Source organism: Hemitrygon akajei, chromosome 27 (genome assembly GCF_048418815.1).
Source record: "Hemitrygon akajei chromosome 27, sHemAka1.3, whole genome shotgun sequence".
NCBI lineage: Eukaryota > Metazoa > Chordata > Chondrichthyes > Myliobatiformes > Dasyatidae > Hemitrygon > Hemitrygon akajei.
This window is the reverse complement of record NC_133150.1, coordinates 52,245,931-52,822,646: the sequence shown is the minus strand read 5'-3', so window position 1 is coordinate 52,822,646 and position 576,716 is coordinate 52,245,931. Positions and strand designations below refer to the sequence as shown.

Here is a 576,716-nt window from a genome sequence, read left to right as displayed (position 1 = left end):
CCTCATCGTCTCCCTCGCTCTTCCTTCAGGGATCTGTGGATGTGCCCTACAAGGCCCCACTCCGAGCTCCCTCTCTACCTCATACAACTCACACACTTCCATTTATCCCATGTTCCCTCAACATGCTCACCTCCGCAAGCACCCGACCCAACCTTTCTCCAGACTGGGTCTCATTTTCCATGCCTGTGCCCCCCTGACCTGCTTTTGATATCCGGCTGCAGGCTGCAACTTCCATCCTCCGGACCGGGTGCAGAGAGTCTTCACTCTGTTCCCCCTTTGAGCTTACCGTGTACTGTTGGAATGGTGGGCTGCTTCTCTCACAGGGCCGGGAGCCAAACAATGAGACCCATTGCCCACTCTTGTAACTCTGATTCTCCCAGTCCGATTCCTCCTCCAGTCACTGAGCTCATCTGCTGACTGTCTCAGAGAGTAATGCGACTGCAGGTGGACGGTGAGTGAGGAGCCGCGGAGGGGCTCGGGTTTCTTCGGTTGCTGAAACACCCCTAATTAATGGGTGAGGGCAGATCCTGTGTTCCCCTGCTTACTGAACCCCACTGACTGCCCGTGTCCAGAGCTGGGCTCACGGTCCCACTGCAGTGGGACTGAGATGGTGTGAGGCTGGGGGACACACCCAGCACCTCCCCTAAGACTCAAACAGGGACCGAGGAGAATTAATGAGGTGACCCTCATTACACTGAGTCTGGAGGAGATCAGCACTCGGGGTGGACTATGGAAGATGTGGTTACAAGTTGAGTGTTTATAAACCATTTGGACAGGTTCATGGATGAAAGGTGTGGAGTAAAATGGGACTAGCTCAGGACAGCACAGTGATCAGTGAGATGGGCTGAATGGCCTCTTTCCATTGCTGTTTCTGTGCTTGACACATGGGAGCTCTGAACTGAACAATGGACCCATAAGGTAGGAGGGTCTGTAGAGGGGGTGAATGGTCTGTGGGTCACTGTATCCCCAGTTAGAAATCTGGTCTGTCATGTTCAGGATTCCAGTAATTCCATCAGTTTCCCAGGGCACTGCTTGTTAATTGCCCAGACTGAGCTCAGCAAGATGTTTATTCCTCAGCCTTCATGCTGTGCTGTGCTGAGTGAGACCCTGTGTATTCATTACACTGAATATAGTGTCCCAGTGAGTGACACAGTACACGGACACAACAACACACTCACACACAGCAATATGGTTCCTGACTCACTCTAACAGTAACATTACATTCAAAGTAGACTGTAGACTGTAATATCGAAACAGTGAGCTGTTTGTTGGTCTCCTCTCTCGCCGTGGAAGGGGCGACACCTCTCTCTCTCTGTGGCATGTTGAAATGCTGGTATGTGGACTGTAGTTTTTGATGGACCTAGATCATGGTCTCTTTGGGGGCTTTGTTATCACTGGCCTGATGGTGTGTGGGGCTGATGCTTCCTGCTGGAATGTGGGTGGAACGGGAAGGGGGGGAGAGTTTATGCTTTGCTGCCACTTGTGCATGGGAGAGGGGTGGGGGGCTTTGTGGTTTTAACATTTTTCTGTCAGTCATTCTTTGGGGATTTCCTCTGTTTCATGGATGTCTGTGAAGAGTGAGAATTTCAGGTTGTATAATGTATACATTCTCTGATATTAAATTGAACCAGTGAACCACTGAAAATAATCTCAGCCAGCAACATCCAGCTAGAGTTTGGCTGAGAAATGTTCTCTCTTCCACCCCAGGGTTAAATGGTTCCCATTGGAGGGATAACATAGAAAATGAGAAATAGGAGGAGGAGGCCAATCTGCCCCTCGTGCCTACTCCTGTCAGAGCTGGTATGACAGCCTCAGCTCCACTTTGCTTCCTGTTCCCCACACCCCCGACTCCTCGTCTCTGTGTGAAATGGGCAGACACTTATTCTGATATTGTGTCCTCATTCTAGATTCCACCCTCTACCCCATGAGGTGGAACATCCTCGTGGCTCTCACACTGTTGATTCACTCCAGTCAGGTTCTGTCCTTGACTATTTCACACCCGCTCCCAGTCGCCGTGATCATTGCTGTCACTTGGTAACTTTACCAACTTAGGGCATTTACCCCTCTTCATCCGTTACAACTTCAGTGAGACAGAGGACACCTAAATAGTCTCACCAAGAACTCCCAATTAATTCTGACCTGAAAAGCATGGACCCAAGTTCTGTAATGAAGGCAGAGAGTTTATTTAGTATCACGGAGAAACAGAGTCGACACTTAACAATACAATTAGTTACTGTGAGAGTCCAGTGTTCTCATTGGCTTGATCAGATCCATTGATAGATCCTGCTGGCTGCTCCGTCTACGTCATCCAGACGGCTGCCGATGCTCTGTATTTCTGACTTCCCGTGTTCTGCCAGAGGATGTCAGAGGTCATAGATTGCTTTAGCCGAATTAATCAGCTATTGCTGCCTCTCTGACTGGATGCCTGTGACAAGGCGAGTGCTGCAGGGATTTGTGCTAGGTCCATTGTCGTTTGCCATCTATATCAATGATCTGGATGATAATGTGGTTAACTGGATCAGCAAGTTTGCAGATGGCATCAAGATTAGGGATGTCTTGGACAGAAAGGAAGACCATCAGATCTTGCAGCAGGGTCTGGACCAGCTGAAAATGGATGAAAAATGGAACATGGAATTTAATGCCGATAAGTGTGAGGTGTTTTACTTTGGTAGGACCAACCAGGGTAGGTCTTACCCTGTGAATGGTATGCCACTGAGGAGTGTGGTAGAATGAAGGGATCTAGGAATACAGGTCTTTTGGTCATTGAAAGTGGTGTCAGAGATAGAGTCGTAAAGAAGAATTTTGGAACATTAGCCTTCATAAATCAAAGTATTGAGTAGAGGAGTTGGCACGTTAGTTGAAGTTACATAGAATGTTGATGAGGCCTACTTTGGAGTATTATGTACAGTTTTGGTCTCCTACCTACAGGAAAGATGTAAATAAGGTTAAGAAAATACAGAGAAAATTTACAAGGATGTTGCTGGGTCTGGAGGACGTGAGTTATAAGGAAAAATCAAACAGGTTAGGACATTATTCCTTGGAACGTAAAAGATTGAGGGGAGATTTGGTTGGTATACAAATCTCAATTTTTGGAGGTATACAAAATTATGAGGGAATAAATAGAGAAAATGCAAGCAGGCTTTTTTTCCCCACAGCAGTTGGGTAGGACTACAACCAGAGGTCATGGGTTAAGGGTGAAAGGTGAAATGTTTAGGGGGAACATGAGGGAAAACTTCTTCGCAGAGGGTCATGAGAGTATGAAATGAGCTGTCACCAGAAGTGGTGCATGCAAGCTCAATTTCAACATTTAAGAGAAGTTTGGATAGGTACATGGATGGTACTGTATGGAGGGCTATGTTCCCGGCACTGGTTAATTGGAGTAGGCAGTTTAAATGATTTTGGCATGGAGCAGGTGGAAAGCGCTGTTACTGTGCTGTAATTTTCTATGACTTTATGACTGTCCTAATCTCTGGCATGGTGTCTTTTCTATGTTGTAAGTGAATTGTGGACAAGAGTACATGGAGAGGAGGCAGGTTTCCATGATGTACTTAGTTGTGTTCACAACTCTCTGCAGTTTCTTACAGTCATGTACAAAACAGTTGCCATAACAAGTGTGATGCATCCTTGATGTTTTCTATGATGCATCAATAAAACCTGGGTAAAGGGGGAATGCCAGTGGTTTTTAGTCTGTTGAAGTGTTGTTCTTTTTTGCGAGTGAGTGGGCTGGGGTCTGTTATTGTCGCAGTTAATTTTTGTGAGCGAGGGGTTTGGGGACTGTTACTGTCACTGTTCTTTTCTGCGAGTGAGGGGGCCAGGGACTGTTATTGTTACAGTTAATTTTTGCCAGTGAGGGGGTCGGGGACTCTTAATTGTCACTGGTCTTATCTGTGAGTGAGGGGTGTTGGGGATGGTTATTGTCATTTTTTTGCTGTGGGAAAGGGGGGGCTTTTGGGGACTGTGACTTTTGTTTCTTCTCTTTTTGTGTGTTGGGGGAAGAGTTGATGGCTTTTCATTCATCAACACCATTTCTTTCTGTATTTACTGGCTCTCTGAAGGAGACAAATATCAGAGTTGTATTGTACATACATACTTTAACAATCATATGAACCTTTGAACCTTTATTGAGTTTGACGAGGACTGTCTATAGGTGATGTTCAGTCCTGGGAACTTCAGCCATCTCAGCTTCAGCACTATTGAGGTTAAGGATTGTGTGGAACATTGTCTATCCTCACTCTCCACACCCCCCCCCCACAACTTTTTGAAGTCAATGACCAACTCTTTTGTTTTGCTGACATTGAGAAAGGTGGCTGTCATGACAACACATCACTAGGCTCTTTACCTCACTCCTAGGTTCTGACTCATCCATTATTTGAGAGTTGGCCTTCTATGGTGGTGTCTATTGAAAACTGAGGGGATGAGAGGTGATCAACAGATAATGGACAATAGGTGCTGCAGTAGGCTATTCGGCCATTCAAGCCAGCACCACCATTCAATGTGATCATGACTGATCATCCACAATCAGTACCCTGTTCCTGCCTTCTCCCCATATCCCCTGACTCCGCTATCTTTAAGAGCTCTATCTAACTCTTTCTTGAAAGCATGCAGAGAATTGGCCTCCACTGCCTTCTGCGGCAGAGCATTCCATAGATCCACAGCTGTCTGGGTGAAAAAGTTTTTTCCTGAACTCTGTTCTAAATGGTCTACCCCTTATTCTTAAACTGTGGCCTCTGGTTCTGGACTCCCCCAACATCGGGAACATGTTTCCTGCCTCTAGCGTGTTGAATCCCTTAATAACTGAAGGGATTCCTCACTTCACACTGAAACATCCAAACACCTCATAGGGTTCAGCTGGATGGACCCCTGGCTGGAGTGATAGAATATGAGGTCAGCTACTCCAGACTAAGAGAGGAAGAAATACACTGGAAAAATCACACCCAGAGGCCATTGAATTTCCACAACTCTTTACTGAAGAGGACTGCAGAAGTTCAGTCACGTGGGGTATTCAAGGTAGATGTGGATGGCTTTTGGATATCAAGGGAATTAAAGGATGTGAGTTTGGTGCAGGAAAATGAGGTGGAGGGCAATCAGCCATGATATTACTGAATGGGAGAGCAGACAGGAAGGGGCTGAATGGTCTAACATAAAGTTTCTACTAAACAAAGAAATGGAGCTGGAGCGAATTCCTGGAACACAGAGACATCAGCAAGACATGACGGAGCTTTAGGAGTAACTGTTGTGAAAAAGGGTGTAACACTTGTAGGAACTTCCTCCAGCAGTAACTGTCTGAACTGAAGGGTGAGAGAAGAGTTAAACTGTTGGGTTGGAAATGAGTTGGGATTGGATTAAATTTCATTTGGTTCTGTTGGGATGGAATGCAGGAGTTGGGGAATAAGGTGTCCATAAGGATCTTCTTAATTCACATTTCTTTTTTCTGTCTCAACCTCAGATCCTGTGTCAGGTACAGACATCATGGTTCAGTACACCGCCAAGACTTGCAATATCACCTTGATCTGCTCTGCAAATTTAGGCAGCTCCATCAGCTTCAGGTGGTGGAGGGGAGGAGAAGCTGTGGGAAGTGGCAGCCACTATCACCTCCAGCAGCATGGAGAAGAAAAACAGGTCAAAGAAGTCCTGTACAAGTGTGAGGCCTAGAACCCATCAGTAAAGAAACAACAGAGATCTGGCTGGGAGACATCTGTGAAAAGAACAAGTCTAGTGATTGTCAGATGGAGCAATTGGAATTTAGAGAGGCTGCCCAGACTGTTCAATAAGACAGTGCTGATGGAGTTTTACTTTGTGTCTGATCTGTGCTCTTTTACAAAAAAGGGTTTACTTATGTTCACTGACTTTCATTAGAATGGTTCTCATTTTAAAACATTGACATCCCTGTCCAGGGCACGCTCCAGTCCCGGAATACCCACTGATCCAAGGAGACACGGTCTACTCCCTTCCCCAGGGACACCTGGGCATGGACATTTCCTCAGAAGAGGCACAAGCATTTGGTTCAGTTAGAAACCTCGATAGCTCTTTGTCAAGAACTAGGAATTCCAGGCCCTGAAGTAGACAGACAACAGATTTTCCTCTTCACTGGGTCTACTCTTGCTGTCCTGTGCTGGCTCTTGGTCTGGGCGAGGCTTCTTCACATCAATCAGCTGGGAGATGTCTACACAAGACTGCAATCAACCTATCTTCCCACACAGCCCTGGGAGATGTGGGCCATTCACCTGGGGTCGTGGAGGGAGTTCACTGGGGTTAAGCAAGATCGGTGCATTTATAATCCCTCCCCACAGATTTTTCATCCTCTTTAACCTCCCTCAACATTATTCTGCCATACTGACATTATATAACAGAAGGAATGCTTTTTCTTTTGTTCAAGAATAAACGGCTGTCTGCCTGCTGTCTCCCTCCACTGAGGTTGATGACCATCTGGGGCCCTCCCTACCTCTCCCTCTTTTCCATCATCCTACACACTGAACACAGAGGCTTCTCGCTGACTGGCAGCAGCCCACATCTCTCCAATTGCAAACTCAGCTGAGTCTTTCTTTAAAAATGATTTTCATATTTACAACATACGCACTCCATCGCAATATGTACATAATTGAAGTTAACACATTGCCCTCCGGAGAGCCCATGTGCTCCTTCACCTGGGACACGCTGGTATGGACACAACTCCAGAAGAAGGGCATTTGGCTCAGGGAAAACCCTCAAGTGCCCACCACTTGGATCTGAAAATGAACACCTTGGCCAGACCCAGGAGCAAATTGACCTAGAGAATTCCCAAGTGACCCACCTGCCTTCACTATGGGTGATGAAAGGTCACAAGGGTAGGGCTGATGTGCAGCAGAACTTGAGGTACAGCCCCTCACATAGTTCAGTAGTCCTAGAGCCTCTCACACTCCGTGTATACATGATAGACTGTCTCCTCATGGCTGCAGAAATGAGAGCTGACTGGGGAGCCCATTAATTGACTTGGGAATCTTTTGCACAACATTCTCTTCTCCAGGTCTCAGTGGACTCCCACATAAAGAACTCCACTCCAGAAACCAGAACGGACTGGCACAACATGTCCAGTGTGAAAAAATGAAGAGTTTTCAGGAGCAGCTTGTAAAAGAAATATCCCTGTTCCTGGAGAAATGACATAGAGAGGCCAGATCTCAAGAAGAGCTTCTGAGCCTTGGTCTGATGAATAGTTCTGGCCGTGGGTGGCAGTCTGGTCTGAACGACCCCTCAATGATCAGCCCCCTCAACACCCATTGTGACAGAATGGCTGGAGGCTTCAGCTATGAGTCCCATCCAATCCATTGCCTCATCCACCCACCCATCCATGGAGCCAGAAAGTCTCACAGTGCTGGTGGAGGAACACTCTGACTGAAGGTGACCGTTCCAGTTCATAAACTGGTCACTACAACAGAGCAGAACAGCTGATATCTATTGCTGGGTGTCCTCCCGAGGGGTAGAGTCTCTCGTAGATAAACCACACCATCGGACTGGGAGGATGCCCACTGTGAAGATAACCCTGCAGGGTTTGAAGGTGGAACTTTTCAACCTGCCCTGTCATAGAGGTCTGTGTTGAGTCATTGTAGATGGGTTTAACTCTGTATGTAACCCCAGCCTTCCCTGTCCTAGAGGTGTGTGTCAGGACATTGTAGAGGGTTTGACTGTATATAAACCCAGCTCTCCTTGGTATGGGAACACATAATGATGGGCCCACAGATGTTGGGAACTCATGAAACTGAGGAAGGTCATGTGGCCCATTGTGAACCAGCTCTGAAATCACTGAATCGCCAGAATATTGCAGCAAGTGTGGCTCTTCAGCCTGTCAATTCCTGCTAGCTTCATGCTGTGTCAGTCCAGCTCATTTCACATATCCACACCACTGTCTCTCTCTCTCACATTCAGTGAGAGTGTGACTGGTCCTATTCATACAGGGTTTGGTCTGTGTGAGGACCATCATGGCCTCCACCACCCCTCCCAGCCCATGGCAATGTTTTCCCTGGAGTACATTCCCCACTTCCCTCTCACCATTCGGTCTAATACTTTCTGCGGCTCTTGGTATCGTCTGCTCTGCCCAGAGACAGAGCTCCTTTCTGTTTACAGTCAGGGACCCTCATTGTTTCATGACCCAATTAAATCTGCCCTCAGCCTCTGTTCCTTTGAAACCCCCTCTTTCTGACATGACTCCTCAATCAACCAACCCCAGCCCTGTTCCATCCACAGAGCTCTCTTGTCTTGCCTCAGCTCTGACCATCCCCACCCAGACTTCCATTAACCCTGTTCACAGATCTGGGATCCTGATCAACAAATGCAGGGATACAGTCTGCCTCTTCACTGCCTCACCCTCTTGTCATTCCTCATTCAGAGATTTGTGGGCATACTCTCCAAGTTCCCTTTGCCCCTCCACACCACTTACACCCTCCCATTTATCCCACCTTCCCTCACCATGTTCACCTTTCCAGACAGTACCCCCACCACATCCCTGGACTGGGTCCAATTTATCATGTCTGTGCCCCACCACCCCCAACTCTGCCCCCTCTATTGATATCTGGCTGCAGGCTGCAACTTCCTTCCTCAGGACTGGGTGTAAGAAGTCTTCACTCTTCCCTCTGTGGGCTCACTGTGGCCCAGCTCTCTCACTGGGCTGGGACCCAGACACTGTGCCAGCAGACTCCCCTCAAGCCATCAACACCTCCACCGATTACCCCACCACCATTATGTTGTAATCTCCTGTCAGAGTAACATAATGTACAGATATTCCTGTACCTATTGTCACTTCATGAACATGCAATCAGTTTATGTACATCAGCTACTCTTATGTAGGTTTTCGGCCCAAAACGTCAACTGTTTATTCATTTCCATAGCTGCTGCCTGACCTGCTGAGTTCCTCCAGCATTTTGTGTTTTGCTTTGGATTTCCAGCATCTGCTGCCTGTCTCATATCTATATTTATTGTGTTCTTTATGCTTCATGTTTTTATGCTGCTTCAGATCCAGTAACAATTATTTTGTTCTCCTTTACACCTGTACACTTGTGTACTGAAGAATGACAATAAACAACCGTGGATTTGAATCCTGAAATTTGAAATGACCTGCTCCTGTGTCTGTGATTCCTCAGCACTAATTCCTCCTTCTGATAACTGCTTTCACTTGTCTCCTCAGATAATATTCCCATTATGAAAGTTGAGGTTGGACACGTAGCTTGGATAACTCCTGATATCCTAAAAGCAGCAAACATTACTGAGGTTGTGTGGAGAATCTTATCGGGCCCAACCAAGATAGCAGAATGCGTGAATGGGAAATTGACATACCTTGATACTGAAAAGTACAAGCAACGGATAGTTCTTCATCCTGGAGACTGTAGTTTAAAAATCCATGATCTACAGAAAGAGGACACTGATGTTTATGAGGTGATTGTTACGGCAAGTTCAAGAATACGGACTGAGATGAAAGTGCTACTGAATGTATATGGTAAGTGAGATACTGTGAAGGGGTCCGGGTTTCACCTATTCCTGAAACACCCCTAATTAATGGGTGAGGGCAGATCCTGTGTGCTCCCCTGTTTTCTGAGCCACATTGAGTGTCCATGTCCAGTGCTGGGCTCACGGTCCCAGTGTAGTGAGGCTGAGTCAGTGTGAGGCTCGAGGACACGCTCACCACATCCCCGGAGACTGGACCAGAGGCTGTAAACCATCGAACTGTCAATGGGGAGCCTCGTGTGTCTGAGGCTGGAGGAGATGAGTACATATGGAGTGGAAAACAAAGCAATAGCCAATGGGGTGGGAGGGGCTGTTGTGGATGGGCCAAATGGTCTATATCTGTGGGTCACGGTTAAACAGATCCCACAGTATCTCTAGGTCAAAGGTGTGGTCTGTCATGTTCAGGGATCCCAGTTCTGTCTGTTTCTCAGAGCACTGCTTGCTAATGGCCCAGACTGAGCTCAGCAAAGTTCACAGATACAGGAGCAGACCCACACCCGGCGTAATAGAATCACAAACAAGAGAAAATCTGCAGATGCTGGAAATCCGAGCAACACACTGGAGGAACTCAGCAGGCCAGGCAGCACCTATGGAAAAAAGTAGTCGACGTTTCAGGCCAAAACCCTTTGGCAGTCCTTTGAAGGGTCATGACCTATAATGTCGACTGTTTACTCTTTTCCATACTTTTGATTTTTATTTATTAATTGAAGGGTAAAATGAAATACAGAACAACAAAGTAAATCTTTCATGTTTCGTAAACTTTTTCTAGCTGCATCCAATTGCTGCTGCATGGCAACAAAGGCTATGTGCATGAGAGCATTTCAGTTATTGTGCAGCCATGCACCGGTGCAGTTTGGAGGGAACAGTGCTGAGTGATAATAAGCTGTCACTATTGCTCAGTGTGACTTTACCCTTCCCCACTGAGCCTCAGAGTGGTCACAGTGCCACCCACCTGGCTGCTGCTGCTGTGCCCTGATCGGTCATTTCCCCTCCCACCCCAGCAGCAGTATCCAAAGGGAAGTACTTGTTGCTGCTCCCGCTACCGTTCCTGGTGTTCACCGACCCATCTGCAGGCTGCAGCGTATCTGTGACCACCACACAAAAACTGTTATCTGTGATGCTCTCAGCATCCTGGATGGTCCTGAATATATCCTTCAGTTCCAGCAACTTAGCATGGTCAGTCAGGAGCTGCATAGTTCAAGGCATTGGCTATCATGTCTGTGGATCCAGTAGCTAACTTCATCCCCCAACCCCAAATGGTCCCTGCACCTCAAAACCACCCTGCAACTCAGTGAAAGCATTTCCTCCTTCCCCAAGGGGTACAGAGGCTCAGACACTCTATCAAAGAGGAAATTACCACCTCCAGCACTCCGTCCTCCTGTCTGACTCCCCCAGCCTTGGGACAGGTGGACTTCCCAGGGACAGGCTCAGAGAAAGGGCAGTACTGGAGTTGGTGGCCAGGTAATGTGAATGGAAATATTTAGTCACCCTCTGCATCTTCCTTCCACCCAAAAAGTCCCCTCCCTCCTTACCAGCTGCTGATCCACACCTACTGCCTCGGGAGAGGGTTAGAGGCCAGGCATAACAGTACTATCACAGTGGCACCAAGCACAGCCTATCTGTCACTGGGAAGCAGACAATGAACTGTCCATCAGTAACCTCTTTCCACATCAGCTTGCGGTAGAAGGAGGAGACGTGGCTGCGGTGCTGATGATTGAGTGGGAATGGGGTGATCTCCAGCTGCACCTCCCAGAAGATGCAGATGGTAGAGAAGGAGCTCATGGGGAATAGGCTGATTTAGAAAGCTGGTGGAGACTTCAAGTGTGTCCACCAGCAGAAATATCTCATCCACGGTGAGTCCTTTAGAGTCATAGTCACAGAGAAATACAGCACAGAAACCGGCCCTTCACTCCATCTAGTCCATGCTGAAACCATTTAAACTGCCTACTCGCAATGAACTGCACTGACAACATTGCCTTCCATATACCTGTTGTCCATGTACCTAGTATCCAATTTTCTCTTAAACATTGAAATCAAGCTCACATGGACCACTTGGACTGGCAGCTCATTCAACAATCTCGTGACCCTCTGAGTGACGAAGTTTCCCTTCATGTTTGCCTTAAACTTCTCACCTTTCAACCTTAACCAATGATCTCTGGCGGTAGTCCTACCCAACATCAGTGGAAATTTTTTTTGTATTTACCCTATTATACCCTCATAATTTTGTATACCTCTATCAAATCTCCTCCCAATTGTTTACATTCTAAAGAATATAGTCGTGATCTATTCAATCTTTCCTTATAACCCTGGTCCTCCTGACCCAGCAACACCCTTGTAAATTTTCTCTTCACTCTTTCAACCCTGTTTACATTCTTCCTGGAGGTAGGTGACCAAAACTCCATTCAATGCTCAAAATAAGGCCTCACCAATGTCTTATACAACTTCAACATAACATCTCATCTTATGAAGGCCAATGTGCCAAAAGCTTTCTTTATGAGTCCATCTGTCTGTGATGTCATTGCCAGCGAATTATGTATCTGTATTCCCAGATCCGTTTGTTCCTCCACAGTCCTCAGTGACTGACCATTCACTGCGTAAGACCTGCTCTGGTTGGTCCTACTGAAATGCCAAACCTCGCACTTGTCAGCATTAAATTCCATCTGCCATTTTTCAGTCCAATTTTCCAGCTAATACTGATCACTTTGCATTCCATGATATCTTTCCTCACTCTCCACTACACCCTAAACTGTGTCATCCACAAATTTTCTGATCTAGTTAACCAGATGATCATTTAAATCGATGATACAGATGGCAGGCAACAAAGGACCACTCGGACACCACTAGTTACAGGCCTGCAGTCCGAGAGGCAACCCTCTACTACCACTTTCTGACTTCTTCCACAAAGCCAATGTCTAATCCAGTTTATTCTCTCATCCTAAATGCCAAGCAACAGAACCTTCTTGACTGGACTCCCATGTGGGACCTGGTCAAATGGCTTTCTAAAATCTATGTAGACAACATCCACTTCCTTGCCTTAGTCCACTTTCCTAGTAACTTCCTCGATAAAAACCTTATAAGATTAATTAGACATGACCTACCACGTACAAAGCCATGCTGACTATCCTTAATCAGTCTATATCTATCCAATTACTTATATATCTGGTCCCTTAGAGCCTTTTTTTAAACAGTGAAACACCATTGGCTATTCTCCAATCCTTTGGTACCTCTCCTATCGCTAAGCATGATTTAAATATCTCCGCTAGGCCCCTGGAAATTTCTGCAATTGGCTTCCATAGGGTCTGAGGGAACACCTTGCGAGATCCTGTGGATTTATCCACCCAGATTTGTCTCAGGGTGGCATGCACCTCCTGCTCTGTTATCTGTACAGGATGCAAGATATTGTGTCAGGAACGGGGACAGGATTGGACCCAAATGCAGGACGGTAGGACAGCGGGCTGGATCCCGGAGGTCAGGCGAGGCAGGAGGATCCCAGAGTTCAAACGAGGCAGGCAGGAATACACCAGTAAATCGGGAAAGGCAACCGACAGCGTGACAGCACAGGCAAGGCAAATAAGGTAGAACAGCGGGACCAGCACACACGAGAGAAGCAGGGGAACAAGACCAACCGGACAGAACAGCGTTCAAGCAGGGCAGGAGGATTCCTCATGACGGGCCGTATGGATCCCGGGCAGGGCCGCCTCCCAGGTGGAAACATGGAGGCCTGGGCATGGTGCGGACACCTGGGCAGGTGCGGGGCACAACCCTTAGGGAGCAATGGGTAGGAAAAGGCAGAACCTCCACCGGGCAGCGGCAGTCCGGCCGGACCTGCCCAACGGAGGCAATGGGTAGGAAAAGGCAGAACCTCCACCGGGCAGCGGCAGTCCGGCCGGACCAGCCTGACAGAGGCAAGGGATCAGAAGGAAGCTGGGTCCAGGGTGAGCAGCAGGACACCGTGATACACCGGTAAATTGGGAAAGGCAACTGACAGCGTGGGCAAGGCAAATAATGTGGAACAGTGGGACCAGCGCACACGAGAGAAGCAGGGGAACAAGACCAACTGGACAGAACAGATACAGAACAGGCCAGCGGACCAGGCGTGGAGCGGGATTCAGAGCCCGCGGACCAGGCGCGGAGCGGGATTCAGAGACGGCAGAGCAGGACAACCCCACAACTAGGGTCAGTCCCCGAGCCCCTTATAAACACCTGCCCCCTAATAGGCGACAGGTGTACCTCCTTAAGCCAAGATGATTCAATGGCTCCGGGTGACGGGAGGGCTGGCTGCAAGGCCTGGAGTCCTGAGTCCGTGGACCGGACCATGACCCGGAGGGCGGACCCCGGACCGGACCCTAACACGTTGCCACTATGGCTCACTTCTGTAGACTCTGTATCCATCTTCCAAGTAAACACAGATGCAAAGAATGCATTTAAGATCTCCCCCATCTGTTTTGGCTCCACACATGGACTACCATTCAGGTCTTGCAAACCAATTTTGTCCCTAGCAATCCTTTTGCTCTTAACATACCTGTAGAGTCCTTTAGGATTCTCCTTCACCTTGTCTGCTACAGCAACTTCATATCTTCTTTTAGTCTTTCTAATTTCTTTCTTAAGTCTTCTCTTGCATTTCTTGTACATCATAAGCACCTCATTTGTTCATACTTGCCTTTGCCTGCTATACACCTCCTTTTGACTCTTAAACAGGGGCTCAAGATCTCTTGAAAACCAAAGTTCCCAAAAATTGTTATCTTTACCTTTTATTGTGACAGGCACATACAATCTTTGTATTCTCAAAATTTCAATTTTGAAGGCTTTCTACTTTCCAAGTACACCTTTGTTGGAAACAGCCTGTCCCAAACCACACTTGCCAGATAATTTCTGATATAAACAAAATTGGCCTTTCTCCAATTTCGAATCTCAACTCACAGACCAGACCTATCTCTTTGTATCATTCACAAAATGCTGGAGGAACTCAACAGGCCAGGCGGCACCTAAAGGAAACAGTACAGACAGTACAGGCTGAGGGTCTCGGCCTGAAACGTCTGATGTACTCTTTTCCATAGATGCTGCCTGGCCAGCTAAGTTCCTCTAGCATTTTGTGGGTGTTACTTGGATTTCCAGCATCCGAAGATTTTCTCTTGTTTGTGATTGGACTATCTCTTTGTATATTTACTTTGAAACTAATGGCATTGTCGTCACTAGATACAAAGTGTTCCTCTCTACACAAACTTCTGTTATCTGCCGTCTCATTTCCAAATAGCAGACTTAGTATCATTAACTCTCGTTGGGACTTCTATGTACTGATGAAGGAAACTTTCCTGAACACATTTGACAAACTCTATCCTATCTAGTCCTTTTATAGTATGGGATTCCCAGCCAGTAGTTGGTAGGTTAAAATCACCCACTATAACAACCTTATGTTTCTGGCAATAGTCTGCGATCTCTCTATAAATTTGTTCCTCTGAATCCTGTGGACTACTGGGTTTTCTGTAATTTAGCCTCATGAACGTCGTCATTCCATGACATCCACAGACCTTAGGAGATACAACCACAATACAATCCAGTAACAAAAGCACAAGGGAGGAGAGATAAACTATGGTGGGGCGGGGAGTGGAAGTGTGGGTTGGGGGATCTGATCCTGCTCTCCTATGCTGGTTCTTTGACTTTGTGCAGCCTCTTCACCCGGGATTGTTGAGGCCTCACAAAAGCCCATGATATAAAAATCGATCTTCTTCATGTAGAGAGGCCCTGCTGACCTGGGCTGTGCACTTTACCATCACACTCCTTCACAGTCACACCCAGGTGATCTTCCAGCCTCTACCAACAGTATTTCATTCCACAGCCACCAGTCGTAGAGTATAAGGACCATTATCATCTCCACCTACTACCCCCCTCCCACCTTTCCCACCAGCATCAGTCAAAGGGAGACAGATCACCCCCCTCCAGCTCCACAGCAGATCCATATTCCGACTGAGTGCAGATTCCTGCAACTAACTCATGCTCTGGGAGTGGGTGATGGGCCAGTGCAAATGGAGCTTGTCTCTGTGTCTAATTCCTGTCCTGTGAGTGTGGGAGGACTGTGTCACCATTTCATACTAGAAGCAGTCAGTCAGTCAGAGTGTGCTGGGGAAGAGGGTTTACTGAGGGGCTGAGTGAGGGAGCTGGACTAACATCATTGAGGATACTGTCAGAGACATTGGAGGCTGCAGTTGGAAGGGACGACAGGGAGCAGGGTGATGTGGGGCTGTTTGGAAGGGAAGGAGATAATTGAAGGGGAGAGGGGTGGTAGAGCAGAGTGACGTGGGGCTGATTAGAGAGGACTGAGGCACGGTGTTCAGTGACAGGGAGTTTTCTCTGGCCTGTGGTGAGAGGGAGTGGATCCATCGATTCCTTATCACTGGGAATGTGAGGATGGGATTAATGACAGAATCTTCTATCCTCCCCAGATCCAGATCTCAGATCTTCATGCAATGGTCAGAAGATTGCCACTGTGATCCTCCCCATGATCCTTGCCGTGATCGTCATTGTGGTCATTCTGTGACAGGTTTGTTATAAACGTTACCTAAAGCCGCATGATTCTCGCTCAGATGGGGACAAAAGTAAGGGAAAGAAATCTGGTACATCTGACAGAAGGTGTCTTCCCCGCCCCCACAAAAATAATCCGGCACTGGAAACTCTGGCCAGGGACAGCAGCAGGAGGGGCAACTGTCTCCCATTTCAACCCTGAGGAAATGGGTCCCAACTCATAAGGGAGAATGAGGCAGTCATAGATGAGAGCAACAGGGAGGTAGTCACACCTAGGCTGCCGGAAGCAGGTCGTTGGGTGACAGTCCGAGGGGGGAAAGCGAAGGAGAGTAGACAGGTAGTGCAGAGCACCCCTGTAGCCATTCCCCTGAATAATAAGTTTACTGTCCTGGATGCTGTTGGTGAGGACGACCGACCAGGTGTGAGCCAGGGTGGCAGGGCCTCTGGCACTGAGTCTGACCCTGTGGTGCAGAAGGATGGGATGGAGAAGAGGAGAGCTGTCGTCATTGGAGACTCTATAGTCAGGGGAGCAGACAGGAGATTTTGCGGATGTGAGAAGGAAACACACATGGTTTGTTGCCTCCCGGGTGCCAGGGTCCGGGATGTCTCTGACCGGGTGCATGACATCCTGGTACGAGAGGGGAAGCAACCAGAAGTCATGATACATGTTGGGACCAACGACATAGGCAGAAAGAGGGATGAGGTCCTGAAGTGTGAGTTTTGGGAACTAGGCAGAAGGCTGAAGAACAGGACCTCAAGGGTGGCGTTCTCAGGATTGCTGCCAGTGCTGCGTGATAGTGATGGTAAGAATTGGAGGAGTTGGCAGTTGAATGCGTGGCTGAGGAGTTGGTGCAGGGGGCAGGTTTTTAGATTTTTGGATCATTGGGATCTCTTCTGGGGAAGGTGGGACCTGTACAGATTGGATGGGTTGCACCTGAACTCGAGGGGGAGCAATATCCTTGCTGGCAGGTTTGAGAGGGATTAATCTAATTTGCAAGGGGGATGGGACCTGGAGCGATAGAGCAGTGAAAGAAGTGCATGGAGTAAAGCCAGATATAACATATAGAGAAGCTTTGAGGAAAGAGCAGCAGAATAAAGGGTGTAAAGGTAGTAAGGTAGAAGGGCTAAAGTGTGTGTACTTCAATGCAAGAAGCATCAGGAACAAAGGCGATGAACTGAGAGCTTGGATACATACATGGAATTATGATGTAGTGGCCATTATGGAGACTTGGCTGGCACCAGGGCAGGAATGGATTCTCAATGTTCCTGGATTTCAGTGCTTTAAAAGGGATAGAGAGGGGGGAAAAGGGGAGTAGGGGTGACATTACTGGTCAGGGATACTATTACAGCTGCAGTAAGGGTGGGTAATGTAGCAGGATCCTCTTTTGAGTCAGTATGGGTGGAAGTCAGGAACAGGAAGGGAGCAGTTACTCTACTGGGGGTATTCTGTAGGCCCCCTGGTAGCAGCAGAGATACCGAGGAGCAGATTGGGAGGCAGATTTTGGAAAGGTGCAAAAATAACAGGGTTGTTATCATGGGTGACTTTAACTTCCCTAATATTGATTGGCACTTGATTAGTTCCAAGGGTTTAGATGGGGCAGAGTTTGTTAAGTGTGTCCAGGATGGATTCCTGTCACAGTACGTGGACAGGCCGACTAGGGGAAATGCCATACTAGATCTAGTATTATGTAACGAACCGGGTCAGGTCACAGATCTGTCAGTGGGTGAGCATCTGGGGGACAGTGATCACTGCTCCCTGACCTTTAGCATTACCATGGAAAAAGATAAAATCAGAGAGGACAGGAAAATTTTTAATTGGGGAAAGACAAATTATGAGGCTATAAGGCTAGAACTTGCGGGTGTGAATTGGGATGATGTTTTTTTCAGGGAAATTTACTATGGACATGTGGTTGATGTTTAAGGATCTCTTGCAGGATGTTAGGGGTAAATTTGTCCCGGTGAGGAAGATAAAGATTGGTAGGGTGAAGGAACCATGGGTGACAAGTGAGGTGGAAAATCTAGTCAGGTGGAAGAAGGCAGCATACATGAGGTTTAGGAAGCAAGGATCAGATAGGTCTATTGAGGAATATAGGGTAGCAAGAAAGGAGCTTAAGAAGGGGCTGAAAAGAGCAAGAAGGTGGCATGAGAAGGCCTTGGTGAGTAGGGTAAAAGAAAACCCCAAGGCATTCTTCAATTATGTGAAGAACAAAAGGATGACAGGAGTGAAGGTAGGACCGATTAGAGATAAAAGTGGGAAGATGTGCCTGGAGGCTGTGGAAGTGAGTGAGGTCCTCAGTGAATACTTCTCTTCGGTATTCACCACTGAGAGGGAACTTGATGATGGTGAGGACAATATGACTGAGGTTGATGTTCTGGAGCATGTTGATATCAAGGGAGAGGAGGTGTTGGAGTTGTTAAAATACATTAGGACGGATAAGTCCCCGGGGCCTGACGGAATATTCCCCAGGCTGCTCCATGAGGCAAGGGAAGAGATTGTTGAACCTCTGGCTAGGATCTTTATGCCCTCGTTGTCCACGGGAATTGTACCGGAGAATTGGAGGGAGGCAAATGTTGTCCCCTTGTTCAAAAAAGGTAGTAGGGATAGTCCAGGTAATTACAGACCAGTGAGCCTTATGTCTGTGGTGGGAAAGCTGTTGGAAAAGATTCTTAGAGATAGGATCTATGGGCATTTAGAGAATCATGGTCTGATCAGGGACAGTCAGCATGACTTTGTGAAGGGCAGATGTGCCTAACAAGCCTGATAGAGTTCTTTGAGGAGGTGACCAGGCATATAGATGAGGGTAGTGCAGTGGATGTGATCTGCATGAATTTTAGTAAGGCATTTGACAAGGTTCCACGTGGTAGATTTATTCAGAAAGTCAGAAGGCATGGGATCCAGGGAAATTTGGCCAGGTGGGTTCAGAATTGGCTTGCCTGCAAAAGGCAGAGGGTCATGGTGGAGGGAGTACATACAGATTTGAGGGTTGTGACTAGTGGTGTCCCACATGTATCTGTTCTGGGACCTCTACTTTTTGTGATTTTTATTAACGACCTGGATGTGGGGGTAGAAGGGTGGGTTGGCAAGTTTGCAGACAACAGAAAGGTTGGTGGTCTTGTTGTTAGAAAGAATTGTTGAAGATTACAGAGAGACATTGATAGGATGCAGCAGTGGGCTGAGAAGTGGCAGGTGGAGTTCAACCCAGAGAAGTGTGAGGTGGTACACTTTGGAAGGACAAACTCCAAGGCAGAGTACAAAGTAAACGGTAGGATACTTGGTAGTGTGGAGGAGCAGAGGGATCTGGGGGTACATGTCCACAGATCCCTGAAAGTTGCCTCACAGGTAGATAGGGTAGTTAAGAAATCTTATGGGGTGTTAGCTTTCATAAGTTGAAGGATAGAGTTTAAGAGACGCGATGTAATGATGCAGCTCTATAAAACTCTAGTTAGGCCACATTTGGAGTACAGTACTGTGTGCAGTTCTGGTCGCCTCACTATAGGAAGGACGTGGAAGCATTGGAAAGGGTACAGAGGAGATTTACCAGGAAGCTGCCTGGTTTAGAGAGTATGGATTATGATCAGAGATTAAGGGAGCTAGGGCTTTACTCTTTGTAGAGAAGGAGGATGAGAGGAGACATGATAGAGGTATACAACATATTAAGAGGAATAGATAGAGTGGACAGCCAGTGCCTCTTCTCCTGGGCACCACTGCTCAGTACAAGAGGACTTGGCTTTAAGGTCAGGGGAGGGAAGTTCAAGGGGGATATTAGAGGAAGGTTTTTCACTCAGAGAGTGGTTGGTGCGTGGAATGCACTGCCTGAGTCAGTGCTAGAGGCAGATACACTAGTGAAATCTAAGAGACTACTAGACAGGTATATGGAGGAATTTAAGGTGGGGGGTTATATGGGAGGCAGGGTTTGAGGTTCAGTACATTATTGCGGGCCGAAGGGCCTGTAATGTGCTGTACTATTCTATGTTCTATGTTCTAACTCAGGAATAAGGAGTCAGGCTGGGGCAAGAGTGTGAGGTTTGGGAGGAGGATTTGAACTGGACAGAGGGATATGGTGAGGAGTTGGGAGAAAGGAGCTGGCCACTGCACTTTGTCCCACAGACACGGGGGCACCAGGGCTGAACAGTCAATAAGTCTGGGTTCTGGCATCCCCCCTGAGGGAGGCCCCAAGCACGGACCCCCTTGAAAGAGATGCAAATGCCGGCATCCCAGGAGGGAGTCCCCAGCTTACACGCAACCACTGAGGAAGACAGTAACACCAGTCACTCCTTCACCTGGACAACGAGTACCTCTCCACAGACCCAGTTACTGGGGAATGGAGCCCACACCCAATGCAGAGTGAGGAGGTTGGGAGTGGGTTTCCATCACAGTGAAACTTCTGTTCTTGTTCCACAGTCCCAGTGGGGATGGACCCTCACTCAATGGAGAGGACAAGGATTCAGGTGCAGCATAAAAGCAAAGCAAAGGAGGCATACAATATGGTGAGGTTTAGTAGGAAGCATTGAATACCTAGTAGAGAACTATTTTAAAACCAATAAGGCAAAAAAAATTAAATACAATGGTAAATTATCCAATAATGTAAAAGACAATTTCAACATCTCTTGCAAACTTCCTGCGAGGATATTCGTCCCTCTTGGATTTGGGTGCAACCCATCCCTTTTGAGCAGGTCATAGATTCCCCAGCAGAGATCCCATTGATCCAGAAATCTGAACCCCTGCCTCCTGCACCAGTTCTCAGGTGCACAGTTCTCTGCCAAATGTGCCTCGTTTGTACCAAGACTTGTGGATGCTGACCCTCCTCCTTCAGAATGCCATGGGCTCGGTCTGAGATGTCAGTGACCATGGAAGCTGGAAGGCAACATGTCATCCGGGTGTCTATTACATCCACAGAAAACCTTGTGTACTTCTTTAACTATGGAATTCCCTATCACGGCTGCTACTGCAGTCCTCTTCCCCTCCTTTCCCTACTGGGCCATAGAGCTAGATACAGTTGTAGAGTCTAGAGACCTGGTCATGGTGGCACCTCCACTGCCACCCTATCCCCCCACTTCAGTAGGTCATCCTCCTCAACAGCATCCAACAAGGTATAATCATTATTGAGGGGAATGGCCATAGGGGTACTTTGTACTGGCTGCCCATTTCCCTGTCTTCTGACAGTCACCCAGTTATCTGCCTCCTGCAACTTGGGGTTACTACCTCATCGTACCTCCTATCATCACCTCTTCAGATTTCTGGATCTCTGGGATTTCTTCTGGGGAAGGAAGACCCCCTGTGCAAAGAGGTGAATTACACCTGAACCCTAGTAGCTGGTTAGCTTGACCTTGGCAATTGGTAAGGTTTTAAAATCTATTATAAAAGATGAAATTTCAGAATAGATGGAAGTAGGTGATAGAATAGGGTGAAGTTCGCACAATTTTATTCTAGATCTTTGAGAAGGTAACAGGCCGGCTAGAGGAAGGAGTGTAAGCACAAGCAATTGACAGGAACTTTCACAAGGCATTTGACAAGGTTCCACTCTCGAGGCTATTAACCAACATAATACAAAATTTTGAAAGGGATAGATAAGATATAAGTAGGAAAGTTGTTTCCATTGGTAGGTGAGACAAGAACTAGGGGACATTACCTCAAGATTCAGGGAAGAAGATTTAGGATGGAGATGAGGAGAAACTGTTTTTCCCCAGACAGTGGTGAATCTGTGGAATTCTCTGACCAGGGAAGCAGTTGAGGCTTCCTCACTAAATACATTTAAGAAACACTTAGATAGGTTTTTATTTAGTAAGGGAATTAAGGGTTATGGGGAAAAGGCAGGTAGATAGAGCTGAGTTTATGGGCAAATCAGCCATGATCTTATTGAATGGTGATGCAGGCTCGATGGGCCGGATGGCCTACTCCTGCTCCTATTTCTTATGTTCATATGTTCTAAAGAGCCCATGGCATTGTTGGTAAGGTACCAGCACGGATAGAAGATTGTCTGACTGGCAGAAGTTAGAGAGAGTGGGGATAAAATGCTTTTTTAGAACACCTGCCACAGACCAATGGAGAATCAAAGGGTTCAGGGTTGGGACGGCAGCTTTTCACTTTATACGTGAATGATCCAGATGAAGGAACAGATGGCATTGAGGATACATCAGGGTCAGGATAGCCGGAGGTACAGTTGGTGTCACAGAGGCACAGAGTCTGCTGCAGGAGCTGGACAGGTTGGGTGAATGGGCAAAGAAGTGGTAGATAGAACATAGAACAGTATAGCACATTGCAGGCCCTTCAGCCCATAATGTGCTGACCCTCGACTCTGCCTCCCATATAACCCCCCACCTTATATTCCTCCATATAGCTGTCTGGTAGTCTCTGAAACTTCACTAGTGTATCTGCCTCCACCACTGACTCAGGCAGTGCATTCCACGCACCAACAACTCTCTGAGTGAAAAACCTTCCTCTAATATCCCCCTTGTACTTCCCTCCCCGACCTTAAAGCCATGTCCTCTTGTACTGAGCAGTGGTGCCCTGGGGAAGAGGCGCTGGCTGTCCACTCTGTCTATTCCTCTTAATATCTTGTACACCTCTATCATGTCTCCTCTCATCCTTCTTCTCTCCAAAGAGTAAAGCCCTAGCTCCCTTAATCTCTGATCATAATCCATACTCTCTAAACCAGGCAGCATCCTGGTAAATCTCCTCTGTACCCTTTCCAATGCCTCCACATCCTTCCTATAGTGAGGTGACCAGAACTGGACACAGTACTCCAAGTGTGGCCTAACTAGAGTTTTATAGAGCCGCATCATTACATCGCATCTCTTAAACTCAATCCCTCGATTTATGAAAGCTAACACCCCATAAGCTTTCTTAACTACCCTATCTACCTGTGAGGCAACTTTCAGGGATCTGTGGACATGTACCCCCAGATCCCTCTGCTCTTCCACACTACCAAGAATCCTGCCATTTACTTTGTACTCTTCCTTGGAGTTTGTCCTTCCAAAGTGTACCACCTCACACTTCTCCGAGTTGAACTCCATCTGCCACTTCTCAGTCCACCTGCATCCTATCAATGCCTCTCTGCAATGACTGACAATCCTCTACACTATCTACAACACCACCAACCTTTGTGTCGCCTACAGACTTTCCAACCCACTCTTCTACCCCCAAATCCAGGTCATTAATAAAAATCACAAAAAGTAGAGATCCCAGAACAGATCCTTGTGGGACACCACTAGTCACACCCCTCCAATCTGAATGTACTCCCTCCACCATAACGCTCTGCCTTCTGCAGGCAAGCCAATTCTGAATCCACTCTGCCAAACTTCCCTGGATCCCATGCCTTCTGACTTTCTGAATAAGCCTGCTGTGTGGAACCTTGTCAAATGCCTTACTAAAATCCAGGTAGATCACATCCACTGCACTACCCTCATTTATATGCCTGGTCACCTCCTCAAAGAAATCTATCTGGCTTGTTAGGCACGATCTGCCCTTCACAAAGCCATGCTGATTGTCCCTGATCAGACCATCATTCTCTAAATGCCCATAGATCCTATCTCTAAGAATCTTTTCTAACAGCTTTCCCACCACAGACGTAAGGCTCACTGGTCTGTAATTACCTGGACTATCCCTACTACCTTTTTTGAACAAGGGGACAACATTTGCCTCCCTCCAATTCTCCGGTACCATTCCCGTGGACAACGAGGACATAAAGATCCTAGCCAGAGGTTCAGCAATCTCTTCCCTCACCTCATGGAGCAGCCTGGGGAATATTCCGTCAGGCCCCGGGGACTTAACCGTCCTAATGTATTTTAATAACTCTAGCACCTCCTCTCCCTTGTTATCAACATGCTCCAGAACATCAACCTCACTCATATTGTCCTCACCGTCATCAAGTTCCCTCTCAATGGTGAATACTGAAGAGAAGTATTCATTGAGGACCTTGGTCACTTCCACAGCCTCCAGGCACATCTTCCCACTTTTATCTCTAATCAGTCCTACCCTCACTCCTGTCATCCTTTTGTTCTTCACATAATTGAAGAAAGCCTTGGGATTTTCCTTTACCCTAATCTCCAAGGCCTTCTCATGCCCTACTTGTTCTTCTCAGCCCCTTCATAAGCTCCTTTCCTGCTACCCTATATTCCTCAATGGACCCATCTGATCTTTGCTTCCTAAACCTCATGTTCCAACCGTGTTCCAGCGACCATGGATTGGCCTCGGCCGTCGATCTCAACTGCCCCAGCGACCCAGGGCATAATGAAAACCCGGACTCCAGCACCATCAACGCAGGTTCCAACGACCATGGACAGCTTCAAAGCGATTGCGGAACCACCGACTGCGACTCCAGCCTTGAACTCCAGGCCGGGTCTTCACATGCTGTGATTGTGACTTCCGTCTCCCCTTCCCCCACCACCACTCTGCAGTCCCCGCTCCCTCAGATCCCATCGTCAGCTCCTGGGCCCTCAGCCTCTCACCTTAACCATCCCCTCTCCACTGACACTACCAGCCTCCCTCCCCCCTCTGATCCCATCTCTCATCCGTGCCGGGTCTTTACCATTCCCTCCAACCTTCAACTCTCTGAGGCAGAGCGCTCTGTCCTCATTAAGGGCCTCAGCTTTGTCTCCCTTCGCCCACACCTCAGCGAGTTCCGCGTACGCCATGATTCTGAACTCTTCTTCTGCCACCTTCTGCCAAAGCTTACTTCTTTGACAAGGACTCCCCTACCCCCACCAATGACCCCTTCTCCCGTCTTCAACCCTCCTCCTCTTCATGGACACCCCGCTCTGGTCTTCTGCCTGCTCTGGATCTCTTTATTGCGAATTGCCATGGGACATCAACTGTTTCGACTTCACCACACCCTGTTCCAATTCCAACCTCACTCCTTCCGAATGGTCTGCTCTCCGCTCCCTCCGCACCAATCCCAACCTCACTATAAAACCTGCTGATAAGGGGGGAGCTGTTGTAGTCTGGCAGACTGACCTCTACCTGGCCGAGGCACAGCGAGAACTCTCTGATACTTATTTACCCCTTGATCATGACACCACTAAGGAGCACCAGGCCATTGTCTCCTTTACCATCACCAACCTAATCAGCTCTGGGGATCTCCCATCCACTGCCACCAACCTCATAGTTCCCACACCCCGCACTTCCCGTTTCTACCTCCTACCCAAGATCCACAAACATGCCTGTCCAGGTAGACCCATTGTCTCTATTTGCTCCAGCCCCACCGAACTCATTTTTGCATACCTTGACACTGTTTTATCCCCCCTGGTTCAATCCCTTCCCACCTATGTTCGTTGCACTTCTCACGCTTTGAATTTTTTCAATGATTTTAAGTTCCCTGGCCCTCACCGCCTTATTTTCACCATGGACGTCCAGTCCCTATATACCTCCATCCCCCACCCGGACAGTCTCAAAGCTCTTCGCTTCTTTTTGGATTCCAGACCTAACCAATTCCCCTCTACCACCACTCTCCTCTATCTAGCAGAATTAGTTCTTAATCTCAATAATTTTTACTTTGGCTTCTCCCACTTCCTCCAAACCAAAGGTTTAGCCATGGGCACCCACATGGGTCCCAGTTATGCCTGCCTTTTTGTTGGCTTTGTGGAACAGTTCATGTTCCAAGCCTATACAGGTTTCCGTCCCCCTCTTTTCCTTCGCTACATCAACGACTGCATTGGTGCTGCCTTTTGCATGCATGCTGAGCTCGTTGACGTCATTAACTTTGCCTCCAACTTTCACCATGCCCACAAATTTTGCTTGTCCATTTCTGACACCTCCCTCCCCTTTCTTGATCTTTCTGTCTCCATCTCTGGAGACGGCTTATCTACTGATATCTACTATAAGCCTACAGACTCTCACAGCTACCTGGACTATTCCTCTTCCCATCCTGTCTCTTGCAAAAATGCTATCCCCTTCTCGCAATTCCTGCATCTCCGCCCCATCTGCTCCCAGGATGAGGCTTTTCATTCCAGGACGAAGGAGATGTCTTCCTTTTTTAAACAAAGGGGCTTTCCTTCTTCCACCATCAACTCTGCTCTCAAACGCATCTCTCCCATTTCCTGCCCATCTGCCCTCATCCCATTCGCCCGCCACCCCACTCAGGATAGGGTTCCCCTTGTCCTCACCTACCACCCCACCAGCCTCCAGGTCCAACATATAATTCTCCTTAACTTTCGCCACCTCCAACGGGATCCCACCACCGAACACATCTTTTCCTCCCCCCCCCCTTTCTGCTTTCCACAGGGATCGCTCCCTACGCGACTCCCTTGTCCATTCGTCCCCCCCATCCCTTCCCACCGATCTCCCTCCTGGCACTTATCCTTGTAAGCGGAACAAGTGCTACACCTGCCCTTACACTTCCTCCCTCACCACCATTCAGGGCCCCAGACAGTCCTTCCAGGTGAGGCGACACTTCACTTGTGAGTCGGCCGGTGTGCTATACTGCATCCTGTGCTCCCGGTGTGGCCTTTTATATATTTGTGAGACCCGACGCAGACTGGGAGATCGTTTCGCTGAACACCTACGCTCTGTCCGCCAGAGAAAGCAGGATCTCCCAGTAGCCACACATTTCAATTCCATGTTCCATTCCCATTCTGATATGTCTATCCATGGCCTCCTCTACTGTCAAGATGAAGCCACACTCTGGTTGGAGGAACAACACCTTATACACTGGCTGGGTAGCCTCCAACCTGATGGCATGAACATTGACTTCTCTAACTTCCGTTAATGCCCCTCCTCCCCTTCTTACCCCATCCCTGATACATTTAGTTGTTTTTTTTTCTCTTTGCCCATCACTCTGCCTGCTCTCCATCTCCCTCTGGTGCTCCCCGCCCCCTTTCTTTCTCACTAGGCCTCCCGTCCCATGATCCTTTCCCTTCTCCAGATCTGTATTACTTTAGCCAATCACCTTTCCAGCTCTTAGCTTCATCCCACCCCCTCTGGTCTTCTCCTATCATTTTGCATTTCCCCTTCCCCCTCCTACTTTCAAATCTCTTAGTATCTTTCTTTTCAGTTAGTCCTGACGAAGGGTCTTAGCACGAAATGTCGACAGTGCTTCTCCTTATAGATGCTGCCTGGCCTGCTGTGTTCCACCAGCATTTTGTGTGTGTCCCTCATGTATGCTGCCTTCTTCCACCTAACTAGATTTTCCACCTCACTTGTCACCCATGGTTCCTTCACCCTACCATACTTTATCTTCCTCACCGGGACAAATTTATCCCTAACATCCTGCAAGAGATCCTTAAACATCAGCCACGTGTCCAGAGTACATTTCCCTGCAAAAATATCATCCCAATTCACACCCGCAAGTTCTAGCCCTATAGCCTCATAATTTGCTCTTCCCCAATTAAAAATTTTCCTGTCCTCTCTGATTCTATACTTTTCCATGATAACGCTAAATGCCAGGGAGCGGTTGTCACTGTCCCCCAGATGCTCACCCACTGAGAGATCTGTGACCTGACCCGGTTCGTTACATAATACTAGATCTAGTAAGGCATTCCCCCTAGTCGACCTGTCAACATACTGTGACAGGAATCCATCCTGGACACACTTAACAAACTCTGCCCCATCTAAACCCTTGGAACTAATCAAGTGCCAATCAATATTAGGGAAGTTAAAGTCACCCATGATAACAACCCTGTTATTTTTGCACCTTTCCAAAATCTGCCTCCAAATCTGCTCCTCTGTATCTCTGCTGCTACCAGGGGACCTACAGAATACCCCCAGTAGAGTAACTGCTCCCTTCCTGTTCCTGATTTCCACCCATACTGACTCAGAAGAGGATCCTGCTACATTACCCACCATTTCTGCAGCTGTAATAGTAACCCTGACCAGTAATGCCACCCTTCCTCCCCTTTTCCCCCCTCTCTATCCCTTTTAAAGCACTGAAATCCAGAAATATTGAGAATCCATTCCTGCCCTGTTGCCAGCCAAGCCTCTGTAATGGCCACTACATCATAATTCCATGTATGTATCCAAGCTCCCAGTTCATCACCTTTGTTCCTGATGCTTCTTGTATTGAAGTACACACACTTTAGCCTTTCTACCTTTACACCCTTTATTCTGCTTCTCTTTCCTCAAAGCCTCTCTATGTGTTAGATCTGGCTTTACTCCATGCACTTCTTTCACTGCTCCATCACTCCGGGTCCCATCCCCCTTGCAAATTAGTTTAAACCCTCCCGAACCATGCTAGCAAACCTACCTGCAAGGATATTGCTCCCCCTCGAGCTCAGGTGCAACCCATCCAATCTGTACAGGTCCCATCTTCCCCAGAAGAGATCTCAATTATCCAGAAATCTAAAATCCTGCCCCAACTCCTCAGCCACACATTCAACTGCCATCTCCTCCAATTCTTACCATCACTATCACGTAGCACTGTCAGCAATCCTGAGAACGCCACCCTTGATGTCCTGTTTTTCAGCCTTCTGCCTAGTTCCCGAAACTCACACTTCAGGACCTCATCCCTCTCCCTACCTATTTCGTTGGTACCAACATGTATCATGACTTCTGGTTGCTTTCCCCCTTGTACCAGGATGTCATGCACCCGGTCAGAGACACCCCGGGCCCTGGCACCCGGGAGGCAACAAACCATGCGGGTGTCCTTCTCATGTCCACAAAATCTCCTGTCTGTTCCCCTGGCTATAGGGTCTCTAATGATGACAGCTCTCCTCTTCTCCGCCCCATCCTTCTGTAACACAAGGTCAGACTCAGTGCCAGAGGCCCTGTCACCGTGGCTCACACCTGGTCAGTCGTCCTCACCAACAGCATCCAGGACGGTAAACTTGTTATTCAGGGGAATGGCTACAGGGGTGCTCTGTACTACCTGTCTACTCTCCTTCACTTTCCCCCCTCGGACTGTCACCCAACAACCTGTTTCTGGCAGCCTAGGTGTGACTACCTCCCTGTAGCTCTCATCTATGACTGCCTCATTCTCCCTTATGAGTCGAAGGTCATCCAGCTGCTGCTCCAGATTCCTCACACGGTATTCCAGATCACCCATCCGCAAGCACTTCTGGCAGATGTGACTCTGCGGGAGAGGGGAGTTCCCCCAAGACTGCCACATCTCACAGGAGAGGCACATCACCGTCTGAGGAGGCACTGTAAAGACTAACTGGGAACAAGCTCATCCTCTGCCTCTTCTTGTCGAAGCCTCTCGAGTCAAAGCCTCAAATCTCCACTCCTTCACTGGCCCACTCACTCACTGGCCACTTTTCATAGGTGGCTCTGCTTGAGCTACCCCTCTATTTCTTTGTTTGAGCTTTTCAAACTGCTTGGTCACCTGACCTCGATTGTCTAATCAACGGCTTTCTGCTGAGTCTGAGTTATTCAAATCTTGATTGTCTAATCAACCCCTTTCTGCTGAGCTATTCAAATCTTGATTAATTTGTTTGCACAGTCCAACTACCAGAATCCCTCGAGTGAAAGCCTCAAATCTCCACTCCTTCACTGGCCGCTTTCCAGATGGAAGTATTTAGTTTTGAAAGGGTGTGGATATAATAGCAAGAACGAACTGCTGAGGCTTTATAAGGAGTTGTTTAGACCCCATATGGAATATTGTGAACAATTTGGGTACTGTATCTAAGGAAATTTGTGCTGCCTCTGGAAAGGGTCCAGATAATGTTCACAAGAATAATTACAGGAGTGGAAGTCTTCAGGTATGAGGAGTGTTTGGCAGCTTTGGGCCTGAAAAGGATGGACTTCAGAAGGGTGAAGGAAAGGATTGCACTAAATCACAACAGATACTGAAACGCCTGGATAACATGAAGGTGTAGAGGATGTTTATGTCAGTGGGAGAGTCCAGGATACAAGGGCACAGACTCAGAATAAAGAGATATGCTTTTGGAACTGAGGTGAGAAGGAATTTTTTCAGCCAGAGGTCAGGAATCTGGAATTTAACGATGAGATTGAGAGGTTTTCAATTGGTAGAGTAGTTAAGGGTTACAGAGAAAAGGCAGATGAATGGGGCTACATAAGGAACCAACCATAATTAAATGATGGAACAGGCTCAAAGGGCTAAATGTCTTAAATTTCCTCCTATATTTTATGGTCTTACGGATCTGCAGTAGATTGTGCTGACCACACTCCTCGATCCTGGACATTCCATTTCCTGTTCATTATCACCCAGATTTGTGTTTATAACTGGTGCTAAACCCATCACTCACACAGTCAATGTGGTACATTTTCCCCACACAACCAGTCACTTGAGTCTACTGTCCCCCACATATACAGTCACTGAAGTACATTGTCCCCTACACACCAGATCACTGGGGTATACTGTCCCCCACAAACCAAATCACTGGGGTACACCATCCCCCCTCACACCAAATCACTGGGGTACACCATCCCCCACACACTCAGTCACTGGGGAACACTGCCCCTGTACCCAGTCACTGGGGTACACTATACCCCAAAACCCTGTCAATGTGGTACACTGTCCCACACACTACCTGTCACTGGGGTACACCGATCCATACACACCCAGTCACTGAGATACACTGTCCACAAAAAACACAATTCCTGGGGTACACATTCCACCCTACACCCAGTCACTGGGGTACGATGTCTTCACAGCCCAATCACTGAGTACATTGTCCCGTCCCCCCCCCACACACACCCAGTCACTGGGGTACACTGTCGCTGCACACCTAGACACTTGGTTACACTGTCCCCACACACCCAATCAATGGGGTACATTGTCCCCACACCCAGTCATTGTCCCACACACCCAGTCACTGGGTTACATTGCCCTACATATATGGTTACTGGAGTACTCTGTACACCTCATGACTGGTTACTGGTGTACAATGTTCCCTACACACCCAATCACTGGGATTTACTGTCCTCCACACTCCCAATTGTGGCATGTGGTGGGAAGACTTTGACTTGTGTGGGTGTGATGTTCTCCAGGATATTGACCAGTGTGAGAGATTGAGACAGAGTAACTAAAGTGAGGTTTATGGGACATGTCGGTGAAGATGAGAATGAGGAAGGGAGTTGGGGTGTTGTGATTTGTGGCTGTGCAGGTGACATTGCAGAGGATGAGTAGGGAGCAGATGAACATATGTTGGTTTGAGGGTCACTGGGAGACTCTGTGGAGGGAAGGTCAGGTATCAGTATCATTATTGGAAGCCCTCAACTCTGTTCTCTATCCCACAGGCCAAGGGGAGAGCCAGGCTTTGGAAGATCAAAAGAAGGAGCCTGCAACTAATGCCTTGGAATAGGACCCAGCTCACAGATATTTCCTCCATCGGGACAGCAAGTACCTCTCCAAACCCAATCACTGCGAAACGATGCCCACTCCTTCCTGGCCCCGCAAGCACAGAGGGTGTGTGTAGGGGTCCTCCTCTCTACTGGAACCCCTGCCTTTGTTCAACAATTCCAAATTGCTTTATATACTGTGGGTTCTGCAGCAACTGATGGTAACCCCACTCCCAAATCTGGGATCCTCTCTACTGCACACAGACCTGTGTCCACTACTCGTCTGCCTGTCTGTCCCTTCTTTATCTCCCTGATGCTCAGATCTAACCCTGGCCACCTTTCCTTGTGACTCTAGTCCTGAGAATCTACAACTTTCTTGTCCTCTCTCAGTATTCTCTCCTGTGTCCCCACCCGAAACCCTGTGCCTACATCATTCCCCAGCATCGCTACACATCCCCAGTTAGTCCCCACACTCTGTCATCACTGAATGCTCCATTCATGTTCTCACCTTTTTTTCTTTTCCTCTATCCTACCTGGGTAAAGTCCACAAGACCACAAGACATTGGTGCAGAATGAGGCTATTCAGCCCATCGAGTCAGCTCCATTATTTGATCAAGGCTGGTCTATTTCTCTCTCAGTCACATTCTTCTGCCTTCTCCACATAATCTTCCATGCCCTGACATATCAAGACCCCATCAACATCAGCTTTAAATATACTCAGAGATCTGGCCTCCAAAGCCACCAAAGTAACAAATTCCACAGATGCAACAACCTCTGGCTAAAGAAATTCCTCCTCATCTCTATTTCAAATAGACATCTCTCTATTCTGACATTGTGACCTCTAATCCTATACTGTCCCACAATCAGAAACATCCTCTCCACATCCAATCTATCTAGATGATAGACTTTCAACATTCAATAGGTTAAAATGAGGTACTCCCTCATTCTTCTAAATTTCAGTGAGTACTGGTCCAGAGGTATCCAATGCTGCTCATGTGATAAGACTCTCAAGTCCAAAAACATTTTCTGAACCTCCTCTGAACCCTCTCCAATGTCACCACATCTTTTCATAGAAAAGTGCGTCAAACTGTTGACAATACTGCAAATGAGGCATCACCAACCTCAGCTTTACACCCTTGTTTTTATATTCTAGTTCTCTCAAAATCAATGTTAACATTGCATCTGCCTTCCTCACCACCAACTTAAACTGCAAGTTAACCTTTAGAGAATCCTGCACAGGGAATCACATTTCCCTAGGGTTTTGTCCTGAAACATCAACTGTACTCTTTTCCATAAATGAGTTCCTTGGATCTCCAGTATTTGCAGAGTTACTCTTGTTTGTGGTTGTATTCCCTTTGCACTTTGGATTTATGAATTTTCTACCCGTTTAGAAAATAGTCTACTGTTTCATTCCTCCTCCCAAAGTGGAATTTAGTTCCTGACAGGATGTTACATCTGGCACATCTTTGCCAAATCTCCTCATCTGTCCAAGTCTTTCTGCAGCCTCTCTGCCTCTGCAACACCATCTGCCCCTTTAGCTATCTTCATATCATCCACGAACTTGCCCACAAAGCCATCAACTCCATCATCCAAATCATTGATACACAACGTGAAAAGAATAAGTCCCAACACCGAACCATGTGGAACACAACTTGTCAGCAGCAGCCAATCAAAAATGTTCCCTGTATTCCTACCTTATGTTTCCTTCTAATTATCCAATGATCTTCCAATCCTATGTCACCTCTTTCCAAGGATATGATTTATTTTTTATCAATAGGGTCATGCTACACCCTCTGCCTACCTGCCTGTCATTTCAATACAATGTGTATCCATGGATATTAAGCTCTCAACAATAATTTTCTTTCCCATGGATGTTCAGCTCCCAACAATAACCTTCTTTCAGTCATGACTCAGTGATGCCCACAACATCGTACCTGTCAATCTCTGACTGACCGTCTAACAAGACTGTCTGTCTTATTTTGCATGCAGCGTGCATTCAAATATAACACCTTCAGTTAGCTGTTTTCCCTTCGATAAACTTGTCAGCCCCATCTGATCAGTCACACTGAGCTTCACAATGTACTGCGGCCCCCACACTGTAACTTCCTGTTCCCCATCCCACAATCGCTCCCGGGACATCCCTCCCAATTCTCATTGCCTGATTAACCATTGACATCCTGAAGGAAAGTCCCAGATGTTGGAGCTGAGGGTGGAACCTGTGCAAAACCCAGGATGTCGGATGTAGTGAAGGGTCCTGTGAAGCCTCTCTCAAGATTCTGGGTCTGTGGACGGCCACACACTGCAAGTGGTTTATTGTTAATATTGTGCGCTCCCTGCCAACATGAACCGGTGAAGGCTTCACCAGTGAAATCACGCTCAGTCTTTCAGCCAGAGAGCCTGGTGATGGGGTACTGGGCAAAGGGCATAATTTTAAGCTGTGCATTGTCAGATTTAATGGCTTGGCCAGCGTCCATGGCGAGTTAATGTTTCCGGTTACACATGTCTCTCTCCACAGCTGCTGCCTGACCTGCCTCGGGCTTCCAGCATTTCCTGATTTTGCTAGAGATCTCCAGCTTGTAAAATTGTTCTATATTTACTCCTTCAGACTGTGTACTTTATAATAAATTCTTATAGTTTTTACCCAAAACCGTTCTGTTGTTGGGCTGCAGCAGGTTTACTAAGACAAGTTAGCTCGTGGGGTGCTGTGGTCTGAATGGACAGCCCATGGACCAGCACTCTAGGATTGGCCGAAGTGGTTGTGGAACAATTTTATTGGCCACCATTATTACCGCACACCTGATTGTCCGTCACTTGGCTGTCGCGTTTACTAATTGGCTGCTGGAATACCGCACTTCCTGATTGGATCGGCTGGTAGCAGCGCAACATGCCACTGACCAGACGGATTGGATCGCTGATGTGACGGTGACCGCAAAGCGACACATGGAGCTGACGCCGACTCTTCGGTTTACCGTGTTCGCTGGTTAAAGGGTCCGAGGAAGGCAGGTGTATTGGCGGGATACACTTCCTCTGGACTGTGGATGCACCCATTCCTCTCACACCGGCCTTCCCCACAATCCCTCCACCCCGTCTGTTAGATTCTTCATCTGTCAAAGGTGGGGGGGGGGGTAATAACTGGGCTAAGGCAGGAGAATAATAAAATGACGGAGGAATTAAACAAATATTGTTATGCCCATGTTAGTGGGAGACGTAGACGAGAACCGCTACCTCTCTTAAACACACTATATATATATATATATATATACACACACACACGCGTATATATTAGGGAGGGGGTGTTGCCTTTTTAGAAACAATGCGTATTATGTACAGTGATTTTACTTACTGTAATGCTGCAGCTCCTGTGTATACTCAAGAAATGTGTGTTGAAGGAAAGACTATTGGCGTATTTATTGTGTTACGCAGGACTGAGTTAAGGGAATCGGCGAAACAGGAGAAACACGAGAAAATTTGCAGATGTTGGAGATCCAAAGCAGCACAGACAAAAATGCCGGCGGAACTCAGCATCTAGAGAAAAGAGTTATGGGCCGAAATCCTTCATCGGGACTCCAAAGGAGGGGAAAAGTTAGAATCAGAAGGTGGGAGAAGGTGAAAGTGGAAGGGAGAGGGGAGCGGGTGTAGTGAAGAAGAGCTGGGGAGGTGTTTGCTGAAAGAGATAAAGGTCTGGAGAAGGTTGGAATCTGATGATGATATGCAAGTTGGAAGAGAAGGTGTGAGAGGGAAAGAAAAATGGGGAGTGGTGAAGGATTCTTTGATTCGAAACGAGAAGGCAGCGGGAGAGCACCCAAGGAATTCCAACGGGAAGACATTTTGAGTTCTCGGGGGGGTGGGGGGGGGAGAGAGGCCAGACTGCGCAGGCGCATGACGTCAGCCAGTTGCGAGCGAACAGTTTAAAAGGAAGGCAGCCGTATCCAGCGGGCAGCGGAGTGAGAGAGCTTTGGCTCAACGGGACGAGGTGAGGCAGTTGTTGATTGCAAAAGGAAGTAGTATGTGTGTGACGCCAGTTTTCTGTGGTCGGTGTCAGATGTGGGAGGTCCTGGAGTCTCCCGGCGTCCCGGACGGCCACATCTGCACCCGGGATGCATCGGGATGCAACTCCTAAGGGACCGTGTTAGGGAACTGGAGCTGCAGCTCGATGACCTTCGTCTGGTCAGGGAGAGTGAGGAGGTGATAGAGGCAGGTGGTCACTCCGGGGCCACGGGGGACAGAAAAATGGGCCACAGTCAGGAGAGGGAAGGGGAAGAGTCAGGTACTAGAGAGTACCCCTGTGGCTGTACCCCTTGACAATAAGTACTCCTGTTTGAGTACTGTTGGGGGGGGGGGACAGCCTACCTGGGGGAAACGACAGTGGCCGTACCTCCGGCACAGTGTCCAGCCCTGTAGCTCAGAAGGGTAGGGAAAGGAAAAGGAAGGCAGTAGTGATAGAGGACTCTATAGTCAGGGGGTCTGACAGGCGGTTCTGTGGATGCAGGAAAGAAGCTCGGATGGGAGTTTGCCTCCCAGGTACCAGGGTCCGGGATATTTCTGATCGTGTCCAAGATATCCTGCGGTGGGAGGGAGAACAGCCAGAGGTCGTGGTACATATTGGTACCAATGACATAGGTAGGAAAAGGGAAGAGGTCCTGAAAGAGGACTACAGGGAGTTAGGAAGGAAGTTGAAAAGCAGGACCTCAAAGGTAGTAATCTCGGGATTGCTGCCTGTGCCACGTGACAGTGAGAATAGGAATAGAATGAGGTTGAGGATAAATACGTGGCTGAGGGAATGGAGCAGGGGGCAGGGATTCAGATTTCTAGATCATTGGGACTTCTTTTGGGGCGGGTGTGACCTGTACAAAAAGGACAGGTTGCACTTGAATCCAGGGGGAACAATATCCTGGTGGGCAGGTTTGATAGAGCTGTTGGAGAGGGTTTAAACTACTCTGGCAGGGGGGTGGGAATCAGAATGTGAATGCAGGGATTAAGGTAGAAGGACAAGGGCATGATGCTAAGAGTTCTGAGTTGATGAGGAAGGACAGGCAGGGGACAGAACATAATTGTAGATGTACAAACAGGCTGGATGAACTTAGCAGGTCGGGTGTTGCCCAACCTGCTGAGTTCATCCAGCTTTTCCGTATGTTTTGATTTGACCACAGCATCTGCAGTGTACTTTGTGTTGAACATAATTGTAGCCAGTTAAAGGGGTTGAAATGTGTCTATTTCAATGCTAGGAGTATTAGGAACAAGGAGGATGAACTTAGAGCATGGATTAGTACGTGGAACTGCGATGTTGTGGCCTTTACTGAAACTTGGTTGGAGGAAGGGCAGGATTGGAGGATGCAGGTCCCGGGGTTCAGGTGTTTTAAAAGGAATAGGATGGGAGGTAGAAAAGTGTGGGGGAGGAGTGGCATTGCTGGTCAGGGATAGTATCACGTCTATAGAAAGGGAGGACGCTGCAGAGGGAGTGTCCACGGAGTCAGTCTGGGTGGAAGTCAGAAATAGGAAGGGATCAATCACTCTGCTGGGAGTAGTCTATAGGCCTCCAAATAGCCCTTGGGACACCGAGGAGCAGATAAGCAGGCAGATTTTAGAATGGTGCAGGAAATACAAGGTAGTAGTTATGGGTGATTTAAACTTCCCTCATATTGACTGGCACCTCCTGAGTGCAAGAGGGATAGATGGAGCTGAATTTGTTAGGTGTGTTCAAGAAGGATTCCTGACACAGAATGTGGACCGGCCGACGAGAGGAGAGGCTATACTGGATCTAGTTCTGGGTAATGAACCTGGTCAGGTGACAGACCTCTTGGTGGGGGAGCATTTTGGTGAGAGTGACCACAACTCCCTTAGCTTCAGCATAGCTATTGAAAGGGATAAAATCAAATGAAATGGTAAAGTGCTTAACTATCAACATTGAGTCTAATGAAATGTGACAGCTCGCCATATAAAGATGACAAGGGTAAAATTCAAAGTTTGCCTGATGGAGAGGAAATCTGGATGGACATTTGCAGTCAGTGCTCTCATTGCAGTTTATTCATTATGGACTGTGCCTTTGAAAAGACAGCGAGGGTGCCACTGGTTCAGAGAGAGAGGGACACCGAGCAGCTCATGAGTCGCTATAGCGAAGGAAGGGCAGAGCTATATAATGGACAGCTGGTCTTCAGCATGTTTGGATATATATACAAGGTCAGCTGGTTTTCCGGCAGACACACACAGAAGACACACAGAGATACAGAGGAAGTAAACACTGGATGACCTTTGAGTGCCCACAACAAGGTGGGTTTTGCTCGTAGTGATGGGGTGAAACGGGACAGAAATGGGGTGACCTGTGGAAAGCTATCAGTGTGCTTAACCCTTGCCTGGGTTATAGCTTTACTGCATGAAGATGGTACCCTTATTGAGGTCACAGTTGGTAAACTTAAAAGGTTTTTGGAGGACAACAGGAAGATCAACAGCATTGGCTTACTTGGATAACAAATCGCCTCTCTCTCTCCTAATTCTACACAACTCAACATCACAAACTGAACTGACTTCGTTTATATACCATCATAAGACTGTATCATTTACCACCTAAGCTTCAAGTTTGGTGTTTTGTATTTCCACACTTATATATGCACAAGCTCTGCTGACCTGTTTGATTTATCTGGTTTGATATTACTATATTATGTAGATACTAATAAGTAGTATTTTGTTAATAGCAAAGCCAGACTCCGGGTGTGTTCCATTTCTGCCGGTTCTTTCAACCCGTTACAAGGTACGTAACAAAAGTGGAGGCTCGTCCAGGATATAAACACATTTTGGAACTTATTGATTGAGTGATTATCAGTCATATTGGCTACTTCTTCTTTGATTGGCTTGTGTGTGGAAACAGCAGAAATGGATTTTGTGGATTTTCTGGCATCACCAGACCCTGCGGCTTTGAAGAAAGTTAAAAAGGATAAGTTGTGGGACATTGTTGAAGAGTTGAAATTTATAGGGATAAAGAAGGGTATGACAAAGGTAGAACTTCAAAAGAAAATAGTTGAATACTATATCTCTACAAATCAATTTGATGAAGAGGAGTTAAAGGGGCTTCCTGTAGGTAAAGAGGAGATCCAGTTACAACTGGAACAACTGAAGTTCGATAGACTTAAACTGGAGACTGAGGATAAAGAAAGACAAAGGCAGTATGATGCTAGAGAGGCAGGTAGGCAGAGAGAAGAAGCAGAAAAACAGTGTTCGAGAGGAAGAAATGGCAGCGAGAGCATCAAGTGCCAGGTCGTGGTGATGAGTTGGTTGTACTGTTTAATGCCAGCCAAGAGATTAAGTTGGTACCTTCATTTGATGAAACCAAAGTTGATAGGTATTTCCTGCATTTTGAAAAGGTGGCACAGGGACGGAAATGGCCGAAGGATCAGTGGGCTGTTCGGTTACAAAGTGTGATTAAGGGGAAGGCTCAGAAAGTGTATTTTGCCCTGACTCTGGTAGAGGCAAACAATTATAACACAGTGAAAGATGCTGTGCTTAAGGTTTATGAGTTGGTTCCGGAGGTGTACAGACTAAAGTTTCGAGATTTAAGGAAGTCTTGGAACCAAACATATGTAGAGTTTGCCCATGAAAAACAGGTATACTTCAATCGTTGGTGTACCTCAAAAGGGGCGGATGAGGATATTAACAAGAGAGTTGATTTTGGTTGAAGTGTTTAAAAGCTGTGTCCCTGTTGATGTAAGGACATATTTGGATGAGAAAGTGGCTATGACCCTTTCCGTGTCTGCTAGGTTAGCAGATGAGTATGCCTTAACCCATAAGGTTAAGTTTTTCCTCGAATAAGAGCAACCAAAAGAATAACAGAGATAACAAAGATAACCCACAGGTTAAACCAGAAAGTAAGTCAGGAACTAATGACAAAAGCAAGGAGGAAGGAAAGCAGTGAAAAGGAACATTTTCCAGTTTTACATGTCACTTTTGCAAGAAGCCTGGTCATGTGGCAGCTAATTGTTTTGCTCTGAAAAGAGAGAAAAGAAAAGGAGACAATTCCAAATGTTCAGTCGGTTGATATACCGCTAAGGAAGGAGTGGTCTGCCCGAGTGCAAGAGGGATGTGAGCGGTTTACCTCAAATGGGTTTGTGTCTGTAAAGGAGGGGTCAACTCCGGTTCCAGTGAGAGTCTGGCGAGATACTGGGACTTTACCGTCAATAATATTGGACAGTGTTTTGGATTTCGGAGATAAGATGAAAACTGATGAAGTAAATATTATCAAAGGTATTGGAAAGGGGTCTGAGTCTGTGCCTTTGCATAAGGTAATTTTGAAATGTGAATTGGTATTACGACCTGTTAAGATAGGGGTACAATCTGAATTACCGATAGACAATGTTGATGTATTGCTTGGTAATAACCTTGCAGGAGGGTATGTTTATTCAACACTGCAATTGTGTACTTTCCATTTCACGCGCAAAGAGAGTAGTAGAATTAAAAGTGGAGAATGTTGCTGGCCAAAGAACAGACGAACAGTCGCCGGCAGTGAATAACAAGCATTACGGAAGAGAGGTACACAAAACACACAGCTTCACAGAAAGACTAAGCTCCCGAGACAGAGCGTCGGAAACAGTTCTGAGTGCAGTTCATTGCGATCGTGTAGGTATTCAGATGGTGCAGCATCAGTAGGAACCGTAACGAAGGCAAAGACTGCATCACGACGTGCTACATTTGAAGAGGGAAATTTTTATTAAAATAGACAAAGCTCGGGTGGAGGCTACTTTGTAACACGTGCATCTTGAAAAAGAGGCTGCAGTAGCTCTCGCGCCGACAACGATATGGCAGCAGCAGCAGAGCAAGATGGCGGGAAGCCTGACATCAATAGTACAGGGTACATGGGAGCACACTCCCTTCGGTTTTCCTCTCAGTTTTGCAGAAAGCTTTGGAAAACGACAACAATTAGCGCACTGTAGCCACTGGTCACCCTCCTGCACCTTGCTTACAGCAAAACTCAGAAATACTTTATCCTTCACATATATTAGACAAATCTTGCTTGATAGTCCAGCACCGAATAAGGAATCCCTCCTACTGTAAAAAGAAAGATGATTACGCCAAGTTTTGAGAGTATCAATCGACATATGCAGCGAGTGTTTAACGCGCCTCAGTAACTGGCAGTTGGGCAGTAAACAATTTATTCCAATTATCAGCGAAATGTTCGACCAGCCTTGGAAATTTAATGAACGATTCCCATCTTCTAGCATTCTTTATACTTTGCTTCTTCATGCTCTGTATAACTTTGTACATTTTGCGTGTAAGTCCAGCTTTATATATTCCTAATCGCATAAGAATGCGTGCCTTAGTCCTCGTAGGTTTGCTGCATTAAGTACTGATCGTAATTTCTGTGTTTTACTCTTAATCAATTGCAATGGAGAGATACCCAAATAAAGCACCCGGTGCTTGGACGCTATATCCTGCCTCCCGTCTTCAGTTGAGTGGGGTTAGGCTCAGTGCTGAATTGTGCACTTCCAGCTTCACACACAAGGCGAGTCGAACAGTAAGATCTTATTGATTGCAGGAATAGCAACAATCGCAAGGTGGGGTAGTAGACTGGGTGAATGGTCAGCAGGGTAAGCCGCATAGAAGACATTTCTATCCATTCCTGCAAGTAGTGTTTCTGAATTCCAATCTATTTCGGTAACATTCCGCACTTCAGTTCCCATAACTCTAGCCATTCTTGTTGACTGTTCCAAACTACTCCCTCTCGTCGCAGTTTCTGCCCGTGATCCAGCGTCTCCCCTCACTAACACTATGATGACTGACTACAAGTACATTTTATAACCAGAACCGCGAAATCCCTTGGTGCACTATGAGGAAACCGTTAGACTTAGCTTATGATTTATGATGAACACATTCAGTTAACTCTTTATATTAAGGGATCCTGAGCATCAGGCGGAGCATCAGCCTGGTCAACTATTTTTGAGTTCGGATCTAATTTCCAACTTTCTAACAGTTCAATTTCTTTAAAAGAGTCAATATGGGGCGACATCGGATAGGTTTACTCACCGATAATTGACAAGATGGAGGTGAAGAAAGTTTCCATTTGGAAGGATGTGGACTGTTCAGAACGCAGTTCTCCGGTAAAATTCAACACAGAATCTAGTACAGCACAGCATAAAAACAGGCCAATCAGCTCACAATGTTGTGCCGAACCTGATAAATTAGTAATTAAATGGCAAAGAAACCAATCGTCTCTGCCTACACAAAGTCCGTAACCTTCCGTTGTCCTCACATTCATGTGCCTACCTAAATGTTTCTGAAAAGTCTTTAATGTTTCTGCCTTTAACACCGCGCCCGGACTGCTCGTTCCAGGTACCCGGGACTTGCTGCGTAAATAAGGAAGCGTCTCTTAAATCTCCTTTTAAATTATTCCTCTCACGTTAAATGTATGGCCTCTGGAATCAGTCATTCCAACCTTTGGAAAATGACATTGTCTGTCATGTCTATCAAAATCTCTCATAATCTCATAGATCTCTATCAAATCTCCTCTCTGTCTCTGCCGCTCTAGAGAAAACAACCCAAGTTTGCCCATCCTCTTTTTATAGCACATGCCCTTCAATCCAGACAACATTCTGGTAAACCGTTTTTGCACCCTTTCCAAACGCACACCAGCCTACACATAATGGGGCGACCAGAAATGCGTGTAATACCCCAGATGCGGCCGAACTAGAGTTTTCTAAAGCTGCAACATAACTTCCTGCCATTTGAACACAATGCATCGACCACAAAGGCAAAAATGACCCAGGCTTTCTTAAACATACTATCAATTTCATGGAGCTATAAACTTGGACCTCAAAACCCCCTGCTCATCATCACATTAAAGGATCTTGCACTTAACAGTGTAACTGTGTCTTTTTGCCTTTGATCTACCAAGGTACAACATTTCACATTTGGCTGTATTGGACAGTGCACATTTGACATCAGTAACTAAGTCCATACGGAATGGCTTCCATTCGATTCTATTTCCCATTCTCTTGTGTTTCCTATGGTAATAATAGCCATATTGCCAGTGACATGCAAGTATATTCCATAAGTGTCTCGTTTAATACACAGCATCATATCTATAAAACACTAGGCTGACATGCAACAAATCCGAAATGAAAATAGAGAAATATCCAGGGACTGACCATAAAAACATAGAAATCTACAGAACATTACAGAACCTTCGGCCCACAATGTTGTGCTGACCATGTAACCTACTCTAGAAACGGCCTAGAATTTCCCTATTGCATAGCCCTCTATTTTTCCAAGCTTCATTTACCTATCTAAGAATCTCTTAAAAGACCCTATTTTACCCACTTCTACCACCTTTGTTGGCAGTGCATTCCACGTACCAACTACTCTCTGTGTGAAAAACTTACCTCTGACATTCCCCTTGAACCTACTGCCAAACACATTTTAACTATGCCCCCTTGTGTTAACCATTTCAGCCCTGTGAAAAAGTCTCAGGCTATCCACACAATCAACGCCTCTCATCATCTTATACAGTTATGTTCCTGCATTATATTTTCTAACATGCTGCACTTACAATGCTGCTGTCACAGGTTATTCTAAATGTTGTTACTGGTTTACATTGCATTATCTCAATGCACTGTTGTCATGATATGTTCTGTGTGAGTGCAAACAAAAAAAAATACCTCTACCTCAGGACATGTGACAATAAAATTACATTACCAATGTATGTTTCTGCAACTTCCCTTTGTGTGATTCACAACACTTCGCTCTGTATGTGATCAATCATCTTTCGTGCTCACAATGAACAGCTGGAACTGAAATACATTTATTCAAACATTTATTTGAATGTAAACAACATTTCGCCAAATCCAAAGAGCTGACAACGGAAAATAAAATATGCAAGTTTGCATGTTATGTAATACATGGATCTCCAGGAAAACAAAAATTCTACTCAATAAGATTCTAAGCACAACTAGGGATTGGGCGTATACATTATTGTGAGAGAGGCCTTTGAGACAATGTGCCACTGTTAGAGTACAGAGCTCATGCTCCGGCACATTGAGGTTGCGATGAGGAGAGTTGAAGGCTGTAGATTGTTCTTTTGTTCATTTAATGGTTCTTGCTTTCTTTCTTATTGCACTGTTGGACCAGTGAGAGACCAGGGAGGATAGTGGACTGCTGCACTTGCGGAATGTGGGAAGGCAGGGAGACCTGTGGTGTATCTGGCGACTGCAACTGTGAGAAGTAGATCCAGCCTCAGCTTCGTTCAGACCGTGCTAAGGAATTGGATCTGGAAATGGATGAACTTTGGACCATTCGGAGGGCTGAGAGGTTAATCAACAGCATATACAGACAGATAGTGACACCCATGATGCAGGACACACGTAGCTGATTGATGGTCGGGGAGTGGGGTGTAGGGGGAAGTGGATAGACAGCCAGTGTAGACAACCGATGTGACCATTGCCCACAACAACAGGTACATTGATTTGGATACCACTGTGGTGGAATAATTTGGCAGAGGGAAACCTCAGCAGTCAGGCTTCCCAATCACAAATCCATGTTAACTTGTTTATTTGTGTCACTATATTGCAGATATCTCTGCATCCCATTCTTTACTGCATACCCTGTCAGAGGTCTCAGCACGCTAAACATATGCAGGATTCTCATTTCCTCAATTCTACATATTCCAAAGCCCACCCTCTCCCACCCTTGGAACGCACACGTGTAGGTAGGGACAGACAGTGGGATCCTGACAATCCATATCGGACGTGCAGATCCACAGTTACCTGCTTACATTCTCCCTGTTTCCAATAGCAGAAAGTATCTTTCGCCACAAGGGAATCTGCATGGACAGTCCCAGCGGCTGCACGTTGATATGGAATTGTCTCCAAAAAAAAAACTACTGTATTTGTAGTCACCTCACACAAAACTAAGATGCAGAGCATTTTGTCTCTGCTGTCCCAATTTTTTCCTTTCATTAGTTTCTCAGTTGCTAGGCAATGCATTTATGTTGCTTTGCATTTCCACGTGATATAACCTGGTGTTTTTGTGTCTTTTTCATGGACACGAATATTTAATTGGATCCTGTCATTTATCTACTTGTACAATTTCTCTCGCCTCCCTTGGAAGGGATATACATTTGCCCATACCAATTCATTTCACACTTTGCATAAATCTACTGTGGCTCTTTCAATCTGATTGTAACAACTTCCAGAAGGTGTGATAAATAATTTAGTTTTACAGTATTCTGAACCCCATTTTAATCTATTAAAAGTGTTCCATGAATCCATAACACTATATCAGAAAGTGGAGGAAGTAAACATGAGGTAGATATCATGACCAGTGAGAATAAGCAGTAGCAGACGAAAGACACAATGGGTCGGACTGGTGTAAATATGACTGTTTGAACTATTACTGGAGTCCTGGAGAGAGGGTAGAACTTGAAGCGAGAATCATAGTACTATAAGCCGGTGAGCATAGGATGGATGCAGTGGAGAGAGGAACAACAATGGTAATTAATTCTGCAGTGTTTGCAAGCTGCAGGAAGAGAAACGGCGGTATAAAAGGGTTGCACTATTAATCAGGGACAATACCACAGTTACACTCAGAGTGGACAAAATGCAGGGCCCACCTACCAGGCAGCCACCAAACAAAAAAACCCAAAAATAAACCATAAAAAAAACTGTGAAACACCCAATGTCCAGAGAGAGAGAGAGAGACAAACCATGCAAACAATAAACACAAGTAAATTGTGTTTAGAACTGTAGTCACAAAGAGTGTTATTCTGTGGACCCTTAGTTCAATGCAGAGCTGAGCAGTGATCTGAACTGTTCCAACCCTTGACTTCAGCCCCAACACCCTGACCTTTGCGATCTGGCCCAGTGCCTAAATCATGTTATAAATATTGGGTTCTGTCCCTTCTAAATGCTCTGGAGCCTATACCCAATCCTTCCGATTTGGCATGAAGCTTAAATCGATCGAACCTCAGATCTTTGTCACTCTCGGTAGTTACAGAGAGACTGGGAAGTCCACCACAGAACAACCTGCAACAGACCCATCCAGCACACCTGACCTATCTCCACCATTCTAAAAACATTCAATTCCCTGAGCCCACTGCCTCATCATCCCTATGGTGGTCAATGTTGTTCTCCTTATGCCTCTGTTTCCTTGTGGAAAGCAGATAAAAGACAATACTTCTTTTCCAACACCCTCCTTCACACGGCACAGCTTGTGCTCAGTCTCAATAACTTTGTTTCTGATTGATTCCACTTTGAACAAATTAAATGTGTAGCCATGGACACTCAGATGGGCCCCAGTTATGGCTGCTAATTCATTAGCCACATGGTGCAGCTCTTCTTATGAAACTGACCCAGGCACTGCTCTCCAACTCTTCCTTAGTTACATGCATCAGAGACTGCACTGGGGACATTTCCTGTACCCCTGTTAGTTTCATTAATTTGCCTATTAACTTCCACCCTGCCCTCAAATGCACCCAGGGCGTTTTTACTAAACAGACCTATGTGCCCGTTCCCAACTCTTCCTCAGCTACATTGACAGATACAGTGGTGACATTTCCTACAGCCATGTGGACTCATCAGCCTCATTAAATTGCCTAATAACTTTCTCTCCATCCTCAAATGCACCCAAACCATCCACAGCTCCTCTCTCTCCTTTATTAATCTGTCTCCATCTCGAGACATTACCGCAAACCCACTGACTTCGACCATCTCCTGCCATGTCCCTTGTAAGGACTCCATTTCTTTCTCACAGTTTCTGTGTCTCACCTTGGGATGAGATCTTCCAGGCCTGAATATCTAAAATACCCTTCATTTTCAAGAGCTGGTGCTACACCCACCCCCAGCACTGTGGTAGATGAAGTCCTCACCTCATATCCTCTGTTTAACAACTTCTGGTCTCGCCCCACTTACCCTCTGACAGAACAGGAATAGAGTTCCCTTGGTCCTTTCATCCCACTGGCTGATTCATTCAGCACATCAGTCAACATTTCTGCCAGTTATGAGATGATCTCACCACCAGGTTACCTCTTTCCCTGTTCACCTCAAGATGCCTCAATATTTTCCACAGGAACCACTCTCTCTATGATTCACTAACTCACCCATCCCATCCCCTCCCCAGATACTTTATTCGGTGATTGTAGGAGGTGTAACTTGTCCCTACACCTCCTCCCTCCTTCATCACCTTTCAGATAAGGCAGACATTCACATGCCCCTCCTCCAATCTTGTCTAGCTCATTGAGACCTCCTCTACACTGGTGATATGAAGAACAGACTGAGTCATTTTAAATCTTGTCTCCATTCCCATTCCGACATGTCTGCCCTTATCCTCCTCCACTGCTAGGATGAGGCCAAACACAACTAGAAGCACAGCACCTTGTATTTTGGCTGGGTAGTCTACAACCCAATGCCATGTCTATGATTGAATTCTCCAATCTCAGATAAACCGCTCCTCCTCTGTTCCTTTTCTTTCTCCTAATCTACCCAGTTTCTCCTACACCCAGCATACCCTCCCTGCCACCCATCAATCCATTTCTTTCCTCCTTCTTTCCCTTCCTCCACCCTCTCCATCTGCCTATCACCTAGACACTCCTCCCACTAGGTCCCACCCCACCTTCCTTATATGATTCCATGTTCCCCTTCATTTTCTATCAGATTCCATCATCTGCAGCTCTTCATCTCCTCCACCTGTCACCTCCCAGCCTTTGTCACTATTTCAGCTCTCCTTTCCTTGTTCTGCCTGTCATCCCATCATCTGGGTCCACCCGTCATTGCCAAAATCCCACTCCCTTATAGGACCATAGAACCATAGAACACTACAGCACAGTACAGGCCCTTCAGCCCTCCATGTTGTGTCAACCCATATAATCCTTAAAAAAAATACTAACCCCACACTACACCATAACCCTCTATTTTTCTTTCATCCATGTGCCTGTCCAAGAGGCTCTTAAGTACCCCTAATGTTTTAGTATCCACCACCATCCCTTGCAAGTCATTCCAGGCACTCACAACCCTCTGTGTAAAAACCTTACCCCTGATGTCTCCCCTAAACTCCCCTTAATTTTGTACATATGCCCTCTGGTGTTTGCTATTGGTGCCCTAGGAAACAGGTACTGGCTATCCACCCTATCTACGCCTTTCATAATCTTGTAGACCTCTATCAAGTCCCCTCTCATTCTTCTACGCTCCAAAGAGAAAAGTCCCAGCTCTGCTAACCTTGCTTCATATGACTTGTTCTCCAATCCAGGCAACATCCTGGTAAATCTCCTCTGCACCCTCTCCATAGCTTCCACAACCTTCCTATAATGAGGTGACCAGAATTGAACACAATACTCTAAGTGTGGTCTCACCCGAGATTTGTAGAGTTGCAGCATGACCTCTCTACTCTTGAACTCAATCCCCCTGTTAATGAAGCCTAGCATCCCATAGGCCTTCTGAACTACCCTATCAACCTGCGCAGCGACCTTGAGGGATGTATGGATTTGAACCCCAAGTTCCCTTTGTTCATCCACACTCTTAAGTAACTGACCATTAATCCTGTACTCAGTCTTCTGGTTTGTCCTTCCAAAATGCATCACCTCACACCTGTCCGGATTGAACTCCATCTGCCATTTTTCTGCCCAACTCTGCAGCCTGTCTAGTAGTAGTAGTCTCGCGAAGTCCGAGGAAGACGAATGTGTTGAGCAGTCAACGTCTGTGGGCACGCATATGACTTCTGAGGCCGAAGTCCGAAGCGCAGATGCGGTCACAGATGGGGCAAGGAGCACTGCCTTTTGGGGCAGGAGAGGACGCCTTCGTGTGTCTTTCTTGACTCGCCTTGAGGCGCTGCATGCGCCAGTTGGCTTGGAAGTTGTTTGCTACCTTGGAGCATAGATTGCGCCACTTGGACCGATCAGCAGCAGTGTGTTCGAGATCGCGGGGGTGGAGTTTGGCCTACTTAAAGTTTGACTTGAGGTTGTCCTTGTACCTCTTCCTTGGGCGACCTTGAGCACGGTTACCCTGCTCCAGTTCTCCGTAGAACAACTGACGCAGCATTCTGGACTCATCCATGCGGATCTCGTGGCCGGTCCATCTGAGCTGAGCCTTCAAAACCTTGGCTTCAATGCTTGTGGAATTGGCTCGGACCAGGACTGTCAGGTTGGAGGTACGGTCTTGCCAGTGAATTTGCATGATTGATCGCAGAGCACGATTGTGAAATTGTTCAAGCTGTTTGACATGTCTGTAATACAGTGTCCAGGTTTCACAGCCATATAGAAGTGATGAGACCACAACAGCATTGTAAACCTTTAGTTTAGTGGAGAGGCGAATGTCTTTGTGCTGCAGAACTTTGACCCGGAGCCTTCCGAGTGCCCGGCTTGCTTTCTGGATCCTTGACGTGATTTCTTTATCAAAGGCACCTTCGCTGGAGATGGTACTCCCCAGGTATTTGAAGTTGTCAACGTTCCGTAGTTGTGTGTCATCGATGGTGATGCATGTCTGTGGCGGGGCACTGTTAGTGCAGGTTGCAGGAGGACCTCTGTTTTACCAAGGCTGATTGCCAAGCCGAACAATTTAGATGCGGCGGAGAATCTGCTGACCATTGTTTGTAGGTGGTCCTCTTGGTGTGCCATGAGTGTGCAGTCATCTGCAAAGAGCGCTTCTATGAACAACGTTCGGAGGGTCTTTGTGTGTGCTGCAAGGCGAAGTAGGTCAAAGAGTGACCCGTCCAGGGTCACTCCAAGGTTATCCTCTTGTAACCTTCAACAAACTTCAGCTCCATCCACAACTCCTCCAATCATCGTATCATCCGCAAACTACGCACCCATCCTTCCACCTCTACATCCAGGTCATTTATAAAAATCACAAATAGCAGGGATCCCAGGACAGATCCCTGCGGCACTCCACTTATTATTATTTAATTATTTATGGCTTATAGTCTGATATTTCCACACTATTCTTAGTTGGTGAGGCTGTAACGAAACCCAGTTTCCCTCGGGATCAATAAAGTATGTCTGTCTGTCTGTCTGTCTGTCTGTCTGTCAGTCGAACCCACTTCTCTCTCTGCCATCCTTCTTCATTCGCTTTGCCTGGCATCCCAGCTGCCATTCCCAGTCTACATCCTTCCCTCCCTTCCCACACCTAACTTTCATACTTCCCTTCTCTTGCCCATTCTACCACTCCTAATCTCCTCACACCTCTCCCCATCCACCTTCCATAACACTCCCTCCTCTTAACTCTCCGGCATCTTCTCATCTTCTCCTTCCCTCCACTGTCTCTCCCCAGCTGTTCCTCCTCCTTTCTCTCTCTGTACTCCATATTTCATCCCCTCTGCTGTCCATTCAACCTACCCATCCATCTGTGTGTGTGTGTGTGGGGGGGGGGGGGGGGGGGGGCTCGGCCAGAACCAGGAGAAAAGAGAGGTAAGAAGGAAAGGAGTCAGAATGGGAAAAATGGAGGGGAGGATGATGGGTATAGGGAGAAAGGAAGAGGTGATAGGGAGTCATTCAACCTTGTGCCTCTGAGTTTCAAGATTCAAAAACTTATCAGCTCTGCAGGGCAGAATGAGACAGCATTTCCCAGGAGCAGTGCAATCATAACAAACATCCAGAAGACACGGTACATCATTAAAGACCCCTCACACCCTCTTCATGAACTGTTTGTTCTTCTGCCATCAGGCAAACGTTACAGGAGCATCAAAACTATAACCACAAGGCTTCTGTTCCGGTGACTAAGAGCTGATTATTGGCTGTAGAAGGAGGAAAGCATAAGCCAGACCTCATCGGCAGATCAGAGGTGTCAAGGGACAATGACTTTAAATTCCATGGTGTTATTTAAGAGTATCAGTCCTGCATAACACATAAGTGCAATTATGAAGAAAGATCGACAGCGTATTTACTTCCATAAGAGTTTACAAAGATTCAGAATGACATCTAAAAACTTAACAAACTTCAATAAATCTGTCATGGACAGTATACTGATTAGCTGCATCACAGCCTGGTATGGAAACAGCAATGTCCTTGAATGAAAAATCTTAGAAAAATATAGTGTATACGGCCTGACCATCATGGGTAACGTGGTCCCACCATTAAGTACAATCACACTCAGTTCAGCCAGTTGCTGTTGAAAGAAGTTCCCATGTGTTCTGTGCCCTCTTTCATGATCCCTACTGACACACCTCCATAAAAATATCCAGACAGTCCTATTTATGGTGCCGTGTCCCAGCAATTCTCTCCAATTCCAGCTTTGGCAAGTGAAATCAGAGCCAAAGTAAAAGCAAAAGAGTGGTCATACAATGAAGCCAAAGCTAGTGGCAAGATAGAGGATTGGATTGCAGAAATAAACTAAGAAGTTCTTTAGGAAGGAAAAGATGGATTATGAAAGGAAGCTGGTGACTAATACCAAAGAAGATACTGAAAGCTTCTCTAAATATATAAAGGGTAAAAGAGAGTTGAGGGTAGATATGGGACCAATACAAAATGACGCTGGAGATATTGTAACGAGAGACACAGAGATGGCAGAGGAATGCATATTTTGCATCAGTCTTCACAGTGAAAGACATTTGCAGTATACAGGACCTTCAAAAGCATGTCAGGGAAGTGAAGTCGGTGCAGTAAAAAGTACGACTGAGAAGGTGTTCATGAGGCTGAATGGTCTGAGGGTGGATAAATCTCCTGGACCTGATGGAATGCACCCTCGGGTTCTGAAAGAAGTAGCTGGAGCGATTGTGGAGGCATGAACAATGATCTGTCAAGAATCAATAAATTCTGGCATTGTACAAGATGACTGGAAAATTGCAAATGTTACTCCGCTATTTAAGAAGGGTGGACAGCAGCAGAAAGTAATTATAGACCCGTTAGCCTGAAGTTGTTGGAATCGATAGTTAGGGATGAGATTATGGAGTAACTGGAGGCATGTGACAAGATAGGCCAAAGGAAAATCCTTCCTAACTAATCTACTACAATTTTTTGAGGGAATTCCAAGCAGGGTAGACAAAGGAGATGCAGTGGATGTGGTGTACTTGGATTTTCAGAAGGCATTTGACAAAGTGCCACACAGGAGGCTGCCTAGCAAGATCAGAGCCCATGGAGTTACAGGGAAATTACTAGCATGGGTGGAACATTGGTTGATCAGCAGAAAGAAGAGAGTGGGAATAAAGGGATCCTATTCTGGTTGGCTGCTGGTTACCAGTGGAGATCCACAGGGGTCAGTGTTGGGACTGCTGCTTTTTATGATGTATCTCAATCATTTAGACTATGGAATTTATCGAATTGTGGCTGAATTTGCTGATGATTCAAAGATTGGTGGAGTGAGACTTAGATAGTTTAGGGGAATGGGCAAAGAAATGACAAATTAAATACAATATTGGAAAGTGTATGGTCATACACTTTGGTGGAAGAAATAAACAGGCAGACTATTATTTAGATGGGGAGAGAATTCAAAATGCAGAGATGCAAAGGGACTTGGGAGTCCTTGTGCAAAATACTCTAAAGATTAACCTCCAGGTTGAGTCAGTGGTGAAAAAGGCAAATGCAATGTTGGCATTCATTTCTAGAGGTATAGAATATAAGAGCAGGGATGTGATGTCGAGGTTCTATAAGGCACTCATGAGACCACACCTGGAGTATTGTGTGCAGTTTTGGGCTCCTTATTTTAGAAAGGATATACCGACACTGGAGAGTGTTCAGAGAAGACTTACGAAAATGATTCCAGGAATAAAGGGCTTACCGTATGAAGAGCATCTGGCAGCTCTTAGGCTGTATTCCCTGGAGTTCAGGAGAATGAGGGAGGATCTCATAGAAACATTCCAAATGTTAAAAGGCCTAATAGATTAAATACAGCAAAGTTATTTCTCATGGTAGGAGAGTCTAGGACAAGAGAGCACAACTTCAAGATTGAAGGACATCCATTTAGAACAGGAATGCAGAGAAATTACTTTAGCCGGGGGGGGGGGGTAGTAAATCCGTGGAGTTTGTTGCTATGAGCGGCTGTGGAGGCCAAGACATTGGGTGTATTTAAGGCAGAGATAGATAGGTTCTTGATTAGCCAGAGCATCAAGGATATGGGGAGAAGGCAGGGGAGTGGGGATGACTTGAAGAATTGGATCAGCCATGACTGAATGGCCTACTTCTGTTCCTATATCTTATGGTATTATGGTCTTTCTCTTTTACCATTAATGTGAGTGGTCCCAGTGTCCCTTGCATACACAAATGTGACCCAGTCAGATATGAATCTGGTCCAAGAGCAACTGCCCTGGGACTGGTAGGTCAGACCCAGACTGGGACTGTGTGATGATCCAGAGTGAACCTGGTGCTGGACAGACCCTGGGTCTCACCCTCTCCCCACTGAGACATTCCACAGCTCACAGATCAGGGGTGTAAGCAGAAAGCTCAATGGTTCAACATTCAATGTTTAATTTTATATCAGGGAATGTATACAGTACAGAATCTGAAATTACTACTCTTAACTGACATCCACAATACAGAAGGAAACCTAAAGAATGAATGCCAGGAAATATTAGAAACCAAAGGCCCCTCCTTCCCCCCTCACATACCAGAAGCAGCAAATCATCAGCCCTCCTCCCTTGCATTTCTCCCACTCATTCCAGCAGAAAGCATCAGCCCCATCACCGCACCACCCACCATGCAAGCGATAGCAAAGCCCTGAAAGAGATCATAAACTAGAGTCCATCGGAAACCACTGTTCATCCAAACAGTTTGACCCCCACAGGCTCTCGTTCGCTCATTAGCAAGGGAGAGAGGTATCAGCCCTGCCACAGTGACAGAGGAGGCAAACAGCTTGCTCTTTCAAAGCTGCAGACTGTCACATTGCTTTATTTCAAGCACCCCTGACACAAGAGAATCCATCCCCTTTCTCACCCCATCCCCTCTCCCCTCACCCATCTCACCTCTTCCCTCACCCTTCTCACCCTCTAACCCTCTCTCTCCTAACGCATTATCCTCCCCGCTACTCCCATCTACCCTCAGCCCCTATAAACTCCGTCCCATGCCCTCTCCTCTACAGCTTTCCCCTCCTGTTACACCTCCCTTTACACCTCCCCTCTCCCCTCCCCTCACCCCACACTCCCCACTCCCACTTCTCCCTCACACCCTCCCCCAACTCTACCCGATACTCCCTCTCCTCTGACCCCTATTCCCCTCTCTCCCTCTACACCCTTTCCTCTCCCCCACTTCCCCCTCTGCCCCTCCAGTCTCCACCACACACTTTTCACCCTCTTCCTTCTCCCTCACCCCTTTCCCTCCTGTCTTGTTTTCACCATCTCCCAACCCCCCATCCCTCTCCCCCGTTCTCCACTCAATCCCCAACTTTCGCACTCTCCCCCTCACTGCCCCTCCCCATTCCCCCTCCTCTCCCTCTTCCCCCTCCTTTCTACTCTCTCCCACAACGACTCCCACTCCATACTCTCCATCACTCACATCTCCAACAGTACCCCACTCTCCTTCTCTTCCCCCCTACCCTCCCTGCCTTCCCTCTGCTCTTCCCCTCCCTCCCTTCAACCCCCTCCCCTCTTCTTCCCCTTGTCCCCATTTTCTCCTCCCCCTCTCCCCCACCACCCCAACCCATCCATATTCTTCCCCCTCTTTCACTCTCCGTCTACACCCTTCAGCCTCTACCCTCTCACCTCCTCCCAATCCTCCCTACCTCACTTCCCCCATTCTGCTCACTCTTCCCCTTTCAATCTCCCCCACTCCCTCTCTCCTCTCGCTCCCTCTACACCCCTCTTACCGTTCCTCTTTCCTCTCCTCTCCCATTGCCCATTCTACCCCTCCCCATCCCCAATGCTCCTTGCTCACTGTCCCCCTACCCTCCCCCCCTCCCTCCAGTTTGAGATAGAGATACAGAAGTTAAGGCTCAAGAGTCAAGCTTCTGGCTCTAGGGAACTGTTTTTACTGTTTGTTGCCAGTCAGCAAGTTAAATTGGTCCCTCCATTTGATGAGGCTAGGGTTGACAAAGACTTCCAGCATTTTGATAAAGTTGCTCAGAGTTTATGGTGGTCAAAAGGGAGTTGGCCTCTTCTCTTACAGAGTGTAATTAAGGGTAAAGCTCAACAAGCTTATTCTGTCTTATCAGTTGACGAAGTATCTGATTATCACATTGTGAAGCAGGCTGTGCTTAAAGCCTATGAATTGGTTCCAGAAGCCTATAGACAAAGATTTTGAAATTTGAAGAAATCTGCGAACCGGACACATGTGGAATATGCTTATGAGAAGTCTATATGTTTTGAGCGGTGGTGCACATCTAAAAATGTGGATGGTGATTTTAACAACTTGAAAGAGTTGGTTTTAATTGAGGAATTTAAAAGGTGCTTCCATAATGACATAAAGACATTTGGATGAGAAGGACGCTGCCACGTTGCAAGAATCTGCTGGATTAGCAGATGAGTTTGCCCTAACCCACAAGGTTATGTTTACCCTGAGTAAAACCTTCCAAAAGAGTAGCGTGGATATTCAGAGTAAACCAGAAATTAAATCTGGGTCTAGTGACAAAGGTGAGGATGAAGGAAAGCAGTTAAAGGAGAAATATTCTGGTCTACCACTGTGCAGTAGTACACAGCTCGAATCACATTATCAAGTTTGCCGATGACACGACCATGGTGGGTCTCATCAGCAAGAACGACGATTCAGTGTACAGAGAGGAGGTGCAGCGACTAACAGACTGGTGCAGAGCCAAGAACCTGTCTCTGAATGTGAACAAAACAAAAGAGATGGTTGTTGACTTCAGGAGGGAACGGAGCAACCACCCTCCGCTGAACATCAACGGCTCCTCCATAGAGATCGTTAAGAGCACCAAATTTCTTGGTGTTCACCTGGTGGAGAATGTCACCTAGTCCCTCAACACCAGCTCCATTGCCAAGAAAGCCCATCAGCTTCTCTACTTTCTGCGAAGGCTGAGAAAAGTCCATCCCCCACCCCCCCCCCCCCCATCCTCACCACATTCTACAGGGGTTGTATTGAGAGCATCCTGAGCAGCTGCATCACTGCCTGGTTCAGAAATTGCACTGTCTCAGATGACAGGACCCTGCAGCCGATAGTGAGGTCAGCTGTGAAGATCATCGGGGTCTCTCTTCCTGCCATTACAGACATTTGCACCACACGCTGCATCCGTAAAGCTAACAACATTCTGAAGGACCACTCGCACCCCTCATACAAACTCTTCTCCCTCCTGCCATCTGGCAAAAAATACCGAACCATTCGGGCTCTCATGACCAGACTGTGTAGCAGTTTCTTCCTGCAAGCCATCAGACTCCTCAGTACCCAGAGTCTAGATTGACAACAACCTATTCTCCTCTACTGTGCCTATTGTCTTGTTTATTAATTATTGTACTGTCTTGCACTGTTTTGTGCTCTTTATGTAGTCCTGTGTAGCTCTGTAGTCTACTGGAGTTTTGTGTTGTTTTACATAGTCTAGTGTAGTTTTGTGTTGCTTCATGTAGCACCATGGTTCTGGAGGAACGTTGTTTCGTTTTTACTGTGTACTCTACTGGCAGTTTATGGTCGAAATGACAATAAAAGCGACGACTTGGCTTAACTCTCACTACTGTAGGAAATCTGGTCATGTTATGACTGTTTCTTCCTGAAGAAGAAGAAGGAAAAGGAGGCAGTCCCAGATGCCTCTGTCCAACACTTTGAAACACCCATAAACCTAAAGGGTTCTGAACAGTCTGAGGCTGAGAGGTCTGACCGAGTTAGGAAAGAATTCAAACCTATAGTGTCAGATTTGTTTGTTGTAATAAATGAAAGGTCCACCCTGGTACCAGTGAAAATTCTAAGAGATACTGGGGCTTTTCAGTCACTTATATTAGACTGTGTTCTGCAGTTTAGCGATGAGACTGCCACTGGTGAGGTAAATCTTATTCGAGGCATTGGGAACGATGCTATTTCTGTACCTCTGCACGAAGTAAAATTGAAGATGGAGTTAGTTTCAGGACCTATTAAAATAGGACTACGACCCAGTCTGCCAGTGGATGGTGTTTCTTTGTTGTTAGGGAATGACTTAGCCGGTGGTAACGTTGTTCCTGTAGCGCAGCTGATGACTATGCCCAGCACTGAGGATCCAACAGTAGATTTTCACATTTATCCCTCCTGCGCAGTAACGCGAAGCATGGCCAAGAATTCTAGCCAATGCAGAAAGTTCTGTGCAGCATAGTTCTGCTATCCATCACAGCCAAAATGGAGATACAGAATTTGATGACTTGTCAGGGACTTTTCTACCTTCATTGTTTCACCAAGATCCAGGTATTAAATCTGACGATAAAGATTTATCTCTGTCTAGGAAGGAGTTTATAGCAGAACAAAGCAGAAGGCTGAGATAGAAGCTTTAAGAGAAAAAGCTCTCTCAGGTGATGAGATTAAGAAAGTGTCATTTGGATAACACTTCAAAGATGGAGTGTTAATGAGAAAGTTGTGACCACGTGATATTCTTGCCAGTGAAGAATGGGCAATTTTTCACTAGGTTGTAGTTCCTAAAATCTGTAAGAATGAAATTATAACTTAGGCCCATAGTGTGCCCTTGGGTGGTCATCTAGGTATCAATAAAACTGTGAACAAAGCTTTGAAACAATTCTTCTGGCCTTGTCTGAGGAAAGATGTTACGACATTTTGCCAGACTTGTCATACTTGTTAGATTTTGGGTAAACCTAATCAGGTCACTCCAGTGGCCCCACTGCAGCCTATTCCTGCATTTGGTGAACCCTTTTCCAAAGTTATTGTGGATTGTGTTGGCCCATTGCCAAAGCCTAAAGCTGGCCATCAGTATTTGCTGACCACCAAGTGTACAGCACCTAGATTTCCAGAAGCCATTCCTCTCAGGAATATAAAGCTAAGACTCTGTCGAAGACTCTCATAAAGTTTTACTCTATTTGGTTTGCCTAAAGAAATCCAGTCTGATCAAAGAAATAATTTCATGTTAGGATTATTTCAGCAAGTAGTTTATAATTTGTGAGCCAAACAAATTACCTCATCTGCGTACCATCCAGAATTACAAGGGACCTTGGAAAGAATCCATTCTACCCTTAAGACCATGATTAAGCCATTCTGTATTGAAAACGAGAAGGATTGGGATGAGGGAATTCATTTGCTTCTATTTGCAGTAAGAGAATCAGTATAGGAATCCCTAGGCTGTAGCCCCTTTGAATTGGTATTTGGACACCAGGTCCAAGGACCTTTGGCATTGGTAAAGAAACAGTGGGTTAACAAAGACATGCATATTAACTTGCTAGACTGTGTTTTGAAATTCAAAGACAGATTACACAAGGTCTGTAGCTTAGCAAGGGAAAACTTAAAGGTTTCTCAGGACAAAATGAAATGCTGGTATGATAAACAATGTTGTATGAGAAAGTTCCAGCTGGGAGATAAGGCGCTGGTGTTCCCTTATTGTGTTCACCCTCTCCAAACACTACAAACACCTTTTCTCCAGACTGGATTCCACTTGTCATGTCTGTGCCTCCCTGTCATGACAATCAATATCTGGCTGCAACCTGCAACTCCCTTCCGCAGGGCTGGATGCAGAGAGTCTTCACTCTGTTCCCCCGGTGGGCTCACTGTGTGCCGGGTCTCTCTCAGGGTTGGGAGCCAGGTGATGGGCCGCATGGCCAGCTCCTGTAACTGTGATCCTCCCGGCTCTGATTCTGCAGTTACTGAGCTCACCTGCCAACTGTCTCCTCTTGTCTCCTCAGCTGGGACTGGAACTTCCCCTACATCTGTAAACAGAGCTTGGGGACACTCGGTCTCTTTACATCCTGGGATCCCAGTTGGACCGAACGTTGCTGAAGTTGTGTGGAGTCGGTTATCACCCAGAAAGAAGATAGTGACATATTCAAACGAGAACAGTGAATATTACGGATCTGAGGAGTACAAGCGACGGATAACTCTTCATCCTGGGAACGTCAGTCTGGAAATCCGTGATCTACGGAGAGAGGACGCTGGTGATTATGAGGTGACTGTCACAGCAAGTTCAGGAGCACAGACTCAGTGAGTAATGCGACTGGAGGTGGACGGTGAGTAAGATGCTGCGGAAGGCCCGGGTTTCATCAGTTCCTGAAATGTCCTTAATTAAAGGGTGAGAGCAGATCCTTTGTGTTCTATCTCCTTTACTATAGCATTGGGGAGGGATAGGAGCAGACAAGTTAGGGAAGTGTTTAATTGGAGTAAGGGGAAATATGAAGCTACCAGGCAGGAACTTGGAAACTTAAATTGGGAACAGATGTTCTCAGGGAAATGTACGGCTGAAATGTGGCAAATGTTTAGGGGATATTGGCCTGTTCAGAGTCTGGCCCTGTGGCTCAGAAGGGTAGGGAAGGAAGGAAGAAGGTAGTAGTGATTGGGGACTCTATAGTTAGGGGGGGTCAGACAGACGATTCTGTGGACGCAGGAAAGAAACTTGTATGGTTGTTTGCCTCCCAGGTGCCAGGGTCAGGGATGTTTCCAAGATATCCTGCGGTGGGACGGAGAACAGCCAGAGGTCATGGTACATACTGGTACCAATGACATAAGTAGGAAAAGGAAAGAGGTCCTGAAAAAAGACTACAGGGAGTTAGAAAGGAAGTTGAGCAGCAGGACCACAAAGGTAGTAATCTCAGGATTACTGCCTGTGCCACCCGACAGCGAGTACAGTATAGGAATAGAGTGAGGCGGAGGATAATGTGTGGCTGAGGAATTAGAGCAGGGGACAGGGATGCAGATTTCTGGATCATTGGGACCTCTTTTGGGGCAGGAGTGACCTGTACAAAAAAGGACGGGTTGCACTTGAATCCCAGGGGGACCAATATCCTGGCAGGGAGGTTTGCTAAGACTACTGGGGCAAGTTTAAACTAGGATTGCTGGGGGGGGGGGGAACCAAACTGAAGGGACTGGTGGAGAGGAGGTTGGCTCAAAAATAGGGAAAACTTGGAAACAGTGTGAGAGGGAGGATAGTCAGGTGATAGAGACTGAAGGCTTGAGATGTGTCTATTTTAACTGAAGGAGTGTTGTGAACAAAGCGGATGAGCTTAGAGCGTGGATCAGTACTTGGAGATATGATGTGGTGGCCATTACAGAGACTTGGATAGCTCAAAGACAGGACTGGTTACTTCAGGTGCCGGGTTTTAGATGTTTTAGAAAGGACAGGGAAGCAGGCAAAAGAGTTGGGGGTGTGGCACTGTTGATCAGAGATAGTGTCATCGCTGCAGAAAAGGTGGACGCCATGAAGGGATTATCTACAGTCTCTGTGGGTGGAGGTAAGGAACAGGAAGGGGTCAGTAACTTTATTGGATGTTCTTCATAGGCTGCCCAATAGTAACAGGGATATCGAGGAGCAGATAGGGAAACAGATCCAGGAAAGGTGTAATAATAACAGAGTTGTTGTAATGTTAGATTTTAATTTCCCAAATATCAACTGGAATCTCCCTAGAGCAAGGAGTTTAGATGGGGTGGAGTTTGTTAGACAGACAGGCAGACATACTTTATTGATCCCGAGGGAAATTGGGTTTCATTACGGTCGCACCAACCAATAATAGGTAGAAATATAGCAATATAAACCATAAATAATTAAATAATAATAATAAGTAAATTATGCCAAGTGGAAATTAGTCCACAACCAGCCTGTTGGCTCAGGGTGTCTGGCAGTCCGAGGGAGGAGTTGTAAAGTTTGATGGCCACAGGCAGGAAAGACTTCCTATGACACTCAGTGTTGCATCTCGGTGGAATGAGTCTCTGGCTGAATGTACTCCTGTGCCTAACCAGTACATTATGGAGTGGATGGGAGACATTGTCCAAGATGGCATGCAACTTGGACAGCATCCTCTTTTCAGACACCACCGTCAGAGAGTCCAGTTCCACCCCCACAACATCACAGGCCTTACGAATGAGTTTGTTGACTCTGTTGGTGTCTGCTACTCTCAGCCTGCTGCCCCAGCACACAACAGCACACATGATAGCACTGGCCATCACAGTCTCATAGAACATCCTCGGCATCATCCGACAGATGTTAAAGGAACTCAGTCTTCTCAGGAAATAGAGACGGCTCTGACCCTTCTTGTAGACAGCCTCAGTGTTCTTTGACCAGTCCAGTTTATTGTCAATTCGTATCCCCAGATATTTGTAATCCTCAACCATGTCAACACTGACCCTTTGGATGGAAACAGGAAGGTTCAGGAAGTGTGTGTTCGGGAAGGTTTCCTGTCACAATCTGTAGATAAGCCTACAAGAGGAGAGGCTGTACTTGATGTGGTATTGGGAAATGAACTTGGTCAGGTGTCAGATCTCTCAGTGGGAGAGCAGTTTGGACATAGTGATCATAATTCTATCTCCTTTACAGTAGCATTGGAGAGAGATAGGAACAGACGAGTTAGAAAAGTGTTTAATTAGAGTAAGGGGAATTATGAGGCTATCAGGCAGGAAATTGGAGGCTTAAATTGGAAACAGATGTTCTCAGGGAAAATTACAAAAGAAATATGGCAAATATTCAGGGGATGGTTGTGTCGAGTTCTGTATAGGTATGTTCCAATGAGACAGGGAAGTTATGGTAGGGTACAGGAACTGTCATGTACAAAGGCTGTAATAAATCTGGTCAAGAAGAAAAGAAAAGCTTACAAAAGGTTTAGAGGGCTAGGTAATGTTAGAGATCTAGAAGATTATAAGGCTACTAGGAAGGAGCTTAAGAACAAAATTCGGAGGGCCAGAAGGGGCCATGACATTGCCTTGGCGGTCAGTATTAAGGAAAACCACAAGGCATTCTACAAGTATGTGAAGAGCAAGAGGATACGACGTGAAAGGATAGGACCTATCAAGTGTGACAGTGGGAAAGTCTGTATGGAACTGGAGGAAATAGCAAAGGTACTTCATGAATACTTTACTTCAGTATTCACTATGGAAAAGGATCTTAGTGATTGTAGTGATGACTTGCAGCAGACTGAAAAGCTTGAGCATGTCGATATTAAGAGAGCGGATGTGCTAGAGCTTTTGGAAAGAATCAATTTGGATAAGTCGCGGGGACCAGATGAGATGTACCCCTGGCTACTGTGGGAGGCAAGGGAGGAGATTGCTGAGCCTCTGATGATGATGAGCTTTGAGGATCCAGGTGATTGGAAGGTTGCAGATGATGTTACTTTATTCAAAAAAGGGAGTAGTGATAGCCCAGGAAATTATAGACCAGTGAGTCTTACCTCAGTGACTGGTAAGCTGATGGAGAAGAGCCCGAGAGACTGGATTTATGAACATTTGGAGAGGTATAATATGATTAGGAGTAGTCAGCATGGCTTTGTCAAAGGCAGGTCATCCCTCATGAGCCTGAATGAATTTTCTGAGGATGTGACTAAACACATTGATGAAGGAAGAGCAGTAGATGTAGTGTATATGGATTTCAGTGAGGCATTTGATAAGGTACTCCATGCAAGGCTTATTGAGAAAGTAAGGACTCATGGGATCCAAGGGGACATTGCTTTGTGGACCCACAAATGGTTTGCCCACAGAAGACAAAGAGTGGTTGTAGACAGGTCATATTCTGCATGGTCGGTCACCAGTGGAGTGCCTCAAGGATCTGTTCTAGGACCCCTACTCTTCGTGATTTTTATAAATGACCTGGATGAGGAAGTGGAGGGATGGGTTAGTAAGCTTGCTGATGACACAAAGGTTGGAGGTGCTGTGGATAGTGTGGAGGGCTGTCAGACATTACAGTGGGACATTGATAGGATGTAAAACTGGCTGAGAAGTGGCAGATGGAGTTCAATTCTAGTCAAGAAGAAAAGAAAAGCTTATAAAAGGTTAAAAAAAACTAGGTAATGAGAGAGATCTAGAAAATTATAAGACTAGCAGGAAGGAGCTTAAGAATGAAATTAGGAGAGCCAGAAGGGACCATGAGAAGGCTTTGGCGAGCAGGATTAAGGAAAACCCCAAGGCATTCTACAAGTATGTGAAGAGCAAGGGAATAACACGTGTGAGAATAGGACCCATCAAGTGTGACAGTGGATAAGTGTGTATTTTACCGCAGAAGATAGTGGAGTTATTCAATGAATGCTTTGTTTCAGTATTCACCATGGAAAAGGACCTTGACGATTGCATGGATGACTTACAGTGGACTGAAAAGCCTGAGCATATAGACATTAAAAAAAAAGGATCTGCTGGAGCTTTATGAAACCAAAAAGTTGGGTAAGTCAACAGAACTGGATGAGATATACACCAGGCTACTGTGGGAGGTGAGGGGGGAGATTGCTGAGCCTCTGGCAAAGATCTTCAGAATCAGAATCACGTTTATTATCATCGGCACTTGACGTGAAATTTGTTGACTTAGCAGCAGAAGTTCAATGCAATCCATATTCTGGCATTAATAATAATAATAATGATAATAGTAATAATGATATTAATAATAATAATAATAATAATAATAATAATAATAATAATAATAATAATAATAATAATAATAATAATAATTACTATTAATTATAATGAGGAGGAGAAAATGGAGGCGCGATGCAGCGTCCACGGCCTCACTGGAGATGGATATCTGTTACTTGTTAAGTAGGGATCCGTGCACAATCCTGATTTGATGGAGACAGACGTAAGAGCGTGGATGAACAGCTGGAGAAAATTCTGAAATGCCTGCTTCGCTGCTGCTGCTACTCTGCGGTCCGGAATCTCTGGAGGAGAAGGCCTCCGAGACCTCGGCTTTGCTTGCTGGGGAAGCTGTATCGGAGGGGCTGGTCGGAGGCTGGAAGTTTTCGGATGGACTCAGAGTCTGCTGTCATTGGGTGCTTCCAAGGCATTAGTTGTCAGTGCCTGGAGGTTTATGGCATGGAGAGTTTCTCCCTTTTGCTGCCTGATATCGGGACTATTGGAGTCGATCAGGACTTGAGACTTTTTAAACCATATTCATGGTCTGCTTTTATCAAATTATGGTATTGTTTTGCACTGCTGTAATTATATGCTATAATTATGTGGTTTTGGCAGTGTGAGTCTTTGGTTTGTCCTTTTTTTTATTTTGTGATATCACTTTGGTGGAACGTTGTATCATTTCTTAATGCATCCATTTCTAAATGACAATAAGCGAGGACTGAGTGTCCTCATAATCTAATCTCAATAATAATAAAATTAAAACATAATAAATAAACAAGTAAATCAATTACGTGTAATGAATAGATTATTAAAAATGTGTATAAACAGAAATGCTGTATATTAAAAAGTGAGGTAGTGTCCAAAGCTTCAAAGTCCATTCAGATGGCAGAGGGGAAGAAGCTGTTCCTGAATCACTCAGTGTGTGCCTTCAGGCTTCTATCATCTCCTACCTGATAGTAACAGTGAGAAAAGGGCATGCCCTGGGTGCTGAAGTTCGTTTATAATGTATGCTGCCTTTCTGAGACCCCGCTTCCGAAAGATGTCCTGGATACTTTGTAGGCTAGTGCCCAGAAAGGAGTTGACTAGATTTATAACCTTCTGCAGCTTCTTTCAGTCCTGCGCAGTAGCTCCTCCATGCCAGACAGTGATGCAGCCTGTCAGAATGGTCTGCATGGTGCAACTATAGAGGATTTGGAGTGTGTTTGTTGTCATGCCAAATCTCTTCAAACTCCTAATAAAGTATAGTCATTGACTTGTCTTCTTTATGACTGCATCAATATGCTGGGACCAGGTTAGTTCCTCAGAGATCTTGACACCCTGGAACTTAATGCTGCTCACTCTCTCCACTTCTGATCCCTCTATGATGATTGGCATGTGCTTCCTCGTCTTACTCTTCCTGAAACCCACAATCAGCTCTTTCGTCTTACTGACATTGAGTGCCAGGTTGTTGCTGTGGCACCATTCCACTAGCTGGCATATCTCACTCCTGTACGCCCCGTCGCCACGAACCGAGATTCTACCAACAATGGTTGTATCATCAGCAAATTCGTAGATGGTGTCTGAGCTATGCTTAGCCACATAGTCATGTGTATGCAGAGAGTAGAGCAGTGGGCTAAGCACATGCCCCTGAGGTTTGTCAGTGTTGATCATCAGCAAAGTGGATATATTATTACCAATCCACACAGACTGTGGAAGTCGATGATCCAATTACAGAGGGAGATACAGAGGCCCAGATTCTGCAACTTCTCAATTAGGATTGTGGGAATGATGGTATTAAATTCGGAGCTGTAGTTGATGAACAGCATCCTGATGTAGGTGTTTGTGTTGTCCAGGTAGTCTAAAGCCATGTGAAGAGCCATGGAGATTGCGTCTGCCATTGACCCATTGTGATGATAGGCAAATTGCAATGGGTTCAGGTCCTTACTGAGGTAGGAGTTCAGTTCAGTCATAAGCAACCTCTCAAAGCATTTCATCACTGTTGATGTGAGTGCTACCCGGGGAATAGTCGTTAAGGCAGCCCACATTCTTCTTCTTTGGGACTGGTATAATTGTTGTCCTTTTAAAGCAAGTGGGAACTTCTTCCCATAGCAGTGAGAGGTTGAAAATGTCCTTGAATATTTCTGCGAGTTGGTTGGCACAGGTATTCAAAGCCATACCAGACACTCCATTGGGACCTTCTGCTTTTCGAGCATTTACTCTCTTTAAAGAGTACTCTGTTTAACACCAACCTCTGAGACAAAGATCACAGGGTCTTCAGGTACAGCAGGGATCTTTACAGCTGTAGTTGTGTCCCCCCTTTCAAAGCGTGGATAGAAAGCATTGAGTTCATCTGGTAGTGAAGCATCACTGCCATTCTTTTCATCATCAATGGGGATAGGAGAGGTTCCTGAGGATTGGAGGGTTGCAGATGTTGTTCCCTTATTCAAGAAAGTGGGTAGAGATAGTCCAGGAAATTATAGACCAGTGAGTCTTACTTCAGTGGTTGGTAAGTTGATGGAGAAGAATTACCTGGATGAGGAAGTGGGCAAACTTCATATGGTGGTCAGGTGTGTAGAAACTCCTTGGGCAGACACCAGATTTACATACAATCAGAATCAGGTTTAATATCACTGGCATATGTTATGAAATTTGTTGTTATGCAGTAGCTGTATGTTGCAATGGAAATTTTAAAAATAAAAATTACAATAAGCATGCATAGCAAATAAAGCAGCATCCATCATCAAACACTCCACAATCCATTACAATCCATTGTGATGAGCAAACCAAGGTTCAGATGGGGTCCAGAGTTAACCCTATGAACTGTGCTGCTATTGACAGAGAGAGGGGGGAGGCATCCAATGCAGATGTGAGACAGAGAGACATGATTTAATGTTATGGATCCTCGGCTGATTGTGTACCTTTGCTCCAGGGACACTTTGCCGGCTAGTTAAAATTCCTACAGAGACGGCAGGGTGGAGCCAGTTTGATGGAAGCTGGTGTCCAGCAAGTGGAGATAAAAAGCAGGTCTGCTAGGACACAGGGAGACACACCACGGGACACTGAATGACCTTTGTGCACCCACATGAAGGTGGGGGTTTTGGAGGATCGATTTGGGGAAATCGATCAGTGGCTCACAGTGTGTAAAGGTACGACCAACGGGGAACTGCTCGTGTGTCCACTCTTGCCTGGGTGACAGGTCCACCACTGAAGAACAGTCGTACTTGGCATGGTCATAGTCGGTGACCACAACAGGAAGACAATGGGAAGATCGACGGCAACGGCATCACCTCTCATCATCTCTCTCTCTCTCTCTCTCTCTCTCTCTCTCTCTCTCTCTCTCTCTCTCTCCTCTCTCTCTCTCTCTCTCTCTCTCTCTCTCTCTCTCTCTCTCTCTCTCTCTCTCTCTCTCTCTCTCCTCTCTCTCTCTCTCTCTCTCTCTCTCTCTTTCCCCAACGGTACACAAGCAACTGCCATAGCCTAAACTGAACAGAACTGAACTCTTCACCATTGTAAGACTGTATCCATTTACCTCTAGATTTGAAAGAGCCTAGTTTTGGTCCTATTTCCACGCACACACACATATATATATACATATCTATATCATTGCTAACCTGTTTAATATATTTGCATTTTATAGTACTGTATTGCTTAGTTTACTAATATTTACTAATAAACACTATTAGCTTATAGTAATATCAGACTCCAAAGTGTTTTCCATTTCTGCTGATTCTTAACCTCTAGTCATGGGGTACGTGACAAAATTGGGGCCCTTGTCCGGGATTTTGAACGACAAATTGGGGGCTGTTTGAATTGATTGGGGTAAATTCCCTTAACTGTTTTGGGTTGCGTGGAAAACAAAAGGAACAACAGCAGAAATGGACATCGATAATTTTTTGAGGGAGCCCACCTCGGAGGCATTAGAGGATGCCAGGAGGGTGGATCTGTTGAGTATTGCAAGAAAGTTGAATCTTTCGAAGGTGAAGATTTCAACTAGCAAGTCAGAGATGCTGAGAGCCATAGCCGAGTATTATGTATCTACGGGGGTGTTTCAAGTAGAGGAGTTGGAGTTGTTTCCTGAAAATAAACCCAGCGAGGTTGAGATTCGACTTCAGATGGAAAGATTAAGGATCGAGACTGAGGAGAGGAAAAGAACGCAGCAGTATGAGTTTGAGTTACGAGTAAAAAAACCTGGAGGCTGAAAGACAGAGAGAAGAAGAGGAAGGAGAGAGAGAGAGAGCAAGCAGAAAGACAGAGGCAGTTAGAGAGGGAGGTGTGGCGGCTAGGAGGTCCAGTGTTGGACTTAGATGATTTTTATAGCTAGAAAGAGCTGGTTGTAATTGAAGAATTTAAGAAGTGTGTTCCCGGTGTCGTAAGGGAATTCCGAGATGAAAAGGATGCCGCTACCTTGCGGGAGTCTGTTGAGTTGACAGATGAGGTTGTTTTAACTCAGAAGGTTGAGTTTATTTCAGATGGGAGTTGCCCAGGGAGTAGCTGGGAGGATCAGGGGAAACTGGAATTTGAAACTGGGACTGGTATTGAAAGCCTAGAAGAGGCAGCTGACCCGTTTGTCTGTGTTCAGGTTGTTGAAGTATTTGTGAATTGCCAGAGTGTTGAACCTTGTGTTAAACTCAGTTAACGTCTGAGATGTCCGACTTGGTTGGCAGTTTTTTTTTGTGTCAGATGAACTTGATTCTCAAAGTGAGGATTGTCAGACGTTTGTGTTAGATACAAACGTATCTAAAAGTTGGTGATGAGTTGAAAGCTGGTGATGGGAATTTGATGGACAATAGTAAGGAAGGGGCTGTGTCTGGATTTTTAAATAAGAATTGGAGAAGTTTGGACTGGTTTTGCGACCTTTGAACCTGCTTGCAGGACAATGGTCTGTTGAAGAATGTGTCAGCTTGTTAAACTCTATTTTAGAAGTTGAAAGACAAATACAAGGTCATCAGGATGTTGTTCAAGATTACAATGTAGAGGGAAAAGATTGTTTTGGGTTTGAGAAACCACCTGACTGTGTTACGATGGGGTGAATCGAATTAAAGACAATAGACAATAGGTGCAGAAGCAGACCATTCGGCCCTTCGAGCCTGCACCTCCATTCTGAGATCATGGCTGATCATCTACTATCAATACCCGGTTCCTGCCTTGTCCCCATATCCCTTGATTCCCCTATCCATAAGATACCTATCTAGCTCCTCCTTGAAAGCATCCAGAGAATTGGCCTCCACTGCCTTCCGAGGCAGTGCATTCCAGACCCTCACAACTCTCTAGGAGAAGAAGTTTTTCCTTAACTCTGTCCTAAATGACCTACCCCTTATTCTCAAACCATGCCCTCTGGTACTGGACTCTCCCAGCATCTGGAACATATTTCCTGCCTCTATCTTGTCCAATCCCTTAATAATCTTATACGTTGCATCAGATCCCCTCTCAATCTCCTTAATTCCAGCGTGTACAAGCCCAGTCTCTCTAACCTCTCTGCGTAAGACAGTCCAGACATCCCAGGAATTAACCTTGTGAATCTGTGCTGCACTTCCTCTATAGCCAGGATGTCCTTCCTTAACCCTGGAGACCAAAACTGTACACAATACTCCAGGTGTGGTCTCACCAGGCCCTGTACAAATGCAAAAGGATTTCCTTGCTCTTGTACTCAATTCCTTTTGTAATAAAGGCCAACATTCCATTAGCCTTCTTCACTGCCTGCTGCACTTGCTCATTCACCTTCAGTGACTGATGAACAAGTACTCCTAGATATCTTTGTATTTCTCCCTTACCTAACTCTACACCGTTCAGATAATAATCTGCCTTCCTGTTCTTACTCCCAAAGTGGATAACCTCACATTTATTCACATTAAACGTCATCTACCAAGTATCTGCCCACTCACTCAGCCTATCCAAGTCACCCTGAATTCTCCTAACATCCTTATCACATGTCACACTACCACCCAGCTTGGTATCATCAGCAAATTTGCTGATGTTATTCTCAATGCCTTCATCTAAATCGTTGATGTAAATCGAAAACAGCTGTGGTCCCAATACCGAGCCCTGTGGCACCCCACTAGTCACCACCTGCCATTCCGAGAAACACCCATTCACCGTTACCCTTTGCTCTCTATCTGCCAACCAGTTTTCTCTCCATGTCAATATCTTCCCCCCAATGCCATGAGCTCTGATATTACCCACCAATCTCCTAAGTGGGACCTTATCAAATGCCTTCTGAAAATCGAGGTACACTACATCCACTGGATCTCCCTTGTCTAACTTCCTGGTTACATCCTCGAAAAACTCCAATAGATTAGTCAGCAAACACGAGGAAATCTGCAGATGCTGGAAATTCAAACAACAACACATACAAAATGCTGGTAGAACACAGCAGGCTAGGCAGCATCTATAGGGAGAAGACGATAGATTAGTCAAGCATGATTTGCCCTTGGTAATTCCATGCTGGCTCAGCCCAATCCTATCACTGCTATCTAGATATGCCACTATTTCATCTTTAATAATGGACTCTAGCATCTTCCCCACTACTGATGTTAGGCTGACAGGATGATAGTTCTCTGTTTTCTCCCTCCCTCCTTTCTTAAAAAGTGGGATAACATTAGCCATTCTCCAATCCTCAGGAACTGATCTTGAATCTAAGGAACATTGGAAAATGATTACCAATGCATCCGTAATTTCCAGTGCCACCTCCTTTAGTACCCTAGGATGCAGACCATCTGGACCTAGGGATTTGTCAGCCTTCAGTCCCATCAGTCTACTCATCACCGTTTCCTTCCTAATGTCAATCTGTTTCATTTCCTCTGTTACCCTATGTCCTTGGCCCATCCATACATCTGGGAGATTACTTGTGTCTTCCCTAGTGAATACAGATCTAAAGTACTTATTAAATTCTTCTGCCATTTCACTGTTTCCCATAACAATTTCACCCAAATCATTCTTCAAGGGCCCAACATTGTTCTTAACTATCTTCTTTCTCTTCACGTACCTAAAAAAGCTTTTGCTATCCTCCTTTATATTCCTGGCTAGCTTGCGTTCGTACCTCATTTTTTCTCCCCCTATTGCCTTTTTAGTTAAGTTCTGTTGTTCCTTAAAAATTTCCCAATCATCTGTCCTCCCACTCACCTTAGCTCTGTCATACTTCCTTTTTTTTAATGCTCTGCAATCTCTGACTTCCTTTGTCAACCACTGTGGCCCCTTTACCCCCTTTGCATCCTTCCTTCTCCGGGGGATGAACTGATTTTTCACCTTGTGCATTATTCCCAAGAATACCTGCCATTGCTGTTCCACTGTCTTTTCTGCTAGGATATCTGTCCATTTAACTTTGGCTAGCTCCTCCCTCATGGCTCCATAGTTTCCCCTGTTCAACTGCAACACTGACACCTCCGATCTGCCCTTATCCTTCTCAAATTGCAGATAAAAACTTATCATATTATGGTCACTACCTCCTAATGGCTCCTTTACTTCAAGATCACTTATCAAATCCTGTTCATTACACAACACTAAATCCAGAAGTGCCTTGTCCCTGGTCGGCTCTCGTACAAGCTGTTCCAAGAATGCATCCCGTAGGCACTCTACAAACTCCCTATCCTGGGGTCCAGCACCAACCTGTTTCTCCCAGTTCACCTGCATGTTGAAATCCCCCATAACTACTGTGACATTACCTTTGCCACATGCCAATGTTAACTCCCTATTCAACTTGCACCCAATATCCATGCTACTGTTTGGTGGCCTGTAGACAACACCCATTAGGGTCTTTTTGCCCTTACTGTTCCTCAGTTCTATCCACACAGACTCTACTTCTCCTGATCCTATGTCCCCCCTTGCAAAGGACTGAATCTCATTCCTCACCAACAGGGCCACCCCACCCCCTCTGCCCACATTTCTGTCCCTACGATAGCACGTATACCCTTGTACATTCATTTCCCAGGTCTGATCTCCCTGCAGCCATGTCTCCATTATCCCAACAACATGATAGTTACCCATTCGCACCTGAGCTTCAAGCTCATCTGCCTTATTTCTGATACTTCGTGCATTCAGATATAGAATTTTTAGCCCATTTCTCCTCTCTCTGTTTAAATCGCTGCCTATTGTGCTTATCCCAGCTCCCCGAACTCCCATCGGGCTATACGCCCCTTGAATATTTTTGTCCTTCCTAAATTTACTTATTCTTTCTGCACATTTAACTCCATGTTCCCTCAGACCATCCCTCTGTACATGTGTCCTCCTTATCACTTGTTCCGCCTCACCTTTCTCTACTACACACTTAGTATTCCAGAACCGTGTAGTCCCCACCTGTCCTTTATTCTTCATCTCGCTATCCTCTCTCGCATTCTGGATCCCTGCCCCCTGCAAATTTAGTTTTAAACCCCCCCCCCCCCCCCCCGAGAAGGACTAGCGAACTTTCCTGCAAGAATGTTAGTACCGCTCCAGTTCAGGTGTAAACCGTTCCGTCGGAACAGATCCCACCTTCCCTGGAACAAAGCCCAATTATCTAAAAACCTGAACCTAAAGGTCGAAGAAGCGGAATCGATGGATTGTTTGGGAACTTTCAGAATGTAAACATGGTCTTAATAAGTTTAGTGTTGGTGTTGAGCTTGATAAACATTAAACTGGCACCTATCCAGGGTGAAATTAAGTCAGCGGAACAGCTAACGAGCAAGCTCGTGGCTGGAACTCACGCACAGATATTGACGCAGTTAGCAACGACAGGAGTTTAATTTATGGAAGTTTGTCAGAGACTTTTCTACCTTTTATGTTACAGCAGGATTTGGAGAGTAAGGAGGATGAGAAAGGCTTGTCCTTGTCGAGGGATGAATTTATTGCAGAGCAAAGTTGAAATTCTGAAAAGGCTGTGTTAAAGGAGACAGCTCTCACAGAAGAGGACGTTCAGAGAGAGTCAGTATGATATTACCTTAGAGATGTAGTGTTACTGAGGAAGTGGAGACCCTCTACTGTGCCTGCAGATGAGGATTTGGCGATTGTACATCGAGTAGTTGTCCTGAAATTTTACAGGGCTGAGATTTTAAACATGGCTCATAGTATGTCTTTAGGTGGGCACTTTGAAGTGGAAAGGACAGTAAATAGAAGTGTGAAGGAATTCTACTGATCTAATTTAAGGAATGATGTTGTGAACTTGTGCAGGACTTGCCATTCCTGTCAGGGTGCGGGAAAACCACTTAGGCCGATACCTGTTTTTGGTGAACCATTCTCCAGGGTCATAGTGGATTGTGTGGGCCCATTGCCAAAGACTGCAGCTGGCTACAAGTATCTGTTAACTATCATGTGTGTTGTGTCCAGGTTCTGCAGAGTAGTGACCCTCTGGAACATCAAAGCCAAAACTGTGGTAAAAACATTTATCAAATTTTCCACATTGGCAGATCTACCTAAAGAAATCCAATCTGTCCAGGGTAGGAATTTCACGTCGAGAACATTCCAGGGATTGGTTAAAGAATGGAGAGCTAAGCATATGGTGTCACCTTTGACCTTACTCAGACAGCAATGGTCAGATCAGAATGTAAATGTGATTAAGTGTTATCATGACTCCAACCCTGCATCAATGAGAACTGTTATGACAACGGAAGAGATTGTCGTGTCTAGTACTGGAATATCAAACCATCTTACTGAACTCCCTGTAGTTTTCACAAGACTCAGAAAGTCTGATGTTTTGAAAAACATTAATGGAAAAATTCAACATTTGCAGTCAAAGCAGTGAAAACACCTGAAGAGCTTAATTAACAAATTTATTCCCTGATATTGACTTCAGGAGGGCACGGAGTGACCACTTCCCACTGAACATCGACGGCTCCTCGGTAGAGATTGTAAAGAGCACCAAATTTCTTGGTGTTCACCTGACGGAGAATCTCACCTGGTCCCTCAACACCAGCTCCATAGCAAAGAAAGCCCAGCAGCTTTATGCGAAGGCTGAGGAAAGTCCATCTCCCACCCCCCATCCTGATCACATTCTACAGGGGTTGCATTGAGAGCATCCTGAGCAGCTGCATCACTGCCTGGTTCAGAAATTGCACCATCTCGGATCACAAGACCCTGCAGCATATAGTGAAGGTAGCTGAGAAGATCACTGGGGTCTTTGTTCCCGCCATTACGGATATTTACACTACACGCTGCATCCGCAAAGGAAACAGCATTATGAAGGATCCCATACACCCCTCATACAATCTCTTCTCCCTCCTGCCATCTGGGAAAAGGCTCCAAAGCATTCGGGTTCTCACGACCAGACTATGTAACAGTTTCTTCCCCCAAACTATCAGACTCCTCAATAATCGTAGCCTGGACTGACACATTGCCCTACTGTCCTGTTTATTTTTTATTGTAATGCCTGCACTGTTTTTGTGTACTTTATGCAGTCCTGTGTAGGTCTATAGCCTAGTGTAGCTTTCTCTGTGTTTTTTTTATTATGTAGTTCAGTCTAGTTTTTTGTACTGTGTCATGTAACACCATGGTCCTGAAAAATATTGTCTCATTTTTACTGTGCACTGTACCAGCAGTTATGGTCGAAATGACAATAAAAGTGACGACTTGACTTGACTTGATATTCTAAGACTGTGCACAATGGCAGTGCATGACATCATTGTAAAGTCAGCCCAGCCCATTAGGCAGTATCCCTGCAGAATGAACTTGGAGAAAAGCAAGCTGGTGGACAAAGAAATTGACTACATGCTAGCAGCCAGTATCATTAGGTGATCTACATCTCACTGGGCATCCCCGTGTGTGATTGTCCCAAAACCGGATGGTAGTGTATGATTCTGTGCTGATTACAGGAAAGTAAATGCCATCACAAAGACCGATGCTTATCCAGTCCCGAGGGTAGATGATTGCATTGATAGAGTGGGGAAGGCTAGGTACATCATGAAGACTGACTTGCTGAAAGGGTACTGATGTGTTCCTTTAACTGACAGGGCTCGAGAAATTTCAGCATTTGTCACACCCTCTGGATTGTATGAGTATAATGTTTTACCTTTCAGAATGAAAAATGCTCCAGGGACATTTCAGAGGATGATTGACTCAGTAATTAGAGGTTTAGAAAACACAGGGGCTTATATCGACGACTTAGTGGTCTGGAGTGACACGCGGGACGAGCACATTGTGGCTGTGGAAAAACTGTTCAAATGGCTGCCTGAAGACAATCTAACAGTGAACCTCGCCAAAAGTGAGTTCGGCCACACTACTGCCACGTATCTGGGGTATGTGGTAGGTCAGAGGCAGCTGGCTCGGGTGCAAGAGAAGGTATAGGCTATTTCTGAAGTTCCCATCCCGACTGATAAGAGAGCTCTGCAAAGGTTTTTAGGAATGGTGGGGTATTATCGGAAGGTTTGTAAAAACTTTGCAGACATCACTCTTCCTCTCACCATGCTCTTGAAAAAGAGTGAAACATTTGTATGGAGTGACCCTTGCCAAGAAGCCTTTGAGAAGCTGAAAACAAAATTGTGTTACTATCCTGTGCTGAAAGCACCTGATTTTTTAAAACCCTTCTCTCTAGCCACAGATGCTAGTGATGAGGCTGCCAGGGCAGTATTGCTACAGAAAGATGGGGACAAAATTGAACACCCCATGGCTTATTTCTCTAGAAAGTTCAATGTACATCAGAGAAACTATTCCACTGTAGAGAAAGAATTACTATCACTTATTCTGGCATTACAGCATTTTGAGGTTTATATTTATCTGGCACAGAAGCCACTAATAGTTTATACTTCCCACAATCCTTTGGTATTTCTGACTAACATGAAGGATAAGAACAGAAGGTTGCTAAATTGGAGTCTGATGTTACAAGAATATGATGTGAAGATCAAACATGTAAAGGGGACTGACAAGGCAATTGCCGATTGTTTATCTAGATGTTAGATTTGAAATTATATCTGTTTTACTTTGTTAATTGATGACTACTTATGTATTGGATTAGACTCTGTAATGTACATTTACATTTAAATTTTTACCCTCGTAAAAATTTCCTAAAACATGGAGGGGGGTGGGGTGGTGTGATGAGCAAACTGAGGTTGAGATGGGGTCCAGAGTTGACCCTATGAACTGTGCTGCTATTGAGAGAGAGAGAGGGGGGAGGCGTCCAGTGCAGATGTGAGACAGAGAGATATGATTTAATGTTATGGATCCTCGACTGATTGTGTACTTTTGCTCCAGGGACACTTTGCTGGTTGTTAAAATTCCTGCAGAGATGACAGGGTGGAGCCAGTTTGATGGAAGCTGGTGTCCAGCAAGTGGAGATAAAAAGCAGATCTGCTAGGATACAGGGAGACACACTACTGGACATTGAACGATCTTTGTGCACCCACGTGAAGGTGAGGGTTTTGGAGGATCGATTTGGGGAAATCGATCAGTGGCTCACAGTGTGTAAAGGTGTGACCAGTGTGGAACTGTTTGTGTGTCCACTCTCGCCTTGGTGACAGGTCCACCACTGAGGAACGGTCGTACTTAGTGTGGTCATATTCTGTGACCACAACAGGAAGACAAAGGGAAGATCAATGGCAACGGCATCACCTCTCATCATCTCTCTCTCCAACGGTACACAAGCAACTGCCACGGCCTAAACTGAACTGAACTGAACTCTTCACCATTGTAAGACTGCATCCATCTATCCCTAGATTTGAAAGAGCCTAGTTTTGTTCCTATTTCCACACACACACACATATATATATATCCATATCTATATCATTGCTAACCTTTTCCATATATTTGCATTTTATAGTACTGTATTGCTTAGTTTACTAATAAACGCTATTAGTTACAGTAATAACAGACTCCAACGTGTAATCCATTTCTGCTGGTTCTTAACCCGATAACGGGGTATGTGACACCATAGTAAATGTGCTGATGACACAAAGGTTGGGAGTGTTGTGGATAGTGTGGAGGGCTGTCAGAGGTTACAGCGGGACATTGATAAGATGCAAAACCGGGTTGAGAAGTGGCAGATGGAGTTCAAAATCTAGTCAATAAGAAAATAAAAGCTTGTGAAAGGTTCAAAAGACTAGGTAATGATAGAGATCGAGAAAATTATAAGACTAGCAGGAAGGAGCTTAAGAATGAAATTAGGAGAGCCAGAAGGGGCCATGAGAAGGCTTTGGTGAGCAGGATTAAGGAAAAGGAACAGACTCTGGAGCTTCCCAAGTTTTGCAACTCAACCCATTGACTACAACTTTGTCCTATCATCAACCTCTCCTTGCAAGTAGTCTGACTCCACATTGCCTCCATTTGTAAACCAACTTCTCCATTCTCAGTGCTATCACTCCAGTTCCCATTCCCCTGCCAAATTAGCTTAATTCCCAGACAGAGGGCCTTAACAGATATTAGTCCCCATCCCTTTTGTACATGTCATATCATCCGTAGAAGAGATCCCAAATAAAACATGAGTTGCCTCTTTACCATTCTGTGATGTGTGGAAGCAATTCCAGTATGGTATGCTCCTACACACTCTACCATTCCTTATCCTTGTCTGCAAACCTCACGTGCCCTGGTGATGTGTTGTGGCATCTGGCGGGAGTTGAGACTCAAAGTGAAGGTCTCTGTGCAAGGACCTGAGGTGGACAGTGTTGCACACTGTGGTCAGAATCAAATTCAGGTTTGTTTATTCATTCATTATGTTCTGTGTCGTCCAACATGGACGATCATGATCTTGACTATGATTGTTCTGGGCAAATTTTCTACTGAAGGTGTTTGCCATTGCCACCTTCTGGCAGTGCCTTTACAAGATTGGTCACCCAACTATTATCACTCCTCTTTAGAGATGATCTGCCTTGCATCAGTGGATCCATAAGCAGGACTTGTGATATGCGCCAGCTACTCATACAAACATCAGCCACCAATCAGGTTTATCATCACTGACAAGTGTTGTGAAATCTGTTGCTTAGTGGTAGCGGTATAGTGCAAGGCTGCCATAAAAGAACAATGACACTAAATTACAAATAATAAATCATGACAAAGAGGAATAGCAAGGTTTTGTTACTGGGTCCATGGTTCAGATATCTGATGGTGTAGGGGAAGAATCTGTTCCTAAATTAGAGTGTAGCTGTTCATAAAACCATATAAACATATAACAATTACAGCACGGAAACAGGCCATCTCGGCGCTTCTAGTCCATGCCGAAAGCTTAGTCTCACCTAGTCCTACCGACCTGCAGACAGCCCAATACCCTCCATTCCTTTCCTGTCCATATACCTATCCAATTTTTTTTAAATGACCAGATTGAACCTGCCCCTACCACTTCTACTGGAAGCTCGTTCCACACAGCTACCACTCTGAGTAAAGAAGTTCCCCCTCGTGATACCCATAAACTTTTGCCCTATAACTCTCAACTCATGTCCTCTTCTTTGAATCTCCCCTACTCTTAATGGAAAAAGCATATCCACATCCACTGTATCTTATCCCCCTCATAATTTCAAATACCTCTATCAAGTCCCCCCTCAACCTTCTACGCTCCAAAGAATAAAGACCAAACTTGTTCAACCTTTCTCTGTAACTTAGGTGCTGAAACCCAGGTAACTAGTAAATCTCTTAGTAAATCTTCTCTGTACTCATCTATTTTGTTGACATCTTTCCTGTAATTTGGTGACCAGAACTGTACACAATACTCCAAATTTGGCCTCAACAATGCCTTGTACAATTTTAACATTACATCCCAACTCCTATACTCAATTCTCCAATTTATAAAGGCCAGCATGCCAAAAGCTTTTATCACCACCCTATCCACATGAGATTCCACCTTCAGGGAACTATGCACCGTTGTTCCTAGCTCACTCTGTTCTACTGTGTCCCTCAATGCCCTACCATTTACCATGTATGTCTATTTTGATTAGTCCTACCAAAATGTAGCAACTCACACTTATCAGCATTAAACTCCATCTGCCATCTTTCAGCTCACTCTTCTAACTGGCTTAAATCTCTCTGCAAGCTTTGAAAACCTACTTCATTACTCACTACGCCACCTATCTTAGTATCATCTGCATACTTACTAATCCAATTTACCACCCCATCATCCAGATCATTAATATATATGACAAGCAACATTGCACCCAGTACAGATCCCTGAGGCACACCACTAGTCACCGGCCTCCAACCTGACAAACTGTTATCCACCACTACTGTCTGGCACCTCCCATCCAGCCACTGTTGAATTCATTTTACTACTTCAATATTAATACCTAACGATTGAACCTTCCTAACTAACCTTCCATGTGGAACCCTGTCAAAGGCCTTACTGAAGTCCATATAGACAACCTCTTCAAAAAATTCAATAAGATTTGTCAAACATGACCTACCACGCACAAATCCATGTTGACTGTTCCTAATGAGAACCTGTCTATCCAGATAATTATATATACCATCTCTAAGAATACTTTCCATTAATTTACCTACAACTGACGTCAAACTTACAGGCTGATAATTGCTAGGTTTACTCTTAGAACCCTTTTTAAACAATGGAACCACATGGAAAATAGGCCAATCCTCCGGTACCATCCCCGTCTCTAATGACATTTGAAATATTTCTGTCAGAGCCGCTGCTATTTCAATACTAACTTCCCTCTAGGTCCTAGGGAATATCCTGTCAGGAACTGGAGATTTATCCACTTTTATATTCTTTAAAAACGCCAGTACTTCCTCTTCTTTAATCATCATAGTTTCCATAACTACCCTACTTGTTTCCCTTACCTTACACAATTCAATATCCTTCTCCTTAGTGAATACTGAAGAAAAGAAATTGTTCAAAATCTCCACCATCTCTTTTGGCTCCATACATAGCTGTCCACTCTGATTCTCTAAGGGACCAATTTTATCCCTCACTTTCCTTTTGCTATTAATATAACTGTAGAAACCCTTTGGATTTATTTTCACCTTAATTGCCAAAGTAACCTCATATCTTCTTTTAGCTTTTCCAAATTCTTTCTTAAGATTCTTTTTGCATTCTTTACATTCCTCGAGCATCTCATTTACTCCATGCTGCCTATATTTATTGCAGATATCTCTCTTTTCCGAACCAAGGTTCCAATATCCCTTGAAAACCATGGCTCTCTCAAACTTTTAAACTTTCCTTTCAACCTAACAGGAACATAAAGATTCTGTACCCTTAAAATTTCACCTTTAAATAACCTCCATTTCTCTATTACATCCTTCCCATAAAACAAATTGTCCCAATCTACTCCTTCTAAATCCTTTCACATCTCCTCAAAGTTATTCTTTCTCCAATCAAAAATCTCAACCCTGGGTCCAGTCCTATCCTTCTCCATAATTATATTGAAACTAATGGCATTGTGATCACTGAACCCGATGTGTTCCCCAACACATACCTCCTTCATCTGACCTATCTCATTCCCTAACAGGAGATCCAACACTACCCCTTCTGTAGTTGGTACATCTATGTATTGCTGCAGATCTGTCTATCCTGCACTCATTTTACAGTCTCTAAACCATCCAGCCCTTTTATAGAATCGGCTTCCCAGTCGATGTGTGGAAAATTAAAATCTCCCACAATCACAACCTTGTGCTTACTACAAGTATTTGCTATCTCCTTACAAATTTGCTCCTCCAATTCTTGTTCCCCATTAGGTGGTCTATAATACACCCCTATACGTGTAACTACACCTTTCCCATTCCTCAGTTCCAACCAAATAGTCTCCCTAGACGAGCTCTACAATTTATCCTGCCAAAGCACCGCTGTAATATTTTCTCTGACAAGCAATGCAACACCTCTCCCTCTTGCCCCTCCAATTCTATCACACCTGAAGCAATGAAATCCATGAATATTTAGTTGCCAGTCACACCCCTACTGCAACCATGTTTCACTAATAGCTACAACATCAGTTTATTGAGTGTATTCGGGATGGGTTCCTTGAACAATACGTTACTGAGCCGACAAGGGGGCAAGCAGTCTTAGATCTGGTCCTGTGTAATGAGACAGGACTAATAAAAAATATCCTAGTAAAGGATCCCCTTGGAATGAGTGACCATAACATGGTCGAATTCCATATTCAATTAGAGGATGAGAGGGTTGGATCTCAAACAAGCGTACTGAGCTTAAATAAAGGAGACTATGATGGTATGAGAGCGGAATTGCTTAAGATGGATTGGGAAAATAGATTAAAGGGTAGATTGGTACTTGATCAGTGGTGTATATTTAAGGAGTTATTTTACAACTATCAAGAAAAATATATTCCACTGAAGAAAAAAGGGTGTAAGAGAAAAAATAGTTATCCGTGGCTAAGTAAAGAAATAAAGCAAAGTATATGACTAAAAAGAAAGTTATATAAGGTAGCTAAATCTAGTGGGAAGATTGAAGATCGAGAAGCTTTTAAAGATCAGCAGCAAATAACAAAAAGATTGATTAAGAAGGGGAAGATAGATTATGAAAGTAAATTGGCGAAAAACATAAAAGCAGATAGTAAGAGTTTTTATAGTTACATAAAAAGAAAAAGGGTGGCTAAAGAAAATGTTGGTCCCCTAGAAGATGAGACCGGGAAATTAATGGTAGGGGACATGGAGATGGCGGAAATGCTGAACAAATATTTTGTATCAGTTTTTACAGTAGAGGACACTCAAAATATCCCAACACTGGATAAACAGGGGGCTCTGGGGGAGAGAAGCTAACTACGATTCAAATCACCAAGGAAATGGTACTTGATAAATTAATGGGACTGAAGGTGGATAAATCCCCTGGACCGGATGGCTTGCATCCTAGGGTCTTAAGGGAAGTGGCGGTCGGGATTGTGGATGCATTAGTGATAATTTTTCAAAACTCGCTGGACTCGGCAATGGTCCCGGCAGATTGGAAAAATGCTAATGTAACTCCTTTATTTAAAAAGGGCAATAGACAGAAGGCTGGGAATTATAGGCCAGTTAGCCTATCATCTGTGGTTGGCAAAATGTTGGAATCGATAATTAAGGAAACAGTAACAGGGCATTTGGATAAACATAGCTTAATAGGACAAAGTCAGCATGGCTTTACAAAAGGGAAGTCATGTTTGACAAATTTGTTGGAGTTCTTTGAGGACATAACATATAGGGTAGATAAAGGGGAACCAGTGGATGTGGTGTATTTGGACTTCCAAAAGGCATTTGACAAGGTGCCACACCAAAGATTATTACTTAAAGTAAAAAATCATGGGATTGGGGATAATATTCTGGCATGGGTGGAGGATTGGCTTTCTAACAGAAAACAGAGAGTTGGGATAAATGGTTTATTCTCAGACTGGCAGTTGGTGACTAGTGGTGTTCCGCAGGAGTCGGTGTTGGGACCCCAACTCTTTACAATCTATATTAATGATTTGGAAAAAGGGACTAAGTGCAACGTATCTAAGTTTGCTGATGACACAAAGATGGGAGGGAGTGTAATGAGTGCGGCGGACATTGAAACCCTGCAGGGGGACATAGATAGGCTGAGTGATTGGGCAGACATTTGGCAGATGAAATATAATACTGACAGGTGTGAGGTCTTGCACTTTGGCAGGAAAAATAATAGCAAGTTATTATCTAAATGGAGAGAAACTGGAAAGTGCTTCTGTGCAAAGGAATCTGGGGGTCCTGGCGCAGGAAACACAAAAAGTTAGTATGCAAGTGCAGCAGGTGGTCAAGAAGGCCAATGGAATGCTGGCTTTTATTGCTAGGGGGATGGAGTATAAGAACAGGGAGGTCTTACTGCAGTTGTACCGGGTATTGGTGAGACCACACCTGGAGTACTGCCTGCAGTTCTGGTGTCCATATTTAAGAAAGGACATACTGGCTCTCGAGGCAGTGCAGAGAAGGTTCACTAGGTTAATTCCGGGGATGGGTGGGTTGATGTATGATGAGAGGTTGAGTAGATTGGGACTCTACTCATTGGAGTTCCGAAGAATGAGAGGCGATCTTATGGAAACATATAAGATTGTGAAGGGGCTTGATCGGGTGGATGCGGGGAGAATGTTCCCAATGATGGGTGAAACTAGGACTAGGGGGCATAATCTTAAAATAAGGGGATGCCGTTCCAGGACTGAGATGCGGAGAAATTTCTTCACTCAGAGGGTAGTGGGGCTGTGGAATTTACTGCCCCAGAGAGCTGTGGAAGCTACTACACTCAATAAATTCAAAATGGAGATAGACATTTTCCTGGATAAAAATGGCATTAGGGGATACGGTGAGCGAGCAGGTAAGTGGACATGAGACTAGGTTTAGATCAGCAATGTGATCTCCTGGACCAGTTTTCGATAGCCTGGATGGGTCGGAGAGGAATTTTCCAGATTTTTTCTCCTCAATTGGCAACTCGGTTTTTTTCCCCCGGGTGATCACATGGGTTTGGGCGGGATGAATAATAAAATAAAATGGGCGGCATGGTGCCCTGTTGGTTGGCACTGTTGCCTTGTGGGATTCGGTGAAAACTAGAGTTAAGATTGGATCAGCCATGATCTTGTTGAATGGCGGAGCAGGCTTGAGGGGCCGATTGGCCTACTCCTGCTCCTATCTCTTATGTTCTTATGTTAAGTTCTTATCATATTTCGAGGTATCAATCCATGCTCTTAGCTCATCCACTTTTCTTACAATGCTCCTAACATTAAAATAAATGGATTTAAGAAATTCTCCACCTCTTACTCTCTGTTTATCACTAACGGTGCAAACAACTTTACTATCTTCTTTTTCTTCCTTCTCCCCTACATCTTCAATCTGAGCGCTCCCCTTCTCTATCAGCTGCCTATCCTCCCTCACACACTGTCTACAAGCTTTCTCTATTTGCGAACTAACCTCCTCTGTCCTAGCCTCAATTTGATTCCCACCCCTAACTATTCTAATTTAATGTCTCCCCAGTAGCCTTAGCAAATCTCACCGCCAGGATATTTCTACCCCTAGGATTCAAGTTCAACTCGTCCTTTTTGTACAGGTCACACCTGCCCCAAAGGAGCAGAGAGAAAGTTACTGGTAAGTATTCTAAGACACCGGATTTATGAGTCCTCTCTTACAAATCGTTAATGCATATCGGTAACAGTTGCCGACCCAGCACCAACCCCTGTGGCATACCACTGGCCACTGATTTCCAACCAGATTAGCACCCATGTGTACTTACTCTCTGCTTTCTATTGGTTCACCAACCCTCTATCCATACTAACACATCACCTCCAAATCTGCATCCTTATCTTATTGATAAATCCTTTATATAGCACCTCAGCGAACACCTTCTGGAAAGCCAAGTAAATAACGTCCATCTGTCCCCCTCGATCCACTGCGCTCGTTATATCCCCAAAGTACTCCAGTAAGTTTGTCAAACGGGACCTGCCTTTCCCGAATCCATGTTGTGTCTGCCTAATGGATCCATTTCTTTCAGCTGCTTCGCTCGTTCTTCTTTAATGATAGCTTCAAGCATTTTCCCAACTACAAATGTTGAATTAACTGGCCTATAGTTTCCTGCCTTTTGCCGAAATTCTTATTTTGAACAGTGGCGTGACATTCACCGTCTTCCAATCTGCCGGGACCTCCCCAGAGTCCAGAGAATTTTGGTAAATTATCACCAAAGCCTCAGCTATAACCTCTGCCATTTATTTCAGTACCCTGGGATGCATTCCATAAGCGGAGTTGTCCCACGTTTGCTCAGCACTACTGTTACGAGTCTGTGGACTGTGGCTTTGAGAGAGAGAGCTTAAGTGAGGCGCGACTGACGGACTCGCAGCTTGTTTACCTTATTCGCAGCTTGTTTTACTTTTAAGCAAGGACACAGACACTCACAGTCAGAACCATCAGAAGGAGAGTCGGAAAGAGAGAGAGAGATGACCTAAACAAGGAAGCTAGTGGCCGAGGGTCACTGTTTGGAACCCCAAAAGGTTGGGTTAATCAGCAGCACTGTACACTACGAATGTGTGGCTGTCACTCTGTGTAATCCGAAGAAGTGGATTCTGGAATATCCCCCCTGCCACTCCCATCCCTCCCCACCGACCTCCCTCCAGGCACTTATCCCCGCAAACGGAAGAAGTGCTACACCTGCCCCCACACTTCTACTTCTTCCCTCACCACCATCCTAGGCCCCAGACAGTCCTTTCAGGTGAGGCACCACTTCACCTGAGAGTCAACTTGGGTAGATATACTGTATCCGGTGCTCCCGATGTGGCCATTTATACATTGGGGAGACCCGCCGCAGACTGGGAGACCGTTTTGCTGAACACCGGCGCTCAGTCCTCCAGCAGCGGCGGGATCTTCCTGTGGCCACACACTTCAATTCCACAGACCACTCCCACACTGACATGTCTGTCCATGGCCTCCTCTACCGTCAAGATGAGGCCACACGCAGGTTGATGGAGCAATACCTTATCTCCCACCTAGGTAGCCTCCTACCTGCCGGCATGAACATTCAACTCACAGACCTCCGTTGATACCTCTGCCCCCCCCCCTTACCCCATTCCTATCTATAATTTTAGTCTGGTTCTCTTTCTCTCTCTTTTCCCCCCTCACTATAATCTCCCCCCAGCCCTACCTTTCTTTCTCTTTCATTTCCCATAATTCTCCACCTTCCCCCAGCCCATTTCCCTGCAGCCTATCACTTCCCAGCTCTCTACTTTATCCCTCCCTCCACTTCTTATCCCCCCTCGACCATCCCATGTTACTTCACTCCTGATGAAGGGTTTCGGCCCGAAACGTCGACACTATCTCCTCCCATAGATGCCGTCTGGCCTGCTGAGTTCTGCCAGCATTTTGTGTTTTTATTTATTTCCAGCATTTGCAGATTCACTCGTGTTGCTTTTGGATTCTGGAATATCTTGTGGGATCACTTAGTGTTTAATCCTTGCCTGGGTACATTGTGTAATTACCACCAGGAGACGATATTCCCTGTGGCAGATCACTTGGTAACAAACGTCGTATGTGGATTTGGACGGATGCGACAGATCATTTGTGATCATTTGTGATCATTTGTGATGATTGACGTGGAACCTGCGGAGTGCTTCGTGATTAGCATCGCTCTCGCTACAACGTGGATTACAAATATATTTCTACCTTACTGTGGATTACAGATCTCTCTCCATCATTTATTTCGAGGATTACTGAATTTACCTTAGTAATAAGCCATTTTATGACTTTCAACAATTATTCTTAAGCTTGATAGCTACACATATATACACATAACACTGTTAACTTTTATTTGTTCTATTAAGTTACAATATATTTGAGTAGATACTATTAAATATAGTGGTTTTAACATTGAAAGCGGACTCTGCAATCGCTTGCTGCTGGTTTATTTCTAAAATATTACAGTACTTAACACTGCCTCTTTAGAGATAGAGCGTGCGGAGCGGGTGTAGCAGGAGGGAACAGGCAGAGAGAGCGATTTAAAAAAGGCTGTGGACAAAGATAAGGTAACGCAGTTTGTCGTAACAGACCGAGTGCGTCGTCCAACTAAATTCCTGCGTTTCGGAAAGGGCTTGGCAGCTGTAACTAGAAATCTCCCAACAGTCTCCGAAACTCCAGCTCACCAAAAAAGCACTCAATGTTTTGGAATTCTCTTCAGGATGTTCTGGTCCCTGTTCTGTGTTGCCGTCTGGGTCGCCTGTGTGGGTAAGGTCAGATTGTGGTCATCGGTAGTGATGCGAGAACGGGGGGACTAGGTTGCACAACGGTAAGGGTATGACTGTGGTTTGTGAAAGGAATTAGTGGTCTCTCCCTCCCTTCGCCTCTCATTCCACCCACTGCTCCCCATCTCTTCCTCAGCCACCCGCATTCCCCCCCCCCACCCCCCGAGCTCCAACAATCTCAGTCTCATTTTCTCTCCACCATTTGCAAGGTTTAGTTTCAGTGATCAGCTATACTTGTGGAGCAGTGAGTGCGTGAGGTGTTCACTGCAGGCAGAAGACTTTTCTGCTCATCGTGGCATTCTCTGCCAGACCACCACTAAAAGCAGACACAAAGCATCCTCTTCCCTTCCTCATTTTTGCTGAGAAGCCTTGGATTTTCTGACTCACCCCTCTCTCTTGTTCAGGGAGCTCTGTGTCTCTCTCCATAACCTCAGTCTCTATCCTCCTCTTTCCCTTTCACTCTCTCGTCCTCCATGAGTAATCTAATGATGACAGTAATGATTTACAGGTAACTGTAGGGTTGGAGAGAAGTGTTGCAGATGGGGCAAACATTCTGAGAATAATCGTGCTGTGGGCGTCACTGCCTTTCCTTACTGATTGTGGTCTGCTAGTCAGGAGGTTAAAGATCCAGTTGCAAAGGGAGGCAAGTGTCTTAACTGGATGTGGAGTCAAATGAGGGGATAGGGTGAAGAAGCCCTGTAGATGGTGCAAGCATTGTTTTTGTGGACTGCAGTGAGGGGGAGAACTCCACACAGCAGGGAGAAGGAGATGGTTTGTCCTGCTGGCCAGGGAGGCTGTGGGACTTGGAGGAAACTTGTAGGCGGTAGTGCTTTTCCCACGTGCTTTTTCGATCTTCTGGTAGCGTTTCTCCCATGCCTTTTGTACCCTCATCCTGACTGCTATTCTACGGCCTGTACGTGTCCCTTCAGGGTCTTGTAACCTTTGAAATTCTTCAACTCCATCCACAAATGTTCTTCATCTTCAGATCCTTTTATCACTCTGTTTTATGGGTTCATTTCTTTTTTTTACCAACTCCTCCCTCTGCCCAGCCACCTGCCTTTTTGATGGGATCTATATCGTTGGATGTTTAGCTCTCAGCTCTGACTCTCTTTCAGCCACATCTCCACAGTGCCCACAAGCTCGTACCCACCAGTTCTGATCATGGCAATACTTGGAGAGTCTATTTCTGGATGGTCATACCGTGAGGCAATGCATTTACAACTTATAAGTAGTAGGGGATGATCACTTTGACGGATGTACTGTGCTGTAGGTCTCCAGTAATCAGCAGGAATTAGAGAAGTTACAAATAGCTGTATGAATAATAGGGTTGTTACTGATCCCTGATGAAGACTGGGACTTCCACAGTACCAGGGTATGGAATGGGATGGAATTAGTTGAGTGTGTCCGGTAAGGCCTTCTGAAGAAGTATGTAGCTGATCCTCAAGATTCAAAGTAAATTTATTATCTCAGTACGTATATGTAACCATATACAACCCTGAGATTTGTTTTCTTGCGGGCATACTCAGTAAATCCAAGGAACATAACTGAATCTATGAAAAGATGACACCCAACAGGATGTGGAAACGATCAATGTGCAAAAGACAACAAACTGTGTAAAAATAGAAATAACAATAATAAGTAACGAAGCAATAAATGTTCAGAACTTGAGATGAAAGGTCCAGGGCTGAAGAAACTGGAGTCTGATAGGAGAGGAAAGTGGAGTATGGGAGAAAGGGAAGGAGGAAGCATGCAGGATTGTCAGAGAAATTTACTGGCGCCGATTAGACTTAAACAAAGACACTTACCCCGGTATTCGGTTTAATTTCTTCAGTACGTGATGAAGGAGAGCCCACTAAGAGACTTCGCTAAAGCAAACACAAAGGTGGTCTTTTATGACAAAGTATGTGCAGTTCAGCAGTTTTCAAGGGTTAGGAGTTCCTGTTTAGACCTGATCGACATGGTTCAGGATGCTTCCATATATTACACAGAATTAGACACAGGATCCCCACATAAACAGTCAATTTCCCATCAAATAGAGGAAACCAAGTCATCAGTCCAATAGCTCTTGGAGGCTGAAGGAACCTCCCCATTAATTATAAGAAGCTAAGTTATTAGTCATGTAGTCTTGTCTAAGGGTGCCTCCTTACAGACACCATCCGTGCATATCAGTTCTGCATTGCCAGCAGAACTTTCTGCATCCGAGCTTATCAGTTCTTCATTGCTAACAGAACCTTCCATATCCGTCCATATCAGTTCTGTATTACTAACAGAACTTTCTGCATCCGAGCTTATCAGTTCTTCATTTCTAACTGAACGTATTGCTAATTAGTCTAACTAGGCAGGCAGATCCCATTTGCTTCTTACCCTGCCCTGCTATCCTCACGTTTTTGTTGATCCTTAATTTTGAGTTAATTTTCTTCCAGAGTTCCCTCCTTTTTGATCGTCAGATCATCTTTATTCTTCCTCACCTTCTGGATAGGGGGCTTCATAACGGGGGTGGGGGTGGGGGCAGAGGCCGCATGTCTAAACAAGCGTCTTTATATTCAGGATCAAAGGGTTACAACTTCACATTTAGACACATCCCTGCCAGGGCTGGGATACCAGGGCACACGGAAATTTAAAGATTCCTACCGCCACTACTATCAATACTAGTATTAACCCCATAATGCCCCACGATATTCACCACCATCCTAAGAGATTCCCAAAAGACCACCACCCTCCGGGAGGATAATAGTTCTGAAATTCTTCTCCTAACTTGCATATTTCTTGCCCACTCTTCTGAATATGGCCCGCCATATGGGTTATGTTCTCGGTCTCACTGTCTATCTATTCCATGGCTGAGGCCATTCGTGTCAATTCTTGAGCCGCTCTGCCTGCCCCGTACGTAGGAAACAATCATCCAGAACCTCTCAGCCCGGTGATAGCTCTCTTGATCCGAAGGTTGCGATGCAAGTTTAAGGGTTTTAGATGCCCCATAAAGGGAGCCACATTGGCCAAATAACAGACCGTGCCCAGTTTCGGGGCAGCCGGGGAAAGACCCGGTAGCCGCAGGGAAATTAAGTACCGTTATCGGGAATCATATAGAAAATGAGTGCCGTATTTTGAAACAATGAGTGGCATTTCCACTTCGATTTCGATGGGCCGCATCTCCCTCAGGTGTCCTGATTGCGGTCTTGCTGCTAAAGAAGAAGAGGCTACCTCCAAGTGGGTGGCTGAAGTCCAGGGTTTGTAGACAGTGCCTGATACCAACTGAGATCGGTTTCCCCGACCCCAGGAGGTGGTTACGCTTTACACACAATTCTCCCACAGGGGTACCGCTCAATACTCGGAATGGGGGAATGTGGGACACCTTATACCTAGGCTGATAACATCCCTTAAAGTTCTCCGAACTATATCCCTCGTGTGTCCATTCTTCTTTGTGTTTTGTCATATCTACGCTATAACCCTCTCCTTCCCAGTTATCCCACTCCTTCTCGGAATTGGTCCCGTTCTGTCGGAGGACCCATTCGACAGCTTTGTCCTCCTCGAGGGGAACATTCCCTTTGCTGTGCTGAGGAATGCGAGAACATGTCCAGCGAACAGAAGCATTCAAACGCACCGCAAATTCATAACTAAGAGATTAAAAGGTATTATGTAGTGGGGCCTTATTTACGTATTAGGAAGTCTGTGCTTGAAAGAGTCCAAGCAATAATATAACAACTATTATTCTTTTTTGGGACGCCACGCTGTCCTTCTCCGTGCCCGAGCTTGCACCGTGTCCCGTGAACCCAGCTGGGCTCTCCTCCTGCCTTTACTGCATCCTTGTCACCAGGAACACGTGCGAGGCCCCCGTCCACCCAAAGAACGAGAGTCTTTCTGAAGCGTTTTCACATACAAATAGTCTTCTGGTTTAAAGGGATGAATATTTCTTCCCGGGTTGAGGTAATACAGCTGCCACTCAGCCCTGAATCAATCTTATGGTTTCACCTGAAAATAACAAATTCAATAGTTTTCTCATCGGTCCAGACCAGAGGAGTGTGGGTACTTGTTAAGGGAGGTCGGGATCCGGCCGGCATTGGTCTTCGCCTTAATTCTTTGAATGAGGTTAATTTCATTGTCTGATTTACTTGATCTCGCATTAGGGAAGATGATACTCCTAAATGAAACCTAACGCTTGGCCCAATTCTTTGATTAGTTTACCTGTGAAATAGATCCCTCGGTTACTATTAAATTGGCATGGTAACTCACATCTGGGAACAAACTCCTTCGTCAATATCTTAACCTCCGTTCGAGTATCATCCTTTGTGGTGAGAAAGGCCTCCACCCACTCGGAGAACATATCCATTATTACTAACAGGTATTTATTCCCCCACTGGCAGGCATGTGCACTATCTGCAGATAGGCAAATTGTGCCTCCACGTGTAGCAAGTGATCAAATTTAGCAGGTGAATTTCCTCTATTCTTTGGTTGGCAGATTTCACTGCGTCGCCCAAACTGTCCCGCATTTATTGTCAGCCCTGGTGCAAACCGCTATTGTTGTACCTGATGTATAATTCCTCCCCCCCCCCCCCCCTTTCTACATGACCTTTCCCTTGCACTGACCAACAAGACCATGCAGGAGATTTATGAGGCACACCGGGTGATTGTCCGCATGTCTCCATACCCCTTCAGAGTCCCTGAAGCATTGCTTGTCCCTCCATCCCGACCTCCTTCTTTGGGGCCCATCTTAGGCAGCAATGTTGAACTGCATTGCATTTGCATGATAACCCACATCGCTTTTTCATCAGAGGCGGCCGTTTTAGCCGTGTATCGGCGTCCTCGTTACCCTGTGCTCTAGGGTCTGGAGTATTAGTGTGAGTTTCACACTTAATGACAGCGAGTTGTTTTCGTAACTGCATTGCTTCCAATAAATTCTCAATGAAGTGCGGGTGTTGTATAGGCTCCCCCGATGATGTCATAACCCTCTGAGTTGTCTGAGTGACTCAAAGTCATGTACGACCACAAAAATATATCTCAGGTCCACATGAATATTTACCGTGTATCCCTCCGCCGGAATACGGAGCAAAGAGTTCAGCGCCTGAGCGGACGTTCCCTGGGGAAGGGTCCCTGCCTCTAACGCCTCAAAACGAGTCACTCTTTCATAACCTGCCAGTACCGTGTGATCATTCCAAGAGGAGCCACCCGCAGAGAGTATCAAGACCAGGTTGTCGAGGAACACTGTAGATATAACCATACAACAATTACAGCACGGAAACAGGCCATCTCGGCCCTTCTAGTCCATGCCGAATGCTTACTCTCACCTAGTCCCACATACCTTCTCTCAGCCCATAACCTTCCATTCCTTTCCTGTCCATATAGCTATTCAATTTTTTTTTAAATGACAAAATCCAACCTGCCTCTACCAGTTCTACTGGAAGCTCATTCCGCACAGCTACCATTCTCTGAGTAAAGAAGTTCCCCATCGTGTTACCCCCTAAACTTTTGCCCCCTAACTCTCAACTCATGTCCTCTTGTTTGAATCTCCCCTACTCTCAATGGAAAAGCCTATCCACGTCCACTCGATCTATTCCCCTCATAATTGTAAATACCTCTATCAAGTGCCCCCTCAACCTTCTACGCTCCAAAGAATAAACGCCTAACTTGGTCAACCTTTCTCTGTTGGGTGGGGGTGACATGACAGTTTCGACCACTTTTACACAGTCGTGAGATTCGGAGGATTCTACCACAGGGGCCAGTGTTGCCGGGTTGAGGGCCGGTGCTCTTTTTGAAGGTTAAATTTGATTTGCTGAGCAGCATGCCTCCATACCCCGTTCGCCGGGCTGTGGTAAAGAGCTGTGCAGCTGCCGAGTTGAGAGACAGCATCACCTCCTGAGTCAGCACAGCACAAGCGTGGTCTAGTACTAATGGTGCGGTCTTTTCAACCATCACTGTTGTAGCTGACACTGCCCTCAGACCCCTGGCATTCCTCTGACCACTGGGGGAAGTAGTGTGGAATTGTCCGCTTCAGGTTTTTCTTAGTCCCCCATGTTCCTCTGTCAGCAGCACACTGGCAAAGCCCTCCTCTTCGTTCCCCGACAGTTGGAATAGTTTACTACAGTCTGGCAGTCCCAGGGCAGGAGTCTATATCAGGGCACCCTTCAATGCTTCATAAGCTCGCTCCATCTCCTCTGTCCACGATATAGTGTCGGGTCTGCTTGAGTTATGGCGATTCGCAGGGCAGCGTCATAGAGCCGATGCTCAGGGACCCAATGTCAGCAATAGTTCGTTATGTCCGAAAAGGCCACCATCTGCTTCTTGCTAGCCGGCCTGGGAGCCCGTACTGGAGCTGTTCTGCGCTCCCGCCCGCGCCGGTGTGTCTCGGTGTAGCACACACCCCAGGTATGTCACTGTGGATTGGCAGAGCTGCAACTTTGATCGGGATGCTCTGTGGCCTCGAGCTGCTCAGTGATTTAATGAAGTCAGAGTCGTTTCTACGATTATTCAGTGTTTGTGACCCAACCGCAAATCATCTGCATTTTGTCACATCATGCTACTTCGGGCGGTAATAAATGTGCCGGATGATGACGGACAGCAGCTGTCTATACTGCAGGGTTGTCTGTGTAGCCCTGTCTGAGGTAACCTTGTCCATGGGGACTGTCTTCGTGCAGGGGTGTCCAGAAGAAGGCTGAACACAAATCGGCTACAGTGTACCAGCAGCTATAGACGGGAGAGAGGTCAACATCACACTGGTGTCTGGCACTACAAGTGAAATGGGCTGTGTATCTGATTTATAGCTCTCAAGTCCTGTACAAACCGCCACTCATCCGGTTTCCTGGCTTGGGAATGGGTAATATCAGCGTATTGCAGAGACTTCCTGTTAGTCTGAGAACCCCTTTATGCAATGAGATTTCAATCAGTCGCTTACTCCCATTCAAGGCTTCTGGAGATAAACTGTATTGCCTGATGAGCATAATTGGGCATTTCGCCTGACGGTGTCCTGATGAGGCTCTACGGACTTAACGATCCCCACATTATTCTTCTGTTGTGCCCACAACACTGGATCCACTTGACGAATATGGTCAGGTTCACTCCACTGAGGTGCAGAAGGGGTCTTCATCTGTGAAACTCACATGCACCATGTATCACTCCAGTATCGGGTCCGTAATAAGCTACCCGGTTTTGTTGCAGTGGTTTTTGGTTCTCCAACACCCGCTTCAGCACAGGCCCCAGGTCTTTTGGTTTTAATTGATTTGACTTTATTTCTTTCATCCTTCGCATACATGAGGAGTAAAAATCTTTATGTTACGTCTACGTCTAAATGTGCAATGTGCAATCATAGTAATTTATAATAAATAGAACAGTCAATATTACATAGAAATACACTAAAATCAGTGTGAGTTCAACAGTCTGATGACCTGGTGGAAGAAGCTGTCCTGGATCCTGTTGGTCCTGGCTCTTACACTGTGGTACTGTCTCCTGAATGGTAGCAGCTGCAATAGATTGTGGTTGGGGTGACTCAAGTCCCCAATGATCCTTCAGGCCCTTTTCTCACACCTGTCTTTGTAAATATCCTGAGTCATGGGAAGTTCACAACTACAGACATGTTGGGCTGTCCGCACCACTCTCTGCAGAGCCCTGCGATTGAGGGAGGTACAGTTCCCATACCAGGCAGTGATGCAGCCAGTCAGGATGCTCTCAGTTGCACTCCTGTAGGAGGTTCTTCAGATTTGGGGGCCAACACCAAACTTTCTCAACCTCTGATGTGAAAAAGGTGCTGTTATGCCTTTTTCACCACACAGCTGGTGTGTACAGACCACATGAGGTCCTCTGTGATGTGGATGCTGAGGAACTTAAAGCTGTTTACCCTCTCAACCCCAGATCTATTGATGTCTATAGGGGTTAGCCTGTCTCCATTCCTCCTGTAGTCCACAACCAGTCCTTTGTTTTTGTGACATTGAGCAAGGGGTTACTTTCTTGACACCACTGTGTCAGAGAGGTGACTTCTTCCCTGTTGGCCAACTCATTATTGTTTGAAATTATGCCAATCAACGTAGTGGCATCGGCAAATTTAATTAGCAGATTGGAGCTGTGAATGGTGACACAGTCATGGATATACAGAGAGTAGAGGACGGGACTCAGTACGCAGCCCTGAGGGGCTGCTGTATTGAGAGTCGGAGGGATGGAATGAGGGAGCCCAACCTTACCACATGCCAGCAATCTGATAGGAAGTCCAGGATCCAGCGACACAAAGCAGGGTCAAGGCCAAGGTCTCTGAGCTTCTTGTCAAGCCTGGATGGAAATATGGTGTTGAATGTTGAACTGTTGTCCAAGAACAGCATTCTCACATAAGTGTCCTTCTTTTCCAGATGTGTAAATACGGTATGTAGAGCAGTGGCTATTGTGTCATCTGTCGATCGATTGTGTCGGTAGGCGAATTGGATGAACGTTTAACTGCCTACGACAGTCGGGTTGTAGCCAAGGGTCCCAATGGGGGTACCTCTGCCTTCTGAGAGGTCTGGTTCTCTTCTTTCTTAGGTTTAACCTTTGGTGGCTGATGCTGTCTTGTCATCTCTTCCCATTTATTAAAACACCACATCCCAGTCTGGGATCCCAAATGTCCCAGTTCAGATCCCCATTTCCAGCTTTTGTTTAGACAGATAGACATACTTTATTAATCCCGAGGGAAATTGGGTTTCGCTACAGCCGCACCAACCAAGAATAGTGAAGAAATATAGCAATATAAAACCATAAATAATTAAATAATAAGTTAATCATACCAAGTGGAAATAAGTCCAGGACCAGCCTTTTGGCACAGAGTATCTGATACTCGGAGGGAGGAGTTGTAAAGTTTGATGGCCACAGGTAGGAATGACTTCCTATGACACTCAGTGTTTCATCTCAGTGGAATGAGTCTCTGGCTGAATGTACTCTTGTGCCTAACCAGTACATTATGGAGTGGATGGGATTCATTGTCCAAGATGGCATGCAACTTGGAAAGCATCCTCTTTTCAGACACCACCGTCAGAGAGTCCAGTTCCACACCCACAACATCACTGTCCTTACAAATAAGTTTGTTGATTCTGTTGGTGTCTGCTACCCTCAGCTTGCTGCCCCAGCACACAACAGCAAACATGATAGCACTGGCCACCACAGCCTTGTTGAACATCCTCAGCATCGTCCGGCAGATGTTAAAGGATCTCAGTCTCCTCAGGAAATAAAGATGGCTCTGAACCTTCTTGTAGACAGCCCCAGTATTTTTTGACCATTCCAGTTTATTGTCCATTCATATCCCCAGGTATTTGTAATCCTCCACCATGTCCACACTGACCCTTTGGATGGAAATAGGGGTCACTGGTGCCTTAGCCCTCCTCAGGTCCACCACCAGCTCCTTAGACTTTTTCACATTAAGCTGCAGATGATTCTGCTCGCACCATGTGACAAAGTTTCTCACCGTCGCCCTGTACTCAGCCTCATCTCCCTTGATGATGCATCCAACTATGGCAAATAGTGTTTCCAGGATGGAATTGTCTTTAGATCAATAGACCCACCATACAGTCAATCACTATAACTTTAGCCACAAAAATCACGAGAAGCTGTTACAGAGTCAGAATCAGGTTTATTATCACAAGCATGAGTCGTGAAATTTGTTAACTTTGCAGCAGCAGTTCAATGTACTACATAATATAGAAAAATTAATTAATGTATATGTATATTCAATATATTAAAATTGTGCAAAAAATAGAAATAGTAAAGAAAAACAGTAATAGAGGCAATGTGTAGTGTGACTACTAACAAGGAGAGGCTGAGGATAGGACAAAATTACAGTCAATAGGATGAGTTGCAAAACCTTGGAAGCTCCAGAGACTGGGCCTCTGTACCTCCATCTGAAACTGGATGCTCGGCTTTCTAACCAGAAGACACAATCTGTGCAGATTGGAAATAACATCTGTATTTTGCTGACAATCAACACTGGCACATCTCCGGGATGTGTGTTTACTCTGCACCCATGAGGATATGGCCAGGCACAGCTCAGCTGCTATCAGTAGATTTGCTGATGGTACAACTGTTGTTCACAGAAACTCCAGTGGTGATGAGAGGGCGTACAGGAGTAGCTAGCTGAGTGGTGTTGCAGTAACTAATTTGCACTCAATGTTAGTAAGACCAAAGAACTGATAGTGGACTTTAGGAAAGGTAAAACGAGGGAACAAACACTCCTCGGGGAGAGATCAGAAGTGAAGGCAGTGAGTCATTTCAAGTTCCTGGGTGTCAATATCTCTGAAGACCTAGCCTGGACTCAAAATATTGAAGTAGTTATCGTGAAGGCAAAGTAGCAGCTATATTTCATTTGGATTTTGAGGAGATTTGTTTTGACACCGAAAAGTGTTGAACATTTCTACAGATGTCCTGTGAGAAGCTTTCTATACATATTATACATTCTTACATATATTTAATGCAATTCATTTTTTTCTCCCTATTATCTTGTATCGCATTGTTCTGCTGCTGCAAAGTTAAATAATTTCACAACATATGCCAGTGATATTCAACCCAATTCTGATTCCGATCAAGTAGTACATAAACTGCAGCCAGTGAGGGAGCAGATAAAATCAGACGTTTAATTTGCAGGCTAAGTTGCTGGTAAGGAAGACAAATGCAATGTTTGCAATCATTTTGTGGGAACCAGAATATAAAATCAAGAATGTAATGCTGAGGCTTTATGGTCAGACCACATTTGCTGGCCTGTGAGCAGTTTTGGTCCCGTGGTCTAATAAAAGATGCGTTGGCATTTGAGAGGGTCCAGAGGGGGTTCATGAGAATTATCTCAGCAATGGAAAGGTTCTTCCAGGGTTGAACCTCTCATCACTATGGAGCAATTGATTGTGCAGTTAATTTCATCTCTTGCATTTCATCTACATTTGGTCTTAGACCCAACATGGTGGAGTTAGCGGTCAAGAGTGCTGATCTTTCTTGTATCTGTTGGTTCGATCTAGACAATAGGGCGATGTCCTCTGTAAATTCTCAGTCATAAAGTTGCTGCCTCATAGTCCACTGGATTCCATTTCATTTTTCACTTGTTTTCACTTGAGGGGTGATTTGATAGAGGTGTATAAAATTATGATGGGTATAGATAGAGTGAATGCAAGCAGGCTTTTTCCACTGAGGCTAGGGGAGGAAGAAAAAGAGGTCATGGGTTAAGGGTGAAGGGGGAAAAGTTTAAAGGGAACATTAGGGGGTGCTTCTTCATGCAGAGAGTGGTTGGAGTGTGGAATGAGCTGCCAGATGAAGTGGTGAATGCGGGCTCACTTTTGACATTTAAGAAAAACTTGGACAGGTATATGGATGAGAGGTACAGGTCAGTGGGACTAGGCAGAAAAATGGTTCGGCACAGCCAAGAAGGGCCAAAAGGCCTGTTTCCATGCAATAATGTTTTATGGTTCTATGGTTGTCTGTTTCATTATCCTGTCTGTTGCCAATAGGAAGAGGAAAGGAGCCAAACATCCCAACTGCACACCAGTATTGACATTGAAGCTTTCTTCCAGTTTTCCCACCTGTATGACTTTGCATGACATGTTGTTGTTGGAGTTCCTAAAGATATTGAAAAATTTCTGTGGTATTCCATAATGTTTCGTAAGTTTCCATATGGTGATTCTGTCTGCTATCAAAGGCTTTATTGTAGTGATGAATTTGATGTAGAGAGAAGTATTCCATTGTTCTCAAAGGTTGACGCTCTCCTTTCTTTGGAAGCTTAATTCGGTAAACACATAGGGGAGAGATGTGGAGGCTGAAATTAGATGATGGGAACACGCCAGGTCCACCCTCTAGAGGCGATGGAGATGGGAGTTCATCGATAGCCTATGCTTCCCTGGGAGCTAAGGGCCCAAGAAGATGAAGGAGTTGATAATTGATTGCTCTGGGCCTGTATATTTAGAGAATGACGGGGGTTTGTGTGGTGGAATCTCATTGAAATGTATTGAAAGAAGCTGAAGATGGTTCAAAATTTAGTTGGCTCCATCTTGGGTTCTAGCTGACAAAATACCCAGGTATTCTTCAAGGAGCAGTGTCTCAGAAAGGCAGCATTCATCATTAAGGACCTCCAGCACCCAGGGCATGCTCTATTTTCACTGTTACCATCAGGTAGGAGATACAGAAGCCTGAAGGCACGGACTTAGTGATTCAGCAACAGCTTCTTCCTCTCTGCCATCCGATTCCTAAATGGACATTGAACCGTCGGACTCTTCCTCACTTTTTTAATATACATTATTTCTGTTTTTGCACGATTTTAATCAATTCAATATACGTATACTGTAAATTGATGTAATTCCTTATGTAACGCGCTGTGAGGTTTCACTGCTAAAGTAATGGCTTCTTTGTAATTTTTCACTGCTGAAGCAGCGGTTTCTCAGTATCAGCAATATTTGGGTTATGACTAGAGATAATAGCGTGCATGTTAGCCAATAAGAGATTGTTGCTGTGTCTTGTGAATCAGGAAAGATGTTTTTTGCGGTCTTTTGTCGAGGAGAGATGAAGAGGGAAGACGTGTATGCAGAGAGCTGGTAGACCACTAGACGGTGTGGACTGGGATCTGAGGGTCCGAAGGTTGGCGACACACAGAGGAGGCCGATGGTGGAAGAAGGACTACTGAGTGAGCTCCAACGTGACTTTGACTTGACTTGGGCCCTTTTTTCATTTTCATTACTAACCCTATGTTCATATTAAGATTCATAATGTTCAATCATTTAATTGCATATGGTGTACTGTCTAATATTTTGTGTTGTGGGTTTGTAACTGGGGGTACATTACACAGCATCACACAAATGCGATTACCCAGTTTGGCAGGGCTGAAGGCTGTTTCCCCTAGACAAACACGAGCTGAGTGAGCCTGAGGGTTACAACGGTGGGGGCTACATCCTGGATTGATTCCGTTGGATGCTGTGTGATTGCCCTGTTTAAATCTGTGCTGGTATGGATGCTGCCGGGGTACAGCAGCGGTGTGCCTCTTTGGGGCTGCTGCTAATTAATGCATCCGTGTTGAGTGAGGTGAATATTTGTATCCCGGATGAACTGTTAATTTGATTTTTGAGTATGGTTAAAGCTGCTGGAAAAGTTGAAATCGTTGCGTGAAGATTTGATAAAATGGCGGGCTCAGACCTTCTTTTAGTTCAGACTGGCACTGACGTAACGGCGGGGGGACTGCCAGCGTCTATCGGTGACCCAGCTGAGGCTGTGCCGTGGCCTGCCCATACTGTCAGGGAGGAAGAGAAGGGAGCCCAGCAGACTGGGTCACAAGCTGAGTTACCCGCAGTTGGGGGCGGAGATTTCAGAGACAGGGTTCTATCGTTTCTGTGGAGCAAGGAGAAAGAGTGGTTGGATTTGGAAAGTTTAATTAGTCCCCGTCCCCCAATGAAGTGTGAGGGTTCTGAGATGGCATCAGCTTTTACCTCCCTGGCGAATAAGTGGCGCAGTGGACAGGCAGGGGGTCCCCGCCGGAAGTTAAGAATTTTCACTGGAATAATGCCCTCACCCGAGGGAGAAGAGGAGTATGAGATGAGGGTGGAGTAGAGCTCTCAGTTATTAGGTGAGTGGTGGTACTCTGATGACGAAAAGTGACAGAGATTCATTGAAAATTTGAAGGGGTTGGCAGCTGATGTAGTAAGAGCAGTGACAGTTAACCAACTCTCTGCTCCCCTTGCTGAGTATCTAGACACATTAGAGAGCACATTTGGTACGACAGGAAACCCCCTGTAGCTCATAGGGGAAATTTCAAACATGCGTCAGGAGAGGGGGAGAAGCTTTCAGTGTATCTTTTTCAGCAAGAGAGACAGCTAAATTGTTTGTGGCGCCGAGGGGAGGGGGTTCATTCAGGCAGTTGAGATGGATAAGTTAAGGATGGACAGATAGCCAAGGGCGCCCAGCCCTAGGACATGATCGCTTGGGGTCTCCGGCAGTCCCGTAAAATGCGCCCCCTCCCTCATTCGTTCAGCTGATCAGAGAGGTGCGGGAGGAGGAGAACGCGTTAGGGCCACGAGAGGACTCCATCAGCAGAGTGCAGTCCTCCGTAGTAGCCCCTTGTGGTGAAGTGACTGGGGCCAGCCGAACCAGGGTAAAGGAGGCGGTGGCAGAGGTGAGAACTGAGATATCCCTGGTGTTAACAGCGGGTGTGTTCCTTCCGTACGATAGGACCGGTAGATGGGGCCGTCCCTAAGGGGACGGACTACGCAGAGGGCTGTGGGTAGCTGGGGTTCCTGCAAGAAGATGAAGAGCCAGTAGCATGTTCTATACCTGTGGGGAAGAAGGACACTTCCAACGGGAATGTGAGCGGTAGGAAGCCCCTCGAAGAGCGAACCCCCGAGTATCCAAGCGGGGAGAGGTGTCGGGAAACATGGAGGAGACCCAGTGAGGGAACGACCTGGTGTCTCTGGGGGAACACGTTCCCAGCAATGTATCAAGGAATTCCCAAAAGCGAAAGACCCTATTCCTGAAGACTTACTGGGATCAGTCTCCAGTGTGTCGCTACAGTTAGAGGGAATATATAACCATATAACAATTACAGCACGGAAACAGGCCATCTTGGCCCTTCTAGTCCGTGACAAACGCTTACTCTCACCTAGTCCCACCAACCTGCACTCAGCCCATAACCCTCCATTCCTTTCCTGTCCATATACCTATCCAATTTTTTTTAAATGACAATACCGAATTGCCTCTACCACTTCTACTGGAAGATCATTCCACACAGCTACCACTCTCTGAGTAAATAAGTTCCCTACTTTTGCCCCCTAACTCTCAACTCATGACCTCTTGTTTGAATCTCCCCTAATCGCAATGTAAAAAGCCTATCCACGTCAACTCTATCTATCCCCCTCATAATTTTTAATACCCCTATCAAGTCCACTCTCAACTTTCTATGCTCCAAAGAATAAAGACCTAACTTGCTCAACTTTTCTCTGTAACTTGGGTGTTGAAACCCAGATAACATTCTAGCAAATCTTCTCTGTACTGTCTCTATTTTGTTGACATCTTTCCTATATTTCAGTGACCAGAACTGTGCACAATACTCCAAATTTGGCCTCACCAGTGCCTTGTACAATTTTAACATTACATCCCAATTCCTGTACTGAATGCTCTGATTTATAAAGGCCAGCATACCAAAAGCTTTCTTCACCACCCTATCCACATGAGATTCCACCTTCAGTGAAATATGCACCATTATTCCTAGATCACTCATGTTGTACTGCATTTCTCACTTCCCTACCATTTACCATGTATGTCCTATTTTGATTAGTCCTACCAAAATGTAGTACCTCACACTTATCAGCATTAAACTCCATCTGCCATCTTTCAGCCCACTCTTCTAACTGGCCTAAATCTCTCTGCAAGCTTTGAAAACCTACTTCATTAACCACAACACCACCTATCTTAGTATCATCTGCATACTTACTAATCCAATTTACCACCCCATCATCCAGATTATTAATGTATATGACAAACAACTTTGGACCCAGTACAGATCCCTGAGGCACACCACTAGTCACCGGCCTCCAATCTGACAAGCAGTTATCCACCATTACTCTCTGGCATCTTCCATCCAGCCACTGTTGAATCTATTTTACTACTTCAATATTAATACCTAACGATTGAACCTTCCTAACTAACCTTCCATGTGAAATCTTGTCAAAGGCCTTACTGAAGTCCATATAGACAACATCCACTGCTTTACCCTCGTCAACTTTCCTAGTAACCTCTTCAAAAAATTCAAGAAGATTTGACAAACACGACGTTACACGCACAAATCAATGTTGACCGTTCCTATTCAGACCCTGTCTATCCAGATAATTATATATACCATCTCTAAGAATACTTTCCATTAATTTACCCACCACTGACGTCAAACTTACAGGCCGATAATTGCTAGGTTTACTCTTAGAACCCTTTTTAAAGAAGGGAATCACATGAGCAATACACCAATCCTCCGGCATTATCCCCATTTCTAATGACATTTGGAATATTTCTGTCAGAGCTGCTGCTATTTCTACACTAACTTCCCTCAAGGTCCTAGGGAATATCCTGTCAGGATCCAGAGACTTATCCACTTTTACTTTCTTTAAAAGCACCAGTACTTCCTCTTCTTTAATTATCATAGTTTCTATAACTACCCTACTTGTTTCCCTTTGCTTACACAATTCAATATCCTTCTCCTTAGTGAATACCGAAGACAATAAATTGTTCAAAATCTCCACCATCTCTTTTGGTTCCACACATAGCTGTCCACTCTGATTCTCTAAGGGACCAATTTTATCCCTCACTATCCTTTTGCTATTAATATAACTGTAGAAACCCTTTGGATTTATTTTCACCTTACTTGCAAAGCAACCTTATATCTTCTTGACGAAGGGTCTCAGCCCAAAACGTCGACAGTGCTTCTCCGTATAGATGCTGCCTGGCCTGCTGTGTTCCACCAGCATTTTGTGTGTGCTGTTGTTTGAATTTCCAGCATCTGCAGATTTCCTCGTGTTTGCTCATATCTTCTTTTAGCTTTTGTAATTTCTTTCTTAAAGTTCTTTTTACATTCTTTATATTCCTCGAGCACCTCATTTACTCCATGCTGCCTGCCTATACTTATTGTAGATCTCTCTCTTTTTCCGAACCAAGTTTCCAAAATCTCTTGAAAACCATGGCTCTCTCAAACTTTTAACTTTTCCTTACAACCTAACAGGAACATAAAGATTCTGTACCCTCAAAATGTCACCTTTAAATTACCTCCATTTCTCTATTACATCCTTCCCATAAAACAAATTGTCCCAATCCACTCTTTCTAAATCCTTTCACATCTCTTCAAAGTTAGCCTTTCGCCAATCAAAAATCTCAACCCTGTGTTCAGACCTATCCTTCTCCAAAATTATATTGAAACTAATGGCATTGTGATCACTGGACCCGAAGTGCTCCCCAACACATACCTCTATCACCAAACTTATCTCATTCCCTAACAGGAGATCCAACACTACCCCTTCTCTAGTTGGTACCTCTCCGTATTGCTGCAAAAAAACTATCCTGCACACATTTTACAAACTACAAACCATCCAGCCCTTTTACAGAATGGGCTTCCCAGTCTATGTGTGGAAAATTAAAATCTCCCACACTCACAACCCTATGCTGACTACAAATATCTGCTATTTCCTTACAAATTTGCTCCTCCAATTCTCACTCCCCATTAGATGGTCTATAATACACCCCTATAAGTGTTACTACACCTTTCCCATTCCCCAATTCCACCCAAATAGTCCCCCTAGACGAGCTCTACAATCTATCCTGCAAAGCACCACTGTAATATTTTCCCTGACAAGCAACGCAACACCTCCCCCCTTTCCCCTCCGATTGTATCACACTTGAAGCAACGAAATCCAGGAATATTTAGTTGCCAATCACACCCCTCCTGCAAACCTGTTTCACTATTTGCTACAACATCATATTTCCACGTATCAATCCATGCTCTAAGCTCATCCACCTTTCTTACAATGCTCCTAGCATTAAAATAAATGCATTTAAGAAATTCTCCATCTCTTACTCTCTGTTTATCCCTAACAGTGCAAACAACTTTATTATCTTCTTTTTCTTCATTCTCCCCTACATCCTCTGTCTGAGCGCTCCCCTTCTCTATCACCTGCTTATACTCACTCACACACTGTCTACAAGCTTTCTCTATTTGTCAACTAACCTCCTATCTCCTAGTCTCTTCAATTTGATTCCCACCCCCAACCATTTCAGTTTAAAGCTGTACACTAAATGGTTTTATACACAAATGCACTAAAGCCATACTCAACAATGGGTCGCAGGTCACGTTACTGTATGGTTCATTTTACAACCAGTATCTGAAGCATTTACCCTTGAGACCATTTAGTTCACTGGAGATTTGGGGTCTCAGTGCTGGTGATTATCCCTATGATGGTTATTTAGCAGTGAAACTGGAGTTTTTGAAGGGAGTGTCTGAGGTTCCCAATAGTAGTGGCCCAGAAGAAGAATGGGAAGGCACACATGTGTGTGGACTATAGGACTCTGAACAGGCGCACCGTCCCTGATCAATATGCAGTCTCGAGGGTCGAGGGCACGTTGGCCTGTCTGAGTTGTGCGAAGGGGTTTAATATGCTGGATTTAAGCAGTGGATATTACCAGATCCCAATAAGTGAGGCCGACAAAGAGGAGACGGCATTTACATGTCCCCTGGGATTCTTCCAGTTCGAAAGGTTGCCCCAGGGCATATCGGGAGCCGTTGCGACATTCCAGAGGGTCATGGAGAAGACGATGGGGGATATGAACTTGCTTAAGGCGTTGGTGTATTTGGATGACCTCATAGTATTTGGATTCACCTTGGAAGAACATGAAGCGAGGCCGCTCAAGGTGCTCGGCTGCTTGAAAGTTGAAAGGTTAAAACTTTCCCTGGACAAGCTCCAGTTTTGCAAAACATCTGTTAGCTATGTTGTACACCTAATATCATGAATTGGAGTAGCTACAGACCCGGCTAAGATAGAAGCGGTGACCACTTGGCCAAGGCCCCAGACTGTGAGTGCTCTGCGCTCGTTCCTTGGGTTCTGTGGTTATTATCAGAGATTCGTGAAGGGCTTTGTCAAAGTGAGTCATCCCTTGGATCAGCTTCTGTGTGGTTACCCTCCTTTGGGGAAGAAAGGGAGGGGGAAAGGACAGGAGGGTGGAGAATATCTAAACCCACCGGAGCCCTTTGGACAGAGGTGGGATGTAAAATGTGAGGAGGTTTTTCAGTCACTGAAGGAGTTGCTGACACAGGTGCCGGTGCTGGCTTTTGCGGATGCCCGATTACCATATGTACTGTACACAGATGCCAGCCGAGACGGTTTAGGGGGCATCCTGTATCAGGATGAGAGCACTGGGTTGAGGCCTGTGGCATTTGTCAGCCGGAGTTTATTGCCCTCCGAGAGAAACTATCCCACGCACAAGTTGGAATTCCTGGCGTTGAAATGGGCGGTGGTGGATAAGCTGAGTGATTACCTCTACGGGGCCAGGTTTGAGGTGAGCATGGGCAACAACCCGCTAACTTATATTCTGACCTCGGTGAAACTGGATGCCACAGGCCATTGATGATTGGCAGCGTTGTCTGCCTATGATTTCAGCCTGAAGTACCAGCTCGGGAGCCGGAACGTTGATGTGGATGCTTTGTCCCGACAGGTGCATGAGGGACTAGACACGGACGAGGTGTGAGAGAGCGTTCCTGCCCCTAAGGTGAAGGCCATGTGTCAGTTTGCCATCACCATGAAGGCAGAGGAAAAGAAGAGGCCGGATCGAGCAGTGGATCAACTGGGGGCTTCTGATGATGTTATACCCCGTTTACTGTAACCTGGCTGCTCTGAAGACAAATCAGCTGCCGGAATTGAGTTCTGGGGAAGTGGCAGCTGCTCAGCGAGATCGGTACTATTTGGGCAGCAGTCGAAAAGGAAGACATGGCTCAGGCAGAGAAGACGAAACACACTTCGGTGCCTCAATACTGAAAGAATGGCCTCGGTTGGAGTTGTAGAACTGGATCTGATACCGGGTCACATCAGCCCCGGACCGACCTCGGCGTTGCCAGCTGGTTCTGCCTGAGAAGTATTGGAGGAGTTTATTGAAGTCACTTCATGATGATTCTGGACATCTGGGGGTGGAAAAGATTTATGGATTGCTCAGAGACCGGTTTTACTGGCCCCGGATGAAGTCAGAGCTTGAAGAATACTGCAAGTTGTGCATTCGCTGCATATGGTGAAAGACACTGCCAACATCAGCTCCTCCTTTGTACCACTTGCAGAGTGCAGGACCCCTGGACTTGTGTGTATGGATTTCCTGTCCATAGAACCCGATGCCAGCAACACGGTGAATGTCTTAATCATCACGGACCACTGCACCAGATATGCTCAGGCTTTTCCTACCAAGGACCAGAGGGCGTCTACAATGGCAAAAGTGTTATGGGAGAAGTATTTCATTCATTATGGCTTTCCCAGGTGGATCCATTGTGATCAGGGATGAGATTTCGAGAGCAGACTCATCCATGAGTTACTGGGCATGTTTGGAGTCGAGAAGTCGAGGACTATGCCCTATGAGTTATGATCAGAAAGTGAGGTTCTCCCAACTCCTGCTGGGAGACCGAATCCTCATAAGAAATCTGGGGACACCTGGAAAGCACAAGTTGGCCGACCTCTGGGCGGTCTCACCCTATGTGGTGGAGAGACAAATGTCGAACCCACCAGTTTTCTGGGTGAAGCCAGAGGAGGGAATGGGCCTGTCAAGATTCTTCATCAGAACCACATGTTGCCCCAGGACAAGAGGTGCAGGTAGACCCAGAGCCTGGCTTGGAGCCTACACCGACAAAGAGGACTCTGTGAAAATGCGGGGTGACTGCAGGGGCTAGAGCGGGAAAGGCTGGGCCGGGCCCCGCCCATGAGAGGGGAACTGATTCTGAGGAGGATGATCTGGATGTGTGGTACATGCTTCCTTTCTCTAACTCCCCCTTGATTGAGGAAGAGACTCCTGGACCTTCTCCCACTGTGTCCGGTGAAGTGGCGGGGGTGGGGGGGGGGTGGTGTGGCTATCTGTGGACAGCCTGGGTTACAGCAGGACCCCAAAGGAGAGGAAGCGGGGCCTGGACACGGGACAGAGGGGGGCATGAGTGATAGACTGAGGGAGGATTCTCCAAGCAGACCCGAAGTATCCCCAGTAGCGTCTGAGCCTGAAGAGTTTGGTGAGGAGGTACGGAGGTCTCAGAGAATTAGGAGACCACCGGTTAGGTTGGCCTAGGTAGCACCTGGAGAACAGGGCGTGATCTTTACTGTTTTGAGGAGCTATGTCACTGCCTTTCGTACCTGGATTGGGCTTTGTGTTTTGCAGGAATGGTTGGTGAATTATCTCAACGTCATGAAGACATGACTAAATTTGGTGAGGGGAGAGTGTAACACACTAAGGTTTCACTGCTAATGTAATGGCTTCTTTGTAATGTTCACTGCTGTGGTAATGGTTTCTCTGTAGCACCAATGTTTGAGTTATGGCTGGAGATAACAGGATACATGTTAGGCAGTAAAGAGATTGTTGCTGTGTCTTGTGAGTCTGGAAAGTTTTTTTTTTGCGGTCTTTTGTCGAGGAGAGATGAAGAGGGAAGACGTGTATGCAGAGAGCTGGTAGACCACTAGACGGTGTGGACTGGGATCTGAGGGTCCGAAGGTCGACGACACACCGAGGAGACCGATGGTGGAAGAAGGACTACTGAGTGAACTCCAACGTGACTTTGACTTGACTTGGGCCCTTTTTTTATTTTCAATACTAACCCTATGTTCATATTAAGGTTCATAAAGTTCAATCATTTAATTGCATATGGTGTACTGTCTGATATTTTGTGTTGTGGGCTTGTAAATGGGGGTACATTACACAGCATCCACACAAATGCGATTACCCAGTTTGGCGGGGCCAAAGGCTGTTTCCCTAGAGAAACACGAACTGGGCAAGCCTGAGGGTTACATTTATTATTATTATTATTATTATTATTATTATTATTATTATTATTATTATTATTATTATTGTTATTATTATTATTATTATTATTATTATTATTATTATTATTATTATTATTTTCTCCTCTAGATTATGTATTGCATTGAACTGCTAGTGTTAAGTTAACAAATTTCATGACACATGCCAGTGAAAATAAACCTGATTCTGATTCTGTTTTGAATATTGAAAGAATTGAATAGATGGATGTGGAGAGGATGTTTCATATGGGGGCGGGTGTCTTCGAACACAGGGCACAGACTCAAAACACAATGATGTAACTTTGAAACATAAATTCCCCTCCTTTTCCCCCTTCACCCATTGCCCTCTGTTCTCTCCTGGCAGATACCTTCCTCTCCAGCTCTTTTCCTTTCTCTGATGAAGGGTCTCGGCCCGAAACTTCGACTATTTACTCTTTTCCATAGATGCTGCCTGGCCTGATGAGTTTCTCCAGCATTTTGTGAGTGTTGCTCAGATTTCCAGCATCTGCAGATTTTCTCAACTTTACCTTTCCCCACACACATGACTTCACACCCCATCTTCGAGCTAGTTCTCCTTCCCCTCCCCCCATAGAAAGATAGAACCAAGATACTACGTTTATTAAAAGTTAACAAATAGGTGATAATTCAAACATAAGCTCAAAAAGAAAACTAAAACCACATGGAAAAGGACAATTAAAAAAACCAAATTTGTAGAGGTTAATCCAACAACGTCACTGTGAAGAATCAGTTGTCAGGGTCAGCCGAGAGGATCAGTGCCACGGTCGACCTCTACAAAGGGACAGCGTGGATGAGTTTCATTCTGTTTATGACCTGTACACTGGGTGTGGGTGAAGGGACAATGTATTTTTTATTTTATTTTCACCTTTTTTATTGATTTTCCAGTGAAAAAAATATACAAATCAGAGGAGAATTCTTAGCAAACACATAATACAAAAGACGTATAATCAGCAAAAAAATATATATTGTCAAAATCAGATAAGTATAATGTTACACTGTTATATATATAATACAAACCCCTCTTAACAAATCATAAAAAAAGATTGGAAATTTTATTATATAAAAAGAAAAAAAACAGTAAACTAAACTAAAACAAAAGAAAAGAAATGTTGGGCAGTTCATTTGAGGATAAAATTAGAAGAAAGAGGAAGAAAGGAAACATCCTTCCAGTCACCTCCGAACCTTCACCGATAAGGAGAAATTTTCCCTATAGAAAATAAAGAAAAATAGATAAATAAAAAATAAATTAAATCATATTAAAATATTGAATAAAGGGTCGCCAGTCTTGCTCAAAATTAAAAGATGTGTCAAACGCCTGGCTTCTAATTTTCTCCAGACTTAAACATGACATAATGGAGGAGAGCCAGTTAAAAACACTAGGTGGATTAGAATCTTTCCAGTATAACAAGATAGCACTCCTAGCCAGTAAAGTTGAAAAGGCTGTCACATGTTGAGCGGAAGCAGAAACTCCACCTGTTTCCTCTGGAATAATCCCAAAAATTGCCGTGAGTGAATTGGGTTGGACATCCACACCTATAACTTTGGATAATATTCTAAACACATCCCTCCAAAAAGCCAAATTTGATGGGTAGACCAAGGGATAATTCGGTAGAAAATCAGGTAAAAAATTCCTAACCTGTAAGTATCTAAAAAAATGTGTACTAGAGATATCACATTTATCCATTAACGGCAAAAAAGCCATTAAACAATCCTGTAAAAACAAATCTAAAAAAGTTTTTATTTCCTTAGTTTTCCATGTTAAAAAAGCCTTATCCAGAATTGATGGCTTAAAAAAAATTAGAATAAATATCACTGGAGAGCAGAAAGTTATTCAATTAAAAAATCTATGAACCTGAAACCAAATTTTTAAAGTATGTTTAACAATAGGATTGAGAGCTTGTCTACTTATTCTGGAGAATGAAAATGGAAGGGGAGCTCCTAATAAAGAAGCTAAAGAAAACACCGTTAACGAATTCTCCTCCAAATGTAACCATGAAGGGCGATCCTGGTTATTTATATCATGAATCCAAAAAGTAATATAACGAATATTATTTGCCCAATAATAAAATCTGAAGTTTGGTAAGACCAGACCTCCATCTTTTTTTGATTTTTGCAATTAAAATTTATTCGCTGTAGAGCTTTTGTTATTCCAAATGTAAGACAAAATCATAGAATCTATTTTATCAAAAAATATTTTTCAAACAAAAGAAGGAACTGCTTGAAATGTATGTAAAAGTTTCTGTAAAATAACCATTTTTATAGTATTTATTCGAGCAATCAATGACATCAACATAGGCAACCATTTAGAAAGTGTTTTTTGAGTATATTCAATTCGAGGGGAAAAATTATACTTATATAGGTCTTTAAAATTTTTAGTAATTTTAATACCAAGGTAAGTGAAATGGTTTTTAGCAATATTAAGTATTTGATCATAATAATCAGAATAATTATTAATAGGAAATAATTCACTTTTATGTAAGTTAAGTTTATATCCAGAGAAAATACCAAATTCTGTAAATGTAAATAGCATAAAAGGAATAGATTTCCTAGGGTTTGAAATGTAAACTAATAAATCATCCGCATATAATGAAACCTTACGTAATTTATCCCCTCTCTTAATACCCTGCACATAATTGGAATCCCTAAGAGCGATAGCAAGTGGTTCTAAAACCAATTTAAATAATAAAGGACTAAGAGGACAACACTGACAGGTTCCTCTACATAATCTAAAATAAGGAGACTTTTGGTTATTAGCTATAACTGCAGCCACCGGGGCATGATAAATCAATTTAATCTGGGAAATAAATCCCGGAACAGAATTAAACCTCTTCAAAACCTGAAACAAATAAGGCCACTCCACCCTATCAAAAGCTTTCTCTGCATCCACAGATACAATAGAATTCAGATTCTTTGACTGAGGGGGAATAAATGATATTTAACAATCTTGGAATATTAAAATGTGAATACCTATTTTTAATAAATTCTGTTTGATCATTTGAGATAACATTAGGCAAATATTCTCATCTATTAGCTAGAATCTTAGAGAGAATTTTAAAATCTACATTCAATAAAGAGATAGGTCTATAGGATGCACATTCCAGTGGGTCTTTTCCTTTTTTAGGAATCAATGATATTAACGCCTCATAAAATGTTTTTGGAAGGTTCCCAGAGGATATAGAATCAGTAAATGTTTGATGTGGTGTAAGCATTTCATGAAAAGTCTTGTAAAATTCTACCGTATAACCATCAGGTCCCGGAGCTTTCCCTAATTGCATAGAGGATATAGCCTTGGTTATCTCTTCTTGTTTGATAGTGGCATCTAATATATCAACATCTTGAGTCGAAATTTGAGGTATATTTAACTTTTGCAAAAAATCTATTCATAATAATATTATCAGAGAATTTAGATTTATAAAGATTAGAATAGAAATCCATAAATATCTTATTAATTTCATAAGGATCTAAGGTTTCAATTCTATCTGGTCTACAAATTTTTAAAATCTGTCTCCTGACCATCCCAGCCTTTAACTGACCCGCCAAAAGTTTAGCAGATTTTTTCCCATGTATATAAAATAAATTTTTAGATTTAAGAATTTGCTGTTTAATGGGAAAAGTCAGAAGCAAATCATACTGTGATTGAAGTTTGACCCTTTCTTTATATAGGTCTTCAGCAAGTTTAACTGAATACACTTTATCTATCTCTCTAATTTTATTAATAAGCACTGACAATTCCACTTTCGTTTTCTTTCTCAAAGCTGCTGAATATGAAATTATCTATCCCCTAAGAAAAGATTTCAACATGTCCCATATAACCAGGTTTGACATTCCTTCAGTTGTACTAAATTCAAAAAATATAGAGATTTGCTCCTTAATAAAACTAACAAAAGCTGGATCCTGTAACAATAAGGGGTTCAATCTCCACTGTGACATTTTCAAAAAGCTATCCAAAAACTTCAGGGTTAACTTTAAAGGCGCGTGATCTGACAACACAATGATGTCATACGCACACTCAACAATGGAGTTTAGCAAACGTGTATCTAAAAAAAAGTAATCAATTCGAGAATACTTATGATGAACGTGTGAGAAAAAAAGAGAAATCTTTGTCGTTGGGGTGTTTATATCTCCAGATATCGACCAGGCCATATTCTAGTAAAAAAGAATTAATACACACCACCGCTTTATTGGGAAGCGACGGATTGGTCGATGACCTGTCAATCGCCGGATTCAGACAACAATTAAAGTCACCGCCCATGATCAACTTATATTAATTCAGATTTGATAGCTGAAATAAAAGTTTCTTTGAAAAATCAGAATTATCTTCGTTAGGTGCATATACACACACCAGAGCTACATTTTGCTCGCTTAATAAACCAGTAACAACTAAGTGTCTTCCAATCGAATCAGTAATATATTAAAGTGTACAAAAGGGATTTTGGGGCTAAGAAAAATAGATACACCACTTACTTTATTAGTTGACAACGAATGATACAAAGGTCCTTTCTAAAATTTGAAAAATCTGTCCTCATCCTGTTTCCGTATATGATTTTCTTGCGCAAAAATAATATCTGCGTTGTGTTTTTAATTTCTTAAAAATCTTTTTACGCTTAATGGGGTGATTCACACCATTCCAATTCCAAGATATTATATTAACTTTATTAATATCCATGTTTAAAATTTGATTTAATATTTTATAAAAGAACTATTACGCAAGCACAGATTGAACCAAAAGGCACAGGTACAACTAGAAGGAGTGATGTATTTGCGAGAAAAAAATCCATCAAAAAAACTGCTCAATCTAGAAAACAAACTATTCTAATAGCCTCCCCCACGTCCCAAAAAGCAAGAAAGACAGTAACCAATAGGCTGGCCAAATGCTAAACTAATAACCCCTGACCCTATTTTCCATTTTGCAGCTACATATATTAATTTAAAGTAAAAATCCCACCCAAGATAGCCATAATAAAAGGAAGAAACAAAATTCAACTTCTACAATGTTATGTCTAACAGTAATAAAAACATAATCGGCCAAGGCCATCTTAAAATCAGCTAAAGTATTTTAATCACATATTCAAGGAAAAATAAATCTGAGCAAATAATATTACAAAGTTCTTTCTCTCAAAAAAGAAAAAAGAATAAATGGGTATATATATAGCAAACCTAAAACTATATTAGTATTGAGACAAACAAAAGATATAAAAAGATTAATACACAACAGGTCCTGTACAGACCATTAGAGTATAATACTGTAAGAGTTCCCTACAAAACAATTATGTATATACTAATTATTAATAAGTAAGAAAAAGTTTAATCAGCCATGTCCCATACCAGAGACTAAAAAACAACTCAGGAGACCCATAAACATCTCATACATCAGAACACTTCAGGATTACCTATTGAGTAATCGGCTTAACTTTAAGATTTTTAATGTACTCCATCCCCCCTGGGGAGAGTAGATTCTCAGTGACTGAGAACCTTCAGGAAAAATTATCAGCTGTGCTGGATAGCGAAGGGAGGGGTATAAATTTAATTTATACATTTCACTCATGACTTCTCGGTATTTCCTTCTTTCGGCAAAGATCTCAGGGGGATAATCTTCAATTATTCGAATCTCTGTCGATTTAAAGATTATCTTTCGCTTTTTTCTGGCTTTTCGAATTATGGCTTCTTTGGTTGTATAGTAATGCAAAGTACAATTGGTCGAGGATGCAATTCAGATGAACGCTGAGAAAATTGACTCTGTCAATTAAAGGGCTAGCTTCCAGGGTCTCACTAAAAAGTGTCTGAGAAGAACTTTAACAGATCGCCAGCTTCAGTATTTTCAGGCAGTTCTAGAATACGCAAATTCCTTTGACGCCCTCTGCTATCTAAATCAACCTTTTTTTTTCTTCATTTTAGATGGTTCTGAGGTAATTTCATTATTTTCTTTTCCATTGAAGATATCTTCATTCCTTGATCTTTAATAGTTTGCCTGAATAGATCATGTTTGTTCTCGATTCGATTAATAAACGTCTGAAGTTGAAAGTCCAAATTTTTCAGAGAATCTTGAACAATAGAGATAGATTTTTCAAGCTTCCCATTGGAGTCCGTCAGCTTATCAATCTTAGTGTTAAGCCATCCAAATTCTGACTTCATGCCTTGTATTAAAGAAAATATTCCTGCTAAAGTAACAGGTTCCTCCACTTTCTTGATTTGTTCAGTTTGCTCCATTTCAGGAAAAGTCTTGCTGCTTCTCAGTTCAATACCAGAACGACTTCTTTCAGCCATTGTAATTAAATCGTAAATCCTTCAGTAGAAGTAATAAATCATCAAACTTAAAAGGAGTCTGTCAGTGGGATATAAAGTACTTAAAAAAGTGGAGCCACTGAAGATGCGGCTTACTCCATGCGCTGCAAAATGGCGAATCTGGGACAGCGTAGATGGTGGTTTCCTGCATTTCCTCATTGTGTTCACCCCCTCAAACACCACAGCCACCTCTTCTACAGACTGGATCCAATTTGCCATTCCTTCCTCAGGGCAGGGTGTAGAGAGTCTTCACTCTGTTCCTCTGGTGGGCTCACTGTGTGATGTAGGAACTGTGTGCCAGGTCTCTCTCAGGGTTGGGAGCCAGATGATGGGCCGCATGGCCTGCTCCTGTAACTGTGATCCTGCTGACTGTCTCTTCCTGTCTCCTCAGCTGGGACTGGGGCTTCCCCTACAACTGTGAACGGGGCTCAGGGAGGCTCGGTCTCCTTACCTTCTGGGATCCCAGTCGAACCGGACATCACTGAGGTTGTGTGGAGACTGTTATCACCCAGAAAGAAGATAGTGACATATTCAAACAAGAACATTGACTATTACGGACCTGAGGACTACAAGCGACGGATAACTTTTCATCCCGGGAACCTCAGCCTGGAAATCCGTGATCTACAGAAACAGGACGCTGGTGATTATGAGGTGACCGTTACAGCAAGTTCAGGAGCACAGACTCAGAGAGTAAAGCGACTGCAGGTGGATGGTGAGTGAGACCTTGCGGAGGGGCCCGGGTTTCATCAGTTCCTGAAACATCCCCAATTAATGGGTGAGAGCAGATCCTGCATGTTCCCTGTTTACTGAACCCCACAGACTCCCCATGTCCAGAGCTGGGCTCACGATCCCAATGTAGTGTGGCTGAGTCAGTGTGAGGCTGGAGGACACACTCACCACATCCCCAGAGACTGGACCAGAGACTGTGAAGCATCAAACTGTTAATGGGGAACCTTGTGTGTCCGAGGCTGGAGGAGATTGGCAGATGGGGAAGGGGGCAATGGGAGATGGGCCGAAGGAGTGGGAGGGACTGGCGGATGGCCGAACAGTTTATACCTGTGCGTCAGTTACACAGGGCCTTCTGTATCCCCAGTTCAAAGCCCTAGTCTGTTATATTCAAGAATCCCTGTTGTCTTGTCTGTTTGCCAGGACACTGCTTGTTAATTGCCCAGACTGAGCTCAGCAAGGTGTTTATTCCTCAGCCTTCATGCTGTGCTGTGCTGAGTGAGACCCTGTGTATTCATTACACTGAATATAGTGTCCCAGTGAGTGACACAGTACACGGACACAACAGCACACTCACACACAGCAATATGGTTCCTGACTCACTCTAACAGTAATATAACATTCACAATAATCTCACTTAGCAACGTCCGGCTGAGGGATCCCCTCCACCCCAGGTTTAACGTGTTCCCATTGGATGGAGGAGAAGGTTGGAACATGGGGAATGGAACATCATGGGAACAGATCCTCAGCTCATGATGTGCTGCCAAACTCATTGCTAATGGAACCCAGTTAAGCTAATCCCTTCTGACTGTTCGTGCTCCATATGCCTTTATTCTCTCCACATTCAGGTGCTCCTCAAAAATCTCTCCAGCCTTTGCCTCTACCACCACCCCCGGCAGCCCATTTCAGTGACCCACCACTCTCTGTGTAAAGAAAACCTTGTCCCGCATATCTCCTTTGAATTTACCCGTCACTGTAAATGCACCATCTCTGGTATTAGACACATTTTACTTGATTTTCTTTTATTTAATGAGATACAGCAGGAAATAAACCCTTCTGGGCCTTTGAGCTCTGCTGCCCAGCTATCCCCCAATTTAACCACAGCCTAATCACAGGACAATTTATAACGATCAACTAACCTACCAATCGGAACGTCTCTGGACTGTGGGAGGAAGCCAGAGCACGCAGAGGAATCCCACGTGATCACAGGGAGAAGACAAACTCATTACGGGCAGTGGGAATTCAATCTGGTTCACTGGCACTGTAAAGCATTGTGCTAACAACTACACCATCGTGCCGCTTCCTGGGAAAAATACTGTCTGTCTGCTTCATCTGTGTCCTTATAAATGTCATAAGTTTATATCACCTTCGACACTCAGAGCAAACAACCCAAATTTGTCCAACCATTTCTTGCCACACATACCCTGTAATCCAGTCACCCTGATGGTAAATGTCTGTTCCCTCTTCCAAGCCTCCACGTTCTTCCTTTAACGGGGTGGTAGGAAATGATTACCGTACTCCAGATGCAGCCTAATCAGAGTTTTTAAAGATATAACATAACTTCCTGACTTTTGAACTCAGTGATGAAGGCAAGCATGCAAAGTCCCTTCTTTACCACCCAATCAACATGCAGCCGCACTTCCACACCCATGTCTACATCTGATCCACGTCCAATTTCATCTATTGGCACTCCTCTGCACCATCCACACCACCACCAATCTTTATCTCATCTACAAATATGCTAATCCTCCCATCTATATTTCTGTCCAAGGATCAGTTTGAGGGCTTTTGCCCCCTGAAGCCTACTCCCAACTCATTGAAACCAGGGTTGGTCTGACCTCAATCTCAGCTCCACCTTCCTGCCTGTTCCGACCTTCTCTGTGACACCCCTCCAGATCAAAACTCTGTCTCAGCCTCCACAGCTCTCTGGGGGAGAAAATTCCATAGATTCCTGAACCTTGGAGATGTTCATCTCCATCTGAAATTATGGTCCCTTATTCAGAAACTTTACCTTTGTTCGAGATCCCACAGGAGGGGGAAACACCCTCCCTACACTCACCTCTCTGATTCCTGTTCCAGTCACTGAGTCACCTGCTGACTGCCTCCTCTTGTCTCCTCAGACCCAGTGGGGACTGTGAAAGGAGCTTGGGGACAGAGGGTCTCCTTACCTGCTGGGATCACATCCGGGCTGGACATTTCTCATTTGGTGTGGAGATCAGTTGGAACCAGAATAACAGAATATGCTACTGGCACCATTTTCTACTTTGGTCCTGAGGAGTACAAGCGACGGATAACTCTTCATCCCGGGAACTTCAGTCTGGAAATCAGTGATCTACGGAGAGAGGACGCTAAAGATTATGAGGTGACTGTTACAGCAAGTTCAGGAGCACAGACTCAGAAGGGAATGCAATTGGAGGTGTTCGGTGAGTGAGACGTTACGGAGGGGCCCGGGTTTCATCAGTTCCTGAAACACCCTTAATTAATGCGTTAAGGCTGATCACATGTGTTTCCTTATTTTCTGAACCCCACTGACTGCCCATGTCCAGAGCTGGGCTCATGATCCCAGTGTAGTGAGGCTGAGTCAGTGTGAGGCTCGAGGACACGCTCACCACATCCTCGGAGACTGGACCAGAGGCTGTGAAGCATCGAACTGTCAATGGGGAGCCTCGTGTGTCTGAGGCTGGAAGAGATGAGCAGATGGGGAACAGGGATTGGGAGATGGGCCGAAGGGGTGGGAGGGACTGATGATTGGGACAAACAGTCCATATCTGTGGGTCACAGTTACACACTGTATCCCCAAGTCTCTGGCCTGGTCTGTCATATTCAGGGATCCCAGTTTCCCAGGGCACTGCTTGTTAATTGCCCAGACTGAGGTCTGAGCTCAGCAAGGTGTTTATTCCTCAGTCTTCATGCTGTGCTGTGCTGAGTGAGACCCTGTGTATTCATTACACTGAATATAGTGTCCCAGAGAGTGACACAGTACACGGACACAACAGTACACTCACACACAGCAATATGGTTCCTGACTCACTCAAATAGTAATATAACATTCACAATAACCTTAATCTAACTCCAGACTAATCTATTTTATAATGACCAATTAACCTACCAATCAGAACATCTTTGGACTGTGAGAGGAAACCAGAGCACGCAGAGGAATCCCACGTGGTCAAGGGGAGAATGTACAAACTCCTTACAGCAGTGGCAATTCAATCAATTCGCTGGCACTGTAAAGCGTTGTGCTAAACACTACGCTATCATGCCATCCCTGGGAAAAATACTGGCTGTCTACTTCATCTGTGTCCTTATGAATGTCATAAGCTTGTATCAGGTCTATCGCCATCCTCTGACACTCAGAGGAAACAACACAAATTTGTCCAAACTTCTCTTCCAACACATGCCCTGTAATCCAGTCACCCAGTTGGTAAATGTCTGTTCCCTCTGCAAAGCTTCCACATTCTTCCTTTAACGGGTTGGCTGGAAATGAATGCAATCATCCAGATGTAGACTAATCAGAGTTTTTAAAGGAGTAACATAACCTCCTAACTTTTGAACTCAGTGTCTCGACTGATGAGGGCAAGGATGTAAAGTTCCTTCTTTACCATCCAATCAACATGCAGCTACATTTCCCCACCCATGTCTGCATCTGATCCATGTCCAAATTCATCTCTTGGCACTCCTCTGCACCATCCACAACACAACCAATCTTTAGCTCATCTACAATCATGCTAACCCTCCCATCTGTATTTCTGCCCAAGGAACATTAGTGGCCTTTTGGCGCCTCAAGCCTACTCTCCTCTCACTGAAATCAGGGCTTGTCTGACCTTGATCTCAGCTCCATTTTCGTGCCTGTTCCCACCATCTCCCCGACTCCGCTCCAGATCAAAACTCTATCTCAGCCTTGAATACACTGACTCAGCCTCCACATCTCTCTGGGGGAGATAATTCCATACAATTCTGACCCTTGCAGAAGGGAAATCATTCCTCATTGCCACCTGAAATGATGGTCCCTTATTCTGAAATTGTGCCCTTGTTCATGATTCCTCAGGAGGGGGATACACCCTACCAACACTCAACTCACTCCGACTCCTGCTCCAGTCACTGAGTCACCTGCTGACTGCCTTCTCTTGTCTCCTCAGACTGGGCGGGGACTGTGAAAGGAACTCAGGGAATGAAGGTCTCCTTACCTGCTTGGATCACACCTTGGCAGGACATTTCTCAGGTGGTGTGGAGATCAAATGGAACCAAAATAGCAGAATATGAAAATTACACCATTTCCTACTTCGGTCCTGAGGAGTACAAGCGACGGATAACACTTCATGCCGGGGACTTCAGTCTGGAAATCCGTGATCTACGGAGACAGGATGCTGGTGAATATGAGGTGGAAACTGCTGTGGTTTCTGGAGCTAAATCTAAGGCGAAATTGCAACTGGAGGTGTACGGTGAGTGAGACACTGTGGAGGGGACTGGGTTTCACCAGTTCCTAAAACATCCCTAATTAATGGATGGATGACAGCACATCCTGGCCATTCCACTCTTTACTGAACCCCTCTGACGGATTGTCCGTGTCCAAGACATTCATTCTTGGTGATAGACGTGGAGAGTTTAGGAGGGTTGGTTGGAGTAGCCTGTCTGAGTATCTGCAGTGACATTGACAGGTACACACAGCAGCCACTGTGTACCAGTGGCGGAGCTGAAATTCCCCCGGAGGATGAGATAATTGTCATTGTCGATGGAGATCCAAAGAGTGGTCCCCTTGCAAAAAAATCATGATTGCATCACCCTCATCTACAGAGGGGTTTGATCCTGGGAGTCTCCCCAGTCCCTTCTCTTAGGGACGGTGTCCTCCTTTGGACTGTGGCTGTGACAGGGGAGGAAGGTGGCACCATCCCTTAGTCAAGTCCCGCAACACAATGTGGGTCCTTGGCCCTAAAGAAACCAACTTTCCCTACCTGGTGGTCCCTGCACTCAGGGCACCTCCACCTTGGAGGATGGGCACCTCCTTCTCCTTCCTCGAGGGATGCAGAGATTCCATCAGAGGTGAAATGACACAAAGATGGGAGGGAGTGTAATGAGTGCGGAGGACATTGAAACCCTGCAGGGGGACATAGATAGGCTGAGTGATTGGGCAGACATTTGGCAGATGAAATATGATACTGACAAGTGTGAGGTCTTGCACTTTGGCAGGAAAAATAATAGAGCAAGTTAATATCTAAATGGAGAGAAACTGGAAAGTGCTTCTGTGCAAAGGGATCTGGGGGTCCTGGTGCAGGAAACACAAAAAGTTAGTATGCAAGTGCAGCAGGTGGTCAAGAAGGCCAATGGAATGCTGGCTTTTATTGCTAGGGGGATGGAGTATAAGAACAGGGAGGTCTTACTGCAGTTGTACCGGGTATTGGTGAGACCACACCTGGAGTACTGCGTGCAGTTCTGGTGTCCATATTTAAGAAAGGACATACTGGCTCTCGAGGCAGTGCAGAGAAGGTTCACTAGGTTAATTCCGGGGATGGGTGGGTTGATGTATGATGAGAGGTTGAGTAGATTGGGACTCTACTCATTGGAGTTCCGAAGAATGAGAGGCGATCTTATTGAAACATATAAGATTGTGAAGGGGCTTGATCGGGTGGATGCGGGGAGAATGTTCCCAATGATGGGTGAAACTAGGACTAGGGGGCATAATCTTAAAATAAGGGGATGCCGTTCCAGGACTGAGATGCGGAGAAATTTCTTCACTCAGAGGGCAGTGGGGCTGTGGAATTTACTGCCCCAGAGAGCTGTGGAAGCTACTACACTCAATAAATTCAAAATGGAGATAGACATTTTCCTGGATAAAAATGGCATTAGGAGATACAGAGAGCGAGCAGGTAAGTGGACATGAGGCTAGGTTTAGATCAGCCATGTGATCTCCTGGACCAGTTTTCAATAGCCTGGATGGGTCGGAGAGGAATTTTCCAGATTTTTTCCCCGGGTTTTTTTCTCCGGGTGATCACATGGGTTTGGGCGGGATGAATAATAAAATAAAATGGGCGGCATGGTGCCCTGTTGGTTGGCACTGTTGCCTTGTGGGATTCGGTGAAAACTAGAGTTAAGATTGGATCAGCCATGATCTTGTTGAATGGCGGAGCAGGCTTGAGGGGCCGATTGGCCTACTCCTGCTCCTATCTCTTATGTTCTTATGTTCTTATGTTATGAAATATCCACTTCTACCTCTTCTTCCCCCTATCCGGCTCCCTCAGTTAGAGTTGGTGGTCTCCCTGGGATCAGGCCAGGGTTGAGGACAGGAACGGACCTGAGAAAACCACATTGTCCGTGGATGCCAGTGTTGTACCTGATATTCCTCTTTGTCACGGTTTTTATTTGTAATTTAGTGTAATTGTTGTTTCATGGCAACAGTACACACCGTGCACTATACTGATACCACTGTCTCCCAAGGACAAAGTTCTGGTCTGTCATGTTCAGTGATCCCAGTTGTCCCATCTGTTGCCCAGGCCACTGCTTGATAATTCCCCAGACTGAGGTCTGAGCTCAGCAAAGTGTTTATTCCTCAGCCTTCATGCTGTGCTGTGCTGAGTGAGACCCTGTGTATTCATTACACTGAATATAGTGTCCCAGTGAGTGACACAGCACACTCACACACAGCAATATGGTTCCTGACTCACTCTAACAGTAATATAACATTCACAATAATCTCACTCAGCAACGTCCGGCTGAGAAATCCCATCCACCCCAGGTTTAACATGTTCCCATTGGAGGGAGGAGAATGTCAGAACGTGGGGAATGGAACACCATGGGAACAGATCCTCAGCTCATGATGTGCTGCCAAGCTCATTGCTAATGGAACCCAGTTAAGCTAATCCCTTCTGATTGTTCATGCTCCATATGCCTTTATTCTCGACACATTCATTTGTGTAAATGATTGCAATACTCCAGATGCAGCCTAATCAGAGTTTTTAAAGATGTAGCATAACCTCCTGACTTCTGAACTCAGTGTCTAGACTGAAGAGGGCAAGCATGTAAAGTCCCTTCTTTACCATCCAATCAACATGCAGCCACATTTCCCCAACTATGTCTGCATCTGATCCATGTCCAACTGAATCTATTGGCACTCCTCTGCATCATCTACAACACCACCAATTTTCATCTCATCTACCAATGTGCCAACCCTCCCATCTACATTTCTGTCCAAGGAACAGTTAGAGGCCTTTTGCACACCTTGAGCCTACTCCCCACTCACTGAAATCATGGTTGGTCTGACCTTGATCTCAGCTCCACATTCCAGCCTGTTCCCACCCTCTCCCCGAGTCTAAGGTGAGAGGGTGTCTGGAAGTGTACGGTGAGTGAGACACTGCAAAGGGGCCCGGGTTTCACTAGTTCCTGAAACATCCCTAATTAATGGATGACGTCAGATCCTGGCCATTCCACTCTTTACTGAACCCCACTGGCAGCTTGTCTGTGTCCAAGACATTCATTCCTGGGAACAGAGAGTGAGAGTTTAGGAGTGTTGGTTGGAGTAAACTGTCTGAATCTCTGCAGTGACACTGACAGGTACACATCACAGTCACTGTGTACCAGTGGTGGAGCTGAAATTTCCCCAAAGGATGAGATAATTGCCATAATCAACAGAGATGAAAAGAGTGGTCCCCTTGCAAAAGAATCAAGAGACCACATCACCTTGCCATCATTCCAGCGTGGTATAATCCAGCGAGTAGAGACCAAAACATGGTTGTGAACTACTCAGAAAGTGGACAGACGATAATGGGAGGTGAGAATTGCACAGAATGGGACTGAAGGTAATGGGTGTGTGAGAGAGGTGATTGGAAAGGGGACTGACAGTAATGGGTGTGTGTGAGAGGTGATTGGAAAGGGGACTGACATTAATGGGTGTGTGAGAGAGGTGATTGGAAAGGGGACTGACGGTAATGGGTGTGTGAGAGAGGTTTGGAAAGGGGACTGACGGTAATGGGTGTGTGAGAGAGGTGATTGGAAAGGGGACTGACGGTAATGGGTGTGTGAGAGAGGTTTGGAAAGGGGACTGACGGTAATGGGTGTGTGAGAGAGGTGATTGGAAAGGGGACTGACGGTAATGGGTGTGTGGGAGAGGTTTGGAAAGGGGACTGACGGTAATGGGTGTGTGGGAGAGGTTTGGGAAGGGGACTGACAGTAATGGGTGTGTGAGAGAGGTTTGGAAAGGGGACTGACGGTAATGGGTGTGTGGGAGAGGTTTGGAAAGGGGACTGACGGTAATGGGTGTGTGGGAGAGGTTTGGAAAGGGGACTGACAGTAATGGGTGTGTGAGAGAGGTGATTGGAAAGGGGACTGACAGTAATGGGAGTGTGTGAGAGGAGATTGGAAAGGGGACTGACATTAATGGGTGTGTGAGAGAGGTGATTGGAAAGGGGACTGCCGGTAATCGGTGTGTGTGAGAGGTTATTGGAAAGGGGACTGACGGTAATGGGTGTGTGAGAGGTGATTTGAAAGGGGTCTGATCATAATGGGAGTGTGAGGAATGTACTCTAGGAAGAAATCGGAAGCCCCAGAGAAGACGTACAAAGATTCCTTACGGAACGGTTCCAGAACTGAACTCTGAACTGAAGACACACCCAAGCTGATACAGTGTCACGCTAACTGCTACTGTATCATGGCCCCAAAATCCTTCATATCCTACTCACAAACTCTCAATATGCAGGTTCCCTCATCAATTCCTTCCAATCCCAATCCCTCTGCCACAGAACTATCTCCTCAACAACTGGACCCAGCTGACACTGAGAGTTGAGCAGCTGCTTCACAACCACTCAATCATGGGCTGTGCGGCTTGGTCCTGACAGAAGAGGTGAACATGATCCTTCCCCTAGTCCCAGCATGGCTATAAAGTGGGGAAACTCCTCTGTCTCCTCTCCAAGTCCCTCTGGAATCGTATGTCCTGGACCAATAGGCTGTTAAAGTGCCAGTGTTGAATCTGACTTGTGAAGGCAGCAAACTGAACTCCACTCAAACCAGGTTCTGGTCTGAACTCAACACTGGCCTGATGATAATACACTCGCTATGGTTGATAGACTCAGAGGAACAGATAATTCTTGATACAAGTGCAGGTGCATGATGCTGGGCCTGGGGGTGTATGCATCCACAGTGCAATGGCACACTGTCCAGACAAGGTAAGTGAAGCAAATGGCCCAGCACAAGCTCCTTGTGTTTTAACATCTCTGGATGGAAAGTTGTGGCCAACAAGAATCGTCACCCTATGGGAGGTGGAGCTGAGGTGACTCATGTAGAGCATCTCCAACCCTTGCCACTCCAGAAACCAGATAGATCTGTCTTCCAGATTGGTGTGAGTTTTGTGCAGGAAGCCAAGCATGTATCTGTCCTCCCTGAGGACCAAGTGAAGATGGAAAGTGTGGAAAGACCCTCTCCTGCATTGATGTGTAGGTAGTTGTGGTGGTCTGCATCGCAAGAGTATGCTAGATCCCTTCACCAGTCCCCTCGGAAGATCTTTAAATTGGCGCTCTCCCGTCAATCTTTCCCAGCCACTTGCACTCTGTCCCCTTCTTTCTGCGGATTACATTAACAGACTGCACAAGCAGATACAACCAGTGGCCACCCCAGGACTCCTTCAGGAACTTCCAAATGTCCCCTAGGGGTACATGTTGTCACACAGTGCTGCGACGAGGTAATCCACCATCTCAATAGTTTCCAGTACTCCTACCAACCCCTACCATAACTCCTGTTCCCAGGTGCTCAGGTCATGTTGCAACTCTACAAATCTCTGGTGAGACCACACTTGGAGTAGTGTGTTCAGTTCTGGTCACCTCATTATAGGAAGGATGTGGACGCTATGGAGAGGGTGCAGAGGAGATTTAACAGGATGTTGCCTGGATTGGAAAACAAGTCATATGAAGCAAGGTTAGCAGAGCTGGGACTTTTCTCTTTGGAGCATAGAAGGATGAGAGGGGACTTGATAGAGGTCTACAAGATTATGAGAGGCATAGATAGGGTGGATAGCCAGTAGCTGTTTCCCAGGACACAAATTGCAAACACCAGAGGACATATGTACAAAGTTAAGGGAGGGAAGTTTAGGGGAGACATCAGGGGTACGTTTTACACAGAGGGTTGTGGGTGCCTGGAATGACTTGCCGGGGATGGTGGTGGAGGCTAAAACATTAGGGTGTTTAAGATCCTCTTGGACAGGCACATGGATGAAAGGAAAATAGAGGTTTACGGGTAGTGTGGATTTAGTACTTTTCTTTGAGGAATATATGGGTTGACACAACATCAAGAGCCAAAGGGTCTATACTGTGCTGTAGTATTCTCGTGTCTAGTGTCTAAGCCTACTGATGTTCGAACGGAGGACACGAGTTGTATGGTCCACACCCACCTCTGCATCCAGGTCACCCACTCAGGAACAGGCCAAGGAGGATTCCCACCCACAGGGCACTGCCACTCCCTTTTACGGAAGGGGCTGGAGTCCTAGGAGTCCCAGTGGATCTAGTGGCAGTGAGATCACACTCACTTTTTCCCAAAAATACGGGGCTCCTGTGGGTCCAATGGCTGGGATATCACATGCAATTTCAGACAGTCCTTTGTACAGTGGGGTCCTGAGGGTCCACTGGCTGGCATATCCCACTCCCTTTTGAATAACCATTTATACGGGAAGAAGGTGCTCCACTGGGTCTACTGGCTGGAAGATCCCACTCCGATTCAGACAACCCTTTATACGGGAAGTGGGTACTCCTGTGGGTCCACTGGCTGGGAGATCCCACTCACTTTCGGCTAATCCTTTATACGGGAAGTGGGTACTCCTGTGGGTCCACTGGCTAGGAGATCCCAGTCACTTTCGGCTAATCCTTTATACGGGAAGTGCTACTCTTGCGGGTCCACTGGCTGGGAGATCCCGCTCACTTTCGGCTAATCCTTTATACGGGAAGTGGTACTCTTGTGGGTCCACTGGCTGGGAGATCCCGCTCACTTTCGGCTAATCCTTTATACGGGAAGTGGGTACTCCTGTGGGTCCACTGGCTGGGAGATCCCACTCACTTACGGCTAATCCTTTATATGGGAAGTGGGTACTCCTGTGGGTCCACTGGCTGGGAGATCTCACTCACTTTTGGACAGCCCTTTGTACAGGGGGCTCCTATGGGTCCAGTAGAGGGAAGAACCCAATCACTTTTGGATGACCTTTTACATGGGTGGGGTGCTCCAGTGGGCCCAGTGACAGTGGCAGGACTGGGGACTACAGACCCCACCTGTACTTTCCCTGAGATCTGAGTGGGAGGTGTTCATGACTCAGTGGGGAGCTGACAGTGAATCGCACAGTCCCCATACACAACCGCTGAAAACTCTTCATCGGACTAAATCAACTTGGGCTCAGCAACTGGGGTGGGAGGTAGTTTATCCATGTTAATGAACAAAAGTGCATTTTGTTTCAGGTCCCACTACAGTTGATAAACTGTTCCTAGCAATCTGCCAGCCACTGCTCCCATAGCAGTCAAATATCACAGTCAAAGCTTGTAAATCATCATCTTTTCACAAAGAAAACCACTAGAGTGCACTGGAATCCAAACTCTCCCCATTTTCCAGTGTTGCCTTCAGCTGTTCTTTTCCAGTTTTCTTCCCCGAATCCCAGCTCAACAAGACAGCTCCTCTCTGTTCCGATCTCAGGAGTGTGTAGGACAGTGCAGAATCAACAAGGCTCTGTGTTCTACTCGTGACTTCTGGTTAAGATGGCACTGGTGAACCTCTGTGGCTTCTGGCTGGCAGCTAACGAAACAATGACAACAACTTAAATACTTTGTTAACCACACTTCTTCTGGCAAACAATCATCACAATAGTCTGTAACTTCCCTTTAGTTGGAGGCAATTCAATCTGGTAGAACCGAGGTAAGGCGAGTTGGCAGGCCCATTGCTGAGAGCATGAAAAACATGAAAGATCAGGCACAGGCCGAATCAAAACCACGGGGTCCAGGCGCCAGACACGACTAAGCATGATCTACGGGTGGAGATTTACAGATGAAATCAATGCTACAGGGTCAGGCACCAGACACAACCGAGCATGATCCTCGGATGGAGATTTACAGGTTGAATTGAAGTGGTGAAGCGTATTCAAGAGGCAGAGCCTGTTGTTCAGATGGAGATTTAACCAGAGAGCCAGATAGAAAAGGTGAGATTTGGGCTGCCTCAGATCACTGCTCAAAGCAGCAGAACCCGATGTTGGGATGGAGAGTTAGGCACTGAGCCAGATTGGATATGTCAGGCTGTCAGAAAGGTCTGGGTGATGGGGACTGAGGTGAAGTACGGGCCAACTAAGATCGCTGCCCCACAATGTTTACATGGCTCTACACTGAAGTATGGGGCTCTCTTGCAGATCTCAGTTCAGAAGCACGATTGGCTTGCAGTTACTGTTTGCATGATGGATTGTTTCTATTGCACATTGAGTATTCAACGGTCTTTTTTCATATCTGTGGGGTTGATTTTGTGTTTCTTTGTCTCGTGGCTGCCTGTCAGGAGATGAATCTCAAGGTTCTATAACATATGCATATTTTGATAATAAAATGTACTTTCAACTTTGAACTTTAATTGGGACTGGGTCAGGGATACAGGGCAATTGGGGAGAGGGGTGACTGTGGGATGATGTGAGGGAGTTGGATTAACATCAATTGAGATACAGTCAGCGACACAGGGCACTGTGGTTACCAAGTGACGGTGTGAAGGTTAACTTGTTTAACATCAGTGGAGATCCAGGTGTTGACATGGTTGGCTGTGATTTAAGGGGAGTGATGTGAGGATGATTGGAACTGGGAGTGTGAGGATGGGATTAATTTTGTAATCTTTTCTGTCCAACCCCTCCCCCTTCATGATGGAGAGTTTTATCTGGCCTGTGGTGAGAGGGAGTGGATCCATCGATTCCTTGTCACCGGGAGTGTGAGGATGGGATTAATCACAGAATCTTTTCTCCTCCCCAGATCCCGATGACAGATCATCACACATTGCTTGGATCATTCCCGTCATCATGATACTCATTCTTCTGTGTTGCGGTATACTCTACATAAAGCGGCATGATCTTCGCTCACGCTGGAACAAATGTATGGGAAAGAACTCTGGTACACCTGCTGGTAGGTGTCTCTCCCCACCCCCCCAGTACCAGATTACAGATCGTCACATACTGGTTGTACAATTCCTATTGTGATACTCAGTCTGATTATTGCGTGTGTCGTGCTGCATATAATCCAGGGTCATCTCTGCTCTGGATACTCTGGCATCATTGCCACTCATGCAAGTCCACCCAGATGGGAAAGGCATCAAAAAGGGATACATGTGATAGGGAGGAGGAGGGGAGGGAGCAGGGAGGTGGAAGGGAGGGTCTTGGGGGTGTAGGGAGGAGGAGGGGAGGGTCTGTGGGAGCAGGGAGGAGGACTAGTGGAGGGGCTAAGGGAGCGGATTGGAGCGATGTATGTGTTGATCAGGAAAGGCACTGACGGGGCCTCCTCACCTCTGCTCTCTGTCCCACAGAGCCGGCAGTGACACAATCTTTGAACAGTCGATCTGGTGGAGAACACAGCTCATAGACACTCACTCCGTCGGGGCAGTGTGTGTTCGATACTGGGGAATGGTGCCTACCCATGGCACAGACTGAGAGCATCGGAACATCCCACTGGCACCACTGTCCCTGTTCCACAATCCCGGTGAGGGGGGAATCACTTTAAACACCAAGGGTTCTGCAGTGACCTGTGGTGACCCCACACCCAGATTTGGTCAGTCTCCCAGACTGAGGTTTATAACTGAACCTGTGCTGTGCTCTGTGTTACTGACGGGATCTCCAGTGATCTTCCTACAGCCATTCCTGGGATATCCACCCAGTTCTCGTGACCCATTTAACCATTAACATCCTGGAGGAAATTCCTGAAATTGAAATCAACCAAAGAGCCCATGGGAAATCCAGAGAGACCCACACCCAGGAGGTCTGACTTGGTGAAGAGTCCTGGGGCTCCTCTCCCCACACCCCAGGGCTGGGGAAGGGTTACATATTGCAAATAGTTTATTGATGATATTTTATGTTCTCGGTCAAAATGAACCAGTTAAGGTTTCACTAGAGAAACCACAGTCTGAGAGTCTATTGATGGGTGTTTCAGGGAGTGGGCACATTACTCAGCTGTGCACTGTCACACATCGAGTGTCTCAGGCAGCGTCTGTGGAGAGAGACGAAGAGTTAATGTTTCACACCCTTCATCTGAATCTGTCTCCACACACGCTGCCTCACCTGCCCAGGGCCTTCAGCGTTTCCAGCTTTTGCTTCAGATGTTCACTCTCTGCTCTAAATATGTAAATGTGCAATAACATTAAAGAACCATTCTAAAACCAGTCTTTGGGGTACTGCAAGTCTGTGTCTTTGCTGATGCTTTGCTGCACGCTTGAGTGCTCGGTGGGGGGGGGGAGTGCCAATGCTTTTTTGCTGATGGGGTAAGGGGTGATCGGTGATTTGTTGCTGTTTATGCGTGGGAGGGGGAGATGACGGGGGTGTTGGGGTTCTAACATTTAACTGTCATTCATTCTTTGGGGGACTCTGTTTTCATGGATGGTTGCGAAGAAAAAGAATTTCAGAATGTATATTGTATACATTTCTCTGACATTAAATGTCATTGTAGCCTAAAAAATTATTCTGTTGTTGGACGCCCATGAAGCTGTAAGGGGTTACAGAGTGGGGGAGGGGTCCAGGGACCAGAGTGGGTTTCAAAGATAGGGAGGATGGTTCAGTCCTTACAAGTGTTGTTGGAGTTGACCTCGCCCAGGTAAGTGGAGTGTGTTCCATTAACACTTCTGAGTTGCAGATGGGGGAGAGGCATTGGGGTGTGAGGAGGTGAGTCGCTCCCCACAGGGTCCCCGGTCTCTGACCTGCTCCTGTAGACATGGTGTTGCTGTGACTGGTCCAGTTGAGTCTCTGGTCAGTGGTGACCCCAGTGTGTTCATGGTGGGAACTGGACAATGGGGATGTCAGAGGGAGGTGGTCAGACTCTCTCTTATTGGAGATGGTCACTGCCTGGTACTTGTGTGGCTTGAATGTTACCTGTCACTTCTCAGCCTGTGTCTGACTGTTGTCCTGAGCTTACTGCATGCAGAAAAGGGCTGCTTCACCTTCTGACGTGGGAATGGAACTGAATATTGTGCACTCACCAGTGAACATTCCCACTTCTGACCTCCATTGACCCTCATTGCACAATAAAGTCACCCCAGTCCCACTCTCAAACAATATCCCAACTCCAACAAAATCGTGGCTCCCAACAACATCTAATCCCCAAACAATTCTGCACTTCAATCAACAACCCTACTAAAAATATAAACCAATATAATTAAATACCTCAAACCCAAAATGACAATCCCACCAAAAAACCGCACTCAAGATCAATCAACATCCAATCACAATGACATTAACACCTCAGGCCAAACAAGAATCCGCACACGACAACAATAATCCTCATCCAAGCAACACTTCAACCCAACAATAGTAACTTATTTATACAGCACTCTTTGTGCAGACAATGTCGTTCAAAGTGTTCTACAATGGGATAAAGTGCAAACATTAAAAGACAAAAAGATGTTAGCTAAAAGTGAGGTTAAATAAATAGGTTTGAAAGTGTCAGTGAGTTTGCATCCCTTTTCATTTTTAGGTACTGAGTTCTACAGACAGGGAAAGTACTTTAAAAAAGATGACCTACCATTTATAATTTAAATTCAAGAGTCTGGCTGAAGAAGACCTGAGAGCTCAAGCAGAATTATGAAACAAAAGCAATTCTGGCATACTCTGGTCCTAGAGCATTGAGAGCTTTAAAAACAAAAGTTATAGAATTTTAAAATCAATTCTAAAAGGTACAAGATCCAATGCAAAATATTTTGGATTGGAATGATATGCTCCCTCATCCTGGTTTTAGTTGAAAGTCCAGCAGCAGCATTCTGAGTAAGTTGAAGTTTATCAATAGATAGCATTGGATCGCCAGTAAAATTTGCATTGCAGTAAACTAGTCTATTTAATTTAAGGGTGTGAACTAGTTTTGCAGCATCATTACAAGACAGAAATGGATATTCCTTTGCAATGTTTCTAAGTGTAGAAATGTTGCTCTGGTCACTTTCCTTATGCGGGATTGAATATTTAAATCTGGATCAAGGAAGGCCTCCAGGTTTGTTACTTCTGATTATACAAGGGGAGTCAAGTTCCCAAGTTTATCAAGAAGTTTATCTCTTTTGGCTCTGGGACCCACCAGAAGTATTTCAGTTTTATCTTCATTTCGTTTCAGGAAATTATTGCTCATCCTTTTGTTTATTGCAGCCGTACCAGAAGTCAGAGAAGATAGAGTGTTATCATTAGGCTCGAAAGATTGTGGAAATCAAATTTGTACTCTAATGATGTCTCCTGAGGGGAGCGTGTATAAGGAGAAGAGTAGGGGACCAAGGCAGCTTCACTGAGCACCAAAAGCTACATCATATCTCTGAGAGAAATTGTCTCTAAGACAGATAATAAACTTTCTTTCTGAAATACATTAAACCAATTAAGGGGAACACCAGTGAGGTCAACGCAGTTCTCAAGGTGATCTGGAAGAACGTTGCGGTCAACTGGATTGCAGGCAGCACTTAAAGTAGATTGAGGAGAATTAGAACTGAGACCCTGTTGGCATCAGTGCTGGGCTGAAGGTCACTGACAATTTTGGTGAGGGCTGTCACCACCCAGTGGTTTGCATGGAAACCTCTCTAGAATATTGTTCTCATTTAGAAAGTTGTTGAGTTGGTTGCAAATGACTTCCAAATGACAATCAACATCCTTATCACAAACAACAATCCACCAACAGGAAATGTTGGTGCCAAGACAGAGGCGAATTCGAGGTTTCTGTAGAGATCTCTCTCTTTATTAAAGCACAGGCAGACCAGAGAGAATGAACCCAGGGAAGTGGCTTGCCCCTCTTGTACAATGCGGGAAGTCGGGCTGATCTCCAGTGTCCCTAGCGATTACATCTGCAAGAAGTGCACTTGGGTACAGCTTTTCACAGGCTATGTTAGCGAAATGGGTCTGGAACTGGATGAACTGTGGATCATTCAAGGGATAGAGAAGTTGCTTGATTAAGAGTTACAGGGAGGCAGTCATATCTAAGTTGCAGGATGCAGGTAACTGGGTGACCGTAAAGACAGTGAAAGAGAACAGTATTGAGGACAGGTGATGGGATGTTACATTGAAGTTGTATAAGACATTGCTGAGGCCAATTCTGCTGTATTGTGTGAAGTTTTTGTCACCTACATACAGGAGAGATGTAACTAAGGTTGAAAGTGTACAGAGGAAATTTACAGGGTTGTTGCCGTATCTGAAGGACTTGAGATATAAGGGAAGACTGAACAGGTTTTGACTTTCTTCATTAGAACATAGAAGATTGAGAGGAGATTTGATAGAGGCATACAAAATTATGAGGGGTATAGATAGAGCAAATGCAAGCAGGCTTTTTCCACTGGGTTATGGGTTATAAGTGAAAGATGTAAAGTTTAAGGGGAACATGAAGAAAAACCTCTTCACTCAGAGGGTAATGAGAGTGTGGTATGGGCTGCCAACACAAGTGGTGCATGTGATTTCTATTTCAATCTTTAGCAATGTTTTGATAGGCACAATGGAGTGGAGGTATGGAGGGTTCTAGTCCCATTGTGGGGTGATGGGAGTAGGCAGTTTAAATGGTTTGGCATGGACAAGATGGGCTGAAGGGCCTGTGTCTGTGCTGTATGTTTCCTTGATTCGATGAATAATCAGTACAGAGTTGTTGTGGCTGTTCCCTTCAATAAAAAGCATGCAGTTTTGGATACTATTGGACTCTGTTGCAAAGGAATGTCACAGCAGTCTGGTCTCTGGTACTGTCTGGTTCTGTTGCTGAAGAGGGAAGACTGGAGAAGAGGTGAGCAGCAGTGATTCACTGTTTAAGGGGACAAAAGAGATTCTGTGAATGAAATCATGACAAACAGATGTGATGTTACTTTCCAGGTGCTGGGGTCAGAGACATCCCTGAGTCCATATCACTCTTAATGGGAAAGGTGAGCAGCCAGAAGTTATGATCCAGATTGGAACCAATTACACAGGCAGAAAGGGTGACAAGTCTCTGCAAAGAGCTTTCAGGGAGTCAGGTGCTCAGTTAAAGAACAAGACCTGCAGGGATTACTCTCTCTGTGCCACGTGCAGGTGAGGCCGGAAATAGGAAGTCAGTGCACATTTTGGTAGGAATAATCAAAATAGGACATACATGGTAAATGGTAGGGCATTGAGGGATGCAGTAGAACAGAGTGATCTAGGAATAATGGTGCATAGTTCCCTGAAGGTGGAATCTCATGTAGATAGGGTGGTGAAGAAAGCTTTTGGTATGCTGGCCTATATAAATCAGAGCATTGAGTCTAGGAGTTGGGATGTAATGTTAAAATTGTACAAGGCATTGGTGAGGCCAAATTTGGAGTATTGTGTACAGTTCTGGTAATCGAATTATAGGAAATATATCAACAAATTAGAGAGAGCACAGAGGAGATTTACTAGAATGTTACCTGGGTTTCAGCACCTAAGTTACAGAGAAAGGTTGAACAAGTTAGGTCTTTATTCTTTGGAGCGTAGAAGGTTGAGGGGGGACTTGATAGAGGTATTTAAAATTATGAGGGGGATAGATAGAGTTGACGTGGATAGGCTTTTTCCATTGAGAGTAGGGGAGATACAAACAAGAGGATATGAGTTGAGAGTTAAGGGGCAAAAGTTTAAGGGTAACACAAGGGGGAATTTCTTTACTCAGAGAGAGGTAGCTGTGTGGCACGAGCTTCCAGTAGAAGTGGTAGAGGCAGGTTCGATTTTGTCATTTAAAAAAATAATGGATAAGTATATGGACAGGAAAGGAATGGAGGGTTATGGGCTGAGTGCAGGTAAGTGGGACTAGGTGAGTATAAGCATTCGGCACGGACTAGAAGGGCTGAGATGGCCTGTTTCTGTGCTGTAATTGTTATAGGGTTATATATATATATATAGTTATTGTTACGTACCCGTGACGCGTGACAGTGGTACCCTTGTCACGTGACTGGGGTTGAAGTTATACTGGACATGAGGTAATGGTTTTGTGATGGTGGAGTGATGTCATTTTCCCGCCAGTAGAGGTCATGTGACAGGTTTTTCTACAGGGTATAAAAGGAAGACCCACCCTGTCAGGTGGGGCAGTTCGTGGCTGGATTTGCCAAGATGACTTCATATCACTGTGTGATTTAATGTGATGACGCAGTTTAGTTAAAAATGAAGTTTTATATAATGCCTAAAGTTTAAAAGGTCAGAGCCAACGGTTTCTTTGCCAAGGGAGAGTGAAGCTTGGACGACAAATTGAGAAGAATCGATTTTCGATGGATTGACTGCGACCTTGTTTGATCCTCATTCGGAAGGATTTCGTTTACTATTCTCACGATAGTCTCCGCTGGGAAAAGCGGGAGATTGAGAATATTGTGGAAGGAAGGTCAGTCACTTTAAGTTGTTATATTTAATAAAATTCGACGTGGGAGTTCGACGCTGGGAATCGAAGGACATCGACGTGGAAGAGAATTTACATCGCTTTAAAAAGTCTCTCCTTTTAAAAGTACCGTGAGCTTTTGAACTGTCGGCATATTGTTCTTTGAACTGTTTTCATTCGGCAATTCGCTTTAGAGAACTGAGTTCTTTTCAATACTGCTTTAAAGACTGTTTGGGACTGCAACGCTATTAAGAACTGTTTGATTCAGCTGCCAGCAGCTGGTTTCGGGTCATTGTTTGGGTTTGTTTACTTTTGAAGGGGGTTTGTTATCAGTGTTTAATAAACGTGTTATTCGTTATAAAACCCCTTGCCTAACTCATCTATATTATTGTTGCCCGAATACGTAACATAAATATGGGGGCTTCGTTCGGAATTGAATTATTTGAGTTTAAAAAGTTTTTTGAATTTTGAATCGGTGTTTTGGTAACGGGGATTGCTCGGTTTTTTTTTGTTTGATTGGCTTGTGAGTGGTATTCGGCAACGATGAATATTGATGAGTTTCTGGATTCGCCAGACGCGGACTTGTTAGCGAAGGCGAAAAAAACTGAAGTCTCTGAACTTGCTAATCGGTTGCTTCTTAAAGGGATTTTGCCAACTACATCAAAAGCTGTAATACAGAGAAAGATCGCATCACATTTTGTGGCTTCGGGTCATTTTGAAGAATCGATTTTAGAATCGTTTCCAATAAGTAATCTGGAGATGCAGTTGCAAATTGAACAAATGAGGTTGGAACAAAGTAAAGCAGAGTTAGAGAGGTGTAAATTGGAATCTGAGCAGAAGAAAAGAGAATTTGAATATGCAATGGTGAATTTAAGGTCTGAGAATCAGTCTTCTGATTCTAGAAAACCGTTTGTTGCTAGCCAAGAAATTAAATTGGTCCCTCCATTTAGTGAAACAGAAGTGGAGAGATATTTTCAACATTTTGAAACTATTGCTCGGATGTTAGAGTGGCCGAAAGATAAATGGTCAGTGTTATTACAGAGTGTAATTAAAGGCAAGGCACGACACGTTTACACAGCTTTAACTGCTGCGCAAGCATTAGATTATGATATTGTGAAAGAAAATATTCTCAAATCGTATGAATTGGTCCCAGAAGCGTACAGGGAAAGATTCAGGAGTTTGAAAAAGTCTGTGGAAAAGACTTATGTGGAATTTGCCTATGATAAAGCTATGTGTTTTGAGAGATGGGTTTCTTCTAAAAATGTAAATGAGGACTATGATACATTGAGAGAGCTGATTTTGATGGAGGAATTTAAAAGAAGCATTCCTGTTGAAGTAAGGACCTACTTAAATGAGAGGGATACTGATAAATTGCAGGACTGTGCTAGATTAGCTGATGAGTATGTTTTAATCCATAAGAATAAATTTCCTCAGGGTAGAATTTTTAAGAGGAAAAATAATATGGAGACTCCAGGTAAATTAGAAATTAAATCAGAGGTTAATGAGAGAGGTAAGGAGGAAGGAAAACCTGTGAAGGAAAGACAGTTTGGTCTTATTTGTAACTATTGTAAGAAGCCTGGCCATGTAATAGCTAACTGTTTCAAATTGAAAAAGAAAGAGAAGGAAGCAGTTCCGGATGCTTGTGTGCAACATACTAAAGCACCTGTAAAGTTACAGGGTTTGGTAAACACAAATGAGGATTTGTTAGAGTCTGACAAAGTTAGAAAGGGATATGATCATTTTATAACTGAAGGGTTTGTATCCTTGAAAGAAGGATCTACTCTGGTGCTAATAAAGATTCTTAGGGATACTGGAGCTTCTCAATCACTGATGTTAGATAGTGTGTTGAAGTTTAATGAAAAGAGTGATACTGGTGAGGTAAATTACATAAGAGGTGTTGGAAGTGATTTTATGCCTGTACGTTTACATGAAGTAAATTTAAAGTCAGGGTTAGTTACAGGATTTGTTAAGGTAGGATTACAGCATAGCTTACCTGTGAAGGGTATTTCTTTATTGTTAGGTAATGACTTGGCAGGTGGACAAGTTTTTCCTGAAGTGCATTTGACAATGGAATCAGAGGAACCAGAGGTGAATTCTAATACAGATTTTTCTTGTGTTGTGACTAGAGCTATGGCTAAAAAAATTGATGTGCAGAATGAGGTTGTTACTCATGACTGTTCAACTCAGGATTTGAGTTTTGAGGATGTGTCAGAAACTTTCTTACCTTCGTTGTTTGAACAAGATTCTGGGAGTAAGTCTGACTATGAAGATTTATCTTTGTCTCGGAAGGAGATGATAGCAGAGCAGAATAGAGATCCTGAGATTGTAAAATTAAGGGAACAAGCTTTACTAGGTAGTGAAATTGAGAAGGTGTCAGTAGGATATTATTTGGAAAAAGGAGTGTTGATGAGGAAGTGGAGGTCGCCTACAATTCCTGCAAGTGAGGAATGGAATGTTGTTTACCAGGTAGTTGTTCCTAAAGTTTATCGGAATGAGATTTTGACTTTAGCTCATAGTGTGCCTTTAGGTGGACATCAAGGGGTAAGGAAAACTGTGGACAAGATTTTAAAACATTTTTACTGGCCTGGTTTAAGAAAAGATGTGGTGATGTTTTGTAAGACGTGCCATACTTGTCAAATTGTGGGTAAACCAAATCAGGTTACACCAGTAGCTCCATTACAACCTATTCCAGCATTCGGTGAACCGTTTTCTAAAGTTATTGTAGATTGTGTTGGTCCATTACCAAAGACAAAAACTGGTTATCAGTATTTGTTGACTATCATGTGTACTTCGTCTAGGTTTCCAGAGGCAGTACCACTTAGGAATATAAAAGCTAAAACTGTGACGAAGGCTCTTATAAAATTCTTTACTTATTTTGGATTGCCTAAGGAAATACAAACTGATCAAGGTAGTAATTTTATGTCTGGATTGTTTCAACAGATAGTTTATAAATTGGGAGCTAAGCAAATTACTTCGTCTGCATACCATCCAGAATCGCAAGGTGCTTTGGAGAGGTTTCATTCTACTCTTAAGAATATGATTAGGACATATTGTGTGGAGAATGAAGGTGACTGGGATGAGAGTATAAACTTACTTTTATTTGCAGTAAGGGAATCGGTACAGGAATCTTTAGGTTTTAGTCCATTTGAACTTGTGTTTGGACATAGAGTTAGAGGACCTTTAGCTTTATTGGAGGAACAGTGGATTAGTAAGGAAGTGCATACTAATTTGTTGGACTATGTTTTGAAATTTAAGGACAGGTTACATAAAGCTTGTAGCTTAGCCAAGGAAAGTTTGAAGTTGGCTCAGGAGAAAATGAAGACTTGGTATGATAAGGAAGCTAGGATGAGGATGTTTAAGCCTGGAGATAAGGTGTTGGTTCTTTTCCCAGTGCAGACAAATCCTTTACAAGCTAGATTTCATGGACCTTATGAAATTGTGTCTAGAGTTAATGATGTGGATTATGTAATAAAAACTCCAGATCGTAGAAGGTCAACACAACTTTGCCACATAAATATGATTAAACCATATTTTGAGAAACAATCTGATACTGTGACTGTTGTGGTTAGTGAGAATGAGTTGGATTTAACTGGGAACATGATAGATGATTCATCTGACTTTCATTCTAAATCTAACATTGTTTCTGTTAGGTTACCTAATTCGACTATTTTGGAAAATATGGATGAGAAATTTGCACATTTACAGCTAGAGCAGAAACAACAGATGAAGGAATTGATTTTTAAGTATAAGGATTTGTTTCCAGATGTTCCGAGAAGGACTACTATAGCTTCACATGATGTAGATGTTGGAGATGCCAAACCTATTAAACAACATCCATATAGGATGAACATGGAAAAATGTGAACTTGCTGAGAAAGAAATTGACTACATGTTAGAGAATGATATTATTAGACATTCTAACTCGAATTGGAGTTCGCCATGTGTAATGGTGCCAAAACCTGATGGTAGTATTAGGTTTTGTACGGACTATAGGAAGGTGAATGCTGTAACGAAGACAGATGCATATCCAATTCCTAGAGTAGATGATTGTGTAGATAAGGTTGGAAAAGCAAAGTTCCTTACAAAGATTGATTTATTGAAAGGGTATTGGTGTGTTCCATTAACGGACAGAGGTAGAGAGATTTCTGCATTTGTAACTCCATCTGGGTTATATGAGTATAATGTTCTTCCATTTGGGATGAAGAATGCCCCAGGTACTTTTCAGAGGATGATTAATTCTGTGATTCAGGGATTGAAAGATACTGATGCTTATATTGATGATTTAGTGACAGGAAATGATACTTGGGAAGCACACATTATTGCGGTGGAGAAATTGTTTGAAAAGCTTTCAAAAGCTAACTTGACTATTAATTTAGCCAAGAGTGAATTTGGACATGCTACTGTGACTTACCTTGGTTATGTTGTGGGTCAAGGTAAGGTAGCTCCTGTTCAGGCAAAAGTTCAGGCAATTTTGGAAATTCCCACTCCGACGGGGGAAAAAACTCTCAGAAGGTTTTTGGGAATGGTAGGATATTATCGAAAATTTTGTAAGAATTTTGCTAATGTTGCCCTTCCATTAACTAACCTTCTGCAGAAGAATGTAAAGTTTGTATGGACAGTGTTTTGTCAGGAAGCATTTGAAAAATTGAAAACAATGATATGTGAACAACCTGTGCTTAAGGCACCTGACTTTGAAAAACCTTTTTCATTAGCTGTGGATGCTAGTGATGAAGCTGCGGGAGCAGTATTGATGCAAAGGAATGAGGGTGATGAGGGTGATCATCCAGTAGCTTACTTTTCTAAGAAATTTAATAAGCATCAAAGAAACTATTCAACAATAGAGAAAGAATTGTTATCTCTTGTTTTAGCTTTGGAATATTTTGAGGTATATGTTGGTACAACTCAAAAACCACTTATTGTTTACACTGATCATAATCCGTTAGTTTTTCTGAGTAAGATGAAAAACAAAAACAGAAGATTGTTAAATTGGAGTTTGATGTTACAAGAGTACAATATTGTGATAACTCATATTAAAGGTAAAGATAATGTGGTTGCTGATTGTCTATCTCGATATTGAATGTACAATGTTTTTTTTTTGGAGTGGTTTTTTTTATTGTAACACTCCTACTGTATTGTATATTGTGTATGTTATATGATTTATACATTTTTTTTTGTAAGTAATTGTTAAAAATTTTTGTTCTTGATAGACCAAAAATGTTTTTTTTTGGAGGGAGGTGTTACGTACCCGTGACGCGTGACAGTGGTACCCTTGTCACGTGACTGGGGTTGAAGTTATACTGGACATGAGGTAATGGTTTTGTGATGGTGGAGTGATGTCATTTTCCCGCCAGTAGAGGTCATGTGACAGGTTTTTTCTACAGGGTATAAAAGGAAGACCCACCCTGTCAGGTGGGGCAGTTCGTGGCTGGATTTGCCAAGATGACTTCATATCACTGTGTGATTTAATGTGATGACGCAGTTTAGTTAAAAATGAAGTTTTATATAATGCCTAAAGTTTAAAAGGTCAGAGCCAACGGTTTCTTTGCCAAGGGAGAGTGAAGCTTGGACGACAAATTGAGAAGAATCGATTTTCGATGGATTGACTGCGACCTTGTTTGATCCTCATTCGGAAGGATTTCGTTTACTATTCTCACGATAGTCTCCGCTGGGAAAAGCGGGAGATTGAGAATATTGTGGAAGGAAGGTCAGTCACTTTAAGTTGTTATATTTAATAAAATTCGACGTGGGAGTTCGACGCTGGGAATCGAAGGACATCGACGTGGAAGAGAATTTACATCGCTTTAAAAAGTCTCTCCTTTTAAAAGTACCGTGAGCTTTTGAACTGTCGGCATATTGTTCTTTGAACTGTTTTCATTCGGCAATTCGCTTTAGAGAACTGAGTTCTTTTCAATACTGCTTTAAAGACTGTTTGGGACTGCAACGCTATTAAGAACTGTTTGATTCAGCTGCCAGCAGCTGGTTTCGGGTCATTGTTTGGGTTTGTTTACTTTTGAAGGGGGTTTGTTATCAGTGTTTAATAAACGTGTTATTCGTTATAAAACCCCTTGCCTAACTCATCTATATTATTGTTGCCCGAATACGTAACATTATATATTGTTATATCTGCCAACACAGATGCCTTCTGCAGGAAGGTACAGAGTCAACTGTACTTCCTTAGAAGGTTGGCGTCATTCAATGTCTGTAGTGAGATGCTGAAGATGTTCTATAGGTCAGTTGTGGAGAGCGCCCTCTTCTTTGTGGTGGCGTGTTGGGGAGGCAGCATTAAGAAGAGGGACGCCTCACGTCTTAATAAGCTGGTAAGGAAGGCGGGCTCTGTCGTGGGCAAAGTACTGGAGAGTTTAACATCGGTAGCTGAGCGAAGGGCGCTGAGTAGGCTACGGTCAATTATGGAAAACTCTGAACATCCTCTACATAGCACCATCCAGAGACAGAGAAGCAGTTTCAGTGACAGGTTACTATCGATGCAATGCTCCTCAGACAGGATGAAGAGGTCAATTCTCCCCAATGCCATTAGGCTTTACAATTCTACCACCAGGACTTAAGAACTCTTTAAAAGCTATTATTAATGCTTTTTGAGATAGTGATTTAGATGCATATCATATTTTTTACTGAGTTAAGTATTGTATGTAATTAGTTTTGCTACAACAAGTGTATGGGACATTGGAAAAAAAGTTGAATTTCCCCATGGGGATGAATAAAGTATCTATCTATCTATCTATGGTTGCATGCACTGTAACATGTGGCTAAGGACATGGTGCAGGGGAAAGCTTCAGATTTTTGGATCATTGGATTCGCTTCCAAAGTTCAAAGCAAACTTGTTCTGAAAGTCCATAGATGTCCTGTGATTCATTTACTTGTGGGCATATGTAGTAAATCCAAGAAATAAAACAGAATCAATGAAAGACTGCACCCAACAGGGTAGACAAACTTCAATGTGTGAAAGACAACAAATTATGTAAATACAGGGGGAAAAAATAAATAAGCAATAAATGTCAATAACATGAGATGAAGAGTCCTTGAAAGTAAGCCAATATGTTGTGGGAACAGCCCAGTGATGGGCAAGTGAAGTTGGGCCCTTTGGTTCAAAAGCCTGATAGTGGAGGGGCAATACCTGTTTCTGAACTTGGTGGTGGGGGCTTGCTGGCAGCTGTGAAAAGAGAGCATGGTCTGGATGTTGAGGATCCATGGTGGATGCTGCTTTCTTGCTTCAGCACTCCATGTAGATGTGTTCAATGGTGGGGAGGGCTGAAGACAATAATCAGTCCCTGGGTCTTGCTGACATTGACTGAGAGGTTGTTATGGCACCACTCATCCAGATTTTCAATCTCCCTCCTATATGAATGTATCGAGCTGCAGCTCCTTTGGGACTGTGTTATGGAACTCAAGCTGCAGCCTGATGACTTCCAGCTCCTACAGGAGCAAGAGGAAGTGATAGACAGGAGCTATAGGGAAATAGCCACCCTTAGGTTACAGAAGGCAGTTCCCTAGGTGACTGTCAGGAGAGGAAAAGGGTCTATGATAGAATTCACCCTGCACTTTGAGAAGAAGCTAAAATTAGATATATCAGTGTAGAGGGGAGTAATCCAGTTCCCAGTAATGTTCCTCGAGGTCACCTTTTTGTGCCACACGAAATCAGGTCGGAGGTCCTCAAATGGGGGCACACATCCAAGATAACAGCATGTGCCCTGGGATTTCATGCACCCTAGATTTCATATCAATAGGGACATTAAGTCATTTGCCTGAGACATTTGTGCCGGTTCCAAAGATTCCATTCTGCTCCTCAGGGTCTTATCCGTCCCCTCCCGCTCCTGGTTCCACCTTTAGCTGGATTTTTTTTTACCACTGGTTTGTCCACCACACTCCTTTCCTGTTATTTTAGTCCTGGATGATTGATTTTCCAAGTCCTGTAGAATTTTCCCTTCACTAAATTGCAGCCGGTGGTTTGGATACATACATGTCCTTCTGATATTGATTCTCTCAGGGGTCCATAATTTGTGTCCAAGTTTTGGCAGGCATTTTGTAAAATTATTGGAGCTACTTCTCACCTCTCTTCAGGTTTTCACACACAAACAACTGGTCAGATCGAGAGGACTAACCAAGATTTAGAACGGACTCTTCACTGCCTTGTTTCTGATAACCAAACCTCTTGTAGTAACCATTTAATATGGGCAGAGATAGTTCATAACAACCTTCACCATTCTTCGACAGACATGTCTCCTTTCGAATGCCAGTTTGGGTTTAAGCCTGCTCTATTTCCAGCACAGGAAGTGGAAGTTGGTGTTCCCTTTGCTAAACAGTTTGTTGAGCTCTGTTGACAGCGATGGCCTCAAGTCAAGTGGTACTTTGTCCTGTTGCGGTGAGGTCGCAGGTCCATGCCGACAGAAGCAGGCGTTCTTTTTGCGTGGGTCAGTAGGTTTGGCTCTCCACTCAAGACCAAATCCTCCCTTTAAGCTAAAATCCGGAAGCTAGCTCCTTGCTTCATTAGACTTTTTAAATTGTGAAGAGGATCAACTCTGTAACTTATAGATGAGGAAATCTGCAGATGCTGGAAATCCAAGCAACACACATAAAGTGCTGGAGGAACTCAGCAGGCCAGGCAACATATGGGTATCTATGGAAAAGTGAAAAAAAGGTCCACTTTTTGGACCAAGACCTTTCAGCAGGACTGAAAAAAAATGAGATTAGAGCAAGAAGGTGGGGGGCAGGTATGTTGGAGAGGAGGAATACTACAAGGTGGTAGGCGACAGGTGAAACCAGGAGGGGGGGGGAGTAAAGATCTGGGAAGTTGATAGGTGAAAAAGATAAAGGGCTGGAGAAAGGGGAATCTGATAGGAGATGGTAGAATACAATGGAAGAAAGAAAAGGGGAGGTAAATTGCAGGTAAGGAGATAAGGTGAGAGTGGGAAATGGGAATGGGAAAAGGAATGGTGAAGTAGGGGGTGGGTGGTAATTACCGGTAGTTGAGAAATCTGTGTTCATGCCATCGGGTTGAGGGCTACCCATATGGAATATAAGGTGTTGCTCCTCCAACCTGAATGTGGCCTCATGCCAGCAGTGGAGGAGGCCATGGACAGACATCATCATTGTCTGAACCCTTAGTGCCTAGGTGGCACATGGGGCCTCGTGGACAGGCATACCAGAATGGTAATGGGAAGGAAAATTGAAATGAGTGGCCACAAGGAGATCCTGCTCTTTCTGGTGGATGGAGCATAGGTGCTCAGTGAAGTGGTCTCCCAATCTATGTTGAGACTCACCGATTATCAGGAGGCCACATGGAGCACCAGATACAGTAGATGACCCCAACAGACTCACAGGTTGAGTGTTGTCTCACCTGAAAGGACACTTGGGGATCTGAATGGTAGTAAGGAAGGAGGTGTAGGGACAGATATGGCACTTATTCTGCTTACAAGGGTAAATACCAGGAGGGAGGTCAGTGGGAGGGATTAATTGACAAGGGAGTCACGTAGGGAAAGATCACTGCGGAAATTGGAAAGTGAGTGGAGGGGACTAGGGAATGATGTGCTCAGTGGTAAGATGTTGTTTGAGATGGCAGAAGTTATGGAGAATTTTGTGATGGACGGTGAGGCTACTGGTAGGCGAGGATGAGGAACCCTATTCCTGGTGCGGTGGCGGGAGGATGGAGTGAGAGCAAATGTGCACAAAATGACAGAGATGTGGATGAGAGCACTTGTGATGGTGGAGGAAGGAAATCCCCTTTCCTTGAAGAAGGGTTATCTGCTTCACAGAACTACCTGGACTATAACTCTTCCCACTCTATCTCTTCTAAACCCATCCCCTTCTCTCAGTTTCACCATCTACACTATATTTGCTCTCAGTCTGAGGCTTTTCTTCCAAGAAATATGCTGTTCACCACCAACACTGCCCTCATCACCTCTCCTCTATTTCTCACACCCCAGCAGAGACAGGGTTCCTTTTGGACTCATTGCCACCCCAGTTGCCTCTGTATCCAGTACACAATTCTCTATAACTTCCAACATCTCCAATGGGATCCCACCACCAAGTACATCTTTCCCTCTACCCCGCTTTCTGCTTCCCACAGGGATTGTTCCCTATGCGACTTCTTCATGCATTCAGCTCCCGCCACTGATCCCCCTCCTGGTACTTATCCTTGCAAGTGGAATAAGTTCCACACCTGCCCCTTACCTCCTCCACTGCCATTCATTGTCCTTTCAGGTGAGGCTACACTTTCCTGTCAGCCTGCTGGGATCATTTAATGTATCTGGTGTGGCCTCCTGTATATCAGTGAGAGCCAACATAGATTGGGAGACTGCTTCAAGAAGCACCTATGCTCCATCTGCCTGAAAAAAGCAGGATCGCCTGGTGGCCACCCATTTCATTTCTACTTCCCATTCTCATTCCAACATGTCAGTCCATGGCCTCCTCTACTGTTGCGATGAGGCCACCCTCAGGTTGGAGGAGCAACACCTTATATTTCATCTGGGTAGCCTCCAACCTGATGGCACAAACACTGATTTCTCAAACTTCTGGTAATTGCTCCACCTGCTTCAACATTCCCAATTCTTTTTTTCCTATCTCACCTCAATTCCTGATCTGCCCACCTCAGGTGCTCCTCCCCCTTCCTATTCTTTCATGGTCTTCTACCCTCTTCTATCAGAATCCCCCTTCTCCAGTCCTTTATCTCTTCCATCTATCAACTACCCAGCTCTTTACTTTATCCCTCCCTCTCTCCCAGTTTCACCTATTGTTGGGGCGATGAAGCAGGGATCCAATCGTAGACTCAGTACTGTGCACACAGCGATAATAATTGAGTAACAAATCCTGAGGTGCAATCAAAGTCAGCGTCAAGGTCCAGGCAGAGATCAAAACATCCAGAGAAATCCGAAAACCAGAATCAGGAAACAGGCAGAGTCAATATTCAGACAAAGTACAGGTATGAATGCTGGAAAGGCTCAGGAAAATTCATTGGCTCAATCTGGCAACAAACAGGTGAAAACACAGGAATGAAACACACTGAGCAATAAACAGAGAGGCAGATGATAGGTGGAGCACAATGAGACATGGGTGGCAGCAATACAGTAATAATGAGAAACAGATGAGAGGCGGAGTACTCAGTGATACAGGGGCTGGAGTAGAGCAGGAGCGGAGACAGGAGCACATGGCAACACAAAACCACAGGATGATAGCTAGGGAGAAACACACAAAATATCACAGTTCAACTGCAGGTACGGACACCTATCACCTACTACCTTGTACTTCTCCTACCACGCCCCCCCCCCCCCCACTATGTAGCCCTGACCTCCCCTTTCCTTCCACAGCTGATAAAGCATCTCAGTCCAAGACATCAACAGTTTCCTCTTTTCCATGGATGTGCCTGGCTTGCTGAATGCCTCCTGAATTTTGGTTTGGTGATGTATACATTACAGCCTACTAGGGCACTTTGAATATATCTCTCCTTTCACTTCTTTAAGCTTAAACCCCTACTAGCTGCTACTACTAAGCTTGCCCCTCCTAGATCATAAACGAATCACCAGTTTACATTATCCACAAACTGCTCAAGGGGCAGTTCCGGTAGTTGGTTCTTTGGGAGCTGTATGGTTCCGAGGAAAAGAGTTGGGTTCCAATCCAAGATATTTTGGATCCTGATCTCATTATTGAATTTTCATTGGCTTCACCCCGATCACCCTTAGCTGCCTGGAATTCACTTCAGAATGGTGGTAGTGGTGGTGGGGAGGTGGGTGTGGTTCTGTCATAACCATGGGTCATTTTTTAAAAAGAGATTTCTTTTTCTCAGTTAGTACATTTTTTCCTTTCACTGTCATTTCCACACTCCCTGTCTCTCTCCCCTCTTTCCCAAGTAGAAAAAAGAGCCAGCTTGCATTCAGACTATGTGTAACCCTGACAGTTTTATGTACTTCTCTAAAATCTCATTTTTTTCTCTTATGCTCCGCAAATAATATCCCAAACTATTCAAACTTTCTCTTTAACCGGTTGTCAAATACCGTAAGTGCAACTAACTTGTACATTTTCTCTGTACGACTTAAACCTTATTGATACATTTCCAGTCAGTAGATGACTAGAAATGTGCATATTGCTCCAAATTTTGTCTCACCAATACTTTACACACTGCAACATATTATTCCAACTCCTGCAGTCAATTTTTGATTCCTGAAAGCAAATGTGACAAAATCTATCTCTCCAGGCTTATTTAGATGTGATGCAACCTTTAAGGAATTATGCATTTGCATTTCCAAATCAATTTTCTCTACAGCACTCCTCTGTGCTGTACAGTTCAGTGTATATCATACCCTGGCTGCTCTCACAATGTGCAGCATTTCACACTTCTCTGCCATTTTCAGCTGAATCTTCCAGCTGGTCCATATTCTGCTGAAAGTATTGATAGCCTTCCTCCATCATCAGTACACACCAAGGCACAAATCCATGGTCTATCGAGACTAATGGAGGCCTACATCTACTACAGTCTTGGTGTCATCCGGAAGTTTTGCAGTCCTGTTATCCAAATCCTTCAAACAGATGAGAAATTTCAATGGATATAGCGCGGATCCAGTTGGTCCTCCAAAAGTCACACTCCTCCAGTCACAGAGGTAACCATCTACTACCACTCTTCGGATTCCTGTTGAGACTGACTTATTCTGTAAGAGCTTTCCTGTTTTCATCTTGATTAGCTTATTTATGCTCAGTCAATAGGTAAATTTAAAGTTAGAGAAACTCCACAATAGACATCCTGAAATTCTCTTTCTTTGCAGATATCCAGGAAAACAGAGGAGTGACCCAAAGAATGAATGACAGTTATAAAGTTAGAATCCCAATGCCCCTGCTCCCCCCTCTCCTCCAGCAAAAAAAGCATCAGCGCCCACTACTGAGCACTCAAGCATGCAGCAAAGCATCAATAAAGACACAGACTTGCAGTACCCCAAACATTACTCATTCTCTCAGTCATTTGATATACCACAGGCTTTATCTCTTCCTAGTAAGGGAAAAAGAGATGTCCCATTATACAGCGAGAGGGGAGACATAACAAGCAATTCACTTAGTTATGACATTAAGAGTCTGTTGCTTCACTTTTCCCAGCTCTGCGCACCAGAGAGTCGGCATCAGCACATCCCCAGAGCTAGGTAAATCCGGAACCTTGAAGGCGCATTCGCCTTTCAGGCCACTTCCTTGGGATATCAAAACGCGGCCAGTCGTGAGGTCCTGAAAGTGTGTCCAGCCATATTATACAAAGAAACAATTTCCATTACTTCTGTCAGACAAGCACTGTCTTAGCTCAGTCCATGTTCTGACAATTGGCTGGCCATCCGATGACCTGGTGTTTTCCGACTACAGAAGTGTCCTGGTCAAAAACTATCTGCACGTGCTATCTATTAAAATTGTGCATCAGATATCAGACAGAATGTGAAGCCATAGATTGTTAGATCTAATATTTTTCTATAGCCAAAACTCATTTCACCAGATGCCATGCTAGCCTATTTCGTAAAATAAAAGCTGATAGTTTGAGAGGTGTGTGTGTGTGTGTGTGTGTGTGTGTGTGTGTGTGTGTGTGTGTGTAAAGAGACCAAGACAGAAAGAGGATGAAAAAGAGAAACGGAGAAACACAAAGAGAAAGAGAGACTGATAAAGAAGAAGAAAGCTTTGGTAGTTATAAGTGGTCACTTTGAGTTTGGTGGCAGATGCCAAAAAGGATTGTGATTGAGACTGCAATGGTTACCGTCCTGTATTACCTCAAGAGAAAACCGAGCTTTAGACTAGGATAGTAGTCTTTAAGGAAAGATTAAAACCTGTGGCAGACAGTGCAAGCACTGTTCCTCTAAGATGCATGGTATGCGGCCATGTGGTAACTTCAATTCTCCCGCTTACCTAACATTTGTTGGTGCGAAACTGGAATTTTCTTTTATGTAATGATAATATAATTTTGAAATCTTAGATATAATTATGAAATGTCTTGTAATTACTTATGAGTTAATGAATGAAATGCATACATTTTCTAAATAATAAACATACTACAACCTTTACTTTGAAACAGTTTAGAGCTTCAAGTATTGACATTGTCAAAGTTACAAGTTAGAATACTGCTACAAATTGTAACAACAGACACAGAATGGAAGTTAGTGTCTCATTGTTAATAAAACCCTTAGCCCACTGAATGGCGACACCATTTAAATGTTTAGGAAACGTGAAGGATTTTCTTTGTCATACTGTATTTCATGATACACTTCAATAATTAAATAAAATAAGAAATATGAGATGTTTCAGTTTTCGTTCTAAGTATTCAGAGTATGCATATTGCCAAAGGAAAAAAAATCTCTTAAGTTGTTGTTTTCAGGGCATGTAAAATTTTCCTGCTCAGAGCAACGGTTGGTCTGCTGCAGCTGCAAGTAAAATAATAGATGTATCACTAGAGGTGTCTCCAAATGTGTCACTTACTGGGAATGGCAGTGACTGATCAGATAGATGCTTTACTTGACCTAACAATGAGACATTTTCCTATGATTTATCTGAAAGCAGGGAGTGCAGAACTGGGCTGAGAAGTGGCAGATGGAGTTCAACCCAGATAAGTGCAAAGGGGTTTATTTCGGTAGGTCAAATTTGAAGACAGAATATATTATTAATGGTAAGACTCTTGGTGGTGTGGAGGATCAGTGAGATCTTGGAGGCTGTGTCCATAGGCCACTCAAAGCTGCTGCACGAGAGAACTCGACTGGCTGTTTGTTGATGGAGTAGCAGTGTTTTTATTACCGCTCCTACTCTATTCAATTTACTGTTTCCAACTTGTTTTGGAAAACTTACTTTTAAATGCAATATTGTTTTCCGATGAGTGGTTCCAAACCTACTGAGAAAGGGGACCTCCTATAACTTTGGAATCTATTATGGAGGCACTTTGGAAGCATAAAAATGAACTTTCAGAGGAATTGAAATTCCAGCAACTCAGTGCTGAATTTAAACAAATGGATGTAAAAATTGGATTCTATTCAAAAAAGTTTAAGTGAACACGATAAACGGATAAAAGAGAATGAAGACACTTTGATGATGTTGGATGCAAAGATTGACGACCTGGAAAAGACCTGTGATAAACAGTCAAAGGTTAATGAAAAATTGAGACAGAAGATTATCGACTTACAAACTAGAAGCAGAAGAAATAATGTACAAATTCTGGGTTCTAAAGAGTTAATGGAAGGCAATCAGCCTTCGGAATTTTTTGCAAACTTTTTGGCTAACTTTTTCCGAATATTTTTAAATCACCACCTAAAATGGACTGAACTCATAGTTTGCCAGCATCGAGACATTCTCCTGAAGAACAACTCCATTTCAGTGATAATCTGTCTTCACGACTTTCAAACAAAGGAACTGTCACGGTCCAGTCCATGAAATCCATATTCCAGTTCATGGTCCGGTTCATGGTCCGGTCCATGTTCCTTATTCCAGGTTTTCCGAGTTTCCCCAGTTTCTGTTGGGGCAGCTAATTCTTGTTTGGGCTGTTCTCATAAATAGCTTCAGGATTCAGCCTCTGATGGCTGGATTGTTCCTGTCCAAGCCCCTTGTCTGTATCCCTTCTCTTCACCTTCCTGCCTGGAGCCTTGCCTCACCTCGCCTCTGTCTGGAGACTTGCCTTGCCCTGCCTTGCCACGCCTCTGCTTGGAGCCTTGCCTTGCCTTGCCTCGCCTCGCCTCAGAGCCTTGCCTTGCTTTGCCTCGCCTCGCCTCGCCTCTGCCTGGAGCCTTGTCTCACCTCGCCTCACCACTGCCTGGAGCCTTGCCTCACCTCACCTCTGCCTGGAGCCTCACCTCGCCTCGCCTCTGCCTGGAGCCTTGCCTCACCTCGCCTCGCCTCTGCCTGGAGCCTTGCCTTGCCTCACCTTGCCTCACCTCGCCTCTGCCTGGAGCCTTGCCTTGCCTCACCTCTGCCTGGAGACTTGCTTCGCCTTGCCTTGCCTCCGTTTGGATCCTCGCCCTGTTTGGAATTGTCCGTCTCTGTCCACACCTTCGCCAGGTAGGTCCGGCCGTTTTGCCACTACCTAGCATTGGGAACTGTTTTGTTGTGTTCACCGTTCTGTGTAATGAGTCCCAGCCCTACATCCTGTACCCAAGGAGTGGTCCCGGCTTTGTGTTCTGTGTGATGAGCCCGGCCCAGGTCCTGTACCCTAGGATAGGTCCCGGCTCGGAGTTCTATGTTCCTGTTTCTCCCTCGGCCAAGGCTCTGGGTTCTCGTCATGTCCATGTGCCTCGCCCAGCACAGGAGTACCTTGCCCAGCCCGGCGCTGGGATTCCCTCGTCCTGTGCTGAGGTTCCCTTGTCCTGTCCAGGAGTCTCTCGTCCCGTCCTGTGCCTCTCCTCGTCCTATAGCCTCGTCTTGTCCTCGCCTGGTTCTGGAGTCTGAGCCCAAGTCAAGACCCCGGTTCTGGGTCCTTGTCCAGTCTCTGGCTTGGAGTCCAAGCCCAGTCTTCTAGTTCCCAGTTCCATGTCCTGGTTCCGCTTTCCTGATCAAGTCCTAGGCCAGGCCCGGAATCCTTGTCTTGTCCAGGGCCGGTGTCATGTCCAGTGTCCTTTCTTCCCCATTTTCCTTGCTTGCTTCTCATGCCTATTCCTGTTCCTGGTACTTCAGTGGCTGTGTCTTGCATTTGGGTCCACTCCCAGCGCCCTCCATTATGACAGGAACTTAAAACTCGTGAATCTCGTCAGAAAGGTATGATTGATTACGAAGGCCGGAAGATCAGAATTGTAGAGGATTTTACACCCGATGTGTTGAATGAACGCTTCAAGTTTAAAAAAGGTTATGTCCAAATTGTATAATAAAGGTTTTAAACCATCCCTTTGTTACCCCACTCATCTTAGAATCATTTTGAAACATGGCTCTCAGAAATGGTCCCATTTGACTCAAGAGATGCAGGATTTTTTAATTTCCGAATTAGTATCAGAAGTTTAACTGTTCAATATTCCCTACATAAATCTATGTTGTGTCTGCCTGATGGATCCTGGTTTTAAAATCAGCAGTCTAACTGTTCATTACTTTCTTTTATGAATAATTGTTTTTTTTCACTTTTGCTATAACTTTGTATCTAATATTTTTGTACTTTTATTTCTTTGCTTATGTGACGAGGTTTATTCATTATGGACTGTGTCTTTAAAAAGAGCGAGAGTTTGTGTACACCGATTCAGAGGACACGAGTAGCTCGTGAGTCGCTATGGTGATGGAAGGGCGGAGCTATATAATGGACAGCTGGTGTTCAGCATGTTTGGGATATATACAAGATCAGCTGGCTTTTCAGAAAGACACACGGAAGACACAAACAGCAATACAGAAGAAATAGACACTGGATGAGCTTTGAGTGCCCACAAAAGGGTGAGTTTTGCTCGCAGTGTGAAAAAGAGGTGACCGGTAGAAGGCTATTGGTGTGTTTAACACTTGCCAGGGTTGATAGATTTACCGCGTGAAGACGGTGCCCTTTATTGTGGTCACAGTCGGTGACTTTAACAGGACTTCAGAGGACAATGGAAAGATCAACGGCATCGGCTTACTTGGAGGAGAAATCACCACGCTGTCTCTCCTCAATTCTACTGAACTCAATATCACGAATTGAACTGACTTCATACCTATACCATTGTAAGACTGTATCATTTACCACCCAAGCTTGAAGAAGTTTGAGGTTTTATATTTACACACTTATATATGCATAAACTCTGCTAACCTGTTTGATTTATCCGGTTTTATATTATTATATTACGTAGATACTAATAAAATAGTCTTTTGTTAATAGCAAAACCAGACTCCAATTGTCTTCCATTTTTGCTGGTTCTTTTAACCCGTTACTGGATACATAACAAAATTGGGGCCTGCGTCTGGGATATTAAGTAAATTGGGGGCTCGTTGGTTGAGTGATTATCACTCTTATTGGCTACTTTCTCTTTGATTGGCTCGTGTGTGGAAAGCAGCAGAAATGGACGTTATGGTTTTTCTGGCATCAGCAGACCCTGCGGCTTTGAAGAAAGCTAGAAAGGATGAATTGCGGGACATTGTTGAAGAGTTGAAACTTATGGGGATAAAGAAGAGTATGTCAAAGGTAAAACTTCAAAGGATAATAGTTGAATACTATATCTCTACGAAGCAATTTGATGAAGAGAAGTTAAAGGGGTTTCCTGTAGGTAAAGAGGACATCCAGTTATGACTAGAACAACAGAAGTTCGATAGACTTTAATTGGAGACTGAGGATAAAGAAAGACAAAGGCAGTATGATGCTAGAGAGGCAGGTAGGCAGAGAGAAGAGGCAGAAAAATAGTGTTCGAGAGGGAGAAATGGCAGTGAGAGGATTCAGTGCCTGGCCATGGTGATGAGTTGTTTTGGAAAACATTGACAAAAAAATTCATCATTTAGAGCCTGAACAGCATTATCAATTATCAATACATGCTGACAAATGGCATCATTAGACCATCTACCTCAGACTGGGTGTTGTCCTGTGCTATTGTGCCTAAGCCGGATGGTAACATGAGAATTTGTACTGATTACAGGAAAGTTAATGCAGTGACCAAGACAGATGCTTATCCCATCCTGAGAGTGGATGACTGTATTGATAGGTGGGAAAGGCTAAATACCTTACAAAAATTGACTTGTTTAAGGCTTACTGGTGTGTTCCCTTGACAGAAAGGGCTAGAGAAATTTCTCCGTTTGTGACACCATCTGGAATGTACGAGTATATTTTACCCTTTGGAATGAAAAATGCTCTGGGGACATTCCAAAGAGTGATTAATTCTGTGATTCGAGGTTCAGAAAATACAAGTGCTTATACCGATGATTTGGTTGTATGGAATGACATGAGGGAAGAGCATATCTCGGCAGTAGAGAAGCTGTTTGACAGGCTGTCCAAGGCCAAGCTTACTGTCAAACTCGCTAAAAGTGAACTTGGCCATAGCACTGTTACTCATCTTGGCTATATAGTAGGCCAGGGTCAACTGGCTTCTGTGCAGACCAAGGCCCAGGCTATCGTGAAGGTTCCCGTTCCAATGGGCAAGAAAGCTTTAAGAAAGTTTCTAGGAATGGTTGGGTATAACCATAAGTTTTGTAAAAACTTTATGGATATTGCTCTCCCCCTAAAGAAATTACTAGGGAAGAGTGAAAGATTTGCATGGAGTGACCTGTGCCAGGAAGCATTTGAATGCCTGAAAACCATTCTGTGTTATCAACCTGTGCTCAAAGCACCTGATTTTAATAAACCATTTTCTATAGCAGTAGACACTAGTGATGAAGCTGCCGGGGCAGTATCGCTACAAAAGGGTCATGATTACATTAAACATCCTGTAGCTTATTTCTCAAAGAAATTTAATACACACCAGAGAAATCACTCCACTGTTGAAAAGGAGTTGCTATCTCTCATTTTAGCTCTGCAACATTTTGATATCTATATATGTCCTGCGCAGAAACCACTCGTGGTTTACACTGACCATAATCCATTAGTGTTTCTGAGTAAAATGAAGGATAAGAATAGAAGGTTACTAAACTGGAGAGTGATCTTGCAAGAATATGACATGGAAATAAGACATGTGGAAGGTACTGACAACACTATAGCAGACTGTCCAGCTGTTAAGTCAAACTTTGTATACGCTTTTGCTATGTTACCTGATAATTGCACATGTATTGCTTCAAGCTGTATAATCAATAGTTGGACAAAAATTTTGCTCCTTGTTTAAATTTTTTTCCAAAAGGAGGGAGGTGTGATGAGATCCTAAGGTTCATTCATTATTGACTGTGCCTTTAAAAAGAGAAAGAGTGTGTGTACACTGATTCAGAGAGAGGACCGAGCAGCTCTTGAGTCACTATGGCGATGGAAGGGCGGAGCTATATAATGGACTGCTGGCTTTCAGCATGTTTGGGATATACACAAGGTCAACTGGCTTTTCAGACAGACACACAGAAGACACAGACAGAAATACAGATGAAATAGACACTCGATCAGCATTGAGTGCCCACGAAAGGGTGGGTTTTGCTCGCAGCATGGAAAAGGGGTGACAAGTGGAAGGCTATCGCTGTGTTTAACCCTTGCCTGGGTTAATAGCTTTACCGCGTGAAGACGGAGCCCTTTTGTGTGGTCACAGTCGGTGACTAACAGGACTTCGATGGATAATGGAAAGATCGACAGCTTCAGCTTACCTGGAGAAGAAATCTCCTCTCTCTCTCCTTAATGCTACTCAACTCAATGCTGACTTCATACCTATACCATCATAAGACTGTATCATTTGCCACCTGAGCTTGAAGAAGTTTGGGGTTTTATACTTACACACTTATATATGTATAAACTTTGCTAACCTGTTTGAGTTATCTGGTTTTAAATTGCTATATTACATAGATACTAATAAAATAGTGTTTTATTAATAACAAAACCAGACTGCAGATGTGTTCCATTTCTGCTGGTTCTTTTAACCCGTTACAGGGTACGTAACACAGAGAAAATTAAGGATTTAACATTAGTAAGTTTTTATTGTGTTAACACTTTCCAGGTTAATATGTATTGTTTCTTAGTCCTCTTTAATATTTTATGCTATATTTTTCATGAGGTTTTTTTAATGTTTAATTTTGCTCTGTCTTTTGTTGTGTCTTGTTGGAATGCAGTCAGCCTTGAAAATTTTTTGGAGTTCAGCCAGTAGATTGTTCTGGGAGGCAATGGGTAGATTTACCTGTTGACTGTCCTTTGGTTGACTTTCTCTCTTTGGGTGGGGGGGTGGACTATTTTTCTATCAGCTGTTTGGTTCTCTTAGATTCATTTGTTGCTTGGTTACTACATCTTAATATATATTCCTGTGTCATGGTCCGGTCCGTGAAATCTTGTGTTCCAGCTCATGGTCCGGTCCGTGAACTTCAGACTCCGGGTCTTCCAGCTGTCCCTCGTCTCATTTGGTGTTAATAGTAGGCACCTAATTCTCGTCTTGGGGCCGGGAATGTAAGTGGCCCTGGCTTCGAGAGTAGGTGCTGGTTCGTCTTGTCAGTATCCTGCCCTTGTCTCTGTGGGGTTCGTCTCGTCAGTATCCTGTCCTTGCCTTGGTGTGGGTTTGTTCCATCGGTATCCTGTCCTCACAGGCCGTCCTTGCTGTTACCCTATGGTGGGATCTGTCCCTCCTGGTCCTTGCCTCTGTTGGGTAAGTTAGGCCATCATTGTCATTACCCTGAGGCAGGACTGTTCCCTTACGACCTTCTGAAGCCCTGCCGGCTACCCACGCCTGGAGCCCTGCTCTGCAACCTGTGTCTGGAGCCTTGCCTCGCCTTTGCCTGGAGCCTTGCCTTGTGTCACCCCGCCTCGCCTTTGCCTGGAGCCTTGCCTCGCTTCCCCTTTCCTTGCCTCACCTGGCCTGTGTCTGGAGATTTGCTTCGCCTCGCCTCTACTCGGAGCCTTAATTCACCTTGCCTGTATCTGGAGCCTCGCCCTGTTTGGAAATGTCTGTCTGTGTCCACACCTTTGCTAGGTTGGTCCAGCCGTTTTGCCGCTATCTAGCGTTGGGAACTGCCTCTCCGAGTCCATGCATTCACTAGGTAGGTCTGGCCGTTTTGCCACTACCTAGCTTTGAGAACTGTCTCGTCATGTTCAGCGTTCTGTGTAATGAGTCCCGGCCCTACATCCTGTACCCTAGGAGGGGTCCTGGCTCAGTTTTTCCATGTTCCTGTCTCTTCCTTGACCAAGGCTCTGTGTTCTGCATTCCTCTTCTTCCTTGACCAAGGCTCTGTGTTCTGCATTCCTGTTCTCCCTTGACCAAGGCTCTGTGTTCTCATCATATCCATGTGCCTCGCCCAGCACAGGAGTACCTTGCCCAGCCCGGTGCTGGGATTCCCTCATCCTGTGGTGGGGTTCCCTTGTCCCATCCAGGAGTCTCTTGTCCTGTCCTGTGCCTCTCCTCGTCCTGCAGCCATGTCTTGTCCTCGCCTGGTTCTGGAGTCTGAGCCCGAGTCAAGACCCAAGTTCTGGGTCCTTGTCCAGTCTCTGGCTCGGAGTCCAAGCCCAGGCTCCTAGTTCCCAGTTCCATGTCCTGGTTCCGTTATCCTTGTCAAGTCCTAGCCCAGGCCCATAATCCTTGTCTCGTCCGGGGCCTGTGTCATGTCAAGCATCCTTTCTTCCTCACTACCCTTGCTTCCTTTTCATGCCTTGACCTGTTCCTGGTAGTTCAGTGTCTGTGTCTTGCATTTGGGTCCGTTCCCAACACCCACTGTATGACATCCTGCAGTTTTAATTCTAACTTCTCTTTCAAGTAATATTTAATATGGATCATGCTATTAATTTACTTAATTTACTTTGTTTTAATGTGAAAGGATTAAAGAATCCTGGGAAATGTAATAAGATATCTAATTATATTAAGAAATTGAATGTCTCAATTATTTTTTTACAAGAAACACATGCTTGTAAATGTGATAATTTATGTCCTATTAGCCATTGGAAAGGCTTAAATTTCCATTCCTCCTTTCAGGCTAGGATGTTACATACTCCGTGGGTATCTTGGAACATTCTTATGACCATGATGTAATTGAGTATCTGGTGAGCATGATGTAATGGTCTTTTGATGCTGGGTGATGTAATTTCCCGCCAGTCACATGATGTCATTTTCGTGCCAGTGGGAGGTCATGTAATTACCTGTTCCAACTGGTATAAAACGGGAAAGCCTTGCTGTGATGCAGCTTAGTTCGTTGTTTAATTCACCAGTTACTCTGTTATACTGCGTATTCATCTTATGACGCAGTTTTTGTTTTAAAGTGGAGTTTTATTTTCTACCTTAAATTTCAAAGATTATTGCCGGCAATCTCGGCAAACGCTGCCAGTTTTGGTTTCTACCTTTGCAATCCAGTCGGAGAGTGAAGATTTACCGAAGTACAGGAACCCGAAGGATCGAGTAAAGTTGGTGTCGTTGGCATTAATACAGGGTTGACCTTGTTGGATCTTCGTTCAGGAAGTAGTAACCTGCATCTGAGATAGCCTCTGCATTGTGAAAGCAGAAAGGGTCGGGCACAGTGTTATTGGCCAAGGAAAAGATCAGTTCCTTTAAGCCATTTTTATTTCCTTTGTTGTAAATCTTTCGGTCAAGACATATTTCGGCTAGGATCAGCAGTAATGTCACATCATCGAGGAATTCATAACTTCAAGAAAGTCTCTCCTAATTGACTGTATAAATCATTTGGACTTTCGCATTTATTGCTTTAAGAACTGTTTGAGTTGCCATATAGCACTTAACTTCCCGTTAACTTAGTCATTTGTTTACTTTTCATTTGTTGTTGAGCTAAGTTTAAATAAATGTTTCTTTGTTTATAAAAAAAACTGTCTCAATTCTAAATTCATTGTTGCCGGATTGTAACAAAGGCCACCAGAGGATTTTGAGTCTTATAGACAAATCAGTTTCTTTCATTGAACACAATGTAGTTTCTGACACCAATGGTTGTTTTGTTATAATCTCTGGGAAATTAGATAATAAATTAATGGTTTTTGCTCATTTGTATGCCCCGAATATTGATGATCCAGTTCTTTTTTGGACACTTTTCTTTTGCTTTTACCAGATTTAAGTCTGTATTCTCTGGTTTTAGGAGACTTCAACTGTTGTTCAGATTCTGTTTTAGATCTTTTAAACGGTTGACTTTTAGTAGATCTGCCTCCTTTATCCAATCTTTTTAAATGAAATGTGATATATTTGATGTTTGTGTCATGGTCCGATCCATGAAATCCACATTCCGGTTCACGGTCCGGTTTAGTTCCTTATTCCAGGTTTTCCAGTTTTCCCCAGTTTCTGTTAACGCAGCTGATTCCTGTTTGGGCTGGCTTCATAAATAGCTTCAAGATTCAGTGTCTGGCGGCTGGATTGTTCCTGTCCGAATCCACCTGTCTGTATCCCTTCCCTTCAACTTCCTTCTGGAGCCTTGCATCGCCTTGCCTCACCTAGAGCCTTGCCTCACCTAGAGCCTTGCCTCACCTTGCCTCGCCTTGAGCCTTTCCTAGCCTTGCCTTCACCGCTGTCAGGTTCAACCACCGGAGCAAAATAAGGAAGCGTCTTTTGTTGTTTTGAACTGCCTCTGGGTCCATGCCTTCACTAGGTAGGTATGGCCGTTTGTCACTACATAGTGTTGGGAACCGTCTTTGTTTCCTTGCCTTTGCTAGGTAGGTCCGGCCGTTTGCCGCTACCTAGTGTTGAGAACCATTTTTGTGTCCTCGCTGTCGCTAGGTAGGTCCAGCCATCTGCAGCTACCATGTGTCGTCTTCTCCATGTGCCTCGCCCAGCCCAGGAGTACCTTGTCCAACTTGGTGATGGGATTCCTTCATCCTGTGCTGGGGTTCCCTTGTCCTGTCCAGGAGTCTTTCATCCAGTCCTGTTGCCTCTCCTCATTCTGTAGCCACATCTTGTCCTCACCGGGTTCTGGAGTCTGAGCCCGAGTGAAGACCGAGGTTCTGAGTCCTTGCCCAGTCTCTGGCTCAGAGTCCAGACCAAAGCCTTGAAGAACCCTGTCCTCATCATGTCCTCGTCCAGGTCCCACTTCGAGCCTGAGTTGTCCATTCTCTGGCTCAGAGCCCCAGCCCAGGCTCCTAGTTCGCAGTTCCATGTCCTGGTTCCGCTATCTTATTCAAGTCCTAGCTCAGGCCCGGAATCCTTCTCTCGTCCAGGGCCTTTGTCATGTCCACCGTCCTTTCTTCCTCACTTCCACTGCTTCCTTTTCATGCCTACTCCTGTTCTTAGTAGTTTAGTGTCTGTGTCTTGCATTTGGGTCCGCTCCCAATAACCCCCATATGATAATTTGGTGCTTTTTCCATCCAACAGATAAAGAGTACTCACTTTTTTCTCATGTTCATCATAATTATTCCAGGATTGATTATTTTTTTGTTGATAGTCAATTCGTTACATTGGTTCAATCTTGTGAGTATAAATAAATTGCTATTTCAGATCATCCTCCTTATTTTTTATCTTTAAATCTTCTGGGTGTCTCCAACATAAACAGATTTTGGAGTTTTAATCCAATTATGTTATCTGATAAGGATTTTTTTTTTAATATTTGGAGAGATAAATTACTCTTTTTTTTAAAGAGAATACAGTAGAAGAGGTTTCTAGTCTTATTTTATGGGATGCTTTTCAGGCCTATATTAGAGGACAAATTATTTCTTTTACCACAAGCGTTAAGAAAAAAAGCTAATAAGGAGAGAAATGAATTAGCCAATTAGTTGAAAAAAGTAGAACAAAAATATGCATTGGTTCCAGATCCTGTTTTATATAAAAGACATGTTGAAATTAAAAGTAAATATGATCTGCTTTTAACTTATCCAACTGAAACTCAACTTTTAAAAGATAAAAGTCATTTTTATGTTCATGGAGATAAAACAGGTGAACTATTGGCTAAGCAATTAAAGACCTTTATAATTAAATGCCAAATTAAAGAAATTTGTAAAGCTAGTTGTGATAAAACATCTGATCATTTAGAAATAAATGATACTTTTAGAGAATTCTATTCTTAACTCTAAAGTTCTGATCCTCCTATAGATAATACTGCAATGAATAATTTCTTAGATCGATTAAGTATTTTTACACTTTCTGATAATAATCGAAAATAGCTAGGTCAACCCATTTCTTATGAGGAAATTACCGAGGTTGTTCACTCTTTGCACTCGGGGAAGGCCCCGGGTCCTGATGGATTTTCTGGAGAGTTTTATAAGGCAATTTCCTCTTTGCTTTTACCTCACTTACATTCAGCCATTTCAGACTCTTTTAATTTAGGTAGGTTGCCACTATCTTTTAATACAGATTCAGATTCAGATTCAGTTCATTGTCATTTAGAAACCACAAATGCAATGCAGTTAAAAAATGAGACAATGTTCCTCCAGAATGATATCACAAAAGCATATGACAAAACAGACTACACTAGAAAATCCACATAATGTTTGGCAATCCCCAATCCAGAGTCCGGAGAGGCTGCTGCGTATTAATATCGTGCTACCGTCTTAGTGTGTTCCCCAGAAAGGAGCTCCAAATCCACCAGACAAACAAGACCAAAAACTAAAGCTACAAGACCTGCACAAAAACACATAATTACAACATATAGTTACAACAGAGCAAACAATAGCATAATTGATTAAAAAAAAAACAGACTATGGGCACAGTAAAAATAGTCCAAAGATGTTAAAGGACTATAAGTTCAAAAGAAATCACCACACAGTTTCCACAAGTCCCGAGGGTCCCGACAGCCTCGCCATCCCAGGCCGGTGGCAGAAGGGAATACCCCCGATATGGACTTCCACGGCGCTGCCCGACTCAGCCTCGCAGATGCAGCACATAACGAAAACTCCATTGAACCCAGCCTCACAGACACAGCACACACCGAAAGTGACCTGACCGCAGCAGACTCTGAGTCCGTTGAACATCTGAGCCGACAACCAGCCCCTCTGGCACAGCTTCTTCGAGAACCATCCTCTGCCGAGCGTATTAAGACGGCCCCGCCAACAGCCATCGGCAACGCAACCCCAAGGACTGGGGGCCTGTTCTTCCCAGCAGAGTCCCAGACCTCACAGCAGCAGCAGCAACGAAGAAGGTCTTCCTGGAGATTTCCCGATGTTTCTCCATGCTCCCACGTCCATTTTCAATCAATTATGATTGCACACGGCACCCCACTTCACAAATAACAGATAATCAGCTCCGGAGTGGCTGCTGCAAGCTGTGTTGCGCCGCCATCTTGGAATTACATTTTTAATGAAGCCTCTATTTCGCTTATTCTTAAAAAAGAATAAGGATCCAACTGAATGTTCTTCTTAGACCAATTTCCTTACTTAATGGTGATACTAAAACTTTATCTTAACTTTTGGCTCGTAGGATTGTGAAATATTTCGCCATCTATTATTTCTGATGACCAGACTGGATTTATCAAAAATCGATACTGCTATTTTAATATTCGTTGTTTATTGCTCTTTCTAAAGAGACATCGTAATGTGTGATATCCTTAGATGCTGAGAAAGCCTTTGGTAGGGTTGAATTGAATTATTTATTTAAAACTTTAGAAAAATTTAACTTTGGGCCCGATTTTATTCAATGGATTGAATTACTTTATCTCTCTCCCTCCGCTCAGGTTCTTACTAACTCTCAGAATTCTAACCCTTTTAAACTTCAACATGGAACTAGACAAGGTTGTCCTTTGAGTACTTTGCTTTTTGATTTGGTCTTAGAACCTTCAGCTACTGCTTTCAGGGAATCTAATGATATCACTGGTATTTTAACGAGGGGTATTACCTACAAAGTTTTGTTTTATGCTGATGACCTTTTGCTCTACATTTCTAATGTGGAGTCTTCTTTACCTTCTGTACTTTCTTTACTCTCCTGCTTTAGTCGGTTTTCAGGATATAAACTTAACATTCATAAGAGTGAATTTTTGCTTTGAATAATTTCGTATTAGTTAATACTAACCTTCCTTTTAAAATTATAAGAAATCAATTTACTTATTTGGGCCAAGTATAATTCCTAGTATAATTACTAAGAATTATAAATTCCATTTAAAATATTTTTTACACTTCTGAATTATGTTAAGAAGGCACTATCAAATTAATCACTGCTCTGTTTATCGTTGATTGGCCGAATTAGTTCTATTAAAATGAATATTTTGCCTAAATTTTTATGTTTATTTGAGGCCGCACCTGTCTATATTCCTAAATCCATTTTCAATTCTCTGGATTCTATTATATCTTCTTATATATGGAAAAATAAAGTCTCTCGATTAAATAAAGTTCATGTTCAAAAAGCTAAAATGAACAGAGGCTTAGCCTTAACCAATTTTAGGTTTTATTACTGGGCAGTCAATATACAGAAACTTATGTTTTGGTTATATTATATTACTTGAGAGGACTGTCCTGTCTGGGTTTCTTTAGAAGCTAAAGCTGTTAATAAGTTTTCTAAATTTAACTGATAATTTTGAAGTGAAACACACCTTAAGGATTTGGATACAATTTAGAAAATATTTTGGTTTACTGAGTTTTTCACTTTCAAGTCCCATTTTTTTCTTACTATTTTTTAAAACTTTCTATGACTGATGTACTTTTTAAAGAGTGGAATAGATTGGGTATTAAATGTTTTCAGGATTTGTTTGTTGGCGATAGTCTCCATTTGAACTGTCAGCTAAGTATAGCCTACCCGAAACCCACTTGTTTCGATATTTACAAATTAGAGACTTTTTGCATTCTCAAGTACATACATTTCCTAATAGTCCAGATAAGAATTTACTTGATACAATTTTTAATTTGAAACCCTTCCATAAAGGATCTCAATTATTCCATAAATAATGTTTATGGTATGTTGTTGGGAATGAGAAATATTCCTTCAGACAAAATTAAAAATCACTGGGAACAACATTTACAGATTTCAGTTTCTGAGGATACTTGGAATGAAATTTTTAAATTGGATAATATCACATTGTTATGTGTCCATCATACCCTTCTACAATTTAAAGTGGTTCATAGGGCCCATATGACTGAAGATAAGCTGTCTCGTTTATATTCTGATGTATCTACCTATTCTGATAGATGTAACAATGGAGAAGCTTCACTAATTCATATGTTTTGGACTTACCGAGTCTTGACAAATATTGGAAGGAAGTGTTCCAAACTTTTTCGGTGCTTTTAAAAGTAAATTTTAAGCCTAATCCTTTGACTGTCATTTTTGGTATTGTTGGAGGAAATGATATTATTTTGGAGACACATGTCTTGCACATTTTGGCTTTTATTTCTCTGATAGCCAGGAGGGCATTCTTGCTTAAGTGGAAGGATGCCACTCTGCCTACTCATCCTCATTGGTTAAATGATGCTATGTCATGTTTATATTTAAAGAAGATTCGCTGCTTAATTTCTGAACCTAGACAAGATTTTTTTTAACATTGTGGGGACCTTTTTTAAAATTCCTTTCAAAATCTTTGATTTGTTATTAAGCACAGATGTTGGCTAATAATATGTTGCACTATATGATAAGGATTTTTTCACTTTTCTTTTTTTTAACCTGTATCCAGAGAGCCGTGCCTGTCACGTGACAGCACTGCCCTCACCTGGTCAGAAGGCACACCACATGTGGGATCGGGTAGTGACCGCGGTAAGAGCCCGATATCCCACCCTTCTGGAGTGGGATCTACACGGGCGCCTGCAATGGGGTATGGTCGGTGAGGGCATCCGGGTTATCAGGGAATGGGCACTGGTTAATGGCATCTATCAAGGTGCCTGTGACCACAACTTCCTTGGAAACACACGAGTGTTTGGTGCCCTAGCAGGATACCTGGTCACTACCACGCACCCCGACCTGAAGTCAGTCATCCTGCCCCCCATGGCACCAGCCAGCGGTAGGACTGTACGGGATGCCATCACCTTCCTGGAGGGACTGGAATATATGCAGAGGGGGGCATCCGCACAGGGCTGCGAGACCGAGGCAAGGGCTCCAAACACTATCCCTCCCCGCTTTACTTGCAGGCAGCAGTACACAGACCTGCTGCGTGCAGGGGTGGACCGTGACAGCATAGATGGCACCCCACCCCAACCTATATGCCCTGTGGAAGGAGCATTGCAGGTGCAAAACTAGCTACAATAAGACCACCATCCGCCCCGCCACCAAACCGGATGCAGGGGGTGCCCCCACCCCCCTGATCGCCCGGCCAGACCATGCCCATACAAACCTATCCTCTGCACCTCCCTTACCTGAAACTGCCTCACCTGCCCTCAAGGCAGAACTAGAGAGTTCCTGAGACAGGAAATGTCCCACCTCCACCACCAAGGCGCCTCACCACAGGTGTGGCAGACCTTCCCCCCCCCCCCCCCCATAGGATGAAGGCCAGGGCACCCCGCGCATTTGCTCTCTCGCCCTCTCCCGCCTGGGGGACCTGAGGCCACATGTACCTGTCGTAGTATATTGGGGAAAGGGAAATAAGCAGAGGTGGATGGCACTTGTCGAGTAAATACAATCCTTCCCATGCTAAACCAGGTATGTGTAGCCTATCTACTCGATTATAACTGAAATATTACATTACAATAAGCATTCTTATAAATCTGCTCTGCTCGCTCTCCAGTGAGGTAAAGTCTCTACTGAAATGTGGAGACGAGGGATTCGCATACCAGATCAGGCGTCATCAATGCTTCATAACTTCAATCGTCTTATTTTCTGCCCCCGAATAATGAAGGGCAATCCCCGTCTGCCCTCTTCGGCACATTATCTAAATATATTACAATGCTCAGGAATCTTTGTAGTTGTACAGACAGAGCACTCATCTATTTGGTGCTCCCGGTCATCCACGGTATATTTCCTACCGTCATTTAACCTCCTATCCTGTAAGCTTTTCACGCCAGCTTCCGTAATGTTGCACTTTCAAAAATTACAGTGTGGATTACATCTCATCTAACACATGCAGATAACTATTGTCACGCTGCATAAATCGAGCGAATCAACTTACCCAGGATACTGAGGATTTCCAGGCACCTATTGAAATAGAATTCGATCTGTAGGATCACAGGAGTATACATTATTGATGATGTTCTGCTAGTTCTGCGCAGGAGGCTACCAATTTGAATTGTGTTGTGAACAGTCCCTTATATATCCCGGATGTCACTCCCTTGCTCATAATTTTCTTTGGTATCAACAATTTGAATTGATTTAATCAAGCAGTGCCAATGACATCACATTTTCCCTCGGTGCCAAGGAATTCCCAAGGATATAATCAATTTGGGACAACTAGTACAGAGTGCTATACTGCTGCCAATAACACATTTCTGGTGTTTCCTTTCGGTTTTCGCAAGCGGCTTCTAGCAACATTGGATAATTTCAGTTGCATTGAAACATGCTGAACTTCAACTTCCATTTTATTTTTTTTAAGTGTACATACAGATCGACACATTCGGAGACTCCCTTTCATTTATCTCTTCCATTCGTTGAACATCAACACCGTGTTCCACCTCGTGAGGGTTATGTAACAGTTCACTCCTCAGCATCAGATTTCTATCATGCTTTCTAATAAGCCCTATCTACAATTCCGGAACCTTTGTCCCACTCTTTCAGTTATAGCCAAATATGTTCTTACAAAAGGAAGACTGGATGGACTAGGTCTGCTTTTCCTCAAGCGGGACATTTTAATAGGGGTTATGACAGAGGTTAGCCGCTGAGATCAGCACCGGACTTCGAGGCGAATAGTCCTGACCTGGAATCCAGCCGGCTGTTTGCACGCTTTCCATCCGTCCTGGGTTGAGCGTCGAGCTGGCATATCGGCCTCGTAATAAGAAACAGTCAAAATGTTTCGGAAACCGCAAAAAGGAAATGGCCGGGTGATGCGCCAAGAGGGACAATAATAACAAATGGACAATACTAACAACCATGTTATTGTAATTTTTTGAGTTATAGATAATATAAACTGCAAAATATGTTTATATTTGTCAAAGGTAGATATGGATGTATGGCGGTCGAAAATAGATTTCGATGGGATCACAGAGAGTTTTTACCATCCAGAAAGTAGTGAGCGTTGAACATGCAAAGCACGTGAGAGTGAACGAAGCAAAAATAGTTGACAGCATTAACTTAGCTTCTAAGAGACCATATGAATGGCATAGTAACAGCAGCCTACAATTGATGCTGGCAGATAGGATACTGGAATCGATCTGGTGGGCCAATTACGATGTCTTAAAAATATATTAATCTCTGTATCCAAAATACCATTCGTTAATGCTGGCCTAATAGCTTGGGGGGAGAACCCAGCTCCACCCTCGAACAAAAATAAACAAAAATTGCAAGAGACTTTTAGTATTCTGGAATTTATGAATTTGTAGGGATAGAGATTAAATAAACATAAAACAGCTATAGAAACACCTGTCTCAACCACGAACACCACTGAAGAATCCGTTCGCTCTCGCAGGTGGGCAGTAGAAGTACATCGGCAATCACGCACCTAAGAATGCATTTCAGAATTAGGGTTCATTCGTGGTTTTATTTAAATCCCCTCTGTTTCAGTTTCTGTTTGCAAATTTTGACCGAAACATACTAACAGTAACACTCACTGCCTATGTTAGTACGCTTTCTGGGGTAGAAGATTACAATTTAGCATGGTGTTGTGAGGCAGTAATTTTAATTTAGTATTAAGTTACTGCCTTCGAGTTGCAGTGACGGCATTAGCTTTTAGTTTGAGAAGTTTAGTTCTTAGCTCGTAAATAGTCCTGTAGCCATTGCGTTCATTATTTTCCCTTGACTGTAAGATTATCAGACCGGGGATCAGAAATAGGTCATTCGGCCTATCGAGTCTGCACCGCAATTTCATTAGGTATCAGTGCCTCTGTAAGCCCTATACTCCGCCCTTCTCTCCATAAACTTCGAAGGCCTAATTAATGAAGAACCTATCAACGCCCGCCTTAAATATATCTTTGACTGCACTGCCGTTCGTGGCAGAAAATTCCACTGATTCATCAGTATCCTGGTAAAGAAAACTTCCATATCTCTGTTCTAAACCGACATCCCTAAATTCTGAGGCACTGCCCTCCTGTCCTAAATCCGCCTCGATAGGAAACAACATTTTCACCTTCACTCTTTCAATATCTGACACGGTTCAATGAGATCTCCAACCCCGCCCCCTCATTCTGCTTAAAACCATCGAGTACAGCCCCAGAGCCATCAAAATATCCTTATCTGATAATCCTTTCATTCCCGGAAAGGATTACTAGTTTAGTGGACGAAGATCAGTTCAGAGGGATACTTCTGCTCTTGTGCAAGATTTCCACGAGTTTGGCCGCCATGTCTAGAAAATAGTTAGACCCATGAAGCATGTTTGGGTTCACTTTGATGAAGTTGCTGTTTAAGAATATGGAGAATTTGCACAAATGGAGTGCACAGGGTGCTGATGAGGTCAGACCTGTAATATGAAGCCCAACGTTGCTCCCATTATCTAAGAAGTTACAGAAACATTCTGGATCATCTGAAAGAGATGCTTGGTCTGAGACAGTCCCCACCTCCTCCACCCCAAAAAGAGACTCGATATTTTGAGCCTGTGTGTGCTTTACTTTAGAATGATTGAAATAGCTGTCTCTTCTCATATCAGGTTCCAGTTACTTGCTGTATTTATCTCTCCTTCTCAACGAAAAAGAATAGTCTCGTGCTTTTGTTTCAGTTTATAGTCCTCCTCATTTCAGGTTTTGACTTGTCCAAATATACTGTCTCCAACTAACTCTCTCTAGCTCATACCCAATACCCTCGTATTTTCCACCACTCCAGGTTTATACACTCAGACAAGGTCAATGCTTAATCTTCTGTATAGGTATCTTAAATCCCTGTCCACTGCTTTCTAACTTTTCTCTAACTGAAAGTTCAATCACGTGACCAGGCTCCTTGTTCAACAACACGCTATCCGCGTGTTGATGATCTACATATTGATTTAAGAAACTCTTCTGGATGCACTTAACCATTTCTACCCAATCTAAACTTTCTTCACTATTGATGATCGAGTCTGTATCAGCGAAGATGAACTCACGTACTCAATATCCCTGTTGTTTTCACATCTTTTCTTAACTCGCCTGCATATATGCTCCTCCTGTTTGGTGATCTATAATATAATCCCACAAAAGGATGTGCCTTTATTCTTTTTTAGTTATACCCATAAATACTCAGTGGATGAGCCTTCCACTGTGAGTGTATCTGTGGTACTGCCCTTAGTAACCACTCAGCACTCTTTTACCCCTTTCTTTCTTTTCCAAAACTTGTAATCGCTGGAGGATTAATCAGCAATCTTGTCCCTCTCTATTACATCCCTGTTATGGCCTGAGCATAACGGTAGCATGATTTTCGCTGCAACTTCCGCCCTCACCACAATACTCTGAGCCATTACTAGTTCAACTGGTCCCACTTCAAGCTGTACTACCCACTGTCTCTTTAACCTGCTTCTGCCTATTCTCACTGGTCATGATATCTACAGTTTTCTTCATCCCCCCACTTTCTGGCGTAGTGTTCTGGTTCGCTGAAACATTTGCAAGATATTAAAACACAGTTTGGAAAAATATATATATATACATCTTCAGACACATCAAATCACATAGAAGACGTTCCAGCCATGGATTGCTAATAAAGTAATTTTAAAAATCAGACTACGCAACTTAAAGTAAATACTAGAACTTCAGCACAAAATTTACAACAGATTAATACCTTTTTTTCAAATTCAGCAAAGGATGTGGACAGAATTAGAAACGAGCCTGAAATTGGCCTGTGGAATGATATCAGCGGAATTTTAAAAAATCCAAATTGTAATAACATCAGTGGAGTTAGGCAAAGGGCAAAATAAACTAACATGGACAAAAACATATCCTTTCGTGAGAGGAGAAGAATTGTGATGAATGATAGGCAAATGATGAGATAGAATTCATCATTCATGTCCCGGTGAAAGGGACAAAAAATCATCATATTTTATCAGGTATAAATAAAATAAAATCTAAATATAGCACCACATTATAGAGAAGCTAATGATAGGTAAAACAGAGAATTCTGAGACTGATTAGTCTGCTTCTCACTTTATGTGAGGAGACTACAAAAAGAGTGATGCATTGGGTATCATCATCTAACAACGTAAGGCTGGCGGTGGCGGTGAAGATTGTCTTGTGGCAAGTATCACCTTCTGCCGTTTGGAGGATGGAAAAAGGAATCTATGGAGAAACAAGCGATAATTTGCAGAAACTGGAAATCCAAGCAACACACATAAAATGCTGGAGGAACTCAGCAGGCCAGGCAACATAACAGTGTATGTTACAGAAATCTATAGATCTGTTTGATCGATATTGGTTGTCAGGATCCCATTGACTGTCCCTAACCTACTCGCGTGAGTTATAAGGGTGAGAGATCGCCTTTGGATATACAGTACCAGGAAAGGAGAAACATGAGCATGTTAAGCATCCTACTTGAAATAGGGTATACAATAAAGAATGGGACACTGAGATGCCTCGAACATAGTGACACGAATAAATGGGTAAACATGAATCTCTTATTTGGAAATCGCATTTTCCAATTTAATTTGTTTACAACGAACACATCCAGTAGAGTACATGAGGAGGTTTTGCAATTTCCGTCTTCAATTAAAGTATCACGTAGGTAGTAGCGGAAAATGGTAGGTGGTATGATAAAATGGTTCGCAGCGTGGAGATAAATCTCTACCAGAGGAGGTCGAAAGCACTCCTTCCCTCTGCTCGCCTTCAAGTCACCCTAGGACAAGGTGTAGCAACTAATTAGACCACCTCCCCCAACCCCGATCAAGATCAAGTGAAGTCATGGGAGTAAGTTGAGGAATGGCTGTATGCTGCAAGTCTTGGTTATGCGAATACTGACGTAAGGCAGACCATCTCTGAAGAGTATTTGTAATGGATTGCGCCATCCCTCTTATAAAGAGACTCCCCAGAAGGAAACAAAAGTAAACCACCTCTCTAGAATAATTTGCCAAAACCGTCATGGTCAACAACGTGACCGCCCACGCCTTTCAATGAATGAATGAAATATAATGTCAAACGGCGGTGTTGAATGGTACTGTGTTGCTCAGGTGGACAGGCTGCGATCTGCTATAAAAATGTAACGGGTCCGTGCTTCCGTACTGGTTCTTCAGAATTTGCATCAAACATCTGGTTGAGAGCCACAGCTGGTAAAAATAGATTTTTTTTCCGTACATGACTGGCAATTGAACAGTGACGAGGCGGATGGCGCCTTTATTGAAATCAGAATGAAAGCTTTGTGCTTCTTGTTAGGGATCTGCTTTTTTGAGTATGTACGAATTGAATAGCACTTGGGAAATATTTTTATTCAAATTTAAAGGGGTGTCGCTATACGGACGTCACAGATCGCTAATACAAACGCCAAAAATTCAGATTGTATGCTAAGACTTATTGGTGTATTTTTTAAACAGTTCGATTTTGGAGTCAATGTCCACGACTCACTAAAAGTGGCTGCTGATGATGGATTAAAACTGAAGGCGCTGAAGAAGTTGCTTCTGAGAAAGGCCGTGTATCATAATCTCAGGCTAGCGTATTTAAAAAATAAGAGGTGATGCAGATACTTTGTAATTGTATTGTCATCCAGGAAACTCGATGGACACAGGGGTGGGGAGAGGACTGTGTCACGTTAACTGCTGGTAAAGACAGTAGAAAATGGAACACGCCGTGTAGTTCTTTACGGAGAAGAGCTAGCGTCACCCCTTGTAATTTGCTGAACATGTCCCTGCTAAATACTGGAAAAAACAACAAATAACGCTCTCCTAATGCTCTCCATAATTTGCCGTAATTGACTGATGAAGGAGTGAAAAATCATCTGAGATTGCTTGCCGTGGTTGACCAATTAAAAAAATAGCACGTCGGCAGAAAAGATTGCCACATCGTTTTTAGTCACGTTTGGCTCCGTAGAACAGTTCTGAAGTTAGTGGTAGTTTAGACCATGAATAGGTGAACAACATTGTTTACAACCCAGTTTTTCCCCCTTTCCCGCGGCTAATTTATTTCTCTTACTAGACGACGTCATACCTCGCATCCTACAGTACCCGAGAAAATAAGCCTGTACAGTCATGCCAGCAGCGCTAGTGTGTGCAGCTCACACAGCACGTCGGGAATTGAAAGGAAATGTGGTTATCTGCGATTAGAATGATGGATTTAAGGAACAACTGTTGCGAAACAGTTTTGTAAAATAGTGGATTCCCGGAAGGTATTAGGAAAGAAGTATATTTTTCTTCACGATGTAGCTCCAGATGTAAAACCCTAACTCTAAAATTCGAGGTTAACTTGCAGGCATGCCTTAAAAGAACGGCTATGGCACTAGCCCGGTATATTACTCACAGTAAGTTTGTTGTGTTCACTGGCATTTAACTATAGACGATAACCGAAGACAGAAGGTAGAACAAACACGTGGGAATCTGCAGATGCTGGAAATTCAAACAACACCACACACAAAATGTTGGTGGAACACAGCAAGCCAGGCAGCATCTATAGGGAGAAGCGCTGTCGACGTTTCGGGCCGAGACCCTTCGTCCGGAAACGTCGACAGCGCTTCTCCCTATAGATGCTGCCTGGCCTGCTGCGTTCCACCAGCATTTTGTGACAGAAGGTAGAACAGTCGGAACTGGAAATAAACGTTGATTCAGTAAATCCACGCAACTATAACAATGTGGAAACTTCACAGAACATGCCAAACCCAGAGAACGATTAGAGCATAAGACATACGAGCAGAATTAGGCCATTTAGCCCATCGAGTCTGCTCCGGCATTCAGTCATGGCTGATCCTTCCCCAACCTCCTCAGCCCACTCCCCGGACTTCTCCCCGTAACCTTTGATGCCGTGTCCAATCAAAAACCTATCAAGCTCTACCTGAAATATACCAAACGACCTGGCCTGCACAGATGCCAGTGGAAAAAAGTTTCACAAGTTCATCACATTCTGCCTGAAGAAATTTCTCTGCTTCTCTGTTTTAAATGGACGTCCCTCTATTCCGAGGCTGTGCCCTCTCGTCCAAGTCTCTCCCAGCATGGGAAACAACATTTCCACATCTACCATGTCAAGGCTTTTCAACATTCGAAAGGTTTCAATTAGATCCCCCTCACCCTTCTGAATTCCAGCGATTACAGACCCAGAGCTATCAAACGTTCCTCGTATGATAACCCTTTCATTCCCGGTATCATCCTTGTGAACCTCCTCTGCATTCTCTGCAATGCCAGCACATCTTTTATTAGATGAGGAGCCCAAAACCGTTTGCGATACTCAAGGTGAGACCTCACCATTGCCTAATAAAGCCTCAGCACCATATCCATGCCCTTGTATTCTAGGCCTCTTGAAATGAATGCTAACATTGCATTTGCCTTCCTCACCACCGACTCAAACTGCAAGTTAACCTTTAGGGTGTTCTGCACAAAGACTCCCAAGTCCCTTTGCATCTCAGATTTTTTAAATATTCTCCTCATTTAGAAAGTAGTCTGCAAATTTATTTCCACTACCAAAGTGCATGACCATGCATTCTCCAGCATTGTATTTCATTTGCCATTTTCTTGCCCATTCTGCTAATCTGTCTAAGTCCTTCTGCAACCTACCTGTTTCCTCAACAGGACATTCCCCTTCACCAATCTTCGTATCATCAGTAAACCTGGCAACAAAGCTAACTTTTCCATCATCTAAATTACTGATATAAAACATAATAATAATCAGTGCTAACACCGACCCCTGCGAAGCAACATTAATCACACGAAGCCAACCATAAAACAATCATTTTATTCCCACTGGCTGCCTCCTACCAATGAGCCAATGCTCTAACCATGCCAGTAACGTTCTTGTAATACTAGTAGCTCTTAAACTGGTAAGCAACCTCATGTGTTGCACCTTGTCAAAGGCCTTCTAAAAGTCAATTATACAACATCATCTGTGTCCACTTTATCTATCCCACTTGTAACCTTCTCCAGGAATTCGTCAGACATCATTCCCCTTAAGGAAACCATGCCAATTTTGACGTATGTTGTCCTTCGTCACCAAGTTCTCCACATGCTCATAATTAACAATTGATTCCAACTTCTTCCCAGCCACTGAGGTCATGCTACCTGGTCTATAGCTTCCTTTGTGCTGCCTTCCTCCATTCCTAATTTCTACCTCTTCCCTTCTTCTCTCTTTTCCTCTTCCCCATTCTAGTTACACTTTCACGCAGCCTCTTTTCAATTGACGTATTCTTCTCTGGTTCCCCTCCTTTTTTCTTCAACCTGCTTTTCGAACTTTCCTTGTTCATACTCCCACCCACCCACCTTCCCCCCCCCCCCCACCTCACCGGCCAACTTGTTGTCCTCTCTCTTTCCCAACCTTTTCATTCTGTCTCCTGCCCTTTCCTTGCCAATTCTGATGAAGGGTCTGATTCCGAAACATCCACGGTTCTCATTTGCTTCCAGAGATTTTGTCAGACCTGCTAGTTTCCTCCAGCACTTTGTGTGTGTTACCCACAATTTCCAGCATCTGCTGAATTGCTTTTGAATATTTTTAAGCATTTTTTTTTACTGGGAAAAGTGATTTGTTCTTCTTGTTCACCTGACCTAAATGCACCTTCAAGTACTGTTGATTATACATTCTTATTTACCTCACCAGTCATCAAAAGCCCTGAATGCCCATAATTTAATAAGATAATCTAATTAGGAACGGAATATCATCTGTAACAGTGTCTTTGCTCTCTAATGCAAGATTGCCTCTCAAGTTGAATATAACAATCCACAATACAAGAAATTCTCTAGTAACCTAGAATGAAACCCCTTTGCTAAGAATCCCTAATATTATAAAGGCAATTTTCATCACTCAGTCAATAATACAATTGCCTTGTGGCACGGTTCCAGAACAGCTTGATGATCACTCATCAACTCCTAACCAACCAATTCACCAGCACCAGAGAAGGAAAATACCATGTGATAACCAACCCTTCAAGTCAGTATTTGCAGCAATTGAGAGGAAAATTGAAGGGAGTGTGCTGCCATATTCACTGTACTATTGATGGGTCACATTTCTTTCTGTCAGGCTTCCCGCCATCTTGCTCTGCTGCTGCCATATCGCTGCCTGCGCGAGAGCTGCTGCAGCCTCTTTTTCAAGATGCACGTGTTACAAAGTAGCCTCCAGCCGAGCTTTAGCACGTCGTGATGCAGTCTTTGCCTTCGTTACGGTTCCTACTGCTGCTGCACTATCTGAATGCCTACACCATCGCAATGAACTGCACTCAGAACTGTTTCCGACGCTCTGTCTCGGGAGTTTAGTCTTTCTGTGAAGCTGTGTGTTTTGTGTACCTCTCGTCCGTAATGTTATTCACTGCCTGCGAGTGTTCGGCTGTTGTTTGGCCAGCAACATTCTCCACTTTTAATTCTACTACTCTCTTTGCGCGTGAAATCGAAAGTACACAATTGGGCACTAGCCCAAACATAACTCAACCGACTACGTGAGTCATGATATAGCTTCAAAGCTCTGGCCACTTTATTGGGGCAGCAAGCTCATTACAGTTGACACATAAAATGCTGGTGGACCTCGGCAGGTCAGGCAGCGTTTCCTCAAGCGTTTTGTGTGTGTTGCTTGTATTTCTAGCATCTGCAGATTTTCTTTTTTCGTGTCATTAAAATTGAGTTGGATTAAAACTGAGAATGAACCAGAAGAAATCCGTAAATACATAATCCAGCTAAATAATGAAGATTTTCCTCCGAGGTTGGGTGGGACTACAAATAGAGTTCCCGGGTTAACGGGGAATGGCGAAAGGTTTAAGAGGAACACGAGGGAAAACGTCCTCACTACGAGGGCCGTGAATGTCTGGAACGAGCTACTAGCACACGCGGTGCATGTGAACTCGATTTCAACATTTAAGAGAAGTTTGGCGAGGTTTATGGATGCTCGGGGTATTGAAGACTAAGTTCCCGTGTGTGTTCTAATGACTTCCCCTTAAGGAAAAGAACAAACAATTTCGAAATCTTGCAGATGTTACAAGAGCTTCAGGATTGTAACCACCAGGTTTGGGGGGATTTGATCGAGGTATTTAAAATGTTGAGAGGGATAGATAGAGTTGACGTGAATAGGCTGTTTCCATTGAGAGTAGGGGAGATTCAAACGAGAGGACATGATTTGAGAGTTAGGGGGCAAAAGTTTAAGGGAAACACGAGGGGGTATTTCTTTACTCAGAGAGTGATAGCTGTGTGGAATGAGCTTCCTGTAGAAGTAGTAGAGGCCAGATCAGTTGTGTCATTTAAGGTAAAATTGGATAGGTATATGGATAGGAAAGGAGTGGAGGGTTATGGGCTGAGTGCGGGTAGGTGGGACTAGGTGAGATTAAGAGTTCGGCACGGACTAGGAGGGCCGGAATGGCCTGTTTCCGTGCTGTGATTGTTATATGGTTATATGGTTATAGTAACAGGAACTGCCCCTCAGCCATCAGGATTTTGAACAACGATTTTGAGAGATTTTGAACCTCACTCAAGTTCACTTACCCCATCTTTGAAATGTTCCCAGAACAAATGGATTCATTTCCAAGGAATCTTTATCTCATACTCTCGAAATTTATCGCTTATTTATTTACATTATCGAATCTTCCTTTTGCATTTGCACAGTTCATTGTCTTCTGCACTCTGGTCTGGTGACCGGCCGTTCACTGATTCTGTTACAGATACTCTTCTAGAGATTTGTTGAGTATGCCCACAAGAAAATGAATCTCGGGTTTTATGCGGTAACATATCTGTACTTTCATAACAGCATTAACTTTCCACTTTGAGTGCATGGATGTCGTTGCAAAACGCCTCCACTAGCCAGCCTAGCTCACTTCTGTACGCAGCCTTGTGGCTAAATGAGGTTATATTAACAGCGGTGCTGTCATCGTCGAATTTATGGATGGCGTCTAGCCTGCCTTTAATTATACAGATATGAATGTGGAGAGATATTCATGGTTTAAATACACCTCCTTGTTCAACAGCGAGGCGAACTGTTCCTGCGTATCTGCAATGTCTGTGGTCTCTGTGTCAGGAAGTCAAGGGTCCAGTTGCAGAAAGTGATTCAGAAGCCCAGATTTTGAAGGATGTTGATTGATACTGAGGGGTGATTAGTGTTTATAGCTGACTTGTGATTGATGAATAGCAGCCTGGCGTATGTTTTGCTGCTTTTTAATATTCTCGAGAACAGAGCGGAGTTACACTGGGATCGTTTTCTCGGTAGACGGGTTGTGGCAGTGTAGAAATTGCAGCTGATCCGGGTATTACTCAGACAGTAGTTAGTACTATCCAGGAACAAACTGTTAAAACACTTCACCGAAGAAGATGCGCATGCTCCCAGGCGATAGTCATTCAGAAATTTCGCCCTGTTATCCTTAGACACGAGTATGATTGCTACGGTTTTGAAAGAGCTAGAATCCTCAGACTGAAGCTGCACCTGATCAGTTGGTTAGCTGGTGTCTGAAGTACTGAACGAGTTTACCCATCTTGAAGGACGGACTGACATCGGCCTCCGAGCCAGTGATCACAGGGATGTTTGATGTTGTCCGGATTCTACAAGTGTAGATGCTGTCCGGATTCTCCCTTTCAGTGCGAGCATAAAAGGCGGTGAGATCATTCGGAGATTTGCATAAATGATATTTATGCCTTCCGATCTCGCTACAAACAGCATGAGCAGCGAACCAAGGATGAATTGTTTTTGTTTCTTAGAAGAGAATATCATAGACTCAAATACCACTTATATTTCACCATGTTCTGTCAACTCGGTTCTCAAATGTTAAATCAGATCGATGTCTGTTAACCGCTTTCTCAATATTCACTTTTGCGACGTTCTCATCAGATATCAATAACCTCCTTTAAAAGTAATTATTTGTTTACCATCTGCTGTTATGACGAATGTTTAATTTACATGTCCTCCATCTGCACCCTTCTGCTTGTAAATTCTCCCCGAAGTTGAGAACAGGTTGTGTGGCAACAAGTACTCCAATTTGCCGCACTATTTCCTTGCTACGGAATTAATTGGAGTACTTTTTGTACTCACGACAGGATATTCATGACGTTTAGGTGTCATATTCAGAAAGTTATGAAATTACATTCTTCCTTCCATTTGTAAAATATTTCTTGGTTCAACAATGCCTTGGAAATTCGCCGTGTGTTATTACCGATGGAAATCAGAAAGGATTATTAGACCATAAGACCTTGAGACATAGAAACAGAATTAGGCCCATCAAGATCACTTCATCAGTCGATCATGTCTGTTTTATTATGCCTCTTAATCTGATTTTGCTGCGTTCATAAACGTCGATGCTTTGACTAACCAAGAAAGCATTAATCTTCGCTTGAAATAAAACCAATGATGTGGCCTCCATATCATCTCTTGCAAGAAATTCCGAAGATTCACTACAATCTGACTAAAGAAATTCTAAATATACGTCCTTCTATTCTGAGACTGAGCCCTCCGGTCGGGGTCTCCTCCACTGTAGTATACGTCCTCTAAACATTCATTCCATCTAGGCATTTCTGTGATCGATATGTTTCAATGAGATGGCATTATTCTTCTTAACTCCAGCGAGACCAGCCCCAGCGCCACTAAAGGCTCGTCATATGTTAACCTTTTCATTTTCGGAATCATTCTTATAAGCCTTCTCTGGGCCCTCCCCACACCAGTACCGCATACCGTCCATTTGGCTCTCAATTGCTAAATCAGATAGGTGTCTGTTAACCGCCTTCTCAATAATCACTTTTGTGACGTTCTCATCAGATATCAATAACCTCTTGTAAAAGTAATTATTTGTTTATTGTCTGCTGTCATGATGAATGTTTAATTTACATGCCCTCCATCTGCACATTTCTGCTTGTAAATTCTCCCCGAATTTGAGATCAGGCAATCAAGCACTCCAATCTGTCGCAGTACTTCATCACTACTGAATTAATTGGATAAACATCACCGAGGATCTCACATGGTCTGTGCATACTGGCTGTGGTGATGAAAACGGCACAACAGCGCCTCTTTCACCTTAGTCAGTTGAAGAATTCAGGAGTGGGCCCCCAAATCCTAAGAACTTTCTACGGGACACAATTGAGAGTATCCTGACAGGCAGCATCACTGCCTGCTATGGGAACTGTTGTTCCTGCAGTCACAGGACATCTACAAAGACAGGTGTGTAAAAAGGGCCCGGAAGTTCTTTGGAGACCCGAACACAAACTGTTCCAGCTGCTACCATCCGGGAAACGGTACCGAACCAGAAAAGCCAGGACCAACTGTATCTACTTCTAAGCACCTTAAAAGTGTGTCCTCTCGTGTTAGCCATTTCAACCCTGGGAAAAAGCCTCTGACTATCCACACGATCAATGCCTCTCATCATCTTATACACCTCTATCAGGTCACCTCTCATCCTCCGTCGCTCCAAGAAGAAAAAGCCAAGTACACTCAACCTATTCTCATAAGGCATGCACCCCAATCCAGGCAACATCCTTGTAAATCTCCTCTGCACCATGGCTATGGTTTCCACGTTCTTCCTATAGTGAGGCGACCAGATCCGAGTACAATACTCCAAGTGGGGTCTGACCAGGGTCCTATATAGCTGCAACATTACCTCTCAGCTCCTAATTTCAGTTCCATGATTGAAGGCCAACTAAGATTGAAAGCCTTCTTAACAACAGAGCCAACACGTGCAGCAGCTTTGAGTGTCCTATGGACTCAGACCCCAAGATCACGCTGATGTTCCACACTGCTAAGAATCTTACCAGTAATACTATATTTTGACTTCATATTTGAACTCCATCTGACACTTCTCAGCCCAGCTTTGCATCCTATCAATGTCCCGCTGTAACCTCTGACAGCCCACCACACTATCCACAACACCTCTAATCTTTATGTCATCAGCAAATTTACTAACCCATCCCTCCACTTCTTCATCCAGGTCATTTATAAAATTCACCAAGCGTAAGAGTCCCAAAACAGATCCCTGAGGCACACCACTGGTGATCAACATCCATGCAAATTACGACCCGTCGACAACCACTCTTTGCCTTCTGTGGGCAAGCCAGTTCTGGATCCACAAAACAATGTCCCTTTGGATCCCATGCCTCCTTACTTTCTAAATAAGCCTTGCATGAGGTACCTTATCAAATGCCTTGCTGAAGTCCATATACACTACATCTACTGCTCTTCATTCACCAATGTGTTTAGTTACATTCTCTAAAAAATGAATCAGGCTCGTAAGGCACGACCTGCCCTTGACAAATCCATGCTGACTACTCCTAATCATATCATACCTCTCCAAATGTTCATAAATCAGGCCTCTCAGGATCTTCTCCATCAACTTACCGACCACTGAGGTAAGACTCACTGGTCTATAATTTCTTGGGTTATGTCAACTGCCTTTTTTGAATAAAGAAACAACATCCGCAACCTTCTAATCATCCGGAACCTCTCCCGCCCCATCGATGATGCAAAGATCATTGCCAGACGCTCAGCATCTCCTCTCTCGCCTCCCACAGTAGTCTGGGGTACATTTCATCCGGTCCCGGCGACTTATCCAACTTGACGCTTTCCAAAAGCTCCAGCACATCCTCTTTCTTAATATCTACATGCTCAAGCTTTTCAGTCTGCTACAAGTGATCACAACAATCACTAAGATCCTTTTTCATAGTGAATACTGAAGTAAAGTATTCATTAAGTACCTCTGCTATTTCCTCTGGTTCCATACACACTTTCCCACTGTCACACTTGATAGGTCCTACTCTTTCCCCTCTTATCCTCTTGCTCTTCACATACTTGTCGAATGCCTTGGGGCTTTCCTTAATTCTGCCCGCCAAGGCCTTCAAATGGCCCCTTCTGGCTCTCTATATTTCGTTCTTAGGCTCCTTCCTAATGGTCTTATAATCTTCTAGATCTCTAACATTACCTAGCTCTCTGAACCTTTTGTAAGCTTTTCTTTTCTTCTTGACTGGATTTATTACAGCCTTTGCACACCACAGTTCCTGTACCCTACCATAACTTCCCTGTCTCATTGGAGCGTACCTGTACAGGACTCTAAACAAATATACCCTGAATATTTGCCACACTTCTTCTGTACTTTTCCCTGAGAACATCTGTTTCCAATTTAAGCCTCCAATTTCCTGCCTGATAGCCTCATAATTCACATTAGTCCAATTAAACGCTTTCCTAACTTTTCTGTGCCTATCTCTCTCCAATGCTTTTGTAGAGGAGATAGAATTATGATCACTATCTCCAAAGTGCTCTCCCACTGAGAGATCTGACACCTGTCCAGGTACATTTCCCAATACCAAATCAAATACAGCCTCTCCCCTTGTAGGCTTATCTACATACTGTGTCAAGAAACCTTCCTGAACACACCTAACAAATTCCACCCCATCTAAACTCGCTCTAGGGAGATGCCAATCGATGTATGGGAAATTAAAATCTCCCATCATGACAACTATGTTATTATTACACCTTTCCAGGATCTGTTTCCCTATCTGCTCCTCGATCTCCCTGTTACTATTGGGCGCCCTATAAAAAACACCCAGTAAAGTTATTGACCCTTTCCTGCTCCTAACCTCCACCCACAGAGACTCCATAGACAATCCCTCCATGGCGTCAACCTTTTCTGCAGCTGTGACACTATCTCTGATCAACATTGCCACGCCTCCACCTCTTCTGCCTCCCTCCCTGTCCTTTCTGAAACATCTAAAACAGGCACTTGAAGTAACCAATCCTGTCCCTGAGCCATCCAAGTCTCTGTAATGGCCACCACATCATATCTCCAAGTACTGATCCACGGTCTAAGCTATTCCACTTTGTTCACAACACTCCTTGCATTAAAATAAGCACATCTCAAGCCTTCGGTCTGAGCGCGTCCCTTCTCTATCACTTGCCTATCCTTCCTCTCACATTGTCTACAGCTTCCTCTACTTTTGAGATAACCTTCTCTTCCCCAGTCTCTTCAGTTTGGTTCCCAACCCCCCAACAATTCTACTGCCTTCCTCTTCCTTTCCCTACCCTTCTGAGCCACAGGGTCAGACTCTGTGCCACAGGTGTGGCCACTGCTGTTTCCTCCAGGTAGGCTGTCCCCCCCATCAACAATACTCAAACAGGAATACTTATTGTTAAGGGGTACAGCCATAGGGGTACTCTCTTGTACCTGACACTCCCCCTTCCCCCTCCTGACTGTGACCCACTTGTCCGTCTCCCGTGGCCCAGATGTGACCACCTGCCTGTAACTCCTCTCTATCACCTCCTCGCTCTCGCTAACCAGGCGAAGGTCATCCAGCTGTACCTCCAGTTCCCTACCTCGATCCTTCAGGAGCTGCAGCTCGACACAACTGTTGCAGATACGGCCGTCTGGGAGGCTGGGAGATTCCAGGACCCCCAACATCCGACACCAAAGACAGAAAACTCACACACGTACTTCCTACTTTGTCTCATTACCACCTAAGCCCGTTGAGCCAAAGCCTACCACTCTGCTGCCTCTCACTCCGCTGCCCGCTGGATATGGCTGCCTTCTTTTTAAACCTTTCGCGCTGTACTGGCTGACGTCACACGCCTGCGCAGTCTCTCCTCTATGTAACCTGAATAGTAAAATCTCCCTTCGCTACTAAAAATCAGCAGTTCACTGGCAGCCTTCTTGCTCCTGTTACGTATTCAGGCAACAATAAATATATGTGAGTTAGGCAAGGGTTTTTACAACAAATAACATGTTTATTAAACACTGAAAACAAACCCCCCCCAAAAGTAAACAAACACTAACGTAACCGGAAAACAGCTGCTGTGCAGCAGCTTCAACGTTCTTAAAGCGATGCTGCAAAAACAGTTCTTAAAGCGATGTTGAAAAAAAAGACAGTTCTTTAAAGCGGTATGCCGAAAGTTCAAAATGCTCACAGTCCATTTAAAAGGAGAGACTTTTCAAGGCGATTTAAATTCTCTTCCACGTCATTGTCCTTCGATCCCTGGCATCGAACTCTTCCCACGTAGAATTTTATGAAACGTAACGGGTTTAAAGGCACTGACCTTTCCTTCCACACTCTGTCCTCAATCTCCTGCTATCCCGCAGAGATTAACACGAGAACAGTTAACGAAATCCTTCCGAATGAGGATCACACAAGGGCGAACCCAATCCACCGTCGAAGATCGATTCTCCTCGATCTTTAACTTCCAAACTTTTATCTTCACTCTCCACAGTAAAGAAACTGCTGGCAATGACCTTTTAAACTTTAGGCATTAGATAAAACTTCATTTCTCAACTAAACTGCGTCATCACATTAAATCACAGTGGCATGAAGTCAACATGGCAAATCCAGCCACGAACTGCCCCACCTGACAGGGTGGGGTCTTCCTTTTATACCCTGTAAAAAAAACCTGTCACATGACCTCTACTGGCGGGAAAATGACGTCACTCCACCATCACAAGACCATTACCTCAAGTCCAGTATAACTTCAACCCCAGTCACGTGACAAGGGTACCACTGTCACGTGTCACGGGTACGTAACACTCCGAATAATCCAAACTTCCAGAAATGAAAATCGTATAAAGTATCTCATATCTTCTCAGAATGATCTTCAGCCACAGGATTGCAGGTGACACCAGTTTTCAACAATAGTCCGTCAGAAACCCTTTGACAGCTGTGACGTCAATGCCAATCTCTTTAGAGAAACGGTCTTGTCCACCGAATTTAACGAGGTTGTCGAATAATTCAGCGCATAAAGACCAGGAAACGCTTTGGAATTGCTTAATGTTATTGAGCCACAAAAACAAAGAGACACCCTCAAATTAAGTCAGAACTTTAATCACATAAATGTCTTCAAATCTTTCAGCATCGCCTGGAAATGAACTATTGCAGCAGAGGGCAAAAATAAATCTCAGGATGACAGAACACTACAAAGCAGTTTTGCAAACTAGGCACGTTAATCTAATCCAAGTTACACAATGAAAAACAAAATAATGCCAAGTCTCAGATTCAAGAATACTTAAATGGTTTTCTTTCGTCAGTATATTGGGCCATCTACCATCCTCGAAATGCTCTTAATATTTCAAAGCGCTCTGTAGTCTCGAATTATCTCATGAGCTTACACCAATGAACTACTTCAAAATATCAGACCAACAGAAATTAACGAAACGTAGCTCAGATACTTCTCAGCTACTGAGGGCTCGTCCACTTATACTACGGGTGGAAGTCAGAAACAGGAAAGGGACAATCTCTCATTGGTCGTGGTCTATAACCTTGATGCACCATCAATAACTCTCGGAGACGGGAGGCGAACGATAGGCTTTTATTAGCTGCAAGAGACCACGACACGACATCCTGGAGACTGAGGGAGGAGCAGTGCCTCCAATCGCCTTTATACAGGGGTCTGTGGGAGGAGCCACAGGAGCAGTCAGCAGAGGGGCGTGTCCAGACAGGTATACATAGTTTACCACAAACCTCCCCATGGGAACAAAGACATTGAGAAGCACACCCTGAGGAAGATTTTTGAATGAAATGTAACCCTCACCGGGCTCGTATGGAAACGGCTCAGGAGCCGGCTCTGCTAACAGCCAACAGACTCCGTGGTGAGAAGCCCACCTTTCATGAACAAAATAGCTCTAGGGTCGGTATGATTTGGGAATCAGCCAGACAGGAATGCCATGATGTTCCGCGTAATGAAACCTCGACTTGAGTGAATGCTGTGTAAATACTGCCCATACGCCATTGTCGGTCGGCAAGAATTAACAGCCCACATCGCATAAAGTTATAAAGAAAGTATACTTACACATATTCAGCTTCATCGTACATTTAGGAGGGGAAACAAAAGGAAAAGGGGACCGATTACTGTTAACTCAATCCAAATGTGCATCTCATCTTGAAGTTGCCCCTTTTTTACTCACGCGCTGGATTCACCGTCTGCGTGAACGCAAACAGCACCTTCCGGACGTTGCTCAAAATCCACCTCGAATAAACGGGCGCTCTGTTGGGAGGTGCGGCCTTCAGTCTTGGAGCCATTCGTCTGCACAAATACTTTGTGCAAAGGGGTTGCTCCTTCTCACGGCACCCTCAGCCACCTTCCCTTCCCCGCGTCCTGTCCGCAGCTCCCACCAAAAAATCCCGCGAAAATCCTGTCCGTCACGAATCTCACTCCGCCCAGTTCTCTCTAAATCCTTTCGCCAATGCCACCATTCTAATTGGCTGACGCAGCATTTCTAAATTGAACATCATAGCTCCTTATCTTTTCGCTGGTTCAGAAGCTGTGTGTTGTTTTGACTTTCATTAGTCGGGAGACTGAGTTCAAGAGCAACGAGGGAATGCTGCAACGTTATAAAATTACGGTTAGACCACACTTGGAGTATTGTTCAGACCTGACCGTCTCATTATAAGAACGGCGTCGAAGGTTTAGAAAGGGTGTAGTGGAGGTATACATTAGTGGTAGGGGAGATAATGAGAAGTTCTGAGGGATAGGATTGCTGATCGCCTGGAAAAGCATGGACTGATCAGAAATAACCAATAGGACTTTGTCAGGTTTAAGATTTTCCCTGCACAATCAAATAGATCATTTGGAAAATGCAATAAAGTATTGATCAGGTCACTGCATTCTGCAGCAAAGCAGTGTGATCCATCTTGCTTGCATGTTGTATAAAATCTTTGCTTCAAAAGAAGAGGCTGTGGGTAGAAAAGGATGATTATGTAAGATAGGAAAGGGAAAGGGAAAAACCATAAAAACAATAAAATTTCCTACACTGGGCCCATATTCACAAAGTATGTCCAACAAGAGGATTAACAATTAGTCTAGACAAACTACTAGGGAGTGCAGAACCAAGAAGTGCAGAAATAGATAGATCTTTAGTGGAATTCAGCTCCATTGCTACCCAATTAGGGCAATCAGATTGGCTATGAAAAAAAGACCAGAAGATAGTGCAACGAATGTTAGCTGCCCAGTAGTATAAACGAAAATTAGATAAGGCCATGCCACCCTCTTTTTTAGATTTTCAACATTCTATGATTGGTATAGAAAGGGCATTAGGCATTTTGAAGATCTTTTTATCGATAATCGCTTTTCATCCTTTCAACAGCTCTCTGCTAAGTTCAATCTGTCTAATGCCCATTTCTTTAGATATCTCCAAATCAGACACTTGATCAATCCTTTAATTCCCAACTTCCCTGAAATGCCCAAGAAAAATGCTATGGATTTCTTTCTTTCTATTAATCCATTGGGTAAAGGCTTAATATCCTTTATCCATGATAAATTAGTATCCTTACGGCGTGCCCCTGTGGATAAAATCAGAATGGCTTGGGAGCATGACTTAAATATTCCTTTATCTGATGAGGTTTGGGACTCGATTCTCAAATCGGTTAATTCAACTTCTCTCTGTGCTCGCCACTGTCTTTTACAGTTTAAGATTGTTCATAGGGCCCATATGTACAAATCTAAATTATCTCGATTTTACCCTAATATTAGTCCCCTTTGTGATAAATGCAAAAGTGGTGAGGCCTCTCTTATTCATATGTATTGGACCTGTCCTAGCTTAGAGAAATTTTGGAAAGATGTTTTTATAACCTTATCCTGTATTCTGAATCGCCACTTAGAACCTAACCCTTTAACTGCTCTGTTTGGTTTCTTGGGTGAGACAGATATACGCTTGAGTTCGACTAAATGTCGAATATTATCTTTTGCTTCTCTCCTGGCTAGACGTTTAATCCTCCTTAGATGGAGAGAAGTTGCCCCACCCAGGCATGCTCAATGGCTTAACGATATCATGTCCTCTTCAGACCTTGAAAAAATTCATTATTCAATTCTTATTTCGGATATAAAGTTTCATAAGGTCTGGGGACCTTTTATTGAGTATTTTCATAGTTTTTCTCCTAATTAAGTTTTTTTTTTCAGTCCCTTGCCTTCAGCTCTTTTTTTTTGGTAGTAGGCATTATTATCTTCTGTTTTCAAGTGTATTCACAGTTTTGGGGGTTTGAATGTTCTGATTTATATTTTCTACATTTAGTTTTGGTTGGTCTGGAGTTTTATTTTGTTGTGGGTCTTGGGATGGATACTAACTTTACATGACTTCAACTTCGGTGCTTTCTCAATTATCTTATTTTGTATTATATTACTATTGTATGTTTATCTTGCACTGTATTAATTTCCTACTTTGTTTTGGGGTTTTTTTTTGTTTGTAGTGTTGTAGAAAATGCATTAGAAAATCAATTAACAAAAAAAGAAGAGGCAGTGGATCCAGGTTTTCGTGATTGCATGCCGGTAATCAGTGATACTACATACAGACTTAATCATTTGAAATGATTTGAATATGGATGTAGGGGATCACATCAGTAAATTCGCAGATATCATGGAGGATGTTGGAGTTGTTGATTGTAGCGTGGAGGATGCTCCTGAGTTACAGCCTGATTGTTGGAGAAATGGAATGAGAAATGGGTGACAGGTTTTATTCATTACGAAGATGACACTTTGTATTTTGGAATATTGCAGAGGCGAGAAAATATATTTTTAATCGTAAGGTTTTAGGAAATTGTAGGAAAGATGAGGACAATGCGTGCAAGTACAAAGGTCCTTGGGGGTGGTTGCGCAGGTAGACACATTGTTAAAGTAGCCAATTGGTTGTTAGATATTAGAAGAAAATGGTTGTGCACTAAATTTATCAATGTAATGTTCTGGTTAAGATTTCTACTGTAATGTGTAGATATTTCATTTTCGCAGTTTTCTGCAAAAGCAGTGTTTCTTGCTGGTGGAATGTTTAGGTTTCGGCTAATGAAAAGATGCCCAGGTGTTCAACTTAGGAATGTTCTGTCAGCCGATCAGGATGGTGGGATCTGCAGAAGGTTCTAGGCAGGCTGGGTCGTATAGAGATTTGTGATTGACTGTAGTCTGGTTTGGAGTATTTTGGTTGGAGCTGCGGAGCGGGAGAGAGGGGGAGGTTCCACAGAATTCTGTGGGAAGGAGTGTACTCTTTGCAAGAATTGTTTTGTGTAGATGTCGGGCTCAAAGGAGAAGGGCCAATACTCTTAAGAGAGAGCCAGTTTGTCTGAGATGGTCTTCGAAAGAAATTTCGAATGTGGTGGGTGCTTCCAGGCAGACCGTAGGTTCGGCACCGAGAGGAATGGTTATACCAGCTTTGGAAGAGATGAGCTCCAATGGTTATGTGCACTTTTAGACTGGTCTAACTGTAATGGGCCTCTTTACTTTTTTTTCTACTTTATTTTCTTTCTTTTAAAAACTGTTTGATGAAGTTGTAATTAGTAAATATACTTCCTTTATAATTTCATTCCGTGTACGGTCTGTTATTTCTTGACGGTAGTATTTACACAACATTCGTTCAAATCGAGGTTTCATTCACGATGGTCCTGTTTGGTTGAACTCCAAACCATACCGACTATAGGCCTGTACACTTTATGAAAGCTGGCCTTCTCTCCATTGAGTCACGCGGCTAATAGAATTAGCAGTGTTTGTATCAGAGACCGGTGAGAGGTTTACATAAAGAAATGGTCAGAGCTGACCTGTGTTTCTGATCACCATGCTGCAAAAATATGTCATGGTGCTGGAGCCGATGAAGGAAAAGTCAGACCATAATTTTAGAAGCAGAATAAGGCTATTCGCCCCAACGAGCCTGTTCTGCTATTCAACCATGACCTTCGTAGGTTCAACCCCCTTCTGCCGACATTTAACTGGAATATTGCCTGGACGGAGCTTTTCAGTTATAAAGAGAGCCAAGGTAGGATCTGTTTGTTTTTCTTGGAGTGAAGAAGGGCAACATGGCCATAAATGTGTTAGAAGGATCTGGCCTTCTAACCTTCTAACTGGCCCAGGGCCACACTTCTATAACTTCACAACCTCGAGTTAAAATACACTTACCGTGTTACATCTCTTCCCACTTGATTCCACGTTTTGCTGAACGGGGTGTCGGGGTGCATACCTGTAACATATAACATACACCATATAGATACAAACACAGATACATTCACATCATATATGTTTTGCCATAACCAATACGCCAGTAACACACATGAACACATTCATAGAAAGAATAACATTTAAGTTTATTAAATTTAGTGCATAAAAGTTTATTTGTGTTACGTTTGATGTTTGTAGACCACTCATGGCCAACATAGTGCATTTGTTTGTGATTTGGCGGTTCCGGGTTCGTTTCGGCAAAGCCATGGTGTTGACCCGGGCTGATATTAGTCGTGTTGGACAGAAACTACACATGCGCAGTGTGCTGCAGAGACATAGCATGGACAATTAGGGGTCCGGAGGGGGACGAATGGTTAAAATGTACTTAACATGACAAATAAATACAACAGACATTATGGTTAGACATTAGTTTTTGTAAATACAATATTCAGTAGATAATAATTTTCTTGTGTATTAATTGATTCCTGCCTCTGTGGTATATGCAAGTGACTTCAATATTCCAAGTGAATGTCAATGAAATTTAAGTATATACACTGTATGCCTCCATAAGCAATCCAGAGATTCAGTTTCCTGCAGGGATGCTCAAAATATAAGACCATAAGACCATAAGATCTAGGAGCAGAAGTAGGCCATTCAGCCCATGAACTCTGCTCCGCCATTCAATCATGGGCTGATCTAATTCTTCCAGTCATCCCCAGTCTCTTGTTTTCACCCCACATCCTTTGATGTCCTGGCTAATCAAGAACCTGTGTATCTCTGCCTTAAGTACACCTAATGATTTGGCCTCCATAGCCGCACGTGGCAACAAATTCCACAGATTAACCACGCTTTCACTAAAGTAATTTCTCCGCATCTCAGTTCTGAAAGGACGTCCTTCAATCCTGAAGTCGTGCCCTCACGCCTTCTCACTCACTCCCACTGTCTGCAGTCCTAACCTGACACAACCATTCCCAATCACACCCACGGTCCACTTTTCCAGTGGCTCCTATCTCTTCAATTCAATCCTAATGTCCAAATATGCAGAATATATCAATAACCATACAAAGGTCAATGGAAGACGGCACCAACAGGATATTCAATCAGTGTTCAAAAGATAAGAAACTGCAAATACAAAATGAGAGAATTAAAATAACTAATAAATAAGCAAGAAATGTCGATAACAGGAGATCAAGAGTCCTTAAAAATGTATCTGTAGGTTGAAGGAACTTTTCATTGATGGGTCAAGTGAAGTTGAGTGAATTTATCACCTTTTGTTCCAGAACTCATGGCTGAAGGATAGTAAGTTTCTGAACCAAGTAGTGTGAATTACTTGTCTCCTGTACATCCCTCCTGATGGCAGCAGCGAGATCTCATGGTCTGTAAGGTGGTGATCCCCAATAATAGAACCTGTTTCCCTGTAACAACGCTCTGTGTAGATGAGTTCAATGGCGGGGAGGGCTTTACCCCGATGGACTGAGTCGTGTCCACTAGATTCTGTACTATTTTCCTTTCCAGCGCATTGGTGTTTCCGTACCAGGCTGTGATGCAGGGAATCATTGCTTATTGATTGGCTATTGATTAATGAAGCTAAAAGTCCAAAAATGGGCCGCAGTACCCTGCATGTGTGGTTGGAGATAAATCCCAGTTGTAGTGGGTGCTTATCATTGTGATCCAGATTGAGTAAGCAGTTTATCGTCGTTTGATCTGTGTAAATGATATATTGTATTTCTGTGTAAATATGTAATTATCTTATATTTATTGTACAATTGTTTTACTCAAGGGAACATATATTTTCACATTTGGGAACTTTGTGTGAAAAACTGGGAGTACTTACAAAATCACCTCAACCTACTACTGCGGCGGAGCCACGTCAAACGACGTAGAATCCATACAACGTTTTTACATCACGCATTCCCACCATTTGCACTCCCAATGGGACTCACTCCCAGCGACTGCACTGCTACTGGGTCATCGCCCTTCTCACTACCACCATTCCATCTGAATGCAACAGGAATTACTCTTTGGCCCTTTTAATGATGAACATGCCCTGTCAGTGGATTTTACACATGGTTGAAATGGGGGAGGTTCTCTGAGGCAGGGGCAAAGACTACCGAGATAGAGAGAGGTGTAACACCCTGGGAAAGGTTTCACTGCTAACGTAATGGTCTTTTTGTAGCAGCAGTGTTTAGGTTATGGTTGAAGGTAACAGGTGCTTTGGAACGTGAGCCGTCCAATGAGGAGAGTGTTTTTCCTTGCTGTGTGCATGACGCACCGAGGTGATCAGGGTCTTCTGTTCGACGAGAGATGGAGAAAGAAAATGCCAGAAAGGAGAAGTCATAGATACCAGAAAGGAGTGGACTTGGAGTAGGGCCAGGAGAAATCGATGAAGGACCAGCGGGAGGGAAACTGTCAGCTCCAACTTGTGCACATTAGAGAGTTTCATTAAAATGGGCCATTTACTTTTTGTTTTTTTCTTTACTAAACCTTTAGTCAAATTAAGAATTATAAAGCTGAATCGTTTAATTGCACATGGCTTACGGCCTGTTATTTCGTGGTGCTGTTCTGTAACAGGGGAACAAATCACACAGCATCCGCAAAAACACAGAGTTTTGCACCTGAAATTTCATACGGTTGGCGGGGCCAGAGATTGTCTTCTGTAGAGTTACGCCGCCGACCGAACCTGAGAGTTACAGCGGGATATACAGACAGGGGTAAAGGGGAATGCAAAGTTAGGGAGGGAAGTTTTAGTGAGAGAGAGAGGCATAGAAGACGGAAGGGTTTACAGAGACTGGGGACTGTGAGGGAGGTGGGGTGTCAAACAGACTGGGAAGGGAGTAGCGGAGGGAGAAATGCAGAGGGTGGTGGAGGAGGAGGCTGGGTTAGTCACAGAAACGGGGAAGTGTAGGAATGAATTGAGCCCATAAAGATAGAGAGCATTTAAGGGGAGGGCGGAAATCACAGACATCGTGAAGGGAAGGATTACAGAGTTGGGAATGCTCGATGTGAGGTCACTGAGACGAGAAGTGGTGTAGGGATGGAGAGGATCACGGAGATGTGGAGGATTGGAGTGGGGGAAAGAATCACAGAGGTTCAGAAGGGTGCAGGAGAGGGAGGGGTGCAGAGGAAGGAGAGGCTCATGAGGACAGCGAAGGGCACAGGTTATGGAGAGTATCAGAGACAGGGAGGGCGAGGCTGAACACTTTTGGGCTCCTTATCTAATAGTCTTTCTGAATTGGATAGGTTTCAGTGGAGGTTCCCAAGGATGTTTCCGGGAATGAATGGTTTATCATATGAGGGACGTTTGATGGCTCTAGGATTTTACTTGCTGGAATTTGGAAGGATCAGGGGGCATCTCACTGAAATATTTTGAATGTTGAAAGGCCTAGACAGAATAGATATAGAAAGGCTGTTTCCCATGGAGGTGAAATCAAGGAGAAGAGAGCACAGTTTCAGGGCAGAGGGGTGTACACTTAAAACAGAGAGGCAAAGAAATTTCTTTAGTATTTAAGGTGGAGATTCATAGGTTGTTGATTGGTCACGGCATCGAAGGTTATGGGAAGAAGGACGGGGAATGGGGCTGAGGGAGGGAAAAAGGATCAGCCATGATTGAAAGGCGGACCAAATGGCCTAATGCTGCTGCCATGTCTTATGGTTGAGGCCAATGTATTCCAGAGGCGTCTCTGGGTTCCACACAGATTGGTAAGGGTGACCACAACATCTGGAACAGAGCGACGTGATGGGATCAGTGGGGAAGATGGTGTCTGAGATCCAGTTAGTCTACCTTCAACCCAAACCCCCATCCCACATTGTCCTTCTCCTCTCCTTTCCCCCTCTCTCCCTCCTGTTCACTCTCCTGTCTGCCTTCTATGGGCAAGCCAGTTCTGAATCCAAATAGCCTATTCGCCATGGACCCCATGCATCTTCATCTTCTGAATGATCCGCCTCTGATTGACCCTGTCAGTCGCTACATATCCACAGTTCTGCCTTCACCAGTCACCCTCGCCACCTCACTAGAAAACACAATCAAATTAGTTAGACACGATTTGTCCCACACAGAAATATACTGGCTACCTCTCATTCGTCCATGGTTTTATGCATTGTCATAAATCCTATCCATAGGATTTTTCTCCAACAAATTCCCTACCAATATCATGAAAGTCGAGGATCGATTGTTTCCACGTTCCATGGTTCTATTCTTGAATAATGGAGCAACATTAGCTACTCGTTAGTCCACTGATTCTTCAACCACCTTGTACATGTTGATTTGTCAGCTCCTCTGGTGTCATCAACCCTACGAGTCAGCTGTGAGATTTGCTGAGAAGGCAACATAGTAGACAGAATTTAGTTGCCATCATAGGGGTTCAACCTGTATCTGACTTCATATGTCGAAATTCAGCACAACTATCTTATTTGGGATGTGCACCTTCCCTGAACCATTTAGCAATCTTTTCCTCTTCAGGCAGTTGATGAAAAAAATCTGTATCATTTCATACTCCCTGCCTTTACTACCTTCCTACTTTTTATGTATATTTATTTCTACACTATTTAATTTACCATTAAATATATATAGGTATTGTAATTGACAGTTTTTCCTCTATTATTATCTATTGCATTGTACCGCTGCTGCAAAGACAACAAATCTCATGACAAATGCCGGTGAAACTAAAACTGGTTCTGATTCAGATTCATACCTTCCATCTCCACTTCCCGGGTCTTTATTGTGACAAGTAGTGACATGGCAGTTAAACCTATTTATTTGTTGTTGTCATCCTAACCTGAGTCGCCAGGGCTCACTGAGAGACAATGTTATGTCCATTCAGTAATTGCAAGGAGTTTGGATGGAGGCGCTATCTTGGAGGACTGTCCCATATCGGGGTGTTTCCCAAGGAGGAGCGTCACTGGCAGCACCGCCGCTAGAGGTCCCTGTTCGGTTTTCTGCTACTGCTTCACTTTATCTTGAATCTCCATGAAATGTACTTTAATTCAATTAAACTTATTACATAGTTGTTTTTTTTTAGTCGGTTCACTTCAGTTAATGCAAAGATTTGGGCTTTAGACAGTTTACTGCCTCCATCATACTGTTTTTGTATTTTATCACTGTTTTGTTTTTCCACTTATTCAGTTAACTTTTCCATTTGCTCTGTTAACTTACGTATTCAATTTTCCAACTCAATGTGTATTTGTTCAATAAGACCGCTGACGGCTAATGTCCATCGAGATTTCATCTTTCCATCAGGCAAACTCTGAATTTTACCCTTTGTCATTTTAATATGGTCCAGTTGTCACATTTCATTCGACTCAATGTTGATAGTATATTTCATCCGGATTTCTTCGTTTTCCTTGTGAAATTTAAATGCTTTGTTCAGGTATGAACTCAAAAATTATTCATCCGTTCCCACGTGACAAATGGAGATTCTGTTCCCCCTTTTTTCTGCAGTGTGCCCTCTATTGCCAAGGATGAATCCACACTCATGTCGGAGGAGCAACACTTTGATATTCTGTCTGGGTAGCCTTCAACCAGGTGGCAAGAACATCGATTTCTCAAGATTCCGATAATTGCCGCCTCCTCTTCTCCTTCACCACTCCCCATTCTTGTTTACCTCTCACACCTTCTCCTCCACCCTGCATATCATCATCCGATTCCAACCTTCTCCAGCCCTTTATCTCTTTCAGCAAACACCTCCCCAGCTCTTCTTCACTACATCCACTCCCCCTCCCAGTTTCACCTTTCACCTTCTCCCACCTTCTTATTCTAATGTTTCCCCTCCTTTGGAGTCCCGAAGAAGGATTTCGGCCCATAACTCTTTTCTGTAGATGCTGAGTTCCGCCGACATTTTGTCTGTGCTGCTTTGAATCTCCAACATCTGCAAATTTTCTCGTGTTTCTCCTGTTTTGAAGATTCCTTTAACTTTGCCCTACGTGACACAGTAAACACCCCAATAGTCTTTCCTTCAACACACATTTCTTGAGCATACACAGCAACTGCAGCATTACAGTAAGCAAAATCACTGTACGTGTATATCTAAAAAAGCAACACCCTCTCGACTCATCTACGTCTCCCACTTACATGGGCATAAAATATTTGTTTAATTCCTCTGTCATTTTATTATTCCCTTGCCTTAGCCCAGTTATTTTTCCCCCGTTGACAGATGAAGAAACAGACGGGGTGGGGAGGTGGAGGGAGTGAGGTTGTAGGGAAGGGCTGGTGTGAGAGGAAAAGACCGGAGGAAGGGTATCTCGCCAATAAACCCTCTTCCTAGGACCTTTCACCCGCGAACACGGCAAACTGAAGGGTCCGCACCAGCTCAATGGTGTCGCGTCACAGTCACCCTGTCATCAACGAACCAATCCGGCAGCTCCTTATCTGTCTGGTCAGTGGCTGCTATCAGTCGTTCCAATCAGGGAGTGTGGTATTCTAGCAGCCAATTAGTGAACGCGGCAGCCAGGTGACAGACATTCAGATGTGTGGTAATAACCATGTCCAATTGGATTGTTCCACAACTACTTCGGCCAATCCTAGAGCGTGGGTCCATGTGCTGTCTAATCAGACCACAGTACCCCACGAGCTAACTTTTGCTGCCACGTGTCTAAGATCCAAGATAGGGATGGGGAATGAAGTGTTGAGGACACAGTAGGGAGGGAAAGGGGGAAGAAAAGTGGAAGCAATGGAAGAGGGTGAGAGAAGGAAAACAACACGCAAACGGGTGCTCCTGTGGGTCAATATCTGTCTTCAGTCTCTCCTCCCCAAACCCAAAGTCACCTGGTAATCTTTGCTGCCTCTGCCTCTACCACTGCCTCTAAGGGGAGGAGGAGGAGAAGGAGGTGGGAGGCAGGGGATGCCATATGGGTGTTAGTCAGTGAAAGGGTGGGATGTAAGAAGCCTCAAAGATCCAGCCCTCTCTAACACTGTCCAATGTCACTGGAGATCACACGACATCCTGATCAACCTCGCCCACAACCCATGCCCTGCCCCTGGATCAAACACTTCCTCCGTTATTCAACTCCCCATGCCTCCCTCCCTAGTTCATTCCCATAAGCTACCTTCCTACGTTATCATCTCGAACCAGTCTATCCCTTCCTCATTCCCGAGTCTCCCCACTGACTCCAAACACCGCATCCCCCATTCTGCTACTGACCACTCCCTCAATTGTCAACAGTTCCTTTTTCCATTCTTCCTCGTCCCTCTGGCCTGTCCCAACCTCATTTCTACCTGTTTTACTCCTCCATTCTTTCACTCGTCCACCAACCCCTCCCCTTTCAATTCTGTGCTGCCCTTAACTCCACCCCATGTTTCTACCACACCACACACACTCCTTCCCTACCACACTCCCTCAAAACCTCAACCATCTCTCCCTGCTCACCCCAACCTCCTTATCCATTACACAACCTCTCTTCCATTTCCCTCTTTCAACCTTCTGTTCCCCTCCCCTAACCCCAAGCCCCTCCCTTTCATCTACTATCCCCTATCATTCCCCACCACTTCACCTGTCCACCCACGGTAGCGTAACAGTTGTTGCAAAGCTTGGAGCATCACAGTTCAGTGGTCAATTCCACTGTTCTCCCCGTGGATCCCATCCATCTGTCTGTAATGCCCTCCGACCCCTGTACCCATCTATCTCTCAGTAATAGCCTATGGCCCCTATATCTGTCCTATCTCTATGAAACCCCTTCTGGCCCCTATGCCTATCCATCTCTCTGGAAACCATCCAGACCCTACACCCATCCATCTTTCTGTTACACCTTCTGGCCCAAAAACATCTCCATCTCTCTGTAACTCCCTCCAGCCCCAATATTCATTCATTTCTCAGTAACTCTCCTTTTGGTGCAGACAGCAATCTATCTCTCTATAAACCCCTACAGTCCTTCCACCCATCCATCTCTCTGTAAACCCCTACAGTCCTTCCACCCATCCATCTCTCTGTAAACCCCTACAGTCCTTCCACCGATCCATCTCTCTGTAAACCCCTACAGTCCTTCCAGCCATCCATCTCTCTGTAAACCCCTACAGTCTTTCCACCCATTCATCTCTCTGTAAACCCCTCCAGTCCTTCCACCCATCCATCTCTCTGTAAACCCCTCCAGTCCTTCCACCCATCCATCTCTCTGTAAACCCCTCCAGTCCTTCCACCCATCCATCTCTCTGTAAACCCCTACAGTCCTTCCACGCATCCATCTCTCTGTAAACCCCTACAGTCCTTCCACCCATCCATCTCTCTATAAACCCCTCCAGTCCTTCCACCCATCCATCTCTCTGTAACACATTCTGGCCCCTGCACCCATCCACATCTCAGTAAACCTGCTGCAGCCCAACAACATCCAACAACAGAACGGTTTTGGGTAAAAACTGTAAAAGAATTTATTATAAAGTACACGTTCTGAAGCAGTAAATATAAAACAATTGTACAAGCTGGAAATCTCTAGCAAAGTCAGGAAATGCTGGAAGCCCGAGGCAGGTCAGGCAGCATCAGTGAAGAGAGACATGTGTGACCTGAAACACTAACTCTCCACAGATGTTGTTCAAGCCAGTAAATCTGACAATGCACAGCTTAAAAATGTGCCCTCTGACCAATACCCCAATCACCAGGTTATCTGGCTGAAAGACTGAGTGTGATTTCACTGGTGAAGCCTTCACTGGTTCATGTTGGCAGGGAGCACACAATATTAACAATAAACCATTTGCAGTGCGTGGCCGTCCACAGACCCAGAATCTTGAGAGAGGCTTCACGGGACCCTTCAGTACATCCGACATCCTGGGTTTAGCACAGGTTCCACCCTCAGCTCCAACATCTGGGACTTTCCTTCAGGATGGCAATGAGAATTGGGAGGGATGTCCCGGGAGGGATTGTGGGATGGGAACAGGAAGTTACAGTGTGGGGGCCGCAGTACATTGTGAAGCTCAGTGTGACTGATCAGCTGGGGCTGACAAATATATCAAAGGGAAAACAGCTAACTGAAGGTGTTATATTTGAATGCACGCTGCATGCAAAATAAGATAGACGGTCTTGTAGCACAGTTACAGATTGACAGGTATGATGTTGCGGGCATCACTGAGTCATGGGAAAGAAAATTATTGTTGAGAGCTTAATATCCATGAATACACATTGTATTGAAATGACAGGCAGGTAGGCAGAGGGTGTAGCATGACCCTATTGATAAAAAAAAAAATCATATCCTTGGAAGGAGGTGACATAGGATTGGAAGATCATTGGATAATTAGAAGGAGACATAAAGTAGGAATACAGGGAACATTTCTGATTGGCTGCTGCTGACAAGTTGTGTTCCACAGGGTTCGGTGTTGGGACTTATTCTTTTCACGTTGTGTATCAATGATTTGGATGATGCAATTGATGGCTTTGTGGGCAAGTTTGTGGATGATATGAAGATAGCTAAAGGGGCAGATGGTGTTGCAGAGACAGAGAGGCTGCAGAAAGACTTGGACAGATGAGGAGATGGGGCAAAGATGTGCCAGGTGGAACATCGTGTCAGGAGCTAAATGGTCATGCACTTTGAGAGGAGGAATGAAACAGTAGACTATTTTCTAAACAGGTAGAAAATTCATAAATCCAAAGTGCAAAGGGAATACAACCACAAACAGGTGAAACTCTGCAGATGCTGGAGATCCAAGGAACTCGTCTATGGAAAAGAGTACAGTGGAGGTTTCAGGCCAAAACCCTAGGGACATGTGATTCCCTGTGCAGGATTCTCTAAAGGTTAACTTGTAGTTTAAGTTGGTGGTGAGGAAGGCAGATGCAATGTTAACATTGATTTTGAGAGAACTAGAATATAAAAACAAGGTTGTAGTGCTGAGGTTGGTGATGCCTCATTTGCAGTATTGTCAACAGTTTGAGGCACTTTTCTATGAAAAGATGTGCTGACATTGGACAGGGTTCAGAGGATGTTCAGAACATGATTCTAGATTTGAAAGTCTTATCATATGAGCAGCATTTGTAGCTCTGGACCAGTACTCACTGAAATTTAGAAGAATGAGGGAGGACCTCATTTTAACCTATTGAATGTTGAAAGTACTAGATAGCCTGGATGTGGAGAGGATGTTTCTGATTGTGGAAGAATATTCAACCAGAGGTCACAATGTCAAAATAGAAAGACGTCTAATTGAAATGAAGATGAGGTGGGATTTCTTTAGCCAGAGGTTGTTGCATCTGTGGAATTTGTTACATCTGCCAGCTTTGGAGGCCAGATCACTGAGTGTATTTAAGGCTGAGGTTGATGAATTCTTGATAAGTCAGGCATGGAAGATTTTGTGGAGAAGATAGAAGAATGGGATTGAGAGGGAAATGGACCAGACTTGATCAAATAATGGAGCTGACTCGACGGGCTGAATGGCCTGATTCTGCACCAATGTCTTGTGATCTTATGCCTTCCCAAACATAAATCAATGCACTTACCTCCAATGTGGTGGTCTGTAAGAGAGGGCTAGCCAAGGGCAAGTCTCACCTTTTAAAGCATGGGGCTGGGCGAGTTAATCCAATTAAGGTGACCAATAATTTAGGTGTGCATTGATTAGTTGGGAGGGACCAAATGTTGATTGGCATGCGGTGTGTCCTCCGACCAGCCAGGTGGCAGTGCATCTGTCACGTGGCCGGTATCTCTGGATACAGGCATATGCTTAGCGTGCTGAGACCTCTGATAGGGTATGCAATAAAGATGGGGATACAGAGATATCTGCAATATAGTGACACAAATAAACAAGTTAACATGGACTTGTGGTTGGGAAACCTGACTGCTGAGGTTTCCCTCTGCCAGATTATTGCAAGAGACAATAGACAAAAGACAATAGTTGCGGGAGTAGGCCATTCGGCCCTTTGAGCCAGCACCACCATTCTCTGTGATCATGGCTGATCATCCACAATCAGTACCCTGATCCTGCCTTCTCCCCATATCCCTTGACTCCGCTATCTTTAAGAGCTCTATCTAACTCTCACTTGAAAGCATCCAGAGAATTGGCCTCCACAGCCTTCTGAGGCAGAGCATTCCAGAGATCCACAACTCTCTGGGTGAAAAAGTTTTTCCTCAACTCCGTTCTAAATGGCCTACCCCTTATTCTTAAACTGTGGCATCTGGTTCTGGACTCCCCCAACATCGGGAACATGTTTCCTGCCTCTAGCGAGTCCAATCCCTTAATAATCTTGTATGTTTCAATCAGATCCCCTCTCATCCTTCTAAATTCCCATGTTTACAAGCCCAGTCTCTCCAATCTTTCAACATATGACAGTCCCGCCATCCAGGGAATTAACCTCGTGAACCTACGCTGCACTTCCTCAAAATTGGAGACCAAAACTGCACACAATAATCCAGGTGTGGTCTCACCATGACCCTGTACAACTGCAGAAGGACCTCTTTGCTCCTATACTCAACTCCCCTTGTATGAAGGCCAACATGCCATCAGCTTTCTTCACTGCATGCTTATTTTCAGCGACTGATGAACAAGGACACCAGATCTCATTGTACTTCCCCTTTTCCTAACTTGACACCATTCAGATAGTAATCTGCCTTCTTGTTCTTGCCACCAAAGTGGATAACCTCACATTTATCCACATTAAACTGCATCTGCCATGCATCTGCCCACTCAGCCAACCTGTCCACGTCACCCTGCATTCTCATAACATCCTCCTCACATCTCACACTGCCACCCAGCTTTGTATCATCTGCAAATTTGCTAATGTTACTTTTAATCCCTTCATCTAAATCATTAATGTATATTGTAAACAGCTGCGGTCCCAACACCGAGCCTTGCAGTACCCCTCTAGTCACTGCCTGCCATTTCAAAAGGGACCCGTTAATCCTTTCTCTTTGCTTCCTGTCTGCCAACCAATCTTCTATCCATGTCAGTACCCTCCCCCAATACCATATTTACTAACTTTGCTCACTAATCTCCTATGTGGGAGCATATCAAAGCCTTTCTGGAAGTCCAGGTACACTACATCCACTGGCTCTCCCTTGTCCATTTTCCTAGTTACATCCTCAAAAAACTTCCAGATTAGTCAAGCATGATTTCCTCTTTGTAAATCCATGCTGATTCGGACTGATCCTGTTACTGCTCTCCAAATGTGCCGCAATTTCATCTTTTATAATTGACTCCAGCATCTTCCCCACCACTGATGTCAGGTTAACTGGTCTATAATTCCCTGTTTTCTCTCTCCCTCCTTTCTTAAAAAGTGGGATAACATTAGCTGCCCTCCAATCCACAGCAACTGATACTTAATCTATAGAACATTGGAAAATGATTACCAATGCCTTCGTGATTTCTAGAGCCACCTCCTTAAGTACCCTGGAATGCAAACCATCAGGCCCTGGAGATTTATCAGCCTTCAGTCCCATCAGTCTATCCAACTCTACTTTCTGTCTAATGTGAATTTCCTTCAGTTCCTCCATTACCCTAGGTCCTCTGACCACTATTACATCTGGGTGATTGTTTGTGTCTTCCCTAGTGAAGACAGATTCAAAGTACCTGTTTAACTCGTCTGCCATTTCTTTGTTCTCCATAGTAAATTCACCTGTTTCTGTCTTCAAGGGCCCAACTTTGGTCTTAACTAATTTTTTCCTCTTCACATACCCAAAGAAGTTTTTACTATCCTCCTTTATATTCTTGGCTAGCTTACCTTCGTACCTTATCTCTTCTCCTTGTATTGCCTTTTTAGTTATCTTCTGATGCTCTTTAAAAGCTTCCCAATCCTCTGGCTTCCCGCTCATCTTTGCTATGTTATAATTCTCTTTTATGTTCATACTGTCCTTGACTTCCCTTGTCAGCCATGGTCGCCCCTTACTCCCCTTATAATCTTTCTTATTCTTTGGAATGAACTGATCCAGCACCTTTTGTATTATTCCCAGAAATACCTGCCATTGTTGTTCCACTGTCATCCCTGCTAGGGTATCTTTCCAATCAACTTTGGCCAGCTCTTCCCTCATGGCTCCATAGTCCCCTTTGTTCAACTGTAATATTGACACTTCCGATTTTCCCTTCTCCCTCTCAAATTGTAGATTGAAACTTATCACATTATGGTCACTACCTCCTATTGGCTCCTTTACCTCAAGTTCCCTTATCAAATCCGGTTCATTACACAACACTAAATCCAGAATTGTCTTCTCCCTGGTAGGCTCCAGTACAAGCTACTCTAAGAATCCATCTCGGAGGCACTCCACAAACTCCCTTTCTTGGGGTCCAGTACCACCCTGATTTTCCCAGTCTATCTGCATGTTGAAATTCCCCATAACAACCGTAGCATTACCTTTGCGACATGCCAATTTTAACTCTTGATTCAACTTGTACCCTATATCCAGGCTACAGTTTGGGGGTCTGAAGGTAACTCCCATTAGGGTCTTTTTGCCCCTACAATTTCTCAATTCTATCCATACTGACTCCACATCTCCTGATTCTATGTCACCCCTCGCAATGGACTGAATTTCATTTCTCACCAACAGAGCCACCCCACCCCCTCTGCCCACCTGTCTTTCCTTTCGATAGGACGTATACCTTTGGAATATTCATTTCCCAGCCCTGGTCCTCTTGCAGCCAGGTCTCTGTTATTCCTATAACATCATACTTGCCAATTGCCAACTGAGCCTCAATCTCATCCACTTTATTTCTTGTACTTCCTGCTTTTAATACTTTTAATCCATTACTCCCCTTACCTTTCACATCGATTCCTATTGCACTTGGCCATACTCTCCGATCCCTTCCTGAGCTTTCTGCCCCGTTAATTCTGTTGCCTTTCTTAACTCCTCTTATTCGCTCTTTCCCTTTAACTCCATCCTTATATTTCCAGTTTGTCTCCTCCCCCCCCCCCCCCCCGCTTAGTTTAAGCACACCCGTGTAGCAGTGGCAAGCCTGCCTGCCAGAATGCTGGTCCCCCGCCTGTTAAGGTGCAACCCGTCTCTTTTGTACAATTCATCCTTACACCAAAACAGATCCCAGTCGTCTAAGATTTTAAATCCCTGCTTCCCGCACCAGCTTCTCTCACCACTTCCGGCTGTTCACCTTCACTCTTGAGGATGCCTTGCAATCGGTCCGTGACGTCCTGGATCCTGGCACCAGGGAGGCAGCATGCCATCCTTAAATCCCGCCTGTTGCTGCAGAAACCCCTTTCTGTACCTCTCACTATGGAGTCCCTTACTACCACAGCTCTACCTGACGTCTGTCTCCTCGGCTTTGCTTCAGCGCCAATTTTTGACTCGCAGACCTGTCCGCCTCTCAGACTGGCAGTGTCTTCTGTCCCGACAGCTCCAAAGAGGGTGAACCTGTTTCCAAGAGGTACATCCCCCGGGGTCTCCTGTACTTCAAGTATTCATCCCTTCCTCATCGTCGCCCCCGTTCTGTCCTCCGGTAACTTCGGCGTAACGATCTCACTGTAGGTCCTGTCCAGAAAACTCTCGTTTTGCCAGATGAACCTGAGATCATTCAGTTGCTTCTCCAGTGCCCCAACACGGTCCTTCAGGAGTTGAACCTGGACACACTTATCACAGTTGTAGCAGCTAGAGGCACCATCAGTGTCCCTGACCTCCCACATCATGCAAGTATCACACTGAATCAGTTTACCTGTCATTTCTTCACCACTTCTCACCCTCTCCAACTGTGGCGTAGTTTGTTCCCTCAGCCTCCTCGCGGAAAACTAGAGCCAAAGACTCGCACTTTTCTCACAAAGCACTTCACTCGACAACGCCGCTCCCCTAGAGCAAACCTTCCTTATCTTGGCTGATATATTGACTAATTCGTTTCACTTGCCGCTCCTCTGCCGACCTTGAAGGTATGAGTTCCAGGCTGGTCCCGACCGGTTTTTAAATCAACAGCTTCCGAAAACAACAGAAAAAAGACTTCCAAGAGCTTACCATCTCAGCCAATCCCCGCACTCATTCCTTCACTTGCCGCTCCTCTGCCGACCTTGCATCCCAACGCTATCACTTCTCAGTAACTACCCCTCCTTTGGTGCAGAGAGCAATCCATCTCTCTGTAAACCCCTACAGTTCTTCCACCCATCCATCTCTCTGTAAACCCCTACAGTCCTTCAACCCATCCATCTCTCTGTAAACCCCTACAGTCCTTCCACCCATCCATCTCTCTGTAAACCCCTCCAGTCCTTCCACTCATCCATCTCTCTGTAAATCCCTCCAGTCCTTCCACCCATCCATCTCTCTGTAAACCCCTCCAGTACTTCCACCCATCCATCACTCCTTAAACCCCTACAGTCCTTCCACCCATCCATCTCTCTGTAAACCCGTACAGTCCTTCCACCCATCCATCTCTCTGTAAACCCCTCCAGTCCTTCCACCCATCCATCTCTCCGAAAACCCCTACAGTCCTTCCACTCATCCATCTCTCTGTAAACCCCTACAGTCCTTCCACCCATCCATCTCTCTGTCTGTAAACCCCTCCAGTCCTTCCACCCATCCATCTCTCTGTAAACCCCGCCAGTCCTTCCACCCATCCATCTCTCTGTAAACACCTCCAGTCCTTCCACCCATCCATCTCTCTGTAAACCCCTCCAGTCCTTCCACCCATCCATCACTCCTTAAACCCCCTACAGTCCTTCCACCCATCCATCTCTCTGTAAACCCGTACAGTCCTTCCACCCATCCATCTCTCTGTAAACCCCTCCAGTCCTTCCACCCATCCATCTCTCCGAAAACCCCTACAGTCCTTCCACTCATCCATCTCTCTGTAAACCCCTACAGTCCTTCCACCCATTCATCTCTCTGTAAACCCCTACAGTCCTTCCACACATCCATCTCTCTGTCTGTAAACCCCTCCAGTCCTTCCACCCATCCATCTCTCTGTAAACCCCTCCAGTCCTTCCACCCATCCATCTCTCTGTAAACACCTCCAGTCCTTCCACCCATCCATTTCTCTGTAAACCTCTACAGTCCTTCCACCCATCCATCTCTCTGTAAACCCCTCCAGTCCTTCCACCCATCCATCTCTCTGTAAACCCCTACAGTCCTTCCACCCATCCATCTCTCTGTAAACCCCTACAGTCCTTCCATCCATCCATCTCCCCGTAAACCCCTACAGTCCTTCCATCCATCCATCTCTCTGTAAACCCCTACAGTCCTTCCATCCATCCATCTCTCTGTAAACCCCTCCAGTCCTTCCACCCATCCATCTCTCTGTAAACAACTCCAGTCCTTCCATCCATCCATCTCTCTGTAAACCCCTACAGTCCTTTCACCCATCCATCTCTCTGTAAACCCCTACAATCCTTCCACCCACCCATCTCTCTGTAAACTCCTGCAGTCCTTCCACCCATCCATCTCTCTGTAAACCCCTCCAGTCCTTCCACCCATCCATCTCTCTGTAAACCACTACAGTCCTTCCACTCATCCATCTCTCTGTAAACCCCTCCAGTCCTTCCACTCATCCATCTCTCCGTAAACCCTTCCAGTCCTTCCACCCATCCATCTCTCTGTAAACCACTACAGTCCTTCCACTCATCCATCTCTCTGTAAACCGCTCCATTCCTTCCACCCATCCATCTCTCTGTAAACCCCTTCCAGTCCTTCCACCCACCCATCTCTCTGTAAACTCCTGCAGTCCTTCCACCCATCCATCTCTCTGTAAACCCCTCCAGTCCTTCCACCCATCCATCTCTCTGTAAACCACTACAGTCCTTCCACTCATCCATCTCTCTGTAAACCCCTCCAGTCCTTCCACTCATCCATCTCTCCGTAAACCCTTCCAGTCCTTCCACCCATCCATCTCTCTGTAAACCACTACAGTCCTTCCACTCATCCATCTCTCTGTAAACCGCTCCATTCCTTCCACCCATCCATCTCTCTGTAAACCCCTTCCAGTCCTTCCATCCATACATCTCTCTGTAAACCCCTACAGTCCTTCCACCCATCCATCTCTCTGTAAACACCTCCAGTCGTTCCATCCATCCATCTCTCTGTAAACCACTACAGTCCTTCCACGCATCCATCTCTCTGTAAACTCCTCCAGTCCTTCCACCCATCCATTTCTCTGTAAACCCCTCCAGTCATTCCACCCATCCATCTCTCTGTAAACCCCTACAGTCCTTCCACATGCATCTCTCTGTAAACCCCTCCAGTCCTTCCACCCATCCATCTCTCTGTAACACCCCTACAATCCTTCCACCCATCCATCCCTCTGTAAACTCCTCCAGTCATTCCACCCATCCATCTGTCTGTAAACCCCTACAGTCCTTCAACACATCCATCTCTCTGTAAACCCCTCCAGTCCTTCCACCCATCCATCTCTCTGTAAACACCTCCAGTCCTTCCACCCATCCATCTCTCTGTAAACCCCTACAGTCCTTCCACCCATCCATCTCTCTGTAAACCCCTCCAGTCCTTCCACCCATCCATCTCTCTGTAAACACCTCCAGTCCTTCCACCCATCCATTTCTCTGTAAACCCCTACAGTCCTTCCACCCATCCATCTCTCTGTAAACCCCTCCAGTCCTTCCACCCATCCATCTCTCTGTAAACCGCTACAGTCCTTCCACCCATCCATCTCTCTGTAAACCCCTACAGTCCTTCCATCCATCCATCTCCCCATAAACCCCATACAGTCCTTCCATCCATCCATCTCTCTGTAAACCCCTACAGTCCTTCCATCCATCCATGTCTCTGTAAACCACTCCAGTCCTTCCACCCATCCATCTCTCTGTAAACAACTCCAGTCCTTCCATCCATCCATCTCTCTGTAAACCCCTACAGTCCTTCCACCCATCCATCTCTCTGTAAACCCCTACAATGCTTCCACCCACCCATCTCTCTGTAAACTACTGCAGTCCTTCCACCCATCCATCTCTCTGTAAACCCCTCCAGTCCTTCCACTCATCCATCTCTCCGTAAACCCCTCCAGTCCTTCCACCCATCCATCTCTCTGTAAACCACTACAGTCCTTCCACTCATCCATCTCTCTGTAAACCCCTCCAGTCCTTCCACTCATCCATCTCTCCGTAAACCACTCCAGTCCTTCCACCCATCCATCTCTCTGTAAACCACTACAGTCCGTCCACTCATCCATCTCTCTGTAAACCGCTCCATTCCTTCCACCCATCCATCTCTCTGTAAACCCCTTCCATTCCTTCCATCCATCCATCTCTCTGTAAACCCCTACAGTCCTTCCACCCATCCATCTCTCTGTAAACACCTCCAGTCGTTCCATCCATCCATCTCTCTGTAAACCACTACAGTCCTTCCACGCATCCATCTCTCTGTAAACCCCTCCAGTCCTTCCACCCATCCATCTCTCTGTAAACACCTCCAGTCCTTCCACCCATCCATCTCTCTGTAAAACCCTACAGTCCTTCCACCCATCCATCTCTCTGTAAACCCCTCCAGTCCATCCACCCATCCATCTCTCTGTAAACCCCTACAGTCCTTCCACCAATCCATCTCTCTGTAAACCCCTACAGTCCTTCCATCCATCCATCTCCCCATAAACCCCTACAGTCCTTCCATCCATCCATCTCTGTGTAAACCCCTACAGTCCTTCCATCCATCCATCTCTCTGTAAACCCCTCCAGTCCTTCCACCCATCCATCTCTCTGTAAACACCTCCAGTCCTTCCATCCATCCATCTCTCTGTAAACCCCTACAGTCCTTCCACCCATCCATCTCTCTGTAAACCCCTACAATCCTTCCACCACCCATCTCTCTGTAAACTCCTGCAGTCCTTCCACCCATCCATCTCTCTGTAAACCCCTCCAGTCCTTCCACTCATCCATCACTCCGTAAACCCCTCCAGTCATTCCACCCATCCATCTCTCTGTAAACCACTACAGTCCTTCCACTCATCCATCTCTCTGTAAACCCCTTCCAGTCCTTCCATCCATCCATCTCTCTGTAAACCCCTACAGTCCTTCCACCCATCCATCTCTCTGTAAACACCTCCAGTCGTTCCATTCATCCATCTCTTTGTAAACCACTACAGTCCTTCCACGCATCCATCTCTCTGTAAACTCCTCCAGTCCTTCCACCCATCCATTTCTCTGTAAACCCCTCCAGTCCTTCCACCCATCCATCTCTCTGTAAACCCCTACAGTCCGTCCACATGCATCTCTCTGTAAACCCCTCCAGTCCTTACACCCATCCATCTCTCTGTAAACCCCTACAATCCTTCCACCCATCCATCTCTCTGTAAACTCCTCCAGTCCTTCCACCCATCCATCTGTCTGTAAACCCATACAGTCCTTCAACACATCCATCTCTCTTTAAACCCCTACAGTCCTTCCACTCATCCATCACTCCGTAAACCCATACAGTCCTTACACCCATCCATCTCTCTGTAAACCCCTCCAGTCCTTACACCCATCCATCACTCTGTCAACCCCTCCAGTCCTTCCATCCATCCATCTCTCTGGAAATCCCTACAGTCCTTCCACCCAACCATCCCTCCATAAACCCATACAGTCCTTCCATCCATCCATCTCTCCGAAAACCCCTCCAGTCCTTCCACCCATCCATCTCTCTGTAACTCCCTCCAGTCCTTCCACCCATCCATCTCTCTGTAAACCCCTACAGTCCTTCCACCCATCCATCTCTCTGTAAACCCCTACAGTCCTTCCACCCATCCATCTCTCTGTAAACCCCTACAGTCCTTCCACCCATCCATCTCTCTGTAAACCCCTCCAGTCCTTCCACCCATCCATCTCTCTGTAAACCCCTCCAGTCCTTCCACCCATCCATCTCTCTGTAAACCCCTCCAGTCCTTCCACCCATCCATCTCTCTGTAAACCCCTACAGTCCTTCCACCCAACCATCTCTCTGTAAACCACTCCAGTACTTACACCCATCCATCTATCTGTAAACCCCTACAGTCCTTCCACCCATCCATCTCTCTGTAAACTCCTCCAGTCCTTCCACCCATCCATCTCTCCGTAAACCCCTACAGTCCTTCCACCCATCCATCTCTCTGTAAACCCCTCCAGTCCTTCCACCCATCCATCTCTCTGTAAACCCCTACAATCCTTCCACCCATCCATCTCTCTGTAAACCCCAACAATCCTTCCACCCAACCATCTCTCCATAAACCAATACAGTCCTTCCACCCATCCATCTCTCCGTAAAACCCTCCAGTCCTTCCACCAATCCATATCTCTGTCAACCCCTCCAGTCATTCCACCCATCCATCTCTCTGTAAACCTCTACAGTCCTTCCACTCATCTATCTCTCCGTAAACCCATACAGTCCTTCCATCCATCCATCTCTCCGTAAACCCCTCCAGTCCTTCCATCCATCCATCACTCTGTAAGCCCCTACAGTCCTTCCACCCATCCATCTCTCTGTAAATCCCTCCAGCCCTTCCACCCATCCATCTCTCTGTAAACCCCTACAGTCCTTCCACCCATCCATCTCACTGTAAACACCTACAGTCCTTCCACCCATACATCTCTCTGTAAACCCCTACAGTCCTTCGACACATCCATCTCTCTGTAAACCCCTCCAGTCCTTCCACCCATCCATCTCTCTGTAAACCCCTACAATCCTTCCACCCATCCATCTCTCTGTAAACCCCTACAATCCTTCCACCCAACCATCTCTCCCTAAACCCATACAGTCCTTCCACACATCCATCTCTCAGTAAAACCCTCCAGTCCTTCCACCCATCCATCTCTCTGTCAACCCCTCCAGTCATTCCACCCATCCATCCCTCTGTAAACCTCTACAGTCCTTCCACTCATCCATCTCTCCGTAAACCCATACAGTCCTTCCATCCATCCATCTCGCCGTAAAACCCCTCCAGTCCTTCCACCCATCCATCACTCTGTCAACCCCTCCAGTCCTTCCATCCATCCATCTCTCTGTAAGCCCCTACAGTCCTTCTACCCATCCATCTCTCTGTAAATCCCTCCAGTCCTTCCACCCATCCATCTCTCTGTAAACCCCTACAGTCCTTCCACCCATCCATCTCACTGTAAACACCTACAGTCCTTCCACCCATCCATCTCTCTGTAAACCCCTACAGTCCTTCCACCCATCCATCTCTCTGTAAACCCCTACAGTCCTTCCACCCATCCATCTCTCTGTCTGTAAACCCCTCCAGTCCTTCCACCCATCCATCTCTCTGTAAACCCCTCCAGTCCTTCCACCCATCCATCTCTCTGTAAACACCTCCAGTCCTTCCACCCATCCATCTCTCTGTAAACCCCTCCAGTCCTTCCACCCATCCATCTCTCTGTAAACACCTCCAGTCCTTCCACCCATCCATCTCTCTGTAAACCACTACAGTCCTTCCACCCATCCATCTCTCTGTAAACCCCTCCAGTCCTTCCACTCATCCATCACTCTGTAAACCCCTCCAGTCCTTCCACCCATCCATCTCTCTGTAAACCCCTCCAGTCCTTCCACCCATCCATCTCTCTGTAAACCCCTACAGTCCTTCCACCCATCTATCTCCCTGTAAACCCCTCCAGTCCTTCCACCCATCCATCTCTCTGTAAACCCCTCCAGTCCTTCCACCCAGCAATCTCTCTGTAAACCCCTCCAGTCCTTCCAACCATCCATCTCTCTGTAAATCCCTCCAGTCCTTCCACCCATGCATCTCTCTGTAAACCCCTCCAGTCCTTCCACCCATCCATCTCTCTGTAAACCTCTACAGTCCTTCCACTCATCCATCTCTCCGTAAACCCATACAGTCCTTCCATCCATCCATCTCTCGGTAAACCCCTCCAGTCCTTCCACCCAACCATCACTCTGTCAACCCCTCCAGTCCTTCAACACATCCATCTCTCTGTAAACCCCTACAGTCCTTCCACTCATCCATCTCTCCGTAAACCCATACAGTCCTTACACCCATCCATCTCTCTGTAAACCCCTCCAGTCCTTACACCCATCCATCACTCTGTCAACCCCTCCAGTCCTTCCATCCATCCATCTCTCTGGAAACCCCTACAGTCCTTCCACCCAACCATCCCTCCATAAACCCATACAGTCCTTCCATCCATCCATCTCTCCGAAAACCCCTCCAGTCCTTCCACCCATCCATCTCTCTGTAAATCCCTCCAGTCCTTCCACCCATCCATCTCTCTGTAAACCCCTACAGTCCTTCCACCCATCCATCTCTCTGTAAACCCCTCCAGTCCTTCCACCCATCCATCTCTCTGTAAACCCCTCCAGTCCTTCCACCCATCCATCTCTCTGTAAACCCCTCCAGTCCTTCCACCCATCCATCTCTCTGTAAACCCCTACAGTACTTCCACCCAACCATCTCTCTGTAAACCCCTCCAGTACTTACACCCATCCATCTATCTGTAAACCCCTACAGTCCTTCCACCCATCCATCTATCTGTAAACTCCTCCAGTCCTTCCACCCATCCATCTCTCCGTAAACCCCTACAGTCCTTCCACCCATCCATCTCTCTGTAAACCCCTCCAGTCCTTCCACCCATCCATCTCTCTGTAAACCCCTACAATCCTTCCACCCATCCATCTCTCTGTAAACCCCTACAATCCTTCCACCCAACCATCTCTCCATAAACCAATACAGTCCTTCCACCCATCCATCTCTCCGTAAAACCCTCCAGTCCTTCCACCAATCCATATCTCTGTCAACCCCTCCAGTCATTCCACCCATCCATCTCTCTGTAAACCTCTACAGTCCTTCCACTCATCTATCTCTTCGTAAACCCATACAGTCCTTCCATCCATCCATCTCTCCGTAAACCCCTCCAGTCCTTCCATCCATCCATCACTCTGTAAGCCCCTACAGTCCTTCCACCCATCCATCTCTCTGTAAATCCCTCCAGACCTTCCACCCATCCATCTCTCTGTAAACCCCTACTGTCCTTCCACCCATCCATCTCACTGTAAACACCTACAGTCCTTCCACCCATACATCTCTCTGTAAACCCCTCCAGTCCTTCCACCCATCCATCTCTCTGTAAACCCCTCCAGTCCTTCCACCCATCCATCTCTCTGTAAACCCCTACAGTCCTTCCACCCAACCATCTCTCTGTAAACCCCTCCAGTCCTTAAACCCATCCATTTATCTGTAAACCCCTACAGTCCTTCCACCCATCCATCTCTCTGTAAACTCCTCCAGTCGTTCCACCCATCCATCTCTCCGTAAACCCCTACAGTCCTTCGACACATCCATCTCTCTGTAAACCCCTCCAGTCCTTCCACCCATCCATCTCTCTGTAAACCCCTACAATCCTTCCACCCATCCATCTCTCTGTAAACCCCTACAATCCTTCCACCCAACCATCTCTCCATAAACCCATACAGTCCTTCCACCCATCCATCTCTCCGTAAAACCCTCCAGTCCTTCCACCCATCCATCTCTCTGTCAACCCCTCCAGTCATTCCACCCATCCATCCCTCTGTAAACCTCTACAGTCCTTCCACTCATCCATCTCTCCGTAAACCCATACAGTCCTTCCATCCATCCATCTCGCCGTAAAACCCCTCCAGTCCTTCCACCCATCCATCACTCTGTCAACCCCTCTAGTCCTTCCATCCATCCATCTCTCTGTAAGCCCCTACAGTCCTTCTACCCATCCATCTCTCTGTAAATCCCTCCAGTCCTTCCACCCATCCATCTCTCTGTAAACCCCTACAGTCCTTCCACCCATCCATCTCACTGTAAACACCTACAGTCCTTCCACCCATCCATCTCTCTGTAAACCCCTACAGTCCTTCCAACCATCCATCTCTCTGTAAACCCCTACAGTCCTTCCACCCATCCATCTCTCTGTCTGTAAAGCCCTCCAGTCCTTCCACCCATCCATCTCTCTGTAAACCCCTCCAGTCCTTCCACCCATCCATCTCTCTGTAAACACCTCCAGTCCTTCCACCCATCCATCTCTCTGTAAACCCCTCCAGTCCTTCCACCCATCCATCTCTCTGTAAACACCTCCAGTCCTTCCACCCATCCATCTCTCTGTAAACCACTACAGTCCTTCAACCCATCCATCTCTCTGTAAACCCCTCCAGTCCTTCCACTCATCCATCACTCTGTAAACCCCTCCAGTCCTTCCACCCATCCATCTCTCTGTAAACCCCTACAGTCCTTCCACCCATCCATCTCTCCGGAAACCCCTACAGTCCTTCCACCCATCCATCTCTCTGTAAACCCCTCCAGTCCTTCCACCCATCCATCTATCTGTAAAACCCTCCAGTCCTTCCACCCATCCATCTCTCTGTAAACACCTCTAGTCCTTCCATCCATCCATCTCTCTGTAAACCCCTACAGTCCTTCCACCCATCCATCTCTCTGTAAACCCCTCCAGTCCTTCCACCCATCCATCTCTCTGTAAACCCCTACAATCCTTCCACCCACCCATCTCTCTGTAAAACCCTGCAGTCCTTCCACCCATCCATCTCTCTGTAAACCCATCCAGTCCTTCCACTCATCCATCTCTCTGTAAACCCCTCCAGTCCTTCCACCCATCCATCTCTCTGTAAACCCCTACAATCCTTCCACCCATCCATCTCTCTGTAAACCCCTACAGTCCTTCCACCCATCCATCTCACTGTAAACACCTACAGTCCTTCCACCCATACATCTCTCTGTAAACCCCTCCAGTCCTTCCACCCATCCATCTCTCTGTAAACCCCTCCAGTCCTTCCACCCATCCATCTCTCTGTAAACCCCTCCAGTCCTTCCACCCATCCATCTCTCTGTAAACCCCTACAGTCCTTCCACCCAACCATCTCTCTGTAAACCCCTCCAGTCCTTAAACCCATCCATCTATCTGTAAACCCCTACAGTCCTTCCACCCATCCATCTCTCTATAAACCCCTCCAGTCCTTCCACCCATCCATCTCTCTGTAAACCCCTACAATCCTTCCACACATCCATCTCTCTGTAAACCCCTACAATCCTTCCACCCAACCATCTCTCCATAAACCCATACAGTCCTTCCACCCATCCATCTCTCCGTAAAACCCTCCAGTCCTTCCACCCATCCATCTCTCTGTCAACCCCTCCAGTCATTCCACCCATCCATCCCTCTGTAAACCTCTACAGTCCTTCCACTCATCCATCTCTCCGTAAACCCATACAGTCCTTCCATCCATCCATCTCGCCGTAAAACCCCTCCAGTCCTTCCACCCATCCATCACTCTGTCAACCCCTCCAGTCCTTCCATCCATCCATCTCTCTGTAAGCCCCTACAGTCCTTCTACCCATCCATCTCTCTGTAAATCCCTCCAGTCCTTCCACCCATCCATCTCTCTGTAAACCCCTACAGTCCTTCCACCCATCCATCTCACTGTAAACACCTACAGTCCTTCCACCCATCCATCTCTCTGTAAACCCCTACAGTCCTTCCACCCATCCATCTCTCTGTAAACCCCTACAGTCCTTCCACCCATCCATCTCTCTGTCTGTAAACCCCTCCAGTCCTTCCACCCATCCATCTCTCTGTAAACCCCTCCAGTCCTTCCACCCATCCATCTCTCTGTAAACACCTCCAGTCCTTCCACCCATCCATCTCTCTGTAAACCACACCAGTCCTTCCACCCATCCATCTCTCTGTAAACACGTCCAGTCCTTCCACCCATCCATCTCTCTGTAAACCACTACAGTCCTTCCACCCATCCATCTCTCTGTAAACCCCTCCAGTCCTTCCACTCATCCATCACTCTGTAAACCCCTCCAGTCCTTCCACCCATCCATCTCTCTGTAAACCCCTCCAGTCCTTCCACCCATCCATCTCTCTGTAAACCCCTACAGTCCTTCCACCCATCTATCTCCCTGTAAACCCCTCCAGTCCTTCCACCCATCCATCTCTCTGTAAACCCCTCCAGTCCATCCACCCAGCAATCTCTCTGTAAACCCCTCCAGTCCTTCCAACCATCCATCTCTCTGTAAATCCCTCCAGTCCTTCCACCCATCCATCTCTCTGTAAACCCCTCCAGTCCTTCCACCCATCCATCTCTCTGTAAACCTCTACAGTCCTTCCACTCATCCATCTCTCCGTAAACCCATACAGTCCTTCCATCCATCCATCTCTCGGTAAACCCCTCCAGTCCTTCCACCCAACCATCACTCTGTCAACCCCTCCAGTCCTTCCATCCATCCATCTCTCTGTAAACCCCTACAGTCCTTCCACACATTCATCTCTCTGTAAATCCCTCCAGTCCTTCCACCCATTCATCTCTCTGTAAACCCCTACAGTCCTTCCACCCATCCATCTCTCCGGAAACCCCTACAGTCCTTCCACCCATCCATCTCTCTGTAAACCCCTCCAGTCCTTCCACCCATCCATCTCTCTGTAAACCCCTCCAGTCCTTCCACCCATCCATCTCTCTGTAAACCCCTACAGTCCTTCCACCCAACCATCTCTCTGTAAACCCCTCCAGTCCTTAAACCCATCCATCTATCTGTAAACCCCTACAGTCCTTCCACCCATCCATCTCTCTGTAAACTCCTCCAGTCGTTCCACTCATCCATCTCTCCGTAAACCCCTACAGTCCTTCGACACATCCATCTCTCTGTAAACCCCTCCAGTCCTTCCACCCATCCATCTCTCTGTAAACCCCTACAATCCTTCCACACATCCATCTCTCTGTAAACCCCTACAATCCTTCCACCCAACCATCTCTCCATAAACCCATACAGTCCTTCCACCCATCCATTTCTCCGTAAAACCCTCCAGTCTTTCCACCCATACATCTCTCTGTCAACCCCTCCAGTCATTCCACCCATCCATCCCTCTGTAAACCTCTACAGTCCTTCCACTCATCCATCTCTCCGTAAACCCATACAGTCCTTCCATCCATCCATCTCGCCGTAAAACCCCTCCAGTCCTTCCACCCATCCATCACTCTGTCAACCCCTCCAGTCCTTCCATCCATCCATCTCTCTGTAAGCCCCTACAGTCCTTCTACCCATCCATCTCTCTGTAAATCCCTCCAGTCCTTCCACCCATCCATCTCTCTGTAAACCCCTACAGTCCTTCCACCCATCCATCTCACTGTAAACACCTACAGTCCTTCCACCCATCCATCTCTCTGTAAACCCCTACAGTCCTTCCACCCATCCATCTCTCTGTAAACCCCTACAGTCCTTCCACCCATCCATCTCTCTGTCTGTAAACCCCTCCAGTCCTTCCACCCATCCATCTTTCTGTAAACCCCTCCAGTCCTTCCACCCATCCATCTCTCTGTAAACACCTCCAGTCCTTCCACCCATCCATCTCTCTGTAAACCCCTCCAGTCCTTCCACCCATCCATCTCTCTGTAAACACGTCCAGTCCTTCCACCCATCCATCTCTCTGTAAACCACTACAGTCCTTCCACCCATCCATCTCTCTGTAAACCCCTCCAGTCCTTCCACTCATCCATCACTCTGTAAACCCCTCCAGTCCTTCCACCCATCCATCTCTCTTTAAACCCCTCCAGTCCTTCCACCCATCCATCTCTCTGTAAACCCCTACAGTCCTTCCACCCATCTATCTCCCTGTAAACCCCTCCAGTCCTTCCACCCATCCATCTCTCTGTAAACCCCTCCAGTCCTTCCACCCAGCAAACTCTCTGTAAACCCCTCCAGTCCTTCCAACCATCCATCTCTCTGTAAATCCCTCCAGTCCTTCCACCCATCCATCTCTCGGTAAACCCCTCCAGTCCTTCCACCCAACCATCACTCTGTCAAACCCTCCAGTCCTTCCATCCATCCATCTCTCTGTAAACTCCTACAGTACTTCCACACATTCATCTCTCTGTAAATCCCTCCAGTCCTTCCACCCATTCATCTCTCTGTAAACCCCTACAGTCCTTCCACCCATCCATCTCTCCGGAAACCCCTACAGTCCTTCCACCCATCCATCTCTCTGTAAACCCCTCCAGTCCTTCCACCCATCCATCTCTCTGTAAAACCCACCAGTCCTTCCACCCATCCATCTCTCTGTAAACACCTCCAGTCCTTCCATCCATCCATCTCTCTGTAAACACCTACAGTCCTTCCACCCATCCATCTCTCTGTAAACCCCTCCAGTCCTTCCACCCATCCATCTCTCTGTAAACCCCTACAATTCTTCCACCCACCCATCTCTCTGTAAAACCCTGCAGTCCTTCCACCCATCCATCTCTCTGTAAACCCATCCAGTCCTTCCACCCATCCATCTCTCTGTAAACCCCTACAATCCTAACACTCATCCATCACTCTGTAAACCCCTCCAGTCCTTCCACTCATCCATCTCTCCGTAAACACATACACTCCTTCCATCCATCCATCTCTCTGTAAACCCCTCCAGTCCTTCCACTCATCCATCTCTCCGTAAACCCCTCCAGTCCTTCCACTCATCCATCTCTCTGTAAACCCCTCCAGTCCTTCCTGCCATCCATCTCGCTGTAAACACCTACAGTCCTTCCACCCATCCATCTCTCTGTAAACCCACCCAGTCCTTCCACTCATCCATCTCTCTGTAAACCCCTCCAGTCCTTCCTCCCATCCATCTCGCTGTAAAACCCTCCAGTCCTTCCACCCACCCATCTCTCTGTCAACCCCTCCAGTCATTCCACCCATCCATCTCTCTGTAAACCTCTACAGTCCTTCCACTCAACCATCACTCTGTCAACCGCTCCAGTCCTTCCATCCATCCATCTCTCTGTAAACCCCTACAGTCCTTCCACCCATTCATCTCTCTGTAAATCCCTCCAGTCCTTCCACCCATTCATCTCTCTGTAAACCCCTACAGTCCTTCCACCCATCCATCTCTCCGTAAACCCCTACAGTCCTTCCACCCATCCATCTCTCTGTAAACCCCTCCAGTCCTTCCACCCATCCATCTCTCTGTAAACCCCTCCAGTCCTTCCACCCATCCATCTCTCTGTAAACACCTCCAGTCCTTCCATCCATCCATCTCTCTGTAAACCCCTACAGTCCTTCCACCCATCCATCTCTCCGTAAACCCCTACAGTCCTTCCACCCATCCATCTCTCTGTAAACCCCTCCAGTCCTTCCACCCATCCATCTCTCTGTAAACCCCTCCAGTCCTTCCACCCATCCATCTCTCTGTAAACACCTCCATCCGTGCATCCATCCATCTCTCTGTAAACCCCTACAATCCTTCCACCCACCCATCTCTCTGTAAAACCCTGCAGTCCTTCCACCCATCCATCTCTCTGTAAACCCATCCAGTCCTTCCACTCATCCATCTCTCTGTAAACCCCTCCAGTCCTTCCACCCATCCATCTCTCTGTAAACCCCTACAATCCTAACACTCATCCATCACTCTGTAAACCCCTCCAGTCCTTCCACTCATCCATCTCTCCGTAAACACATACAGTCCTTCCATCCATCCATCTCTCTGTAAACCCCTCCAGTCCTTCCACTCATCCATCTCTCCGTAAACCCCTCCAGTCCTTCCACACATCCATTTCTCTGTAAACCCCCCCAGTCCTTCCACTCATCCATCTCTCTGTAAACCCCTCCAGTCCTTCCTGCCATCCATCTCGCTGTAAACACCTACAGTCCTTCCACCCATCCATCTCTCTGTGAACCCCCCCAGTCCTTCCACTCATCCATCTCTCTGTAAACCCCTCCAGTCCTTCCTCCCATCCATCTCGCTGTAAAACCCTCCAGTCCTTCCACCCATCCATCTCTCTGTCAACCCCTCCAGTCATTCCACCCATCCATCTCTCTGTAAACCCCTCCAGTCCTTCCACCCATCCATCTCTCTGTAAACCCCTCCAGTCCTTCCAACCATCCATCTCTCTGTAAACACCTCCAGTCCTTCCATCCATCCATCTCTCTGTAAACCCCTACAGTCCTTCCACCCATCCATCTCTCTGTAAATCCCTACAATCCTTCCACCCACCCATCTCTCTGTAAAACCCTGCAGTCCTTCCACCCATCCATCTCTCTGTAAACCCATCCAGTCCTTCCACTCATCCATCTCTCTGTAAACCCCTCCAGTCCTTCCACCCATCCATCTCTCTGTAAACCCCTACAATCCTAACACTCATCCATCACTCTGTAAACCCCTCCAGTCCTTCCACTCATCCATCTCTCCGTAAACACATACAGTCCTTCCATCCATCCATCTCTCTGTAAACCCCTCCAGTCCTTCCACTCATCCATCTCTCCGTAAACCCCTCCAGTCCTTCCACACATCAATTTCTCTGTAAACCCCCCCAGTCCTTCCACTCATCCATCTCTCTGTAAACCCCTCCAGTCCTTCCTGCCATCCATCTCGCTGTAAACACCTACAGTCCTTCCACCCATCCATCTCTCTGTAAACCCCCCCAGTCCTTCCACTCATCCATCTCTCTGTAAACACCTCCAGTCCTTCCTCCCATCCATCTCGCTGTAAAACCCTCCAGTCCTTCTACCCATCCATCTCTCTGTCAACCCCTCCAGTCATTCCACCCATCCATCTCTCTGTAAACCTCTACAGTCCTTCCACTCATCCATCTCTCCGTAAACCCATACAGTCCTTCCATCCATCCATCTCTCCGTAAACCCCTCCAGTCCTTCCACCCATCCATCACTCTGTCAACCCCTCCAGTCCTTCCATCCATCCATCTCTCTGTAAACCCCTACAGTCCTTCCACCCATCCATCTCTCTGTAAATCCCTCCAGTCCTTCCACTCATCCATCTCTCTGTAAACCCCTACAGTCCTTCCACCCATCCATCTCTCTGTAAACACCTACAGTCCTTCCACCCATCCATCTCTCTGTAAACCCCTCCAGTCCTTCCACCCATCCATCTCTACGTAAACCCCTACAGTCCTTCCACCCATCCATCTCTCGGTAAACCCCTACAGTCCTTCCACCCATCCATCTCTCTGTCTGTAAACCCCTCCAGTCCTTCCACCCATCCATCTCTCTGTAAACCCCTCCAGTCCTTCCACCCATCCATCTCTCTGTAAACACCTCCAGTCCTTCCACCCATCCATCTCTCTGTAAACACCTCCAGTCCTTCCACCCATCCATCTCTCGGTAAACACCTCCAGTCCTTCCACCCATCCATCTCTCTGTAAACCACTACAGTCCTTCCACCCATCCATCTCTCTGTAAACCCCTCCAGTCCTTCCACTCATCCATCACTCTGTAAACCCCTCCAGTCCTTCCACCCATCCATCTCTCTGTAAACCCCTCCAGTCCTTCCACCCATCCATCTCTCTGTAAACACCTCCAGTCCATCCACCCATCCATCTCTCGGTAAACCCCTCCAGTCCTTCCACCCATCCATCTCTCTGTAAACCCCTCCAGTCCTTCCTCCCATCCATCTCTCTGTAAACCCCTCCAGTCCTTCCACCCATCCATCTCTCTGTCAACCCCTCCAGTCATTCCACCCATCCATCTCTCTGTAAACCTCTACAGTCCTTCCACTCAACCATCACTCTGTCAACCCCTCCAGTCCTTCCATCCATCCATCTCTCTGTAAACCCCTACAGTCCTTCCACCCATTCATCTCTCTGTAAATCCCTCCAGTCCTTCCACCCATTCATCTCTCTGTAAACCCCTACAGTCCTTCCACCCATCCATCTCTCCGTAAACCCCTACAGTCCTTCCACCCATCCATCTCTCTGTAAACCCCTCCAGTCCTTCCACCCATCCATCTCTCTGTAAACCCCTCCAGTCCTTCCACCCATCCATCTCTCTGTAAACACCTCCAGTCCTTCCATCCATCCATCTCTCTGTAAACCCCTACAGTCCTTCCACCCATCCATCTCTCTGTAAACCCCTACAATCCTTCCCCCCACCCATCTCTCTGTAAAACCCTGCAGTCCTTCCACCCATCCATCTCTCTGTAAACCCATCCAGTCCTTCCACACATCCATCTCTCTGTAAACCCCTCCAGTCCTTCCACCCATCCATCTCTCTGTAAACCCCTACAATCCTAACACTCATCCATCACTCTGTAAACCCCTCCAGTCCTTCCACTCATCCATCTCTCCGTAAACACATACAGTCCTTCCATCCATCCATCTCTCTGCAAACCCTCCAGTCCTTCCACTCATCCATCTCTCCGTAAACCCCTCCAGTCCTTCCACACATCCATTTCTCTGTAAACCCCCCCAGTCCTTCCACTCATCCATCTCTCTGTAAACCCCTCCAGTCCTTCCTGCCATCCATCTCGCTGTAAACACCTACAGTCCTTCCACCCATCCATCTCTCTGTAAACCCCTACAGTCCTTCCACCCATCCATCTCTCTGTAAACACCTACAGTCCTTCCACCCATCCATCTCTCTGTAAACCCCTCCAGTCCTTCCACCCATCCATCTCTCCGTAAACCCCTACAGTCCTTCCACCCATCCATCTCTCTGTAAACCCCTACAGTCCTTCCACCCATCCATCTCTCTGTCTGTAAACCCCTCCAGTCCTTCCACCCATCCATCTCTCTGTAAACCGCTCCAGTCCTTCCACCCATCCATCTCTCTGTAAACACCTCCAGTCCTTCCACCCATCCATCTCTCTGTAAACACCTCCAGTCCTTCCACCCATCCATCTCTCGGTAAACACCTCCAGTCCTTCCACCCATCCATCTCTCTGTAAACCACTACAGTCCTTCCACCCATCCATCTTTCTGTAAACCCCTCCAGTCCTTCCACTCATCCATCACTCTGTAAACCCCTCCAGTCCTTCCACCCATCCATCTCTCTGTAAACCCCTCCAGTCCTTCCACCCATCCATCTCTCTGTAAACACCTCCAGTCCATCCACCCATCCATCTCTCTGTAAACCCCTCCAGTCCTTCCACCCATCCATCTCTCTGTAAACCCCTCCAGTCCTTCCACCCATCCATCTCTCTGTAAACCCCTCCAGTCCTTCCACTCATCCATCTCTCTGTAAACCTCTACAGTCCTTCCACTCATCCATCTCTCCGTAAACCCATACAGTCCTTCCATCCATCCATCTCTCCGTAAACCCCTCCAGTCCTTCCACCCAACCATCACTCTGTCAATCCCTCCAGTCCTTCCATCCATCCATCTCTCTGTAAACCCCTACAGTCCTTCCGCCCATCCATCTCTCTGTAAATCCCTCCAGTCCTTCCACCCATCCATCTCTCTGTAAACCCCTACAGTCCTTCCACCCATCCATCTCTCCGTAAACCCCTACAGTCCTTCCACCCATCCATCTCTCTGTAAACCCCTCCAGTCCTTCCACCCATCCATCTCTCTGTAAACCCCTCCAGTCCTTCCACCCATCCATCTCTCTGTAAACACCTCCAGTCCTTCCATCCATCCATCTCTCTGAAAACCCCTACAGTCCTTCCACCCATCCATCACTCTGTAAACCCCTACAATCCTTCCACCCACCCATCTCTCTGTAAACCCCTGCAGTCCTTCCTCCCATCCATCTCTCTGTAAACCCATCCAGTCCTTCCACTCATCCATCTCTCTGTAAACCCCTCCACTCCTTCCACCCATCCATCTCTCTGTAAACCCCTACAATCCTTCCACTCATCCATCACTCTGTAAACCCCTCCAGTCCTTCCACTCATCCATCTCTCCGTAAACACATACAGTCCTTCCATCCATCCATCTCTCTGTAAACCCCTCCAGTCCTTCCACTCATCCATCTCTCCGTAAACCCCTCCAGTCCTTCCACACATCCATTTCTCTGTAAACCCCCCCAGTCCTTCCACTCATCCATCTCTCTGTAAACCCCTCCAGTCCTTCCTGCCATCCATCTCGCTGTAAACACCTACAGTCCTTCCACCCATCCATCTCTCTGTAAAACCCTCCAGTCCTTCCACCCATCCATCTCTCTGTCAACCCCTCCAGTCATTCCACCCATCCATCTCTCTGTAAACCTCTACAGTCCTTCCACCCATCCATCTCTCTGTAAACCCCTACAGTCCTTCCACCCATCCATCTCTCCGTAAACCCCTCCAGTCCTTCCACCCATCCATCTCTCTGTAAACACCACCAGTCCTTCCATCCATCCATCTCTCTGTAAACCCCTACAGTCCTTCCACCCATCCATCCCTCTGTAAACCCCTACAATCCTTCCACCCACCCATCTCTCTGTAAACCCCTGCAGTCCTTCCTCCCATCCATCTCTCCGTAAACACATACAGTCCTTCCATCCATCCATCTCTCTGTAAACCCCTCCAGTCCTTCCACTCATCCATCTCTCCGTAAACCCCTCCAGTCCTTCCACACATCAATTTCTCTGTAAACCCCCCCAGTCCTTCCACTCATCCATCTCTCTGTAAACCCCTCCAGTCCTTCCTGCCATCCATCTCGCTGTAAACACCTACAGTCCTTCCACCCATCCATCTCTCTGTAAACCCCCCCAGTCCTTCCACTCATCCATCTCTCTGTAAACACCTCCAGTCCTTCCTCCCATCCATCTCGCTGTAAAACCCTCCAGTCCTTCTACCCATCCATCTCTCTGTCAACCCCTCCAGTCATTCCACCCATCCATCTCTCTGTAAACCTCTACAGTCCTTCCACTCATCCATCTCTCCGTAAACCCATACAGTCCTTCCATCCATCCATCTCTCCGTAAACCCCTCCAGTCCTTCCACCCATCCATCACTCTGTCAACCCCTCCAGTCCTTCCATCCATCCATCTCTCTGTAAACCCCTACAGTCCTTCCACCCATCCATCTCTCTGTAAATCCCTCCAGTCCTTCCACTCATCCATCTCTCTGTAAACCCCTACAGTCCTTCCACCCATCCATCTCTCTGTAAACACCTACAGTCCTTCCACCCATCCATCTCTCTGTAAACCCCTCCAGTCCTTCCACCCATCCATCTCTACGTAAACCCCTACAGTCCTTCCACCCATCCATCTCTCTGTAAACCCCTACAGTCCTTCCACCCATCCATCTCTCTGTCTGTAAACCCCTCCAGTCCTTCCACCCATCCATCTCTCTGTAAACCCCTCCAGTCCTTCCACCCATCCATCTCTCTGTAAACACCTCCAGTCCTTCCACCCATCCATCTCTCTGTAAACACCTCCAGTCCTTCCACCCATCCATCTCTCGGTAAACACCTCCAGTCCTTCCACCCATCCATCTCTCTGTAAACCACTACAGTCCTTCCACCCATCCATCTCTCTGTAAACCCCTCCAGTCCTTCCACTCATCCATCACTCTGTAAACCCCTCCAGTCCTTCCACCCATCCATCTCTCTGTAAACCCCTCCAGTCCTTCCACCCATCCATCTCTCTGTAAACACCTCCAGTCCATCCACCCATCCATCTCTCTGTAAACCCCTCCAGTCCTTCCACCCATCCATCTCTCTGTAAACCCCTCCAGTCCTTCCTCCCATCCATCTCTCTGTAAACCCCTCCAGTCCTTCCACCCATCCATCTCTCTGTCAACCCCTCCAGTCATTCCACCCATCCATCTCTCTGAAAACCTCTACAGTCCTTCCACTCAACCATCACTCTGTCAACCCCTCCAGTCCTTCCATCCATCCATCTCTCTGTAAACCCCTACAGTCCTTCCACCCATTCATCTCTCTGTAAATCCCTCCAGTCCTTCCACCCATTCATCTCTCTGTAAACCCCTACAGTCCTTCCACCCATCCATCTCTCCGTAAACCCCTACAGTCCTTCCACCCATCCATCTCTCTGTAAACCCCTCCAGTCCTTCCACCCATCCATCTCTCTGTAAACCCCTCCAGTCCTTCCACCCATCCATCTCTCTGTAAACACCTCAGTCCTTCCATCCATCCATCTCTCTGTAAACCCCTACAGTCCTTCCACCCATCCATCTCTCTGTAAACCCCTACAATCCTTCCCCCCACCCATCTCTCTGTAAAACCCTGCAGTCCTTCCACCCATCCATCTCTCTGTAAACCCATCCAGTCCTTCCACACATCCATCTCTCTGTAAACCCCTCCAGTCCTTCCACCCATCCATCTCTCTGTAAACCCCTACAATCCTAACACTCATCCATCACTCTGTAAACCCCTCCAGTCCTTCCACTCATCCATCTCTCCGTAAACACATACAGTCCTTCGATCCATCCATCTCTCTGTAAACCCTCCAGTCCTTCCACTCATCCATCTCTCCGTAAACCCCTCCAGTCCTTCCACACATCCATTTCTCTGTAAACCCCCCCAGTCCTTCCACTCATCCATCTCTCTGTAAACCCCTCCAGTCCTTCCTGCCATCCATCTCGCTGTAAACACCTACAGTCCTTCCACCCATCCATCTCTCTGTAAACCCCTACAGTCCTTCCACCCATCCATCTCTCTGTAAACACCTACAGTCCTTCCACCCATCCATCTCTCTGTAAACCCCTCCAGTCCTTCCACCCATCCATCTCTCCGTAAACCCCTACAGTCCTTCCACCCATCCATCTCTCTGTAAACCCCTACAGTCCTTCCACCCATCCATCTCTCTGTCTGTAAACCCCTCCAGTCCTTCCACCCATCCATCTCTCTGTAAACCCCTCCAGTCCTTCCACCCATCCATCTCTCTGTAAACACCTCCAGTCCTTCCACCCATCCATCTCTCTGTAAACACCTCCAGTCCTTCCACCCATCCATCTCTCGGTAAACACCTCCAGTCCTTCCACCCATCCATCTCTCTGTAAACCACTACAGTCCTTCCACCCATCCATCTCTCTGTAAACCCCTCCAGTCCTTCCACTCATCCATCACTCTGTAAACCCCTCCAGTCCTTCCACCCATCCATCTCTCTGTAAACCCCTCCAGTCCTTCCACCCATCCATCTCTCTGTAAACACCTCCAGTCCATCCACCCATCCATCTCTCTGTAAACCCCTCCAGTCCTTCCACCCATCCATCTCTCTGTAAACCCCTCCAGTCCTTCCACCCATCCATCTCTCTGTAAACCCCTCCAGTCCTTCCACCCATCCATCTCTCTGTAAACCTCTACAGTCCTTCCACTCATCCATCTCTCCGTAAACCCATACAGTCCTTCCATCCATCCATCTCTCCGTAAACCCCTCCAGTCCTTCCACCCAACCATCACTCTGTCAATCCCTCCAGTCCTTCCATCCATCCATCTCTCTGTAAACCCCTACAGTCCTTCCGCCCATCCATCTCTCTGTAAATCCCTCCAGTCCTTCCACCCATCCATCTCTCTGTAAACCCCTACAGTCCTTCCACCCATCCATCTCTCCGTAAACCCCTACAGTCCTTCCACCCATCCATCTCTCTGTAAACCCCTCCAGTCCTTCCACCCATCCATCTCTCTGTAAACCCCTCCAGTCCTTCCACCCATCCATCTCTCTGTAAACACCTCCAGTCCATCCACCCATCCATCTCTCTGTAAACCCCTCCAGTCCTTCCACCCATCCATCTCTCTGTAAACCCCTCCAGTCCTTCCTCCCATCCATCTCTCTGTAAACCCCTCCAGTCCTTCCACCCATCCATCTCTCTGTCAACCCCTCCAGTCATTCCACCCATCCATCTCTCTGTAAACCTCTACAGTCCTTCCACTCAACCATCACTCTGTCAACCCCTCCAGTCCTTCCATCCATCCATCTCTCTGTAAACCACTACAGTCCTTCCACCCATTCATCTCTCTGTAAACCCCTACAGTCCTTCCACCCATCCATCTCTCCGTAAACCCCTACAGTCCTTCCACCCATCCATCTCTCTGTAAACCCCTCCAGTCCTTCCACCCATCCATCTCTCTGTAAACCCCTCCAGTCCTTCCACCCATCCATCTCTCTGTAAACACCTCCAGTCCTTCCATCCATCCATCTCTCTGTAAACCCCTACAGTCCTTCCACCCATCCATCTCTCTGTAAACCCCTACAATCCTTCCCCCCACCCATCTCTCTGTAAAACCCTGCAGTCCTTCCTCCCATCCATCTCTCTGTAAACCCATCCAGTCCTTCCACACATCCATCTCTCTGTAAACCCCTCCAGTCCTTCCACCCATCCATCTCTCTGTAAACCCCTACAATCCTAACACTCATCCATCACTCTGTAAACCCCTCCAGTCCTTCCACTCATCCATCTCTCCGTAAACACATACAGTCCTTCCATCCATCCATCTCTCTGTAAACCCTCCAGTCCTTCCACTCATCCATCTCTCCGTAAACCCCTCCAGTCCTTCCACACATCCATTTCTCTGTAAACCCCCCCAGTCCTTCCACTCATCCATCTCTCTGTAAACCCCTCCAGTCCTTCCTGCCATCCATCTCGCTGTAAACACCTACAGTACTTCCACCCATCCATCTCTCTGTAAACCCCTACAGTCCTTCCACCCATCCATCTCTCTGTAAACACCTACAGTCCTTCCACCCATCCATCTCTCTGTAAACCCCTCCAGTCCTTCCACCCATCCATCTCTCCGTAAACCCCTCCAGTCCTTCCACTCATCCATCACTCTGTAAACCCCTCCAGTCCTTCCACCCATCCATCTCTCTGTAAACCCCTCCAGTCCTTCCACCCATCCATCTCTCTGTAAACACCTCCAGTCCATCCACCCATCCATCTCTCTGTAAACCGCTCCAGTCCTTCCACCCATCCATCTCTCTGTAAACCCCTCCAGTCCTTCCACCCATCCATCTCTCTGTAAACCCCTCCAGTCCTTCCACCCATCCATCTCTCTGTAAACCTCTACAGTCCTTCCACTCATCCATCTCTCCGTAAACCCATACAGTCCTTCCATCCATCCATCTCTCCGTAAACCCCTCCAGTCCTTCCACCCAGCCATCACTCTGTCAATCCCTCCAGTCCTTCCATCCATCCATCTCTCTGTAAACCCCTACAGTCCTTCCGCCCATCCATCTCTCTGTAAATCCCTCCAGTCCTTCCACCCATCCATCTCTCTGTAAACCCCTACAGTCCTTCCACCCATCCATCTCTCCGTAAACCCCTACAGTCCTTCCACCCATCCATCTCTCTGTAAACCCCTCCAGTCCTTCCACCCATCCATCTCTCTGTAAACCCCTCCAGTCCTTCCACCCATCCATCTCTCTGTAAACACCTCCAGTCCTTCCATCCATCCATCTCTCTGTAAACCCCTACAGTCCTTCCACCCATCCATCACTCTGTAAACCCCTACAATCCTTCCACCCACCCATCTCTCTGTAAACCCCTGCAGTCCTTCCTCCCATCCATCTCTCTGTAAACCCATCCAGTCCTTCCACTCATCCATCTCTCTGTAAACCCCTCCACTCCTTCCACCCATCCATCTCTCTGTAAACCCCTACAATCCTTCCACTCATCCATCACTCTGTAAACCCCTCCAGTCCTTCCACTCATCCATCTCTCCGTAAACACATACAGTCCTTCCATCCATCCATCTCTCTGTAAACCCCTCCAGTCCTTCCACTCATCCATCTCTCCGTAAACCCCTCCAGTCCTTCCACACATCCATTTCTCTGTAAACCCCCCTAGTCCTTCCACTCATCCATCTCTCTGTAAACCCCTCCAGTCCTTCCTGCCATCCATCTCGCTGTAAACACCTACAGTCCTTCCACCCATCCATCTCTCTGTAAAACCCTCCAGTCCTTCCACCCATCCATCTCTCTGTCAACCCCTCCAGTCATTCCACCCATCCATCTCTCTGTAAACCTCTACAGTCCTTCCACCCATCCATCTCTATGTAAACCCCTACAGTCCTTCCACCCATCCATCTCTCCGTAAACCCCTCCAGTCCTTCCACCCATCCATCTCTCTGTAAACACCACCAGTCCTTCCATCCATCCATCTCTCTGTAAACCCCTACAGTCCTTCCACCCATCCATCTCTCTGTAAACCCCTACAATCCTTCCACCCACCCATCTCTCTGTAAACCCCTGCAGTCCTTCCTCCCATCCATCTCTCTGTAAACCCATCCAGTCCTTCCACTCATCCATCTCTCTGTAAACCCCTCCACTCCTTCCACCCATCCATCTCTCTGTAAACCCCTACAATCCTTCCACTCATCCATCACTCTGTAAACCCCTCCAGTCCTTCCACTCATCCATCTCTCCGTAAACACATACAGTCCTTCCATCCATCCATCTCTCTGTAAACCCCTCCAGTCCTTCCACTCATCCATCTCTCCGTAAACCCCTCCAGTCCTTCCACACATCCATTTCTCTGTAAACCCCCCCAGTCCTTCCACTCATCCATCTCTCTGTAAACCCCTCCAGTCCTTCCTACCATCCATCTCGCTGTAAACACCTACAGTCCTTCCACCCATCCATCTCTCTGTAAACCCTCCCCCCAGTCCTTCCACTCATCCATCTCTCTGTAAACCCCTCCAGTCCTTCCTCCCATCCATCTCGCTGTAAAACCCTCCAGTCCTTCCACCCATCCATCTCTCTGTCAACTCCTCCAGTCATTCCACCCATCCATCTCTCTGTAAACCTCTACAGTCCTTCCACTCATCCATCTCTCCGTAAACCCATACAGTCCTTCCATCCATCCATCTCTCCGTAAACCCCTCCAGTCCTTCCACCCATACATCACTCTGTCAACCCCTCCAGTCCTTCCATCCATCCATCTCTCTGTAAACCCCTACAGTCCTTCCACCCATCCATCTCTCTGTCTGTAAACCGCTCCAGTCCTTCCACCCATCCATCTCTCTGTAAACCCCTCCAGTCCTTCCACCCATCCATCTCTCTGTAAACCACTACAGTCCTTCCACCCATCCATCTCTCTGTAAACCCCTCCAGTCCTTCCACTCATCCATCACTCTGTAAACCCCTCCAGTCCTTCCACCCATCCATCTCTCTGTATACCCCTCCAGTCCTTCCACCCATCCATCTCTCTTTAAACACCTCCAGTCCTTCCACCCATCCATCTCTCTGTAAACCCCTCCAGTCCTTCCACCCATCCATCTCTCTGTAAACCCCTCCAGTCCTTCCACCCATCCATCTCTCTGTAAATCCCTCCAGTCCTTCCACCCATCCATCTCTCTGTAAACCCCTCCAGTCCTTCCACCCATCCATCTCTCTGTAAACCTCTACAGTCCTTCCACTCATCCATCTCTCCGTAAACCCATACAGTCCTTCCATCCATCCATCTCTCCGTAAACCCCTCCAGTCCTTCCACCCAACCATCACTCTGTCAACCCCTCCAGTCCTTCCACCCATCCATCTCTCTGTAAATCCCTCCAGTCCTTCCACCCATCCATCTCTCTGTAAACCCCTACAGTCCTTCCACCCATCCATCTCTCCGTAAACCCCTACAGTCCTTCCACCCATCCATCTCTCTGTAAACCCCTCCAGTCCTTCCACCCATCCATCTCTCTGTAAACCCCTCCAGTCCTTCCACCCATCCATCGCTCTGTAAACCCCTCCAGTCCTTCCATCCATCCATCTCTCTGTAAACCCCTCCAGTCCTTCCACCCATCCATCTCTCTGTAAACACCTCCAGTCCTTCCATCCATCCATCTCTCTGTAAACCCCTACAGTCCTTCCACCCATCCATCACTCTGTAAACCCCTACAATCCTTCCACCCACCCATCTCTCTGTAAACCCCTGCAGTCCTTCCTCCCATCCATCTCTCTGTAAACCCATCCAGTCCTTCCACTCATCCATCTCTCTGTAAACCCCTCCACTCCTTCCACCCATCCATCTCTCTGTAAACCCCTACAATCCTTCCACTCATCCATCACTCTGTAAACCCCTCCAGTCCTTCCACTCATCCATCTCTCCGTAAACACATACAGTCCTTCCATCCATCCATCTCTCTGTAAACCCCTCCAGTCCTTCCACTCATCCATCTCTCCGTAAACCCCTCCAGTCCTTCCACACATCCATTTCTCTGTAAACCCCCCTAGTCCTTCCACTCATCCATCTCTCTGTAAACCCCTCCAGTCCTTCCTGCCATCCATCTCGCTGTAAACACCTACAGTCCTTCCACCCATCCATCTCTCTGTAAAACCCTCCAGTCCTTCCACCCATCCATCTCTCTGTCAACCCCTCCAGTCATTCCACCCATCCATCTCTCTGTAAACCTCTACAGTCCTTCCACCCATCCATCTCTATGTAAACCCCTACAGTCCTTCCACCCATCCATCTCTCCGTAAACCCCTCCAGTCCTTCCACCCATCCATCTCTCTGTAAACACCACCAGTCCTTCCATCCATCCATCTCTCTGTAAACCCCTACAGTCCTTCCACCCATCCATCTCTCTGTAAACCCCTACAATCCTTCCACCCACCCATCTCTCTGTAAACCCCTGCAGTCCTTCCTCCCATCCATCTCTCTGTAAACCCATCCAGTCCTTCCACTCATCCATCTCTCTGTAAACCCCTCCACTCCTTCCACCCATCCATCTCTCTGTAAACCCCTACAATCCTTCCACTCATCCATCACTCTGTAAACCCCTCCAGTCCTTCCACTCATCCATCTCTCCGTAAACACATACAGTCCTTCCATCCATCCATCTCTCTGTAAACCCCTCCAGTCCTTCCACTCATCCATCTCTCCGTAAACCCCTCCAGTCCTTCCACACATCCATTTCTCTGTAAACCCCCCCAGTCCTTCCACTCATCCATCTCTCTGTAAACCCCTCCAGTCCTTCCTGCCATCCATCTCGCTGTAAACACCTACAGTCCTTCCACCCATCCATCTCTCTGTAAACCCTCCCCCCAGTCCTTCCACTCATCCATCTCTCTGTAAACCCCTCCAGTCCTTCCTCCCATCCATCTCGCTGTAAAACCCTCCAGTCCTTCCACCCATCCATCTCTCTGTCAACTCCTCCAGTCATTCCACCCATCCATCTCTCTGTAAACCTCTACAGTCCTTCCACTCATCCATCTCTCCGTAAACCCATACAGTCCTTCCATCCATCCATCTCTCCGTAAACCCCTCCAGTCCTTCCACCCATACATCACTCTGTCAACCCCTCCAGTCCTTCCATCCATCCATCTCTCTGTAAACCCCTACAGTCCTTCCACCCATCCATCTCTCTGTCTGTAAACCGCTCCAGTCCTTCCACCCATCCATCTCTCTGTAAACCCCTCCAGTCCTTCCACCCATCCATCTCTCTGTAAACCACTACAGTCCTTCCACCCATCCATCTCTCTGTAAACCCCTCCAGTCCTTCCACTCATCCATCACTCTGTAAACCCCTCCAGTCCTTCCACCCATCCATCTCTCTGTATACCCCTCCAGTCCTTCCACCCATCCATCTCTCTTTAAACACCTCCAGTCCTTCCACCCATCCATCTCTCTGTAAACCCCTCCAGTCCTTCCACTCATCCATCTCTCCGTAAACACATACAGTCCTTCCATCCATCCATCTCTCTGTAAACCCCTCCAGTCCTTCCACTCATCCATCTCTCCATAAACCCCTCCAGTCCTTCCACACATCCATTTCTCTGTAAACCCCCCCAGTCCTTCCACTCATCCATCTCTCTGTAAACCCCTCCAGTCCTTCCTGCCATCCATCTCGCTGTAAACACCTACAGTCCTTCCACCCATCCATCTCTCTGTAAACCCCCCCAGTCCTTCCACTCATCCATCTCTCTGTAAACCCCTCCAGTCCTTCCTCCCATCCATCTCGCTGTAAACCCCTACAGTCCTTCCACCCATCCATCTCTCTGTAAACCCCTCCAGTCCTTCCACCCATCCATCTCTCTGTAATCCCCTACAGTCCTTCCACCCATCCATCTCTCTGTAATCCCCTACAGTCCTTCCACCCATCCATCTTGCTGAAGCACATTCTGGCCCCTGCACCCATAAATGTCTTTGTAAACCTGCTGCAGCTCAACAACAAAACAGGTTTGCGTAAAAACTGTATAAGAATTTATTACAATGTAGACATCCTGAAGCAGTAAATATAAAACAATTGTACATGCTGGAGATCTCCAGCAAAATCAGGAAATTCTGGAAGCCCGAGGCAGGTCAGGCAGCATCAGTGAAGAGAGACCTGTGTGACCTGAAACATTAACTCGCCACAGACGCTGGCCAAGCCATTAAATCTGACAATGCACAGCTTAAAAATGTGGCATCTGCACGATACCCCATCACCAGGCTCTCTGGCTGAAAGACTGTGTGATTTCATTAGTGAAACCTTCACCCGTTTATGTTGGCAGGGCGTACACAATATTAACTATAAACCACTTGCAGTGCGTGGCCATCCACAGACCCAGAATCTTGAGAGAGGCTTCACAGGACCCTTCATTACATCCGATATCCTGGGTTTCGCACAGGTCCCACCCTCAGCTCCAGCCTCTGGGACTTTCCTTCAGGATGTCAATGGTTAATCAGGCAATGAGAATTGGGACAGATGTCCCTGGAGGGACTGTGGGATGGGGAACAGGAAGTTACAGTGTGGGGGCCGCAGTGCATTGTGAATCTCAGTGTGACTGATCAGCTGGGGCTGACAAGTTTATCAAAGGGGAAACAGCCAACTGAAGGTGTTATATTTGAATGCACACTGCATGCAAAATAAGATAGACGGTCTTGTAGCATAGTTAGAGATTGACAGGTTTGACGTTGTGGGCATCACTGAGCCATGAGAAAGACAATTATTGTTGAGAGCTTAATATCCATGAATACACATTGTATTGAAATGACAGGCAGGTAGGCAGAGGGTGTAGCATGGCCCTGTTGATTAAAAAAAAACATATCCTTGGAAAGAGGTGACATAGGATTGGAAGATCATTGGATAATTAGAAGGAGACATAAAGTAGGAGTACAGGGAACATTTTTGATTGGCTGCTGCTGACAAGTTGTGTTCCACAGGGTTCGGTGTTGGGACTTATTCTTTTCACGTTGTATATCAATGATTTCAATGATGGAGTTGATGGCTTTGTGACAAGTTTGTGGATGATATGAAGATAGCTAGAGAGGCAGATGGTATTACAGAGACAAAGAGGCTGCAGAAAGATTTGGACAGATGTGGAGATTGGACAAAGAAATGTCAGATGGAACATCATGCCAGGAGCTAAATGGTCATGCACTTTGGGAAGAGGAATAAAACAGTAGACTATTTTCTAAACAGGTAGAAAATTCATAAATCCAAAGTGCAAAGGGAATACAACCACAAACAAGAGTAACTCTGCAGATGCTGGAAATCCACAGAACTCATCTATGCAAAAAGAGTGCAGTTTATGTTTCAGGCCAGAACCCTAGGGGCATGTGATTCCCTGTGCAGGATTCTCTAAAGGTTAACTTGCCTTTTGAGTTGGTGGTGAGGAAGGCAAATACAATGTTAACATTGATTTTGGGAGAACTAGAATATAAAAACAAGGGTGTAAAGCTAAGGCTGGTGATGCCTCATTTGCAGTATTGTCAACAGTTTGACGCACTTTTCTATGAAAAGATGTGCTGACATTGGAGAGGGTTCAGAGGATGTTCAGAAAATAATTCTAGATTTGAAAGTCTTATCATATGAGCAGCATTTGGTAGCTCTGGACCAGTACTCACTGAAATTTAGAAGAATGAGGGAGGACCTCATTTTAACCTATTGAATGTTGAAAGTACTAGAAAGCCTGGATGTGGAGAGGATGTTTCTGATTGTGGGAGAATATTTAACTAGAGGTCAAATGTCAGAATACAGAGATGTCTAATTGAAATGGAGATGAGGAGGAATTTCTTTAGCCAGAGGTTGTTGCATCTGTGGAATTTGTTACATCTGCCAACTTTGGAGGCCAGATCGCTGAGTGTATTTAAGGCTGAGGTTGATGGATTCCTGATAAGTCATGGCATTGAAGATTTTGTGGAAAAGGCAGAAGAATGGGATTGAGAGGGAAATGGACCAGATTTGATCAAGTATTGGAGCTAACTCGATGGGCTGAATGGCCTGATTCTGCACCAATGTCTTGCGGTCTTATGCACTTTACCCAGGTAGAGAAAAAATGTGAGAACATGAACAGAGCATTCTGTGATGACAGAGTGTGGGGACTCCCTTGGGATGTGTGGGGATGCTGGCGAATGATGTAGGCACAGGGTTTCGGGTGGGGCCACAGGAGAGAATACTGAGAGAGGACAAGAAAGTTGTAGATTCTCAGGACTAGAGTCAGGAGGAAAGGTGGCCAGGGTTAGATCTGAGCAGCAGGGAGAAAAAGGAGGGACAGACAGGCGGACGAGTAGTGGACACAGGTCTGTGTGCAGTAGAGAGGATCCCAGATCCGGGAGTGGGGTTACCACCAGTCACTGCAGAACCCACAGTATATAAAGCAATATAGAATTGTTGAACAAAGGCAGGGGTTCTAGTAGGGGGGAGGACCCCTACACACACCCTCTGTGATTGCGGGACCAGGAGGGGGTGGGCATCATTTCCCAGTAATTGGGTTTGGAGGAGGTATCTGTGAACTGGGTTCTATTCCGTAGCATTAGATGCAGGCTCCTTTATTGATTCTTCAAAGCCTGTCTTCCACTTGGCCTGTGGGATAGAGAGCAGAGTTGAGGGTTTCAAGTCATGACACTGATACCTAGCCTTCTCTACAGAATCTCCCAGTGACCCTCAACCCAACATATGTTCATCTGGTCCCTACTCATCCTTTGCAATGTCACCTGCACTGCCACAAATCACAACACCCCGACTCCCTTCCTCATTCTCATCTTCACTGACATGTCCAATTAACCTCACTTTTGTTGCTCTGCCTCCACGTTTTACACTGGTGAATATCCCCAAAACATCACACCCACACAAGTCAACGTCTCCCCATCATATATCACAATTGGGTGTGTGGAGGACAGTAAATCCCAGTGATTGGGTGTGTAGGGAACATTGTACACCAATAACCAGTTATGAGGGATACAGAGTACTCCATTTTCCATATGTGTGGGGGATAGGGTACCCCAGTGACTGTGTTTGTGGGGATAGGGTACCCCAGTGACCATGTCGCAGGGATGGTGTACCGCAGTGACTGGGTGTGTGGGGGACAATGTAAACCCGTGACCGGATGTGTGGGTGACAGTGTCCCTCAGTAACTGTATGTCTGGGGACAGTGTACCCCAGTGATTGGGTGTGTGAGGTCAATGTGCCCCAAGTGACTGGGTGTGTAGAGGCAGTGTACCCAAGTGACTGGGTTGTGTGGGGAACAGTCTACTTCAGTGACTGGGTGTATGGGCGATGTGTATCCTGGCAGCTGGATTGGGTGTGGTGGAGTCTGGTAGTCACAGTGTACCCAAGTGTCTGACTGTGTGGTGACAGTGTACCCCACTGACTGGGTATGTGTGGAGTGCATACCCCAGAAACTCTGTGTGTGGAGGACAGTGTATCCCAGTGGCAGTGTGTATGGGGGCCGTGTATCCCAGTGACTGGATGTGTGAGGGAGGTAGTGTACACCATTGACTGGGTGTATGGGGGCACTGTACCCATGTGACTGGGTGTGTGGGGACAGTGTACCCCAGCAACTGGGTGCGTGGGGTTCTGTGAACCCAGTGAAAGTGAGTATGTGGAACAGCATACCCCAGTGTCATTATGTGTGTGGGAACCTGTACCCCAGTGAATAGGTGTGTGGGAACAGTGTACCCCAGTGACTGGGTATGTGGGGGACAGTGTACCCCGGGAATTGTGTGTGCAGTGAACAGTGTACCCTGCTGACTGGTGTGTGGTTGTCGGTGTACCCCAGCGAGAATAGTGTGGGGAATAGTGAACCCCAGAGTCTGGGTGTGGGGAGGGTCAGTGTGTCCCTGTGACTGGTGTGCAGGGGACTCTGCACTAATGACTGGGTGAGTGGAGACAATGTACCCCAGTGACTGGCTGTGAGGGTGGATCAGTGTATCCTAGTGACTGGTGCAGGGGACGGTGTACCCCAGTGATTTGGTGTGTGGGGAACAGTGTACCCCAGAGATTTGGTGGGTGGGGGACGGTGTACCCCAGAGATTTGGTGGGTGGGGGACGGGGCACCCCAGTGATTTGGTGGGTGGGGGACGAGGTACCCAGTGATCTGGTGGGTGGGGGAATGGGTACCCCAGTGATTTGGTGTGTGGGGGTCGAGGTACCCAGTGATTTGGTGTGTGGGGGATGGTGTACTCCAGTGATTTGGTGTGTGGGGGATGGTGTACCCCAGTGATTTGGTGCATGGGAGACAGTGTACTTCAGTGACTGTATATGTGGGGGACAGTAGACTCAAGTGACTGGTTGTGTGGGGAAAATGTACCACATTGACTATGTGAGTGATGGGTTTAGCACCAGTTATAAACACAAATCTGGGTGATAAAGAAAAGGAACAGAGTGTCCAAGATTGAGGAGTGTGGTCCGTACAATTTACTGCAGATTTGTAGGACCATAAAATATAGGAGGAAATTTAAGACATTTAGCCCTTTGAGCCTGTTCCATCATTTAATTATGGTTGGTTCCTTATGCAGCCCCATTCTCCTGCCTTTTCTCTGTAACCCTTAACTACTCTACCAATTGAAAACCTTTCAATCTCATCCTTAAATTCCAGATTCCTGACCTCTGGCTGAAAAAATTCCTTCTCACCTCAGTTCCAAAAGCACATCTCTTTATTCTGAGGCTGTGCCCTTGTATCCTGGACTCTCCCACTGACATAAACATCCTCTGTACCTTCATGTTATCCAGGCATTTCAGTATCTGTTGTGATTTAGTGCAATCCTTTCCTTCACCCTTCTGAAGTCCATCCTTTTCAGGCCCAAAGCTGCCAAACTCTCCTCATACCTGAAGACTTCCACTCCTGTAATTATTCTTGTGAAAATTATCTGGACCCTCTCCAGGGGCAGCACAAATTTCCTTAGATACAGTACCCAAATTGTTCACAATATTCCATAAGGGGTCTAAGCAACTCCTTATAAAGCCTCAGCAGTTCATTCTTGCTATTATATCCACACCCTTTCAAAACTAAATACTAACAATGTATTTCCCTTATTTAATACTGACTCAATGTGAATTGTCTGTCCATTTCATTCCAGGCTACAACTTTATTCTTCCTCTCAGAGTGCATAAACCCTCACTCCCTAAAAATTGTCTTCCGTCGGCCACTTCTTTGCCCATTCCCCCAACTTCTCCAAGTCCTGCAGCAGACTCTGTGCCTCTGTGACACCAACTGTACCTCCGGCTATCCTGACCCTGATGTGTCCACAATGCCATCTGTTCCTTCATCTGGATCATTCACATATAAAGTGAAAAGCTGCCATCCCGACCCTGAACCCTGTGATTCTCCATTGGTTTGTGGCAGGTGTTCTAAAAAAGCATTTTATCCCCACTCTCTCTAACTTCTGCCAGTCAGACAATCTTCTATCCATGCTGGTACCTTACCTACAATGCCATGGGCTCTTAACTTGTTTAATAGTCTCGAGAATGGAACCTTGTCAAATGCCTTGTGAAAGTTGTCAATTGCTTGTGCTTAATCTCCTTTCTCTAGTCGGCCTGTTACCTTCTAAAAGAATTAGAACAAAATTGTGCGAACTTCACCCTATTCTATCATGTACTTCCAAGTATCCTGAAATTTGATCTGCAATAATAGCTTTTAAAACCTTACCAATTGCCAGGGCCAAGCTAACCAGCCTACTAGGGTTCAGGTGTAATCCACCCCTTTGCACAGGTCATCTTTCCCCAGAAGAAATCCCAGTAATCCAGAAATCTGAAGAGGTGATGATAGGAGGTACAATGAGGTAGTAACTCCAAGTTGCAGGAGGCAGGAAACTGGGTGACTGTCAGAAGACAGGGAAATGGGCAGCCAGTACGAAGTACCCCTGTGGCCATTCCCCTCAATAATGATTATACCTTGTTGGATGCTGTTGAGGAGGATGACCTACTGGAGTGGGGGGAAGGGGGAGCAGTGGAGGTGCCACCATGACCAGGTCTCTAGACTCTAGCACTGTGTCCAGTGCTATGGCCCAGAAGGGAAAGGAGGAGAAGAGGACTGCAGTAACAGTACTGATAGGGGATTCCATAGTCAAAGAAGTACACAAGGTAATAATACACAAGGTGGATATAATAGACACCCGGAAGATATGTTGCCTCACATGTGCCATGGTCAGTGACATCTCAGACTGAGCCCATGGCATTCTGAAGGGGGAGTGTCAGCATCCACAAGTCTTGGTACAAATGAGGCACATTTGGCAGAGAACTGTGCACCTGAGAACTGGTACAGGAGGCAGGGGTTCAGATTTCTGGATCAATGGGATCTCTGCTGGGGAATCTATGACCTGCTCAAAAGGGATGGGTTGCACCCAAATCCAAGGAGGACGAATATCCTTGCGGGGATTTCACTGAGGTGTTGAAATTTTCTTTTACAATTTTGGATAATTTACCCTTGTAATTAATCTTTTTTTGCCTTATTGGTTTTAAAATAGTTCTCTGCTAGGTATTCAAAGCTTCCTACTAAACTTCACCATATTGTATGCCTCCTTTGCTTTGCTTTGCTTTTATGCTGCACCTGAATCCTTGTCCTCTCCATTGAGTGAGGGTCCATCCCCACTGGGACTGTGGAACAAGAACAGAAGTTTCACTGTGATGGAAACCCACTCCCAACCTCCTCACTCTGCATTGGGTGTGGGCTCCATTCCCCAGTAACTGGGTCTGTTGAGAGGTACTCGTTGTCCAGGTGAAGGAGTGACTGGTGTTACTGTCTTCCTCAGTGGTTGCGTGTAAGCTGGGGACTCCCTCCTGGGATGCCGGCATCTGCATCTCTTTCAAGGGGGTCTGTGCTTGGGGTCTCCCTCAGGGGGGATGCCAGAACCCAGACCGATTGACTGTTCAGCCCTGGTGCCCCCGAGTCTGTGGGACAAAGAGCAGTGGCCCTTTCCCCCAACTCCTCTCCATATCTCTCTGTCCAGTTCAACTCCTGCTCCCAAACCTTACATGCTTGCCCCAGCCTGACTCCTTATTCCTGAGGTAGGACCCCATGTCCTCAGGGTCGGAATGGGAGACACTTGCCTGCAGACCCAGCCCCTCCTGCTGCTGTTCCTGGCCAGAGTTTCGGGTGCCGGATTACTTGGGAGCATGAGATACACAATGACCAGAATGAGTATCACAACAGAAATTATACAACCAGTGTGTGACGATACATAATCTGTTTCTGGGGGTGTGGGGAGACACCTACCGTCAGATGTACCCCTTCCGGATTTCTTTCCCTTGCATTTGCCACAAAGGGAACACACAAGTAACACACAGAGTATCACGATGACAATGATCTAACCAGTATGTGACGATCTGTAAACTGGTACTGGGGGGGTGGGGAGAGACACCTACCGTCAGATGTACCAGATTTCTTTCCCATACGTTTGTCCCAGCGTGAGCGAAGATCATGCCGCTTTATGTAGAGTATACCGCAACACAGAAGAATGAGTATCATGATGACGAGAATGATCCAAGCAATGTGTGATGTTCTGTCATCGGGATCTGGAGAGGATAAAAGATTCTGTCATTAATCCCATCCTCACACTCCCAGTGATAAGGAATCGATGGATCCAGTCCATCCCGCCACAGGCCAGAGAAAACTCCCTGTCACTGCAACACCGTGCCTCAGTCCTCTCTAATCAGCCCCACGTCACTCATCTCCACCACCCCTCTCCCCTTCAATTATCTCCATCCCCTCCAAACAGCCCCATATCACTCCACTCCATACAGTCCCTTCCAACTGCAGCCTCCAATGTCTCGGACAGTATCCTCAATGATGTTAGTCCAGCTCCCTCTCTCAGACCCTCAGTAAATCCTCTCCCCCAGCACATTCTGACTGACTGACTGCTTCTAGTATGAAATGGTGACACAGTCCTCCCACACTCACAGGACAGGAATTAGACACAGAGACAAGCTCCATTTGCACTGGCCCATCACCCACTCCCAGAGCATGAGTTAGTTGCAGGAATCTGCACTCAGTCGGTATATGGATCTGCTGTGGAGCTGGAGGGGGGTGATCTGTCTCCCTTTGACTGATGCTGGTGGGAAAGGTGGGAGGGGGGTAGTAGGTGGAGATGATAATGGTCCTTATACTCTACGACTGGTGGCTGTGGAATGAAATACTGTTGGTAGAGGCTGGAAGATCACCTGGGTGTGACTGTGAAGGAGTGTGATGGTAAAGTGCACAGCCCAGGTCAGCAGGGCCTCTCTACATGAAGAAGATCGATTTTTATATCACGGGCTTTTGTGAGGCCTCAACAATCCCGGGTGAAGAGGCTGCACAAAGTCAAAGAACCAGCACAGGAGAGCAGGATCAGATCCCCCAACCCACACTTCCACTCCCCGCCCCACCATAGATTATCTCTCCTCCCCTGTGCTTTTGTTACTGGATTGTATTGTGGTTGTATCTCCTATGGCCTGTGGACCTGATGGTCATCTCCCTCTCTCTCACCAGTGGTGGGACCCTCCCACAGTTACCACTGTGGACCTGGTGATCATCACATTCTCTCTGGTGGTGGAACGTTCCCACAGTTACATCATTGTGGACACAATGGATACTTCACTTTCTCCAGTGGGTGATTATCAGGCACCCAGTGACATTGCAGCTTCATTCATTCATATTGCAGTCACTGTTCAAACTATTGTGAAAGAGTGTGGAGACAAACTACGTTCACACCAACATGAACCTCAAAGCCTGTTTGAAGGGAATGGTTGAGGTTGTTGTCTCTTTTGCAACTGTCACAGCATGGGAAAAGTAGGGTTAGACCGTGCTCAGCCTGACAATTGAGTGGAATATGGTGCTTGCCCTCAGGGGGACACCAGTAATTATGACATTGTAGCCATTAGGAAGACTTGATTGCAGGAGGGGCAAGACTGGCAGTTCAATATTGTGGAGTTCCATTGTTTTAGATGTGACAGAGTGGGAGGGATTAAAGGAGGGGGGGTGGCGTTACTGATCAGAGAAAATATCACCGCAGAGATCCATCAGGATAGACTGGAGAACTCAATTCGTGAGGCATTATGGATGAAACTGGGAAGTAAAAAAGGAATGACGACTTTAGTGAGGCTAAATTACAGACAACGCAATAGTCCTCAGGATTCAGAGGAATCAATTTATAGAGAGATCTCAGACTGTTTCCAGAAACATAAGGTTGTTATCGTAGATGATTTTAACCTATCACATTTTGACTGGGAATCCCATACTGTAAAAGGACGAGATGGGATAGAATTTGTCAAATGTGTTCAGGAAAGTTTCCTTCATCAGTATGTAGAATTCCCAATGAGAGTTGGTGATACTAAGTCTGCTGTTAGGAAACGAGACAGAGCAGATGACAGAAGTTTGTGTAGAGGAACACTTTGTATCTAGTGATGACAATGCCATTAGTTTCAAAGTGAATATACAAAGAAGTAGTCCAATCACAAACAAGAGAAAATCTGCAGATGCTGGAAATCCAAGCAGCATCTACAAAATATTAGAGGAACTTCGCCGGCCAGGCAGCATCTATGGAAAAGAGTACAGTTGACTTATCGGGCCAAGACCCTCAGGGTCGACTGTACTGTTTCCTTTAGGTGCTGCCTGGCCTGGTGAGTTCCTCCAGCATTTTGTGAGTGATACAAAGAGATCGGTCTGGTCTGTGAGTTGAGATTCGAAATTGGAGAAAGGCCAGTTTTGATGTTATCAGAAATTATCTGGCAAGTGTGGTTTGGGACAGGCTGTTTCCGACAAAGGTGTACTTGGAAAGTAGAAGGCCTTCAAAATTGAAATATTGAGAATACAGAGATTGTATGTGCCTGTCAGAATAGAAGTTAAAGATAACAACTGTAGGGAACTTTGGTTTTCAATAGATCTGGAGGTCCTGTTTAAGAGTCAAAAGGAGGTGTATAGCAGGCAAAAGCAAGTATGAACAAATGAGGTGCTTATGATGTTGATGCACCATCAATAACTCACGCCGAGACTTAGGAAGTGAGATATCGGCTTTTATTGACTGAAGAACAACACTACATCCTGGGGAAAATGAGGGAGAGCAGCAGGCCACAGTCGCCTTTATACAGGGGTCTGTGGGAGGAGCCACAGGGGTAGTCAGCAGGGTCTTGGGAGGAGCCACAGGAGCAGTCAGACAGGTATATCTAGTTCACCACAGATGTACAAGAAATGGAAGAGAAAACTTAAGAAAGAAATTAGAAAAACTAAAAGAAGGTATGAAGTTGCTCTAGCAGACAAGGTGAAGAATCCTAAAGGAATCTACAGGTATGTTAAGAGCAAAAGGATGGCTAGGGACAAAATTAGTTTGCTGGAAGACCTGAATGGTAGTCCATGTGTGGAGCCAAAACAGATGGGGGAGATCTTAAATGGATTCTTTGCATCTGTATTTACTCGGGAGGTGGATACAGAGTCTAAAGAAGTGAGCCATAGTTGCAATGTCATGGATCGTGTACAGATTACAAAGCAGGAAGTGTTTGCCATCCTGAGACAAATCAGGGTGGATAAATCCACAGGACCTGACAAGGTGTTCCCTCAGATCCTATGAAAGCCAAGTGCAGAAATTTCCAGGGGCCTAGCAGAGATATTTAAATCACCCTTAACGACAGGAAAGGTACCAAAGGATTGGATGATAGCCAATGTTGTTCCTGTGTTTTAAAAAAAAGGCTCTAAGGAACCAGATATATAAGTAATTGGATAGATATAGACAGATTAAGGATAGTCAGGATGGCTTTTTACTTGGTAGGTCATGTCTAATTAATCTTGTAAAGTTTTTATCAAGGAAGTTACCAGGAAAGTGGATGAAGGCAAGGTTGTGGATGTTGTCTACATAGATTTTAGAAAGGCATTTGACCAGGTCCCACATGGGAGTCCGGTCAAGAAGATTCTGTTGCTTTGCATTCAGGATGAGAGAGTAAACTGGATTAGACATTGACTTTGTGGAAGAAGCCAGGAAGTGGTAGTAGAGGGTTGCCTCTCGGACTGGAGGCCTGTAACTAGTGGTGTCCGAGTGGTGTCAGTGCTGGGTCCTTTGTTGTTTGTCATCTGTATCGATGATCTAAATGATCGTGTGGTTAACTAGATCAGCAAATTTGTGGATGACACAGTTTAGGGTGTAGTGGACAGTGAGGAAAGATATCATGGATTGCAAAGTAATTTGCATCAGCTGGAAAAATGGCAGATGGAATTTAATGCAGACAAGTGTGAGGTTTGGCATTTCAGTAGGACCAGTCAGAACAGGTCTTACACAGTGAATGGTCAGGCACTGAGGACTGTGGGAGAACAAAGGGATCTGGGAATACAGATACATAATTCGTTGACAATGACATCACAGACAGATGCGGTCATAAAGAAAGCTTTTGGCACATTGGCTTTCATGAGATGAGATGTTATGTTGAAATTGTATGAGACATCGGTGAGGCCTAATTTGGAGCATTGTATGGAGTTTTGATCACCTACCTCCAAGAAGGATGTAAACAGGGTTGAAAGAGTGAAGAGAAAATTTACAAGGGTGTTACTGGGTCAGGAGGACCTGGGTTATAAGGAAAGATTGAATAGATCACGACTGTATTCTTTAGAACGTAGACAATTGGGAGGAGATTTCACAGAGGTATACAAAATTATGAGGGCATAATTGGGTAAATACAAAAGCTTTTTCCACTGATGTTGGGTAGGACTACCACCAGAGATCATTGGTTAAAGTTGAAAGGTGAGAAGTTTAAGGCAAACATGAAGGGAAACTTCATCACTCAGAGGGTCACGAGATTGTGGAATGAGCTGCCAGTGCAAGTGGTCCATGCAAGTTCGATTTCAATGTTTATGAGAAAATTGGATACTAGGTACATGGACAGCAGGGATATGGAGGGCAATGTGTCAGCGCAGGTCATTGCAAGTAGGCAGTTTAAATAGTTTCAGCATGGACGAGATGGACCGAAGGGCCGGTTTCTGTGTGACTATGACTCTAAAGGACTCACTGTGGATGAGATATTTCAGCTGGTGGACACGAGGTCTCCACCAGCTTTCTAAATCAGCCTATTCCCCATGAGCTCCTTCTCTACCATCTGCACCTTCTGGGAGGTGCAGCTGGAGATCACCCCATTCCCACTCAACCGTCAGCACCGCAGCCACGTCTCCTCCTTCTACCGCAAGCTGATGTGGAAGGAGGTTACTGACGGACAGTTCATTGTCTGCTTCCCAGTGACAGATAGTTGTGTGTCCCAGACCTCAGGCTGTGCTTGGTGCCACTGGGATAGTACTGTTATGCCTGGCCTCTCCCGAGGCAGTAGGTGTGCATCAGCAGCTGCTAAGGAGGGAGGGGACTTTTTGGGTGGAAGGAAGGTGCAGAGGGTGACTAAATATTTCCATTCACATTATCTGGCCACCAACTCCAGTACTGCCCTTTCCCTGGGCCTGCCACTGGGAAATCCACCTGTCCCGAGGCTGGGGGAGTCAGACAGGAGGACGGAGTGCTGGAGGTGTTGACTTCCTCTTTGATAGAGTGTCTGAGCCTCTGTGCCCCTCGGGGAAGGAGGAAATGCTCCCACTGAGTTGCAGGGTGGTTTTGAGGTGCAGGGACCATTTGGGGTTGGGGGATGAAGTTAGCTACTGGATCCACAGACATGATAGCCAATGCCTTGAACTATGCAGCTCCAGACTGACCATGCTAAGTTGCTGGAATTGAAGAAGGATATATTCAGGACCATCCAGGATACTGAGAGCATTACAGATAACAGTTTTTGTGTGGTGGTCACAGATACGCTGCAGCCTGCAGATGGGTCGGTGAACACCAGGAATGGTAGCGGGAGCAGCAACAAGTACTTCCCTTTGGATACTGCTGCTGGGGTGGGAGGGGAAATGACCGATCAGGGCACAGCAGCAGCAGCCAGGTGGGTGGCACTGTGACCACTCTGAGGCTCAGTGGGGAAGGGTAAAGTCACACTGAGCAATAGTGACAGCTTATTATCACTCAGCACTGTTCCCTCCAAACTGCACCGGTGCATGGCTGCACAATAACTGAAATGCTCTCATGCACATAGCCTTTGTTGCCATGCAGCAGCAATTGGATGCAGCTAGAAAAAGTTTACGAAACATGAAAGATTTACTTTGTTGTTCTGTATTTCATTTTACCCTTCAATTAATAAATAAAAATCAAAAAAATGGAAATAAGTAAACAGTTGACATCACAGGTCATGACCCTTCAAAGGACTGCCAAAGGGTTTTGGCCTGAAACGTCGACTACTTTTTTCCATAGGTGCTGCCTGGCCTGCTGAGTTCCTCCAGTGTGTTGCTCGGATTTCCAGCATCTGCAGATTTTCTCTTGTTTGTGATTCTATTACGCCGGGTGTGGGTCTGCTCCTGTATCTGTGAACTTTGCTGAGCTCAGTCTGGGCCATTAGCAAGCAGTGCTCTGAGAAACAGACAGAACTGGGATCCCTGAACATGACAGACCACACCTTGGACCAAGAGATACTGTGGGATCTGTTTAACCGTGACCCACAGATATAGACCATTTGGCCCATCCACAACAGCCCCTCCCACTGTTGCGAAGAACGGGTGAACCCAAACACAGGACACTGACACGGAGGTAGAGTCATCTGAAGAGTGTTTCTTAATGGTTGCAGGGAAGGCAGGCGGCATGCAATGCTCCACACTGGCTGAAGCAACAACCCGGCGATGAGTGGATGGAAAGCCGGGGTATTTATGCTGCAGGTTAGATGAGATTCAGGGGCACCACAATCAGGAAGCCCGGGAGAACAAAAGGAAACACACACACACACACACACACACACACACACACACACACACACACACACACACACACACACACACACACACACACACACACACACACACACACACACACACACACACACGAGAATTAGGAGAACATGAGGAATAAACGGGAGGGACGACCGGGACCGTGACAGTACCCCCCCCACCCCGCCCTCAAACGGGGGTCTCCAGGTGAAACACCTGGCTTGCCCGGATTGTCACGATGGAGGTCTCGGATGAGGGAGGGGTCTAAGATGAAGGAGCGGGGGATCCAGGTGCGCTCCTCAGGACCGTATCCCTCCCAGCCGACGAGGTAGTGGAAACCCCTGCCTTGGCAGCGCACATCCAGTATTCGCGGGACGGTGTAAGCTGGGTGATTGTCGACAACCCGGGCGGGTGGAAGGGGTTCAGCAGGTGGGCACAAAGGGCTGACAGACACAGGTTTCAGTTGGGAGACGTGGAACGTGGGATGAATGCACATGGATCTGGGTAGTTTGAGGTTGACCGCCAAGGGGTTGTTGATGCTCTCGATTTCGAATGGTCCAATGTAACAAGGGGCGAGTTTCTTGGATTTGGTTTTAAGGGGGATGTCTCCTGAAGAAAGCCAAACCTTCTGACCAGGCTGATAGTTGGGTGCTGGAATTCGGTGGCGATCGGTGATAGCGGGTTCCGGTCAGCGGAGCGGAGCAGGGCCGAGCGAGCATCCCTCCAGACCTTGCGGCACCGGTGGAGATGGGCCTGAACTGAAGGTACGGCGATGTTGTCTTCGTGGGCAGGAACCAGAGGGGGTTGGTAGCCTAGGGAACATTCGAAAGGGGACATACCGGAGGCAGCGCTGGTCAGGGAGTTGTGGGCAAACTCAGTCCAAGTGAGACGGGTGCTCCAGGACCATGGGTCACTTGCGGAAATGCAGCACAGTGCTGCTTCCAGATCCTGACTGGCTCGCTCTGTCTGACCGTTAGTCTGTGGATGGAAACTGGAAGACAGACTCATTGAAGCTCCGAGGGCTTGACAGAAGGATCTCTGGACTTGGAAGATGGATTGGGGGCTCCGGTCAGAAACGATGTCAGAGGGAATTCCATGAAGCTGGAAGACGTGTTGGACAAGGAGGTCGGCAGTTTCACGGGCCGTAGGCAGTTTGGGAAGGGCTATGAAGTGCACGGCTTTGGAAAAACAGAGCACAACGGTGAATATAGCTGTGTTACCATGTGAATGGAGTAGACCAGTGATGAAATCGAGATTTATGTGGGACCAAGGGCGACCAGGGACAGGTAGGGGATGAAGCAACCCAGCAGGTGGTTGGTGGGAGGTTCTTCCGTGGGCACACGCAGTACAGGTGGAGACAACAAGCAAGTGTCAGCATCCATGGTAGTGTTGCTTCAAAAGAGACAGGGTGAGACCGATTCCAGGATGGCAGGCGAATCGGGAAGTATGCCCCCACTGAAGAAACTGAGAAGGGACAGAGTCAGGCACAAAGAGGCGAATGGGTGGGGGGGGGGGGATTGCTTGGGTCTGGCTGAGTCTGTTGGGCCTCTCTAACTAGGGACTCGATCTCCCACGTGAGAGCAACCATGACACAGGATGGTGGAATGATGGTATCAGGATAGGGAGAGAGAGCATCTGGCTTTACGTTCCTGGAACTAGGACGGTAGGTCAGGCTGAAGCTGAAGCAGCCAAAGAACAGTGCCCAACGGGCCTGGCGGGAGTTAAGGCGTTTAGCTGTCTGGATGTATGCCAGGTTCTTATGGTCTGTCCAAACAACGAATGGGTGTTCTGCTCCCTCCAGCCAGTGCCACCACTCCTCCAAGGGGAGTTTAACGGCCAGCAACTCACGGTTCCCAACGTCGTAGTTACATTCAGCGGGGAATAGACGGTGAGAGAAGGTGGCGCAACAATGGAGATTTTAGTGCGGAACGGAGCGTTGAGAGAGGACCGCCCCCACCCCAGTGTCGGAGGTATCCACCTCCGTTATGAACTGGCGAGATGGGTCAGGCTGGACCAGGATGGGAGTGGAGGTGAAACGCCTCTTAATTTCTGAGAGGGCTGAGTTTGCTTTGGGAGTTCAGTGAAAGGGGGTCACAGGAGAGGTGAGCTGAGTAAGGGGCGTGGCCACCCGGTTGTAGTCCCTAATGAAGCGACGGTAGAAATTGGCGAATCCCAGAAATCGCTGGAGTTGCTTGAGAGTTGTGGGTTTGGGCCACTCAGCCACCGCCCGGATCTTTTCGGGATCTATCCTCACCTGCCCGCTCTCAATGATGTATCCCAGGAAACTGATGGAATAGGCATTGAATTCGCACTTCTCAGCCTAAACAAATAGTTCGTTCTCCAAGAGCTTCTGAAGAATCTGATGGACATGGAGGGTGTGCTCCTGAAGATTACGGGAGAAGATTAGGATATCGTCCAGATAAACGAAGACAAAGCGGTTGATGAAGTCCCTAAGGACATCATTGACCAGAGCCTGGAACACCGCAGGAGTGCTGGTCAAGCCAAAAGGCATCACCAGGTATTCAAAATGGCTGAGGGGGGTGTTGAAGGCTGTCTTCCATTCATCTCCTTCCCGTATCCTGACCAGGTGACAGGTGTTCCACAAATCCAATTTAGTGAAGACAGTGGCTCCGTGAAGGAGCTCGAATGCTGAGTTGGTCAGGGGCTGGGGATACTTATTCTTTATGGTAATGTTGTTCAGGCCACGGCAATCGATGCATGGGCGTAGCGAGCCGTCTTTCTTCGCCACAAAGCAGAAACCAGTGTCTACGGGGGAAGATGAGGGTTGGATGATGCCAGCTGCTTCTCTTTCTGGATGGGACAGGCTATACAGCTGACTGGGGGGTAATGAGGCTCTGGGGAGAAGGTCAATCGCGCAGTCATAAGGGCGATGTGGAGGCAGAGAAAGGGCCCGTTGCTTACTAAACACCTCTCCAAGATCATGACATTCTACGGAAACTGTGGACAAGTCAAGGGGGCTGAGAGGCGGACGAGGTAGCAGTGACCTCCACTGGGGGAAAGGCTGATTGCAGACAAGAGGAATGGCAGAACGAGCTCCAGCTGACTGTCTTCCCGGTGGGCCAGTCGAAGTGGGGGTTATGATGGCTTAGCCACTGGTGGCCGAGTACAAAAGGGGCCTGAGGAGAGGAGATTAGATTGAACCGTATCTGTTCCCGATGGTTTCCAGAGAGAAGGAGAAGCAGGGATTCCATGCAGTGCGTGACACGGGCCGGGAGTCTACCGTCAAGCGCATTGGCATCCAGTGGGGTACACAGAGGCTCACAGGAAATATCGGCTTGGAGGGCTAGGTTTTCGTCCAGGAAGTTTCCCTCTGCGCCGGAGTCCACTAGCGCTAGCAGAGGCAAGGACTGTTGGTTATGACACAGAGTGGCTTGAAGGGGCATTTGGGGTCAGGGGACGAAAGGGAAGGTTGTCTGACTCACCAGGGTCCCCACTGCTACTGGTGAGCGCCCCTCCTTTTGGCCGTAGGGGACAGGTGGGAAGGAAGTGGCCAGACTGACCGCAACATGAACACTCTCCCGCTCTCGTTCTCCAGAGATGTTCAGCAGGAGAAAGGCGGGTCCGCCCCAGCTGCATGGGTTGCTCTCCCTGGGCAGTCGAAGCAGCACGGCTGGGAGCTACTCGGGGTGCAGAAGGGGGAGAGAGGCTTGTACTGGCGGGAGGCGGTAAAGAGAACTGAGAAGTGGCCAAAGGTGGTGGATGACCAGTTCTCTCTCTGTGGCGCTCCCGGACACGATTGTCCAACCTGGTGGCCAGCGGGGTCAGGGAATCCAGGCTGTCGGAATCGTCTCTCACCACCAACTCGTCCTTCATCAGGTTGCTAAGTCTATTCCAAAAAAACCCCTAGAGTGACTCTTTGTTCCACCCCGAGTCGGCTGCTAATGTCCGGAACTCCACTGAATATTCAGCAACACTGCAGGAGCCCTGGTGGAGAATGAGTAGGCGCTTGGTGGCGTCTTTATCCCGGACTGAGTGATCGAAGACCTTTCTCATCTCCACAATGAAAATGGCAGAAGAGGAGCAAATATCAGGTTGGTTGTCCCAAACTGCTGTGGCCACGCTAATACGTTCCCCTTAGCAACCCCACGACATAAGCAACTTCAGGCTTATCTGTGGAGTAGGTTGACGGCTGCTGCTCAAACACCAGGGAGCACTGAAGGAGGAAACCCCGGCACTTCCCCAGGTCTCCGGTGTAGTGCTCCAGCTCTGGTACGTGAGGCTCTCTGGGCGGGCTAGGCTGGTTCCAGGTGTGGTTGAGTGAGGTGAGCGGAGACACGGTCGACCTGGTTACCGATCTGTGTGACGTGCGCAGACAGGAAACGGAGGTTCTCCATGACCTCCCGGAGGAGTTGGTCGTGCTGTCCCAGAGGGAACCCTAGCTGGCGAGAGTTTGTTGGATGGTGTTTGTGTCCGCTGGGTCCATGTTGGCCAGATCGTTCTGTTGCGAAGAACGGGTGAACCCAAACACAGGACACTGACACGGAGGTAGAGTCATCTGAAGAGTGTTTCTTAATGGTTGCAGGGAAGGCAGGCTGCATGCAATGCTTCACACTGGCTGAAGCAACAACCCGGCGATGAGTGGATGGAAAGCCGGGGTATTTATGCTGCAGCTTAGATGAGATTCAGGGGCACCACAATCAGGAAGCCCGGGAGAACAAAAGGAAACACACACACACACACACACACACACACACACACACAAAGAGAGACGGGCAGGGGAGCAGGAGCAACACGGGGAAAAGGGGATTCGGAGAACATGAGGAATGAAAGGGAGGGACGGCTGGGACTGTGACACCTACCCCATTGACAGTTCAATGCTTCGCAGCCTCTGGTCCAGTCTCCGGGGATGTGGTGAGTGTGGCCTCGATCCTCACACTGACTCAGCCACACTACACTGGGATCGTGAGCCCAGCACTGGACATGGACAGTCAGTGGGGTTCAGAAAACAGAGGAACACACAGGATCTGCCCTCACCCATTAATTAGGGGTGTTTCAGCAATAGGTGAAACCCGGACCCCTTCACAGTATCTCACTTACCATATACATTCAGTAGCGTTTTCATCTCAGTCCGTTTTCCTGAACTTTCCATAACAATCACCTCATAAACATTCGTGTCCTCTTTCTGTACATCATGGATTTTTAAACTACAGTCTCCAGGAAAAAGAGCTATCCGTTGCTTGTACTTTTCAGTATCGAGGTATGTCAATTTCCCATTCACGCATTCCGCAATCTTGGTTGGGCCTGATAAGATTCTCCACACAACATCAGTAATGTTTGCTGCTTTTAGGATATCAGGAGTTATCCAAGCTGTGTGTCCAACCTCAACTTTCATAATGGGAATCTCATCTGAGGAGACAAGTGAAAGCAGTTATCAGAAGGAGGAATTAGTGCTGACGAATCACAGACACAGGAGCAGGCCATTTCAAGTTTCAGGATTCAAATCCAGGGTGTTTATTGTCATTCTTCAGTACAGAAGTGTACAGGTGTAAAGGAGAACAAAATAATTGTTACTGGATCTGATGCAGCAATAAAAAATATGAAGCATAAAGAACACAATAAATATAGATATGAGACAGGCAGCAGATGCTGGAAATCCAAAGCAAAACACAAAATGCTGGAGGAACTCAGCAGGTCAGGCAGCAGCTATGGAAATGAATAAACAGTTGATGTTTTGGGCTGAAATCCTACATAAGAGTAGCTGATGTACATAAACTGATTGCATGTTCATGAAGTGACAATAGGTACAGGAATATCTGTACATTATGTTACTCTGACAGGAGATTACAACATAATGGTGGTGGGGTAATCGGTGGAGGTGTTGATGGCTTGAGGGGAGTCTGCTGGCACAGTGTCTGGGTCCCAGCCCAGTGAGAGAGCTGGGCCTCAGTGAGCCCACAGAGGGAAGAGTGAAGACTTCTTACATAGAACATAGCACATAGAATAGTACAGCACATTACAGGCCCTTCGGCCCACAATAGTGTGCTGACCCTCAAACCCTGCCTCCCATATAACCGTCCACCTTAAATTCCTCCATATACCTGTCTAGTAGTCTCTTAAACTTCACTAGTGTATCTACCTCCACCACTGGCTCAGGCAGTGCATTCCATGCACCAACCACTCTCTGAGTGAAAATCCTTCCTCTAATATCCCCCTTGAACTTCCCTCCCCTTACCTTAAAGCCATGTCCTCTTGTACTGAGCATTGGTGCCCTGGGAAAGAGGCGCTGGCTGTCCACTCTGTCTATTCCTCTTAATATCTTGTACACCTCTATCATGTCTCCTCTCATCCTCCTTCTCTCCAAAGAGTAAAGCCCTAGCTCCCTTAATCTCTGATCATAATCCATACCCTCTAAACCAGGCAGCATCCTGGTAAATCTCCTCTGTACTCTTTCCAATGCTTCCACATCCTTCCTATAGTGAGGCGACCAGAACTGGACACAGTACTCCAAGTGTGGCCTATCTAGAGTTTTATAGAGCATCATCATTACATCGCGTCTCTTAAACTCTATTCCTCGACTTATGAAAGGTAACACCCCATAAGCTTTCTTAACTACCCTATCTACCTGTGAGGCAACTTTCAGGGATCTGTGGACATGTACCCCCAGATTCCTCTGCTCCTCCACACTACCAAGTATCCTGCCATTTGCCTTGGAGTTTGTCCTTCCAAAGTGTACCACCTCACACTTCTCTAGGTTGAACTCCATCTGCCACTTCTCAGCCCACTTCTGCATCCTATCAATGCATCCCAGACTGATGGTGTGGTTTATCTACCAGAGAGTCTGCCCTTCGGGAGGACTCCCAGCAATAGATATCAGCTGTTCTGCTCTGTTGTAGTGACCAGTTTATGAACTGGGACGGTCACCTTCAGTCAGAGTGTTCCTCCACCAGCACTGAGAGACTTTCTGGCTCCATGGATGGGTGGGTGGATGAGGCAATGGATTGGATGGGACTCATAGCTGAAGCCTCCAGCCATTCTGTCACAATGGGTGTTGAGGGGGCTGATCATTGAGGGGTCATTCAGACCAGACTGCCACCCACGGCCAGAACTATTCATCAGACCAAGGCTCAGAAGCTCTTCTTGAGATCTGGCCTCTCTATGTCATTTCTCCAGGAACAGGGATATTTCTTTTACAAGCTGCTCCTGAAAACTCTTCATTTTTTCACACTGGACATGTTGTGCCAGTCCGTTCTGGTTTCTGGAGTGGAGTTCTTTATGTGAGAGTCCTCCCCCTTTCCACTGAGACCTGGAGAAGAGAATGTTGTGCAAAAGATTCCCAAGTCAATTAATGGGCTCCCCAGCCAGCTCTCATTTCTGCAGCCATGAGGAGACAGTCTATCATGTATACACGGAGTGTGAGAGGCTGTAGGACTACTGAACTATGTGAGGGGCTGTACCTCAAGTTCTGCTGCACATCAGCCCTACCCTTGTGACCTTTCATCACCCAAAGCGAAGGCAGGTGGGTCACTTGGGAATTCTCCAGGATGATTTGCTCCTGGGTCTGGCCAAGGTGGTCATTTTCAGATCCAAGTGGTGGACACTTGCGGGTTTTCACTGAGCCAAATGCCCTTCTTCTGGAGTTGTGTCCATACCAGTGTGTCCCAGGAGAAGGAGCACATGGGCTCTCTGGAGGGCAATGTGTTAGCTTCAATTATGTACAGGTGTCTCCCGCTTTTCGAACGTTCGCTTTACGGCAGCCCGCTGTTACGAAAGACCTACATTAGTACCTGTTTTCGCTAACCAAAAAGGATTTTCACTTTTATGAAAAAGGATACCGGCTTTATATGTGTGTTTACCCCGAGAAAGACTACAATGACCGTGAAGCCTTGTGAGGGGAGTTGTTTGCGCATGCGTGTACATGCGTATGCATGTGCGTAAGTATGTGTGTACGTGTCTAGGCGTGTACGTGCACATGCCGATTTTTATTTCTCCAAATCGATTTTGGCTCGCTGTCTTCCCGAGTTTGATAAGTGAAACTACACCATACACACAATATTTCTACTTTATATAGGGTGTATATTGATCATATCATTCCTGCTTTTACTATATGTTAGTGTTATTTTAGGTTTTATGTTATTTGGTTTGATTTGGTAGGTCAAAGAACACTGAGGCTGTCTACAAGAAGGGTCAGAGCCGTTTCTATTTTTTGAGGAGACTGAGGTCTTTTAACATCTGCCGGACAATGCTGAGGATGTTCTACGAGTCTGTGGTGGCCAGTGCTATCATGTTTTCTGTTGTGTGCTGGGGCAGCAGGCTGAGGGTAGCAGACACCAATAGAACCAACAAACCCATTCATAAGGCCAGTAATGTTGTGAGGGTGGAACTGGACTCTCTGACGGTGCTGTTTCAAAAGAAGATGCTTTCCAAGTTGCATGCCATCTTGGACAACGAATCCCATCCATTCTATAATGTACTGGTTAGGCACAGGAGTACATTCAGCCAGAGACTCATTCCACCGAGATGTAACACTGAGCATCATAGGAAGTCATTCCTACCTGTGGCCATCAAACTTTACAACTCCTCCCTCGGAGTGTCAAACACCCTGAGCCAATAGGTGGGTCCTGGACTTATTTTTTCCACTTGGCATGATTAACTTATTATTATTTAATTATTTATGGTTTTATATTGCTATATTTCTTCACTATTCTTGGTGGTGCGGCTGTAACGAAACCCAATTGCCCTCGGGATCAATAAAGTATGTCAGTCTGTTATTTTTTGGGTCAATTTCACATGTAAATTAATGGTAATTGCTTCTTCGATTTACGACATTTCGTTTTACAAACGGTTTCATAGAAACGCTCTACCTTCGGATTGCAGGGAAACCTGTACATATTGTGTTGGGAGTGTCTATGTTGTAAGTATGAAAATCATATTTTTAAAGAAAGACAGCTGAGTTTGCAATTGGAGAGATGTGGGCTGCTGCCAGTCAGTGAGAAACCTCTGTGTTCAGTGTGTAGGACTATGGAAAAGAGGGAGAGGTAGGGAGGGCCCCAGATGGTCATCAACCTCAGTAGAGGGAGACAGCAGGCAGAGAACAGTTTATTGTTGAACAAAAGAAAAAGCGTTCCTTCTGTTATATAATGTCAGTGTGGCAGAATAATGTTGAGGGAGGTTGAAGAGGATGAAAAATCTGTGGGGTGGGGTTATAAATGCACCGATCTTGCTTAACCCCAGTGAACTCCCTCCACGCCCCCAAGTGAATGGCCCACATCTCCCAGGGCTGTGTGGGAAGAAAGGTTGATTGCAGTCTTGTGTAGACATCTCCCAGCTGACTGAGGTGAAGAAGCCTCCCCCAGACCAAGAGCCAGCACAGGACAGCAAGAGTAGACCCAGTGAAGAGGAAAATCTCTTGTCTGTCAACTTCAGGGCCTGGAATTCCTCGTTCTTGACAAAGAGCTATCGAGGTTTCTAACTGAACCAAATGCTTGTGCCTCTTCTGAGGAAATGTCCATGCCCAGGTGTCCCTGGGGAAGGGAGCAGACCGTGTCTCCTTGGATCAGTGGGTATTCCGGGACTGGAGCGTGTCCTGGACAAGGATGTCAATGTTTTACAATGAGACATTCTCATGAAAGTCAGTGAACATAAGTAAACTTTTTTTTGTAAAAGGGCACAGATCAGACACAAAGTAAAACTCCATCAGCATTGTCTTATTGAACAGTCTGGGCAGCCTTTACAAATTCCAGTTGCTCCCTCTGACACTCACCAGATTTGGTCTTTTCACAGATGTCTCCCAGCCAGACCTCTGTTGTTTCTTTACTGATGGGGTTCCAGGCCTCACACTTGTACAGGACTTCTTTAACCTGTTTTTCTTCTCCATGCTGCTGGAGGTGATAGTGGCTGCCACTTCCCACAGCTTCTCCTCCCCTCCACCACCTGAAGCTGATGGAGCTGCCGGAATCTGCAGAGCAGATCAAGGTGATATTGCAAGTCTTGGCGGTGTACTGAACCTTGATGTCTGTACCTGACACACGATCTGAGGTTGAGACAGAAAAAAGAAAGGTAAATTAAGAAGATCCTTATGGACACCTTATTCCCCAACTCCTGCATTCCATCCCAACAGAACCAAATGAAATTTAATCCAATCCCAACTCATTTCCAACCCAACAGTTTAACTCTTCTCTCACCCTTCAGTTCAGACAGTTACTGCTGGAGGAAGTTCCCACCAGTGTTACACCCTTTTTCACAACAGTTACTCCTAAAGCTCCATCATGTCTTGCTGATGTCTCTGTGTTCCAGGATTCACTCCAGTTCCATTTCTTTGTTCAGTAGAAACTTTCTGTTAGACCATTCAGCCCCTTCCTGTCTGCTCCCCCATTCAGTAATATCATGGCTGATTGCCCTCCACCTCATTTTCCTGCACCAAACTCACATCCTTTAATTCCCTTGATATCCAAAAGCCATCCACATCTACCTTGAATACCCCATGTGACTCAGCTTCTGTAGACCTCTTCAGTAAAGAGTTGTGGAATTCACTGGCCTCTGGGTGTGATTTTTCCAGTGTATTTCTTCCTCTCTTAGTCTGGAGTAGCTGACCTCATATTCTAACACTCCAGCCAGGGGTCGATCCTGTTGAACCCTATGAAGTGTTTGGATGCTTCAGTGTGATCACCTCTCATCCCCTCAGTTTCCAGTAAACACCACCATAGAAGGCCAACTCTCAAATAATGATGAGTCAGAGCCTAGGAGTGAGGTAAAGAGCCTAGTGATGTGTTGTCATGACAGCCATCTTTCTCAATGTCAGCAAAACAAAAGAGTTGGTCATTGACTTCAAAAGGTTGGAGGGTGTGATGTGGAGAGTGAGGATAGACAATGTCGCACACAACCTCAATAGTGCTGAATCTGCGATGGCTGAAGTTCCCAGGACTGAACATCACCTATAGACAGTCCTCGTCAAACTCAATAAAGGTTCAAAGGTTCATATGATCGTTAAAGTATGAATGTACAATACAACTCTGATATTTGTCTACTTCAGAGAGCCACTAAATACAGAAAGAAATCGTGTTGATGAATGAAAAGCCATCAACTCTTCCCCGACGCACAAAAAGAGAAGAAACAAAAGTCACAGTCCCCAAAAGCCCCCCTTTCCCACAGCAAAAAAAGAGAAGAAACAGAAGCCACAGCAAAAAAAGTGACAATAACCATCCCCAACATACCTCACTTCCAGAAAAGACCACCAATAGTAACAGTCCCCGACACTCTCACTCGCAAATATTAACTGCAACAACAACAGTCCCTGGCCCCCTCACTCGCAGAAAAGAACAGTGACAGTAACAGTCCCCGATCCTCTCACTCACAAAAATTAACTGCGACAATAACAGTCCCTGGCCCCCTCACTCGCAGAAAAGAACAGTGACAGTAACAGTCCCCGATCCTCTCACTCACAAAAATTAACTGCGACAATAACAGACCCCAGCCCACTCACTTGCAAAAGAGAACAGCCCTTCATCAGACTAAAAACCATTAGCATGTCCCCTTTATCCAGCTTTTATTGATGCACCACAGAAAACATCAAGGATGCATCACACTTGTTATGGCAACTGTTTTGTACATGACTGTAAGAAATCGCAGAGAGTTGTGAACACAACTAAGTACATCATGGAAACCTGCCTCCTCTCCATGTACTCCTGTCGGCAAATCACTTACAACATAGAAAAGACACCATGCCAGAGATTAGAACAGTCATAAAGTCAGAGAAAATTACAGCACAGTAACAGCGCTTTGGTCCACCTGCTCCATGCCAAAATCATTTAAACTGCCTACTCCAATTAACCAGTGCCAGCAACATAGCCCTCCGTACAGTACCATCCATGTACCTATCCAAACTTCTCTTAAATGTTGAAATTGAGCTTGCATGCACCACTTCTGGTGACAGCTCATTTCATACTCTCATGATCCTCTGTGAAGAATTTTTCCCTCATGTTCCCCCTAAACTTTTCACCTTTCACCCTTAACCCATGACCTCTGGTTGTAGTCCTACCCAACCGCAGTGAAAAAAGCCTGCTTGTATTTACTCTGTTTATACTCTCATAAGTTTGTATAAATCAATCAAATCTCTCCTCAATCTTTTATGTTCCAAGGAATAATGTTCTGACCTGTTCAATCTTTCCTTATAACTCATGTCCTCCAGACCCGGCAACATCCTTGTAAATTTTCTCTGTACTCTTTCAATCTTATTTACATCTTTCCTGTAGGTAGTTGACCAAAACTGCATATAATTCTCCAAAGCAGGCCTCATCAACATTCTATGCAACTTCAACTAACATGCCAACTCCTGTACTCAATACTTTGATTTATGAAGGCTGATGTTCCAAAATTCTTCTTTACGACCCTGTTACATTACTCTAACATTACTTTCAATGAATTAAAGACCCTTCGTTCTACCACACTCCTCAGTGGCATACCATTCACAGTGTAAGACCTACCCTAGTTGGTGCTGTCAAAGTAAAACACCTCACAATTATCGGCATTAAATTCCATGTTCCATTTTTCATCCATTTTCAGCTGGTCCAGACCCCGCTGCGAGATCTGATGGTCTTCCTTTCTGCCTACTACATCCCTAATCTTGTTGCCATCTGCAAACTTGCTGATCCAGTTAACCACATTATCATCCAGATCATTGTTATAGATGGCAAACGACAATGGACCCAGCACAAATCCCAGCAGCTCTCGCCTTGTCACAGGCATCCAGTCAGAGAGGCAGCAATAGCTGATTAATTCAGCCAAAACAATTGATGACCTCTGAGACGTTCTGGGAAAACAAGGAAAGGCAGAAATACAGAGCATCGGCAGCCGTCTGGATGACGTAGACGGAGCAGCCAGCAGGATCTATCAATGGATCTGATCAAGCCATTGAGAACACTGGAGTCTCACTGTAACTAATTGTACTGTTAAGTGTCGACTCTGTTTCTCCGTGATACTAAATAAACTCCCTGTCTTCATTACAGAATTTGGGTCCATGCTTTTCAGGTGAGAATTAATTGGGAGTTCTCGGTGAGACTATTTAGGTGTCCTCTGTCTCAGTGAAGTTGTAATGGATGAAGAGGGGTAAATGCCCTAAGTTGGTAAAGTTACCAAGTGACAGCAATGATCACGGCGACTGGGAGCGGGTGTGAAGTAGTCAAGGACAGAACCTGCCTGGAGTGAATCAACAGTGGTGAGAGCCACGAGGATATTCCACCTCATGGGGTAGAGGGTGGAATCTAGAATGAGGACACAATATCAGAATAAGTGTCTGCCCATTTCACACAGAGACGAGGAGTCGGGGGTGTGGGGAACAGGCAGGAAAGTGGAGCTGAGGCTGTCATACCAGCCCTGACAGGAGTAGGCACGAGGGGCAGAATGGCCTCCTCCTCCTATTTCTCATTTTCTAATGTTATCCCTCCAATGGGAACCATTTAACCCTGGGGTGGAAGAGAGAACATTTCTCAGCCAAACTCAAGGTGAATGTTGCTGGCTGAGATTATTTTCAATGATTCACTGGTTCAATTTAATATCAGAGAATGTACACAGTATACAACCTGAAATTCTCACTCTTCACAGACATCCCCAAAACAGAGGAAATCCCCAAAGAATGACTGACAGAAAAATGTTAAAACCACAAAGCCGCCCACACCCCACCCATGTACAAGTGGCAGCAAAGCATAAACTCTCCCCCCCTTCCCGTTCCACCCACATTCCAGCAGGAAGCATCAGTCCCACACACCATCAGGCCAGTGATAACAAAGCCCCCAAAGAGACCATGATCTAGGTCCATCAAAAACTACAGTTCACATACCAGCACTTCAACATGCCACAGAGAGAGAGAGGTGTCGCCCCTTCCACAGGGAGAGAGGAGACCAACAAACAGCTCACTGTTTCGATATTACAGTCTACAGTCTACTTTGAATGTAATGTTACTGTTAGAGTAAGTCAGGAACCATATTGCTGCGTGTGAGTGTGCTGTTGTGTCCGTGTACTGTGTCACTCACTGGGACACTATATTCAGTGGAATGAATACACAGGGTCTCACTCAGCACAGCACAGCATGAAGGCTGAGGAATAAACATCTTGCTGAGCTCAGTCCTCAGTCTGGGCAATTAACAAGCAGTGCCCTGGGAAACTGATGGAATTACTGGAATCCCTGAACATGACAGACCAGATCTCCAACTGGGGATACAGTGACCCACAGACCATTCACCCCCTCTACAGACCCTCCCACCTTATGGGTCCATTGTTCAGTTCAGGGCTCCCATGTGTCAAGCACAGAAACAGCAATGGAAAGAGGCCATTCAGCCCATCTTACTGATCACTGTGCTGTCCTGAGCTAGTCTCATTTTCCTCCACACCTTTCATCCATGAACCTGTCCAAATGGTTTTTAAACACTCAATTTGTAAGCACATCTTCCATAGTCCACCCCGAGTGCTGATCTCCTCCAGACTCAGTGTAATGAGGGTCACCATTAATTCTCCTCAGTCCCTGTATTCTCAGAGGATGTGCTGGGTGTGTCCCCCAGCCTCACACCGTCTCAGTCCCACTGCAGTGGGACCATGAGCCCAGCTCTCGACACGGGCAGTCAGTGGGGTTCGTTAAGCTGGGGAGCACACAGGATCTGCCCTCACCCATTAATTAGGGGTGTTTCAGCAACTGAAGAAACCCGAGCCCCTCCGCGGCGTCTCACTCACCGACAACCTGCAGTCGGATTTCTCTCTGAGTCTGTGTTCCTGAGCTTGCTGTAACGGTCACCTCATAATCACCAGTGTCCTCCCTCTGTAGATCACGGATTTTCAGACTGAAGTCCCCGGGATGAAAAGTTATTCGTTGCTTGTATTCCTCAGATCCGTAATATTCACTGTTCCTGTTTGAATATGTCACTATCTTCTTTCTGGGTGACAACAGTCTCCACACAACCTGAGCAACATCCGGTCTGACTGTGATCCCAGGGTGTAAGGTGAACGAGTCTCCCTGAGCTCCGTACTCAGTGGTAGGGGAAGCCCCAGCTGAGGAGACAAGAGGAGACAGTCAGCAGATGAGCTCAGTGACTGGTGGAGGAATCGGACTGGGAGAATCAGAGTTACAAGAGTGGGTGATGGGTCTCATTGTTTGGCTCCCGGCCCTGTGAGAGAAGCAGCCCACCATTCCAACAGTACACGGTAAGCTCAAAGGGGGAACAGAGTGAAGACTCTCTGCACCTGGTCCGGAGGATGGAAGTTGCAGCCTGCAGCCGGATATCAAAGGCAGGTCAGGGGGGCACAGGCATGGAAAATGAGACCCAGTCTGGAGAAGGGTTGGGTGGGGTGCTTGGGGAGGTGAGCATGTTGAGGGAACATGGGATAAATGGAAGTGTGAGAGTTGAGTGAGGTAGAGAGGGAGCTCGGAGTGGGGCCTTGTAGGTCACGTAACAGATCCCTGGAGGAGGAGTGAGGGAGACGATGAGGAGGGAGGGAGACGATGAGGAGCGAGGGAGATGATGAGGAGCGAGGGAGATGATGAGGAGCGAGGAAGACGATGAGGCGGTTTGTTGCTCATGGCCTAGGTTCTGTGAACAGGTTGGAGGGGGAGCAGACAATCACAGCAGTGCGGGTAACAGCAAGTAGAAGGTTTCAGCAGTATGATGAGATGGGAGTTGGGAAATATTTCCACTGATACAGAAGCAGAAGATGACCTTGCACAAGTTCTGGCACCCTGCAGGCCACAGGTTCCGACACCTCCAGCTCTAGATCCAGCTCGGACGAGTATCCTGACCCTCTCCAGACTGGGACCGTTATTATTGCCGTTAAGTCCTACCGCTCGTCTTATTCCTCTTCTACCCCGTATCCTCCCCGCAACTCCCAACCTTCCCTCCACTCCTCATCCCTCCTCCATTCCTCTGATCCCACATCCTCCCCTCAGCCCGCTTTCCCTGAACATCCCAAACCCCCTCTCCCTCCTGAGACCTCCCACACTTTACCCTCCTCTGACCCCGCCCCAACCCTTGCCATGTCTTCACCATCTCCTCTGACCTTCCCCTCTCTGAGGCAGTGTGTTCTGTCCTCAGCAAGGGCCTCACATTTGTCCCCCTCCATCCACACCTCAGTGAGTTCTGTGCCCACCATGATGCTGAATTCTTCTTCTGTCGCCTACATCTCTGAGCCTACTACTTTAACAAGGATTCCCCTCCCTCTATTGATGACCCTTTCTCCCATCTTCAACCCTCCTCCTCCTCCTGGACACCCCCACCGGGCCTTCTACCTGCACTCGATCTTTTCATCTCCAACTGTTGCCCAGACATCAACCGTCTCAACTTCACCACTCCTCTCTTCTGTTCCAACCTCACTCTCTCTGAACACTCTGCCCTCCACTCTCTCTGCACTAATCCTAACCTCACCATGAAACCCGCAGACAAAGGTGGTACTGTAGTGGTCTGGCGGACTGACCTCTACTGCACTGAGGCCAAGTGGCAGCTCTCTGACACCTCCTCTTACTTACCCCTGGAACAGGACCCCACCAAAAAACATCAAACCATTGTCTGCCATACCATCACTTCCCTTATCAACTCCGGAGACCTTCCATCCTCAGCCAAAAAACTCATAATTCCCACACCCCGCACTGCTCGGTTTTACCTCCTCCCCAAGATCCACAAGCCTGGAAGGCCTATAGTTTTGGCCTGTTCCTGCCCCACTGAACTTGTATCTGCCTATCTGGACTCCATTTTGTCACCTAGAGTTCAGTCCATCCCCACCTACATCCAGGATACATCCCATGCCCTCCACCTCTTCAATTACTTCCAGTTTCCCGGTCCCAACCGCTTCATACTCACTATGGATGTCCAATCCTTAATCACTTCAATTCCTCATCAAGAAGGCCTCAAAGCCCTCCACTACTTTCTTGACAATGGACCTCACCAGTTCCCCAACACCACCACACTCCTCTGGTTGGCGGACTGGTACTCACACTTAATAACTTCTCTTTTGGCTCTTCCCACTTTCTTCAGACCAAGGGTGTAGCTATGGGCACTCGCATGGGCCCCAGCTATGCCTGCCTCTTTGTGGGTTACATGGAACAGTCTATGCTCCAAATCGATACTGGTACTGCTCCCCAACTTTTCCTCGTCAATTTCATCGACTTTGCCTCTAACTTTCAACCTGTCCTCAAATTCACTCGGTCCATCTCGGACACTTCTCTCCCCTTTCTCGATCTCTCGGTCTACATCTTTGGAGACAGACTGTCCACTAACATCTTCTATAAACCCGCTGACTCTCATAACTACCTCGACTATACTTCTTCTCACCCTGCCAAATGTAAAAATGTTGTTCCCTATTCCACCACATCTGCTCCCAGGATGAGGCTTTCCATTCCAGGACATCTCAAATGTCCTCTTTCTTTAAAAATCGTGGTTTCCATTCTGTCGTCATCAATGATGCCCTCACCCGCATCTCCTCCATTAAGCGCACTTTGGCCCTCACCCCATTCTTCCATCACCACAACAGGGACTGTGTTCCCCCTGTCCTCACCTACCACCCCACCAGCCTCCGGATCCAGCATATTATCCTTTGCAACTTCCGGCACCTTCAACAGGACCCCAACATGAAGTACATCTTTCCCTATCTACACTTCTCCACTTTTCACAGGGATCATTCCCTCTGCAACTGCCTGGTCCACAAGTCCCTCCCCACAGATCTCCCACCTGGTGCTTATCCGTGCAAGCGTAAGTGCTACACCTGTCCCTACACCTCCTCTCTTGCCACCATTCAGGGCTCCAAATAGTCCTTCCAGGTGAGGCAACACTTCACTTGTGAGTCTGTTGGGGTCGTCTATTGCATCCGGTGCTCCCGGTGCAGCCTCCTCTACATCGGTGAGATCTGACGCAGATCACCGCTCTGTCCGCCACAGGATCTCCCGGTTGCAACCCACTTCAACTCTGCTTCACGTTCCCATTCGGATATGTCTATGCATGGCCTCCTCTACTGCCATGACGAGGCCAAGCTCAGGTTGGAGAAGTAACACCTCATATACCGTCTGAGTGGTCTCCAGCCCCTTGGTATGAACATCAAATTCCCCAGCTTCCGGTAATTCCGTCCCTCCTCCAACCCCCATCCCACTTTCTCTCTGCATCCTCTTCCAGCTGTCTATCACCTCTCTCGTGATTCTGTCTTCTTCTACTACCAATAGTGCTTTCCCCTTAGATTCCTTCTTCAGTTATCTGCCTATCCCCTCCCTGCTTCCCCTCTCCCATCCCTTGATCTTTCCTCTTATTGGTTTTTCACCTGGCAACTACCAGCCTTCTTCCCACCCTCCCCCCACCTTCTTTACAGGGCCCCTGCCCCCTCCTTCTTCAGTCCTGACGAAGGGTCTTGGCCCAAAACATTGACTGCTCATTTCCACGGATGCTGCCCGACCTGCTGAGTTCCTCCAGCTTGTTTGAACGTGTTGACCTTGCACAACCGCCATTCAATATCACAGCTCATTGCCCTGTTGCAATACTGGAACTCAGACTGAGCCATTTCTTGCTCCACCTACGTACTGGAAACTAAAGTCAATCTCTGCCTCCCCCACTGTTGTGCTGGAATCCAGCGTCAATTACTGCCTCCCCCACTGTTGTGCTGGAATCCAGGGTCAATCTCTGCCTCCCCCACTGTTGTGCAGGAATCCAGGGTCAATCTCTGCCTCCCCCACTGTTGTGCAGGAATCCAGGGTCAATCTCTGCCTACCCCACTGTTGTGCAGGAATCCAGGGTCAATCACTGCCTCCCCCACTGTTGTGCAGGAATCCAGGGTCAAACTCTGCCTCCCCCATTGTTGTGCAGGAATCCAGGGTCAATCTCTGCCTCCCCCACTGTTGTGCAGGAATCCAGGGTCAATTTCTGCCTCCCCTACTGTTGTGCAGGAATCCAGGGTCAATCACTGCCTCTCCCACTGTTGTGCAGGAATCCAGGGTCAATCACTGCCTCTCCCACTGTTGTGCAGAAATCCAGGGTCAATCTCTGCCTCTCCCACTGTTGTGCAGGAATCCAGGGTCAATCACTGCCTCTCCCACTGTTGTGCAGGAATCCAGGGTCAATCTCTGCCTCCCCCACTGTTGTGCAGGAATCCAGGGTCAATCTCTGCCTCCCCCACTGTTGTGCAGGAATCCACGGTCAATCACTGCCTCCCCCACTGTTGTGCAGGAATCCAGGGTCAATCTCTGCCTCTCCCACTGTTGTGCTGGAATCCAGCGTCAATCTCTGCCTCCCCCACTGTTGTGCAGGAATCCAGGGTCAATCACTGCCTCCCCCACTGTTGTGCAGGAATCCAGGGTCAATCACTGCCGTTCTCACAGCTCTGTTGGAATGATGTAAACAAGCTTGAAGGGGTACAGAGAAAATTGCTGGGATCTGAATTATCAGGAAATATTGAATAGGTTATGACTGTGTTGCTGAGAATGTAGAAGATTTAGAGTAGATTTGATGGATGTATAATGCTATGCTAGAGGTATTTCATTTTAGCAGTTCTGTAAGAGCAGTCTGTTCTGTTTGGGTTTGAACTAAGATAGAAGGCTTGTTATTCAACTCAGGAATGTGCTGTCAGCCAATCAGGATCGTGGAATTGGGAAAAGGTTCTGGAGAAAGCTGGGTTGAAGGTTTTTGTTGGTGGGAGCTGGGAGAAGACAGGGAGAAAAGATGGCTGAGGATGCCATCCCTATTGCAGAAGGTGCTTTGTGCAGATGATTGGCTTCAAGAAGGGAGACCCAATTCTCCCATGGGAGAGCCGTTTGTTCGAGATGGATTTGAGTGACGTTGGGAAGGTGGTGTGTGGTTTCATGCAGACGGATGGTCCAGCATGTCAGTGACAGAGGAGTTCAAGATCATCTCCAAATTAAGTGCAAATTTGAATATTTAAGAGTATTGGGCCCTTTTTTCAGTCCTTCATTTAATAACTGTTTGCTTAAATTAACATTCCTATATATACCTATTTTTAATTGTATGCACTGTACGATCTGTTATTTCTTGCCAGGGACAGTAAATCACACAGCATTCACACAAACCAGGGTTTGGCTGGGCGAGACATCCCAAGCTGACGGATTTGACAGGCCACAAGCTGTACACACCCTAGATGTATGAAGCCAGAGAAAGGTGGGTTTATCGGAATCCAGTGGCTGTTGGCGAGGGGCTAACAAGCCAGATTTCGAGACACCCAGTATAAGGGAGTTTTAGAGGATTACAAAATTATAAGGGGTATAGATAGAGTAAATACAAGCAGGATTTTCCACTGAGGTTGTGTGGGACGACAACTGGAGGTCATGAGTTAAGGGTGAAAGGTGAAAAGTTTAAGGGCAACATGAGGGGAAACTCCTTCACTCAGAGGATGGTGAGAGTGTGGAATGAGCTGCCAGCACAGGTGGTTCATGCAAGCTCAATTTCAATGTTTAAGAAAAGTTTGGATTGGTACAGGGATGTTAGGGGAATGGAGTGGTTTGGTCCCAGGGCAGGTCGATGGGAATAGGCAGGTTAAATGGTTTCAGCATGGCCTAGGACCTGTTTCTGTGCTCTATGACACTATGACCCTATTTGCCTCCATCTGGTCCATATCCTTTTGAACATTTCCTATCAAACAGACAGAAGAGAGTGCAGATTCTGAATTCAGGTGCAACACAAAATGCTGGAGGAACTCTGCATGTCAGACAGCATTTGTTGTGAGAAATGGACAGATGATGTCTCCTCTCTCCCGGTGAAATGGAGACACATCTTTTTCCCTTATTAGGGAGAGAGAGAGAGAGCCTGTGGAATGTCGAGTACCAGGTGAATGATTAGTCTTTAGGGTACGGCAAGTCTGTGCCTTTATTGATCCTTGAGTGCTCGGTGGAGGAAACTGATGCATTGTTTTGCTAGTGGGGGAGGGAGGGGTTGTTGCTATACTGCTGCTTGTGTATGGAACGGGAGATGGGGGGCTTTGGGGTACTAACGTTTAACTGTCATCCATTCTTTGGGGACTCTGTTTTCATAGATTTTTGTGAAGAAACATAGAATAGTACAGCACATTACAGGCCCTTTGGCCCACAATGTTGTGCCGACCCTCAAACCCTACCTCCCATATAACCCCCCCCCCGTTAAATTCCTCCATATACCTGTCTAGTAGTCTCTTAAACTTCGCTAGTGTATCTGCCTCCACCACTGACTCAGGCAGTGCATTCCATGAGTACGTGGAATGGGCTGCTGGCGATGGTGGAGGAGGTGGATACGATAGGGTCTTTTAAGAGTCTCCTGGATAGGTACACGGAGCTTCAAAAAATTGAGAGCTATGAGTAACCCTAAGGTAAGGACATGTTCGGCACAGCTTTGTGGGCTAAAGGGCTTATGTTGTGCTGTAGGTTTTCTATGTTTCTATGTCTATGTAAATGTGTGATTTTGAATCCAATAGGGAAATGTTGAATTAGGGTATAGAATTGGAACATTCTTGTGGTTTAACTTAATCACATTCTTGCTTGTATTTATAGATGATCACATGCATCCATAAAATAGTTCTGAGAATTTTCCAGTAAATATGGCACAGTTGCTTCATACATATTGGTTTTCAGTAGCAGTTGTTTGCTACATATCTCTTGCTATTTTGTAGGTTAATTGTTATGAATTGTTATACTCTAGTCTGAATATAAGCCACAACTTTTTTTGATAGGTCTTTTCTTTATTCTTTTAATTATTATTTTGCTCTTGTAGTCCTTAACAAATAGACCGTAACCAATGTTTTATGCTTTATTCTTGATTTCCAAAGAACCTTTGGATCGCAGATCAATCATGATTCAACAATAGGGTGACCTAGAGCTCATCTTTCAGCGTGCAAGGTATTCATGTAAGAGTCTGATAACTTTTATAATAAACACACACAAAATGCTGGAGGAACTCCCTGCTGATTTCCTCCAGTATTTTGTGTAGATCCTGCCTGGCCTGTTGAGTTCTTCCAATATTTTCTGTGTGTTGCTTGGATTTCCAGCATTGACAAATTTTATCTTGATTGTAACTCTTGTAATAGCCATCTTTGAGCCTGGTTGGATGTGTCTGTCATGAATGCTGTTATATGGGAGAGGGAAATCACACACTTAGCGACTCCAGAACAGCTTCTTCCCCTCTGCCATCCGATTCCTAAATGGAAATTGAAGCTTTGGACACTACCTCACATTTTTTACTACATAGTATTTCTGTTCTTCCACATTTTTTTATTGTATTCAATATCTGTATACGGTAATTGATTTACTTGCTTATTTATTATTATTATTTGTATTTTATTTTATATTTTTCTCTGCTAGATTATGTATTGCATTGAACTGCCACTGTCCAGTTAACAAATTTCACGTAACATGTCGATGATAATAAACCTGATTCTGTGAAGAGAGAATATCCAGTGTCATGGTGTGCACTGAACCCAGATATGAAGAAACAACAAAATAGACAATAGACAGTAGGTTCAGGAGTAGGCCATTCGGCCCTTCTAGCCAGCACCGCCATTCACTGTGATCATGGCTGATCATACACAATCAGTACCCCGTTCCTGCCCTCTCCCCATATCCCTTGACCCCGCTATCTATAAGAGCTCTATCTAACTCTCTCTTGAATGCATCCAGAGACTTGGCCTCCAAAATCCCTTTTGTGCTCTAGGATTTTCTATGTTTCAAACCCTTCAGTCCTAATAACACCTCCATAAATGCACCTTTTCCAATTTAATGACATCCTTCCATAAACCTCGGTGATCAGGATTACACACCATGAGACCACAAGACCATAGATATAGGAGCAGCATTAGGCTATTTGACCCATTGAGTCTGCTCTGCCATTTCATCATGGTTAATTAATTTCCCTCTGTCCCAATCTCCTGCCATCTCCCTGTATCCTTTCATGCCCTGGCTAATCAAGATTTTATCAACCCCCATTTTAAACTTATCCAATGACTTGGCCTCCACAGCCATCTGTGACAATTAAATTCCACAAATTCACCACTCTCTGGCTAAAAAAATTCCTTATAATCTTCGTTCTAAACGGAAGTCCCTCAACTGTCAGGCTGTATCTTCTGGTCTTAGACTCCCTCGCCATAAGAAACATCCTCTCCACATCCATGTTATCAAGGCCTTTCAACATTAGATAGGTTTCAATGAGTTCCTCTTCGTTCTTCTAAACTCCAGTGAGTACAGGTCCTGAGTCATCACATGCTCCTCAGGTGAAAAACCTTTCAATCCCAAAATCATTTTTGTGAGTCTCCTTTAAACCTTCTCCAATGTTCGCGCATACTTTCTTAGGAAAGGGGCCCAAAACTGTGCACAATACTCCATGGGAGGCCTCGCCAGTGCTTTATGAAGCCTTAACAACACCTAGGTGGTTCACATCTACATCAGTTTTAACATGATATCCCAACTCGTGCACTCAGTGATTCAACTGATGAAGGCAAGTGTGAAAAATGCTTTCTTCATTATCTTGTACTGCTGCCACTTTCAAGGAACTCTATCTTTGTACCCCTCACTCTCTCTGTTCTACAGCACTGTCCAAGGCTTGCCTTTTGCTGTATATATTATGGTCTGGTTTAACTTCCCAAACTACGACACTTTGCACTTATCTGAGTACACGAAGTAGACGGAGCTCCAAGCGAAATGGCGTCATAACAACAACCTATCCCTCAATGCCATCAAAACAAAAGAGTTGTTCATTGATTTCAGGATGAAGCAGTGTACATACTGCATCAATGATGTAGATGTTGTAAAGGTTGAGCCCTTCAAGTTCCTAGGAGTGAACATCAACATCCTATCCTGTTCTAACCCTGTGGACATAATGGACAAGAAAGCTCACCAACTCCTTTACTTCCGTAAGAGACTAAAAATCTTTTGGCATTTTCCCTCTCCGAGTTTTATTAATGAAATAAAGGAAGTATCTGATCTGGATGCATCACTGCTTGGTATGAGAACTTCTATGTTTATGACTGAAAGAAACTGCAGATAACCGTGGACATGTCTCAGTTTATGATGGAAACCATCCTCCCCTCCATAAACTCTGTTTACATTTCTTGCCAACTCACCTCAGACATTCTCTGTTCACCACAACCCCCCCCCCCCCAAATCAGGCAGATAATAAAAGCCCGAAAGTCATGTCACTAGGCTGAAGGACAACTTCTGATATCAATAACATTATATCATCACTATGTGCTGTGTTGTATGATATGGGTGATCATGGTTTTTGACCATGATTGTTCTTGGCAATATTTTCTACAGAAGTGGATTGCCATTGCCTTCTTCTGGGCAGTGCTTTTACAAGATGGGTGACACCATCTGTTATCAATACTCTTCAGAGACTGTCTGCCTAGAGTTAGTGGTCACATAACCAGGACGTGTGTTATGCACCAGCTGCTGATCTGACCAACCATCGCCTGCTCCTATAGCTTCACGAAACCCTGATCAGGGCTGGGGGTGGGGTGGGGGGAGTCTCTGAGCTTTAGTTGGTACAGTTTACCCAAGATTCACCCGTAGGCCAGTGCAGGGAAGGAGCACCTCACACCTCCTTTGGTAGAGACGTATCTCCACCTCGCCATTCACCAGCTTCTATAATACTGTTATCAGACCTTAGAACAGTTTCCAATTATAATAAAATTACAGCTTGATCTCACAATTTACCTCGCTTTGATATTGGCCACTATTGTCCACCTGCACTGCACTTCTCTGTAAGTGCAACATTTTATTCTGTATTCTGTTATTGTTTTTTTTTTACCATCTCAATGCGCTTGTCATGAACTGATCTGTATGAAGAGTATCCAGACACGTTTTCACATTTGTATGTGTAACAATAATAAACCAATTTACCAATTTCTCCACAATGAATACAAATGTGCAGTATTCATTTCAGACCTCACCCATCTCCTGAGGCTCCACACAGAGATGATCACATTTTTCCTTATTATCTCCTGAGTGACCCTTGCTCTTAATTTAATTGGAGAATATTTTAGGATAATCTCATCTGCCAATGCTGTCCTTTTACCCTCCTGATTCCTTCTTGTGTTCTACATCCCTTTTACTCCTCAAGCGATTTACCTGATCCCAACCTATACTTCATTGTTTTTCTTTGCCAGAGCTTCAATATCCCTCTTCAACCAAGATTCCTTAACCTTACAATTTTTTTTTCCTTTCACTCTAACAGGAGTATACTCTCTCTGAACTCTCATTACATTTTTTTTCTACAAGGCTCTCACTTGTCAGACTTCTTTTTACAGACAAACAGCCTCTCCTGGTCAACCACAGCCAGTTCTTGTATAATGCCATCAGAATTAGTCTTGTCCCAATGTAGGAATGTACTGGCAAGCTTGATGAAACCCAAACCCACACGGGTAACTTCACTCACCTCACCACTGAAGAGGAGAAGATATTCTTATTACTGAGAATTCGGAAATAAGAAGAAGGTGATAACTTTGGTGGAATTCTACTATTGGCCTCTAGTCTGTGGGAATTACAGGACCAAATATGTAGGGAGATCACAGATAAGTGTGAAAGAACAACTGGATTTCAATGGTCAGCATTCTTAATTTCCACAATATTGACTGGGACTACCATAGTGTTGAAGGTTTGGATGAGTTTGTATTGGTTGTATCCAGAAACGTTTTCTCACACAATTTCCCCTGGACAAAACACAAGCCAGTAGCCCTAAGCATTACATTTGTGGGGGCTCATCTGGGATAGAATTCTGTGGATGCCGTGTGACCACTCTGCTTAAATAAAGTACAGTTGGGATGGCGGCAGCTGCTTTTCAGCGATGGTATGCAGCTGCGAAGGTGGCAGAGAGCAATGCGTGTGTGTTGAGGGGGTGGAGACTAGCGTACTGGATGAATTGTTATTTCGAGGTTTGAGTGCAGTTAAAACTTTTGGCAAAGTGGAAATTGTATCACAGAACTTTGATTTTGAGACAGGTACAGATCTGGTGTTAGTGCAGACAAGTGAGGACATAACAGGGGCGGAGTTGCCAGAGGAGACTGGCATCCCCGGAGAGGCGGGGCCATGGCACATGCGGAATGTCAGGGAGGGAGGGGCCAAAGCTCAGCGAGCAGAGTTGCCAGCAGAGGTGGGGAGGAGATCTTAGGGAATGGATTCTTTCGGTGCTGGAGGATGAAGGGAAGGAGTGGTCAGATTTGGAAAAGTTGGTCATTTCCCGCTCCACAGTGAAAGGCGAGAGTTCTGAGTTCACCTCTGCACTCACCTCCTTAGCGAGGAGGGCAGAGGGGTCTCGCCAGAAGACAAGAGTTTTCTTGGGGATAACACCCACTCCCGAGGGTGAAGAGGATTATGAGACATGGGTAGAGCAAACGTCGCAGTTGTTAAGTGGGAGGACTCTGTCAACAGGGTGAGATCCTCAGTTGTAGCCCCCGGTGGGAATGGGAGAGGAGCCAGCTCCACCTGGCAACTGATAAAGGAGGTTGTGACCGAGCTGAGGACTGAGGGGTCGGTAGGGAGGGCTTCGCCCCCCAAAGGACAGACAGCGCAGGATGCTGTGAGTAGCAGGAGGTCTGTGAGAAGAGAGGCAGCTGGTGACGTGTGCTATAACTGTGGGGAAGAGGGAAATTTCCGGCAGGAATGTGAGCGGCCGGAAGCCTCTAGGAGGGCGAGCCCCTGGGTATCCAAGAAGGGAGAGATGTCGGGAAACTTAGAGGGGAAAAGGTTCGCAGCAATGTACCAAGGAACCCCCAAAATCAAAAGACTCGATTCCGGGAGGATTAGTGGGACACCGCTCTAGCGTGTCATTACAGATAAAGGGTATCTATGCTAAAGCCATACTCGACACTAGGTCACAGGTCACGCTACTATACCATTTGTTTTATAACCAGTGCTTAAAGTGTTTGCCATTGACCCCATTCCGTTCACTGGAGATTTGGGGCATCAGTGCTGGGGATTATCCGTATGACGGGTATTTGTCAGTGAAACTGGCGTTTGCAGAAGCCGATGTGGGAGTGTCCGAAGTTTTGGAAACGTTAGTGCTGGCTTGTCCGGACCCAGTTGAGACAGGGGGGTGCTTCAATTCTGGTGGGGACCAACACCCCTGTAGTGCGGAGACTCACAGGGGCCTGCCAGGAGCGGGCGAGTGAGAACTCTTTGGTGACCCGGGCCGTTCACCCAGCGTTTCCTGCTGCTTTTGAGTAAGTGTGGTGCCACCCTGAGCCAGAGACTGAATTTAAACGAAGAACGGTGCACCCAGTCGAAGTCTTTGATAACAAGGCCCGGGAAGTAGCAAAAGTGAAGGGAACCCCCAGATTTCCCAGAGTGCCTGATGTCAAGGCCGTTTTAGTGGATGCCCCGGAACACCTCGAGGGTGAGACACGATTTCCAGCTGGGGTGCTGGTGAGGCCCGAAGTGCAGAGGCCAGCGGTGGTACAGCCTGAGTGTCAGGAACACTACGAAGAGAGAAATCACCTTTAAAACAGGGATGCCACTGGTGCATTTGTTCCCAGTGACAGTAATGTCTAGCACCCCTGTGAGGCCAACTAAGGGGGAAGCACTGGAAAACACAGGAAAGCTAACCACTGAGGCCTTTAACTTTGGGGACTCTCCTGTGTTGCCGGAGTGGAAATGCAGGCTGGTGGAAAAGATGTTGAAGCTGGAAGATGATAGACAATAGACAATAGGTGCAGGACTAGGCCATCTGGTCCTTCGAGCCAGCACCGCCATTCAATGTGATCATGGCTGATCATCCACAATCAATACCCCTTTACTGCCTTCTCCCCATATCCCCTGACTCAGCTATCTTTAAGAGCTCTATCTAACTATTTCTTGAAAGCATCCAGAGAATTGGCCTCCACTGCCTTCTGAGGCAGAGAATTCCATAGACCACAACTCTCTGCATGAAAAAGGTTTTCCTCAACTCCATTCTAAATGGCCTACCCCTTATTCTTAAACTGTGGCCTCTGGTTCTGGACTCCCCCAACATCAGGAACATGTTTCCTGCCTCTAGGGTGATCAATCCCTTAATAATCTTATATGTTTCAATCAGATCCCCTCTCATCCTTCTAAATTCCAGTGTATACAAGCCCAGGCACTCCAATCTTTCAAAAACAGGCAGGAGGAGGAGGAGAAGAAGATGGTGGCACGACACAGCGCATGCGGCCTCTCTGGAGATGGATATCTGTTACTTGTTAAGTAGGGTACCGTGCACTATCCTGATTTGATGGAGACAGACGTAAGAGCCTGGAGGAACATCTGGAGAAACTTCTGAAATGCCTGTTTCGCTGCCGCTGCTACTCTGCGGTCCGGAATCTCCGGAGGAGAAGGCCTCCGAGACCTCGGCTTTGCTTGTTTCGTTGGCGGGGACGAGGTCGAAGGCGCTCGGCAGAGGATGGCGCTCGGGAGGCTGTATCGGAGGGGCTGGTCGGAGGCTCGAAGTTTAGATAGATAGATAGATAGATAGATAGATACTTTATTCATCCCCATGGGGAAATTCAACTTTTTTCCAATGTCCCATACACTTGTTGTAGCAAAACTAATTACATACAATACTTAACTCAGTAAAAAATATGATATGCATCTAAATCACTATCTCAAAAAGCATTAATAATAGCTTTTAAAAAGTTCTTAAGTCCTGGCGGTAGAATTGTAAAGCCTAATGGCATTGGGGAGTATTGACCTCTTCATCCTGTCTGAGGAGCATTGCATCGATAGTAACCTGTCGCTGAAACTGCTTCTCTGTCTCTGGATGGTGCTATGTAGAGGATGTTCAGAGTTATCCATAATTGACCGTAGCCTACTCAGCGCCCTTCGCTCAGCTACCGATGTTAAACTCTCCAGTACTTTGCCCACGACAAAGCCTGCCTTCCTTACCAGCTTATTAAGACGTGAGGCATCCCTCTTCTTAATGCTTCCTCCCCAATACGCCACCACAAAGAAGAGGGCGCTCTCCACAACTGACCTATAGAACATCTTCAGCATCTCACTACAGACATTGAATGACGCCAACCTTCTAAGGAAGTACAGTCGACTCTGTGCCTTCCTGCACAAGGCATCTGTGTTGGCAGTCCAGTCTAGTTTTCAGACGGACCCAGAGTCTGCTGTGGTTGGGTGCTTCCAAGGCATCAGTTGTCGGTGCCTGGAAGTTTATGGCAGGGAGAGTTTCTCTCTTTTTGCTGCCTGAGATCAGGGACTGTTGGAGTTGATCGAGACTTGAGACTTCTTTTTAAACTGTGCCCATGGTCTGCTTTCATCAAATTACGGTATTGCTTTGCACTGCTGTAACTATATGTTATAATTATGTGGTTTTGTCAGTGTTAGTCTTTGGTTTGTCCTGTTTTTTATTTTGTGATCTCTCTCTGGAGGAACATTGTATCATTTCTTAATGCATGCATGCATTTCTAAATGACAATAAACGAGGACTGAGTGTTCTCATAATCTAATCTATATGACAGTCCTGCCATCCCGGGAATTAACCTTGTGAATCTACATGACACTCCCTCAATAGCAAGAACGTCCTTCCTCAAATTTGGAGACTGAAACTGAACACAATACTCCAGGTGTGGTCTCACCAGGGCCCTGTACAACTGCAGAAGTACCTCTTTAGTCCTATACTCAACTCCCCTTGTTATGAAGGCTAACATGCCATTAGCTTTCTTCAGTGCCTGCTGTACCTGCATGTTTCAGTGACTGATGTACAAGAACACCTAGATCTTGTTGTACTTCCCCTTTTCCTAACTTGACAACATTCAGATAGTAATCTGCCTTCCTGTTCTTGCCACCAAAGTGGATAAATAACCTCACATTTATCCATATTAAACTGCATCTGCCATGCATCTGCCCACAAACCCAACCTGTCCACGTCACCCTGCATTCTCCTAACATCCTCCTCATATTTCACACTGCCACCCAGCTTTGTGTCATCTGCAAATGTGTTAATGTTACTTTTAATCCCTTCATCTAAATCATAAATGTATATTGTAAATAGCTGCGGTCCCAGCACCGAGCCTTGCAGTACCCCACTAGTCACCACCTGCCATTCTGAAAAGGACCCGTTAATCCCTACTCTTTGTTTCCTGTCTGCCAATCAATTTTCTATCCATGTTAGACCCTACCCCCAATACCATGTGCTCTAATTTTGCCCACTAATCTCCTATGTGGGACCTTATCAAAGGCTTTCTGAAAGTCCAGGTACACTACATCCACTGGCTCTCCCTCGTCCATTTTCATAGTTACAAGTTTCAAGATGTTTTTTCTCTTGGCGAGTTTGATGTGGGTTGTTCCAAGAGCACTCGCCATACCATCCGAGTAACCGAGGATACCCTGTTCAGAGAGTGGTCGCGGTGACAGGCCACTGCAGATGTGGAAGATGTGCAGCAGCACTTGTGCAAGTTGAAGGAAGCTGGAATCATCACTGAGTCCCAAAGCCCCTATGTGTCCCCAATAGTAGTGGCCTGGAAGAAGAACGGAAAGGTACGCATGTGTGTGGACTATAGGAACTTGAACCGGCGCACTGTCCCTGACCAGTATATGGTCCCGAGGGTCGAAGACGCCTTGGTCTGTCTGAGTGGAGTGAAGTGGTTTAGTGTGCTGGACTTGAGGAGTGGATATGACCAGATCCCAATGAGTGAGGCCAACAAAAAGAAAATGGCATTTATATGTCCCTTGGGATTCTTCCAGTTCAAAAGGATGCCCCAGGGCATATTGGGAGCCCCTGCCACCTTCCAGAGGGGCATGGAGAAGATAGTGGGGGATATGAATTTGATTGAAGTGTCGTTGTATTTGGTGGATTTGGTAGAGTTTGGAGCCACGAAGAACACGAAGTGAGGCTACTGAAGGTGCTAAGTCGACTGAAGGAGGAAGGATTAAAGCTCTCCCTGGACAAGTGCCAGTTCTGCCAGACGTCTGTTAGCTATGTTAGACACATAATCTCGCAGAATGGAGTAGCTACAGACACGGCTAAGATAGAAGCGGTGACCACGTGGCTGAGGCCCCGGACTGTGAGCGCTCTGCGCTCGTTATCAGGGTTCTGTGCTTATTATCGGAGATTCATGGAGGGCTACGCCAAGGTGAGTAACCCCTTGAACCAGCTTCTGGGTGGTTACCCTCCCTTGGGGAAGAAAGGAAAAGGGGGGACAGGAGGTTGGAGAATATCTCAAACCGTCGGAGCCCTTCGGACAGAGGTGGGATGCAAAATGTGAGGAGGCTTCTAAATCGCTGGAAGAGCTGCTGACCCAGGCACCAGTGCTGGCTTTTGCAGACCCCCGATTACCCTATGTACTACACACCGATGCCAGCCGAGAGGGATTAGGGGCCATCTTGTGTCAAGATCAGGGCACTGGGTTGAGACTTGTAGCGTTTGTCAGCCGGAATTTGTTGCCCTTCGAGAGAAACTATCCCACCCATAAGTTGGGAGTTCCTGGCATTGAAGTGGGCAGTGATGGATAAGCTGAGTGACTGTCTCTACAGGGCCAAGTTTGAGGTGAGGACGGACAACAACCTGCTTACTTATATCCTGACTTCAGCAAAACTGGATGCTACAGGCCATCGGTGGTTGACCGCCTTGTCGGTATATGATTTCAGCCTGAAGTACCGGCCGAGGAGCAGGAATGTCAATGTGGGTGCTTTGTCACGGCAGGAGCATGAGGAACAGGAGAGGGACAAGGAGTGGGAGAGCGTTCCTGCCCCTGGGGTGAAAGCCATGTGTCAGTTTGCTATCACCGTGAAGGCTGAGGAAAAGGAGAGGACGGAGTGAGCAGTGGACCCACTGGGGGCTTCTGATGATGCCCTGCCCCCGTGTGATGAGCAAACCAAGCTAAGATGGGGTCTGGAATTGACCCCTCTGTGAACTATGCTGCTAATGAGAGAGAGAGAGGAGGGGGGAAGCATCCTGCACAGATGAGAGAGAGAGAGAGAGAGAGAGAGAGATGATTTAATATTATGGTTCCTTGGCTGATTGTTTACCTTTGCTCCAAGGACACTTTCTTTCCCTGCTTGTAAGATTCTTGCAGAGACTGCAAGGCGGGACCGGGTGATGGACGGTCTGATGGACAGCCGGTGCCCCGAAAGGAGAGATAAAAAGCAGGTCTGCGAAGACGCAGGCAGACACACCATGTGGCACTGAAAGAGTGTTGTGCACCCACATGAAGGTGGGGGTTTGGAGGATCGATTCGGGGGAATTGACCAGAGGCTCACAGTGTGTGAAGGTACAACCGGCGGGGACTTGTGCATCCATCCTTACCTGGGTGACAGGTCTACCACTGAAGAACGGTCGTACGGGGGTCACAGTCAGAGACTATAACAGGACAGGAAGATAACGGAAGGTTCGAAGGCAATGGCATCCTCTCTCTCTCTCTCTCTCTCTCTCTTCCCCCCCCCCAATGGTACACCAGCAACTACCTTGACCTAAACTAAACTGAACTGAACTCTGCATCATCGTAAGACTATCCAATTACCCCTAGACTTTGAAAGAGCTTGGTTTTGATTCCTATTTCCACACTTCTGTATATATCATTGCTAACCTATATTCATATATTTGCTTTTTATAGTACTGTATTACTTAGTTTATTAATAAACACTATTAGTTACAGTAATACCAGACTCCAACGTGTATTCCATTTCTGCTGGTTCGGTAACCCAGTTTACTGTGACCTGACTGCAATGAAGACTGAGCAGTTGCCAGAACTAAGCCCGGGGGAAGTAGCAGCTGCTCAGCCAGTTGACCTGGGCATTGGCACTGTTGGTGCGCGGTGGAAAAGGGGGATGTGGCGTGGGCGGAGAAGACGAAACATGCTTCAGTGCCTCCATTATTGAGGGAATGGCCCTGGTTGAAGTTAAGGAAACAATATTTATATCGGGTAACATCACCCCTGGACCAACCTCGGTGTTGGCAGTTGGTCCTGCCTGAGAAGTATCGGAAGATTGTGTTGAAGTCCCTGCACAATGGTTCTGGACATTTGGGAGTGGAGAAGACCTATGGATTGCTCAAAGACTGGTTTTATTGGCCCCGAATGAAGTCAGAGGTGGAAGAGTATTGCAAGTCGTGCATTCACTGCATACGCCGGAAGACGCTGCCTGTGCAGGCTGCTTCGTTGTCACACTTGCAAAGTGAGGGGCCATTGGACCTGGTGTGAATGGATTTCTTGGCCATAGAACCCAATGCCAGCAATACGGGGAATGTCTTAGTCATCACAGACCACTACGCCAGGTTTGCTGAAGTGTTCCCTACCAAAGATCAAAGGGCGACTGTGGTGGCAAAAGTGCTGTGGGAGAAGTATTTTGTGCATTATGGCCTTCCCCAGCAGATACATAGTGACCAGGGACGAGACTTTGAGAGTAAGTTCATCTACGAGCTACTGGGTATGCTGGGGGATGAGAAATCGAGGACCATGCCCTGTCATCTACAGGGCGATCCCCAGCCGGAGAGGTTTAATCGGACGCTGTTAGACATGCTCGGAACTCTGGAGATAAGCAAAAATAGCCGATGGAGTCAACATATTGGACATCTGGTTCACTGTTACAACTGTACCCGAAATGAAGCTACTGGATAGTTGCCCTATTATTTGATTTTTGGGCACGAGGAAAGGTTGCCGATTGACCTCTGTTTTGGGACAGATGTGGGTGAAGTATTGCCGAAGCCCTACTTGAATTATGTGTCTGATAGGAAGAAAGAGCTACAAAGAGCTTATGAACAAAAAGAGGTATGTCCAGAAGGTGAAGTTCTCCCAACTTCTGTCAGGAGACCGAATCCTCATCAGGAAATTGGGACTACCTGGGAAACACAAGCTGGCTGATTGCTGGGCAGGTACACCCTATGTAGAACAGAGTCAGTTGCCAAATCTACCAGTTTTCTGGGTGAGGCCCGAGGATGGGAAGGGGCCCGTCAAGATTCTCCACCGGAATCACCTGTTGTCCCTGGGGCAAGATGTACAGGTAGAGCGGGAGCCCAAGATGCCAGCTGCGCCTAGTACCAGGACTCTGCATCCACGCAGGGTGGATGACGAGCCCAACCCGGGAGAGTCGGGCCCCGGCCCAGCACCTGTGAGGGATACTGACTCGGAGGATAGTGACTCGGAAGATTAGTACAAACTGCCATTCGCTGACTCCCCCGTGATGGAGGAGGAAAGCTCTGGCCCTTTCCCCACTTGGTTAGACAGGGTAAGGGGGGCTAGTGATGAGAAGTTGGAGGTACCACCGAATGCTGGAGAGGAGGATGTGGGACCTGATCGACAGATAGCGGGTTCCGAGGTGCGGAGGAGCTTGGGTGACCACTCACAGGAGGATTTGCCTCGTAGTTCCCATGAGTCTCCTGTATTGTCGGAGGTGGAGGAGTTAGAAGAGGGGGTGCACAGATCACAGAGAAGTAGGCACCCCTCAGATAGGTTGGCCTATGTAGCACCTGGGGAACAGGGTATGATCTCCACTGTTTTGGGAAGTTATGTCACTGATTCCTGCACTTGGATTGGGCTGTGTGTTCTGCAGGAAGGGTTGGTGAATTATCTGAACGTCATGAGGGCATGACTTAATTCAGCGGGGGAAGAATGTAGGGTTCTCAGACTATTAATTGTAATGTTAACTGTTAACTGCGTATATAAAATGGCTTCTCTGTAGCAATAATGAAATGGCTTCTTTGTATGTAACAGATGAGGTAATGCTGTTTAGTTGAAATGCTTGGGTTATAATTACTGATAACGGAGGAACTAACCAATGGAAACGATATTATTCTATCTGTATGTGTGGGAACCTGGAGTCAGTGTGCGGGGTTTTCGGGAGGAGAATCGGAGAGGAAAGATGTGCTGGACTCGTTCTGGTCGACCACCAATGTTGGTCCCAGGCGGCATGTCGAGGAGGTCGGAGAAGATCGAATGGTGGACAGAAGGCTTTGATAATTGAGCTCCAATGGTTGTGCATGAACTGACTGAACTCTGATATGTTTTGGCACCCTTTTCTTTCTTTTTTATATTGTAGGCTGCGCAGGCATGTGACATAGCGCACCAAAGGTTTAAAAAAAAGACCACCATATACAGCGGCCAGCGGCGGAGTGGACTGAGTCAGAGTGGAAAGGCTTTGGCTCAACAGGCTTCAGTGTGAACAGGCAGAGGCGAGGGTAGGTCCCCGCTAAGGTTTGTTTTTGTTCATTTAGAGTAGAGAGAATGCCAGGCAGGATGCTGGAATGCTCCTCTTGAAGGATGTGGGAAATCAGGGAGACATCCGGTGTCCCTGACAACGAAACCTGCAGGAAGTGCATCCAGCTGCAGCTCCTAACAAACCGCATTAGGGAACTGGAGCAGGAGCTGGATGACCTCCGGATCATTAGGGAGAATAAAGAGTTTATAGATAGTAGTTTCAGGGAGGCAGTTACACCAGAGGAGCAGTGCACAGGTAATTGGGTTACAGTCAGGCAAGGGAAGGGGAAAGGGCTGGCAGGGCAGGGCTCCCCTGTGGCCATTCCCCTCAACAACAAGTATACCGATTTGGATACTGTTGGGGGATGACTGACCTGGGACAAGCTGCAGAAGCCGGATCTCTGGCACTGAGTCTGGTTCTGCACTGCAGAAGGGAGGCTGGAAGAAGAGGGGAGTGGTAGTGATAGGGGATTCGATAGCTACAGGTACAGACAGGAGGTTTTGTGGTCATGACAGAGACTCCCGGATGGTTTGTTGCCTCCCGGGTGCCAGGGTCAGGGATGACGCTGATCGCGTACACAGCATTCTGAAGTGGGAGGGTGAGCAGCCAGATGTCGTGGTACACATCGGTACCAATGACGTAGGAAGAAAGAGTGAGGAGGTCCTGAAGAGTGAGTATAGAGAGCTTGGTAGGAAGTTAAAAAGCAGAACCTCGAGGGTGGTAATCTCAGGATTGCTACCTGTGCCACGTGCCAGTGAGGGTAAGAATAGGATACTCTGGAGGATGAACACGTGGCTGAGGAACGGGTGTAGGGGGGAGGGTTTCAGATTTCAGGATCATTGGGACCTCTTCTGGTCAGGTGGGACCTGTACAAGAGAGACGGGTTACACCTCAACCACAGGGGGATCAATATCCTTGCAGGGAGGTTTGTTAGTGTTATTGGGGGGGGGGGGGGGGTGTTTAAACTAGATATGCAGGGGGATGGGAACCAGAGTGCCAGAGTAGATAGTGAAGCAGGGATGAAAATAAATGTTGTTAAGGTTTCATGCAAAATCACAAATAGAAGGGTTGTGTGTGGTGGTAATAATCTTCTGAGGTGTGGGAAAGGCTGATGAGCTGAGGGCATGGATTGAAATGTGGAATTATGACATTGTAGCCGTTAGTGAAACTTGGCTACAGGAGGGGCAGGACTGGCAGCTTAATGTTCCAGGGTTCCAATGTTTCAGACGTGATAGAGGCAGAGGGATGAAGGGTGGTGGGGGGGGGGGGGGGGTGGTGGCATTGCTAGTCAGGGAAAATGTTACTACAGTGCTCAGGCAGGACAGATTAGAGGGCTTGTCTACTGAGGCCATATGGGTGGAGCTGAGAAACAGGCAAGGTATGACCACATTAATGGGGTTGTATTATAGACCACCCAATAGTCAGCGAGAATTGGAGGAGCGAATCTGGAGAGAGATAGCAGACAACTGCAGGAAACAAAAAGTTGTAATAGTAGGGGATTTTAATTTTTCACACATTGATTGGACTCCCATACTGTTAAACGTCTAGATGGGTTAGAATTTGTGAAATGTGTTCAGGAAAGTTTTCAAGATCAATACATAGAGGTACCAACTAGAGAGGATGCAATATTAGATCTCCTATTAGGAAACAAGTTAGGACAAGTGACGGAAGTGTGTGGGAGAACACTTTGGTTCCAGTGATCATAACACCATTAGTTTTAACTTGATCATGGATAAAGATAGATCTGGTCCTCGGGTTGAGGTTCTAAACTGGAAAAAGGCCAGATTTGAAGAAATGAGAAAGAATCTAAAAAGCGTGGATTGGGACAGGTTGTTCTCTGGCAAGGATGTGATTGATAAGTGGGAGGCCTTCAAAGGAGAAATTTTGAGAGTGCAGAGTTTGTATGTTCCTGTCAGGATGAAAAGGAAAGTGAATAAGAATAAGGAACCTTGGTTCTCAAGGAATATTGGAACTCTGATAAAGAAGAAGAGAGAGATGTATGATGTGTATAGGCAACAAGGAGCAAATAAGGTACTTGAGGAGTATAAAAAGTGCAAAAAAATACTTAAGAAAGAAATCAGGAGGGCTAAAAGAAGACATGAGGTAGCTTGGGCAGTCAAGGTGAAGGATAATCCAAAGAAATTCTACAGGTATATTAAGAGCAAAAGGATAGTACTAGATAAATTTGGTCCTCTTGAAGATCAGAATGGTTGGCTATGTATGGAACCAAAAGAAATGGGGAGATCTTTTATTTTTTTATTGCGTCTGTATTTACTGAGGTCAATACTGAGATTGAAGAGGAGGAGGTGCTTGCTACCTTGAGGCAAATCAGAGTAAATAAATCCCCAGGACCTGACAGGGTATTCCCTCAGACATTGAAGGAGAGTAGTGTTGAAATTGTAGGGGCTCTGGCAGATATATTTAAAATGTCCGTATCTATGGATGAGGTGCCAGAGGATTGGAGGATAGCTCATGTTGTTCCATTGCTTAAAAAAGGCTCTAAAAGTAATCCAGAAAATTATAGGCCGGTAAGTTTGACATTGGTAGTAGGTAAATTATTGGAAGGAGTACAAAGAGATAGGATCTACAAGTATTTACTTAGACAGGGACTTATTAGGGAGAGTCAACATGGCTTTGTGTGTGGTAGGTCATGTTTAACAAATCTACCAGAGTTTTTCAAGGAGGTTACAAGGAAAGTGGATGAAGGGAAGGCAGTGGATGTTGTCTACATGTACATGTAAGGCCTTTGACAAGGTCCTGCATGGGAGGTTAGTTAGGAAGATTCAGTCGCTAGGTATACATGGTGAGGTAGTAAACTGGATTAGACATTGGCTCAATGGAAGAAGCCAAAGAGTGGTAGTGGAGAATTGCTTCTCTGAGTGGAGGCCTGTGACTAGTGACGTGCCACAGGGTTCAGAGCTGGGTCCATTGTTATTTGTCATCTATATCAATGATTTGGATGATAATGTGGTAAATTGGATCGGCAAGTTTGCTGACGATACCAAGATTGGAGGTGTAGTGGACAGTGAGGAAGAGTTTCAAAGCTTGCAGAGAGATCTGGACCAGCTGGAAAAATGGCAGATGGAGATTAATATAGACAAGTGTGAGGTATTGCACTTTGGAAGGAAAAACCAAGGTAGAACATACAAGGTAAATGCTAGGGCACTGAGGAGTGCAGTGGAACAGAGGGATCTGGGAATACAGGTACAAAATTCCCTAAAGCTGGCAGCACAGGTAGATAGGGTAGTAAAGAGAGCTTTTGGTACATTGGCCTTTATAAATCAAAGTATTGAGTATAAGAGTTGGAAAGTTATGATGAGGTTGTATAAGACATTGGTGAGGCCAAATTTGGAGTATTGTGTGTAGTTCTAGTCACTGAATTACAGAAGTATATTAATAAAGTTGAAAGAGTGCAGAGAAGGTTTACAACAGGTGCAGTGGTGGCAGAGGAACAGAGAGAAGGGAATAGTGTTTTTATAAGGTAGGGCTGAGAAGAGGTATTGGCAAGATAACTGAAAGTTAGTAGGCTTGTAAAAGACGCCTATCTCCAGAGATGAAACAGAGCGATCGAGAAAGGGGATTGAGATGTCAGAGATGGTTCAGCTTCTTTCTTCATCCCCCATCCCCCCCTCACCTGCTCTCAGCGATTAACTGCTCGATTATATTTCTTCTCCCCCCAACCTTGTTGTTCTGGCTTTCCCCCCTTCCTTTCCAGTCCTGATGAATGGTTTCCATTTGAAACACAAACTGTTTATTCCTCTCATTTGCCGCTGCCTGAATTGCTGAGTTCCTCCAGCATTCATGTGCTTTGTGATTAGATCATATGAGATCCAGCATGAGCTTGCCACTTGGATACAAAACTGGCACTTTGGAAGGGTCAGAGGGTGTTGGTGGAGGTTTGTTTTTCAGACTGGAGGCCGGTTACCTCTGGTGTGTTGCAGGGGTCGGTACTGGGTCTTTTATTGTTCATCACCTATACCAATTATTTCAGTGAGTATGGTGTTGGCATGTTTGGAAAGTTTGTGGATGACATTAAAATTGGTGGGATAGTGGACAGTGAAGATGATTACCAGATTGTGATCAACTGGAGTGAGTGGACCAAATTTGAACAAATGCAAATGATTGCAGTTTGGTAACTTCAACCAGGGCAGTAATTAAAGAGTAAATGGGACGGCCCTAGAAGTTGTTGTAGAACAGAGAGATCTAGGGTTACCAATACACTGTTCGCTGAAAGTGATGACACAAATAGACAGGATGCCGAAGAATGTGTTTGGCACACCTTCTGAGCTGCGTATGCAGGGACATTAATATTATCAAGGATCCCACCCATACACCCAGCTTCCTCTTTGACTTTACACCATTAGGCAGGAACCGCCGATGCATAAAAGCAAGAACAGTCAGAATGGGTAAACAGCTTCTGAACTCCCTGCCACATCACATCTGACATTTCACTATTAACTTGTTCTGTCCCTTACAATATTTAATGTATGCCTTTAATTTGTTCATTTATGCATAATTCATTTGTAGATTAAATTCTTATTTTCCAAAGTTATTGTGTATTATATGAATGTTAATTGTACTTTTGTGCTTTATACCCTGCTCCAGAGAAACATTGTCTTGTTTGACGGCCTACATGGATATAGTTAAATGACAATAAACTCAACTTGACACTCGCTTTCATCTGGAAAATTAGGACAAACCAATGCTACAAAGCTGGCCCACTTTCCAGTTCAATGACAGTTCTGACATTACTCAAAGTATTGTGCAACAATTAAACCAGAAAGGATATCACCGGGACTGGAGGGTTTGAGTCAAAAACTTAATAGGTGGGAATTTTTTTCCTAGACCATTAGAGGCTGAGGAATGACCTTGCAGAGATATGTAAACTCATGAGGAGTGTAACTAACGTGGACGGTCACAGTCCTTTTCCCAGAGGGGAGGAGGAGAATTGAGAGGGCATAGATTTCAGGTGAAAGGGGACAACATTGTGTGTTCACGTCAAGTCAAGTCACTTTTATTGTCATTTCGACCATAACTGCTGCTACAGTACATAGTAAAAATTAGACAACTTTTTTCAGGACCATGGTGTTACATGACACAGTACAAAAACTAGACTGAACTATGTAAAAAAACAACACAGAAAAAAAACTACACTCGACTACAGACCTACCTAGGGCTGCATAAAGTGCACAAAACAGTGCAGGCATTACAATAAATAATAAACAAGACTTTAGGTCAGTAAGTTGTCAGTCCAGGCTCTGAGTATGGAGGAGTCTAATAGTTTGGGGGAAGAAACTGTTACATAGTCTGGTCGTGAGAGCCTGAATGCTTCAGTGCCTTTTCTCAGACGGCAGGAGGGAGAAGAGTTTGTATGAGGGGTGTGTGGGATCCATCATAATGCTGTTTGCTTTGCGGATGCAGCATGCAATGTAAATGTCCGTAATGGCAGGAAGAGAGACCCTGATGATCTTCTCAGCTGACCTCACTATCCGCTGCAGGGTCTTGCAATCCGAGATGGTGCAATTTCTGAACTAGGCAGTGATTCAGCTGCTCAGAATGCTCTCAATGCAATCCCTGTAGAATGTGATGAGGATGGGGGGTGGGAGATGGACTTTCCTCAGCCTTCGCCGAAAGTAGAGACGCTGCTGGGCTTTTTTTGCTATGGAGCTGGTGTTGAGGGCCCAGGTGAGATTCTCCACCAGGTGAACACCAAGAAATTTGGTGCTCTTAATGATCTCTACTGAGGAGCCGTCGATGTTCAGTGGGGAGTGGTCGCTTTGTGCCCTCCTGAAGTCAACAACCATCTCTTTTGTTTTGTTCACATTCAGAGACAGGTTGTTGGCTCTACACCAGGCTGTTAGCCACTGCACCTCCTCTCTGTAAGCTGACTCGTCATTCTTGCTGATGAGACCCACCATGGTCGTTTCATCGGCAAACCTGATGATGTGGTTCAAGCTGTGTGTTGGAGCACAGTCATGGGTCAGCAGATTGAACAGCAGTGGATTGAGCACACAGCCCTGGGGAGCCCACTGTGCTCAGTGTGATGGTGTTGGAGATGCTGCTCCAAATCTGGACTGACTGAGGTCTCCCAGTCAGGAAGTCTAGGAATCAGTTGCAGAGGGAGGTGTTCAGTCCCAGTAGGCTCAGCTTTCCAATCAGTTTCTGAGGAATGATTATGTTGAATGCTGAACTGAAGTCTATGAACAGCATTCAAACGTATGTGTCTTTTTTGTCCAGGTGGGTTAGGGCCAGGTGGAGGGTGATGGCAATGCCGTCGTCTGTTGAGTGGTTGGGACGGTATGCAAACTGCAGGGGGTCCAGTGAGGGGGGCAGCAGGGTCTTGATATGCCTCATGACGAGCCTCTCGAAACACTTCATGATGATGGATGTAAGTGCAACGGGACGGTATTCATTTAGGCAGGACACTGAAGACTTCTTCGGCACGGGGACGATGGTGGCGGCTTTGAAGCACGTTGGAACGTTGGCGCTGCTCAGGAGATGTTGAAGATGTCAGTGAGAACATCCACTAGCTGGTCTGCACATCCTCTGAGCACTCTGCGAGGAACGTTGTCTGGTCCAGCAGCTTTCTGTGGGTTGACCCTGCACAGGGTTCTTCTCACATCGGCCACGGTGAGACACAGCACCTGGTCATTTGTAGGAGGGGTGGACTTTCTCGCTGTCACATAATTTTCCACCTCAAAACGGGTGTAGATGTTATTCAGTGCATTTGGGAGGGAGGCATCATCTGCACAGTCAGGTGATGTTGTCCTGTAGTTGATGTCCTGAATGCCCTTCCACATGCGCTGCGTGTCGCCTCTGTCCTGGAAGTGGCTATGGATTCACTGGGCGTGTTCACGCTTTGCCCCTCTGATGGGCCGGGACAGTTTGGCCCTTTCTGATGTTAGGGCTGCCTCGTCTCAATAGACAATAGACAGTAGGTGCAGGAGTAGGCGATTCGGCCCTTCTAGCCAGCACTGCCATTCACTGTGATCATGGCTGATCATACACAATCAGTACCCCGTTCCTGCCCTCTCCCCATATCCCTTGACCCCGCTATCTATAAGAGCTCTATCTAACTCTCTCTTGAATGCATCCAGAGACTTGGCCTCCACTGCCTTCTGGGGCAGAGCATTCCACATATCCACCACTCTCTGCGTGAAAAGGTTTTTCCGCATCTCTGTTCTAAATGGCCTACCCCTTATTCTTAAACTGTGGCCTCTAGTTCTGGACTCACCCATCAGCGGGAACATGCTTCCTGCCTCCAGTGTGTCCAATCCCTTAATAATCTTATATGTTTCAATCAGATCCCCTCTCATCCTTCTAAATTCCAGTGTATACAAGCCCAGTCGCTCCAATCTTTCAACATATGACAGTCCCGCCATTCCGGGAATTAACTTTGTGAACCTACGCTGCACTCCCTCAATAGCAACAGTGTCCTTCCTCAAATTTGGAGACCAAAATTGCACACAATACTCCAGGTGGGGTCTCACCAGGGCCCTGTACAGCTGAAGAAGGACCTCTTTACTACTATACTCAATTCCTCTTGTTATAAAGGCCAGAATGACATTAGCTTTCTTCACTGCCTGCTGTACCTGCATGCTTGCTTTCATTGACTGATGTACAAGTACACCTGGATCTCGTTGTACTTCCTCTTTTCCTAACTTGACTCCATTTAGATAGTAATCTGCCTTCCTGTTCTTGCCACCAAAGTGGATAACCTCACATTTATCCACTTTAAACTGCATCTGCCATACATTTGCCCACTCACCCAACCTGTCTCCTGCTCTGAATGCAGAGTCACGGGTCCTCAGCATTGCACACACCTCTGCGGTCATCCATGGCTTCTGGTTGGCATGTATAGTGATGGTCTTGGACAGAGTAACATCATCAAAGCACTTGCTGATGTAGCTAGTCACTGATGCTGTGTACTCCTCTTTGCATCCTCCCTGAACATGTGCCAGTCAGTGTGCTCAAAGCAGTCTTGAAGAGCAGAGATTGCTCCTGCTGGCCAGGTTTTCACCTGCTTCTGAACTGGTCTGGAGCATCTGATGAGCGGTCTGTATGCTGGGAATAACATAACAAAAACGTGGTCCAAGTAACCGAGGTGGGGATGGGGCTCTGCCTGGTACGTGTCGGGGATGTTTGTGTAAACCAGGTCCAATGCGTTCTCCTCCCTCATTGCAAAATCCACATACTGATGGAATTTGGGGAGCACTGACTTAAGGTTCGCGTGGTTAAAATCACCGGTGACAATAAACAGTCCATCAGAGTGTGCGTTCTGCAGTTCGCTAATAGCCCCGTACAGTTCACAGAGCGCCTCCTTAGCATTAGTGCTGGGGGGAATGTGGACACTGAAAGTAAGGACAGAGGACGTTGGTGGTGGATATTGATGGCACAGTAGTATAGGGATTAGCACAAAGCTTTAGAGTACAAGCAACCCCGGCAACATTCCCACTGCTCCCTATGAGGAGTTTGTACACCGTCCCCGTGACTCTGTCAGTTTCCTCAGGGTGCTCCGGATTCCACCCATAGTCCAAAGGCCTACCAGCTGATAGGTCATTGTAAATTGTCCCATAGTTAGCCCAGCGTTAAATTGGGAGTTGCTGGGCAGCATGGCTTGAAGGACCAGAAGGGTCTACTCCGTGTTCTATCTCAATAAAACAAAATAAAAATGTATGGATCAAGGTGCCAGAAGGGGTGGTAGATGTGGTTAACACTGTATCAAAAGATATTTGGACAGATAGATGGATAGGAAAGATTTTGAGGAATATGGATCAAATGCAGGCAAATGGGACTAGCTCAGGGAGATCTTGATTGATCAGGGCAAATTGGGACAAAGGACCTATTTCTCCATTGTGAACCTTTGACTGTAAACATGCTGCAGCTGTGTTTCTCTCTGATTCTGGGTCAGGTGTCCTGGGCAAGAAGGAGAATATCAAGTCAAGTCAAGTCAAGTTTATTGTCATTTCAACCATAAACTGCTGGTACAGTGCACAGTAAAAACAAAACAATGTTCCTCCAGGACCATGGTGCTACATGAAACAACACAAAACTACACTAGACTATGTAAGACAGCACAAGGCTACACTAGACTACGTAAAACAACATAAAAACTGCACTAGACTACAGACCTGCACAGGACTACATAAAGTGCACAAAACAGTGCAGGGCAGTACAATAATTAATAAACAAGACAATAGGCACAGTAGAGGACAAATATAATAATAAATGATGCAGATGTGAGTCCAGACTCTGGGTATTGAGGAGTCCGAGGGCTTGGAGAAAGAAACTGTTGCACAGTCTGGTTGTGAGAGTCCGAATGCTTCGGTACCTTTTGCCAGATGGCAGGAGGGAGAAGAATTTGTGTGAGGGGTGCGTGGGATCCTTCATAATATTGTTAGATTTGCAGGTGCAGCCTGTAAATGTCAGTTTCTCCATTATAAAGTCAGCAGGGCTGTAAACTGCCGAGTGCAGGAGCAACAGATGTTATTTTCCTTCTGGAAATGTCTATCAGGTTAGTTGTGTGAGTGATAGATGAGCACTTTGGAAAGTCATGCCTCTCTGCCAATCAACCTGATTCTAGCTGGACCTTCAGACCCGGAACTTGGAGCCACCTTTTGACCTGACTCCAGACTCAGAGGGATCTAGTCTTGTTGCCACTGGTGGGCCTTCATTCTCTAGAGAATCTCAGAAGGGATTCCTCCACCACTGATCCTCCTGATGGGACTCTGATGGATCTGGGTCAGTTGGAACATCTGACCTACCACGTAGTGTGTGACATTGTCATAAGGAAAAGGCACCAGTGTGATTACTTTCATAGACATTTAAGGAGGTTTAGTTTGTCACCATATTCTCAAGCAATCTCCTCCCCACTATCAGTAGCATTGACATGAGGCCCTGCATCAGGAAAGTAACATCCTTCATCAGAGATTCTCACCATCCGGGCAATGCCATCTTATCACCATTACCATCGGCAGGAGGTACAGGAGCCTTATGTCCTCCTCCACCAGGTTCCAAAACAGCTATTTCCCTTCAGCCATTCAGGTCTCAAACCAACCATCACAATGCTAATCACTACTGTCTGGAAACACTAGAGTCATAGTCATAGCGAAGTACAGCACGGAGGCCCTTTGGCCCATCCAGTCTATGCCAAAATCATTTAAACTGCCTTCTCCCATATACCTCCACCAGGATCAAAGCTCTCCATACCCCAAACATCCATGTACATATCCAAACTTCTCCTAAATGTTGAAACCAAGCTTGCATGCACCATTTTTACTGGCAGCTCATCCCCCTCTCACGATCAGCTGAGTGAAGAAGATTCCCCTCAAACTTTTCACCTTTCACCCTTAACCCATGATCTCTGGTTGTAGTCCCACCCAACCTCAGTAGATAAACCCAGATTGCACTTACCCCTCATAATTTTGAATACCTCTGTCAGATCTCCTCTTAATCTTCTAAGTGACCAGATTGATCACTTTGCACGAAACTACACTTTGATATTTGTTGTCCTTTTTGTATAAATTGTGCTTATACTTTTCTTGTGAATACTGCTGATACGATTTGACATGCCTGTGGCTGATCATTGCCCTTGTGCACATGAAAATGAACTTATCTATGACTTTGACAGATCAGCTGTCAACGGTGTTAGACTGGAAGAAAATGGGGAATCAGTCTGGAGCAGGAAGAGGACTGTAGAGTCCAACACCAGTGACGCAGGGGGTGCCTTCATGTTTCGCAATTTGTCCGTTCTCAGGGAAGAGAGAGAGGAGCTGAGTTTCATGAAGAGCCAGAGCCTCTGTGTGAGGTTAAGGGCCTGCTGCTAGCTGGTGATCAGCTAACACTCAGAGGGAGGGTGTTTACTTGTACACACTATCAAATGACCACAGGAAGTGTGAAAAGGCAAAAAAAAACACATGCAAAGCAGAGAAGGGGAGGGGGGGGAGAGAAGAAGCTGATCTGAGGAGAGACAGACAGGAATCATGGAAGCAAACAAATTAAGAGAGGACTGAAATAGGAAGAGAGAGGGTGAGAAAGAGAAAGCGTTTGGGTAGGCAGATATAGAGACTGGCCAGATAGAGAACTAAAGGGGATGAGAAAGGGTGAGGGTGAAGGTCAAGATGGTAATCAGTCAACAGCTATTCCAGTTTCAGGGTGTCGACTAGAACGAGACCAGGGTGTGGCACACTAAGGCCTGCATGACTGGGAACCTAGATCAGTTCACATACATTTCACTGCCCTAAAAGCAATCAATCATTAAAATCTGACCTTACCCACATAAACAGCAAAGAGATAGGCACAGAATGGGTAGAGGAACTCCAATCTGCATATTTTGGTGTTTGTTTCCTTGGCGATTGTTGAAGGGAATACTTCACGTTCTGTATCTGGAGTGTACATTGGGACAGCGTATAGAGAACCTCACTTTCTATTCAGTTACTACGGTCCCTGCTCTGGGAGCCTTGATGAGAACTGTGGAAATAACGGAGGCCTTGGACAGAGAGAAGTGAAAAACACAATTCATTTTGATTAAATTCACGATCTGAGATGGACAGCGTCAGCCAGAGGGAGATGAGAAACCAGCTGAGGTCCATATCTCTCCAGCAACTGCAGTGTTCGATAGGACAGGCTTCTGCTTGCAGCCGGTTCTTGGTTGTGATGGGACGGTGTGGAGTGAGATTCAATCTGTGTTGGACCCTGGCAATGTGTGATGGGACGGCTTGGATGGAGATTCACTCTGTGTCTGACCCCTGACGCCTGCTGAACGTGTATCAGCGTTGTGAGCACATTGAGGAAGCCACGACTTCACGTCAGCACGGAGGCTTTTACAGTGGGTGTATGTCAGTGACTGATCCCTTCTGCATGAGATGAAGATTTAAAGCGATTCTATTTGAAATCATTAATAGTAATCCCTCATTCCAAATAGACGACAGAACGCCACGGAACAACATGTCAGATAATATGGAAAAGCTACTTTTAATGACATCCCATTGTGAAAGAATGAAGGCAATCGGGCAAAGTCAAAAGGAAATCAGTTTTGACCAACTTATTGAAGTTCTTGAAAGAAGTGACATGCTTTTTGGATAAAGGGGAACGGGAAAGACTATCACTTTGATTTCTGGAAGCCAAGTGATAAAGTGCTGAACCAGAAGTGTTTGCAGAAACTACAGGCCTGTGATATTGGAAACAATGTGTTGGTGTGGGTAGAAGATAGGCTGGATAACAGGGAACAATATGGCCATAAAATTCAAAATCCGAAGACGAGTTTATTGTCAAGTGTGCAAGTACATCTTTGCAAATTAAAACTTATTTTCAGCCTAAACTCAGATATACAGCATCCTTTAAGCAGCATATACAAAACAAAGCATAATTATCCATAAACATGAGAAAATCTGCAGATGCTGGAAATCCAAAGCAACACTCACAAAATGCAGGAGGGCCTCGGCAGCTCAAGCAGCATCCATGGAAAAGAGTAAACAGTCATGTTTTGAGAAAACATTTGAATTTGGAGAAGGAAGTCTGAGAATCAGAACCGGGGTGCTGCGGGAGCCATTTTGATTTTTCTTCTCATTGGAGTTAGGAGAGGCAGGACTGCACAGGCGTGTGACATTGAGCAGTGAAGTGCTGAAGTTTTAAAAGGAACACAGCCTTATACAGTGGGCAGTGTTGTTTTGCTGGCAGTGGAGTGAGCTGGGAGAAGAGTGAAACCTTAAGGGCATGGGCTCAATGGGCTGAGGTGGGAACAGGCGAGGCAAGGTAGGTTTAGGTTTCAGTTTTTCCTGTTGTTTGAGGAAAGGGGGAAGTATGAGTGTGAGGGAAGCTTATTGTTCTCAGTGTTGGATGTGAGAGGTCTTGGAGTCCCCTAGCCTCCCGGACGTCCACATCTGCACCAGGTGCGCTGAGCTGCAGCTGCTAAGGGACCATGTTAGAGAACTGCAGCTGCAGCTCAATGACCTTCGTCTGGTGAGGGAGAGTGAGGAGTTGATAGAGAGGAGTTACCGACAGGTGGTCACACCAGGGCCACGGGAGGCAGACAGGTGGGTCATGGTTAGGAGGGGGAAGGGGAAGAGTCAGGTACTAGAGAGTACTCCAGTGGCTGTAACCCTTGACAATAAGTACTCTTGTTTGAGTACTGTTGGGGGGGGGGGGGGGGGGGAAGCAACAGTGGCCGGGCCTCCGGCACAGAGTCTAGCCCTGTGGCTCAGAAGGGTAGGGAAAGGAAGAGAAAGGCAGCAGTGATAGGGGCCTCTTAGAGTACTGTGTTCAATTCTGGTCACATTATAGGAAGGATGTGGAAGCTATGGAGAGGGTGCAGAGGAGATTTACCAGGATGTTGCCTGGTTTGGAAAACAAGTCATATGAAGCAAGGTTAGCAGAGCTGGGACTTTTCTCTTTGGAGTGTAGAAGAATGAGAGGGGACTTGATAGAGGTCTACAAGGTTATGAGAGGCATAGATAGGGTGGATAGTCAGTACCCGTTTCCCAGGGCACCAATAGCAAACACCAGAGGGCATATGTACAAAATTAAGGGAGGGAAGTTTAGGGGAGACATCAGGGATAAGTTGGTTTTTTTTTATACACAGAGGGTGGTGAGTGCCTGGAATGACTTGCCAGGGATGGTGGTGGAGGCTAAAACATTAGGGGTATTTAAGAGCCTCTTGGACAGGCACATAGATGAAAGAAAAATAGAGGGTTATGGGTAGTGTGGGTTTAGTACTTTTTTTAAGGATTATATGGCTCAGCACAACATGGAGGGCTGAAGGGCCTGTACTGTGCTGTAATGTTCTATGGGACTCGATAGTTAGGGAGTCAGATAGGCGATTCTGTGGATGCGGTCAGGAGACCCGGATGGTAGTTTTAATGAAGTGCAGGTAGGTGGGACTGGTCAGAGTAAGTGTTTGGCACGAACTAGAAGGGCTGAGATGGCCTGTTTCCATGCTGTTATTGTTTTATGGTTATAAAAGACCCTTCATCAGGATTGAATGGACAGTCTCAGACCGAAATGACAAAAGTTGTGGAGATTAGGACATTTTCCAACTGCTTCAAGACCCAAATGATTGAAGGGAAGTAGCTGTTCGTGTTCACCTATATACTTACAGTAATTCAGATTTTTTCCCTCTATATTTATTTATCAGGTATTTCATTGTATTGGTGTCATAAAGTTAACAAATTTCATGACTTATGCTGGTGATATTAAACCTGATTCTGATTGAACTTAACCATGCAGGACTTCAAGCTTCTGTACCAACTGCCCAAAGATAGCTGCAGAAAGATGGCTTGGCTGAGATATTGGGGATCTTTGATGATGGATGTTGCCTTCTTGAGGCAGTGCCTCACTGGCAGGGAGGGATGTGCCTGTGCTGTGTTAGACAGATCCCACTGCTTTATGCACCTCCTTACACCTCCATTATGTAAACAGGATACTTTCAACTGTAATTGCTTCAGAAGGAGTAGCGGACCGCACAACCCCATCTACATCAGTGGTGCGCAGGTGAAACAGTTCAAAAGCTTTAAGTTCCTCCGGGTGAATATCACAAATGACCTGACTTAGTCTAACCAAGCAGAGTCCACTGCCAAGAAGGCCCACCAGCGCCTTCTGAGAAAGCTGAAGAAATTTGGCCTGTCCCCTAAAACCCTCACTAACTTTTATACGTGCACCGTAGAAAGCATTCTTGTAGGGTGCATCACAACCTGGTACGGAAGTTGTCCTGTCCAAGACCGGACGAAGCTGCAGAAGATTGTGAACATAGCCCAGCACATCACACAAACCAATCTTCCATCCTTGGACTCACTTTACACCACACGCTGTCTGAGGAGTGCTGCCAGGATAATCAAGGACAAGACCCACCCAGCCAACACACTTTTTGTCCCTCTTCCCTCTGGGAGAAGGTTCAGGAGCTTGAAGATTTGTACGGCCAGATTTGGGAACAGCTTCTTTCCAACTGTGATAAGACTGCTGAACGGATCCTGACCCAGATCTGGGCCGTACCTTCCAAATATCCGGACCTGACTTGCACTACTTCACTTCCCCTTTTCTATTTTCTAATCATTATTTATAATTTAAATTTTTATTATATTTACTTTGATTTGAACTTCAGGGAGCGCCAAGCACAGAATCAAATATCACTGTGATGATTGTACGCTCTAGTATCAATTGTTAGGTGACAATAAAGTCACGTATTAAGTATTACAAGTATTGTCAGAGTGTCCAGTGACAAGCCAAGCTTTATGTAGGTGGCACACTTCCCTTCTACAGTGTTTGCATCCATGCATGGGGCCTGAAACAAATTATCCAACATGTTTATGCATGGGAATTAATAAAAGTGCTGATTCTGTCCAACACCATTCATCAATGTAGACTGATGAATGTTCATCCTCTTTCTCTTCCTGAGTCAGGTCTGCAGATTTGCTGATAAGCCTTAAGACAAACAGGAGCAGAATTATACCATTCAGCCAATCGAGTCTGCTATGCCATTCAATCATTCCTCTCAATACCATTCTTCTGCCTTCTCCCTGTTACCTTTGGAGCCCTGACTAATCAAGAACCTATGAATCTCCATTTTAAATACACAGTGACATGGCCTCTGCAGATCACTGTGGCAATGAATTCTGCAGATTCACACCCTTAGGCAAAATAAATCCTCCCTCATCTCTGTTACAAAGGGATGTTAGACAATAAACAATAGGTGCAGAAGTAGACCATTCGGCCCTTCGAGCCTGCATCGCCATTCTGAGATCATGGCTGATCATCTACTATCAATACCCGGTTCCTGCCTTGTCCCCATATCCCTTGATTCCCCTATCCATAAGATACCTATCTAGCTCCTTCTTGAAAGCATCCAGAGAATTGGCCTCCACTACCTTCCGAGGCAGTGCATTCCAGACCCCCACAACTCTCTGGGAAAAGAAATTTTTCCTTAACTCTGTCCTAAATGACCTACCCCTTATTCTCAAACCATGCCCTCTGGTACTGGACTCTCCCAGCATCTGGAACATATTTCCTGCATCTATCTTGTCCAATCCCTTAATAATATTATATGTTGCAATCAGATCCCCTCTCAATCTCCTTAATTTCAGCGTGTACAAGCCCAGTCTCTCTAACCTCTCTGCGTAAGACAGTCCAGACATCCCAGGAATTAACCTTGTGCATCTACGCTGCATTTCCTCTATAGCCAGGATGTCCTTCCTTAACCCTGGAGATCAAAACTGTACACAATACTCCAGGTGTGGTCTCACCAGGGCCCTGTACAAATGCAAAAGGATTTCCTTGCTCTTGTACTCAATTCCCTTTGTAATAAAGGCCAACATTCCATTAGCCTTCTTCACTGCCTGCTGCACTTGCTCATTCACCTTCAGTGACTGATGAACAAGGACTCGTAGATCTCTTTGTATTTCTCCCTTACCTAACTCTACACCGCTCAGATAATAATCTGCCTTCCTGTTCTTACTCCAAAGTGGATAACCTCACACTTATTCACACTAAACGTCATCTGCCAAGTATCTGCCACTCACCCAGTCTATCCAAGTCACACTGAATTCTCCTAACATCCTCATCACATGTCACACTGTCACCCAGCTTAGTATCATCAGCAAACTTGCTGATGTTATTCTCAATGCCTTCATCTAAATCGTTGATGTAAATCGAAAACAGCTGTGGTCCCAATACCGAGCCCTGTGGCACCCCACCAGTCACCACCTGCCATTCCAAGAAACACCCATTCACCGCTACCCTTTGCTTTCTATCTGCCAACCAGTTTTCTATCCATGTCAATGTCTTCCCCCCAATGCCATGAGCTTTGATTTTACCCACCAATCTCCTACGTGGGACCTTATCAAATGCCTTCTGAAAATCGAGGTACACTACATTCACTGGATCTCCCCCATCTAGCTCCCTGGTTACATCCTCGAAAAACTCCAACAGATTAGTCAAACATGATTTACCCTTGGTAAATCCATGATGGCTCAACCTAATCCTATCACTGCTATCTAGATATGCCACTATTTCATCTTTAATAATGGACTCTAGCATCTTCCCCACCATCGATATCAGGCTGACAGGTCGATAGTTCTCTGTTTTCTCCCTCCCTCCTTTCTTAAAAAGTGGGATAACGTTAGCCATTCTCCAATCCTCAGGAACTGATCCTGAATCTAAGGAACATTGGAAAATGATTACCAATGCATCCGCAATTTCCAGGGCCACCTCCTTTAGTACTCTAGGATGCATACCATCTGGACCTAGGGATTTGTCAGCCTTCAGTCCCATCAGTCTACTCATCACTGTTTCCTTCCTAATGTCAATCTGTTTTATTTCCTCTGTTACCCTATGTCCTTGGCCCATCCATACATCTGGGAGATTGCTTGTGTCTTCCTTCGTGAAGACAGATCTAAAGTACTTATTAAATTCTTCTGCCACTTCTCTGTTTCCCATAACAATTTCACCCAATTCATTCTTCAAGGGCCCAACATTGTTTTTAACTATAATTCTTTCTCTTCAAATACCTAAAAAAGCTTTTGCTATCCTCCTTTATATTCCTGTCTAGCTTGCGTTCATACCTCATTTTTCTCCCCGTATTGCCTCTATAGTTAAGTTCAGTTGTTCCTTATGTTACGTATTCAGGCAACAATAAATATAGATGAGATAGGCAAGGGTTTAACAACAAATAACACGTTTATTAAACACTGAAACAAACCCCCTCAAAAGTAAACAAACCCAAACGTAACCAGAAAACAGCTGCTGTGCGACACATTCACAGTTCTTAATAGCTTTGCAGTCCCAAACAGTCTTTAAAGCGGTATTGGGAAAAAAAAACAGTTCTTTAGAACGATATGCCGAAAGTTCAAAAGCTCACAGTACTTTTAAAAGGAGAGACTTTTTAAAGCGATGTAAATTCTCTTCCACGTCGATGTCCTTCGATTCCCCGGCGTCGAACTTTCCCACGAAGAATTTTATTAAATATAACGGCTTAAAAGGTACTGACCTTTCTTCCCACACTATTCTCAATCCTTTCTGGTCAACCCAGGGATTAACAACGAGAATAGTCAACGAAATCCTTCCGAATGAGGATCAAACAAGGTCGAAATCAATCCACCGTCGAAAATCGATTTTCCTCGATCTCCACCTTCCAAACTTTTGTTCACTCTCCATCAGCAAAGAAACCGTTGGCAGTGACCTTTTAAACTTTAGGCATTATATAGAACTTCATCTTTAACTAAACTGCGTCATCACATTAAATCACGCAGTGACATGAAGTCATCTTAGCAAATTCCGCCACGAACTGCCCCACCTGACAGGGTGGGTCTTCCTTTTATACCCTGTAGAAAAAACCTGTCACATGACCTCTACTGGCGGGAAAATGACATCACTCCACCATCACAAAACCATTACCTCATGTCCAGTATAACTTCAACCCCAGTCACGTGACAAGGGTACCACAGTCACGAGACAAGGGTACCACTGTCACGTGTCACGGGTACGTAACACTTAAAAATCTTCCAATCATCTGTCCTCCCACTCACCTTAGCTCTGTCATACTTCCTTTTTTTTTAATGCTATGCAATCTCTGACTTTCTTTGTCAACCACTGTGGCCCCTTTCCCCCTTTGAATCCTTCCTTCTCCGGGGGATGAACTGATTTTGCACCTTGTGCATTATTCCCAAGAATACCTGCCATTGCTGTTCCACTGTCTTTTCTGCTAGGATATCCCTCCAGTTAACTTTGGCCAGCTCCTCCCTCATGGCTCCATAGTCTCTTTTGTTCAACTGCAACACTGACACCTCCGATCTGCCCTTATCCTTCTCAAATTGCAGATAAAAATTTATTATATTATGGTCACTAACTCCTAATGGCTCCTTTACTTCAAGATCGCTTATCAAATCCTGTTCATTACACAACACTAAATCCAGAATAGCCTTGTCCCTGGTCGGCTCTCATACAAGCTGTTCCAACAATGTATCCTGTAGGCACTCCACAAACTCCCTATCCTGGGGTCCAGCACCAACTGGATTCTCCCAGTTCACCTGTATGTTGAAATCCCCCATAACTACTGTGACATTACCTTTGCCACATGCCAATGTTAACTCCCTATTCAACTTGCACCCAATATCCATGCTACTGTTTGGTGGCCTGTAGACAACACCCATTTGGGTCCTTTTGCCCTTACTGTTCCTCAGTTCTATCCACACAGACTCTACTTCTCCTGATCCTATGTCTCCCCTTGCAAAGGACTGAATCTCATTCCTCACCAACAGGGCCACCCCACCCCCTCTGCCCACATTTCTGTCCCTACGATAGCACGTATACCCTTGTACATTCATTTCCCAGGTCTGATCTCCCTGCAGCCATGTCTCCGCTATCCCAACAACATCATAGTTACCCATTCACACCTGAGCTTCAAGCTCATCCGCCTTATTTCTGACACTTCGTGCATTCAGATATAGAATTTTTAGCCCATTTCTCCTCTCTCTGTTTAAATCGCTGCCTATTGTGCTTACCCAGCTCCCCAAACTCCCATCGGGCTATACGCCCCTAGAAATTTTGTTGTCCTTACTAAATTTATTTATTCTTTCTGCACATTTAACTCCATGTTCCGTCAGACCATCCCTCTGTACATGAGTCCTCCTTATCACTTGTTCCGCCTCACCTTTCTCTGCTACACACTTAATATTCCGGAACCATGTAGTCCCCACCTGTCCTTTATTCTTCCTCTCACTATCCTCTCTCGCATTCTGGATCCCCGCCCCCTGCAAATTTAGTTTAAACCCCCCCGAGAAGCACTAGCAAACTTTCCTGCAAGAATGTTAGTACCGCTCCAGTCCAGGTGTAAACCGTCCCGTCGGAACAGATCCAACCTTCCCTGGAACAAAGCCCAATTATCTAAAAACCTGAAGCCCTCCCTCCTGCACCATCCTCTCAGCCACGTATTAATCTGTATAATCCTTCTGTTCCTTGCCTCACTCGCACGTGGCACAGGTAGCAATCCTGAGATTGTTACCCTGGAGGTCCTGCCCTTCAGCTTCGCACCTAACTCCCTGAACTCACTACGCAGGACCCCCTCACTCATCCTACCCACGTCGTTGGTCCCTACATGGACCACAACATCTGGGTTCTTGCCCTCCCTCTCGAGAATAACCTGCACCCGATCTGAGATGTCCCGGACCCTGGCACCAGGGAGGTAACATACCATCCGAGACTCCCGATCTTCCCCACAAAATCTCCTATCCGCCCCCCTGACTATAGAATCCCTGAGAATGTTCTTGTATTCTAAGTTAGTATCCCCCTGGACCTAGACAACCCCACTTATTGGAAACATCCTTTCCATGTCCACTATATATTCAATATTTTCAGTATTCAATGGGTTTCAATGAGATCCCCTAATATTCTTCTTAAACTCCATTGATAGCCCAAGCTAAAGCTCCTCGTATATTAACCCTTTCATTGCCAGCATCATTCTCATGAAAGTCCTCCAGACCATCTCTAACGCCAAAATATCCTTATTCATAGATAAGGAACGAAAACTGCTCACAATACTCCATGCATTCCGACCAATGATGATAAAGCCTTGGCATTATATCCTTGTTTTCATATACTGGTCATTTGAAAATGGTTGCAAACATTGCATTTGACATCTGTGGACACAGCAAAGAAACACAGATGGTGGTTTCCCTCCCAGGTGCCAAGATCCGGGATCTTTCTGATCGCCTCCACGATATCCTGAAGTGGGAAGGAGAACAGCCAGAGGTTGTGGTACATATTGGTACCAACAACATAGGTAGGAAAAGTGAGGAGGTCCTGAAAACAGACTACAAGGAGTTAGGAAGGAAGTTGAGAAGCAGGACCTCAAAGGTAGTAATCTCGGAATTACTGCTCTTGTCACATGACAGTGAGTATAGGAATAGAATGAGGTGAAGGATAAATGTGCAGCTGAGGGAATGGAACAGGGGACAGAGATTCAGATTTCTGGATCACTGGGACCTCTTTTGGGGCAGGTGTGACCTGTACAAAAAGGATGGGTTGCACTTGAAACTGATGGGGACCAATTTCCTGGCAGGGAGGTTTGCTAAGGCAAAAGGGGAGACTTTAAAGTAGAATTGCTGGGGGATGGGAACTGAACTTAAGAGACAGGGGAAGGGGCAGTTGGCTCACAAATATAGAAAGCTTGTAGACAGTGCGAGAGGGATGTGCTCAGACCGATAGTTTGAGATGTGTCTATTTTAATACAAGGAGTATTATGAACAAAGTGGATCAGCTTAAAGAGTGGATCAGAGCTTGGAGCTGTGATGCTGTGGCCAATACAGAGACTTGAATGGCTCAGGCAGGAATGATTACTTAGAGTGTCAGGCTTCAGATGTTTCAGAAAGGACAGGGAGGGAAGCAAAAGAAGTAGAGGCATTGCACTGGTGATCACAGATACTGTCACAGCTGCAGAAAAGGAGGAAGACTTGGAGGGATTGTCTACTGAGTCTCTGTGGGTGAAGTTAGGGACAGGAAGGGGTCAATGACTCTAGTGGGTGTTTTTTATAGACCACCCAATAGTAACAGGGCATTGAGGAGCAGATAGGGAGACACATTCTGGAAAGGTGAAATAATAACAGGGTTGTCATGGGGAGAGCGGGACATCGATAGGATACAAAACTGGGCTGAGAAGTGGCAGATGGAGTTCAACCCAGATAAGTGTGATGTGTTTCATTTTGGTAGGTCAAATATAATGGCAGAATATAGTATTAATGGCAAGTTTCTTGGCAGTGTGGAGGATCAGAGGGATCTCAGATCCGAGTCCATACTCGGATCCCAAGGGTACATTGACCTTCATCAACTGTGGGATTGAGTTTGGGAGCTGAGAGGTAATGTTGCAGCTATATAGGACACTGGTCAGATCCCACTTGGAGTACTGTGCTCAGTTCTGGTCACTTCACTGCAGGAAGGATATAGAAACTATAGAAAGGGTGTAGAGGAGATTTAGAAGATTTTTTGCCTGGATTGGGGAGCATTCCTTATGAATCTAGGTTGAGTGAACTTGGCCTTTTCTGCTTGGAGTGATGGAGGACGAGAGATAACCTGATAAAGGCGTATAAGATGAGGAGAGTCATTAATAGTATGGATAGACAGAGGCTTTTTCCCAGGGCAGAAATGGCGAACAGAAAAGGGCACAATTTTATGGTGTTTGGAAGTAGGTACAGAGCAGAGAGTGGTGAGTGCATGGAATGAGCTGCTGGTGATGGTGGTGGAGGTGGATACGATAGAGTCTTTTAGGAAACTCCTGGATAGGTACATGGAGCTTAGAAAAATAGAGGGCTGTGGTTATCGTAGGTAATTTGTAAAGCAAGTACATGTACGGCACAGCATTGTGGGCTGAAGGGCCTGTATTCTGCTGTAGGTTTTCTATGTTTCTTTGTTTCTCTCTTTGCTACTGACTGAATCTTCAAGTTAACCTTTTGGAAATACTGCACCAGAACTCCAAAGCCCACTTGAACTTCTAATTTCAGAATTCACTCCCTGTTCAGAAAATAGTCCATGCCTTTATTCCTTTTGCCTAAGTGTATGATCATCCAGTTTCATATACTGTATTCTACCAACCACTCTTTTGCCCATTCTCCTAATCTGTCTGTCCTGTAGACTCCCTACTTCCTCCTCTTCTCCTATCTTTGTATCATTTGCAAATTTAGCCACAAAGCAATAATTTCCATCATCCAACTCATTGACATATATTGTGAAACGAAGTGATCCCAAGTGATCCACCCCTGAGGAACACCACTAGACTCCGGTAGCCAAACAGCTATAGCCCTCTTCATTCCTTTTCTTTGTCTCCTGCCAGTCAGCCAATTTTCTGACCATGCTAGCATCTTTCCTGTAATACCATGGCTCTTATCTTGTTAAGCAGCCTCATGTACAGCATCTTGTCAAAGACCTTCTAAAAACCAACATAAACAGCATTAATTGACTCTCCCTTGTCCATCCTGCCTGTTATTTCATCAAAGAATTCCAACAGTTTTATCTGGGGCTTTCTCTTTCTGAAAACCATGGTGACTTCAGTCTATTTTAACAGCTGTGGATAAACCAAGAGGTAAGTCATCTGCTGAGGGCTAGATCTGTGGCATTTAAGTCTGGTGACCCAGGTCTGTACAAGAAAAACAAGGATGACTTGTGGAGGGCTATTTCAAGAGTGAAGAGACAATTCTGAGGGAGTTTGGAGGTGATATTGGATGTACGTCAACTCTGGCAGGGTTTGCAAGAGATTACTTCCTCCAAAACGAAACCCAACAGCATGAATGGCAGCGATGTTTCACAACCAGATGAGGTCGACGTCTTCTATGCCCGCTTTGAAAGGGAGAATATAACAGCAGCTGGGAAGGTCCCTGCTGCACCCGGTGACTTTGTGATCTCTGTCTCGGGAGGTCGATTGTAGACTGTCTTTAAAGAGGGTGAACCTCGTAAAGCATTTCATCATTGTGGATGTAGGTGTTACTGGGAGATAGACATTGAGGCAGGTCTCCATGTTATTCTGAAGCAGTGGTACAATTGAAGACTTTTTGAAGCAGGTACGTACCTCAGAATGCTGAAGGAAGAGATTAAAGATCTTTTATGGAAACACAAATACCCTTGAACAGAAAATCCTGCAAAAAGTTGTGGATACAGCCCAGTGCATCATGGGTAAAACACCCCCTATCATTGATCACATCTACATGTAACACTGTTGCAGGGAAACAGCATCCATCATCAGGGACCCCCACCACCTTGGGCAGGCTTTCTTCTCACTGCTGCCAATTGAACTGACACCACCAGGATCAGGAACAGTTACTATGCCTCAACCATCAGGCAATTGAACCAAAAAGGATAAATTTATTTAACTTCACAACTTCACTTACACAATCATTGAAATGTTCCCACACAAATATACTCCCTTTCAAGAACTCTTTATCTTATGTTCTCAATATTTACTGATTATTTTGATTTTTTTTCTCATCGGGGTTAGGAGAGGCAGGACTGCGCAGGCGTGTGACGTCGGGCAGTGAAGCGGGGAGATTTAAAAGGACAGAAATCCTGATTCGGGTTTAATTTCGAGAAGGAAGTCTGAGAATCAGAACAGGAGTGCTGCGGGAGCCATTTTGATTTTTTCTTCTCATCGGGGTTAAGAGAGGTGGGATTGCGCTGGTGTGTGACGACAGGCAGTGAAACGCGGAAGATTTAAAAGGAACACAGCCATATACAGTGGGCAGTGGAGTGAGCCGGGAGCAGAGTAAAGGCTTAAGGGCTTTAGCTCAACAGGCTTAGGTGGAAACGGATGAGACAAGGTAGGTTCAGTTTTCAATTTTTCCTGTTATTTGAGGAAAGGGGGAATTATGAGTGTGAGGGCAGCTTGTTGTTCTCGGTGTCGGATAAGGGAGGTCCTGGAGTCTCCTAGCCTCCCAGATGTCCACATCTGCGCCAGGTACGCTGAGCTGCAGCTCTTAAGGGACCGTGTTAGGGAACTGGAGATGCAGCTCAATGATCTTCGTCTGGTCAGGGAGAGTGAGGAGAGTCAGGGATAGACAGAAGTTATAGGCAGGTGGTCACACCAGGGCCACAGGACACGGACAAGTGTGTCTCAGTTAGGAGAGGTAAGGGGAAGAGTCAGGTACTAGAGAGTACCCCAGTGGCTGTACCCCTTGACAATAAGTACTCCTGTTTCAGTACTGTTGGGGGGGGACAGCCTACCTAGGGGAAGAAACAGTGGCCACGGCCCTATAACTCAGAAGGGTAGGGAAAGGAAGAGGAAGGCAGTAGTAATAGGGGACTTGATAGTCAGGGGGTCAGATAGGTGATTCTGTGGACGCAGTCAGGAGACCTGGATGCTAGTTTGCCACCCTGGTGCCAGGGTCCGGGAAGTTTCTGATCACGTCCAAGATATCCTGAAGTGGGAGAGTGAGGAGCCAGAGGACATGGTACATATAGATACCAATGACATTGGTAGGAAAAGGGAAGAGGTCCTGAAAGGAAAATACAGGGATTTAGGAAGGGAGTTGAGAAGAAGGACCACAAAGGTAGTAATCTCGGGATTACTGCCTGTGCCACGCGACAGTGAGAGTAGGAATGGAATGAGGTGGATGATAAATGTGTGGTTGAGGGATTGGAGCAAATGGCAGGGATTCAAGTTTCTGGATCATTGGGACCTCTTTTGGGGCAGGTGAGACTTGTACAAAAAGGACGGGTTGCACTTGAATCCTAGGGGGAACAGTATCCTGGCGGGGAGATTTGCTAAGGCTACTGGGGAGACTTTAAACTAGAATGGTTGGGGGGTGGGAATCAAATTGAAGAGACTAGGAGAGAGGAGGTTAGTTCACAAACAGAGAAAGCTTGTAGACAGTGTGTGAGGGAGGATAGGTAGGAGATAGAGAAGGGGAGCGCTCAGACCGAAGATGGAAGGGAGAAGGAAAAATAAGAAGATAGTAAAGTTGCTTGCACCATGCGGGATAAACAGAGGAAGAGGTGGAGAATTTCTTAATTGCATCTATTTTAATGCTAGGAGCATTGTAAGAAAGATGGATGAGCTTAGAGTATGGATTGAGACCTGGAAACATGATGTTGTAGCTATAAGTGAAACGTGGTTGCAGGAGGGGCGTGATTGCAACTAATTATTCCTGGATTTCGTTGCTTCAGGGGGCAAGATGGCGAGACTATCGTCAGGACTAAGGGTCTCAGCCCGAAACTTTGACTGCTCATTTCAACAGATACTGCCCAACCTGCTGAGTTCATTCCGCTTGTTTGCATGTGTTGGCTGGATGGGAGATGCCAGAGAGTAGTGGTAGATAACTGTTTGTCAGGTTGGAAGCCGGTGACTAGTGGTGTGCCTCAGGGAGCTGTACTGGGTCTAATGTTGTTTGTTATATACATTAATGATCTGGATGATGGGGTGGTAAATTGGATTAGTGAGTATGCAGATGATACTAAGATAGGTGGCGTTGTGGCTAATGAAGTACAAACTTTTGTAGGTTTTCAAAGCTTGCAGAGAGATTTAGGCCAGTTAGAAGAGTGGGCTGAAAGATGGCAGATGGAGTTTATTGCTGATAAATGTGAAGTGCTACATTTTGGTAGGACTATTCAAAATAGGACATACATGGTAAATGGTAGGGCATTGAAGAATGCAGTAGAACAAAGTGATCTAGGAATAATGGTGCACAGTTCCCTGAAGGTGGAGAAAGCTTTTGGTATGCTGACCTTTATAAATCAGAGCATTGAGTATAGGAGTTGCGATGTAACGTTAAAATTGTACAAGGCATTGGTGAGGCCAAATTTGGAGTATGGTGTACAGTTCGGGTTACCGAATTACAGGAAAGATATCAACAAAATAGAGAAAGTACAGAGGAGATTTACTAGAAAGTTACCTGGGTGTCATAGAACATAGAACATAAAACATAGAATAGTACAGCACATTACAGGCCCTTCGGCCCACAATGTTGTGCTGACCCTCAAAGCCTGTCTCCCATATAACCCCCCCAACCTTAAATTCCTCCATATACCTGTCTAGTAGTCTCTTAAACTTCACTAGTGTATATGCCTCCACCACTGACTCAGGCAGTGCATTCTACGCACCAACCACTCTCTGAGTAAAAAAATCTTCCTCTAATATCCCCGTTGAACTTCACTCCCCTTACCTGAAAGCCATGTCCTCATGTACTGAGCAGTGGTGCCCTGGGGAAGAGATGCTGGCTATCCACTCTATCTATTCCTCTTAATATCTTTTAAACCTCTATCATGTCTCCTCTCATCCTCGTTCTCTCCAAAGAGTAAAGCCCTAGCTCCCTTAATCTCTGATCATAATCCATACTCTCTAAACCAGGCAGCATCCTGGTAAATCTCCTCTGTACCCTTTCCAATGCTTCCACGTCCTTCCTATAGTGAGGCGACCAGAACTGGACACAGTACTCCAAGTGTGGCCTAACCAGAGTTTTATAGAGCTGCATCATTACATCGAGACTCTTAAACTCTATCCCTCGACTTATGAAAGCTAACACCCCATAAGCTTTCTTAACTACCCTATCTACCCGTGAGGCAACTTTCAGGGATCTGTGGACATGTACCCCCAGATCCTTCTGCTCCTCCACACTACAAAATATCCGGCCATTTACTTTGTACTCTGCCTTGGAGTTTGTCCTTCCAAAGTGTACCACCTCACACTTCTCCAGGTTGAACTCCATCTGCCACTTTTCAGCCCACTTCTGCATCCTATCAATATCTCTCTGCAATCTTCAACAATCCTCTACACTATCTACAACACCACCAACCTTTGTCATCTGCAAACTTGCCAACCCACCCTTCTACCCCAGGTCATTAATAAAAATCACGAAAAGTAGAGGTCCCAGAACAGATCCTTGTGGGACACTACTACTCACAACCCTCCAGTCTGAATGTACTCCCTCCACCATGACCCTCTGCCTTCTGCAGGCAATCCAACTCTGAATCCACCTGGCCAAACTTCCCTGGATCCCATGCCTTCTGACTTTCTGAATAAGCCTACCATGTGGAACCTTGTCAAATGCCTTACTAAAATCCATGTAGATCACATCCACTGCACTACCCTCATCTATATGCCTCATCGCCTCCTCAAAGAACTCTATCAGGCTTGTTAGGCACGATCTGCCCTTCACAAAGCCACGCTGACTGTCCCTGATCAGACAATGATTCTCTAAATGCCCATAGATCCAATCTCTAAGAATCTTTTCCAACAGCTTTCCCACCACACATGTAAGGTTCACTGGTCTATAATTACCCGGACTATCCCAACTACCTTTTTGAACAAGGGGACAACATTCACCTCCCTCCAATCCTCCAGTACCATTCCCATGGACAACAAGAACATAAAGATCTTAGCCAGAGGCTCAGCAATCTCTTCCCTTGCCTTGAGGAGCAGCCTGGGGAATATTCCATCAGGCCCTGGGGACTTATCCATCCTAATGTATTTTAACAACTCCAACAACTCTTCTCCCTTAAAATTAATATGCTCCAGAACACCAACCTCACAAATATTGTCCTCAACGTCATCAAGTTCCCTCTCATTGGTGAATACTGAAGAAAAGTATTCATTAAGGACCTCGCTCACTTCCACAGGCTCCAGGCACATCTTCCCACTTTTATCTCTAATCGGTCCTACCTTCACTCCTGTCATCCTTTTGTTCTTCACATAATTGAAGAATGCTTTGGGGTTTTCCTTTACCCTACTCGCCAAGGCCTTCTCATGCCCCCTTCTTGCTGTCCTCAGCCCCTTCATAAGCTCCTTTCTTTCTACCCTATATTCCTCAATAGACCCATCTGATCCTTGCTTCCTAAACCTCATGTATGCTGCCTTCTTCCACCTGACTAGATTTTCCACTTCACTTGTCACCCATGATTCCTTCACCTTACCATTTTTTATCTTCCTCACTGCGACAAATTAAACATCGACCACATGTCCATAGTACATTTCCCTGCAAAAACATTATCCCAATTCACACCCGCAAGTTCTAGCCTTATAGCCTCATAATTTGCCCTTCCCCAATTAAACATTTTCCGGTCCTCTCTGATTCTTTCCTTTTCCATGATAATGCTAAAGGCCAGGGAGCGGTGAACACTGTCCCCCAGATGCTCACCCACTGAGAGATCTGTGACCTGACCCAGTTCATTACCTAATACTAGATCTAGTATGGCATTCCCCCTAGTCGGCCTGTCAATATACTGTGACAGGAATCCATCCTGGACACACTTAACAAACTCTGCCCCATCCAAACCCTTGGAACTAATCAGGTGCCAATCAATATTAGGGTTAAAGTCACCCATGATAACAACCCTGTTATTTTTGCACCTTTCCAAAATCTGCCTCCTAATCTGCTCCTCGGTATCTCTGCTGCTACCAGGGGGCCTACTGAATACCCCCAGTAGAGTAACTGCTCCCTTCCTGTTCCTGACTTCCACCCATACTGACTCAAAAGAGGATCCTGCTACATTACCCACCCTTTCTGTAGCTGTAATAGTATCCCTGACCAGTAATGCACCCTTTCTCTCCCCCCTCTACCCCTTTTAAAGCAATGAAATCCAGGAATATTGAGAATCCATTCCTGCCCTGGTTCCAGCCAAGTCGCTACATGTAATGGCCACTACATCATAATTCCATGTATGTATCCAAGCTCTCAGTTCATCACCTTTATTCCTGATACTTCTTGCATTGAAGTACACACACTTTAGCCCTTCTACCTTACTACCTTTACATCCTTTATTCTGCTTCTCTTTCCTCAAAGCCTCTCTATATGTTAGATCTGGCTTTATTCCATGCACTTCTTTCACTGCTCTATCGCTCCGGGTCCCATCCCCTTTGCAAATTAGTTTAAACCCTCCCGAACCATGCTAGCAAACCTACCTGCAAGGATATTGCTCCCCCTCGAGTTCAGGTGCAACCCATCCAATCTGTACAGGTCCCACCTTCCCCAAAAGAGATCCCAATGATCCAAAAATCTAAAACCCTGCCCCCTGCACCAACTCCTCAGTCACGCATTCATCTGCCATGTCCTCCAATTCTTACCATCACTATCACGTAGTACTGGCAACAATCCTGAGAACACCACCCTTGAGGTCCTGTTCTTCAGCCTTCTGCCTAGTTCCCGAAACTCACAGTTCAGGACCTCATCCCTCTTTCTGCCTATGTCGTTGGTACCAACATGGATACGACTTTTGGTTGCTTTCCCTCTCGTACCAGGATGTCAGAGACATCCCGGACCCTGGCACCCGGGAGGCAACAAACCATGTGGGTTTCCTTCTCACGTCCACAAAATCTCCTAAGTTTCAGCACCTAAGTTACAGAATAAGGTTGAACAAGTTAGGTCTATATTCTTTGGAGCGTAGAAGGTTGAGAAGGGACTTGAGAAAGATATTTAAAATTATGAGGGGAATAGATCGAGTTGACGTGGATAGGCATTTTCCATTGAAAGTAGGGGAGATTCAAACAAGAGGACATGAGTTGAGAGATAGGGGGCAAAAGTTTAGGGGTAATACGAGGGGGAACTTCTTTACTCAGAGAGTGGTAGCTGTGTGGAATGAGCTTCCTGTAGAAGTGGTAGAGGCAGGTTCGATATTGTCATTTTTAAAAAAACTGGATAGGTATATGGACTGGAAAGGAATGGAGGGTTATGGGCTGAGAGCAGGTCGGTGGGACTAGATGGGAGTAAGTGTTCCACATGGACTGGGAGGGCTGAGATGGCCTGTTTCCATGCTGTAATTGTTATATGGTTATACAGTTCTCAATTCTCCAGAGGTGGGAAAAAAAGGCAGAGTATATTCACCCTATCAATGCTCCATGATTTCAAAACTCTCTAAAAGATCATGTCTCAGTCTCTGAATAAAGTTCTGACCTGTCCAACATCTCCTTGTGATAAATACGGAGGCATGAGAGAGGAGCTGGCCAGAGTTGATTGGAAGGAATTGATGATACAAAGGTAGATGGAGGAGCAGGTAGTGTTGAGGAAACAGAGAGCCTGCAGAGAGACTTAGGTAATTTAGGAGAATGGGCAAAGAAGTGGCAAATGAAATATAATCTTGGAAAGTGTATTGTCATGCACCTTGATGGAAGAAATAAACAGCCAGACTATTATTTAGATGGGGAGAGAATTAAAAATGCAGAGATACAAAGGGTCTTGGGAGTCCTTGTGCAGGATAACCTGAAGGTTAAACTCCAGGTTGGGTCAGTGGTGAAAAAGGCAAATGCAATGTTGACATTGATTTCTAGAGGTATAGAATCTAAGAGCAGGGATGTGATGTTGAGGCTCTATAAGGCACTCATGAGACCACACTTGAGTACTGGTTGCAGTTTTGCACTCCTTATTTTAGAAAGGATATACTGACATTGTATAGGGTTCAGAGAAGATTCACGAGAATGATTCCAGGAATGAAAGGGTTACCATATGAGGAACGTCTGGCAGCTCTTGGGTTGTATGCCCTGGAGTTCAGGAGAATGAGGGGGGGAATCTCGTAGAAACATTTTGAATGTTAAAAGGCCTGAACAGATTAGATATGGCAAACACGAGGAAATCTGCAGATGCTGGAAATTCAAACAACAACACACACAAACTGCTGGTGGAAAACAGCAGGTCAGACAGCATCTGTAGGGAGAAGCGCTGTCGACGTTTCGGGCCGAGACCCTTCGTCAGGACTAATTGAAAGGAAAGATAGTAAGAGATTTGAAAGATTTGAAAGAGATTTCAAATCTCTTACTATCTTTCCTTTCGGTTAGTCCTGACGAAGGGTCTCGGCCCGAAACGTCGACAGCGCTTCTCCCTATAGATGCTGTCTGACCTGCTGTGTTCCACCAGCATTTTGTTTGTGTTGTTGTTAGATATGGCAAAGTTATTTCCCATGGTAGGAGAGTCTAGGACAAGAGGGCACGACTTCAGGATTGAAGAACGCCCATTTAGAACAGAGATGTGGAGAAATTACTGTAGTCAGAAGGTGGTAAATCTGTGTAATTTGTTGCCACGAGTGGCTGTGGAGGCCAAGTCATTGGGTGTATTTAAGGTAGAGAGAGATAGGTTTTTGATTAGCCAGGACATCAGAGGGTATGGGGAGAAGGCAGAGGAATGGGGAAGCTGGAAGAATTGGATCAGCCCATGATTGAGTGGCAGAGCAGATTCAATGGGCCAAATGGCCACCTTCTGCTTCTATATCTTATGGTCCTATGGGTCCCAGCATGAAAGAGACAAGAGCAGCAAAGGCAAGAGTTTCTGGGAGAAAGCAGAATTTCATCCCAAGTAAGAAGGACACCAAGGGGATGATGAGGAAATAAAGGCTGACAAGGGAAGTCACAGGCAGCGTAAAAGCCAAAGAGAAGGCTTTACAATATGGCAAAGATTTGTGTGAAGCCAAAGGTTTGAGAAAAGGGTAAAACTCAACACAGGACATCCTAAATAGCTGTATGAGAGGAGAAGATGAAATACCACAGCAGACAATAAAAGAAGATTCCAAATGTGTTTTGGGGCATATAAAGGTTAAGAAAGAGGCAAGAGAAGACATTGAACCACTGGAATATGACACCAGAAAAGAAGCAAAGAAGAATGAGGAAATGATGGACGCATTTCCTTATTCACAGATGGTGGTAAATCTGTGGAATTTGTCGCCATGGACGTCTGTGGTGGCAAAGTTACTGGGTGTATTTAAGTGAGAGATCAATAGGTTCTTGATTGGTAAGGGGTTATGAGTTGCAGTGTGAAGACAGGAGAAATGTGATCGAATGACAGTGCAGACTCGACAGGCCAAATGGCCTAATTCTGCTCCTGAAGCTTATGTATTTTTGTGATGTTCTCCCTAATCGATATTACATTTCTCACTCCCCTCTTACCACTACCATGATCATACCTGTAGCATCTGTACCCCAGAACACTGAGCTGCCTCACTGCAGTCCACAGAAACAATGCTTGTACCACCCAGAGGGATTCTTCACCCTGTCCCCACAGTGGACTCCACGTGTAGTAAAGACACCTAACTTAGGCTATTGTTTAACAACCACAGCTCCATCTTCCATTTAACAATTCCAAGTAAAATCATCTCCAAACTCCGAGAAATGAGAATCAACACCTGCCTTTGCAACTGCACGATTGGCCTCTTCAGCAACAGAACATAGTCAGGAAGGAAGGGCGGGCTGTGACATCCACAGCACAATTATTCTCACAGCATGTACACTACATGGAACACTTCTTTTTCCAATTCTAGAGTTAGCTCCAAATCATTTCTGTCTACGGGGAGGAAGGGAGAGAGAGTGAAAGGGAAAGGTAGCCTCTGAGATATGAAGAGAGATAGACAGAGCTTTGGATGCAGGGAAGAGGAAGAGGGATAAACAGAGGGGAGAGCGGATGGGGAGAAGGGGTGTGGAGGGGAAAGGGGGGCTGGACGGGGAGAGGGGGAGGGCTAGAAGGGGGTGAAGGCTGGGGGGGCTAAAGGGGGGGAGGGGGTGGGGGAGGGCAAGGGGAGTGGGTAGGGGAGGTAGGGGTTAGGGTTTAGGAGAGGGGAGGGAAAGAGGGGAGATGGAGAGGGGCAGAGGGAGGGTGGAGGGGAGTGGGGGTGAGGGGGATGGAGTGAGTTGGAGGGGTTGACGGGGATGGGGAGAGGCGTAGAGGTGGAGTGGGATGGGAGGTGGGGAGGGGGGAGGGGAGGGGGAGAGCACTGAACACGGGAGAGGGAGGAATAGACAGTTCTCTAAACATGGTAGAGGGAGAGGGAAGTACGGAGACGGAGAGGCATGGACAGGGCTCTGAATGGGGGGGGGAGGGAGAGGGATAGACAGAGCTCTGAACACAGGTGAAGAAGGGGAGGGAAGGAACTCTGAACATGGGAGAGCGAGAGGGGGGAGGGAGAAGGCGATGGATAGACAGATTTCTGAACACGGGGAGAAGGAGAGGGGAGAGGGGAATTGGGAGAGAGAGAGATCTCTGAACATAGGGGAGAGAAATAGACAGAAAACACAGGGGAGAGGGAGAAGTAAATGGAAATGAATAGACGGAGTAGTGAACACTGGGGAGAGGGAGAGGGGTGAACGGAGAGGAATAGGCAGAGCTCTTAACACGGAGGAGAGGGAGAGACAGAGCTCCGAACACAGGGGAGAAGGGAGAGGCTGGAAGCTCTCTCGGCTCTCCAATTACTATCGGTCACCACAATCTGAACTTACCCAAACAGGCGACCCAGGTGGCAACACAGAGCAGGGACGAGACCACCCACATCTTGAGAGCTTTTTGACGATCTGAAGTTTCGGAAAATGTCGGGGAAAAACAGGAAGGGATTTTCCGTTACACCCGACTGGCCACATCCTGAAAGGAAAAGGCAGGATTCAGTGAGACAGTTACAATATACTCGAGCAGACGGATAAAGTTAGTAATATCTGTTTCAAAACGTGGTGGCAGCGGTGGTGCTCGGAAAATTGCTTTTTTTAACCGCAGCGCCCGATTTTTCCAACTTGCAGTTGGCAGCATAATACTAGCACAAATCTGAAATATCGGAGGGTGAGAAAAATATCAACCGAGACGAGCAACTAGCTCCAATAGAGACGGGTGTATTAGCAATGCCTGTCGAATTTGTCGTGGTCACTGACGACTTTACACCATTGCTGGGAAGCAGGACCAGCCAACAAATGAAGCTGATTACAGTCACCGATGACAACTTTCGCAGGCTGCATGCACCTACACTCAAAGAAAAACAATGCGCACCAGAAGAACGCTATCAGAGGAGTTTGATGATGCGCTCGGGGAGCTTCCGGGTGCAGCCCACCTGCAGACTGATGAGGAAGTTCAACCCACAGTATTACCCCCACGACGTCTACCTCACACTATGAAGAGAAAAGTGAAAGCTGAGCTTGATCAGCTGGTAGACCGCAAAGTGATAGCTCCAGTCCATGAACCTACAAGGTGGGTTAGCCAGCTAGTGGTCGCAGAGGAGAACGGCCATCTTCGTAAATACATTGACCCTCGACCTTTGAACAAATTGCTCAGGAGATAACACTACCCCCACCCGGTGATAGAGAACATTTTACCAGATCTTGACCAGGCTAAGGTTTTCAGTGAGGTTCATATGAGTTCGGCATTCTGGCAAGTGAAACTGGACAGTGAATCGAAAATGCTCCTCACCTTTTGGGCGGTATTGGTGGCTCAGACTGCCGTTTGGAATCAGCGTGTCATCAGAGATCTTCCAGCACAGACTGCATCAGGCGCTGGAAGGAGTACCGGGAGTGATCGGCGACGCAGACGACATTCTGGTGTACGGTAAAGGGGAAACGTAGGGAAAGGTTAATCGCTGATCATGATGTGAAACTTGAGCAGAGCAGCATATCAGGCTTAACAGGAACAAATCTGTCTTCCGAGTGACAGAGGTACCCTTTTTGGGGCATCTCATCACAAGTGAGCGATTTCAGCCCGATCCTAAAGAGGTCACTGACGTTCTCAACATGCCAGCACCCACAGATGTGGAGGGAGTGCAGCCAGTGACCGGATTTGCCAACTATCTGAGCCGTTTTCTATCAAGTCTGTCAGATACCCTCGAGCCAATAAGAGAGCTGACAAAGCCAGAGGTAACATGGGAGTGGTCAGCTGATCAGCAAAACGCTCTCTCTAAGATCAGGCGGATGGTATCCGCAGCACCGGCGTTAGCATACTACAATTCTAAGGAAGAGCTAACCATCCAATGTGACGCCAGCAACAAAGGCCTAGGGACAGCACTCCTCCAGAATGGGCGTCTGATTGCATATGCAAGCAAAGCGCTAACGGACACAAAAACGCATTACGCAGCGATCGAAAAGGAAATGTTCGCAATCCTTTTCGCACTTGAGCGCTTTCATCAATACACTTTTGGCCGCTTCTCAAGAGAACTCTGTGATCACAAACCGCTGGAAATGATAGTTAAGAAGCCGTTGGTGAAGGCACCAAAGCGCCTACAGGGAATGCTTCTTCGCCTGCAGAGCCATGATTTCAACATCACCTCCTGTCAAGGAAAGCTCACGCACCCCGCGCATACGCCATCGCGAGCAATTAGCGGTCCTCCTGGTCAGGAGAACAGCTTCGACCAAGTCAACAATCAAAGATATCAATAAATTAGAGAGAGTGCAGAGACGATTTACTAGGATGTTACCTGGGTTTCAGCACTTAAGTTACAGAGAAAGGTTGAACAAGTTAGGTCTCTATTCATTGGAGCGTAGAAGGTTGAGGGGGGATTTGATCGAGGTATTTAAAATGTTGAGAGGGATAGATAGAGTTGACGTGAATAGGCTGTTTCCATTGAGAGTAGGGGAGATTCAAACGAGAGGACATGATTTGAGAGTTAGGGGGCAAAAGTTTAAGGGAAACACGAGGGGGTATTTCTTTACTCAGAGAGTGATAGCTGTGTGGAATGAGCTTCCTGTAGAAGTAGTAGAGGCCAGTTCAGTTGTGTCATTTAAGGTAAAATTGGATAGGTATATGGACAGGAAAGGAGTGGAGGGTTATGGGCTGAGTGCGGGTAGGTGGGACTAGGTGAGATTAAGAGTTCGGCACGGACTAGGAGGGCCGGAATGGCCTGTTTCCGTGCTGTGATTGTTATATGGTTATAACATCCTGTCGCACCTGCCAATCCGCACACATCTACGAAAGACGGCTGAGGAACCGCCTGAAAAGCTAATCACACATGAACAGGCAAAATCAGGTCAAACAACCGAGATCAATGACCACAGTGTGTCTACCACATCAAATGCACACAAACACTAGCAGAGGCCAATGACAATGACCACAGTGTGTCTACCACATCAAATGCACACAGACAAACACTAGCAGAGGCTAATGACACAACACAAAACACTAACACAAACATTAAAACATGCAAATAACAAACAGCAGGACTCGGACAAAACAGTAAAAACTCGTTCTGCCGCACAGTGAAAAGGCCACAATATCTAGAAGACTTTGTCCCACATTGAATAATTGCATGAACAATTGAACAACAAGTCTGTGACACTATTTGAAATTTTAAGGTCATGTTTATACTCAAAGAACGACCATGTCCTATTTCAGGCTGTGTAGTTTGTAGTTTGAAGTTAAAGTAGAATTTTAGTATGTTTTATATTTTGTATAGATGCTCATACAAACGGAAATAATGATTGGTATGTACTTGTGACAGGCATAAGAGACATAAGGCATGATTAATCAAAGCTTTGAAAGTTAATTCCATGAAAATATACTGGAAGGCAGACTCCAGAGAAGTGAGTTTAATCGTTTATACAATTGTTCATTTTCTTTGTTTTGATAAAAAGGGAGATGTTACGATATACTTGTACATGCACGCGGGAGCAGATGAATAAAGTTGGTGCGCGTGCGCCGTTGTTTTTATCTGAAATATCTGTCTCGAAACAGAGACGACATTGTCAATCTGTTACGACATGTCGACCCGTTGTATCTTTACCCACAGTCTTTGTTAATCTCTCTATCTGTTGTTTCCTCATACTACCCCCCCCCCCCTCCTTTGTCTTCCACTATCCCTCCATCACCCTCACTCCACCACAATCGTGGTCCAGCAGTCCGAGGACAAGCCCCATGTGGTGTCCTGTCTGCTGATTGGGAAAATCTGCAGATGCTGGAAATCCAAGCAACACACACAAAATGCAGGAGGAACTCAGCAGGTCAGCAGCCTCTGTGAAATATCAGAATCAGAATCAGGTTTATTATCACCGGCATGTGACATCAAATTTGTTAACTTAGCAGCAGCAGTTCAATGCAATTTATAATCTAGCAGAGAGAAAAAAATAATAAATAAAATAAAACATAATAATAAATAAACAAGTAAATCAATTACATATATTGAATAGATTATTTAAAAATGTGCAAAAACAGAAATAATATATATTTAAAAAGTGAGGTAGTGTCCAAGGATTCAATGTCCATTTAGGAATCAGATGGCAGAAGGGAAGAAGCTGTTCCTGAATCACAGAGTGTGTGTCTTCAGGCTTCTGTATCTCCCACCTGATGGTAACAGTGAGAAAAGGGCATGCCTTGGGTTCTGGAGGTCTTTAATAATGGACGCTGCCTTTCTGAGACACCGCTCCCTAAAGATGTCCTGGGTACTTTGTACGCTAGTGCCCAGGATGGAGCTGACTAGATTTGTAACCTTCTGCAGCTCCTTGTGGTCCTGTGCAGTAGCCCCTCCATACCAGACAGTGATGTAGCCTGTCAGAATGCTCTCCACGATACAACTATAGATCAGAGTAAACAGTCGACGTTTAGGGCTGAGACCCTTCATCGGAGAAAGGAAAGAGACTGGAGAAAAGGTATTTGATAGGAGAGAACAGACAGCAATGGGAGAAAGGGAAGAAGGAGAGGCATTTCTGTTTCAAAGGGACATCATTGTGTTTTGAGGCTGTGCCCTGCAGTCGAAAACATTCCACTATAGAGAACATCTTCTGCACATCCAACTGTTCAGGTCTTTCAATATTCAGAATCAGAATCAGGTTTATTATCACCGGCATGTGTCGTGATATTAGTTTTTTCTCTATCATCATGTATTGCAGGACAATGCAATACAGGATGATATAGAGAAAAATACTGAATTGAAGTAAATATACATATAGAATGTATAATATGTATAGGAAGCTTCCCACAGGACATGTATAGAAATTTTCAACTCTTTTCACAGACAAAACTCCTCAAACTCCTAATGAAATATAGCTGCTGTTCATGATAGCTGTGTCAATATTTTGTGTCCAGGTTCGGTCCTCAGTGATATTGACAACCAGGTACTTGCCTTCACTTCTGATCTCTCCCTGAGGAGTGTTTGTTCCCTTGTTTTACCTTTCCTAAAGTCCACAATCAGTTCTTTGGACTTCCTGAGGTTGAGTGCAAGTTAGTTTCTGCAACACCACTCAACTAGCTGTTCGCATAGTGGTCACCAACCTTTTTAAGCCCAAGATCCCCTACCTCAGACATGCTGAAAGGCAAGATCGACCCACTGAATCATTTACAGAAAAAACAGCTCAGATTGTTGAGGCCCTTTATTTGAGCTAGTTGTATTTTAATTACCTAAAATGCTTTTGTCAAACTTCCAAATTAATTCAACCAAGAAAACACTGTAACTAGCATATCAAACAGGCCATGGCGGCATCGAGCTCATCCAATAGATAGATAGATAGATACTTTATTCATCCCCATGGGGAAATTCAACATTTTTTCCAATGTCCCATACACTTGTTGTAGCAAAACTAATTACATACAATACTTAACTCAGTAAAAAATATGATATGCATCTAAATCACTATCTCAAAAAGCATTAATAATAGCTTTTAAAAAGTTCTTAAGTAGTTTACTTAAATACATTGAGTCCTAACCCCGGCACTTTAACATATCTTACTCCTGGCGGTTGAATTGTAAAGCCGAATGGCATTGGGGAGTATTGATCTCTTCATCCTGTCTGAGGAGCATTGCATCGATAGCAACCTGTCACTGAAACTGCTTCTCTGTCTCTGGATGGTGCTATGTAGAGGATGTTCAGGGTTTTCCATAATTGACCGTAGCCTACTCAGCGCCCTTCGCTCAGCTACCGATGTTATACTCTCCAGTACTTTGCCCACGACAGAGCCCATCTTCCTTACCAGCTTATTAAGACGTGAGGCGTCCCTCTTCTTAATGCTGCCTCCCCAACACGCCACCACATGCCCTGAATAAGCGGTGCTGAAGCACATTTGCTTGAATCAAGTTTATCAGTTTGACCACCAGTGTCATTACATGAGAAATGTCCACAACCCTCCCAGCCAAGGCCTGCTGATGAATCACACAGTGATAATCCAGGAAGTCAGGAACATCAGGGTCATTATGGCACAGTGCTATAAAAACAAATGCGCGGACCGCGCACTGCTGGGGCCCCATCAGTAGTAATTGCCACAAGTTTATGAATGGGGGTGTCATTTTCATGGACATTTTTTTAAAAGTCATTGTAAATATCTTCACCTCTCATTCTCTCCTTTAAGTGAGGAAGTCCTCCTTTGTTGTTAAATCCTGGAAAGCCATTCTGACAAATACAACAAACTGAGCTGTTTGCAATACATCCAGGGATTCATCAAACTGTCGTGAAAAATATTCACAGAGTGACAAGTCCTTTAACACTTGTCGATCCACATCCTCTGAGCAGCATGTTTGCTGGGCCTTCAACCCCGATTTCAGCTCCTCAACTTTCCTGGTATTGGTAAACTGTTACTGAGACACTGGTATAAGGGATACGCAAGCTAATGACACCACTGTTTTTGTTTCCCATTTCTTTTACATTTGGGGAATGTTGGAATTTAAAGGGGGAGAAGTGTTGTAATGTGAGCATTATAAAGATAAATTAATACCAATTAGGACTATGGTAATATAGCAATTCTCCGGCTATGGAAACTGTTTGTAAAGAGTGATTGTTTTCGGGGTTGTGGGGTTTTCCTTCTGGTCTTTCCTGCCCGGTTCGCATCAGTGAAAACCTCTGTATGCGAATATCGTTTTACCGTTCTAGATAAAATTGTTACTTTTGGGCATGAAATTGTCGAGTGGTCCTTTTTCAAAGTAGAATTTACTACATATTTGCATCAAAAGGTTTATCAGGCATAATGTATTTGTGTATTTATTTTCCTTTTTTTTCAGGATCTACTGGGAAAGTCTCAAAGATCGACCAGTTGATCGCGATCAACTGGTTGGCAACCACTACTGTACGCGCTCTCATCACCATCTGAGTTTCTGCGAACAATGGTTGAATCATCAGCAAATTTATCAATGGTAGCTGAGCTGTGCCCAGCCACATCGTCATGGGTGCAGAGGAAGCACGTATCCCTGAGATGCGCCAGTGTTGATTGTCAGTGAAGTAGAGATGTTATTTCCAATCTGCACAGATTGTGTCTTCTGGTTAGAAAGTCGAGGATCCAGTTGCAGATAGAGGTACAGAGACCCAGTGTCTGGAGCTTCCCAGGTTTTGCAACTCATCCCCTTGACTACAGTTTTGTCCTAACATCAGCCTCTCCATCCTCAGCACTATCACTCTGGTTCCCATCCCCCTGCAAATTAGCTTAAACCTGAAAAGATATTGGTCCCCTTCAGGTTCAGGAGTAACCTATCCCTTTTGTACATGTAATACCTTCTGTAGAAGAGATCCCAAATAACATACGAATCACCCCTTTACCATTCTGTGGTGTGTGGAAGCAGTTCTGGTATGGTCTGCTCCTACACACTCTACCATTTCCTTATCCTTGTCTTCAAACCACACGTGGCCTGGTGATGTTTTGTGGCATTTGGCGGGAAATGAGACTCTCAGTGAAGGTCTCTGTGCAGGGACCTGGGGTGGACAGTGTTGCACACTGTGGTCAGAATCAAATTCAGGTTTATTCATTCATTCTTAAGTTCTGTGTCGTCCAGCATGGACAATCATGATCTTGATCATGATTGTTCTGGGCAAATTTTCTACTGAAGGGGTTTGCCATTCTGGCAGTGCCTTTACAAGATTGGTCACCCAACTATTATCAATTCTCTTTAGAGATGCTCTGCCTTGGTGCCATCAGCAGGACTTGTGATATGCACCAGCTGCTCATACGAACATCCACCACCAATCAGGTTTTTCATCACTGACAAATGTTGTGAAATCTGCTCTCATTACATGCACGTGCAGTTCAACTCTTTGAGTGATTATGCAGAAAGTTTGACATTAATAACTCATCTCCTTCTAACTTCGGCCACAAACTTATCAATCACCCCATGCTGTGGACCACCTCTGGAGGTCCAAGATGCCGACTTCTACAAAGGAGGATCCGTATGCTCCATGACCACTGGACTAAGTGTGTAAATGTCGAAGGGGGCTATGTTGAAAAATAAATGTGCTAGGTTTTCTAAAATTGACTCCTTCTACCTTAGGCCAAGAACTTATCAATAATGTCCCATAGATGGGGCAAAGGGCCCGTTTCTGTGCAGTATTTCTCTATGACTCCATTTCCTTTTGCACTCCTAATCTGCTTTGTAAGTGTACTCTTACGTGCCTTGTAGTCCTCAAGGCATATTCCAGGTTCAGGAGACTCAGGACCCACACAACCAGGTTCAGATAAAGTTATTCCCTTCAGCCATCATGCTCTTGAAACAGAGGTGACAACTTCACTGAAATCTACTTGCTCCATCACTGAACTTTTCCCACAACCTGAGGGTTCACTTTCAAGGACTCTTCATCTTGTCTTCTTGATATTTATTGCTTATTTATTTATTATTTTATTTCTGTTTTATGCAGTTTGTTATCTTTTGCACATTTATTGTTTGTCCATCCTGTTGAGTGTCATCTTTCATTGAATCTGTTCTGTTCCTTGGATTTACTGAGTATGCCCGCAGGAAAACAAATCTCAGTGTTGTATATGGTGACATATATGTACTGAGATAATAAATTTACTTTGAACCTTGAGGATCATCTACATATTTCTTCAGAAGGCTTTACTGAACACATTTGACTAATTCCAACCCATTCAATACCCTGGCACTGTGGAAGTCCCAGTCTCCATCAGGGGCCAATAGCAACCCTATTATTCCTACAGCTATCTGCAATTTCTCTAAATCTCACTGATTACTGGAGACCTACAGCACAGTACATCCATCAAAGTGATCATCCCCTATAAGTTGTACATTTATAGCCTCACTGGATGACCCTCGAGAAATAGACTCTCCAAGTATTACCATGATCAAAACTGGTGGGTACCAGCTTGTGGGCACTGTGGAGATGTGGCTGAAAGATGGTCAGAGCTGAGAGCTCAACATCCAACGATATAGATCCTGTCAAAAAGGCAGGTGGCTGGGCAGAGGAAGGAGTTGGTAAAAAAAACCGAAATGAACCCATAAAAGAGAGTGATGATAGATCAGTAGATTAAGAACCTTCGTGGGTGGAGTTGATGAACTTCATAGGTTACAACAGACAATAGATGCAAGAGTAGGCCATTCGGCCCTTCTAGCCAGCACCGCCATTGGCTGTGAGCATGGCTGATCATACACAAACAGTACCCCATTCCTGCCCTCTCCCCATATCCCTTGACCCCGCTATCTATAAGATCTCTATCTAACTCTCTTGATTGCATCCAGAGACTTGGCCTCCAGTGCCTTCTGGGGCAGAGTATTCCACATATCCACCACTCTCTGCGTGAAAAAGTTTTTCTGCATCTCTGTTCTAAATGGCCTACCCTTTATTCTTAAACTGTGGCCTCTAGTTCTGGACTCGCCCATCGGCGGGAACATGCTTCCTGCCTCCAGCGTGTCCAATCCCTTAATAGTCTTATATATCTCAATCAGATCCCCTCTCATCCTTCTAAATTCCAGTGTATACAAGCCCAGTCACTCCAATCTTTCAACATATGACAGTCCCGCCATTCCGGGAATTAACCTTGTAAACCTACGCTGCACACCCTCAATAGCAAGAATGTCCTTCCTCAAATTTGGAGATCAAAACTGCACACAATACACCAGGTGGGGTCTCACCAGGGCCCTGTACAGCTGCAGAAGGACCTCTTTACTCCTATACTCAATTCCTCTTGTTATAAAGACCAGCATGCCATTAGCTTTCTTCACTGCCTGCTGTACCTGACCCTGAAGGAACATGTACAGGTTGCAGAATAGCAGTCAGGATGAGAGTACAAAAGGCATGTGAGAAGCACTGCCTTTCTCACATGATTTTTCTACCAGAGGATAGAAAAGGAACTTGAGAATGGCAATGTTACAATGATCATGGAGGACTTCCACATGAGTGGACTTGGAAAATCAGGCTGGCAGTGAACTCCAGGAAAACAAATTGGTGGCTTTCCACAGCAAAATAAGGTAGATCACACAAGGGAACAGGCATGCTTCGGTGGGAACTGAACTGAAGAAACAGGGGAAGAGGAAGTTAGCTCAGAAATAGAGAAAGCTTCCTGAACACACCTAACAAGGCTGTAATAAATCTAGTCAAGAGGAAAAGAAAAGCTTACAAAAGGTTCAGAGAGCTAGGTAATGTTAGAGATCTAGAAGATTATAAGACTACTAGGAAGGAGCTTAAGAAGGAAATTAGGAGAGCCAGAAGGGCCCATGAGAAGGCTTTGGCCAGCAGAATTAAGGGAAACCCAAAGGCATTCTACAAGTTTGTGAAGAGGAAGAGGATAAGATGAGAAAGAATAGGACCCATCATATGTGACAGTGGGAAAGTGTGTATGGAACCAGAGGAAATAGCAGAGGTACTTAATGAATACTTTACTTCAGTATTCGCTATGGAAAAGTATCTTAGTGATTGTAGTGATGACTTGCAGTGGACTTGAGCATGTAGATATTAAGAAAGAGGATGTGCTGCAGCTTTTGGAAAGCATCAAGTTGGATAAGTCGCTGGGACTGGACAAAATGTACCCCAGACTACTGTGGGAGATGAGGAAGGAGATTGCTGAGCCTCTGGCGATGATCTTTGCATCATCAATGGGGATGGGAGACATCCCGGAGGATTGGAGAGTTGTGGTTGTTGTTCCTTTATTCAAGAGAGTTGAGATGGCCCAGGAAATTATAGACCAGTGAGTCTTACCTCAGTGGTTGGTAAGTTGATGGAGAAGATCCTGAGAGCCAGGATTTATGAACATTTGGAGAGGTATAATATGATTAGGAATAGTCAGCATGGCTTTGTCAATGGCAGGTCATGCCTTACGATTGAACTTTTTGAGGATGTGACTAAACACATTGCTGAAGGTAGAGCAGTAGATGTAGTGTATTTGGATTTCAGCAAGGCATTTGATAGGGCACCCCATGCAAGGCTTATTGAAAAAGTAAGGAGGCATGGGATCCACGGGGACATTGCTTTGTGGATCCAGAACTGGCTTTCTCACAGAAGGCAAAGGGTGGTTGTAGACAGGTCATATTCTGCATGGAGGTCAGTGACCAGTGATGTGCCTCAGGGATCTGTTCTGGGACCCTTACTCTTTGTGATTTTTATAAATGACCTGGATGAGGAAGTGGAGGGATGGGTTAGTAAATTTGCTGATGACACAAAGGTTGGAGGTACTGTGGATAGTGTGGAGGGCTGTCAGAGGTTACAGCAGGACATTGATATGATGCAAAACTGGGCTGAGAAGTGGCAGATGAAGTTCAACACAGATTAGTGTGAACTGGTTCACTTTGGTAGGTCAAACATGATGGCAGAATATAGTATTAATGGTAAGACTCTGAGGATCAGAGGGATCTTCTGAGTCCATACGACACTCAAAGCAGCTGTGCAGGTTGACTCTGTGGTTAAGAAGGCATATGGTGTATTGGCCTTCATCAATCGTGGAATTGAATTTAGAGGCCGAGATGTAATGTTGCAGCTGTATAGGACCAGGTCAGACCCCACTTGGAGTACTGTGCTTAGTTCTGGTCACCTCACTACAGCAAGGATGTGGAAGCCATAGAAAGAGTGCAGAGGAGATTTACAAGGATGTTGCCTGGATTGGGGAGCATGCCTTATGAGAATAGGTTGAGTGAACTCGGCCTTTTCTCCTTGGAGCGACAAAGAATAAGAGGTGACATGATAGAGGAGTAGAAGATGATGTGAGGCATTGATCGTGTGGATAGTCAGAGGCTTTTTCCCAGGGCTGAAATGGTTGCCACAAGAGGACACAGGTTTAATGTGCTGGGGAGTAGGTACAGAGGAGATGTCAGGGGTATTTATTTTTGCTCTGAGAGTGGTGAATGCATGGAATGGGCTGCCAGCAACGGTGGTGGAGGCAGATACGATAGGGTCTTTTAAGAGACCTTTGGATAGGTACATGGAGCTTAGTAAAATAGAGGGCTATAGGTAAGCCTAGTAATTTCTAAGACAGGGATGTGTTCCGCACGACTTTGTGGGCTGAAGGGCCTGTATTGTGCTGTCGGTTTTCTATGTTTCTATGTCTACGTCTGGACATTGTGTAGAGGTAGACTTGATCAGAGAGCTTAAGGAGATAGAACCCTATGCAGGCAGTGACCACAATCCGGTAAACTTCATCAGAGGGAAGTTTGAGGGAAACTGAAATCTAATGTAATGGTATTAGTTATCAAATCATTCAGCACAGTCACAGGTGCTTTGATTCGACTGGTCCAAACTGACTGAAATGAGCCATCCCAATTTTCAATGTTTGGCCGTTAACCTTTTAAGCTTTTCTGATCCATGCACTTGTCAAACTGACTTTTAGAAGTTGCTATATTATCTGCCTTAAACCTTTCTCTGGCAGCTGATTCTACATAGGTATTTCACTTTGTGTATTAAAGATGTCTCCTCAAGTCCTTCAAATCGTAAATAAGTTGCCCGTTGAGTGCTTCTTCAATAATTCCCCTCACAACTTAAACTTATGCCTCAAGTTCCCAATTCTCCAGAAGTGGGAAAAAAGATACTTTATTAATTTATTACTTTATTGTCACCAAACAATTGATACCAGAGCATACAATTATCACAGCGATATTTGATTCTGCACTTTGCACTTCCTGGAGTACAAATCAATAGTAAATGTAATAAAATTTAAATTATAAATCATAAATAGAAAATAGAAAAGGAAAAGTAAGGTAGTGCAAAAAAAACGAGAGACAGGTCCAGATATTTGGAAGGTTTAGGTCCAGATCCGGGTCAGGATCCATTCAGCAATCTTATCACAGTTGGAAAGAAACTGTTCCCAAATCTGGCTGTACGAGTGTTCAAGCAAAGGCAGAGTATAGTCACCCTATCAAAGCTTCATGATTTCATAGCTCTCTAAAAGATCATGTCTCAGTCTCTGAATAAAGTTCTGACCTGTCCAACATCTCCTTGTGATAACTATGTAGGCATGAGAGAGGAGCTGGCCAGAGTTGATTGGAAGGAATTGATGATACAAAGGTAGATGGAGGAGCAGGTAGTGTTGAGGAAACAGAGAGCCTGCAGAGAGACTTAGGTAATTTAGGAGAATGGGCAAAGAAGTGGCAAATGAAATATAATCTTGGAAAGTGTATTGTCATGCACCTTGATGGAAGAAATAAACAGCCAGACTATTATTTAGATGGGGAGAGAATTAAAAATGCAGAGATACAAAGGGTCTTGGGAGTCCTTGTGCGGGATAACCTGAAGGTTAAACTCCAGGTTGGGTCAGTGGTGAAAAAGGCAAATGCAATGTTGACATTGATTTCTAGAGGTATAGAACCTAAGAGCAGGGATGTGATGTTGAGGCTCTATAAGGCACTCATGAGACCACACTTGAGTACTGGTTGCAGTTTTGCACTCCTTATTTTAGAAAGGATATACTGACATTGTATCGGGTTCAGAGAAGATTCACAAGAATGTTTCCAGGAATGAAAGGGTTACCATATGAGGAACGTCTGGCAGCTCTTGGGCTGTATGCCCTGGAGTTCAGGAGAATGAGGGGGGGAATCTCGTAGAAACATTTTGAATGTTAAAAGGCCTGAACAGATTAGATATGGCAAATACGAAGAAATCTGCAGATGCTGGAAATTCAAACAACAACACACACAAACTGCTGGTAGAACACAGCAGGCCAGGCAGCATCTATAGGGAGAAGCACTGTTGACGTTTCGGGCCCTTCATCAGGACTAACTGAAAGGAAAGATTGTAAGAGATTTGAAAGTAGGAGGGGGAGGGGAAAATGCAAAATGATAGGAGAAGACCGGAGGGGGTGGCATGAAACTGAGAGCCAGAAAGATGATTGGCAAAAGGGATACAGAGCTGGAGAAGGGAAAGGATCATGGGACAGGAGGCCTAGGGAGAAAGAAAAAGGGAGGGGAGCAGCAGAGGGAGATGCAGAGCAGGCCGAGTGATGCGCAGAGAGAGAAAAATAAAGGGGGGGGGAAAAACTAAATATATCAGGGATGGGATAATAAGGGGAGGAGGGGCATTAACAGAAGTTAGAGAAGTCGATGTTCATGCCATCAGGTTGGAGGCTACCCAGCCGGTATATAAGTTGTTGTTCCTCCAACCTGAGTGTGGCTTCATCTTGACAGTAGAGGCGGCCATGGATAGACATATCAGAATCCCATCCGCCCGCCATCCCACTTAGGATAGGGTTCCCCTTGTCCTCACCTACCATCCTTCCAGCCTCCGCGTCCAACATATAATTCTTCATAACTTCTGCCACCTCCAACGGGATCCCACTACCAAGCACATCTTTCCCTCACCTCCTCTTCCTGCTTTCTGCAGGGATCGCTCCCTATGCGACTCCCTTGTCCATTCGTCCCCCCCATCCCTTCCCACCGATCTCCCTCCTGGCACTTATCCTTGTAAGCGGAACAAGTGCTACACCTGCCCTTACACTTCCTCCCTCACCACCATTCAGGGCCCCAGACAATCCTTCCAGGTGAGGTGACACTTCACCTGTGAGTCGGCTGGTGTGCTATACTGCATCTGGTGCTCCCGGTGTGGCCTTTTATATATTGGTGAGACCCGACGCAGACTGGGAGACCGTTTCTCTGAACACCTACGCTCAGTCCGCCAGAGAAAGCAGGATCTCCCAGTGGCCACACATTTTAATTCCACATCCCATTCCCATTCTCATATGTCTATCCATGGCTCCCTCTACTGTCAAGATGAAGCCACACTCAGGTTGGAGGAACAACAATTTATATCGGCTGGGTAGCCTCCAACCTGATGGCATGAACATTAACTTCTCTAACTTCCGTTAATGTCCCTCCTCCCCTTCTTACCCCATCTGATATTTAGTTTTTTTCCTCCCTCTTCCTTTTTATTCCTCTCTCTCTGCGCATCACTCGGCCTGCTCTGCATTTCCCTCTGCTGCTCCCCTCCCTCTTTCTTTCTCCCTAATCCTGCTGTCCCACGATCCTTTCCCTTCTCCAGCTCTGTATCTCTTTCGCCAATCACCTTTCCGGCTCTCAGCTTCACCCCACCCCCTCCTGTCTTCTCTTATCATTTCACATTTTCCCCTCCCCTCCTACTTTCAAATCTCTTACTATCTTTCCTTTCAGTTAGTCCTGATGAAGGGTCTCAGCGTGAAACATCGACAGCGCTTCTCCCTATAGATGCTGCCTGGCCTGCTGTGTTCCACCAGCATTTGGTGTATGTTACCTCCCTTAGTAACTGCATGTGTGGCCTCTTGACCAACAGAACACAGTCAGGAAGGAAGGGCTGTGACATCCACAGCACAATTATTCTCAGTGTTTGCACCACGTGGAACATTTCTTCCAACTCTACAGTTAGCTTGAAATCATTTCTGTCTATGAGGAGAAAGGGAGAGAGAGACCGAAAGGCAAAGGTGGGCTCTGAGATATGAAGAGAGATAGAGCTCTGAATGCAGGGAAGAGGAAAAGGGATAAACAGCGGGGGGGGGCGGGGGGTTGGACGGGGAGAGATGGGGAGGGGAGAGGGGGTGAGGGCGGGCTAGAGGGAGGGAGAGAGGGGGAGAGGGAGGGAGAGAGGGGGAGAGGGAGGGAGAGAGGGGGAGAGGGAAGGAGAGAGGGGGAGAGGGAAGGAGAGAGGGGGAGAGGGAAGGAGAGAGGGGGAGAGGGAAGGAGAGAGGGGGAGAGGGAAGGAGAGAGGGGGAGAGGGAGGGAGAGAGGGGGAGATGGCGGGGGCAGAGGGAGGGTGGAGGGGAGTGGAGTAGAGGGGGAGTGGGGGGGGAGGGGGATGGAGTGAGTTGGAGGGGTTGACGGGGATGGGGAGAGGCATAGAGGTGGAGTGGGATGGGAGGTGGGGAGGGGAGAGGGGAGGGGGAGAGCACTGAACACGGGAGAGGGAGGAATAGACAGTTCTCTAAACATGGTAGAGGGAGAGGGAAGTACGGAGACGGAGAGGCATGGACAGGGCTCTGAATGGGGGGGGGGGAGAGGGAGAGGGATAGACAGAGCTCTGAACACAGGTGAAGAAGGGCTGGGTAGGAACTCTGAACATGGGAGAGCGAGAGGGGGGAGGGAGAGGGCGATGGATAGATAGATTTCTGAACACGGAGGAGAGGGAGAGACAGAGCTCCGAACACAGGGGAGAAGGGAGAGGCTGGAAGCTCTCTCGACTCTCCAATTACCATCGGTCACCACAATCTGAACTTACCCAAACAGGCGACCCAGGTGGCAACACAGAGCAGGGACGAGACCACCCACATCTTGAGAGCTTCTTGGCGATCTGGAGTTTCGGAGAATGTCGGGGAAAAACAGGAAGGGATTTTCCGTTACACCCGACTGGCCACTTCCGGAAAGGAAAAGACAGGATTCAGTGACAGTTACGATATACTCGTACTTGCAATCGTGAGCGGACGGATAAATTTGGTGCGCATTTTTACCGAGATATCTGTCTCGAAACGTGGTGGCAGAGGTGGTGCTCAGAAAATTGCTAACTTGCAGTTTGCAGCATAATACTAGCACAACTCTGAAACATCGGAGGGTGAGAAAAATATCAACCGAGACGAGCAACTAGCTCTAATAGAGACGGTGTATTAGCAATGCCTGGAGGTGAGACAGCAGAATCTCAGCGGCACCCAGCACCCAGCACCCAGCACCCGCGGGCGACCCCGTGCCGGGGAACCATGGTCGGGGCAGAAGTCCTTCCTCAGTTCAACGGCCAGATAGAGCGGATGAACCGAGATTTGGAACAAACTCTAACGTGCCAGGCCTCTGAAAGACCCGACAAGTGGTGTGGCATAGATCGCCCACAACACTTAACAACGTTCAGAGCACGGGATGTCCCATTTCGGGTGTCAGTTTGGGTATTCTCCACCACTCTTCCTGAGCAGAAGGCCCAGGTTGGGGTTTCTCCGGCCGGAAGATCTCATCCGACGCTACAGGGAGAGATTAACTTGGGCTGGGGGTGGGGTGGTTGTTGGGAGGCTGAAATAAACGCTAAATGCAAGAGAAGACGGCAACCAGGTTTGCAGGCTGGGCAACAGGTCGGACTCTTGACTCAGGATTTGTCTCTGCAAGTGGAGGCCAGGTAGTTGGCATCCAAGTTTATTGGACCCTTCAAGCGTCTCAAGGAGGTAAACACGGAGCCCTACACCTTGCAGCTCCCCAATGCCCTCAAGATCAATCCCACTTTCCACATTTCCAAATTAAAACCTGTCCGCGCCAGCTCCGTTGCCCCATCACGATTCGCCCCACCGCCATGCAGGTTCATCAAAGGGAACAGGTCTTCAGGGTGACAGGACTTCTCGACTCGCGCATTGCTTGGGGAGTTTGGCAGTGGGAAGGATTCGGAACCGAGGAGAGGTGCTGGTTGCCTGGAAGAGACAGCTCGTATCCGGCTTTCATACATGACTCCAATCACCGCCTCTCCAAGCAGCCAGGGGAGGGGGTCCTGTTACCAGACGCTCCCAACCGCACCAGCCTGTGGATTCAGGCATTCGAACTCTGGGTACTGTTAGCAGTGATACACAAAATACTGGAGAAACTCAGCAGGCCAGGCTGCATCTTTGGAAAAGACTACAGTCAACATTTCAGGCCGAGATCCTTCGGCAGGACTAGTGTAAAAAGCTGAGGAGTAGATTTAATAGGTTGGGGGGGGGGGGTGAGAGGGAGAAAGATAAGGTGATAGGTGAAACCTGAAGGAGGAGGGACAGAGTAAAGAGCTTTTATTTTTATTTCTTGTACCAAAGTGCATGACCATACATATCTTAACACTGTATTCCATCTGTCACTTCTGTACCCATTCTCATAATTTGTCTGTCACCCTGTAGTTTCTCTGCTTCCCCTAAACTACCTGCCCTTCAACCTATCTTCATATAGTCTGCAAACTTTGCAACAAAGTCTTCAATTCCATCATCCAAATCATTGATGTATAACGTGAAAAGAATCAGTCTCATCATAGACACCTGTAGAACACCACTAGTCACTGGTAACCAACCAGAAAAAGCTCCTTTTATTCCCACTCTTTGCCTCCTGCCAGACAACCATTTCCCTCATACTACGGGCTCGTAGTTTGTTAAGCAGCCTCATGTGTGACACTGTCTGAATTCCAAGTACACAGCATCACCCGATTCTTCTTTATTTTAATCTATCCTGCTTGTTATTTCTTCAAAAAACTCTTTAACAGATTGTTAAAAAAGATTTTCCCTTGAGGAAACCATGCTGACTCCAGCCTATTTTATCATGTCCCTCCAAATATCCCTGAAATCACATCTTTAACAATTGTCTCAAACATCTTCCCAACCACTGAGGTCAGACTAACCAGCGCATAATTTCCTTTCCACTGCCTCTCTCCTTGGAGTGGAGTGATATTTGCAATTTTCCAGTCCCCCTGAACAATGCCAAAATCTATTGATTCTTGAGAGATTGTTAACAACACCTGCACAATCCAGGTGACTTACCTATCTTCAAACCTTTCAGTTTCCCAAGAACCTTGTACTTAGGAATGGCAACTTCATTCAATACAGCTCCCTGACACTCTCAAACTGCTAGCATTCTGCTAGTGTATTGCACAGTAAAGACTGCAAAATACTGCAAAAGTAAATCTGCCATTTCCTTGTCAACCCATTACTACCTCTCCCGCATTATTTTCCAGTGGTTCAATTTCTACTCTCACCTCATTTTTGCATTTTGAATATCTAAATAAACTTCGGGGTTCTTTAATATTATTGGCTAGCTTGCATCCGTATTCCATCTTTTCCTTCTTTATGACTTTTTAGTTGCCTTCTGTTAGTTTTCAAAATCTTCCCAATCCACTAGCTCCTTATAATTTTTACTTCTTCATTGGGATGCATATATCCTGCACCTTACGAATTGCTCCAGAAATTCCAGTCATTGCTGCTTGGCAATAATCCCTGGTAACATTCAATTTTGGTCAGCTCCTTTCCCATGCCTCTGTAATTTCCTTTACTCCACTGTAATGACAATACATAAAACTTTAGCTTCTCCTGCTCAAATTGCATGGTGAATTCTATCGTATATGGTCACTTGTTCCTAAGTGTTCCTTTACCTTAAGCTCTTTATTCAATCCTGGTTCATTGCACAGCACTCAATCCAGAATAGCTGACCCCTCGTGGGATCAACCATGAGCTGCTCTAAAACAGATCTCATACTTATTCCAAAAAACTCCCCCTCTTGGGATTCAGCACCAGCCTGATTTTCCCAAACTACCTGCACATTGAAATCCTCCATGACAATTGTAATGCTGCCCTTCCGACATGCACTTTCTGGCTGCTGTTGTAGTTTGTTGACAACATCTTTACTTCTGTTTGGGAGTCTCTCGATAACACCCATCATGATATTTTCACCCTTGTAGTTCCTTAATTCGACCCAAAACGATTTTACACATTCTGATCCTGTGTCATCTCTTTCTAATGATTTTATTTCAAGTTTTACCAACAGGGCTACACCACCCCTCTGCCTGTCTGCTTTTATTTCGATACCTGAACAGCCACACTCTAACTTAGGCACAGTGTCTTCCCCTCCACCATCAGATTTCTGAACCACGGACTCAGTAACCATACCTTGTTATTCCTCTTTGTCATTGTTTATTTTTTGCAATTTTGTGTAATTGTTGTTTCGTGGCAGCCTTGCACTATACAACAGATTTCACAACACTTGTCAGTGATAATAAACCTGATTGGTGGCAGATGTGCGTATAAGCATCTGGTGCATATCACAAGTCCTGCTTATGGATCCACTGATGCAAGGCAGATGATCTCACAATATGAAAGTTGTTGCAATTAGATTGTAAGAGCCTCAGTAGATTTATGCAAAGCGTGCTGTGGGAAATTGCTCAAAAGTTAAAGCTTAAAGTGAACATTAAAATGAAGAAGGCTCAGATGTAGACGTTAATAACAGCATTTTATATCCAAGGGAACGTTTAAAGAGGATGTGTTGGAGACCTACTGAGGCAGAGGTACAGCTCCAGTTAGAAAAATCAAAGAGGGAGCATGAGTTACACCTAAAACAAGCTAAAGGCTGACAAAGAAGGAAGGAAGAGGCAGTATGATGCTAGAGAGGCTGAGAGGCAGAGGAAACATGAGACTGAGGAGCCAGACAAAAGAGAGAGGAGGCGGAAAAACAAAGAGAGTTCGAGAGGCATAAATGGCTGCAAAGAGGACTGGACCTTGGTGATGGGTTTAGTGTCAGTTGAGAAATAAAGTTGATACCTCCATTTGATGAAACAGAAGTTGATAAGTACTTCCTGCATTTTGGAAAAAAAAGGCCCAGAATCGGCATTGACCTGAGAACCAGTGGGCTGTTATGTTACAAAGTGTCATGAAGGAGATAGCCCTGCAAGTGTATTCTGCACTGACCCTTGAAGAGGCAAATGATTATAACACAGTAAAAAATGCTGTGCTTAAAGTTTACAAGTTGGTTCCGGAGGCATACAGACAAAAGTTTGGAGGTTGGAGGAAGTCTGGGAACCAAACCTATGTAGAATTTGCCGATGAGAAACTTGGGTACTTCAATCGTTGGTGTACCTCAAAAGCAGCAAATGAGAATATTAGCAACTTGAGAGAGTTGATTTTGATTGAGGAATTTAAAAACTGCGTTCCTGCTGAAATAAGGACGTGCCTAAATGAGAAAGAAGCTGCGACCGTTTCAGAGTCTGCTAAGTTAGCAGACAAGTATGCCTTAACCCACAAGGGTAAATTTTTCCCGAATAAGGGCTACCAGAAGAGTAGCAAGGATAACCCGCAGGCTAAACCTGAAAATAAGCCGGGGACTAGTGACAAAAGTAGGGATAAAGGGAAGCAGTCGAAAGGAAAAAATTCTGGTATTATTTGTTCGTTTTCTAAGAAGCCCAGTCATGTGGCATTTAATTGTTTTGCTCAGAAGAAGGGGAAAGAGAAGGAAAAGAAGGTGACCCCAAATGCTTCTGTTCAGATGGTTGAGACACCACCAAGGAAGGGGGAGGGGGTCTGACAGAACTCAGGAGGGAGTTGGTTGGTTTGTCTCACATGGGTTTGTGTCTGTAAAGGAGGGGTCAACCCCAGTACAGACATACAGACAGACAGACAGACATACTTTATAGATCCCGAGGGAAATTCGGTTTCGTTACAGCTGCACCAACCAAGAATAGAGTAGAAATACAGCAAAATAAAACCAGAAATAATTAAATAATGAGTAAATTATGCCAAGTGGAAATAAGTCCAGGACCAGCCTATTGGCTCAGAGTGTCTGACACTCCGAGGGAGGAGTTGTAAAGTTTGATGGCCACAGGCAGGAATGACTTCCTATGACGCTCAGTGTTGCATCTCGGTGGAATGAGTCTCTGACTGAATTTACTCCTGTGCATAACCAGTACACTATGGAGTGGATGGGAGACATTGTCCAAAATGGCAAGCAGCTTGGACAGCATCCTCTTTTCAGACACCACCGTCAGAGAGTCCAGTTCCACCCCCACAACATCACTGGCCTTACGAATGAGTCTGTTAATTCTGTTGGTGTCTGCTATCCTCAGCCTGCTGCCCCAGCACACAACAGCAAACATGATAGCACTGGCCACCACAGACTCGTAGAACATCCTCAGCATCGTCCGGCAGAAGTTAAAGGACCTCGGTCTCCTCAGGAAATGGAGATGGCTCTGACCCTTCTTGTAGGTAGCTTCAGTGTTCAGGGGTCACCGGTGCCTTGGCCCTCCTCAGGTCCACCACCAGCTCCTTAGTCTTTTTCACATTAAGCTGCAGATGATTCTGCTCACACCATGTGACAAAATTTCCCACTGTAGCCCTGTACTCAGCCTCATCTCCCTGAGGTCGGAGGATCTGGCGAGATACTGGAGATTTCCAATCACTGATATTGGACAGTGTGTTGAAATTTGGTGACGAGACAAAAATTGACAAAGTAAATATTGTTAAAGGGATTGGAAAGGGGACTGTGTCCGTACCTTTGCATAAGGCTATTTTGAATTGTGCATTGGTATTGGGGCTTGTTAAGATAGGGGTACAATCTGAATTACTGATGAAGAATGTTGATCTGCTATTGGGCAATGACCTTGCAGGTGGCGATGTTTATCCAGAGTACAGCTAACAAGCCAGCCTGTTGCTAATGATTCACACATGGATGCTGATATTTACCCAGCATGCATAGTAACCCACAGCATGATGGAAAGGTCTGCTGACATAGGTAGCGCTAGGCAGGGGGATTCTGATGCCCATGATAGCCAAAATAGGGGTTCAGATCATGATGGTTTATCAGAGACTTTTCTAACTACCGTGTTTCAACAGGATTTGAGTAGCAAGGCTGATGAGAAAGACTTATCTTTGTCTAGGAAAGAATTTATAGCAGAACAAAACCGAGATCCTGAAATTGTAGCTTTAAGAGAAACAGTTCTCTCCAATGGTGAGGTTCAGAGGGGGTCAGTGGCCTTTTATCTAAAGGACAGGGTGTTAATGAGGAAGTGGAGAGCAGCTACTGTGCCTGCAAGTGAGGACTGGGCCATTGAACACCAAATCGTGGTCTCCCTCTCTCCCTCTCTCTCTCTCACACACATCCCGTGGACTGAAATCAATATCCTTACCACACCAGCAGAGACCAAATGCTATGTATCTCAGTTTTGTGCTGGGTGATTACAAATACACCTCGCATTGGAGACGATTCCATATCAACGTGCAGCTGCCTTGACTGTCCGAGCAGATTCCCTTGTGGCGAAGTTATTTTCTGCTGTTGGAAACTGCGTGAATGTAAGCAGGAGACTGTGGATCTGCACGTCCAACATTGATTGTCAGGATCCCATTGCCTGTCCCTAACCTACACGTGCGAGTTCAGAGGGTGGGAGATGGTGGGCTTTGGAATATGTGGTAATGAATAATGAGTAATGAGGAAACGAGAATCCAGCATTGTTGTGATGGAAAATAACTGGTTCTTTGAGTCTCAACAGTAGAGGCCTGGACACACACAGTTTTAATAATAAGGAATTTATTTACAAGGGGAAGTCGGGTCAACACAAGCAACTACAATACACAGGAAGTGGTGTGGGGACAGGGTATGGTTACACAAACAAAGAACAAGGGAAAAGCACTACAACAGCTATCCCCCTTGACCTTGGATAGCTGTGGCTCCCTTACCAGGACAAACGATAGACCTTCCCAAACATAAATCAATGCACTTACCTCCAATGTGGTGGTCTGTAAGAGAGGGCTAGCCAAGGCCAAGTCTCACCTTTTAAAGCATGGGGCTGGGCGAGTTAATCCAATTAAGGTAACCAATAATTTAGGTGTGCATTGATTAGTTGGGAGGGACCAAATGTTGATTGGCATGTGGTGTGTCCTCCGACCAGCCAGGTGGCAGTGAATCTGTCACGTGGCCGGTATCTCTGGATACACTCCACCCCTCGGAAGACGCACCACATAGCCAACACACATAAGAGGGCGGAACAAAATCGCATATACCAGAAATAACCAATTTTGAGCAGCTAAGTAAATGCAGAGACACTCAATCAGCTGGCATGCACAACATAGTATAGAAATGGCTATGAGTGCAAGAATGAGTGCGATGGACCAGTGAATGACAGTTGCCCACCACCCCCCTAGGGACCCAAACGGCCACCAATTGCCCCATGAGGTGTTGTGCTGGAGGAGCTGGTCACTTGATTTTTGAATTTTAGCCACCGAGTCCCGAATGTGAGCGGCCAAGTGAGTGATGTTGCTGGACTCATCAGGGATAAAGGTACAGCATTCCTTACTAACCACTGCACTCGTTCCTCCATCAGCAGCGAGTAGGTAGTCCAGTGCCATTCGGTTCTGCAGGGCGACCATCCTGACAGCTGTCAGTTCTGCCGCCTTTCGGGTGAGGGCATCCTCCGTGAGTTGCAGTGCCACTGCCCTCTCGTTGGCCAGAGTCTCGAGCACACTGGCCATCTGGATCACCTCCCGGGACAGCCGGGCCGTACCATAACTGGGAAAGGCTATCATCCAGAACCTCTTTGCCTCTGTAATGGCCCTCTTGTCCCGGTGGCCGCTGTACGCCGGGTGCTCCCCAAGGTCATTCAGGGGGTGGATGAAGGGCACCACATATGCTGGAAAGCAGCAGCCGTACCAGCTCGTGGGGAGCCACGGGTAGGCGCAGTGGCCGCAGATCCAGTGGGTCCCGTTTAGAGTCCAGGGAGCTCCCAGCTTAGCGGCATCGTCGGCAGTGGTCACTGGGACACCCGGGTACCAGTTCCGCTGACAATGGCTGTGACCAATGGAAAAGTTAGAAGTGTGCGCATTGCGGAGTCTGCACAGCATTCGTTAGGTATACTCAGTGGCTGTGGAATAACTCTGTGGGTGGGGACTCGGGTGGAGGTCAAATTGTAGGGAGGGAAATACCAGTTCCTGAAGTACCCACCCCATCGGCGGTCAAGTGATGAGATGTTGTGTAGTGGGGAGGAGAGTGGGGGGGGGGGGGGACTGCCAGCAGCCCCTCCCCCCCCAAACAGATATACCAAAACCAGCAGGAGCAAACAGTCTGTGTAAACAGTTCATCTCAATGTCATCCAGCGGGATCGGCGTGAGTGGCAGCGCATCATGAGCGTCTGCTGGGGCCCGCAAGCAGAGCCAGCAGTCCGATCTGTTGGTGTTGCTGGCAAACTCGTAAGCGACCCTGAGGAAGGGGTTGGCAGCTGACACGGAGCTGAGCATCGCAGCGACCAGGAGGGATGACTGGAGTCACACCATTGTCCTGTAGAGGGAGACGGGGGATGGTGGGGGTTGGGGGTAGGTGTAGGAGGAAACTCATTCCCGTCTGGTTGAATGTATACAGGACAAATCAGATTTGCCCGGAATGGCAACCCAGCGGGTGTCCCCTGGACAGTGCGCGACAATTTCTCCCTTTCTGGGGAGGCTCTGCGGCTGTCAGATCCGTACTCTGCCCGAGTCCTCGGTCTCGGGGGGTTCGGTGGATTCCCAGTCGGGAGATGGGGACTGTGCCAGGTGGCGGGCCAGTGGGGATCCCCCTTGGCTAGTGGGCCGTGTGTTTAACTGGTCGATGGCCCGCTGAAGGAAACTTAGCCACCACTGCAGTGTGCGAGAGGGTGTCAGAGTGCGGATTTTTTCCTTGAGCATGCCGTTCATTCTTTCAATTAAGTGTGGTTGTGGGGTGGTGGGGTATATGGAACAGCCACAAGATCCCCTCCTCAGCCACCCAGGTCTGGGCTTTGGTCCCAGCAAAGTGTGTGCCCTGATCGGATTATACCTCCCATGGGACCCCATAGAGAGAGGAGAGGTGCTGTAATCCTCTGATGGTGCCGTTCTGGTCAGCCCTCTCACAGGGCACCGCCACCAGGACACCCGAGTATGTGTCCACCATCGTGAGGACATCCTGCTTATTCTGTCACGGCACAGGAGCGGTCCAATATAGTCAAATTGCCATACCTGACCTGCTCCCGTACTGCGACGAATGTGGCCCGGTGGCCCTATCGGCCAGTCCCATGACTTGACTAGCTGGCAGATGGGGCAGTTATCTACAGAGGTTTTACATTGATCGAGTGTCAAGGTGACACCGAATTGTTCAGCCCAGCGCCGCGTGCCATCAGCCCCTAAGTGGCCACCTTTGCGGTGTGCCCACGCAGCTCGTGCACTGGGGTCTGTGTGCCCACGCAGCTCGTGCACTGGGGTCTGTGTGCCCACGCAGCTCGTGCACTGGGGTCTGTGTGCCCACGCAGCTAGTGCACTGGGGTCGGTGTGCCCACGGAGCTCGTGCACTGGGGTCGGTGTGCCCACGGAGCTAGTGCACTGGGGTCGGTGTGCCCACGCAGCTAGTGCACTGGGGTCTGTGTGCCCACGGAGCTAGTGCACTGGGGTCGGTGTGCCCACGCAGCTAGTGCACTGGGGTCGGTGTGCCCACGCAGCTAGTGCCCTGGGGCCTGTGTGCCCACGCAGCTCGTGCACTGGGGTCTGTGTGCCCACGGAGCTAGTCCACTGGGGTCGGTGTGCCCACGGAGCTCGTGCACTGGGGTCGGTGTGCCCACGCAGCTCGTGCACTGGGGTCGGTGTGCCCACGCAGCTCGTGCACTGGGGTCGGTGTGCCCACGCAGCTAGTGCACTGGGGTCGGTGTGCCCACGCAGCTCGTGCACTGGGGTCGGTGTGCCCACGCAGCTAGTGCACTGGGGTCTGTGTGCCCACGCAGCTCGTGCACTGGGGTCTGTGTGCCCACGCAGCTAGTGCACTGGGGTCGGTGTGCCCACGCAGCTCGTGCACTGGGGTCTGTGTGCCCACGCAGCTAGTGCACTGGGGTCTGTGTGCCCACGCAGCTAGTGCACTGGGGTCGGTGTGCCCACGCAGCTCGTGCACTGGGGTCGGTGTGCCCACGCAGCTCGTGCACTGGGGTCTGTGTGTCCACGCAGCTCGTGCACTGGGGTCGGTGTGCCCACGGAGCTAGTGCACTGGGGTCGGTGTGCCCACGGAGCTAGTGCACTGGGGTCGGTGTGCCCACGCAGCTCGTGCACTGGGGTCTGTGTGTCCACGGAGCTCGTGCACTGGGGTCTGTGTGCCCACGCAGCTAGTGCACTGGGGTCTGTGTGCCCACGCAGCTAGTGCACTGGGGTCTGTGTGTCCACGCAGCTCGTGCACTGGGGTCGGTGTGCCCACGCAGCTCGTGCACTGGGGTCGGTGTGCCCACGCAGCTCGTGCACTGGGGTCGGTGTGCCCACGCAGCTCGTGCACCGGGGTCGGTGTGCCCACGGAGCTAGTGCACTGGGGTCGGTGTGCCCACGCAGCTCGTGCACTGGGGTCGGTGTGCCCACGCAGCTAGTGCACTGGGGTCGGTGTGCCCACGCAGCTCGTGCACTGGGGTCGGTGTGCCCACGCAGCTCGTGCACTGGGGTCTGTGTGCCCACGCAGCTCGTGCACCGGGGTCGGTGTCAGGGGTGGAAGTGCTGGCAGATGATATTTGGGCAGCCTGGTCCACAGCAGCTTTAAATGTTGCCTCTTCATTATCTTTCCGGGTATGGGCGTCCACATGGTGGACAGAAATTTTTCTGTGGGTAGCCTGATCCAAATGAAACGCCAGTGGTGCTGTCCCCAGAGGGGACGTCCGTGTATTTCCCACCCCATGTCTTGCCACCGGGCCATCCACACTGCAATGCCGTTAGCTACTGCCCAGGAGTCAGTATAGATGTGGACTGGTCCGGTAGTGTTTTGGAGGGTGAGGGCTACTGCCGCCAGCTCGGCAAGTTGACTGGAACCCCCACCCCCCCTCTCCCTCGGTGGTTAAAATTCTACCCGTGGCGGGATGAAGTGCTGCCGCTTTCCAAAATTGTTTACCCCCCTTTCCAGCGGCTGGAGCCATCTGTAAACCAGGCACGCAGTTTGCTGTCGGAGTCGAGGGAATCGAAGGGTTGACCCCAACATGCTGGGGAGGGTTGTACCTCGGGGATGTCCGGGGCAGGGTCCTGGGACTGGGGGAAAGCCATGACTTGTTCATGGGGGCGGCTGAACCCTTCAGGACCGGGCTCAGCCCAGTCCGCAATGTACCATTTCCACTTGACAATGGAGGACCTCTGAGCACGGCCCTCCTTGTGGGTAGAATCGGGGGACTTGACTCATCGCATTATGGGGAGGTGGGGGCGAAGGACGACAGGGTGGGTGCCTGTTTGGTGTTCTGTGGCGAGGAGCGCCAGGTAGCAGGCTAGTAGCTGGTGCTCGAAGGGGCTGTAGCGCACTGCCGCTTCAGGTAGGGACTTAGTCCAGAAACCGAGGGGGACTCTACGCCCTGGGGTCTTCTGCCAGAGGCTCCACTCGGCGACCGTCTCGCTCGCTGAGACCTGTAACTCAAAAGGCAGACCCGCCTGGCGGGAAGAAAGTGGCATGGCTTGTTCCACCGCTAGTTTCGCCGTATCAAAGGCAGCCTGTTCCGCTGGCCCCCGGAGAAATGTGGATTTTGTCCTGGAGATCCTATAGAGCGGCCTGCTATAGGATCAGGTGGGGTACATGCTGCCGCCAATAGCCCAGGAGCCCCACAAATCTCTGTGTGTCAGTTTTATTCGAGGGGACGGCAAAATTTAAAATTTTATTTTTGGCGGCATCAGGTATGCTTCTGTGCCCGGAGTTCCATTGTACTCCAAGGAAAATGACACCCTGGCTGAGGCCCTGTAATGGCCCAGCCCCGTCCCCTGAGGGATTCGATTAGCATGTGAAGGGCTTTTGACACAATGGTCTCAGAAGGGCCTTGGAGAAGTATATCGTCTATATAATGGGCCATCGAAATCTCTGGTGGGAATTGGATGTTGCGTAAATCGCGGGAGACAAGGCCATGGCAGATAGTGGGGCAGATAATGTAGCCTTGGGGCAGGCGATTAAATGTGTATTGTCTGCTATCCCAAGTAAAGACAAACTGGTCTTGGCTATCTGAGTGCAGAGGAATCGAGAAAAATGCATTCGCTAAATTGACAACAGCGTACCGGGGTTTATAGGGACGGCCTGCGATGTCTTCAATAAGGGTGACAATGTCAGGTACAGCGGCGGCGAGGGGGGGTGCAGCCTTGTTCAATTGCCTATAATCAACGGTCATCCGCCAGGAGCCGTTCCTCTTATGGACGGGCCAAATGGGGCTATTGAAAGGCGAGGCTGCGGTTCTAATAATTCCCTCCCGTAACAGGGCTTGAATGGAGTCTGCGATTTCTTGGCGCCACCCCCCCCCCCCCCCCGGCACTCTGTACTGACTGTTACAGATGATCTTGGAGGGAGGGGGAATAACAATTGGCTCCCACTTAGCCGCCCCGACGACAATAGTGGCTCGCGCGATGCCGAAGGTGAACTTGCCCCTGTTTGTTTCAAGTGATTGTCCCTTTAAAACATTGATCCCGAGGATACATTCCGGGGAGGAGGCAATAAGGACGTACACGTCTGGGGGAATGGTTGCCTATGGCTAGGCGAAGGGTGACCTCCCTAGCTGGTAACAGGGAGCTCCCCAATCCCTCTATCTGCATGTCCGTACCCCTCCATAAGGCAGGATTGCCTGGGATAATCGTGTGCTGGGCACCTGTATCGACAAGTGCCATCCACCTCTGTGTGTTTCCCTTTCGCCAATGTACTGTGACGGGTATGTGTGGCCTCAGGTCCCCCGGGCGGGAAAGGGCGAGAGAGCAAATGCGCCGGGGGCCCTGGCCTACATCCTATGGGATGGGGGGGGAAGAGGGCTGCCACGCTGGGGGTGAGGCACTTGGCTGATGGAGGTGGGACATTTCCTGCCTGACGAGCTGTCTGAGTTCTGCTTCGAGGGCCTTCGAGACAGTTTCAGGCAGGGGAGGCGCGGAGGGTGGCTTGGTGTGGGTGGTCTTTTTGTAAGTAGTCTTCCTCCTGCAATGCTCCTTTCACAAGGCATATAGGTTGGGGGTGGGGATGCCATCTATCTGGTTACGATCCACCCCTGCACGCAGCAGGTCTGTGTACACCTGCCTGCGTGTATATCTGAGAGGGATAGTGTCTAGGGTCCTTGTCTCGGTCTTGCGGACCTGCGTAGTTGCCCCCCTCTGCATATATTCTAATCCCTCCAGGAGAGTGATGGCATCCCGAACGGTCCTATCGCTAGCTGGTGCCATGAGGGGCAGGATTACAGACTTCAGATCGGGGCGTGCGGTAGTGACCAAGTATCCCGCTAGGGCACCGGTCACTCGTGTGTTTTCAAGGAAGTTACGGTCACAGGCACCCTGATAGATGCCGTTGACCAGTGCCCATTCCCTGATAACCCGGGTGCCCTCATTGACCGTACCCCATTGCGGCCGCCCGTGTAGATCCCACTCCAGAAGTGTGGGATAGCGAGCTCGTACCGCGGTCACTACCCGATCCCACAGGGTTGTGCCATCGAGGATTTCTGCTTGTGGCGCCCGCAGCGCATTGTTTATGCTCTGCTGGTCAGAGAGGCTTCCCAGGGCGCTTGCCTCCTGATGGGAGAGGCTGAGGTTGGGCCCCCCTTCGTCCCACAGCCGGAGCAGCCAGGCCGCGAGGTTCTCGCCTGGTCGTTGGCGGTAGCGATCCGCCAACTGGGTCAGCTCCTTGGGGGAGAAGTCCCGGGTCTCCGTGGGGACTAGGGGAAGGACCGGCCGTCTCCCCCTCGTTCCCTTCCTCCCTGCGGTGAACCTGGGACCGCGTGGTGACGGGTCAGGCATGTTGGAGTTGGGGAAGGGTCTCCGTGGTCTCGGAGTGACTGGGGAAGGTTCGGCCGTCTCCCCCTCGTTCCCTTCCTCCCTGCGGTGAACCTGGGACCGCGTGGTGAAGGGTCGGGCATGTTGGAGCTCGGGTGAGAAGGGGGAAGGGTGGTTGTGGGACCTTGGTTCTTCGGGCACCCCCTCGTCGTCACTATCCAGCCAGATGTCCCCATCCCCCAGCCATGAGTCCAGCTTGTCGCCACACTGGACTAAGGCTCGAATCTTTAATGGGTCAGGCTGCCCTGGCCTGCTGAAGTTTTATGAGGTGACAGGCAAGTTCAGTTCCCCTAACTTCAAGGTCATTGGCTGAGGCCTGGGCAGCCTGTGCTGCTTCCTTTGGCGTGCAACAACGCTGACTGAGGTCTTCAATTTCCCTGTCCTTCTGACCACACAAGTGCTGCAGGTGATCAGTAATTCTAACCTGGGTCTCAGCAGGGACGCAAACAACCAGAAGGCACCCCTTTGACTCCCCCTGGCTTTGGGGAACCCTGATTCCTTCAGGAGGGAGACCACATGATGGCCCAGCTTCTCTCCACGGGGGTCTAACTGCTCAGACCAGTCCACTGGTTTTCCGTGGTCTGCCAGCATGCTGGCCAGACTCTCAAATCCCACCCTTTCATCAGCCCACCCGGGGATCTTATCCTGGGTGCCTGCACTGGCTTTCTTCCCCTTATTCCAGAACATTATCCCCCGTGCTTGTGTCCAGCCAAGACCTATGAGACCCTGCTCTGCAGCGCCAAATGTTGTGATGGAAAATAACTGGTTCTTTGAGTCTCAACAGTAGAGGCCTGGACACACACAGTTTTAATAATAAGGAATTTATTTACAAGGGGAAGTCGGGTCAACACAATCAACTACAATAGACAGGCAGCATTGTGGGGACAGGGTATGGTTACACAAACAAAGAACAAGGGAAAAGCACTACAACAGCTATCCCCCTTGACCTTGGTTAGCTGCGGCTCCCTTACCAGGACAAACAATAGACCTTCCCAAACATAAATCAATGCACTTACCTCCAATGTGGTGGTCTGTAAGAGAGGGCTAGCCAAGGGCAAGTCTCACCTTTTAAAGCATGGGGCTGGGCGAGTTAATCCAATTAAGGTGACCAATAATTTAGGTGTGCATTGATTAGTTGGGAGGGACCAAATGTTGATTGGCATGCGGTGTGTTCTCCGACCAGCCAGGTGGCAGTGCATCTGTCACGTGGCCGGTATCTCTGGATACAGGCATATGCTTAGCGTGCTGAGACCTCTGATAGGGTATGCAATAAAGATGGGGATACAGAGATATCTGCAATATAGTGACACAAATAAACAAGTTAACATGGACTTGTGGTTGGGAAACCTGACTGCTGAGGTTTCCCTCTGCCAGATTATTGCAATAGACAATAGACAAAAGACAATAGTTGCGGGAGTAGGCCATTCGGCCCTTTGAGCCAGCACCACCATTCACTGTGATCATGGCTGATCATCCACAATCAGTACCCAGTTCCTGCCTTCTCCCCATATCCCTTGACTCCGCTATCTTTAAGAGCTCTATCTAACTCTCACTTGAAAGCATCCAGAGAATTGGCCTCCACAGCCTTCTGAGGCAGAGCATTCCAGAGATCCACAACTCTCTGGGTGAAAAAGTTTTTCCTCAACTCCGTTCTAAATGGCCTACCCCTTATTCTTAAACTGTGGCATCTGGTTCTGGACTCCCCCAACATCAGGAACATGTTTCCTGCCTCTAGCGAGTCCAATCCCTTAATAATCTTGTATGTTTCAATCAGATCCCCTCTCATCCTTCTAAATTCCCATGTTTACAAGCCCAGTCTCTCCAATCTTTCAACATATGACAGTCCCGCCATCCAGGGAATTAACCTCGTGAACCTACGCTGCACTTCCTCAAAATTGGAGACCAAAACTGCACACAATAATCCAGGTGTGGTCTCACCATGGCCCTGTACAACTGCAGAAGGACCTCTTTGCTCCTATACTCAACTCCCCTTGTATGAAGGCCAACATGCCATCAGCTTTCTTCACTGCATGCTTATTTTCAGCGACTGATGAACAAGGACACCAGATCTCATTGTACTTCCCCTTTTCCTAACTTGACACCATTCAGATAGTAATCTGCCTTCTTGTTCTTGCCACCAAAGTGGATAACCTCACATTTATCCACATTAAACTGCATCTGCCATGCATCTGCCCACTCAGCCAACCTGTCCAAGTCACCCTGCATTCTCATAACATCCTCCTCACATCTCACACTGCCACCCAGCTTTGTGTCATCTGCAAATTTGCTAATGTTACTTTTAATCCCTTCATCTAAATCATTAATGTATATTGTAAACAGCTGTGGTCCCAACACTGAGCCTTGCAGTACCCCTCTAGTCACTGCCTGCCATTCCGAAAGGGACCCGTTAATCCTTTCTCTTTGCTTCCTGTCTGCCAACCAATCTTCTCTCCATGTCAGTACCCTCCCCCAATACCATATTTACTAACTTTGCTCACTAATCTCCTATGTGGGAGCGTATCAAAGCCTTTCTGGAAGTCCAGGTACACTACATCCACTGGCTCTCCCTTGTCCATTTTCCTAGTTACATCCTCAAAAAACTTCCAGATTAGTCAAGCATGATTTCCTCTTTGTAAATCCATGCTGACTCGGACTGATCCTGTTACTGCTCTCCAAATGTGCCGCAATTTCATCTTTTATAATTGACTCCAGCATCTTCCCCACCACTGATGTCAGGTTAACTGGTCTATAATTCCCTGTTTTCTCTCTCCCTCCTTTCTTAAAAAGTGGGATAACATTAGCTGCCCTCCAATCCACAGCAACTGATACTTAATCTATAGAACACTGGAAAATGATTACCAATGCCTCCGTGATTTCTAGAGCCACCTCCTTAAGTACCCTGGAATGCAAACCATCAGGCCCTGGAGATTTATCAGCCTTCAGTCCCATCAGTCTATCCAACTCTACTTTCTGTCTAATGTGAATTTCCTTCAGTTCCTCCATTACCCTAGGTCCTCTGACCACTATTACATCTGGGTGATTGTTTGTGTCTTCCCTAGTGAAGACAGATTCAAAGTACCTGTTTAACTCGTCTGCCATTTCTTTGTTCTCCATAGTAAATTCACCTGTTTCTGTCTTCAAGGGCCCAACTTTGGTCTTAACTAATTTTTTCCTCTTCACATAGCCAAAGAAGTTTTTACTATCCTCCTTTATATTCTTGGCTAGCTTACCTTCGTACCTTATCTCTTCTCCTTGTATTGCCTTTTTAGTTATCTTCTGATGCTCTTTAAAAGCTTCCCAATCCTCTGGCTTCCCGCTCATCTTTGCTATGTTATAATTCTCTTTTATGTTCATACTGTCCTTGACTTCCCTTGTCAGCCATGGTCACACCTTATAATCTTTCTTCTTCTTTGGAATGAACTGATCCTGCACCTTTTGTATTATTCCCAGAAATACCTGCCATTGTTGTTCCACTGTCATCCCTGCTAGGGTATCTTTCCAATCAACTTTGGCCAGCTCTTCCCTCATGGCTCCATAGTCCCCTTTGTTCAACTGTAATATTGACACTTCCGATTTTCCCTTCTTCCTCTCAAATTGTAGATTGAAACTTATCACATTATGGTCACTACCTCCTATTGGCTCCTTTACCTCAAGTTCCCTTATCAAATCCGGTTCATTACACAACACTAAATCCAGAATTGTCTTCTCCCTGGTAGGCTCCAGTACAAGCTACTCTAAGAATCCATCTCGTAGGCACTCCACAAACTCCCTTTCTTGGGGTCCAGTAACACCCTGATTTTCCCAGTCTATCTGCATGTTGAAATCCCCCATAACAACCGTAGCATTACCTTTGCGACATGCCAATTTTAACTCTTGATTCAACTTGTACCCTATATCCAGGCTACAGTTTGGGGGCCTGAAGGTAACTCCCATTAGGGTCTTTTTGCCCCTACAATTTCTCAATTCTATCCATACTGACTCCACATCTCCTGATTCTATGTCACCCCTCGCAAGGGACTGAATTTCATTTCTCACCAACAGAGCCACCCCACCCCCTCTGCCCACCTGTCTTTCCTTTCGATAGGACGTATACCTTTGGAATATTCATTTCCCAGCCCTGGTCCTCTTGCAGCCAGGTCTCTGTTATTCCTATAACATCATACTTGCCAATTGCCAACTGAGCCTCAATCTCATCCACTTATTTCTTGTACTTCCTGCTTTTAATACTTTTAATCCATTACTCCCCTTACCTTTCACATCGATTCCTATTGCACTTGGCCATACTCTCCGATCCCTTCCTGAGCTTTCTGCCCCGTTAATTCTGTTGCCTTTCTTAACTCCTCTTATTCGCTCTTTCCCTTTAACTCCATCCTTATATTTCCAGTTTGTCTCCTCCCCCCCCCCCCCCCCCCGCTTAGTTTAAGCACACCCGTGTAGCAGTGGCAAACCTGCCTGCCAGAATGCTGGTCCCCCGCCTGTTAAGGTGCAACCCGTCTCTTTTGTACAATTCATCCTTACACCAAAACAGATCCCAGTCGTCTAAGATTTTAAATCCCTGCTTCCCGCACCAGCTTCTCTCACCACTTCCGGCTGTTCACCTTCACTCTTGAGGATGCCTTGCAATTGGTCCGTGACGTCCTGGATCCTGGCACCAGGGAGGCAGCATGCCATCCTTAAATCCCGCCTGTTGCTGCAGAAACCCCTTTCTGTACCTCTCACTATGGAGTCCCTTACTACCACAGCTCTACCTGACGTCTGTCTCCTCGGCTTTGACTCGCAGACCTGTCCGCCTCTCAGACTGGCAGTGTCTTCTGTCCCGACAGCTCCAAAGAGGGTGAACCTGTTTCCAAGAGGTACATCCCCCGGGGTCTCCTGTACTTCAAGTATTCATCCCTTCCTCATCGTCGCCCCCGTTCTGTCCTCCGGTATCTTCGGTGTAACGATCTCACTGTAGGTCCTGTCCAGAAAACTCTCGTTTTGCCAGATGAACCTGAGATCATTCAGTTGCTTCTCCAGTGCCCCAACACGGTCCTTCAGGAGTTGAACCTGGACACACTTATCACAGTTGTAGCAGCTAGAGGCACCATCAGTGTCCCTGACCTCCCACATCATGCAAGTATCACACTGAATCAGTTTACCTGTCATTTCTTCACCACTTCTCACCCTCTCCAACTGTGGCGTAGTTTGTTCCCTCAGCCTCCTCGCGGAAAACTAGAGCCAAAGACTCGCACATTTCTCACAAAGCACTTCCCACGACAAGGCCGCTCCCCTAGAGCAAACCTTCCTTATCTTGGCTGATAAATTGACTAATTCGTTTCACTTGCCGCACCTCTGCCGACCTTGAAGGTATGTGTTCCAGGCTGGTCCCGAAAGGTTTTTAAATCAACTGCTTCCGAAAACAACAGAAAAAAGACTTCCAAGAGCTTACCTTCTCAGCCAATCCCCGCACTCATTCCTTCACTTGCCGCTCCTCTGCCGACCTTGCATCCCAACGCTATCACTTCTCAGTAACTACCCCTCCTTTGGTGCAGAGAGCAATCCATCTCTCTGTAAACCCCTACAGTCCTTCCACACATCCATCTCTCTGTAAACCCCTACAGTCCTTCAACCCATCCATCTCTCTGTAAACCCTACAGTCCTTCCACCCATCCATCTCTCTGTAAACCCCTCCAGTCCTTCCACTCATCCATCTCTCTGTAAATCCCTCCAGTCCTTCCACCCATCCATCTCTCTGTAAACCCCTCCAGTCCTTCCAACCATCCATCACTCCTTAAACCCCTACAGTCCTTCCACCCATCCATCTCTCTGTAAACCCGTACAGTCCTTCCACCCATCCATCTCTCTGTAAACCCCTCCAGTCCTTCCACCCATCCATCTCTCCGAAAACCCCTACAGTCCTTCCACTCATCCATCTCTCTGTAAACCCCTACAGTCCTTCCACCCATTCATCTCTCTGTAAACCCCTACAGTCCTTCCACACATCCATCTCTCTGTCTGTAAACCCCTCCAGTCCTTCCACCCATCCATCTCTCTGTAAACCCCTCCAGTCCTTCCACCCATCCATCTCTCTGTAAACACCTCCAGTCCTTCCACCCATCCATCACTCTGTAAACCCCTACAGTCCTTCCACCCATCCATCTCTCTGTAAACCCCTCCAGTCCTTCCACCCATCCATCTCTCTGTAAACCCCTACAGTCCTTCCACCCATCCATCTCTCTGTAAACCCCTACAGTCCTTCCATCCATCCATCTCCCCGTAAACCCCTACAGTCCTTCCATCCATCCATCTCTCTGTAAACCCCTACAGTCCTTCCATCCATCCATCTCTCTGTAAACCCCTCCAGTCCTTCCACCCATCCATCTCTCTGTAAACACCTCCAGTCCTTCCATCCATCCATCTCTCTGTAAACCCCTACAGTCCTTCCACCCATCCATCTCTCTGTAAACCCTTACAATCCTTCCACCCACCCATCTCTCTGTAAACTCCTGCAGTCCTTCCACCCATCCATCTCTCTGTAAACCCCTCCAGTCCTTCCACTCATCCATCTCTCCGTAAACCCCTCCAGTCCTTCCACCCATCCATCTCTCTGTAAACCACTACAGTCCTTCCACTCATCCATCTCTCTGTAAACCCCTCCAGTCCTTCCACTCATCCATCTCTCCGTAAACCCCTCCAGTCCTTCCACCCATCCATCTCTCTGTAAACCACTACAGTCCTTCCACTCATCCATCTCTCTGTAAACCCCTTCCAGTCCTTCAATCCATCCATCTCTCTGTAAACCCCTACAGTCCTTCCACCTATCCATCTCTCTGTAAACACCTCCAGTCGTTCCACCCATCCATCTCTCTGTAAACCACTACAGTCCTTCCACGCATCCATCTCTCTGTAAACCCCTACAATCCTTCCACCCACCCATCTCTCTGTAAACTCCTCCAGTCCTTCCACCCATCCATTTCTCTGTAAACCCCAACAGTCCTTCCACCCATCCATCTCTCTGTAAACCCCTAGTCCTTCCACATGCATCTCTCTGTAAACCCCTCCAGTCCTTCCACCCATCCATCTCTCTGTAAACCCCTACAATCCTTCCACCCATCCATCTCTCTGTAAACTCCTCCAGTCCTTCCACCCATCCATCTGTCTGTAAACCCCTACAGTCCTTCAACACATCCATCTCTCTGTAAACCCCTACAGTCCTTCCACTCATCCATCTCTCCGTAAACCCATACAGTCCTTACACCCATCCATCTCTCTGTAAACCCCTCCAGTCCTTCCACCCATCCATCACTCTGTCAACCCCTCCAGTCCTTCCATCCATCCATCTCTGCAAACCCCTACAGTCCTTCCACCCAACCATCTCTCCATAAACCCATACAGTCCTTCCATCCATCCATCTCTCCGTAAACCCCTCCAGTCCTTCCACCCATCCATCTCTCTGTCAACCCCTCCAGTCATTCCACCCATCCATCTCTCTGTAAACCTCTACAGTCCTTCCACTCATCCATCTCTCCGTAAACCCATACAGTCCTTCCATCCATCCATCTCTCCGTAAACCCCTCCAGTCCTTCCACCCATCCATCACTCTGTCAACCCCTCCAGTCCTTCCATCCATCCATCTCTCTGTAAATCCCTACAGTCCTTCCACCCATCCATCTCTCTGTAAATCCCTCCAGTCCTTCCACCCATCCATCTCTCTGTAAACCCCTACAGTCCTTCCACCCATCCATCTCTCTGTAAACCCCTACAGTCCTTCCACCCATCCATCTCTCTGTAAACCCCTACAGTCCTTCCACCCATCCATCTCTCTGTAAACCCCTACAGTCCTTCCACCCATCCATCTCTCCGTAAACCCCTACAGTCCTTCCACCCATCCATCTCTCTGTAAACCCCTCCAGTCCTTCCACCCATCCATCTCTCTGTAAACCCCTACAGTCCTTCCACCCAACCATCTCTCTGTAAATCCCTCCAGTCCTTCCACCCATCCATCTCTCTGTAAACCCCTACAGTCCTTCCACCCATCCATCTCTCCGTAAACCCCTACAGTCCTTCCACCCATCCATCTCTCTGTAAACCCCTCCAGTCCTTCCACCCATCCATCTCTCTGTAAACCCCTCCAGTCCTTCCACCCATCCATCTCTCTGTAAACACCTCCAGTCCTTCCATCCATCCATCTCTCTGTAAACCCCTACAGTCCTTCCACCCATCCATCTCTCTGTAAACCCCTACAATCCTTCCACCCACCCATCTCTCTGTAAACCCCTGCAGTCCTTCCACCCATCCATCTCTCTGTAAACCCATCCAGTCCTTCCACTCATCCATCACTCTGTAAACCCCTACAATCCTTCCACTCATCCATCTCTCTGTAAACCCCTCCAGTCCTTCCTGCCATCCATCTCGCTGTAAACACCTACAGTCCTTCCACCCATCCATCTCTCTGTAAACCCCCCCAGTCCTTCCACTCATCCATCTCTCTGTAAACCCCTCCAGTCCTTCCTCCCATCCATCTCGCTGTAAACCCCTACAGTCCTTCCACCCATCCATCTCTCTGTAAACCCCTCCAGTCCTTCCACCCATCCATCTCTCTGTAATCCCCTACAGTCCTTCCACCCATCCATCTCTCTGTAATCCCCTACAGTCCTTCCACCCATCCATCTTGCTGAAGCACATTCTGGCCCCTGCACCCATAAATATCTTTGTAAACCTGCTGCAGCTCAACAACAGAACAGGTTTGCGTAAAAACTGTATAAGAATTTATTACAATGTAGACATCCTGAAGCAGTAAATATAAAACAATTGTACATGCTGGAGATCTCCAGCAAAATCAGGAAATTCTGGAAGCCCGAGGCAGGTCAGGCAGCATCAGTGAAGAGAGACATGTGTGACCTGAAACATTAACTCGCCACAGACGCTGGCCAAGCCATTAAATCTGACAATGCACAGCTTAAAAATGTGGCATCTGCACGATACCCCATCACCAGGCTCTCTGGCTGAAAGACTGTGTGATTTCATTAGTGAAACCTTCACCCGTTTATGTTGGCAGGGCGTACACAATATTAACTATAAACCACTTGCAGTGCGTGGCCATCCACAGACCCAGAATCTTGAGAGAGGCTTCACAGGACCCTTCATTACATCCGATATCCTGGGTTTCGCACAGGTCCCACCCTCAGCTCCAGCCTCTGGGACTTTCCTTCAGGATGTCAATGGTTAATCAGGCAATGAGAATTGGGACAGATGTCCCTGGAGTGACTGTGGGATGGGGAACAGGAAGTTACAGTGTGGGGGCCGCAGTGCATTGTGAATCTCAGTGTGACTGATCAGCTGGGGCTGACAAGTTTATCAAAGGGGAAACAGCCAACTGAAGGTGTTATATTTGAATGCACACTGCATGCAAAATAAGATAGACGGTCTTGTAGCATAGTTAGAGATTGACAGGTTTGACGTTGTGGGCATCACTGAGCCATGAGAAAGACAATTATTGTTGAGAGCTTAATATCCATGAATACACATTGTATTGAAATGACAGACAGGTAGGCAGAGGGTGTAGCATGGCCCTGTTGATTAAAAAAAAACATATCCTTGGAAAGAGGTGACATAGGATTGGAAGATCATTGGATAATTAGAAGGAGACATAAAGTAGGAGTACAGGGAACATTTTTGATTGGCTGCTGCTGACAAGTTGTGTTCCACAGGGTTCGGTGTTGGGACTTATTCTTTTCACGTTGTATATCAATGATTTCAATGATGGAGTTGATGGCTTTGTGACAAGTTTGTGGATGATATGAAGATAGCTAGAGAGGCAGATGGTATTACAGAGACAAAGAGGCTGCAGAAAGATTTGGACAGATGTGGAGATTGGACAAAGAAATGTCAGATGGAACATCATGCCAGGAGCTAAATGGTCATGCACTTTGGGAAGAGGAATAAAACAGTAGACTATTTTCTAAACAGGTAGAAAATTCATAAATCCAAAGTGCAAAGGGAATACAACCACAAACAAGAGTAACTCTGCAGATGCTGGAGATCCACAGAACTCATCTATGCAAAAAGAGTGCAGTTTATGTTTCAGGCCAGAACCCTAGGGGCATGTGATTCCCTGTGCAGGATTCTCTAAAGGTTAACTTGCCTTTTGAGTTGGTGGTGAGGAAGGCAAATACAATGTTAACATTGATTTTGGGAGAACTAGAATATAAAAACTAGGATGTAAAGCTAAGGCTGGTGATGCCTCATTTGCAGTATTGCCAACAGTTTGAGGCACTTTTCTATGAAAAGATGTGCTGACATTGGAGAGGGTTCAGAGGATGTTCAGAAAATAATTCTAGATTTGAAAGTCTTATCATATGAGCAGCATTTGGTAGCTCTGGACCAGTACTCACTGAAATTTAGAAGAATGAGGGAGGACCTCATTTTAACCTATTGAATGTTGAAAGTACTAGAGAGCCTGGATGTGGAGAGGATGTTTCTGATTGTGGGAGAATATTTAACTAGAGGTCAAATGTCAGAATACAGAGATGTCTAATTGAAATGGAGATGAGGAGGAATTTCTTTAGCCAGAGGTTGTTGCATCTGTGGAATTTGTTACATCTGCCAACTTTGGAGGCCAGATCACTGAGTGTATTTAAGGCTGAGGTTGATGGATTCTTGATAAGTCATGGCATTGAAGATTTTGTGGAAAAGGCAGAAGAATGGGATTGAGAGGGAAATGGACCAGATTTGATCAAGTAATGGAGCTAACTCGATGGGCTGAATGGCCTGATTCTGCACCAATGTCTTGCGGTCTTATGCACTTTACCCAGGTAGAGAAAAAATGTGAGAACATGAACAGAGCATTCTGTGATGACAGAGTGTGGGGACTCCCTTGGGATGTGTGGGGATGCTGGCGAATGATGTAGGCACAGGGTTTCGGGTGGGGCCACAGGAGAGAATACTGAGAGAGGACAAGAAAGTTGTAGATTCTCAGGACTAGAGTCAGGAGGAAAGGTGGCCAGGGTTAGATCTGAGCAGCAGGGAGAAAAAGGAGGGACAGACAGGCGGACGAGTAGTGGACACAGGTCTGTGTGCAGTAGAGAGGATCCCAGATCCGGGAGTGGGGTTACCACCAGTCACTGCAGAACCCACAGTATATAAAGCAATATAGAATTGTTGAACAAAGGCAGGGGTTCTAGTAGGGGGGAGGACCCCTACACACACCCTCTGTGATTGCGGGACCAGGAGGGGGTGGGCATCATTTCCCAGTAATTGGGTTTGGAGGAGGTATCTGTGAACTGGGTTCTATTCCGTAGCATTAGATGCAGGCTCCTTTATTGATTCTTCAAAGCCTGTCTTCCACTTGGCCTGTGGGATAGAGAGCAGAGTTGAGGGTTTCAAGTCATGACACTGATACCTAGCCTTCTCTACAGAATCTCCCAGTGACCCTCAACCCAACATATGTTCATCTGGTCCCTACTCATCCTTTGCAATGTCACCTGCACAGCCACAAATCACAACACCCCGACTCCCTTCCTCATTCTCATCTTCACTGACATGTCCAATTAACCTCACTTTTGTTGCTCTGCCTCCACGTTTTACACTGGTCAATATCCCCAAAACATCACACCCACACAAGTCAACGTCTCCCCATCATATATCACAATTGGGTGTGTGGAGGACAGTAAATCCCAGTGATTGGGTGTGTAGGGAACATTGTACACCAATAACCAGTTATGAGGGATACAGAGTACTCCATTTTCCATATGTGTGGGGGATAGGGTACCCCAGTGACTGTGTTTGTGGGGATAGGGTACCCCAGTGACCATGTCGCAGGGATGGTGTACCGCAGTGACTGGTGTGTGGGGGACAATGTAAACCCGTGACCGGATGTGTGGGTGACAGTGTCCCTCAGTAACTGGATGTCTGGGGACAGTGTACCCCAGTTACTGGATGTTGGGGGGGGCAGTGTACCCCAGTGATTGGGTGTATGAGGTCAATGTGCCCCAAGTGACTGGGTGTGTAGAGGCAGTGTACCCAAGTGACTGGGTTGTGTGGGGAACAGTCTACTTCAGTGACTGGGTGTATGGGCGATGTGTATCCTGGCAGCTGGATTGGGTGTGGTGGAGTCTGGTAGTCACAGTGTACCCAAGTGTCTGACTGTGTGGTGACAGTGTACCCCACTGACTGGGTATGTGTGGAGTGCATACCCCAGAAACTCTGTGTGTGGAGGACAGTGTATCCCAGTGGCAGTGTGTATGGGGGCCGTGTATCCCAGTGACTGGATGTGTGAGGGAGGTAGTGTACACCATTGACTGGGTGTATGGGGGCACTGTACCCATGTGACTGGGTGTGTGGGGACAGTGTACCCCAGCAACTGGGTGCGTGGGGTTCTGTGAACCCAGTGAAAGTGAGTATGTGGAACAGCATACCCCAGTGTCATTATGTGTGTGGGAACCTGTACCCCAGTGAATAGGTGTGTGGGAACAGTGTACCCCAGTGACTGGGTATGTGGGGGACAGTGTACCCCGGGAATTGTGTGTGCAGTGAACAGTGTACCCTGCTGACTGGTGTGTGGTTGTCGGTGTACCCCAGCGAGAATAGTGTGGGGAATAGTGAACCCCAGAGTCTGGGTGTGGGGAGGGTCAGTGTGTCCCTGTGACTGGTGTGCAGGGGACTCTGCACTAATGACTGGGTGAGTGGAGACAATGTACCCCAGTGACTGGCTGTGAGGGTGGATCAGTGTATCCTAGTGACTGGTGCAGGGGACGGTGTACCCCAGTGATTTGGTGTGTGGGGAACAGTGTACCCCAGAGATTTGGTGGGTGGGGGACGGTGTACCCCAGAGATTTGGTGGGTGGGGGACGGGGCACCCCAGTGATTTGGTGGGTGGGGGACGAGGTACCCAGTGATCTGGTGGGTGGGGGAATGGGTACCCCAGTGATTTGGTGTGTGGGGGTCGAGGTACCCAGTGATTTGGTGGGTGGGGGACGGGATACCCCAGTGATTTGGTGTGTGGGGGATGGTGTATCCCAGTGATTTGCTGGGTGGGGGACAGTGTACATCAGTGACTGTATATGTGGGGGACAGTAGACTCAAGTGACTGGTTGTGTGGGGAAAATGTACCACATTGACTGTGTGAGTGATGGGTTTAGCACCAGTTATAAACACAAATCTGGGTGATAAAGAAAAGGAACAGAGTGTCCAGGATCGAGGAGTGTGGTCCGTACAATTTACTGCAGATTTGTAGGACCATAAAATATAGGAGGAAATTTAAGACATTTAGCCCTTTGAGCATGTTCTATCATTTAATTATGGTTGGTTCCTTATGTAGCCCCATTCTCCTGCCTTTTCTCTGTAACCCTTAACTACTCTACCAATTGAAAACCTTTCAATCTCATCCTTAAATTCCAGATTCCTGACCTCTGGCTGAAAAAATTCCTTCTCACCTCAGTTCCAAAAGCACATCTCTTTATTCTGAGGCTGTGCCCTTGTATCCTGGACTCTCCCACTGACATAAACATCCTCTGTACCTTCATGTTATCCAGGCATTTCAGTATCTGTTGTGATTTAGTGCAATCCTTTCCTTCACCCTTCTGAAGTCCATCCTTTTCAGGCCCAAAGCTGCCAAACTCTCCTCATACCTGAAGACTTCCACTCCTGTAATTATTCTTGTGAAAATTATCTGGACCCTCTCCAGGGGCAGCACAAATTTCCTTAGATACAGTACCCAAATTGTTCACAATATTCCATAAGGGGTCTAAGCAACTCCTTATAAAGCCTCAGCAGTTCATTCTTGCTATTATATCCACACCCTTTCAAAACTAAATACTAACAATGTATTTCCCTTATTTAATACTGACTCAATGTGAATTGTCTGTCCATTTCATTCCAGGCTACAACTTTATTCTTCCTCTCAGAGTGCATAAACCCTCACTCCCTAAAAATTGTCTTCCGTCGGCCACTTCTTTGCCCATTCCCCCAACTTCTCCAAGTCCTGCAGCAGACTCTGTGCCTCTGTGACACCAACTGTACCTCCGGCTATCCTGACCCTGATGTGTCCACAATGCCATCTGTTCCTTCATCTGGATCATTCACATATAAAGTGAAAAGCTGCCATCCCGACCCTGAACCCTGTGATTCTCCATTGGTCTGTGGCAGGTGTTTTGAAAAAGCATTTTATCCCCACTCTCTCTAACTTCTGCCAGTCAGACAATCTTCTATCCATGCTGGTACCTTACCTACAATGCCATGGGCTCTTAACTTGTTTAATAGCCTCGAGAGTGGAACCTTGTCAAATGCCTTGTGAAAGTTGTCAATTGCTTGTGCTTAATCTCCTTTCTCTAGCTGGCCTGTTACCTTCTAAAAGAATTAGAACAAAATTGTGCGAACTTCACCCTATTCTATCATGTACTTCCAAGTATCCTGAAATTTGATCTGCAATAATAGCTTTTAAAACCTTACCAATTGCCAGGGCCAAGCTAACCAGCCTACTAGGGTTCAGGTGTAATCCACCCCTTTGCACAGGTCATCTTTCCCCAGAAGAAATCCCAGTAATCCAGAAATCTGAAGAGGTGATGATAGCAGGAACAATGAGGTAGTAACCCCAGGTTGCAGGAGGCAGGAAACTGGGTGACTGTCAGAAGACAGGGAAATGGGCAATCAGTACGAAGTACCCCTGTGGCCATTCCCCTCAATAATGATTATACCTTGTTGGATGCTGTTGAGGAGGATGACCTACTGGAGTGGGGGGAAGGGGGAGCAGTGGAGGTGCCACCATGACCAGGTCTCTAGACTCTAGCACTGTGTCCAGTGCTATGGCCCAGAAGGGAAAGGAGGAGAAGAGGACTGCAGTAACAGTACTGATAGGGGATTCCATAGTCAAAGAAGTACACAAGGTAATAATACACAAGGTGGATATAATAGACACCCGGAAGATATGTTGCCTCCCATGTGCCATGGTCAGTGACATCTCAGACTGAGCCCATGGCATTCTGAAGGGGGAGTGTCAGCATCCACAAGTCTTGGTACAAACGAGGCACATTTGGCAGAGAACTGTGCACCTGAGAACTGGTTCAGGAGGCAAGGGTTCAGATTTCTGGATCAATGGGATCTCTGCTGGGGAATCTATGACCTGCTCAAAAGGGATGGGTTGCACCCAAATCCAAGGAGGACGAATATCCTTGCAGGGATTTCACTGAGGTGTTGAAATTTTCTTTTACAATTTTGGATAATTTACCCTTGTAATTAATCTTTTTTTGCCTTATTGGTTTTAAAATAGTTCTCTGCTAGGTATTCAAAGCTTCCTACTAAACTTCACCATATTGTATGCCTCCTTTGCTTTGCTTTTATGCTGCACCTGAATCGTTGTCCTCTCCATTGAGTGAGGGTCCATCCCCACTGGGACTGTGGAACAAGAACAGAAGTTCCACTGTGATGGAAACCCACTCCCAACCTCCTCACTCTGCATTAGGTGTGGGCTCCAGTCCCCAGTAACTGGGTCTGTGGAGAGGTACTCGTTGTCCAGGTGAAGGAGTGACTGGTGTTACTGTCTTCCTCAGTGGTTACGTGTAAGCTGGGGACTCCATCCTGGGATGCTGGCATCTCTTTCAAGGGGGTCCGTGCTTGGGGTCTCCCTCAGAGAGGATGCCAGCACCCATACTGATCCACTGTTCAGCCCTGAAGCCCCCACCAAGTCTATGGGACAGAGAGCAGTGGCCAGCTCCTTTCCCCACCAACTCCACTCCATATCCCTCTGTCCAGTTCAACTCCTGCTCCCAAAACCCTCACTCTTGCCCCAGCATGACTCCTTATTCCTGAGGTAGGACCCCATTTCCTCATGGTCGGAATGGGAGACATTTGCCTGCAAACCCAGCCCCTCCTGCTGCTGTTCCTGGCCAGAGTTTCAGGTGCTGGATTATTTTTGGGGGGTGGGGGGGGGGGAGACACCTACCGTCAGATGTACCGGGTTTCTTTTGTTTACTTTTGTCCCCATCTGAGCAAGGATCATGCGGCTTTATGTCGAATTTATAACAAACCAGACCCAGACACACGATGATGATCACAACGGAGATCCCAATGAAGATCAGGGCAACAATCATCCAACCATTGTATGATGATTTCTGATCTGGATCTGGGGAGGATAAAAGATTCTGTCATTAATCCCATCCTCACACTCCCAGTGATAAGGAACTGATGGATCCAGTCCATCCCGCCACAGGCCAGAGAAAACTCCCTGTCACTGCAACACCGTGCCTCAGTCCTCTCTAATCAGCCCCACATCACTCTGCTCCACCACCCCTCTCCCCTTCAATTATCTCCATCCCCTCCAAACAGCCCCATATCACTCCACTCCATATCGTCCCTTCCAACTGCAGCCTCCAATGTCTCTGACAGTATCCTCAATGATGTTAGTCCAGCTCCCTCACTCAGCCTCTCAGTAAACCCTCTCCCCCAGCACACTCTGACTGACTGACTGCTTCTAGTATGAAACGGTGACACAGTCCTCCCACACTCACAGGACAGGAATTAGACACAGAGACAAGCTCCATTTGCACTGGCCCATCACCCACTCCCAGAGCATGAGTTAGTTGCAGGAATCTGCACTCAGTCGGTATATGGATCTGCTGTGGAGCTGGAGGGGGTGATCTGTCTCCCTTTGACTGATGCTGGTGGGAAAGGTGGGAGGGGGGTAGTAGGTGGAGATGATAATGGTCCTTATACTCTACGACTGGTGGCTGTGGAATGAAATACTGTTGGTAGAGGCTGGAAGATCACCTGGGTGTGACTGTGAAGGAGTGTGATGGTAAAGTGCACAGCCCAGGTCAGCAGGGCCTCTCTACATGAAGAAGATCGATTTTTATATCACGGGCTTTTGTGAGGCCTCAACAATCCCGGGTGAAGAGGCTGCACAAAGTCAAAGAACCAGCACAGGAGAGCAGGAACAGATCCCCCAACCCACACTTCCACTCCCCGCTCCACCATAGTTTATCTCTCCTCCCCTGTGCTTTTGTTACTGGATTGTATTGTGGTTGTATCTCCTATGGCCTGTGGACCTGATGGTCATCTCCCTCTCTCTCACCAGTGGTGGGACCCTCCCACAGTTACCACTGTGGACCTGGTGATCATCACATTCTCTCTGGTGGTGGAACGTTCCCACAGTTACATCATTGTGGACACAATGGATACTTCACTTTCTCCAGTGGGTGATTATCAGGCACCCAGTGACATTGCAGCTTCATTCATTCATATTGCAGTCACTGTTCAAACTATTGTGAAAGAGTGTGGAGACAAACTACGTTCACACCAACATGAACCTCAAAGTCTGTTTGAAGGGAATGGTTGAGGTTGTTGTCTCTTTTGCAACTGTCACAGCATGGGAAAAGTAGGGTTAGACCGTGCTCAGCCTGACAATTGAGTGGAATATGGTGCTTGCCCTCAGGGGGACACCAGTAATTATGACATTGTAGCCATTAGGAAGACTTGATTGCAGGAGGGGCAAGACTGGCAGCTCAATATTGCGGAGTTCCATTGTTTTAGATGTGACAGAGTGGGAGGGATTAAAGGAGGGGGGGTGGCGTTACTAATCAGAGAAAATATCACCGCAGAGATCCATCAGGATAGACTGGAGAACTCAATTCGTGAGGCATTATGGATGAAACTGGGAAGTAAAAAAGGAATGACGACTTTAATGAGGCTAAATTACAGACAACGCAATAGTCCTCAGGATTCAGAGGAATCAATTTATAGAGAGATCTCAGACTGTTTCCAGAAACATAAGGTTGTTATCGTAGATGATTTTAACCTACCACATTTTGACTGGGAATCCCATACTGTAAAAGGACGAGATGAGATAGAATTTGTCAAATGTGTTCAGGAAAGTTTCCTTCATCAGTATGTAGAATTCCCAATGAGAGTTGGTGATACTAAGTCTGCTGTTAGGAAATGAGATAGAGCAGATGACAGAAGTTTGTGTAGAGGAACACTTTGTATCTAGTGATGACAATGCCATTAGTTTCAAAGTGAATATACAAAGAAGTAGTCCAATCACAAACAAGAGAAAATCTGCAGATGCTGGAAATCCAAGCAGCATCTACAAAATATTAGAGGAACTTCGCCGGCCAGGCAGCATCTATGGAAAAGAGTACAGTTGACTTATCGGGCCGAGACCCTCAGGGTCGACTGTACTGTTTCCTTTAGGTGCTGCCTGGCCTGGTGAGTTCCTCCTGCATTTTGTGAATGATACAAAGAGATCGGTCTGGTCTGTGAGTTGAGATTCGAAATTGGAGAAAGGCCAGTTTTGATGTTATCAGAAATTATCTGGCAAGTGTGGTTTGGGACAGGCTGTTTCCGACAAAGGTGTACTTGGAAAGTAGAAGGCCTTCAAAATTGAAATATTGAGAATACAGAGATTGTATGTGCCTGTCAAAATAGAAGTTAAAGATAACAACTGTAGGGAACTTTGGTTTTCAATAGATCTGGAGGTCCTGTTTAAGAGTCAAAAGGAGGTGTATAGCAGGCAAAAGCAAGTATGAACAAATGAGGTGCTTATGATGTACAAGAAATGCAAGAGAAAACTTAAGAAAGAAATTAGAAAAACTAAAAGAAGGTATGAAGTTGCTCTAGCAGACAAGGTGAAAGAGAATCCTAAAGGAATCTACAGGTATGTTAAAAGCGAAAGGATGGCTAGGGACAAAATTGGTTTGCTGGAAGACCTGAATGGTAGTCCATGTGTGGAGCCAAAACAGATGGGGGAGATCTTAAATGGATTCTTTGCATCTGTATTTACTCGGGAGGTGGATACAGAGTCTAAAGAAGTGAGCCATAGTTGCAACGTCATGGATCGTGTACAGATTACAAAGCAGGAAGTGTTTGCCATCCTGAGACAAATCAGGGTGGATAAATCCACAGGACCTGACAAGGTGTTCCCTCAGATCCTATGAAAGCCAAGTGCAGAAATTTCCAGGGGCCTAGCAGAGATATTTAAATCACCCTTAACGACAGGAAAGGTACCAAAGGATTGGATGATAGCCAATGTTGTTCCTGTGTTTTAAAAAAAAGGCTCTAAGGAACCTGATATATAAGTAATTGGATAGATATAGACAGATTAAGGATAGTCAGGATGGCTTTGTACGTGGTAGGTTATGTCTAATTAATCTTGTAAAGTTTTTATCAAGGAAGTTACCTGGAAAGTGGATGAAGGCAAGGTTGTGGATGTTGTCTACATAGATTTTAGAAAGGCATTTGACCAGGTCCCACATGAGAGTCTGGTCAAGAAGCTTCTGTTGCTTCACATTCAGGATGAGAGAGTAAACTGGATTAGACATTGACTTTATGGAAGGAGCCAGGAAGTGGTAGTAGAGGGTTGCCTCTTGGACTGGAGGCCTGTAACTAGTGGTGTCCGAGTGGTGTCAGTGCTGGGTCCTTTGTTGTTTGTCATCTGTATCGATGATCTAAATGATCGTGTGGTTAACTAGATCAGCAAATTTGTGGATGACACAGTTTAGGGTGTAGTGGACAGTGAGGAAAGATATCATGGATTGCAAAGTAATTTGCATCAGCTGGAAAAATGGCAGATGGAATTTAATGCAGACAAGTGTGAGGTTTGGCATTTCAGTAGGACCAGTCAGAACAGGTCTTACACAGTGAATGGTCAGGCACTGAGGACTGTGGGAGAACAAAGGGATCTGGGAATACAGATACATAATTCGTTGACAATGACATCACAGACAGATGCGGTCATAAAGAAAGCTTTTGGCACATTGGCTTTCATGAGATGAGACGTTATGTTGAAATTGTATGAGACATCGGTGAGGCCTAATTTGGAGCATTGTATGGAGTTTTGATCACCTACCTCCAAGAAGGATGTAAACAGGGTTGAAAGAGTGAAGAGAAAATTTACAAGGGTGTTACTGGGTCAGGAGGACCTGGGTTATAAGGAAAGATTGAATAGATCACGACTGTATTCTTTAGAACGTAGACAATTGGGAGGAGATTTGACAGAGGTATACAAAATTATGAGGGCATAATAGGATAAATACAAAAGCTTTTTCCACTGATGTTGGGTAGGACTACCACCAGAGATCATTGGTTAAAGTTGAAAGGTGAGAAGTTTAAGGCAAACATGAAGGGAAACTTCTTCACTCAGAGGGTCACGAGATTGTGGAATGAGCTGCCAGTGCAAGTGGTCCATGCAAGTTCGATTTCAATGTTTATGAGAAAATTGGATACTAGGTACATGGACAGCAGGGATATGGAGGGCAATGTGTCAGCACAGGTCATTGCAAGTAGGCAGTTTAAATAGTTTCAGCATGGACGAGATGGACCGAAGGGCCGGTTTCTGTGTGACTATGACTCTAAAGGACTCACTGTGGATGAGATATTTCTGCTGGTGGACACACTTGAGGTCTCCACCAGCTTTCTAAATCAGCCTATTCCCCATGAGCTCCTTCTCTACCATCTGCACCTTCTGGGAGGTGCAGCTGGAGATCACCCCATTCCCACTCAACCGTCAGCACCGCAGCCACGTCTCCTCCTTCTACCGCAAGCTGATGTGGAAGGAGGTTACTGACGGACAGTTCATTGTCTGCTTCCCAGTGACAGATAGTTGTGTGTCCCAGACCTCAGGCTGTGCTTGGTGCCACTGGGATAGTACTGTTATGCCTGGCCTCTAACCCTCTCCCGAGGCAGTAGGTGTGCATCAGCAGCTGCTAAGGAGGGAGGGGACTTTTTGGGTGGAAGGAAGGTGCAGAGGGTGACTAAATATTTCCATTCACATTATCTGGCCACCAACTCCAGTACTGCCCATTCTCTGGGCCTGACCCTGGGAAGTCCACCTGTCCCGAGGCTGGGGGAGTCAGACAGGAGGACGGAGTGCTGGAGGTGTTGACTTCCTCTTTGATAGAGTGTCTGAGCCTCTGTGCCCCTCGGGGAAGGAGGAAATGCTCCCACTGAGTTGCAGGGTGGTTTTGAGGTGCAGGGACCATTTGGGGTTGGGGGATGAAGTTAGCTACTGGATCCACAGACATGATAGCCAATGCCTTGAACTATGCAGCTCCAGACTGACCATGCTAAGTTGCTGGAACTGAAGAAGGATATATTCAGGACCATCCAGGATACTGAGAGCATTACAGATAACAGTTTTTGTGTGGTGGTCACAGATACGCTGCAGCCTGCAGATGGGTCGGTGAACACCAGGAACGGTAGCGGGAGCAGCAACAAGTACTTCCCTTTGGATACTGCTGCTGGGGTGGGAGGGGAAATGACCGATCAGGGCACAGCAGCAGCAGCCAGGTGGGTGGCACTGTGACCACTCTGAGGCTCAGTGGGGAAGGGTAAAGTCACACTGAGCAATAGTGACAGCTTATTATCACTCAGCACTGTTCCCTCCAAACTGCACCGGTGCATGGCTGCACAATAACTGAAATGCTCTCATGCACATAGCCTTTGTTGCCATGCAGCAGCAATTGGATGCAGCTAGAAAAAGTTTACGAAACATGAAAGATTTACTTTGTTGTACTGTATTTCATTTTACCCTTCAATTAATAAATAAAAATCAAAAAAATGGAAATAAGTAAACAGTTGACATCACAGGTCATGACCCTTCAAAGGACTGCCAAAGGGTTTTGGCCTGAAACGTCGACTACTTTTTTCCATAGGTGCTGCCTGGCCTGCTGAGTTCCTCCAGTGTGTTGCTCGGATTTCCAGCATCTGCAGATTTTCTCTTGTTTGTGATTCTATTACGCCGGGTGTGGGTCTGCTCCTGTATCTGTGAACGTTGCTGAGCTCAGTCTGGGCCATTAGCAAGCAGTGCTCTGAGAAACAGACAGAACTGGGATCCCTGAACATGACAGACCACACCTTTGACCTAGAGATACTGTGGGATCTGTTTAACCGTGACCCACAGATATAGACCATTTGGCCCATCCACAACAGTCCCTCCCACTGTTGCGAAGAACGGGTGAACCCAAACACAGGACACTGACACGGAGGTAGAGTCATCTGAAGAGTGTTTCTTAATGGTTGCAGGGAAGGCAGGCGGCATGCAATGCTCCACACTGGCTGAAGCAACAACCCAGCGATGAGTAGATGGAAAGCCGGGGTATTTATGCTGCAGGTTAGACAACCCGGGTGGGTGGAAGGGGTTCAGCAGGAGGGCACAAAGGGCTGACAGACACAGGTTTCAGTTGGGAGACGTGGAACGTGGGATGAATGCGCATGGATCTGGGTAGCTTGAGTTTGAGGGATTGATGATGCTCTCGATTTTGCATGGTCCAATGTAACAAGGGGTGAGTTTCTTGGATTCGGTTTTGAGGGGGATGTCTCCTGAAGAATGTCGCCTGTGCCACGCGACAGTGAGAGTAGGAATGGAATTAGGTGGAGGATGAATGCGTGGTTGAGGGATTGGAGCAGGGGGCAGGGATTCAAGTTTCTGGATCATTGGGACCTCTTCTGGGGCAGGCGTGACCTGTTCAAGAAGGACAGGTTACACTTGAATCCTGGGGGGACCAATATCCTAGCGGGGAGGTTTGCTAGGGCTACAGGGCAGACTTTAAGCTAGTAAGATGGGGGGGCGGAAATCAATTTGAGGAAACTATGGGAGAGGAGGTTAGTTCACCAGTAGAGCAAGTAAGTAGACAGTGTGTGAGGGAGGAAAGGCAGGTGATGGAGAAGGGATGCGCTCAGCCCGAAGTTGTAGGGGAGAAGAAAGAAAAGGATAATAAATTTGAATGCATTGCTAGGGATGAAAAGAGAGGAGGAGGTGGAGAGTATCTTAAATGTATCTATTTTAATGCTAGGAGCATTGTAAGAAAGGTGGATGAGCTTAAAGTGTGGATTGATACCTGGAATTATGATGTTGTAGCTATTAGTGAAACATGGTTGCAGGAAGGGTGTGATTGGCAACTAAATATTCCTGGATTTAGTTGCTTCAGGTGTGATAGAGTAGGAGGGGCCAGAGGAGGAGGTGTTGCATTGCTTGTCCGAGAAAATCTTATGGCGGTGCTTTGGAAGGATAGATTACAGAGCTCCTCTAGGGAGGCTATTTGGGTGGAATTGAGGAATGGGAAAGGTGTAGTAACACTGATAGGAGTGTATTATAGGCCACCTAATGGGGAGCGTGAGTTGGAAGAGCAAATGTGTAAGGAGATAGCAGATATTTGTAGTAAACACAAGGTGGTGATTGTGGGAGATTTTAATTTTCCACACATAGATTGGGAAGCTCATTCTGTAAAAGGGCTGGATGGTTTAGAGTTTGTGAAATGTGTGCAGGATAGTTTTTTGCAACAATACATAGAAGTACCGACTAGATATGGGGCAGTGTTGGATCTCCTGTTAGGGAATGCGATAGGTCAGCTGACAGATGTATGTGTTGGGGAGCACTTCGGGTCCAGTGATCACAATAGCATTAGCTTCAATATAATTATGGAGAAGGACAGGACTGGACCTAGAGTTGAGATTTTTGATTGGAGAAAGGCTAACTTTGAGGAGATGCGCAGGGATTTAGAGAGAGTGGATTGGGTCAAGTTGTTTTATGGGAAGGATGTAATAGAGAAATGGAGGTCATTTAAGGGTGAAATTATGAGGGTACAGAATCTTTATGTTCCTGTTCGGTTGAAAGGAAAGGTTAAAGGTTTGAAAGCACCATGGTTTTCAAGGGATATTAGAAACTTGGTTCAAAAAAAGAGGGATGTCTACAATAGATATAGGCAGCATGGAGTAAAGGAATTGCTCGAGGAATATAAAGAATGTAAAAGGAAACTTAAGAAAGAGATTAGAAAAGCTAAAAGAAGTTACGAGTTTGGTTTGGCAAATAAGGTGGAAGTAAATCCGAAAGGCTTCTACAGTTATATTAAAAGCAAGAGGATAGTGAGGGATAAAATTGGTCCCTTAGAGAATCAGGGTGGTCAGCTATGTGTGGAGCCGAGGGAGATGGGAGAGATTTTGAACGATTTCTTCTCTTCGGTATTCACTAAGGAGAAGGATATTGAATGGTGTAAGGTGTGGGAAACAAGTAAGGAAGTTATGGAACCTATGACAATTAAAGAGGCGGAAGTACTGGCGCTTTTAAGAAATTTAAAAGTGGATAAATCTCCGGGTCCTGACAGGATATTCCCCAGGACCTTGAGGGAAGTTTGTGTAGAGATAGCAGGAGCTCTGACGGAGATCTTTCAGATGTCATTAGAAACGGGGATTGTGCCGGAGGATTGGCGTATTGCTCATGTGGTTCCATTGTTTAAAAAGGGTTCTAGAAGTAAGCCTGGCAATTATAGACCTGTCAGTTTGACATCAGTGGTGGGTAAATTAATGGAAAGTATTCTTAGAGATAGTATTTATAATTATCTGGATAGACAGGATCTGATTAGGAGTAGCCAGCATGGATTTGTGCGTGGAAGGTCATGTTTGACAAACCTTATTGAATTTTTTGAAGTAGTTACGAGGAATGTTGACGAGGGTAAGGCAGTGGATGTAGTCTATATGGACTTCAGCAAGGCCTTTGACAAAGTTCCACATGGAAGGTTAGTTAAGAAAGTTCAGTCGTTAGGTATTAATGCTGGAGTAATAAAATGGATTCAACAGTGGCTAGATGGGAGATGCCAGAGAGTAGTGGTGGATAATTGTTTATCGGGATGGAGGCCAGTGACTAGCGGGGTGCCTCAGGGATCTGTTTTGGGCCCAATGTTGTTTATAATATACATAAATGATCTGGGTGATGGGGTGGTAAATTGGATTAGTAAGTATGCTGATGATACTAAGGTAGGAGGTGTTGTGGATAATGAGGTGGGTTTTCAAAGCTTGCAGGGAGATTTATGCCGGTTAGAAGAATGGGCTGAACGTTGGCAGATGGAGTTTAATGCTGAGAAGTGTGAGGTTCTACATTTTGGCAGGAATAATCCAGATAGAACATACAGGGTAAATGGTAGGGCATTGAGGAATGTAGTGGAACAGAGAGATCTAGGAATAACAGTGCATAGTTCCCTGAAGGTGGAGTCTCATGTAGATAGGGTGGTGAAGAAGGCTTTTGGAACGCTGGCCTTTATAAATCAGAGCATTGAGTACAGAAGTTGGGATGTAATGTTAAAATTGTACAAGGCATTGGTAAGGCCAAATTTGGAATATTGTGTACAGTTCTGGTCACCGAATTGTAGGAAAGATATCAATAAATTAGAGAGAGTGCAGAGACGATTTACTAGGATGTTACCTGAGTTTCAGCACTTAAGTTACAGAGAAAGGTTGAACAAGTTAGGTCTCTATTCATTGGAGCGTAGAAGGTTGAGGGGGGATTTGATCGAGGTATTTAAAATGTTTAGAGGGATAGATAGAGTTGACGTGAATAGACTGTTTCCATTGAGAGTAGGGGAGATTCAAACGAGAGGACATGATTTGAGAGTTAGGGGGCAAAAGTTTAAGGGAAACACGAGGGGGTATTTCTTTACTCAGAGAGTGATAGCTGTGTGGAATGAGCTTCCTGTAGAAGTAGTAGAGGCCAGTTCAGTTGTGTCATTTAAGGTAAAATTGGATAGGTATATGGACAGGAAAGGAGTGGAGGGTTATGGGCTGAGTGCGGGTAGGTGGGACTAGGTGAGATTAAGAGTTCGGCATGGACTAGGAGGGCCGGAATGGCCTGTTTCCGTGCTGTGATTGTTATATGGTTATATGGTTATAAGAAAGCCAAACCTTCTGACCAGGCTGATAGTTGGGTGCTGGAATTCGGTGGCGATCGGTGATAGCGGGTTCCGGTCAGCGGAGCGGAGCAGGGCCGAGCGAGCATCCCTCCAGCCCTTTCGGCACCAGTGGAGATGGGCCTGAACTGAAGGTACGGCGATGTTGTCTTTGTGGGCAGGAACCAGAGGGGGTTGGTAGCCTAGGGAACATTCGAAAGGGGACATACCAGAGGCAGCGCTGGTCAGGAAGTTGTGGGCAAACTCAATCCAAGTGAGACGGGTGCTCCAGGATGATGGGTCACTGGCGGAAATGCAGCGCAGTGCTGCTTCCAGATCCTGACTGGCTCGCTCTGTCTGACCGTTAGTCTGTGGATGGAAACCGGAAGACAGACTCATTGAAGCTCCGAGGGCTTGACAGAAGGATCTCCGGACTTGGGAGATGGATTGGGGGCTCCGGTCAGAAATGATGTCAGAGAGAATTCCATGAAGCTGGAAGACGTGTTGGACAAGGAGGTTGGCAGTTTCACGGGCTGTAGGCAGTTTGGGAAGGGTTATGAAGTGCATGGCTTTGGAAAAACGGTCCACAACGGTGAGTATAGCTGTGTTACCATGTGAAGTTTTAGACCAGTGATGAAATCCAGAGCGATGTGGGAACAAGGGCGGCCAGGGACAGGTGGGGGATGAAGCAGCCCAGCAGGTGGCCAATGGGAGGCTTTTCCACGGGCATACACAGTACAGCCGGAGACGAAGGAGCAAGTGTCAGCATCTATGGTGGGCACCAGGAATGTTGCTTCAAAAGGTACAGGGTGAGTCCGATTCCAGGATGGCAGGCGAGTCAGGAAGTATGCCCCCACTGAAGAAACTGAGAACGGACAGAGTCAGGCACGAAGGGGTGACTGGGGGGAGGGGCATTGTCTGGTTCTGGCTGAGTCCGTTGGGCCTCTCTAACTAGGGACTCGATCTCCCGGGTGAGAGCAGCCACGACACAGGATGGTGGAATGACGGTATCAGGATTGGAAGGACCCACCTCGGAGACGTACTAGCAAGCGAGAGCATCTGGCTTTACGTTTCGGGAACCAGGACGGTAGGTAAGGCTGAAGCTGAAGCGGCCAAAGAACAGTCCCAACGGGCCTGGCGGGAGTTAAGGCGTTTATCTGTCTGAATGGATGTCAAGTTCTTATGGTCCATCCAAACAATGAATGGGTGTTCTGCTCCCTCCAGCCAGTGCCTCCACTCCTCCAAGGCGAGTTTAATGGCCAGCAACTCACGAGTCCCAACATCGTAGTTACGTTCAGCGGGGGATAGACGGCGAGAGAAAAAGGCGCAGCGATGGAGCTTTTGGTCCGGAACGGAGCGTTGAGAGAGGACCGCCCCCCACCCCAGTGTCGGAGGTGTCCATCTCCGCTATGAACTGGCGAGATGTGTCAGGCTGGACCAGGATGGGAGTGGAGGTAAAACGCCTCTTAATCTCTGAGAAGGCTGAGTCCGCTTCGGGAGTCCAGTGGAAGGGGGTCGCAGGAGAGGTGAGCTGAGTAAGGGGCGTTGCCACCCGGTTGTAGTCCCTAATGAAGTGACGGTAGAAATTGGCGAATCCCAGAAATCGCTGGAGTTGTTTAAGCGACATGGGTTTGGGCCACTCTGCCACCACCCGGCTCTTTTCAGGATCCATCCTCACCTGCCCGCCCTCAATGATGTATCCCAGGAAAATGATGGAACAGGCATGAAATTCGCACTTCTCAGCCTTAACAAATAGTTTCTTCTCCAAGAGTCTCTGAAGAACCTGGTGGACATGGAGGGTGTGACCCTGGAGATTACGGGAGAAGATTAGGATATCGTCCAGAAAAACAAAGACAAATCGGTTGATGAAGTCCCTAAGGACATCGTTGACCAGAGCCTGGAACACCGCAGGAGTGCTGGTCAAGCCAAAAGGCATCACCAGGTATTCAAAATGGCTGAGGGGGGTGTTGAAGGCTGTCTTCCATTCATCTCCTTCCCGTATCCTGACCAGGTGACAGGTGTTCCACAAATCCAATTTAGTGAAGACAGTGGCTCCGTGAAGGAGCTCGAATGCTGAGCTGGTCAGGGGCTGGGGATACTTATTCTTTATGGTAATGTTCTGGCCATGGTAATCGATGCATGGGCATAGCGAGCCGTCTTTCTTCGCCACAAAGCAGAAATCAGCGTCTAGGGGGGAAGATGAGGGTTGGATGATGCCAGCTGCGAGGGAGTCGTTTATGTACGTCTCCATTTCTTCTCTTTCTGGATGGGACAGGCTATACAGCTGACTAGGGGGTAATGAGGCTCCGGGAAGAAGGTCAATCGCGCAGTCAAAAGGGCAATGTGGAGGCAGAGAAAGGGCCCGTTGCTTACTAAACACCTCTCCAAGATCATGACATTCTACGGGAACTGTGGACAAGTCAGGGGGCTCAGAGGCGGATGAGGTAGCAGTGACCTCCACTGGGGGAAAGGCTGATTGCAGACAAGAGGAATGGCAGAACGAGCTCCAGCTGACTGTCTTCCCGGTGGGCCAGTCGATGTGGGGGTTATGACGGCTTAGCCACTGGTGGCCGAGTACAAAAGGGGCCTGAGGAGAGGAGATTAGATTGAACCGTATCTGTTCCCGATGGTTTCCAGAGAAAAGGAGAAGCAGGGATTCCATGCAGTGCGTGACACGGGCCGGGAGTCTACCGTCAAGCGCATTGGCATCCAGTGGGGTACACAGAGGCTCACAGGAAATACCGGCTTGGAGGGCTAGGTTTTCGTCCAGGAAGTCTCCCTCTGCGCCGGAGTCCACTAGCGCTAGCAGAGGCAAGGACTGTTGGTTATGACACAGAGTGGCTTGAAGGGGCATTTGGGGTCAGGGGACGAAAGGGAAGGTTGTCTGACTCACCAGGGTCCCTTTTGGCCGTAGGGGACAGGTGGGAAGGAAGTGGCCGGACTGACCGCAACATGAACACTCTCCCGCTCTCGTTCTCCAGAGATGTTCAGCAGGAGAAAGGCGGGTCCACCCCAGCTTCATGGGTTGCTCTCCCTGGGCAGTCGAAGCAGCACGGCTGGGAGCTACTCGGGGTGCAGAAGGGGGAGAGAGGCTTGTACTGGCGGGAGGCGGTAAAGAGAACTGAGAAGTGGCCAAAGGTGGTGGATGACCACCCTAGAGTGACTCTTTTTCCACCCCGAGTCGGCTGCTAATGTCTGGAACTCCACTGAATATTCAGCAACACTGCAGGAGCCCTGGTGGAGAATGAGTAGGCGCTTGGTGGCGTCTTTACCCCGGACTGGGTGATTGAAGACCTTTCTCATCTCCGCAATGAAACTGGCAGAAGAGGAGCAGATATCAGGTTGGTTGTCCCAAACTGCTGTGGCCCACGCTAATACGTTCCCCTTAGCAACCCCACGACATAAGCAACTTCAGGCTTATCTGTGGAGTAGGTTGACGGCTGCTGCTCAAACACCAGGGAGCACTGAAGGAGGAAACCCCGGCACTTCCCCAGGTCTCCAGTGTAGTGCTCCAGCTCTGGTACGTGAGGCTCTCTGGGTGGGCTAGGCTGGTTCCAGGTGTGTTTGAGTGAGGTGAGCGGAGACACGGTCCACCCGGTTACCGATCTGTGTGACGTGTGCAGACAGGGAACGGAGGTTCTCCATGACCTCCCAGAGGAGTTGGTCATGCTGTCCCAGTAGGGAACCCTAGCTGGCGAGAGTTTGTTGGATGGTGTTTGTGTCCGCTGGGTCCATGTTGGCCAGATCGTTCTGTTGCGAAGAACGGGTGAACCCAAACACAGGACACTGACACGGAGGTAGAGTCATCTGAAGAGTGTTTCTTAATGGTTGCAGGGAAGGCAGGCTGCATGCAATGCTCCACACTGGCTGAAGCAACAACCCGGCGATGAGTGGATGGAAAGCCGGGGTATTTATGCTGTAGCTTAGATGAGATTCAGGGGCACCACAATCAGGAAGCCCGGGAGAACAAAAGGAATGCCATACACACAAACAAACAAACAAACAGAAAGAGAGATGGACAGGGGAGCAGGAGCAACACGGGGAAAAGGGGATTCGGAGAACATGAGGAATGAAAGGGAGGGACGGCTGGGACTGTGACACCTACCCCATTGACAGTTCAATGCTTCGCAGCCTCTGGTCCAGTCTCCGGGGATGTGGTGAGTGTGGCCTCGATCCTCACACTGACTCAGCCTCACTACACTGGGATCGTGAGCCCAGCACTGGACATGGACAGTCAATGTGGCTCAGAAAACAGAGGAACTCACAGGATCTGCCCTCACCCATTAAATAGGGGTGTTTCAGGAATAGGTGACACAGGAGCAGGCCATTTCAAATTTCAGGATTCAAATCCACATTCTTCAGAACACACGTGTACAGGTGCAAAGGAGAACAAAATAATTGTTACTGGATCTGATGCAGCATTAAAAACATGAAGCATAAAGAACACAATAAATATAGATATGAGACAGGCAGCAGATGCTGGAAATCCAAAGCAAAACACAAAATGCTGGAGGAACTCAGCAGGTCAGGCAGCAGCTATGGAAATAAATAAACAGTTGACGTTTTGGGCTGAAATCCTACATAAGAGTAGCTGATGTACATAAACTGATTGCATGTTCATGAAGTGACAATAGGTACAGGAATATCTGTACATTATGTTACTCTGACAGGAGATTACAACATAATGGTGGTGGGGTAATCGGTGGAGGTGTTGATGGCTTGAGGGGAGTCTGCTGGCACAGTGTCTGGGTCCCAGCCCAGTGAGAGAGCTGGGCCACAGTGAGCCCACAGAGGGAAGAGTGAAGACTTCTTACACCCAGTCCTGAGGAAGGAAGTTGCAGCCTGCAGCCAGATATCAATAGAGGGGGCAGAGTTGGGGGTGGTGGGGCACAGACATGATAAATTGGACCTAGTCCAGGGATGCGGTGGGGGTACTGTTTGGAAAGGTGAACATGATGAGGGAAGGTGGGATAAATGGGAGGGTGTAAGTGGTGTGGAGGGGCAAAGGGAACTTGGAGAGTATGCCCACAAATCTCTGAATGAGGAATGACAAGAGGGTGAGGCAGTGAAGAGGCAGACTGTATCCCTGCATTTGTTGATCAGGATCCCAGATCTGTGAATGGGGATAATGGAAGTCTGGGTGAGGATGGTCACAGCTGAGGCAAGACAAGAGAGCTCTGTGGATGGAACAGGGCTGGGGAAGGTTGATTGAGGGGTCATGTCAGAATGAGGGGGTTTCAGTGGGACAGAGGCTGAGGGCAGATTTAATTGGGTGGTGAAACAATGAGGGTCCCTGACTGTAAACAGAAAGGAGCTCTGTCTCTGGGCAGAGCAGACAATACCAAGAGCCGCAGAAAGTACTAGACCGAACGGTGAGAGGGAAGTGGGGAATGTACTCCAGGGAAAACATTGCCATGGGCTGGGAGGGGTGGTGGAGGCCATGATGGTCCTCACACAGACCAAACCCTGTATGAATAGGACCAGTCCCACTCTCACTGAATGTGAGAGAGAGAGACAGTGGTGTGGATATGTGAAATGAGCTGGACTGACACAGCATGAAGCTAGCAGGAATTGACAGGCTGAAGAGCCACACTTGCTGCAATATTCTGGTGATTCAGTGATTTCAGAGCTGGTTCACAATGGGCCACATGACCTTCCTCAGTTTCATGAGTTCCCAACATCTGTGGGCCCATCATTATGTGTTCCCACACCAAGGAGAGCTGAGTTTATGTACAGTCAAACCCTCTACAATGTCCTGACACACACCTCTAGGACAGGGAAGGCTGGGGTTACATACAGAGTTAAACCCACCTACAATGTCTCAACACAGACCTCTATGACAGGGCAGGTTGAAACGTTCCACCTTCAGACCCTGCAGGGTTATCTTCACACTAGGCATCCTCCCAGACCGATGGTGTGGTTTATCTACCAGAGACTCTGCCCCTCGGGAGGACTCCCAGCAATAGATATCAGCTATTCTGCTCTGTTGTAATGACCAGTTTATGAACTGGGACGGTCACCTTCAGTCAGAGTGTTCCTCCACCAGCACTGAGAGACTTCCTGGCTCCATGGATGGGTGGGTAGATGAGGCAATGGATTGGATGGGACTCATAGCTGAAGCCTCCAGCCATTCTGTCACAATGGGTGTTGAGGGGGCTGATCATTGAGGGGTCGTTCAGACCAGACTGCCACCCATGGCCCGAACTATTCACCAGACCAAGGCTCAGAAGCTCTTCTTGAGATCTGGCCTCTCTATGTCATTTCTCCAGGAACAGAGATATTTCTGTTAGAAACTGCTCCTGAAAACTCTTCATTCTTTCACACTGGACATGTTGTGCCAGTCTGTTCTGGTATCTGGAGTGGAGTTCTTTATGTGGGAGTCCACTGAGACCTGGAGAAGAGAATGTTGTGCAACAGATTCCCAAGTCAATTAATGGGCTCCCCAGTCAGCTCTCATTTCTGCAGCCATGAGGAGACAGTCTATCATGTATACACGGAGTGTGAGAGGCTGTAGGACTACTGAACTATGTGAGGGGCTGTACCTCAAATTCTGCTGCACATCAGCCCTACCCTTGTGTCCTTTCATCACCCAAAGTGAAGGCAGGTGAGTCACTTGGGAATTCTCCAGGTCAATTTGCTCTGGGTCTGGCCAAGGTGTTCATTTTCAGATCCAAGTGGTGGGCACTTGAGGGTTTTCCCTGAGCCAAATGCCCTTCTTCTGGAGTTGTGTCCATACCAGCGTGTCCCAGGAGAAGGAACACATGGGCTCTCTGGAGGGCAATGTGTTAGCTTCAATTATGTACATATTGCGATGGAGTGTGTATGTTGTAAATATGAAAATCATATTTTTAAAGAAAGACTCAGCTGAGTTTGCAATTGGAGAGATGTGGGCTGCCGCCAGTCATGAGAAGCCTCTGGGAGAGGGAGAGAGCAGGCAGAGAATGGTTTACTCTTGCAGAAAAGAGAAAGCATTCCTTCTGTTATATAATGTCAGTGTGGCAGAATAATGTTGAGATAATGTTGAGGGGGGTTGAAGAGGATGAATAATCAGTGGGGTGGGGTTATAAATGCACTGTTCTTGCTTAACCCCAGTGAACTCCCTCCACGCCCCCAAGTGAATGGCCCTCATCTCTGAGGGGTGTGTGGGAAGATAGATTGATTGCAGTCTTGTGTAGACAGCTCCCAGCTGACTGAGGAAAAGAAGCCTCCCCCAGACAAAGAGGCAGCACAGGACAGCAAGAGTAGACCCAGTGAAGAGGAAAATCTCTTGTCTGTCAACTTCAGGGCCTGGAATTCCTAGTTCTTGACAAAGAGCTATTGAGGTTTCTAACTGAACCAAATGCTTGTGCATCTTCTGAGGAAATGTCCATGCCCAGGTGTCCCTGGGGAAGGGAGCAGACCATGTCTCCTTGGATCAGTGGGTTTTCCAGAACTGGAGCGTGCCTTGGACAGGGACGTCCATGTTTAAAAATGAGAACCATTCTCATGAAAGTCAGTGAACATAAGTAAACTTTTTCTGTAAAAGGGCACAGATCAGACACAAAGTAAAACTCCATCAGCACTGTCTTATTGAACAGTCTGGGCAGCCTCTCTAAATTCCAGTTGCTCCCTCTGACACTCACCAGATTTGGTCTTTTCACAGATATCTCCCAGCCACAACTCTGTTGTTTCATCACTGATGGGGTTCCAGGCCTCACACTTGTACAGGACTTCATTGACCCCTTTCTCCTCTCCATGTTGCTGGAGGTGATAGTGGCTGCCACTTCCCACAGCCTCTCCTCCCCTCCACCACCTGAAGCTGATGGAGCTGCCGGAATTTGCAGAGCAGATCAAGGTGATATTGCAAGTCTTGTCGGTGTGCTGAACCATGATGACTGCACCTGACACAGGATCTGAGGTTGAGACAGAAAAAAGAAAGGTAAATTAAGAAGATCCTTATGGATACCTTAATCCCCAACTCCTGCATTCCATCCCAACAGAACCAAATGAAATTTAATCCAATCCCAACTCATTTCCAACCCAACAATTTAACTCTTCTCTCACCCTTCAGTTCAGACAGTTACTGCTGGGGGAAGTTCCCACAAGTGTTACACCCTTTTTCACAACAGTTACTCCTAAAGCTCCGTCATGTCTTGCTGATGTCTCTGTGTTCCAGGAATTTGTTCCAGCTCCATTTCTTTGTTCAGTAGAAACTTCATGTTAGACCATTCAGCCCCTTCCTGTCTGCTCCCCCATTCAGTAATATCATGGCTGATTGCCCTCCACCTCATTTTCCTGCACCAAACTCACATCCTTTAATTCCCTTGATATCCAAAAGCCATCCATATCTACCTTGAATACCCCATGTGACTGAACTTCTGCAGTCCTCTTCAGTAAAGAGTTGTGGAAATTCACTGGCCTCTGGGTTGATTTTTCCAGTGTATTTCATTCTCTCTTAGTCTGGAGTAGCTGACCTCATATTCTGTCACTCCAGCCAGGGGTCCATCCTACTGAACCCTATGAGGTGTTTGGATGTTTCAGTGTGATCACCTCTCATCCCCTCAGTTTCCAGTAGACACCACCACTGAAGGCCAACTCTCAAATAATGATGAGTCAGAGCCTAGGAGTGAGGTAAAGAGCCTAGTGATGTGTTGTCATGACAGCCATCTTTCTCAATGTCAGCAAAACAAAAGAGTTGGTCATTGACTTCAAAAGGTTGTGGGGGGGGGGGGGTGTGGAGAGTGAGGATAGACAATGTTGCACACAATTCTTAACCTCAATAGTGCTGAAGCTGAGATAGCTGAAGTTCCCAGGACTGAACATCACCTATAGACAGTCCTCATCAAACTCAATAAAGGTTCAAAGGTTCATATGATCGTTAAAGTATGTATGTACAATACAACTCTGATATTTGTCTCCTTCAGAGAGCCACTAAATACAGAAAGAAATGGTGTTGATGAATGAAAAGCCATCAACTCTTCCCCAACACACAAGAAGAGAAGAAACAAAAGTGACAGTCCCCAAAATGTCCCCTTTCCCACAGCAAAAAAAGTGACAATAACCATGCCCTCACTCGCAAAAAAGAACAGTGACAGTAACAGTCCCCGATCCTCTCACTCACAAAAATTAACTGCAACAAAAACAGACCCCAGACCACTCACTCGCAAAAGAGAACAACACTTCAACAGACTAAAAACCACTGGCATGTCCCCTTTACCCAGGTTTTATTGATGCACCACAGAAAACATCAAGGATGCATCACACTTGTTATGGCAACTGTTTTGTACGTGACCGAAAGAAACCGCAGAAAGTTGTGAACACAACTGAGTACATCATGGAAACCAGCCTCCTCTTCATGTACTCTTGTCCACAATTCACTTACAACATAGAAAAGACACCATGCCAGAGATTAGAACAGTCATAAAGTCAGAGAAAATTACAGCACAGTAACAGCGCTTTGGTCCACCTGCTCCATGCCAAACTCCTCCAGACCTGGCAACAACCTTGTAAATTTTATCTGTACTCTTTCAACCTTATTTACATCTTTCCTGTAGGTAGGAGACCAAAACTGTACATAATTCTCCAAAGTAGGCCTCATCAACATTCTATGCAACTTTAACTAACGTGGCAACTCCTGTACTCAATACTTTGATTTATGAAGGCTAATATTCCAAAATTCTTCTTTACGAACCTATCTACCTCTGACGCCACATTCAAAGAATTAAAGACCTGTATTCCTAGATCCCTTCGTTCTACCGCACTCCCCAGTGGCATATCATTCACAATGTAAGACCTACCCAGGTTGGACCTACCAAAGTAAAACACCTCACACTTGTCGGCATTAAATTGCATGTGCCAATTTTCAGTCAATTTTCAGCTGGTCCAGACCCCGCTGCAAGATCTGATGGTCTTCCTTTCTGTCCAAGACATCCCTAATCTTGATGCCATATGCAAACTTGCTGATCCAGTTAACCACATTATCATCCAGATCATTGATATAGATGGCAAACAACAATGGACCTAGCACAAATCCCTGCAGCACTCACCTTGTCACAGGCATCCAGTCGGAGAGGCAGCAATAGCTGATTAATTCAGCCAAAACAATCTATGACCTCTGATGTCCTCTGGCAGAACAAGGAAAGTCAGAAATACAGATCATCGGCAGTTGTCTGGATGACGTAGATGGAGCAGCCAGCAGGATCTATCAATGGATCTGATCAAGCCATTGAGAACATTGGAATCTCACTGTAACTAATTGTATTATTAAGTGTCAACTCTGTTTCTCCATGATACTAAATAAACTCCCTGCCTTCATTACAGAACTTGGGTCCATGCTTTTCAGGTCAGAATTAATTGGGAGTTCTCGGTGAGACTATTTAGGTGTCCTCTGTCTCACTGAAGTTGTAACGGATGAAGAGGGGTAAATGCCCTAAGTTGGTAAAGTTACCAAGTGACAGCAATGATCACGGAGACTGGGAGCAGGTGTGAAGTAGTCAAGGACAGAACCTGCCTGGAGTGAATCAACAGTGGTGAGAGCCACGAGGATATTCCACCTCATGGGGTAGAGGGTGGAATCTAGAATGAGGACACAGTATCAGATTAAGTGTCTGCCCATTTCACACAGAGACGAGGAGTCGGGGGTGAGGGGAACAGGAAGCAAAGTGGAGCTGAGGCTGTCATACCAGCCCTGACAGGAGAAGGCACGAGGGGCTGGATGGCCTCCTCCTCCTATTTCTCATTTTCCATGTTATCCCTCCAATGGGAACCATTTAACCCTGGGGTGGAAGAGAGAACATTTCTCAGCCAAACTCTAGCTGGATGTTGCTGGCTGAGATTATTTTCAGTGGTTCACTGGTTCAATTTAATATCAGAGAATGTATACATTATACAACCTGAAATTCTCACTCTTCACAGACATCCACGAAACAGAGGAAATCCAAAAAGAATGACTGACAGAAAAAAGTTAGAAACACCTAGCCCCCCACACCCCACCCATGTACAAGTGGCAGCAAAGCATAAACTCTCCCCCCCTTCCCGTTCCACCCACATTCCAGCAGGAAGCATCAGTCCCACACACCATCAGGCCAGTGATAACAAAGCCCCCAAAGAGACCATGATCTAGGTCCATCAAAAACTACAGTCCACATACCAGCACTTCAACATGCCACAGGGAGAGAGAGGTGTCGCCCCTTCCACAGCGAGTGAGGAGACCAACAAGCAGCTCACTGTTTCGATATTACAGTCGACAGTCTAATTTGAATGTAATGTTACTGTTAGAGTGAGTCAGGAACCATATTGCTGTGTGTGAGTGTGTTGTTGTGTCCGTGTACTGTGTCACTCACTGGGACACTATATTCAGTGTAATGAATACACAGGGTCTCACTCAGCACAGCACAGCATGAAGGCTGAGGAATAAACACCTTGCTGAGCTCAGTCTGGGCAATTAACAAGCAGTGTCCTGGGAAACTGATGGAATTACTGGAATCCTGAACTTGACAGACCAGATCTCTAACTGGGGATACAGTGACCCACAGACCATTCACCCCCTCTACAGACCCTCCCACCTTATGGGTCCATTGTTCAGTTCAGGATTCCCATGTGTCAAGCACAGAAACAGCAATAGAAAGAGTCTATTCAGCCCATCTCACTGATCACTGTGCTGCCCTGAGCTAGTCCCATTTTCCTACACCTTTGATTCATGAACTTGTCCAATTGTTTTTTAAATACTCAACTTGTAACCACATCTTCCATAGTCCACCCCGAGTGCTGATCTCCTCCAGACTTAGTGTAATGAGGGTCACCATTAACCATATAATCATATAACAATTACAGCATGGAAACATGCCATCTCGGCCCATCTAGTCCATGCCGAACACTTACTCTCACGTAGTCCCACCAACCTGCACTCAGCCCATAACCCTCCATTCCTTTCCTGTCCATATACCTATCCAATTTTACATTAAATGATAATACTGAACCTGCCTCTACCACTTCTACTGGAAGCTCATTCCACACAGATACCACTTTCTGAGTAAAGAAATTCCCCCTCGTGTTACTCTTAAACTTTTGCCCCCTAACTCTCAACACATGTCCTCTTGTTTGAATCTCCGCTACTCTCAAAGAAAAAAGCCTATCCACGTCAACTCTATCTATCCCCCTCATAATTTTAAATACCTCTATCAAGTCCCCCCTCAACCTTCTATACTCCTATACTCAATTCTCTGATTTATAAAGGCCAACATACCAAAAGCTTTCTTCACCACCCTAACCACCTGAGATTCCACCTTCAGGGAACTATGCACCATTATTCCTAGATCACTCTGTTCTACTGCATTCCTCAATGCCCTACCATTTACAGTGTATGTCCTATTTGGATTAGTCCTACCAAAATGTAGCACCTCACTCTTATCAGCATTAAGCTCCATCTGCCATCTCTCAGCCCACTCTTCTAATTGGCCTAAATCTCTCTGCAAGCTTTGAAAACCTACTTCATTATCCACAACGCCACCTACCTTAGTATCATCTGCATACTTACTAATCCAATTTACCACCCCATCATCCAGATCATTAATGTATATAACAAATAATATTGGACCCAGTACAGATCCCTGAGGCACACCACTAGTCACCGGCATCCAACATGACAAACAGTTATCCACCACCACTCTCTGGCATCTCCCATCCAGCCACAGTTGAATCCATTTTACGATTTCAATATTAATACCTAATGATCGAACCTTCCTAACGAACATTCCATGTGGAACATTGTCAAATGCCTTACTGAAGTCCATATAGACAACATCCACTGATTTACCCTCGTCATCCTTCCTCATAACCTCTTCAAAAAATTCAATAAGATTTGTCAAACATGACCTTTCATGCATAAATCCATGTTGACTGTTCCTCATCAGACCCTGTCTATCCAGATAATTATATATACCATTTCAAAGAATACTTTCCATTAATTTACCCACCACTGATGTCAAGCTTACAGGCCGATAATTGCTAGGTTTACTCTTAGAACCCTTTTTAAACAATGGAACCACATGAGCAATATACCAATCCACTGGCACCATCCCCGTTTCTAATGACATTTGAAATATTTCTGTCAGAGCCCCTGCTATTTCTACACTAACTTCCCTCAAGGTCTTAGGGAATATCCTGTCAGTTCCTGGAGATTTATCCACTTTTATAGTCCTTAAAAGTGCCAGTACTTCCTCTTCTTTAATCATCATAGTTTCCATAATTTCCCTTATGCTTTCACTTAACTTATACAATTCAATCTCCTTCTCCTTAGTGAATACCGAGGAAAAGAAATTGTTCAAAATCTCCCCCGTCTCTTTCGGCTCCACATATAGCTGTCCACTCTGATTCTCTAAGGGACCAATTTTATCCCTCACTATCCTTTTGCTATTAATATAACTGTAGAAACCCTTTGGATTTATTTTCACCTTACTTGCCAAAGCAACCTCATATCTTCTTTTAGCTTTTCTAATTTCTTTCTTAAGATTCTTCTTACATTCTTTATATTCCTCGAGCACCTCATTTACTCCATGCAGCCTTTATTTATTGTAGATATCTATCTTTTTCCTAACCAAGTTTCCAATATCCCTTGAAAACCATGGCTCTCTCAAACTTTTAACCTTTCCTTTCAATCTAATAGGAACATAAAGATTCTGTACCCTCAAAATTTCACCTTTAAATGACCTCCATTTCTCTATTACATCCTTCCCATAAAACAAATTGTCCCAATCCACTCCTTCTAATTCCTTTCGCATCTCCTCAAAGTTAGCCTTTCTCCAATCAAAAATCTCAACCCTGGGTCCAGTCCTATCCTTCTCTATAATTAGATTGAAATAAATGGCATTGTGACCACTGGACCCAAAGTGCTCCCCAACACATACCTCAGTCACCTGACCTATTTCATTCCCTAACAGAAGATCCAACACTGCCCCTTCTCTAGTTTTCCAGTTAATTCTTCTCAGTCCCTGTCTTAGTCTCAGGAGATGCGTCACCCAGGTTCACACTGTCTCAGTCCCACTGCAGTGGGACCGTGAGCCCAGCACTGGACACGGGTAGTCAGTGGGGTTCAGTAAGCAGGGAAACACACAGCATCCACCCTCACCCATTAATTAGGGGTATTTCAGCAACTAAAGAAACCCGAGCCCCTACGTGGCATCTCACTCACCGTACACCTGCAGTCGCATTACTCTCTGAGTCTGTGCTCCTGAACTTGCTGTAACGGTCACCTCATAATCACCAGTGTCCTCTCTCTGTAGATCACGGATTTCCAGGCTGAAGTCCCCGGGATGAAAAGTTATCCGTCGCTTGTATTCCTCAGATCCATAAAACTCAGTGACCTTGTTTGAATATGCCACTATCTTCTTTCTGGGTGATAACAGACTCCACACAAGCTCAGCAATGTTTGGTCCGACTAGGATCCCAGGGTGTAAGGAGACCGAGTCTCCCCGAGCTCCGTTCACAGTGATCGGGGAAGCCCCAGTCCCAGCTGAGGAGACAAGAGGAGACAGTCAGCAGATGAGCTCAGTGACTGGAGGAGGAATCGGACTGGGAGAATCAGAGTTACAAGAGTGGGTGATGGGTCTCATTGTTTGGCTCCCGGCCCTGTGAGAGAAGCAGCCCACCATTCCAACAGTACACGGTAAGCTCAAAGGGGGAACAGAGTGAAGACTCTCTGCATCCGGTCCGGAGGATGGAAGTTGCAGCCTGCAGCCGGATATCAAAGGCAGATCAGGGGGGCACAGGCATGGAAAATGAGACCCAGTCTGGAGAAGGGTTGGGTGGGGTGCTTGGGGAGGTGAACATGTTGAGGGAACATGGGATAAATGGAAGTGTGTGAGTTGTGTGAGGTAGAGAGGGAGCTCGGAGTGGGGCCTCGTAGGGCACATCCACAGATCCCTGAAGGAGGAGCGAGGGAGATGATGAGGCGTTTTGCTGCTGATGGTCTAGGTTCTGTGAACAGGTTGGAGGGGGGAGCGGATGATCACAGCAGTGCGGGTAACAGCAAGTAGAAGGTTTCAGCAGTATGATGAGATGGGAGTTGGGAAATATTTCCACTGATACAGAAGCAGGAGATGACCTTGCTCAACCACCATTCAATCTCACAGCTCATTGACCAGTTGCTAAACTGGAACTCAGGCTGAGTTATTTCTTGCTCCACTTATGTACTGGAAACTAAAGCCCATCTCTGCCTTCCTCACTGTTGTGCAGGAATCCAGGGTCAATCTCTGCCTCCCCCACTGTTGTGCTGGTATCCACGGTCAATCACTGCCGTTCTCACAGCTCTGTTGGAATGATGTAAACAAGCTTGAAGGGGTACAGAGAAAATTGCTGGGTCCGGTGGATCTGAATTATCAGGAAATATTGAATAGGTTATGACTGTGTTGCTGAGAATGTAGAAGATTTAGAGTAGATTTGATGGAGGTATAATGCTATGCTGGAGGTATTTCATTTTAGCAGTTCTGTAAGAACGGTCTGTTCTGTTTGGGTTTGAACTAAGATAGAAGGCTTGTTATTCAACTCAGGAATGTGCCGTCAGCCAATCAGGATCGTGGAATTGGGAAAAGGTTCTGGAGAAAGCTGGGTTGAAGGTTTTTGTTGGTGGGAGCTGGGAGAAGACAGGGGGAAAAGATGGCTGAGGATGCCATCCCTATTGCAGAAGGTGCTTTGTGCAGATGATTGGCTTCAAGAGGGAAGACCCAATTCTCCCATGGGAGAGCCGTTTGTTCGAGATGGATTTTGAGTGACGTTGGGAAGGTGGTGTGTGGTTTCATGCAGACGGATGGCCCAGCATGTCAGTCACGAAGTTCAAGATGATCTCCAAATTAAGTGCAAATTTGAATATTTAAGAGTAATGGGCCCTTTTTTCTGTCCTTCATTTAATAACTGTTTGTTTAAATTAACATTCCTAAATATACTTATTTTTAATTGTATGCACTGTACGATCTGTTATTTCTTGCTGGGGGCAGTAAATCACACAGCATTCACACAAACCAGGGTTTGGCTGCGCGAGACATCCCAAGCTGACGGATTTGACAGGACACAAGTTGTACACACCCTAGATGTATGAAGCCAGAGAATGGTGGGTATATCGGAATCCAGTGGCTGTTGGCGAGGGGCTAACAAGCCAGATTTCCAGAGACACCCAGTATAAGGGGGTTTTAGAGGATTACAAAATTATAAGGGGTAGAGACAGAGTAAATGCAAGCAGGCTTTTTCCACTGAGGTTGTGTGGGACTACAACTGGAGGTCATGAGTTAAGGGTGAAAGGTGAAATGTTTAAGGGCAACATGATGGGAAACTCCTTCACTCAGAGGATGGTGAGAGTGCGGAATGAGCTGCCAGCACAGGTGGTTCATGCAAGCTCGATTTCAATGTTTAAGAAAAGTTTGGATCGGTACATGGATGGTAGGGGAATGGAGTGGTTTGGTCCCAGGGCAGGTCGATGGGAATAGGCAGGTTAAATGGTTTCAGCATGGCCGAGGACCTGTTTCTGTGCTCTATGACGCTATGACCCTATTTGCCTCCATCTGGTCCATATCCTTTTGAACATTTCCTATCAAACAGACAGAAGAGAGTGCAGATTCTGGACTCCAGAGCAACACAAAATGCAGGAGAAACTCTGCATGTTAGACAGCATTTATTGGGACAAATGGACAGATGATGTCTCCTCTCTCATGGTGAAATGGAGACACATCTTTTTCCCTTTCTATGGAGAGAGAGAGCCTGTGGAATGTCGAATACCAGGTGAATGATTAGTCTTTGGGGTACGGCAAGTCTGTGTCTTTATTGATGTTTGAGTGCTCGGTGGAGGAAACTGATGCATTGTTTTTGCTAGTGGGGAGAGAGGGGTTGATATTGCTAGTGGGGGAGAGAGGGGTTGTTTTTGCTAGTGGGGCAGAGAGGGGGTGTTCTTGCTAATGGGGAGGGAGGGGTTGTTTTTGCAAGTGAGGGAGAGAGGGGTTGTTTTTGCTAGTGGGGCAGAGAGGGGGTGTTCTTGCTAATGGGGAGAGAGGGTTTGTTTTTGCTAGTGGGGAGGGAGGGGTTGTTTTTGCTCGTGGGGAGGGAGGGGTTGTTTTTCTAATGGGGAGGGAGGGGTTGTTTTTGCTAATGGGGAGGGAGGGGTTGTTTTTGCTAGTGGGGAGAGAGGAGTTGTTTTTGCTAGTGGGGAGGGAGGGGTTGTTTTTGCTAATGGGAGGGAGGGGTTGTTTTTGCTAATGGGGAGAGAGGGGTTGTTTTTGCTAGTGAGGGAGAGAGAGGTTGTTTTTGCTAATGGGGAGGGAGGGGGTGTTTTTGCTAGTGAGGGAGAGAGGGGTTGTTTTTGCTCGTGGGGAGGGAGGGGGTGTTTTTGCTAGTGGGGAGAGAGGGGTTGTTTTTGCTAATAGGGAGGGAGGGGTTGTTTTTGCTAGTGGGGAGAGAGGGGTTGTTTTTGCTAGTGGGGAGGGAGGGGTTGTTTTTGCTAATGGGGAGGGAGGGGTTGTTTTTGCTAATGGGGAGGGAGGGGGTGTTTTTGCTAGTGAGGGAGAGAGGGGTTGTTTTTGCTAGTGGGGGAGGGAGGGGTTGTTTTTGCTCGTGGGGAGGGAGGGGGTGTTTTTGCTAATGGGGAGAGAGGGGTTGTTTTTGCTAGTGAGGGAGAGAGAGGTTGTTTTTGCTAATGGGGAGGGAGGGGGTGTTTTTGCTAGTGAGGGAGAGAGGGGTTGTTTTTGCTCGTGGGGAGGGAGGGGGTGTTTTTGCTAGTGGGGAGAGAGGGGTTGTTTTTGCTAATGGGGAGGGAGGGATTGTTTTTGCTAGTGGGGAGAGAGGGGTTGTTTTTGCTAGTGGGGAGGGAGGGGTTGTTTTTGCTAATGGGGAGGGAGGGGTTGTTTTTGCTAATGGGGAGGGAGGGGGTGTTTTTGCAAGTGAGGGAGAGAGGGGTTGTTTTTGCTAATGGGGAGGGAGGCGGTGTTTTGCAAGTGAGGGAGAGAGGGGTTGTTTTTGCTAATGGGGAGAGAGGGGTTGTTTTTGCTAGTGAGGGAGAGAGGGGTTGTTTTTGCTAATGGGGAGGGAGGGGGTGTTTTTGCTAGTGAGGGAGAGAGGGGTTGTTTTTGCTCGTGGGGAGGGAGGGGGTGTTTTTGCTAGTGGGGAGAGAGGGGTTGTTTTTGCTAATGGGGAGGGAGGGGTTGTTTTTGCTAGTGGGGAGAGAGGGGTTGTTTTTGCTAATGGGGAGGGAGGGGTTGTTTTTGCTAGTGGGGAGGGAGGGGGTGTTTTTGCTAAAGGGGAGGGAGGGGTTGTTTTTGCTAATGGGGAGGGAGGGGGTGTTTTTGCTAGTGGGGAGAGAGGGGTTGTTTTTGCTCGTGGGGAGGGAGGGGGTGTTTTTGCTCGTGGGGAGGGAGGGGTTGTTTTTGCTCGTGGGGAGGGAGGGGGTGTTTTTGCCTGTGAGGGAGGGAGGGGTTGTTTTTGCTCGTGGGGAGGGAGGGGGTGTTTTTGCTAGTGAGGGAGGGAGGGGTTGTTTTTGCTCGTGGGGAGGGAGGGGGTGTTTTTTGCTAGTGAGGGAGGGAGGGGATGTTTTTGCTCGTGGGGGAGAGAGGGGTTGTTTTTGCTAGTGAGGGAGAGAGGGGTTGTTTTTTCTCGTGGAGGAGGGAGGGGGTGTTTTTGCTAGTGGGGAGGGAGGGGTTGTTTTTGCTAATGGGGAGGGAGGGGTTGTTTTTGCTCCTGGGGATGGAGGGGGTGTTTTTGCTAGTGGGGAGAGAGGGGTTGTTTTTGCTAGTGGGGAGGGAGGGGTTGTTTTTGCTCGTGGGGAGGGAGGGGTTGTTTTTGCTAATGGGGAGGGAGGGGTTGTTTTTGCTAGTGAGGGAGAGAGGGGTTGTTTTTGCTAGTGGGGAGGGAGGGGTTGTTTTTGCTAGTGGGGAGAGAGGGGTTGTTTTTGCTAATGGGGAGGGGGGGTTGTTTTTGCTCGTGGGGAGGGAGGGGTTGTTTTTGCTAGTGAGGGAGAGAGTGGTTGTTTTTGCTCGTGGGGAGGGAGGGGTTGTTTTTGCTAGTGGGGAGAGAGGGGTTGTTTTTGCTCGTGGGGAGGGAGGGGTTGTTTTTGCTAGTGGGGTGAGAGGGGTTGATTTTGCTAGTGGGGAGGGAGGGGTTGTTTTTGCTAGTGGGGAGGGAGTGGTTGTTTTTGCTCGTGGGGATGGAGGGGTTGTTTTTGCTCGTGGGGAGAGAGGGCTTGTTTTTGCTAATGGGGAGGGAGGGGTTGTTTTTGCTAGTGGGGAGAGAGGGGTTGTTTTTGCTAGTGGGGAGGGAGGTGTTGTTTTTGCTAGTGGGGGAGAGAGGGGTTGTTTTTGCTTGTGGGGAGGGAGGGGTTGTTTTTGCTAATGGGGAGGGAGGGGTTGTTTTTGCTAGTGGGGAGGGAGGGGTTGTTTTTGCTAATGGGGAGGGAGGGGTTGTTTTTGCTAGTGGGGAGGGAGGGGTTGTTTTTGCTCATGGGGAGGGAGGGGGTGTTTTTGCTAGTGAGGGAGGGAGGGGTTGTTTTTGCTAGTGGGGAGGGAGGGGTTGTTTTTGCTAGTGGGGGAGGGAGGGGTTGTTTTTGCTCGTGGGGAGGGAGGGGTTGTTTTTGCTAGTGGGGAGGGAGGGGTTGTTTTTGCTCGTGGGGGAGGGAGGGGGTGTTTTTGCTAGTGGGGAGGGAGGGGTTGTTTTTGCTAGTGGTGAGGGAGGTGTTGTTTTTGCTAGTGGGGAAGGAGGGGTTGTTTTTGCTCGTGGGGAGGGAGGGGTTGTTTTTGCTAGTGGGGAGAGAGGGGTTGTTTTTGCTAATGGGGAGGGAGGGGTTGTTTTTGCTAGTGGGGAGAGAGGGGTTGTTTTTGCTAGTGGGGAGGGAGGTGTTGTTTTTGCTAGTGGGGAGAGAGGGGTTGTTTTTGCTAATGGGGAGGGATGGGTTGTTTTTGCTCATGGGGAGGGAGGGGTTGTTTTTGCTAGTGAGGGAGAGAGGGGTTGTTTTTGCTCGTGGGGAGGGAGGGGGTGTTTTTGCTAGTGAGGGAGGGAGTGGTTGTTTTTGCTGGTGGGGAGGGAGGGGGTGTTTTTGCTAGTGAGGGAGAGAGGGGTTGTTTTTGCTCGTGGGGAGGGAGGGGGTGTTTTTGCTAGTGGGGGAGAGAGGGGTTGTTTTTGCTCGTGGGGGAGGGAGGGGTTGTTGCCATGCTGCTGCTTGTGTGTGGAGGGGGAGATGCGGGGGGCTTTGGGGTACTAACGTTTAACTGGCATCCATTCTTTGGGGACTCTGTTTTTGTAGATGGCTGTGATGTATATTGTATACATTTCTCTGACATGAAATGTACCTGTTGATGTTTCAGGTTGAGACTCTTCATCTGGATTGAAGGGAAGTGAAAATGGCTGGTGTAGAGAGTTGTGGCAGGGCTGGGGATGAAGGGAGTGACACGAATGGGCAGGTGATGGGTGGATCCAGGTGTTGGGGGGGTTGTGGGGGAGGTGATAGGCAGATGGGGAAAGGAGTAACACCAGAATCTGGCAGGGGATTGGTGGAAGTGAGAAAGGGCTGAAGATGATGGAATCTGATTGGAAAGGAAGCCGCACACAGTTTAAAGAGAGGGAGGTGTGGAGGGCAGAGGGGGCATTGGGGGGAAGGGTATTGTGCAGGTGATAGGCAGATGGTGAAGTTAGAGGAGGGGAAAGAGATATAGCGAGTGGATCAAGGCAGATCAAGATGTGAAGACAGTGGACAAAGGAGGAGCAGCTTACCTGAAACTGAAGAATTCACTGTTAATCTGACAGTCTGTGATCTTCACAGACATAATATTAGCTGCTGTTTTTCTTGTCTGCCTTCTTATCAAGTACCTTTCACAGCTTCCCTCCACCATTCATGATTTTATAAAAGTCTACAAGGCCACCTTCGGCTTCCCAAGCCCCGGAAGAAAAATGTCAAGTCTATCCAGTCCTTCCTTCTAACTCAAGAGCCAGATCCAGAGGGGGCCATGAGAAGGCTTTGGCAGACAAGATGAAGGAAAGCCCCAAGGCATTCTACAAGTTTGTGAAGAGCAAGAGGATGAGATGTGAGAGAATAGGACAAAACAAGTGTGACAGTGGAAAAGCTGTGTATGGAACCAGAGGAGACAGCAGAGGTACTTAATGAGTACTTTGCTTCAGTATTCACTATGGAAAAGGATCTTAGTGATTGTAGGGTTGACTTACAGCACACTGAAAAGCTTGAACATGTAGATATTCAGGAAGAGGATGTGCTGGAGTTTTTGGAAAGCATCAAGTTGGCAAAGTTACCGAGACCAAGCCAGATGTACCCCAGGTTACAGTGGGAGGTGAGGGAGGAGATTGTTGAGCCTCTGGTGATAAACTTTGCATCATCAATGAGGACGGGAGAGGTTCCGGAGAATTGAAGGGTTGCGGATGTTGTTCCATTATTCAAGAAAGGGAGTAGAAATAGCCCAGGAAATTATAGACCAGTGAGTCATACCTCAATGGTTGGTAAGTTGATGGAGAAGTTCCTGAGAGGCAGGATTTATGAACATTTGGAGAGGCATAATATACTTGGAATAGTCAGCATGGCTTTGTCAAAGGCAGATCATGGCTTATGAGCCTGATTGAATTTTTTGAGGATGTGACTGAACACATTGATGAAGGTAGAGCAGCAGATGTAGCGTATATGGATTTGAGCAAGGCATTTGATAAAGTACCTCATGCAAGGCTTATTGAGAAAGTAAGGAGGCATGGGATCCAAAGGGATATTCCTTTGTGGATCCAGAACTGGCTTGCCCACAAAAGGCAATATGTGCTTGTAGATGGGTCAAATTCTGCATGGAGGTTGGTGACCAGTGGTGTGCATCAGGGATCTGTTCTGGGGTCCCGACTCTGAGTGATTTTTATAAATGACCTGGATGAGGAAGGTATATAAAATTATGATGGGTATAGATAGAGTGAATGCAAGCAGGCTTTTTCCCTGAGGCTAGGGGGGGAAAAAAAACAGAGGACATGGGTTAAGGGTGAAGGAGGAAAAGTTTAAAGGGAACAGTTGGGGGGGGCTTCTTCACACAGAGAGTGGTTGGAGTGTGGAATGAGCTGCCAGATGGAGTGGTAGATGTGGGCTCACTTTTAACATTTAAGAAAAGGTTGGACAGGTACATGGATGAGAGGTGTATGGATGGATATGGTCCAGGTGCAGTTCAGTGAGACTGGCAGAAAAATGGTTTGGCACAGCCAAGAAAGGCCAAGAGGCCTGATTCTGTGCTGTAATGTTCTGTGGTTCTGTGGGAGGGATGTGTTAGTAAATCTGTTGATGACACAAAGGTTGGGGGTGTTGTAGATAGTGTGGAGAGCTGTCAGAGGTTACAGCAGGACATTGATAGGATGCAAAACTCTGCTGAGAAGTGGCAGATGGAGTTCAACCCAGATAAGTGTGAGGTGGTTCATTTTGGTAGGTCAAATATGATGGCAGAATATAGTATTATTGGTAAAACTCTTGGCAGTGTGGAGGATCAGAGGGATCTTGGGGTCTGAGTCCATAGGACACTCAAAGCTGCTGCGCAGGTTGACTCAGTGGTTAAGAAGGCATACAGTGCATTGGCCTTTATCGATTGTGGTATTGAGTTTCAGAGCTGAGAGGTAATGTTGCAACTATATAGGACCCTGGTCAGACCCCACTTGGAATACTGTGCTCAGTTCTGGTTGCATCACTACAAGAAGGAAACTATAGGAACGGTGCACAAGAGATTTACAAGGATGTTGCCTGGACTGGGGGGCATGCCTTACAAGAAAAGGTTTGAGTGAACTTGGCTTTATCTCCTTGGAGCAAAGGAGGATGAGAGGTGACCTGATAGAGGTGTACTAGATGATGAGAGGCATTAACCATCTGGATAGTCAGAGGCTCTTTCCCAGGGCTGAAATGGCTAACATGAAAGGGCATATTTGTAACCATATAACCAAATAACAAGTACGGCACAGAAACAGGTCATTTCAGCCCTTCTAGTCCATGCTGAATGCTTACTCTCACCTAGTCCCACTGGCACGCACTCAGCCCATAACCCTCCATTCCTTTCCTCTCCATATACCTATCCAATTTTTTTTTTGAAATGACAAAATCGAACCTGCCTCTACCACTTCTACTGGAAGCTCGTTCCACACAGCTACCACTCTCTGAGTAAAGAAGCTCCTCCTTCTGTTACCCCTAAACTTTTGCTCCTTATCTCTCAACTCATGTCCTCTTGTTTGAATCTCCCCTACTCTCACTGGAAAAAGCCTATCCAAGTCAACTCTATCTATCCCCCTCATAATTTTAAATACCTCTATCGAGTCCCCCCTCAACCTTTTACACTCCAAAGAATAAAGACCTAACTTGTTCAACCTTTCTTTGGAACTTAGGTGCTGAAAACCAGGTAACATTCTAGTAAATCTCCTCTGTACTCTCCCTGATTTGTTGACATCGTTCCTATAATTCAGTGACCAGAACTGGACACAATACCCCAAATTTGGCCTCACCAAAGCCGTGTACAATTTTAACATTACATCCCAACTCCTATACTCAAAGCTCTGATTTATAAAGGCCAGCATACCAAAAGCTTTCTTCACCACCCTATCCACATGAGATTCCACCTTCAGGGAACTATGCACCATTATTCCTAGATCACTCTGTCCTACTGCATTCCTCAATGCCCTACCATTTACCATGTATGTCCTATTTTGATTATTCCTACCAAAATGTAGCAACTCACTCTTATCAGCATTTTAAGGTGCTTGGAAGTAGGTACAGAGGAGATGTCAGGGGGAAAATTTTTTATGTAGAGAGTGGTGAGCGCGTGGAATGGGCTGCCAGCAATGGTGGAAGAGGCGGATACGATAGGGTCTTTTAAGAGACTTCTGGATAGGTAGATGGAGCTTCAAAAAATAGAGGGTTATGAGTAACCATCAGGTAAGGACATGTTCGGCACAGCTTTGTGGGCTAAAGGGCTTATGTTGTGCTGTAGGTTTTCTATGTTTCTATGTCTATGTAAATGTGTGATTTTGAATCCAATAGGGAAATGTTGAATTAGGGTATAGAATTGAAACATTCTTGTGGTTTAACTTAATCACATTCTTGCTTGTATTTACAGATGATCATATGTATCCATAAAATAGTTCTGAGAATTTTCCAGTAAATATGGCACAGTTGCTTCATATATATTGGTTTTCAGTAGCAGTTGTTTGCTACATATCTCTTGCTATATTGTAGGTTAATTGTTATGAATTGTTATACCCTAGTCTGAGTATAAGCCACAACAACTTTTTTGATTGTTTTTTTCTTTATTCTTTTAATTATTATTTTGCTCTTGTAGCCCTTAACAAATTGATTGTAACCAACGTTTTAATGCTTTATTTTTGATTTCCAAAGAACCTTTGGATCGCAGTTCAATCATGATCCAACAATAGGGTGACATGGAGCTCATCTTTCAGCGTGCAAGGTATTCATGTAAGAGTCTGATAACTTTTGTAATAAACACACACAAAATGCTGGAGGAACTCCCTGCTGATTTCCTCCAGTATTTTGTGTCGATCCTGCCTGGCCTGTTGAGTTCTTCCAACATTTTCTGTGTGTTCCTTGAATTTCCAGCATCGGCACTCTTGTAATAGCTGTCATTGAGCCTGGTTAGATGTGTCTGTCATGTCTGCTGTCATATGGGAGAGGGGAATCACACACTCAGCGATTCCGGAACAGCATCTTCCCCTCTACCATCCGATTCCTAAATGGACATTGAACCTTCGGACACTACATCACTTTCTTTAATATACAGTATTTCTGTTCTTGCACTTTTAAAAATTCTATTCAATATACGTATACAGTAATTGATTTACTTGCTTATTTATTATTATTATTTGTATTTTATTTTATATTTTTTCTCTGCTGGATTATGTATTACATTGAACTGCCGCTGTTCAGTTAACAAATTTTCACATCACCTGCCGGTGATAATAAACCTGATTTTGCAAAGAGAGAATATCCAGTGTCATGGTGTGCACTGAACCCAGATACAAATGAACAACAAAATCCCTTTTGTGCTCTAGGATTTTCTGTGTATCTATGTTTCAAACCCTTCAGTCCGAATAACACCTCCATAAATGCATTCTGCACCTTTTCAATTTAATGACATTTTTCCCTATGCCTCGGTGATCAGGACTACACACCATAAGACCACAAGACCATAGATATAGGAGCAGAATTAGGCTATTTGGCCCGTTGAGTCTGCTTCACCATTTCATCATGGTTAATTGTTTTCCCTTCACCCCAATCTCCTGCCATCTCCCTGTATCCTTTCATGCCCTGGCTAATCAAGATTTTATGAACCTCCACTTTTAATTTATCCAATGACTTGGCCTCCACAGCTACCTGTGGCAATTAAGTTCCACAAATTCACTACTCTCTGGCTGACGAAACTGCTCATCATCTTCATTCTAAATGGATGTCTGTCAATTGTCAGGCTGTATGCTCTGGTCTTAGAATCCCTCACCATAAGAAACATCCTCTCCGCATCCATGTTATCGAGGCCTTTCAACATTAGATAGGTTGCAATAAGTTCCCCTTCGTTCTTCTAAACTCCAGTGAGTACAGGCCCTGAGTCATCACATGCTCCTCAGATGAAAAACCTTTCAATCCCAAAATCATTTTTGTGAGTCTCCTTTAAACCTTCTCCAACATTCGCGCATGCTTTCTTAGGAAAGGGGCCCAAAGCTGCACACAATACTCCATGGGAGGCCTCACCAGTGCTTTATAAAGCCTTAACAACACCTAGGTGGTTCACATCTACATCAGTTTTAACATGATATCCCAACTCGTGCACTCAGTGATCCAACTGATGAAGGCAAGTGTGAAAAATGCTTTCTTCATTATCCTGTACTGCTGCCACTTTCAAGGAGCTCTATCTTTGTACCCCTCGCTCTCTCTGTTCTACAGCACTGTCCAAGGCTTGCCTTTTGCTGTATATATTATGGTCTGGTTTAACTTCCCAAACTACGACACTTTGCACTTATCTGAGTACACGAAGTAGACAGAGCACCAAGCGAAATGGTGTCATAACAACAACCAATCCCTCAATGCCATCAAAACAAAAGAGTTGTTCATTGATTTCAGGATGAAGCAGTATACATACTGCATCAATGATGTAGAGGTTGTGAAGGTTGAGACCTTCAAGTTCCTAGGAGTGAACATCAACATCCTATCCTGTTCTAACCCTGTGGACATAATGGACAAGAAAGCTCACCAACTCCTCCACTTCTGTAAGAGACTAAAAGTCTTTTGGCATTTTCCCCTCTCTGAGTTTTAATGAACTAAAGGAAATATCTTATCTGGATGTATTACTACTTGGTATGGAAACTTCTCTGTTTATGACTGAAAGAAACTGCAGATAACCGTAGACTTGTCTCAGTTTATGATGGAAACCATCCTCGCCTCCCTAAACTCTGTTTACATTTCTTGCTGCCTCCATAAAGCTGCCAACTCACCTCAGACATTCTCTCTTCACCACAATCCACCCCCTCCCGCTCCAAATCAGGCAGATAATAAAAGCCCAAAAAAGCATGTCACCAGGCTAAAGGACAGCTTCTGTCATCAATATCATTATATCATCACCATGTGCTGTGTTGTATGATGTGGGTGATCATGGTTTTTGACCGTGATTGTTCTTGGCAATATTTTCTACAGAAGTGGCTTGCCATTGCCTTCTTCTGGACAGTGTCTGTACAAGATGGGTGACACCATCCGTTATCAATACTCTTCAGAGACTGTCTGCCTAGAGTTAGTGGTCACATCTCCAGGACTTGTGATATGCACCAACTGCTCATCTGACCAACCATCGCCTGCTCCCATAGCTTCACGTGACCCTGATCAGGGCCGGGGGTGTGGTCGCTTACCAGATGCAACAGTTTACCCAAGATTCACCCGCAGGCCAATGGAGGGAAGGAGCACCTCACACCTCCTTTGGTAGAGACGTATCTCCACCTCGCCATTCACCAGCTTCCATAATACTGTTATCAGACCTTAGAGCAGTCTCCAGTTATAATAAAATTACAGCTTGATCTCACAATTTACCTCGCTTTGACATTGGCCACTATTGCCCACCTGCACTGCACTTCTCTGTAAGTGCAACACTTTATTCTGTATTTTGTTATTGTTTTTCTTTTACCATCTCAATGCACTTGTCATGAACTGAGCTGTATGAAGAGTATCCAGACAAGTTTTCACATTTGTACCTGTAACAATAATAAACCAATTTACCAATTTCTCCACAATGAATACAAATGTGCAGTATTCATTTCAGACCTCACCCATCTCCTGTGGCTCCACACAGAGATGATCACATTTTTCCTTATTATCTCCTGAGTGACCCTTGCTCTTAATTTAATTGGAGAATATTTTAGGATTGTCTCATCTGCCAATGCTGTCCTTTTACCCTCCTGATTCCTTCTTGTGTTTTCCTACATCCCTTTTACTCCTCAAGCGATTCACCTGATCCCAAACTATACTTCATTGTTTTTCTTTACCAAAGCCTCAATATTCCTCTTCAACCAGCATTCCCTAACCTTACAATTTTTTTCCTTCACTCTAACAGGAGTATACTCTCTCTGAACTCTCATTACCTTTATTTCCTACAAGGCTTTCACTTGTCAGACTTCTCAAAATCAAAGTTCTGCGATAAAATTTCCACTTTGCCAAAAGTTTTAACTGCACTCAGACCTCGAAATAACACTTCATCCAGTACGCTAGTCTCCACACCCTCAACACTCACTCATTGCTCTCTGCCACCTTCGCAGCCTCACACCAGCACCGAAAAGCAGCTGCCGCCATCCCAAACCCAAACAGCCTCTCCTGGTCAACCACAGCCAGTTCTTGTATAATGTCTTCAGAATTAGTCTTGTCCCAATATAGGAATGTACTGGCAAGCTGGATGGAACCTCAACCCACATGGATAACTTCACTCACATCACCACTGAAGAGGAGAAGATATTCTTATTACTGAAAATTCAGAAATAATAAGGGGGTGATAACTTTGGTGGAATTCTACTATTAGCCTCTAGTCTGTGGGAATTACAGGACCAAATATGTAAGGAGATCACAGATAAGTGTGAAAGAACAACTAGATTTCAATGGTCAGCATTCTTAATTTCCATAATATTGACTGGGACTACCATAGTGTTGAAGGTTTGGATGAGTTTAAATTGGTTGTATCCAGAAAAGTTTTCTGAGACAATTTCCCCTGGACAAAACACAAGCCATTAGCCCTAAGTGTTACATTTGTGGGGGCTCAACCAGGATATAATTCTGTGGATGCTGTGTGACTACTCTGCTTAAATAAAATACAGTTTGAGATGGTGGCAGCTGCTTTTCGGTGATGGTGTGAGGCTGAGAAGGTGGCAGAGCAATGAGTGAGTGTTGAGGGTGTGGAGACTAGCGTACTGGATGAAGTGTTATTTCGAGGTCTGAGTGCAGTTAAAACTTTTGACAAAGTGGAAATTTTATCGCAGAACTTTGATTTTGAGGCAGGTACAGATATGGTGCTAGTGCAGATGAGTGAGGACATAACACGGGTGGAGTTGCCAGAGGAGACTGGCATCCCTGGAGAGGCGGGGCCATGGCACATGCAGAGTGTGGTGGAGGGAGGGGCCAAAGCTCAGCGAGCAGAGTTGCTAGCAGCTTGGGGGGGGGGAGGAGATTTTAGGGAACGGATTCTTTCGATGCTGCAGGATGAAGGGAAGGAGTGGTCAGATTTGGAAAAGTTGGTCTGTTCCCGTTCCACAGTGAAAGGCGAGAGTTCTGAGTTGGCCTCTGCACTTACCTCCTTGGCGAGAAGGGTAGAGGGGCCCCGCCAGAAGATAAGAGTTTTCTTGGGGATAACACCCACTCCTAAGGGTGAAGAGGATTATGAAACATGAGTAGAGCAAACGTCGCAGTTGTTAAGTGGGAGGACTCTGTCAACAGAGTGAGATCCTCAGTTGTAGCCCCCGGTGGGAATGGGAGAGGAGCCAGCTCCACCTGGCAACTGATAAAGGAGGTGGTGGCCGAGCTGAGGACTGACGGGACGGTAGGGAGGGCTCCCCCCCCCCCCCAGAGGATGGACAGCATAGGATGCTGTGAATAGCGGGAGGTCTGTGAGAAGAGAGGCAGCTGGTGATGTGTGCTATAACTGTGGGGAAGAGGGGCACTTCCGGAGAAACTGTGAGAGGCAGGGGGTGTGCTATAACTGCGGGGAGGAGGGAAATTTCCGGCAGGAATGTGAGCAGCTGGAAGCCTCTAGGAGGGCGAGTCCCCAGGTATCCAAGAAGAAAGAGATGTCAGGAAACTTAGAGAGGACGCTGTGAGGGAATGGCCTGATGTCTTTTGGGGAACACGTTCCCAGCAATGAACCAAGGAACTCCTGAATTCAAAAGAATCAATTCCGGAAGGATTAGTGCGACCCCACTCTAGCATGTCGTTACAGATCGAGGGAATATATACTAAAGCCATACTCAACAACGGGTCGCAGGTCACGCTACTATACTATTCGTTTTACAATCAGTACTTAAAGCATTTGCCATTGACCCCATGTTTAAAAATGAGAGCCATTCTCATGAAAGTCAGTGAACATAAGTAAACATTTTTTTGTAAAAGGGCACAGATTAGACACAAAATAAAACTCCATCAGTACTGTCTTATTGAACAGTCTGGGCAGCCTTTACAAATTCCAGTTGCTCCCTCTGACACTCACCAGATTTGGTGTTTTCACAGATGTCTCCCAGCCAGATCTCTGTTGTTTCATCACTGATGGGGTTCCAGACCTCACATGTGTACAGGACTTCATTGACCCCTTTCTCCTCTCCATGTTGCTGGAGGTGATAGTGGCTGCCACTTCCCGCAGCCTCTCCTCCCCTCCACCACCTGAAGCTGATGGAGCTGCCGGAATCTGCAGAGCAGATCAAGGTGATATTGCAAGTCTTGGCGGTGTACTGAACCTTGATGTCTGTACCTGACACACGATCTGATGTTGAGACAGAAAAAAGAAATGTGAATTAAGAAGATCCTTATGGACACCTTTATCCCCAACTCCTGCATTCCATCCCAACAGAACCAAATGGAATTTAATCCAATCCCAACTCATTTCCAACCCAACAGTTTAACTCTTCTCTCACCCTTCAGTTCAGACAGTTACTGCTGGAGGAAGTTCCCACAAGTGTTACACCCTTTTTCACAACAGTTACTCATAAAGCTCCATCATGTCTTGCTGATGTCTCTGTGTTCCAGGAATTTGCTCCAGTTCCATTTCTTTGTTCAGTAGAAACTTTCTGTTAGACCATTCAGCCCCTTCCTGTCTGCTCTCCCATTCAGCAATATCATGCCTGATTGCCCTCCACCTCGTTTTCCTGCACCAAACTCACATCCTTTAATTCCCTTGATATCCAAAAGCCATCCACATCTACGTTGTATACCCCATGTGACTGAACTTCTGTAGTCCTCTTCAGTAAAGAGTTGTGGAAATTCACTGGCCTCTGGGTGTGATTTTTCCAGTGTATTTCTTCCTCTCTTAGACTGGAGTAGCTGACCTCATATTCTATCACTCCAGCCAGGGGTCCATCCTGTTGAACCCTATGAGGTGTTTGGATGTTTCAGTGTGATCACCTCTCACCCCCTCAGTTTCCAGTAAACACCACCATAGAAGGCCAACTCTCAAATAATGATGAGTCAGAGCCTAGGAGTGAGGTAAAGAGCCTAGCGATGTGTTGTCATGACAGCCATCTTTCTCAATGTCAGCAAAACAAAAGAGTTGGTCATTGACTTCCAAAAGTTGGGGGGGATGGTGTGGAGAGTGAGGATAGGGAATGTTGCACACAATCCTTAACCTCAATAGTGCTGAAGCTGCGATGGCTGAAGTTCCCAGGACTGAACGTCACCTATAGACAGTCCTCGTCAAACTCAATAAAGGTTCAAAGGTTCATATGATCATTAAAGTATGTGTGTACAATACAACTCTGATATTTGTCTACTTCAGAGAGCCACTAAATACAGAAAGAAATGGTGTTGATGAATGAAAAGCCATCAACTCTTCCCCAACACAAAAAAAGAGAAGAAACATAAGTCACAGTCCCCAAAAACCCCCCTTTCCCACAGCACAAAAAAGCGACAATAATCATTCCCAACACCTCTCACCCACAGAAAAGACCAGCGACAATAACAGTTCCCGACCCTCTCACTCGCAAAAATTAACTGCAACAATAACAGACCCCAGCCCACTCACTTGCAGAAAAGAAGAGCACTTTAACAGACTAAACACCATTGGCATGCCCCCTTTATCCAGCTTTTATTGATGCATCATAGAAAGCATCATGGATGCATCACACTTGTTATGGCAACTGTTTTGTACGTGACTGCAAGAAACTGCAGAGAGTTGTGAACACAACTAAGTACATCATGGAAACCTGCCTCCTCTCCATGTACTCTTGTCTGCAATTCACTTACAACAGAGAAAAGACACCACGCCAGAGATTAGAACAGTCATAAAGTCAGAGAAAATTACAGCACAGTAACAGCGCTTTGGTCCACCTGCTCCATGCCAAAGTCATTTAAACTGTCTACTCCAATCGACCAGTGCCGGGAACATAGCCCTCCATACAGTACCATCCATGTACCTATCCAAACTTCTCTTAAATGTTGAAATTGAGCTTGCATGCACCACTTCTGGTGACAGCTCATTTCATACTCTCATGATCCTCTGTGAAGAATTTTTCCCTCATGTTCCCCCTAAACTTTTCACCTTCCACCATTAACCCATGACCTCTGGTTGTAGTCCTACCCAACTGTAGTGGAAAAAAAAGCCTGCATGCATTTACTCTATTTATACCCTCATAAGTTGGCATCAATCAATCAAATCTCCCCTCATTCTTTTACATTCCAAGGAATAATGTCCTAACCTGTTCAATTTTTCCTTATAACTCACGTCTTCCAGACCCGGCAACATCCTTGTAAATTTTCTCTGTACTCTTTCAACATTATTTACATCTTTCCTGTAGGTAGGAGACCAAAACTGCACATAATTCTCCAAAGTAGGCCTCATCAACATTCTATGCAACTTCAACTAACGTGGCAACTCCTGTACTCAATACTTTGATTTATGAAGGCTAATGTTCCAAAATTCTTCTTTACGACCCTATCTACCTCTGACACCACTTTCAATTAATTAAAGACCTGTATTCCTAGATCCCTTCGTTCTACCACACTCCCCAGTGGCATATCATTCACAGGGTAAGACCTACCCTGGTTGGTCCTACCAAAGTAAAACACCTCACACTTATCACATTAAATTGCATGCGCCATTTTTCAGTCCATTTTCAGCTGGTCCAGAATCCGCTGCAAGATCTGATGGTCTTCCTTTCTGTCTACTACATCCATAATCTTGATGCCATATGCAAATTTGCTGATCCAGTTAACCACATTATCATCCAGATCATTGATATAGATGGCAAACAACAATGGACCTAGCACAAATCCCTGCAGCACTCACCTTGTCACAGGCATCCAGTCGGAGAGGCAGCAATAGCTGATTAATTCAGCCAAAACAATCTATGACCTCTGATGTCCTCTGGCAGAACAAGGAAAGTCAGAAATACAGAGCATCGGCAGCCGTCTGGATGATGTAGACGGGGCAGCCAGCAGGATCTATCAATGGATCTGATCAAGACATTGAGAACACTGGACTCTCACTGTAACTAATTGTATTGTTAAGTGTCGACTCTGTTTCTCCGTGATACTAAATAAACTCCCTGCTTTCATTACAGAACTTGGGTCCATGCTTTTCAGGTCAGAATTAATTGGGAGTTCTTGGTGAGACTATTTAGGTGTCCTCTGTCTCACTGAAGTTGTAACGGATGAAGAGGGGTAAATGCCCTAAGTTGGTAAAGTTACCAAGTGACAGCAATGATCACGGCGACTGGGAGCGGGTGTGAAGTAGTCAAGGAGAGAATCTGCCTGGAGTGAATCAACAGTGGTGAGAGCCACGAGGATATTCCACCTCATGGGGTAGAGGGTGGAATCTAGAATGAGGACACAATATCAGAATAAGTGTCTGCCCATTTCACACAGAGACGAGGAGTTGGGGGTGAGTGGAACAGGAAGCAAAGTGGAGCTGAGGCTGTCATACCAGCCCTGACAGGAGTAGGCACGAGGGGCAGAATGGCCTCCTCCTCCTATTTCTCATTTTCTATGTTATCCCTCCAATGGGAACCATTTAACCCTGGGGTGGAAGAGAGAACATTTCTCAGCCAAACTCAAGGTGAATGTTGCTGGCTGAGATTATTTTCAATGATTCACTGGTTCAATTTAATATCAGAGAATGTACACAGTATACAACCTGAAATTCTCACTCTTCACAGACATCCCCAAAACAGAGGAAATCCCCAAAGAATGACTGACAGAAAAATGTTAAAACCACAAAGCCCCCCACCCCCCTCCCATGTACAAGTGGCAGCAAAGCATAAACTCTCCCCCCCTTCCCGTTCCACCCACATTCCAGCAGGAAGCATCAGCCCCACACACCATCAGGCCAGTGATAACAAAGCCCCCAAAGAGACCATGATCTAGGTCCATCAAAAACTACAGTTCACATACCAGCACTTCAACATGCCACAGAGAGAGAGAGGTGTCGCCCCTTCCACAGGGAGAGAGGAGACCAACAAACAGCTCACTGTTTCGATATTACAGTCTACAGTCTACTTTGAATGTAATGTTACTGTTAGAGTAAGTCAGGAACCATATTGCTGCGTGTGAGTGTGCTGTTGTGTCCGTGTACTGTGTCACTCACTGGGACACTATATTCAGTGGAATGAATACACAGGGTCTCACTCAGCACAGCACAGCATGAAGGCTGAGGAATAAACACCTTGCTGAGCTCAGTCCTCAGTCTGGGAAATTAACAAGCAGTGCCCTGGGAAACTGATGGAATTACTGGAATCCCTGAACATGACAGACCAGATCTCCAACTGGGGATACAGTGACCCACAGACCATTCACCCCCTCTACAGACCTTCCCACCTTATGGGTCCATTGTTCAGTTCAGGGCTCCCATGTGTCAAGCACAGAAACAGCAATGGAAAGAGGCCATTCAGCCCATCTTACTGATCACTGTGCTGTCCTGAGCTAGTCTCATTTTCCTCCACACCTTTCATCCATGAACCTGTCCAAATGGTTTTTAAACACTCAATTTGTAAGCACATCTTCCATAGTCCACCCCGAGTGCTGATCTCCTCCAGACTCAGTGTAATGAGGGTCACCATTAATTCTCCTCAGTCCCTGTATTCTCAGGGGATGTGCTGGGTGTGTCCCCCAGCCTCACACCGTCTCAGTCCCACTGCAGTGGGACCATGAGCCCAGCTCTCGACACGGGCAGTCAGTGGGGTTCGTTAAGCTGGGGAGCACACAGGATCTGCCCTCACCCATTAATTAGGGGTGTTTCAGCAACTGAAGAAACCCGAGCCCCTCCGCGGCGTCTCACTCACCGACAACCTGCAGTCGGATTTCTCTCTGAGTCTGTGTTCCTGAGCTTGCTGTAACGGTCACCTCATAATCACCAGTGTCCTCCCTCTGTAGATCACGGATTTTCAGACTGAAGTCCCCGGGATGAAAAGTTATTCGTTGCTTGTATTCCTCAGATCCGTAATATTCACTGTTCCTGTTTGAATATGTCACTATCTTCTTTCTGGGTGACAACAGTCTCCACACAACCTGAGCAACATCCGGTCTGACTGTGATCCCAGGGTGTAAGGTGAACGAGTCTCCCTGAGCTCCGTACTCAGTGGTAGGGGAAGCCCCAGCTGAGGAGACAAGAGGAGACAGTCAGCAGATGAGCTCAGTGACTGGAGGAGGAATCGGACTGGGAGAATCAGAGTTACAAGAGTGGGTGATGGGTCTCATTGTTTGGCTCCCGGCCCTGTGAGAGAAGCAGCCCACCATTCCAACAGTACACGGTAAGCTCAAAGAGGGAACAGAGTGAAGACTCTCTGCACCTGGTCCGGAGGATGGAAGTTGCAGCCTGCAGCCGGATATCAAAGGCAGGTCAGGGGGGCACAGGCATGGAAAATGAGACCCAGTCTGGAGAAGGGTTGGGTGGGGTGCTTGGGGAGGTGAGCATGTTGAGGGAACATGGGATAAATGGAAGTGTGAGAGTTGAGTGAGGTAGAGAGGGAGCTCGGAGTGGGGCCTTGTAGGTCACGTAACAGATCCCTGGAGGAGGAGTGAGGGAGACGATGAGGAGGGAGGGAGACGATGAGGAGCGAGGGAGATGATGAGGAGCGAGGGAGATGATGAGGAGCGAGGAAGACGATGAGGCGGTTTGTTGCTCATGGCCTAGGTTCTGTGAACAGGTTGGAGGGGGAGCAGACAATCACAGCAGTGCGGGTAACAGCAAGTAGAAGGTTTCAGCAGTATGATGAGATGGGAGTTGGGAAATATTTCCACTGATACAGAAGCAGAAGATGACCTTGCACAAGTTCTGGCACCCTGCAGGCCACAGGTTCCGACACCTCCAGCTCTAGATCCAGCTCGGACGAGTATCCTGACCCTCTCCAGACTGGGACCGTTATTATTGCCGTTAAGTCCTACCGCTCGTCTTATTCCTCTTCTACCCCGTATCCTCCCCGCAACTCCCAACCTTCCCTCCACTCCTCATCCCTCCTCCATTCCTCTGATCCCACATCCTCCCCTCAGCCCGCTTTCCCTGAACATCCCAAACCCCCTCTCCCTCCTGAGACCTCCCACACTTTACCCTCCTCTGACCCCGCCCCAACCCTTGCCATGTCTTCACCATCTCCTCTGACCTTCCCCTCTCTGAGGCAGTGTGTTCTGTCCTCAGCAAGGGCCTCACATTTGTCCCCCTCCATCCACACCTCAGTGAGTTCTGTGCCCACCATGATGCTGAATTCTTCTTCTGTCGCCTACATCTCTGAGCCTACTACTTTAACAAGGATTCCCCTCCCTCTATTGATGACCCTTTCTCCCATCTTCAACCCTCCTCCTCCTCCTGGACACCCCCACCGGGCCTTCTACCTGCACTCGATCTTTTCATCTCCAACTGTTGCCCAGACATCAACCGTCTCAACTTCACCACTCCTCTCTTCTGTTCCAACCTCACTCTCTCTGAACACTCTGCCCTCCACTCTCTCTGCACTAATCCTAACCTCACCATGAAACCCGCAGACAAAGGTGGTACTGTAGTGGTCTGGCGGACTGACCTCTACTGCACTGAGGCCAAGTGGCAGCTCTCTGACACCTCCTCTTACTTACCCCTGGAACAGGACCCCATCAAAAAACATCAAACCATTGTCTGCCATACCATCACTTCCCTTATCAACTCCGGAGACCTTCCATCCTCAGCCAAAAAACTCATAATTCCCACACCCCGCACTGCTCGGTTTTACCTCCTCCCCAAGATCCACAAGCCTGGTAGGCCTATAGTTTTGGCCTGTTCCTGCCCCACTGAACTTGTATCTGCCTATCTGGACTCCATTTTGTCACCTAGAGTTCAGTCCATCCCCACCTACATCCAGGATACATCCCATGCCCTCCACCTCTTCAATTACTTCCAGTTTCCCGGTCCCAACCGCTTCATACTCACTATGGATGTCCAATCCTTAATCACTTCAATTCCTCATCAAGAAGGCCTCAAAGCCCTCCACTACTTTCTTGACAATGGACCTCACCAGTTCCCCAACACCACCACACTCCTCTGGTTGGCGGACTGGTACTCACACTTAATAACTTCTCTTTTGGCTCTTCCCACTTTCTTCAGACCAAGGGTGTAGCTATGGGCACTCGCATGGGCCCCAGCTATGCCTGCCTCTTTGTGGGTTACATGGAACAGTCTATGCTCCAAATCGATACTGGTACTGCTCCCCAACTTTTCCTCGTCAATTTCATCGACTTTGCCTCTAACTTTCAACCTGTCCTCAAATTCACTCGGTCCATCTCGGACACTTCTCTCCCCTTTCTCGATCTCTCGGTCTACATCTTTGGAGACAGACTGTCCACTAACATCTTCTATAAACCCGCTGACTCTCATAACTACCTCGACTATACTTCTTCTCACCCTGCCAAATGTAAAAATGTTGTTCCCTATTCCACCACATCTGCTCCCAGGATGAGGCTTTCCATTCCAGGACATCTCAAATGTCCTCTTTCTTTAAAAATCGTGGTTTCCATTCTGTCATCATCAATGATGCCCTCACCCGCATCTCCTCCATTAAGCGCACTTTGGCCCTCACCCCATTCTCCCATCACCACAACAGGGACTGTGTTCCCCCTGTCCTCACCTACCACCCCACCAGCCTCCGGATCCAGCATATTATCCTTTGCAACTTCCGGCACCTTCAACAGGACCCCAACATGAAGTACATCTTTCCCTATCTACACTTCTCCACTTTTCACAGGGATCATTCCCTCTGCAACTGCCTGGTCCACAAGTCCCTCCCCACAGATCTCCCACCTGGTGCTTATCCGTGCAAGCGTAAGTGCTACACCTGTCCCTACACCTCCTCTCTTGCCACCATTCAGGGCTCCAAATAGTCCTTCCAGGTGAGGCAACACTTCACTTGTGAGTCTGTTGGGGTCGTCTATTGCATCCGGTGCTCCCGGTGCAGCCTCCTCTACATCGGTGAGATCTGACGCAGATCACCGCTCCGTCCGCCACAGGATCTCCCGGTTGCAACCCACTTCAACTCTGCTTCACGTTCCCATTCGGATATGTCTATGCATGGCCTCCTCTACTGCCATGACGAGGCCAAGCTCAGGTTGGAGAAGTAACACCTCAGATACCGTCTGAGTGGTCTCCAGCCCCTTGGTATGAACATCAAATTCCCCAGCTTCCGGTAATTACGTCCCTCCTCCAACCCCCATCCCACTTTCTCTCTGCATCCTCTTCCAGCTGTCTATCACCTCTCTCGTGATTCTGTCTTCTTCTACTACCAATAGTGCTTTCCCCTTAGATTCCTTCTTCAGTTATCTGCCTATCCCCTCCCTGCTTCCCCTCTCCCATCCCTTGATCTTTCCTCTTATTGGTTTTTCACCTGGCAACTACCAGCCTTCTTCCCACCCTCCCCCCACCTTCTTTACAGGGCCCCTGCCCCCTCCTTCTTCAGTCCTGACGAAGGGTCTTGGCCCAAAACATTGACTGCTCATTTCCACGGATGCTGCCCGACCTGCTGAGTTCCTCCAGCTTGTTTGAACGTGTTGACCTTGCACAACCGCCATTCAATATCACAGCTCATTGCCCTGTTGCAATACTGGAACTCAGACTGAGCCATTTCTTGCTCCACCTACGTACTGGAAACTAAAGTCAATCTCTGCCTCCCCCACTGTTGTGCTGGAATCCAGGGTCAATCTCTGCCTCCCCCACTGTTGTGCAGGAATCCAGGGTCAATCACTGCCTCCCCCACTGTTGTGCAGGAATCCAGGGTCAAACTCTGCCTCCCCCATTGTTGTGCAGGAATCCAGGGTCAATCTCTGCCTCCCCCACTGTTGTGCAGGAATCCAGGGTCAATTTCTGCCTCCCCTACTGTTGTGCAGGAATCCAGGGTCAATCACTGCCTCTCCCACTGTTGTGCAGGAATCCAGGGTCAATCACTGCCTCTCCCACTGTTGTGCAGAAATCCAGGGTCAATCTCTGCCTCTCCCACTGTTGTGCAGGAATCCAGGGTCAATCACTGCCTCTCCCACTGTTGTGCAGGAATCCAGGGTCAATCTCTGCCTCCCCCACTGTTGTGCAGGAATCCAGGGTCAATCTCTGCCTCCCCCACTGTTGTGCAGGAATCCACGGTCAATCACTGCCTCCCCCACTGTTGTGCAGGAATCCAGGGTCAATCTCTGCCTCTCCCACTGTTGTGCTGGAATCCAGCGTCAATCTCTGCCTCCCCCACTGTTGTGCAGGAATCCAGGATCAATCACTGCCTCCCCCACTGTTGTGCAGGAATCCAGGGTCAATCACTGCCGTTCTCACAGCTCTGTTGGAATGATGTAAACAAGCTTGAAGGGGTACAGAGAAAATTGCTGGGATCTGAATTATCAGGAAATATTGAATAGGTTATGACTGTGTTGCTGAGAATGTAGAAGATTTAGAGTAGATTTGATGGATGTATAATGCTATGCTAGAGGTATTTCATTTTAGCAGTTCTGTAAGAGCAGTCTGTTCTGTTTGGGTTTGAACTAAGATAGAAGGCTTGTTATTCAACTCAGGAATGTGCTGTCAGCCAATCAGGATCGTGGAATTGGGAAAAGGTTCTGGAGAAAGCTGGGTTGAAGGTTTTTGTTGGTGGGAGCTGGGAGAAGACAGGGAGAAAAGATGGCTGAGGATGCCATCCCTATTGCAGAAGGTGCTTTGTGCAGATGATTGGCTTCAAGAAGGGAGACCCAATTCTCCCATGGGAGAGCCGTTTGTTCGAGATGGATTTGAGTGACGTTGGGAAGGTGGTGTGTGGTTTCATGCAGACGGATGGTCCAGCATGTCAGTGACAGAGGAGTTCAAGATCATCTCCAAATTAAGTGCAAATTTGAATATTTAAGAGTATTGGGCCCTTTTTTCAGTCCTTCATTTAATAACTGTTTGCTTAAATTAACATTCCTATATATACCTATTTTTAATTGTATGCACTGTACGATCTGTTATTTCTTGCCAGGGACAGTAAATCACACAGCATTCACACAAACCAGGGTTTGGCTGGGCGAGACATCCCAAGCTGACGGATTTGACAGGCCACAAGCTGTACACACCCTAGATGTATGAAGCCAGAGAAAGGTAGGTTTATCGGAATCCAGTGGCTGTTGGCGAGGGGCTAACAAGCCAGATTTCCAGAGACACCCAGTATAAGGGAGTTTTAGAGGATTACAAAATTATAAGGGGTATAGATAGAGTAAATACAAGCAGGATTTTCCACTGAGGTTGTGTGGGACGACAACTGGAGGTCATGAGTTAAGGGTGAAAGGTGAAAAGTTTAAGGGCAACATGAGGGGAAACTCCTTCACTCAGAGGATGGTGAGAGTGTGGAATGAGCTGCCAGCACAGGTGGTTCATGCAAGCTCAATTTCAATGTTTAAGAAAAGTTTGGATTGGTACAGGGATGTTAGGGGAATGGAGTGGTTTGGTCCCAGGGCAGGTCGATGGGAATAGGCAGGTTAAATGGTTTCAGCATGGCCTAGGACCTGTTTCTGTGCTCTATGACACTATGACCCTATTTGCCTCCATCTGGTCCATATCCTTTTGAACATTTCCTATCAAACAGACAGAAGAGAGTGCAGATTCTGAATTCAGGTGCAACACAAAATGCTGGAGGAACTCTGCATGTCAGACAGCATTTGTTGTGAGAAATGGACAGATGATGTCTCCTCTCTCCCGGTGAAATGGAGACACATCTTTTTCCCTTATTAGGGAGAGAGAGAGAGAGCCTGTGGAATGTCGAGTACCAGGTGAATGATTAGTCTTTAGGGTACGGCAAGTCTGTGCCTTTATTGATCCTTGAGTGCTCGGTGGAGGAAACTGATGCATTGTTTTGCTAGTGGGGGAGGGAGGGGTTGTTGCTATACTGCTGCTTGTGTATGGAACGGGAGATGGGGGGCTTTGGGGTACTAACGTTTAACTGTCATCCATTCTTTGGGGACTCTGTTTTCATAGATTTTTGTGAAGAAACATAGAATAGTACAGCACATTACAGGCCCTTTGGCCCACAATGTTGTGCCGACCCTCAAACCCTACCTCCCATATAACCCCCCCCCCCGTTAAATTCCTCCATATACCTGTCTAGTAGTCTCTTAAACTTCGCTAGTGTATCTGCCTCCACCACTGACTCAGGCAGTGCATTCCATGAGTACGTGGAATGGGCTGCTGGCGATGGTGGAGGAGGTGGATACGATAGGGTCTTTTAAGAGTCTCCTGGATAGGTACACGAAGCTTCAAAAAATTGAGAGCTATGAGTAACCCTAAGGTAAGGACATGTTCGGCACAGCTTTGTGGGCTAAAGGGCTTATGTTGTGCTGTAGGTTTTCTATGTTTCTATGTCTATGTAAATGTGTGATTTTGAATCCAATAGGGAAATGTTGAATTAGGGTATAGAATTGGAACATTCTTGTGGTTTAACTTAATCACATTCTTGCTTGTATTTATAGATGATCACATGCATCCATAAAATAGTTCTGAGAATTTTCCAGTAAATATGGCACAGTTGCTTCATACATATTGGTTTTCAGTAGCAGTTGTTTGCTACATATCTCTTGCTATTTTGTAGGTTAATTGTTATGAATTGTTATACTCTAGTCTGAATATAAGCCACAACTTTTTTTGATAGGTCTTTTCTTTATTCTTTTAATTATTATTTTGCTCTTGTAGTCCTTAACAAATAGACCGTAACCAATGTTTTATGCTTTATTCTTGATTTCCAAAGAACCTTTGGATCGCAGATCAATCATGATTCAACAATAGGGTGACCTAGAGCTCATCTTTCAGCGTGCAAGGTATTCATGTAAGAGTCTGATAACTTTTATAATAAACACACACAAAATGCTGGAGGAACTCCCTGCTGATTTCATCCAGTATTTTGTGTAGATCCTGCCTGGCCTGTTGAGTTCTTCCAATATTTTCTGTGTGTTGCTTGGATTTCCAGCATTGACAAATTTTATCTTGATTGTAACTCTTGTAATAGCCATCTTTGAGCCTGGTTGGATGTGTCTGTCATGAATGCTGTTATATGGGAGAGGGAAATCACACACTTAGCGACTCCAGAACAGCTTCTTCCCCTCTGCCATCCGATTCCTAAATGGAAATTGAAGCTTTGGACACTACCTCACATTTTTTACTACATAGTATTTCTGTTCTTCCACATTTTTTTATTGTATTCAATATCTGTATACGGTAATTGATTTACTTGCTTATTTATTATTATTATTTGTATTTTATTTTATATTTTTCTCTGCTAGATTATGTATTGCATTGAACTGCCACTGTCCAGTTAACAAATTTCACGTAACATGTCGATGATAATAAACCTGATTCTGTGAAGAGAGAATATCCAGTGTCATGGTGTGCACTGAACCCAGATATGAAGAAACAACAAAATAGACAATAGACAGTAGGTTCAGGAGTAGGCCATTCGGCCCTTCTAGCCAGCACCGCCATTCACTGTGATCATGGCTGATCATACACAATCAGTACCCCGTTCCTGCCCTCTCCCCATATCCCTTGACCCCGCTATCTATAAGAGCTCTATCTAACTCTCTCTTGAATGCATCCAGAGACTTGGCCTCCAAAATCCCTTTTGTGCTCTAGGATTTTCTATGTTTCAAACCCTTCAGTCCTAATAACACCTCCATAAATGCACCTTTTCCAATTTAATGACATCCTTCCATAAACCTCGGTGATCAGGATTACACACCATGAGACCACAAGACCATAGATATAGGAGCAGCATTAGGCTATTTGACCCATTGAGTCTGCTCTGCCATTTCATCATGGTTAATTAATTTCCCTCTGTCCCAATCTCCTGCCATCTCCCTGTATCCTTTCATGCCCTGGCTAATCAAGATTTTATCAACCCCCATTTTAAACTTATCCAATGACTTGGCCTCCACAGCCATCTGTGACAATTAAATTCCACAAATTCACCACTCTCTGGCTAAAAAAATTCCTTATAATCTTCGTTCTAAACGGAAGTCCCTCAACTGTCAGGCTGTATCTTCTGGTCTTAGACTCCCTCGCCATAAGAAACATCCTCTCCGCATCCATGTTATCAAGGCCTTTCAACATTAGATAGGTTTCAATGAGTTCCTCTTCGTTCTTCTAAACTCCAGTGAGTACAGGTCCTGAGTCATCACATGCTCCTCAGGTGAAAAACCTTTCAATCCCAAAATCATTTTTGTGAGTCTCCTTTAAACCTTCTCCAATGTTCGCGCATACTTTCTTAGGAAAGGGGCCCAAAACTGTGCACAATACTCCATGGGAGGCCTCGCCAGTGCTTTATGAAGCCTTAACAACACCTAGGTGGTTCACATCTACATCAGTTTTAACATGATATCCCAACTCGTGCACTCAGTGATTCAACTGATGAAGGCAAGTGTGAAAAATGCTTTCTTCATTATCTTGTACTGCTGCCACTTTCAAGGAACTCTATCTTTGTACCCCTCGCTCTCTCTGTTCTACAGCACTGTCCAAGGCTTGCCTTTTGCTGTATATATTATGGTCTGGTTTAACTTCCCAAACTACGACACTTTGCACTTATCTGAGTACACGAAGTAGACGGAGCTCCAAGCGAAATGGCGTCATAACAACAACCTATCCCTCAATGCCATCAAAACAAAAGAGTTGTTCATTGATTTCAGGATGAAGCAGTGTACATACTGCATCAATGATGTAGATGTTGTAAAGGTTGAGCCCTTCAAGTTCCTAGGAGTGAACATCAACATCCTATCCTGTTCTAACCCTGTGGACATAATGGACAAGAAAGCTCACCAACTCCTTTACTTCCGTAAGAGACTAAAAATCTTTTGGCATTTTCCCTCTCCGAGTTTTATTAATGAAATAAAGGAAGTATCTGATCTGGATGCATCACTGCTTGGTATGAGAACTTCTATGTTTATGACTGAAAGAAACTGCAGATAACCGTGGACATGTCTCAGTTTATGATGGAAACCATCCTCCCCTCCATAAACTCTGTTTACATTTCTTGCCAACTCACCTCAGACATTCTCTGTTCACCACAACCCCCCCCCCCCCAAATCAGGCAGATAATAAAAGCCTGAAAGTCATGTCACTAGGCTGAAGGACAACTTCTGATATCAATAACATTATATCATCACTATGTGCTGTGTTGTATGATATGGGTGATCATGGTTTTTGACCATGATTGTTCTTGGCAATATTTTCTACAGAAGTGGATTGCCATTGCCTTCTTCTGGGCAGTGCTTTTACAAGATGGGTGACACCATCTGTTATCAATACTCTTCAGAGACTGTCTGCCTAGAGTTAGTGGTCACATAACCAGGACGTGTGTTATGCACCAGCTGCTGATCTGACCAACCATCGCCTGCTCCTATAGCTTCACGAAACCCTGATCAGGGCTGGGGGTGGGGTGGGGGGAGTCTCTGAGCTTTAGTTGGTACAGTTTACCCAAGATTCACCCGTAGGCCAGTGCAGGGAAGGAGCACCTCACACCTCCTTTGGTAGAGACGTATCTCCACCTCGCCATTCACCAGCTTCTATAATACTGTTATCAGACCTTAGAACAGTTTCCAATTATAATAAAATTACAGCTTGATCTCACAATTTACCTCGCTTTGATATTGGCCACTATTGTCCACCTGCACTGCACTTCTCTGTAAGTGCAACACTTTATTCTGTATTCTGTTATTGTTTTTTTTTTACCATCTCAATGCGCTTGTCATGAACTGATCTGTATGAAGAGTATCCAGACACGTTTTCACATTTGTATGTGTAACAATAATAAACCAATTTACCAATTTCTCCACAATGAATACAAATGTGCAGTATTCATTTCAGACCTCACCCATCTCCTGAGGCTCCACACAGAGATGATCACATTTTTCCTTATTATCTCCTGAGTGACCCTTGCTCTTAATTTAATTGGAGAATATTTTAGGATAATCTCATCTGCCAATGCTGTCCTTTTACCCTCCTGATTCCTTCTTGTGTTCTACATCCCTTTTACTCCTCAAGCGATTTACCTGATCCCAACCTATACTTCATTGTTTTTCTTTGCCAGAGCTTCAATATCCCTCTTCAACCAAGATTCCTTAACCTTACAATTTTTTTTTCCTTTCACTCTAACAGGAGTATACTCTCTCTGAACTCTCATTACATTTTTTTTCTACAAGGCTCTCACTTGTCAGACTTCTTTTTACAGACAAACAGCCTCTCCTGGTCAACCACAGCCAGTTCTTGTATAATGCCGTCAGAATTAGTCTTGTCCCAATGTAGGAATGTACTGGCAAGCTTGATGAAACCCAAACCCACACGGGTAACTTCACTCACCTCACCACTGAAGAGGAGAAGATATTCTTATTACTGAGAATTCGGAAATAAGAAGAAGGTGATAACTTTGGTGGAATTCTACTATTAGCCTCTAGTCTGTGGGAATTACAGGACCAAATATGTAGGGAGATCACAGATAAGTGTGAAAGAACAACTGGATTTCAATGGTCAGCATTCTTAATTTCCACAATATTGACTGGGACTACCATAGTGTTGAAGGTTTGGATGAGTTTGTATTGGTTGTATCCAGAAACGTTTTCTCACACAATTTCCCCTGGACAAAACACAAGCCAGTAGCCCTAAGCATTACATTTGTGGGGGCTCATCTGGGATAGAATTCTGTGGATGCCGTGTGACCACTCTGCTTAAATAAAGTACAGTTGGGATGGCGGCAGCTGCTTTTCAGCGATGGTATGCAGCTGCGAAGGTGGCAGAGAGCAATGCGTGTGTGTTGAGGGGGTGGAGACTAGCGTACTGGATGAATTGTTATTTCGAGGTTTGAGTGCAGTTAAAACTTTTGGCAAAGTGGAAATTGTATCACAGAACTTTGATTTTGAGACAGGTACAGATCTGGTGTTAGTGCAGACAAGTGAGGACATAACAGGGGCGGAGTTGCCAGAGGAGACTGGCATCCCCGGAGAGGCGGGGCCATGGCACATGCGGAATGTCAGGGAGGGAGGGGCCAAAGCTCAGCGAGCAGAGTTGCCAGCAGAGGTGGGGAGGAGATCTTAGGGAACGGATTCTTTCGGTGCTGGAGGATGAAGGGAAGGAGTGGTCAGATTTGGAAAAGTTGGTCATTTCCCGCTCCACAGTGAAAGGCGAGAGTTCTGAGTTCACCTCTGCACTCACCTCCTTAGCGAGGAGGGCAGAGGGGTCTCGCCAGAAGACAAGAGTTTTCTTGGGGATAACACCCACTCCCGAGGGTGAAGAGGATTATGAGACATGGGTAGAGCAAACATCGCAGTTGTTAAGTGGGAGGACTCTGTCAACAGGGTGAGATCCTCAGTTGTAGCCCCCGGTGGGAATGGGAGAGGAGCCAGCTCCACCTGGCAACTGATAAAGGAGGTTGTGACCGAGCTGAGGACTGAGGGGTCGGTAGGGAGGGCTTCGCCCCCCAAAGGACAGACAGCGCAGGATGCTGTGAGTAGCAGGAGGTCTGTGAGAAGAGAGGCAGCTGGTGACGTGTGCTATAACTGTGGGGAAGAGGGGCACTTCCAGAGAAACTGTGAGAGGCAGGGGGTGTGCTATAACTGCGGGGAGGAGGGAAATTTCCGGCAGGAATGTGAGCGGCCGGAAGCCTCTAGGAGTGCGTGCCCCTGGGTATCCAAGAAGGGAGAGATGTCGGGAAACTTAGAGGGGAAAAGGTTCGCAGCAATGTACCAAGGAACCCCCAAAATCAAAAGACTCGATTCCGGGAGGATTAGTGGGACACCGCTCTAGCGTGTCATTACAGATAAAGGGTATCTATGCTAAAGCCATACTCGACACTAGGTCACAGGTCACGCTACTATACCATTTGTTTTATAACCAGTGCTTAAAGTGTTTGCCATTGACCCCATTCCGTTCACTGGAGATTTGGGGCATCAGTGCTGGGGATTATCCGTATGACGGGTATTTGTCAGTGAAACTGGCGTTTGCAGAAGCCGATGTGGGAGTGTCCGAAGTTTTGGAAACGTTAGTGCTGGCTTGTCCGGACCCAGTTGAGACAGGGGGGTGCTTCAATTCTGGTGGGGACCAACACCCCTGTAGTGCGGAGACTCACAGGGGCCTGCCAGGAGCGGGCGAGTGAGAACTCTTTGGTGACCCGGGCCGTGCACCCAGCGTTTCCTGCTGCTTTTGAGTAAGTGTGGTGCCACCCTGAGCCAGAGACTGAATTTAAACGAAGAACGGTGCACCCAGTCGAAGTCTTTGATAACAAGGCCCGGGAAGTAGCAAAAGTGAAGGGAACCCCCAGATTTCCCAGAGTGCCTGATGTCAAGGCCGTTTTAGTGGATGCCCCGGAACACCTCGAGGGTGAGACACGATTTCCAGCTGGGGTGCTGGTGAGGCCCGAAGTGCAGAGGCCAGCGGTGGTACAGCCTGAGTGTCAGGAACACTACGAAGAGAGAAATCACCTTTAAAACAGGGATGCCACTGGTGCATTTGTTCCCAGTGACAGTAATGTCTAGCACCCCTGTGAGGCCAACTAAGGGGGAAGCACTGGAAAACACAGGAAAGCTAACCACTGAGGCCTTTAACTTTGGGGACTCTCCTGTGTTGCCGGAGTGGAAATGCAGGCTGGTGGAAAAGATGTTGAAGCTGGAAGATGATAGACAATAGACAATAGGTGCAGGACTAGGCCATCTGGTCCTTCGAGCCAGCACCGCCATTCAATGTGATCATGGCTGATCATCCACAATCAATACCCCTTTACTGCCTTCTCCCCATATCCCCTGACTCAGCTATCTTTAAGAGCTCTATCTAACTATTTCTTGAAAGCATCCAGAGAATTGGCCTCCACTGCCTTCTGAGGCAGAGAATTCCATAGACCACAACTCTCTGCATGAAAAAGGTTTTCCTCAACTCCATTCTAAATGGCCTACCCCTTATTCTTAAACTGTGGCCTCTGGTTCTGGACTCCCCCAACATCAGGAACATGTTTCCTGCCTCTAGGGTGTTCAATCCCTTAATAATCTTATATGTTTCAATCAGATCCCCTCTCATCCTTCTAAATTCCAGTGTATACAAGCCCAGGCACTCCAATCTTTCAAAAACAGGCAGGAGGAGGAGGAGAAGAAGATGGTGGCACGACACAGCGCATGCGGCCTCTCTGGAGATGGATATCTGTTACTTGTTAAGTAGGGTACCGTGCACTATCCTGATTTGATGGAGACAGACGTAAGAGCCTGGAGGAACATCTGGAGAAACTTCTGAAATGCCTGTTTCGCTGCCGCTGCTACTCTGCGGTCCGGAATCTCCGGAGGAGAAGGCCTCCGAGACCTCGGCTTTGCTTGTTTTGTTGGCGGGGACGAGGTCGAAGGCGCTCGGCAGAGGATGGCGCTCGGGAGGCTGTATCGGAGGGGCTGGTCGGAGGCTCGAAGTTTAGATAGATAGATAGATAGATAGATACTTTATTCATCCCCATGGGGAAATTCAACTTTTTTCCAATGTCCCATACACTTGTTGTAGCAAAACTAATTACATACAATACTTAACTCAGTAAAAAATATGATATGCATCTAAATCACTATCTCAAAAAGCATTAATAATAGCTTTTAAAAAGTTCTTAAGTCCTGGCGGTAGAATTGTAAAGCCTAATGGCATTGGGGAGTATTGACCTCTTCATCCTGTCTGAGGAGCATTGCATCGATAGTAACCTGTCGCTGAAACTGCTTCTCTGTCTCTGGATGGTGCTATGTAGAGGATGTTCAGAGTTATCCATAATTGACCGTAGCCTACTCAGCGCCCTTCGCTCAGCTACCGATGTTAAACTCTCCAGTACTTTGCCCACGACAAAGCCTGCCTTCCTTACCAGCTTATTAAGACGTGAGGCATCCCTCTTCTTAATGCTTCCTCCCCAATACGCCACCACAAAGAAGAGGGCGCTCTCCACAACTGACCTATAGAACATCTTCAGCATCTCACTACAGACATTGAATGACGCCAACCTTCTAAGGAAGTACAGTCGACTCTGTGCCTTCCTGCACAAGGCATCTGTGTTGGCAGTCCAGTCTAGTTTTCAGACGGACCCAGAGTCTGCTGTGGTTGGGTGCTTCCAAGGCATCAGTTGTCGGTGCCTGGAAGTTTATGGCAGGGAGAGTTTCTCTCTTTTTGCTGCCTGAGATCAGGGACTGTTGGAGTTGATCGGGACTTGAGACTTCTTTTTAAACTGTGCCCATGGTCTGCTTTCATCAAATTACGGTATTGCTTTGCACTGCTGTAACTATATGTTATAATTATGTGGTTTTGTCAGTGTTAGTCTTTGGTTTGTCCTGTTTTTTATTTTGTGATCTCTCTCTGGAGGAACATTGTATCATTTCTTAATGCATGCATGCATTTCTAAATGACAATAAACGAGGACTGAGTGTTCTCATAATCTAATCTATATGACAGTCCTGCCATCCCGGGAATTAACCTTGTGAATCTACATGACACTCCCTCAATAGCAAGAACGTCCTTCCTCAAATTTGGAGACTGAAACTGAACACAATACTCCAGGTGTGGTCTCACCAGGGCCCTGTACAACTGCAGAAGTACCTCTTTAGTCCTATACTCAACTCCCCTTGTTATGAAGGCTAACATGCCATTAGCTTTCTTCAGTGCCTGCTGTACCTGCATGTTTCAGTGACTGATGTACAAGAACACCTAGATCTTGTTGTACTTTCCCTTTTCCTAACTTGACAACATTCAGATAGTAATCTGCCTTCCTGTTCTTGCCACCAAAGTGGATAAATAACCTCACATTTATCCATATTAAACTGCATCTGCCATGCATCTGCCCACAAACCCAACCTGTCCACGTCACCCTGCATTCTCCTAACATCCTCCTCATATTTCACACTGCCACCCAGCTTTGTGTCATCTGCAAATGTGTTAATGTTACTTTTAATCCCTTCATCTAAATCATAAATGTATATTGTAAATAGCTGCGGTCCCAGCACCGAGCCTTGAGGTGCCCCACGAGTCACCACCTGCCATTCTGAAAAGGACCCGTTAATCCCTACTCTTTGTTTCCTGTCTGCCAATCAATTTTCTATCCATGTTAGACCCTACCCCCAATACCATGTGCTCTAATTTTGCCCACTAATCTCCTATGTGGGACCTTATCAAAGGCTTTCTGAAAGTCCAGGTACACTACATCCACTGGCTCTCCCTCGTCCATTTTCATAGTTACAAGTTTCAAGATGTTTTTTCTCTTGGCGAGTTTGATGTGGGTTGTTCCAAGAGCACTCGCCATACCATCCGAGTAACCGAGGATACCCTGTTCAGAGAGTGGTCGCGGTGACAGGCCACTGCAGATGTGGAAGATGTGCAGCAGCACTTGTGCAAGTTGAAGGAAGCTGGAATCATCACTGAGTCCCAAAGCCCCTATGTGTCCCCAATAGTAGTGGCCTGGAAGAAGAACGGAAAGGTACGCATGTGTGTGGACTATAGGAACTTGAACCGGCGCACTGTCCCTGACCAGTATATGGTCCCGAGGGTCGAAGACGCCTTGGTCTGTCTGAGTGGAGTGAAGTGGTTTAGTGTGCTGGACTTGAGGAGTGGATATGACCAGATCCCAATGAGTGAGGCCAACAAAAAGAAAATGGCATTTATATGTCCCTTGGGATTCTTCCAGTTCAAAAGGATGCCCCAGGGCATATTGGGAGCCCCTGCCACCTTCCAGAGGGGCATGGAGAAGATAGTGGGGGATATGAATTTGATTGAAGTGTCGTTGTATTTGGTGGATTTGGTAGAGTTTGGAGCCACGAAGAACACGAAGTGAGGCTACTGAAGGTGCTAAGTCGACTGAAGGAGGAAGGATTAAAGCTCTCCCTGGACAAGTGCCAGTTCTGCCAGACGTCTGTTAGCTATGTTAGACACATAATCTCGCAGAATGGAGTAGCTACAGACACGGCTAAGATAGAAGCGGTGACCACGTGGCTGAGGCCCCGGACTGTGAGCGCTCTGCGCTCGTTATCAGGGTTCTGTGCTTATTATCGGAGATTCATGGAGGGCTACGCCAAGGTGAGTAACCCCTTGAACCAGCTTCTGGGTGGTTACCCTCCCTTGGGGAAGAAAGGAAAAGGGGGGACAGGAGGTTGGAGAATATCTCAAACCGTCGGAGCCCTTCGGACAGAGGTGGGATGCAAAATGTGAGGAGGCTTCTAAATCGCTGGAAGAGCTGCTGACCCAGGCACCAGTGCTGGCTTTTGCAGACCCCCGATTACCCTATGTACTACACACCGATGCCAGCCGAGAGGGATTACGGGCCATCTTGTGTCAAGATCAGGGCACTGGGTTGAGACTTGTAGCGTTTGTCAGCCGGAATTTGTTGCCCTTCGAGAGAAACTATCCCACCCATAAGTTGGGAGTTCCTGGCATTGAAGTGGGCAGTGATGGATAAGCTGAGTGACTGTCTCTACAGGGCCAAGTTTGAGGTGAGGACGGACAACAACCTGCTTACTTATATCCTGACTTCAGCAAAACTGGATGCTACAGGCCATCGGTGGTTGACCGCCTTGTCGGTAGATGATTTCAGCCTGAAGTACCGGCCGAGGAGCAGGAATGTCAATGTGGGTGCTTTGTCACGGCAGGAGCATGAGGAACAGGAGAGGGACAAGGAGTGGGAGAGCGTTCCTGCCCCTGGGGTGAAAGCCATGTGTCAGTTTGCTATCACCGTGAAGGCTGAGGAAAAGGAGAGGACGGAGTGAGCAGTGGACCCACTGGGGGCTTCTGATGATGCCCTGCCCCCGTGTGATGAGCAAACCAAGCTAAGATGGGGTCTGGAGTTGACCCCTCTGTGAACTATGCTGCTAATGAGAGAGAGAGAGGAGGGGGGAAGCATCCTGCACAGATGAGAGAGAGAGAGAGAGAGAGAGAGAGATGATTTAATATTATGGTTCCTTGGCTGATTGTTTACCTTTGCTCCAAGGACACTTTCTTTCCCTGCTTGTAAGATTCTTGCAGAGACTGCAAGGCGGGACCGGGTGATGGACGGTCTGATGGACAGCCGGTGCCCCGAAAGGAGAGATAAAAAGCAGGTCTGCGAAGACGCAGGCAGACACACCATGTGGCACTGAAAGAGTGTTGTGCACCCACATGAAGGTGGGGGTTTGGAGGATCGATTCGGGGGAATTGACCAGAGGCTCACAGTGTGTGAAGGTACAACCGGCGGGGACTTGTGCATCCATCCTTACCTGGGTGACAGGTCTACCACTGAAGAACGGTCGTACGGGGGTCACAGTCAGAGACTATAACAGGACAGGAAGATAACGGAAGGTTCGAAGGCAATGGCATCCTCTCTCTCTCTCTCTCTCTCTCTTCCCCCCCCCCAATGGTACACCAGCAACTACCTTGACCTAAACTAAACTGAACTGAACTCTGCATCATCGTAAGACTATCCATTTACCCCTAGACTTTGAAAGAGCTTGGTTTTGATTCCTATTTCCACACTTCTGTATATATCATTGCTAACCTATATTCATATATTTGCTTTTTATAGTACTGTATTACTTAGTTTATTAATAAACACTATTAGTTACAGTAATACCAGACTCCAACGTGTATTCCATTTCTGCTGGTTCGGTAACCCAGTTTACTGTGACCTGACTGCAATGAAGACTAAGCAGTTGCCAGAACTAAGCCCGGGGGAAGTAGCAGCTGCTCAGCCAGTTGACCTGGGCATTGGCACTGTTGGTGCGCGGTGGAAAAGGGGGATGTGGCGTGGGCGGAGAAGACGAAACATGCTTCAGTGCCTCCATTATTGAGGGAATGGCCCTGGTTGAAGTTAAGGAAACAATATTTATATCGGGTAACATCACCCCTGGACCAACCTCGGTGTTGGCAGTTGGTCCTGCCTGAGAAGTATCGGAAGATTGTGTTGAAGTCCCTGCACAATGGTTCTGGACATTTGGGAGTGGAGAAGACCTATGGATTGCTCAAAGACTGGTTTTACTGGCCCCGAATGAAGTCAGAGGTGGAAGAGTATTGCAAGTCGTGCATTCACTGCATACGCCAGAAGATGCTGCCTGTGCAGGCTGCTTCGTTGTCACACTTGCAAAGTGAGGGGCCATTGGACCTGGTGTGAATGGATTTCTTGGCCATAGAACCCAATGCCAGCAATACGGGGAATGTCTTAGTCATCACAGACCACTACGCCAGGTTTGCTGAAGTGTTCCCTACCAAAGATCAAAGGGCGACTGTGGTGGCAAAAGTGCTGTGGGAGAAGTATTTTGTGCATTATGGCCTTCCCCAGCAGATACATAGTGACCAGGGACGAGACTTTGAGAGTAAGTTCATCTACGAGCTACTGGGTATGCTGGGGGATGAGAAATCGAGGACCATGCCCTGTCATCTACAGGGCGATCCCCAGCCGGAGAGGTTTATTCGGACGCTGTTAGACATGCTCGGAACTCTGGAGATAAGCAAAAATAGCCGATGGAGTCAACATATTGGACATCTGGTTCACTGTTACAACTGTACCCGAAATGAAGCTACTGGATAGTTGCCCTATTATTTGATTTTTGGGCACGAGGAAAGGTTGCCGATTGACCTCTGTTTTGGGACAGATGTGGGTGAAGTATTGCCGAAGCCCTACTTGAATTATGTGTCTGATAGGAAGAAAGAGCTACAAAGAGCTTATGAACAAAAAGAGGTATGTCCAGAAGGTGAAGTTCTCCCAACTTCTGTCAGGAGACCGAATCCTCATCAGGAAATTGGGACTACCTGGGAAACACAAGCTGGCTGATTGCTGGGCAGGTACACCCTATGTAGAACAGAGTCAGTTGCCAAATCTACCAGTTTTCTGGGTGAGGCCCGAGGATGGGAAGGGGCCCGTCAAGATTCTCCACCGGAATCACCTGTTGTCCCTGGGGCAAGATGTACAGGTAGAGCGGGAGCCCAAGATGCCAGCTGCGCCTAGTACCAGGACTCTGCATCCACGCAGGGTGGATGACGAGCCCAACCCGGGAGAGTCGGGCCCCGGCCCAGCACCTGTGAGGGATACTGACTCGGAGGATAGTGACTCGGAAGATTAGTACAAACTGCCGTTCGCTGACTCCCCCGTGATGGAGGAGGAAAGCTCTGGCCCTTTCCCCACTTGGTTAGACAGGGTAAGGGGGGCTAGTGATGAGAAGTTGGAGGTACCACCGAATGCTGGAGAGGAGGATGTGGGACCTGATCGACAGATAGCGGGTTCCGAGGTGCGGAGGAGCTTGGGTGACCACTCACAGGAGGATTTGCCTCGTAGTTCCCATGAGTCTCCTGTATTGTCGGAGGTGGAGGAGTTAGAAGAGGGGGTGCACAGATCACAGAGAAGTAGGCACCCCTCAGATAGGTTGGCCTATGTAGCACCTGGGGAACAGGGTATGATCTCCACTGTTTTGGGAAGTTATGTCACTGATTCCTGCACTTGGATTGGGCTGTGTGTTCTGCAGGAAGGGTTGGTGAATTATCTGAACGTCATGAGGGCATGACTTAATTCAGCGGGGGAAGAATGTAGGGTTCTCAGACTATTAATTGTAATGTTAACTGTTAACTGCGTATATAAAATGGCTTCTCTGTAGCAATAATGAAATGGCTTCTTTGTATGTAACAGATGAGGTAATGCTGTTTAGTTGAAATGCTTGGGTTATAATTACTGATAACGGAGGAACTAACCAATGGAAACGATATTATTCTATCTGTATGTGTGGGAACCTGGAGTCAGTGTGCGGGGTTTTCGGGAGGAGAATCGGAGAGGAAAGATGTGCTGGACTCGTTCTGGTCGACCACCAATGTTGGTCCCAGGCGGCATGTCGAGGAGGTCGGAGAAGATCGAATGGTGGACAGAAGGCTTTGATAATTGAGCTCCAATGGTTGTGCATGAACTGACTGAACTCTGATATGTTTTGGCACCCTTTTCTTTCTTTTTTATATTGTAGGCTGCGCAGGCATGTGACATAGCGCACCAAAGGTTTAAAAAAAAGACCACCATATACAGCGGCCAGCGTCGGAGTGGACTGAGTCAGAGTGGAAAGGCTTTGGCTCAACAGGCTTCAGTGTGAACAGGCAGAGGCGAGGGTAGGTCCCCGCTAAGGTTTGTTTTTGTTCATTTAGAGTAGAGAGAATGCCAGGCAGGATGCTGGAATGCTCCTCTTGAAGGATGTGGGAAATCAGGGAGACATCCGGTGTCCCTGACAACGAAACCTGCAGGAAGTGCATCCAGCTGCAGCTCCTAACAAACCGCATTAGGGAACTGGAGCAGGAGCTGGATGACCTCCGGATCATTAGGGAGAATAAAGAGTTTATAGATAGTAGTTTCAGGGAGGCAGTTACACCAGAGGAGCAGTGCACAGGTAATTGGGTTACAGTCAGGCAAGGGAAGGGGAAAGGGCTGGCAGGGCAGGGCTCCCCTGTGGCCATTCCCCTCAACAACAAGTATACCGATTTGGATACTGTTGGGGGATGACTGACCTGGGACAAGCTGCAGAAGCCGGATCTCTGGCACTGAGTCTGGTTCTGCACTGCAGAAGGGAGGCTGGAAGAAGAGGGGAGTGGTAGTGATAGGGGATTCGATAGCTACAGGTACAGACAGGAGGTTTTGTGGTCATGACAGAGACTCCCGGATGGTTTGTTGCCTCCCGGGTGCCAGGGTCAGGGATGACGCTGATCGCGTGCACAGCATTCTGAAGTGGGAGGGTGAGCAGCCAGATGTCGTGGTACACATCGGTACCAATGACGTAGGAAGAAAGAGTGAGGAGGTCCTGAAGAGTGAGTATAGAGAGCTTGGTAGGAAGTTAAAAAGCAGAACCTCGAGGGTGGTAATCTCAGGATTGCTACCTGTGCCACATGCCAGTGAGGGTAAGAATAGGATACTCTGGAGGATGAACACGTGGCTGAGGAACGGGTGTAGGGGGGAGGGTTTCAGATTTCAGGATCATTGGGACCTCTTCTGGTCAGGTGGGACCTGTACAAGAGAGACGGGTTACACCTCAACCACAGGGGGATCAATATCCTTGCAGGGAGGTTTGTTAGTGTTATTGGGGGGGGGGGGGTGTTTAAACTAGATATGCAGGGGGATGGGAACCAGAGTGCCAGAGTAGATAGTGAAGCAGGGATGAAAATAAATGTTGTTAAGGTTTCATGCAAAATCACAAATAGAAGGGTTGTGTGTGGTGGTAATAATCTTCTGAGGTGTGGGAAAGGCTGATGAGCTGAGGGCATGGATTGAAATGTGGAATTATGACATTGTAGCCGTTAGTGAAACTTGGCTACAGGAGGGGCAGGACTGGCAGCTTAATGTTCCAGGGTTCCAATGTTTCAGACGTGATAGAGGCAGAGGGATGAAGGGTGGTGGGGGGGGGGGGGGGGTGGTGGCATTGCTAGTCAGGGAAAATGTTACTACAGTGCTCAGGCAGGACAGATTAGAGGGCTTGTCTACTGAGGCCATATGGGTGGAGCTGAGAAACAGGCAAGGTATGACCACATTAATGGGGTTGTATTATAGACCACCCAATAGTCAGCGAGAATTGGAGGAGCGAATCTGGAGAGAGATAGCAGACAACTGCAGGAAACAAAAAGTTGTAATAGTAGGGGATTTTAATTTTTCACACATTGATTGGACTCCCATACTGTTAAATGTCTAGATGGGTTAGAATTTGTGAAATGTGTTCAGGAAAGTTTTCAAGATCAATACATAGAGGTACCAACTAGAGAGGATGCAATATTAGATCTCCTATTAGGAAACAAGTTAGGACAGGTGACGGAAGTGTGTGGGAGAACACTTTGGTTCCAGTGATCATAACACCATTAGTTTTAACTTGATCATGGATAAAGATAGATCTGGTCCTCGGGTTGAGGTTCTAAACTGGAAAAAGGCCAGATTTGAAGAAATGAGAAAGAATCTAAAAAGCGTGGATTGGGACAGGTTGTTCTCTGGCAAGGATGTGATTGATAAGTGGGAGGCCTTCAAAGGAGAAATTTTGAGAGTGCAGAGTTTGTATGTTCCTGTCAGGATGAAAAGCAAAGTGAATAAGAATAAGGAACCTTGGTTCTCAAGGAATATTGGAACTCTGATAAAGAAGAAGAGAGAGATGTATGATGTGTATAGGAAACAGGGAGCAAATAAGGTACTTGAGGAGTATAAAAAGTGCAAAAAAATACTTAAGAAAGAAATCAGGAGGGCTAAAAGAAGACATGAGGTAGCTTGGGCAGTCAAGGTGAAGGATAATCCAAAGAAATTCTACAGGTATATTAAGAGCAAAAGGATAGTACTAGATAAATTTGGTCCTCTTGAAGATCAGAATGGTTGGCTATGTATGGAACCAAAAGAAATGGGGAGATCTTTTATTTTTTTATTGCGTCTGTATTTACTGAGGTCAATACTGAGATTGAAGAGGAGGAGGTGCTTGCTACCTTGAGGCAAATCAGAGTAAATAAATCCCCAGGACCTGACAGGGTATTCCCTCAGACATTGAAGGAGAGTAGTGTTGAAATTGTAGGGGCTCTGGCAGATATATTTAAAATGTCCGTATCTATGGATGAGGTGCCAGAGGATTGGAGGATAGCTCATGTTGTTCCATTGCTTAAAAAAGGCTCTAAAAGTAATCCAGAAAATTATAGGCCGGTAAGTTTGACATTGGTAGTAGGTAAATTATTGGAAGGAGTACAAAGAGATAGGATCTACAAGTATTTACTTAGACAGGGACTTATTAGGGAGAGTCAACATGGCTTTGTGTGTGGTAGGTCATGTTTAACAAATCTACCAGAGTTTTTCAAGGAGGTTACAAGGAAAGTGGATGAAGGGAAGGCAGTGGATGTTGTCTACATGTACATGTAAGGCCTTTGACAAGGTCCTGCATGGGAGGTTAGTTAGGAAGATTCAGTCGCTAGGTATACATGGTGAGGTACTAAACTGGATTAGACATTGGCTCAATGGAAGAAGCCAGAGAGTGGTAGTGGAGAATTGCTTCTCTGAGTGGAGGCCTGTGACTAGTGACGTGCCACAGGGTTCAGAGCTGGGTCCATTGTTATTTGTCATCTATATCAATGATTTGGATGATAATGTGGTAAATTGGATCGGCAAGTTTGCTGACGATACCAAGATTGGAGGTGTAGTGGACAGTGAGGAAGAGTTTCAAAGCTTGCAGAGAGATCTGGACCAGCTGGAAAAATGGCAGATGGAGATTAATATAGACAAGTGTGAGGTATTGCACTTTGGAAGGAAAAACCAAGGTAGAACATACAAGGTAAATGCTAGGGCACTGAGGAGTGCAGTGGAACAGAGGGATCTGGGAATACAGGTACAAAATTCCCTAAAGCTGGCAGCACAGGTAGATAGGGTAGTAAAGAGAGCTTTTGGTACATTGGCCTTTATAAATCAAAGTATTGAGTATAAGAGTTGGAAAGTTATGATGAGGTTGTATAAGACATTGGTGAGGCCAAATTTGGAGTATTGTGTGTAGTTCTAGTCACTGAATTACAGAAGTATATTAATAAAGTTGAAAGAGTGCAGAGAAGGTTTACAACAGGTGCAGTGGTGGCAGAGGAACAGAGAGAAGGGAATAGTGTTTTTATAAGGTAGGGCTGAGAAGAGGTATTGGCAAGATAACTGAAAGTTAGTAGGCTTGTAAAAGACGCCTATCTCCAGAGATGAAACAGAGCGATCGAGAAAGGGGATTGAGATGTCAGAGATGGTTCAGCTTCTTTCTTCATCCCCCATCCCCCCCTCACCTGCTCTCAGCGATTAACTGCTCGATTATATTTCTTCTCCCCCCAACCTTGTTGTTCTGGCTTTCCCCCCTTCCTTTCCAGTCCTGATGAATGGTTTCCATTTGAAACACAAACTGTTTATTCCTCTCATTTGCCGCTGCCTGAATTGCTGAGTTCCTCCAGCATTCATCTGCTTTGTCATTAGATCATATGAGATCCAGCATGAGCTTGCCACTTGGATACAAAACTGGCACTTTGGAAGGGTCAGAGGGTGTTGGTGGAGGTTTGTTTTTCAGACTGGAGGCCGGTTACCTCTGGTGTGTTGCAGGGGTCGGTACTGGGTCTTTTATTGTTCATCACCTATACCAATTATTTCAGTGAGTATGGTGTTGGCATGTTTGGAAAGTTTGTGGATGACATTAAAATTGGTGGGATAGTGGACAGTGAAGATGATTACCAGATTGTGATCAACTGGAGTGAGTGGACCAAATTTGAACAAATGCAAACGATTGCAGTTTGGTAACTTCAACCAGGGCAGTAATTAAAGAGTAAATGGGACGGCCCTAGAAGTTGTTGTAGAACAGAGAGATCTAGGGTTACCAATACACTGTTCGCTGAAAGTGATGACACAAATAGACAGGATGCCGGAGAATGTGTTTGGCACACCTTCTGAGCTGCGTATGCAGGGACATTAATATTATCAAGGATCCCACCCATACACCCAGCTTCCTCTTTGACTTTACACCATTAGGCAGGAACCGCCGATGCATAAAAGCAAGAACAGTCAGAATGGGTAAACAGCTTCTGAACTCCCTGCCACATCACATCTGACATTTCACTATTAACTTGTTCTGTCCCTTACAATATTTAATGTATGCCTTTAATTTGTTCATTTATGCATAATTCATTTGTAGATTAAATTCTTATTTTCCAAAGTTATTGTGTATTATATGAATGTTAATTGTACTTTTGTGCTTTATACCCTGCTCCAGAGAAACATTGTCTTGTTTGACGGCCTACATGGATATAGTTAAATGACAATAAACTCAACTTGACACTCGCTTTCATCTGGAAAATTAGGACAAACCAATGCTACAAAGCTGGCCCACTTTCCAGTTCAATGACAGTTCTGACATTACTCAAAGTATTGTGCAACAATTAAACCAGAAAGGATATCACCGGGACTGGAGGGTTTGAGTCAAAAACTTAATAGGTGGGAATTTTTTTCCTAGACCATTGGAGGCTGAGGAATGACCTTGCAGAGATATGTAAACTCATGAGGAGTGTAACTAACGTGGACGGTCACAGTCCTTTTCCCAGAGGGGAGGAGGAGAATTGAGAGGGCATAGATTTCAGGTGAAAGGAGACAACATTGTGTGTTCACGTCAAGTCAAGTCACTTTTATTGTCATTTCGACCATAACTGCTGCTACAGTACATAGTAAAAATTAGACAACTTTTTTCAGGACCATGGTGTTACATGACACAGTACAAAAACTAGACTGAACTATGTAAAAAAACAACACAGAAAAAAAACTACACTCGACTACAGACCTACCTAGGGCTGCATAAAGTGCACAAAACAGTGCAGGCATTACAATAAATAATAAACAAGACTTTAGGTCAGTAAGTTGTCAGTCCAGGCTCTGAGTATGGAGGAGTCTAATAGTTTGGGGGAAGAAACTGTTACATAGTCTGGTCGTGAGAGCCTGAATGCTTCAGTGCCTTTTCTCAGACGGCAGGAGGGAGAAGAGTTTGTATGAGGGGTGTGTGGGATCCATCATAATGCTGTTTGCTTTGCGGATGCAGCATGCAATGTAAATGTCCGTAATGGCAGGAAGAGAGACCCTGATGATCTTCTCAGCTGACCTCACTATCCGCTGCAGGGTCTTGCAATCCGAGATGGTGCAATTTCTGAACTAGGCAGTGATTCAGCTGCTCAGAATGCTCTCAATGCAATCCCTGTAGAATGTGATGAGGATGGGGGGTGGGAGATGGACTTTCCTCAGCCTTCGCCGAAAGTAGAGACGCTGCTGGGCTTTTTTTGCTATGGAGCTGGTGTTGAGGGCCCAGGTGAGATTCTCCACCAGGTGAACACCAAGAAATTTGGTGCTCTTAATGATCTCTACTGAGGAGCCGTCGATGTTCAGTGGGGAGTGGTCGCTTTGTGCCCTCCTGAAGTCAACAACCATCTCTTTTGTTTTGTTCACATTCAGAGACAGGTTGTTGGCTCTACACCAGGCTGTTAGCCACTGCACCTCCTCTCTGTAAGCTGACTCGTCATTCTTGCTGATGAGACCCACCATGGTCGTTTCATCGGCAAACCCGATGATGTGGTTCAAGCTGTGTGTTGGAGCACAGTCATGGGTCAGCAGATTGAACAGCAGTGGATTGAGCACACAGCCCTGGGGAGCCCACTGTGCTCAGTGTGATGGTGTTGGAGATGCTGCTCCAAATCCGGACTGACTGAGGTCTCCCAGTCAGGAAGTCTAGGAATCAGTTGCAGAGGGAGGTGTTCAGTCCCAGTAGGCTCAGCTTTCCAATCAGTTTCTGAGGAATGATTATGTTGAATGCTGAACTGAAGTCTATGAACAGCATTCAAACGTATGTGTCTTTTTTGTCCAGGTGGGTTAGGGCCAGGTGGAGGGTGATGGCAATGCCGTCGTCTGTTGAGTGGTTGGGACGGTATGCAAACTGCAGGGGGTCCAGTGAGGGGGGCAGCAGGGTCTTGATATGCCTCATGACGAGCCTCTCGAAACACTTCATGATGATGGATGTAAGTGCAACGGGACGGTATTCATTTAGGCAGGACACTGAAGACTTCTTCGGCACGGGGACGATGGTGGCGGCTTTGAAGCACGTTGGAACGTTGGCGCTGCTCAGGAGATGTTGAAGATGTCAGTGAGAACATCCACTAGCTGGTCTGCACATCCTCTGAGCACTCTGCGAGGAACGTTGTCTGGTCCAGCAGCTTTCTGTGGGTTGACCCTGCACAGGGTTCTTCTCACATCGGCCACGGTGAGACACAGCACCTGGTCATTTGTAGGAGGGGTGGACTTTCTCGCTGTCACATAATTTTCCACCTCAAAACGGGTGTAGATGTTATTCAGTGCATTTGGGAGGGAGGCATCATCTGCACAGTCAGGTGATGTTGTCCTGTAGTTGATGTCCTGAATGCCCTTCCACATGCGCTGCGTGTCGCCTCTGTCCTGGAAGTGGCTATGGATTCACTGGGCGTGTTCACGCTTTGCCCCTCTGATGGGCCGGGACAGTTTGGCCCTTTCTGATGTTAGGGCTGCCTCGTCTCAATAGACAATAGACAGTAGGTGCAGGAGTAGGCGATTCGGCCCTTCTAGCCAGCACTGCCATTCACTGTGATCATGGCTGATCATACACAATCAGTACCCCGTTCCTGCCCTCTCCCCATATCCCTTGACCCCGCTATCTATAAGAGCTCTATCTAACTCTCTCTTGAATGCATCCAGAGACTTGGCCTCCACTGCCTTCTGGGGCAGAGCATTCCACATATCCACCACTCTCTGCGTGAAAAGGTTTTTCTGCATCTCTGTTCTAAATGGCCTACCCCTTATTCTTAAACTGTGGCCTCTAGTTCTGGACTCACCCATCAGCGGGAACATGCTTCCTGCCTCCAGTGTGTCCAATCCCTTAATAATCTTATATGTTTCAATCAGATCCCCTCTCATCCTTCTAAATTCCAGTGTATACAAGCCCAGTCGCTCCAATCTTTCAACATATGACAGTCCCGCCATTCCGGGAATTAACTTTGTGAACCTACGCTGCACTCCCTCAATAGCAACAGTGTCCTTCCTCAAATTTGGAGACCAAAATTGCACACAATACTCCAGGTGGGGTCTCACCAGGGCCCTGTACAGCTGAAGAAGGACCTCTTTACTACTATACTCAATTCCTCTTGTTATAAAGGCCAGAATGACATTAGCTTTCTTCACTGCCTGCTGTACCTGCATGCTTGCTTTCATTGACTGATGTACAAGTACACCTGGATCTCGTTGTACTTCCTCTTTTCCTAACTTGACTCCATTTAGATAGTAATCTGCCTTCCTGTTCTTGCCACCAAAGTGGATAACCTCACATTTATCCACTTTAAACTGCATCTGCCATACATTTGCCCACTCACCCAACCTGTCTCCTGCTCTGAATGCAGAGTCACGGGTCCTCAGCATTGCACACACCTCTGCGGTCATCCATGGCTTCTGGTTGGCATGTATAGTGATGGTCTTGGACAGAGTAACATCATCAAAGCACTTGCTGATGTAGCTAGTCACTGATGCTGTGTACTCCTCTTTGCATCCTCCCTGAACATGTGCCAGTCAGTGTGCTCAAAGCAGTCTTGAAGAGCAGAGATTGCTCCTGCTGGCCAGGTTTTCACCTGCTTCTGAACTGGTCTGGAGCATCTGATGAGCGGTCTGTATGCTGGGAATAACATAACAAAAACGTGGTCCAAGTAACCGAGGTGGGGATGGGGCTCTGCCTGGTACGTGTCGGGGATGTTTGTGTAAACCAGGTCCAATGCGTTCTCCTCCCTCATTGCAAAATCCACATACTGATGGAATTTGGGGAGCACTGACTTAAGGTTTGTGTGGTTAAAATCACCGGCGACAATAAACAGTCCATCAGAGTGTGCGTTCTGCAGTTCGCTAATAGCCCCGTACAGTTCACAGAGCGCCTCCTTAGCATTAGTGCTGGGGGGAATGTGGACACTGAAAGTAAGGACAGAGGACGTTGGTGGTGGATATTGATGGCACAGTAGTATAGGGATTAGCACAAAGCTTTAGAGTACAAGCAACCCTGGCAAAATTCCCACCGCTCCCTATGAGGAGTTTGTACACCGTCCCCGTGACTCTGTCAGTTTCCTCAGGGTGCTCCGGATTCCACCCATAGTCCAAAGGCCTACCAGCTGATAGGTCATTGTAAATTGTCCCATAGTTAGCCCAGCGTTAAATTGGGAGTTGCTGGGCAGCATGGCTTGAAGGACCAGAAGGGTCTACTCCGTGTTCTATCTCAATAAAACAAAATAAAAATGTATGGATCAAGGTGCCAGAAGGGGTGGTAGATGTGGTTAACACTGTATCAAAAGATATTTGGACAGATAGATGGATAGGAAAGATTTTGAGGAATATGGATCAAATGCAGGCAAATGGGACTAGCTCAGGGAGATCTTGATTGATCAAGGCAAATTGGGACAAAGGACCTATTTCTCCATTGTGAACCTTTGACTGTAAACATGCTGCAGCTGTGTTTCTCTCTGATTCTGGGTCAGGTGTCCTGGGTAAGAAGGAGAATATCAAGTCAAGTCAAGTCAAGTTTATTGTCATTTCAACCATAAACTGCTGGTACAGTACACAGTAAAAACAAAACAATGTTCCTCCAGGACCCTGGTGCTACATGAAACAACACAAAACTACACTAGACTATGTAAGACAGCACAAGGCTACACTAGACTACGTAAAACAACATAAAAACTGCACTAGACTACAGACCTGCACAGGACTACATAAAGTGCACAAAACAGTGCAGGGCAGTACAATAATTAATAAACAAGACAATAGGCACAGTAGAGGACAAATATAATAATAAATGATGCAGATGTGAGTCCAGACTCTGGGTATTGAGGAGTCCGAGGGCTTGGGGGAAGAAACTGTTGCACAGTCTGGTTGTGAGAGTCCGAATGCTTCGGTACCTTTTGCCAGATGGCAGGAGGGAGAAGAATTTGTGTGAGGGGTGCGTGGGATCCTTCATAATACTGTTAGATTTGCAGGTGCAGCCTGTAAATGTCAGTTTCTCCATTATAAAGTCAGCAGGGCTGTAAACTGCCGAGTGCAGGAGCAACAGATGTTATTTTCTCTCTGGAAATGTCTATCAGGTTAGTTGTGTGAGTGATAGATGAGCACTATGGAAAGTCATGCCTCTCTGCCAATCAACCTGATTCTAGCTGGACCTTCAGACCCGGAACTTGGAGCCACCTTTTGACCTGACTCCAGACTCAGAGGGATCTAGTCTTGTTGCCACTGGTGGGCCTTCATTCTCTAGAGAATCTCAGAAGGGATTCCTCCACCACTGATCCTCCTGATGGGACTCTGATGGATCTGGGTCAGTTGGAACATCTGACCTACCACGTAGTGTGTGACATTGTCATAAGGAAAAGGCACCAGTGTGATTACTTTCATAGACATTTAAGGTGGTTTAGTTTGTCACCATATTCTCAAGCAATCTCCTCCCCACTATCAGTAGTATTGACATGAGGCCCTGCATCAGGAAAGTAACATCCTTCATCAGAGATTCTCACCATCCGGGCAATGCCATCTTATCACCATTACCATCGGCAGGAGGTACAGGAGCCTGATGTCCTCCTCCACCAGGTTCCAAAACAGCTATTTCCCTTCAGCCATTCAGGTCTCAAACCAACCATCACAATGCTAATCACTACTGTCTGGAAACACTAGAGTCATAGTCATAGCGAAGTACAGCACGGAGGCCCTTTGGCCCATCCAGTCTATGCCAAAATCATTTAAACTGCCTTCTCCCATAAACCTCCACCAGGATCAAAGCTCTCCATACCCCAAACATCCATGTACATATCCAAACTTCTCCTAAATGTTGAAACCAAGCTTGCATGCACCATTTTTACTGGCAGCTCATCCCCCTCTCACGATCAGCTGAGTGAAGAAGATTCCCCTCAAACTTTTCACCTTTCACCCTTAACCCATGATCTCTAGTTGTAGTCCCACCCAACCTCAGTAGATAAACCCAGCTTGCACTTACCCCTCATAATTTTGAATACCTCTGTCAGATCTCCTCTTAATCTTCTAAGTGACCAGATTGATCACTTTGCACGAAAATATACTTTGATATTTTTTGTCCTTTTTGTATAAATTGTGCTTATACTTTTCTTGTGAATACTGCTGATATGATTTGACATGCCTGTGGCTGATCATTGCCCTTGTGCACATGAAAATGAACTTATCTATGACTTTGACAGATCAGCTGTCAACGGTGTTAGACTGGAAGAAAATGGGGAATCAGTCTGGAGCAGGAAGAGTCCAACACCAGTGACGCAGGGGGTGCCTTCATGTTTCACAATTTGTCCGTTCTCAGGGAAGAGAGAGAGGAGCTGAGTTTCATGAAGAGCCAGAGCCTCTGTGTGAGGTTAAGGGCCTGCTGCTAGCTGGTGATCAGCTAACACTCAGAGGGAGGGTGTTTACTTGTACACACTATCAAATGACCACAGGAAGTGTGAAAAAGCAAAAAAAAACACATGCAAAGCAGAGAAGGGGAGGGGGGGAGAGAAGAAGCTGATCTGAGGAGAGACAGACAGGAATCATGGAAGCAAACAAATTAAGAGAGGACTGAAATAGGAAGAGAGAGGGTGAGAAAGAGAAAGCGTTTGGGTAGGCAGATATAGAGTCTGGCCAGATAGAGAACTAAAGGGGATGAGAAAGGGTGAGGGTGAAGGTCAAGATGGTAATCAGTCAACAGCTATTCCAGTTTCAGGGTGTCGACTAGAACGAGACCAGGGTGTGGCACTCTAAGGCCTGCATGACTGGGAACCTAGATCAGTTCACATACATTTCACTGCCCTAAAAGCAATCAATCATTAAAATCTGACCTTACCCACATAAACAGCAAAGAGATAGGCACAGAATGGGTTGAGGAACTCCAATCTGCATATTTTGGTGTTTGTTTCCTTGGCGATTGTTGAAGGGAATACTTCACGTTCTGTATCTGGAGTGTACATTGGGACAGCGTATAGAGAACCTCACTTTCTATTCAGTTACTACGGTCCCTGCTCTGGGAGCCTTGATGAGAACTGTGGAAATAACGGAGGCCTTGGACAGAGAGAAGTGAAAAACACAATTCATTTTGATTAAATTCACGATCTGAGATGGACAGCGTCAGCCAGAGGGAGATGAGAAACCAGCTGAGGTCCATATCTCTCCAGCAACTGCAGTGTTCGATAGGACAGGCTTCTGCTTGCAGCCGGTTCTTGGTTGTGATGGGACGGTGTGGAGTGAGATTCAATCTGTGTTGGACCCTGGCAATGTGTGATGGGACAGCTTGGATGGAGATTCACTCTGTGTCTGACCCCTGACGCCTGCTGAACGTGTATCAGCGTTGTGAGCACATTGAGGAAGCCACGACTTCACGTCAGCACGGAGGCTTTGACAGTGGATGTATGTCAGTGACTGATCCCTTCTGCATGATATGAAGATTTAAAGCGATTCTATTTGAAATCATTAATAGTAATCCCTCATTCCAAATAGACGACAGAACGCCACGGAACAACATGTCAGATAATATGGAAAAGCTATTTTTAATGACATCCCATTGTGAAAGAATGAAGGCAATCGGGCAAAGTCAAAAGGAAATCAGTTTTGACCAACTTATTGAAGTTCTTGAAAGAAGTGACATGCGTTTTGGATAAAGGGGAATGGGAAAGACTATAACTTTGATTTTAGGAAGCCAAGTGGTAAAGTGCTGAACCAGAAGTGTTTGCAGAAACTACAGGCCTATGATATTGGAAACAATGTGTTGGTGTGGGTAGAAGATAGGCTGGATAACAGGGAACAATATGGCCATAAAGTTCAAAATCCAAAGACGAGTTTATTGTCAAGTGTGCAAGTACATCTTTGCAAATTAAAACTTATTTTCAGCCTAAACTCAGATATACAGCATCCTTTAAGCAGCATATACAAAACAAAGCATAATTATCCATAAACATGAGAAAATCTGAAGATGCTGGAAATCCAAAGCAACACTCACAAAATGCAGGAGGGCCTCGGCAGCTCAAGCAGCATCCATGGAAAAGAGTAAACAGTCATGTTTTGAGAAAACATTTGAATTTGGAGAAGGAAGTCTAAGAATCAGAACGGGGGTGCTGCAGGAGCCATTTTGATTTTTCTTCTCATCGGAGTTAAGAGAGGCAGGACTGCACAGGCGTGTGACATTGAGCAGTGAAGTGCTGAAGTTTTAAAAGGAACACAGCCTTATACAGTGGGCAGTGTTGTTTTGCTGGCAGTGGAGTGAGCTGGGAGAAGAGTGAAACCTTAAGGGCATGGGCTCAACGGGCTGAGGTGGGAACAGGCGAGGCAAGGTAGGTTTAGGTTTCAGTTTTTCCTGTTGTTTGAGGAAAGGGGGAAGTATGAGTGTGAGGGAAGCTTATTGTTCTCAGTGTTGGATGTGAGAGGTCTTGGAGTCCCCTAGCCTCCCGGACGTCCACATCTGCACCAGGTGCGCTGAGCTGCAGCTGCTAAGGGACCGTGTTAGAGAACTGCAGCTGCAGCTCAATGACCTTTGTCTGGTGAGGGAGAGTGAGGAGTTGATAGAGAGGAGTTACCGACAGGTGGTCACACCAGGGCCACGGGAGGCAGACAGGTGGGTCATGGTTAGGAGGGGGAAGGGGAAGAGTCAGGTACTAGAGAGTACTCCAGTGGCTGTACCCCTTGACAATAAGTACTCTTGTTTGAGTACTGTTGGGGGGGGGAAGCAACAGTGGCCGGGCCTCCGGCACAGAGTCTAGCCCTGTGGCTCAGAAGGGTAGGGAAAGGAAGAGAAAGGCAGCAGTGATAGGGGCCTCTTAGAGTACTGTGTTCAATTCTGGTCACATTATAGGAAGGATGTGGAAGCTATGGAGAGGGTGCAGAGGAGATTTACCAGGATGTTGCCTGGTTTGGAAAACAAGTCATATGAAGCAAGGTTAGCAGAGCTGGGACTTTTCTCTTTGGAGTGTAGAAGAATGAGAGGGGACTTGATAGAGGTCTACAAGGTTATGAGAGGCATAGATAGGGTGGATAGTCAGTACCCGTTTCCCAGGGCACCAATAGCAAACACCAGAGGGCATATGTACAAAATTAAGGGAGGGAAGTTTAGGGGAGACATCAGGGGTAAGTTGTTTTTTTTTATACACAGAGGGTGGTGAGTGCCTGGAATGACTTGCCAGGGATGGTGGTGGAGGCTAAAACATTAGGGGTATTTAAGAGCCTCTTGGACAGGCACATAGATGAAAGAAAAATAGAGGGTTATGGGTAGTGTGGGTTTAGTACTTTTTTTAAGGATTATATGGCTCAGCACAACATGGAGGGCTGAAGGGCCTGTACTGTGCTGTAATGTTCTATGGGACTCGATAGTTAGAGGGTCAGATAGGCGATTCTGTGGATGCGGTCAGGAGACCCGGATGGTAGTTTTAATGAAGTGCAGGTAGGTGGGACTGGTCAGAGTAAGTGTTTGGCACGGACTAGAAGGGCTGAGATGGCCTGTTTCCATGCTGTTATTGTTTTATGGTTATAAAAGACCCTTCATCAGGATTGAATGGACAGTCTCAGACCGAAATGACAAAAGTTGTGGAGATTAGGACATTTTCCAACTGCTTCAAGACCCAAATGATTGAAGGGAAGTAGCTGTTCGTGTTCACCTATATACTTACAGTAATTCAGATTTTTTCCCTCTATATTTATTTATCAGGTATTTCATTGTATTGGTGTCATAAAGTTAACAAATTTCATGACATATGCTGGTGATATTAAACCTGATTCTGATTGAACTTAACCATGCAGGACTTCAAGCTTCTGTACCAACTGCCCAAAGATAGCTGCAGAAAGATGGCTTGGCTGAGATATTGGGGATCTTTGATGATGGATGTTGCCTTCTTGAGGCAGTGCCTCACTGGCAGGGAGGGATGTGCCTGTGCTGTGTTAGACAGATCCCACTGCTTTATGCACCTCCTTACACCTCCATTATGTAAACAGGATACTTTCAACTGTAATTGCTTCAGAAGGAGTAGCGGACCGCACAACCCCATCTACATCAGTGGTGCGCAGGTGAAACAGTTCAAAAGCTTTAAGTTCCTCCGGGTGAATATCACAAATGACCTGACTTAGTCTAACCAAGCAGAGTCCACTGCCAAGAAGGCCCACCAGCGCCTTCTGAGAAAGCTGAAGAAATTTGGCCTGTCCCCTAAAACCCTCACTAACTTTTATACGTGCACCGTAGAAAGCATTCTTGTAGGGTGCATCACAACCTGGTACGGAAGTTGTCCTGTCCAAGACCGGACGAAGCTGCAGAAGATTGTGAACATAGCCCAGCACATCACACAAACCAATCTTCCATCCTTGGACTCACTTTACACCACACGCTGTCAGAGGAGTGCTGCCAGGATAATCAAGGACAAGACCCACCCAGCCAACACACTTTTTGTCCCTCTTCCCTCTGGGAGAAGGTTCAGGAGCTTGAAGATTTGTACGGCCAGATTTGGGAACAGCTTCTTTCCAACTGTGATAAGACTGCTGAACGGATCCTGACCCAGATCTGGGCCGTACCTTCCAAATATCCGGACCTGACTTGCACTACTTCACTTTCCCTTTTCTATTTTCTAATCATTATTTATAATTTAAATTTTTATTATATTTACTTTGATTTGAACTTCAGGGAGCGCCAAGCACAGAATCAAATATCACTGTGATGATTGTACGCTCTAGTATCAATTGTTAGGTGACAATAAAGTCACGTATTAAGTATTACAAGTATTGTCAGAGTGTCCAGTGACAAGCCAAGCTTTATGTAGGTGGCACACTTCCCTTCTACAGTGTTTGCATCCATGCATGGGGCCTGAAACAAATTATCCAACATGTTTATGCATGGGAATTAATAAAAGTGCTGATTCTGTCCAACACCATTCATCAATGTAGACTGATGAATGTTCATCCTCTTTCTCTTCCTGAGTCAGGTCTGCAGATTTGCTGATAAGCCTTAAGACAAACAGGAGCAGAATTATACCATTCAGCCAATCGAGTCTGCTATGCCATTCAATCATTCCTCTCAATACCATTCTTCTGCCTTCTCCCTGTTACCTTTGGAGCCCTGACTAATCAAGAACCTATGAATCTCCATTTTAAATACACAGTGACATGGCCTCTGCAGATCACTGTGGCAATGAATTCTGCAGATTCACACCCTTAGGCAAAATAAATCCTCCCTCATCTCTGTTACAAAGGGATGTTAGACAATAAACAATAGGTGCAGAAGTAGACCATTCGGCCCTTCGAGCCTGCATCGCCATTCTGAGATCATGGCTGATCATCTACTATCAATACCCGGTTCCTGCCTTGTCCCCATATCCCTTGATTCCCCTATCCATAAGATACCTATCTAGCTCCTTCTTGAAAGCATCCAGAGAATTGGCCTCCACTACCTTCCGAGGCAGTGCATTCCAGACCCCCACAACTCTCTGGGAAAAGAAATTTTTCCTTAACTCTGTCCTAAATGACCTACCCCTTATTCTCAAACCATGCCCTCTGGTACTGGACTCTCCCAGCATCTGGAACATATTTCCTGCATCTATCTTGTCCAATCCCTTAATAATATTATATGTTGCAATCAGATCCCCTCTCAATCTCCTTAATTTCAGCGTGTACAAGCCCAGTCTCTCTAACCTCTCTGCGTAAGACAGTCCAGACATCCCAGGAATTAACCTTGTGCATCTACGCTGCATTTCCTCTATAGCCAGGATGTCCTTCCTTAACCCTGGAGATCAAAACTGTACACAATACTCCAGGTGTGGTCTCACCAGGGCCCTGTACAAATGCAAAAGGATTTCCTTGCTCTTGTAATCAATTCCCTTTGTAATAAAGGCCAACATTCCATTAGCCTTCTTCACTGCCTGCTGCACTTGCTCATTCACCTTCAGTGACTGATGAACAAGGACTCGTAGATCTCTTTGTATTTCTCCCTTACCTAACTCTACACCGCTCAGATAATAATCTGCCTTCCTGTTCTTACTCCAAAGTGGATAACCTCACACTTATTCACACTAAACGTCATCTGCCAAGTATCTGCCACTCACCCAGTCTATCCAAGTCACACTGAATTCTCCTAACATCCTCATCACATGTCACACTGTCACCCAGCTTAGTATCATCAGCAAACTTGCTGATGTTATTCTCAATGCCTTCATCTAAATCGTTGATGTAAATCGAAAACAGCTGTGGTCCCAATACCGAGCCCTGTGGCACCCCACCAGTCACCACCTGCCATTCCAAGAAACACCCATTCACCGCTACCCTTTGCTTTCTATCTGCCAACCAGTTTTCTATCCATGTCAATGTCTTCCCCCCAATGCCATGAGCTTTGATTTTACCCACCAATCTCCTACGTGGGACCTTATCAAATGCCTTCTGAAAATCGAGGTACACTACATTCACTGGATCTCCCCCATCTAGCTCCCTGGTTACATCCTCGAAAAACTCCAACAGATTAGTCAAACATGATTTACCCTTGGTAAATCCATGATGGCTCGGCCTAATCCTATCACTGCTATCTAGATATGCCACTATTTCATCTTTAATAATGGACTCTAGCATCTTCCCCACCATCGATATCAGGCTGACAGGTCGATAGTTCTCTGTTTTCTCCCTCCCTCCTTTCTTAAAAAGTGGGATAACATTAGCCATTCTCCAATCCTCAGGAACTGATCCTGAATCTAAGGAACATTGGAAAATGATTACCAATGCATCCGCAATTTCCAGGGCCACCTCCTTTAGTACTCTAGGATGCATACCATCTGGACCTAGGGATTTGTCAGCCTTCAGTCCCATCAGTCTACTCATCACTGTTTCCTTCCTAATGTCAATCTGTTTTATTTCCTCTGTTACCCTATGTCCTTGGCCCATCCATACATCTGGGAGATTGCTTGTGTCTTCCTTCGTGAAGACAGATCTAAAGTACTTATTAAATTCTTCTGCCACTTCTCTGTTTCCCATAACAATTTCACCCAATTCATTCTTCAAGGGCCCAACATTGTTTTTAACTATATTCTTTCTCTTCAAATACCTAAAAAAGCTTTTGCTATCCTCCTTTATATTCCTGTCTAGCTTGCGTTCATACCTCATTTTTCTCCCCGTATTGCCTCTATAGTTAAGTTCAGTTGTTCCTTATGTTACGTATTCAGGCAACAATAAATATAGATGAGATAGGCAAGGGTTTAACAACAAATAACACGTTTATTAAACACTGAAACAAACCCCCTCAAAAGTAAACAAACCCAAACGTAACCGGAAAACAGCTGCTGTGCGACACATTCACAGTTCTTAATAGCTTTGCAGTCCCAAACAGTCTTTAAAGCGGTATTGGGAAAAAAAACAGTTCTTTAGAACGATATGCCGAAAATTCAAAAGCTCACAGTACTTTTAAAAGGAGAGACTTTTTAAAGCGATGTAAATTCTCTTCCACGTCGATGTCCTTCGATTCCCCGGCGTCAAACTTTCCCACGAAGAATTTTATTAAATATAACGGCTTAAAAGGTACTGACCTTTCTTCCCACACTATTCTCAATCCTTTCTGGTCAACCCAGGGATTAACAACGAGAATAGTCAACGAAATCCTTCCGAATGAGGATCAAACAAGGTCGAAATCAATCCACCGTCGAAAATCGATTTTCCTCGATCTCCACCTTCCAAACTTTTGTTCACTCTCCATCAGCAAAGAAACCGTTGGCAGTGACCTTTTAAACTTTAGGCATTATATAGAACTTCATCTTTAACTAAACTGCGTCATCACATTAAATCACGCAGTGACATGAAGTCATCTTAGCAAATTCCGCCACGAACTGCCCCACCTGACAGGGTGGGTCTTCCTTTTATACCCTGTAGAAAAAACCTGTCACATGACCTCTACTGGCAGGAAAATAACATCACTCCACCATCACAAAACCATTACCTCATGTCCAGTATAACTTCAACCCCAGTCACGTGACAAGGGTACCACTGTCACGTGTCACGGGTACGTAACACTTAAAAATTTTCCAATCATCTGTCCTCCCACTCACCTTAGCTCTGTCATACTTCCTTTTTTTTTAATGCTATGCAATCTCTGACTTTCTTTGTCAACCACTGTGGCCCCTTTCCCCCTTTGAATCCTTCCTTCTCCGGGGGATGAACTGATTTTGCACCTTGTGCATTATTCCCAAGAATACCTGCCATTGCTGTTCCACTGTCTTTTCTGCTAGGATATCCCTCCAGTTAACTTTGGCCAGCTCCTCCCTCATGGCTCCATAGTCTCTTTTGTTCAACTGCAACACTGACACCTCCGATCTGCCCTTATCCTTCTCAAATTGCAGATAAAAATTTATTATATTATGGTCACTAACTCCTAATGGCTCCTTTACTTCAAGATCGCTTATCAAATCCTGTTCATTACACAACACTAAATCCAGAATAGCCTTGTCCCTGGTCGGCTCTCATACAAGCTGTTCCAACAATGTATCCTGTAGGCACTCCACAAACTCCCTATCCTGGGGTCCAGCACCAACTGGATTCTCCCAGTTCACCTGTATGTTGAAATCCCCCATAACTACTGTGACATTACCTTTGCCACATGCCAATGTTAACTCCCTATTCAACTTGCACCCAATATCCATGCTACTGTTTGGTGGCCTGTAGACAACACCCATTTGGGTCCTTTTGCCCTTACTGTTCCTCAGTTCTATCCACACAGACTCTACTTCTCCTGATCCTATGTCTCCCCTTGCAAAGGACTGAATCTCATTCCTCACCAACAGGGCCACCCCACCCCCTCTGCCCACATTTCTGTCCCTACGATAGCACGTATACCCTTGTACATTCATTTCCCAGGTCTGATCTCCCTGCAGCCATGTCTCCGCTATCCCAACAACATCATAGTTACCCATTCACACCTGAGCTTCAAGCTCATCCGCCTTATTTCTGACACTTCGTGCATTCAGATATAGAATTTTTAGCCCATTTCTCCTCTCTCTGTTTAAATCGCTGCCTATTGTGCTTACCCAGCTCCCCAAACTCCCATCGGGCTATACGCCCCTAGAAATTTTGTTGTCCTTACTAAATTTATTTATTCTTTCTGCACATTTAACTCCATGTTCCGTCAGACCATCCCTCTGTACATGAGTCCTCCTTATCACTTGTTCCGCCTCACCTTTCTCTGCTACACACTTAATATTCCGGAACCATGTAGTCCCCACCTGTCCTTTATTCTTCCTCTCACTATCCTCTCTCGCATTCTGGATCCCCGCCCCCTGCAAATTTAGTTTAAACCCCCCCAAGAAGCACTAGCAAACTTTCCTGCAAGAATGTTAGTACCGCTCCAGTCCAGGTGTAAACCGTCCCGTCGGAACAGATCCCACCTTCCCTGGAACAAAGCCCAATTATCTAAAAACCTGAAGCCCTCCCTCCTGCACCATCCTCTCAGCCACGTATTAATCTGTATAATCCTTCTGTTCCTTGCCTCACTCGCACGTGGCACAGGTAGCAATCCTGAGATTGTTACCCTGGAGGTCCTGCCCTTCAGCTTCGCACCTAACTCCCTGAACTCACTACGCAGGACCCCCTCACTCATCCTACCCACGTCGTTGGTCCCTACATGGACCACAACATCTGGGTTCTTGCCCTCCCTCTCGAGAATAACCTGCACCCGATCTGAGATGTCCCGGACCCTGGCACCAGGGAGGTAACATACCATCCGAGACTCCCGATCTTCCCCACAAAATCTCCTATCCGCCCCCCTGACTATAGAATCCCTGAGAATGTTCTTGTATTCTAAGTTAGTATCCCCCTGGACCTAGACAACCCCACTTATTGGAAACATCCTTTCCATGTCCACTATATATTCAATATTTTCAGTATTCAATGGGTTTCAATGAGATCCCCTAATATTCTTCTTAAACTCCATTGATAGCCCAAGCTAAAGCTCCTCGTATATTAACCCTTTCATTGCCAGCATCATTCTCATGAAAGTCCTCCAGACCATCTCTAACGCCAAAATATCCTTATTCATAGATAAGGAACGAAAACTGCTCACAATACTCCATGCATTCCGACCAATGATGATAAAGCCTTGGCATTATATCCTTGTTTTCATATACTGGTCATTTGAAAATGGTTGCAAACATTGCATTTGACATCTGTGGACACAGCAAAGAAACACAGATGGTGGTTTCCCTCCCAGGTGCCAGGATCCGGGATCTTTCTGATCGCCTCCACGATATCCTGAAGTGGGAAGGAGAACAGCCAGAGGTTGTGGTACATATTGGTACCAACAACATAGGTAGGAAAAGTGAGGAGGTCCTGAAAACAGACTACAAGGAGTTAGGAAGGAAGTTGAGAAGCAGGACCTCAAAGGTAGTTATCTCGGAATTACTGCTCTTGTCACATGACAGTGAGTATAGGAATAGAATGAGGTGAAGGATAAATGTGCAGCTGAGGGAATGGAGCAGGGGACAGAGATTCAGATTTCTGGATCACTGGGACCTCTTTTGGGGCAGGTGTGACCTGTACAAAAAGGATGGGTTGCAATTGAAACTGATGGGGACCAATTTCCTGGCAGGGAGGTTTGCTAAGGCAAAAGGGGAGACTTTAAAGTAGAATTGCTGGGGGATGGGAACTGAACTTAAGAGACAGGGGAAGGGGCAGTTGGTTCACAAATATAGAAAGCTTGTAGACAGTGCGAGAGGGATGTGCTCAGACCGATAGTTTGAGATGTGTCTATTTTAATACAAGGAGTATTATGAACAAAGTGGATCAGCTTAAAGAGTGGATCAGAGCTTGGAGCTGTAATGCTGTGGCCAATACAGAGACTTGAATGGCTCAGGCAGGAATGATTACTTAGAGTGTCAGGCTTCAGATGTTTCAGAAAGGACAGGGAGGGAAGCAAAAGAGGTAGAGGCATTGCACTGGTGATCACAGATACTGTCACAGCTGCAGAAAAGGAGGAAGACTTGGAGGGATTGTCTACTGAGTCTCTGTGGGTGAAGTTAGGGACAGGAAGGGGTCAATGACTCTAGTGGGTGTTTTTTATAGACCACCCAATAGTAACAGGGCATTGAGGAGCAGATAGGGAGACAGATTCTGGAAAGGTGAAATAATAACAGGGTTGTCATGGGGAGAGCGGGACATCGATAGGATACAAAACTGGGCTGAGAAGTGGCAGATGGAGTTCAACCCAGATAAGTGTGATGTGTTTCATTTTGGTAGGTCAAATATAATGGCAGAATATAGTATTAATGGCAAGTTTCTTGGCAGTGTGGAGGATCAGAGGGATCTCAGATCCGAGTCCATACTCGGACCCCAAGGGTACATTGACCTTCATCAACTGTGGGATTGAGTTTGGGAGCTGAGAGGTAATGTTGCAGCTATATAGGACACTGGTCAGATCCCACTTGGAGTACTGTGCTCAGTTCTGGTCACTTCACTGCAGGAAGGATATAGAAACTATAGAAAGGGTGTAGAGGAGATTTAGAAGATTTTTTGCCTGGATTGGGGAGCATTCCTTATGAATCTAGGTTGAGTGAACTTGGCCTTTTCTGCTTGGAGTGATGGAGGACGAGAGATAACCTGATAAAGGCGTATAAGATGAGGAGAGTCATTAATAGTATGGATAGACAGAGGCTTTTTCCCAGGGCAGAAATGGCGAACAGAAAAGGGCACAATTTTATGGTGTTTGGAAGTAGGTACAGAGCAGAGAGTGGTGAGTGCATGGAATGAGCTGCCGGTGATGGTGGTGGAGGTGGATACGATAGAGTCTTTTAGGAAACTCCTGGATAGGTACATGGAGCTTAGAAAAATAGAGGGCTGTGGTTATCGTAGGTAATTTGTAAAGCAAGTACATGTACGGCACAGCATTGTGGGCTGAAGGGCCTGTATTCTGCTGTAGGTTTTCTATGTTTCTTTGTTTCTCTCTTTGCTACTGACTGAATCTTCAAGTTAACCTTTTGGAAATACTGCACCAGAACTCCAAAGCCCACTTGAACTTCTAATTTCAGAATTCACTCCCTGTTCAGAAAATAGTCCATGCCTTTATTCCTTTTGCCTAAGTGTATGATCATCCAGTTTCATATACTGTATTCTACCAACCACTCTTTTGCCCATTCTCCTAATCTGTCTGTCCTGTAGACTCCCTACTTCCTCCTCTTCTCCTATCTTTGTATCATTTGCAAATTTAGCCACAAAGCAATAATTTCCATCATCCAACTCATTGACATATATTGTGAAACGAAGTGATCCCAAGTGATCCACCCCTGAGGAACACCACTAGCCTCCGGTAGCCAAACAGCTATAGCCCTCTTCATTCCTTTTCTTTGTCTCCTGCCAGTCAGCCAATTTTCTGACCATGCTAGCATCTTTCCTGTAATACCATAGCTCTTATCTTGTTAAGCAGCCTCATGTACAGCATCTTGTCAAAGACCTTCTAAAAACCAACATAAACAGCATTAATTGACTCTCCCTTGTCCATCCTGCCTGTTATTTCATCAAAGAATTCCAACAGTTTTATCTGGGGCTTTCTCTTTCTGAAAACCATGGTGACTTCAGTCTATTTTAACAGCTGTGGATAAACCAGGAGGTAAGTCATCTGCTGAGGGCTAGATCTGTGGCATTTAAGTCTGGTGACCCAGGTCTGTACAAGAAAAACAAGGATGACTTGTGGAGGGCTATTTCAAGAGTGAAGAGACAATTCTGAGGGAGTTTGGAGGTGATATTGGATGTACGTCAACTCTGGCAGGGTTTGCAAGAGATTACTTCCTCCAAAACGAAACCCAACAGCATGAATGGCAGCGATGTTTCACAACCAGATGAGGTCGACGTCTTCTATGCCCGCTTTGAAAGGGAGAATATAACAGCAGCTGGGAAGGTCCCTGCTGCACCCGGTGACTTTGTGATCTCTGTCTCGGGAGGTCGATTGTAGACTGTCTTTAAAGAGGGTGAACCTCGTAAAGCATTTCATCATTGTGGATGTAGGTGTTACTGGGAGATAGACATTGAGGCAGGTCTCCATGTTATTCTGAAGCAGTGGTACAATTGAAGACTTTTTGAAGCAGGTACGTACCTCAGAATGCTGAAGGAAGAGATTAAAGATCTTTTATGGAAACACAAATACCCTTGAACAGAAAATCCTGCAAAAAGTTGTGGATACAGCCCAGTGCATCATGGGTAAAACACCCCCTATCATTGATCACATCTACATGTAACACTGTTGCAGGGAAACAGCATCCATCATCAGGGACCCCCACCACCTTGGGCAGGCTTTCTTCTCACTGCTGCCAATTGAACTGACACCACCAGGATCAGGAACAGTTACTATGCCTCAACCATCAGGCAATTGAACCAAAAAGGATAAATTTATTTAACTTCACAACTTCACTTACACAATCATTGAAATGTTCCCACACAAATATACTCCCTTTCAAGAACTCTTTATCTTATGTTCTCAATATTTACTGATTATTTTGATTTTTTTTCTCATCGGGGTTAGGAGAGGCAGGACTGCGCAGGCGTGTGACGTCGGGCAGTGAAGCGGGGAGATTTAAAAGGACAGAAATCCTGATTCGGGTTTAATTTCGAGAAGGAAGTCTGAGAATCAGAACAGGAGTGCTGCGGGAGCCATTTTGATTTTTTCTTCTCATCGGGGTTAAGAGAGGTGGGATTGCGCTGGTGTGTGACGACAGGCAGTGAAACGCGGAAGATTTAAAAGGAACACAGCCATATACAGTGGGCAGTGGAGTGAGCCGGGAGCAGAGTAAAGGCTTAAGGGCTTTAGCTCAACAGGCTTAGGTGGAAACGGATGAGACAAGGTAGGTTCAGTTTTCAATTTTTCCTGTTATTTGAGGAAAGGGGGAATTATGAGTGTGAGGGCAGCTTGTTGTTCTCGGTGTCGGATAAGGGAGGTCCTGGAGTCTCCTAGCCTCCCAGATGTCCACATCTGCACCAGGTATGCTGAGCTGCAGCTCTTAAGGGACCGTGTTAGGGAACTGGAGATGCAGCTCAATGATCTTCCTCTGGTCAGGGAGAGTGAGGAGAGTCAGGGATAGACAGGAGTTATAGGCAGGTGGTCACACCAGGGCCACAGGACACGGACAAGTGTGTCTCAGTTAGGAGAGGTAAGGGGAAGAGTCAGGTACTAGAGAGTACCCCAGTGGCTGTACCCCTTGACAATAAGTACTCCTGTTTCAGTACTGTTGGGGGGGGACAGCCTACCTAGGGGAAGAAACAGTGGCCACGGCCCTATAACTCAGAAGGGTAGGGAAAGGAAGAGGAAGGCAGTAGTAATAGGGGACTTGATAGTCAGGGGGTCAGATAGGTGATTCTGTGGACGCAGTCAGGAGACCTGGATGCTAGTTTGCCACCCTGGTGCCAGGGTCCGGGAAGTTTCTGATCACGTCCAAGATATCCTGAAGTGGGAGAGTGAGGAGCCAGAGGACATGGTACATATAGATACCAATGACATTGGTAGGAAAAGGGAAGAGGTCCTGAAAGGAAAATACAGGGATTTAGGAAGGGAGTTGAGAAGAAGGACCACAAAGGTAGTAATCTCGGGATTACTGCCTGTGCCACGCGACAGTGAGAGTAGGAATGGAATGAGGTGGATGATAAATGTGTGGCTGAGGGATTGGAGCAAATGGCAGGGATTCAAGTTTCTGGATCATTGGGACCTCTTTTGGGGCAGGTGAGACTTGTACAAAAAGGACGGGTTGCACTTGAATCCTAGGGGGAACAGTATCCTGGCGGGGAGATTTGCTAAGGCTACTGGGGAGACTTTAAACTAGAATGGTTGGGGGGTGGGAATCAAATTGAAGAGACTGGGAGAGAGGAGGTTAGTTCACAAACAGAGAAAGCTTGTAGACAGTGTGTGAGGGAGGATAGGTAGGAGATAGAGAAGGGGAGCGCTCAGACCGAAGATGGAAGGGAGAAGGAAAAATAAGAAGATAGTAAAGTTGCTTGCACCATGCGGGATAAACAGAGGAAGAGGTGGAGAATTTCTTAATTGCATCTATTTTAATGCTAGGAGCATTGTAAGAAAGATTGTTGAGCTCAGAGTATGGATTGAGACCTGGAAACATGATGTTGTAGCTATAAGTGAAACGTGGTTGCAGGAGGGGCGTGATTGCAACTAATTATTCCTGGATTTTGTTGCTTCAGGGGGCAAGATGGCGAGACTATCGTCAGGACTAAGGGTCTCAGCCCGAAACTTTGACTGCTCATTTCAACAGATACTGCCCAACCTGCTGAGTTCATTCCGCTTGTTTGCATGTGTTGGCTGGATGGGAGATGCCAGAGAGTAGTGGTAGATAACTGTTTGTCAGGTTGGAGGCCGGTGACTAGTGGTGTGCCTCAGGGAGCTGTACTGGGTCTAATGTTGTTTGTTATATACATTAATGATCTGGATGATGGGGTGGTAAATTGGATTAGTGAGTATGCAGATGATACTAAGATAGGTGGCGTTGTGGCTAATGAAGTACAAACTTTTGTAGGTTTTCAAAGCTTGCAGAGAGATTTAGGCCAGTTAGAAGAGTGGGCTGAAAGATGGCAGATGGAGTTTATTGCTGATAAATGTGAAGTGCTACATTTTGGTAGGACTATTCAAAATAGGACATACATGGTAAATGGTAGGGCATTGAAGAATGCAGTAGAACAAAGTGATCTAGGAATAATGGTGCACAGTTCCCTGAAGGTGGAGAAAGCTTTTGGTATGCTGACCTTTATAAATCAGAGCATTGAGTATAGGAGTTGCGATGTAACGTTAAAATTGTACAAGGCATTGGTGAGGCCAAATTTGGAGTATGGTGTACAGTTCGGGTTACCGAATTACAGGAAAGATATCAACAAAATAGAGAAAGTACAGAGGAGATTTACTAGAAAGTTACCTGGGTGTCATAGAACATAGAACATAAAACATAGAATAGTACAGCACATTACAGGCCCTTCGGCCCACAATGTTGTGCTGACCCTCAAAGCCTGTCTCCCATATAACCCCCCCAACCTTAAATTCCTCCATATACCTGTCTAGTAGTCTCTTAAACTTCACTAGTGTATATGCCTCCACCACTGACTCAGGCAGTGCATTCTACGCACCAACCACTCTCTGAGTAAAAAAATCTTCCTCTAATATCCCCGTTGAACTTCACTCCCCTTACCTGAAAGCCATGTCCTCATGTACTGAGCAGTGGTGCCCTGGGGAAGAGATGCTGGCTATCCACTCTATCTATTCCTCTTAATATCTTTTAAACCTCTATCATGTCTCCTCTCATCCTCGTTCTCTCCAAAGAGTAAAGCCCTAGCTCCCTTAATCTCTGATCATAATCCATACTCTCTAAACCAGGCAGCATCCTGGTAAATCTCCTCTGTACCCTTTCCAATGCTTCCACGTCCTTCCTATAGTGAGGCGACCAGAACTGGACACAGTACTCCAAGTGTGGCCTAACCAGAGTTTTATAGAGCTGCATCATTACATCGAGACTCTTAAACTCTATCCCTCGACTTATGAAAGCTAACACCCCATAAGCTTTCTTAACTACCCTATCTACCCGTGAGGCAACTTTCAGGGATCTGTGGACATGTACCCCCAGATCCTTCTGCTCCTCCACACTACAAAATATCCGGCCATTTACTTTGTACTCTGCCTTGGAGTTTGTCCTTCCAAAGTGTACCACCTCACACTTCTCCAGGTTGAACTCCATCTGCCACTTTTCAGCCCACTTCTGCATCCTATCAATATCTCTCTGCAATCTTCAACAATCCTCTACACTATCTACAACACCACCAACCTTTGTCATCTGCAAACTTGCCAACCCACCCTTCTACCCCAACATCCAGGTCATTAATAAAAATCACGAAAAGTAGAGGTCCCAGAACAGATCCTTGTGGGACACTACTACTCACAACCCTCCAGTCTGAATGTACTCCCTCCACCATGACCCTCTGCCTTCTGCAGGCAATCCAACTCTGAATCCACCTGGCCAAACTTCCCTGGATCCCATGCCTTCTGACTTTCTGAATAAGCCTACCATGTGGAACCTTGTCAAATGCCTTACTAAAATCCATGTAGATCACATCCACTGCACTACCCTCATCTATATGCCTCATCGCCTCCTCAAAGAACTCTATCAGGCTTGTTAGGCACGATCTGCCCTTCACAAAGCCACGCTGACTGTCCCTGATCAGACAATGATTCTCTAAATGCCCATAGATCCTATCTCTAAGAATCTTTTCCAACAGCTTTCCCACCACACATGTAAGGCTCACTGGTCTATAATTACCCGGACTATCCCAACTACCTTTTTGAACAAGGGGACAACATTCACCTCCCTCCAATCCTCCAGTACCATTCCCATGGACAACAAGAACATAAAGATCTTAGCCAGAGGCTCAGCAATCTCTTCCCTTGCCTTGAGGAGCAGCCTGGGGAATATTCCATCAGGCCCTGGGGACTTATCCATCCTAATGTATTTTAACAACTCCAACAACTCTTCTCCCTTAAAATTAATATGCTCCAGAACACCAACCTCACAAATATTGTCCTCAACGTCATCAAGTTCCCTCTCATTGGTGAATACTGAAGAAAAGTATTCATTAAGGACCTCGCTCACTTCCACAGGCTCCAGGCACATCTTCCCACTTTTATCTCTAATCGGTCCTACCTTCACTCCTGTCATCCTTTTGTTCTTCACATAATTGAAGAATGCTTTGGGGTTTTCCTTTACCCTACTCGCCAAGGCCTTCTCATGCCCCCTTCTTGCTGTCCTCAGCCCCTTCATAAGCTCCTTTCTTTCTACCCTATATTCCTCAATAGACCCATCTGATCCTTGCTTCCTAAACCTCATGTATGCTGCCTTCTTCCACCTGACTAGATTTTCCACTTCACTTGTCACCCATGATTCCTTCACCTTACCATTTTTTATCTTCCTCACTGCGACAAATTAAACATCGACCACATGTCCATAGTACATTTCCCTGCAAAAACATTATCCCAATTCACACCCGCAAGTTCTAGCCTTATAGCCTCATAATTTGCCCTTCCCCAATTAAACATTTTCCGGTCCTCTCTGATTCTTTCCTTTTCCATGATAATGCTAAAGGCCAGGGAGCGGTGAACACTGTCCCCCAGATGCTCACCCACTGAGAGATCTGTGACCTGACCCAGTTCATTACCTAATACTAGATCTAGTATGGCATTCCCCCTAGTCGGCCTGTCAATATACTGTGACAGGAATCCATCCTGGACACACTTAACAAACTCTGCCCCATCCAAACCCTTGGAACTAATCAGGTGCCAATCAATATTAGGGTTAAAGTCACCCATGATAACAACCCTGTTATTTTTGCACCTTTCCAAAATCTGCCTCCTAATCTGCTCCTCGGTATCTCTGCTGCTACCAGGGGGCCTACTGAATACCCCCAGTAGAGTAACTGCTCCCTTCCTGTTCCTGACTTCCACCCATACTGACTCAAAAGAGGATCCTGCTACATTACCCACCCTTTCTGTAGCTGTAATAGTATCCCTGACCAGTAATGCACCCCTCCTCCCCTTTCTCTCCCCCCTCTACCCCTTTTAAAGCAATGAAATCCAGGAATATTGAGAATCCATTCCTGCCCTGGTTCCAGCCAAGTCGCTACATGTAATGGCCACTACATCATAATTCCATGTATGTATCCAAGCTCTCAGTTCATCACCTTTATTCCTGATACTTCTTGCATTGAAGTACACACACTTTAGCCCTTCTACCTTACTACCTTTACACCCTTTATTCTGCTTCTCTTTCCTCAAAGCCTCTCTATATGTTAGATCTGGCTTTATTCCATGCACTTCTTTCACTGCTCTATCGCTCCGGGTCCCATCCCCTTTGCAAATTAGTTTAAACCCTCCCGAACCATGCTAGCAAACCTACCTGCAAGGATATTGCTCCCCCTCGAGTTCAGGTGCAACCCATCCAATCTGTACAGGTCCCACCTTCCCCAAAAGAGATCCCAATGATCCAAAAATCTAAAACCCTGCCCCCTGCACCAACTCCTCAGTCACGCATTCATCTGCCATCTCCTCCAATTCTTACCATCACTATCACGTAGTACTGGCAACAATCCTGAGAACACCACCCTTGAGGTCCTGTTCTTCAGCCTTCTGCCTAGTTCCCGAAACTCACAGTTCAGGACCTCATCCCTCTTTCTGCCTATGTCGTTGGTACCAACATGGATACGACTTTTGGTTGCTTTCCCTCTCGTACCAGGATGTCATGCACCCGGTCAGAGACATCCCGGACCCTGGCACCCGGGAGGCAACAAACCATGTGGGTTTCCTTCTCACGTCCACAAAATCTCCTAAGTTTCAGCACCTAAGTTACAGAATAAGGTTGAACAAGTTAGGTCTATATTCTTTGGAGCGTAGAAGGTTGAGAAGGGACTTGAGAAAGATATTTAAAATTATGAGGGGAATAGATCGAGTTGACGTGGATAGGCATTTTCCATTGAAAGTAGGGGAGATTCAAACAAGAGGACATGAGTTGAGAGATAGGGGGCAAAAGTTTAGGGGTAATACGAGGGGGAACTTCTTTACTCAGAGAGTGGTAGCTGTGTGGAATGAGCTTCCTGTAGAAGTGGTAGAGGCAGGTTCGATATTGTCATTTTAAAAAAAAACTGGATAGGTATATGGACTGGAAAGGAATGGAGGGTTATGGGCTGAGAGCAGGTCGGTGGGACTAGATGGGAGTAAGTGTTCCACATGGACTGGGAGGGCTGAGATGGCCTGTTTCCATGCTGTAATTGTTATATGGTTATACAGTTCTCAATTCTCCAGAGGTGGGAAAAAAAGGCAGAGTATATTCACCCTATCAATGCTCCATGATTTCAAAACTCTCTAAAAGATCATGTCTCAGTCTCTGAATAAAGTTCTGACCTGTCCAACATCTCCTTGTGATAAATACGGAGGCATGAGAGAGGAGCTGGCCAGAGTTGATTGGAAGGAATTGATGATACAAAGGTAGATGGAGGAGCAGGTAGTGTTGAGGAAACAGAGAGCCTGCAGAGAGACTTAGGTAATTTAGGAGAATGGGCAAAGAAGTGGCAAATGAAATATAATCTTGGAAAGTGTATTGTCATGCACCTTGATGGAAGAAATAAACAGCCAGACTATTATTTAGATGGGGAGAGAATTAAAAATGCAGAGATACAAAGGGTCTTGGGAGTCCTTGTGCGGGATAACCTGAAGGTTAAACTCCAGGTTGGGTCAGTGGTGAAAAAGGCAAATGCAATGTTGACATTGATTTCTAGAGGTATAGAATCTAAGAGCAGGGATGTGATGTTGAGGCTCTATAAGGCACTCATGAGACCACACTTGAGTACTGGTTGCAGTTTTGCACTCCTTATTTTAGAAAGGATATACTGACATTGTATAGGGTTCAGAGAAGATTCACGAGAATGATTCCAGGAATGAAAGGGTTACCATATGAGGAACGTCTGGCAGCTCTTGGGCTGTATGCCCTGGAGTTCAGGAGAATGAGGGGGGGAATCTCGTAGAAACATTTTGAATGTTAAAAGGCCTGAACAGATTAGATATGGCAAACACGAGGAAATCTGCAGATGCTGGAAATTCAAACAACAACACACACAAACTGCTGGTGGAAAACAGCAGGTCAGACAGCATCTGTAGGGAGAAGCGCTGTCGACGTTTCGGGCCGAGACCCTTCGTCAGGACTAATTGAAAGGAAAGATAGTAAGAGATTTGAAAGATTTGAAAGAGATTTCAAATCTCTTACTATCTTTCCTTTCGGTTAGTCCTGACGAAGGGTCTCGGCCCGAAACGTCGACAGCGCTTCTCCCTATAGATGCTGTCTGACCTGCTGTGTTCCACCAGCATTTTGTTTGTGTTGTTGTTAGATATGGCAAAGTTATTTCCCATGGTAGGAGAGTCTAGGACAAGAGGGCACGACTTCAGGATTGAAGAACGCCCATTTAGAACAGAGATGTGGAGAAATTACTGTAGTCAGAAGGTGGTAAATCTGTGTAATTTGTTGCCACGAGTGGCTGTGGAGGCCAAGTCATGGGGTGCATTTAAGGTAGAGAGAGATAGGTTTTTGATTAGCCAGGACATCAGAGGGTATGGGGAGAAGGCAGAGGAATGGGGAAGCTGGAAGAATTGGATCAGCCCATGATTGAGTGGCAGAGCAGATTCAATGGGCCAAATGGCCACCTTCTGCTTCTATATCTTATGGTCCTATGGGTCCCAGCATGAAAGAGACAAGAGCAGCAAAGGCAAGAGTTTCTGGGAGAAAGCAGAATTTCATCCCAAGTAAGAAGGACACCAAGGGGATGATGAGGAAATAAAGGCTGACAAGGGAAGTCACAGGCAGCGTAAAAGCCAAAGAGAAGGCTTTACAATATGGCAAAGATTTGTGTGAAGCCAAAGGTTTGAGAAAAGGGTAAAACTCAACACAGGACATCCTAAATAGCTGTATGAGAGGAGAAGATGAAATACCACAGCAGACAATAAAAGAAGATTCCAAATGTGTTTTGGGGCATATAAAGGTTAAGAAAGAGGCAAGAGAAGACATTGGATCACTGGAATATGACACCAGAAAAGAAGCAAAGGAGAATGAGGAAATGATGGACGCATTTCCTTATTCACAGATGGTGGTAAATCTGTGGAATTTGTCGCCATGGACGTCTGTGGTGGCAAAGTTACTGGGTGTATTTAAGTGAGAGATCAATAGGTTCTTGATTGGTAAGGGGTTATGAGTTGCAGTGTGAAGACAGGAGAAATATGATTGAATGACAGTGCAGACTCGACAGGCCAAATGGCCTAATTCTGCTCCTGAAGCTTATGTATTTTTGTGATGTTCTCCCTAATCGATATTACATTTCTCACTCCCCTCTTACCACTACCATGATCATACCTGTAGCATCTGTACCCCAGAACACTGAGCTGCCTCACTGCAGTCCACAGAAACAATGCTTGTACCACCCAGAGGGATTCTTCACCCTGTCCCCACAGTGGACTCCACATGTAGTAAAGACACCTAACTTAGGCTATTGTTTAACAACCACAGCTCCATCTTCCATTTAACAATTCCAAGTAAAATCATCTCCAAACTCCGAGAAATGAGAATCAACACCTGCCTTTGCAACTGCACGATTGGCCTCTTCAGCAACAGAACATAGTCAGGAAGGAAGGGTGGGCTGTGACATCCACAGCACAATTATTCTCACAGCATGTACACTACATGGAACACTTCTTTTTCCAATTCTAGAGTTAGCTCCAAATCATTTCTGTCTACGGGGAGGAAGGGAGAGAGAGTGAAAGGGAAAGGTAGCCTCTGAGATATGAAGAGAGATAGACAGAGCTTTGGATGCAGGGAAGAGGAAGAGGGATAAACAGAGGGGAGAGCGGATGGGGAGAAGGGGTGTGGAGGGGAAAGGGGGGCTGGACGGGGAGAGGGGGAGGGCTAGAAGGGGGTGAAGGCTGGGGGGGCTAAAGGGGGGGAGGGGTGGGGGAGGGCAAGGGGAGTGGGTAGGGGAGGTAGGGGTTAGGGTTTAGGAGAGGGGAGGGAAAGAGGGGAGATGGAGAGGGGCAGAGGGAGGGTGGAGGGGAGTGGGGGTGAGGGGGATGGAGTGAGTTGGAGGGGTTGACGGGGATGGGGAGAGGCGTAGAGGTGGAGTGGGATGGGAGGTGGGGAGGGGGGAGGGGAGGGGGAGAGCACTGAACACGGGAGAGGGAGGAACAGACAGTTCTCTAAACATGGTAGAGGGAGAGGGAAGTACGGAGACGGAGAGGCATGGACAGGGCTCTGAATGGGGGGGGGGGAGGGAGAGGGATAGACAGAGCTCTGAACACAGGTGAAGAAGGGGAGGGTAGGAACTCTGAACATGGGAGAGCGAGAGGGGGGAGGGAGAGGGCGATGGATAGACAGATTTCTGAACACGGGGAGAAGGAGAGGGGAGAGGGGAATTGGGAGAGAGAGAGATCTCTGAACATAGGGGAGAGAAATAGACAGAACTCAACACAGGGGAGAGGGAGAAGTAAATGGAAATGGATAGACGGAGTAGTGAACACTGGGGAGGGGGAGAGGGGTGAACGGAGAGGAATAGGCAGAGCTCTTAACACGGAGGAGAGGGAGAGACAGAGCTCCGAACACAGGGGAGAAGGGAGAGGCTGGAAGCTCTCTCGGCTCTCCAATTACTATCGGTCACCACAATCTGAACTTACCCAAACAGGCGACCCAGGTGGCAACACAGAGCAGGGACGAGACCACCCACATCTTGAGAGCTTTTTGACGATCTGAAGTTTCGGAAAATGTCGGGGAAAAACAGGAAGGGAGTTTCCATTACACCCGACTGGCCACATCCTGAAAGGAAAAGGCAGGATTCAGTGAGACAGTTACAATATACTCGAGCAGACGGATAAAGTTAGTAATATCTGTTTCAAAACGTGGTGGCAGCGGTGGTGCTCGGAAAATTGCTTTTTTTAACCGCAGCGCCCGATTTTTCCAACTTGCAGTTGGCAGCATAATACTAGTACAAATCTGAAATATCGGAGGGTGAGAAAAATATCAACCGAGACGAGCAACTAGCTCCAATAGAGACGGGTGTAGTAGCAATGCCTGTCGAATTTGTCGTGGTCACTGACGACTTTACACCATTGCTGGGAAGCAGGACCAGCCAACAAATGAAGCTGATTACAGTCACCGATGACAACTTTCGCAGGCTGCATGCACCTACACTCAAAGAAAAACAATGCGCACCAGAAGAACGCTATCAGAGGAGTTTGATGATGCGCTCGGGGAGCTTCCGGGTGCAGCCCACCTGCAGACTGATGAGGAAGTTCAACCCACAGTATTACCCCCACGACGTCTACCTCACACTATGAAGAGAAAAGTGAAAGCTGAGCTTGATCAGCTGGTAGACCGCAAAGTGATAGCTCCAGTCCATGAACCTACAAGGTGGGTTAGCCAGCTAGTGGTCGCAGAGGAGAACGGCCATCTTCGTAAATACATTGACCCTCGACCTTTGAACAAATTGCTCAGGAGATAACACTACCCCCACCCGGTGATAGAGAACATTTTACCAGATCTTGACCAGGCTAAGGTTTTCAGTGAGGTTCATATGAGTTCGGCATTCTGGCAAGTGAAACTGGACAGTGAATCGAAAATGCTCCTCACCTTTTGGGCGGTATTGGTGGCTCAGACTGCCGTTTGGAATCAGCGTGTCATCAGAGATCTTCCAGCACAGACTGCATCAGGCGCTGGAAGGAGTACCGGGAGTGATCGGCGACGCAGACGACATTCTGGTGTACGGTAAAGGGGAAACGTAGGGAAAGGTTAATCGCTGATCATGATGTGAAACTTGAGCAGAGCAGCATATCAGGCTTAACAGGAACAAATCTGTCTTCCGAGTGACAGAGGTACCCTTTTTGGGGCATCTCATCACAAGTGAGCGATTTCAGCCCGATCCTAAAGAGGTCACTGACGTTCTCAACATGCCAGCACCCACAGATGTGGAGGGAGTGCAGCCAGTGACCGGATTTGCCAACTATCTGAGCCGTTTTCTATCAAGTCTGTCAGATACCCTCGAGCCAATAAGAGAGCTGACAAAGCCAGAGGTAACATGGGAGTGGTCAGCTGATCAGCAAAACGCTCTCTCTAAGATCAGGCGGATGGTATCCGCAGCACCGGCGTTAGCATACTACAATTCTAAGGAAGAGCTAACCATCCAATGTGACGCCAGCAACAAAGGCCTAGGGACAGCACTCCTCCAGAATGGGCGTCTGATTGCATATGCAAGCAAAGCGCTAACGGACACAAAAACGCATTACGCAGCGATCGAAAAGGAAATGTTCGCAATCCTTTTCGCACTTGAGCGCTTTCATCAATACACTTTTGGCCGCTTCTCAAGAGAACTCTGTGATCACAAACCGCTGGAAATGATAGTTAAGAAGCCGTTGGTGAAGGCACCAAAGCGCCTACAGGGAATGCTTCTTCGCCTGCAGAGCCATGATTTCAACATCACCTCCTGTCAAGGAAAGCTCACGCACCCCGCGCATACGCCATCGCGAGCAGTTAGCGGTCCTCCTGGTCAGGAGAACAGCTTCGACCAAGTCAACAATCAAAGATATCAATAAATTAGAGAGAGTGCAGAGACGATTTACTAGGATGTTACCTGGGTTTCAGCACTTAAGTTACAGAGAAAGGTTGAACAAGTTAGGTCTCTATTCATTGGAGCGTAGAAGGTTGAGGGGGGATTTGATCGAGGTATTTAAAATGTTGAGAGGGATAGATAGAGTTGACGTGAATAGGCTGTTTCCATTGAGAGTAGGGGAGATTCAAACGAGAGGACATGATTTGAGAGTTAGGGGGCAAAAGTTTAAGGGAAACACGAGGGGGTATTTCTTTACTCAGAGAGTGATAGCTGTGTGGAATGAGCTTCCTGTAGAAGTAGTAGAGGCCAGTTCAGTTGTGTCATTTAAGGTAAAATTGGATAGGTATATGGACAGGAAAGGAGTGGAGGGTTATGGGCTGAGTGCGGGTAGGTGGGACTAGGTGAGATTAAGAGTTCGGCACGGACTAGGAGGGCCGGAATGGCCTGTTTCCGTGCTGTGATTGTTATATGGTTATAACATCCTGTCGCACCTGCCAATCCGCACACATCTACGAAAGACGGCTGAGGAACCGCCTGAAAAGCTAATCACACATGAACAGGCAAAATCAGGTCAAACAACCGAGATCAATGACCACAGTGTGTCTACCACATCAAATGCACACAGACAAACACTAGCAGAGGCTAATGACACAACACAAAACACTAACACAAACATTAAAACATGCAAATAACAAACAGCAGGACTCGGACAAAACAGTAAAAACTCGTTCTGCCGCACAGTGAAAAGGCCACAATATCTAGAAGACTTTGTCCCACATTGAATAATTGCAAACAATTGAACAACAAGTCTGTGACACTATTTGAAATTTTAAGGTCATGTTTATACTCAAAGAACGACCATGTCCTATTTCAGGCTGTGTAGTTTGTAGTTTGAAGTTAAAGTAGAATTTTAGTATGTTTTATATTTTGTATAGATGCTCATACAAACGGAAATAATGATTGGTATGTACTTGTGACAGGCATAAGAGACATAAGGCATGATTAATCAATGCTTTGAAAGTTAATTCCATGAAAATATACTGGAAGGCAGACTCCAGAGAAGTGAGTTTAATCGTTTATACAATTGTTCATTTTCTTTGTTTTGATAAAAAGGGAGATGTTACGATATACTTGTACATGCACGCGGGAGCAGATGAATAAAGTTGGTGCGCGTGCGCCGTTGTTTTTATCTGAAATATCTGTCTCGAAACAGAGACGACATTGTCAATCTGTTACGACATGTCGACCCGTTGTATCTTTACCCACAGTCTTTGTTAATCTCTCTATCTGTTGTTTCCTCATACTACCCCCCCCTCCTTTGTCTTCCACTATCCCTCCATCACCCTCACTCCACCACAATCGTGGTCCAGCAGTCCGAGGACAAGCCCCATGTGGTGTCCTGTCTGCTGATTGGGAAAATCTGCAGATGCTGGAAATCCAAGCAACACACACAAAATGCAGGAGGAACTCAGCAGGTCAGCAGCCTCTGTGAAATATCAGAATCAGAATCAGGTTTATTATCACCGGCATGTGACATGAAATTTGTTAACTTAGCAGCAGCAGTTCAATGCAATTTATAATCTAGCAGAGAGAAAAAAATAATAAATAAAATAAAACATAATAATAAATAAACAAGTAAATCAATTACATATATTGAATAGATTATTTAAAAATGTGCAAAAACAGAAATAATATATATTTAAAAAGTGAGGTAGTGTCCAAGGATTCAATGTCCATTTAGGAATCAGATGGCAGAAGGGAAGAAGCTGTTCCTGAATCACTGAGTGTGTGCCTTCAGGCTTCTGTATCTCCCACCTGATGGTAACAGTGAGAAAAGGGCATGCCTTGGGTTCTGGAGGTCTTTAATAATGGACGCTGCCTTTCTGAGACACCGCTCCCTAAAGATGTCCTGGGTACTTTGTACGCTAGTGCCCAGGATGGAGCTGACTAGATTTGTAACCTTCTGCAGCTCCTTGTGGTCCTGTGCAGTAGCCCCTCCATACCAGACAGTGATGTAGCCTGTCAGAATGCTCTCCACGATACAACTATAGATCAGAGTAAACAGTCGACGTTTAGGGCTGAGACCCTTCATCGGAGAAAGGAAAGAGACTGGAGAAAAGGTATTTGATAGGAGAGAACAGACAGCAATGGGAGAAAGGGAAGAAGGAGAGGCATTTCTGTTTCAAAGGGACATCATTGTGTTTTGAGGCTGTGCCCTGCAGTCGAAAACATTCCACTATAGAGAACATCTTCTGCACATCCAACTGTTCAGGTCTTTCAATATTCAGAATCAGAATCAGGTTTATTATCACCGGCATGTGTCGTGATATTAGTTTTTTCTCTATCATCATGTATTGCAGGACAATGCAATACAGGATGATATAGAGAAAAATACTGAATTGAAGTAAATATACATATAGAATGTATAATATGTATAGGAAGCTTCCCACAGGACATGTATAGAAATTTTCAACTCTTTTCACAGACAAAACTCCTCAAACTCCTAATGAAATATAGCTGCTGTTCATGATAGCTGTGTCAATATTTTGTGTCCAGGTTCGGTCCTCAGTGATATTGACAACCAGGTACTTGCCTTCACTTCTGATCTCTCCCTGAGGAGTGTTTGTTCCCTTGTTTTACCTTTCCTAAAGTCCACAATCAGTTCTTTGGACTTCCTGAGGTTGAGTGCAAGTTAGTTTCTGCAACACCACTCAACTAGCTGTTCGCATAGTGGTCACCAACCTTTTTAAGCCCAAGATCCCCTACCTCAGACATGCTGAAAGGCAAGATCGACCCACTGAATCATTTACAGAAAAAACAGCTCAGATTGTTGAGGCCCTTTATTTGAGCTAGTTGTATTTTAATTACCTAAAATGCTTTTGTCAAACTTCCAAATTAATTCAACCAAGAAAACACTGTAACTAGCATATCAAACAGGCCATGGCGGCATCGAGCTCATCCAATAGATAGATAGATAGATACTTTATTCATCCCCATGGGGAAATTCAACATTTTTTCCAATGTCCCATACACTTGTTGTAGCAAAACTAATTACATACAATACTTAACTCAGTAAAAAATATGATATGCATCTAAATCACTATCTCAAAAAGCATTAATAATAGCTTTTAAAAAGTTCTTAAGTAGTTTACTTAAATACATTGAGTCCTAACCCCGGCACTTTAACATATCTTACTCCTGGCGGTTGAATTGTAAAGCCGAATGGCATTGGGGAGTATTGATCTCTTCATCCTGTCTGAGGAGCATTGCATCGATAGCAACCTGTCACTGAAACTGCTTCTCTGTCTCTGGATGGTGCTATGTAGAGGATGTTCAGGGTTTTCCATAATTGACCGTAGCCTACTCAGCGCCCTTCGCTCAGCTACCGATGTTATACTCTCCAGTACTTTGCCCACGACAGAGCCCATCTTCCTTACCAGCTTATTAAGACGTGAGGCGTCCCTCTTCTTAATGCTGCCTCCCCAACACGCCACCACATGCCCTGAATAAGCGGTGCTGAAGCACATTTGCTTGAATCAAGTTTATCAGTTTGACCACCAGTGTCATTACATGAGAAATGTCCACAACCCTCCCAGCCAAGGCCTGCTGATGAATCACACAGTGATAATCCAGGAAGTCAGGAACATCAGGGTCATTATGGCACAGTGCTATAAAAACAAATGCGCGGACCGCGCACTGCTGGGGCCCCATCAGTAGTAATTGCCACAAGTTTATGAATGGGGGTGTCATTTTCATGGACATTTTTTTAAAAGTCATTGTAAATATCTTCACCTCTCATTCTCTCCTTTAAGTGAGGAAGTCCTCCTTTGTTGTTAAATCCTGGAAAGCCATTCTGACAAATACAACAAACTGAGCTGTTTGCAATACATCCAGGGATTCATCAAACTGTCGTGAAAAATATTCACAGAGTGACAAGTCCTTTAACACTTGTCGATCCACATCCTCTGAGCAGCATGTTTGCTGGGCCTTCAACCCCGATTTCAGCTCCTCAACTTTCCTGGTATTGGTAAACTGTTACTGAGACACTGGTATAAGGGATACGCAAGCTAATGACACCACTGTTTTTGTTTCCCATTTCTTTTACATTTGGGGAATGTTGGAATTTAAAGGGGGAGAAGTGTTGTAATGTGAGCATTATAAAGATAAATTAATACCAATTAGGATTATGGTAATATAGCAATTCTCCGGCTATGGAAACTGTTTGTAAAGAGTGATTGTTTTCGGGGTTGTGGGGTTTTCCTTCTGGTCTTTCCTGCCCGGTTCGCATCAGTGAAAACCTCTGTATGCGAATATCGTTTTACCGTTCTAGATAAAATTGTTACTTTTGGGCATGAAATTGTCGAGTGGTCCTTTTTCAAAGTAGAATTTACTACATATTTGCATCAAAAGGTTTATCAGGCATAATGTATTTGTGTATTTATTTTCCTTTTTTTTCAGGATCTACTGGGAAAGTCTCAAAGATCGACCAGTTGATCGCGATCAACTGGTTGGCAACCACTACTGTACGCGCTCTCATCACCATCTGAGTTTCTGCGAACAATGGTTGAATCATCAGCAAATTTATCAATGGTAGCTGAGCTGTGCCCAGCCACATCGTCATGGGTGCAGAGGAAGCACGTATCCCTGAGATGCGCCAGTGTTGATTGTCAGTGAAGTAGAGATGTTATTTCCAATCTGCACAGATTGTGTCTTCTGGTTAGAAAGTCGAGGATCCAGTTGCAGATAGAGGTACAGAGACCCAGTGTCTGGAGCTTCCCAGGTTTTGCAACTCATCCCCTTGACTACAGTTTTGTCCTAACATCAGCCTCTCCATCCTCAGCACTATCACTCTGGTTCCCATCCCCCTGCAAATTAGCTTAAACCTGAAAAGATATTGGTCCCCTTCAGGTTCAGGAGTAACCTATCCCTTTTGTACATGTAATACCTTCTGTAGAAGAGATCCCAAATAACATACGAATCACCCCTTTACCATTCTGTGGTGTGTGGAAGCAGTTCTGGTATGGTCTGCTCCTACACACTCTACCATTTCCTTATCCTTGTCTTCAAACCACACGTGGCCTGGTGATGTTTTGTGGCATTTGGCGGGAAATGAGACTCTCAGTGAAGGTCTCTGTGCAGGGACCTGGGGTGGACAGTGTTGCACACTGTGGTCAGAATCAAATTCAGGTTTATTCATTCATTCTTAAGTTCTGTGTCGTCCAACATGGACGATCATGATCTTGATCATGATTGTTCTGGGCAAATTTTCTACTGAAGGGGTTTGCCATTCTGGCAGTGCCTTTACAAGATTGGTCACCCAACTATTATCAATTCTCTTTAGAGATGCTCTGCCTTGGTGCCATCAGCAGGACTTGTGATATGCACCAGCTGCTCATACGAACATCCACCACCAATCAGGTTTTTCATCACTGACAAATGTTGTGAAATCTGCTCTCATTACATGCACGTGCAGTTCAACTCTTTGAGTGATTATGAGAAAGTTTGACATTAATAACTCATCTCCTTCTAACTTCGGCCACAAACTTATCAATCACCCCATGCTGTGGACCACCTCTGGAGGTCCAAGATGCCGACTTCTACAAAGGAGGATCCGTATGCTCCATGACCACTGGACTAAGTGTGTAAATGTCGAAGGGGGCTATGTTGAAAAATAAATGTGCTAGGTTTTCTAAAATTGACTCCTTCTACCTTAGGCCAAGAACTTATCAATAATGTCCCATAGATGGGGCAAAGGGCCCGTTTCTGTGCAGTATTTCTCTATGACTCCATTTCCTTTTGCACTCCTAATCTGCTTTGTAAGTGTACTCTTACGTGCCTTGTAGTCCTCAAGGCATATTCCAGGTTCAGGAGACTCAGGACCCACACAACCAGGTTCAGATAAAGTTATTCCCTTCAGCCATCATGCTCTTGAAACAGAGGTGACAACTTCACTGAAATCTACTTGCTCCATCACTGAACTTTTCCCACAACCTGAGGGTTCACTTTCAAGGACTCTTCATCTTGTCTTCTTGATATTTATTGCTTATTTATTTATTATTTTATTTCTGTTTTATGCAGTTTGTTATCTTTTGCACATTTATTGTTTGTCCATCCTGTTGAGTGTCATCTTTCATTGAATCTGTTCTGTTCCTTGGATTTACTGAGTATGCCCGCAGGAAAACAAATCTCAGTGTTGTATATGGTGACATATATGTACTGAGATAATAAATTTACTTTGAACCTTGAGGATCATCTACATATTTCTTCAGAAGGCTTTACTGAACACATTTGACTAATTCCAACCCATTCAATACCCTGGCACTGTGGAAGTCCCAGTCTCCATCAGGGGCCAATAGCAACCCTATTATTCCTACAGCTATCTGCAATTTCTCTAAATCTCACTGATTACTGGATACCTACAGCACAGTACATCCATCAAAGTGATCATTCCCTATAAGTTGTACATTTATAGCCTCACTGGATGACCCTCGAGAAATAGACTCTCCAAGTATTACCATGATCAAAACTGGTGGGTACCAGCTTGTGGGCACTGTGGAGATGTGGCTGAAAGATGGTCAGAGCTGAGAGCTCAACATCCAACGATATAGATCCTGTCAAAAAGGCAGGTGGCTGGGCAGAGGAAGGAGTTGGTAAAAAAAAACGAAATGAACCCATAAAAGAGAGTGATGATAGATCAGTAGATTAAGAACCTTCGTGGGTGGAGTTGATGAACTTCATAGGTTACAACAGACAATAGATGCAAGAGTAGGCCATTCGGCCCTTCTAGCCAGCACCGCCATTGGCTGTGAGCATGGCTGATCATACACAAACAGTACCCCGTTCCTGCCCTCTCCCCATATCCCTTGACCCCGCTATCTATAAGATCTCTATCTAACTCTCTTGATTGCATCCAGAGACTTGGCCTCCAGTGCCTTCTGGGGCAGAGCATTCCACATATCCACCACTCTCTGCGTGAAAAAGTTTTTCTGCATCTCTGTTCTAAATGGCCTACCCTTTATTCTTAAACTGTGGCCTCTAGTTCTGGACTCGCCCATCGGCGGGAACATGCTTCCTGCCTCCAGTGTGTCCAATCCCTTAATAGTCTTATATATCTCAATCAGATCCCCTCTCATCCTTCTAAATTCCAGTGTATACAAGCCCAGTCACTCCAATCTTTCAACATATGACAGTCCCGCCATTCCGGGAATTAACCTTGTAAACCTACGCTGCACACCCTCAATAGCAAGAATGTCCTTCCTCAAATTTGGAGATCAAAACTGCACACAATACACCAGGTGGGGTCTCACCAGGGCCCTGTACAGCTGCAGAAGGACCTCTTTACTCCTATACTCAATTCCTCTTGTTATAAAGACCAGCATGCCATTAGCTTTCTTCACTGCCTGCTGTACCTGACCCTGAAGGAACATGTACAGGTTGCAGAATAGCAGTCAGGATGAGAGTACAAAAGGCATGTGAGAAGCACTGCCTTTCTCACATGATTTTTCTACCAGAGGATAGAAAAGGAACTTGAGAATGGCAATGTTACAATGATCATGGAGGACTTCCACATGAGTGGACTTGGAAAATCAGGCTGGCAGTGAACTCCAGGAAAACAAATTGGTGGCTTTCCACAGCAAAATAAGGTAGATCACACAAGGGAACAGGCATGCTTCGGTGGGAACTGAACTGAAGAAACAGGGGAAGAGGAAGTTAGCTCAGAAATAGAGAAAGCTTCCTGAACACACCTAACAAGGCTGTAATAAATCTAGTCAAGAGGAAAAGAAAAGCTTACAAAAGGTTCAGAGAGCTAGGTAATGTTAGAGATCTAGAAGATTATAAGACTACTAGGAAGGAGCTTAAGAAGGAAATTAGGAGAGCCAGAAGGGCCCATGAGAAGGCTTTGGCCAGCAGAATTAAGGGAAACCCAAAGGCATTCTACAAATTTGTGAAGAGGAAGAGGATAAGATGAGAAAGAATAGGACCCATCATATGTGACAGTGGGAAAGTGTGTATGGAACCAGAGGAAATAGCAGAGGTACTTAATGAATACTTTACTTCAGTATTCGCTATGGAAAAGTATCTTAGTGATTGTAGTGATGACTTGCAGTGGACTTGAGCATGTAGATATTAAGAAAGAGGATGTGCTGCAGCTTTTGGAAAGCATCAAGTTGGATAAGTCGCTGGGACTGGACAAAATGTACCCCAGACTACTGTGGGAGATGAGGAAGGAGATTGCTGAGCCTCTGGCGATGATCTTTGCATCATCAATGGGGATGGGAGACATCCCGGAGGATTGGAGAGTTGTGGTTGTTGTTCCTTTATTCAAGAGAGTTGAGATGGCCCAGGAAATTATAGACCAGTGAGTCTTACCTCAGTGGTTGGTAAGTTGATGGAGAAGATCCTGAGAGCCAGGATTTATGAACATTTGGAGAGGTATAATATGATTAGGAATAGTCAGCATGGCTTTGTCAATGGCAGGTCATGCCTTACGATTGAACTTTTTGAGGATGTGACTAAACACATTGCTGAAGGTAGAGCAGTAGATGTAGTGTATTTGGATTTCAGCAAGGCATTTGATAGGGCACCCCATGCAAGGCTTATTGAAAAAGTAAGGAGGCATGGGATCCACGGGGACATTGCTTTGTGGATCCAGAACTGGCTTTCTCACAGAAGGCAAAGGGTGGTTGTAGACAGGTCATATTCTGCATGGAGGTCAGTGACCAGTGATGTGCCTCAGGGATCTGTTCTGGGACCCTTACTCTTTGTGATTTTTATAAATGACCTGGATGAGGAAGTGGAGGGATGGGTTAGTAAATTTGCTGATGACACAAAGGTTGGAGGTACTGTGGATAGTGTGGAGGGCTGTCAGAGGTTACAGCAGGACATTGATATGATGCAAAACTGGGCTGAGAAGTGGCAGATGAAGTTCAACACAGATTAGTGTGAACTGGTTCACTTTGGTAGGTCAAACATGATGGCAGAATATAGTATTAATGGTAAGACTCTGAGGATCAGAGGGATCTTCTGAGTCCATACGACACTCAAAGCAGCTGTGCAGGTTGACTCTGTGGTTAAGAAGGCATATGGTGTATTGGCCTTCATCAATCGTGGAATTGAATTTAGAGGCCGAGATGTAATGTTGCAGCTGTATAGGACCAGGTCAGACCCCACTTGGAGTACTGTGCTTAGTTCTGGTCACCTCACTACAGCAAGGATGTGGAAGCCATAGAAAGAGTGCAGAGGAGATTTACAAGGATGTTGCCTGGATTGGGGAGCATGCCTTATGAGAATAGGTTGAGTGAACTCGGCCTTTTCTCCTTGGAGCGACAAAGAATAAGAGGTGACATGATAGAGGAGTAGAAGATGATGTGAGGCATTGATCGTGTGGATAGTCAGAGGCTTTTTCCCAGGGCTGAAATGGTTGCCACAAGAGGACACAGGTTTAATGTGCTGGGGAGTAGGTACAGAGGAGATGTCAGGGGTATTTATTTTTGCTCTGAGAGTGGTGAATGCATGGAATGGGCTGCCAGCAACGGTGGTGGAGGCAGATACGATAGGGTCTTTTAAGAGACCTTTGGATAGGTACATGGAGCTTAGTAAAATAGAGGGCTATAGGTAAGCCTAGTAATTTCTAAGACAGGGATGTGTTCCGCACGACTTTGTGGGCTGAAGGGCCTGTATTGTGCTGTCGGTTTTCTATGTTTCTATGTCTACGTCTGGACATTGTGTAGAGGTAGACTTGATCAGAGAGCTTAAGGAGATAGAACCCTATGCAGGCAGTGACCACAATCCGGTAAACTTCATCAGAGGGAAGTTTGAGGGAAACTGAAATCTAATGTAATGGTATTAGTTATCAAATCATTCAGCACAGTCACAGGTGCTTTGATTCAACTGGTCCAAACTGAATGAAATGACCCATCCCAATTTTCAATGTTTGGCCGTTAACCTTTTAAGCTTTTCTGATCCATGCACTTGTCAAACTGACTTTTAGAAGTTGCTATATTATCTGCCTTAAACCTTTCTCTGGCAGCTGATTCTACATAGGTATTTCACTTTGTGTATTAAAGATGTCTCCTCAAGTCCTTCAAATCTTAAATAAGTTGCCCGTTGAGTGCTTCTTCAATAATTCCCCTCACAACTTAAACTTATGCCTCAAGTTCCCAATTCTCCAGAAGTGGGAAAAAAGATACTTTATTAATTTATTACTTTATTGTCACCAAACAATTGATACCAGAGCATACAATTATCACAGCGATATTTGATTCTGCACTTTGCACTTCCTGGAGTACAAATCAATAGTAAATGTAATAAAATTTAAATTATAAATCATAAATAGAAAATAGAAAAGGAAAAGTAAGGTAGTGCAAAAAAAACGAGAGACAGGTCCAGATATTTGGAAGGTTTAGGTCCAGATCCGGGTCAGGATCCATTCAGCAATCTTATCACAGTTGGAAAGAAGCTGTTCCCAAATCTGGCTGTACGAGTGTTCAAGCAAAGGCAGAGTATAGTCACCCTATCAAAGCTTCATGATTTCATAGCTCTCTAAAAGATCATGTCTCAGTCTCTGAATAAAGTTCTGACCTGTCCAACATCTCCTTGTGATAAATACGGAGGCATGAGAGAGGAGCTGGCCAGAGTTGATTGGAAGGAATTGATGATACAAAGGTAGATGGAGGAGCAGGTAGTGTTGAGGAAACAGAGAGCCTGCAGAGAGACTTAGGTAATTTAGGAGAATGGGCAAAGAAGTGGCAAATGAAATATAATCTTGGAAAGTGTATTGTCATGCACCTTGATGGAAGAAATAAACAGCCAGACTATTATTTAGATGGGGAGAGAATTAAAAATGCAGAGATACAAAGGGTCTTGGGAGTCCTTGTGCGGGATAACCTGAAGGTTAAACTCCAGGTTGGGTCAGTGGTGAAAAAGGCAAATGCAATGTTGACATTGATTTCTAGAGGTATAGAACCTAAGAGCAGGGATGTGATGTTGAGGCTCTATAAGGCACTCATGAGACCACACTTGAGTATTGGTTGCAGTTTTGCACTCCTTATTTTAGAAAGGATATACTGACATTGTATCGGGTTCAGAGAAGATTCACAAGAATGTTTCCAGGAATGAAAGGGTTACCATATGAGGAACGTCTGGCAGCTCTTGGGCTGTATGCCCTGGAGTTCAGGAGAATGAGGGGGGGAATCTCGTAGAAACATTTTGAATGTTAAAAGGCCTGAACAGATTAGATATGGCAAATACGAAGAAATCTGCAGATGCTGGAAATTCAAACAACAACACACACAAACTGCTGGTAGAACACAGCAGGCCAGGCAGCATCTATAGGGAGAAGCACTGTTGACGTTTCGGGCCCTTCATCAGGACTAACAGAAAGGAAAGATTGTAAGAGATTTGAAAGTAGGAGGGGGAGGGGAAAATGCAAAATGATAGGAGAAGACCGGAGGGGGTGGCATGAAACTGAGAGCCAGAAAGATGATTGGCAAAAGGGATACAGAGCTGGAGAAGGGAAAGGATCATGGGACAGGAGGCCTAGGGAGAAAGAAAAAGGGAGGGGAGCAGCAGAGGGAGATGCAGAGCAGGCCGAGTGATGCGCAGAGAGAGAAAAATAAAGGGGGGGGGGGGAAAAAAACTAAATATATCAGGGATGGGATAATAAGGGGAGGAGGGGCATTAACAGAAGTTAGAGAAGTCGATGTTCATGCCATCAGGTTGGAGGCTACCCAGCCGGTATATAAGTTGTTGTTCCTCCAACCTGAGTGTGGCTTCATCTTGACAGTAGAGGCGGCCATGGATAGACATATCAGAATCCCATCCGCCCGCCATCCCACTTGGGATAGGGTTCCCCTTGTCCTCACCTACCATCCTTCCAGCCTCCGCGTCCAACATATAATTCTTCATAACTTCTGCCACCTCCAACGGGATCCCACTACCAAGCACATCTTTCCCTCACCTCCTCTTCCTGCTTTCTGCAGGGATCGCTCCCTATGCGACTCCCTTGTCCATTCGTCCCCCCCATCCCTTCCCACCGATCTCCCTCCTGGCACTTATCCTTGTAAGCGGAACAAGTGCTACACCTGCCCTTACACTTCCTCCCTCACCACCATTCAGGGCCCCAGACAATCCTTCCAGGTGAGGTGACACTTCACCTGTGAGTCGGCTGGTGTGCTATACTGCATCTGGTGCTCCCGGTGTGGCCTTTTATATATTGGTGAGACCCGACGCAGACTGGGAGACCGTTTCTCTGAACACCTACGCTCAGTCCGCCAGAGAAAGCAGGATCTCCCAGTGGCCACACATTTTAATTCCACATCCCATTCCCATTCTCATATGTCTATCCATGGCTCCCTCTACTGTCAAGATGAAGCCACACTCAGGTTGGAGGAACAACAATTTATATCGGCTGGGTAGCCTCCAACCTGATGGCATGAACATTAACTTCTCTAACTTCCGTTAATGTCCCTCCTCCCCTTCTTACCCCATCTGATATTTAGTTTTTTTCCTCCCTCTTCCTTTTTATTCCTCTCTCTCTGCGCATCACTCGGCCTGCTCTGCATTTCCCTCTGCTGCTCCCCTCCCTCTTTCTTTCTCCCTAATCCTGCCGTCCCACGATCCTTTCCCTTCTCCAGCTCTGTATCCCTTTCGCCAATCACCTTTCCGGCTCTCAGCTTCACCCCACCCCCTCCTGTCTTCTCTTATCATTTCACATTTTCCCCTCCCCTCCTACTTTCAAATCTCTTACTATCTTTCCTTTCAGTTAGTCCTGATGAAGGGTCTCAGCGTGAAACATCGACAGCGCTTCTCCCTATAGATGCTGCCTGGCCTGCTGTGTTCCACCAGCATTTTGTGTGTGTTACCTCCCTTAGTAACTGCATGTGTGGCCTCTTGACCAACAGAACACAGTCAGGAAGGAAGGGCTGTGACATCCACAGCACAATTATTCTCAGTGTTTGCACCACGTGGAACATTTCTTCCAACTCTACAGTTAGCTTGAAATCATTTCTGTCTATGAGGAGAAAGGGAGAGAGAGACCGAAAGGCAAAGGTGGGCTCTGAGATATGAAGAGAGATAGAGCTCTGAATGCAGGGAAGAGGAAAAGGGATAAACAGCGGGGGGGGGCGGGGGGTTGGACAGGGAGAGATGGGGAGGGGAGAGGGGGGTGAGGGCTGGGGGGGCTAGAGGGGGGAGGGGGTTGGGGAGGGGAGAGGGGGGAGAGGGGAGAGGGGGAGAGGGGGGAGAGGGGGGAGAGGGGGGAGAGGGGGAGAGGGGGGAGAGGGGGGAGAGGGGAGAGGGGGGAGAGGGGGGAGAGGGGGGAGAGGGGGGAGAGGGGGGAGAGGGGGGGGAGAGGGAGGGGGAGAGGGAGGGGGAGAGGGAGGGGGAGAGGGAGGGGGAGAGGGAGGGGGAGAGGGCGAGAGGGGGAGATGGCGAGAGGGGGAGATGGCGAGAGGGGGAGATGGCGAGGGGCAGAGGGAGGGTGGAGGGGAGTGGAGTAGAGGGGGAGTGGGGGGGAGGGGGATGGAGTGAGTTGGAGGGGTTGATGGGGATGGGGAGAGGCATAGAGGTGGAGTGGGATGGGAGGTGGGGAGGGGGGGAGGGGAGGGGGGAGAGCACTGAACACGGGAGAGGGAGGAATAGACAGTTCTCTAAACATGGTAGAGGGAGAGGGAAGTACGGAGACGGAGAGGCATGGACAGGGCTCTGAATGGGGGGGGGGAGAGGGAGAGGGATAGACAGAGCTCTGAACACAGGTGAAGAAGGGCTGGGTAGGAACTCTGAACATGGGAGAGCGAGAGGGGGGAGGGAGAGGGCGATGGATAGATAGATTTCTGAACACGGAGGAGAGGGAGAGACAGAGCTCCGAACACAGGGGAGAAGGGAGAGGCTGGAAGCTCTCTCGGCTCTCCAATTACCATCGGTCACCACAATCTGAACTTACCCAAACAGGCGACCCAGGTGGCAACACAGAGCAGGGACGAGACCACCCACATCTTGAGAGCTTCTTGGCGATCTGGAGTTTCGGAGAATGTCGGGGAAAACAGGAAGGGATTTTCCGTTACACCCGACTGGCCACTACCGGAAAGGAAAAGACAGGATTCAGTGACAGTTACGATATACTCGTACTTGCAATCGTGAGCGGACGGATAAATTTGGTGCGCATGCGCTGCGGTTTTTACCGAGATATCTGTCTCGAAACGTGGTGGCAGAGGTGGTGCTCAGAAAATTGCTAACTTGCAGTTTGCAGCATAATACTAGCACAACTCTGAAACATCGGAGGGTGAGAAAAATATCAACCGAGACGAGCAACTAGCTCTAATAGAGACGGTGTATTAGCAATGCCTGGAGGTGAGACAGCAGAATCTCAGCGGCACCCAGCACCCAGCACCCGCGGGCGACCCCGTGCCGGGGAACCATGGTCGGGGCAGAAGTCCTTCCTCAGTTCAACGGCCAGATAGAGCGGATGAACCGAGATTTGGAACAAACTCTAACGTGCCAGGCCTCTGAAAGACCCGACAAGTGGTGTGGCATAGATCGCCCACAACACTTAACAACGTTCAGAGCACGGGATGTCCCATTTCGGGTGTCAGTTTGGGTATTCTCTACCACTCTTCCTGAGCAGAAGGCCCAGGTTGGGGTTTCTCCGGCCGGAAGATCTCATCCGACGCTACAGGGAGAGATTGACTTGGGCTGGGGGTGGGGTGGTTGTTGGGAGGCTGAAATAAACGCTAAATGCAAGAGAAGACGGCAACCAGGTTTGCAGGCTGGGCAACAGGTCGGACTCTTGACTCAGGATTTGTCTCTGCAAGTGGAGGCCAGGTAGTTGGCATCCAAGTTTATTGGACCCTTCAAGCTTCTCAAGGAGGTAAACACGGAGCCCTACACCTTGCAGCTCCCCAATGCCCTCAAGATCAATCCCACTTTCCACATTTCCAAATTAAAACCTGTCCGCGCCAGTTCTGTAGCTCCATCACGATCCGCCCCACCGCCATGCAGGTTCATCAAAGGGAACAGGTCTTCAGCGTGACAGGACTTCTCGACTCGCGCATTGCTTGGGGAGTTCGGCAGTGGGAAGGATTCGGAACCGAGGAGAGGTGCTGGTTGCCTGGAAGAGACAGCTCGTATCCGGCTTTCATACATGACTCCAATCACCCCCTCTCCAAGCAGCCAGGGGAGGGGGTCCTGTTACCAGACGCTCCCAACCGCACCAGCCTGTGGATTCAGGCATTCGAACTCTGGGTACTGTTAGCAGTGATACACAAAATACTGGAGAAACTCAGCAGGCCAGGCTGCATCTTTGAAAAAGACTACAGTCAACGTTTCAGGCCGAGATCCTTCGGCGGGTCTAGCGTAAAAAGCTGAGGAGTAGATTTAAAAGATGGGGGGGGGGGGGTGAGAGGGAGAAAGATAAGGTGATAGGTGAAACCTGAAGGAGGAGGGGCGGAGTAAAGAGCTGGGAAGTTGATTGGAGAAAGAGATACAGAGCTGGAGAAAGGCGAGTTTGCTAAAAGAGGACAGAGGCCGTGGAAGAAAGAAAATAGGGCAGGAGCACCAGACAGAGGCGATGGGCGGCCAAGGGGATAAGGTGAGAGGGAAAAGGGGATGGGGAATGGTGAAGGGGTGGGTGGGGGGAATACCGGAAGTCTGAGAAATCGATGTTCATGCCATCAGGTTGGAGACTACCCAGACGGAATATAAGGTGTTGTTCCTTCAACTTAAGTGTGGCCTCATCACGACAGTGGAGGAGGCCAAGGATAGACATATCGGAATGGGAATGGGAAGTGGAATTAAAGTGGGTGGCCACTGAGAGATCCCGCAAAGGTGCTCGGCGAAGCAGCCTCGCAATTTACATCGGCTCACACCGCTGTACAGGAGACCACACCAGCAGCACCGGACACAGCAACACACTCACGAGTGATGTGTCAGCTCACCTGGTAGGATGTTTGGGATCTTGAATGGTAGTGAGGGAAGGAGTGTATGGCAGGTATAGCATCTATAACTCTCAATTTTGCGTACCTCTATAAGATAACCCCTCATTCCCCTGTGTTCGAGGGTATAAAGTCCTACCCGATTCAACCTTTCATTATAACTCTGATCCTCAAGTCTCAGTGAGATTGGTGTAAAATTTCACTGCCCTCTGTCGTGTTTGTGGTAGCGTGAGAGTTACCACAATGCTTCACAGTACTAGCCACCCGAGTTCAGTTCCCGACGCTGTATGTTCTCCCTGTGACCGCCTGGGTTTCCTCCGGGTGCTCCAATTTATTTTCACAGTCCAGAGCCGCATCAGCTGCTAGGTTAATTCGTCATTGTAAATTGTCCCGTGGTTAGGCTTGGGTTAAGTTGGGGGTTGCTGGGCAGAATGGCTCAAAGGGCTGGTAGGGCCCATTCCGCGCTCTATGTCAATTAATAAATAGATCGATAAATCTTTCCTATAGCTAAGTGATCAGAACTGCGCGCAAAACTACAAACCTGGCTTCACCAGTGTCTTATACCACTTCAACATAACTCGTCAACTCCTGTACTCAGTGCTCTGATTTATAAAGTCCAATGTCGCAAAAGCTCTCTTTATGACCCAGTTTATCCGATTTCATTTGCTATTTTCTCCAAAGCCGATGCCTCATTAATCAGCACCAGGGACCGTCTTGCAGAACCATATCGCGGAAAGACAATTATCCAGAATCTCTCGGCCTCTATCATGGACCTCCAGTGCCGCCAGACCAGACAGTTGTGAGGTGGTGACGCCATGTGTCACATGTGGGACACTATTTAAGCAAGATATCAGCCGCCTTTCCAGGAACTCGGGTCTCTCCACTTCTAATCGTACTCGGGGACGCATGTTCGGCACTGCTTTGTGGACCAAAAGGCCTGTATTGTGCTGTAGGTTTTCTATGTTTCTATGATACACCCGGTAGCCAGGGTTAGTCCCAGTAACCACATATCCCTTTCAGGGGATGGGGAGGACTGAGATTAGTCAGTTCCATACATGTAATTTTACTACTCCCCAGACTCTTCCAGTTCCAGTGACGTTAACTGATCAACGGCCTCAGTACCAGCAACAGCCATTTGGACTGTAAAAGCTTTTATAGATATGCGAAAAGAAAAAGATTGGTCAAGACAAATGTAGGTCCCTTACAGTCAGAAACAGGTGAATTGATCATAGGGAACAAAGACATGGCAGACCAATTGAATAACTACTTTGGTTCTGTCTTCACTAAGGAGGACATAAATAATCTTCCGGAAATAGTAAGGGACCGAGGAACTGAGATGGAGGAACTAAGGGAAATACATGTTAGTAGGGAAGTGGTGTTAGGTAAATTGAAGGGTTTAAAGGCAGAAAAATCCCTAGGGCCAGATGGTCTGCATCCCAGAGTGCTTAAGGAAATAGCCCAAGAAATAGTGGATGCATTAGTGATAATTTTTCAAAACTCCTTAGATTCTGGATTAGTTCCTGAGGATTGGAGGGTGGCTAATGTAACCCCACTTTTTAATAAAAGGAGAGAGAGAAAAACCAGGGAATTATAGACCGGTGAGTCTGACATCGGTGGTGGGGAAAATGCTAGAGTTGGTTATCAAAGATGTGATAACAGCACATTTGGAAAGAGGTGAAATCATCGGACAAAGTCAGCATGGATTTGTGAAAGGAAAATCATGTCTGACAAATTGTATAGAATTTTTTGAAGATGTAACTAGTAGAGTGGATAGGGGAGAGCCAGAGGATGTGGTATATTTAGATTTTCTAAAGGCTTTTGACAGGTCCCACACAGGAGATTAGTGTGCAAACTTAAAGCACACGGTATTGGGGGTATGGTATTGATGTGGATAGAGAATTGGTTGGCAGACAGGAAGCAAAGAGTGGGAGTAAACGGGAATGGCAGGCAGTGATTAGTGGGGTACCGCAAGGCTCAGTGCTGGGACCCCAGTTGTTTCCAATATATATTAATGATTTAGACGCGGGAATTAAATGCAGCATCTCCAAGTTTGTGGATGACACGAAGCTGGGCAGCGGTGTTAGCTGTGAGGAGTATGCTAAGAGGATGCAGGGTGACTTGGATAGGTTAGGTGAGTGGGCAAATTCATGGCAGATGCAATTTAATGTGGATAAATGTGAGGTTATCCACTTTGGTTGCAAGAACAGGAAAACAGATTATTATCTGAATGGTGGCCAATTAGGAAAAGGGGAGGTGCAACAAGACCTGGGTGTTATTTTACACCAGTCATTGAAGGTGGGCATGCAGGTACAGCAGGCGGTGAAAAAGGCAAATAGTATGTTGGCATTCATAGTAAAAGGATTTGAGTACAGGAGCAGGGAGGTTCTACTGCAGTTGTACAAGGCCTTGGTGAGACTGCTCCGAGAGTATTGTGTGCAGTTTTGGTCCCCTAATCTGTGTAAAGACATTCTTGCCATAGAGGGAGTACAAAGAAGGTTCACCAGATTGATTCCTGGGATGGCAGGACTTTCATATGAAGAAAGACTGGATCGACTAGGTTTATACTCACTAGAATTTAGAAGATTGGGGGGGGGGGATCTTATTGAAACGTGGACCTCCAGTGCCGCCGGACCAGACAGTGGTGAGGTGGTGACGCCATGTGTCGCATGTGGGAAACTATGTAAGCAAGATAACAGCCGCCTTTCCAGGAACTCAGGTCTCTCGCCTTCTAATCGTACTCGGCAACGCATGATATATGAGGAACAAAAGGATGACAGGGTGAAGGTAGGACCGATTGGAGATAAAAGTGGAAAGATGTGCCTGGAGGCTGAGGAAGTGAGCGACGTCCTCAATGAATACTTCTCTTCGGTATTCACCACTGAGAGGGAACTTGATGACGGTGAGGACAATATAAGTGAGGTTGATGTTTTGGAGCATGTTAATATTAAGGGAGAGGAGGTGTTGGAGTTGCTAAAATATATTAGGATGGATAAGTCCCCGGGGCCTGACGAAATATTCCCCAGGCTGCTCCACGAAGATGGAAGAGATTGCTGAACCTCTGGCTAGGATCTTTATATCCTTGTTGTCCATGGGAATGGTACCGGAGGATTGGAGGGAAGCGAATGTTGTCCCCATGTTCAAAAAAGGTAGTAGGGATAGTCCGGGTAATTACAGACCAGTGAGCCTTACGTCTGTGGTGGGAAAGCTGTTGGAAAAGATTCTTAGAGATAGGGTCTATGGGCATTTAGAGAATCATGGTCTGATCAGGGACAGTAAGCATGGCTTTGTGAAGGGCAGATCGCACCTAACAAGCCTGATAGAGTTATTTGAGGAGGTAATCAGGCATATAGATGAGGGTAGTGCAGTGGATGTGATCTACATGGATTTTAGTAAGGCATTTGACAAGGTTCCACATGGTAGGTTTATTCAGAAAGTCAGAAGGCATGGGATCCAGGGAAGTTTGGTCAGGTGGATTCAGAATTGGTTTGCTTGCAGAAGGTAGAGGGTCGTGGTGGAGGGAATACATTCAAATTGGAGGGTTATGACTAGTGGTGTCCCACAAGGATCGGTTCTGAGACCTCTACTTTTTTGTGATTTTTACTAACGACCTGGATGTGCGGGGAGAAGGGTGGGTTGACAAGTTTGCAGACGACAGAAAGGTTGGTGGTGTTGTAGATAGTGTAGAGGATTGGTGAAGATTGCAGAGAGACATTGATAGGATGCAGAAGTGGGCTGAGAAGTGGAAGATGGAGTTCACACCAGAGAAGTGTGAGGCGGTACACTTTGGAAGGACAAACTCCAAGGCAGAGTACAAAGTAAATGGCAGGATTCTTGGTAGTGTGGAGGAGCAGAGGGATCTGGTGGTACATGTCCACAGATCCCTGAAAGTTGCCTCACTGGTAGATAGGGTAGTTAAGAAAGCTTATGGGGTTTTAGATTTCATAAGTTGAGGGATAGAGTTTAGGAGACGCAATGTAATGATGCAGCTCGATAAAACTCTAGTTAGGTCACACTTGGAGTACTATGTCCAGTTCTGGTCGCCTCACAATAGGAAGGATGTGGAAGCATTGGAAAGGGTACAGAGGAGATTTACCAGGATGCTGCCTGGTTTAGAGAGTATGGATTATGATCAAAGATTAAGGGAGCTAGGGCTTTACTCATTGGAGAGAAGGAGGATGAGAGGAGACATGATAGAGGTGTACAAGATATTAAGAGGAATAGACAGAGTGGACAGCCAGTGCCTCTTCCCCAGGGCACCACTGCTCAGTACAGGAGGACTTGGCTTTAAGTTAAGGGGAGGGAAGTTCAAGAGTGATATTAGAGGAAGGTTTTTCACTCAGAGAGTGGTTGGTTTGTGGAATGCGCTGCCTGAGTCAGTGGTGGAGGCAGATACACTAGTGAAGTTTAAGAGACTACTAGACAGGTATATGGAATAATTTAAGGTGGGGGGGTTATGTGTGAGGCAGGGTTTGAGGGTCAGCACCACATTGTGGGTCGAAAGGCCTATAATGTGCTGTACTATTGTATGTTCTATGTTCTAATTTGCAGAACCTGGGCCTCTATACCTCACTTTGCAAATGGATCCTTGACTTCCTAACCAGAAGACCACAATCTGTGCAGATTGGTGGTAATGTATCCTCCTTGCTGACAATCAATAAGGGCGCATCTCAGGGGTGTGCAGTTAGCTTACTGCTCTACTCTCTGTATAATCATGACTGTGTGGTTAGGCATAGCTCAAATACCATCTATAAATTTGCTGATGATTCAATTGTTGGTGGAATCTCAGGTAGTGAGGAGAGAGCATACAGGAGCGAGATAGGCCAACTAGTGGAATGGTGCAGCAGCAACAACCTGACACTCAGCATCAGTAAGACATAAGAGCTGATTGTGGACTTCAAGAAGGGTAAGAAGAAGGAACACATACCAATCCTCATACAGGGAACAGAAGTGGAGAGAGTGAGCAGCTTCAAGTTCCTGGGTGTTGTTAGGGTTAATGTTAGGGTTAATTCGAGACTGCCATTACAGGTCAGGAGTGGCTCACGTAATATTAGGGGACCGGAATGCGAGGGAGGGGGGAGCGAAACTGGGGATTCCGCTACACCGAAACTACCAGTGTCACGCGATTCAGTAAACAAAAGAAACAGGTAACTCGTGAGTGTATGGCGTCGGGCCAATAAGATGGACACAAGTGCCCGATATTACCTAATATGTAGCGGGGGGTTGTGCTGGGGGGAAAAGGGATATAAATAAGAGCAGATTGTAAGGGGAAGTCGGAACGCGCCTTCTCCAGCGACTCCGTCGATTCGCTGTGCCAGTTACGGATTCTGCAATAAACCCAAGTTTTGTAATATTCCGGTGTTGGTTGTCTCTCTTCCTAAACGAACACAGGGCAGAATTTCAAGCCCAACAGTGTCAAGAACTCTGAGGATCTAACCTGGTCCCAATATATCGATGTAGTTATAAAGGCAAGACAGCAGCTATACTTTACTAGGAGTTTGAAGAGATTTAGCATGTGAACAAGTACCCTCAAAAACTTCTGTAGTTGTACCGTGGAGAGCATTCTGACAGGCTGCATCACTGTCTGGTATGGAGGGGCTACTGCACAAGACCGAAATAAGCTGCAGAAGGTTGTAAATCTAGTCAGCTCCATCTGGGGCACTAGCCTAAAAGTACCCAGGATATCTTTAGGAAGCTGTGTCACAGAAAGGCAGTGCCCATTATTAAGGTCCCCCAGCACCCAGGGCATACCCTTTTCTCACTGATACCATGAGGTAGGAGATACTGAAGCCAGAAGGGACACACTCAGCGATTCAGGAACAGCTTCTTCCCCTCTGCCATCCGTTTCCTAAATGGACATTGAACCCGTGATCAGTACCTCACACATTTTATAATATACAGTATTTCTGTTTTTGCATGTTTTTAAAAAATATATTCAATATACGTGTATAGGGGATTTCTTTTTCTTTGTTACTGTGTATGTAATCAAAATGGCTTCTTTGTTTTGTTAAAAGTAGGACTGCTTGTTTGTTGCGAGAGAGTGCTGGAAGCTTGTTTGGGTTAAAATTTACTGATAACGAGAATTGTATTCCTTTGTAAACCAATTGGGATTAATGTTATTCTTCCTTCTGAGTCTGTAAACTATTGTTGGCGGACTTTTGGGCAGATCGGCGCGAGGGGTTGAGAGAGAGAGGATGCGATGCTGTAAGCTGGGCGAGGAACGGACCCCAAGGGGGGGGGGGTCCAAGGCCAGGAGGTACCCCGAGGAGAGGAGATGAAGTTAGATGTGCTTGGTTGACCACTTCGGATGGTCCTAAGCTGCAAGTCGAGGAGTTCGGAGGGGATCGAATGGTGGCCAGAAGACTTCAGTAATTGAGCTCCAACGGTTGTGCACGAAGTGGTTTGGACTTTGATAAGTTTGGCGCCTTTTCTTTATTTTTTTCTTCATATATACTGTATCGTTATTAATCACTTAGTTATAGTAACCTTTATAAATTGTACTCATTTAATCGCATATGGTGTACTGTCTGTTTTTGGGCGAGGCGGGGACATCACACAGCATCCACACCAGCTGATTACCCAGTTTGGCGGGGCCGAAGGCTGCTCCCCGTAGACGAGAACGAGCTGAGCGAGCCTGAGGCGACCCAGGGGGTTACATACGTAATTGATTTACTTGTTTATTTACTATTATTATTATTATTATTCTCCGTGAGATTATGTGTCGCTTTGAACTGCTGCTGCTAGGTTAACAAATTTGACGTCACATACTGGTGACAATGATCCTATTGTAATCTGACCTAGTCATCAACTTTTTGTGTCATCAGTCATTCTCACATCAGTCACGAGGGGACACTATAGAGTTCACGTTATGTCCATCCTGTAATTACTCGGGGTTCCGATGGTGGCGCTGTAACAGAGTAGTCCAATACTGAGTTCGGATGATGGAGACTGTCTGCAATTCCTGGGACGGGGCTTCCCAGACCGGAGCGCCAGCTGTAGTGTCACTACCATCATCCCTCGAAGCGTCACTAGCCGGCTACGCTTTAATGTTTTGTGTTTCACTTTGAAACTTCATAGAATGCATATCCATTGAACCACAGTGTCCTTTCGCAAGTTCAGTTAATGCAGAGATTTGCTCTTGAAAGTTTTCATTGTCTCTAATGCTGGTTTTAACGTTTTACGCATGTTTGGCGTACCTTTTGATAAAAATACTTCACTCGCCTCGTTAGCTTTCAATCGCCCACACATTTTACTCAGCTTATTTTATCTATTCCATTCACCCTATCTACTAAGCTTGCCGACTGAGGATGGGATCGACAATGGAAATGTTGGTCAATCTGTAAGGCCTTACATACTTCTTCCATTAGCTTCCCAGTAATGTGGGTACCGTTGTTGCGAGACAGTTTCCAAAGTATCCCGAACCTCAGGATGAATCACTTCAAAAAACTAGGGAATGATAAGCATCTAGATTATAAGTCTCGTAGGAAGGAGTTTAAGAATGAAATTAGGAGAGCCAGAAGGTATTTACGGACAGGATAAAGGAAAACCCCAAGGCATTCTATGAGTATGTGAAGAGCAAGAGGATGAGACATAAAAGAGAAGGACCAATCAAGTGTGACAGTGGAAAAGTGTGTATGGAACTGGAGGTAATAGTGGAGGTACTTAATGAATACTTTGCTTCAGTATTCACTATGGAAAAGGATCTTGGCGACTGTAGTGATGAATTGCAGTGGACTGAAAAGCTTGAGAATGTAGATATTAAGAAAGAAGATGTGGTAGATCTTTTGGAAAGCATCAAGTTGGATAAGTCACTGGGCCTGGATGGAATGTACCACAGGCTACTCTGGGAAGCGAGGGAGAAGATTGCTGAGTCTCTGGCAACGATCTTTGCATTATCAGTGAGGACATGAGAGGTTCCAGAGGATTGGAGGATTGTGGATGTTGCTCCCTTATTCAAGAAAGAGAGTAGGGATATCCCAGGAAATTATAGACCAGTGAGTCTTATTTCAGTTGTTGGTAAGTTGATGGAGAAGATCCCAAGAGGCAGGATTTATGAACATGTGGAAAGCATAATATGATTAGGAATAGTCAGCATGGCTTTGTCAAAGGCAGGTCGTGCCATACGAGCCTGATTGAAATTTTGAGGATCTGACTAACACATTGATGAAGGTCAAGCTGTAGCTGTAGTGTATTTAGATTTTAGCAAGGCATTTTATCAGGTACCCCATGCAAGGCTTATTGAGAAAGTAAGTATAAGCATGGGATCCAAGGGGATATTGCTTTGTGGATCTAGAACTGGCTTGCCCACAGAAGGCAAAGAGTGGTTGTAGATGGTCATATTCTGCATGGAGGCCGATGACCAGTGGTGTGGCTCAGGGATCTGTTCTGGGACCCCAACTCTTTGTGATTTTCATAAATGACCTGGATGAGGAAGTGGAGGGATGGATTAATAAATTTGCTGATGACCATCAGAAGGAGAAGAAGGACCATAAAGGTAGTAATCTCAGGATTACTGCCTGTGCCATGCGACAGTGAGAGTAGGAATGGAATGAGGTGGAGGATAAATGAGTGGCTGAGGGATTGGAGCAGGGGGCAGTGATTCAAGTTTCTGGATCATCGGGAACTCTTTTGGGGCAGGTGTGCCCTGTACAAAAAGGTAGGGTTACACTTGAATCCTAGGGGGACCAGTATCCTGGCGGGGAGATTTGCGAAGGCTACTGGGGAGACTTTAAACTAGAATGGTTGGCGAGTGGGAATCAATTTGAAAAGACTAGGGGAGAGGAGGTTAGTTCACAAATAGAGGAAGCTAGTAGACAGTGTGTGAGGGAGGATAGGCAGGTGATAGAGAAGGGGAGCACTCAGACGGAAGATGTAGGGGAGAAGGAAGAAAAAGATAATAAAGTTGATCACATCATTAGGGATAAACAGAGGAAGAGGTGGAGAGTTTCTTAAATGCATCTATTTTAATGCTAGGAGCATTGTAAGAAAGGTGGATGATCTTAGAGCATGGATTGATACCTGGAAATATGATGTTGTAGCTATTAGTGAAACATGGTTGCAGGAGGGATGTGATTCACAACTAAATATTCCTGAATTTCGTTGCTTCTGGTGTAATAGAATCGGTGGGGCAAGAGGAGCAAAGTGTTTCATTGCTTGTCAGAGAAAATATTACAGCGGTGTTTTGGCAGGATAGAGGGCTCATCTAGGGAGACTATTTGGGTGGAATTGAGGAATGGGAAAGGTATAGTAACACTTATAGGGGTGTATTATAGACCACCTAATGGGGAGCAAGAATTGGAGGAGCAAATTTGTAAGGAGATAGCAGATATTTGTAGTAAGCACAAGGTTGTGATTGTGGGAGATTTTAATTTTCCACACATAGACTGGTAAGCCCATTCTGTAAAAGGGCTGGATGATTTGGAGTTTGTAAAACGTGTGCAGGATAGTTTTTTGCAGCAATACATAGAGGTACCGACTAGAGAAGGGGCAGTTTTGGATCTCTTATTAGGGAATGAGATAGGTCAGGTGACGGACGTATGTGTTGGGGAGCACTTTGGGTCCAGTGATCACAGTAGCATTAGTTTCAATATAATTACGGAGAAGGATAGGACTGAACCCAGGGTTGAGATTTTTGATTGGAGAAAGGCTAACTTTGAGGAGATGTGAAAGGATTTAGAAGGAGTGGATTGGGACAACTTGTTTTATGGGAAGGATGTAATAGAGAAATGGAGGTAATTTAAAGGTGAAATTTTGAGGGTACAAAATATTTATGTTCCTGTTAGGTTGAAAGGAAAGGTTAAAAGTTTGAGAGTGTCATGGTTTTCAAGGGATATTGGAAACTTGGTTCAGAAAAAGAGGGAGATCTATAATAAATATAGGCAGCATGGAGTAAATGAGGTGCTCGAGGAATATAAAGAACGTAGAAAGAATCTTAAGAAAGAAATTAGAAAAGCTAAAAGAAGATACGAGGTTGCTTTGGCAAGTAAGGTGAAAATAAATCCGAAGGGTTTCTACAGTTATATTAATAGCAAAAGGATAGTGAGGGATAAAATTTGTCCCTTAGAGAATCAGAGTGGACAGCTATGTGTGGAGCTGAAAGAGATGGGGAAGATTTTGAACAATTTCTTTTCTTCGGTATTCAATAAGGAGAAGGATATTGAATTGTGCAAGGTAAGGGAAACAAGTAGGGAAGTTATGGAAACTAGGACAATTAAAGAGGAGGAAGTACTGGCACTTTTAAGGAATATACAAGTGGATAAATCTCCAGATCCTGACAGGATATTCCCTTGGACCTTGAGGGAAGTTGGTGTAGAAATAGCAGGGGCTCTGACAGAAATATTTCAAATGTCATTGGAAACAGGGATGGTGCCAAAGGATTGGTGTATTGCTCATGTGGTTCCATTGTTTAAAAATGGTTCTAAGAGTAAACCTAGCAATTATAGGCCTGTCAGTTTTACGTCAGTGGTGGGTAAATTAATGGAAATATTCTTAGAGATGGTATATATAATCTGGATAGACAGGGTCTGATTAGGAATAGTCAGTATGGATTTGTTCATGGAAGGTCATGTTTGACTTATCTTGTTGAATTTTTTGAAGAGGTTACGAGGGGAAAGTTGACGAGGGTAAAGCAGTGAATGTTGTCTATATGGACTTCAGTAAGGCCTTTGACAAGGTTCCACACGGAAGGTTAGTTAGGAAGGTTCAATCGTTTGGTATTAATATTGAAGTAGTAAAACGGATTCAACAGTGGCTAGATGGGGGACGCCACAGAGTAGTGGTGGATAACTGTTTGTCAGGTTGGAGGCCAGTGACTAGTGGTGTGCCTCAGGGATCTGTATTGAGTCCAATGTTGTTTGTCATATACATTAATGATCTGGATGATGGGGTGGTAAATTGGATTAGTAAGTATGCAGATGATATTAAGGTAGGTGGCGTTGTGGATAATGAAGTAGTTTTTCAAAGCTCGCAGAGATATTTAGGCCAGTTAGAAGAGTGGGCTGAAAGATGGCAGATGGAGTTTAATGCTGACAAGTGTGAGGTGCTACATTTTGGTAGGAATAATCCAAATAGGACATACATGGTAAATGGTAGGGCATTGAGGAATGCAGTAGGACAGAGTGATCTAGAAATAAAGGTGCATAGTTCCCTGAAGGTGGAATCTCATGTGGATAGGGTGGTGAAGAAACCTTTTGGTATGCTGGCCTTTATAAATCAGAGCATTGAGTATAAGAGTTGGGATGTAATGTTAAAATTGTACAAGGCATTGGTGAGGCCAAATTTGGAGTATTGTGTACAGTTCTGGTCACCGAATTACTGGAAAGATATCAACAAAATAGAGAGGGTACAGAGAAAATTTACTAGAATGTTACCTGGGTTTCAGCACCTAAGTTACAGGGAAATATTGAACAAGTTTGGTCTTTATTCTTTGGAGCATAGAAGGTTGAGGGGGGACTTGATAGAGGTATTTAAAATAATGAGGGGAATAGATAGAGTTGACGTGGATAGGCTTTTTCCATTGAGAGTAGGGGAGATTCAAACAAGAGGACATTATTTGAAAATTAGGGGGCAAAAGTTTAAGGGTAACATGAGGCGGAATTTCTTTACTCAGAGAGTGTTAGCTATGTGGAATGAGCTTCCAGTAGAAGTGGTAGAGGCAAGTTCGGTATTGTCATTTAAAGTAAAATTGGATAGGTATATGGACAAGAAAGGAATGGAGGGGGGTTACAGGCTGGGTGCGTGCCAGTGGGACTAGGTGAGTGTAAGCATCGGCACGGACTAGAAGGGCCGAGATGGCCTGTTACCATGCTGTAATTGTTATATGGTTATATGATACAAAGGTTGGGGGTGTTGTGGATAGTGTGCAGGGCTGTCAGAGGTTACAATGGGACATTGATAGGATGCAAAACTGGGCTGAGAAGTGGCAGATGGAGTTCAACTCAGATAAGTGTGACATGGTTTATTTTGGTAGGTCAAATATGATGGCAGAATATAATACTAATGGTAAGACTCTTGGCAGTGTGCAGGATCAGAGGGATCTTGGGTTCCAAGTCCTTAGAACATTCAAAGCTGCTACGCAGACTCTGGTTAAGAAGACATATGGTGCTTCGGCCTTAGTCAATCATGGGATAGTGTTTAAGAGCCGAGAGGTAACGTCACAGTTAGATAGGACCCTGATCAAACTCCACTTGGAATACTGTGTTCAGTTCTGATCGCCTCACAGTAGGAAAGATGTGAAAGCCATGGAAAGGTTGCAGAGGAGATTTTTAAGGATGTTGCCTGGATTGGGAAGCATGCCTTATGAGAATAGTTTGAGTGAACTCGGAGGATGAGAGGTGTCCTGACAGAGGTTTACAAGATAAGGTCTGACAAGATAATGAGAGATGTTGATCATGTGGATGGTAAGAGGCATTTCCCCAGGGCTGAAATGACTGGCATGAGGGCATAGTTTTAAGGTGATTGGAAGTAGGTACAGAGATGTCAGCGGTAAGTTTTTTTTAAACGTAGAGAGTGGTGATTGCGTGGAATGGGCTGCCAGTGGCATTGGTGGAGGCTGAAACTATAGGGTCTTTTAAGAGACTCCTGAATGAATACATGGAGCTTAGAAAATAGAGGGCAATGGGTAAAGCCTTTCTCCAATCAAAAATCTCAACGCTGGGTCCAGATCTATACTTCCTGGTACAATTTGACGTCCTTTGCACATTGGTATCTGCCCTTCCTCTTGGGTGCAATCTTTCATTGATTCTATTGTGTTTCTTGGATTTACTGTGAGTGCCCACAAGAAAATCAGACTTAGGGTTGAATATCATGACAGCTGTTTACTTTGATAAATTTACTTTAAACTTTGGAAAAGAATCCAATGATCCAAATATTTGAATCCCTCCTCCTGCACCATCTCCTTAGACACGTTTCAGGGCATTGTCTTCCTAGTTCTGGCCTCACCAGCATGTGGCAAGAGTCCTTTAACTTAAGCCTTCACTCCCTGAATGCACTTTACAGGAGTTCATCACACTTTCTGCCTCTGTGATTGGTACTGATGTGCACCCTGACATCTGGCTGTTCACCTTTCCCATTAAGAATGCTATGGTTGCCTAGATGTCTCTGACTCTGGCACCTGGAAGGCAACATAACATCTGTTAGTCATGTTTCCATCCACAGAATCTCTTCTGTCCCTTTAACCAGTGAATCCTTTATCACCACTGTTCACCTCTTCTCCCACCTTCCCTCCGAGCCGCGGAACCAGACATTGCCAGAGACCCGACTGCTGTGGCTTTCCTCTGCAACACAGTCCAATAGTATCCAGAAGAGTATGCATTTCATTGAAGGGAACACCCACAATGATTATTTATACAGTCATAGAAAAGTACAGCACAGAAACAAGCCCTTTGGCCCAAGTTGTTCATCTTTGGCCCAGTTAAACTGCCTACTCCCAATGACCTACCCCGTGACTCAACTTAGTTTGCCTCCACTTGGAGGACTGTGTTTGGACCTGGTCACCTCACTACAGGAAAAAAGTGGACATTATAGAGGTTGCAGAGCTTTAGAAAGATGTTGACTGGATTGGAGAACGTGCTTTATGAGAATAGATTGAGTTAATTTGACCTTTTCCCCTTGGAGCGACGAAGGATGAGAGGTGACCTAACAGATGATGAGAGGCATTGATCGCCTGGTTAGCCAGAGGTTTTTCCCAGGGCTAAAATGCCTAACAAAAGGGAGCATAGCTTTAAGGTGCATGGAAATAGGTGCAAGGGGTATGTCGGAAGTAACCACACAGAGAGTGGTGAGTGCGTGGAATGCACTGCCAGTGATGGTGGTTGAGGTGGATAGAATAGGGTCTTTTGCGAGACTCTTAGATAGGTACATGGAGTTAAGAAAAATAGAGGGTTATTCAGCAAGGAAATTCTAGGCAGCTTCTAGTGTAGGTTACATGGTCAGCACAACATTGTGGGCAGAAAGACCTATAATGTGCTATAGATTTCTATGTTCAATGGGACAATAGTCCTCCATACCTCCACCCATGTGCCAATACATACTTCGCTTCACGGTGAAATCAAGCTCAGATTCACCCCCTGTGCTTCCACACTCTAATGGTCCTCATGTTCCATCAAAACTTTCACCTTTAACCAATGACCTCTGGTTGTAGTCCCACCCAACCTCATTACAGAAAGCCTGCTTGCATTTACTCTATCCATATTCTTCATAATTTTGTATATCTGTATCAAATCTCCTCTCAATCTTCTATGTTCTAGTAAATAAAGTCTCAACCTATTCAATCTTATAATTCAGGTCCTCCACACCTGGCAACGTCCTTGTAATCTTTTTCTGTTCTCTTTCCACCTTAGTTACATCTTTCCTGTAGGTAGGCCTCACCAATGTCTTATAACAAAATAACATTCGATCACTGGGTCCTCAATACTTCTCCCTTTCATCCAGTCCTGACAGTCACCCAGTTACCTGCATCCTGTGACATAGGTATGACTGCCTCCCTGGAACTCTTAAGCAAGCAACTTCTCTGTCTCCCGAATGATCTGCAGGTCATCCAGTTCCAGCTCCATTTCCCTAATGTAGTCTGTAAGATGCTGCACCCAAGTGCAGATGTTATCACTGGGGACACCGGAGGTCAGCCCGACTTTCCACATTGTACAAGAGGGGCAAGCCACTTCCCTGGGTTCTACTCTTGCTGTTCTGCCTGTGCTGTAATAAAGAAAGAGATCTCCATAGAAACCGTGAGCTGCCTCTATCTCAGCACCAAAGTCTTTTCTCAGTGGGTTGTTGTTGGTGATGAGGGTGTTGATTGTCATTTAGAAGTCATTTGCAACTAACTCAACAACGTTCTGGGTGAGAACAATATTCTAGAAAGGTTTCAGAGCAAACCACTGGGTGGTGACAGCCCTCACCAAAATTGTCAGTGACCTTCAGCCCAGCACTGATGCCAACAGGGTCACAGTTCTAATTCACCTCAATCTACTTTAAGTGCTGCCTTCAACCCAGTTGACCGCAACATTCTCCTAGATCACCTTGAGAACTGGGTTGACCTCACTGGTGTTCCCTTCAATTGGTTTAATATATCTCAGAAAGAAAAATTATTGTCTGTCTTGGAAACCATTTCTCTAAAAGATACGATGTAGCTTTTGGTGCTGAAGGAAGCTGCTTTGGTCCCCTACTCTTATCCTTATACATGCTCCCCTCAGGAGACATCAATAGAGAGCATAAATTTGATTTCCACGATTGTATCTCTCAGTGAAGCCTAATGATAGCACTCTATCTTCTCTGACTTCTGGTACGGCTGCAATAAACAAAAGGATGAGCAATAATTTCCTGAAATGAAATGAAGATAAAACTGAAATAATTCTGGCGGGTCCCAGAGCCAAAAGAGATAAACTTCTTGATAAACTTGGGAACTTGGCACCCCTTGTAAAATCAGAAGTAACAAACCTGGAGGCCTTCCTTGATTCAGATTTGAAAATGTAATCCCGCATAGAAATGACCAGAGCACCATTTCTACACTTAGAAACATTGCAAAGGAACTTCCGTTTCTGTCTTGTAATGATGGTGAAAAACCAGTTCACACCCTTAAATTAAATAGACCAGATTGCTGCAATGCAATTTTTTACTTGCCATCCAATGCTATCTATTCAGAACAGTGCTGCTAGACTTTCAACTTAAACCAGGATGAGGGAGCATATCACTACAATCCTAAATATTTGCATTGGATCTTGTATCTTTTAGAATTGATTTTAAAATTCTATAACTTTTGTTTTTAAATCTCTCAATGCTCTAGGACCAGAGCATGCCAGAATTGCTTTTGTTTCATAATTCTGCTTGAGCTCTCAGGTCTTCTTCAGCCAGACTCTTGAATTTAAATTATAAATGGTAGGTCATCTTTTTTAAAGTACTTTCCCTGTCTGTAGAACTCAGTACCTAAAAATGAAAAGGGATGCAAACTCACTGACACTTTCAAACCTATTTATTTAACTTCACTTTTAGCTAACATCATTCTGTCTTTTAATGTTTGCACTTTATCCCATTGTAGAACACTTTGAACTACAAAGAATGCTGTATAAATAAGTTATCATTGTTGGGTTCAAGTGTTGCTTGGATGAGGAATATTGTTGTTGTGTGCGGATTTTTGTTTGGCCTGAGGTGTTCATGTCATTGTGATCGGATGTTGATTGATCTTGAGTGTGGTGTTTTGGTGGGATTGTCATTTCACGGTTGAGGGTTTTTTTTAATATTGGTTTGTACTTACAGTATGGTTACTGATTGAAGTGCAGTATTGTTAGGGGATCAGGTGTTGTTGAGAGCCAGCGGTTGTTTGAGTTGGGATATTGTTTGAGAGTGGGACTGGGGTGACTTTATTGTGCAATGAGGGTCAATGGAGGTCAGAAGTGGGGATGTTCACTGGTGAGTGCACAATATTCAGTTCCATTCCCACATCAGCAGGTGAACTTTAATTTAGTTTTTTAATTTAATTTAAATTAAATTTGATTTTAAGGCACCATTTGGGTTTAGGGCAATGGATAACAGAGTGACTATCTACCATTGCCAGTTACTGCTACAATACAGAGATTGCCCAAAAATGAACCTTCATGAAAATCTGCTGGCTAGATTGCTCGACCTCAGCTTGCTGATGGAATCAGGCCTGCAGTCCTCGGAGTCGCCTGATGTCAGTGGCCGGAGGTGGGGACAGCGTAAGCTGTGTGTGAGGAAATGGAAGCGAGGCGAGCAGGCGGAGTCCATGCCAGGAAAAAAGCAAGTCCTAGCTCACTTGTCTTTAATTTAGGTGCTTTTTTGTTAAATTCTCTTCGTTTGTAGCATATTGTTATTGTATGCTTAATCTTGCACTGTATTAATGCTCCCCACTGGGATTTGGGGTTTTTAATTTTGTAAAATGTTTTGAAAAACTAATAAAAAAAATTTTAAAAAAAAAGAGGCAGGTCCTAGCCAGCCGGCTCTCCCATCCATTCTGCTCCCCAATGGACATTAAATTGGACTACATCTGTGGCAACAATATACTCAACGTTGAGTACAGAAATGGATGGACTCCCGGATGCCGCCATTCAGCTGTTTATATTATGTAACAGATTTCCCCCCAAGCCATCGGATGACCAACCAACTGATCTCTGTTGTGCCTATTGTCTTGTTTATTATTTATTGTAATGCTTGCAATGTTCTGTATACTTTATGCAGTCCTGGGTAGGTCTGTAGTCTACTGTAGTTTTTGTGTTGGTTTACGTAGTTCAGTGTAGTTTTTGTATTGTTCATGTAGCACCGTGGTCCTGAAAAACATCTTGTTTTTACTGTGTACTATACCAGCAGTTATGGTTGAAATGACAATAAAAAGCAACTTGACTTGACTAGAAGCAGCTCCTGGCTGCATGCAGTAAACCCAGGAGAACAGTCAGATACAGGCTGTGAAGTGACAGGTAACATTCACACCACACAAGTACCAGGCAGTGACCATCTCCAATAAGAGAGAGTCTGACCACCTCCCTCTGACATTCCCATTGTCCAGTTCCCACCATGAACACCCTGGGGACACCACTGACCAGAGACTCAACTGGACCAGTCACATCAACACCATGTCTACAGGAGCAGGTCAGAGACCGGGGACCCTGTGGGGAGCAACTCACCTCCTCACACCCCAATGCCTCTCCCCCATCTGCAACTCAGAAGTGTCATGGAACACACTCCACTTACCTGGGCGAGGTCAACTCCAACAACACTTGTAAGGACTGAACCATCCTCCGTATCTTTGAAACCCACTCTGGTCCCTGGACCCCTCTGCCACTCTGTAACCCCTTACAGCTTCATGGGCGTCCAACAACAGAATAATTTTTTAGGCTACAATGACATTTAATGTCAGAGAACTGTATACAATATACATCCTGAAATTCTTTTTCTTCGCAAACATCCATGAAAACAGAGTGCCCCAAAGAATGAATGACAGTTAAATGTTAGAACCTGAACCCCCTCTCCTGCATCTCCCCCCCACACATAAACAGCAGCAAAACAATGATCACCCTCTCCCTGAGTAGCAAAAAGGCATTGGCACCCCCCCCCACCCCACCAACCGAGCATTTGAGCGTGCAGCAAAGCATTAGTAAAGACACAGACTTGCAGTACCCCAAAGACTGGTTTTAGAATGGTTCTTTAATGCTATTGTACATTTACATATTTAGAGCAGAGAGAGATGTAGACGAAGGGTGTGGAACCTGAAACATTAACTCTTCGTCTCTCTCCACAGACGCTGCCTGAGGCACTCGATGTGTGACAGTGCACAGCTGAGTAATGTGCCCACTGCCTGAAACACCCATCAATAGACTCTCAGACTGTGATTTCTCTGGTGAAACCTTAACTGGTTCATTTTGACCGAGAACATAAAATATCATCAATAAATTATTTGCAAAATGTGACCCTTCCCCAGCCCTGGGGTGTGGGGAGAGGAGCCCCAGGACTCTTCACCAAGTCAGACCTCCTGGGTGTGGGTCTCTCTGGATTTCCCATGGGCTCTTTGGTTGATTTCAATTTCAGGAATTCCTCCAGGATGTTAACGGTTAAATGGGGCACGAGAACTGGGTGGATATCCCAGGAAAGACTGTAGGAAGATCACTGGAGATCCCGTCAGTAACACAGAGCACATCACAGGTTCAGTTATAAACCTCAGTCTGGGAGACTGACCAGATCCAGGGGTGGGGTCAACACAGGTCACTGCAGAACTCTTGGTGTTTAAAGTGATTCCCCCCTCACCGGGATTGTGGAACAGGGACAGTGGTGCCAGTGGGATGTTCCGATGCTCTCAGTCTGTGCCATGGGTAGGCACCATTCCCCAGTATCGAACACACACTGTCCCAACGGAGTGAGTGTCTATGAGCTGTGTTCTCCACCAGATCGACTGTTCAAAGATTGTGTCACTGCCGGCTCTGTGGGACAGAGAGCAGAGGTGAGGAGGCCCCGTCAGTGCCTTTCCTGATCAACACATACACCCCTCCAATCCGCTCCCTCAGCCCCTCCACTCCTCCTCCTCCCTGCTCCTACAGACCCTCCCCTCCTCCTCCCTACACCCCAAGACCCTCCCTTCCACCTCCCTGCTCCCTCCCCTCCTCCTCCCTATCACATGTATTCCTTTTTGATGCCTTTCCCATCTGGGTGGACTTGCATGAGTGGCAATGATGCCAGAGTATCCAGAGCCGAGATGACCCTGGATTATATGCAGCACGACACACGCAATAATCAGACTGAGTATCACAATAGGAATTATACAACCAGTATGTGACGATCTGTAATCTGGTACTGGGGGGGTGGTGGAGGAGACACCTACCGTCAGATGTACCAGATTACTTTCCCATACATTTGTCCCAGCGTGAGCGAAGATCATGCCGCTTTAGGTAGAGTACACCGCAACACAGAAGAATGAGTATCATGATGACGGGAATGATCCAAGCAATGTGTGATGTTCTGTCATCGGGATCTGGGGAGGAGAAAAGATTCTGTGATTAATCCCATCCTCACACTTCCAGTAACAAGGAATCGATGGATCTTCTGCCTCTTACCACAGGCCAGAGAAAACTCCCCATCATGAAGGGGGAAGGGGTGGAGAGCAGAGATTACAGAATTAATCCCATCCTCACACTCCCAGTTCCAATCATTCTCATATCACCCTCCTAAAATCACAGCCAACAATGTCAGCACCTAACACGAGGAAATCTGCAGATGCTGGAAATTTAAGCAACACACACAAAATACTGGTGGAACGCAGCAGCCCAGGCAGCATCTATAGTGAGAAGTGCTGTTGACATTTCGGGCAAAGACCCTTTGTCAGGACCTGGATTTCCACTGATGTTAAACAAGTTTCTTCGTACCGTCACTTGGTAATCACAGTGTCCTGTATCTCTGACTGTATCTCAATTGATGTTAATCCAACTCCCTCACATCATCCCACAGTCACCCCTCTCCCCCATTGTCCTATATTCCTGACTCTATCCCCAATTAAAGTTCAAAGTTGAAAGTACATTTTGTTATCAAAATATACATACATTATAGAACCTTGAGATTCATCTCCTGACAGGCAGCCATGAGACAAAGAAACACAAAATCAACCCCACAGATATGAAAAAAGACCGTTGAATACTCAATGTGCAATAGAAGCAATCCATCATGCAAACAGTAACTGCAAGCCAATCGTGCTTCTGAACTGAGATCTGCAAGAGAGTCCCATACTTCAGTGTAGAGCCATGTAAACTTTGTGGGGCAGCGATCTTAGTTGGCCCGTACTTCACCTCAGGCCCCGTCACCCAGACCTTTCTGACAGCCTGACGTTTCCAATCTGGCTCGGCGCCCAACTCTCCATCCCAACATCGGGTTCTGCCGCTTTGAGCAGCGATCTGAGGCAGCCCAAATCTCACCTTTTCTATCTGGCTCTCTGGTTAAATCTCCATCTGAACAACAGGCTCTGCCTCTTGGATACGCTTCACCACTTCAATTCAACCTGTAAATCTCCATCTGAGGATCATGCTTGGTTGTGTCTGGTGCCTGACCCTGCAGCATTGATTTCGTCTGTAAATCTCCACCTGTAGATCATGCTTAGTCGTGTCTGGCGCCTGGACCCCGTGGTTTTGATTCGGCCTGTGCCCGATCTTTCATGTTTTTCACGATCTCAGCAATGGGCCTGCCAACTCGCCTTGCCTCGGTTCTACCAGATCGAATTGCCTCCAACTAAAGGGAAGTTACAGACTATTGTGATGATTGTTTGCCAGAAGAAGTGTGGTTAACAAAGTATTTAAGTTGTTGTCATTGTTTTGTTAGCTGCCAGCCAGAAGCCACAGAGGTTCACCAGTGCCATCTTAACCAGAAGTCACGAGTAGAACACAGAGCCTTGTTCATTCTGCACTGTCCTACACACTCCTGAGATCGGAACAGAGAGGAGCTGTCTTGTTGAGCTGGGATTCGGGGAAGAAAACTGGAAAAGAACAGCTGAAGGCAACACTGGAAAATGGGGGAGAGGAAATTTTGAGGGTTAATGAAAATGTGTGACCGCTGAATGTTTTGGTAGAAGGGAATGGAAAATGTCGAAAAGATAAAAGGGAGTGTGGAAAACCAAGTATTATTAAAACATGCCAGCAAGACGCTGAGCTAATTACTAACCACCCTACTCCAGCTGCAGGGCTTGTTGTAAAAAGGTACTTTTATTCAGTCTCACAAATGCTTGGATTGTTACATCTATTTACATTATCAGGAAATCTTGACTTGGAAGTCTGTAGCTGTCTGAAAAGGACGAATTACAAATTGTATCGTTCAGAATCACCAATGTCTGAGAAGTTTCGAAGGTGGCCACGAAAATAAGAGACAGTTGAATATCTGGGTCCCAGTGTTGTTTTGAATTCCCTGACAATATCAATATTTGAGTCCGAATGCTTCTTGATTTGCCAGGGCAAATATTGGTGACGAGATGGGATCCCTTTAAATGGGATATAGTGAACCCATGACAGAGAAATTAGTCCCTTGGAAGGGAAATAGACTGCCCATGAGTCTGTCCTGGAAGACGGGCTTCAAAACCAGGGACCTGGGACCGTGTCAGACAAGGCTGCACGTGAGGATACCGGAAGAGAGAAAGGGGGGCGACGATGAGGAAGGAAAGGATGCTTGAAGTACAGGAGACCCCAGGGGATGTACCTCTCGTAAACAGGTTCACCTTCTTGGAAGCAGTCAGGACAGAAGATACTGCCAGTCTGAGAGGCAGACAGGTCTGCGAGCCGAAAATTGGTGCAGAAGCAGAGCCGAGGAGTCAGACATCAGGAAGAGCCATGGTAGTAGGGGACTCCATAGTAAGAGGTACGGAAAGGGGTTTCTGCGGCAAAAGGCGAGATTTAAAGATGGTGTGTTGCCTCCCTGGTGCTAGGATCCAGGACATCAGGTACCGATTGCAGGGAATCCTCAAGGGTGAAGGTGAACAGCCAAAGGTGGTGGTGCATGTCAGCACAAGTGACATCGGGAAGAAGAGGAAGGACATTCTGCAGCGGGACTTCAGAGAACTCGGAAGAAGGCTGAAAAGCAGGACTTCCAGGGTGGTTATCTCTGGTTTGCTTCCAGTTCCTCATGCTGGAGAGGGCAGGAACAGGGAGATAATGGATCTGAATGTGTGGCTGAGGAACTGGTGCAGGAAGCGAGGATTTACATTCTTGGACCACTGGGATCTGTTTTGGGGTAGGGATGAATTGTACAAAAGGGGCGGGTTGCACCTTAATAGGCGGGGGACCAGCATTCTGGCAGACAGGTTTGCCACTGCAACACGGATGTGTTTAAACTAAGTAGTGGGGGGGAAGGAGATGAAATGGAAATATAAGGATGGAGTTAAAGGGAAAGTGAAAATAAGAAAAGTTAAAAAGGACAATAGAATCAATGGAGTAGAAAGCTCAAGAAGAGATCATACAGTATGGCCAAGTGAAATATTAATTGATATGAAAGGAGAGGGGAGTACCGAATTAAAAGTATTAAATATGACTGCACGAAGTATAAGGAATAAAGTAGATGAGCTTGAGGCTCAGCTGGAAATTGGCAAGTACAATGTTGTGGGAATAACTGAGACATGGCTTCCAGCGGACAGGGCCTGGGAAATGAATATTCAAGGCTATACATCTTATCGAAAGGACAGACTGACTGGCAGAGGGGCTGGGGTGGCTCTGTTGGTGAGGAATGATATTCAGTCCCTTGCGAGGGGAGACATAGAATCTGGGGATGTAGAGTCAGTATGGATGGAACTGAGAAATTCTAAGGGTAGAAAGACCCTAATGGGAGTTATCTACAGGCCCCCAAACAGCAGTCTGGATGTAGGGTGTAAGTTGAATGAAGAGTTAAAATTGGCATGTTGCAAAGGTAATGATACAGTTGTTATGGGGGATTTCAACATGTAGGTAGACTGGGAGAATCAGAATGGTACTGGCCCCCAAGAAAGGGAGTTTGTGGAGTGCCTCCGAGATGGATTCTTAGAACAGCTTGTACTGGAGCCTACCAGGGAGAAGGCAATTCTAGATTTAGTGTTGTGCAATGAACCGGATTTGGTCAGGGACCTCGAGGTAAAAAAACCATTAGGAGGTAGTGACCATAATATGATATGTTTTAACCTACAATTTGAGAAGGAGAAGGGAAAATCGGATGAGTCAGTATTACAGGTGAACAGAGAGAACTATGGAGCTATGAGGGAGGAGCTGGACAAAGTTCAATGGAACAATATCTAGCAGGGAAGACAGTGGAACAACAATGGCAGGTATTTCTGGGAATAATGCAGAAGGTGCAGGATCGGTTCATTCCAAAGAGGAAGAAAGATCCCAAGGGGACTAAGGGGCAGCCGTGGCTGACGAGGGAAGTAAAGGGCAGTATAAAAATAAAAGAGAAGAAGTATAACATAGCAAAGATGAGCGGGAAACCGGAAGACTGGGAAGCTTTTAAAGAGCATCAGAAGATAACAAAAAAGGCAATACGCCAAGAAAAAATGAGGTACAAAGGTAAACTAGCCAAGAATATAAAGATAGATAGATAGATAGATAGATACTTTATTCATCCCCATGGGGAAATTCAACTTTTTTTCCAATGTCCCATACACTTGTTGTAGCAAAACTAATTACATACAATACTTAACTCAGTAAAAAAAATATGATATGCATCTAAATCACTATCTCAAAAAGCATTAATAATAGCTTTTAAAAAGTTCTTAAGTCCTGGCGGTTGAATTGTAAAGCCTAATGGCATTGGGGAGTATTGACCTCTTCATCCTGTCTGAGGAGCATTGCATCGATAGTAACCTGTCGCTGAAACTGCTTCTCTGTCTCTGGATGGTGCTATGTAGAGGATGTTCAGAGTTTTCCATAATTGACCGTAGCTTGCTCAGCGCCCTTCGCTCAGCTACCGATGTTAAACTCTCCAGTACTTTGCCCACGACAGAGCCCGCCTTCCTTACCAGCTTATTAAGACGTGAGGCGTCCCTCTTCTTAATGCTTCCTCCCCAACACGCCACCACAAAGAAGAGGGCGCTCTCTACAACTGACCTATAGAACATCTTCAGCATCTCACTACAGACATTGAATGACGCCAACCTTCTAAGGAAGTACAGTCGACTCTGTGCCTTCCTGCACAAGGCATCTGTGTTGGCAGTCCAGTCTAGCTTCTCGTCTAACTGTACTCCCAGATACTTGTAGGTCTTAACCTGCTCCACACATTCTCCATTAATGATCACTGGCTCCATAAGGATAAGGAAAGGAGGATAGTAAAAGCTTCTTTAGGTATGTGAATAGCAAAAAAATAGTTAAGACCAAAATTGGGCCATTGAAGACAGAAACGGGTGAATTTATTATGGGGAGCAAGGAAATGGCAGACGAGTTGAACAGGTACTTTGGATCGGTCTTCACTAGGGAAGACACAAACAATCTCCCAGATGTAACAGTGGCCAAAGGAACTAGGGTAAAGGATGAACAGAAGGAAATTTATTTAGGCAAGAAACAGTGTTGGATAGACTGTTGAGTCTGAAGGCTGATAAGTCCCCGGGACCTGATGGTCTGCATGCCAGGGTACATAAAGAGGGGCTCTAGAAATCGTGCACGCATTGGAAATCATTTTCCAATGTTCTATAGATTCAGGAACAGTTCCTGCTGATTGGAGGGTGGCTAATGTCGTCCCACTTTTCAAGAAAGGAGGGAGAGAGAAAACAGGGAATTATAGACCGGTTAGCCTGACGTCAGTGGTGGGAAAGATGCTGGAGTCAATTATAAAAGAGGAAATTACGACACATTTGGATAGCAGTAGAAGGATCAGTTCGAGTCAGCATGGATTTATGAAGGGAAAATCATGCTTGACTAATCTTCTGGAGTTTTTTGAGGATGTAACTATGAAAATGGACAAGGGAGAGCCAGTGGTTGTAGTGTACCTGGACTTCCAGAAAGCTTTTGATAAAGTCCCACATAGGAGATTAGTGGGCAAAATTAGGGCACATGGTATTGGGGGCAGAGTACTGACATGGATTGAAAATTGGCTGGCTGACAGGAAACAAAGAGTAGTGATTAACGGATCCCTTTCGGAATGGCAGGCTGTGACCAGTGGGGTACCGCAAGGTTCGGTGCTGGGACCGCAGCTGTTTACAATATACATTAATGATTTAGATGAAGGGATTAAAATTAGCAAATTAGCAAATTTGCTGATGACACAAAGCTGGGTGGCAGTGTGAAATGTCAGGAGGATGTTATGAAAATGCAGGGTGACTTGGACAGGTTGGGTGAGTGGGCAAATGTACGGCAGATGCAGTTTAATGTGGATAAATGTGAGGTTATCCACTTTGGTGGCAAGAACAGGAAGGCAGATTACTATCTAAATGGAGTCAAGTTAGGAGAAGGGGAAGTACAACGAGATCTAGGTGTTCTTGTATATCAGTCAATGAAAACAAGCATGCAGGTACTGCAGGCAGTGAAGAAAGCTAATGGCATGCTGGCTTTTATAACAAGAGGAACTGAGTATAGGAGTAAAGAGGTCCTTATGCAGCTGTACAGGGCCCTGGTGAGACCCCACCTGGAGTACTGTGTGTAGTTTTGGTCTCCAAATTTGAGGAAGGACATTCTTGCTATTGAGGGAGTGCAGCATAGGTTCACAAGGTTAATTCCCGGAATGGCGGGACTGTCATATGTTGACAGATTGGAGCGACTGGGCTTGTATACACTGGAATTTAGAAGGATGAGAGGGGATCTGATTGAAACATATAAGATTATTAAGGGATTGGACGCACTGACGGCAGGAAGCATGTTCCCGTTGATGGGCGAGTCCAGAACTAGAGGCCACAGTTTAAAAAAAGGGGTAGGAAATTTAGAACAGAGATGCGGAAAAACTTTTTCACCCAGAGAGTGGTGGATATGTGGAATGCCCTGCCCCAGAAGGCAGTGGAGGCCAAGTCTCTGGATGCATTCAAGAGAGAGTTAGATAGAGTTCTTATAGATAGCAGGGTCAAGGGATATGGGGAGAGGGCAGGAACGGGGTACTGACTGTGTATGATCAGCCATGATCACAGTGAATGGTGGTGCTGGTTAGAAGGGCCGAATGGCCTACTCCCACACTTACTGTCCATTGTCTATTGTGAGATTGCCCTGAAATTAGGGATTTAAGACTGGGGACCAGGACCTTGTTAAACAACGTGGTTCCTTACCGGTGGTGACCAGTGTTCCCAAGTTCGAGTAAGAACAGGTCAGAAACTGGGAGAAGGGACAGGGAACACTGAAATTTTAAATTGAGTTAAAATAAATTGATCCTTTTTGAACACAGATGTTCGTTGTCATAATCAGCTGATTATACAAGCCGATAACTGAAGTGTGGGAATATATTAACACCTGTTAAGTAAGATTTAAGATTGAAAAAGATGAGTAACCACCCTGGTAGGTTCGCTGCCCCTTCAAAAGGTAAACAGTCGAGAATAGTGCCTCAGGAGCGATGCCTGAGTGGTCCTAAAAGAAAAATACCAGTACATGACACCACAATGAAGAAAATCGTAAAGTACAAGAGGACAAATTTTTGGGTGACCCGCAGGTTCCCCCCGGGATCACCCGCTGATAAGGTTTTGTTGGAAACAGTGGACAGCAGGTATTTGGTTACATTTTCTAGTGATTTGTATGGTTGGAATTAAGGGGATTGACCTTATGGAGGTTTTTGACCTGGTAAAAATAAAATATTGGAAGGAGACGACTGATTCAGGTAGTGGGGATCCCACTTGGTACCTTGATTATATGATGTGGTGTTTTAACAAATGGGAATAAGTGGCCAAACAACACCAACAACCTAAAACCTCAGAAAGAAGCTACTTCTAAAAAAAACCCAGGACTCCGATGGCTGCGGTTACAGGACCCGCCAACAGTCTGCACCCACAGTTACCGGCTCCTTTGGCTCCAAACACTCCTCCGTGTGATCTACCTCAAGACCTCTAGGAGGTCATTGAAGTAGCTGCAGCCATCCACCGATTCCGCGTTGCCAATTGTTTCCACGCTAAGGGTCCGGAACGGAATGGTTCCCCGAATTAACACCTTTTAGAAAGCAACAGACAACAAAATCAAAGGGAATAAGAGCTGAGGCAACAGATAGCTCTACTGGGGAGATATTGCTCCATTTCCCCAAACAATGGTGGGAGAAATCCCAATTCTAAACCCTGGATCTCGGCTGAGGTACGGAACATGGTTCGCGCTGCTCTGACCCATTAACAAAACCAGTGGCATTCCATAATTGGCTCACACTGTCTTGCCAAATTTTCCAGCCCCTGGCAATTCTGTGATATCTGTCTCTGTAGCTGATGCCAGACCATCTTTGCTGTACCTGGTAGGGCTCCCAAAACCTGTGTCAACCAACAGGTGGGAGTGTCAAGGACATCTTTGATCTCTCACTGCTGTAATCAAAGGTACCCAGCTGCTTCAAAAAGGCATAATTCATACTGGTGCCCAAGAATAAAAGAGTGAGACGCCTCAGCAACCATCACTCACTTGCACTCACATCTACTCTGGTGAATAGCATGGAATAGTTAATGACTAGAATTAACTCCTGCCTCAGCAAAGACCTGGTCCTGCTGCAATTTCCCTACAGATGTATAGCAGATGCCATCTCCCTGGCTCTCCACTCGGGTTTGGACCACCTGGACATCAGTGATACCCATGTCAGGCTGTCTATTGATTATAGCTCCATCATCTCCTCAGAACTAATCAACAAACTCCAAAACCCGGGCCTCTGCATCTCCCTCTGCAACCAGATCCTGGAGTTGCTCATCAGGAGATCACAGTCAGTGTGGAAAAGAAGCATCATCTCCTCTTTGTTCACAATCAATACTGGTGCACCTCAAAAATGTGAGCTTAGCCCATTATTCTAATTTCTCTAACCCTAACTGTAACCCTAACCCATGACTGTGTGGCTGGTAATAACTCAACTGCAATCTAAGATTTCACCAATGACACAACGGTTGTTGGCAGAATCTCAGACAGTGATGAGGAGGTGTACAGGAGTGGAGTGAGACAGATCAGCTGGTTGAATGATGTTGTCACAACAACCTTGCACTCAACATCAGTAAGACCAATAAATTGATTGTGGATTTCTGGAGGAGAAAATCGAAGGAAGACACCCCAGTCTTCATTAGTATAAAGTAGTGAGGAGTTACAATTTCCTGGGCATCAACATCTTTGAAGATCTATCCTAGGCCCAACAGCAAATTTCAAAGAGGGCACTAAAATGGCTCGATTTCATTGGGAGTTTGACAAAATTTGGTATGTCACCAAAAACTCAAGCAGGTTTCTACAGATGAACTGTGGAGGGCGTGATCAGCTGCATCATTGTCTGGTATGAAGGGGGAAAACGTGCGAAAAAATCTGCTGAGCATCGGAAACTCAGCCAGCTCCATCATGCGTACGAACCTCCCAGGCAATAACGACATCAAAAGAAGCTGCCTCAAAAAGGGGGCGGCGTTCATTCAGGATCCCCACCACCCAGAACATGCCCTCATCTCATTACTACCATCAAAGAGGTGGTATAGGAACCTGAAGACACATAACTCAATATTTTAGGAACAGCTTTCCCCCTCTGCCTTCAAATTTCTGAACAAATCATGAACTCTGAATTTTGAGGATGTAACAAAACACATTGATGAAGGTGCAGCAGTAGATGTAGAGCATTTGGATTTCATCAAGGCATTTGATAAGGTACCCCATGGAAGGAGTACTGAGAAAGTAAGGAGGCATGGGATTCAAGGGGACCTTGCTTTGTGGATCCAGAACTGAACCGCCTTCAGAAGGCAAAGAGTGGCTGTAGACGGGTTATATTCAGTATGGAGGTCGGTGACCAGTGGTGTGCCTCTGGGATCCATTCTGGGACCCCTTCTCTTCATGATTTTTATAAATTACCCGGATGAGGGAGTGGAAGGATGGTCAGTAAGTTTGCTGATGACACAAAGGTTGGAGGTGTTGTGGATAGTGTGGAGGGCTATCAGAGATTACAGCGGGACATCGATAGGATGCAAAACTGGTCTGAGAAGTGGCAGATGGAATTCAACCCAGAAAAGTGTGAGGTAGTTCATTTTGGTAGGTCAAATATGATGGCAGAATATAGTATTAACGGTAAAACTCTTGGCTGTGTGGAGGATCAGAGGAATCTTGGGGTCTGAGTCCATAGGCCACTCAAAGCTGCTGTGCGTTGACTCTATGGTTAAGAAAGCATACGGTGTATTGGCCTTCGTCAGTCGTGCGATTGAGTTTAAGAGCCAAGAGGTGATGTCACAGCTTTATAGGATACAGGTCAGACCCCACTTGGAGTACTGTGCTCAGTTCTGGTCACCTCACTACAGGAAGGATATGGAAACTATAGAAAGGGTGCGGAGGAGATTTACAAGGATACACGTACAACAAGCTGGAGGAACTCAACAGATCGGGCAGCATCCGTGGAAACGAGCAGTCAACATTTCGGGCCGAGACCCTTCATCAGGATGTCAGGAGATTTACAAGGTTGTTGCCTGGATTGGGGAGCTTGCCTTATGAGAATAGGTTGAGTGAACTCGGCCTTTTCTCCTTGGAGCAACGGAGGATAAGAGGTGACCTGATAGAGGTGTATAAGATGATGAGAGGCATTGATCGTGTGGATAGTCAGAGGCTTTTTCCCAGGCTGAAATGACTAACAGGTGAGGATACAGTTTTAAGGTCCTAAGGAGTAAGTACAGAAGATATGTCAGGGGTAAATATTTTACTCAAAGAATGGTGAGTGCATGAATTGGGCTCCCGGCAACAATGGTGGAGGTGGATAACGATAGGGTACTTTAAGAGACTCCTGGATAGGTACATGGAGCTCAGCAAATTGAGGGCTAAGCTTCTAAAGTAAGTACCTGCTTAGCACAGCATTGTGGGCTGAAGGGCCTGTATTGTGCTGTAGATTTTCTATGTTAACTCATAGAGTCAGTCCCCTTTCCAATCACCTATCACACATACCCATTACCGTCAGTCTCCTTTCCAAACACCTATCACACACACCCATTACTGTCAGTCCCCTTTCCAATCACTTCTCTCACACACTCATTACCGTCAGTCACATTTCCAACCACTTTCTCACACAATCATTACCATCAGTCCCCTCTCACACATGTCCATTACTGTCAGTCCCCTTTCCCAGTATTTCTTTTAGCCAAAGTTCTAGTCTCTATATCCCTGCTGTATTACAGAGTGGGAGCTCTGAACACAGTTGTTGTCTTCATATCCCTGGGAGACCATGCTGGGAGCACTGTGCACTGATCTAGTCTCCAAATCTCTGGACTGGACCTCACTGGGAACTCTACAGGTATACGTCACTTAACATCCATGATATGTTCTGTGAAATCGGACGTCATGTGATTTGGACGTTGTGCAAACACCGTATTATATACTTTGCCTCTTGATGCTGCTATCACTAGGAATTGGTTTTGCTGCATTTGGAAGCTATGATGCACTTTAAAGTAATATTTTTGAAAGAAAATTAAACAGAGAGCTAACGCTACTACACCCAAGAGACGTGGGATACATGAGAATGGTTACGTCCGCTATGTCACGTTCTCCGATCGGGACTACAGACGTATTTGCGATCGGATGTTTTCTGAATGGATGTTACGCGGTGCACACCTGTATACAGTTCTGGTCCCTGCAACACTGAGAGCACCAGATACGTTTTGATGAGGGGTGCTGAGGGACCAAGGAATTCTAAAAATGGGGAGATGCCGACCTGGTGAAGCTGTTATACAGGATAATGTGTAAGCTCAACAGCAAGGCCAGAAGAAACTGAGCTGAGGGATCGCACCCCCCACAGATCAGAGCAGAGCTCTACAGTCCCCTCACATCTGGTCATGGACAACAGCTGATGGGAGGTGGAGTCTCCATGAACACCCTCACTGATGGTGTGACCCAGCATGTGAGTGCCAGAGATAAGACTAATCATTCACATCCATGTTCAGACAGAAGTGCTGAGTGGATTACCTCCCTCAGCTTCCTCCTGAGATCCTCCATCACGGAAACCGGTTTCCAGACAATTCAGTTCATTCCCTGTGATATCAAAGTACTGGATACAGCAACGGCTATGGGACCAGACTACACCAAGGTGTGTTACTGAAGACCTGTGTTACAGAACTAGGTGGATCTCTGTCTGACCTGTTCCAGTACAGATACAGCATGCACCGAAATGTGGTTTTCTCATGTCCAGTCCTGTCCTCAACCGTGGTCTGATCCCAGAGAGACCACCTGCTTTTAGACTTGGGGGAGCTGGACAGGAGGAAAAAGAGGTAGAGGTGGATGCAACATCTTTGACAGAATCTCTGCATCCCTCAAGGAAGGAGGAGGTGTCCTTTGTCCGAGGTGGAGGTTTTCCTGAGGTGCAGGGTCCACGTGGTGGGGGTATTGCCTATTGGAGGGTGCAACCTTCTTCCCCTGTCATAGCCACAGTCCAACGGAGGACACTGTCCCTAAGAGAAGGGACTGGGGAGACTCCCGGGATACAAACTCCTCTGTGGATCAGGGTGATGCAACCATGATTCATTTGAGAGGTGTCCACTCTTTAAAGTTCCATCGACAATGGCAATTATCTCATCCTCCGGGGGAATTTCAGCTCCGCCACTGGTACACAGTGTTCCTGTCAATGTCTCTGCAGATACTGACAGACTACTCCAACCAACACTCCCAAACTCTCCCCCTCTGTCCCCAAGAATGAATGTCTTGGACACCGACAAGCAGTCAGTGGGATTCAGTAAAGAGTGGAATGGCCAGGATCTACCGTCACCCATTAATTAGGGACGTTTCAGGAACTGGTGAAACCCAGACCCCTTTGCAGTGTCTCACTTACCGTCCACCTCCAGCCGCACTGTCACCTTAGATTCAGCTCCAGAACCTACAGCGACATACACCTCATAATCACGGGCATCCTCTCTCCGCAGATCACGGATTTCCAGGCTGAAGTTCCCGGGATGAAGAATTATCCGTCGCTTGTACTCCTCAGGACCGAAGTAGGAAATGTTGCCACTTACACTCTCTGCTATTCTGGTTCCGTTTGATCTCCACACCACCTGAGAAACACCCTGCCAAGGTGTGATCCCAACAGGTAAGAAGACCTTCATTCCCCGAGTTCCTTTCACAGTCCCCGCCCAGTCTGAGGAGACAAGAGGAGACAGTCAGCAGGTGCGCTTAGTGACTGGAGCAGGAATCAGAGTTGGGTGGGTTCTGAATGAGGACACAGTTTCAGAATAAAGGACCACCATTTCAGACAGAGATGAGGAATGATTTCCCTATCTCCAAAAGGACAGGAATCTATGCAATTTTCTCCCCAAAAGAGTTGTGGAGGCGGAGTCACTGTATTCAAGACTGAGACAGTGTTTTGATGTGGAGAGGAGTTGGGGAAGGCATGGGAACAGGCAGGAAAGTGGAACTGAGATCAAGATCAGCCCAACCCTGATCTCAATGAGCAGGAAGCAGGGTTGTGGGTCTTTAAGGCCTCTAACTGTTCTTTGGATAGAAACGTAGATGGGAAGGTTAGCCTGTTTGTAGATGAGATAAAGATTGGTGGTGCTGTGCATGGTAGAAAGAAGTGCCAATAGATGCAATTAGACATGAATCAGATGGAGACAATAGTGGGGAAATGTGGCTGCATATTGATAGGGTGGTAAAGAAGAGCACTGGCTTAGCCAAGGTAATGAGCTCAAAAGTTAGGAAGTTATACTGCATCTTTAAAATCTCCAGCTTGGAGATCTGCAGTATTGCTTTCTGTTCCAACCATTTCATTGTAGGAAGTATGTGAAAGCTTTGGAGAGGGCGCAGACATTTAACATCCAAGTGCCTGGGTTCGAGGGCACATGTTGTAAGGAAATTCTGGACAAATTTGGATTGTTTCCTCTCAGTGTCGGAGGTTAAGGATAGATCTGACACAAGTTTATAAATTTTGAAGGACACAGATAAAGTAGATAGCCTGTATTTTTCTCCAGCATCAAAAATATTGGACAAACTTAGGTTATTTCCTCTGGCGTGGCAGAAGCTAAGGAAAGATCTGATAGAGGTTTATCAAATTATGTGAGGTATAGATAGACAGACAGTATCTATTTTCCCAGGTTTGGAATGTTTAAAACCAGAGTACACACATTTAAGATGAGAGGGGCTAAGTTGAAAGGAGATGTGAGGCAAGTATTTTTACACTGAGGGTGGGAGGTGGGTGGTGGGTGCCAGGAACGTGCTGCCCGTGGTGGAGATGTTTAGATAGGCACATGAACATGAGGGAAATTGAAGGGTATGGACAATGTGTAAGCAGAAGGAACTAGTTTAGTTGGGCATTTGGTTACTAATTTAATTCGTTAAGCATAACATAATGGGACAAAGTGCCTGTCCCTGCGCTGTACTGTTTGCTGTTCTAAGATGTCTTAGATGACGAAGTCAGGAACAGGAAGGGAGCAGTTACTCTATTGGGGTATTCTATAGGCCCCTTGGTAGCAGCAGAGATCCCGAGGAGCAGATTGGGAGGCAGATTTTGGAAAGGTGCAAAAATAACAGGGTTGTTATCATGGGTGATTTTAACTTCCCTAATATTGATTGGCACCTGATTAGTTCCAAGGGTTTAGATGGGGCAGAGTTTGTTAAGTGTGTCCAGGACGGATTCCTGTCACAGCATGTTGACAGGCCGACTAGGGGTAATGCCTGACTCGGTAACGAATCAGGTCAGGTCACAGATCTCCCAGTGGGTGAGCATCTGGGGGACAGTGATCACCGCTCCCTGGCCTTTAGCATTATCATGGAAAAGGTAGAATCAGAGAGGACAGGAAAATTTTTAACTGGGGAAGGGCAAATTATGAGACTAGAAGGCTAGAACTTGCGGGTGTGAATTGGGATGATGTTTTTGCAGGGAAATGTACTATGGACATGTGGTTGATGTTTAAGGATCTCTTGCAGGATGGTAGAGTGAGGAAGATAAAGAATGGTAGGGTGAAGGAACCATGGGTGACAGGGGAAGTGGAAAATCTAGTCAGGTGGAAGAAAGCAGCATACATGAGGTTTAGGAAACAAGGATCAGATGGGTCTACTAAGGAATATAAGGTAGCAAGAAAGGAGCTTAAGAAGGGGCTGAGAAGAGCAAGAAGGGCACGAGAAGGCCTGGGCGAGTAGGGTAAGGGAAAACCCCAAGGTATTCTTCAATTATGTGAAGAATAAAAGGATGACAGGAGTGGAGGTAGAACCGATTAGAGATAAAGGTGGGAAGATGTGCCTGGAGGCTGTGGAAGTAAGCGAGGTCCTCAATGAATACTTCTCTTCGTTCTTCACCAACAAGAGGGAACTTAATAACGGTGAGGACAATATGAGTGAGGTTGATGTTCTGGAGCACATTGAGATTAAAGGAGAGGAGGTGTCGGAGTTGTTAAAATACATTAGGACGGATAAGTCCCCGGGGCCTGACTGAATATTCCCCAGGCTGCTCCAAGAGGTGAGGGAACAGATTGCTGAGCCTCTGGCTAGGATCTTTATGTCCTCGTTGTCCATGGGAATGGTACCAGAGGATTGGAGGGAGGCAAATGTTGTCCCCTTGTTGAAAAAAGGTAGTAGGGATAGTCTGGGTAATTATAGACCAGTGAGCCTTACACCAGTGGTGGGAAAGCTGTTGGAAAAGATTCTTAGAGATAGGATCTATGGGCATTTAGAGAATCATGGTCTGATCAGGGACAGTCAGCATGGCTTTGTGAAGGGCAGATCGTGTCTAACAAGCTTGATAGAGTTCTTTGAGGAGGTGACCAGGCATATAGATGAGGGTAGTGCAGTGGATGTGATCTACATGGATTTTAGTAAGGCATTTGACAAGGTTCCACACGATAGGCTTATTCAGAACGTCAGAAGGCATGGGATCCAGGGAAGTTTGGCCAGGTGGATTCAGAATTGGCTTGCTTGCAGAAGGCAGAGGGTCATGGTGGAGGGAGTACATTCAGATTGGAGGGTTGTGACTAGTGGTGTCCCGCAAGGATCTGTTCTGGGACCTCTACTTTTCATGATTTTTACTAACGACCTGGATGTGGGGGTAGAAGGGTGGGTTGGCAAGTTTGCAGACAACAGAAAGGTTGGTGGTGTTGTAGATAGTGTAGAGGATTGTCGAAGATTGCAGAGAGACATTGACAGGATGCAGAAGTGGGCTGAGAAGTGGCAGATGGAGTTCAACCAGATTAAGTGTGAGGTGGTACACTTTGGAAGGACAAACTCCAAGGCAGAGTACAAAGTAAATGGTAGGATACTTGGTCGTGTGGACGAGCAGAGGGATCTGGGGGTACATGTCCACAGATCCCTGAAAGTTGCCTCACAGGTAGATAGGGTAGTTAAGAAAGCTTATGGGGTGTTAGCTTTCATAAGTCGAGGGATAGAGTTTAAGAGTTGCGATGTAATGATGCAGCTCTATAAAACTCTAGTTAGGCCACACTTGGAGTATTGTGTCCAGTTCTGGTCGCCTCACTATAGGAAGGACGTGGAAGCATTGGAAAGGGTACAGAGGAGATTTACCAGGATGGTGCCTGGTTTAGATAGTATGGATTATGATCAGAGATTAAGGGAGCTAGGGCTTTACTCTTTAGAGAGGAGGAGGATGAGAGGAGACATGATAGAGGTGTACAAGATATTAAGAGGAATAGATAGAGTGGACAGCCAGCGCTTCTTCCCCAGGCACCACTGCTCAGTACAAGAGGACATTGCTTTAAGGTAAGAGGAGGGAAGTTCAAGGGGGATATTAGAGGAAGGTTTGTTTTTTACTCAGAGAGTGGTTGGTGCGTGGAATGCACTGCCTGAGCCAGTGCTGGACGGAGATACACTAGTGAAGTTTAAGAGACTACTAGACAGGTGTATGGAGGAATTTAAGGTAGGGGGGTATATGGGAGGCAGGGTTTGAGGAGCAGCACAACATTGTGGGTCAAAGGGCCTGTAATGTGCTGCACTATTCTATGTTCTAAGGCAAGGGTGTCAAACTCATTTTAGGTCACGGGCCGGATTGAGCAAAATGCAGCTTCATGCGGGCCGGATCAGTCGGACGCGTGCGAACGCAGCTTTTGTTGCCTCCATTTTTTCAGCTTGCTCTCATGTGTCTCAGTCTCTGCTATAACTACAAAGTGTTTCACTTTACAAATTCCGTTTCTTATGAAGAAGACTGCCGAATAAACACTAAAAACCCTGAAAACCTGGTACCTGAATAAACTCAGCATTAGCCATATCATACGCCATAGGTGCTTCGATTACTGGGGCCAGCTTTAATAGTAATTAGATATTATCTCGCGGGCCAAAGATAATTCTACCGCGGGCCGGATTTGGCCCGCCGGCCTTGAGTTTGACATATATGTTCTAAGGCAACAAGGTAACAGAAGGCCAGGAGCAACTGGTTGAGGCTGGTGGGCATGATGAATGGACAAGGACTGTGGAGGAGAGCTGTGATAAAATAAGACTACAAGTGAAGAATTGGGAACCAGTGTCAGGTGTTTCCTGTTAGCTGGGAGGAGAAAGGAAGGTGCAGGCTTGCCACCTCTCACACATGCCCATTACAGTGAGTCCGCTTTCCAATCACCTCTCACACACACCCATTTCTGTCAGTCAGCTTTCCAAACCTCTCACACACACTCATTGCCGTCAGTCCCCTTTGCAATCACCTCTTACACTCCCATTACTGTCAGACCCCTTTCCAAGCCTCTCACACACACCCATTACCATTGGTCCCCTTTCCAAACCTCTCACACACACCCATTAACGTCAGTCCCCTTTCTGGTCACTTCTCACACACCCATTACCGTCAGTCCCCTTTCGAATCACCTCCTACTCACTCCGATTACTGTCAGTCTCCTTTCCAATCACCTCTCTCACACACACATTACCGTCAGTCCCCATTCCAATCACCTCTCGCACACCCATTACCATTAGTCCCCTTTCCAAACCTATCACACACACCCATTACCGTCAGTCCCCTTTCCAATCACCTCTCTCATATACCCATTACTGTGAGTCCCATTCTGAGCATTTCTCACTTCCCACTGTCGTCAGTCCTCTTTCCCAGTATTTCCTACACAACCACGTTTTGGTCTCATTGCTGGATTTCACCAGGCTGGACTGATGGCAAGGCATCTGGGCTCTTGATTCTTCTGCAATGGCAGCACTCTTTTCATCTCCATCGATTATGGCAATTATCTCATCCTCTGGGGAAATTTCAGCTCCACCATTGGTACACAGTGGCCACTGGGTATACCTGTCATTGTCACTGCAGATAATCAGACAGTATACTCCAACCAACACTACCAAACTCTCCCCCTCTATTTCAAGAATGAATATCTTGGACATGGACAATCAGTCAGTGGGGTTCAGTGGAATGACCAGGATCTGCCGTCACCCATTAATTAGGGATGTTTCAGGAACTGGTGAAACCCAGGCCCCTTTGCAGTGTCTCACTCACCGTACACTTCCAGTCGCACTCTTGCTTTACAATCGGGGAGAGGGTGGGAACAGGCAGGAATGTGTGCTGAGATAAAGGTCAGACCAACCATGATTTATGTGAGTGGGGAGTAGCCTCAAGTTGGGTTAAAGGCATCTAACTGTTCCTTGGACAGAAATGTAGGTGGGAGTGTTGGCACATTTGTAGATGAGATAAAGATTGCTGGTGTTGTGGATGGTGCAGAGGAGTGCCAGTAGATGAAATTGGACATGGATCAGATGCAGACATGGGTGGGGAAACGTGGCTGCATGTTGATCGGGTGGTAAAGAAGGGACTTTACAAGCTTGCCCTCATCAGTCGAGACACTGAGTTCAAAACTCAGGAAGTTATGTTGCATCTTTAAAAACTCTGAATGGGCTGCATCTGGAGTATTGGAATCATTTACACACATGAATGTGGAGAGAATAAAGGCATATGGAGCATGAACAGTCAGAAGGGATTAGCTTAACTGCGTTCTATTAGCAATGAGTTTGGCAGCACATCATGAGCCGAGGATCTGTTCCATGAAGTTCCATTCCCCACGTTCTGACGTTCTCCTCCCTCCAATGGGAACCCATTAAACCTGGGGTGGAGGGGATTTCTCAGCCGGACATTGCTGAATGAGATTATTGTGAATGTTACGTTACTGTTAGAGTGAGTCAGGAACCACATTGCTGTGTGTGTGTGTGCTGTTGTGTCCGTGTACTGTGTCACTCACTGGGACACTATATTCAGTGTAATGAATACACAGGGTCTCACTCAGCACAGCACAGCACGAAGACTGAGGAATAAACACCTTGCTGAGCTCAGACCTCAGTCTGGGGAATAAAGAAGCAGTGTCCTGGGAAACAGACAGGACATCAGAGATCGCTGAACATGACAGACCAGGACTTTGAACTGCGGTTACAGAAGTCCCTGTGTAACTGCCCCACAGGTATAGACTGTTCGGCCATGCACCAGTCCCTCCCACTCCTTTGGCCCATCTCCCATTCCTCCCTTCCCCATCTGCTCACTTCCTCCAGCCTCGGACAGACCAGGTTCCCCGTTGACAGTTCGATGGTTTACAGTCTCTGGTCCAGTCTCCGAGGATGTGGTGAGTGTGTCCTTCAGCCTCACACTGACTCAGTCACACTACACTGGGATCATGAGCCCAGCTCTGGACATGGGCAGTCAGTGGGGTTCAGAAAATAAGGAAACACATGTGATCAGCCTTAACGCATTAATTAGGGGTGTTTCAGGAACTGATGAAACCCGGGCCCCTCCGTAACGTCTCACTCACCGAACACCTCCAGTCGCATTCCCTTCTGAGTCTGTGCTCCTGAACTTGCTGTAACAGTCACCTCATAATCTTTAGCGTCCTCTCTCCGTAGGTCACTGATTTCCAGACTGAAGTTCCCGGGATGAAGAGTTATCCGTCGCTTGTACTCCTCAGGACCAAAGTAGAAAATGGTGCCATTTGCATATTCTGTTATTCTGGTTCCAACTGATCTCCACACCAAATGAGAAATGTCCAGCCCGGATGTGATCCCAGCAGGTAACGAGACCCTCTGTCCCCAAGCTCCTTTCACAGTCCCCACTGGGTCTGAGGAGACAAGAGGAGGCAGTCAGCAGGTGACTCAGTGACTGGAGCAGGAATCGGAGTGAGGTGAGTGTAGGGAGGGTGTTTCCCTTCTCGTGGTATCTCAAACAAGGGCACAGTTTCTGAATAAGGAACTATAATTTCAAATGGAGATGAACATCTCCAAGGGTCAGGAATCTATGGAATTTTCTCCCCCAGAGAGCTGCGGAGGCTGAGTCAGTGTATTCAAGGCTGAGATAGAGTTTTGATCTGGAAAGGAGTTGGGGGGGGGGGGGGGGGGGGAACAGGCAGGAAGGTGGAGCTGAGATCAAGGTCAGACCAACCCTAGTTTTACTGACTTGGAAATAGGCTTCATGGGGGCAGAAGCCCTCAAACTGATCCTGGGACAGAAATACAGATGTGAGGGTTAGCATGTTCGTAGTTGAGATAAAGATTGCTGGTGTTGTGGATGGTGCAGAGGAGTGCCAGTAGATGAAATTGGACATGGATCAGATGCAGACATGGGTGGGGAAATGTGGCTGCATGTTGATCGGGTGGTAAAGAAGGGACTTTACAAGCTTGCCCTCATCAGTCGAGACACTGAGTTCAAAACTCAGGAAGTTATGTTGCATCTTTAAAAACTCTGAAAGGGCTGCATCTGGAGTATTGCAAACATTTCCAGCCACCCCGTTAAAGGAAGATCATGGAGGCTTTGCAGAGGGAACAGACATTTACCATCAGGTGCCTGGATTACAGGGCATGTGTGGGAAGAAAAAGTTGGACAAATTTGGGTAGTTTCCTCTGAGTGTTGGAGGTGATACAAGCTTTTGACATTTTTAAGGACACAGATGAAGTAGACAGCCAGTACTTTTTCCCAGGGGTGGCATAATAGCGTGGCTGTACAGTGCCAGTGAACGAGATTGAATTCCCGCTGCCCGTAAGGAGTTTGTACATTCTCCCCGTGACCACATGGGATTCCTCTTCATGCTCTGGTTTCCTCTCACAGTCCAAAGACGTTCTGATTGATAGGTTAATTGGTTGCTATAAATTGTCCTGTGATTGGGCTGGGATTAAACTGGGGGCACAGCTCAAAGGCCCTGAAAGGTTTATTCCTGCTGTATCTTGATAAAATAAAAAAAATCAAATAAAATGTGTCTAATACCAGCGATTGTGCATTTATAGTGACAGGGGTAAATTCAGAGGAGATGTGCGGGACAAGGTTTTCTTTACACAGAGAGTGGTGGGTGACTGAAATGGGCTGCCGGGAGTGGTGTAAGAGGCAAAGGCCAGGGAGATTTTTGAGGGGCTGTCACATAAACACATGAATGTGTTGAGAATAAAGGCATATGGAGCACGAACAATCAGAAGGGATTAGCTTAACTGGGTTCCATTAGCAATGAGTTTGGCAACACATCATGAGCTGAGGATCTGTTCCCATGATGTTCCATTCCCTACGTTCCGACGTTCTGCTCCCTCCAATGGGAACCCGTTAAACCTGGGGTGGAGGGGATTTCTCAGCTGGACGTTGCCGAGTAAGATTAATGTGAATGTTACGTTACTGTTAGAGTGAGTCAGGAACCATATTGCTGTGTGTGAGTGTGCTGTTGTGTCCATGTACTGTGTCACTCACTGGGACACTATATTCAGTGTAATGAATACACAGGGTCTCACTCAGCACAGCACAGCATGAAGGATGAGGAATAAACACCTTGCTGAGCTCAGGTCTGAGGCTAGGTAATTAACAAGCAGTGTCTTGGCAAAATGGGATCCCTGAACATGACGGACCAGGCCTTTGACCTGGGAATACAGTGAGATCTAGTCATCAGTCTCTCCCACCAGGTCAGCCTATCTCCCGTTCCCCCTTCCCAATCTGCTCAATCCCTCCAGCCTCGGAGTCACAAGGCTCCCCATTGACAGTTTGATGCTTCAGCTCTGGGTCCAGCCTGCAGGATGTGGTGAGTGTGTCCCCTAGCCTCACACTGACTCAGCCACACTACACTGGGACCGTGAGCCCAGCTCTGGACATGGGGAGTCTGTGGGGTTCAGTAAACAGGGAACATGCAGGATCTGCTCTCACCCATTAATTGGGGATTTTTCAGGAACTGATGAATCCCGGGCCCCTCCGCAAGGTCTCACTCACCATCAACCTGCAGTCGCATTACTCTCTGAGTCTGTGCTCCTGAACTTGCTGTAACGGTCACCTCATAATCACCAGTGTCCTGTTTCTGTAGATCACGGATTTCCAGACTGAAGTTCCCGGGATGAAAAGTTATCCGTCGCTTGTAGTCCTCAGGTCCGTAATAGTCACTGTTCTTGTTTGAATATGACACTATTTTCTTTCTGGGTGATAACAGTCTCCACACAACCTGAGCAATGTCTGGTCCAGCTGGGATCCTAGAAGGTAAGGAGACCGAGCCTCCCTGAGCTCCAAACACAGTTGTAGGGGAAGCCCCAGTCCCAGCTGAGGAGAGAAGAGGAGACAGTCAGCAGATGAACTCAGTGACTGTAGGGTGAATCAGAACCGGGAGGATCACAGTTACAGGAGCAGGCCATACGGCCCTTCAGCTAGCTTCTGACCCTGAGAGTGTCCCAGCACACAGTGGGGGGGGGGGGGAACAGAGTGAAGACTCTCTACACCTGGCCCTAAGGAAGGAAGCTGCAGCCTGCAGCCAGATATCGATGGTCATGACAGTGGGGCACAGACATGGCAAATGGGATCCAGTCTGGAGAAAAGGTGGTTATGATGTTTAGAGAGAATGAACACAATGAGGGAATGCAGGAACCACTGTCTACACTGTCCCTTCACCCACTCCCCAGTGCACAGGTCATATACAGAATGGAGCTTGTCCACACTGTCCTTTTGCAGACGTCGACAGGTTCCTTTCAGCTGACCCTGACAACTGTGAATCCAACAGTGACGTTGTTGGATTAGTGTCTAAATTTGTTTCTTTTTATTGAGCTTTTCCTTGAGCTTTCAGCTTTATGTTCAAATAATCACCTCTTTGCGGACTTTTGGTAACTTGCAGTATGTTGGTACTGTATTAGCGTTCTGTAGTTTCTCGTCTGCGGAGCTGAATCGTGATTCAAGTAGTACTCTGCTCTTTCTATCTGCCAGTATCTGCTCACAGGTTTCTGATGGAAAACCCATCTGACCGGCTTGCAGTATAAAAGAGGAGTTTGTGGTCATGTTACTTTGCAACACACAAAATGCTAGAGGAACTCAGCAAGTCAGATGGCATCGACATAAATGAATAATGGGAAATGAACCTGGTCAGGTGTGAGATCTCTCAGTGGGAGAGCATTTTGGAGATAGTGATCATAATTCTATCTCCTTTACAATCGCATTGGAGATAGATAGGAACAGACAAGTTAGAAAACCGTTTAATTGGAGTAAGGGGAATTATGACGCTATCAGGCAGGAAATTGGAGGCTTAAATTGGAAACAGATGTTCTCAGGGAAAAGTACGGAAGAAATGTGGCAAATATTCAGGGGATATTTGTTTAGCTCTGTATAGGTATGTTCCAATGAGACAGGAAGTTATCACAGGGTACAGGAACCGTGGTGTACAAAGGCCGTAATAAATCTAGTCAAGAAGAAAAGAAAAGCTTACAAAAGGTTCAGAGAGCTAGGTAATGTTAGAGATCTAGAAGATTATAAGGCTACTAGGAAGGAGCTTAAGAAAGAAATTAGGAGAACCAGAAGGGGCCATGAGAAGGCCTTGGCAGGCAGAATTAAGGAAAACCCCAAGGCATTCTACAAGTATGTGAAGAGCAAGAGGATCAGATGTGAAAGAATTGGACCTATCAAGTGTGACAGTGCGAAGTGTATATGGAACCGGAGGAAATAGCAGAGGTACTTAATACTTTCCTTCAGTATTCGCTATGGAAAAGGATCTTGGTGATTGTAGTGAACACTTGCAGCAGACTGAAAAGCTTGAGCATGTAGATATTAAGAAAGAGGATTTGCTGGAGCTTTTGGAAAGCATCAAGTTGGATAAGTTGATGGGTCCAGACAAAATGTACTCCAGGCTACTGTAGGAGGTGAGGGAGAAGATTGCTGAGACTCTGGAGATGATCTTTGCATCATCAATGGGGACGGGAAAGGTTCCAGAGGATTGGAGGGTTGCGGATGTTGTTCTTTTATTCAAGAAAGGGAGTAGAGATAGCCCAAGAAATTATAGACCAATGAGTCTTACCTTAGTGGTTGGTAAGTCGATGGACATTGATAGGATGCAAAACTGGGCTGAGAAATGACAGATGGAGTTCAACCCAGATAAGTGTAAAGTGGTTCATTTTAGTAGGTCAAATATGATGGCAGAATATAGTATTAATGGTAAGACTCTTGCCATTGTGGAGGATCAGAGGGATCTTGGGGTCCAAGTCCATACGACGCTCAAAGCTGCTGCGCAGGTTGACTCTGTGGTTAAGAAGTCGTATGGTGTATTGGCCTTCACCAATCATGGAATTGAATTTAGGAGCTGAGAGGCAATCTTGCAGCTATATAGGACCCTGGTCAAACCCTACTTGGAGTACTGTGCTTAGTCTGGTCGCCTCACTACAGGAAGGATGTGGAAGTTGTAGAAAGGGTGCACAGGAGATTTACAAGGATATTGCCTGGATTGGGGAGCATGCCTTATGAGAAGAGGTTGAGCAAACTCGGCCTTTTCCCCTTGGAGTGAAGGATGACGAGAAGTGTCCTGATAGAGGTGTACAAGATGATGTGAGGCATTGATCATGTGGATAGTCAGAGGCTTTTTCCCAGGGCTGAAATGGTTGCCACAAGAGGACACAGGTTTAAGGTGCTGGGGAGTAGGTACAGAGGAGATGTCAGGGGTAAATTTTTTACTCAGAGAGTGGTGAGTGTGTGGAATGGGCTGTCAGCAATGGTGGTGGAGGCGGATACGATAGGGTCTTTTAAGAGACTTTTAGATAGGCACATGGAGCTCAGTAAAATAGAGGGCTATAGGTAAGCCTAGTAATTTCTAAGGTAGGGATATCTTCGGCACAAGTTTGTGGGCCGAAGGGCCTGTATTGTGCTGTAGGTTTTCTATGTTTCTATAAAAAGTGAACATTTTGAGCCACTCTTCGTCTCGGAAGGAAGGAGAAACATGTCTGAATAAAAAGGTTGGGGGAGGGGATGAAGAAATAGCCTGAAGATGATAGATGAAGTCAGGTGGGTGGGGAAAGGAAAAGGGCAGGCGAAGAAGGAATCTCATAGGAGAGAACAGAGGACAACGGGAGAAATGGTATGGGGGGGGGTATTTCTGTTCTGAAGGGATATCATTGTGTTCTGGGGCTGTGCCCTCTGGTCAAAGAGTCTCCCTGCTATAGGGAACATTCTCTCCATGTCTATCTATCTGGGTCTTTCAATATTCAATAGGCTTCAATGAGATTCCACCAACTCCCCCCCACACATCATTCTCAAAATGTCTAGGCCCAGAGCCATCGAACATTAACCCTTTCATCTTCTTAGACCCTTGACTTCAGGTGGAGCACAGGCCATCAATGACCTCCCATCTCCATCATCCTCCGTTCTGAGGCAGTTTCTCGAGGGTGGACCAACAATGTCCACATCATCTAATTTTGGCCTCGACCTCCCGCCTCCACATGTTAACATAATCAAGCGTCCAAAGGCAGATGACGTATGAAACAATGAAAACTACATCCTTAATGTCTGTGGTCAGGAAGGTACTCTCTCTTTTAATCTTTTTATTAGTATTAAAAATATTATGAACGAAATACAATTAAAATATTAATACGGGATTACAAACATATAAACTCCCATTACACATGAAGGAATACATAAGCAATGAATACAGTATAAGTAAGCTTTCCCAAAACATAAACCATATAGTATATATATGAACAAGGTAAGTCTAGATATTCCATAATATATAATATAAAAAAAGAGAAAAAAAATAAATCTATATATGAAAGTTAACTAATCTACTAATCTAATATCTAAAGAAAAAAAAACAAAAAAGGAAGAAAAAACTAAAAAACTAAAAAAAAAGAAAAAAAAGGGCTGTTCATAGTATCTCACGAGTATACATAAACATCAATGTCGTCATCTCCGATCTTCTCAACATACATACGATTAAAGCTGAAAAAACCAATAAGCCTGGCACAGGGCCATTACATCATATGAAAATATTGAATAAATGGTCTCCATATCTTTTCAAATTTAATAGAAGTATCAAATACAGCACTTCTAATTTTTTCTAAATTTAGACATAACATAGTTTGAGAAAGCCAATGAAATACCGTGGGAGGATTAATTTCCTTCCAATTCAACAAAATAGATCTTCTAGCCATCAAAGTGAGAAAAGCAATCATTCGACAGGCGGAAGGAGATAAGTGAAGTGAGCCCATCATCGGTAAACCAAAAATTGCGGTAATAGGATGGGGTTGTAAATCAATGTTCAGTAACGCCGAAATAATATCAAAAATATCTTTCCAATATTTTTCCAAAATCGGACATGACCAAAACATATGAGTTAAAGACGCGATTTCTGATTGACATCTGTCACAAATAGGGTTTATATGAGAATAAAAATGAGCTAATTTATCCTTGGACATATGGGCCCTATGTACAACCTTAAATTGTATTAATGAATGTTTGGCACATATAGATGATGTATTAACTAATTGAAGAATTCTATCCCAATTCTCAATAGGAATAATAAGATTAAGCTCTCTTTCCCAATCATTTTTGGTCTTATCAAAGGGCACTGAACGTATCTTCATAATTATATTATAAAGTTTTGATATAAGCCCTTTTTGAAAAGGGTTTAATTCAAACAAACTCTCCAAAATATCTGAAGACACAAAATTTGGGAATGAAGGAAGTACCGTACTGCCTAACCTGTAAGTATCTAAAAAAATGAAATCTAGGCAAATTATATTTATTTGCTAATTGCTCAAAAGACATAAAACAGTTGTCCAAAAATAAATCGGAAAATCTTAATAATCCCTTAGTTTTCCAAGCCAAAAAAGCTTGATCTATAATTGAGGGGTGGAAAAAACAATTAGATACAATAGGACTATTTAACACGAATTGAGTCAACCCGAAAAATTTCCGAAATTGAAACCATATACGTAAGGTATATTTAACTATCGGGTTGTCGATTCGATTCGGCAATTTAGAAAGAGCAAAAGGGAGAGATGTCCCTAAAATAGAACCCAGAGCATAACCAGATACCGATTTAGTTTCCAAACTCACCCAATGAGGGCCAAAAGGACCATCCCATTCTTTCAACCAACATATCAAATATCTAATATTAACTGCCCAATAGTAAAATCTGAAATTGGGTAATGCCAACCCACCATCCTTCTTTGTCTTCTGTAAGTATATTTTATCTAACCTGGGATTTTTATTCTGCCATATATATGAGGAAATTTTTGAATCAACATTAGTAAAAAAGGATTTCGGAATAAAAATTGGTACCGCATGAAAAATATATAAAAATTTAGGTAAAATAACCATCTTAATAGCATTAATCCTACCTATCAGAGACAAAGATAATGGTGACCACTTAGTAAACAAGCCTTTAATCTGATCAATTAAGGGTAGAAAATTAAACCTAAATAATTCTTTATGGTTTTTTGTAATTTTAATCCCTAAGTAAGTAAAAGAGTCTTTAACTAATTTAAACGGTAAAATACCATAGTTTTGGACCTGTCTATTCAAAGGAAACAATTCACTCTTATTAAGATTTAACTTATACCCAGAAAACTCACTAAATTGAGCCAACAATGATAAGACTGCTGGAATAGATTTCTCAGGGTTAGAGATGAATAATAATAAATCGTCTGCGTATAAAGATACCTTATGAATATCTGTTCCACGATTAATACCCAAAATATCCTGTGATTCTCTGATGGCAATTGCCAAAGGTTCTAAAGCGATGTTAAATAGTAATGGACTAAGAGGACAACCTTGTCTAGTGCCCCGAAATAAACGAAAAAATTGAGATCTTTGATTATTAGTAAACACCGAGGCTATTGGAGTTTGATATATCAGTTTAATCCAAGAAATAAAGGTCGGACTGAAATTAAACTTCTCCAGCACATAAAATAAGTAAGGTCATTCAACTCTATCAAATGCTTTCTCCGCATCTAATGAAATAACACATTCTGAAGTATTGTGTGAAGGAGTATAAACAATATTCAATAATCTCCTAACATTGAAAAAAGAATAGCAATTTTTAATAAAACCGGTTTGGTCTTCCGAAATAATTTGGGGTAGTACCTTCTCCAGCCTGGAAGCCAGTAACTTGGAAAAAATCTTAGAATCCACATTCAATAAAGATATTGGTCTATAAGATGCACAATCAGTAGGGTCTTTATCTTTCTTCAGTATTAAGGAAATGGAAGCTCTATAAAAAGATTGAGGCAAATTCCCCAATTTAATTGCTTCTTCAAAAACCTTGCATAGCCAAGGAGATAGAGTAGCAGAAAAACATTTAAAAAATTCTACTGTGTACCCATCTGGACCTGGTGCTTTCCCAGAATTCATTGAGGAAATGACCCTTTAATTTCCGCATCCGTAAACGGAGTATCTATTACTGAAAGATCATCAGATGATAGTTTTGGAAAATTCAATTTCCCGAGAAAATCACACATGGTATTATGATCCTGAGGGAATTCAGATTGATACAGGGAGGTATAAAAGTCTTGAAAAGACTTATTTATCTCATCATGGTTAACTGTCAGATCCCCGTTCTGCTGACGAACCATAGTGATTTGACGTTTAACTGAAACATTCTTCAGCTGACTAGCTAACAATTTTCCTGATTTATCACTATGTATATAGAAATCAGATCTGGTTTTCATTAATTGATTTTCAATCGGAGATGTGAGTAATAAACTATGTTCCATTTGAAGTTCAACCCTTTGTTTGTAAAGCTCCTTGCCAGGAGTAGTCGAATATTTCTTGTCAATCTCTTTAATTTTATCAACCAATAAAAGAGTTTCCTTCTTAATACGTTTTCTCAGACCAGCAGAATAAGAGATAATCTGTCCACGTATATATGCTTTAAAAGTGTCCCAAAGTATTCCACAAGAGATATCCTCCGTGGAATTAGTTGAAAAGAAAAAATCGATCTGTTCCTTCATAAATTTAATAAAGTCCGGCTCTTGCAATAAGGTAGAGTCAAATCACCATTGTCTAGCACTTAAAGCTGTATCCGTAAAATTAATAGAAAATTTTAATGGAGCATGGTCGGAAATAGCTATAATATCATAATTACAACCAATTACCGATGGAATAAAACAAGAGTCAATAAAAAAATAATCAATTCTCGAATAGGAGTGATAAACATGTGAGAAAAAAGAAAACTCTTTGTCATTAGGATGACGAAATCTCCAAATATCAAAAACTCCATTATCAGTCAAAAAGGAGTTAATACAAGTGGCCGACTTATTGGGTAGAGTCTGAATAGGTGTAGATTTGTCCATCAAAGGAATTAGACAACAATTAAAGTCACCACCCATTATTAACTTATATTCATTTAAATTAGGTAAAGAAGTAAATAAGGACTTAAAGAAATCAGGACAATCCACATTTGGGGCATAAACATTAACCATAGCAACCTTTTTATTACCGAGTAAACCCGTAATTAACAAAAATCTACCATTCGGATCCGAAAGGATATCATGTTGAACAAATGCAATAGAGGAGTCAATAAAAATTGAAACTCCCTTAACTTTGGCATTCGAATTCGAATGATACTGTTGACCCCGCCAAAACCTAAAAAAGCGATATTTGTCCTCCTTCCTCACATGAGTTTCTTGTACAAAAATGATATGAGCATTAAGTCTTTGGAATACTTTGAAAATCTTCTTTCGTTTAATCGGATGGTTTAATCCATTAGTATTCCAAGACACAAAGTTAATGGTTTGAGCCATGTTTCTAAAGTCATCCCTTTGGTATATAAAGGGTTAACCATGTTATAAACTCATGCACCCGGAAGAGGAACAAAAATAAAGAGCGGATCCGGAAGTGATGACATTGTAGACATATTTGTAGTTCAAGAACAGCCCAAGTAAAAAAAACTAAAACAAATTGATAAGAGAAAAATTAAAAAGGAAAACAGACCAACCCCCACATGAAAAAGAAAAAAAGCCAAAATATGGCTAGAAAAAGGAAAAAATGAGACTAACTCTACCCCCATATCAGCGGCAGACCACTCCGTGTTTAAAGGATATATAAAAAAAAACACCCGAACTTTAAGAATTATGATCGCAGTACTAAAAACTACGCTTCTTAATATGCTGAGTTATAAAGAAAAAGGGAGTATAATCACTAAAAGTTTATAAATCGGGTTATAACCCAAACAAATCAAGAAGTATTTAAACTATGATAAGCGATGCATTATAGGAAGAAAACGAAAAAAGAAACAATAACGCCATCTTAAACAAAACCAATACTTTGCAAAAAACCACTATCTTGATACTAAACAAAAAATTCACTTCGAAAGGTTAAAAATATACCTTCAAGGGAACAAAAATAATAGACAAAAATATAGTATAGTAGTTAAAGTGTATAAGACAAAGCGATTAATATAACGAAAACACACTTTAACTTAAATATGAAGTATAGGATAAACCTACACCAATAACCAGAGACTAACCCTCGTTTAAGGAATCGAAAACCATCTTTCACGATCAGAATCACTCATTTATTGGAGAGTAGTAACTGTATCAGTAGGGAAGTTCTCCTCCAAATACTTTTTCGCTTCGAAAGTAGACAGAAATACTTTACGTGGAGCGTTCGGGGGGGGGGTGGGGGGGGAATCCTGAGCTTCGCCGGGTATAAGAGTGCAGGTTTTAGATTTTTCTCATAAAATTCAGACATCAGAGGTTTAAAAAGCAGCCTTTTCTTCATAATTTCTGGACTAAAATCTTCCACCAAACAAAAGCAATAATCATGAAATTTAATCATCCCAGCCCTTCGAGCTTCACGAATGAGTTGTTCTTTGTCGTGTACGTAATGAAATCGGACGATTACCACCGGGGGCTTATCTGAAGCCGTCGGTGAATGACTCCAAATTCTATGTGCTCGGTCAAGTACCGGGGGGTTTTCTGGAAAAACCGACGGAAACGCATCTTTTAGAAATTGAGCAAAGTATTTCAAAGGATCGCCTTTTTCTATGCCGTCTGGGAGACCAAGTATGCGTAGGTTCTGTCTTCTGGACCGATTCTCCAAATCGACACTCTTGGCTTTAAGTGTCTCCACCAGTTTAATGGTCGAAATTAAATCCTGTTGCAATTTTTCAATTGTCAAATCTCGTTTCCGCGCTTCATCTTGCAGAGACGCGATAAGCGCTTGCTGCTGGTTAATTACTGAATTCGTCTTAACCATATAATCTTGAAAAGCCTTTATATCTTGTTGAAAAGCCTGATGTTGTTCCTCAAATTTTCTATCCAAAACCTCCATAAGCAGTTCATAAGTTAACTCAGTGCGTTGCGGTTGAGTTTGCTTCTTTCCATTACCGTTCGGGTTTCACCCCGGTTCTCGTCCTTTGGATCTAAGAGCCATTTTTGTTTGCATATCTTCCAAAATTCACAATAAAATCTTAACGATAAACCCGAGAAAGTAGCAAAAATCTTTTGGTGTAGGTAACAATAAGTTGAATAAGGGTGATCAAAGGTTAGAAAACGTAAAGGTTATGGAGCGGATCTGAAACAGTACTCACTCCATGAGCGTCTCCCGCTGATCTCTCGGTCAGGAAGGTACTAAACAGAATTTTTCTGCAACACCTTCAGCAAGCTGTTGGTACAATATTAAGGGACCTGCAAGCAGGCTTCAGGAAAGATCACTCCTGCACAGACCAGATAGCTACCTTAAGAATAATGATTCCAATCGAATGGAATACTTCTCTCGATATCAACTTTGACAAAACCTTCGCTACTTAGACAGAAACACCAATGGAAACCAATGAAACACCATGGATTACTGCAGAAATTTGTCAATATCTTTAGGAACTCCTACATGTCATGCAAAGTCATACATGTGGTAAAATTGGCAGAAAGCTTCAATGTCAACACTGGGGTGAAGCTGGGGTGTTTGTGTCCTTTCTTGTTCCTGTTGGCAAGAAGCAGGATTGTGAAACAGACAAGTGAGAAATGAAATGGATCCACTGGACTATGTGGTAACTTGATGATTGAGGGTTCGCAGATAACATCACCCTACTGTCTCAATCTAACCAACAGATATAAGAGAGATCAGCACTCTTGACCGCTAACTCCACCATGCTGGGTCAAAGACCAAACATATATAAAATGGAAGAGATGAAGATAAACTGCACCAGCAATAGACCCATAGTGATGAGAGGTAACACCCTGGAAGAATCATTTCATTCCCAAGATAATTCTCACAAACTTCCTCTGGACCCTCTCAATGCCAGCACATCTTTTATTCGATCAGGGGACCAAAACTCCTCACAGTACAGCAAGTGTGGTCTGACCAGTGATTTCCAAAGCCTCAGCTTTGCATTCTTGATTTTATTTTCTGGTTCTTAAAAAATGATTGCAAACATTGCATTTGTCTTCCTTACCAGCAACTGAACCTGCAAATTAAACATCTGATTTCATCTTCTCCCTCACAAACTACAGGGTATGTACTATCAAATTGGAATCAGAATTGGGTTTAATATCACCAGAATATGTTGTGCAATTAGTTAACTCAGTGGTAGCAGGACAATGCGATACACGATAATAGAGAAAAAAAAACCTGAAATATATACAAAAAAGGATTAAGCTAAATAAGTAGTGCAAAAAAACAAATAAATAGTGAGGTAATGTTCATGGATTCAGTGTCTACTCAGAAATCTGACCGCAGAGGGGAAATAGCTGTTCCTGAATGGTTGAAGGTGTGCCTTTAGGCTTCTGCACCTCCTTCCTCATAGTAACAATGAGAACAGGGCATGTCCTAGGTAATGGGGATATTTCAAAGTGGACACCAACTTTTTGATGCATTGCTCCTTTAAGATCTTCTGGATACTATGGAGGCTAGTGCACACAATGGAGCTAACTAAATTTACAACTCCCTGCAGCTTACTTCGATCCTGTCTGGTACAGGTGTCCTCCGCTTTTAAAACATTCGCTTTACGACACTTCGCTGTTACGAAAGACCTACATTAGTTACCTGTTTTCGCTAACACAAGGTGTTTTGACTGTTATGAAAAAAGGCAGAGCGCACCCCGAGCAGCCAAGCTCCTCCCTCGGAACTGCATTCTAGTCGCCATTGCTTAAACACGTGCCTGTGAGCATCTGTGCTTTACGTTAATTTATTTTGTGCATCTGTTAGCAAGATGAGTTCTAAGGTATCGGAAAAGCCTAAAAGAGCTCATAAGAGTGTTCCACTTAGTGTAAAACTAGACATAATTAAGCGTTTCGATCGTGGTGAATGAAGTAAGGACGTAGTGAGTTTGGCTAAGGAGCCTGGGTTCACGGAAGTTGACGAAGATGATGTTGAAGAGGTTTTGGCATCCGATGACTAAGAACTGACAGATAAAGAGCAGATGCAATTGCAAGAGGAAAGGATAACAATCGAAACCGAACGGAGTAGTGAACGGCCCAAAAGTGCAGTCATCCAGGAACTGTACGTGAAGCAACTGCGTGAGATTTTCACTGCGTTTGACTACTCTGCAATGATTGCAGAAAAGTATGACTTTAATTTTGAAAGGGTACTAGGTTTAGGGCAGGTTTGCAGGATCTTTTGAGTGCTTACAAAGAACTGTATGATAGAAAAATGCACGAGGCTAAGCAGTCAAGCATACTGTCGTTTTTCAAGCCTTCCACATCAGCAGATGAACCTCGACCTTTGACATCGAGGCAGGCAGACTTAGAAGTTGTAGTGACCTGCCTGCCCTGATGGAAACAGACAATGATAAGATGACACCCCAGTCTCCCACCACACCAACCTCCAACGGCTCAGCCTAACACACCATCATCAGTGTGCTCACTGTCTTCCTGATTCCGGTAAGTGAAACTACACTGTACATACATTATTTCTACTTTATATAGGCTGTGTATTTTTATGTGTTATTTGGTATAATTTGGCAGCTTCATAGCTTAAAGGTTACTGGAGTGAGTGCTTCTGCCAAGAAAGAGATTTTTGCTACGGTGGATAATGCTGCAATGATTACAGGAATGTACAGTAATTCTACTTTATATAGGCTGTGTATTTATCATATCATTCCTGTTTTTCCTATATGTTACTGTTATTTTAGGTTTTATATGTTATTTGGCATGATTTGGTAGGTTATTTTTTGGGTCTGCGAATGCTCACAAATTTTTCCCATATAAATACATGGTAGTTGCTTCTTCACTTTATGACATTCTGGCTTACAAATCGTTTCATAGGAACACTCTACCTTCGGATAGCAGGGGAAACCAGTAGCTCTCCCCACCCCCATACCAGTCAGTGATGCGGCCAGTTAGAATGCTCTCCAGAGTACACCTGCAGAAATTTGTGAGTGTTTTAGGTGACAAACCAAATTTCCTCAAACTCCTCATGAAATATTGCCACTGTCTTGCCCTCTTTACAACTGCATTGATATGCTGGTACCAGGTTAGATCCTCAGAGATATTGACACCCAGGAACTTGAAATTGTTCATCCTTTCCCCTTCAGATTCATCTCTGAGGGCTGATGTGTGTTTCTTTGTCTGATCATTCCACAATCAGTTCTTTCATCTTACTGACATCGAGTGCAAGGTTGTTGCACTCAACTAGCTGGTATATCTCATTCTTGTATGCCCTGTCATCCTCATCTGAGATTCTGCCAACAATGGTTGTATCATCAGCAAATTTATAGATGGCATTTGAGCTGTGCTAGCCACAGTCATGGGTGTAGAGAGAGCACAACAGTGGACTGAGCACACATCCCTGAGGTGCACTAGTGTTGACTGTCAGCAAGGTGAGGATGTCATTTCCAATCCGCACAGACAGTGGTCTTCTGGTTAGGAAGTAGAAATCTGAGTTGCAGAGGGAGGTACAGAGGCCCACGCTCAGGAGCTATTTGATCAGAACTGCAACTATGAAGATCTCTGCTGCAGCTGGTTAAATGCTGAGCTGTACTCAATAAACAGCATCCTGACAAGGGTACTTGTACTTTCCAGAAGATCCAAGACCACCTGGTGAGCCAATGAGATCACCTCCACTGTAGACCAGTTGTGGTAACAGGCAAATTGCAGAGGGTCCAGATTCTTGCAGAGGCAGGCATTGATTCTGGCCATAACCAACCGTTCAAAGCACTGCAGATGTGAGTGAGTGCTACTGGACGATAGTCATTAAGGCAGTTCACATTGCTCTTTTTGGGACTGGACTGCCCCTTTGAAGCAGGTGGGAACTTCTGACTGTAGCAATGAGAGATTGAAAGTGTCTTTGAACACAGCTGCCAGTTGGTTGGCAGAAGTTTTCAGAATCCTGTCATGTACCCTATCAGGGCCTGTCTACCTGCGATGGTTCAAATTCTTGAAAGACAGCCTGACATCAGCCTCCAATGCAGGGATCACAACTTCACCAGGTGATGCAGGGATCCTCGTAGCTGTAGTTTTTACTAGGATGTTACCAGGGCCGGAGTGCTCGAGTTATAATGAAAGACAAAACAACCTGTTTTTTTTAGCCCGTTGGAGAAGAGGAGTCTGAAGGATGACATTATAGATATTTATCTATTTGAAAGCACACAAGATCAATTAGTTTACAGTGCAGATCAAAGCTGGTGAGTACAATGTCGTAAGCATCATGGAAACATGGCTGAGAGGATCAGAGGTGGGAGCAGAACATCTCAGGATATGCATCTCATTGAAAAGCCAGGAATATGGGCCGGGGTGGGGGGTAGACCTATTAGTTAAAATTGTATTTAAATCAATAGTAAGAAACAACATGGGATCAGAGGATGTAGAATCCTTGTGGTCAGAGTTGAGGAACTGCAAAGGTAAAAACCCAATGAAAGTTGTGTACGAGCCTCTGAGTAGCAGCCTGGATGTGGTGTATAAAATACATCAGGACATAAGGCAGCACTATGGTGATCACGGGAGACAGAGGAAACCAAATTTAGCCATGACATTAATGTCCTAATTCTGCTTTGAAATAGTATGGAAAAGTCATGAGGAACACAGGATGAATAATCACATTCTTTTTCCCCAGAGTAGGGGAGTAAAAATCGAGAGGGCTGAGGTTTAAGGTGAAAGGAGAGTTATTCAGAGGCAGGTTTTTCACACCATGAGTGATGGATGTATGGAACAAACTGTCAAAGAAAGCAGAAAGGGTGGGTACAGTTACAATATTTAAAACCATTTGGACAGGTACACGGATAGAAAAGGTTCAGAGGGATAGGACGAGCTCAGGGAGGAAGCAGACTTAAAGTGGACAAGTTGGGTTGTAGAGCTGTTTCCATGCAGTAAAGCTCCATGACTCTTTAGGCCAGTGAGTCTCACGTTTGCCCCGTGAGAAAGCACTCATAAGCAGTCCCGTCCAACACCCACACTGAGTGGTGACTTCTACCTCCCGGCAGTTTGCTGATTAGGCTGCCTCAGCTGGATTCAGGGAGAGCCCCAGATAAAGGAGATTGCCGAAAAGGCCTCCGGGCACTTGTGCATTCACCGTCTATCAAAGAAGTCTCTGATCACGTGGAGCATGTCATCAGTATAAGCTGAAAGGACCACCTCCACACTCTGCCTATGTAGGAGAGTGTAGAGGAGTTTCATTCTGGGTCTCTCTGTGCTTTCTTTATTAACAAAAATAATACTTACTTGTCTAAGGAGTACTCTTACACAATGTAGTTCAAAGTGCTCTACAATGGTGTAAACTGCAAACATGAATATAACATAAAATTAAAATTAACTAAGTAAAAATAAACATGAAGATAAAAGACAAAAAGATGTTAGTTAAAAGCAAGGTTAAATAAATAGGTTTTGAGCTGGCATCTAAGAGTGTCAACTGAGTCCGTATCCCTTGTTGTTTTAGGTGTTAAATTCTACAGTTTTGGAGCGCAGTTCAAAATATAGGAGATAAAGTAGGTTTATGAAGTTTAATGCATTAAGTTCAAAGTAAATTTATTATCAAAGTATATATATGTCACCATATACTATCTTGCAAGCATGCTCAATAAATTCATAATTGAATCAATGAAAGGCCGCACCAACTTGGGCATTCAACCAAAAGTCACCAAACTATGAAAATACAAAAATAAATCAATAATAATAATGAACAATAAATATCAAGAACGTGCAACAAAAAATCCTTCAAAGTGAGTCCATTGGTTGTGGGAACATTTCAACGATGGGGTGGTGAAGCAGGGCAGACATTCTGCTTGGACAGAAGCCTGGACTGCCTCCTGCCAAGACCGTGAATTCATGCCAGGAGCAAACCAATGAGGAGATACTTCAAATGACTCATCTCCCTCCACACTCGCTGCCTAAACATCTGGAATTGAGGCTGAATTGTGACTGGACCTTGAGGAGCAGCCCTTGTAAAGAAGCAAATGGGGCTGTAACCTTTCACCCTCCACATCGGTACGAGGCACAGACACTTGAAAGTTGCAAAGATAACCCACAGCTGATGAGTCACAACATCAGCTGCAGAGTTCTACAGAGGACCAGCGGAGAACATTCTGCCTGGTTACATCATCCTCTGGTATAGAAGGTCAATTGTGTAGGATTGAAAGCATCTGCAGAGGACTGTAGACATAGCCAACTCCATCACAGACACAATCTTCCCCATCATCTAGAACAGACAGTGGGAACCATCATTAAGGACCCTCACCATCTGAAACACGACCTCTTTGAGTTACTACCTGAACACTTGATCTTTGTTTCAGGAACAGTTTCTTCTCCTCCACCATTAGATTTCTGAACCATTCATGAACCCAGTAACAATACCTTGATATTCCTCTTTTACACAGTTTATTATTTGTAATTCAGTGTAATTGTTGTTTCATGGCAGCAGTACACACCTTGCACAATGCTACTACCACTAAACAATAGATTTCACAACATTTGTCAGTGATAATAAACCTGACTGGCGGCGGATGGTTGTACGAGCAGCTGGTGTGTATCACAAGCTGTACTTTTGTGACCACTGACTCCAGGCAGACAAGCTCTGATGAGTATTGACAATGGCTGGGTTCACCAAACTTGTAAAGACACTGCGCAGCAGAAAGCGATGGCAAACCACCTCAGCAGAAAAATTTACCAAGAAAAATCATGTTCTTTGCCCATGATATGATACGGCACATAATGAATAAACCATAGTCGTAGAAAAGTACGAAACAGAAACAGGTTCTTCACCCATCTATTCTGTACCAAACCATTTAAACTGCCTACTCCCATCACCCTGCACCCTCCATACCCCTACCATGCATATACCTATACAAATTTCTCTTAAATGTTGAAAATGAGCCTGCATTCACCACTTGTGCTAGAAGCTCATTCCACACTCTCACAACCCTCTGAATGAAGAAGTTTCCCCTCATGTTCCTCCTAAACTTTACACCTTTTACCCTGAACACATGACTTCTGGTTGTAGTCCCTCCCAAACTCAGTGGAAAAAGACTGATTACATTTACCCTCTCTATACTCTTCATAATTTTGTATACCATTTTCAAGTTCCTTCCCAATCTTCTACGTTCCATAGAATAAAGCGCCAACCTATGCCAACTTTCCTTACAACTCAGGTCCTCTAGAACCAGCAACATCCTTGTAAATTTTCTCTGTAGTTTTTCAACCTTACTTGCATCTTTGCTGCAGGAGGGTGACCAAAGCTGCACACAATAATCCACTTAACCTCACAAATGTCTTCTACAACTTCAGCATAACATCTCATCTCCAGCACTCAATCCTCTGATTTATGAAGGCCAATGTGCCAAAAGATTTCTTTACAACCCTATCTACCTGTGCTGCCATTCTCAATGAATTATAGACCTGTATTCCCAGATCCCTTTGTTCGACCACACTCCTCAGTGCCCGATCGTTCACTGTGTAAGACCTACCCTGGTTGGTCCTCCCAAAGCACAATGCAATAAGGCATAGGAGTAGAATTTAGGCATTTGTCCCAACAAAATCTTCTCCGGCATTTCATCATGGCTGATCCAATTTTCCTCTCAGCCCCAATCTCCTGCCTTCTCCCCATACCCCTTCACACCCTGACTAATCAAGTATCTATCAACTGCTGCCTCAAATATACCTAAGACTTGGCCTTCACAGCTGCCTGTGGTAAAGAATTCTACAGATTCATCACTCTCCAACTAAAGAAATTCCTCCTCATCTCCATTCTAAAAGGACGCCTCTCTATTCTGTGGCTGTATCCTCTGGTCTTAGACTCTCCCATCATAGGAAACATTCTCTTCATATCCACTCTATCAAGGCCTTTCACTATTTGATAGGTTTCAATGAGGTCACCCCCCATTCTTCTAAATTCCAGTGAATACAGGCCCAGAGTCACCAAATGCTCCTGATATGACAAACCGTCCAATACCAGAATCATTTTCATAAACTACTTTTGAACCCTCTCCAGTATCAGCACATCCTTTCTAAGATAAAGGGCCCAGAACTGCTCTCAAAACTCCAGGTGAGACCTCACCAGTGCTTTATAACGTCTCAACATTACATCCTTGCTTGTATATTCTAGTCCTCTTGAAATAAATGTTTACATCACATTTGCCTTCCTCACTACAGTCCAAACCTGCAAATTAACCTTTAAGGAATCCTGCACAAGCATTCCCAAGTCCCTTTGCACCTCACTGTTCTATATTTTCTCTCCATTTAGAAAATAGTCAGCCCTTTCATTTCTTCCACCAAAGCGCATGACCATGCACTTTCCGACACTGTATTCTATCTGCCACTTCTTTGCCCATTCTCCTGATCTTAGTCCTTCTGTAGCCTCTCTACTTCATCAAAACTAACTGCCCCTCCACTTATTTTCATATCGTCTGCAAACTTCGCAAAAAAAGCTATTAATTCCATCATCCAAATCATTGACAAGTAATTGAAAAAGAATCTGTCCAAACCGCATGGACTATCACTAGTCACTGATAGCTAAAAAGAAAAGGCTCCCTTTATTCTCACTCTCTGCCTACTGTCAATCAGCCACTGCATGGTAGAATCTTTTCTGTATTACCATGGGCTCACAGCTTGTTAAGCAGCCTCATGTGTGGCACCTTCTCAAAGGCTTTCTGAAAATCCAAGTACACAACATCAACTGATTCTCCTTTATCTAGGCTGCTTGTTACTTCTTCAAAGAATTCCAAGAGAATTGTCAGGCAAGATTTTCCCTTGAGAAAACAATGCTGACTACAGCCTACCTTATCATATGCTCATAATTTCATTTCCTCTACCTCTCTCCCTTCTTGAAGAGTGGAGCTACACTTGCAATGTTTCAGTCTTCCGGAACCATTCCAGAATCCAGTGATTGTTGAAAGCTCATAATTTATGCTTCCACAATTTCTTCAGTCACCACTTTCAGATCACTGGGATGTACACCATGTGGTTCAAGTGACTTATCTACCTTCAGACCATTCAGTTTCCCAAGAACATTCTCTCTCGTAATGGTAACTTCACCCAATTCATGATCCCTGACACCTGGAACTTCCACCATACTGCTAGTGTCTTCCATAGTGAAGACTGATGCAAAATATTTATTCAGTTTGTCCACTATTTCCTTGTCCCCCATTACTGCCTCTCCAACATTGTTTTCCAGCAGTCTGATATCCACTTTCACTTCTCTTTTACACTTTATGAACCTGAAGAAACTTCTGGTATCCTCTTTAATTTATTACCTAGCTTATTTTCCTATTTCATCTTTACCTTCTTAACGGCTTTTTTAGTTGTCTTCTGTTGGTTTTTAATAACTTCCCAATCCTCTAAGTTCCTACTAATCTTTACTCTTTTATATGCCTTCTCTTTGGATTTTATGTTGGCTTTGACTTCCCTTGTTAACTATGATTATATCATCTTGCCTTTAGAATACTTGTTCCTCTTTGGGATGTACATATTCTGTGCCTTCTGAATTGCTCCGGAAATTCCAGCTATTGCTGCTCTGTCAGTGTTCTTTTCCAATCAATTTGGACAACTCCTCTCTCATGCCTCTGGAATTCATTTTACTCCACTGTAAAACTGATATATCTGACTTTGGCTTCTGCTTCTCAAATTTCAGGGTGAATTCAATCACTTGCTCCAAATGGCTCTTATACCTTAAGCTCTCTCTTCCATTCTAATTCATTACACAACACCTCACACTTGTCTGCATTAAATTCCATCTGCCATTTTTCAGCCCAGTTTTCCAGCTGGTCTAAATCCCACTGCAAACCATGATAGCCTTCCTTGCTGTCCATACACATCCAATCTTGATGTCATCCACTAATTTGCTGATCCAGGTTAGATACAACACTGAGCCTTGTCTTCTGCAAAAATTCTCTGATGACTCAGCAGTAGTTGGGTGTATAAAGGGAGGATGGGAGGGTGAATAGAAGGCCCTGATGGAGGACTCTGTCAAATGGTGCAAGCTGAAAGGACGTGGTGATGGACTTTAGGAAGACTAAGCCTGCATTCCTCCCTGTTACTATTGATAGTAAGGACCTACAAGTACTTGGCAGTGCCCCTGGATGACAGACCTGAGTGCAGCACCAACACAGAGGCTGTGAACAAGAAGGGCCAGAGTCACCTCTACTTCCTGAGCAGGCCTCTCCTTCACGTGTTCTACCAGTCTGTTGTCATTAGTACAATCTTCAATGCAGTGATGCACTGGGGCAATGGCATCAACAGGGGTGATGCCAACAGGCTCAATAAACTGATTAGAAAGGCTGGCTCTGTTACAGAAATCAAACTGGTCACACTTGAGGCTATGGTAGGACAAAGGACCCTACAGAAAATCCTGGCAATTCTAGACAATGTTTTTCACCCTCTGCATGCCGCCTTGGCTGAACAGAGGAGCACATTTAGTAATAGACTAAGACAATTGTGCATCTCCAAAGAATGTTATATGAGGTCATTCTTACCCTTGGCCATTAGGCTCTATAATGAATCAACCTATAGCAGGGAAGTGATGATTCCCCTCCTGTTAATCTGTTGAGGGAACTTAGTTTTCATTCTTTCTTACTTCTTCTCTAATATTTGTATATCTGTGCACTTGTAATGCTATTGTGACTCTGCCATTTCCTTTGAGATCGATAAAGTATCTATCTAACCACATCATCATTCAGATTCTTGATACAGGTGCCAAACAACAAAGGACCCAGCACCGATCACTGCGGTACTCTACAAGTTGCAAGTCTGCAGTCAGAGAGGCAACCATCTACTACCACTCTTTGACTTCTCCCACAAAGCCAGTGTCTTTTCTTTTCAAATCTTTTTATTATTATTCACAAATAGCACAAGTACATCGAAGTAACAACACTTGAAATGCCTCAAAAAAGAAATTATCTTAAGGATTGAAAATTTTCGTAAATTTACAAAAACCCTACTAAGCAAGAAAAGTGAGGAAAAAAGAAGAAACCCATTGGAGGTACAACCCCGGAGCCATGCATTATACAAAAAGCTTCTAAAAATAAACATCAAACCGCCAACAAGAAAAAAGATACATAAAAAAAAAATTACATTTAGATCATGGAGGAAATCTATCAGTTAACTGAAATGATAATAACCAGCAAATGAGCCCCATCTCTTCTCAAAATCAAATAAAGGTTCAAAGGTTCGACTTCTAATTTTCTCCAAGCTAAGACACAGCATCACTTGAGAGAACCATTGTGACAAAATAGGAGCTGATATATCCTTCCATTTCAACAAGATGACTCTCCTAGCTATCAATGTAACAAACGCAATAACATGTTGGTCAGACACAGAAATACCATGGATATTTTGAGGAATTATTCCAAAAAGCACAGTCAATTTATTAGGTTGTAAATTGATTCTGAGTGCTTTAGAATTCTTGAAAACACTGACTTCCAAAACTGTTTTAATACAGAATATGACCAGAACATATGTGTCAATGTAGCTATCTCAGTTTTACATCTATCACAATACTTGTCAACATTGGGAAATATTTTAGAAAGTCGCTCCTTGGTCAAATGGTAATGATGTACAATTTTAAATTGAATCAGTGAATGACTAGCACAGATCAAAGAAGAGTTAACCAGCTTCAGAATCTGTGTCCAATCCTCCCATATAAAGTCAAATCAAGTTCCTTCTCCCAATCTTCTTTGTGGTGGCGTGTTGGGGAGGAAGCATTAAGAAGAGGGACGCCTCACGTCTTAATAAGCTGGTAAGGAGGGCGGGCTCTGTCGTGGGCAAAGTACTGGAGAGTTTAATATCGGTAGCTGAGCGAAGGGCGATGAGTAGGCTACGGTCAATTATGGATAACTCTGAACATCCTCTACATAGCACCATCCAGAGACAGAGAAGCAGTTTCAGCGACAGGTTACTATCGATGCAATGCTCCTCAGACAGGATGAAGAGGTCAATACTCCCCAATGCCATTAGGCTTTACAATTCTACCGCCAGGACTTAAGAACTTTTTAAAAGCTATTATTAATGCTTTTTGAGATAGTGATTTAGATGCATATCATATTTTTTTTTACTGAGTTAAGTATTGTATGTAAGTAGTTTTGCTACAACAAGTGTATGGGACATTGGAAAAAAAAAGTTGAATTTCCCCATGGGGATGAATAAAGTATCTATCTATCTATCTATCAATTCTGTTTAATCTTAAGTAAAGGACACTTATCCCATTGTAATAATAAATTATAGATTCTTCCAATAGAACCTTTCAATGAGGAGTTCATATTCATAATAGTATCTAACAAGTCAGCCTCCAATATGCAAGGAAAATTACTTAAATATTTTTGTAAAAAATGTCTAACTTGAAGATATTGTAAAAAGTGTGAATATGAGAGAGAATACTTATCGACTAATTGTTCAAGACACCAATCTGCCTTCTTTAAATAAATCCAAAAAATAATTAATACCTTTATTTTTCCGAAGTAAAAAAAATTGGATCACTCCAAGAAGGTTTAAAAAAGTAATTAAGATGAATTACCGTATACTACAAAGTTTAAATTTTTTAAGATTAAAAAAAATTGCAGAACTGGAACCAAATTTGTAAAGAGTGCTTAACCACAGAATGTAGGATTAGATGAGCAACTTTAGCTAATTGTATAGGTAGAGTAACTCCTAATAACGAAGTTAAATAAGACTGTTTCACACCTCTCAGTTCCAGGTCTACCTAAACTGGCTGATCATTCCTATCACCCCAATATAACCAAAATGACATATACCGCAAATTAACAGCCCAATAATACATTCTTAGATTAAGCGAAGTGAGACCTCCGTCCTTTTTCAACTTTTACAAATGACATTTACCAATTCTTGGTCTTTTATCATGTCAAATAAAAGATAGAATAATAGAATCAATCTGATCAAAAAACTTCTTAGTCAAAAAAAACAGGAATATTCTGAAATAAATATAAAAGTTTTGGTAAAATCATCATTTTAAGTACATGAATACGACCAACAAGTGAAAATGTAAGTGGGCTCCATCCTACTAAAGGAATACTTCATAGAGTCCACTAAAGGAGGAAAATTAGCTTTATAAAGATCCTTATATTTTTTAGTAATTATAACACCTAAATATCTAAAAGAATCAGTAACTTTAAAAGGAATATTATCATATATAGAGACAGATTCATTTAAAGGAAGTAATTCACTTTTACCAAAATTTATTTTAAATCCTGAAAAGTCTCCAAATTTGTCAAATAATTTTAGCAAAGCAGGAATAGATTCTTCAGGCTTAGATATATATACCAATAAATCATCAGCGTAAAGAGAGATCTTGTGCATGGTCTCATTCACAAAAGTCCCATGAATATTTTCGGCTTCATGAAGAGCAATATCAAGGGGTTCTAATATTAAGTTAAATAACAAAGGACTTAATGGACAACCTTGTCTTGTCCCCCGTGATTGCAGAAAAAAAGGAGACCTACAGTTATTAGCGACAACAGTAGCAATAGCAGCCTTATATATCACTTTAATCCAATTATTAAAATAACTACCAAAACCAAATTTTTCTAAAACATTAAATAAATATTTCCATTCAACTCAATCAAATGCTTTTTCAGCATCCATAGATATACCAGATTGTGGAGTTTTAGAAGAAGGCGAATATATAATGTTGAATAATCTCTGAACATTTGAGAAAGAATAACGACCCTTTATAAAGCCTGTTTGATCTTTAAAAATGATTTTACCCAAAAAACTCTCCAACTGATTGGCAATTATCTTTGAATCTTAGCATCAACATTCAATAATGAAATAGGTCATGCAAGTGGTTTATTATTTTTTTTATCTCCAAACATATAAAATTGGCTCTTTAACTTAAGTAGATAACCTTCAATTGGATGAGTTAATAATAGGTTATATTGTGATTGAAGTTCCACCCTTTTTTAAAAAATAAGTCAATATTAGGGAACATCACATAGATATTATCTAAATCTTTAATTTGTTTTGAAATTTTATCTAGTTCTGCTTTAGTCTATTTTTTAAGTTTAGCTGAATAATAATCTGACCACGTAAAAATGCTTTGAATGTATCCCATATAATTAATTTAGACATACCTCCTATATCATTAAAAAGAAAAAAATCTTTTATTTGGCTTTCGATAAAACTGATAAAGTCAGAGTTTTGCAATAAAGTCTGAGACATGCGCCATGGTGGACGGCCAAAAACGACATCATCAAATTCTAAGGACAAACTCAAAGGCTCATGATCAGATATAGCAATAGCGTCATATTCACAGTTTTTAACATTAGGCAAAAGACGGGGATCAACTATAATATAATCAATCCTCGAATATATTTTATAAACATGTGAAAAAAAGGAATATTCTCTGTTATCAGGGTGTAAATCCTCCATAATTGGATCAAACCGAAATCCGTCAAAAATGAGTTAATAACTGACGCACAACGATTTTGAAGTCGCTGATTAGTTGAACTCTTGTCAATCATAGGATTTAAACACCAGTTAAAATCCCCACCCATTAACAACATATACTCATTTAAATCTGGCAGTAAAGCAAATTTTATTTTTTAAAAAAGGATCATCTAAATTAGGACCATACAAATTAACCAAAACAATCTTTCTATTACAAATCATTTATTTAACAATTAAAAATCTACCATTAGAATCTGATTCAATATCCTCTTGAGTAAATATATTAGATTTAATAAAGATAGACATGCCCTTAGTTTTGCTCTGAAAAGTAGCGTGGAGCTGTATTCCATTTCACCAGTGAAAAAATCTATTTTGATCTCCCGCCCTGATATAAATTTCCTGAGCAAAAATTATATCAGGTTGGAATCGATTAATAGTTTTAAAAGTCTTTTTTCGTTTAATAGGATGTTTCCAACCACGTACATTCCAATTTATTACATTAATCCGTTTAACTGCCATAATATAATTTTATTCCAATTTACTTTATACATGCACAGAATACATACCAATATGGAATTATCAAAGATGGCGGTGATGAAGAATAAGCCATATAGAAACACGCATTCTCAGAAACCACCTAATGGGAAAAAACTCCTAACTCTAAACCCACCCACACTCCCAAAAGCCCGAAACAAACGAACTGAGATAGATGCAAAGCCGTGGGCTGCTCTGTCGGTCTCATCTCTCCCTCCCCCCTGCCAGTACACAAAAAAAATAAAATGACCTTGCAAGAAAGACAGTAACGTCTTGACAAAGGAGAGTGTTTACATTCCATCATGTATTAAACAGAAAAAGAACCAAAATAATATAATCTCTTAGAGAGAAAAACCAGCACCATCTCAAGTTTAGCTTTAAATCCCTAAGAGAACTTTAAATTCGATTATAGGGCGCTATAATAAAACAGATTAAAAAAGGTTAATAGTATATTTAACCAAACTAAATTTACGAAAATATTATTTAGTAATATCATAGCAACTGAACCCTCCCAAATATATATATAAAAGAAACCCTATTGGTAGGAAAAAAAACTGCGGCACTCCACAAGTTACAAGTCTGCAGTCAGAGAGTCAACCATCTACTACCACTCTCTGGCGTCTCCCACAAAGCCAGTGTCTTAAACAATTTACTAGCTCAGCTTGAATGCTGAGCGACAGAACCATCTTGAACAATCTCCTAAGTTAGCCCTGACGAAGGGTCTCGGCCCGAAACGTCGACAGTGCTTCTCCTTATAGATGCTGCCTGGACTGCTGTGTTCCACTAGCATTTTGTGTCTGTTGCTCCTATGTGAGACCTTGTCAATGAGTAAACCTGAATTTGTTTCTGTGCAACACTCTCCACTCCAGGTCACTGCACAGAAAACTTCACTGGGAATCTCCTCTCCTGCCAGATGGCACAACAGACCACCGGGGCATACATCACTGGCAGACAAAGATAAGGAAATGTAGAGTGCAGGAGCAGTCCATACAAGAACTAATAACACACATCACAGAATGGTAAAGAGGGTACCTCCAAGGAACGGCTCACGTTGTGTGGGATTGGTTCCCAAGAGAGGTTTCAGTGCTTAGGTCTGTTGATTCATTCGGTCCAGCCAGGAAAATTCCACACTCATGAGCCCCCTTGCCAGCCACAGGGACAGGATGGGGGCCAGTTCACTCCCACAGGCAAAGTATCTCCCTCCTCTGACCACAGGCAACTACATTCCAGGCTCTTAATAGGTCTGGGTTAAAACTTGATAACTCTCACAGAGTAGCAGAACTGACACTTACCAAACATTGCATGTCCTCCTGATGGCAATGACCCCAGCTGAGAAAATTTAACACCAGTGCACACCGTCTGGGAGGGTGTTCAGTGTACAGCTGTTTCTGCAGGGTTCGGAGGTGGAGAGCCATCAGCTGGGGACGTACATACAAGTGACTTCTCAATTGGGAGGCTCAGAACCGAAGCAGAGCCCTAGTGTTTTCTGCTACCCCTTCCTCTACGATCAATGCTGTCCTCAAAGAGATCTCCTCCATTTTGTGGACATCTCCCCCTCACCCCATCTTCCTGCCACCATAAGAGAGATACTTCCTGTTGTCTTTATGACCACCCCTCGAGCCTCTACACCCGGCAGATCATTCTCGATAACTACAAGAAAGTCTGCAAATGCTGGAAATCCAAAGCAACAAATACCAACACCAGAGACATTCTCCATAACTTTTTCTGCCACTTTCAACATGATCTTACCAACAGGCACATCTTTCCCTCTCAACTTTCCACTTTTTGCAGTGACTGCATTTTCCAAGACTGTTGCCCATTCATCCCTCTTCACTGATCTCCCTGCTGGCATTTACCCCTACCCCTTCACCTCCTTCCTCACCACCATTCAGGGCCTGAAATACTGGTGAGGCAACACTTTACCTGCAAGGCTTTCAGGGTTTTATACTGTATCCTGTTGTGGCCTCCTCAACATCAGTGAGACGTGATGTAGGTTGCTCAACCACTTCATCGAGCACCTTCGCTTCGTCCACCACAAAAGGTGAACTTTCCTGGAGGCCACTGATGTTAATCCTATTTGCCATATATAATCCAACACTTTGGTCCAATGGCTCCTCTGTTGTCATGATGAGGCCACCTCAGGGTGGTGCAGCAATATCGCAAATTCCATCTGGGTAGCCTCCAACCTGACAACATGAACATTGATTTCTCCAACTTCTTGTACTTTCTCCCCCTCTGCTTCCCCTTTTCCACTTCTGGCCACCCCTTCCCTTCCTTCCTTTCTCCTCACTTGTCCATCATCTTCCTCTGGCATGCTTCCTCCTTCCCTTTCTCCCATGCTCCTCTCTCCTCTCCTATCAGATTCCATCTTCTTCAACCCTTGACCTTTCATCTCATGTTCGCAACATTTATTGCCTAATTATTTATTATTGTTGTTTCTTTTTTTGCAGTTTGTTGTTATTTGCACATTGGTTGTTTCTACATCCTGTTTGGTATGATCTTTCATTGATTCTATTATGTTTCTTGGATTTTTAAAGAGTATGCCCACAAGAAAACAAATCTCAGGGTTGTATATGGTGATGTATACATACTGAGATAATAAATTTACTTTGAAACTTGAGAACCATCTATATATTTCTTCAGAAGGCTTTACGGGATACATTGAACTAATTCCATCCCATTCAATACCCTGGCACTGTGGAAGTCCCAGTCTCCATCAGGGGTCAATAACAACCCTATTATTCCTATAGCTATCTGCAACTTCTCTAATTCACACTGATTACTGGAGAACGACAGCACAGGACACAATACACAGTACAAAGGAGCAGCACTGTCAGTAAAAAAAAAATAAATTAAACCCATAGCACTGAGTGATGATAGGATCAGAAGATGTAGAATCTTTGTGGCAAGAGTTGAGGAACTTCAAGGGTTACAAGACGCTGAAGGGACTTATGTACAGGGTGTAGAATAGCAGCCAGGATGAGGGTACAAAAGGCATGTGAGAAACACTGCCTTTCTCACATGCTTTTTCTCCCAGAAGATAGAAAAGGAACATGAGAAAAGTAATGTTACAATGATCATGGAGGACTTCCACAAAAGTACACTGGGTAAAATCAGGCTGGCAGAAGACTCCAGGAAAACAAATTTGTGGCTTTCCACAGCAACATAAGGTAGATCGCACAAGGGAACAGGCATGTCTAGGTCTGGATATTGCGTAAAGAGGTAGACTATCAGGGAGCTAAAGCAGATGGAACCCTTAGTAAGCAGTGATCACAATCTGACAGACCTCACCATGCAGTTTGAAGGAAACTGAAATTTAATGTAATAATATTAGTTATCGAGTCATTCAACATAGACAGGGGATACTTTGATCCAACTGGTTCAAGCCAACCAAAATGCCTCATCCCAATTGTCAGTGTTTGGCCCTTAACCTTTTAAACCTTTCCAATCCATGTACCTGTCCAACTGATTTTTAAAATTTGCTATTTTATCTGCCTCAGCCATTTTCTCTGGCAGCTGATTCCACATACATACTTCCCATTGTGTACATAAATTTCATCCAAGATGTCAGCACGACGCAGCTTGCAGCGGCCACTCCAGAGCTGATTATCTGTTACTTCTGAAGCAGGGTGCCCTGTGCAATCATAATCTAATAAAAAACGGACATGGGAGCATGGAGGAACATCTGAAAATCTCCAGGAAGACCTTCTTCGTTGCTGCTGCTGCTGTGAGGTCCGGGTCTTGGCTGGGAAGAACAGGCCCCCGGTCCTCGGGGTCACGTTGCCGATGGCCGTTGGCAGGGCCATCTTAATATGCTCGGTGGAGGATGGTGCTCAGAGAAGCTGTGCCGGAGGGGATGGTCGGAGGCTCGGAGGTTCGACGGACTCAGAGTCCGCTGCGATCAGGTTGCTTTAACTGTGTGCTGTGTCTTCGAGGCTGAGTCGGGCGGCGCAGTGGAAGTCCATAGCGGGGGTATTCGTTTCTGCCGCCGGCGTGGGATGGCGAGTCTACTGGGACCCTGAGGACTTCTGGAAACTGTGTGGTGGTTTCTTTCCAACTTATAGTCTTTTAACATTTTAACATCTTTGGACTATTTTTACTGTGCTCATGGTCTGTTTTTTTATAATCAATTATGCTATTGTTTGCACTGTTGTAACTATATGTTGCAACTATGTGGTTTTGTGCAGGACTTGCAGCTTTAGTTTTTGGTCTTGTTTGTCTGGTGCGATTGGAGCTCCTTTCCGGGGAACGCGCAAAGATGGTAGCGTGATATCAATACGCAGCAGCCTCTCCGGACTCTGGACTGGGGATTGCTAATCGTTATGTGGATTTTCTGGTGTAGTCTGTTTTGTCATGCGTTTTTGTGATAACATTCTCAAGGAACATTGTCTCATTTTTTAAACTGCATTGCATTTGTGGTTTGTAAATGACAACAAACTGAATCTGAATCTGATAAATTGCCCCTTGAGGGTTTCTTCAACCACTCCCCTCAGACTTTAAACTTAAGCCTCTAGTTCTTGATTCTCCAGAAGTGAGAAAAAAGACACTGTATTCACCCTATCAATGCCTTTCATACACCTCTCTGAAATCTCTCAGTCTCCTATGCACCAAGTAAAGTTCTAACCTCTACAACATCTCCTTGTGATGATCAAGGACAACTGCAGAGGCATGAGAAAGTCGTGGCCAGAGTTGATTGGAAGGGGTCCCGGTACAGAAGAGAGTGCAGCAGCAATGGCAGGGGTTTCTGGAAGAAAGCAAAATTTCATCCCAAGGAAGAAGACACTAAAGGCAGGATGAGGAACTGGTGGCTGACAAGGGAAGGCATGGGCAGTAGAAAAGCAAAAGAGAAGGCATACAATATTGTAAAGATTTTTGGGAAGCCAGAGGTTTGGGAAAAGGGTAAAACCCAACAGAGGATAATATCTGTAAGAGAGAAGATGAAAAACCACAGTAGTCAATAAAAAAAGATTCCAAAAGGTTTTATTTGGGGGGTATATAAAGGTTAAGAAAGAGGCAAGAAAGGACACTGGACTACTGGAAAATGACACCAAAAATGTAGTAATAGAGAATAAGGAAATGGTGGAGAATTTTCTACCATTTAAGACCATAAAACCAGAAGTGAGAATGGCTCCAGGGGCAATATTTTGTTCTACATGTGGGAAGTTTGGGAGACCTCCAGTCTCCCAGATAAATACACCTGCACCAGGTGTACCGAGTTGCAGGTCCTGAATGTATTAGGGAAATGGAACTGCAGCTCAATGACCTTCATTTCATACAGGAGAATGAGGAGGTGATAAACAGGAGTGACAGGGAGGTAGTCACCTCCAGGTTGCAAGAGACAGTTAACAGGGTGACTGTCAGTAGAAGCCGCCAAAGTGAACACAGTGCAGAGTACACCTGTGGCCGTTCAGTTCAATAATAAGTACATAGCTTTCGAGTCTCTTGAGGGACAATGACCTACCGGAGAGGAGCCACAGTGACTGTGTGTCTGGCACCGTATCTGGTGCTTTGGCTCAGAAGAGCAGAGAGGTGAAAAGTACTGTCTTTTACTGATTGATTGCCTCTCAGCTCAGAGAAACTGTCACAAAACTCTGCCTTTGAAATCTTGATTGCTGCCCTGATTACAAAGTAGCTCTTTTCATGCACCCTTGGTGTGGACTGTCCAAGAAGTGGCTCGAAGCTCGCTTTTCAAATCTTGAACACTGACCTGACTGAAAGGTAGCTCTTTTTCTGCAATGCTTCTTACTGACTGGTTGCTCCTGAATTCAGAGAAACTGCTGCGAAACTCTGCATTAGAAATTTCAGTTATCACACAGAGTAGCTCTTTTCACGCACCCCTAGTGCATTTCCGGAACTGCTTCAGCCAGATGGTGGTAAATCTGTGGAAATTGTTAACATGGAGGTCTGTGGTGTTTTTAAGTGAGAGATCAATAGGTTCTTGATTGGTAAGGGTTTGAGTTGCAGTGTGAAGACAGGAGAAACATAATTGAATGACAGAGCAGACTCGACAGGCCAAATGGCCTAATTCAGCTCCTGAAGCTTATGCATTTTCACGATGTTCTTCCTAATCCATATTACATCTCTTGTTCCTCTCTTACCTCTACCATGATCATACCTGTAGCATCTGTACTCTGGAACACTGAGCTGCCTGTCAGCCAGGTAATCGTAATATCACAATCCTGTGCAGTATGCACCATCTGCAAAATGTACTGCAGTCACTCACCCAAGCTACTTTGACAAGACCTTGAAAACCTGTCACCTCTCCCATCAGGAAAGATAAGAGCAGTACAGGAGAACACCACTATCTGCAGGCACCCCTCCAAGTCCCACAGCCTCCCTGGCCAGCTGGACAAACCATCTCCTTCTCCCCGCTGTGTGGACTTCTCCCCCTCACTGTGGTCCACAGAAACAATGCTTGCACCATCTACAGGGCATCTTCACCCTATCCCCTCATTTGACTCCACATCCAGTTAAGACACCTGCCTCCCTTTGCAACTGGATGTTTAACCGCCTGACTAACAGACCACAATCAGTAAGGAAAGGCAGTGATGCCCACAGCACGATTATTCTCAGAATGTTTGCCCCATCTGCAACACTTCTCTCCAACCCTACAGTTACCTGTAAATCATTACTGTTATCATTAGATTACTCATGGAGGAAGAGAGAGTGAAAGGGAAAAGAAGAGGATAGAGACAAAGTTTATGGAGAGAGACACAGAGCTCTCTGAACTCTAGAAAGAGGAGAGTCTGATAATCCAATGCTTCTCAGCAAAAATAAGGAGGGGAGGAGGATGCTTTTTGTCTGCTTTTAATGGTTGTCTGACAGACCCAGAGAATGACACAATGGGCAGAAAAGTCTTCTGCCTGCAGTGAACACCTAACACACTCACTGCTCCACAAGCAGAGCTGATCACCAAAACTAAACTTTGCAAATGGTGGAGAGAAAGTGAGCACACAAACACGAAGAAATCTGCAGATGCCGGAAATTCAAGCAACACATACAAAATGCTGTTGGAATGCTGGCAACATCTATAGAAAGAAGTACAGTCGATGTTTCGGGCCGAGACCCTTCGTCAGAACTAACTGAAAAAAAAAGGTAGTAAAAGATTTGAAAGTGGGAGATGGAGGGGGAGATCTGAAATGATAGGAGAAGCCAGGAGGAGAAGGGATGAAGCTAAGAGCTGGAAAGTTGATTGGCAAAAGGGATACAGAGCTGGAGAAGGGAAAGGACCTTGGGACAGGAGGACTAGGGAGAAAGAAAGAGGAAGGGGATCACCAGAGGGAGATGGAAAACAGGCAGAGTGATGGGCAGAAAGAGAGGAATAAAAAGGAAGAGGGGGAAAAAAACGATTATCGGATGGGGTAAGAAGGGGAGGAGGGACATTAACCAAAGTTAGAGAAGTTACTGTTCATGCCATCAGGTTGGAGGCTACCCAGCCGGTATATAAGTTGTGGCTTCATCTTGACAGTAGTGGGGGCCATGGATAGACATATCAGAATGGGACGTGGAATTAAAATGTGTAGCCACTGGGAGATCCTGCTTTCTCTGGCTGACAGAGAGTAGGTGTTCAGAGAAACGGTCTCCCAGTCTGCGTCAGGTCTCACCAATATTTATAAAAGGTCGCACCGGGAGCAGTGTTTCACACCAGCCGACGCACAGGTGAAGTGTCGCCTCAGCTGGAAGGACTGTCTGGGGCCCTGAATGGTGGTGAGGGAGGAATGGTAAGGACAGTTGTAAGCTGAACAAGTGCTACAAGGATAAGTGCCAGGAGGGAGATCGGTGGGAAGGGATTGGGGGGGGGGGGGGGGACGAATGGACAAGGGAGTCGCGTAGGGAGAAAATGAGACTGAGATTGCTGGGGCTCGGGGTGGCTGAGGAGGGAGGGCGCGGTCAATCGTTCCTCTCAGATCACAATGCGTTGAAAAGCAATCACTGTAAACTGCCTCGCCGCTGTACAACCAGTTCTCTAACCACTATCGGTGACCGCAATCTGACCTTACCCACACAGGCGACCCAGGCAGTAACACAGAGCACGGACCAGACCATCCTGACGAGAGCCTCGCAGCTTGAGGGCCTTCAGGCGACCTGGATTCTCGGGGAACGTCGGGAGAAACACGCGGAAGAGACTTCCGGTAACGGCCGGCCGGCAGGGATTCAATGAGACTGCGGCTTCCGTCAGGCGCCGCCCTGTCACTGCCCGCAGCCCTTGTCCTGTCTGTTCCATAATGCCACCCCCACACCGCTCAATCTTTCACTACCTCACTCTCACAGTCGGCCTCCGGCAGCCTCAGGACGAGCTCCGTGAGGTGAGTAGGAAATCGCAGCCACCGCTACAACCTGGTCACCTCTGAAGCTGAGGACCGCAGATGTTTCCATCGAGTGGCTCGTCTCAAGGCTGCAGGACCGGACGGCATCCCAGGGCGGGTACTCAGAATTTACTCAGCACAACTGCAGGTGTGTTTACCGACATTTTTTAATACATTTTCTACATCGCTACAGATAAAAAACCCAGATCGAAATGAAGAACATTAATACAGTGCAAAAATAAACATACAATAATAATATAATACAAAAGAAGATATTTGAGAAAGCACCCAAATTGAAGATATGTAAAATTAGTATCCTCCCCAAACCCCGCAACAAAAAAGAACTCCAGACCAACCACAACACAATCTAGAGAGTATAAATCAGGACATTCAAACCCCCAAAACTGTAAATACACTTAGCAACAGAAGATATGAATGCCTACTTCATTAAAAAAGTTGAATTTCCCCATGGGGATGAATAAAGTATCTATCTATCTATCTATCTATCTACTACCAACAAAAAAGGAGCTGAAAGCAAGGGACCGAAAAAAAAACTTAGTTAAGAGGAAGGTTATGAAAGTATTCAATAAAAGGTCCCCAGACCTTATGGAACTTTGTATCCGAATTAAGAACTGAATAATGAATTTTTTCAAGGTCTAAGCAGGACATAATATTAAGCCATTGAGCATGCGTGGGCGGGGCAACATCCCTCCATCTAAGGAGGATTAAACGTCTAGCCAGGAGAGATGCAAACGATAATATTCGACACTTAGTCGAACTCAGACATAAATCTGTCTCACCCAAAAAACCGAACAAAGCAATTAAAGGGTTAGGTTCTAGGTGGTGATTCAGAATATAAGATAACGTTATGAAGACATCTTTCCAAAATTTCTCCAAGCTAGGACAAAACCAGTACATATGAATGAGAGAGGCCTTCGCCCCTTTTGCATTTATCACAGAGAGGACTAATGTTAGGGTAAAATCGAGATAGTTTAGATTTAGACATATGGGCTGTATGAACAATCTTAAACTGCAAAAGGCAATGGCGAGCACAAAGAGAGGTTGAATTAACCGATTTGAGAATCGAGTCCCAAGTAACATCAGATAAGGAGATATTTAAATCATGCTCCCAAGCCATTCTAATTTTATCCACAGGGACACGCTGTAAGGATGCTAATTTATCGCAAATAAATGATATTAAACCTTTACCTAGTGGATTAATAGAAAGAAATAAATCCATAACATTTTTCTCAGGCATTTCAGGGAAGTTAGGAATTAAAGGATTAAATTAAAGGTCTAATTTGGAGATATCTAAAAAAATGAGCATTGGGCAGATTGAACTTAGCAGAGAGCTGTTGAAAAGATGCGAAGCGATTATCAATAAAAAGATCTTCAAAATGTCTAATGCCCTTCCTATACCAATCATGGAATGCTGAATCATACGTAGTAGGTAAAAAAAGGTGATTACGTAAGATAGGGCTAGAAAAGGAAAAACCATGGAAACCATAAAACTTCCTAAACTGAGCCCATATACGCAAAGTGTGTCTAACAAGAGGATTAACAATTAATCTGGGCAAACTACTAGGGAGTACAGAGCCAAGAAGTGCAGAGATAGATAAATCCTTAGTGGAACTCAACTCCATTGCCACCCAATTAGGGCACTCGGGTTGGCCATGGAAAAAAGACCAAAAGGTAGGACAATGAATATTGGCTGCCCAATAATATAAACAAAAGTTAGGTAAAGCCATGCCACCCTCTTCTTTAGATTTTTGGAGATAAACTTTATTAATTCTAGAGCACTTATTCTTCCACAGATATGACAAAATAATAGAGTCTAAGGAATCAAAAAAAGATTTAGGAATAAAAATTGGGATTGATTGAAATAAATATAAGAGTTTAGGGAGAACATACATTTTAACAACATTGATACGACCTATCAAAGACTTAGAGGTGACCATTGTAACAGACTCTGTTTTATAGTATATGAAAGATTGGCAAAATTTTCACGAAAGAGATCTTTAAACTTCCTTGTGACTGTAATCCCAAGATAAGTAAATTGATTATGAACTACTTTAAAAGGGAGATCACGAAATGTTAATTCTTGTGCTTCTTTATTAATTGGGAAAAGTTCGCTCTTATGTAAATTAAGTTTATAGCCAGAGACCTGGCTAAACTGATCAAGAAGTGAAAACATTGGAGGTAAGGATGTAGACGGATTTGAAAGAAAAAGTAATAAGTCATCAGCATAAAGAGAAACTCTATGCTCAACAACCCCTCTCCAAATCCCGGTCAATTCAGGACAATTTCGAAATGCTATCGCCAAAGGTTCTATAGCCAAATCAAAGAGAAAGGGACTTAAAGGGCATCCCTGGCGGGTGCCATGTTTGAGGTTAAATAACTGGGATTTCTGAAAATTAGTCAAAACAGAGGCAGTAGGACACAAAATACAGCAATTTGATCCAAGATATAAAACTTTGACCAAAGTCAAATTTTTCTAAAACTGCAAAAAGGTAGTTCCATTCTATACGGTCAAATGCTTTCTCCGCATCGAGGGAAATAACACATTCAGGAATCCCAGTTGGAGGTGAATATAAAATGTTAAATAAACGCCGAATGTTATAAAAAGGAAGACGGTTTTTAATAAAACCAGTTTGGTCATCAGAAATAATAGAGGGAATAACAGTTTCTAATCTATAAGCCAAAACTTTGGCCAAGATTTTACCATCAACATTAAGCAAAGAAATCGGCCTGTACGAGGAACACTCTGTTGGATCTTTACCCTTTTTTAATAAAAGAATAATAGATGCCTCATTAAAAGAGGGTGGCAATTTACCGTGATTAAACGAGTCAGATAATACTGAGAATAACTGAGGAGAAAGAAGTGAAGAGAATGATTTATAAAATTCTACGGGGAACCCATCAGGTCCAGGAGATTTCCCTGAAGGCAATGCAGAAATTGCAAAAGATATTTCTTCTGATGATATAGGCGCATTAAGTTTGGCTTTAAAATCAGATTAAAGCAAAGGAATATTCAGATTATTTAAAAAATGATCAACAGAGATATTGTCATTCAAAGATTCAGAGGAATAATGTCGAGAATAGAAATTTTTAAATGCGTCATTGATTTCTAAGTGATCCGATGTAAAGTCTCCATTCTCCTTCCGGATCTTTATAATATGTTGTTTGGCTTTGGAACGTCTCAGCTGATTGGCTAGAAATTTACCAGATTTGTCACCATGAATATAGAAGCGACTCTTACTTTCAAGAAGTTGGCATTCGACAGGTTGAGTAGACAGAAGATTAAATTTAGTTTGAAGTTCTACACGCTTCTTATATAATTTAGGATTCTTAGTTTGAGCATATAGTTGATCCAGTTCCTTAATCTGATTAATGAGGTCTAATCGATCTGCACAGGACTTTCTATTAAGATTTGCTGTATAGAAGATTATCTGACCCCTCAAGTATGCTTTCATGGCATCCCAGACAATCTGGGATGACATTTCAGATGATGTATTGGAGTTAAAATAAAAGGTTATCTGATCCTTAATAAATTTTAGAAAATCATCTTCGATAATAAAGTCGAGTCAAAACGCCAGTGTTTATTCCTCTGAGGGAGACCAGGAAAATTTAAAGACAAAGTAATTGGGGCATGATCAGAAATTAGTATACTCTGATAGTCACAAGAATAGACAAATGGAATAAGTTGATTATCGAGTAAAAAGTAGTCAATTCTAGTAAAGGTATGGTGAACGTGTAATAAAAAAGAATAGTCTCTCAGTAGGATGAAGGAAACGCCATATATCAGAGATGCCATAATTAGAGAGAAAAGAGTGAATAGCTAAGGCAGATTTAGTAAGTAGTCTAGTAACAGAGGACGAACGATCCAAATTAGGATCCAACCAGCAATTGAAATTGCCACCCAGTATAAGAGAGTATGAGTTTAAATCTGGTAGTGAGGAGAAAAAACGTTCAAAAAAATTAACATCGTCAAAATTGGGAGCATACAGGTTTGCTAGTACAACTTTAGTATTGTATAATTTGCCAGAAACAATAATAAAACGGCCATTTGTATCAGATATCTTATTATGGAGTTCAAAAGGAATATTTGAATTGATAAGGATGGAGACCCCCCCTAGCTTTGGCAGCAAAGGATGAATGAAAATGCTGACCCGCCCACTTTGACAGAAGCCGAGAATTATCAAAACTACGAATATGAGTTTCTTGAAGGAAAGCAATGTCAGCTTTGAGTTGTTTAATATGCGAGAATACCTTCCTTCTTTTAACAGGATGATTCAATCCCTTTACATTCCAGCTCACAAATTTAAGTGAATTAATCATTATCAATTGTTAGTGCATAGAAGGTAGCAGGCATATAAAAAATCAAGCAGTACAATAACAGTCTGGGAGCAAAAATGTAAACATAGATCCGTAGAATCAAAACAGAGACATGTCCTGAATAACAAAGGAAAACAAAAGAAACAGTGAGTAGTGTTGGAACTGGAGAACCCACCCCCTCTTGCAACCCAAAATTAGACGGCTACCTAAAAAAGCAGCTAGCTCTACCAAAAAAATTAACCCAAGTATGACTTCCAGTTCTGTGTTGTTAACAAAAGTTCCATATAAATAATATAACAAATAATAACTAATTTATGCACTAGAAAACAGAATTATAAATAGGAACATCTTCAACAGAAGTATAAAACTTAATATAAAGAAAATCAGAAGAAGACTAAAACTAACCTACTCGCGAAAAATTATAAAAGATTAAAAGAAAAAAAAAGGAAGGGAGAAAAGGGGGAAATTATAAAATTCAAAGAGAGTCCTTATCAACCATTTACAGAAAAAAGAAAGCAAAACTTAAACTATGAATCAACCAACATGGAGGCCTTCAATAAGAACTCCAAGCCTCCAAAACAAGTTAAGGACAATTGTAGTTCTCTATAGATACGGTTATACAAAAGTAGAATAGATTACACAGGTAAAATCTAAAAGTTCGCAGGGAAACATTAAACTTAAATTATCTATTTAGAAAAATGCACCAAGTCCAGGGAGAGATTGACTACAGCCCTTAGAGTTTCAATAGATAATGACTGAGTTATTCAAGCAAAGTCTGAGTTCGGAAAAAAACAGTTTTACTTCGGGAAGTACTTATCAACCAATTTAGAAGGTCAGGCTGGTTCTGAAGAAGACGAGGTGGCTGGAAGACTTCCAACAAACGCCTCAGCCTCCTTCACTGATTTAAACCACTCATAATCTCCGTAAGCGTAATTCGAAGATCGGCAGGGTTTCGAAGAGAGGGTCTGAATCCATGATCAAAAAGCACTTTCATTACACCTTTAAACTCAGCACGCATCTTCAGAACCTGGGGGGCAAAATCCTCCACAAAACGAATGACCGTATTTTGAAAGGCGAAAGTACCTCTGCGGCATGCCTCCATCATCAAACGGTTTTTCACCTGATATTGATGAAAGCATAAAATAATCGGCCGTGGGCGGGAACTTAGAATTGCTCGAGGAACATAGATCCTGTGTGCCCTTTCAAGCTCAGGTGGAGTCGGAAAAAATTCTTTCCCGAAAATCTCACAGAGAAACTTGGAAAAAAATTCAACGGGAGAGCCCTTTTCGGTGGCCTCTGGCAAACCAAGAATTCGTAGATTGCAACGTCTGCTCCAATTTTCAAGATTCACCATTTTGGAAAAGAGTTTACTGTTCTTTTCCTCCAGGTTGGAGCAGAGAGTTTCAAGATATTGAACACGGCGTTTTAAATCTTCAGAAGTTACGTCAATGCGAGATAAAGAGACACACAAATCTCACAAATGCGAGATTTGTGGAACAGAGAGATCTAGGAATAACAGTACATAGTTCCCTGAAGGTGGAGTCTCATGTAGATAGGGTGGTGAAGAAGGCTTTTGGAACGCTGGCCTTTATAAATCAGAGCATTGAGTACAGAAGTTGGGATGTAATGTTAAAATTGTACAAGGCATTGGTAAGGCCAAATTTGGAATATTGTGTACAGTTCTGGTCACAGAATTATAGGAAAGATATCAATAAATTAGAGAGAGTGCAGAGACGATTTACTAGGATGTTACCTGGGTTTCAGCACTTAAGTTACAGAGAAAGGTTGAACAAGTTAGGTCTCTATTCATTGGAGTGTAGAAGGTTGAGGGGGGATTTGATTGAGGTATTTAAAATTTTGAGAGGGATAGATAGAGTTGACGTGAATAGGCTGTTTCCATTGAGAGTAGGGGAGATTCAAACGAGAGGACATGATTTGAGAGTTAGGGGGCAAAAGTTTAAGGGAAACACGAGGGGGTATTTCTTTACTCAGAGAGTGATAGCTATGTGGAATGAGCTTCCTGTAGTAGAGGCCAGTTCAGTTGTGTCATTTAAGGTAAAATTGGATAGGTATATGGACAGGAAAGGAGTGGAGGGTTATGGGCTGAGTGCGGGTAGGTGGGACTAGGTGAGATTAAGAGTTCGGCACGGACTAGGAGGGCCGGAATGGCCTGTTTCCGTGCTGTGATTGTTATATGGTTAAATGTTCAGCATGATCATCCACTCTAGCATTAATCTGATCCAGTTTGACATTCAGCTGGTTGAAAGAAGTTCTAAATTCAGTTCTAAAATCCATTAAAGTATCTTGTCGATGTTGTTCCAGAACAGCGAGAATCTCAGCCGACAGAGCCATAGAAGCTTCCTTTTTCCCGGTTTTAGTACCTTTGTTAGCCATTATAAGATAGATGTGTTCGCAGGCAGGTAAAGGAGATCAAATAAAATACCTAACTAAGGTTTAAGAAGGAAGACACATAGTGCAAAGGTAGGAAGAATAACGGAACAAAAGTTTGGAGCAACTAAACAATCACCGTCTTACCGGAAGTCGTTTACCGACATTTTTAATCTCTCCCTTTCCCAGTGTGGAGTGCCCTCCTGTTTCAAATTATCCAACATCGTCCCTGTACCAAAAAAGGCCAAGGGAACGTGGCTGAACTACTGATGTCTTGACCCTTTTTCTTCAAAACATAACGATGGTCATTATGGCCAAAAATTTCTCCAAAAGGTAAGATCTTTGCCCCATATGCATTTGCAAACTGTAGTGTGGCTTTTTAAGGCGGTTTTGGAGCAGTGGCTTCTTCCTTGCTCCATATTAGTTTCTACATAGAAGAATACAGAGTACAAGAAGATATGTAAGTAAAAAGAAAAAAAATAAAATAATACCAAATACATTGTGTTAAGAATAGTTACAATCGCAAAACCCTGCATTAATAAAAATTAGATCATAATATTGAAATATAATTTTGTTATAAAAAATCTAAACCCACTACCAAAATCAGAGCTGTTAGGAAAAGCAAGAAAAAAGTGGGAAAAGCCCTTATATTATAAAATATTAGCCACCATTTGTACTTTTACAACAAATCAAAGGTTTTGAAAATAACTCAAGAATGATCCCCATGATGTATAAAAGTCTTGGCTAGATACAAAAAATGAACAACGGATCTTTTCTAAATTTAAGCATGACCTAACATCCCGTAACCATTGAGCATGAGTAGGCGGAACAGTGTCCTTTCATTTAAGCAAGAGTGCCCTCCTAGCTATAAGAGAAATAAAAGCCAAAATATGCAAATCAGGTGTCTCCAAAATAAAGTCTTTTCCTCCAACAATGCCAAATAATGTGGTCAAAGGGTTAGGCTTAAAGTTTACCTTGAATAGTACCGAGAAAGTTTGGAATACTTCCTTCTAGTATCTTTCAAGACTTGGACGTGTCCAAAACATGTGAATTAATGGAGCTTCTCCATTATTACATCTATCACAGAAAGGAGATATATCCGAATAAAAGTGAGATAGCTTATCTCCAGACGTGAGCCCTATGAACCACTTTAAATTGTAAGAAGGAATGACGGGCACATAATGATGAAGTGTTAACCAATTTAAAAATTTCATTCCAAGTTTCCTCAGAAATTGAAGTCTTTAAATCTTGTTCCCAAAGATTTTTAATTTTGTCTATAGGAGTGTTTCTCATTCCTAGCAACATACCATAAATATTGGATATTGAACCATTATAAAAAGGTTTCAAATTAAAAGTTAACATCTAATAAGTCCTTATCGGAACTTATAGGAAATGTATATAGTTGAGAATGCAGAAAGTCTCTAATTCGTAAATAACGAAACAAATAAGTTTTGGGTAAACTGTATTTCGCTGAGATTTGCTCAAACGAAAGAAGACTTCCTCCAACAAACAAATCCTGGAAGCATTCAATACCCAATCTATCCCATTCTTTGATAACTGCATTGGTCATCAAAGGCTCACCAGCACCTTTACTTCCTGAGAAAGCTGAAGAAATTTGGCCTGTCCCCTCAAACCCTCACAAATTTTTATAGATGCACCGTAGAAAGTATTCTTCTACGGTGCATCACAACCTGGTATGGAAGACCGGAAGAAGCTGCAGAAGATCATGAACATAGCCCAGCACATCACACAAACCAATCTTCCATCCTTGGACTCACTTTACATCGCACTCTGTCGGAGCAGTGCTGCCAGGATAATCAAGGACACGACCCACCCAGCCAACACACTTTTTGTCCCACTTCCCTCTCTGGGAGAAGGTTCAGGAGCTTGAAGACTTGTACGGCCAGATTTGGGAACAGGTTCTTTCCAACTGTGATAGACTACTGAACGGATCCTGACCCAGATCTGGGCTGTACCTTCCAAATATCCGGACCTGTCACTTGTTTTTTTTTTGCATTACCTTACTTTCCCTTTTCTATTTCTAATTATGATTTATAATTTAAATTTTTATCATATTTACTTCGATTTGTACTCTAGGGAGTGTGAAGTGCAGAATCAAATATCTCTGTGATGATTGTACGCTCTAGTATCAATTGTTTGCTGACAATAAAGTAAAGGTTTAAAAAAATAGTTAGAACAACTGGGACTAGATAAAGAAAATCTCAACAGACCAAATAATTTCCTAAATTGTACCCAGATCCTCAAAGTATGTTTAACTACCAAATTTTTAGTTAGTTTACTAAAAGATAAAGGGAGTGAGGATCTGAGAAGAGAAAGATAGAAAATTTATTAACAGAATTAGCTTCCAAAGTAACCCATATCGGACAGTGCTCATGGATAATATAATATGTCCAAAACGTAAGATTTCATATATTGACTGCCCAATAATAAAGCCTAAAATTTGGTAAAGCTAAACCTTCATTCTTCTTAGATTTTTGAAGATGAATTTTATTTAGTTGAGAATGTTTGTTTTTCCATATATAAGAAGATATCATAGAATTGAGAGTCAAAAAAAGATTTAGGAATAAAAACAGGTAATGCCTGAAAAAGGTATATAAATTTAGGTAAAATGTTCATTTTAATAGAGTTGGTTCGGCCAATCAAGGATAACGAAAAAGGCAACCAGTTTGATAATGTAATTTTTACAAAATTCAGTAAGGTAAGAAAATTTTCATTAAATAGATATTTATAATTCTTGGTTATTGTTACACCCAAGTAGGTAAATAGATTTCTTACAAATTTAAAAGGAAGGTTAGTATAAATTGATAACAATTTATTCAGTGGAACACCTACGCTCGGTCCGCCAGAGAAAGCAGGATCTCCCAGTGGCCGCACATTTTAATTCCACGTCCCATTCCCATTCTGATGTGTCTTTCCATGGCCTCCTCTACTGTCAATGTGAATCCAAACTCAGGTTGGAGGAACAACACCTTATATACCGGCTGGGTAGCCTCCAACCTGATGGCATGAACTTTGACTTCTCTAACTTACGTTAATGCCCCTCGTCCCCTTCTTACCCCATCCCTGACATATTTAGTTGTTTGTTTTTTTTCTCTCTCTCTCTCTGCCCATCACTCTGCCTGTTCTCCATGTCCCTCTGGTGCTTCCCCCCTCTCATGATCATTTCCATTCTCCAGCTCTGTATCACTTTCGCCAATCACCTTTCCGGCTCTTAGCTTCATCCCACCCCCTTCAGTCTTCTCCTATCATTTTGCATTTTCCCCTCCCCCCACTACTTTAAAATCTCTTACTATCTTTCCTTTCAGTTAGTCCTGATGAAGGGTCTCGGCCTGAAACGTCGACAGTGCTTCTCCTTATAGATGTTGCCTGGCCTGCTGTGTTCCACCAGCATTTTGTGTGTGTTGTTTGAATTTCCAGCATCTGCAGATTTCCTCGTGTTTGCTCTTTAAATTCAGTGGAAAAAGTTCACTTTATGTAAATTCAGTTTTTATCCTGAAAACTGGCTAAAACAAGAAAGTAGAGAAAGCACAGGAGGTAGTGAAGTCTCGACATTAGAAATAAAAAGCAAGAGGTCATAAGCATGAACTGAAACTTCATGAACAGTCCCTCTCATTAGAATACCAGTAACATCATTAGATTCTCAAAAAGCAATGGCTTTCTAAAGCCAAATCAAAGAGCAAAGGGCTCAGGGGACAACCCTGTCTAGTTCCATATTGAAGTTTAAAAGGTTTGGAATACTCAAAATTAGTAAGGACTCTAGCAGAAGGAGATAGATAAAGTAATTTAATCCATTGAATGAAATGGGGCCCAAAATTAAATAATTCCATTCAACCCGATCAAAAGCCTTCTCAGTATCCAATGAAATCGCACATTCTGCCATCTCCTTAGAAGGGGAATAAATAACATTTAATAAATGATGAATATTAAAGCGGGAATATCGATTTTTAATAAATCCCATCTGATCATCAGAAATGATAGTTGGTAAAATATTTTCAATCCTACGAGCCAGAACTTTAGATAGGGCTTTAGTATCAACAGTAAGTAAAGAAATTGGTCTGCATGAAGAGTGTGGGTTCTTATTCTTTTTAAGGATAAGTGAAATAGAAGCTTCATAAAAAATATTGTGGCAACCTACCCAAATTAAAGGAGTTCAAAAAATGCACATAAATGAGGTATAAGCAGTGAGGAAAAAGCCTTATAAAATTCTGCAGAAAATCCATCACGATCCGGAGTTTTCCCTGAGTGCAAGGAACGTACAGCCTCGGCAATTTCCTCATACAAAATAGGTTGATCCAACTGCTGTTGGTTACCAACAGAAAGTGTAGGAATGTTTTATTGATCTAAAAAAATATTTATTACAGTGTTATCTTTGGGAGGGTCAGAACTATAAAGTTTAGAATAAAATTCTTTAAAAATATTGTTTATTTCTAAATGGTCAGTTGTTCTATCACCATTGGCTTTACAAATCTCTTTAATTTGTCTTTTAGCTATAAAGATTTTTAATTGGTTAGCCAACAATTTACGTGTTTTGTCTCCCTGGATATAAAGTTGACTTTTATTTTTTAAAAGTTGAATTTCAATTGGATATGTTAAAAGATTATATTTAGTTTGAATTTCAACACGCCTTTTATATAAAGCAGGATCTGGAGCCAAGGCATATTTTTGGTCTAATTGTTTTAACTGATTAGCCAACTTAGTTCCCTCTTTATTAGCTTTTTTCTTGACACTTGCAGTATAGGAGATAATTTGACGTCTAATAGAAGCCGTAAAGGCATCCCATATAATAAGACTAGAAGTCTCTTCCAAAGTATTCTTGTCTCTCCAGAAATTTTAAGAAATGTTTATCAGGTAACAAAGTTAAATTAAAATGCCAAGATCTATTTATTTGAGGAAGACCAGAGAGATTTAAAGATAAAAGTACTGGAGCATAATCTGAAACAGCAATTCCTTTGTATTCACAGAATCGAACTAAAGGACTCATTTGACTATCAATAAAAAAGTAATCAATCCTGGAATACGTATGATGGGCATGAAAAGAAAAAATGAATACTCCCTATCTAGTGGATGTAAGAAACAACATTACCTCAACGATAGTGCATTTCATTAAATAAGATTGAATAAATAAAGCTGATTTGTTAAGTGTCGCTGTTTTAAAGGATGACCTACCTAAAACTGGATCTAACCAACAATTAAAATCTCCTCCCATCACCAATGAGTAAAGGCTCAAATCTGGCAGAAACGAGAAAAAAAAACTCAAAAAGTCCTGGATTATCTGTATTTGGAGCATACAGATTGGCAAATACTATTAATTTATTATCTAATTTTCCTGACACTATGACAAGACGCCCATTAGTATTAAACACTATGTTGGACAAAGGGAACTGTATTATCCATAAAAATTGAAACACCTCTAGACTTAGCCTGGAAAGAGGAGTAAAAATGTAGTCCTTTCCATCTACTGAAAAGACATCAGTTGTCATAATTGCGTACATGTATTTCTTGTAAAACAAAGTAATTGGGGCCTTAAGTTTTTTTTAATCTAGGCAAAAGTCTTATTCTGCTTCACAGGGTGATTTAATCTTTTCACGTTAGGACTGAGTAAGTTAATAGTATGACCCATTATTAATACTTCTTAATAGAGAAATTAAAGTAATAACCAGTAAAATGAGCATTAAAACCAAACAATAAGCCTTGAAATAGGGTATCCAAGCAACAGATTTGGCTAACATCACAAAACAGCTCCCAGAAAAAGACACCCCCCCTCCCCTCCCAAAGTCAGAAAGCCAGCCAAAAGAAAGCTGGCAGCTACTGCTAATGACATCACCCTCCCAAAACAACCTGCTGATTTGACTCCTAATTAATTCCGAGGTCAACTGTATTCTAGCTAGACTAAATAGCGGCTTGTGGCGACCCACTTCCGAGCACACTCGAACCGGCTCACAAATCGGCGCACGCCGGCATTGAGGCCGGTCCCAAAGAGGGCGCCAAGCATGCTTCACCAGCAAGGGGAAAAGCCCGCGTGCGGGATGGGGCTGTGAATACTCGCCTCCTACAGCATTCCAGCCTGGGGAGGGCGGGATCAGGAAGGCTTTAAAGCGAGGCCACGAAGTTCGAATAAATCTCTTTTGCAACTACAGCTCATCGACTACGTGTTGTTATTTCAGCGCTGCGTGTAGCACACCGCTACAATTGGTGACCCCGACGGCCCAAACGATATTTGGGCCGAAGATGAACAACGCCACATCTGTTCATGCAGTTTCATTAAAACTGCCAAGCTTCTGGACACTGCGACCTCACCTATGGTTCCAGCAAGCAGAAGCCCAATTCCACGTTCGGCAGATAACCTCAGAAGACACACGTTACTACTACGTGGTGAGCTCCCTCGACCAGGAAACAGTGGCCCAGGTTGAGGAGTTCATACAGTCTCCCCCAGCAGACGGCAAATACACAGAATTCAAAGCTTTGCTCATAAGGACTTTTGGACTCACGGCATGAGCGAGCTGCCCGCTTACTGCACCTGGATGGTTTGAGAGACAGACCGCCTTTGGCTTTGATGAACGAGATGCTGTCCCTGGCCAGAGGACACAAGCCCTGCCTCATGTTTGAGCAGGCATTCCTGGAGCAGCTGTCCGAGGACATACGCCTGCTGCTGTGCGACACGGATTTCAGCGACCCCCGGAAGGTGGCAGCCCGGGCGGACTTGCTGTGGAAAGCCAAGAAGGAGAGTGGGGCGTCCGTCGCACAGATCACCAGGCCACGCTCCCAGCAGCCTGGAGTGGCCATCACAATGCCCTGACCTCAGTCCGATGGAAAATTCGTGAGCAGAACTGAAAAAGCGTGTGCGAGCAAGGAGGCCTACAAACCTGACTCAGTTACACCAGTTCTGTCTGGAGGAATGGAACAAAATTCCAACAACTTATTGTGAGAAGCTTGTGGAATGCTACCCAAAACATTTGCTCTAAGTTAAACAATTCAAAGGCAACGCTACTAAATACTAACAAAGTGTATGTAAACTTCTAACCCACTGGGAATGTGATGAAAGAAATAAAAGCTGAAATAAATCATTCTCACTACTATTATTCTGACATTTCACATTCTTAAAATAAAGTAAAGATCCTAACTGACCTAACAACAGGGAATGTTTTCTAGGATTAAATGTCAGAAATTGTGAAAAACGTGAGTTTAAATGTATTTGGCTAAGGTGTATGTTGTTACGTACCAGTGGGTATCTTGTACCTGTCATGTGACCATGATGTAATTGAGGCTATGCTGGACATGAGATAATGGTGGAGTGACGTCATTTTCCTGCCAGTGAGACGACATGTGATAGTTTTTTTCAGCAGGGTATAAAAGGAGAACCCCGCCCCGTGACGGGGGCAGTTCATGGTTGAATTCGTTCAGTGACTCCATGTTGCTGTGTATTTCGATGTTATGATGCAGTTTCATTTAAAAGTGGAGTTTCACTTTTCTGTCATAAGTCTCAAAGGTTATTGCTGGCAGTTTTGCTACAATACTGCCAGTTCAGCAGTGGAGAGTGAAGATTCATCGAAGTTTGGAAATCCCGAAGGATCGGGAAAGTTGGTGTTGATGGTGAAACCGGTTCGACCTTTACTTAATCTTCGAGGAATTAGTAATGTGTGTCCATGTTAACTCCTGCTTTGCCAAAAGAGCAGAAAGAGTTGGATGCAGAGTTTCACCAAGGAAAGGTCAGTGCCTTTAAGCCGTTTCATTTTCTTCATCGTAAATCCTTTGATCAAAGCATACTTCGACTGGGATCAGTAGTAATGCCATGAAGGAGAACTTAAATTATTTCAGGAAAAGTCTCCCAAGCGACTGTGTAAACTTTGGATTTTCACATTAATACTTCTAAGAATTGTTTTTGCATTATCGCTTTAAGAACTGCTCAAGCTGCCGCACAGCAGCCGACTTCCAGTCAAGTTAGTCATTTGTCTACTTTTGGGTTTTTTGTAGCAGTGTTTAATAAATGTTTTATTTGTTATAAAAACATCTCAATTATATATTTATTGTTGCTGGATCATAACAATGTAAACTTCTGACTTCAAATGTACATACTATCAAACACACACACACAATGCTGGAGGAACTCATGGACCAGGCAGCACCTATGGAAAGGAGTACAGTTGATGTTTCGGGCTGAGACCCTTATGCACCAGTACTGCTGATGGGTCTGGGCCCGAAAGATCGATTGTACTCTATTCCATAGATGCTGCCTGGCCTGCTGAGTTCCTCCAGTACTTTGTGTGTGTTACTTGGATTTTCAGCATCTGCAGATGTTCTCTTGTGTACATATGATCAAAATCAGGTTTAATATCACTGGCATCTGTCATGAAATTTGGTATGCGGCAGTACAATGCAATACATAATGATATCAAACTTAAATTACAATAAGTATTTATAAAAAAAATAAATTAAAATGCCATTAAAAAAAGTAGTGAATTCATAGATTCATCAGAATCAGGTTTATTATTACCGGCATTTGACGTGAAATTTGTTAACTTAGCAGCAGCTGTTCAATGCAATACATAATATAGCAGAGAGAGAAAAAAAATATTAATAAACAAGTAAATTAATTACATATATTGAATAGATTATTTAAAAATGTGCAAAAACAGAAATACTGTATATATTAAAACAAGTGAGGCAGTGTCCAAAGCTTCAATGTCCATTTAGGAATTGGATGGCAGAGGGGGAGAAGCTGTTCCTGAATCGCTGAGTATGTGCCTTCAGGCTTCTGTACCTCCTACCTGAGGGTAATTGTCCATTTAGAAATCTGATGTGGGAGAGGAAGAAGCTGTTCACGAAACGTCAGGTTCCTGTACCTCCTCCCTCATGGTAGTAATGAAAAGATATAGTAATTTGTGATAAATAATATGTACAACAGGACAGTCAATATAGCATAGAAATACAATCATATCAGCGTGAGTTAATGTCTGATGGCCTGGTGGTAGAAGCTATCCCAGAGCCTTTTGGTCCTGATTTTAGGGCTGCAGTAACATGTCCCAGATGGTAGTAGCTGGAACAGTTTGTGGTTCGGGTGACTTGGGTCCCCAATTATCCTTTGGGCGCTTTTTATGCACCTGTCTCTGTAAACGTCCTAAATAGTGGGATGTTCACATCTACAGGTGTGCTAGGTTGTTCGAACCACTCTCTGCAGAGTCCTGCGATTGAGTGAAGTACAGTTCCCATACGAGGCAGTGATGCAGCCAGTCAGGATGCTCTCAATTGACGTGTCATGTCAACCAAGTCAAATACAAGAGGTCCAGTTACCACTTCCTGGAAAGCTGTCTCACATGCGAAGTGGCAATTTCAGACCAGACTGCTATGGCAGGGCTTGACTGCCATCACCTCCTACAAAGTAAAACCAAGCGACATATATGACTAAATTTCACTCCCAGATGAGTTCAGTGCCTGTTATGATAAATTTGACCGACAAAACATGGAGGACTTTCACAAGCTCCCAATGACCCTGTGATTTCAGTCTTTGAGGCCAACATGACAGCAACCTTCAGGAGATTGAACCCCTGGAAAGTGTCCGGCCCAGATGTGGTAACTGGCCAAGTACTGATCAACTGGCTGGAGTGTTCACTGATACCTTTGAGCTCTCGCTTCGGCAATCTGAGGTACCCACCTTTTACAAGCAGGCTTGACTTATACCAGTGGCCGACATGGTTAGAACTTGGTAACCTGCCTCAATGACTATCGTCCAGTAGCAGTTACATCCACAGGATGGTGAAGAAGGAGCTGTAACATCTGGTTTCATCAGTCAGGTATTGAGTACTAGAGTTGGGATGTGATGACACGACTGTACAAGTCAGTAGTAAGATAACTCTTGGAGCACTGTGCACAGTTCTGATCCTGTCACTGTCGGAAGAGTGTCTGAAGCTAGAAACGGTACAGAAAAGATTTGCAATGATGTTACCAGGCTTGGAGAGCTTGAGTTGTAAAAACAGACTGGATAGCCTATGTCTATTTTCCCTGGAGCACTGAGGTTGAGGGCTGACCCTGTAGAAGAATATATAATCATTAAAGATATGGATAACACGGATGGTCAGTTTTCTTTTCCCCAGGGAATGGCATTTTAACACTACAATGTACAGGTTTAAGGTGAGAGAGAAAAGTTTTAAAAGGAACCTCAAGAACAACTTTTTTCATGGAGACTGTTGGGTACATGAAACAAGCTGCTTGAAGCTGTATTACAATATTTAGCAGATAATTGTACAAGTACACGATTAGAAAAAATATAGAGAAATATCGGCCATTGTTGGTAAGTATTGAGGATGAAGGAATCATGATTGATAAAAGTGATGGAACATTTAGCCAAGAGGAAGAAAAAAAAGCTTACTTAAGGTTTGGGAAGCAATGATCAGTTAGTGCTCTAGAGAGTTACAGGGTATCCATGAAGGAGCTAAAGAATGGACATAGCAGAACTAGTACGAGCTTCACTCCAGCTGAGGTAAGGCCGGATAAGCTCCTTTGATTAATCTAATTAGCTTAGGAGTAGGTAATGGAGGCAGCAGTTAGGGCAGTTGAGTGCTCCATTTGCAGGATGTGGGAAGTCAGTGCGAGTCAATTGTCGCTGATGATTACACCTGCAGCTCCTGACAAACCATGTTAGGGAACTGCAGCTAGTAAGATAGTGCAGATCAACACGTGGCTGAAGACATGGTGCAGGAGGGAGGGCTTCAGATTTATAGATAATTGGGCAGTTTTCCAGGGAAAGTGGGACCTGTTCTGGCAGGACGGTTTACATCTGAACTGGAGGGGGACAAATATTCTTGCAGGTAGGTTTGCTGGAGAAGCTCCAGTGGATTTAAACTAGATACGGGGGTGGGGAACCAGAGTGCAGGAACAGATGTATGGGAGAAGGGAAAAAAAGAACAGTAAAGTTCTTTGTACTGTTCGAGATAAACAGAGAGGAAGAGGTGTACAATTTCTTAAATGCATTTATTGTAATGCTAGGAGCATTGTAAGAAAGGTGGATAAGCTTAGAGCATGGATTGATACCTGGAAATATGATGATGTAGCTATTAGTGAAACATGGTTGCAGAAGGGGTGTGATTGGCAACTGAATATTCCTGGATTTTGTTGCTTCAGCTGTGATAGAATCGGAGGGACAAGAAGGGGAGGTGTTGCGTTGCTTGTCAGAGAAAATATTACAGCGGTGCTCTGGCTGGATAGAGGGAGGCTATTTGGGTGGAATTGAGGAATGGGAAAGGTGAAGCAACACTTATCGGGGTGTATTATAGACCACCTAATGGGGAGCAAGAATTGGAGGAGCAAATTTACAAGGAGATAGCAGATATTTGTAGTAAGCACAGGGTTGTGTTTGTGGGAGATTTTAATTTTCCACACATAGACGGGAAGCCCATACTGTAAAAGGGATGGATGGTTTTGAGTTTGTAAAATGTGTGCAGGATAGTTTTTTGGGAGCAATGCATAGAGGTGCCGACTAGAGAAGGGGCAGTGTTGGATCTTTTAGGGAATGAAATAGGTCAGGTGATGGAGGTATGTGTTGGGGAGCACTTTGGGTCCAGTGATCACAATGCCATTAGTTTCAATATAATTATGGAGAAGGATAGGACTGGACACAGGGTTGAGATTTTTGATTGAAGAAAGGCTAAGTTTGAGGAGATGCAAAAGGATTTAGAAAGAGTGGATTGGGACAATTTGTTCTATGGGAAGGATGTAATAGAGAAATGGAGGTCATTTAAAGGTGAAATTTTGAGGGTACAGAATCTTTACCCTGTTAGGTTGAAAGGAAAGGTTAAAAGTTTGAGAGCCATGGTTTTCAAGGGATATTGGAAATTTGATTAGGAAAAAGAGAGTTATCTACAATAAATATTGGCAGCATGGAGTAAATGAGGTGCTCGGGGAATATAAAGAATGTAAGAAGAATCTTAAGAAAGAAATTAGAAAAGCTAAAAGAAGATACAAGGTTGCTTCGGCAAGTAAAGTGAAAATAAATCTGAAGGGTTTCTACAGTTATATTAATAGCAAAAGGATAGTTAGGGATAAAATTGGTCCCTTAGAGAATCTGAGTGGACAGCTATGTGTGGAGCTGAAAGAGATGGGGGAGATTTTGAACAATTTCTTTTCTTCGGTATTCACCAAGGAGAAGGATATTGAATTATGTAAAGTAAGGGAAACAAGTAGGGAAGTTATGGAAAGTATGATGATTAAAGAAGAGGTAGTACTGGCGCTTTTAAGGAATATAAAAGTGGATAAGTCTCTGGGTCCTGACAGGATATTCCCTAGGACCTTGAGGGAAGCTAGTGTAGAAATAGCTGGGGCTCTGACAGAAATATTTCAAATGTCATTAGAAACGGGGATGGTGCCGGAGGATTGGCATATTGCTCATGTGGTTCCATTGTTTAAAAAGGGTTCTCAGAGTAAACCTAGCAATTATAGGGCTGACAGTTTGACATCAGTGGTGGGTAAATTAATGGAAAGTATTCTTAGAGATGGTATATATAAATTATCTGGATAGACAGGGGTGTGATTAGGAACAGTCAGCATGGATTTGTGTGTGGAAAGTCATGTTTGACAAATCTTATTGAATGTTTTGAAAAGGTTACGAGGAAAGTTGACGAGGGTAAAGCAGTGAATGTTGTCTGTATGGACTTCAGTAAGCCCTTTGACAAGGTTCCGCACGGAAGGTTAATTAGAAAGGTTCAATCGTTAGGTATTAATATTTTTTATTATTATTTCTTTATTAAATTTTAGAAATTACAAAGAATAAATGTGATGATAAAATAGTAAGAAAAATAATATTACCCCTCCTCCCCCCCCCTAACCCTTATCTAAAGAAAGAAAAAAAGGAAAGAAGAGAAAGATTGCCTGGATATCGGAGGATCCCCACATGCTCCATGGAGTTCAAAATAATTTTGATATTTATTTTTATTTTCCCCAATTACTATAATTTTATCTTCAAAGGACCTATGTATTTAATCCTATCTTTTGTAAGTACGGGAACCAAATTTTCAAAAATATATCATATTCATTTAGATTATACGTAATTTTTTCAAGTGGAATACAACTACGTATTTCAGTATTCCAACGATCCATAGTTAAATATAAATCAGATTTCCAAGTAACTGCGATAACTTTTTTGGCTACTGCCAATGCAATTTTTATAAATTTTTTCTGATACTTATTCAATTTAAGTTTCGGTATTGTCCCTTCAATGTCTCCTAATAAAAATAATAGTGGACTATGTGGGAGTTGTACTCCAGTAATTTGTTCCAATAAAAGTCTTAAATTTATCCAAAATGGTTGAATTTTAAAACAAGATCAAGTAGAATGTAAAAAAGTACCAATTTCTTGATTACATGGAAAACATTGGTCAGACATATTTGAATTTAATCTATTTATTTTCTGTGGTGTTATATATAATTGATGTAAAAATTATATTGTATTAATCTAAGTCGAACATTTATTGTATTTCTCATACTATCAGAACATAATCTTGACCAGTTTTTTCCATCAATTTTAACATTCAAATCAGATTCCCATTTTTGTCTTGATTTATGAATTCCTAATTTAATTGTCTGTTTTTGAATCAAATTATACATACAAGATGTAATTTTTTTAATTTTTCCTTTCTGAATTAATATTTCTATTTCACTGGGTTTTGGTATCAACATTGTCTGACCCAGCTTTTCTCGTAAATAGGCTTTTAATTGAAAATAACAGAAAAGAGTGTTATTTGATATTTTATATTTATTTTTTAATTGATCAAACAACATCAATATACCTCCTTCAAAACAATCACCTATATATTTAATCCCTTTTTGGAACCAATTATGTAAAAGTTTATTATCCATTGTAAAAGGAATAAGCCTATTTTGAATTAAAGTTCTTTTTGCTAATAAAGATTTCTTTATCTCATCGTCCATATTTACCTCATTCCATAAATCAATCAAGTGTCTTAATATAGGAGATTCTTTTTTTTCCCGTATCCATTTGGATTCCCATTTATATATAAAATCTTCTGGTATGTTTTCTCCTATTTTATCTAATTCTATTCTAATCCATGCCGGTTTTTCTTCATCAAAAAAAGACGCAATAAATCTAAGTTGATTTGCTTTATAATAATTCTTAAAATTTGGAAGTTGTAACCCTCCTAAATCAAATTTACATGTCAATTTTTCCAATGATATTCTTGACATCTTTCCTTTCCAAAGAAATTTCCTTACATATTTATTCAGTTCTTGAAAAAACTTCTGAGGTAATTGTATTGGTAAAGTTTGAAATAAATATTGCAATCTAGGAAATATATTCATTTTTACAGCATTAACTCTACCTATTAATGTTATTGGTAACATCATCCATTTATCAAGATCCTCTTTTATTTTTAATAATGGCAAATAATTTTGTTTATATAAATTTTTTACATCATTATCAACTCTAATACCTAAATATTTTATCCCATTTATTGACCATCGAAATTGAGTTGCTAATCGACATTGATTATAATTTCCTTTGGTAAGGAGTAAAATTTCACTTTTATCCCTATTTACTTTATGCATAGGTGTCAAACACAAGGCCCGCGGGCCATATCCGGCCCGCGAGATCATTTTAGATAGATCTATTATTTTAATTATTAATGGCCCGGCGATATGAAGCGCTGATAACACACAAACTACAGATCCCATAATGCAGCGCAACAGCTGCCGATAGGCTACCCGGGAACATTCCTGCGTCAAGCGTCTGTTGCTGTATACAACGCTATTCTGAAGTCAAAGCTGCAGTGTAATGGGATACTAAAGGCAAAGTATGACACTGCAGGGCCCATACAGTTTATTCGCTCCATTCCTGAAGCAATGCCTCAGCTCCGTCTACATGCGGCTCGAACCTTGTGCATGTTTGGTAGCACATATCTGTGTGCGAAGCTTTTCTCAGTGATGAAGATTAACAAAACATCACACAGGAGTCGTCTCACTGATGAACACCTGCAGTCCATCCTGAGAATCTCCACAACACAGAACCTTACACCAAACCTAAACGAACTTATTACCAAGAAAAGATGCCAAGCATCCAGCTCTGACAAAACGGCATAAGAGCAAAGAAAACAGTGTTTTGATTTGTTGTTCTTTTAACTTTTGCTGAAAAGCACAAATTTTATTTATATTTTCAGGGTTTTTTTTGTCGCATGCTCATATTTCTAACTTGTATAATACTGACAGGAGATATTTTTATGGAGAGTAAAATATTTAAGTTATTTAAAGTTTTAGTTTATTTTTTCTGGAATAATATTCCTGTCTATTTTTATTCATATTTATGTTCAAAAAATGTTTAGTTTTAGTGTGTTCAATAAATGTTTATCCTGTTCGGCCCACGATCTAAAGTGTGCTTTGAGTTTTGGCCCCATGTGCAATTGAGTTCAACGCCTCTGATTTATAGCCTGATACTTTCCCATATTCTTCCAATCTAAAAGATAATCTTTGCAAAGATTGCAATGGGTTTGTTAAATAAATCAAAACATCATCAGCAAATAAATTAATCTTATATTCTTCTTGATTAACTCTAAAGCCCCCAATATCTGAATCTGTTCTAATTAATTCAGCTAATGGTTCTATTGCCAATACAAATAAAGCAGGTGATAATGGGCAGCCTTGTCTAGTTGACCTCGTTAAGCAAAATGGTGTTGAAATCTGACCATTTGTAACTACTTTAGCTTGAGGATTAGTATTTAAAGTTTTAATCCATTGTATAAAAGATTTTCCTAACTCATATTTTTCCAATACCTTAAATAAAAAATCCCATTCCAATCTATCAAATGCTTTTTCTGCATCCAAAGCAACTGCCATACTATTAGGTATTAATATTGAAGTAGTAAAATGGATTCAACAGTGGCTGGATGGGAGATGCTAGAGAGTAGTGGTGGATAACTGTTTGTCAGGTTGGAGGCCGGTGACTAGTGGTGTGACTCAGGGATCTGTACTGGGTCCAATGTTGTTTGTTATATACATTAATGATCTGGATGATGGGGTGGTAAATTGGATTAGTAAGTACACAGATGATACTAAGGTAGGTGGTGTTGTGGATAATCAAGTAGGTTTTCAAAGCTTACAGAGAGATTTAGGCCAGTTAGAAAAGTGGGCTGATTGATGGCAGATGGAGTTTAATGCTGATAAGTATGAGGTGCTACATTTTGGTAGGAATAATCCAAATAGGATATACATGGTAAATGATAGGGCATTGAAGAATGCAGTCGAACAGAGTGATCTAGGAATAATGGTGCATAGTTCCCTGAAGATGGAATCTCATGTGGATAGGGTGGTGAAGAAAGCTTTTGGTATGCTGGCATTTATAAATCAGAGCATTGCGTTTAGGAGTTGGGATGTAATGTTAAAATTGTACAAGGCATTGGTAAGGCCGAATTTGGAGTATTGTGTACATTTCTGGTCACCGAATTATAGGAAAGATGTCAACAAAATAGACAGAGTGTACAGAGAAGATTTACTAGAATGTTAGCTGGGTATCAGCACCTAAGTTACAGGGAAAGGTTGAACACGTTTGATCTTTATTCTTTGGATCACAGAAGGTTGAGCGGGGATTTGATAGAGGTATTTAAAATTATGAGGGGGATAGATAGAGTTGACGTGGATAGGCTTTTTCCATTGAGAGTAGGGGAGATTCAAACAAGAGAACATGAGTTGAGAGTTAAGGGGCAAAAGTTTAAGGGTAACACGAGGCGGAATTTCTTTACTCAGAGAGTGATAGCTGTGTGGAATGAGCTTCCAGTAGAAGTGTTAGAGGCAAGTTCGGTATTGTCAGTTAAAGTAAAATTGGTTAGGTATATGGACAGGAAAGGAATGGAGGGTTACGGGCTGAGTGTGGGCCAGTGGGACTAGGTGAGTGTAAGCGTCGGCATGGACTAGAAGGGCTGAGATGGCAGATAGAGTTCAACTCAGATAAGTGTGACGTGGTTCATTTTGGTAGGTCAAATATGATGGCAGAATTTAGTACTAATGGTAAGACTCTTGGCAGTGTGGACGATCAGAGGGATCTTGGGTTCCGAGTCCTTAGAACACTCAAAGCTGCTACGCAGACTCTGATTAAGAAGACATATGGTGCATTGGCCTTCGTCAATCATGGGATAGAGTTTAAGAGCCGAGAGGTAATGTTCCAGCCAGATAGGACCCTGGTCAGACTCCACTTGGAGTACTGTGCTCAGTTCTGATCGTCTCACTGTAGGAAAGACGTGGAAACCATGGAAAGATTGCAGAGGAGATTTTTAAGGATGTTGCCTGGATTGGGGAGCATGCCTTATGAGAATAGGTTGAGTGAACTCGGAGGATGAGAGGTGTCCTGACAGAGGTTTACAAAATAAGGTCTTAAAAGATAATGAGAGGCGTTGATCATGTGGATGGTAAGAGGCTTTTCCCCATGGCTGAGATGACTAGCATGAGAGGGCATAGTTTTAAGGTGTGTTACGAACCCCGTAACTGGGTTACTTACCAGCAAAGATAGAGACGTCCATTGAAGTCTGATGATACTATTTTTAAACAGTATTTATTAGTAAAAATACACAAAAATAATATCAATGCAAATATACAGATATATACGTCGTCAATACTAAACCTAAAAGTGCGGGTATAATAATAATCAATAAGAAATAAGCTCTATCGTTGTCTAGAGGATAATGTATTGTCCAATGGAAATATAAAGTTCACTGCAGTTCACACAAGCTGCCGTCTTTTTGGTTGTCGCTGTGTTGCAATTGTTGGAGAGAGAGAGAAAGAGAAAAACTTGCCGGCTTTCCTTTATGATTTCGATCCGTCAGGTGTCTCGTTGTCGTGGCCATTCAAGTGTGACCTCTCCTTTAGCTAAACCGTTCTTCCATGATGAGCCCGCCACCCAGGCAAGGGAGGACGCAAACGAGCTCTCACCGGCTTCGCGATAAAACGCTGTCACTGGATTTCTAGCGTTTCTCCTGGTGCGTCTAAAGGGGTGTTCCCCAGACCCGTCTTTTATCCTTACTTACAGGGTCTCAGATGTCAATCAGGTTGGGATGATGCAATCCCTCAACCAGACCACTCTGGTTGTCCCCTGAGGGGTTTCAATGAATAGTACAGGACTCAATACACAATTCCTTCTCCAAGAGACAATGGCAGTAATCAGTGGTTCCATTCCGCTGATGTCAGGAGACATTCCAAACCTTGTGTATTCTGCGTCTCCCTCTCATAATGTGTATCTCTCTCATTTCCTGGGTCTCAGACCCGAAATAATAGCGATCTTGCGATTCTCAAAAAGGAGGGGGCGACTTTGTACCCTTCGGCCCCTCAGAGTTGCTTCACCTTCGTAACAGGTGCTTGGAAGTAGGTATAGAGATGTCAGCGGTAAGTTTTTTTTAAACGTAGAGAGTGGCGAGTGCGTGGAATGGGCTGCCAGTGGCATTGGTGGAGGCCGAAACTATAGGGTCTTTTAAGAGACTCCTGAATGAATACATGGAGCTTAGAAAATAGAGGGCAATGGAAAAAGCCTTTCTCCAATCAAAAATCTCAATGCTGGGTCCAGATCTATACTTCCTGGTATAATTTGACATCCTTTGCACATTGGTATCTGCCCTTCCTCTTGGGTGCAATCTTTCATTGATTCTATTGTGTTTCTTGGATTTACTGTGAGTGCCCACAAGAAAATCAAACTTAGGGTTGTATATCACGACAGCTGTTTACTTTGATAAATTTACTTTAAACTTTGGAAAAGAATCCAATGATCCAAATATCTGAATCCCTCCTCCTGCACCATCTCCTTAGCCACGTTTCAGGGCATTGTCTTCCTAGTTCTGGCCTCACCAGCATGTGGCAAGAGTCCTTTAACTTAAGCCTTCACTCCCTGAATGCACTTTACAGGAGTTCATCACACATTCTGCCTCTGTGATTGGTACTGATGTGGACCCTGACATCTGGCTGTTCACCTTTCCCATTAAGAATGCTATGGTTGCCTAGATGTCTCTGACTCTGGCACCTGGAAGGCAACATAACATCTGTTAGTCATGTTTTCATCCACAGAATCTCTTCTGTCCCTTTAACCAGTGAATCCTCTATCACCACTGTTCACCTCTTCTCCCACTTTCCCTCTGAGCAGCGGAACCAGACATTGCCAGAGACCCGACTGCTGTGGCTTTCCTCTGCAACACAGTCCAATAGTATCCAGAAGAGTATGCACTTCATTGAAGGGAACACCCACAATGATTATTTATACAGTCATAGAAAAGTACAGCACAGAAACAAGCCCTTTGGCCCAAGTTGTCCATCTTTGGCCCAGTTAAACTGCCTACTCCCAAAGACCTACCCCGTGACTCAACTTAGTTTGACTCCACTTGGAGGCCTGTGTTTGGACCTGGTCACCTCACTACAGGAAAAAAGTGGACATTATAGAGTGCAGAGGAGATTTACAAGGATGTTGACTGGATTGGAGAACGTGCTTTATGAGAATAGATTGAGTTAATTTGACCTTTTCCCCTTGGAGCGACGGAGGATGAGAGGTGACCTAACAGATGATGAGAGGCATTGATCGCCTGGTTAGCCAGAGGTTTTTCCCAGGGCTAAAATGCCTAACAAAAGGGAGCATAGCTTTAAGGTGCATGGAAATAGGTGCAAGGGGTATGTCGGAAGTAACCACACAGAGAGTGGTGAGTGCGTGGAATGCACTGCCAGTGATGGTGGTTGAGGTGGATAGAATAGGGTCTTTTGCTAGACTCTTAGATAGGTACATGGAGTTGAGAAAAATAGAGGGTTATTCAGCAAGGAAATTCTAGGCAGCTTCTAGTGTAGGTTACATGGTCAGCACAACATTGTGGGCAGAAAGACCTATAATGTGCTATAGATATCTATGTTCAATGGGACCGTAGTCCTGCATACCTCCACCCATGTGCCAATACATACTTCCCTTCACGGTGAAATCAAGCTCATATTCACTCCTTGTGCTTCCACACTCTAATGGTCCTCATGTTCCATCAAAACTTTCACCTTTAACCCATGACCTCTGGTTGTAGTCCCACCCAACCTCACCACAGAAAGCCTGCTTGCATTTACTCTATCCATACTCTTCATAATTTTGTATATCTGTATCAAATCTCTTCTCAATCTTCTACGTTCTAGTAAATAAAGTCTCAACCTATTCAATCTTATACCTCAGGTCCTCCACACCTGGCAACGTCCTTGTAATCTTTTTCTGTACTCTTTCCACCTTAGTTACATCTTTCCTGTAGGTAGGCCTCACCAATGTCTTATAACAATATAACATTCGATCACTGGTCCTCAATACTTCTCCCTTTCACCCAGTCCTGACAGTCACCCAGTTACCTGCATCCTGTGACATCGGTATGACTGCCTCCCTGGAACTCTTAAGCAAGCAACTTCTCTGTCTCCCGAATGATCCGTAGGTCATCCAGTTCCAGCTCCATTTCCCTAATGTAGTCTGTAAGAAGCTGCACCCAAGTGCAGATGTTATCACTGGGGACACCGGAGGTCAGCCCGACTTTCCACATTGTACAAGAGGGGCAAGCCACTTCCCTGGGTTCTACTCTCACTGTTCTGCCTGTGCGATAAGAAAGAAAGAGATCTCCATAGAAACCGTGAGCTGCCTCTATCTCAGCACCAAAGACTTTTCTTGGTGGGTTGTTGTTTGTGCTGAGGGTGTTGATTGTCATTTAGAAGTCATTTGCAACTAACTCAACAACATTCTGGGTGAGAACAATATTCTAGAAAGGTTTCAGAGCAAACCACTGGGTGGTGACAGCCCTCACCAAAATTGTCAGTAACCTTCAGCCCAGCACTGATGCCAACAGGGTCTCAGTTCTAATTCACTTCAATCTACTTTAAGTGCTGCCTTTAACCCAGTTGACTGTAACATTCTCCTAGATCACCTTGAGAACTGGGTTGACCTCACTGGTGTTCCCTTCAATTGGTTTAATGTATCTCAGAAAGAAAAATTATTGTCTGTCTTGGAAACCATTTCTCTAAAAGATACGATGCAGCTTTTGGTGCTGAAGGAAGCTGCCTTGGTCCCCTACTCTTATCCTTACACATGCTCCCCTCAGGAGACATCAATAGAGAGCATAAATTTGATTTCCACGATTGTATCTCTCAGTGAAGCCTAATGATAGCACTCTATCTTCTCTGACTTCTGGTACGGCTGCAATAAACAAAAGGATGAGCAATAATTTCCTGAAACGAAATGAAGATAAAACTGAAATAATTCTGGCGGGTCTCAGAGCCAAAAGAGATAAACTTCTTGATAAACTTGGGAACTTGGCACCCCTTGTAAAATCAGAAGTAACAAACCTGGAGGCCTTCCTTGATTCAGATTTGAAAATGTAATCCCGCATAGAAATGACCAGAGCACCATTTCTACACTTAGAAATATTGCAAAGGAACTTCCGTTTCTGTCTTGTAATGATGCTGAAAAACCAGTTCACACCCTTAAATTAAATAGACCAGATTGCTGCAATGCAATTTTTTACTTGCCATCCAATGCTATCTATTCAGAACAGTGCTGCTAGACTTTCAACTAAAACCAGGATGAGGGAGCATATCACTACAATCCTAAATATTTGCATTGGATCTTGTATCTTTTAGAATTGATTTTAAAATTCTATAACTTTTGTTTTTAAAGCTCTCAATGCTCTAGGACCAGAGTATGCCAGAACTGCCTCAGGTCTTCTTCAGCCAGACTCTTGAATTTAAATTATAAATGGTAGGTCATCTTTTTTAAAGTACTTTCCCTGTCTGTAGAACTCAGTACCTAAAAATGAAAAGGGATGCAAACTCACTGACACTTTCAAACCTATTTATTTAACTTCACTTTTAGCTAACATCATTCTGTCTTTTAATGTTTGCACTTTATCCCATTGTAGAACACTTTGAACTACAAAGAATGCTGTATAAATAAGTTATCATTGTTGGGTTCAAGTGTTGCTTGGATGAGGAATATTGTTGTTGTGTGCGGATTTTTGTTTGGCCTGAGGTGTTCATGTCATTGTGATCGGATGTTGATTGATCTTGAGTGTGGTGTTTTGGTGGGATTGTCATTTCACGGTTGAGGGTTTTTTTTAATATTGGTTTGTACTTACAGTATGGTTACTGATTGAAGTGCAGTATTGTTAGGGGATCAGGTGTTGTTGGGAGCCAGCGGTTGTTTGAGTTGGGATATTGTTTGAGAGTGGGACTGGGGTGACTTTATTGTGCAATGAGGGTCAATGGAGGTCAGAAGTGGGGATGTTCACTGGTGAGTGCACAATATTCAGTTCCATTCCCACGTCA

The 576,716-nt window shown here is 45.4% G+C and overlaps 3 protein-coding genes and 2 long non-coding RNA genes across 6 annotated transcripts; 2 read left to right on the top strand and 3 right to left on the bottom strand.

The window, feature by feature from the left end:
• Window positions 1–84,497: 84,497 nt before the first annotated feature.
• On the bottom strand, window positions 84,498–86,964 carry LOC140717403 (uncharacterized). Its single transcript, XR_012096538.1, has 2 exons — window positions 86,758–86,964; window positions 84,498–84,927 (listed from the first exon to the last, which is right to left on the bottom strand). It is a non-coding gene; the product is annotated as an uncharacterized lncRNA (long non-coding RNA).
• On the top strand, window positions 84,757–127,790 carry LOC140717402 (T-lymphocyte surface antigen Ly-9-like). The gene is made up of 6 exons (XM_073030949.1): window positions 84,757–84,935; window positions 113,114–113,434; window positions 115,569–115,871; window positions 117,588–117,890; window positions 126,402–126,551; window positions 126,949–127,790. The coding sequence occupies exons 1-6, from the start codon at window positions 84,890–84,892 to the stop codon at window positions 127,002–127,004; spliced, it is 1,179 nt and encodes a 392-aa protein (XP_072887050.1). The 5' UTR covers window positions 84,757–84,889; the 3' UTR covers window positions 127,005–127,790.
• A 54,372-nt stretch (window positions 127,791–182,162) lies between these two features.
• LOC140717401 (SLAM family member 8-like) lies at window positions 182,163–471,974 on the bottom strand. Its single transcript, XM_073030948.1, has 10 exons — window positions 471,912–471,974; window positions 456,994–457,118; window positions 456,042–456,180; window positions 402,125–402,439; window positions 397,348–397,617; window positions 381,822–382,142; window positions 253,268–253,537; window positions 237,162–237,311; window positions 186,195–186,255; window positions 182,163–182,998 (listed from the first exon to the last, which is right to left on the bottom strand). Exons 3-10 carry the CDS (start codon window positions 456,091–456,093, stop codon window positions 182,986–182,988), a joined length of 1,452 nt encoding a protein of 483 aa, XP_072887049.1. The 5' UTR covers window positions 456,094–456,180; window positions 456,994–457,118; window positions 471,912–471,974; the 3' UTR covers window positions 182,163–182,985.
• A 20,061-nt stretch (window positions 471,975–492,035) lies between these two features.
• LOC140717397 (T-lymphocyte surface antigen Ly-9-like) lies at window positions 492,036–547,555 on the bottom strand. Its single transcript, XM_073030946.1, has 6 exons — window positions 547,375–547,555; window positions 515,055–515,375; window positions 512,636–512,938; window positions 505,741–506,043; window positions 493,214–493,363; window positions 492,036–492,815 (listed from the first exon to the last, which is right to left on the bottom strand). The coding sequence occupies exons 1-5, from the start codon at window positions 547,418–547,420 to the stop codon at window positions 493,230–493,232; spliced, it is 1,107 nt and encodes a 368-aa protein (XP_072887047.1). The 5' UTR covers window positions 547,421–547,555; the 3' UTR covers window positions 492,036–492,815; window positions 493,214–493,229.
• Window positions 547,556–547,695: 140 nt separating this feature from the next.
• Window positions 547,696–562,543, top strand: LOC140717400 (uncharacterized). 2 transcript variants are annotated; one of them, XR_012096537.1, is made up of 4 exons: window positions 547,696–547,828; window positions 554,593–554,736; window positions 559,386–559,490; window positions 560,589–562,543. It is a non-coding gene; the product is annotated as an uncharacterized lncRNA (long non-coding RNA). The 2 variants fall into 2 exon arrangements; XR_012096536.1 differs by lacking the exon at window positions 560,589–562,543 and having other exon boundaries at window positions 559,386–560,514.
• The last annotated feature ends 14,173 nt before the right edge of the window (window positions 562,544–576,716 follow it).

Excerpts from the sequence above, each read along its gene's own strand:
- LOC140717402 (XM_073030949.1), top strand. The coding sequence starts at position 84,890 with ATGTTCTGGTCCCTGTTCTGTGTTGCCGTCTGGGTCGCCTGTGTGG. Across the intron at positions 115,872-117,587 it reads AATGCAATTGGAGGTGTTCG|ACTGGGCGGGGACTGTGAAA; the intron begins GTGAGTGAGACG and ends TTGTCTCCTCAG. Across the intron at positions 126,552-126,948 it reads GAACTCTGGTACACCTGCTG|AGCCGGCAGTGACACAATCT; the intron begins GTAGGTGTCTCT and ends TCTGTCCCACAG.
- LOC140717401 (XM_073030948.1), bottom strand. The coding sequence starts at position 456,093 with ATGTGGGTGGTCTCGTCCCTGCTCTGTGTTGCCACCTGGGTCGCCTGT. Across the intron at positions 397,618-402,124 it reads AATCCGACTGCAGGTTGTCG|ATCGTGTGTCAGGTACAGAC; the intron begins GTGAGTGAGACG and ends TCTCAACATCAG. Across the intron at positions 186,256-237,161 it reads GAAATCTGGTACATCTGACG|GTATGCACCCCGACACCCCG; the intron begins GTAGGTGTCTCT and ends TATATGTTACAG.
- LOC140717397 (XM_073030946.1), bottom strand. The coding sequence starts at position 547,420 with ATGGTCTGGTCCGTGCTCTGTGTTACTGCCTGGGTCGCCTGTGTGG. Across the intron at positions 515,376-547,374 it reads TGCCTGGGTCGCCTGTGTGG|CTGGGACTGGGGCTTCCCCT; the intron begins GTAAGGTCAGAT and ends TTCTCTCCTCAG. Across the intron at positions 512,939-515,054 it reads AATGCGACTGCAGGTTGATG|ACCCAGTGGGGACTGTGAAA; the intron begins GTGAGTGAGACC and ends TTGTCTCCTCAG.